The 576,716-nt window shown below is 40.6% G+C and overlaps 18 protein-coding genes and 2 long non-coding RNA genes across 36 annotated transcripts; 9 read left to right on the top strand and 11 right to left on the bottom strand.

Moving 5' to 3' along the window:
- Positions 1-108: 108 nt before the first annotated feature.
- LOC141804923 (transmembrane protein 14C-like) lies at positions 109-1,993 on the bottom strand. Its single transcript, XM_074689603.1, has 4 exons — positions 1,723-1,993; positions 531-632; positions 347-434; positions 109-245 (listed from the first exon to the last, which is right to left on the bottom strand). Exons 1-4 carry the CDS (start codon positions 1,796-1,798, stop codon positions 191-193), a joined length of 321 nt encoding a protein of 106 aa, XP_074545704.1. The 5' UTR covers positions 1,799-1,993; the 3' UTR covers positions 109-190.
- Positions 1,994-2,228: 235 nt separating this feature from the next.
- pak1ip1 (PAK1 interacting protein 1) lies at positions 2,229-5,412 on the bottom strand. The gene is made up of 10 exons (XM_074687764.1): positions 5,081-5,412; positions 4,613-4,775; positions 4,275-4,395; positions 4,098-4,172; positions 3,958-4,010; positions 3,724-3,869; positions 3,503-3,600; positions 3,058-3,157; positions 2,705-2,834; positions 2,229-2,586 (listed from the first exon to the last, which is right to left on the bottom strand). The coding sequence occupies exons 1-10, from the start codon at positions 5,156-5,158 to the stop codon at positions 2,477-2,479; spliced, it is 1,074 nt and encodes a 357-aa protein (XP_074543865.1). The 5' UTR covers positions 5,159-5,412; the 3' UTR covers positions 2,229-2,476.
- A 728-nt stretch (positions 5,413-6,140) lies between these two features.
- Positions 6,141-11,440, top strand: LOC141803764 (uridylate-specific endoribonuclease C-like). The gene is made up of 7 exons (XM_074687765.1): positions 6,141-6,256; positions 8,211-8,310; positions 9,711-9,822; positions 9,899-10,020; positions 10,462-10,574; positions 10,754-10,907; positions 11,018-11,440. The coding sequence occupies exons 1-7, from the start codon at positions 6,246-6,248 to the stop codon at positions 11,276-11,278; spliced, it is 873 nt and encodes a 290-aa protein (XP_074543866.1). The 5' UTR covers positions 6,141-6,245; the 3' UTR covers positions 11,279-11,440.
- A 628-nt stretch (positions 11,441-12,068) lies between these two features.
- cc2d1b (coiled-coil and C2 domain containing 1B) lies at positions 12,069-27,077 on the top strand. 2 transcript variants are annotated; one of them, XM_074689542.1, is made up of 26 exons: positions 12,069-12,151; positions 12,439-12,547; positions 12,650-12,788; positions 14,332-14,435; positions 15,966-16,091; positions 16,274-16,417; positions 16,962-17,274; positions 17,491-17,609; positions 18,067-18,145; positions 19,044-19,121; positions 20,207-20,352; positions 21,044-21,116; positions 21,300-21,439; positions 21,525-21,654; positions 21,764-21,936; positions 22,165-22,290; positions 22,724-22,782; positions 22,941-23,057; positions 23,398-23,471; positions 24,321-24,379; positions 24,487-24,538; positions 25,116-25,215; positions 25,407-25,497; positions 25,639-25,761; positions 25,853-25,894; positions 25,988-27,077. In XM_074689542.1, the coding sequence occupies exons 2-25, from the start codon at positions 12,485-12,487 to the stop codon at positions 25,862-25,864; spliced, it is 2,640 nt and encodes an 879-aa protein (XP_074545643.1). In that variant the 5' UTR covers positions 12,069-12,151; positions 12,439-12,484; the 3' UTR covers positions 25,865-25,894; positions 25,988-27,077. The 2 variants fall into 2 exon arrangements, with proteins under 2 accessions (XP_074545643.1, XP_074545642.1); XM_074689541.1 differs by having other exon boundaries at positions 16,271-16,417.
- Positions 27,078-28,977: 1,900 nt separating this feature from the next.
- On the bottom strand, positions 28,978-64,058 carry zfyve9a (zinc finger, FYVE domain containing 9a). 2 transcript variants are annotated; one of them, XM_074689539.1, is made up of 19 exons: positions 63,804-64,058; positions 52,345-52,450; positions 50,565-50,672; positions 47,610-49,048; positions 46,617-46,716; positions 44,902-45,078; positions 44,647-44,810; positions 43,804-43,933; positions 43,324-43,446; positions 43,061-43,216; positions 41,861-42,085; positions 39,007-39,089; positions 38,779-38,883; positions 36,109-36,259; positions 35,802-35,882; positions 33,775-33,937; positions 32,631-32,736; positions 32,019-32,195; positions 28,978-31,759 (listed from the first exon to the last, which is right to left on the bottom strand). In XM_074689539.1, exons 3-19 carry the CDS (start codon positions 50,632-50,634, stop codon positions 31,598-31,600), a joined length of 3,612 nt encoding a protein of 1,203 aa, XP_074545640.1. In that variant the 5' UTR covers positions 50,635-50,672; positions 52,345-52,450; positions 63,804-64,058; the 3' UTR covers positions 28,978-31,597. The 2 variants fall into 2 exon arrangements, with proteins under 2 accessions (XP_074545640.1, XP_074545641.1); XM_074689540.1 differs by having other exon boundaries at positions 43,825-43,933.
- Positions 64,059-65,683: 1,625 nt separating this feature from the next.
- Positions 65,684-69,739, bottom strand: LOC141804329 (transcription factor BTF3 homolog 4-like). 2 transcript variants are annotated; one of them, XM_074688698.1, is made up of 6 exons: positions 69,429-69,567; positions 69,087-69,145; positions 68,088-68,201; positions 67,177-67,378; positions 66,222-66,281; positions 65,684-66,117 (listed from the first exon to the last, which is right to left on the bottom strand). In XM_074688698.1, the coding sequence occupies exons 2-6, from the start codon at positions 69,138-69,140 to the stop codon at positions 66,071-66,073; spliced, it is 477 nt and encodes a 158-aa protein (XP_074544799.1). In that variant the 5' UTR covers positions 69,141-69,145; positions 69,429-69,567; the 3' UTR covers positions 65,684-66,070. The 2 variants fall into 2 exon arrangements, with proteins under 2 accessions (XP_074544799.1, XP_074544798.1); XM_074688697.1 differs by lacking the exon at positions 69,429-69,567 and adding an exon at positions 69,622-69,739 and having other exon boundaries at positions 65,686-66,117.
- A 1,251-nt stretch (positions 69,740-70,990) lies between these two features.
- On the top strand, positions 70,991-75,661 carry txndc12 (thioredoxin domain containing 12 (endoplasmic reticulum)). The gene is made up of 7 exons (XM_074688141.1): positions 70,991-71,157; positions 72,370-72,430; positions 72,733-72,785; positions 73,798-73,871; positions 73,955-74,024; positions 74,570-74,653; positions 74,751-75,661. Exons 1-7 carry the CDS (start codon positions 71,058-71,060, stop codon positions 74,828-74,830), a joined length of 522 nt encoding a protein of 173 aa, XP_074544242.1. The 5' UTR covers positions 70,991-71,057; the 3' UTR covers positions 74,831-75,661.
- Positions 75,662-75,724: 63 nt separating this feature from the next.
- Positions 75,725-98,707, bottom strand: gipc2 (GIPC PDZ domain containing family, member 2). 2 transcript variants are annotated; one of them, XM_074688140.1, is made up of 6 exons: positions 81,060-81,199; positions 80,679-80,864; positions 78,554-78,734; positions 78,079-78,191; positions 77,870-77,951; positions 75,725-77,079 (listed from the first exon to the last, which is right to left on the bottom strand). In XM_074688140.1, the coding sequence occupies exons 1-6, from the start codon at positions 81,123-81,125 to the stop codon at positions 76,928-76,930; spliced, it is 780 nt and encodes a 259-aa protein (XP_074544241.1). In that variant the 5' UTR covers positions 81,126-81,199; the 3' UTR covers positions 75,725-76,927. The 2 variants fall into 2 exon arrangements, with proteins under 2 accessions (XP_074544241.1, XP_074544240.1); XM_074688139.1 differs by lacking the exon at positions 81,060-81,199 and adding an exon at positions 98,001-98,707 and having other exon boundaries at positions 75,727-77,079.
- LOC141803973 (uncharacterized) lies at positions 98,414-100,191 on the top strand. Its single transcript, XR_012599624.1, has 3 exons — positions 98,414-98,549; positions 99,841-99,905; positions 100,117-100,191. It is a non-coding gene; the product is annotated as an uncharacterized LOC141803973 (long non-coding RNA).
- Positions 99,628-105,663, bottom strand: dnajb4 (DnaJ heat shock protein family (Hsp40) member B4). Its single transcript, XM_074688137.1, has 3 exons — positions 105,143-105,663; positions 102,868-103,448; positions 99,628-101,285 (listed from the first exon to the last, which is right to left on the bottom strand). The coding sequence occupies exons 1-3, from the start codon at positions 105,351-105,353 to the stop codon at positions 101,055-101,057; spliced, it is 1,023 nt and encodes a 340-aa protein (XP_074544238.1). The 5' UTR covers positions 105,354-105,663; the 3' UTR covers positions 99,628-101,054.
- A 1,842-nt stretch (positions 105,664-107,505) lies between these two features.
- Positions 107,506-112,175, top strand: slc25a24l (solute carrier family 25 member 24, like). The gene is made up of 10 exons (XM_074688966.1): positions 107,506-107,836; positions 107,941-108,067; positions 108,392-108,479; positions 109,235-109,346; positions 109,511-109,669; positions 110,519-110,656; positions 110,760-110,870; positions 111,256-111,423; positions 111,504-111,642; positions 111,725-112,175. Exons 1-10 carry the CDS (start codon positions 107,714-107,716, stop codon positions 111,910-111,912), a joined length of 1,353 nt encoding a protein of 450 aa, XP_074545067.1. The 5' UTR covers positions 107,506-107,713; the 3' UTR covers positions 111,913-112,175.
- Positions 112,176-113,036: 861 nt separating this feature from the next.
- On the top strand, positions 113,037-120,290 carry fubp1 (far upstream element (FUSE) binding protein 1). 5 transcript variants are annotated; one of them, XM_074688431.1, is made up of 19 exons: positions 113,037-113,196; positions 113,616-113,706; positions 114,352-114,387; positions 114,541-114,577; positions 114,664-114,710; positions 114,791-114,862; positions 114,947-115,004; positions 115,113-115,275; positions 115,369-115,467; positions 115,572-115,676; positions 115,763-115,865; positions 116,108-116,347; positions 116,540-116,700; positions 116,790-116,941; positions 117,193-117,269; positions 117,387-117,512; positions 117,851-117,925; positions 118,336-118,398; positions 119,534-120,290. In XM_074688431.1, exons 1-19 carry the CDS (start codon positions 113,104-113,106, stop codon positions 119,707-119,709), a joined length of 1,974 nt encoding a protein of 657 aa, XP_074544532.1. In that variant the 5' UTR covers positions 113,037-113,103; the 3' UTR covers positions 119,710-120,290. The 5 variants fall into 5 exon arrangements, with proteins under 5 accessions (XP_074544532.1, XP_074544530.1, XP_074544529.1 ...); XM_074688429.1 differs by having other exon boundaries at positions 117,193-117,281; XM_074688428.1 differs by having other exon boundaries at positions 113,616-113,739.
- Positions 120,291-124,591: 4,301 nt separating this feature from the next.
- Positions 124,592-136,947, bottom strand: miga1 (mitoguardin 1). Its single transcript, XM_074689508.1, has 16 exons — positions 136,837-136,947; positions 135,460-135,616; positions 133,323-133,494; positions 132,774-132,892; positions 131,750-131,882; positions 131,460-131,596; positions 130,753-130,870; positions 130,548-130,648; positions 128,555-128,664; positions 128,362-128,434; positions 127,652-127,738; positions 127,458-127,556; positions 127,236-127,370; positions 127,050-127,103; positions 125,622-125,738; positions 124,592-125,537 (listed from the first exon to the last, which is right to left on the bottom strand). The coding sequence occupies exons 2-16, from the start codon at positions 135,556-135,558 to the stop codon at positions 125,316-125,318; spliced, it is 1,776 nt and encodes a 591-aa protein (XP_074545609.1). The 5' UTR covers positions 135,559-135,616; positions 136,837-136,947; the 3' UTR covers positions 124,592-125,315.
- A 2,423-nt stretch (positions 136,948-139,370) lies between these two features.
- usp33 (ubiquitin specific peptidase 33) lies at positions 139,371-163,409 on the top strand. Its single transcript, XM_074689633.1, has 24 exons — positions 139,371-139,551; positions 143,078-143,176; positions 143,634-143,687; positions 143,775-143,837; positions 147,961-148,110; positions 148,341-148,449; positions 152,187-152,256; positions 153,516-153,629; positions 154,181-154,259; positions 155,455-155,890; positions 155,979-156,116; positions 156,245-156,360; positions 156,871-157,043; positions 157,135-157,205; positions 157,293-157,326; positions 157,433-157,478; positions 157,585-157,765; positions 157,908-158,034; positions 158,175-158,344; positions 160,272-160,353; positions 160,474-160,582; positions 161,218-161,320; positions 162,024-162,092; positions 162,214-163,409. Exons 2-24 carry the CDS (start codon positions 143,093-143,095, stop codon positions 162,369-162,371), a joined length of 2,736 nt encoding a protein of 911 aa, XP_074545734.1. The 5' UTR covers positions 139,371-139,551; positions 143,078-143,092; the 3' UTR covers positions 162,372-163,409.
- A 195-nt stretch (positions 163,410-163,604) lies between these two features.
- On the top strand, positions 163,605-185,514 carry zzz3 (zinc finger, ZZ-type containing 3). Of its 8 annotated transcripts, none has more exons than XM_074689628.1 (13): positions 163,655-163,702; positions 164,719-164,787; positions 169,621-171,567; positions 175,698-175,836; positions 176,786-176,933; positions 177,029-177,141; positions 177,849-177,920; positions 178,198-178,299; positions 179,419-179,514; positions 180,174-180,323; positions 181,493-181,627; positions 181,809-181,909; positions 183,852-185,514. In XM_074689628.1, exons 3-13 carry the CDS (start codon positions 169,688-169,690, stop codon positions 183,994-183,996), a joined length of 3,081 nt encoding a protein of 1,026 aa, XP_074545729.1. In that variant the 5' UTR covers positions 163,655-163,702; positions 164,719-164,787; positions 169,621-169,687; the 3' UTR covers positions 183,997-185,514. The 8 variants fall into 8 exon arrangements, with proteins under 8 accessions (XP_074545728.1, XP_074545729.1, XP_074545726.1 ...); XM_074689625.1 differs by lacking the exon at positions 163,655-163,702 and adding an exon at positions 163,761-163,925; XM_074689627.1 differs by lacking the exon at positions 164,719-164,787 and having other exon boundaries at positions 163,605-163,702.
- A 1,943-nt stretch (positions 185,515-187,457) lies between these two features.
- Positions 187,458-295,091, bottom strand: ak5 (adenylate kinase 5). Of its 2 annotated transcripts, none has more exons than XM_074688262.1 (14): positions 294,903-295,091; positions 289,651-289,837; positions 284,475-284,642; positions 274,512-274,684; positions 267,984-268,097; positions 251,835-252,026; positions 240,252-240,342; positions 231,894-231,967; positions 211,632-211,677; positions 210,037-210,081; positions 202,607-202,770; positions 190,436-190,552; positions 190,096-190,296; positions 187,458-188,181 (listed from the first exon to the last, which is right to left on the bottom strand). In XM_074688262.1, the coding sequence occupies exons 2-14, from the start codon at positions 289,817-289,819 to the stop codon at positions 188,116-188,118; spliced, it is 1,620 nt and encodes a 539-aa protein (XP_074544363.1). In that variant the 5' UTR covers positions 289,820-289,837; positions 294,903-295,091; the 3' UTR covers positions 187,458-188,115. The 2 variants fall into 2 exon arrangements, with proteins under 2 accessions (XP_074544363.1, XP_074544362.1); XM_074688261.1 differs by lacking the exon at positions 294,903-295,091 and adding an exon at positions 291,683-292,174.
- Positions 295,092-295,242: 151 nt separating this feature from the next.
- On the top strand, positions 295,243-337,961 carry pigk (phosphatidylinositol glycan anchor biosynthesis, class K). Its single transcript, XM_074688263.1, has 11 exons — positions 295,243-295,403; positions 295,593-295,646; positions 295,793-295,884; positions 297,730-297,865; positions 298,113-298,224; positions 298,774-298,870; positions 300,210-300,327; positions 301,900-302,010; positions 303,493-303,665; positions 315,986-316,061; positions 334,906-337,961. The coding sequence occupies exons 1-11, from the start codon at positions 295,338-295,340 to the stop codon at positions 335,020-335,022; spliced, it is 1,152 nt and encodes a 383-aa protein (XP_074544364.1). The 5' UTR covers positions 295,243-295,337; the 3' UTR covers positions 335,023-337,961.
- Positions 337,962-341,329: 3,368 nt separating this feature from the next.
- st6galnac5a (ST6 (alpha-N-acetyl-neuraminyl-2,3-beta-galactosyl-1,3)-N-acetylgalactosaminide alpha-2,6-sialyltransferase 5a) lies at positions 341,330-445,463 on the bottom strand. The gene is made up of 7 exons (XM_074689318.1): positions 445,443-445,463; positions 445,072-445,144; positions 420,591-420,788; positions 419,624-419,836; positions 369,429-369,841; positions 353,512-353,619; positions 341,330-346,100 (listed from the first exon to the last, which is right to left on the bottom strand). The coding sequence occupies exons 3-7, from the start codon at positions 420,603-420,605 to the stop codon at positions 345,854-345,856; spliced, it is 996 nt and encodes a 331-aa protein (XP_074545419.1). The 5' UTR covers positions 420,606-420,788; positions 445,072-445,144; positions 445,443-445,463; the 3' UTR covers positions 341,330-345,853.
- A 12,447-nt stretch (positions 445,464-457,910) lies between these two features.
- st6galnac3 (ST6 (alpha-N-acetyl-neuraminyl-2,3-beta-galactosyl-1,3)-N-acetylgalactosaminide alpha-2,6-sialyltransferase 3) lies at positions 457,911-560,837 on the bottom strand. The gene is made up of 5 exons (XM_074688731.1): positions 560,596-560,837; positions 529,961-530,155; positions 518,039-518,448; positions 470,762-470,869; positions 457,911-464,734 (listed from the first exon to the last, which is right to left on the bottom strand). Exons 1-5 carry the CDS (start codon positions 560,611-560,613, stop codon positions 464,545-464,547), a joined length of 921 nt encoding a protein of 306 aa, XP_074544832.1. The 5' UTR covers positions 560,614-560,837; the 3' UTR covers positions 457,911-464,544.
- A 9,012-nt stretch (positions 560,838-569,849) lies between these two features.
- Positions 569,850-571,363, bottom strand: LOC141804753 (uncharacterized). Its single transcript, XR_012599653.1, has 3 exons — positions 571,268-571,363; positions 570,710-570,929; positions 569,850-570,082 (listed from the first exon to the last, which is right to left on the bottom strand). It is a non-coding gene; the product is annotated as an uncharacterized LOC141804753 (long non-coding RNA).
- Positions 571,364-576,716: the final 5,353 nt, after the last annotated feature.

Genomic DNA, 576,716 nt, shown 5'->3' with positions numbered 1-576,716 from the left:
ATTGGTTGTGTTTACAGTGAATTGCTGTTATTTTATAGTACATGGTACATTTTTTTTCCGACAGAAATAGCCTGTCACAGAAAACTGTGAAAAAGGAATGTTTGTGACTGACAATCTATTGTAATGTAAAAAAATATGTAGAGACATGTTTTTACATGTCTTTTTTTATTTTTCAAGATTTTTACATGTTTCAAGATTGATGAGATCTCTTCAGCATAAAAATGAGCCTCAACAGCATCAGTCCACTGAAAAGAAAGGATATTAAAATAAAAATCTTTTTCCAGCTTGTCAAAGTTGTTTTTTGTTAAAGGAAAAGTTGTAAATAAAACCAGTGTGGTTGTATTACCTCGCCAAAGTCATAAAACCTGCAGGCATAAACTTCCCGGACTTGAGAAACCTCAATCCCATCACCACGGCCAGAGTTCCTGACGTGCCTGTATCAACAGAATCAACAGAGTTCAGAAAAAAACTTTATGCCATTTGTTTTTTAACGCGTCATTTAGTCTGTGCAGCACACTAAACTTGCTCACCTAGTGAAAGCCAGACATTCCTGGGATTTTGAGATGCCAGATAGGCACCAACTGCAGCCAGTAGGCCAAAGAGCAGCCCTGCAGCCAGAGAGGTGACGCTGCCTGTGGAAAGAATTGAACAAAAAAAATAAACAAAAACTTTTATTACATTCATCAATATTTCTGACTGAAAGATTACATAAACTGACACATGTTTCTGACCTACAGTGAGACTTACTTAGTTGGAGAGAGGATTGTAGAGTGATTCTTTGAATGGAAATACTTAACCTAAATGTAATATGACTGAATAAAGTATGAACCAAAATCTGACACTAAGAAAGTTTTTTTTGCTCTGCACTTCAAGTCTCTGAACTTTTTTCTGTTGATTTTGGCACCCCCTTGTGGACAAAACGATTCTTCTTACCCTCTTAATGATGTTATCCCACATATTACTATGTACTACTACTATTATTGTTATGGCTTTATTTTGGACTATTAATGCATTTGTGTATATTGTTGTGAATATTAATCCTATTTTACTTTCTTTGGCTATTTTAAAATGATATTGTTGGCATTGATTGTGGACAGCAAGAAAAAAAAATCATTGTACAGGGAAACATGTTTCTTTACTGTGTACATGACAAAACACTTTGAATCTTTTTATGCACACCTAAACTTCATCACAAGGGCTTTAAGTACAGCTTTTATACACCTACGTTTAAGGTAGTTTATTTTTTGTTTTTATCATTTGCTTTTTTTCTGTGAAAACCTGAAGACTAACACCATGTTTTGCTGTGCAAATTCATGAACAAGCTAGTTGCTAATGTCTTTTAAGATAACGATTATACAAAGTACTTCCTTTACATCAGCAGTATTTTATCTTAATTAATCTTTAAATTTCCAGCATTGGTTATTAGATATGATGTTAGATGATAAAATGTATTCTAAATAGATCAAAATATTTTTCTACAGCACTTTTGGCTTTAAACTACTAGGCTTTAGCTTAACAGCTGTTGTGACTTGGTATCATTGTGCAAGGTTTCACGTACTTCAAACCATTTTTAAACTACTAATAAACATTTTCTCCACGTAATAAAAAATAAACCAGCTCAGCCGTTTTGTTGTTATCTGCAGGTGGAAAAATGTATTTTTCGTGTACCTACAACAAATACACAATTAAACTAAGACCCACATTTCAGCATGTGACTCCTACCTGCTTTCACGTAGCCCATGATTCCTCCTGCTGAAACCAGAGCAGCATAGATGAAGCCAATCCAGTCCACAGCCATGTCAACAAACCAGGAACTTCCTGACTGTAACTCCTTCAAAGACAGTTGTTGATTTCCCGTCTTGCCAAAACGATTTTAACATTAAACGAAAGTAATTGTTGACCACGTCAGTATTAGAATATTTGAATATCACCAAATTCGTCTAACACAATCAAAAATTGAACCAATTTAATTTGGGCACATACAGCGTCAGAACGTAACCTTTACCATTTTACTTCCGGGTCACGTAAAGCTACGTAAAATGTGTAAAAAAAAATAATTATGTGACAGTTACGCTCGTTTTTTTTCCTTATAAACCGTTTGTATCTGTTTACTTAGGTGTTATACCCATACTGAGGGTATGTATGTACTTTAAAACCGACTAATGACGGTCTGTAATGAAATAAAAATAAATAAATAAATAAATAAATACAGATCTCAGCTTTGTCACCCCCTTGTGCTGGCCAAACATAAAAGGAAGTCAGACACTTTTATTCAAACTTTAACAGTCCACTGATATTAAAACTTTTTTTTATTGCTGCAAGTATTTATTTTCTTTTTTCTTCTTTACAACATCAATTACAAATTCATATTCATGAAATCTGCAAACAAAGGCTGTACTTTATCAACCCCTGCAACAAATATAACTGAACAAGTTAGAACACAAAAGTCCACAAAACAGTCCATGACATCTGTATTTTATTTTCCAGTCTTCTTCTTCTTCTTTTTTGGTTTGCTCTCATCTTCTAGGATGACTTCTTCTGTTGCAATGTGGGCTCTCTTTGTCTTTGACTGCTCCTGAGCGCGTTCTGTGCACAGAAAGAAAAAAAAAGAAATACAGATTTGTTTTTCAAATTTCAGTAAGAACAGATGCCTGAAGTGCTCACACAGGCATAAAATTATGCTAGTCTTGTACAAGGCAAGTACCGGAAGATGTCGTTGCTTTAGCTGCTGGTTCCTCAGTGGTCTGCTGTACTGATGAAGGTTTCCACACAGCCAGGCATGTTAGTCTGGCAGTTGTGTTCACTTCCCCGAGGAGGGTGGGAGATTCCAGCTCCTGTTGGAGTGAATTTACATATCAACTCAGCAAGTAACGACGCTGAATTTCTTATAAAACACTATATATGTACGTACATAATGTGTATAAATACATATATATATATGACCATACAACTCAGTTGTAGTTGCTTTTAAAGCAATGTAATTCAAATTAGCAAAGAGGACTGATTGTTGAAGTTAAAATTCTAATTAAATTTTCTCAAATAACACCAAAGGGTTACCTCCTTGAGGTGGAGTTTCCACATTTTGATGAATCCATCATTTGAAGCTGTTACCACCACGCAGTAGTCCTCCATCATGAAACTGTCAACTGATTTGACTCTAAAAATGCAAACGATAGTTTGTCTTTATTGATTACTTCCCACAAACATGATATGAAGAAAAACTGGCATGTATCAGTGAAATGAAGACATAGCTGCATAATTTCAATCTATTTTTTAAAAATCATCATTTTAATTTGGTTTTAAAAATACCAGTTAATGTTTCCAAAGTTCATGGGCCCAAAATGTTGCATGTTTCATGCCTCTGAGTTTTTCTTTTTTTTTACAAAATGAAAGTTTAGTTCCCTTCCAGATATCAGATATCTGAAATGCAACTTTGAATACAAACGCATCACTGATTAAATATCAGACATCACACTAGTGAAGAAAGTTCTTCTAAATTTACCTTGTTTCATGAGCCTTGAACTCACACACCCATTTCTCTTTCTCTGAGTCATATAACCTCACAGTTTCATCATCTCCTGCAACAGCCAGGAGGGAGTTCTGAAAAACAACGGTTACAACATCTATTTCAAAACAAGGTTTTTTTTTTTCATATTTTCATTCTGCTAATAACTGATTTCAAATTTCATTGCTTTTACAAGTTTCTCATTCATAGGAACTCACATTTAAAAACTTGATGGATGAGATCCTCTTTGGGTTTGTGATTGTTCCTGTCACAGAGGCTGTCTGAAGGTCGTAGATGTCCACTTTGTCATTTTTGACAACTACATATTTATCCCCATCTGGAGACCATCTGACAATTTGTGCATCTGTTTAAGGTAAGAGAGAAAAAGGATCAAGTCATTTAAAACACATTAAAGTGCATGCATCAGCTTTGAAACCTGAGAGGTGTCTTACTCTGTTTTATGTTTTTGATGAACGCTGATCTTCCATTAATCAGATTCCATGTTCTACAAAGATAAAAAGACACAACAGTTAGCGTTGTTTCCCTGCTGGATAGATGATCATAGACTTTAACTCTGACCAGTGAAATGTACCTGAGTGTCTTATCTGTCCCAACTGTAAGTGCAAGTTTCCCAGAAGGATGGACAGACAGTGATGTAACTTGGCCTCTGAGGAAAACAAACAATTTAAGCAGATTATTATCACTCATCTCATAAAACGTACAACAAACACAAAGACAACCCCCTCAGCACCTCTGTCTGTATGCCTACTTGTGAGCTTGGATGGATTTCAGACACTCCCACTTCCTGGTGCTCCACACACAAACAAGTCCATCCTCTCCTCCACTCAGTAAATGAGAAGTCCCGTAAAACTCCAGGCAGGAGATGGTACCTGTGGGAGAGTTGTAAAAAGTTAACAAGGTGAATACTGTGATTATATTGTTGTGTTTTTTTCCAGAAGCAGAGAAATTGATCAAATGTCTGAAACTGTCTGGATGAATTAACTGGCACTTCCAGCCATTCCAAGGATACTATATTTCAGCTACTTGTTGTATGCACTTAGTGTCAGTGTTTCAATGTCTAACAGAGAGTCCACTGGAGACCCTTACCATCATGATGCAGCAAAGCTCCATGTTCAATCTTCTTCTTCATGTCGTAAAGCTGTATGGTCTCATCTTTACTGCCTGTGACAACAAACCTCTCACTGGCTGCCACAGCTGATATGGATGCTGTGTGGGCGTGATGTGTGAAATCTGCCTCTGCTGTCCACTCCTGTAAAACAAACAGACACAAGGACTAAATCACTCCTGACAACAGTTTGGGTACAGATGGTGAGTACAAAACACTGGGATTAATATTTCACAGAAAAAGAAGATGATAACCCATCGCATGTCACAGTTTGATAATGTATGAATGAGGCTCTTGAACGTTTTAGACATGGTTTGTTGCCTTGATGGATTACCGGTCAGTCCAAGTAAGAGGTCAGTCCAGTTTGCAAGTACTAAAGGTCAGGAACATAGGTGGGATATCAGTCATATCAAGGCTATTTTATGTATCATAAATAGTAAGACACTTACTTTCTCTCCTGTATTCACTCGATAACCAACTGTGACCTGCTCGTAGCTCCCAGCGATCAGCTTAAGGACAGTTGCCATGCTTGAAGCTACAGTGGGCTAAGCCAGCAGGCTAGTTAGATTTTTAAAACTTCAGAGTTTTCTACTAAGTTCAACAGCCTGCTTTTTAGCATTAGCTATCGTATCTCCTAGCAAATATCGACATGTAGAAAAGCACAGCAAAATGACCCAAAACAGGTAAGGAAGCTGTTTAAAACACTGTTTTAAATGTATTTTCTACAGAAATCGATCCACAACTCCAAAACAACGTGCGGTTCAGTTGCGCGTGCGCACAAGTGGACTTCCTCTCATCCGGCGCAGAGGATTTTCAGAACAAAAGCACGTCTGAACATTTTTTAATACAGTAGTAAAATTACTTTTATTTTCGCAGGATACGCTTTCTTTGGTGTAATCATTCCCTTCTCCTGTGATAACCTATGGTGATAACGAGCTGTTTGAGCTGTTTTACCCAAAATAATTTTGACTCATGAATGTATCAACCAAAAATCAGTAATTTTGGATTGTATTGTGAGCAATGCCCATGAGCATTGGACTGGACGAAAAAAAAAGAATGCATGTGAGATGCGTTTGCAGAGGTTAGAAAAACGAAATGCCCATCTACGCAGATAGAAGCCCATAAGCCCCTATGTTTGAGCAAGCCCTTGGCAATGACAACATGACATTTTATAGTCAGACTCATCACATGACCTGTTCTTAGTCTTTTATTAAGTTAATTTTCAAATCAAATTAAATTGAAAAATCAGAGAAAAAATCTGTCTGAAAAGTGTATTCCTTGGCATCTCCCAGGCTGCAGACAAGCAAACTTTAAAAAAGTTTATGTAATTGCTCCCTTTTTCTCCATTTGAATCCCCAGTTGCCACTTCCAAAGTTGCTAATTTTCCTCTTCCTTTAACAGTGACATTATTGTTTATTATGAATACTGCTTAACCACAGGATGAGATCCGCCCATTAAATAACGGAGAGGAGGGTGCAGCTTTCCTCCTGTGTTCTGATTGGCTGCTTCTCTTTTACACCTCACGACTGACATTTCAGACAACTGCCCGCATGAAAGCGTAGTTTTGTTAGAGGATGTGAAAAGTTAGTGTGAGGGTTTTCACCAAACGGGACCATGTCTAGAAGGTAGGTCTGATTCTGCAGACAAACACATGCATTAGAAAACGTTTTCTTCAAGTTTTACTTAAGCAAATTTTGTGTGGATAACTTCGAGCCATTTGAGACGTTGTAAAGAAATATTTTGTAGTAAACACTTGCAGCACTGTAACATGATACTTTTTTGTTGTTTTTTCTTAACTTAAAATTGAGGAATGCTGTCTTTTCCCCTCTAAACCCACCCTGATCAGACCTAGCAGCTGTTTTCAGAAAAAATAACGGGTTTGCACAGTGTACTTCAGGTTAATAACAGTAAGGTCTGTTGTTTCTTGTCTGTGTGAGGGTCTGCAGGATCTGGCAGTGATTACTGGTTTGTGTTATACAACAGAACTAATGGGACACAGTGGGCTTGGAACAGCCTCTCAGTCTGCAGCTGAAGTATTTCCTCCTTGTGATACTCATAACTGTGCTTTGACTAAAAAAAGAACAGAGAAGTTTTGTGTTAATGTGTAATCCTTCCTGTCACTTGTCTCTTACTCATTTTTTTTCTTATGTGACAAATATCTGCACTTTTTATATGACAGGAAGCGTGTGACACTTGTTAGAATATTTGGGTATTTCCAGTGACAACAGTCACAACAAACAACAAATTGGAACTGGATCAGATCTAATGATGTTAAGGTAATGATAGAAACTTTAAGTTTACATATTATACCCTGAAGCACTTTTGTTTGGACAAGTTTTAGTGGGACCATAAAACAGCAGCTGGAGGAAACATATTTGGTTCCAGCTCATGTTGCAGCTGTTGTTCAAGCCTGTAGCCTGTGTAGTTGAAGCTGCAATTGTAACTTAAGGATGAGGTGGGATCAAGTTATGGAACCCAACTGGTTGGTCAGTTTTTTTCTCCTGGCATTGTGTAAACAAAAGGCCCCAGAGGACCAAAAAAATGAGCTGCTGTACAGACTAGACTATTGAAAAAAAACAACAACTAAATTTTCATAGCAGCTCAGGTCTCCACTGTCAGAGCAGTGCAGTCCGGATAAGTTTTAGCAGATTATTTACAGTTTGCACAATCCACTGCTATAAACTCTTTATCAATAAACGAACAGGCCAATCAGGGTCAAAGTAGAAAGCAAGAGCATCTGCATTTGATTTGCTCTGGTCTTGTTTCAGTTGCAGAGAGCTGAGATCGCTGCCAAGATCAAAATTAAACATTAACTCTGAATATGCTAAAAGTAACTGCATTCTCCTGTTATTGGTCCTAAAATACAATATTTTTTTGCGCTTGTTGAAAGTAACAAACAAGTAAACAAACTGTTCATTCAGCTGAGGGTTTGGTTTGGGGTGTTTAAAAGAAATTCTGCGCTGTAACCTGGATGAATCTTGAACCTTATCTTAGAAGAAAAACATTATTTCCTGAGTGACACTGTCATGTTTGATTGGTTTGACTGTTAACGTAATCAACAATACAAACAATACAAACAAATGCAACTCCTCGAATTTTGCTGGCTGTTTTAAAAACAAAAATACATTTAAAGGTTGTTATGCATCCATTGATTAATACAACATGAAGGAAATACTAGTGCCTAAAGTTTTGGCCCAAGGTGTTGTTCCTTTCACATGAGATGTATCAGCATAGAAAAGCCAAATAAATAATTTATTATTTATTTGAGCATGAGTGAAATTAAGCCGCTCCAGTTTTGGGTCGTTGTCATGTGGCTTCTGCTTCACCCTCACATTGTTATGGCATACTTGAATGCTAAAGAATAATAGAGCCATTGTTAATGCAACAAGTAACTGCTGTTCTATTTTACTTACGTAAAAAGTCACCATATTTCCTGTGCAGAAGCCCTAATATCACTGATAATTTTTTCTCTCTGAAATTGTAGTTTGTTTATGATTTTTCAGTAAAAACAGACAGCTTTATTCTATTATTACCACTTCCTCTTTCTTTCTGATCATCTGTATTTCTTTTCTCTGTCAGTCAAAAGGCAGACCGGGAGCTCACTGAGGTGCTCAACCAACTTTGGAGACTGGACACCAACCGTCTGAAACCTGGGACTGATTACATAATTTCCCTCCAGGTCTGCACAGTTCATTTACAAGCATCGCCTCATTTCAATGCAAAAGAGTCAGATATCAAAGCAATTCATGCAAACCCTAGAAGTATCATGTCTGTCATGTGATCTACGAGCATGGCTACAGGAAACATATGGGTGGGCTAAAAGTTGCTAACTGTGCAAAACTTGAAGATAGTTTGTAATCTTACAGAGGAGATTCATAAGGAAAGGAGCAGGAATTTAAAAACCCAAAGGCAAAACCACTGCTCGGGCAGGCAGGAACTGGTCCCAAATAACAACCTCAAGTTATCTATAAAGTTTATACTCAGAATACAAACACAAACGTATAACTGCTAATGCAAAAAGCACATGATTGAGTAATTTAACAGTCCAACAAGGAAATGAGGAAGTAGATGACATCCCGAACTGCACAGGGATATTTGGAACTGACTTTATCACTGGATTTGGAGGGTAAAGGTCAACAATTACATATATGGCTACAGATTTTTCTTCATTGACCTCACACCCTTTTTTTTCTTTTTAGATGAAATCAAAGCTTGCAAGATACTCAAAGAACATCAGTTATTTTTCACGTTACCAATTTCCAGTTTGAACCATCATCCCCTTAGCTGAGATGATACATGTGCTGCAGGCAGTGTTTAATAGACTACAGTTATATAAAGACTAGGACAAACTTCTGTTTTTCTCAACAACACAGTTTCCTGCAGTTAATAATAAGGATGCATAAGGCATTATGGAGGGAAAAAGAAAAAGACTGGTGATTGGATGTCAATATAAGATACAACAATTGGTATTATTTTATTTAAAATAAACTTAAACTTTTGAATTAGTTCTGGCAGTCCACTGAGAGTCATACAGAGAGTTCTGCTGTTAAATTGTCTTTTCATTATACATATAAACTGGTTTATAGAAGTATGGGAAACCTACACATTCTATTATCTTTATGTACATCTCTTAACTACAAAGTTGGATTAAATAGATAAGATATGTCCAGTCTCACTTTCTTTGAATCAATTTTTCAATTTCAATTTTTCAATTTCAATTTTTTAAATTTTTGGGATGCCGATTCAATTTTACTTATTGCGATTCTTCGATATTTACGGTTTTTACTATTTTTAGTTTGCTTTTTCAACACAAGACCATGGGGAAAAGCTAAATTATGCTGACAATGTCTACAGACTATATCAGGAGCCATATTTTCCCATAAAATGCAAATCATGTGAGTCAGAGAGAAACATTTCACCATTTTCAACATTTCACTGAAGAAAAGTGGTAACTCTTTTTCTCCTTTTCTGCTATAGGTTAAGTGGTAACTCTTTTTTCCAATCGAGTTTATAAACAAAAACTGAAATGATGAATTTGAATTTGAAAAAATGTTTATTTGTTTGTGTTTGTTTATTTAGGGGAGGGCTGGTTACGTCGCTCAGGGCAGTAATTATGCCAGAGACAGAGCCAGGCATCCACTCTTCAGCTATGTCAATGAAGAAAAACTCAAGAGCATTGAGACATACGCACGTAAGTGTAAGCCTGTCACACTTATCCTTTGCTGGAATCTTCTGGATGTTTAACAAGCATGCATGTTTTATCCTAGATTTCATCAACCTACTGGACAACTATGAGTCGTCCACAGGAGTATCAGAGACGGTCACATCAGAGGAAGTGCAGGAGAACAGACTCTTTATCGACTCTATGATGGAGACCGAGGTTATGAAGGTGCAGTAGCTTTTAAAGAGGGATATCGCTTTAACACATTCATTAGCACAAACAAACACAAACTAATCCTACAAAGCAGCTGTTTACTCTCCTGGTTACCTCCTGAAATGTTGACAGACCTTCAAGCTGCTGTTTACCTGCTGAGTTAAAGGGAGGTTTGATGAGGGAAAGGTCACCTCTCACAATATCAAGCCTTATTTTCTGTCACGTTTCTTTGCATCTGGTATGAAACTTTCTGGCATTATCATCATGACTAAACTACAGCTCAGATCCATCATCTTGCTATAGGTTAAGTGTTTTTCTCCTCATGATTTGATTATTTTTTAGAGGCTTTCTCTCAATGACAAGGAGAAGAAGTTTTTGTATGTTTATGTGTTTATGTTGTCAACAGCCAGAGGGTTTGAGATGGTAAGATAACAACACTGTAGTTTTTCTTTATAGTGTGCGCACAAGTATCTTGTTGGGAAGAGGCAGTCACCATCAGACCGTGGACAGTTCAAGAGACAGCTGTATGACATCTGGTTTCGCCTGTACCACAGGGACAGGAGCGGAGGGTGAGTTTCACAATAACAGTAGGGGGAGCTGCTGTTGCATGTGTTTAACATCTGTTGTGTTTCCTGAATGGTGTGCAGTTTGGGTTGCTCAAGGTTCTTTCATCAAAAAGAAAAATCAAGACATTCATAAAGACTCTGTAAAAATATCTTTTATGCAGGATGTGGTGTTTTTTTTTCAGTGAGGATTCCTGTGGATTTGAACATGTGTTTGTGGGGGAAACCAAGCATGGCCAGGAGATCATGGGTCTGCACAACTGGGTCCAGTTCTACCTGCAGGAAAAACACGACCATGTTGACTACAAAGGCTACAAAGCAAGAGACAACAAAGACTCAGTGAGAAAATCTGAGCAAGAAATATCATACATCATATAATAAAGTCACAATGAGCATTTAAATCTGCTGTATCAGGTCATTAATGAGCCTGTTTCTGAATTATTTCACAGCCGGATGAAGATGACCATGTCCTGAATCTGCAGTTCAGTTGGAAAGGTTTGGTGAAGCCAGTTGGCGGCTCCTTCATTGGTGTCAGTCCAGAGTTTGAAGTAGCTCTCTTCACCATCATATTCCTCATGTCGACTGAGAAAATGACGTCTGTGGTGGTGAAAGTGGATGAATATGTGCTGGAACTGGTTGTCTATCGGCATGGGCGATCCATTGGGACGTCATTCCCCAAACTTCTCAGCAGCAACCACAGGGATTTGTAATACAACAACACATCAATAAAAAAAGCTATTTACAGTTATATAATCAATTACTGTTACACATTTTTTATTCCCATGTAGTATAAACCAAAGATGAATTTAGATCTCTTTTTTTTGCACTAAACGTCAGGCTGTAACTGCATATGCTGAGTTTTTAGCCTAAGCCTCCTGATTTGGATTGATATAATAGAAGTGTATAACCTGTTATCATTTACATGTAATATTCAGAATACTGTTACAGAATGAATAAAGATGTCTGTTTACTAAAACGTGTTGGCCCTTTTTTCTCCCTCTGTTGTTAAAATTGGGAAAGTTTATAATATTTAGGGGATAAAACATAAAGGCAGCTCACTTGAATGCTTTAATGTCCCTATGGGTGAGTACTTGTGAAACGTTTGCCCTGAGAACAGTTTTTCAGGATAACCTCCTCTAAAGAGACATGAGGTTTTATTAAGTTTTGACTTTACGTATTGAACAGTTTTTGTTCATGTTAAATATGTGACGACAAATTAACCTCTAATTCGCTGTTATCATTCCATTTAGGCAGTAAAGTACCATTGCTACGATTTGTACCAGTCCCATGTACATGATAATAGTAGCTGCGGACGTTTGTAGAATACTCATAATGACAGTGTTTCATATATTTAGAAGTATACTTTAATTTCAACGGCGAATAAATTGTATTTTTTTCTGTTTTGCGTACGTTAAATAGGGCTTATTACTACCTGGAAGACAAAACTTAGGGTACAAACCAAAGTTAGCCTTGGACGCTCCCTCGCCTCGCACATGCGCACTTAGACAAATGCATTAACATGTCAAACCACAGAAATGGAACTGTTTCCTTGAAAAGTACCTGATGAAGTGGTGAACGAGCAGGTAAAGACACTCAACCTTCTCGAGGTAGTTAAAAAGCTTCATAAAGCTTATTTGCTCTGACAGTTACACCTGTTTTCACGCTTATAAATACACTTTTCGAGTCAGATGTAAGAAAACAGCTAACAGCTAGCCGCTGTGCTATCCTAACCGTCAGTTGACAACTCGTTACCACTCGCTGTCTGTTTGGGAGCCACCTGACAACCACTCACATGATTTCAACTACTGCCATCACACCGATGACTTTACACAACCGGGCACAGTTCTTCTCTATGTGTTTGTGTTTGTAGTTTGGATCGCTGAAGATTCTCTGAGGATCCACAAAACATCAACAACATGTTTGGGAAAAAGAAGAGAGCACCGCAGCCAAGAGGCCAGGGCGCTGCTGCAGCTAAGCAGGTAACACCGTCACATGTTTATATGTGATAAAACAACGTGGTAACGGTGCAAGAGAAAGCAGCTGTCAAAGGGTGGAGCTGATCTTTTGCTTTCTGGTTTCAGATGGGTCTCTTCATGGACCCAGAGGAAATGATGATGGGTATGGAGGGGAATCTGGACGACCCGGACCTGGAAGCTGAACTTGCCGCTATCACTGGAGATCGACCTGCTGCTGGAGGGAGAGCAAAGCACAAAGGCAGAAGTGAGTCATGATCAAGAGTAAATTAACCTTGTAGACAGTTGGTTCTATTTTACACAACCTGACTTATTTTTGCATGCTTTGTCATCAGGGGTGTGTGTACAGGTGGTGACCAGGGGCGGCAGAAACTCTAAAATCAGTTATTTGAGCTGTGTTTGTACAGGCTACTTGAGGCTATTTTGTTACAGAGATGAAACTCTCCAGCAATTCATGCAAGATTTGCAGTGCAGTAGCAATGGACACACCTGACAAACTTGATATGACATTGAAAAATATCAATAAACTGGACATCCTGCAGAGAGTAAAAATTTTGAAAACATGAAATAGACAGTGGTTGAATTCATTGACAGAACGTAGAAGAATCAAAACCAGACTGTTAGTCATAGTCATCTGAAAAATTATAGCAATATTGATGTTGAAGGGTTAAAAATCTGATTGTCGCATATCAACCTTTAATAACTTTCTGTGCGATGATAAACAATGGGGCACATTTTTGAGAATTCAAGCTTATAGAGGCAGTCATCTAAAAGAGCTGTTACTTGTACTTAGAGTAGAAATTTGTCATCAGTCGCTCAAAAATGATTGGCTGATTCCAAATGAAGGGACACAGGGAGACAACTTTTGAGCCCTTCTGCATCAGATTGCATCTTTGCTTTTAAACTACAGACATTTCTGGGACTAATTTGGCTGGACGTCCTCTTTGCTAAGGGGGTTTTCTAAAGGAATTTTGGATCCTGGCTACAAGGAAGTTAATCCTATTTCACAATAATAGCATCAGAGGTCAAGTACTGGTCTGGGTTATAGCTGGTGTCAGAATTCTCAAAGTTGTTTTTAAAGGTTATGTACAGAAAACTAGCTTTTTCTCTTCTTTTTAGACTCTTCAGTTGTGTTATATTTTGGGGCTTTTTATTGCAGCATTTAGAGAAAATATGACATGGAATAGGGAAGGAAATCAGGTTAGACATGACAGAAAGTTGAAGCAGGTCGGATTCAAACCAGAGCCATTGCTTGAGGATTTTGGCTTCTGTACATTGGGATGCATGACTCAGCAGTTACTCTAAACTAAGCACCCATTGGACCTCTCTTTTATTTGAGGCTTACTGTCATGCTCAAAACAGTAAATTCTACCTTCCCTACATTGAAAGTTGTTTTTTTTTGTCTCCTCAGAGGATGTTAATACTGCCGTCTGTTTCTTGAAATGTTTCTTTTCTTATTCCAGTAATAGGTATAACGTTTCACTTGGACACTCACTGTGTGTTCTTTGAGGGATACAATAACAGGCTCTTTTTGTGCTTGGCTCCTGAAAAAGATACACATGAATCCACGTCCCACCACATGTGCTGTGCCACGATACTTTTTTGTGTTTGAAAATCTCCTGTAACAACGTGATCAGGACATGTGTCTGTCTGTGTTCATTGTTTAGGAAAGTGTTAATTCCACTTCTCTTCCACTTTCAATCCATTAAAGAAGTATTGATTACATCACTATGACCCTCCCATGTGATATATGTTATACAAACTCAGCTGGGAATATGTCTGTGTTGTAGGCCCGCTGCCAATGGAGGACATAGCTAAGATGGCTGATGAGTGCATGAGAGACGTGGATGACGATGAAGATGATGATGACCTGGAGGATGATGAGGATCTATTGGTGGGTATTTCCTTCTGTCTCGTCTTATTTGCTGGAGATATACAAGTCCGATAATAGAAAACCTAGCCCCCCTTCAACCCTGTAGCTCAGACATCTTTTTACTCTCATGCCCAGATTGTGTGAAGGGTGATTGTACTCGATATAGACCTTAATTGTCTAAAATAACAAGACTCCCCTGTGCTGTAAAATGAGTGGCACAGAGCAACTTTGTGCTGCATGGAGTTGAGGTAAGAATAGAGTCACTTCTTCACCATCATAAATACAGACTCATCTTTATACTTGGTAATCTTCAGAGAGGATTTGTATTGATAACACATTTCATGCAGCGTGGGAGATGCTTCTGATCTAGGGTCACATATATTTTTAGATATCATTTATTTCCGAGAGAGCTTTAGATAATTTTGGTTTTATTCTGTGTTTGATCAGATCTTGTTTGTGCACTATGTTTCAATTAAGCAATCAGGCAACCCTGGCCTCTGATTGGTTAAAGGGGGTAGCTGGCAGTTGTGTTTGCAGGAGTTTATTGTCTTTGATCATACCTTATAATTTTAGTATATATTTTTCTTTTACATTATTTTGCATACATTTAAATCTGTATTGACAGAAGACTCTTGGTTAGATATTGAAATCCATCTGATTTCAGCTTTGCAGTGTCAGTGTGTGCATTTTTGGGCAATAATTTGAGACCAGATTATTATGTCTTGTCTTGTTATTCTTCCTTAACATATCTTCCATTTATATGCTTGAAATAGTCCTCAGAGCATTCAAGAAAAACAAGTTGCCAGGAAAAATTTGTTAAAGAATTTATAATAGAAACATTTTTTACTGCTCCTTAGTTTTCGAGAATTAAACAACATTCTACATTTCTATAGTTTTGGTGTTTTTAACTTGTGAAAAATTAGATTTAAAAAAGGTTTTATTAAGAGGTTTGAAATAAACTAAAAAAATATCATAGATCCAAACTGAAGAGTAAAAGTCGCAGTGCCGTGAGGTGCAAAATAAGAGTCCTGAATGTTGTAATAAGACTTTTTTTAAGGATGAATTAAAATGATACATCAGTGGGAATAGAGCTTCTCCTGTATAAGACTATAGGCAGACTGAGCCTGGGTAATCTGAGAGGTCTGGATGGTTCTTAATGCAGCAAATCTAATGTAGATGAGATAATCAGCTCTGATGAGTGGTGTGCACTGTCCTCCTCTTACAAACCATCAGCAGGAGAGAGAAACAAAGATTAGCTTGGTCCTGTTTAAAATAATGCTGGAGAGAAGCTTATTGAAATACCAAAACAAATCTGTGACCTTTGGGAGGGTAACTGTTCAGGTGTTGAGTATTTTCGCTCATTCAACCAAACCAAAGTCAGCCACTGATTTTCCTGATGAACTGGTTTGTAGAGTGGTCATTTTTAAGGAGTACTTTAATTTTACCTAACCTTTAAACAGGAAACTTGTCTCCCTCTCTGCTCTGAAATCTATCTTGGTGTTCGAGCAACAAACTGGTTGTTGATCAGTTGCTGTTACTTTCCCCCATCAGGCAGAGCTGCAGGAAGTGGTGGGTGAGGAGGAGGCTGAAGATGATGTAACTGTTTCCTCCACATCTTCTGCTGCTGCTGCTGCTGAGTCTCCTCAAGCTGAAACTCCAGAGTCCCCAGAGCCACAGGTGCAGAACATAATCCTCTCTGTAGGCTTTGTATATGACACCTCCAGATTGTTCAGAAGTTATGTTAATTGTTGCTTTCCTGTTGATCATCCCACCTGTGTTTCAGTAAACTTACTTACAGAGATCTCTTAGCTGTATAAAAATGATGCTAATGGTACCCACCTCTTATTTTGGTGCAGCAGCAGGAAGGAAAAGTCTCATCTGCAGCACCTAACAGCCTCCAGCACACCCTGGAGGAGAGATTAACCATGTACAAGACAGCCTCAAAGAACGCCAAAGCTGCTGGGGAGACGTCCAAAGCCCGCAGATACGATCGCGGCCTGAAGGTGAGAGAAAATAGAGCCAAGAAACTTCACTGGCTAAGAACTGGAGCAGCTTTTGGTGATTGATTACATTTGATTCTACTGTAATTGCTTCATGTAAGCGTTAAAAAAACAGTTTAATCAGTGAGAGGGATTTTTCACATTTCAAAAGTTGTGTTCATGGAGGGATTATTAATAATCCCTCATAACTGTAACTGAAGCATTAATAAATGGATTACTGACCATGAATGAAGTGTTTAGTCGCAACTTTGAAACCATTAGACAGAGGTTGAAACTTTTCATCAAAACAAAGTTACAGAATTTCACATGAAATGTTATATATAATATAAACATTGAACTATGAATCATTGATGACACCTGTTAATTAATAGTTAGTTCTAATAGCAGCCTCTACTTTTATGATACAAATATTTTACAGTCTTCAAACAGATACTCTTGAAAAATCTCATCCAAAGGGAGGATTAAAGATGAGATATGGTGCATCAAGGGAAAAAGAATATGTTGATTTCTTTTTGATTTTCTCAATGTTGATGTTTCCTCTCTACAGACTCTGGAGTCGATGTTAGCCGCTGTGAAAAAGGGCAGAGCTGTAAACGAGGCAGAGATCCCACCTCCTGTTGCTACTGGAGCCTCAAGCGCCCCCTCTCGTCCTGCTGTCCCACAAAGAGCACCTCCCCCTGTACCCTCCCCTCCTGAGTCTGCCCCCTCAGAACAGCCAGAGGAGGTGGAGATCATCACTCCCACCAGTGAGGAAGAGAAGTCGTCCTCTGCCTCTCTGCCTCCTCTGAGCAATGTTCCATCGCCAGAGGAACAGACAGAGGAGGAGACAGAGGAACCAGGAAAACAGCCCCAGACTGATGGTCAGTGAGGGTTGACAAAGTTATGAATTGGACTAAACTCAGTCTTTGACCCTCTCTTAAGAAAAAAAGATGCCATGTTCTGACCATCAACCCCAAAACAGTTATGATTCATTTTCAGTGGCAGATGTATTAAACTGCCCCCTAGCTTCTAACGTATGATAAATGTAGCCTCTCACTGGTGTATCTGTTCTCTGTTTCTGTCCTGGGAATTAACAGCAAACGAGGCAACGAAGAGGATGCTTCTGGAGAGGCAGAAAGAGTACAAGATGGCAGCCCTGAGAGCCAAGAAGGAAGGAGATGTGGCACAAGCAAAACGATACTTCATGACCAGTAAGGTGAGGAATTTGTTTAAAACAAAGACACAGCAGAGGTCTGTATCAGCTGGGTTGTGTTTTGCATGAATTTGAATCTGAGCAAAACATTATTTCGTTTCTGGGTTTTAGTTTTAGTAAATTATATTCCTTGAGCACAGCATGAGGAATACATTTAAGTGTAAACTTTTAGAATCTGGATCTGATTTTTTTTTTTAGTTTTTTTGTTATTGAAATGTCAGGATAGAAAAAAATTATGTCCACTTTTTGGTGTGTAGAGTTATGGTCATAAATTGAAACCTTCACAAGCAGCAAACACTTAAAGATGTAATGAATCCTGTACACATCCAGTTAATCAGTATTTGTGCACTCTGAGCTCGTTGCTGAGGGATTTCTCTCTCGAGTATTTGAAACATGCCAACAATGTGGAAGCTGACAAAGAGCATCATTATGTTCTGCTTTTTGTGTGTTTTGGGTGCAGAGGTTTGATGCAGTGATCGAGGCGTTAGAGAAAGGACAAGCTGTCGACCTGAGTGGCCTTCCTCCGTCTCCAGGAGAGGGTAAGGAGTGAGGGTGAAACATGGTTTATTTGAAACTTCCTGGACACAAACAGCACTGCTCAGAGAAGGTTTAAACATGCAAATATCTGGAAGAAAAACACTGACTGTCATCAGCCAGCATGTTCATAAACACACACCAGAAGTACACAAGCAGACAACAAAAAAAGGAAGTATAAGTAGGCAGGTAGGTAGGTAGGTGAAGTTTGTTGGGCATGTTCCCTGAACAGGCGTCACAAAGGGCTGCACAAGAATAAAACAAAAAGTGACAAACAAAAGGTCATGTTAAATAATCTCATTATAATAGACAGGTTAGCAGGTGAGAAGGCTCAGGTTTTACCATGCATTACTCTATACACAGCCACAAGAGAAAACTGGAATGTACCATGAAAAATATACAAAAAATAAGAACAAGAAGGAAAAAAATAAACACAAAAAACAATAAGAAAAAATATTTAGGCTGAAATTGTAAAAAAAATGAAGTCAGAATTGTTTTATTAAAGCTAAGTTATTAAAGGGGGAATCATTTTATTGAACCTTTATCTGACCGGGAATATTTCCTTCCTGGATTTGACGGCAGCAGAAAAAGTTTCACACAGAAAAGCCAGATGATAACATGAGCCAATCACATTATTCAGTGTGTTATCAGCCTTTGGCACATACAGGTCAGAACATCCTCCTTCCTGGTTTTAAAATCCTTCACACTCATAAACTCATCTAGTTGACCTCGTAGCTGATCTAAAGAGACGTCTGACAAATGAAACACCTTCGGGATAAAACACAGAGTAAGCTGGCTGATTCATGTCATGGTTTTCTGATGTAGTATGATGATGTTTCACCAACCTGTCCTGTGTATGTCTGTATGTTTACCCCACTTTGTGTGATTGTGTTGTGTGTGCAGGTGGAGGCTCTGCTACGGTGAAAAGCTCTCCCTCCAAGCCGAGTATAGAAGTCACTGAACCAGTTACAGCAGCTCCAGGTAGTAAAACTTTCAGCATTTATTAACCGTGTGTGCTCATTTAGCTTATGTTTCTTTTCAAACCCTTCATACCAGTCGATTATTAACTACATTATTTTACCTGCTAATGACCGAGGAAGGCTTCAATGACTGTAATAAGTGACTTTAAGGAGAGGAGAACGTCCTGCCTGTGTGGTTTTATTTCAGCCTGCCTAAAGGTGCTGTTTGGAATAAAAATAAAACATTCAGATACATTTGACAGGGCTGATGATAAATGATTGAATTACAGTCAAACACTTCCTACCAGCAGCTGCTCCTACTGAACCTGCTGTTTTGAGGAAAAAGCAATTTTAAAGTGAGAGATGACAAAACAAGTTTCCCAACAAGCAAGTTAAAAACATAATTATCACCTTTTTCATTGTAAAAAACTTCCTGATTTTAAGTGAATATTTTTAACAGATTTTTTTGGTACTTGCTCAACATGTTTTACAGTGTTCATGATTTTTAGCGGATTAGCTCGATAGCAACAGACAAAATAAACAGCATACTTCCTCATTTTTTTCTCAGAATTATTTCATAATATATTTTCTTTTTATCGTCATGCAGGAGAAACATGTGCATTTTTAATAACACTGTAGTTTACTGTTTCTTACCCAGCCACTAGAGGGTCTCAAGCCCCTGGTCTCATCAGTGTTCAAGGCATATGAATGGGAAGGGTTGTGTTAGGCAGGGCAGGGAAGAGAAAGCTGAAAGAAAAAAGGGAAAAAAAAGTTTACTGTCAGCATATCTTAAACATCCGCGCACCACTTTGGTCGTGAATAGTCTGGATAAAAGTCAGATGGATTGTTATGAAACTGTTTCAAATATTAAAGCTGTCTGGATGATACATTTTAACCAGCTATTGTGATTCAGATGTGACAGTGACATGAGTTGAAATGCCATCATCAGGTCTTTTAAAGTCAAAACTTTCAACATCCTCCTCTTAAGCCCTGTTTTCTAGAAGTATAACCTCAAAATACAATAGTTGACTTTTTGTTTGGCAGTCTAACGTATGTTTTGACTAAAACACTAATTATCTTTGACATGTTAAACTTTGTCTCCCTCAGCCCCTGCTCCCCCATCAGTTCCTGCAGCTCCCAAAGACGTGCTGGAGGCTCTGGAGCAGAGAAAAGCCAAGTATGTGGAGGCGTCCAATCAAGCCAAAGCCAGCGGAGACGACCGCAAGGCCCGAATGCACGACCGCATCGCAAAGGTACGAGACTCTCCATTGGATATAAGTGTTTGTAACTTTTACAGAATTAAATTTAACAAATGCAGCTGCTTGTGAGGGTTAATCTAGACCAGGGGTTCTCAAACATTTTTAGACCGTGGACCCCTTTCAGGTTGCACGTTTTTCAAAGGACCCCCTCATTATCCTGACAATATTGATATGTAGTATTTCGCAATGATGGAATTAGGCTACATTTCTACTTTCCAAGTAATTCATTTTGTAAACTTTGAGGAAATGTTACGTCCAAGGCAGTGGTGGAGCAGTCAACCCCCTCGTGGTCCAATTGCTGAAAAACGACCACTGACATGACGTAAAATCGTGTGAAAGTGCCCACCTGGTTGGCAAAACACATTTAACTGCCCTCTCAGGTGGCAAAAACACTCACTATATGTGCCTGTTTGTATTCTTTTCACCTCTGCCCTTTGAAAAGTCTGTGCACGCTATTGCACTAAGTTTTCATCCTTTTTTGTTTAACAGACACAGTAACAGGCGCGTCCTGTTAATGCTGACTATAAAACCTTAAAAACTTAAACATTCATATACTGGGAATGTCAGAACAAAACTTGACTATTCTTGTTATTCTGAAAACAAACTATATTTTTATCCTGCTACAGCAAATTATAACAGCATCACCTCTCTGCTGAGTTAACGTTCCGCTTGTTTCCTCCTGCAGCAATACCAGAGTGCCATCAGATCTCACAAAGCAGGAAAATCTGTAAACTTTGAGGAGCTGCCAATCCCACCTGGTGAGAAAGATTTGTGATTTATGTAACCTGTGTCATTTTAAACATCAGCTCAGTTTAGTTGTTTCTGGATTGTGTTTTTTCTTCTGTAGTCTGGTGTTCTGTCAGTGAGGTTCTGGTTTTGATACTGGACCCAAAGAGTCAATCATGAGTGAGCATTTTATGGACTTTCTGTTTGTTTTTCAGGGTTTCCTCCGATCCCCGGCCAGAAGTCGACAGGAGCCGAGCAGGGATTCATCGCTGCTCTGCAAGCAGCCGACAAGATCGCTTCCACTGATCCGAATGAGTTAGCGAATGAAGAAGATGATGAAGAGAAGGAGGAGGAGGTGAGTCTTCCTCAGTGCTTTTTAACCTTTGAGGTGTACTTTTTGTGTTAATGTTACCTGATGCATCATTTCGTGTTTGCTTCAGTCGAAACCTGCTCCTCCAGTGGTTCCAAAGAAGCCCACGTTAGAGGTTCCTCCTGCAGGTCAAGTAAAGAAGAGGACTCCATCACCTTCACCTGACAGGACGTCAGCCAGGGAGGGGCTCTCACCTACAGGTTTGTAAAGTCAATTTGAGTTCAGTCAGACTTAAAAACATAAGAAAACTTCATTTCTCAAAAGCTTAGTCATTGAAAGTCAGTCAAATGAGTCTGTTTCTTCCTGCAGCGCTGCAGCAGCTGGAGTTCCTGGAGGGCAGGAAGAAGCAGTACATGAAGGCGGCTCTGCAGGCCAAGCAGAAGAACGACATGGAGCAGGCGAAGACTTTCCTCCGCACCGCCAAGGGCTTCGAGCCGATGATCGAGGCAGCACGCAGCGGGAAGACTGTGGACATCAGCACGGTGAGCAGACACAGGACGAAGCAGCAGTCTTTCATCACTTGCTTTCGTAAAACAGGATCAGATTAAAGAGGAACACAGGAGAGATTGTGTCTAAATCTTTTCTTTTGGTTACATTTTAAAGAGGATTAAAACACAAGAAAGCAAACGGACGGTGAATTTGTTTGTCTTCAGTTGACGTAACACTGAGAGCCACCCAGGGTTTCAGGGGACTCTGTGCTTCACCTGTAGGTGCCGTCGCCCCCTGGTGACGAAGAAGACGACTTCATCCTGGTTCATCACAGCGACGTGCAGATCTCAGAGAAGGCAGAGAAGGTTTACACACAGCTGGTCAGCATCCTCAAAGAGCAGTATGAGGTAAGTATCACTCACAAAAATTAAGAAAAGAAACATCTGTGCCTCCATGGATGAACTTTTGCTTCTCATGTTACGAAACTTTAATTCGTTAAACTTTATCAGGATGTAACTAGTAAAAGTTTTGTACTAAAGCATCTTTGGTTATGAGATTAAAATGTATGGTTAATGCTACAAACTAGAGGTAATAAAATTACCTACCTAGGAACAGCTTTTTCAAAAACACTGTGACATGTGTAGAGTAGACATTCCCGAATTTGTCACCAAGCTGGAGGGAAAAATAAAAATTCTGAAATTCTCAAACTTGTGAATTATTTCTGATGCTGAGGAGGATTTCTCTCTATCCTCAGTCTGGTTTCTCCGCATTGTTCTTTTTCCTCTGAAGACACAGATTCTTTGAAACGTCTGACTTTTCTTGTACCTTTCTTCTTTTTAGAAATGTATGACCCACTCCAAGCAGTTCACACACCTGGGGAACGTCTCAGAGACAACAAAGTAAGCTTCCTGTCACACCGAAGTTCATGCAGAGTTGTAATTATTTATCCAACTGAGACAAAGAGATAAAAACTAAGACTGTGAATCTGTGAATTTTCCTTTAATATTTGCATAAAGTGATGAAGATCTAACCCTCATGTCTGTTGTTTGTGCTCCAGGTTTGAGAAGATGGCAGCGAGCTGTAAGAAGAGTCTGGAGGTCCTGAAGCTGGCTCAGTCCAGAGGTCTGCCTCCTCCCAAACATCACTTTGAAGAGAGAACGTTCCACACAGTCAGGTGAGCACAGTGTAGGAGTTGCACTTTATATTTTACACCAAGTTCATAAGATTTTCTGATGTTTGGCGTCATATTTATTTATGTGAAGTAATTATATGACAAATATAAACCTGAGGAGACTTGGTCTTTTAAACATGTCCCCTGGTATTTTGAACCACTGAATCTAACACGACAAACCGGCCTCAGATTGATTTTTTTGTAGAAGATTATTATTTTCAGTTTGTGATTAAGTCGCAGAAGATTAATTAATTCAACTTTGAATTTGATACTGTGGTTTTGGTGAGTGGTGATGTCATATCTGTCTTTTCTGTTTCCTTTACTTTTCTTTAAACACTTTCAGGATCTTTCCCGAGCTGAGCAGCACTGAGATGGTCGTCATTATCGTCAAAGGGATGAATCTTCCTGCTCCAAGTGGTAACTACTCAAATCTTTGCCTGAAATGTTGGACCTTTTTGAACCTTATTCGGGTCAAAAAGGTCCATGTGGAGTTGCTTAACCCTCTGGAACTGCAAATCAGCTAAGTCAGTGTCAAGACTTTTTCTATTTGTTTTTTTTTCCAAGGGCAGGAATTTATTTTTAATTTACTTTTTCTTCTTTTTTAAGGTTTAAAAGCTTGACAGCTTGACTATAAAATATGCAAAGTTAAAATGCATAAAAAGAAAAAAAAATACCCCCCCCCCCCCCCCCCAAAAAAAAAAAAAAAAATTAATAAAAATAAAAATAAAAATAAAATAAAATAAACAACAAACAAACAAAAAAAACAATAACAAGAAAACAACAACACACAATTCAATTCATTTTTATACGTAGTTGATACTGTTTTGGTTTGAATGCTCAGGTGTCTGTCACTTTCTGAAAAAAAAACAAACAAAAAAACGTTTTATTTCATTTCTTGTGAAGAATAAAAACATGCAGAGAAAAAATCTTGACACTTGCTTCACAGGTCATGGATTGGTTTAACACCTTTAGTTAAATCTGAAAGGCTTTAAGGTTGTTTTATTCACATAGTGGGGAATTCAACTTTGAAGCTTTATAAAAAGTTATCAGCAGATTCACAGATCAGGTCTTTGTTCAATATTCTTTCAGATTTTACTGTGAATCTGTTTGAATGTCTTTGAAACTGTAGCTTTTAAAGCTGTGGCCTTGATGAAAATGACATGCATGAATATCAAATAAATTGAGTAATTTAAGGACTTTGAAGGTTAGGTGAAATCAAAGATGAGGCAAAGTTAATTTGGTGTTTGTCATATTTTTCTCCTCCAGGAATCCAAACCAACGACCTCGATGCCTTCGTGAAATTTGAGTTCCCCTATCCGAGCACGGTAACAGACTTTTATCAACTCCCACACTGAGCTCAGGTAGATGATGGTTTCTGCAGGTGACTTTTCTTCTCATGACGTTGTTGGTTTCTCTTTGGTTATTCTCACAGGAGCAGCCGCAGAGACACAAAACTGCTGTCATCAAAAACACCAACTCCCCGGGTGAGACGCAAGTGTCCCTCTGGATTTGGTTACTTTATTTTTGTCATATTAAAGTTCTGTTCTGCTTTTTGAAGATTATGGATTTTTTTTCCTGGATAGTTTCAAAATTTTTCATGCAGAAATTCCAGTTATCTTCCATTCTCACAAAGATTTCTTTGATTTGTCTCCAGTTAAAACAATAAAACCTAAATATAGTTCTCTTTTCTCCATGTGCTCATAATCCATCTTAGCTCAAGAGAGTCAATCTATGAAATGTTAAATTATACTCTACTGTGTTTAAAGTTATTTTCTGTCATGGTACAGATGTTTTAGAGCCATTCTTTTCTATTTCAACATAACAATCAAGTAGTAGAAAAGAATAAGAAGAATCCACAAAAAGGAGACAAGTGAAGCATCAAAAGTCAAAATAATGAATCAGTTTTGAAAAGAAAGGAGTTTTAATAAGAATTTGAAACGTGTATTCCGCTGAAGGTGTATCACTCAGAATTCTCAGAAGAAAAAAACTTCAGAAAACTTGATTTTTGATGTTCGTCTGCTTGTCTCATCATCATCATCATCTGTGATCTCTTTCCCTCAGAGTACAACCAGAGCTTCACGCTGACGATCAACAGGAACCACCGCGGCTTCAGGAGGGTGGTGACGTCTAAAGGCCTTAAACTGGAGCTGCTGCACAAAGGGTGAGTCACAGACAGCTGCTGTCTCTGCGGGTCCACAGCGCCGCTCACTCACTCACTCTCTGCTAGATCAAGCTCAGGGTTCTTTCATAACCTTCCTCAGCAGCACAGGGAGTACACAGATCCATGAACAAATGTCTGCTATGAAAAAGTTTGAGCTGATTTTCTGGTTTGCGCCTGTGTGTCTCTTTCAGTGGCTTCCTGCGGAGCGACAAGCCGATCGGCTCAGCTCTTGTGAAGCTGGAGAAACTGGAGTCACAGAGTGAGATCAGGGAGATCGTGGAGGTGAGAGCAGAGCAAACATTGATGTCTCTCATCTTTTACATGCAGTGACATCCTCAGCGATGACACACCTCAGCTGTGTTCACTGAGGCGTTGTTTACCTGGGATCATCACTAACTTGGATCCTCACGTCTGTCCTGTCAGGTGATCGATGGTCGTAAGCCCACAGGAGGTCGTGTGGAGGTGAAGGTCCGCCTGCGGGAGCCTCTGAGTGGACAGGATTTGCAGACGAGCACTGAGCGCTGGCTGGTGATCGATCAATCACAGGTAACATGAAGTGTTGGTGTCTTCAGTGAGCATGTTTCCAAAATCCTGTCTGTGTGATCATCTTCTGATTTTATGCCTTTTCATCCTGAAGCTTCTGGTTTAGACGCTGCTTCAGGAATAAACATGTTGAAAGGTGATTTATTCTCTTTCCATCCAATTTTAAACTTCACATTTCAATCTGAGTCACATGACTGATCCAAACATTTAACGCTTATTTTATTTGCAGATTAAAGCTTCTCAATCAAAAACACTCAGATGAAGAAGAGGAGGATGAAGGACAGAGTTTGTGCTGTGGTAAAGAGGGTCTGTCACTGGGTCCGGACTCAGACCTGCACGGGTCTCTGACTGGTCAGAACTTTTGCACATTTGAAGACACCAGAGCTCCTTTTCAGGCTGCAGTCCTCCAGGAGGAGACACGCGGAGGGTTCAGGGTCGGTCAGCTGGTCTCTGAGCGATGACACCAGCTGATAGACAAACACAAACGCTCAGTTAATCAGGAAACGATTGATTTCCTTTCAGGTGCAGATATAAGCTAGACATGAATCAGGCGGAGCTGTCCTCTGCCTCCTGGAGGACCACGTGTCGTCTGCTGACGCTGGAGGAGCTCAGTGTCAGCTAACCTGATCCTGCTGCCCGACATGACTCTACTTAATATATATATATAAATATATATCAAAGAATGTGTACATACTCTTCATATTACTCAGCTCTGGTATCTAGAACTGCACCTATGCACTAATACCAAAGTAATCACTGTTGCTGTAAAATCCTGCTGATTGAAACCAGGAGGTTCCTGTAGTGAGGAGACAAGGAGACGAGAACTGCTTCTATTATTTCTCCAACATTTTGTCACGTTTTGTAAAAGCAGGCAGAGAGGATGCCCTCGTTTACGTTTAACAGGAGCAAGCCAAGAAGTAATGATACTACACAAGGTACGATTTATCAGTTCAGCTTCCTCTCTCTTACTCCCTGCGGTCACTGAACGCACCATCACTCATCTTCAGCTTTAGACGTTTATTTACATCTCGTTTACACTGAGCAGCACAAATCTTTGCAGATGAGAGTCGAAAAAGCTTTATATTCTTTTTACCTGGAGTAAATATCTCTAATTACACAGACAGTGAGGAGGTTAAAAAAGGGATTTTAAGTTAAAACGTTGTCTGCTGACTGAAGTCTAAAAGCACTCTGTACATATTTTAGAGAGAAATCAAAGTTGGCCTTTTGGATACACACTTCTTTTTGTTTTAGGAGAGTCACACATAAAGATTGATACACCTCTTGTTTCGGTGAGTCAGGAGAGATGGGAAAGGGCTAAAGTGAAACGGCGCTATCGGTGATCAATATTACTCTGTTACAGGATCAATGTGAAAGTAGGAAGGTGTGACGATGGTGGAGCTTTGTTGCAGATTCACAGTATGAACAGGGTTTTAGCTTAGCATAAAAACAAGAGGCAGGGGGAAACTTAGCCAACAAGCACCTTGTCATTTGTGAAGCTAAAAGTATGTCAAGTTTTTATCTGTTCACAGTCTAAGAGCTACTCAGAGTGTTTCTCAGTGATCAGCAGATTTTTATGACACCTGATTGGACGACCTGTGTCCCAACTCAAAATCCTCAGCCATGATTTTCCTCTTTTTTTGTCGTCATATTTTGGAAGTTTTCTACCTTATTCGATAGAACAGCCGCAGATAGATAGGAAATGTGGACAGCAAAACACCTTTTTGTGATGTGCAAATAGAGCGCTTGGTTTTGACTCTGAATGAATGGCGTGAAGTGAAGATTTACACGTCGTCTCTGTGTTCTGCTCTTCAACTATAAAAACTGTCTGAGACCTGAGATGAGCGTTTGAAGCATCCATGCTCATCACTCCTCCTGCCTCCTTCTCTATGCTAAGCTAATCCTGCCTGAAGCTAAATTCACTACACAGAGACTAGTACAGATCCTCTTTTCCGACTCTCAAACATTGAAGCAAAAAAGTTGTTTCCCACTATATATTAATTACTTTAAAGGGTAATTCCTCAGTTTTTCATTTTACCTGGATGCGATTTTTTTACTCATTTTGGGGTCAGACTTAATGGTTCTACCTCCCTCTCCAACTCTGCCTAAACCTTTCACTGTCATTTTCCTGCAACTGTTTACCTCTCAGAACGAGTCAAACCACGTTTCTGTTTGATTCCTTTTAAAAAGTTTCTTTGTTTTGTTACTCAGTTACTTTAATTTTATTCTCTTTTTTTGTTTTTGTTGTCAAAGAGTCCCCAAAATGAGTAAAAAGAGCTCCAGGTGAGGATAAATGATTGCCTCCAGACTGATGAAACACTTTTTTTCAACAGTGCATCAGATCCTCAAGAATCACTTTTTGATTCCTGTAACTTTTTTTTTTAAAGGGCCAGTTCACCCAAAACCCAAAAGCACTTACATTTGTTTTAGTAGGTGGTGATTTAGGTGTAACCCCGCCTCCTTTTCAGTGACAACCCTGATTGGCTCCAGCTCTCGTGTTTGGCCATGGGGAGAGACATTTGGTCATCTTACAGACATTGAAATTTGAAAAGTAATTTTTCAAGGAGTTGGATGACCTCTAATCTTCAAATGATCATGTCCTTCAAGTGCCTGGAAATAAGAATGTCTTAAAAGTGATTGAAACGAAAGCTCTCACTGAGTGGGTGTTATTGTTCCATCAGTTATGAAAATGTCATCATGACTTTTCTCAAACTTCTCCCATTTATTCTAGAAAGAACACAAAGTACTGATGATTCACCAGAATAACGAGTAAGAAGATCAAAGTGTTTGTACTCTGAGCAATTTGAGTGAACTGGCCCTTTAAGGTTTATTATGCAGCATGAGACACACTGAGCCAGCCTCATACTCAGCTTTTCAACAGGTTTACCTCAGCGCTTTGTAAGGTGGTCCCAACATTTCATTTTCCCCTTCATGAATCACTGACTCTGACGTTCATTCACCTTCATCATCATCATCATCAACTGTTATCCATAATGTTCCATTAAACATTTCAATAACCTATGTTTACAGAGATGAATGATGTCACACTGTTTATATTTACTAAATTATCTCTAAAAAGAATTGGATATATATTGATTTGAAGTCATGGACTGATTGACCTGCTTTCAAATGTTCCCATTAAAAAATGACCTTGTTTTATTTTGAATGGAAGTTTGTTTTTTCTCTTTTGGATGTGAAAAAAAAACAAAAACAAAGCACTGGTTTAAATTTTCTAGAAGTTTTATTTTACATATACTACAATTTTTTGATAAAGACCACTTTTCTTGACATGTAGTGTAAAGAAACAAAAGATGTACAGGGCTTTTTGGCTTCTTTAACATTTCAACAGAAGAAAAAAAAAAAATATCTGAAGGAGAGCTGATCGATGACAGAGTGGTTTTTGAAGTTTGGATCACACAGAAGAAGAGAAACTGTTAAAATGCTTCTGTCTGGTCACGGTTTCAGGCGTGTTTCTGTTTACATGCAGTGTTTTAATTCCCACAGTAACATCTCAGAACTGATACAAAAAAAATGCTACTTTTTCAGTCAAACGAATTGCACCTTTTCTTTTTGATTTTGTTTTTTGGGTTTCGGACATATTGCACACGCCAGATAATGCCAAAATAAAAACGTAACAGAAACGACAAGTCAGAAAAATAAATCGTCACGTCTCCTCTTTCTTTTCTCATTAATAAAAACAGAAGAGCCGCCCGATGACGGCGGCTGACAAACGTCACACAGTGAAGATTGAGATACACCCACTCTGGTATGATCACAGTAATAAACCCAGAACTGGTGACCTTTGACCTCTGGTTCAGTCTGCACTGAACGTGTTTAATCTGCTTCACTAACGTTGCTACAGTAGCTCCTAAGATACTTCAGACTGGATCCTAAATGAATGAAAAAAGCTACAGCTCTAATTTAAGCTCGAAGCATCGGCTCGTCTGCAGTTTTTCATGTGATTGTCTGATTCTCACGTGTGATGATAAAACTTCTCGTACTGTTTGTGTAGCCCCGTCTGGTTTCATGTTAGCATGATTAATTCTGGATGGTTTCTGTACAGTGTTCTGACACGACACGGTGGTTTTTGGTGACTAGTCTAACCAGAAGTGGACGAACACATTGAGCAGATCTGAATGGAAACAGGAGGAATACATTCTTACATTTTTTTCCAGGTCCATGTTGCTGCTGTAGAGCACAGTCCAGATCTTTTTATAGATCCACTTAAAAAAAACAAAAACAGTTGAGGCCTTTTGAAGACATCAGTCTACAGGGTTCCTACGCAGGACTGCAGAGTCTGGAGCAGGATGGTGGTGATTCTGGAGGAAGTGTGAGATGAAATACATTCAGCTTCAGGTCGATCAATCTCTCGTTTCTGCAGGAACCCTGGATCTTCACAAATCTGCTTTTTCTGCCGCTGCTGAAAAAAACTCCCAGGCCTCCTGACGCTCGCTTTGACTCTCCTGTTAATGGCTTAGAATCCAGTGCACTGCTTCTGCAATTTAGTACAGTTTGTATATAGTTATTTATAATATATATACTGTATTTATATATATCTTTACATCTTCAGTTATTCTTTTTTCAGGATTAAAAAGACCAAAATAACTCAAGTGGCTTTTCCACTGTGGGACCAAAATGAGCACTGATGATGTTGAAGATGACACGATGAGATTAAAAACAGAGTTTTCAGCTTTCTGTGAAGATTGAGAGTTCATCGATAAAGCATTGGAACCTTTTTTTTTTTTCTCTAAACCAGCTGTTTTCTGCTTTTCAGAGTGAACATGAAGTCTCGTCACCCAGTAGAGTCCAAATCTGGATCATCTGGAGGCTTTAGAAGCAGAGTCATGATGGAGGAGTTTCAACGTCTACAAAAATCTGTACAACACGTCTGTCTGTCTGTGACGTAAAGCATCTGGTGATTAATGAGTAAAGCTCAAGAGGTGAAGATGAAAAGTCTGTTTTCCTCACTCACTCTTCTCATGATTTGCTGCTGCAGGCACTGAGCACCTCGGTGCGAAAAGAAAAAGACGCCACGCTTGTCAGTTGTCCATCTCTAAATCTGATGATTCCTTTTTTTGTCTGAAACATGCGGTACGATGAGATAATCCAGACTTTTCAGCTGTAGATGTGAGTCTCCCTTGTTTCAGAGCATCTGTGCTACACAGAGGCCTTTGCTGATAGTTGGGGCGGTGCTTCGGGACCGCTGGCTGCCACATTGACTTTGAGGTGACGAGTTAGTGATGACCAGAGCAGCTACATGCAGCGCTGTGAACCATCTTCACCCACAGTGGAAGGTTCTATGTCTTATAGATCTACATCTTTGAATGAATGAAAGGAGATTGATAATGGCTGATGATGGAAAAGAACCCCCCTCAGAGGGTCTAAGGTTTTCCTCTTCCTGTCAGTCCTTGTCCAAACAGCCACTTTAAATTTCCTCTAACTCATTTTTTGACATGAAACCTTCCACAGCGGTTCGCTCCTTGCTAAAGCACTGTAACGCCACACTGGCTGAGACAGGTTGATCCCCGGTGTTTACATCCTGTACACACCAGAGACAGACGCACCCGTCAGGTCAGGTTCACCACGATGGACACATGACAGACGATCCTGCTCGGAGCTCCCTCGGGCCCCAGGCGGCCTCTGGAGCAGAACAGACGGTGGTTTGTTTTCTGGATGCATAGGTTTTGACTGGAGGAATGCTACCCCGCCTGGCACGGCACAGTTATCGGGCTCTTTTTGAAGTGCAAACGGTTGAAGGGAGGTGACGGAGGTCAGGGCTGTGAGATGACGTCAAAGGTCCAAAAGATTGAGACTAAAAGGAGAGATGAAGACCGGATTGTTCCTACGAGATGATCTCCAGGATGTAGAAGACGAGCTCCATGACCACGGGGCCCTCGCTCAGCTGACACGCCCCACCGTGGATGACGGGGATCAGGGCACTGTCCAGATCACTCAGGTACTGAGGCAGGAGAGGCTGACCGTTACTGCCTGCCAAGTAACCCACCTGTAATGACAAAGACAAGTCAGATCCTCAGAGCACAGAGAGGTGTCAAGATTCAGCCAGTGTTCAAAGTTCTAAATGTGTCAGTAAAGCTTCTGTCAGGATTTTTAAGTTTCTGTCAGGTTTGGCGCCCCCTTTGGTCAAAGCAGTACATGTATGTGTGTAAAAAGTGTTAGCTTACGAAAAAACCCATCAGATATTGTTTTTTACGTTGAGTTCCCTCACAGGACACTCATCATACTCATGTCATGCCTGAACACACCTGGTCTGAGTCCAGAGTGACCCTCAGTCCCAGTTTGGCCATCCCGTCCTCCTTCAGCAGCTTCAGGTGAGGACAGAGCGCCATGCAGAACGCTCTCGCCACGTTCTCCGTCAGCCGGCTGTGATCAGCAGGATCGCTCAGGCCGTTTGGTTGATCTTCACTCTGGAGGAAAAACACCTGAAGGGAAACAGATACATTATTATTATTTATTATTTTTATTTATTCAATCAGTGTTTTTTCAGAGAAATGTTTCAAACTTTCTTTTTCAGTCTCTTTTAAAGAAACATTTTCCCGTCCCCTCCCTCCTCTGACAGCAAATCAAAGATCTTTTGGTTTGATCACAACAGATTTGAGGACATCACCCTGAGCTTCATGGGAAATAAAATCACTGTTAGTCAAAGCTCTGATTACAAAATAAAAGCGGGAAAATTAAACAAGAGAATCCTTATTGTGACACATCAGGGGCAGAATATGTCACATGAGGGTTGAAATGAGTCTCAGCTCCTGCAGCTTTGTGGTGTTTTTCTGCACAGGTTGAACTTCTGCTCTGACTTTGGACTGTTTAACATGAAATCAGCTCTAACAGGAGTCGGTGTATTGGGTGTATCGTACCTCCGTCCAGCGTATGACTTTGCCGTTAGCTTTGAACTCTGAGCCGTGGAAGATCTTGACGCTGGTGATGGATTCCATAGATTTCCCATCAATGGGGCTGATGACACTGAAAATTAAAACAAACAAACAGAGATGAAAATCAGACTTGAATAACACAAAGTTCTCCGAGGATTGAGAAACAGAGTAAGACGAAGAGGTGGGTGGTGACCGATCAGGACCTTGAATGAAACAGATTCTCTTGTTTCTGTGCCCTTGAGCGAGGCACTGACCTGCCAGCTGCTCAGCTGGAGATCATCGGCCAAAGGAGGAGGCCGCACTCAGCCAGCCCCCCTCTGGTGAACGCTGCTGTAAATGTGCCAGTGTGGCCAAAAGGCCCAATTTACAGCTGTCCCTGAGCCAGGCATCGAGTCAAAAATACAAGAGAGGATCATTTTAAGGGAATAAATGCCAAACAGGCTAAATTTAAAAGCACAAAATAAATTAGGGTGGCCCATTATAAAGAAATCACCATTAAAGGTAGAAAATAAACTTCTCCTTTAATCTCTGCTTTGAGTTTCACACAGGGCTGGTTTGTGTCTCTGTAATGCTTTTCCTCATACTGCTGTCTACATTTGCCAACATGCTGAAGATGTTTCCCTCTACTTTCTTTATAAGTTGAAAATAAAAAAAGAGTAGGGATTGGAAAAAAAAAAGATCTGTGTTTCTTTGGATGGTTATTGCACACATTTTACACATTTTGCACGAACAATGACAGAAAAACACTCAGATTGCTCCTCTCCCTTTTTGAACACCAAAGTATGAGTGTTAAAAACACAGTCATCAGCTCACCGTGAAGTAAAGGTTAAAAATCGTCGACTGATGGTTACACTCTGCTCATGAATTGATTATTAAACAATGTGCTGTAACTACAGTCAAATGAAAATGTGCCGATTTTATCCGACCACTTTGAACCACATCCGTCACCCATGCTGAGCATTCCCTCCAGAGGGTTTTCCCAGCATGCATAATAAGTTTTTACGGCGGAGTAGTAAACGCGGCAGTAGGAAAGCGATGGGTGTAATCGTCTGTGACATAAAAGCATCTCTCCCTGCTCCCTCCGTCTGTCTCTTCATCATGTCTGTGTTTCCTTTCGCTGTCTACTCACCCCTTGTTGAAGTTCTGGTCGTCCTCGGTCCACTGGATGTGGACCAGCTCCTGGTTGTCTTCCTGGTCAGCTTTACCACATGTGATGGTGAAGTCCTTCATGTCCCTCAGGGCTTGCCGTAAAGAGTCCATGGTCTCGGCTGTGATCTGGATCATTACACCGTCTAAAGATGGAGAAAAAGATATCCTTAATGGAGACCCTTTAATAGGTTGACAAAAAGATCAACGATTGTTATCTTAAAGGTACAGTGCGTTTAAATGGGGATGTTTAGTGATATCTGGCACTGATAGTGGTACTTGCTCCCAATCTTTCCAGAAATGTAAAGAGAAGTTGAATCAGTGACAGGTTTAAGTTATCGCAATTCAAATCAAGCAACTATTCAAACAGTCACATTTTTAACTGAAACACTCCTTAACAGTGAAGCAATGGTGGCCTCAAAGGACAAAAAGTTCCTGTGATGTATGACAAGTATGAGCCTCCATTTGTCTAGTTTTCAGAAATTCATTTATTCCTCTTCTTTGACTTCTAGCCAGTGCATTTCACACGGCCACTCACTAATTACAAAAATGTCACCACTGTGTTTGTCTGTTTTGCGTAACCGTAGAAATATACCTGTGCAAGAAGTTGCCATTGTGTAGGTGACCCAGCTTTAATGTTGATATAGAAAGCTCAAACAAAATTATATTTACATTTTAGTGATTTAAAGAAGCGATTTAAAACGTAATTTTGAATATTTTATTCAAATTCTACCGAGTCCCTTCTGATAAATGATTGGAAATATGACAAACTGCGCCTTTCACACTGATAAAGATAATGATGCCAAGCTGATGCCCCTTTAAAAATGTATCCAATCTGCTAATTGTTGGATGTGCTTCACTGCTACAATGAATAAATACTCTTAATGGAATTATGGGAGATCTAGTTTTTTGCAGTATTTAGCAGAATGTGTCAAAGCAGGCGTAGCAGAAATTGAATATTGTATTCACAAATATGTTAATATTAATGTAGAATCACCTGAAACCAACATGTTTCTGTGATAGCAAAGAATGGACAAACTAGTAATATAGGTGTAAGGATGGTAGGAGCTCCTTTTACTTGAAAGCATCGGTAGTTTCACCAACAAGAGAAGAGAGTAAATGAGCACTTAAGTCTAAAATCTGACTCCTTAATATCATTGAATGTTCACATTTTTGTACACTGTACCTTTAAGACATGGACAAAAGAAGGAATCAGGCATCACCAGGTGTTCATTGTGGAAAAAAGAAAACAAACTCACTGCTCAGAGTTAGCTGGTAAGAGATAATATTTAGCTGCTTTTAGCGTCATCACTAAGTGAAATATTTGTGTTGGCCCTTCCACTGGCACAGTCGGCTCTTTTGTTTTACCTTTCCTGATTCCATGTTTGTGTTGCTGCATGTTACTGTTGAGCAAGAGATTCATCAAACCTGGGAGTACCTGGACAGATTCCCAGGTGTGTTTGAGAAGTGGCAGTCTATCTGTACTCTCTCTCATCCTCCCCTGACTCCAGGGGGCAGCATGGTTCAGTTTAGCCAGTGTTAGCAGTCGATGTATGTTGTGTTAATTTCTTCTTCACATCTCATTCAAGCAGAGTTCTGATAAATTTTCATCTAATTTTCTGTTTATTTTTAGATAATGTGCTAGAATATATCTTGTATAAAACACAACAGGACACCGAAGCCTAGTTTTTGGATATTAAGCGTATTATATATATATGTTATCCAAAAATGATATGGCTGATTAAAAAAAAAACGTCCAGAAAGAATCGGTAGTGACATGAATAAATCTGTTATTAGTTTGTAGAACTTCACACATCAGCACGGCACATCCAGAGATGAGAGATGAGTGAGAAATCACTCAAAATGTGATGAATAAAATCTCTGGTTGCAGCACTTACAGTTAATTCCTGCCAACATTTTTCTCTTGGAGGAAGATTCTCAGAAAACGGAAAAAGAAATCCAGTATTTTAACAGCCAACGTGTTGTTTTTTTTCCTGTCGTACTTCTCACCTTCCACAATGCTGGTCTTAGCCAAGAAGCCGGACGAGGCTTTCAAAGCTCCGCTGAACACAAAGAAGCAGGCTCCAGTAACTGTAGACAAATATACAAAGAGAAAAGTGAAAAAAAACACAACCAAACCAAAGATAAAGATCAAATTGTTTTCAGGCAAACAGCCAGAGCAGAGATCTAATAGCAGACAGAGAGGAGAAGGATGTTTTAAGTACACAGAGCTCTTTAGAAAACAAGCTGAACTTTAAATGGTAGACAAACAGACGGACAGACAGACAGGGAGATGAGTCTCTCTCTGAGTCAGCACCTTTGCGAGGCTGGTGATGGATGCTGATGGCCTGCGTCTGATAGTTCCCGTCATCGTTCTGGACGCACACCAGGTGGGAGTCTGCACGGTCGTTGAAACACGCCCCCATCGCCAGCACGTGCTCGTTGGACTTGTTCATGGCCTTCATCAGCTGCAAGCAAGGACGAACAATATCCATGTCTGATTAAGCTGCCCTTTGGGTGGCTGTGATGAGGAAAAAGGGCTTAGCTGAGAGTGCCTGGCTAAGCCTAATTGCAGTGGGCTTGTGGGTAAAATCCTAAAGTTAAAAAGGACGGGGCAGAGATGACAGATTACGTGGAGAGTCAGAGACATGGGTGGGTATCAATGGAGGAAATATCCCACATTTAATTCTGCTAACCCCCCACCCCTGCTACTCTTTGAAGCCCTTCTCTGCAAATCAGAAATAAAACTGAAAATCTGGAGGGCTTTAACCACTTGCTGCGCTGAAGGCGCGTCTGCAAGCTGTTGAGAAACGGTCCCCATTTCACATTACTGGGTTCCCATCTGTTAGAGTATCAGCAGCCAAACGCTACAACCAGCACCACGTCCTCTCTGCCAAACAGTGCTTCTTGTGTAGCACGTCTTCTTCTCCGTGGACATTCATTCACACCCTGAAGGCAGCGGCGGTTATGACAAGTCCGCAGCCCACGCTGATTGTTCAGCTGCAGGAACCCCGGAGAGTGTGTCGCACGTCACCTACACACAATCCACATGTGTGAGGAGAAGTGCACGGGGCTTAATGGGAGCCTCCTCCACAGATGTCATTAGGCTGCTGGAGGGAGTAATTTGGTTTCAAAAATGATTTATGACGCCGGGAAATGAAAAACAAAGCTACTTTTTCTTCATAATGTGGGGAAATATTTGGAACTGAAGGGTTTTGTTGCTTTAGGGGAGTTTGAGGGTTTGATGCGTTTCCATTTATGTCTTGAGATTTTGCTTTTTGGGTCTGTTTGTTTAGTCTGCTGTGAAACCCAAAGATTTTAAATGTAGTTTGCAACAAATCATAAAAAAGGAAACGCTGACAAAAACCTTTGAGCTACAACTGACATGGATGGACCAGACCAGTTTTTAAATTCCTAAAACCAATACCAACACTGATACCTAGGCTTTGGTATCCGCCAATATAATACTGATCCAATCCAATACCATTATTTCATGGTTTATAATTGTGTAAATGTGCAGTGAGCATATCTCCAACAGGAATCAGAATTTAACTATAAACTCACAAGAGGAAAAGTGAGGAATGAATATTGCACATATTGTACGTTGACGTCAGAGTTGTTGGCAAAACAATCCTGAAACACCTCCAAACTGCTGAGACGCTGTAGTTATTCTTCCTTCAAGCTATTTTAGCTCTTCCACGCAAAAATGTACAGACCTACAGAAGAGCATCAAACGAAGTTAAACAGATCTGAGTCTGTAACTGCACTGATACTCCATAACAGGTAATGTGAGTATTTCTATTGACAATTCATGAACAAAAAGGTGGAAAATTGGGCTAAAGTTCCTGTTTGGGAGCCAAATTTACCTATTTTTTATGAGAAACTTGTGCACTGATAAGGCAAGTGAAACACAAGTGAGGTGCTGGCTCAAAGCAGTCGTTTGATCCTGTGCAACCCCCTCACTAAAAAAACTAATTAAGATTAAGGTTTGATTAATGGAGATCACAACATTTATTATGAGACACCACATCTAATACCTCCACCACGGAATAAATATTCAAGACACAAGGAGATAAAAACACTGGAAACAAGACCCAAGAAAATGAATGCCAATAACTGGACCCCCAACAAATTTAGAATAATAAAACCCAGCGATCTAAAACATGTTGTGGAAAGTAGAGTCAAAGAAAAACAAACCAAACACTCCTCTCTGCGTTAACAGCACTCAGGAGTTCTGCAGGCAGAGGGAGGAGGGAGACCAGGCCCTGTGTACAGACACTGCAGTGCTCATAGGGACAACTGCAAATCTAAACCCTTTGCTGGAAGTCATTCCCACCACCTTCTTTCCTGTTTTCAACTCTATGTCCTCTCAGATCGTCTCTATTAAGACATTTAAAGCCCTGAAATAAACCCAGGTTTGCATGGTGTCATGCTTGGCTGTCAGATTATTATATATCTGTGCTGCTGATAGTGACAGCTTGTTGTCTTTTGAAGTTCTGCTGAGATTTATACACTGTAAAAATGTTATTTTAAACTTAGGATGTGAAACTGATCATGGTGCTAGATACTAGGGCTTGGATGATATGCTATTCTGGCGATTCAATTCTGTTATGATTTTTTGGGGTGCCAAATTCGATTGAAATTGCGATTCTTCAATATTTAAATTTTGGGGATTTTTAGTGTGCTTTTTTTAACACTAGACCATAGGTAAAAATTAAATGATGATGATAATGTCTACAGATTATATCAGGAGCTATATTTTCCCAAAATGAAAACCACATTGGTCAGAGAGAAACATTTCATCCTCTGCTGGAGAAAAGTGGTAATTTTGTTCCAATCCAGTTCATAAACACAGACTGAAACGATGGATTTGAATTGTAAAAAAAACGGATTTTTTGACAAAGAATCACAGTTCTGATACCGTCAAATCAAAAAGTCCTGATTTATCTATTTTCAATTTTTTCTCCCACCCTTATTCTATACTCACCTCATTATATCGATTACTGGGGATCTTGATGCTTGTCTTCCTCACCTCCATGTCCACAACCAGACCTTTTACCACCGGTAGAGTGTACTGGTAGTTACGGAAGTCCTACCACAAAAAAGGAATAGACAAAAAGAGATGGTGATAATAAACAGATTATGGAGGAAAACAGAGGAATAACAGCCAAAACAGGAAGAAATCAAGCACATCCACAAAAAGGGTTTCACTTACTGCGAGGAGATTCATGATGGTGTGACCAGTCTCTCCAAAGAGTGGTTTTCTGAAGCGAACACTGAAGAGCGGACACGGATAAACTGCAAAACAAATAGGTGGTTATAGTTAGGCCCAAGTCATTTTTCGATAAAATCAACTTTGTGTCTCATTCAGTTGTTGTTTTGAAAAATGATTTGTTTGATTTTGTTTGAAGTCGTTCGAGCTGCCACATTTTTCCCGTGTGTGTTTAATGTGACTTCTTATTTATAGTCTTGGTTGTAAGATTTCTTTTTTGTTTCGAAGTGAGGTGTTTCCAAGCTTTTTATTAACGCCACGACTTGTGTTTCCAGTGTTTTTGATCCTCTTCACTCATAAATGCAAATGAACCGAAGAAGAGACCCCACGCACACATCAAATACAAACTGCGCCTGCAGTTAGAAGGAGCGCTCCTAATCCACAAGTGAAAAAATAAGGCTGCTTTTTTCTCCAGCATCCAAAGCTTCTTAGAAGACTATTTTTAGCCTTATCTCAGCAAACAGCTGGAAATTAGATCTCTCCACAAACTCTCATCAGGAATAAAACACACTATCTCTGCCTCAATCTGCAGATCAGCGGAGACTGGTGTGTGAACAGGCGACCCCACCTCCTGCTGGTCACTGCTTAAGGTGCCAGGTGGGAGTGTGGAGAACGGCTCTGTTTGTGTGGTGGATTAATTTCATGGCGATGCTAACAGTCTGTGTTTTAAGAGCCTGGGCTGTATGTGGCTTTGTTAATGTATTCTATCCGTGCTGACTGGGAGCAGGCAAGAAGCTTAGCAGAGCCAGGCGGTGCTCCGTGCTGGCAGGTCTGGCTGTGAGAGAAAAGGGGATTTAAGAGAGACGAGGCTCCCTCCGATAAAACCGCTCACAAGACTACTTGGTCCATGTGGGAAGCAGCGAGACACATATAAGAGCAGGTTCATAGAAAGTCGACAGCCTTTCTCTGACAGCTGACATGCTAAGCTTTCCAGATCAACTCGGGTCTGAGTTTTATACTACATGAAACCATCAAACAACGACAGGAAGCTCACACTCCCTCCGCTTCTTCATCTCTTTAACTTTGATGGATCTGGTTCTTTCACAGAAACACGCCATGTCCCTTTTTTCTGATTGCAATGCTTGAAAAATACAGAACATCACACATTTAGTTTAAAATCTTAAGCTCAGACTTTTAGATCATGTTTTGGTCTGCAGTCAGCTTTAACAAACTTGCAGGACAAACTCCTGTGGCTTTCCACAGTCAGCCAATAGAAACAGGAGCATAAGACTCCAAACTGCAGCCCAAAAATAGAAACAGTTTTTACATTTTGTGATTATACATTCATATTTATTCTTTACTGACCTCAAAGAAGCATATTCTTATCTCTCTCAGGCTGCACACAGAGATGTTTAATTTAGCTGTGGACTCATTTTACTGTGCTGTCTTGGTACAAACCAAACTGTGTGCGATGGTAACTTTAAGCAGCCAAAGAGCAAAAAAAAGCTGGAGCAATATTCAAGTTGGTTTTCTCACCCTTTTTTGCGCAAAGAAAGCCAAAACAAAATAAATTAATTCCAGAACAGTGGAAATATTTAAAACATCCACCATAATCAGTGGTCACTTGATGAAATCTCATCTGATGAGGATGATGTGCAATAACTGAAAACTCCAGCTGAACCTCTGAAAGCCCTTTTGGTTGCTAGGCGCCGCCCTGTTGGCTATGGCTGCATTTTGCAGCAGCTCTCTCTTCTTTGTCCGTTTCTTGTAATTTTTCCATCTCTTTTTCATCATCTTTGTATTTGGAGTGGATCATTACTTTGTGTGGCTCATTTGTTGGTCATGAACACCAAGTTTTTGTGGCTTCAGTGATATTTTTACTACTTTTTCTCCTGTGTTTGTCTGTAGATCCTACATGTAACCATGGCTGCATTGTTTACATGTGAACTCAGCTGTTAGCAGCCTATAGCATGTCAATGCTAACTGGTGTAAGGCCTGATGTCTTCCCACAAGGTGAGGAGGAGGAAGTGAGGATGACGTGCTGGTTCTCAGGTGTGAGCTAAGAAGTGACGACATGGACCTGTCCTTCCATCCATTGTTATTGGGAACGCAAGATCTATCTCCAATAAGATGGATGAGCTAGCCGTGCTAACCCAGCAACAGAGGGAATACCAGAGGCCAGAGTTGCATCATGCTATTCACAGACATGGCTAACAGAGCTAACATCAGACACCAACGCCACATTGGAAGAGCTTCACCTGCTGTGAGCAGACAGGATCTAGGAGACAGAGATGGAGCATGACTGAAGAAGCTCAGTCCTGGACCCTGTGGAGGTGGAGGCTGGCTGAACTGGACAATGTTGGACAAGCTGTCATCATCTATTTTCTAATGAACCTTTTTTCATTTTCTATACACTTTCTTACTTTTGTTTTCTTGATTGCTGCTGTGACTTTAATTTCGTTGTACTTGTTACAATGACAATAAAGTTCTATTCTATTCTATTCTTTTCACACATGTGCTACAGAAGATTAATGTGTGAATACAATCAGCCCAACTTTCCACAACTTCCTACGTTGTTTTTCCTTCATGCCCCTTCAAAAAATTCAGAGAAATCAGAGCTGATGTGTGAATGCAGCAGGTGATATCCAGAAGTCCCCAGTAGAGAGTAGGGAGACTGTTTGCATGTGATTGGTCACATATCTGTGCACATATCAAGCAGCAGCATCATCCTTTTTTCTGCTTACCCTACTAGTTTTATAACTTTTTTGTTTTAACAGCAAAGACTTTTAATTACTTTTGGCAGTTTTTGATTAAAATATCGATATTTGTACACTTGATCTCTGGACCTCTGACTCACATCTGTACTCGGCTCCCAGCCGCAGCATGAGGCGGATGGGGAAGACTTTGGCCCACGGTGTTTCCCACTTCTGTATCAGGATGCCGAAGAGGTAGGGCGGGTTGGGAAGCAGCAGATCCTGCAGCGACTGAAAGGAGGGGCTGATGTAGAGGAAGCCGCCGTGCTCCTTGCTGCCCAGGAAGCTCTGCGTGAAGAACGAGTGACTCAGGTGGCTCAGCACGTTGCCTGGAAGAGACAGAGGAGGAGTTCATTGATAGAGAATATGAGGAGGAGGAGGAGGAGGAGGAGGAGGAGGAAGTGCGGGAGGGGTGGGAATTAGTCGAGGAGTAGGCACAGCAGGGTAGCAGGCGAGGATAGGGTAGTATTATGGAAAAGGGATAGGGAAAAGTTATAAAAAGCAGGGATGAAAATGCAGAAGAAGGAGAAGAAAAGGAGGAGGATCAAAATAAGCACAAGTGAGGAACGTAACCTGGTTTTCATCCTCTATGACCGGTGGTGAAGGCTTTTAGAATATTCATCGGTTAATTTCAGGAGGTAAGACGCCTCAGAGTTCCCAGATGAATTAAAAAACATCTCACCTTATCACCCTACAGCCTCTTATGCCTCAAAAAGGCTCATATTTCTTTTCATCTGAGGGGGAGGTCACTGGCTTTAGATGTCTCTAACATTATGACGAAGCTGTGTTTAGAACTTGCTAAAGCTAGCACTTCTTCTCCTGGCCTGACTGACGCCACGTTAATCAGGAGCGACTCACAAAATATGGCTCCGTTCCACCTTCCTGAAGTACTCCTGCGTGCATATGAAAAAGGAACTCGCCTGCAGAAAGCAAGCTGTCAAAGTCACCCGATATTAGTCCATTTTGCTCAGCAGTGTACAGAGTTAAACACAAGAAGAACCTGACAGCCTGACGCTAACTTGAGGTCATTTTTATGATGCAGCTGACGAGAAGTAAACAGTAACCTAGTTTCAAAATATAACATCCCTGGAAACTAAAAGAGGAGCTACAGCACATCCCTCTTGCTCTTTGTGAAGTTAAACTCATTTTTAACCTGGCAGCACCTGACTCAGACAGGTAGACTCACCTGGGAACCCTGAGACGGAACTACTAATGAGCTACAATCTTCCCCAAGAGGAGCCCAGAGTGGAGATGGACTACTTTCACAGTGGGCCTCCTGGTGGAGCTGTTGGTTGTGTTCTTACCACTGAGGGCCTCCTGGTAGAGCTGCACAAAGTGTGTGAAAATGTCTTTGGGGATGGTCTTCTCGTCAGGTAGACACTGCAGCAGGATGACCACCTCTGCCTGGCCAACAGCGTGCATGCCCTTTGTCGTCACGTACCAACACTTCCTGTTCACATCTGAGCGAGGAGAAAGAAAAACTCAGTCATAGCAGAGGTACAGGAGACAGTTACAAAAATCTCAAACATCGACTCTCTTAAATTGTTGCACCTTCTGTGTAACTTACAGTTGACAAGTTTGACCATAGCCAGCAGGTTTGCATTGAGCACAAACACCAGGGGGTCTGGGCCTCCCTCCTCCAGCTGCTGCATGAGGACGATCTCTGACGGCCTCTCCTCAACCGCATAGTCTACAGGTGTGTCAGAGTGGAGCAGGAAAAAGAGCAGAGAAGGTGGAGGGAGGAGTTGAGGTACAGTTTGATAAACGGACAGGAGGATGAGAAGGGAGTGGAGATGTCAGGAGCAAGAATCAGAGGGAAGGTGAGGATAATAGAGGTTTAACACGTGAGCAGCAATAGACTCGACCAGGTCTTTAAACATCTGAACAGCAGTCCTGAAAACAAATCCTCTTCTCCCCTTCTGTTTGCAATGAGTGGTCCACACATGAGCCATGACAAAAAGCGTGTGAAAAACAAACACGCAGCACAAACACAGCAGCTGACAGAGCAATGACGAGGCAGCAGAATGGTGAGGATGAGGGCAAGCACCTGTGATGTGGCCTCCCGTACCTCCTTTGACTCCAGTGGAGATGAGGATGGGAGGGAGTCCGTCCTCCGGGATCAGGCTGAGGGAGCTGCCCACTGGGCTGCCCACCGGGGCGACAGGGGTGTGGGCTGCCTGGGGTGGAGAGGTGTAGTTTCAGAGGTCAGTTATAACAAGGTGAAATGTTAAATTACCAGACTAGCTACAGGTCAAATGAAACCTTAACACATAGTTTTTGAAAGAATGCAGCACAGGCCTCGAAAGGTCACAGCAGATCAGGACTGCATATTCAAACAAATGTCAAATAAAGAATTAAGGGCTTGAAAACCCACCATTGTCTCTGACTGTTTTCCTCGAGTGCACTGTGGGTTCACAATCTTATGAACCTTCAGCAGTCGATTCATGCTTCTCTTGCTTCATGCCAATCTGGCTGTCACGGTATCATGTGATTTTAAACACGCCATGTCTGCATAGCATCACCATACCAGCTATTTAGATGCCTCAACAATCAATCTGCTCAACAGCCCATGAATCATCCAGTCCAATGAGTGCACATCACGACCACACGAGCGAGATTCAATTTGCTTCTCTCTGCTGTGAGGCAACCAACTGGCTCTCCTCGGAGCATTTCAGTCTACTGGAATTTCTAATCCTGATTAATCAAACAAGGAATGTTTTCTTTGAACTCTTTTTGCAGCTCGGTTTCGTTACTGCCAGTTAACCACCGACAATCCCACAGAAAGATTCCTTTGTGGTTTCCTTCAGGCTCACTGTGGAGTAGCTAACATGACCATACAGGCTAAGCTAATAGCATTAGCTGTGGGTGAATGTTTTCATTCCAAGCGTACCTCTGAGGATTCAGACGTTGAGGATTTGTTTGAAAACGTGGAGATGGCCAGTGACTGGGAGGGGGCTGGGTTTGAGGCTGGAGGTCTGGGTGACTCTGACATGTCCCCGTTAGGCAGGAGGCCGTCAGCAAACCAGACCCTTCTCTGCTCCCGTGACAGGGACCCTTCAAAGGGGAGAGATTAGCTTTAACAAACCATAAGATTTTGTTAAAAAGCAGGCATTAAGATAATTCTTCTTCATGGTTCAGGTCATACCCTCGTTGCCAGCCTGCTTCAGGACTCCCACAGGGACCATGACGGTAGGAGGAGGAGAGCTGAGCACGCCTGAGGCCTGAGCCTGCTGCAGAGGGGGGATAGTGGAGCAGTACTCTGCTGGGTTGTTGGGGTTTGGACTCTGGTTGCTTGGAGGAGCTGGTGTCTCCCATGATTGAGCTGAGGGAGACAGAAACATGAGTGGTGACATGGGGGACAAATGTGTCCAAATGCCAAAATCAAACGGGTACAACACGCAGAATATGATATTAAGAAGTATACATCAATTTCTGCACCATAAGCTGGACATGTTTGGATTGTGTTAACCTCGAATTAGTTTCACATTAATTAAAGTGATACTCCGGGATGGAACAAGTTGGGTCCTATCACAAGGTTTAGGGCAGAAATTACCCCTACAGCAGTGTTTTTGTGCAGCAGAAGCCCAGGGCGCTCGCACCAAACACCCCCTCCCTGCTCGTCTGCCGCTTTCCTCTGCACTCAGACGGGAACATATTTTACTTGACCAAAAACACAAATAAACGGGCTCCCACCGAAAAATCTGATATTGGTCTGTATTCACGCTTTATTTAGAGAATTTTCAGCGCGTTACTTTCACACAAAAACACCGCTAAATAAGGCTCTAGTTCTCATCGTGTCTCTTCGTCCTGGCAGACTGCCTGCGTTTGTTTATATCTGGCATGCGCGGACTGATACACTAAGCCGCGAGTGTCTCGTAGCCAGCTGTGGCTCTGCAGCGGAGGTTTTACGACACAATGAGAACTAGAGCCTTATTTAGCGGTGTTTTTGTGGGAAAGTAACGCACTGAAAATTCTCTAAATAAAGCGTGAATACAGACCGATATCAGATTTTTTTGGTGCAAGTCTGTTTATTTGTGTTTTTGGTCAAGTAAAATATGGCCCCGTCTGAGTGCAGAGGAAACCGGCAGAGGAGCAGGGAGGGGGTCTTTGGTGCGAGCGCCCTGAACTTCTGCTGCACAAAAACACTTGTAGGGGTAATTTCTGCCCTAAACCTTGTGATAGGACCCAACTTGTTCCATCCCGGAGTATCACTTTAAGGAGCTGTTTTGATTTAGGAGAGAAGAGAGGTGATATTGTATGTCACCAGAAACTGTTATAAAACACTGACAATTGAGGTTAATACTTGTCTTGAAACACTGGAGCTTCAATTCTTAAAGGCCATTTCTGCATCACTGACTAGAACGGTGAGCAAGGGGGTATTTCAAGCAGGAATCTGCCCGCTACATACTGCAAAATATTCCTGTTTTGGCATCCTGTGGCTTTAAATAGCTGTGTTTTTTTTAATTATTCTTATAGCAGACATGGTGCCTTGTCATGAACTAACAAGCAAAGGTGTTGCTACTTTTGTTAATGAGGGCTCTGTTCTAATAAGTGGCCTAGTACATCAGCAGACTCATCTTCACACTCATAATTACACTCACAGTTGAAACCTGTTCATTTTCTGCTTCAGTAACAAGAATCATGCCAATGCATCACTTTCAAATCCGTGAGAGACGCTGATTCTTGTTTAGAGAAAAAAATTGTCACTGGGCGTTATTTGAAAATATTTAAATTCCTGCTGAAACCTGTTTTATTCAGTTGCACATTTCAACAATCTTGCAGCATCCACAGCTGCGTTTATCAATCTAAAGTTGAAGTGTAAATGCAACATATGGGTGTAAAAAAAGTCATGATGCTCACCACTTGTAAGAGCAGAATGACAGGTGACACATACTCGAGCCTCCTTTCTGTCCATGTATGTAAGCCTGCACTTCAGGCTGCAGCACGTTGCACAGAACACCTAAAAAAGACACAACGAAACACAGTCACACTGAGGAGAAAATAAGTCATTTGTATGAATTTCCAACAAACCGTGATCATACTTGAAGAACATTCCTTTGACTTTAACTGTGAAGCTTTAAGGTGAAAGAACTGAAAAAGGTTGTAAGCTTTCAGCAGCAAATGTAACATTTTATGGATATTGATTTTCTGCTCTTTGCCAGGGCTTGGACGAGCTGCAGCTGTGTGCAGGGCGATGAACTAAAGCACCTCCCTGCCATCATTATCCAGCTATAACCTGTGTTTAGATGACTATTAGTCAAAGGGTGGAGGATCCTTTTAATTTCAGAGCCCCACAGCAGAAACTGGTTTGTGTATCTACCAGTGTGGTGCTGCTGGATTCACCGAGGTTCATGCTGGTTTGTGATGCTAGGGTCAGTATTACTGCAGTGCCAGCTCCTCCCTGCTCAAGTGGCAGAGGCTGTGTTTGTTTACCACCATGGGAAATTAAGTAGCAGTCCGGTGATTTTTCCAGTGCAGTGTCAGCGACCACATCTTCACTTTAGAGCACTGTGTGGACACCCTGCTGCATGTGTGGGTGGCTGTGATGCAAGAGAGCTACCTGCAGACTCACTAAGTTTATCCATAAAGATTTATCCATAAGGATTTATTTTTCACAACACTTTATCAATAACTCAGACTGATGAGTAAGAAGGGAAACTAAATGACATATTACTCTATTATTTAAAGATTGGAGCACATTTCTTTTTTATTTTTCCTCATCTACCTCCCCGTTAACACAACATCTGTGCAAGAAACTGGCCCAGAAATGTCAGGAACAGTAGTACATTTATATTGCTTGCTGTGTTTTGAGTAAAGATTTTCACTTCAAAGCAACTCAAGCCCTCCACTGACCTTGCCGCAGGCCCTGCAGTGATGCCTCCTCTTTGTGAAGGTGAACTTGACATCACATTTCATACACACGGGAGCCTGGGAGTCAGGCACCCACACAGGGGCCACCTCCCCCAGAGAGCTGGCAGCTTTCCTGCACAAAGCACCCTGCTGGCCTGCCTGGAGGTCATTATCTGGACTCTCTGAGGGAATCAGGGGTGGAGAGTGTACAGCACCATCTCCATTCACTCCGACTGTGCTCTGATCCGAGCTGCTGAGCGACACTTCAGACGGCACTCCTCTCCGACTCTGGTTCTCCAGGTTTTTGTTCTTGCTGACGACGCTCTGGCCGAGCTGGTTCTGGACTTGGCCTGAAAGCGGCTGTGGGATCTGGAGTTTGAGGGTGACTGGCTGCTTCGGTCGAGCCCCTCCGTAAGGAACGCTGACCGGCTGCAGGCGATTATTGTTGAGCTTTGGTTGGATGCTGCCTGACCCTGCTGCTCCTCCTTCGCCGTTCTCTTGCTTGCTTTCCTCCATCTCCTTCTCCTCGGTGACAGAGTCCTCTTTCGAAGGGACAGGAGAGGGAGAAAAACCTTCATCCTCGTCCTCCTCCTTCCCCTCTGTCTCTTTCTGCCTGCTGCGTTCCTGCTCTGAACCATTGGGAAGGCTTGTTATTCTGAGAAGCTGGTCTCCACATCTCCACTCTTTTGTCACTGCTCCAGCACAGTCAGGAGGAGATACTCCATTCGTCTCCACCTCACAAACAGTCTCAACATCTCCCTCTCTAATGGGGAGACTTTCCACCTCCTCTTCCTTTATGTTTGCAGTTTTCTCTTGTCCATTTTCTTGTGAAACAGCTGAAACAACTTCCTCTTTGACATCTCCCCCGTTTTGTATTGTTGCTTCTACATTTGGATGAATTCTCTGGGACAGAGTCTCAACTTGTCCTGATCCAACCTCAAAGGTAAAGTGAGTGACATCAGAGCCTCCTTCTCCTCTTACAGAGGCGGCTCTCTCCTCCTGATGAGGTTTACCCTCCTGGTAAGAAGCACAGGGCTTGTGGTCCGAGGATGAATTAATCTCCTGTGTGAGGCCATCGAGTTGTGGGGAGGCAGGGCTGGCAGGGCAGCCGTTCTCCACAGCGCTACAGGCCGTCACTGGCGGCTGTGAGAGGTCGTCTGTGCCCACCAGTTTGCCGATGTTGGGCTGTGGGAGGGGCGGGCTGTGGACGTCCGCCGGCCTCTCCTCTGCCCAGGACGGAGGTTCGTGGCCGGGGTGTCTTTTGGGGTCAGCCCCCGGGGAGGTGGTGGAGGAGGAGTCTGGGAGGTTCTTAAAGGGCAGCGGACTCTCCCGGGGGCTGAGGTCTGCGTGGGCCAGGGCGGGGTTCAGAGATAGCAGGTGGGCTGGTGGGGCCAGTATCTGGGTCCACTTGGCATCTGAGAGAATGGGATTGTCTGTTTCATCTAACGAAAAAAGAAAAGAGTGACACAGATGATAATAAAGATATCACTTTGACGAAGACTTCCCCCTCACATTAAACACAGTTTGATAACAGATTCTGTCACACATGGACACTTAGCAGAGTATTTGTTTACAAAAATGTGATTTCTGTTTTACTTCCCTTTTCTCTCTTGATGGAAATTTGTAAGAAGTACAACATAAAAATGACTGATTTAAACTTTCAGAACATGCTTAGACTGAGTAATCTACAGCCTTGAGCTGAGATGATGAGAGCACTGTTACACCTGTGACTTTTTAATCATGTATTTCTGCAACAATGGCATCATTTACAGAGTTTTTAGGTGTATGCCGACGTTTCTAAAGTGTAACCACGCTCTTAATGCTTCGTCACTGTTTTCTGGCCACACTGGAGAAAATGAAACTAAAAAGAGGAATAAGTTTCCAAAAGCAGAGACATCATGGACCTAAAACAGCATGACAGGAAGCCTCAAATGAACTGCCACCGAGAAGTGATTCAGAGATACACACTCCCAGGTGATCGAAAGAGCTAAAAATGGCAGGAACAAAAGCAGGGGACAAATTGAGAAACGAGGTTGGCATGGAGTGGGAAATTAGTGTGTGGACGGACTGGGAGATTCTGAGAAAGTGGGCCAAACAGCTCGGCTACTGGGAGCCATCAGTCAGCGTGACGCATGAACGTTGCGTGAAAATGTCCTTATATTTATTCAAAAGGACTTTCTCACACAGCCGTGTCAGCGACTGTAAAGAGCTCGCCTCCCTCCAAAGGAATTCATGCTAAGCTGTTTTAGTATGTGTGCTGCACCATGTTCAAACACACACACACACACACACATACACAGAGTTAATCTGCCAAACTGGATCCCTGGCACAGGACACACAGATAATCACTCACAGCCCAAACACACACTGAGCTCTCAGTACCGTTTAAAGATGCTTTCTCTGTGTGTGTGTGTGTGTGTGTGTGTGTGTGTGTGTGTGTGTGTGTGTGTGTGTGAGGCATTTTTTTCTGAGGTCGTCTGTCACAGAAAAAGGCAGATTGTTTGTTCCTGACAGCTGGGAGTGTGCAGACACACCACTCAGCAGTGCAGGGTTTACTTTACAGATCCCCGTAAATAAACACCGAGAGGAACCTCTGATTCAAAAGGCCTCACACGATTGCTGCACTCATTTTTAGCGCTGAGTGGTGAAATGAAAAAGTGTCTTGTCTTGCACCAATTACACACTTTCACACAAGCCTGAGGGAAATTGATAATCCAATTAGTGGTATTCCCTGTCTGCATACCCTCAATAAGCACCTGTAAATGTTCCTCAGACTCATTGGGTGGAGGCTGATTGTCGGTACACCTTGATCATTTACTCATAGGTTACATAACGGCCTGCTAACCACAGCTCCTCTGAAACTAAATCCCACAGCTGCACCTTGTCCCATCTGTCTTTTCTCAAACAGTGACTCAGTGTTTGTCCTCGTCTCATCTTGTCTCTTCCTCCGTAGCTCACCTTCGTTCTGCTCAAACTCGTCCAGCACCTTGTCCAGGTTGAAGGCCTCGGCCTGGAAATAATTCTCCATGGGTCAGGAAGCTCCACCCTGCCGACGGCCGTGTGAACCTGGAGCAGGAGGAGCAGGAGGAGCATGTTCAAAAAAAAAAGACACACAGCATGCAGATGATCTCTTTTTTCATATCCTCACCCTCAACTTCTTTCAGAAGAATTTATTTGAGAAGAAATATCCCTTACAACACTTTTACTCCTACTTCTCATTTCCATCACATGCTGTCCTCTGTTCTTTGATCTCTCTAAGGCCACGGAGGTAGTGAGGGGTGAACGTGGGTCCAAGTAAGAACAGGTTTTTTAATTATTAGAAAGGTTAGAGAGTGAAATATTTGACCTGTAACATTATCACAAGCTTACACCAGAAAGGAGGAGTGGCTGAGCCTCTGAAAGATTTTCTTTGAGCCAAAACTCAGAGGACCAACCTTCTATTGCAAAGTTTTTGGCTGGAGTCTTTAAAGTCACTGTCTCTCGCTGAAAATGCATAGTATACTACACTGATTAACAATTGAATTACCAATATGTAGTTGAATAAAAAAATCTTTTAACTGTTTGCACAAATCAAAAATCACATTTTTCACATATGCTCCTTGTTTGACAAGCAGTTTAAAACTAAAGGTCTGTTATGAATTAGGACATTTTAAAGCAAAGATAAGCTGCAAGTCCTCATAATTAAGATTCTAGATTCCACTAAACCCCAATTTTTAAAATGGAAAATAACTCTCACAATAATTTGTTGCACAACTCCTAACTTTCAAAAAAGCTACACCTAACTTTATTGGAAAATTTATGTCTGATAGAATTTCACTGCCTTGGTTTTTGTTGACACTTCCATAAGGGTTACATCATACTTTATCTGTGACTGGGTCAGTGTAATGGGTTTCATTTACTGTTCTCAGTGCCTAAATTCAAGCATTGTTACGCTGGAAACTTGATGACTTTATAATTTTCTGATGGCCGGTTGTTAATAGTAGAAACAGTAAAATAGTATGCAAAGCATATCACAAGCTAAATTTACAACTGGGTTGTATAATTTTTTCTCTGTGTAATTATCCAAAGACTCAAAGCTGGAAAAACCTGCTGAATTATAAAGGGTTGTGTTGTAATTTGGTACACATTAGGGGCATATTATGATTTTAGAATTTTAGTTTAGTGATAAAAAATGAATAGTTTAAGTGACTGATTTGTCATCTTAAAAATGTATCTATTCAGTTGTTTCACCAGCCCTTGGTTGTAATATGCGATAAAACCGCCAGACTGTGATTGCCGGGCATCTAAAGCGGTTTTCTTTTTCTGCAATTAAACAACGAAAAAGCTCCATAATAACATAATAACATCTAAATAACATAAGAAAAGCATAAGTGCAAGTGTAAAACACATGCAGCACTGTGAGATTCAGAACTGCAGAACCTCCGTACTTCTATAGACTATGGTAGCTCAAAAGAGTTCTGGGAGGAACTTCTCCAAAATTATAAAAGAAAAAATATAGGTGAACAGCAAAGTTGCTGGGTAAACCTAAAATATTAATGCAGATTGTAATAAACCTTGGAAATTTTAATACATATCTTATACCTAACTTCCCTACAACAACTCTTCATATGAAGTCATTAAATGGATCTCTTTTGCTTAAAATGCCCACCCAGAGTCTACATTCTATTTATCTCCTATATCACTAACATCTTCATCCAGTCAGGAAAAGAAACCTCTCTCACCATCCCTCAGTCCTCACCTGCACAGAGGTCCTCCTCAGCTGTCCCGGGTGGTGTTTTTGTTCTCAGAGGGTTTCCTTCTCAGTTCTCACCTCACCCAGTCTGGCAAGCGCCCAGCGCCCACACCTAAGATAGAAGAGAGGGTGACACCACCATTCATTAAAACACTGCTTCTCATGCAGTGTGGTACAGCAACCTGCTTGTTATAGCTGCAAGAAAGGTCTGCATGCAGACAGTGAATTAACTTTATATGTTTAAAAGTCGAGTTAACCACAATGAACACTTTCCCCGTGTGAAAGATTTTTTGATTTCACATGTAGAATAGAATAGAAGAGAACTTTGTCTGTCATTGCAACAAGTGCAACGAAATCGCAAAAGCCCTTCAGTCAGTGCAAAAACAATTTAAAGTGCAAAACAGCTGCCATGTTCAGGTGCATTAATAACATGAGGTAATTTTTATATTGTAATTATATGATGACAGATGAGGTATTGCTTTCAGCCTTTGTTCAGGACCCTTACTGCTGTTAGATAGAAACTGTCTCTGAACCGGTTTGTCCTTGTGGTGATTGACCTGTACGCCTGCCTGACGGTAACAGATTAAACATGTGGTGTTCGGGGTGAGAGGTGTCCTTGGTTATTTTTCCCGCCTTTCAGAGGCAGCGGGAATGGTGCAGTTCTTCCAGTCTGAGGAGAGGGCAGTCCATGATGTTTTTGGCCGTGTTGATTATCCTTTGCAGTGACGTCCTCTGGGCCATTGTGCAGCTGGTTTACCACACACATAGACAGTACACCAGGATGCTCTTGATGGTGCACCTGTAGAAAGACACAAGCAGTCTCTGGGGGATGTTTTTCTTCCTGAGCACCCTTAGGAAGCGCACTTTCTGCTGGGCCTTTTTCAATTGCTCAGAGGTGTTCACAGTCCAGGTCAGGTCCTTCTCTAAGTGGACTCCCAGAAAGCAGAAGTCCTCTACCCTCTCCACACATTCCCTGTTGATGTGTAGGGGTGGAATGTCTGTTTTAGTCCTCCAAGATCGATGATCAGCTCTTTGGTCTTGGCTGTGATGAGGAGCAGGTTGTTATCACTGCACCACCCAGTCAGCTGCTCCACCTCAGCCCTGTATGCAGACTCATCCCCCCAGAGGTGAGCCCCAATACTGTGGTGTTGTCGGCGAACTTGATGATGGTGTTACTGGGGTGTGCAGAGGTGCAGTCCGATGTGTAGAGGGTGTAGAGCCGATGTTGAGGCTGACGGACCTGGATGTGTGGTCTCCTACCCTCACCCTCTGCCTGCAGTCTGACAGGAAGCTGTGGATCCACATGCAGATGGAGTGTGGAAGTCCAAGGTCTCCCAGTTTACCCACCAGTTTGAGAGGAAGGATGGTATTAAACGCGGAGCTGTAGTCCACAAAAAGCATCCACATGTAGGTCCCCTGCTGCTCCAGGTGGGACAGTGACATGTGGAGCGCTGTGGCTACAGCATCCTCTGTTGATCTGAATGCCTGTTCACATGTAGGTGAAGATCTTGAAGGCTGAATCCCAGTCCTCACACTCTGGGACTTTGAGGTGTGTTTCAAGCAAGGATGTGGGCGCAAACAGACTTCCTTTCGTGACCCTTATAGATTTTACTGGACAGCAGATTATTCCTGTTTCTAAAGAATGCTTCTCTTATCACAACTTCTGTTTACTTTGGGTGCTTTTTTGTGTTGTTCAAAGTGCAACCTATGACACACAGAACAATGTCAAACTTCTCTATTTATCGAGAGGTGAAACAGAGCTTTGAGTTTGATGTTTTCAAGAATAACTGGATGATTGGTCGGTAAATCAACATAATACTTCTTATTAAATGTGTAATTTAGAGATTTCACCTTGAGCTCTAGGGAAGTACAAAGTGTACCCTCCATCACATTAATCTGAAATGATCACTGGGTAATAATAATGAAGTCAGTAGTTCTTTTCCTATCATACCGTGAGAAAAGAAACACATCGGACAGATCCAACTTTCCGTCTCTGACACCTATCACATTCTTCAGGACACTCTGTTCCTGAACAACACATCACATCAACAGATAGGACAGTACATGGAGCTTATCTTGTGTATCGTACATTATCATAGATAGTGAAGCACTGCCATCCAAGCTCGACAAGGCAATCAGAGGCATGAATGGAAAACAGCTGAAGCCTGAACACTGCTCAGAGAACCTGCACGCTCTGTCCTTGCTGATGAGGAGACCTTGGAGCGAGGATGTGATGTGATGCTGCGGGGCGTGAGCAGTGTGAGCAGCATGAGTGTGTGTGTAGCTGCGAATGACTAACAGCCTCGATGAACTTCAGGGTCATTCTCATAAGGACAAGAGCGACCACGGATTACACCAGGGAGCAGATATTCTGCAGAGCCGAAGCCTCAGAGAAAGGAGCAGAGTCAACACATTTTCTGCTTAGTTTAAGGTGCGAACGTGGGCACGATGTCAGCATTACACAGAGGTGGCACGAAGACAGGAGGCTACGACACATGAAGTGTGCACCGTGGGTCAAACGCTTTCTCCAGGAATGCGGCTGGAAGGGGACAACGATCTGAGCCAAAAATAAAACTGCTATGAGTCCAAACTGGCTTCAACAAATCTACAAAACCAATGATCCATCATTCTGTGAATGAAACCAAGCAGCACAGCTCTGCGTAAAGCATGTTAAACCCTCTGGGAGAGTTGGGTCCAGATGGAGTTTGATGACTCAGTTCAGTCACAGTACACGCCAAGTGATGTCACTGCTCATCAATGCATGAACGTACTCTACTCACCCACTTAGACAGACTGAAACCAGGGCTGCACAATTTGGTGAAATTGTGCAATTGCGATAATTTCAGACAATACTTTTTGTTGTTTAAAAAAATGAGGAGATTATTGGGAGTTGTGAAATATTTACTGCTCAGTGTTTTAGTTTTCAAAACCTTTTTGAATAAGGGATTACTAAACAACAATAAATGTTATTTTTTGGAGTGTGGGCTCACATAATTCATGCCCCTTCGCAGAAGCCAGTGCCCTTGATGGGTCCACCCACTCTAAAAAGGCTGGACCCACCCCTGCTTGACAGCACGAAGGACATCAACCCAGCAGCAGGACTGAGGAGGACCAGAGGGAGCACTGCCAGTGTCCCACAGAATGACCTCCAGGAGGATCCTGGTAGCACATTTCTGACCAAACTTCACCAGACCAGACTTCACACAAGCTGAACCAGTCAATGAATTCAATGTCATACTAGGCCTGTCATGATAATCAATAAATCAATTAACCGAACAATAAATAAAAACGTCCTCGGTAAGTTTGCCAGCCTGGATAAACTGACACGTGCATGCATGTTTGTTTCCCTCCTCTCTTTCGACCAAAGAGGCTGAATGAGAAGATGGCTCACTATGTCTATCTTTCCTAACATCGGGGTGCATAGGTTATATAGCGGATTTGTAGCGGAGTGAGCATCTGTCAAAATGCGATCTTTGGGGTGAAGACAGGGCTGCTCGCGTGTACACACGGAGGGAGCTGAAGCGAGCGTCCTGAGGGGTAAGGAGGAAACACATGCGAATATGAGTGATGTCATGAAAGATACGGTTCTTAAGCCACCTGCCACGGTCCCAGTGTGGGAATATTTCGTTTTTTTATTGGAATGAACAAAGTGTGAGCTCATGAACACCAACGAGCTGATATGTCACATTTGTTTGAAAATAGTGGCGAGGAAGAAGAAGAAGGGGAGGTGCAGCGGAGCCTTGTTCCTTTTTATTTAGGCTAAAGTTTTTATTGGGTTTTTTTTTTTTTTTTTGAGTTTTGTTTTTTTTCTTTGGAGACAGGGTCTATGTTTTATTGTTTTTGATTAGTATTAATTATTTTCATTGATATGTATTTTTTTCTAAAACAGAGTCCATTTCATTTTTATTGTATTTTTTTCTCTTTCTTGTTTGTAAAATTTATTATATTTTTTGTTTAATTTATTTTATTTAAAAGATCCTGACCTTTTAATTACAGTTAAATACTCTTAAGAAATTAAAGTTTATTGCATTGATATGGTGTACTCACTTTATTATCCCATTTATCATAATTACATCAATGAAAAAATTGAAAAAAAAATCAAAATAATATTGACAATACTACTGTTTATTGGCAATAATATCTTGGAAAATTATCGTCTGGCAAAATTTGTTATCGTGACAGACCTATGTCATACTCTAATTTTGTAAATGACTTGGAATGTTGCCTTCAATCAGTTGATGATTGGAGCTAGGATGGGTACCTTTCACATTTGAAACGATACAATACTGATGCCCGGTGCCTGGCAATTGGTATCGGTACTCAACGGTACTTGGTACGGTATTTTTTGTGCTATTGTGTGTTTATGTGGTAATAAATATGATTTTTTTTAAATAATAAAATCTCAAAGTTTTCTGATGTAGTGCTCTATGTATTACTCAGTACATAGCCTTGCAATGCTGTGTTCATGTCCAGTATGGAAAGTCACCTACTCTGCCACTACCTCACAGTCACACGGGTGCGTTTAGGTATCGAAACATGGTACCGTTTTATTTCACGGTATCCGTACTCCGTATTACAGATATAATTTGGTCGCTACTAATAAAAAAAACTAATTTGGGGCACTTATGTCTTTCTTTCAACGATGACACAAATTTAGGAGAAGGATGCATGACATGAACAGATTTCAGGTGAAACGACTCAAAATTAGCTCCAGCCCCCCGACCTGTTTCTGCTCCTCCAGCTGGATTAGTATTCCCTTTATCAGGAAGTAACAGAAAGTAACAGGTTAAAAAAACAAACAGTAATTTTTGTCTCAACTGCAGTGATTCTGTAATAACAGCCCTTCTGTGTCTGTAAACAAACTAAAAGTCCTCATTTCGCTTGAGACATCCACCTTTTGAATCAGGACCAATTGATGCTAAAGCCATTTGAACAGAACTGTTGGAAAAAACATTATCGATCAAATCCAAGCTGGAGACTGTTGTTGTTGATGTAATGAAACACGAGCAGGAGTATCAGATGTCAGGCAACTCTCATTAAAACTGCCTGTGCAGGAAAAGCATGAAAACAGCCCGGCTTTTTGAAAATAGACACACATGAAAACTGAAACCAGAGGCTGTGAGTTGATCCAGGCTGGATACAATTCACCTGAAGTGACCACAGAACGGGTTACCCTAGTTTAACCTCTGCTGCTTTTACTTCAGTGCTCTACCTCTCCTAACTCACTCTTCCCAAATTGTCCTGCATCGTGAGAGACTTAAATAAAGGTCTGCGAGACTGTGAGATGGTGCACACAAAAAGAAACACATGTGGTCAGAGACACACACAAACACTCAGACAGATACGCCTCCATGAGGACAGGAGCCCATCCCTGATTAAGATTTAATTACTCTGCAGAGGCATTGAATAATGCATCTTTAGTCAAAGTGCGTGAAGGAGTTGTATTTTTAGACATGTAAACTTGGGCAGATGCTATAAAAGAGACATATGTGCATGGGAGAGAGTGTCAGTCAGAGAGCTTCTGCAGCTCAGAGCTGTGAAGAGACTGTTGTGTGTGCATGATCCAACTTCCCAACTAATGAAGAACTATTCAAGATGAAGAAACAAGCGAGTACACAAGGTTTGGCCTGAAGTAAAAGAAGAAAAACAAGACTGTGCATGATGGTGGAGCTGTGATTTTGAAACATTGCACAGACTTTCTTTGACAACCTGTCATATAAAATAGCAGGATATTGATCTTTCGATTTGAAAACAAGAGGAATGGAGATAAAGTTGCCATGTCTGGGTAAAGCAATGCATATTGCAGGCATGAAGATGCTGACCAGTGAGGAAGACCAAATCCTGGCTGGTTCGTTATCAGATGTTTTGGGTCATGCAAATTTGTCTGAAGACTGGAAGGAAATGTTGCAAATCATTTTCTGTATTTTTGTGTGTCACTATTCGTATAAATAGTTTACGAAAGAGGAAAATAAAAATAGTTTCTTTATAAATTGGTAAACACAACATAGAACATGACTAAAACAAGACCCTAGTCTGTAATCTATATTTAAAACTCGAGACTTGCAGTTGCTCTTCATTCACTACAGTGATGCCCCGGGCTGCAGAGTGAGCCAGACATGCTAATAATGAAAAGGCCTAACAGAGTCCTAACACGATAAACTATGGCTGAGTGGACATCCTGACATGGCAGCAAAATTAAATAAGACAAGGACATAAACAGCGAGGAAGCCCGGGCAAAGCAGCATGTTAAAACAGTTCATTGAGTCCGTGCTGTCAGGACAAGACTCTGTTTCCTGCTGTTGTTTCCTGTGAGCGGAGCAGCGCACACTTCCTCAACTATCGGCTGGAATTCCTTCACAGTCATCGGGACTATCTGACATCATGCTTTAAGTTATTTCAACTGACAGTCTCTGTCTAGATTTTGAAATCATAATGCCAGGTAAAATATCTTTAATAACAGCACTGAAGTGCAAGTTGTCAGGATTCTGGTTGGTATGTGCTGTTGAGCAGACACGAGGCCTCTGAGATACTCCTTCATACTGTGAACATTATTCTAACTGTGCCTCTCTCAGTGTGACAAGTCAAAAAACCTGACAGTGACCTTGCAGTTCTTTTTTTTCCACTTGTGAATAAATATCAAGCATAAATGTTCCAGCTATTCAGGCACTGAGTGAGCAGTGGAGGTATCATAACCCCGGTGAAGAAGTGTCAGCTCATGGGGCACCAAGGCAAAGATTGGCCCCTGCTATGATACTAAGGTAGTATTGTGATCTAGAAAGTTGTAGGTGGGCTTTATTTAGTTATTGTGTTATCAGTCAGAGCGATGTGTAACCAGCACGTGATGTTAACTTGTAGGGGATGCTGCTTCTACAAAACCTGTGTTTAGCCACAGCCAAAATAACAGTAAAATAAATTTCTAAGTGCTTCCTTACACACAGTCAGAATTTCCCTTCCTTGAAGGATAACTTCGGTTTATACAGCTTTTACATTGTTTATAGAATGAAGTAGAACAAAATACTCACCCAGAAGGCTTTCCTGATCCAAGCAGTGCTTCGAGAGATATTTAGATCCAAAATCATGCCGCGGACATCCGTATAATGGGATCCATCGGGGCATACAGCGCCGCTCCTAGAACTGCATTAATCGTCCAAAAACTTGTGTTTTTCACCAATATTCCATCATGGTCCGCTCCGGGTTAGTCCTCTCCTGCAGTCTGTGTCACTCAAGACAGTGCTGTGTGGCTGTAATGACCTCTGAACTGACGAAGACTTGCCCCCCCCCCTTCAAAGAAAGGAGGAAGTGGAGTCAGCTCTCCAGAGAGTACTGCGCATGCACAGAGGGGCAATCGTAAACAAAGTCTTCGTCAGTTCAGAGGTCATTACAGCCACACAGCGCTGTATGGAGTGACACAGACTGCAACAGAGGACTATCTTGGAGCGGACCATGATGGAATATTGTGAAAAACACGAGTTTTTGGACGATTAATGCAGTTTTAGGTCCCATGTTACAGACGTCCGCTGCACGATTTTGGATCTAAATAATGGATAATGGATCTCCCGAAGCACTGCTTGGATCAGGAAAAGCCTTCTGGGTGAGTATTTTGTTCTACTTCATTCTATAAACAATGTAAAAGCTATATAAACCCAACTTATCCTTTAAGTAATATTCATTCACAATAATCTAACCATGGACTGTAAAATCAATGGATGTAGTCTCCCTGACATCATACGTATGTTTCTGAAAGAGACTTTTGAAGAAAATCGGCTATAGCGGCCATACTGGAAGTGACGGGGCTTTGAGTACACCTATAGGGCACTTGTCAGTCACGTGAGCTGAGCTGTGTCTCTGATTGGGCGAGCTTGTGATCTTAATTTCCTCTAAACTGCCGTGTTGGAAAAAATTCACCCTCTGTACAATGTGTACCAAAAGTGAAATTAGTGATTCTGACAGGAGATGTTTTTTGAACCAGGCTGTAAATAGATTAATTTCTGCTTTGAAAATGGCTTTTTTTGACTTGGTGTGTATGTGACTTTCAGTACTTCAGGAGCCACCCTCAAGTGGACACTCAGGAAACAGCAGGCTTTTGCACTTCCACATTGTCTCATTCTTAGGTCAGAGGTTGCCGCTTGAATCTAAATGATAAACGTCGGTCTCTTTGAGGTTGTAAATTATGGCATCAAAATAGTGCCATGACAAGATTGGCGATCCCATTTTTTTAAAACTAAACCCCCCCAAAAAGCCTTGGCCATGGGAGTACAACCCTTGGCCAATCCAAAAAACAGACAAAAAATTTACAAAAAAATGATAATAAATTTAGCTGATCAGTAAAAAAATTGACTGCCTTTGTGACCATTTTGCTGTGTTCTCTCAATTTATCTTACTTTTTATAAACAATTATTCAACCAGATAGAAACCGATTGAAATCTAGATCTCTTTTACAAGTTGACTTGGCCAAGAGGTCAGCAGCATACATCAGAACTTAGTCACCTCAGGGGCTTGTGGCAACGAAAAAATAAAGAAAAAAATATCCAATTTTTTTTCTTACTATATTACTATTTTGTTTATCTTATGATATTGTTTATTTTTAGAATAACAAATACAATTCTGTAAATATTCTTGATTTTGGGTGGCAGGAACCCTGTAGCGACTTCCAAGAAACAAAAAAATCACTGAGAGGCTGAGGTTGGGCCTGGTAGAATGTCCAACTCGTCGGTGCAAAAAATCACTCAAATCCTAAGATAAATGATTGATATTTTATTGTTGAAGATGATCAAATTATAACAAAGTGATTTTAACGTGAGGAAAAAGGATTTCAACTGTGATTTAAAGGAAACAAGGGTCAACAAAAAATATGACAACCCAGCTCACCCGCTTTCTCCCTTCCATGCCACACAAACCATGACAGGTGACTTCAAAAGAAGGAAATCACTTCATATCTCCGCCCCCACTCAATTCACCATACACCAATTAAAGTGCTCCCCTTACAAACCAAAAAATTAACATAAAACAACCTCACACCTCAAAATTCCAGAAATACCAAAACAAACTGTAAATGTATTCATGGCTCCTACAAACCCTTCAAAACTGTTAAAAAACTAGCAGATATCTCATAAACAATAGCAGATATCTCATAAACAACTGTTTTCGGCTTCTTTGCATTTTAATACATTTTATCCTAAATTTATTCTGACAACTTCTTTTTTCAAGTCCAACATTTAGCTTTTTTAGCATTAAATCACACTAACTGACGAGTTTAACAGTAATCATGTTTATGGACAAACATCTATTCATCAGCTTGCATTCTTCAACATACAGAAGCTTAAGTTACATTAAGTGAGGAGGACATTTATCATGAGAAGATGCACATTAAATTATAATGAGAGCAGTGATGCAGCCCTGACACATCGCCTTGAGGGTGATGCTGGCTGATAGGAACATATCAGTCAGAGGGGATGTTTAATAAATGTGTTTGCTTTCTTTACTGGTAAGTTACAGGGAAAAATGTAGATGACATTTCCAATTAAAGTGGCAGCATGACTCACCGGGGATTTTTAGATTTGTCCTCTTCATCTGAAAGTTCTTGTACTGCACTATTCCTCCTTTCTTTGAACCTAGAAAAACTTCCCAGGATGTCAAGTTCACATCCTGATGAACAGCATTTTTATTTAAATCCCAGACGCCGTCTACTTAGGGTCAACACAGGAAACCTCAAATAATCACTTCCTCTCTTTAAGAATGGACTGACATCACTTTCTCACAGCCCGATCGCATGACTGTGTGACACATTGTTATGTCACGTTAAACGCCCAAACTGGGAGTACACTGGGAGTTGTCTACCTCCTTCAGTGAGACTTCTGTTACTGTGATTATGTATTAGTGGAAGAGAGTCCAAGAAATAAAAGCAAGGGATTAAAAAAATACATGCCACAGGTATGCTCCAAAATAAGAAGAAAAAAAGAGATAGAGCTTTGAAAACAGAGATAATTTCTTTGACGAGAGGTTGCAGAAGGCAAATCTGCAGAGACTCAAAGTCGAACAGGTAAAAGAGAGAAGCTGTCCTCCTGTTACAAAGAGCTGCTCTGCTTCACAGCGAGTGTCAAAAGCTATTATGATCCTCTTTTCTTCCTTATGTTTTGATCTACATTTAACAACCACAAGACAGGAGGGAAAGCAGCAAAAGGAGACAGGCTGCTGGGCTGCTATCAGAGAGAGACTAATACTTTCTGAAAGCATACAGTAACCTACATCTGGGAAGTCTCTACACACATGAGAGCTCCCTTTACATGAGAGCCTGTGGGATCAGTCTGCCTCCCGAGTTTTAACACCACTTGCATCTCCTCAGAGACAAGGCTAGTTCTCCTGGTGTAGGTAAAAAAAAAAGTTATCAAATGTCCTACATATGTTCACACGCCCAGGCAAGACTATTGAGAGACTTAAGAAGTCCATGCTTTTCCAATGATGTGCAGCACTTCTGTATAATATGATCTGGATTTCTCCTTCACTGATGATGACTATCCAAGGTGGCACTAGGTTTGGCACTGGGTTGGACCCTGGGACCAAATGATGAGGTAAATGCAAACGACATCACCTCACCAAACCAACTCTCAGGAGCAAATAGATGACCATTAGCTCGGATTATGCAACCATAAAGTGGCACCGTGGCTCTGCCTCCTGCCTACAGGCCAAACACTGCCTCAGAGAGTAAATATCATTCACAGGTACAGTGGTCTAGCATGGGAAACTACTCTGTGTTGCTGATTTTGGTGGAATCACACTAAAATCAACTGTGATCCCATGAGTTTGGGTGCGTTTGCACCAGAACTTTGATGGGTTGTTTTAGCAGGGCTGCTAGCTAAATTTATAACACCAGTTACCCCAAAATGCCACGAGTAAGTTTTCAAAATCAGTATCTCAAAGTGAACTGAATAAGATATGAGAAATACAACCCTTATCGACGAGGAAACTACAAATGCCGCCATAAAATTATCTGCATGCTGTATCTGTAGAGTGAGCGGGGAGTCGCACGCCGAGTGACGGTAGCGTCTTGCTGCTCTGACGGACAGACACAGCGTCACCGACTCGGTGGGCTTTGGGGCTAACGGCCAGCCGTAACGGTTAACGGGATTGAACAAGCTTTCCCACCCAGGTCAACTTGGTCCATATATCAGAGAAACTGATATTATTTCGCCTCCATTTGGTTTAAGACTGTTTCAGAGAATGTTAAGCTACTGCAGCCTGTAATGCAAGCGTTAACATGTTGTGTAATTGACGTAAAATACTGTTACCGTAACACCACCTCCACGGTCTTCCTCAACGTTCAGCTAGCTAAAGAGTCCATAAAATAACACAGCACCTAAGCTCACTGACTTGAGCTTAGTTATCGTATATCGTTGCAATGGCGGGTAGTAACACAGGAGCAACAAACAGAGCTGTGAAATGTCATGAAAACAAATTCAGACACTCACCGGAGGAATCCTCATCTTTACGTAGAGTCCCGCGGAGCCCCTCCGTCAGTGTCCGTCATTTCTAATCGCCTTTGAAAGCTATTTTTAAGTATCCTGGTGCGGACCCTCCGCTGCCTGCTCAACTCTAACAGTGCAAGTCGGAAAGTACAGGCTGTAGTCTACCGTAGTTGTGCGACAAAACTCAAGGATCCCTCCCCTAAGGTTTATTATTGGGAAAAAATAAGGAGCAACGGCAAGACAACCGTAATAAAAACAGTCCACTTCCTGTTCCAGTTACAAAAATAAAAGCCTTCATTTTAATGTTAGAGCCACTCTCCATTTGATTTCTCATGAAGTGAAACACATAAACTGCATTCAGAATAAATTTGAATCAATATTAAATTATTTTAGCATCCGCAATTTCTTTTTAGTAATATTGATCAATCCATGTCTGAATGTATTGTAGATTCAGGCAAAGAATCAAGCCCCGGTAAGCATAGAAACACTGTTATATTTTTGTGCATTCCTTTTTCTAAAATAAGCCACATAAGCATATTTGATCTTGGTTCAATTAACTCTTAATTTTCTTTGAATTTATCCAGTAAAATAATGTAATTTGAGTATGTAATACATGAGTTGGGCTCTTACTCCAAAACATGTTTTTAACATTAAATACACAGTATGATTTAACAGTTGGAAAATAAAAAATCCTTATTGTTTTTAATAACCCACAGAAGCTCAAATTTGCAATGAAAGAACACGAATTAATTTAATGTTGTCTTTCAATTCATCTTGGCTCCATAATGCTCTGTACTTTTCTGTTTTGTGTAGAGCACCTCACTATCAACATGATTTTTATACATTTTATTCAATCATACAAAAATTGAGTCTTTCTACCTTTTACTCCCATGATATAATAATTTATAAGTTGTACGTGAGCTTTTAATTTCATAACGAAAGCCCTCACTTCCTGTTTTGCTGCAGGAGCCGCTGTGTAACTTGACGCATCTCATCTCGCTCCTGCACCGCGGTCCAGCCGCAGCAGCAGCAGGGACATTTTGGCTCAATCCTGACCGAGGGTGGTGTGCCGAGGCCCCGGGGCGGGTCCGCAGCTCTTCCCTGCGCACGGCGAGAAACAGTGGAGCCAAAATGGCACATCCACTGTCACCTCCGCCCCCGGTAACCTTGTCAGATCTCTCCCGCTTCAATAGCAGCGTACCATTGATCAGCACGATGCTGCAGAGCAGCGTCAGGAGTGATCAATGAAACAGGATGTGACAGTGTTGGCGGGGATGTAGTGATGTGTACAACCCACCCAAACTCTGTTAACCCCTCCTTCTTTACAGACCTGACCGTACTATAAATACAGCACATTGTTAACTTGTACACTGATGTTTTCATGATTCACGTGTTTCATAAACTTATTAAAATAGCCAGCTGCTGATGGTCAGGTTTGCTTTCATAGCTCATTAATTTTGATTAAATTATTTTATTTTTTTGCTGCACAGTGATATAGAATGGGAAATATATTCAGCCTTGTGCAGTTAGAAAATTTACAATCAATCCAATACATTTCATCAGCTCTACAGTGAATACATGTAAAGCCATCACAATAAAACTTAGCTATGTAGAGAAAAGTTGAATCACATGGAGGAATATTGCCTTACATAGGGGCTCAAACAACTATGAATGCAGGGGAGTGTAAAGGAAGAGGCCCAATGCAGGGAGCCTTGTTAGCTCCACTATTTATGCTGTTGATAAAACTGAAAATTAGTTATAAATATTTGACCTACAGAGGTATCAATCAAACTTTATTGATATAACTCTGCCATCAATTTTTTCCAACTCATCTTCAAGTTTTTCATAAAAAAGAAACAATCTAAAAGTCAAGCAAAAACAAGAATAGTAGCTCAAAAATGCTTTATTATATTCATAAATCACCACTATATGTCAAGTGAACAACTCAGTCACCTTAAATGTGATTTCATAAACAATCTCTTAAATACTAGCCACATTTAACCATGTAGAAACCTTTAATCTGCAATAGTTTGACTCCTTTGGGTGCTGAGAGGCCACATAACCTTGTGTCCACAATATCACAGCTGACAGGTATCAAACCCAACTGCATCTGCATGTTGTATTGCTGCTTTAACAGCCTGACCCGGAGTGATTAACTTCTCAGGAGATGATGCGTTGCACCTTTAACAATCCCACAAGAGGACATGCCCTTTGTGAGTCCGTAAGAGGTAAACAATAAAACGGCTGACAGAAAGGGGAGATGGGGTTCATCAGTTTGCTTCATTCTTTGAGGCTTCATCGAAGTTCTCCACAAGATCTGTGAGACAGAAGCAGAAATCGGTAAAAGAGTTTGTTATGAAGACAGGCTCATTGTCATCTATTATCATGGTAAATCAAAGCTGTTTCTATCTGTGTCTATACCTGGTACATCATCGTCCTCTTCTTCTGCAATTTCCTCCTTGACTGCCTTCATGTCCATTGCTGCAAATCACAAGAAATGAAAAACAAGTTAATCTTGGAATTAGCTTAATATTTTTACGGATCAATTCTCTAATAACTCAGTGTTTTCAAACAAACTCTTAAAGTGAAACTCCGCCAAATGAGCTTAGTGTTAACTTTAGTTCGGTTGCTTCGTAATGTAATGTTTTGATCTGCAGATCAACTTTTTAAGGGGGTCTTCTTTGTCCTATGCAGGTCTTGTACATTGCTCTAGAGTGTGTACAAGTTTGTAAGTACAACTGGCTGAATTCAATGGGTATTCATCAACACTGTGAGACAATATCACTCAAATTATGATCAGCTGTGTTGCCATGAGGTAAAACTACACACAAACTTAAGTCATTAACCTCAAAATGAGCAACATAGATGCTCAGTGTGTTGGATATCACAAGTGTTACTTTTAATCTGTCTCTGAAAGCTTATTTCTTTGTTGACAGTTTCTCTTCCCTCCTCACAGTCCTCTTTGTTGATGTCTGCAGTTTTCGTTGTTACAAGAACCAGTTTCTCTGTCACATTTACAGATTTTTCCTCAAACAGTTCTCCTGTGATTCTAAACAAACTGCTGTGCAAAGCTGTCACATAAATCTGCAGAAGCACACTGATATGATAAAAGGCAGCATATGCAAGTGTGTTTCTGTGTTAGGCGATTTCAACAATGTCCAGCTGCCTTTACTGTCACGGTCGTTTCTATGTCAGCAAGACGTCTGCCCCTGTGGTTTCAACAGTCGGCCCTTTTTTCACTCCATCACTCTTCCTGCTCATCTCAGTGCTCAGAAAATCTGATGACTCAAACGTCTAAAAATATCTCTGGTATTACACGACCACGGAGAACCCTGACATTGTGACTTTGAGTGTTTAAGTGTGTGTGTACACTCACGTTGCCGTGGGAACTGCTCTGCCAGCTTGCGCAGGCTAGTGAGGCTGTCTGCTCCCAGCTGGCTCAGGATGCCAGGCAGCATCTCTGTCAGCTGCTTGGTCTCAGCGTGGCCTGTGATGGCAAAGGTGTTTGCAGACAGAGACGCTTGCACTTTGGGGTTGTTGAAGTGGATCACTGTACCGTCATCTTTGATCATATTCACCTGGAGCAAAACATCATAACAGACAAACAGATGGACTTAAAGCAAAAAAAAGAACAAAAACCTGACAAGCTTTTCATTCTTATGAGAAAATTTCTGTTCTTCTCCACTTGAATAAATTAATTATCTATTAAAACTCTTTTTTTAAAGATAAAAGCTACCATCAACTGTAAGTGGTCAGGTTTTGAAGTGGTCAACTACTATTGAAAACCAAGTGGTGCATCAGCTTTGTCAATGCAAAACAAATCAATACTGCAGTGTAAGATCAATGTAGCCCAAGGGCCTTAAGGGCATCCTGCCAACCTTTCTCCACGCTGGCTAAAATAAACCAACTTTAATACTCTAAAAAGGTTAATTTGAAGGAAAAATAAGAATTGCTGAAGTCTCTAAATAGGCTTTGAACCAGATAATCTGTCATGTAAAATAGGAAAGGCGAGTTTAGCAAAAACACAGGCGCATTCTACATCAGATTAGTGTGTTCTCCTCACATTGTCTGATTTTTCCTGCTCTGTTTTGTCAGAAACACTGAGGGAGCTTGTTAGATAAAATCCCCCTAAAAATAAACCAGATAAAATGATTGGAAAATGCTTTAGTCAGGCTCTCCCCGTCTTTTATCTTTCCTTTCCAGATTCCCAGCCAGAGATAAAAAAAAAAAAAGTTAAAAAGCACAGTTTCAGAGCAACACTGACATAGCTTGTCTTTGATAGCTCACCTCTTCTATCCCTGCGATGTTGTTCACTGCCAGTTTCTTCAGTGAGCCCTGGAGTTTTTTGTCGTCAGCTGTTGCTGTCTTGTGAACGACCTTTTTCTTCCTGCGTACCGTTCCCTGAGGAGAGAACAGGTGTGGAAGACCCCCAGATGAGAAAACATAACAGTTCAAGTTACATTACCTAAAATGTTAATGTTAACATGAGGCTCCAGACTTTAATCACTGCATTGACACCCTTCTAATAATGATGTACTTATTTCTGAATGGTGCATCAATTTTTCAACGCATGACCAAATTCAGTCAAAGAAAACTACCTTCTCGTGCACTACTAAAGCGAGGCTTCTTGCAAGTAACTTTAGTCTTGGGACTTGTCAAACTTGGGTAACATGAAGCTGGCTCAATTTGACTTGAAAGCTATCTAAACACTTTATTTGGTAATTTATTGGCATCAAGACTCCAATTTCCACAGATATTGAAAACAGGGCTCCTGCAAAGTTTTACCTAAAGACCTTATGAACGAAGGAGCCACCAATCCCACACAAAAAAAAAGGTTAAATTAACTTTATATCAAACTAAAAAGTGGGTGCAGCAGTTGCTTTGCGATATGCAAAGTGAAAACAACTTGGTTAATCATGTTGCGTTTGACGATACTGATGCAGTGCAATCATGGAAGTGCACCAAATCTCATTCAAAGCAAAAACAACAAATAACGCCACCTAGTGTGTAGTAAAAACCTCACAATGAATTTAAACAAAGCCATGGAGGCCACAAATGAAAGGCCAAATGAGCCCATAAAGGGAATGCTGAGGTCAGGAGGAAAGACACGGCAGATGCCAAATGCCATCACAATCCCTCAACTGAGTCAGTGACAGGACTAAAATGAGAGCTTTGATTGATATCCCAACAATCATTTCATTTTCGTTTGCTTTTACCTTATTTTTTGCAACATAATGGCAACAATAATGTGGGTAGTAAAATGAGTCGTAATTAAAGCAGACTTACCTTTCCTCCTATCCGGACTTGTGCCTGAAGTTTAGCGAGCTTCTCTTGATTCATGGTGTCTGTTTGAGAATAAAATAAGATTTCAATTTAACACACACAACGTTGTGTTATTCACAGGCGTTCACGAGAAAAAAAAAAAACAAGCACTTCTATAACACATGTAATCACATGTAACTCATTTTGAACAAACAATAATCCTCATGTCCACACGTTAGCTTTGCGTAGGCAAACTGCTAACCGATAGATTGGGCAATACTAAAAACATACCACAGATAAACTCATTACGTTAACTGACACAATAAAATTACAGTTCACTTGTATTTTTTAAGTCAAAAAACGTACCATCTGACGTAATATTCGCAATTTGAGTCGCTAACCACTGTGCTAATGTAGCTTATATTAGCACAGTGACCAAGGAAGCTACATGAACCGACTGCCTTTTAAAAGCTGACAAGGTTAACAGCAAACCCAAAATTCAAAACTCAAGATTAACACATCACATCAGACTATGGACTAAAAACTAAATATAACTTACCTTTTAAAAGCGAACAATTTCCAGTCCGTTGTACGGTCTTTCTGACTAATGTGACTGTAGTGGTACAGCTTAAAACTACATCAAGGACCAAGATTCAAATGAGCTTCCTTTTAAAATTTTCACAATAATTTAAGTGAACGCATAATTTTTGTTGGTTTTTTAACAAACACTGTAAAATAAAATTTTTACAGGACAAAAAATAAACTTTTTTAATTATATAAGAAAGATACAAACTTGAAAATATTAGGTGTTTTGGTTTTGAGACAACGAAATGGCTTTTAAACTTTCATTACAAAGTCTATTTCCGTTCTTTTCCACGTATTAGGATTTCTAACTTGACAAGTAGGTGCAGCAGACTAGAGCACGCGGTTATATGGATGTGACGTCAAGTGAACGGCCCCAAAAATGGACAATTAGTCGGCGCTGACCAATAGGGGGAATTTACACTAGTAGCATGCAATTTCCGGTTAACTTCCGGGTTAGCGACAGCAGGGTCTCGTCGGGATTTCCTCAAGTGATCTTGTATGCACTGCTGCATAATACAACAAACATTATTTAAATTTGAATACTTCTTTCTATTTTACTATGGTTTGGGCTGTAATTTAAACCGTCTTTTATACCTTATACGGGAATTATCTTAAATTCAGCTAGGAATTTGTGCTAGAAACCAATGCTGGTGATGCTGCTGTTGCCTGCCTGTGTTTATCACAGGCTTCATTTTGCCAATTTCTTAAATTTAAAATGATCGAGTAGCGATGTCAGGGAGTCATATTTTCTTTTAGCACTAAAACTCCTTTAACTGCTGAAATTATAAGAATTAAAGAATAATAGTAGAATGATAGAAATCTGATAGAATCATCCAAAATAATCATTGTTGTTCATTCGCTCATATAGGACCACAATGATAAAGGAGTCTTTAGAGTTTTTTGTGTGATCATTTTAGCTTAAATGTGTGACTGCACCTCATGCCGTTTACATTCCTGTGTTACAGATTGAACTTTAATGCCATTGTTGATAAATCTCAAAAAAGATTAAAATATGTTAAATTGTATAGTAGACTTATTATCAACAGGATTGATGAAAATACATGAATTATTATATATAACAGAATGAGGTATGACACATTAAAATAAATGTTCCCAATAACGACTGCTTTTGTCAAAGGATATCTATAATTGACGTAGATTACGTTATTTTTTAAAAAACTTTTAAGATAATTCGAATGTGTAAGTACTATGTGAAAAAGGTGATGTTTTATAAATATTTAATTGTAAAATTGGCCATGATTAAAATAAAATGTGGATTTTGTGAATTATAAAAGATTGGAAAACGTAGTTCACAGCTCATTAATTTTACTTTGAAGAGTACGGGTTTTACATCCGGGTCACTTGTTCAGTTGCCGTACTGCAGCTGTGAGGGGAGCAAGGCCAGTCAAAATGCAAACGTCTTTAGCAAACATCGTTTTATTTTCATCTCTGCAGATTTTGCTGTCTGTAACATGTTTTCATGAGGTTGTGGAAGCGGCCGATGGGAAAGGTGAGTTTTAATCTAGAGCTGACTCACGGTCATTGTTTGTAGTTTCGTGCCTGTTCATTGATCGTTTTACCTCAGTCAGAGGAGAGCTAAGCTAACTGTCTTTGTAGCCGCATCCTGGATCACAGAGTCTGAATCCTGGACGTAGACTGTATGTGGAGTCTGTGGTCCGGGACTGGTAGTTCAGTCAATCTGATGACCAGGGCTTTAGTGTGAGGCAAGTTTGATGATCTCACAACTGTATGTCTACTTAAGGTTATTCCATGGAAAGTATGAAATGAAAATAAATGATCCAGCTACCAAAAAATGTGTCAAAACAAAAATACAGTATATTTTTTATTAGTTACGGTGTTGAGCAAATCGTTTTTAGCATTCAATCCAATGGAGGGAAAAGTGTTCAGAAGTCTGCTTAACCTCACACCGTTTACAATTAAATTAACACGGGAATAAATGAAAGCTTTTTTTAGAAGAAGAGAAAAAGCTAGTAACTTTAAGAATGTTACAAGAAAAAGAAAACTCAAAGTTTTCCACTCTAGACTAAATCGTGCAAATTGTTAGTTATATAGTGTGGCACAATATGGGAATCATGAAAGTGGAATTAAGTGTATTCCACAACAGTTCTTAATTAACATTTTAAATCCTAATTTTAGCTGTATTGGGACCTCCTTTTATTTTCTTCCAGTGTCATTTAAATTAATTTATCTGGTTAAATGTCAAGTTAAAGCTTGTGTGAGAAGTTTTAAGCTGCTAATACATCTGAACTTAACATTGATGTCACAGAATGAGCCACAACATCATTTATAACAATATTTACTTTTTATTCTATTGTTGGTGCCATAATCTAAATCCACAGCCAGAGGCAATGTTATTAGGAGCACACCGACTAAAATTACTTTGCAGAATAACTGACTTGTCAAAGAGGCACCATACTTTTTACTTCATAAGAAGAGAGAGTAATATATATTTATATGTTTTCGTCAGCACTGATTACTGGTCTCAATACTTGATTTTACTCATATCTGCTCATAACAGAAGTTCCAGATAGCAGAGCTGAACTCATTCTTTCCTGCTGACTGATATTAAATTACAACCATTAACACAGTTTCCTCTCAGTTCTTCTCTTTGACAGTGTTATTTAGGGCAGACCCACCCTGTTGTAGAAATTCATTTTCAGTCACACAATGCTGGTGTACTCATTACTTTGTTCCCCCGCAGGGTTTGGAGATCACATCCACTGGAGGACGCTGGATGATGGCAAGAAGGAAGCAGAGGCCAGGTGAGTTCACAGTGAGAGCTGAAATACCACAAATGCTTCCTGTAAACCCGCTGAGCTGCCTTTGATTCAACTATTACCCAGAGGCTGAAAACAGGCAGAATTGACATTTTTACGAATGATTTGAGAAAACTGGCACTCTCATGTAAACCATTAGCTTATACTGCCGTTGTGTGTTTCAATTTCCAAATTCTGATTTTATTTTCTATGGTTGCAGGAAAAAACGAGAGTCTACTGTTTAGTGTTCTGTGTCCAGTTTGATTGTTAAAAAGATGTTTTGGTTTTTTTTGCGTTTACGTTCACAGTGGGCTGCCAATCATGCTTATCATTCACAAGAGCTGGTGTGGAGCCTGCAAAGGTAAAACTTTCACTTCCTTTCACTTAAAAAAGGCCTCAAAGCATTCTCGAATAAAAGCCATGACTTAGAATCATAAATGTTGCCTGTAGAGCCGTGTAGTCAGTCACAGGGATTTTGGAGTATCAGGAGAACTGATATCAAAATAGGAAAAGGTGTGAATATCCACAGTCAGAAATGCAAATGGAAGTTTTGCAATTAATTAACATATTAAGCAAAAACAATAGACAAAAGTTCATGTGAGGTTGTCATGTGTAACATTTTTATTAATCAGGTTGAGTCATAATTCCTTACTTGTGTAAACCTATTACTGTGGGATGTTTCTGTATTGATGTATGTTTCCAAGATAAAGTATTGGCGGTACTGAGCACTTAAGTTCAACACATCATCTGTGAGGAGTCCATGTTTGTCTCCACATTATGACTACAGGCTCATGAACACATCAGAGAATAACGTTAATCCTTTTTGTGACTTTTAGAAAAAATGGTGAAGGTATTTCAACAAGAGAAAAACATAGTTTTGGTTCAAAACATTAAAATTGTCTTTTTTTTGTAGTAAAACAGTGTGATATTAAACCAGCAGAATGCCATGACTGTAATTTGACAGAATGCAAAGATGGTTTGTCTCGATTATTTTGTAATGCTCACTGACTTAGGTTTAGTGGACTGACACCAAATTAATTTCAAATGACAGGCCTTATGGGTAATGTAGTTTTTGTATTTATCAGTTTTACTTCGATATTTGAAAGACAGGACTGCTTTTTGCTTGACTGAGTTTCAAAGAACTCACCACCGCTGGGAAATAAAATGTTTTCTTTATTTAAGGTGAGCCACTCCTGTATTTACATTGAAAACAAACCACATCCCCTTTAGATATATAAACACGAGTACGCCCTTAATCTGTGCGTTTATAAAAACACACATCAAAGCAGCAGGATCCGCACTGTTTTAGAATAATGGTCATATAACCTGCCGGAAAAGTAATGATAAATGTTTTGTCAATTTTTCCTTGTCAGCGCTGAAACCCAAATTTGCTGATTCCAAGGAAATCTCTGAACTCGCTCACAACTTCGTGATGATCAACCTGGAGGTAAGGAATAGTATCTGTTCATTTAAAGTTTGATGATCGCGTGGTTTTGATCCGTTCTCACGCGTTGTCTCTTGTTTGAACAGGACGACGAGGAGCCAAAAGACGAGGCCTTGAGCCCTGATGGAGGATACATTCCTCGGATTCTTTTCCTCGGTACAGAGAGTGGGGGGAGTTGAGTCAGATTGATGTAAACACGTTGTTGGAGACACTGATTGCACTGTCTGGATAACATGGGGTGTCTGATAACGATTCAGAACACTGGATTTCAGTTTCAGTGGTGTGCTTTTTCCCACTGATAGAGAGGAAAACGGCTGTGATGTAACACATAAAACAAACTGCTTGTTGAGGAAGCTGGAATTATTTGAACAGCTTTGAGTTAAAGAAATCAAATGTTACAATCCTATTCTTTAAAAGTTTTCAAGGGGAACGCTCACATTTTAAAGGAATAGTTCACATTTTCGAAGTGGACTTGTTTGAGCCCAGGGTATGATATTGGGCTCATACAAGGATAAGAGTTGTTAAGGGTGATCCTTGTTTTTTTTTGTTTCACTTAGTGTCCAAAAAATAAATCTGTGTTGAAAATAATTTACAGATGAACTGCTTAAAAAATCCATGGCCCATTAAAGATGTAAATTGTATGAGTAACCCTTTATTTTCCTATAGTAAACCTTTAATTTCCTCTTCTCACCTGCTTTTAGATCCAAGCGGCAAAGTCCACCCTGAAATCACCAACAAGAACGGCAATCCACAGTACAAGTACTTCTACAGCAACGCAGACCAAGGTAATAAGATGTTGGGGTAGATGAAGACTTTAGAAATGCTAATTCTTTTTATGTGTGGTCTGATAACCAGATTTTTTCTCCTTCATCTTCTGCTCAGTTGTGTCCGGCATGAAAGAGGCTCAAGAGAGGCTGACAGGCGACGCCTTCAAGATGGGTCACACCGGAGACGAGCTGTGAGGAGGTGGAGACGGGCATCAGGCTGTAAGGGCTACTCTTCTTCTACCTGAGCCTGAGCTGCAGAGCACTCTCTCATCCCAAAAAAATCTATATGAAAACACTAAATTACGGCAGTGAGGCTCCGTCTCGCTCATCAAACCAAGCAAACCATCAAACGGTGCTTGAGTCGTTCTTTTTGTCGGGTTTCTTTGTATAACTCTTCTCATTTTCCAATCATGGTTTCTGTTTCAAAGATGTACATTTGTAATTAATGAAGTGCCATGTACTGTACTTACTCTCTGTAGAGGATATAACCAAGTCATACTAGCCAAGTTAACAGTTAACCTTCACTTCTGTATGCTGTTGCTGGAATCATCTAGATGAAGCCAAGTTTTAACGGGTAACTGCCTCCTTTTTCACATGAGATTTTTAGAAATGATGAAGTTTAGTTTGTGTCAACTGTTTCTTTCACTGTAACCTGTAAAAGTATGTTTTAACCCAACAGCAGCCATACTTCACGGTAGTCAGGATAAATATTTTGTTACCTACAGTGACGTGCTTCCAAAGATCCTCTACAGTCTGTTAACATAAATGTGTCTCTATTAATCAAGCACTGTAACATGATTTCTATTCTCCACGTTTATTTACTCCCGCCACTTTCTGTGCTTCTTTCGTTCTGACTGTGTTCTCCTGTTCTGGGTTTGTTTTGCGGCTCGTGAAGTGACAATTCTCAGTTCTTTTTTTTTGTTAAAATCTTTGAATGAGGGATGAAAACATTGGTTAAGTGTCTTGGTGTATTTTATACATGTACACAGCCAAGTGTGCAAATAAAGTTTGTTCTACTGAACGGTTTGTTTCTGACTCAGGTGCATTCATCTCAACACAGCTGTGATAACAGTATATCAAATTTTATTGTCTATTCAACAATAGTGATCCCTTATGGTTTGTCAAACAATATGAAACAGCGGCAAACAGCCAGCATCGGTACATGACAAGAATCAAGTCACTATTTAACCTCAGTTTGACAGTGATTCAAATAGTGCACTTACAATAAGTCGCATGCATTCATTTAAGACATTGGATTGCAAATGATCCCATTCCAGACACAGCCTGTCAAATGGCTTAACGAGCAAAGACGCATCTTTCAAACTCTGCCACTTCTCAGTGTAAAAAAATCTGTTACAGCATTTGATTTTCATGACATAATAAATTACAGAAAAATAAGCATATATCTCTAAGTAAATCCAAGTAGTGACATGTTTACAGTGTTTTCAGACTCTGAGAAGCTAAAAAGAAATGTTTGTGTCCTCAAACGTGTCTAAAGGCAGTGAAAGAAAACTTGTTCTCTGAATTGATCTGGAGGACAAAAAGGCTCAAGCTGAGATGTTTAAGGGCACAGAGATAATGACAGAGTTAAGAAACCTTAAAAAGTGACAGCAGCCAGAGCTCCGGTGTTTTAACTCTATCAGGTCATTTAAAAAGTCCAGTAGGAAATACAAATAACAAGGGAGGGAAATACATTGCTACAATCACTATAATTACACTAATTACACCATGTTGCTGCTGTAAAATCAGCAACATTTCACATATAAAAACTATAAAAAGCTGTGTGATACATCTGTATATTTAAAAGGACACAGCTAGCAAGGGAGATTAAAACGGAGTGATTGTTTTCAAATATAAGACGTTCAGGAAACGTTTCATTACCAAAGTATTAGGCCAGTGTAGACTCTGCTCTGATGTCTGATCAGCATCAAAAGCTCCTAAGATGCAGCTGCATCGTGTGATCTCGTCTCAACGCGGTGTACAAAAAAGGTTTAAACAACATCTGGAATCCTGAGCGTGCAGGAGACAGGTCTGTGTTGCAAACTGCATTCCACATTTCATGGACGTCTTAATGCGATTACACTGAAGCGCTGACATGTTAGATTCCTTCTGGAAACCAAGGGGACTGGATTTGATGCTGGAGACATTCCTTACCTTTTGCAACAAGTAAAACCAGAGTTAAAAGAATTAATTCACGCATTCTGTCCAGTTGGGTTTTGAGGATAACATGAGGTGTGATGAGGGAGAGGAGAGGAGTGTGTGTTGTTTTGGATCGTGGAGGCAGAGGTGGGCTTAAAATCTTCCTTGCTTGGCATCTCCTATGGCCCCCCAGACGTCAAACACGAACTCATCAGGAAAGGCGAAGTCTCCAAGGGTCTCATCTAACGCCATGGCGAATTCATCTGGGTTCTTCTTGTCACGACCGACCTCGACCATCGTAGCAGCTGGAGGAAGAGGAGGACAATTTTATGAATACCTGAGCCATAAACCAAACTTTTAAGTCTGTATCTATTTCTTTAGATTTTTTATCTATCAACATGTTTAATCTGAGGTGCTCTATCAAATGTCAACAGTCCACTCTCTATGACACTTTTTTCACACAGTGCCAGAACCACATGCTTTGCTGGCAGCAGAGGTGTGTCCTGGCGTGATTCACACCCTCTCTGTTAAGTTATTCTCTGCTGATCCCCTGTAGGGAGATTAAGTATATGCATTTAATCCATCCTCAGGTATTAGGAGCAAACCTTGGTCCTCCTTGGAGTGAGGTGAGGATACCGTGCTAGCTACTTAGTTTTAGCACTGACATTTTTCTCACCCGGTTTGAGCTGGGAATGCTGTGTGACTAAATCGAGGATTAACATACAGACTGAGGTCACTGATGGGGCTTTCTGAGGCCGGGGCTTCTGGCTGAGACTCGGGTATGAAACCAGCTGATAATCTGCTCGAAATTCACACTGGACATAAAAAACTACCTCTCACTGCTGACACAAAGAAAAATAAAATCCCCAAACAAAAACCTGAATCATTTGACTTTCAAATGATCTGGGAAGTCTTAGCAATGACACAGATCTGTTTAGATGTTTCTTCAAACAAAACGAGTGAAGTTGCAGCCTGGGCATTAGTTCTACCATAAGAAAACAAGATAATAGAACATTTAAAGGCATTTACTGTACAAAAATAAATAGGAATGCAAAGGCAAATCATTACAGGACGAGTATCTGAATTTCTACTCACCAAGCTCAGTGTCTCTGATGCCCATGTAGCTCTCCAGGAGGTCATCCACTTTCTGCACCGCCTTCTCCTCGAATTCTGTTGGCTACAAAACAAAAAAAATATTTATAATTGATCCAGTTTCCCACTTTTATCATATTTTAATCTAAATTCACAGACTGCCTCATCATTAAACTTAATCAACCACAACAACAAGACTCAATGAGGCGCACCTCCTCCTCCACAGTGGCCGGGCCCTTTGAGCGGAGTCTCAGAGTCCCCCTCCCGTTGGCGATCTTGTTGTCGCCGGCTGGTTTGGCGCCTTTTGACCTTGGCTCCAGCATTTCTGCCAATCAAAGAGGAAACCACATCATAGAAAACAAAATCACCTGTCATTAAATCCACTCATTCCTTTACCAAACCAACATGTTTTCATCTCCACAGAAGCACATGCGAGTGGTGAAGATGATGATGATGAAGAGCATGTTTTGCCCTTCAGGAAAAATGCATTTTACTGTTTTCTTATGCAGATGATGCTCCCCTGCTGCCCAGGCCCACATGCTGAGACACACGGCAACAAACGTGTCTCTGTCATATGCCGACCTTGAAGGTGAATGTGTCGTCCTCTCAGAGTGGGTCAGTTATGTAACACGTCGATGCTGCCTGATGTTTCTGCATCACCTACACGGTTTCCTGTTTCACACTCACCGAAGGCTTTCATGGGCTCCACCAGCTTGAGCGTGAAGGACTTGTCTTTGGGCAACTCTTTCAGCATGCGGGCCACCTCATAATGCCGTGTCCCCACGATGTTACGCCCGTTAATGCACTCCACGTGGTCGCCCACACAGATGACCTTCACTGCGTCCACAACGCTGCCCTCTTTGATGCGCTGAACAGATACGAGAAAGAGAATTGGTTAAGTGAACATTAAAGAAGAGATTTGTCTGAAGGATTTCCAAGAGAAGTAAAAATAATTAAGAAACAAACCACAAGAGTTCAAATAACGTTTACTCTGTCACTATGTTACCCCAGATGATCACTGCTTCCTGTTTTGAGTCCAAAGATGTAAAACAAGTTTACTGATCACGATGTAAGCATGGCCATACATCTTCCACACTTTATGATATTTTAATTTAAAAAAAAAAATTGAAAATGCAAATAAGTAATCTCTAAAGGCTAAGGGGTGTCAACAAATCTGTGAGTTTTTGAAAATTGCAATAGTAATTTCTGATTTTTCTGCTCCATAGTCGTCAACACTAAATATCTGGGAGTGTAACTGTTTTATTGAATGGATTACACAGAGCTAGTTTGGATCAGCGACACTGAGCTGTACAACGCTTGTAAAAACGTTTTGCAGCATCTCTTCCCTGGTTTCAAAGGCCACACTCAGTGTGTCACAAACCCTGTCAGGGTGTGTGGGTGCAGTGCTGTTAGGGCGTCACATGATGGCACACACGAGCACTCTGTTTTGCTAGAGAGAGATGACCGGGAACGAATAAGCTCCTTACACCCGTCTACATCAGCAGAGGCGACATACCAGGTTGAGTTATTATTTTTCTCCATTATGAAAGCAGCTTTGCATAAATACTTTGAATACAGCAGCCTATTTACCAAGTGCTGTTTTGTAAAGGGATCAGAAAGTTCCTCTGAAGCCATGAATACTTAAACAAGCTTTCAGGGATAGAGCTGAAAGAACGACTGTTTCTTTTAAAGTAAGTCACAGAGACTGGGAAACTTTGTATGTGAAGCATGAATCACTTTAGAAGCAGACTTTCATACTTCTACTATAGCTAATACAATACGACTGCTAATCCACTATGCTTGATTTTTTTTATTTTAACGAGACAAGAAAACATCTGATAGGAACTAAAATTTAGTTATTTCATACTCACATAAAAATCTGCATAATGACACTGAAATAGTTGTTAGTTGCACCAGTATGGAAGAAATAAACAAAGATAACTACCCAGTACTCTGACAAACATTTGGCTGGGGAAAGAAATATTATTGAGATTTCAATTCAGTTTTCTGCTTGTATCTTTCCAAAATCTCAAAGGTCAACATTTCTGGTGTTGGATACAGCGCGCTTCACAAACAAGACTTAAACTCCTTACACGCTGAAATAATTTTCTTTTTTTTTTGTATTTAAATTTTTTTTAAGTAAAATTGAAACATGTTTTGCAGCTGGACAGTTACAAAGACAAAGTAATTTATTAATTAACTAACTAACTAAATAAATATAAATGAACAAATATAAATAAATAAATAAATAAATAAATAATAAATAAATAAATAAATATAAATAAATAAATATAAATAAATAAATATAAAAAAGATAAATAGCATAATAATGAAAAATAAATAAATAGGGAAAATCAATATATAAATTAAAATAAAAAAATAAGTCAATAAATAAATGAACAAAAATTGGCAAAGCCCTTGTAAGAAAAAATAGTATTTCAGGGTTGGTAAACAAGAAGGAACAATGTTGTTTACATTTGTATCTATGCCTATGTCCCTGCTGACTTTAATAAAGTGAAAAATATATATCTGCCATGTGCAAACCCTCAGTCCTAATTAGACACTGAAACTAGTTTCAATTAATTTTGTGGTCTTCCAAAACTTTGACAACAGAAATTACCTTCTCACAGAAAGGTCAGATGTTGTTAAAGTGAAGGATGAAATATTTTTTTTTTTGTCTCTAGGTGCAGTTTAATGCTCTCTGCTGCTAACATTTTATCTCCCTGACATGATTTTTTCCTGTCTTGGTGCAAAAAACCCCAAACCATTACTTGTTGATGTGTGATGAGTAGAGGACTCTTTGCCGTCTTACCTTGATGAAAGCGTATCCCGCCCCGTTGTCAGTGATAGTGAGACCCAAAGCATCTTCGGATTTGTAAACTTCCACCTCCTTCTTGATCCCTTTAATGTGGGCGAAGATAAAATCCTCTAGGCCAATCTGGCCCCCCAGCAGCTTGTCCATGTCAATCTTGTGGGTGTTGAGAGTGCAAAACAGGATCTGTACACAGTCATAAAGTGGAGGGGATTAACACCACATTGAAAAACAAAGTTGTCAGACGCATGATAAACTGTGAAAAGGCATCACAATAGGCACTCAGTGCAATGACAGCACACTGTTGATTATTCATCACTGAGGGGAGAACTATTAAAAGAGGCTTCACTGTAAAGGATAACCTCAGGTATGTCAGCATACCTCAAACACAGTCAGAAACAGATTCAAAGATGAAACAGTCTGAGTGAAGTTGACAGAGCTCAGCATCTCTGTATGTTAAACACAAGCATCATCAGAGAAATGCTGCACCAGCTGCGTCCTCTTCCAACCCTGCAGTGTCATCAGAGTGTGATGTGTCTGTGCATCTCAACAGTGTCCAACGCAGGCTGCGACAAAGCCAACAAGAGGGGGGGGGGTTACTTTTCCTCCTGTGCCAGAGATTTTTAAATCTGGCCTCACACCTTGTGGCTGCCTGCCGAGTCTTGGCAGCGCACAGAGAAGGAAATGTGATCAGTAGGAACACGATACACAAACGGCCTGCTTTAATGGCGCTTTAAACAGAGGCTGGACGGTGAAACCCAGGAAGAGGAGGAGGAGGAGACAGCAGGATGTGAATCATTTATTCCTCTGGAACTCACCTCGATAGACAGGGAAGCTATTATTAACCTCAACTGTAATTTATATTTACCCAGAGTGATGCCCACATGCATGTTCTGCATCTATTGTGGAATCAGTTTCTTAGTGAAGCTTTCAGAAACATTGAGCCAAAGAAGAAGAAATACCACACCAGGATTAAGTGGCTGACTTCAGGGACTGATTGGTACTGGTCCATGAGGAGGATGAACTTTGTGCACCAATCAGGCTCTGGCAGCAAAGGCCTGCATGGTTTAGGCCTTTTTCTTTGTGTACCAACAGGCGCTGTTCACACACTCACATTAGCAGACAAGGCCTCATGCGTTGCTGTGGGTTACCGGACTATAAAAGAATGGGGTTATAATGGAGGGAGGCCACTAGAGGAGCAGGGCTGAATAAGAGGGGGTATGGAGGAGAGGAGCAGGTAGAGAGGGGGTGTACTGTAGCTCCACTGATGGCTCTCCTACGTTCTTTTTCCATAACAGACCCCCTCCCATGCCCCCCACCCCCCAGGCCAGGGCTTTACCCAAGAGCAAGTGGGAGGAACAGCAGCAGACGCCTACACCCGGTTACCAAGGCTGCTGACTACATTAAGCTGCTTGTGTGCGACGCTGCACTCCTCTACTCCTGCTGGGCTGACAGCCGCAGCGTGTTCACGCCGCTGAGGAGGGGGAGAGAAGGAAGGAGCAGCGTCACATGCTGCAGTGACTGCCTCTCGTCTCCACGACCTGACTCACAACAGCAGATACTACACCTCCCACAGCCTGCGCCACACTCAGCGAAACCTCGATAAGCACATGGGAAAAGGGCAAGAGAGAGGAGAGCGGCTGAGCAGTCTGTTCAGCATCACCTGAGGCAGAGTTATTCATGGGTCAACACTTTAAGGAGAGGAAAGAAAATTAAAGGGAAGTTTAAACAAGTTTGGAGCCACCATCAGTGCATTTTTATTTGGCCTGCACAAAATCTGAATAATATCAGACAAGGGATTCAAATGTTTAATGAAGCAATGATGACGTGCAATATAGTAAGAAAATAAAAAAGTGGACCATCAGCTTCAACTCGCCAAATATCGTCCTGACTCCAAAAAGCCGTTAAATTGACACCAGATAATCTGATGGGAGCTGAGAGCTCGCTTAAACTTCACTTGACTTCATGAAAATGGTGTGAAAGCATGGCTGTTATACCCAGGCCCCCCAACCAGCATGTCAAAGTCATGCATAACATTTACAAATCATCACTGAAATCCACTGCTTCTAAAATTCAGCATCGCCACAGTTTCTCCCCTGCCACAGTCAGACTGATGGCAAAACACTAACTACAGGACATGAGTAAAAATAACCCAGCTCTACTTCACTTCACTTGTCATGTGCAATCTGTGATAGAGTGCTATCTGTAAAATCCCTCTGACAAATGTGCAAAACTCTGACTGTGGAAAATATATTCCTTCTTATCCGTGCAATATTCTTATATAAACCTCCTTAAATTCTTGAGTTCATATCAAGGGGAAACATCCGGTTTGGATAAATGAGGCCTATGCCGAAGTGCTAAAAGTTGCTGTTCATCTAGAATCCACTTGAGGCTGGCTGCAGAAAGACCAGAAGTCATGTATCAGGGTATATGCTGAGGTTACCTTTTTAAGACTTTTTAGAAAACCTTTCAAAAAGTCTTAAGATCTTATCCTGACTTAAAGCTGTTGTTAGCAGACGATCTTTGACAGTTGTAGTTTGCATTTTAACATAAATTAGGTGAGCTGACAAGGAATAAAGCTTGAAAGAATAAATGAAACTAAAGGCAGGTTAACTGACATTCCCATTCCCACAACAAGTAACAGTGGTTATTCAAGGCCAACTTGCAGAAAAAAACCCAAAGAATTTTATTTCATCATTGTCAAAATTTAGGACATGCGCTTGAGATTGTGTTATTTGCTTTTTATCAGCGCTACATACGGACAGCTACTAAACTACTGTACAAACTGAGTTTGTCGTCACATTAGCCTACGGATATGTTGGGCTGCTAGCGCTACATATAGCCCGCGCCTCACAAAATTACAACTTTGCTTGTTGTCATGTAACTGTATTGATAAATCCCTTATTTCATTGCGCTGTATCCAGTTAAAATGTGATTTGATCAAAGAAAATTTGTTCCAAAACAACTGATATCAGGGAAAGCTTTCTCTAAATCGCAAGAATCCAAGATCCCAGGTCCTCAAAAGTCAGATATTTCCTCAGGAGGGTTGAGAAACTCTTATGATCTAGAGAGAAATATTTTGAGATGCTGAAGCTTTTTCTAGATCCTCACGCTGGTCTGTGATGAGTGTGACGAGCAAAATGATCATCCAATTACCAGGTCTTGTTATTTTTGAAGGTTCAGACCCTGAAAACATTTTCGAACTAGATGGACTTTTTCCGTGGCAGATATATGAAACTGTCTGGCGTGTCAGGTTAGTTTGTAAGGAGGAAAATAACTATTCATGGATACTTTTGGAGTCAAAGCTTGAATACCAATAAAATCTAATACCTCATAACATTACAATTAAGACTTTTTAATACTTTTTAAGGGCCTTAATTTTTCCCACAACTGATTTATCAACTTTTAATACTTTTTAAGACCCCGCGGACACCCTGTGTATACACCAAGCCAAAAAAATGACCTTTACGGCATTAAAAAGTATTTTTACAGCCAAGTTCAAAAAACGGCTTGGGTCTGAAATGCTGATTTCTCTATTGGCACACACTGTACTGTGAGTGATTTTTGTTCTAACTCAGCAGTTTAGAAGTTATAAGGGCCATCTGATTGTCCAATCAGTGACACAGCTCAGGTCATGTGACTGACAGTTTGTTTGAAAGGAAACTCAAAAATGGAGTCACATCCAATGTGGCTGCGTACACAAATTAGCTTCATTTCACAGTATCAGTGAAATGGTGAAATGTAGTAGAGACTAAGTCCATGTTTCATACAGTCTATGGTTCATATCACCAACTGTATTATATCTAAATCATTGTGTATGTATTGTGTACATATCACACTTCTTGGGTACACATCATCATCTGTTTCTGTACATATTACTGCCCTTGTATGGTGTTTTTGTCATATTCTTTATTAAAAATGTTTTATTTTCTTTAATTAAGTTTTCATACATCAGATTCTGGGAGAACCCTGCACAAGAATTCCTATGTGTCTGGACTGTTAGTCCATAATGGCAAATAAAAACCTTAAATCCTTGACTTTTGTTTCTCACAACTGTACAAATTAGTTGGAAAAAATAGTTTGTGCTTGTGATTAAAACCTGAGAGTTGAGTTGTTGTATTTATGTCTGAATTAAAACCCTCCCTGATAAAACTGATAAGCATCTTTGAAAACATAAACATTTATCAGCACCACGTGTTATGTTTACATAACTTCTAAAATATATCAACAGACCTCTTCCCACGAGCAGAGCCAGATTGATTTTGGTATAATACTGGTGGTGTGTGCAGAAGCTACCACTGACACTTGTGTTTCTTACAGCTGTCAACACCCTCAGCCAAACAGAGCACGCTGCACAGAGCTCTCTCTCTTTGGCAGCTTTTTGTATTTCTTCAGAAAACTGATGGACACAAGACATTCTCCACTCAGTCTCAGTCTCAGTCTCAGAGAAGGGAGGGGGGGCTTCAAACATCTGTGGTGTTAGCTTCACAGAAACAAAGGCCGAATGTTGGACATATGAGGTGAGTGTGTGACCCGTCGTTTAGTGACTGTCGTGATAATGAGATGAGATGAGATGTGTCACGGTCTGTCTGACTCAGCCCAGCAGATGATTGTTGGATTAATCACGCCACACTTTTCACTTCAGCTTTATTCATCAGAACAAAGTGATGGAGGGAAATGAAGAACTTTCACCTTCTACCTTTCTGTACTTCTTGTGCTTTCAGAAAATGCATTTTATCACATTAGGGCCAAAAACATAAGCTTAGTATGAGCTAACAAAATAAGTAAGCAACCTCACCTGCTTTGCTACACCAGCGCAGTGATTCTCTGACTCTTTTTATGCTTTTCTTTAATTTAGATAATAAAAACCATGAATGCTTAGTAATGTTACACTCAGGGTCTTTATCTTTAAAGTAGTGGTGGGACTTGATTAAAAAAAATAATCGAATTAATTATGCCATTTGTAATTTATAATCGTAATTAATCACATTTTAATCACATCAATATTCAACATCAAGAGCAACACTTTTCAATTCAAACACATTTTGGTAGAAGACTAAATCATTGAATATTCTCATACACAAGTTTAAACAACAAATTTTGTTATTTTGTTCAGAAGATGTTTTTCGTGTGGACACTACTTTCAAGTACATTCATCAGCCATTATGTGGTAAATAGTGCTGTCAGGAGATTAAAAAATAATCTAACTATTTACAGGATTTGTAATTAATTGATCTAATTAGTCACATTTTAATCTTATATCTGCTTAAGGTCCCCACATAAAGAATTTGAATTCTAGGGCATTACAAAATTATAGTGCATGACTACTGCAAATGAACACACGAAAAAGAGAAGGTTTGTAAATCTTTTTTTTTTTCAACTGGACAATATTTATTAAAATGTCTGAGTTCCCATTGACATTCGATTACTGTTTACTGCATCTATAGAAGTAAAATTTATTTTTCAGCTGAGGGAGGCGGAGTCTGGTGGAGCTTGTCAATCAAAATCCTGCTCGTAAACTACTGTAGGTGACAGCGGTGTGCTCTTTGGATGAGAGCTCAGCATGGATATGAGGAGAAATGTGAGATGACAGAGGCACAGCGAGACGCTGCGAGTCAGAAAAGTTCAGGCAGCTCACGCTCCAACTGAGGATGTGTCATGGTAGTTCAGAGAGAAAGAGCGCCGCCATCGTGAGGAAAGTCGACGGAGATCATGGAGAGGATCAAAGGATGGAGCACCCGAGGTGAACGCGATCAAAAAAGTTTGAAATTTCTATTTTTTGGACCAAAAACAGGAAGAGAGACATAAAAGAAGAGAGTCCACTCTTCTTAACTAACTTTGGTGTTTACATGGTCATAGAAAACATTATTTGGGTCTTAAAAGATCGTTCAAGATGCTCTGAAATGGCTGGCAGCCAATGAGTTAATCTTGCCTTGATTTTTAAAACGCGTTAATGTGCGGTGTAATTAATTAATCTAATTAACATGTTAAAGTCACAGCCCTACTTTAAAGTGTTGAACTATTTGCTCACGCAGTCTCTTACAGAGGGCTGAAACTCTCTCCAGCTCTCCTTCACAGAGGCTCAGTTTCTCCAGAAAGCCCAGTGATGTAACTAAACTGATACAAACCAACCTTATTAGTTGGGAGGTAATCACTCAGGTGTCTTTCACTGCTCAACATTTTTAGTGTTTTATTGTTGCTGGCATTAGGTTGAAAATAATCACACATTTTCAATATACCACTAACCTTTATTAGTTCGAACATTTGATTGTCTTGGGGTCTCAAAGTTTTGCAAGCCATCAAAATCTATTTTCAGCCACTTTCTAAATCATTTTGGAAGAGGGACTGTTTTTAATGACTCAAATCCACTGAATCTTAAAAATCTCCACCTACTTATTCTCTGCAGAGATCCTTCCTCCAGTCTGTTTCAAGAAAGTTGAGAATACATAAATGCAGCCTATAATTAGGCCTCCCTCTGATTTATGTCCTGTGCTGAAAAATGTTGATAAAGAGCTCTAAAAACCTGTTTCTTTGGCAACTAAAGCTCTGTCCATTTAGAGCCTCTTTAACTGCGGAAAGAAGGGTTGGAGAGACAAAAATAAAGACATAACAGCTTGAGGAGAAGAGTTTCTTGTGAGTACAAAAGCAGCATAATGATCCGAACTAATGTTTTACTATCCTCTGTCTTCTCCTGCTGTAATAACCGTGTGAGGTGTTTTAAGTAGTTAACAGGGAATGCTGATGTAAGCTGTGTGTTTTGTGGCGTGGCTCAGTGTTCAACAGGATATCACATTCATCAGCATTACAGCCGCTGTAATCATTTACCAAACTGCGGATGTGAGATTATGTAGAAACATAACTGAAGGCTGGTTGATAAACATGGCTCGAAGAGACATTATGCAAAGGCTGTAGCAAATGAGCCACAAAAATCATTACGTTCCTGAGCTGATGTGGTGAAGAAGAAACTAATGTTTATGATCAGTGAGCAGTCACTACATTCTCATTATATCCAACGAGTCCCACGTCACAGAAAAACAAAGAAATGCTCTTGCGCAATGTTTCAGGCGGGAGATTTTACGATGCAACATGACAGCAAAGAAAAAAGGCTGACAGGAGCTGAAGAGCAGTCCTCTGACGTTTTGAATTATTACCTGTGACAACAAAGCAGACTCCATAAGGTGGAAATGCTGTTTCAGGACAGTTTCCTTTCCTTTTAATGGAAAAATTTGTTTCTATGAATGATTTTCATGGGTGAATGATGCTAATTAGAAAGTTACAGTTAGGGTAGCCAGTTAATAAACATTGTTCACAATGCCGCACATGCTGAGTGGACTACAGGGCAGCACTTTAGACTGAAAACCATTCAGGCATAGAGTCTAAGTGTACAATAAATGCAACAGAAGAAGTGGATGCAGCTGCCATGACGGAGCTCACTTTTTTTTCACCAGCTTTTTCTAGTTTTTTGCGAATGGAGCTCTTGTGTTTGGGAGAAAGATTAAACGCTCATTTCTACATGAGAAGTTACTCCAGCATGGTCACACAAAGACAGCCAGCCTCCTTAAAATATCCTACTTAAATGTATGCTCCAGTGTGAACCTATGATAAATTGCAAAGGATTAAATAATTACTTAAAAATGACTCTCAGTCCAGGGACAAAGACAAACACTGATGATTTAAAGGGGACATATCATGCTTGTTTCTCCTTTTCACTATGCCAGACTAATATGCCTGTAAAGCATTTCTGCCCTCAGTACAAGTCATTTAGTTCCTTCAGTTCCCCACAATAGCGTTCTCAATATTCTCATTTTAGACCATTCTGAAGATCTCGTTGAAACGCTCCGTTTCGAGAATGACCTCCAGTAACCTCGCAACGTCACAGCCCTTTGTGCTCTGATTGGTCAGTTCTATCAGAGGGGCGGAGGGGGTAGAGCCAGGGGGCGGTTTTTGCAGCATGGCAGTATTTACAAAATAGCCACACTGAATGGGGCAGACCGAGCGAGTTTGCTGTTTGCCAAAACTTCACCGTAAGGCATTGATAGCACTAATAAAATGGCTCAGGAGGAAGAAAATCCACCTCGACACAGATCATCTCAGGACGCTTCAGTGTGGTGAGTCAAACCGATACTGTAACATGTATAGTTTATACGTGGAAATATAGGCAGACTTCACCAATAAACTATTTCTATAACAGGGCTCCACCCTGCTCCTTCACTTTTCTCTGTCTGTTTTATCCATCATGCTGAAAGTGTAGTCTACAGATCGCCTCAACCGTCAGTTTGTCACTATGTTATTACCGCAGTATTATTGTGGTCCAGGTTCACAGTGCATGTTAGAACAAGCATGCAAATATCACAGTCTCACAAGTATTACGATGTCTGCTAAAACTACAGTGATTTAACTGCTAATTCACCATGTAAAGCCGAGCTGCTCAGCAGAGTAGAGTCCCTGCATCCAGTACTTAGTCAAGTTAGCCAGAGCTAGTAGGGAGCTTTGTTTATACTTGGCTCTTTGTGGGTGTATCCCTTGGTGGCGGTTGTGTGACTAACTGACATCACGGAGGAGGAGCTGCTTTATCAGATTACTCCAATAAAAAGAAAGGATCCTCGTGTCGTCATGAAGGTTGAAATCTCGCGGCCAAATGTCAATGACCTATTTTCAGAGGCATCAAATCTCGTTCTAGGATATCAGAAAAAATACAATATCTAATTTTTTGACAATTCAGGGGGTGAAAGGTCTTGTTTTCAAATTTATCACGTTATATGTAAGTATTAAATCAGGGATCAGCATGGCATGTCCCCTTTAATTCAAACTCTCTTATAAAATGAGTCAAAGTTACTGAAGTCAGCCTGGTTCAGCAGCTGTGACAGAATCAAGAAAAAGTGACTTTGTTGAGACTTAACCTAGCTGCAACCTCCAGCCATGAGAAATGAAGCCCATGTGGAAGTGTTAAAAAATGCAGTTCTTTAAGACTCCTCTGGTAAGTTGGCTGTAGAAACACCAGAGACCACACACACACACCAAGGCAAAAAAAGAAAAAGCTGTTTTTACTAGCTAGGTTGAGATTAGTATGACCAATAAGGCCTCTGACAACGGTGGGCTTCAAATCTCTGCATCAGAAACAGATCAGTGATGTCATGGACACTACATCCAGTCTATGGATTAACTGTGCATGTGTTGACTTAATGATGCTCCAACTTGGGCTGAAAAATGATATAGTTATAGAAAAGGACTGTGCAATAGTTGTGGATCAAACTCTATAAAATAATTTTCACAAATCAGTTGTTTCTTTCTTTTAATCTGTAGTTGTTTAGACGCCACAATCGCATCCATCCTCAGAGACACAAATGTTGCTTCACATGATGCGGTGCCATGACAACGCTTTCCTCCACATCCCTGTTGATAAACACTTACATCCCTATTAGAACAGATCCACTGAAGTCTCACATAGACACACACACACATACACAGGCTCTCCTTCTGCAGCCTCACTTATCACTCTCTGCATTACATTTGTATCTTGCAGCGTTCACAGTCACAAAAGGGAAAGCTGATGCGGGACATATGGGAATAAAGCAATACCAAGGATCACACATTTTCACTGGAAACATGTCAAAGGATGACTAAGAGTGTGTGATCTGGCATCGCTATGGCATAATTGGTCGTTTTTGTTATATGAAGGCTGACGCACGGTTTGATCCTGGTGGTTTCTACATTTTGAAAATAACACTGAAGATATAGAGAGAACAAAAGATTATACATAAGCTAAATCATCCCACGTCTCATGATAATAACTCCCACTCATCATGTACTTGAAGGAGATGAGATGGAAATGCTTCATGTCTCTTAAATCATCATCCCTTTGAAGACTTAACACATTTTGAGCTCAATTTTGAATGTTTTATAAACCTTAAGAAAAACCTGATCATGGCAAAGTGATTGATAGATAATTGGATGAAAAATAAAATGGTTTGAAAAATAAATCCAGAAAAATCAAAGAAGTTGCTGCTAGACAGAAAATGAATTTTGTCAGTCTTATAGCAAATTGTCTAAGTCAATGAAATGTAGCTTTAATACATAAATAAATATCATATAATTAAAAAACACTTTTCTAAAAACACTGAAAAATGACTAAGGCAATTATGCTATGAAGCTAACATTTTGTAAATCCTTGTTTACAAAGGATTTACAAAATCCTGTCTGTGTGCATCAAATCAGGACTGTCCAATTTGACGCAAGAGACCTCAGAAAGATTTAACAGCTGGGCTTTGAATCGTAAACAAAGCCAAATATAGAAAAAAGGGTAATAAAATCAACCAAACATGCTTTTTCATGATGGTTAATGTGTGCCCAAGCACCACTGCCATATAGTCCTGGGTATTTTAGACTTGGTCCAAGAAAACATGCTAGTTGGGCTCAGCCCCAACAAATCAGTCTTTAATCCTCAGGATTTCAAAGTATCTTATTAAAAATATGAAATATGATTCAACATTTTGTTTCCATGAACATGACTAAGATCTTTTAATATAATCCCAGTGTCCCACATTTTTCTATTTCGCCCTGCTGAATAGAGACAATGATGAGTGCTGTTGGATTGCTTCATATCATACGGGTGTAGCTATCAAAGAGAATGGGCGTGTACACTGAGAGTAATTACCAACAAATGATGATGTTTGCTCTGCCTTCAAAGTGACGTCATGCTCGTTACTCTGGACTGGGTGGTAAAAACATGATAACAGCATGGCTTTATAGTTCCCATGAGAAGAGTCGTGTTTGTATCATGACAGGAAAGAAAATCCCTCACTGATACATGTCAACATGAGAAACATTCAACAGCTGAAGCAGTTTGATGTAAACAAAACTATCAGATAGAGACGCTTTTTCTTCCTGGGTGTGTGACGTCACCCAAACAGACTCAAGCTTGATGTTTAATTTCACATTAACTCTCTGCAAACATTGAAGTTTGACTGGCTAAAGAAAAACAAAGGATGCGGTTTTGTCACACGAGCGCAGCGCAGATATTCAAACTGAAGGCAAATGTACAGAGTGCTTTCCTCTGAGCAGCGAGCACACCTGAAGCAACAGGTGGACAAAAGGCACAGAGCCACACCTTAGACTCTACAGCTGTAAGGCCAACTAGACTTTGACCTGAGCAGAGCGACACATAAAAAAATCTCATTTAAAAGGTGGAATAGTACACGTCTTCCTAGTAGAAAGAATACACAGGAAGTTTATCACCTTTTTACTTATTCTTAAGGACTAAAGGTTCCTTCAGCTTGTTGTTGTCTGCATTTTTCACTCAGGTCAAAAGGACAGTGAATATTCGGCAAACCAGTTGGTTGAGTCGTTCAAAAGGCTCATATTTTGCACACAGGTTTGCTACAAAGTTCCCAAAATGAAAATAAAATTTGGCCAAGAAATCTCTGAGATCCTGCAAAAGTTCCAGGATCTGGAGCATGTTTTGAGTAATCAACTTAACTCTCCTCCCCTTCCTGTACTTAACTCTGACTAGGCCTGTCACGATAACAAATTTTGCTAGACGATAATTTTCCAAAATACTATTGCCGATAAACAATATTATTGTCAATATGATTATCAATTTTTTTTCTACCATTTTTTTCATTGATGTAATTATGATAAATGGGATAATAAAGTAAGTACACCATATCAAAAGCAAGAAACTTTAATTTCTTAAGAGTATTTAACTGTAATTAAAAGGTCAGGATCTTTTAAATAAAATAAATCAAACAAAAAAATATAATAAATTCAACAAACAAGAAAGAGAAAAAAATACAATGAAAATGAAATGGACTCTCTTTTAGAAAAAAATACATGTCAATGAAAATAATTAATACTAATCAAAAACAATAAAACATAGACCCTGTCTCTAAAGAAAAAACAAAACTCCAAAAAAAAAAACAACAACAATAAAAACTATAGCCTAAATAAAAGGGAGTTTATACAGTTCCTGAATTGTTTGTAATATGTACTTTTTCCCAGTCAATCCGTACTGTCTGTAAAACATTTTTAACATTTCTGGCTTTCAACCGTATTGAAGGGCTGCATTTCTTTGGTAATGTAGCTGTCTTTGAGCACCCACCATTTGGCGCTTTATTTCTATTTACTTTGCAGACCAAAAGCCTCAGGAAGAGGCTAAGAACAAGGCTCCACTGCACCTCCCTCTTCTTCTTCTTCGTCGCCACTATTTTCAAACAAATGCGACATATCAGCTCATTGGTGTTCATGAGCTCACACTTTGTTCATTCTGATAAAAAAAATATATATATATATTCCCACACTGGGACTGTGGCAGGCAGCTTAAGAACTGTATCTTTCTTGCCATCACTCATATTAGTGTGTGTTTCCTCCTCACCCCTCAGGACGCTCACTTCAGCTCTCTCTGTGTGTACGCGCGAGCAGACCCGTCGCAAAAGATGTCGAAGATCGCATTTTTGACAGATGCTCACTCCGCAATAAATCCGTTAAATCCGCTATAGAACCTATGCACCCCGATGTAAGGAAAGATAGACGTAGAGAGCCATCTTCTCATTCAGCCTCTTTGGTCGAAAGAGAGGAGGAAAACAAACATGCATGCACGTGTCAGTTTATCAAGGCTGGCAAACTTACTGAGGACATTTTTATTTATCGTTCTCATCCCAGCACCTGATCCAGCTCTACCACGTTTACTGTTACTGAATTCACTGGCACTGGATGGAATTTAGGCTACTTCTTAAGAGTGTGGTACAATATTTAGCTGCTCAACGTAACTTATGTTGACTTAGTACACTGAATGTTGCAAGTATATAACCAAAAAGAGCTGTTCAGCCTATCCCTGAGGTTTAATCTAGATTGTGGTCCCTGAGGCAGAAATGTAATTCAAAAAGTCATCGCTCCCTGTAGACGCTCCTGTGGTGGAAACGACGCTTCAGTCAACATATTATACAATATTTGTTTGTGATGCAGGTTTCTCACCACACGCTCTGCCTCCTAAATAAAGACTCTGAGCTTCATTCAAACTTGAGGTTGAGTGTAATTAAAAGGTACAATAGATGCCCAAACCGACTCCAGACATGCTGTAACATCGTGAGGAAAGCACTTCATGCCGTCAGGAGATAAAAGCACAAGAAAGACACAAAGTCTTTTATTACATAATGCTATCATGCTCTGACACGCACTCAGGTAACCTCAGAGTCTCAACCAGTCTGGGAACAGCCACATCTCCAGTTCGCTGTGTGCTGTTCAGTGGGTGTTAATAATTTGTGTTTTCACGGCTCTAATCTTGAATCTTCTAAGCAGACGCTCCCTTGGTTAGTGGATCACGACAGCAGCTGTGTTTTATTTACTAGAACTGACACTACAATTAAGACGCCGCAGAATTAACATTTCAAACAAGAGAGCACGGCTGTGTGGAGTGTGAAAGAAAAGGTTTGGTAAAGTTGCTTTTGGGCTGTTGGAAACGCCTCTTCAGAGTCATGAAGTTATCAGAAGAGTGAAAAATGTATAGAAACAGGACTGAAACTGTATTCTATGCTCGCGATTCGATTCTATTACAATTCTTGGAGTGCCCATTCGATTTGAGGTGCGATTCTTTGATATTTCCAATTTTTAGTTTGCTTTTTTTAACACCAGACCAGGTGAAAAACTTCATTGATGATAATGTCTGCAGAATATCAGGGGCCATATTTTCCCCAAAAATGCACATCACATGAATCAGAGAGAAACATTTCACCGTCTGCTGTGGAAAAGTGGTAATTTTTTTTCAATCCAGCTTATAATCAAAGACTAAAATGAAGAATATAAATTTGAAAAAAAAAAAAAAATTTCCTGACAAAGAATCCTGATTTTAATACTGTCAACGGAAAAATCCAATCCATGTGTGAATCATTTTTTTCTCCCACCCCTAATTAACAATTGCACATTTTTAAATCAACATTTTTTAAGATTAAATTCTATAAAATGTCTAAATCCTCTACCTTACACCCAGAAACCCTTTAAAGAATTATGACAGCAAAACTTTTTTTCCTGCAGCAGCCAAGATTCAATTCTGTACAACAGCTATAACAGAAAACCTATTCAAAATGCATCTGATGCTAACTGGGATATTTGTCTCGATAGAAAAATGAGAGAACATGCCAAGCAGCCAAGCAGTAGACTTGGCACAGACTCTCACAGATATGACCGAGTTAACATATTAACATCTATTGCTTGGCACAATTTTAAACTGTGTTTTACTTTTTATCCACTATCAGGTATTTTGGATGTCTGACCCGTGTGGCAGCCTGTGTAATGTTTGGATATTCAAAACACTATTCAAAGCATTTGTAAATGAATTCTAAAGAGGTTCTTCTCCTCAAGGTAAGGTATTGGTGTGGTACAGGTTTAAAAATCTTGTATAAGATAATTGGAGTACTTTCAGTTCTTTTCATTTTCCAGGAACCTGCTACTGACAGTTAATATCCAACTCTATTGATCACTTGTTTCTGATTTAAACATTGCTTGATGTATTTACAGACAAAAACAGAAAAGATTTTTTCAGACATGGATGAACAAGTTTTTTTATCCACTTATTATGATGTTCAATGAAGTGGCAAATTACAATAACAGTAGGCAGAGGGTCTTCCTCAGAACAAGACTCAACAGGGCGTCCTTCTACAATGACGATGTTGCAGAAATAATTAAAGAAATAAAAACATATGTTTGAGGTCATGTCTGCAGATTTTTAAATTGTTTTCATGTTGATATGATGTACTCCACTGCTTTAAAACGTGCTAGCCCTACTCTAAAACAATCTGTTCTGTGAGAAAGCGCGTCCCTGACAGGAACTTTTAGGGGGCACACATGGCTTTCTCAACCCCAGGATCTAAAGATAAAACAGCTCTCTATATAAAGCCGCGTTTGAGAAGATAACACAGCTTTAATCTAACAGAGCTGATATCTTTTGTCCTCTGTGACACACATTGCGTTCTGTCAACATGGGCACCAGCGTCATGGTGAGGTTTGCTGATGTTTATGGAGGGAGGAGGCCCTGGGCAGAGCCGCTCGGCTGGATCCCCTGGGACTCTGTCTGGCAGTTATCTGCTAGATTTGAGGCTTTGCCCACTGATCCGGACGTGAGAGACTTCCTGTGGTAAAAATGGTGGAGTCCAACAACCAGCTACGTTTGACTCTGTCCTCTTTACTGTCTCACTCAGTTGGTGTCAGATTTTCTCTTTGTGTTACTGTCTGTGTGATACTCCTGGGAGGGCCAGTATCATCATTTCTACGCACATCAAAAAGACTGATAACTCAGAACTGCTGAACAGGGCAGACTAACATGCTGCCATTTGGATCGTTATTTCACGTTTCTTCTCACTTAGAAGCTCTGAGGCCGTATTTGAGCAGGGTATGTCTCTCTCATGAAATGGCAGCTACAAACACAATCACTGGTGTGATTCTTCACTGTTCTCAGTGATTCTGATGTTCTATTTTCCGTCCTTCAGGGGTGTCAGAGGTCAAGATCTAGTACAGAACAGAACAAAAGCTTGTATAAAATCAATATTCTCTTAAACACAGAGGTTAGAATCAGGTCAGCGAAAGCACCCTGCTGAAAATCAGCTGAAATCCCAAATCTCTCTCTAACTCCTCAGCTGTACTGAACTTATTTTCAGCAAAAGAACAGGCTGTGAGGCACTTTCTCTACTATAACAAGTCTAGACAGATGCAGAACAATCCTGCAATTAATTGATAGACACGAAGAGACAAATACCCACCATATCAGCAGGTGTTTCAGAGATTAGAAAGCCTGCGCCTTATTTAAGTCACTCCACTGCAATCGAATTAGAGAAAGAGAGGCTATTTTAAAGACAGCAGCCCTTCGCCCATCACATACTTGTGATATTTGAAGTCTTGTATTGTGTGCTTCACTCAGCGCCAACGCTCATGACACAAATTCCTTTTCATAAATTACACTTGTTGAATGACTGAGCTTCAGAAAGGAAAGGAAATATCCGTCTCCAGCTCTTACAGCACTCCAGGCTGATAACAGGCTGCCCCGCCGGCCTATCTAGTCATATTCAGACTGACAAAAGACAAACATGCCACTCACACTTTCCTTTGAAAAGACAAGCCTGAGCAGTCTGGGCTGAGAGGAGGACACAGAAACTGCTTCTGTTTTCAGGACATCAACACAAACATGCAGATTTTGCTCTTGGTGATGCCAGATGGGCCTAAAGGTGAAAGTAAAGTTGCTAGTATCCAATGAAGTTAAGTCTCAGATCTCTTTTAATCCTGGATTGTAGGTATGCAGGCTGGTGGAGAGTTGGCAGGGCGTGCCTTTACAAACACCAAACTAGCTTTGACACAAGACAATCAAAGTTGACGTTTAATGGCCAGCACACAGCTAATCTCGGGGAAAAGCTGCTTATGAAACTGTTTACTTCAACTTTTACCACAAGTATTTAGCATGCATGTGAGGAGGAAGAGTTAGCCTAAAGTTTCTTTACTTTGGCAATCAGAGCATTACCATTAGACACATTCAATCTGCCCAAAGTTAAAGTTTTTTAAATACTGTACACTTGTAACATCTCAGTACTGGGGTATTATCAGCTAAATTATATAATAATGGACCCTGATACAGATATATTTTATCAAGTACTACATTATAACAACCCGATTTAGGGCTCAGATCCCTTTGTAAGTCACAAGATGAATCTGAGGGTTCATAATGTAACTTTGAAAATGGGTTTAGGACTATAGAGCTTTTTAAATAAAGTTTAATAAAATCACAATGCTTCAATTGCACAGCATTTCCCATTTTTTTTAGCTATGTTGTGGCAATGGAAACCCTGAAAGACATTTCTTGAATGTGTACGCAGACCCTGCCAATAAGCCGATTGTCTTTAATAATGCAGAAAAAAAGGGGAATCAAAGTTCAACTACACAAAGCTGCATTCATCAGTTTGACTTCTCTGTAATCTTAGATTCTTTTTCTTTCTTTCTTTCTTTAATACAGAGAGCTGACAGTTTGATGTCTGAGTGCCTCAGTTATCTGGGTGAAACCAGCTGGGAGGTTAAAGGGGCAGTGTTAATACAGACTGGAACTGCTGACGATGTTGAAAAGACACGTTTGAGGTCCTCTCTGTCGTTACAGTATCATTAAACATTTGAATGAAAAAAAATCTGTATACTAAGTTAATTTAGTGAGTTTTTTAATCTTTACTTATATTTTCCTCAACGAGAGAAAATCATCAGTGAGAATACTTCACGACTTTCAGTAAAATCAAGTTTTAACACTTGAACGCACCATAAATCAGTTCTTTCCGCCTCATGGGACAGGTGAGCTCTTACCTCAGGTGGACTAATGTTAAACGCTTCTGCTATTTTCCCATACAACTCCTTTACGTTGCTAAATCCCTCGATCCTGCCGGTGGGACTTCCGTGAGCAAGCTGCGTGTGGAACACCAGTTTGGGCCGCAGGTTGGCAGGTGGAGGCGGGAGCCCCGCTCCGTTCACGGCAGATTTAGCCAGGCTCCCGGCACCTGCGTGTCCACCGCTGACCTCTTCGTTGTCCACTAAATGCTCCTTTGTCGACCTGTTTTTCTTTCTCCATGGTCCCAAAGGCATTTTGTCTAAGTCTTGGTTTGTTTCTCGACGTGGAAAGTAAAAAATCCGACCCGCTGCTATAACATTGAAGTAGCTAACCTGTTGAGTCCCAAGCCCAACGGTCGACTTGTCCTTATTTACTTCCTCGTTTCCTCGGAGCTTTCCTTAATGTCTTCCTTCCTTTTTTCCGTGAACACCTTCCTCTGCTCACCTGCCAGCAGTTCAGACTGGACTTTAGTTCTTCGACAGTGTCTCGACCCTCGCTTGCAAATAAATGGCGTGAATATTCAACAGGTAGGTGGTGAGTAGGCTCCGGGATAAACTCTGACACAACCTGCTGGCTAACAATAGCTACTCTGTTTGGCTCGCGTGCTGCGGGACGCAGGCGCAGTGGGACGAACCCGAGCTGAACGCTGTGGGAGGATCAGACCCAGTGCACCTGTGCTCCATCACCTGGGGGGTCATAACTTTAAAACAATTACACAAGCATTTCTAGAGACTTGTTTGGAGCCAGACCGTATGAAAATTGTCAGATGAAAACTGGTTACACGGTCAGGGTTTATGTCACTCATTTTTAAAATTAATGGCTGCATGTACAGGGCCCCATTGTGCTGCGGCCTCTAATCAAGTCTCACTGTAGAATAATAGAGGTGGTTAAGTCAAGCGGGAAAGTAGGCCTTGAGGAGGATAATTAGAAAAGTAAAGAACCAAGGCAGTGGAAAAAAAATCCTCTAAGCTTTTGAAAAGATGTATTCAAACTTTACATCTGTAGAAGTTCAGGGGAAAACTACTTTAATCACTAAGAACTCAAAAAACTGTCATTTAAATGGACTGTTTCATTTCATAAATTGATGATACTGGAATCTTGAATCAGATGTATGCATTTCTGCTAGACAGCTTTGTATGACAGTTTTTTTTTTTAAGTTATATGTGATTTATTTCTAAAATTGTTATTTAGAATCTAGCATCTAACTAATGAATACATTTACCAATAAAAGACTGGTGAAGTAATAATCAGCTGCTTTCATCAAGGTCTGTAAAGAAATAAAGCAACATAAAAGCCTCAGAAGTATTCTTCCTGACATAAATTGTGATGAAAATATGTTAAAGATAGTTCAGAAAGTATAACATATTCAAAATTCACAACAGGGGTGTACATCAGAATATATGATGGAGTCTTGAATAAGTGCATCAAATTTTGCAAACATGCATATGTACTTTTTGCACCCTTTTAAAGAGGGAAACAATAATTACAACAGTGAAACTTCAGAAATTAAAGATGCTCTTTTGAGTTCATCTAACAGCCAGCCGATTCTTTAAATAAATTGTGAAACAGGTCTTGAAATCTAGATTTTCAATGTTCCCTCATTGTCTGTAAGCAGGGTTGATTTTCATGAGGAGGCATTTACTCAATATGAAAACAGGATAAACCAGTTTTACCTTTTACTGTCAACCTTTAAACACTGATGGATGATAGGTCCAACTGATATCAGTCGTTAAAATAATTATTTTAATTTTTTAATGTGCATAAATAATCAACACTAACTGTTGCAGAGTTACTGTTTTTTCCTTCTCTTTTTTTCAGATGCAACAACCCATACCAATGGAAACCAAATGAGACATGGAAACTCACACATTTAGCAGGAGCAGGTGTGTTTACTCTCTACCCTCCCTGGATAATAGTGACTCATCATTTGCACAAATCTCTAACACGTGTTATTAATACACATATTCTCTGTGAACTGAGGGGTCTGTTTCTCTGTCAAAGTAAAAAAAGGAAACTTGTGTACAACAATAGGTTGCTATGTTTAGTTGTATAATTAAAGGTTCTTAAATGTGACATCCCTCTCTGCCTAACAAGGACCTCGCCTCACAGGGCCTCCTGACTGTGATGAGTGATGTGGCGTCCCCTGGTGGGAAATGTAAAGGCCAGCGTGTTGGCAGTTGATGGCCAGCAGCTGAGACCAGACAGCTATATTTATAAATTCATAATGTGGCTGTTAGTAAGTATTTAAAATCAGAGAACATATTTTTAGTGACACTATCTTTGCACACATGACTATAAGAATTTAAGAGACAGCTCACTGGTTTTAAATGCTGAAGGCCTGAACAGTATTAAGGTTTCAGACAATTATAAAAATAAATACATAAATTCTTCAAGGATGAATCATCAAAAGCCTCAGCATATCTAAAACAGCTCCATTTCACCTGATGTGGAAATATTTATTTTAAAATTCAAGTTCAGTTAATTCACATGTCAGTTTCTTAAAATGCACACACATCGATCCAGTCCATTTAACCAGTTTCCTCCTGTACACACATTTTAAGACAGCCCCCAAACTGACTGAGGCTTGTATCCCAATTCTCAGGACAAAATGTTTCCTGATTTTCATGACAAAATCAACATGAATGACAGTTAAAAATCTCAGTAATGTTGCCTATCTAATCAAACAAAAGCAAGAAAATGTACTCATCTGGCACTGCAATGTTTTCCCATGATTACTGGGGTTGTTTTTGGCAATCAAAGACTTACTCACTACCAAATATTTGCACAAACAAAAAGATAAAGTGATTGTAGCAAAGGCCCACGAATATAAAATGTTATGAACAACCCGAACAGTCTTTCACTTATATCGACTCGGCAGCATGCATGGTATTTATAAAAACACCACATAGCTCAAAAATAGAGATTGCACATTCGTCAGCAAGGGGTCCATCTGTGACCTGTCAGAACTGTCCCTGTAAGTGTGTGTGTTGGTGTGAGAGTGTTTAGCTCTGTCATGTGTTGTCTCTTCTCTCCTAGGTTGGTAAATGCCGTTTCAGGACGTCCTTGGCGTTCCCGGGCAGCGTGTCAGGAAAGTTCACATCAAACTCCACCACCAGATCCCCTCTCTGCTCTGGGTTTTTGGGTAAGGGGAGACCCTGCCCGGCCACAGTCTTTCTCATGCCGGGCTTGACGACGTCAGTGATCTTCATGTTGCATGTCTTCCCATCTATCGTTGACACGGTAACCGAGCATCCACACAATGACTGAGAAGACAAAAAACCAAGGAAGTCAGAGTGAGAATCTGGAGAACAGCAACCCACACGGTGTACTGTTTGCAAAAATATCACAAGAATCTGTTGGTGCGATTTAGTGCTGGATGATTCTGGTGAAGTGTATGTATTGGTAATATTTAGGAGGCACTCCAGTGTCTATACTGCACAAAATGAAGAATATTCACATCTTTTAAGCCAACAGACCTTCAAACCAGCCAGTCAGGACTCAGAGCTGTTGATTATAGACACTAAATATGTCAGTGTTGAAATAAAAGTTATGTATTTTGTGATTTAAGAAACAGATTGTTTAAAATGCATTTAAATACTCTTGACTTCAAGTTTCCATGAAAACCACACATGTACGTCCTGACAATGCCATTCTTTATGTCAAATTTCAGCAGCCAATACTGACACTTTACAATGTTTATAACAATTACAATAAATGTTGATCTCAGTTTACTTTCTAGGAATTCTGACAGATTATGCACTCACTGAATTCAATATACTATCAATACAGTAGAATACATGTTTATGATCATATAGCAGTTTTAAAGCCATCGCAAACATTTTGGTCATGCAAATGTTTGTAGTAACAGCGCAAAAAATGTGCATCTATAATGTCAATATGCAACATGCATATGCTGATATATCAGTACAGCTCTAGAGTTAATGCACAATAACCTTAAACTAATGCATACAAACCAACTCGGAATATTTCAACCACAAATACCTTTGAAGCTTGTCCAACTGTGATATTTTCACTCCGAGCAGCTATCTGACCACACAATCAACTCACGCTCCATTTGATAGCTGATCTAGAGCTTTCACCCACCATGAACCACATCAACAATGCTCCGTTCTCCGAGTTTGCTCAGCTGTTGTGGTGGAGATGACTCAGCTGTCATCAGGTGACAACAGGTGGTCCTAAGCTCTCTGCACAATGATAGATTTTGGCATTGGATGTGATCTGTTAACTTTTCCATGTCCTTTTTGTCCCTTTGTCTGTCTGGTGAAGACTGTGAGTCAGATGCTGTGGAAAGCTCTAGAATGGCTACAGAGCGGTCCATGAGTCAAGATTATTTTCACCACTTTGTTCCAGGAGTCAAAAGAGAAAAACTTTAACTTGTTGGGACCACTAATTGAAAATCACAGATGAGGCTGTGAAATTTATCTCATAAGAGTAGGAGGAACCATATAAGTCCTTCTTGAAGTGTGTGAGTGTGTGTGGGCGGGCGCCGCCTCTCTGCCCACCCTGTGATACAGCTCCCATTTCTCAGTGTGGATATTCAAGATTACATAAGTATCCAGCAAAAGTGTGTGTGTGTGTGTAGCTCATCACTATACTCATTCAGCACAGCTGTGCTTGCCAGGGGAAACAACTTTAGAGGCCGACTTCCTGCAGAGTATTGATCATGAGCCGTTTTTTTTGAGCATCAGAGCTTTAAAGCAGCACTCTAAACTTAAATGTGAGCTTGTTCTGACTCGACCTCATGTATGACTAATGCATCCATCAGACTCTATTAATACTGATACACTCAGTCAAAGTGGGAGCCAAAATAGAAAAATGCCTCACCTGTCGCAGGCTCACGCGTACAGGATAGACTATGTTCGAGCCCTCTCGCCTAAAATGGGGGTGCGGCTTGTCCTTGATGACGAATACAATGTCAGCAGGAATCGTATTTGGCGACTCGTCTCCTTCTCGTGGGAAAGTGATCTTGGTTCCTTCCTTCCAGCCCCGCTTGATCTCAATTGTGAGAATCTTATCCTCTGTGCGCATGGTCCTGCCATCCGGGTTTAGCCTCTTGCGAGAGATTTTCATTCTCTTGGTGCAGCCGTGAAAGACCTCCTCCAGGGTGACCCTCAGTTCATGGATGATGGCCGGGTCCTGTTTTCGACGCTGGGGCCCTCCAGGGCCAATATGACCATCCCGAGGGAATCCATTCAGGTTAAAGCTGGTGAAGGAGCCAAAGGGGTCATTTCCATCCACTTCCATGTCCTCATCATCTCTGCCGTTAGCTTTGCGCCCAAAGAACATCTCAAAGGGGTTTGAGCCCCCAAAGAAAGTGGCAAAAGTGGCGTGTGGGTCCCCGTGGAAAGTGTAGGTAAAAGTGCTGCCTTGGCCGTCAGCAGTGGGTCCATTTCCTCCCTTGAGACCTGAAGGGCAACAGGAATGATTGATGAGTCATCCTAACATTGACATTCAGCAGTAGCAGGAGTTTTGTGCCACATTTCTGCTACTCGAACAGCAGGGATGCACAATCGAATCCACTGATCAAGTGCCAAACATGGAGTGACTAATGCACATTGAATACAGTTTAATAGAGCTTCAAAATGTGATAGTAGAGTCACTTCTGGTGTAAAATCAAGCAAAGACATCAATCATTGGATGAATTTGGCTTCTTAAATTATGTCTCTTTAATTCCTCAGTAAGATAAAAACACTGGGATTTTTGAAAACCAAGCACTGGAGGACACACCCCTTAAAGACAATACAACATTTTTATGAACATATTTAAATTAACCAACTCAGGGTTAATCAATTTGATAAGAATATCAAAAATCAGATTAACTGACTGTGAATATAATCTGTAGATACAGCACACCCATTTGTTAGTCAGTGTCACTAAAAGATTCAGTGTTTTGTCTGAAATTAATTCAGTCACGACGGCCCACTGTCTCGTTTCTGGGCACCATAGCAACCTTTAGCATCATGATGCCTGACATAAAAAGTATCTCAGTGAATCACAACAAAAAAAAGTGCTTAGAAGATTTCTGAGCAGTACCAAGAGCTCGATAAAGTGTGCCATTTTAATGAGACTGGCTTGTTCTGTTTGGCATTTTCACAGCTTCATGTAACAGCTGTTATCTTTAATACTGAATTATTTTTGATGTCATAAGATTACTTCATTACTAAGTGGATGACAAAAACAAAACTATATAGAGGACTTTCCTGGTGACATGAAACATGGCTGTTGGTTTAAAAATGAACTTTAAAGTTTTCTATCTTATAATGATCTTAGATGATAGAAAAAATACTTATTATAACTGAAGTTATACAACATCAAAGATAAGTCAGATTGATAGAATACTCTGTGATAGCAAAGTGGATCAAATTGGATGTTTTTGGTTTCTTAGGTGGACAAACTGGGGGGAAAAAAATCACATTTATCATCCTCCATTTTTAGGAAAATTACAGCTAGTTAAGTAAAGTCTCACAATTTTAATATTTAAGATCTGTAAACAATAATTCTTCACACAGATGGTCTGTTTGATGTCATATAGACATTAACACACTTTTTTTGTCTTATGCTCCACTGGCATGCATTTGCACAACTTATACTTACAATGAGACATTCCTACATTAACTGTCAATTCCTAGAGATGGTTGCAACATTTAATGAAACATTAAAATCACAACTGCCTCCTCTCTTTAAAATATGGATGAATATGTAGTCATTTCTTCCTGACCCCTTTATATTTGGACTAAAAATTGAACCCTGGTGTGTAAATTTGGCTTTGTAGAAATACATACTGCTGCATAAAGCTCTAATATAACCAGAATGATATTTTATTTCCATTTTAACACCCACATTTTGAGAGAATCTGAGGTTTAAAGAGGGGTACATAGATGCGTACATAGATTTAGATAAACTGATGATATAAGATGTACAGAACAGTGAGTCTGTAATGTACTGAACAGCTGTTTTTAGGCCTCCTTCTGGAAACTGTGTGACTTGAATTAAAGCCAGCTGTGATTTATACCCACTCTTATAGTGGATTAATAGCGTTATTTCAGCTACATTTAGAGCAGAATATGAGATCTACAGAAGAGGATGAAGAACACATTACCTTCCTCTCCGTACTGGTCATAAACTTCTCTTTTCTTCGGATCACTGAGGACTTCATATGCCTCAGCGATTTCCTTAAATTTCTCCTCGGCGGCTGCAGACTTGTTTTTGTCCGGGTGCCATTTCAACGCCTGTTTTCTGTACGCTTTCTTTATATCCTCCTCTGTGGCTCCTTTGGAAATGCCCAGCGTTTTGTAGTAATCTTTGCCCATTTTCCGCGTATCCCCCAAAATGAATAATTAATACAGATATAGTGGAATAGCCCTTGGAGGAGTGGAGCTGGACGGGGTCTGGTCGACGGCTGGTAGACTCAGCAGAGTCGGCCTCAGTCTGGACTAACGGACAGTAAGAAGCCGCAGACAGATACACAGTGCAGGATGAAAACCATTTAGAGGCGGTTCGTCAACACAGAGGACCTTCTGCTATTTATCCGTGACTGGATGACCCTCTTTAAATAGCCACAGCTCCCTCTCCAGCATCCACAGCGCCAACGTCAAGTTCAGCTCAGGGAGGTGAATCTACTTCCGTTAAGCTGCTCCGCCTGCATCACTTACCACACACATCAAGGAGCTGTGAGGAGAGGGCTTTTATTTTGAAAGGAAGAGGGAGGAAGTGTTCAGATTCTTGACTTAACTTAAAACATTATCGCCCCACTGTAAGAATGTCATAATTAAAAGCCATACATAGAAAATAGATCGACCGTTAGAAGCCTGCTTCAGCATTTTTAGTAACACTACCCAGGATTCTTTTTTTATTTTTTTATTTTTTCGTAATTTTAAGAACGTTTTTGCGAGGAAAGAAAGGGAGAGGTTGTCCCAATTTTTATATATGTAATATATACCACAGGAGTTTAAGATGGGCTTTATTTATTTGATTATTTCAACTTCTTTGTCGAGTAGTTTTTTCGGCATAAATTTGGCTTTTGTGCCAAGACTTTTTTTTTAAACAAAGGTGGCAAAAAAAGGGTGTGACACTCACACATCACACATAAATAGATAGCCTTCATCTATACATTGTCTTACCATACATATTACAGATACTTAGAACGTTATTGTACAGATGTGATATTCAACATTAGAGTGGCAACATTAATTTCCCATATTGTCCTTTAAGGGGCCCCAACAAAAGAAGATGTTTGTTCAAAAATATATGACAGGATAACAGCAGCATTAAGGAGTTGAAAACAAAAAGCGAAGGGGAAAGTGCAATGCAGAGTAAAAAAGGATGATTAACAATAAAAAAGAGTAATGACAAAAAATCATTAAAAATGGTGCTCTCCTCTGACTTGTAATAAAGAAATGCCTAGTGTAAAGTAAGACTTGCAAATTTTTTCCATGTTCACTGAGAAAAAAATGTCTGGTATATTTAATATATTGTCAGATTATACCTTCGCTGTTTGGTGGCTAGCAGTTTTTTAGAAGTTATTGTTTCATTTGGCGCACTGGCAAATGTAAGCAATTGGAGCCACCAAGGGGCGCCAAAAATACAGCACAAGTCAAAAGTTAACCACTGCAGGTCACTTATTTTTCATTAAACCAACTGAGCTTTACTTTAAAAATGTACTAAAATTAAACATTTGTATTTATTTATTTATTTATGATACTTTTCATTGATGGGCTTATCATTTTCCTGCTGTTTTTGTCATAAGTGTCAGTTTAGGGGGGGGACAAGTGTGTGTGTGTGTGTGTGTGTGTGTGTGTGTGTGTGTGTGTGTGTGTGTGTGTGTGTGTGTGTGTGTGTGTATTCCTCAAGGGAGCTCCGAGTGGTTACCTTGTCCTCTAATAAAACATAAATCAAGGCAATGCTGCAGATGCATTTTATAGTAGCCTTACCTAAAGTAAAACCAATTATAGTGGAATATTAGAAATCCATTAGTTAGGCCAAGCCTAAATCAAAGGGGGGAGAGGAGACAGCAAATGAGTGCTTGGTTCAATCCTCTATCTCTCTCAGCTTTATTCAGAATAACAGAGAATATATGGAACAGTGGGACAAACAAGACCTTTGCTGTGTTTATAAATGATCATGTGATTTAACAATAGACTGTGGGTTTAATCAAAATAAGACCCAGCTGTGAACAGAGACTCGAAGATAAGCTCAAAGATCACCACCCTGTAATCAATGCATAGCACACAGTGCTGTGGAGCAATACCTTGAACAGCGATGATTGAGTTAGTTACTGTAGCATTTAGTCCATTTTTGTCCACAACCTCTCTGAGTGTTTTTCAAAACAAAATATTATCTTCACATTATTTTCTTTTGCTGTAAGAAACCAATTTCTACCTCTGCAAACAGCTGCACTCACAGAAATTTGGACCCAGTGAGAACTGAAGGTGATAATGATGAGCTATGGTTGGCTTGTGGCCACAGCGCCCCCTGCTGCATCACACAAAAAGTGCCGCCGTTAAAGCCAGTGTGAAAAAGCGCTTACACTGCAGTGTCTCTGTGCTCAGCCAATGAGTCAGCGTCATAGCGGCAGGTCAATGGTCTCTGTTTATTACCCATGCCGTAATTGTCTGTTGCATTTTCTCCCCTTGACCTTTAAATTTGGAACTAATCTGTGCGGAAACGAGTCATGGATCAGTTTCGTGGTTTATTTGTTAAATTAGACAAAAACAATGATGGGTTAATATCGGTGGCGGAGCTGCACAGTGAAATGAAAAAACATGGGATCTTTTCAGCGGATGCAAAGGCCCAGGTAAGATGATTGATAATCCGTTATTCATTCTTAAAGCAGGGCTCTAAATTCACACATTCACTGAGCACAAACCTGCTAATGGACGAGTCCTTTCCCCCCTCTAGACTGTCGTTGACTCCTATGATAAAGACAAAGATGGCCTGTTGGATTATAAAGAGTTTCTCAGCTACATGATGGACAGGGAGAAGAAATGGAAAATTTACTTTCATGAGCTTGACAAGAACAAGTGTGGTGAGTAGCTAAAGGTCTTGCAGCTTCAAAACTCTCAATCTTTCTGGAGACAACATCAGAAAATATCACAAAGCACTTAAACACACATACTTTGTATTTTGTGGAGTTCTTAAAATACTGTTTTGTTCCAATAATCTGCATGTTCAAGGTCAGAGGGGTAAGAAAAACACACACATGATTTGTTTATGGTACACAGTAGACAATGTAGTGCACTGTGTGACCCTTGCACCTTTTGAGTTTACACTATCACTTCCCAGAAACATGCCAACTTAAAAAGCAGTGCCCGTATCTGTTTGTAATTTTGTGCATTTCTTCTCTGATTAGGAGTGATTGACCAGGAGGACATCATAAGTTTGTTTAAGGAGTTAGGAGTGGTCATATCAAAGCCGAATGCAAATCAAATTATTCAAATGTAAGATTTCTTTTGCCCACTCCACTATTCTTATTGGATTAATTGATGCATCTAAACACACCACAAACATTTACAAGACACAGGAAACCAACATCAGATGAATTAAAAACATCACTGAACAAATTTTGGGATATCAACTTTATGATATGACTGTTAAATGACGTTTCTATAACTGATAAGTTGTCATAGATTCTTATAGTTATCATAGAACTTTATCTGCATATCAGTTATAGTGTGAGTAAAAGAAGTGTTAGCCTCACACAGGTTTGTTAATTCAGTTTTTAATTCAGCAAGCCAATAGTGATGATAACATCTATTATAGAAAGAGCCAGGACGCTGTGTAAAATGTTGACAAAACAGATTAAGGTTGAGGCGAAGATAGGACAACATTTTAGTTTCATAACCCCAGAAACTAGTTCCTCTGTTTGCAAATGTTTACAGAGTAGTGTTAAAAGAAAAATGATGCAAAACAATAGTAAACATTTCCCTGCCAATATTTCAGTTTCAGCATGTGCTATCTTGTCTTTGCTAAGTGCAGAGTTTGCAAACCCTCAGTTTCTTCAACATTTTACTCACCATTTCAACTGTTTTAGAACTTGGGTAGCATTTCAGTATTATAAAAGCTTATTAAAAGGAAAATAAAATGATACCAGTAACTTTTAAAATCAGTCTGCTTAGAAAATGTTACATTTGAAGAAACAGTGCTCCTCATTCCAACTGTTGACAGCAACATGTGTTGTATCTGTAAACTTCAGCATGGACAAAGACAGCTCAATGACAGTGGACTGGAGCGAATTCCTGCACCATGTCATCCTCAACCCCGTGGACAACATCGGGGAGCTTGTTTCGTCGTGGAAACACAGTCTGGTGAGCTCATCCTTCATCATCACCACACTCATGATACTGTTGATACTTCAGCAGAGCAGAGGTGTAAGCACAAACTGTGACACATTAAGTGTCCACTCGAGTGTGAGTGCTACCACGATGATTGAAAGATGACAAATGTTATTGTTCATTTCGCCCGTCTGCAGGTTTTTGATGTGGGTGAGAGCCGTGCGATGCCCATTGAGTTTCCTGAGGAGGCGTCTGGTTTTGGTGCGTGGAGGACGTTTGTTCTTGCAGCAGGACTGACTGATGCTGTGTCCAGGACTGTGACGGCACCAATCGACCGTCTTAAGACTCAGCTTCAGGTCTGATAGATTTTCAAGTGTTGTGTTGAAAGGCACAAATTCAAAGTTTGCAAGATGAACTTCCACACACAAACCGGCCAATCCAGGTGCACTTGATCCCCCTGTCTCTAGTAGCCTGCCAGTCACATACAAACATAGAGAAAGGTTAAGAAGACTACTGTGTAAACATTTAATTGTAAATATTAAACTATTTAATGTCCTGGGGGTAAATGTTTGAGGTAAATATAAATAAAAAGATAAAAAAAACTCAAGATGCTAAAGTGTGTACAAGCATTTGCCAACACCTACACTTCATCATATGTAATATTCATTGAAATAATAATAATATTTGAACACATAAGGCTAAGTAAGCCATTAACCTAACAAAAAAAGTTTAAACAGATGCTTAACACAATGTGCAAATAGTGCAAAACAGCAAGTCAAATGGTATCCTTCTTGTTTTTCATGTTATTCAACCTAAGACGAAAGATGCAGAATGAACAGATAAAGAGGTAAAATAGCAGCTATAAAAAAATACAGTCATAAAAAAGTCACACAGTGATACATAGAACACAGAGATACACATGTAAAACATGTACAAATGTTTAATACTGAGAGCTTCTGTGTGATAAGAAAAGGCAGGATAGTAGGCAGTAACAGTAGGCAGTAATAGGGGCATTCGAGGGCTGAAAGAGCAGCGATGACTCTTTCATTTATTCTTTCCTGAAACAGAAAGAGAATTCAGTGAATGATGTGTGGAAAATTATTTCATCAGGAGTGCTTAGTGCAGTTTTTGTAGCATTCTGACTCATAGCTATTTCGAAAAGAGAAATGATTATTAAAATCAAAGTTTTTTTTCTTGTGCTGTAGGTTTATGGATCCAAGGCGTTCTCCCAAGGCTTTCAGGAGATAAAGGCGGGGGGTATGCGTTCAATGTGGCAAGGTAACGCCGTCAATGTGCTGAAAGGAACACCTCAGTCCACGCTGCAGTGTCTTATCTATGCTAAGGTGAGGCTTCAATAGATGATGTACTCAGCAGGTTGAATTATTAATGCACCAGTTTCCTGTTTCTATATAACAAACACACTCAGGGTGTCTCTTCTCTGTGCAGATGAAGGTGTACACCCAGAATAAAACTCAGGAGACTCTGACGGTGCAGCAGCGTTTTGGTTTGGGTTGTGTGTCCGGTGCTGTTGCTCACGCTGTCTTCTATCCTTTAGAGGTATCCGAGATCAGTGGCAGTCCAAGTGCTTACACATTTCTATCCTGACCTCTGTTTTATGATAACATTGTGGAAACACACATGGCTAAAATGTTTCATTTCAGTCTGAAATATGACCCCTAGTTTGATAAATAGTCTCATTACGGTACTTTCAATCCAGCCCTTTGCTGGGGTTAGAATAATCTGTTTTTAATAAAAATAATCTAAGTCTTACTCAGAAGTTTTGAACAATACAAATTTGAGGTTTTATTTGAATGAAATACAGAAATCATGTCTTTAAACAACATGATTCTTGGATTTGATCTCATCTGATAGCTTTGATTTGATCAGATGACTGTTCTTTTGATCTGTTTTGGTGATTTCTCTCCTCTTATCTCCTCCACAGGTGCTGAAGGTAAGGCTGAACCTGCAACAAGCTGGCACGTACCACGGCGTTGTGGCATGTGCACGATCTATATACAGAAACGAGTCAATATCCTCTTTTTATAGAGGATTCAAGCCCAGCATCCTCTGCATGATCCCCTACGCAGGTGTGGAGTGTGCAGTTCATCAGGTGAGACAGAGCAACACTCAGTTTGAAAACATTACAACAACAGAGAGCACATCTTCCTAACATTTTGTCTCCTCTTCTAGTCAATCATGAGCTGGGCAACGAGCAATCCAGCCTATAACAGTGACTCCAAACTGTTCTTCTTCAGTTTTGTGGCCTTTGCTTCTGGACAGATGACCAGCTACCCGCTGGCAGTGATCAGGACTCAGCAACAAGCTCAAGGTAATGCTCTGACGCTGGGGAAGATGCTTTTGTAACGATAAAATTATATCATGTTTCACTCATCTGTTTGCTTTTTTTTTAGCTTTCAACTTGGATTCACGGCCAGCTGCAGGCGTAGTACAAGGACTTTTCGGAATATATGAAAGAAGTGGAGTTAAAGGTTACTATAACGGAATGGGAGCGAGCTTCGTCAGGGCGGTTCCATGTGCTCTGATTAACTACACCTTAACTAGAAAACTTGAAAGACTGTTTTCTTCTGTAGAGTCTTGAGAAGAAGTCTAGAGTTCTCTGTCTTTGAGTGACAAGAGTTTGCCTTACAAGCTTTTTTTTTCCTCAGGAATTTAATCTGGAAACTTGAAACAATCATTTAAGAGACTGATCCTCCAAAATGAGCAGAAACCTATGAACTATTTCAGAATGCCAAGATGGGGTCTGTCAGAGAAATATGTTATCTATGTTAGATATCAACCAATGCAGTGAAACGCATCTCAGTGAAGACTGGTCTATGTGAATAAGGAAATGTTAAAATGTGAGAAGAGAAATAAAATTGTATGTTTCCATCTTTATTTGTATTAGTATTTTACCTTGGTTTGTGAGTAGTATTAAGTAAATGTGACTTTTGAGAAAGTGAGTAAACTTCAAATAATCATGGCATGTGTACATTAAGGCACAAGTTCTTGTTAATTTATCCAACAGGCCACAATCAGGTGAAAATTTCACTTTAATTATGGCTTTATCCTAAGATAAAAACACTATTTTTTGTCTGATTTCAGTTGTTTTTGAGATTCTGAGTATCTGTTTTAATGTGTTGGAGAAAGAAAGGTGTTCAGGGTTTATTCGTCTCACCATTCTGAAATCTAAGTGCTTGGTTTATCATGATAAAAGGGTAGTGTTCTGTTGATCAACACAACAAAAGGCTGGCTGCTCTGATAGGCCAGACATAAAATGGTATCCAAACAACAGCAAATGACATGAATAGAGCTCGTTCTTTCTTTTCAACAACTGAAAAAAACGAACTTAAAATTTTAAAAAACAAAACATATTTTTTATTTTAATTCAGGCATCTTGAACATTCATTAACAGATTTTCCTGTATCTGTTCTTTCAAAATTTCCCAAAGAATATTATAGTTATGCAATAAGAAGGAAAAAGACATACAGAAATTGAAGTAAATTATCAAATAAATAAATGAATAGAGGAGAGAAAGAGAACAGAAGGCAGGATGTACATGAAAAGAGGAGAACGTGGGACATTTATGCCTTAGGTTGGGATTTTTAACTATAGATAGCCACTCTTCTTCCAGAGTAAACGACTAATGAAACCAGTTATTTATGAGATAATGTGCTTGGTGAGGGAAATAACGAGATATCGCGAGAACACGTTCCACCGCGAGTTTTGGCGTCACCATCCCGTAAGTGAAACCCTCCATCTTGTATCGCTGAGGAGGAGAAGTGCAGTAGATATGGCTGACTACAGCAGCGTGGCTCCCCCGTCCTCTAACGCCGGTGGCGGAATGAACGACGCTTTTAAGGACGCTCTGCAACGAGCGAGACAGGTAAAAAGAGTTACTGCTTCTTTTAAGCTTGTTGATTAAATTAAAAACAGGGGGATAACGCCAGTTTTCCATTGACGGCCGTAACAAACTGCATCACGGCGGGCCAGGCAAAGGGACGATGACGAGTTAACTTTTTCGCAGGCTCTTACGCCACACTGGAAAACGCACAAAAAGCTAAAAGGGGAAAATAACCGAGTGATAAAACTAGCTTTTCCAAGCACTATCAATTTGTAAACACCTTAGTGATTTTTTTTTGTAGAATTATGTTAACCACAGTGAAAGTATCCACCTTCCTTTGTTGGTCAGACTTCCGCGCAGATGTGTAGGCCGCATCCAACGTGTTTGTATCACATCATAGCAGACACAAACAGCAAAGAAACAGCATAAAACGTAGTTTTAATGTGGTTTATGTTTTTTAGATTGCAGCGAAGATTGGTGGGGACGGTGTAGCAGCACCTCCATCGAATGAATTTGGCTACGGAGGCCAGAAAAGGCCCCTGGAGGACGCTGGTGGGTATTTTCCCATGCCTAACCTGAATATCGGTCAGTGGCTCAAATCGATTCAATGCAAGTCTAGATAGTTAATGCCTGCCTGTGTTATTAGCTCTTATGATGCGATTATGTTTTTTCTGTTAATGTATTCAACTTCATTTAATAGTAGGACTTGTAATACCTTCATTCTTGAATTGATGTTTTACTAATAACTGTATTCACTGTGCATTTCTACTAACCATGCGAGCAGTTCATTTACATCCTTCACATCTTGTTTTAAGTTTAGTTGAGTAGTTGCATGTTTGAAAACCTGGTTAATATTTTAATCATCTTTCCTCACAGCTGTGTAGAAATGCATTTCAATCAGTTGTTGACTCCCCCCTGTGAAATTTGAAAGGCTCTTGAACAGGACGAGTCCTTGTTGTATTCAGCTTGGCTTTCTCATATCTAGTGCTTTTTCAACAGTCTTACCCTATGGCAAATGAAACATAAATAAACTTAACCGGAATACGATAGGATGCACCAGGGATGTCCTGCTCTGATATTTTTTACTTGCTGCCTTATTATGTGGCTCCCCTTTAATGCAGCTGGAGGAACTCTTCAAGTAATGAGCTAGTTGATGACAGGATGACTATTTACACTTGGTATGTAATGTCTCCACAGATCAGCCGGAGACGAAGAAAGTGGCCACAAACGACGGTAACTTTACACACCTTAACTTTATTTTCAATCATCCCTAACCTAAGACATTGTAACATATATGGGTTGATGGAAACTAGAGGCTTGGATTAAGAGTCACTTTGGTGTTGTATTCCCCTAATGTAATGTGATGTCTTTTTTTATTTACCCCAGCCTTTTCAGCGATGGGAGGAATGGGTGGCCCACCAAGGTGAAAACTTGTTGACAATTTGTCTATTTCTTCCCCATCCTATTATTTGCTATTTAGCTCATATAAGTCTGTTCTGTATCTCTCAGGTCAATGTCAGAGGAATTCAAAGTTCCTGATGGGATGGTTGGATTCAGTAAGTATTCATGAGAACAGAAAAATGTCACATATTTGTTGAATGGTATTTTAAGGGTAACACTCTAAATTTCCTTGTAGTCATTGGAAGAGGCGGTGAACAAATATCCCGACTGCAGCAGGAGTCTGGATGTAAAATACAGATTGCACCCGGTGAGTTAGAGGCCAACATCTGCTATTCTGATTGTCTTAACCCCAGGAATGCGTAATTGTGCTAACACTCTTTTTTCTATTTAGATAGTGGTGGTATGCCAGATAGGTCAGTGACACTAACGGGATCACCAGATGCTATCCAGTAAGTGATTTTAGATTTAATCCCTCCATACAATAAGAATACAAAGTTTCATCTACATAGTCTCTCTCCAAGAAGTGGCTGTTTGTGACGGTACGTTTCCCCCAACAGGACAGCAAAAAGACTACTAACAGACATAGTAGAGAAGGGGCGCCCAGCTCCAGCGTTTAACCACAACGACGGCCCAGGAATGACAGTCCAGGAGATTATGGTCCCTGCTTCTAAAGCTGGGCTCGTCATCGGGAAAGGGGGAGAAACCATCAAAAGCCTTCAGGTAAGTGGCTGCTTTCAGCTGCCTTTTAGCAGCTCCGATGATTGACACAAAGGCTCAATAGTGACAAAATTGAACCCTTCTTTTATCCTGCAGGAAAGAGCCGGTGTGAAGATGGTCATGATCCAAGACGGACCCCAAAACACAGGCGCAGACAAGCCACTCCGCATTTCCGGAGAACCTTTTAAAGTTCAGGTAAGTGATGTCTTCTCTCTATTTTGAATTATGACTCACCTCTAACGTGGGATGGAGACCAAGAGAGTCAAGCCATAATAAGCTGTGTTTTTCTGTCTCCTCAGCAAGCCAAAGAGATGGTGATGGAGCTGATCAGAGATCAGGGCTTTAGGGAGCAGAGGGGAGAGTACGGTTCACGTGTTGGAGGAGGCGGAGGAGATAGTTTAGATGTAAGTACTTTGTTTCTTTGTTCTCTCTAGTTCTGAAATTGAGGGTTAGAATCTGTCTCCTGACGTAACTTTCTGTTGTCATTTAGGTTCCTGTCCCACGGTTTGCAGTAGGAATTGTGATTGGCAGAAATGGAGAGATGATCAAGAAGATCCAGAACGACACAGGAGTCAGAATTCAGTTTAAACCAGGTAAGAAGGAGTTTTCCAAAGAGACATCCACCACAAACGGTACAGAAATTAAAATGTGTACGGTCCATGATGAAAACTCATGCACCACGCTGAAGAGCTGATGGATAACCCCAACCCTTATCTAATCTGAGACCTGAACACATTCAAACACTGATTAATACAGGGTCCTTTTTTTAGGTTTTTTTTTGTTTGTTTACAAGAGCTTTACAGCAACTCACAAAACTTTTATTTCTCCCCTCCAGACGATGGCAGCACACCTGACAGGATAGCACAGATCATGGGCCCCCCTGACCAGGCGCAGCATGCAGCAGAGATCATTTCAGACCTGCTGAGGAGCGTACAAGCAGGCGGTCCTCCAGGACACGGCGGCGGCAGAGGTCGTGGTCGTGGGCAGGGAAACTGGAACATGGGGCCCCCTGGTGGCCTGCAGGAGTTTACGTTTACCGTCCCAACCATGAAGACTGGTCTCATCATTGGGAAAGGCAAGTGTAAAAAAGCATGAAGGAAGTTTTATGCAAAGAAAAAAAGACAAAGTCCATTATTTCCTCACATTTTTTCCATCGGCGCTCCTGAAGACTGATTGATGTTACTAAAATGTTAAGACTTTTTGCTTTCAGTCTTTGAGGAAAGTGCATTTGTTCATTGTCACTGATGTTTGTTTCTGTCTTCTTCAGGTGGTGAGACCATTAAAGGCATCAGCCAACAGTCCGGAGCCAGGATCGAGCTGCAGAGAAACCCTCCCCCCAACGCTGATCCCAACATCAAAATGTTCACAGTCCGCGGCTCCCCCCAACAGATCGACTACGCCAGGCAGCTGGTGGAGGAGAAGATTGGGGTATGTCTGAGGCAGTCTCTATCTGTAGTTTGCATTGTGCCACTTTTTCAAATGGTTTTTTTTACTAATATGCGTGTTTTTATTTTTAGGGCCCAGTCACTCCAATGGGTGGACCACATGGGCCCCCTGGTCCACATGGAGGGCCAGGCCCACATGGTCCTCCTGGGCCACCCGGACCCCCTGGGGCTCCAATGGGCCCATACAACCCTGGACCATACAACCAGGGACCTCCAGGACCACAGTAAGTTCAAATTTATCAGTGAAGCTTGTAGTAAAAACAGTTTCTGGTTCCATAAAGCATCAAGTGTAAGGGAGTTGGCTATGTTCTCCTTGTTGGCTGAGGTGCAGGTCAAACAGGTTTATATCATCTGATCAGAAGTGACTCAAATAATGATGAACTCAACCTGTTGCAGCATGTATGAAATTGAACCAGAACACAAAAACACTGCTGAAAGAGTGGAAGATTAATGGTCTTGTGTTTTCTTTCATCAGTGGTCCACCGGCGCCTTATCAGCCTCAGGGATGGGGCAACGGCTACCCACACTGGCAGCAGGGGCAGCCTGATCCCAGTGAGTATCAGGGTTAGTTGTGTTTTTTTGAAAAGTTATTGATTACCCCACCATTACAAGAAATCCTTCTTGCTTTTATCTTGGCTTTTGTGTCTAACATATCTTGCTCGTGTGTAGATAAAGCAGCCGCTGATGCCAATGCAGCGGCGTGGGCAGCCTACTATGCTCAGTACAGCCAGCAGCCTCAGGCTCCCATGACTCCAACAAGTGGGGCCCCTGGCACGTCTCAAGCCAACGGCCAAGGTAACTGACCTGTTTCTCCACTAGCATGGCAGTGCCAGTAGAAGAAGCAGAAACTGTTGAGGAGACAGAGAGTAGAGTAGTGTAGTGAAGTAGCTGTCTTTGAGTGTTCTGTGCTCACGTCTTCCTGTCGTCACTAACAGAAGACAGCTTGGTTTGATTTAACCCTTTAAATTGACTTTGCTTTGCAGAGCAGCTTCTTTTTCTTTAAACATTTCTTTATATTGCCCCAGGGACAGGATAGTTTCCCTCCCTCATCCTTAGGCTGACAGCTCGACCCAGGCAGGAGGACAAACTGCTGAGAATACTTCACTAAATACAAGTACCGTTCTTTTTAACAGGTGACCCACAGGCTGCAGGTCAGAGTGGACAGGCAGATTACTCCAAGGCCTGGGAGGAATATTACAAGAAAACGGGTATACGATCGTAGCTTCAGTGTACACCTATTAACACAAGACAGTCTAAACAGCCGCTGGGTGTTCAATCAGCTTCTTTTTCAGGTCTGGGTTTTATTTGCTGGCCTGCTGTGGAGCCTTTTCACTGTGCCTCCACTTTGTTTTAACATTGAGCCCTGAGTGCTGTTTAGACTGCAACACTTTGACTATCTACAGGACTGAGCTGTGGACACAGAACCACCTTTAATGAGCTTAGAGTAGCTTATTTTTCAGATTATCGTAGGGTTTCATCAATACTCAAGGTTGTGCCATGAATGTTTCACTGCCATGAATGTTTAGAGATAGAAGATGAAATGTAGACTCAATGTTTTGAGTTTGTTTCTGGATGAATTTTAACTTTCCTGCATTGACATGTTTTTTTCTTTTTGCAGGTCAACAGAGTCAACAACCTCAGGACTACACCAAAGCCTGGGAGGAGTATTACAAGAAACAAGGTGAGGAGTCCAGCTAATGCAGCGATCACTCTCAAGTGAAATGTCTTTGTCAAAGACCCAGTTTTTCTTTGCATTTAACAAGAAAGACAGAAAGCCAATGATTCATCCACACCTTACTCATCCTTTGATAAATTTTGTTCTTTTAAACAAACATAAAAAGTTAAAGTTCATGGTTGAACTGGCTGATTGTAATATCTCTAATTTAAGACAAGATACGCCCTGAAGGTACAGAATTTAAATTGATAACTTGATTTGGTGTGGTTCTTTGTTCATATAATCCAAATTAAATCTATTAAATATAAAACTCATTAAACAGTGTACAATACAAACACATACAATGCTAAATGTAAGATTTAAAGCCCATATGATGGGGCCTTTCTATTTCTTTTTTGACATAAAGTATCAGCGACATTCAGTTATGAAAATGATGTCCAAAATGCCAGATACCGACTTTTAATGACATGTTTTACAAGGACAACAACGATTACAAACACTGTTGAAGAAAGCCTTTTACCCACTGTAAGTATGTGCTGTGGGTCAATTATTTTACATTAAAAAACTGCTGAAATTATTATTTTTTCCTTCATAAACACTGCATTAAAAATGTATGAAATAATTTATTAGGACAGATTCAGACTTAAAGTTGTCCTGATAAGTCAAGATAGATTGTAACCATTGTCTACCTTCCATCTGCAGTGTTTGTGTCCATTGTCATGACAAGTTTTTGATATTAGCTGCTTTTTTTAAAGCTACTTTTTCTGATTGTTTTTTAATTTATAAGAATTGATTATCTATAATGAATCAGTCTTCTGTTTAGGTTTTATATTTTGTATGTCAAAGGGTAGCTGTTGCCTTTCTAGCAGCCCTCTGGAGTAGAGTGGCTGCTTTCTCAGCTGCCCGATAGAAAGGCAGAAGGTTTCTGTCCTGCCACTTTGAGAAAATGTGGTGGGTTCGTTCCCCTTCTTACAGATAATTGTAACCAATAGTACAGATTAAATGTGTTAGAAAGCAAATTATCTCTGAGAGTTGAGATACAAGGCATGTTTGTTTTATTTGTGGTGCATTTCCATAAGAATCAAGTGAAACTGATTGTCCTGGAAAGTAAACCGACCCGTTCTGTTCCCCCCCCTCTCAGGTCAGGCAGCCCCTCAGGCCACAGCAGCGACAGCAGCAGCCTCCCAGCCTGGAGGCCAACCAGACTACAGCGCTGCCTGGGCAGAATACTACCGTCAGCAGGCCGCTTACTACGGCACAGCCAACCCCCAGTCGATGGGTGCAGCTCCCCAAGCCCCTCAGGTACACCCCCGATAAGAATCTGCTCTCACATCCACTGAATACTCAATTCTTGGTTAAACAGACCTTCCTTCCTCAGGTTTCACAGGCGCTCCAGTGATCGAGCAGCTTCACACACTTAACCAAAACCTTTTCCTCCACACACAGGCTTTTAACTTTTTATTTTGGGAAGCTGAGTCTACTGTTTCTGCTGTTAACATGCAATGTATCTTCTATGTATTTCTTTGCACAGGGCCAGTAATGTGAAGTGGACATAAAGTAAATACTACATTGTCGAAACAAAATCCTTTGTTTAATGTTTGGATGCAGACGCCTTGATGAAGATCTTAAATTTCCTTGGTTTGAAAGTGTTTCACATAGATGGCAGATTACCCGGCGAACACGTCCTCCCTTCATTTTCTTTCTTTGTTTTTCTTTTTCTTGTAAATGCTTTGTTTTTAGTGAGGTAATTATACATATGGTCATTCCAGCCCTGTATCTACATTAAATGTGGTTAGAACTCATGTTTATTAAACTGTAGACATTACCATGTAAATCATCTCAGTTTTAAAATGCTATTTGCCTGTTGTGTTTTTGCAATAAAACAAACTGAAACCTCCTGTGTTGGTAAGTTGGGCTGGTTTTAAAACCAAAAAGGTGGACATGAATTCTGTATGTTCTGTTGTAAGGGGGAGGGGGGTTGAAATGCAGACCATGTGTGGGTTTTAATGTCCAAAAAGGTTGTGCTGTCCTGTCTCTCTCCAACTGTCTATAAGGCTCTTTAGATGCGTTATGTGCGTGCAGTGATCCTGAGTGGTTCAGATCAACAAACGTCCTTGTTCATAGCTGATTTTTTTTTACTCTGATTTAGAGATAGACAGATGTTTGTCATTAGAAAGTCGACAGGTGTGTATGTATCGTATCATGCATTAACTGCGTTGCTGTGGCCCTCTTTTTGAAAGTTCTGCTTGGTTTGCTGACTTTGTTGAGGTAGTATGCACTGTATTTTGCCTTGATAGACACTTCCTCCTCCACAGGCAAGTTTAGAAAGCGGTAAGCACGTGTTTTCCTTATGTTCCTCAGACAAAAAACAAACAAAACAAATCGTGGTTGCAAGAAATGTTTTTAGTGTTCCACATTTTGTGCAATTCTTTTTCCAGGACAGTCAGGTAAATTTGTCACTATCCAAAATGCATTGAAAAGTTTGTTATGCCCTTTTTTTCCCCAAACTGCGTACTGACATGTATGAAAATGTTTTTTTAAAGAATGTTTTTTTAATATAAAAACATTGCTGCAAAAAGTGGTTTTTGCTGTGCCCATTCTGTTAGTGTTCACCAGTTTAAGAACGTAGATGTTGTAGGGCCGGGGTGGCTAAGCAGTCCTCATCCATCAGTTGAGCCCTCCTATACTGTAAGTACAATACTGTGATTAATTTTTGAGAGATACTCGCCTTTTTTGATGCTTTAAACTGCAAACTTGTAGTATTTTTGTGACAAAAATTGCAAATATTTTCCCTCTGTCCCTGGGTAAGTATGAAATGTAAGAGGAGAGGTGTAGTACTCTGGATTCTTGTACCACATGTTTCTGAGAGTGATTGTGTGACAGCATATCATTCAGACTCTGAATCTTTAACATGTTGATGCTCATGTAGACTCTCATAGTCCCTTTGTGTTGGTAGCATTTCAGTGAAAGTTGGATTTCTGATCTGGAGGTTGAATGTCAGCACTGTGTCACACTGATTGATGGTAGAAACTGTTTAAAAGATGTCCATGTAGTGTCATCCGTTTCCTGAACAACTTACCTGCTAAGTGCCATTGTCTAGTTGAGACTGTTAAGTTTTCCAATGCCATTTATTGCTCAAAAGTCTTCTTGCATTACCTCCAGTGTAGCATGCTTAGGTTTCTGCTGTTCTTACTTTAATGTCCTGTATATGAGCATGTTGAATGCTAGTTCTGGAAGTGCTTCTGACTCGTTTAGTATTGATTATGACATTTTCTCAATGAGGCTGTTAATTTAAAGATCCAAAAGAAAAAGTCTGACTGCATTGTTCACTGATGGCAAACAGTGCGATTATATATCTGATCTTTGCAGTGTCGTCCCAGACCTTGCACCTTAGGTTCTGCTGCAATTACACAGGTAAGCGAAACCTAAGGAAAACAGTGTTTTTGTCCAGTGACATGACCAGTATGACATGCAAAGAAATGCTTACCTGTGTCTTTAATATGCCCTCAATGCATTTTTTGCTCATAGAAATGTTCAGGCTATCTAAGCAGCCCTTTAAAGCTCCTCTGATTTTTCTGAATGAACTGCATGATATGACCTGTTACATGACGATAAAGTGACTTCACCTAGAAAAGTTGTTGCATAGGCTCACTAAGGAAATGTTTGTCGTATTCTCTTATGGTTTGATGTTAGCTTTAATCTTTGCACCCTGGTAAGTCCTGACTGGTTTATTAGACCTGCATGCCATGTCAGAAGTTTAGCAATGTGGTAAATGCGCAGGGTCAAACAGACGTTGAATTACATGATTGATTCTCTGTCGTGGTGTGAATCTGCCCTCTAAGTGCAGTGCAAATCTCCTATTGAAACGCTGCTGCCTTCACTTCTCGCTCACAGTGTTGGAGGATGATGCTGCAAGCTTAGGTCATAGAATCAGGCCCTGTCGTAGTTTGTCCCCAAAAGGAGGAATCCTTTGAGTCAATCCCACTGCTGAACGTAGACCGTTCAAGAGCTCCAGTGATAAGGTAATAAAAATAAACACAGCAACGCATTGAAATTTAAATTCTGTGATTTGCAAAGTTTTGGTCAGTTTCATGTTTCTCCTGCTCGGATTGACTGTTCTGTTGTTCAACATGATGCCATAGTGTTTTTAGATTAGTCTGATGGTTGTTTCTTTACACTGCTTGAATGCCTTCGTTAACCTTTTTGTCAGTCAGAATGTGCTTTAGAAAGTTGGACGAGGACAGGAACTGATGTACTTTTTTTCAACTACATATGCACTTTTATTGGCAGTAAATTTGGGGGTTATCAGTTACAATCACTTCTCTGTAGTTAAAGGGTCACATAATGTTTGTTTGGGGCTGTTCACTCTGTTCTTAGGGGTGTAGAAGACAATACAAGGAGCATGCCTTAGAGGTAAAAGTTTCATGTGCTGTGTATATTATCCTATACTGTTTTTTTTTTTTTTCTGAATCGGCTGTTCTGACTTTTAAAATGTTGCCGTGTTCATTAATAAAGTTGTAACAAATAAATTGGTTTGTGTTGTATTTTGTTCCATCCTTGATTATCTTTAAATTATTCTGATACAAGTAAAGAAATTAGGGATGCACGATATTATCGGCACAGTATCAGCTGATAAAAGCTTAAAAACACGTTTATCAGTATAGGCAGATATTAAAATTTCTGCCAATATGCACAGCCGATAAGTATTATTTTCTATCTGAAAAATAAGCTCCTTAAATAAAATGTAGCACTTCATTTATTTGCACTGCAGAGCTCTGTGTCTGTCACCAGGTTGTTACAGTAGCTCTAAAATAATCAAATGCAACTTGGTTATGTTTAAAAATGCATTGTACATTTAAAGTTCATGTGATCTAAAGAAATTATTTTTCTGTATTTCAATACTGAATGTCTTGAGTTTGAAAAAGAAATACATTTCTTATTTATGGTAAAATCAAATGTTTTTTTACTTGTTTTATGTGTGTTTCTTAAACAAATAAGAGTAACATAAATTCCAGTACAGGATAGACTTCGCTTTCTTTACAGTGAAAAAAACAAACTTGTGACTATCGGTATCGGCCAAAAGGGGTTTCGATATATCAGCATATCGGATATTGGCAAAAATCCAATATCATGCGTCCCTAAAAGAAATGCTCGAACAAGAAACCATTAAGTCCCCCTGTCATCACAGAGTGGATCCAAAAAAGTTAAGTTTGACTCCTTTAAACCTGGTGGCTAACAAAAATCCTTAACTGAGCTTGGCTGTTTGCCTGTTTTTAAATTAAAAAAAATGGAGGGTCTAGTGCTGAAAACCTAAAATATGTATTCGTCAATGAAAATACAAAGTCAAGCAGTTCCTTGGTTGTCCACTTGAGGCACTCTCCAGAACCAGAACCTGTATAAAGGCTCAAAAACACAACTGCAGATACCAATGGGTGAAATCATCAAAACTGCCCATATCTCTCACAGTCTGTGATTGAATTAAAAAATGTTAGGGTTGTTTTTGAAACGATTACAGGAGATTTTTTGCATTTAGAAGAGGCACATATCTTATTGTATATTCTCTAAATGTCAACTTTGGACATCCCTTAAAAATCCCAGAACTTAACCTCAAAGATTAACATGGCAACTTTGTTGCAACTTGTTCAAAAAGCTACAGAGAAACTGAACTTATGATATAGTTATAACTGTAGTGTTGAAGGCTTAAAGAGGTATGATTTAGGAGATAAAAGGTTTAAGAAGTGGGAGTTATTGGTATTTGTGTGTCTGCATCACCCCAGCAAAGGTCAGAAAACCCTAGATCCACCGGTTTGTGCTGATCAAATCCTATCCTCCTGTTTTTTTGCATTATATAGACCAATAACTATTGTTAAAAAATATCTAAAAAAGAACCATTAGCTGTAGAGCTAAATTATCCTCTCTAAATTGTAATGTATTACTCATGTATCCATTCATGACTGTGTCTGATCAGCACAGGAGACTAACAGTGCACTGTATCATACAAAGGCTGGAAACACTCAGCGATAAAGTGACTGAATATGTGATTCATTAGTATCGTCTCTTGTGCATGTGCTTGTCCTTAAAACTGAGGGGTACATGTTTTTAAACAGCTGTACCGTTATGTAACGGAAATGGATAATCTTACTTCCTGTAGCTGATGCCACAGCAGGATTAAAGGCCTCGTAGGCTTCCTTTAAATACTGCAACAAGGCTTCTGAGTCCAAAAAGCAAACATTCCCTTTTTATTCACTTCAGTGTTTTGACACCGCGAGTGCGACTCAGTCAAACACGTTTTACATTTCACTTCTTTGCCTTTTACAAAATTACATTAATGGATTGCATTGAAGATGCTCAGTAAAATGTGAACATACATATAAATTCATCTGATAATCTCATTATTACACCACTTTTTTTCCAACTACTGCATGTTTGAAGCTGATCACAAATCCACTGATGCGTATAGATAAAACTCTAAAAATCAAACCCTGCATTGTTGAGCTCTATAGCATAAATAAATACTATAAAATACTTTCTCTTCATACACATTATTTTAGCAGCATTAATTATACCTCTACTGTACAGTGTTAACATCGACTGCAGATATAAATGACATGTTATTGCTATGATACTAAACTTGCACCGCGATGGCACAGTGAAGGAGGGCCGGGGAGAAGAGAGGACGATACAAATGTGAAGGCAAACAGTTGGTATGTTCATGTAGATCCTGGTCAAAGCACAAAGCATGATGGGAGATATGATGAGTGGATCCTCAACCTTGTAAAATGTCTTTTACATTAATGTTGTTGAACTCCTGGTAGTTAAAGAACTCATTTTTCAGACCCACAGTCTCTTTAGTCTGACGGTTGTGGTGATTACAAGCAGAGATCCATGTGCGCAGTATTTGATAAATCCAGGGTTCACGTCTCTTACTGCACTCGTCCCTCCAGCAGAGCTCCATTAGGAACCAGCTGCACCTGAGGTGAGCTGCAGCCGTTGACGTGCCGCAGGGAGTCGGCTCCCAGGTAGGCCAGCAGCAGCTCAGAGCGCCGGTGCAGCAGGTGGAGCATGTCTTCTGCGAGAGTCTCCACAGAGGAATAGCGAACTTTATCCAGGTCGAAGATATCCTTTAGGAAGTACAGCACCTGATCCTGAAAGTGAAGATCAGTTTGAGTATTTACATCTATTCAGGTCAACAAGTCATTATCTGGTTATTTCAAGGTGCTGGTTCTGACCTTGAAGAAGCAGCAGAAGTCGTGCAGGGAGCTCTTTGGCCCCAGGAAGCCCCAGGCCAGGACGGGACTGATTTGTTCACACACGGTGTAGAAATGAGCAATGAAACCGTCAGGAACCTGAGATGGGGGTTAAAAAAACAGGTGGTGAGACTTTGACATTATCCTGCATGAAACACCCTATAACCGATAGAAATGTAGAAAATGTTTTGCTCATTTCGCAAACTACTGATGAAGAAAAAAGCAAAACAACAAGAAACAAAGTATTTTTTTTTCTCTGGACAAAGGTATATTACTGTCACATGGGACTGGACTTCATCGGGTCATGATGTAAGGTCTTTGATAATGATACATCAGGGTACGGTCTGATCCTGCTCTGTTTGTGAGGTGTCTTAAAGGTCCCATATTGTGCAAAAATCACTTTATTAAGTCTTTTAGTGAAATTTTTGGGTCTATGGCTTTCCTTCCAGCCCACAAAATGTGATATTTAATGACAAAACCTGTAATTTGTAGTGTTTGTGAATGTAAAATCCTGACCTAAAACGAGTTGTTTGGATTTTGGGGATTTGCCAACGTCAGCGATTCCCTTTTTTGACCAATCAGGAGCAAGTCTGACCTGATTGGTCCACCAGAGCAGATACCCCCGAACCCCCTCCCTGCCAAAGTTGAAGAGCCATCACTGCTTTGTTTTTGGTTGTAAACAGCCACATAGTTCCATACACAAGCTTCACATCTTGGAAGAAGACAAGATTAAGTGGCTAGAGATCATTTATGAGGGAAATGTGCCAGCTACACTCAATAAAACTGTGCATGTGTGTGCTAGTCACTTCACGGCTGACTGCTTTTCCAACTTAGGACAGTACGACAGAGGGCTAGTGAATAGACTGGTCCTGAATCCAGGTGCATGAGCAACCATCCACCAACAAACCTTGGACCCTGGAAATGTGAGTATTTTAAATGCTGTGAGCTGTGGAGCAGATGTAAGAGCTTTTCCTCAGTGTCCCCCCTGTCTCTGTGTTAGCTTCAGGATGCTAACTTTAGCTGCGGTTGGCCTGTTGTTTTAGCCTGTAATGTTACAGTAAATGAGCTTCGCTGTTTTCTAAACATTGTGCACTCAGAGCTTGTGGCGCCACTCTCAGTGATGCGGAAGAGCGGGGCGGTATCAGTGGTGGCTCATTTACATATGAAGGCCACGCCCACTAAATCAGAGCGTTCTGAACAGAGGGGCTATGAGAGCCTGGAAACAATGCTGCTGTGCTTGATTTATTGGCTTTTTGGACCAAAACATGTTGATACCATTTCAATGATCCATATTAAACTACAGAAAAGAAGCAGAATATGGGACCTTTAAGATAAAGGTTGTGACTGCTGCTCATCTTACTGTCAAACTAATGCAACACCATATTTCAAATGAAGCTCTTGAACATGTACCTTCATGTGCTGTCTCTTCTGCTTCATCACTGACCAACAACTTGATGCAACCGCCTGAGAGATTGAAACACAATAATAATCCATTGTTAACTGTTGTAAACAAATGTAAGAAATGAGCAACAGTCTACTCAGAAAAAAAACGGTGTCTGCTTTCCAGGAACTGAGAAACTATCTGTGTTTCCTCACCGTCTCTTTGAAGGAGCTGTTCAGCCACCGGTTATTGATCACGTTCTGGATGGAGATCGGTGGATTCTCCAGATCCTCAAATGAGTCCATGAGGATAAAGTCCAGCACAATGTCATAGAAGTTAAGGTGCTTTACCTGAATAAAATGAGTATTATGATGATTATTATTAACAGATGAAGTTTTTTTGTTGTGATCTGACATCAGATGAAGCAGCTTCCTCACCCCTCGTGTGGCCAGCTCCACCTCTGTGTTCTCCCAGTGCTCTGTGTGCTCCAGGAAAGAAATCATCTCCTCAAACACTTCTTCAAATCTCTTTGGGCTCTGATAAGAAAAAAAAAAAAAAAGTGTTCAGATACGTGAAGCCTCCTTTGAAATGATGAATCCTTTTCATTATCAAACATCAGCTCTAAAGTTACCTTCTGTGCTTTTACAATAATGGAGGACAGGATTTTCTTCCCTGTGTCTGCCAGGAACATTCTAGTCTTCCTCTCACATAAAAGCAGCTGGAGAAAAAAAAGTACAATTTCCTCAAATGGATCCTTTTCATGGGGAAAAAATAGATAATGCCATTATCTTGACTTTGTGGCTTTTCAAAAGAGGATTAAAGAGGGAGTATCATGCTTTCCTATTTTTTATAACATGGATATAAAGGAACACTGCAGGACTTTTATACTGAGCATGTGCAGATTTTCAAACCCCTACATATTCATCTGTTATAGAAATCCCTGAATGTCTAAACTGCTCCAAGCAGTCCATTTTAAAAATAGCCCAAGGTCTACACAAGATCTTCACGGGACTTGCTGAAACTATGTCATCACATAAGGATGTCCTAACTGGTTCATGGCTTGTTTTAGGAGCAGTGGGCCTCAAACATTAAGGTCTGCCAATCAGAGAGAAGGGAGCCTTACAAGGACAGCTGCTAAAATAAAAACAGAGGCCTAAATAAGGGCTTTTCTAAACTCCAGTGTGAGAAAAATACAGATTTTTTTTAGCTGTAAATGACGTCAACTACTACAGGGATACCAGAGGGACATTATTAAGTCTTATTAAAAAAATGTTTACCCTCTTTAAATTCCTCTTTAATAAATCTTTTTTATACATTTTAATTCAGAGTGCTGTGCAGTACCTGGCTTGCCTGACGCACACAGTGCAACTTGGCCAGAAAATCTAAGTCTCCCAGACAATCCAGCACCTCCGTCCTGAAGATGAAAAGAATAAAGAAACTAATGTTATTAAAGTTTGCAGGGAAAAAATGCTCCACTGAAACAATCAGACAGCAAACAGCCTGTTCCAGAGACTCAGGTTCTCTGTGTTCTCACCGCAGCACTCTACAGGAGATCTTTCCCTCCTCAGCCATCTGCAGCGCCTCCTCGTAGAACGGATGATGACCCAGAGCGAGGGCGCTCCTCAGCTCTCTGTGCTCCGACAGCTGAAACAGACAGAACGGGTTGTTCTGGTTTTAATGATGATCACTTTAAAAAGGCCAATCCAGGCAGAGAGAGGGCTTTAAGTACACTTTTTTCAAGGAGATGCTGCAGCCTCTTTGCTCTTAGTCATATATTATACAGCTGGTTCTGCTGTTTATGACGAGTCCTTTAGTCTGAACATTTTAAAAATACTGACACCAAATACATCCAGATGTCAAGGTACAATTCACAACCTTTAACAGCTGTGTTTTAAAGAATACTTTCTGATTTATCATGTAAAAATACCCCAAAATTTCTTGATTCCACTGGTGAAAATTAAAGGATTTGCTGCTTTTCTCTTAAAGAATAAAAAGCTATAACAACACATTACTTGGGGCTGTTTACAATCTGATTTAATATTCAGGACTATAGGAAAAGATCAGCTTCATCCTGTTGATGGTCCTAAAGACTGAACTCAGCCTAGTCCAGAGGGCTGGACCTGAACTTTCCTGTGAACACGTGCAGGTTAAAGATGTCCTTGATGTCAAAGTTATCAATAATTAATTTAGTTTGTGCACAGATAAAAAACTTAAATCAGACCATACAGAGAGCGCTCTGTGTTGCTGAGCTGTGTTAAGGTTTAGTAAACATGTCTGCAGAGTCATAGCGAGCTGTATGTTGTATACTGAGGAATGTAGAAGCTCTATTTATAGCTCCTCACCATGAGTGACCCAGTTTCACTGCTGTGAGCTCTCCTCGTTTAACATCTACTGACTGGTTTGAAGGATTAGACACAAATATTTAAAGCTTTTATTTTTTAAAATAACTTTTACAGCGTCTATCTCTGCAGTTCTCACCTGAACATTCCACCTTCATTTAAAGGAAAATACATTTTAAAGAGAGACGGTAAACATCTCAGTCTGTCTTAACAACATGCTTTTTTTGTGGGTCAAGTTTAAAGACACACACACCTCTGAGGGACACACACCCCACAGAGTTTGGAGTTGGTAAACAGCGGAAGCTGGACTTACAGGAGGATCAAAGCTAAACAAATTACACTCCTGCTGTGAACTGTTTACTTCACCTGACGCCTCAGACAGGCTGAGATTAAGACGTCTGCTTTGTCCTTCTCTGCTTCAACTCAGGTGTTCAACTTCGGGATTAAAAAAAGTCTTATTTACACCACGAAAAGCTTCTGGGGACAACAATGGAGGACTCTGGCTCCAACACACCTCCCAGGCTGCCGAGGAAACGTCTTTTAAAGCAGGAACAAAGTCTGTCATTACCTTTATCTTGTCTGAAAACAAAGAGAGGTGTTAAGAGCAAACTTAAGACTTACCTTTTAAGTTTAGCTTTTAGTTTTGAATAATTATTTCTGGCTCCTCACTGTATTATTGTGTTTATTCTAATTTTTTTTTTCCACATTTATTATCATTTACTTTTTTTATTCATTTAATTTCTTTTTATTTTAATTCATTTAATTTTATTCTTATTTACTTTATTTTAACACATTTTATCCCATATTTTATTTAACAAATGTTAAGGTATTCACTGATTTCTATCATATTGATTTTATTGCACTTATTTTATTACACTTTAAAGTATTTTATGCTTTTTTATTTTTTTGCACATTTTGCTATCATCTATTGTATCTGTCCTTGTAAATCTCTTTGGGTTGCATGTTTAAATGTATGCAAGGAGCTTTGATGCTAGTTACCCTATGATTTTTTTCCTTCATGATTTATACTTACTTGATACAGTTTTACAGTTGAAAATCATGGAAAAATTGTCTTTATTTAGTCATTAAATCTGAGGATAACCTGAATAACCCTGTACTGTGAAATGTGTTGTCTATATTTTATAAGTCTCTTTCTCAGGCTGGGAAGTTGTTTTTGTGAACTCTCACCTCAGCAGCAGACACAAAAGAGTCAGTCGAAGCGATGCTCATGCTGTCTTTCAAACAAGCGTCGTCCAGCTCGTCTCTCGCCAACACATCTGACACTTTATCTGTGATGGAGAATGGTCATCGTTTCACTGTATAGCTCATGTAGGTGGGTGGATATATGCTGGGTTGATCATGTGCAGTATTTAATCGTGTATGAGTGACTCACCCTGACTGTGGGATGAGGGCTCCGACAAACACAACACTCCTTCAAACTCCTCCTGCAGGCTGTAGGCTCTGGTCAGCAGAGACTTCAGCCTGTGGATGAACTCTGCACTGATGACGTCCTGAACACACAAATATTTAGAAAAACACTTAGAGTCACCATGAACTGATGTTTAAATGTTCCTTTAGATACCTGTGTGTCTGATCTGTGTCTGTCCTGTAAAAGGTAAACAAACAAACTGGCCAATCACAGCGAGTCTGCTGCATTTGACTTGTGTCATTACCTTAAGCTAGAGACCCCTGTGACCAGAGCATTAATAAGCTTTCCAAAGAGGGAAACCTAAACAGGGGAAATCCTACACAGAAGTCTAAGCAGTAGATTTATTTATCTGACCTACACTAATCCAAAACCCCCCTTTCAGGTTAGAGAGCCAGAGAGATGGAAAGATTATACAATCCAGCCTCAGTGACACCGGTGGGCTGTCAGTGTGATGGTTATTCATAGCCTCTATGTGGCCCATGGTGGGTTGTGGGCAGTAAAGGTTTTTTTTCTCTTTCTCTGGTATAAAACAGAGAAGATAGTTTGAATTTAAGTTAAACCCAAATTATAGGATCCTAAAAGCAACATCCTACTTCATTTCTATACCTAAGTTATTTAATAAAATACGCTCTCCACTCGGTGTTGAATGTGGCAGTATGAGGGTTTCTCACCTCCATGCCCTGCTCAGCAATTGCATCCCCAGCTCCAGTTTTGACAGCAGCACAGCTAGCATCATCATCTCCCTGCCTGCTTCTAAATGTCAGCGCTTCCTCCCACCGCCTCAGAGCCTCCTCAAATAGATCCATACCTGCGCACACAAACACATACACACGTGCATATAGCTCTGAGTCATTCAAATCAGTCAATAACCCGAGAGCTGCATTTTAAAAATAAAACAGGGAGAAGAAGTCCCAACAGAAGTAGTACGGCCTGGACACTTCCAGAAGCCCATAACATTTACCCATGAGGTACAGGTTTTCAGGTGTGGTGACAGGTATGTTGACCAGGCTGCAGATGTCAGACTCTCCTGCTTTGTCCCAGCAGGATGTCTCATTAGCACAGGTGCTGCTGCTGGAGGAGTTCATGCTTTTCACCTGTGAGCACAAGGAAGAAAAGATGCTGTTAGCAGGAGTTTTCTCATAATATCTTTTTTTTTTTTTTTTTACAACTTTGTCCTGCAAAAAACATTCTAGCCATAAATATTTCTTATCCTGCATTCTGAATAATTCTATGTTCTAATTTTTGCCTTTTCTGCACCATTTCATCACTTTAGTCTTGTATTGTGGGATGTAATGTGTTTTTTGAACTCTGGATGTTCATGAAAAAAATTTTTGCATCATGATAAATAGATTCCTTTAAAGACGTCAGCATTATTACCATGTTTACATTCATCAAAAATTCTTCAACATCATTTTTATTTAATTTATTAATTTTTTCATTTTAATTAATCTAATTTTATCCTCATATACTTCATTTTCACATATTTTATACTATCTTCTATTTCAAAAAATGTTATGATATTCACTGATTATTATCAAATTGGTTTCATTGCAATTATTTTATTTTACTTTTAAGCATTTGATTTTTTTTTCACATTTTGCTGTCATTTATTGTATCTGTCCTTTGGTAAAGCTCCTTGGGCTGCATGTTTGAGTGTATGAAAGGTGCTTTAGTAATAAAGGTATGTCTGAATTTGAAGAAACGGTTTAAATTTGATATGTGTTTGAGAGCTCTTGAGTGTCTACACAATTAACAGAGCTTTAGCTTTATTCAAGTAGCCTCTGCACAATCCAAATTAAGTTTTATAAGATGTTAATAGACATACTTTGGTTTTGTTTGTGCACTTAACAAAATTGTACAGGTACAAATAGGTTGTGAGATAAAAGATGACTTTGGACATGCCCAAATTTCCCCTCATTATGCATTTTCAGTTTGAGTTTTCAGGCTTTAGATAAAATCACTTATTTTATTTTGAACCATCCTACCGAGGCCAGGCTGAGCAGAGACCCAGACAGCTTCTTGTAGTCCCCGGTCGGGAGAAGCAGACCGGAGGAGAGGCCATTCTTGGAGTTGAGGGACAAGGTGATGTTTTGACTTGTGTTATCTGGGTGGATAAAGAGCAGAGTGAAGAGAGGTTGTTAGATCACTACAAAAAGTGACACAAGCATGTTAAAATTAACAGATGTGTGCCTGGATTGGTCACTTTCAACAAAAAGTGCAACGATCTAGTTACATGGCACAATGAACAAGTTTGTTGTCTTATGTGTGTGTTAGCTGCAGCTAACACACAAATAAATATAAAAAACATTATATTCAGTTTAACTCATTTCACACAGCCTCATGAAGGCAATCCAATCATTCTGGATTTGGAAAAAACGTACTGAAAACATATAGTCACGCCAACCAATGGTTGATCTGTTTTGATTTTATGTTGATTTTGTTTGACTCTCGAGGCGATAATTCTTCCTTAAGGAGATTAAACGTGGTAAAGCAACCATCAGACGCGTGATGCTTAAAACCCGAGCACGACTTACCATTCTCTGCTAATACAGGCGGGAAAAACTCAAATCCAGCCTTCTCCCACTGCGGCGACTGAGCCTTCTTTCTGCCTTTCCTCCTCTGAAAGCGACGTGCGAGGTAGAGAAGCGAGATGGCACCAAAGGCGGTGGCCGCCACCAGCTTCTTGGTTCCTGTGCTAACACTCACCTGGAGGAAGAGAGAAGTTCAGTTTGAATGATACATGCAGTGGGTTGGACACAAAAAATACCTTCATCCAACCAAACCACAACAAAGTGTGTGTATCTTTATAGCTTTTTATTTAGATATCATGTCCTCTTTCCTAAATGTTATTGTTTTCAAATGATAATGCATATCAATGATGTAACAAACCACTTAAATCAGCCACCAGTCTTTCATCTAAATTCTGAAAAAAATCCATTTCACATAGCGTGTGTAGCCCCCTCTCTCTATAGATAGAAACACTGACTGACAGCAGAGATAATCCACACAGACAGCGCTGCTGCATTTCCCCAATGCCCGATGATTACATAAACACTGAGTTTGGAGCTATGACAACAACCATACTATTGAATTACGTGTTTGATGGGCCGTAATGACAAACAGTGCAACAGGCCTCTGCAGTGTTTCCGTGCTTCTAAAACGTGTCAAGCATGCTCAGACCAGACGCTCGATGAAATCAGATCTGCTACGTGACTGTGGCCAAACACACGCTCACCTTGAAGACTGCCTAGGAACATTATCACTGAGAGGAAGGGAGCAACAAAATATTCACACACATCAAGATGTAAATGGATCATTTTGACGCCATCTCTGCCACATATTAAAGAGTTTCCACAGCTTCTGCACCAAAAAAAAAAATTCAACATTATTTTGTATCTAACTGCTTGGAAAATGGAGTGTTTCCTGAAATGCTGAATCATCATTGCTTTTTCAAGTCATCTCATGGATAAAGTTTTTTTCAGCATGAATTTGAAGAGATCTTATCAAATATGTAAAATCTAATTTTATCATAGTAAACACTGTACAAGTTTTTCTGTACACCAACCTCCACACATTATCTCATCTATTCATTACTACAAATACAATATCTAATCAGCCAATCACATGGCAGTAACTCAATGCATTCAGGCATACGTAAAGGCAATTACAACAGCTGAATTTCATCCACGGAAGTTAAGTTTTTCTGATTCTGAAATCTTATCCACTCTCCTTTCCAAAAACAAAGTGCTGCCATTGAATTTACATGACTGTCAAACCATGAATACTGCATTTGAGCTCAGCAGCACAGACAGTATTCATGCTCCAGGAGAGGAATACACTGTCCTTAGCTATTGCTCCTTTATCCTCGTATCAAATTCCCTCTTTTCACCTCCTCATCAGCAACAGAGTTAAGCTCCACTCCTGGCTCATCTTTCCATCACACACGCACACATGCACACACACTGGCTGAAAAGCTCAGGCTCACCAGCCAGTTAAAATTAACTCATTGAATCAGTAAGTCAAGTTTAATCAGATCTGACCTTTGGACAAAAGTGACAAAACTAGTTCAGAGGGAAGCCAGCAGATGCCAGTCAGTGTTCTGGCGACAGGTGGGGCTTGATGAACAGGTCCCAAGGTTTGTGTTTCATGCTCTACCAGCTAAGGATACAAGGGAACCAATGGGCAAAGCTACATGCAAAAACATTTTTATGGTAAAGTAAAGATGCATCAGTCATACAGGAGAAGGTATAATACCAATGACTTTTGTAGCCTTCTTCCAGCTATTCAAAAGTGTATGATTCTTTTGGCCTGGATCATTTTTATTTTTTGAACTCACAGGAGAAAAAATTAAAAGCAGTAATTTCCAGTTTTCTGTGAGTTTTACGGAAACCTAACTGTAGCATTTAAATCACACTATGTTTTCCCAAAGATCTAAGACATGATACAGACAGATATCTGCAGGCAAAATGACTATGAGAGGACATAACAGTTCAAAGTAATTTTCAAGCAAAGTCAATGAAACAGAACCAGAAGCAAACCCAGTTTTTCCAAAACACTTAAAGTGGAGGGAACCTGAACTTGCAGTTCAACCTTCGACAGTCACGTCCCACCGTCTCACACCAGAAATAGAAACGGTAAGAAATCCCAGCAGAGAAGCTTTCAAACCCTCACCTGTGCCAGAGAGCTGTACATGGACAGTGGTAGATGGACCATGCGCAGGACAGCAGCCTTGACGGACAGCGGGGAGCATGCGAGGGTCTCATGTGTCATTGTTGCTGTTTATCCATGACTTGGCAACTCCCTTATTCTCATCACCATTCTGCAGGAGCTGAGGAGGATGACAGGAGTTAGCAGCACGCAAGGATTTAACCTTGACAGCTCAGGGGGGATATACTGACGTTATTACGTAAATCCTCTGACATACTGGGTGTGCAAGTTGCAATGCCAGCCTCGTAAGAGTTGAGCTTTGCTGATTTTATGTTGTGGCTACACGAAAAAATGACCAAATAGCATAAAAACTTTAACAGTCAAAGTAAGAGACTAACTGTTTGCATATCCACTAAAATCATGTGAACACTTCAAAGCCTACATTAGAGTCCTGTTTAAAACAAAAAAACATTAGGATTTCTTCTGTTTTGGTTTCTGTCACACACAAACTTCTGTTACTAGTAACCTCTGTCTAAGCCGCTAAAACAATCAGCCTAACAGGACAGCATGCAACATCCAATTAAGTTTGTTAGGGACTCATGAGGCTCATCGGAAGCATGATTATCCTGTTTTATAGTACGTCTTACTCAAACAAACACTTCATTCTTTGTAACAAACATCTTTAGGTTTATTTCCTCTGTTACCATACAGAGTAAATGCAAATTTGTTGTGGGAAAACATGGAGCAATAGCATAACAGACAAAATATGGCTATGCAAAGAAATCATTTTTGAGGATATAAATTCTTGTGATAAAGAAGTTTAAGAGTCAAGCTAGTTTAAAGTTTATAATTTCAATTTAAACAACAAAGCAAACAATATTCATTCAATACTGTACTTGTACTTCCTGTTTTAGTTTCCAGGGATACATTCCAGTATCTCAGTTGTTTTATTTCTCCAAATTCTTTTTTCCAGATTACCTGATATGGTGTGCATGCAATGCAGCTTGGACTAAAAACTGTCTCTTCTTGATTCTGATTATTTTAGAACATCAAACAAGCATTAAATCAAAAACGTGGTGTTTTTCAAGCAATACCACAACATATTTTCCAGTGCATTGTTATTAACTTGCATATTTAAAGGGGTGGAAACACCAACAGAATAGTAAAGGCATTAATCTAGATCCGTAGCAGTTTGTCAGGTTAATGATGTTAGAATGAGGTTAGAGACTGACACTAATCAGCTGTTGGCCTAGCTGAGCAGCAGACAGCTAACTGCCTCTAACGAGGCTAATAACAGCTACCTGTGTTGGCTAAACTTGCTTGAATTAAACAGCCAAAGCTCGTTAATTCAAGAGGTTTCTAAAACGTGAACATCTGAGAGAGAGCGAAATAAAATATCACCTGTAAATTTGCAGGTGTCCCCGTTGGAGTTTGCTCCTGGTGGATCCGCCAACCGGTCCTCACTCTGACCTCAGCTGAAGGCATGTGAAGGACTCGACCGCCCATCCAGCGTGGCCTTCAAAATAAAAGCATGCCACAGTTCTGTCTATATGGAGCTCAGGCGCCCCCTCTCGGTTTAATTCAGTATTACAAATACCCAACGTGGGGTGCCCATAGACTATATATATACTCTATGCATATAATTTTTACAGTCTATGGGTGTGCCTATCACATAGAATCTAGATGATGCAGTTTAATACAGTGGTTTTAAAAGTGGGGGCCAGGGGTCCATGGGGGAACCGCCAGGGGGGCCTCAGAAAATTGGAGGGAAGAGAAATAGGACCTTCTTCTGCTTCTTCTTCTTCTTCTTCTTCTTCTTCTTCTTCTCATTATCCATCCATCCATTTTCTATACCGCTCATCCTGTTACAGGGTCGCGGGTGGCTGGAGCCTATCCCAGCAATCATTGGGCGAGAGGCAGGGTACACCCTGGACTGGTCGCCAGTCAATCGCAGGGCTGACACATAGACAGACAACCATGCACGCACACACTCACACCTAGGGACAATTTTGGTGTGACCAATTAACCTGGTAAGCATGTTTTTGGACTGTGGGAGGAAGCCGGAGTACCCGGAGAGAACCCACGCATGCACGGGGAGAACATGCAGACTCCACACAGAAAGGCCCACCGGCCGAGGTGGGGATTTGAACCGGTGACCTTCTTGCTGTGAGGCTGCAGCGCTAACCGTTGCACCACCGTGCAGCCCTCTTCTCATTATTATTATTATTATTATTATTATTATTATTATTATTATTATTATTATTATTATTATTATTATTATTATTATTATTATTATTATTATTATTATTATCATTTTTCCTGAAAGTACAACATGTAAAGTGCATAATTGTCAGATTCTCAGGTTTCCGATTATACCTACCACACAGTTGCAACTTTGGCTTGATGATGCCATGATCCGTGTCACCCTGGGGTTTTTCACCTGTTACCAAACTATCTAAAAACTGAACTTAACCTTGAGGGTCTTGCTCTTTCTAACTACTGGCTACATGACAGAGCCCTCAAATGCCTTCTCCCTTAAGCAACAACCTACTTGTGTCAAGCTGACTTTTGTTTGTTAACAACTTCCTGTTTTTAACAAATAAAATAACTATTGAAAAGTCAAAACAAGTTAGAAAATACATTCTTAAAGTTGACATTTCTTTACATATTTTGAAACATTGTCTGTTTTCAAAGGGGGTCTACAGCCAGAAGCAAATGCTGTTTTGGGGCTTTGGCATAGTAAAGTTTTGGAACCCCTGGTTTAATACACATGTAAGTACTGCTGTTCAAGATTAATTTCTTTATTAGAGAAAAAAACTTAAATTGTAATAAAAAAAAAGATGTCTTTTTTTTACTTAAACGAATAATAATTTAATTATAAATTTGATTTCATTAAAAATTAAATAAAAAATAATAATAACTACTAAAAGTGTTTGAGGAAAATATACAACACAAAATATATAAAATAGAATAATGGCTAAATGGATCAAGAAACAAATGCACACTGATGAAGTGAAGTAGTATCACAACGTATTCTAGCTTAGTATTATTTACTGAAGGCTAAGTTTCCTGTCAAGTTTAAACCAAGCACAAAAAAAGGATTTACAACAAATAGTTAATGAAGGAAGGGAATAATACTTTTACAGGGTATAATCTTACCTTGAGCTTTCTTACTCTGGATTAAAAGGTGTTACTTTACAGTCACTGTCAAGTAAGCTTGTACCACATGTCTCAATGTGGGAGGGTCTTTTTTTTTTTTTTTTTTTACTTCTATATTATTTTAATTGTACAACACTTGTTTTTATGTATGTATGTACACATGAGTACATTTGTAAGAATATGTATACAATAACCATTTCACTGTGGAATAGGTGTTCATTACCTCAAATCTAAATTATTTTTTACTTTCTTTGATTTCTCTTTATTTTCCTCAATTTATTTTACTTTTGTCTCTTTCAGTTTGGTATATTCATGAAGGCAATTCTTTGTCCTTATCTGTTTATTACTCTGCCCTTTTGTGGGGAACAAAAACTGAATAAATATACTTTATAAAAGTATGCTTGTATCACGCTAGATGGCGCTGGGGATGGGTTGAGAATTGAGAGGTTCATTGTTTACTATTACTTATATCTACTATTGTCTTCATCTGATGACTCGTTTCCTCCCTAAATTGATTTTTTTTAATTGAGGTTTTAATATGAAAAGAAGTAGATTTTTTAAGACCATCAGATTACAAGGGAGTACAAATAATCAGCTAGGCAGGTCTCTTTCTCCACATTGTAGGCGCATTCAATCGTTGTCAGTGTCCTTATTACAAGTTTACTAAAGAGTTTTTATTTAGACTAGTGTAGTTTGAAGAATACAAGGAAGAAAATGATAAAATGCTGTATTTAAATGTTTGAGATGTGCGACAGGGACGGTTCATCTTTTTTTCAAACCGGAAAGGGGCGGAGTTAGTTGTAACGTTAGCAACCACGCTGAGGGACAGGAACGGTTATCGTTAATGTGAAGGATTGCTCTTTGAAATATGCATCTAAACACAGACTGAACCGATCTTTTGGGCATCATTTACAGTTGGATATACAAGAGAAACTTCCTCGATTCATAAAATTACAGGTAAGGATCAAGGCTATTGGAATATATTGATGCTAGTTAGCTGCTGATCGATGATCATGTAATACAGGGACGTTAGCTGGCTAATACAAGCTAGCATGATACTACAGAGATGGTTGTCAGCCGTCGTCATCCCTCTCCGAATATTTACTTGTGCGCCTGAATCCATCGTCTACTCTAACTTTTAGATGATCAAAGTGTGATTTTTAGCTTTCGAAAAACAATCTAGTATTTGTGACCATGGAGGCTAATGCTAACCGCATAAGGTTGCTAGTCAGCCTGTGACGCTGTCATCGCCTCGCCTGGGTTTGACAGCTCCATTTAAGCAGTGGACAAGGCCAGAGCCTCTCAATTCTGTAACAACACATTCAAAACGTGCTCTAGATAAGCGTTTCACCTCAGCACATGTGAAAACCTTGCTTCAATAAGTTCGAAGGTTTAGTAAAACGTCATTGCTAGCGAACAGTCACTGCAGGCTACTTTACGTTATAGACACTAATGTTGGCCTTTCGGCGCTTATTTTAAGATAAGCAACAGATTGCACTTTTCTGCTTTAGGTGCAAACTTTTTAATAATTTTGCATCTAAATTTAACAAAGCACAACACAGAATCTAGCAACATCGATTTCATGTGTACTCCCTGTGTTAGGTGAACGCCCCACCCTGATGTACCACCTCTTTGTCCCAAATTAAATCACGTGGGTGATGACTTTGTGTTTGGGGAACGCGGTGTTAGAGTCGGGATGGATTGTGATAAGAAATAAAATAGATTAGATAGAGGTTCCTCATTTACAAGCAATGCTAAATCTCCTGAGGCTAGTTCCTGAAACCACCGGCTAATTCGATTTTCTTTGGGTGTAATGTTGTATTTGCTCTCTGTTTTAGTCTGTTAACTGTTTGATGTTCGACAGTTGTTATTGATTTTATTCACTAGATGCCCCAGAAGTTGTATCACAAATATAGATGTATCTGATTATGTGTTCTATGACTTTGTGTAAATGTATTGAATAGATGACAAAGACAGAAGTTTTTCATCTTGTAAACAGGCTTTATTTTAAATGGAGGCTCAGATAATATTGATAAAATGCGTTGACTCATACAAGTCCGGACATGGACTAAAGTGGGGATCAGCCTCTTCCTGTTTTCATGCTTATCTCCCACATGACCTGTTGGGAAATAGGTTACTATAGGTTTAAGTAAATAACAGTACATTTGAGTGCAGCTGATGAATCAGTATTGGCCATTATGGGTGTTTTGTGGCCCTACTGTGACTGTCAAAACGATATTTTGTTATGATGTTTTTAATACATTATTATATTTGAAATATATATATATATATATATATATATATATATATATATATATATATATATATATATATATATATATATATATATTTAATATCTGGAATGAATAGTATGCATCACTTAATTCTATGGTATCTCTTGTTTTTTAACTGTATGAAAAATACAAACAGTTAATTTTGAGTTATTGCAATATAACAAATCTGTTATTACTTACATGGTTGTGCAATTACTTAGTGCATACTCATGAATAACTTGCACAACAGTGTTTACATAATAGAGTGTAGATCTCACAGGTTGTGCCGAAAGAACAATCTCTTCAAACTAAATTATTGTGCCTAATAATAAATTAGCTGAAAAAAAAACAGGTTTTCTATGATATATCTCAGCTTATTGAGTTGTTACCACTTTTTCTTGCTCCAAATGTTTGCAAAGGGTTGAAGTTTCATGGTATTGTATCAACCGACCCCTAAATCTACTTCAAATAAGTTGTACTGGAGTGCAGATGGCCTAGTGGTCTGGGTCTTGCTCCTTTGGGATTGGCCTCGTTCGACCAGCTTTTGCCTTTTCTTTCCCGTACTACGCTCCCCACTCTCGCTCTGTTTCCTGCTCTGTCTACTGTTCTCTCCTCTTTGATTAAAGGCATAAGAGCCTCCCCCCAAGAACCTAAATATATTACCTCCATCCCTACACAGAGGAAACATTAGTTGATTTGTCATCTTGTGTAATGTTTACTTACACACAGGTTGAGTCAGCGGTGTCATGTGTCGATGTAAATGATTAGTTCATGTATCAGGGGAAAGTTCCTGTTTATCAATATGCTTTGGTATCAATGTGCTGAATCATTTGCACCTCATTAGGCAGATACGCCCTGAGCTCTGCTGTCATCGGTCTATTGATATTTGGAACTTCCTAGAAAGCACAAAAGTAGAGCGTCAACCTCTAACAAGCTTCTTTACTTATCTGTTTTGCCTCGGGCTAAATGGTTACTCACTTTAGATGTGGTGTTTTGAAGGACGTCAGAAGTTTGGTGTCTGAAGGGGCCTTAAATTTTAGCATGATGCTGTATCTTTTTATGATGAGTGATACTATTTAGTCAAGCCAGAGTAATAAAGAGCAGTGTGTTAACAGCAGACTGTAATCTGTTCTCTGTGTTTCCCTTTAAGGCACACATTTACAGCATACTTTAGAAGTCCTGTCACTCCCCTGAGAGGATGTGTCCTAACACCCTTACACAAACATGCTGTGTTGTTTGTCTCTTCAGAGAAATGATAAGAAGAATTTGTTCATTTAATCATTCTGCAGCTCTTTAGGAAACCCTTAGGATCACTAATGACCCACGTCCTCCATGACTCTAAGCTCCTGCCCCCTTAATCTGAGGCAGTTCATGCAGGGGTTTGATGTTTGAAATAGGGCCCTCTTAAAAAGCCTTACAACAGAAACCTCCAGAAGTTCTCAACCAACCCCTCCTGGATGGAGTGTAAAGCTGCCAGTCTTATTCTTTCCATAAAACTGAAGAAAAGCAAAACTCTGCCATCAAATTATAACTAGATTACTCATGTAGAGACTCTTCCAGTCTAACCTGAGAAGAAGACACTACAGATGTTTTAGCTTCTAATATAGAGCAAGGCCTCTGTGAATGAAACAGAATTTCCCTGTTTTTCTTTCACCATACCTTTCCCAGAAGAGGTTATTGTTTCAAAGTCTGCTGTTAGAGACAAAAAAAAACTTCAGGGCTTACTGCAAAGTAAGAGATTCACTGGCGGAGTTTTTTGATCAACAAATCTAGGTTCTTACAACAATACATCAAAATCTACAATCTTCTTTATTATCAACATCCAAAAAAACATCTATAGCTTGAACATAGATGAGATGGTGCTTGTCTCACATGAGTCACTGACACTTGTGGCGTGATGTGCTGCTGATGTGTGTCTGATAGCAAGGGGAATTCATCCGACCTGCAGCCTTAAAAAAAGCATCTGGTGCGCTGGTGACTCAGGTTACAGCAGACATACAGTTCCTCGTTCTCTGAGAAGTTTCTGGGTTTATCTCTAACTGCTCTATCAAATATCACACACTGAATGGATGAAGTTTCTTTAAAAACAAAAAAACAAGTGTTGCATTAATTTCTGTGAAGGAAATCAGGTCATGGCTGTTGGATATGAAGTTGCTCATCCTCTTCCATTTCCTCTTTCCCTCTCCCTTTTCACCCTCTTTCTCTCTCAGATCCGTGTCTAAGTGATGCCGCCAGCATCCAGCTGTGACTGCCCCCACCTGGACTGTGTGGGGGAGATCACCAAGGAGGAGCTCATCCAGAAATCTCATGTGAGTGAGACTCTGTCACAGTCCAGCGGTCTGATGCTTTGTTTTGAAAGTCCTATATGTTTCCTGTAGCCTGATGAAGGCTGTAATGATGGCTATGTATGCAGCAGATACAGGTGTCACACCATAGTTATATGTAAAGTGAGAGTGAGATTGTTTTATTTTTGTTTTTGCACATTCTTTTATAGAGCACTGTCAGCAGCAAAATATGACGTCTGTTAGCTGTGGTAGCTGAGAAACTCACCGACCCACGAGGTGTCACTTTCAGCCCCAAATATACAGTCTGTAGAAAGTCAGTACATTTATTGCAGGTTACTTTTGCCAGGCTACAGAAAAAAAAAGAAATATATACCAAAAAAATCCTAAATCTTTTAGACCCTGGAGAAATCCCAGGATAACTTTCTAAATCAGTTTTTTGAGCTTCTTTGCTTTGCTCAGTGTCTTTCCTTATTTATTCCAGGGCCAGTGTCAAGACTGTAAAGTTGGAGGACCGAATCTGTGGGCATGTTTGGAGGTAAGACAAACAATGCATGGAAAGAAGTGCTCGTTTTGAAAGTTGAAACTTGAATAAACAGTTGATTTTATTCTTTCCTTTGTCCAGAATGGCTGTGCATATGTCGGCTGTGGAGAATCTCACACAGACCACAGCACCGTGCACTCACAGGTAAGGAGAACTCAGACTGTACTGATTCATGTCAGTGCAGATATGTTACTTAATTTATCAGGGAGAGGAATGGGGGTAAGTTAAGTCTCTACTGTGATGTTGAAATAAAGAAAAAAATGAACAAAGAAAAAAAGAGTGGAGGTGTCAGAAAGAAGAAGAGGAGGCACATATGGCAGGACAGGACAAGAATACCTCTTTGCCGTCCCAGGAGGAGGCATGACTAGAAAAAAACTGCCTGCAGGGCTGCTTTATTTTTAACAATGTTCTCTCTAAGAGTCTGCACGTGCGTTTTTTTCCGCTTTTTTAAGTGCACGAATTGTTAAAATCCATCAAGCCAACTGTGTCTGCCTACACCTCCACATTCAGCGCAGCTTCAGCACTGGATCATCCATTATTAATTGGCATTCCTCTGGGAAGTGGGGGAGATTCAATAATACTGTCAGTTCTATGGTTACAGTATCTCTCTCTGCCTGTCCTGGCTCTGCCTCTGCTGTTCTCAGTGTTGACTAAGGCTTTTTCCTGCAGCAGCACCACAGGGCTGAGTGGGGTTAGGAGGAGGAAGAGAGCAAACATATCATTTGCTTTGCCTATTAGTATCTGCATGGCTGCACAAACCATTGTCCAGAAATGGTTCATTCAAGTGCAAACCTCTTTCAAAGTGGAGCTCCCACTGAGATCGGAGATCACTTCTGATATATTGAGTCCTGCTAAATGAATATTATATTAGCAGGCTGACTTTACATCACACCACAAATGAATGATATATCTGTCGGTTTATCCAGGACATCTGTCTGTAAAGCTTGCCAGCCTCCTTTTGTGTTTGCTTTTTGTGTCGGCATCTTTAAATCTTCTAAGAATGAAGGCCGTGCTTAATTAGTGCTTCCAGGCTCCGCAGGGAGACAAACATTTTAATCTCTTGACTATGCAATGAGGAAGAGTGCTTTTGAGTCACAGCAGATGCAGCAGACAAGGGGCTCTGTGCTGCGAGTAAACACGGGCGACTGTTTCTAAGTGCTGAGATAAAAGTTTCAGCTCGATCAGCTCATTTCACAAGTTTAACTCCACTTCTGTGTGTACTTTTTGGAAACAAACTAGGACACATAATTAGTATTTGCATATAGATCATAATGAAAACAATGTTATGCAATAAAAAAAAAGTATTTTCTGCATATTAAAAGGATTTTTAAGTTTGAAACTGTTTTTAACATGCAAAAAACTGTCAGGGAAGTTTCTGCTTGCGTTAAAGGTTCTTTAGCTTTGCTTGTTACTCCTCTAAAGATATAGGCTGTATGAATGTGCAGCTTTCCATGTATGAGTGCACATATGCAGCTGCTGACATTCCTTGTTCCTTGTAATTACAAACCAGTAATGCCCTCATTACTAAGGGCTGCTGCAGAGAAGACTTGATCATGCTTCTCTGATAAAATCAGACCTGACCTGTTCCTCAATCAGACGGTCTCTCGCTGAAGCAGATGGAATCTGAACTTGTGCCGCAATAACAAAAATGTTATGGTCTGTTTATTTCTGAGTGCGTCATAGAATCCTGAAACCCTCAGACTAAATTTACATCCTCCTAAGTATTATTCTTTGTGTTGAAAAATGCTATAGAATCAGCATCTTTAATGACTACAGTAATTCAGCATAATATATAGCCACTGTGCATACAGAAAACAGCTGATTGTAAAACGATGCATTATGTTGGCGTGTAAAAAACACCCTCCAAGCCTCATAAATCCGGCTTGTTATTAATGCTCTACCTGGTATACTTTCCCTCATACATTATTAAAGCTATCGAGTTTTTCGTGGCCATGCTCAGTCTGGCGTTGCCCCTGTGCCAGCTCTGCTCTGCCCCACTGTGTGAAGGCTAATGCAGCCCTGATGAATAATGCAGGCTCTGCTGGTCTGCTGCTGCTGCTCACGTTCTGTCTCCTGTCGACCTGCCAGGCTGCCCGTGTTTGTCAGAGCAGCAGTGGGTCAGCAGAACTCGGCCATGTTTCCACAGCAGCAAGGAAAAAAAAAAAAAACTACCCGAATGCAACATCTCGATAACTTTTCCTCACTTTGCCCCAGGTGCTCAGCTCAGGGTGACTGGACAAGATGTTGAAAATGAAATGTTAAAGTTAGAGGTGGATGCTGTTTGCGAACTTCTTCCAACAAGAAATAAAATACTACTTAGTTGATTAAGTTCATTCAACAAGGTGCTGGAAGCAAAATTCTGCTCCACATCACAGCATGATAGCATCACACAGTGGCTGCAGATTTGTCGGCTGCACTCCCATTGTGGGACACTCCTGTTCCGCCACATCCCAAAGGAGCTTTATTGGATTGAGATCTGGTGACTGTTGCAGTACAGGGAACCAGTCAGGCCACTCCTCTTTCACCTCCAGCATTAATAAGGCTGTCGTGTGATTGGCTGATTAGATATTTGCATTAACAGCAGTCGAACAGATTAACATAATAATGTGCATGTACTTGGTATATTTATTGCTGTTAATCAAACTTCAGCAGGTTTGACTTTTTTCAGGCATAAAACTCCAAGACTGACGCAGGCCCACTTCTCATTTGCGAAATTAGATTTGATAAAAAACATTTGACAACTATACTTCACTATCTTTTTATATGTAATCAAACTGAGTGAAATATGCTTAAAGGTCTCTCTAAATCACATGGCAGCAGCTGAAGACGACTTGTTGAAGTTAAAACTGAACATAAAGACAGGGGATAAAGGTAATGTAGTCCTTTATAGGGCACTCATTGAAATACTTTGAAATTCAGTATTTAAACCTTAGAGTGTTATTTGCGGACATAACAAGTAGGGATGCACTGATCACAATTTTATGGCCAATCACCAGTCGTCGATCTTTAAAAAGCCTGATCTGCCAATACTGATTTTGGCCGATACTGATTTTTATTTTTTATTGTTAAAAACTGACAGCATACACCTTCAATGTTCCAATTTTATTTTATTGAAAGTCAATGAAAAATACATGGGAAACGATAAAATCTTTATGTTTTGACTTAAACAACAAATAAAGTGTCCTGTATTTTAGATCTCAGAGCAAAAAGCAACAATGGCTGGTTGTCAGACCTTCCCGGAGGTATAGAAGATCAGTTTCATGTGTAAAGATGGGCTGAACGTCTATCACTGATCACCATTCACAGATTACCGATCCCCCAGGATTAATTTAATTGGCACCAATCTATCGGGCAGCCGATTAATCTTTGCATGTCTAATAACAAGATTTTGTTGTAATTTTCTTTTAACTTTTCATGTTGTTGTCTTGTCTTACAAAGGATCAAATAACCTTAAATGGTTTTTGGTGCCAGATGGGCTGGTACTAGCAAGGCATACCTAATAAAGTAGCTGCGAGTGTACAGTGTGGTTGTATTTTTACAAGACACTAAGAGCTTATATTTCCAGGAGCTTCTTTGTGACAAACTTTAAGCTTTTTTGCTAGGTGTTGCAGCTGCAGCTGTGAGACTTTGGAGATTAGGGAAACTAGTTCACTGAAGAAAGAGAAGTGACCGTGTTATGACACTTTGAGCAGGGGCTTTTTGTTTTTCAAGGGTAAAATAACTTACCCATGACCACATTTACACTGTGTCCCCTGTGGTTAAAAATATACATATATATGTAAATATGGTTAAATATCCCCTCTTGCTGCAGCTGATTTGCTTGAAAAAAATGTTTTTATTTTTATCCTGCTTTTCCATTTAAAGCAACTAGATTTACTAGAGACCCAACCACCTGTATTTTTTCTTGTTCAACACTACATCATTATAATTATCATTATTTAATATTTCACAGTACACCTGAGTGTCCAGTTTTACACACAACGCTATGTTCAAAGGGGATCTTATTTTGATCATTGCATGGCTGGGCTTGACTGTTCCACAGAACGTTCCTCAGAGTTTAACCTTGTACAACCCAGTATATGTTATACAACAGTCAAAGCACCTGTTGATTATCCTTTAAAAATGCTGATTGGTAGATTGACATGGAGATTGTGAAGGATCATGTTGATAAGAAACCACCCACTCTGGGGTAAATGTTAACACTGTCACCTTGTTTCATTTAGTGTGTACATTCAAATATTCACAACATGTGTCCCTCTGTGTGCAGGAAACGAGGCACAACCTCACAGTGAACCTCACAACGCTCCGAGTGTGGTGCTACGCCTGTGGCAAGGAGGTTTTCCTGGAGCGTAAACTAGGCCCCAGCTCCCAGCACCCAAACAGCAAACCCCTCCCCTCTCCACAGAGTGCTGGTCAGGTAAAAAAATAACATTACACCTCTATTTATCTGCATGTGTTATTACTTTTACAGCTGTATACTTGTTTGGTTATGTAACCTGTACTCTTCTGGAGTAGGCAGAGCAATACGATAACAATTTCCGGCAGTCTGTTCTGATGACAGTCAAACTGTCAAACTGAATTGTGTAAATCATTGACCAGATAAGAGCTTTATGATGGGGTCTGTGTGTGTCTATGTTGTTCCTCCAGGATAACAACAGGGCCCCTGGAAGCCCGACTTCTCTGAGAGTGCCCTCTAATGGAGGCTGTGAAGACCTGGACATGGAGACAGAAGAGGAGGATGAGCTGCGAGCTAGAGGTCAGAGAGAAAAACTCTACTTTAGGAAGCAGGTGTCTGAATGTTGAAAGTAAAGTCACTCAAAACAATCATACCAAACACATCTGCAGTTAAAGTTCTGCAGTAATAGATGCACGTCTCTTGCCAAGTTTGTCTTGTTAATTATTAAAATCAACACTTCAGAAATGAGCGAGGTGACTGGAGTGTAATTGGATTTTTATGTGCTCTCGATCTAAGTACTGGTTTAATGATGAACACTGCACGGATGATATGAGATTGAACTTGAAGCAGAGAGCTCAGAAGTCAGCGTTTGGTTTAGTTCAAAGCACAGAGAAGGATTTGAATCATTAAAGCAGTAAATAGATGCATCAACATAACGATCATTATTTATGACTTTTGACACAACAAGCAGACTTCAAAGTGCACAGGATAATGAATGTCAACTGATAAACCATTCACTCCAACACCAAAACATAAACCTGGATCACACGTCCAACAGATCACTCACAGAAAAAGATCAGGCCTGCGATTTCTGAACATCTGCTTTGTCAAATGCTCTGCTGATTCAGACTCAAGCACACTGAGCATCGCCAAAAGAGGCTCCTATGCAGCTCCACACCCTCTATCACCAGTGATCTTTTCCACTCAGCACTCTGAGGCTTAAACAAATGACATATGTTTTCTTGAGCCTCATGTGGAGCAGCTCAGGCGTTGGCAACAGCTCCTGCTTTAGTTATTTTTGTCACACGTACAGATCATATGATCAGGAGGTGGAGTGAGTTGGCTTTGTTAGACGAACGTGCTCCACAGAATACACTGACTGCTGGTCACATGAGATCAGAGGTTTTTATGCAGGGAGGCATACCTCTCCACAGAGGTAAGGGAGATGCTGAGTGAGGAGAAGAGGACAGGTTCATATTGGTTTTCTAAAAATAATCACTGACTTACTCATTCATCAGTAAAGACTACTAAAGCAGGAGAGGTGACTGTGACACACAGCACATGGGGCAGTTACTTGATGTAACACATGTATTATTCCACTGAGTTTGGCTTGGGACACAGCTGTCTGCAAACTATGTCATAAAATTACTTCAAAATAATCACAGTTAATGTACTTCTTTGTTACATGTCTGTACATCGATGTCACAAAGAGGAACTGACAGCAACTAATTCTGCTTTCTTTTAATCTCACCAGTTTGTCCAGTGTAAAAAATAAGCTGAGAAAGCAGAGCTCAAGTTGAAGACAAAAGCATAATAAGCTGAGTTTTTGTGACATGAACAGATGCAGGAGTTGTAGTAAAAGAGATACATCAAATCAACAAACCTCTATTTTTAAGACATGAATTAATAGATATGACTCAGAAAGCTGGAGCAGGGTGTAAAATAAGATTAGAAAACACTTTATTGATCCATGGGGGGGGGGGGGGGGGGGGGGGGGGGGGGTTTCTGTTATTTGCAGCATCACAGACTTTTAACAATAAAAACAATGTGGAAAAAATAAAAAGTCACTGGTAGCTGCCGCAAAAGCGTCACAACTTTCACTGCTTTAATTGGAATCAAATATTCATTAAAACTCCAGAAACAGATCTCCATATCAATCAAGTTTTTACAGAGGGTTTTTTGTTTGACAATATCAAAACCTGGATTCTATGTCAAAGAATCATTTTTTTCATTCAAATTTTCTCCAGCAGAGGGTGAAATGTTTCTCTCTGACTCACCTGATGTGCATTTTATGGGAAAATATGGCCCCTGATTTAGTCTGAAGACGTTATCATCATCATTTAATATTTTTACATGGTCTGGTGTCAAAAAAGCAAACTAAAAATTGCAAAAATAGTAAATATTGAAGAATAGCAATTTGAATCAAATGGGCACCCCAAAAATCATACACATTTGTCATTTGAAGTGTTGTTTTAACACTTTTTATGCTTAATTAAGGGTTGAAATGGTTTGCAAAGCATTACCTTCTCTTTTTTTTTACCTTATAGCCATTAGTATAGATAGAAGGCAATTCATCAACAAAAAAGACAACACCTGCACTTTAAGGTTGGGCCTTCTTTGACAAATAAAACAATATAGATTCTGTTGCCCCACACAGAAAGGAACTGAACATTACCATTGAAAATTATTTTTGTTTATACATATTGTTTGCATCATCTTCTGTTTCATCAAAATTGTGTAACTTTTCTATAAGTTAAAGTTATATTATGCTCTCTGTTTACATCTCTCTAAGTTAGGTTTGGCCTGGCTGTGGTTTTATAACATTTGTATAACTTTGAATTTATAGAACCTGCTCCAGACAGAAGAAGAAATAAAAGCTGAGAAGTCTTTTAGCCATGACAGCTGATTTAAAACACAGCAGGCAAATGACAATAATTGTAGAAAAGTCTTGTCGTACAAATTTGACACATTAAAAGCAATTGTTACGGAAGTAAAATGTAACAGATACTATCGACATGGAAGGGCACATAAATCTAATGTTCATTCACCTGCAATAAAATCAGATGCAGCTGATGGACACATTTTTGATGATTGTTTTGCTCATTTAAAAAAAAAGGATAAAGCTCTTCGTCCTTCAGTTGATTTCATCATTCAGCAGTCACTGTCTGTATTATCCAGTTTTGAAAACACTACTCCAGAGAGATTATCCTGTTACTACGCCAGTTTTCTGCAGCAAATCTTAACGTCAAACTCTGCAACATTACAAGACTTTTACAAGGTTTACAAGGTTTTTTGTTTGACAATATCAAAACCTGGATTCTATGTCAAAGAATCATTTTTTTCATTCAAATTTTCTCCAGCAGAGGGTGAAATGTTTCTCTCTGACTCACCTGATGTGCATTTTATGGGAAAATATGGCCCCTGATTTAGTCTGAAGACGTTATCATCATCATTTAATATTTTTACATGGTCTGGTGTCAAAAAAGCAAACTAAAAATTGCAAAAATAGTAAATATTGAAGAATAGCAATTTGAATCAAATGGGCACCCCAAAAATCATAATAGAATCGAATCACGAGAATAGAATATCGTCCCAGCCCTAGTAAATATGCTCCCCCTAAACTGTCTTAAAACATGTTCTTGGCTTCAAATCTATAGAGAGCTCTTATATTTTAAAAAAGAAAAAAAATCACTTTTGTCATTTGAAGTGTTGTTTTAACACTTTTTATGCTTAATTAAGGGTTGAAATGGTTTGCAAAGCATTACCTTCTCTTTTTTTTACCTTATAGCCATTAGTATAGATAAAAGGCAATTCATCAACAAAAAAGACAACACCTGCACTTTAAGGTTGGGCCTTCTTTGACAAATAAAACAATATAGATTCTGTTGCCCCACACAGAAAGGAACTGAACATTACCATTGAAAATTATTTTTGTTTATACATATTGTTTGCATCATCTTCTGTTTCATCAAAATTGTGTAACTTTTCTATAAGTTAAAGTTATATTATGCTCTCTGTTTACATCTCTCTAAGTTAGGTTTGGCCTGGCTGTGGTTTTATAACATTTGTATAACTTTGAATTTATAGAACCTGCTCCAGACAGAAGAAGAAATAAAAGCTGAGAAGTCTTTTAGCCATGACAGCTGATTTAAAACACAGCAGGCAACCACTTTTGCTTCTCTAGCCATGAAATTTTAATCTTACAATTGGAAGCAGTCTTCTTAACAGTGAGGAGACTTTGTGGCAGCCACCAGATTTTACAAGCAGTTGATGAGAGCCTTGTTTTAATTTCCCTGGTGTGCTCTGTTTCCACTCAGGCCTGACGGGACTGAAGAACATCGGCAACACCTGCTACATGAACGCTGCCCTGCAGGCCCTGTCCAACTGGTGAGACCCCCGCATCCACCTGTGTACCACCTGTCTCACCTCACCTCACCTGTGTGCCCTCTCACTGCTCTTTGAACTTTTGAATCATTTCTCCTTCTGTCAGCACTTTTCTTCCAGCAGTTATGGTTGTTTTATTCACTGCCAGCTCAGTTCTTGTTGAATCTGAAAAAAACCCAAACAACCATTACTGTGCTCATTTGGGAGAGTGACGGCTGAGTGAAAATTGCTGCAGTGCACCATTTGAGAAGGCAGAAATGGCCTTTTGTAGTTCCCTGTAGGGTCTTTGGATTACAAATGAACACCAACTCTTTCCCAATCTCTCCTCCTCGTCTCCTTTTCTTCTCCCACAATGTCTCATTATACTTCTCCTTTTACTCTTTCTCTGCCAATCTGCTGCCTTCTTTTACTGTTTATTGAATTTTCATTCCTTCTGATTCTTTTTATGATTGTATTGTTTGTGCGGTCACTTACATCAGGGCTCCACTGCAGAGCTGCAGGCTGTATTCTGTTACTTACTTTTTACCTCGTCGCTGTTATTTAATTTTTCATGGCAGAGCTAAGCCCTTTCTCCTTTCTCATACTTGGTACCCAGGGGCTTGTACTCTTTAAATTTAAACCGATGATGCCGAGGTTTGATAGAAGTCAAAATGGGGAAAAGATGTGGGTCAAAATTTGCAATCTAAATCTCATTCCAAAAATAGGAGGAAGCGAGTCACGCAGCTGCGGAAGGAGGGACCCCTTTTTCTGAAACTTTCCTTTGATGTCTGTTTGTGTGAGCGCTTCTCCTTTCACTTTACTGTCGGGTCATTATTCACTTCCAAGGACTTTTCTCTTGCCAAGGGAAGGGAACAGTCCATGCCTTATTCATTCTGCAGTTTGTCTCTTTCTTGCAAATTCCTGTCCGCTCTGTATCCATCAAGTAAACCCCTCAGCTGCTTTTTTCTTTCCAGCTATTTCCGACATCCTTCAACTCTTAGCCGCATGTGGTGTTTTTCTCCTATGCCTCGGTACCTTTGAGAATTTATAACATTTCTCTCTGAGTGAGATGTGATTTTAATGGAACAGTTTGAATCTAAAATATTGTAAGAGTGAAGAAATACTGTAACTTCCCCCTTCTTTACTTTCTGCTTTGTGTAAACAGCAAACACCTGCTAAACCTATAACATTTGTTCATTATCTGAATCTGTGTGTTAACCAACTGTATCTAAAAACACAACAGAAGTAACATCATATTTTTTTAACCTGTGTTCTCTCTGCAGCCCGCCCTTGACACAGTTCTTCCTTGAATGTGGCGGCATGGTGAGGACGGACAAGAAGCCAGCCCTCTGCAAAAGTTACCAGAAACTGGTTTCAGACCTGTGGCACAAAAGCAGGTAGGTGATGGACACATTTCTTTTTTTTTTTCTATAGGTTTTTTTATTAATACAACATGAATTTAACAGATGAATCCACCATCAATGTAATCATCCTGTGGCCTGTTCCAGAAAAACACGACATAAAAAAAAAAGAAACATAAAAATGACAATAATTGTAGAAAAGTCTTGTCGTACAAATTTGACACATTAAAAGCAACGATTGTTACGGAAGTAAAATGTAACAGATACTATCCACATGGAAGGGCACATAAATCTAATGTTCATTCACCTGCAATAAAATCAGATGCAACTGATGGACACATTTTTGATGATTGTTTTGCTTATTTAAAAAAAAAGGATAAAGCTCTTCGTCCTTCAGTTGATTTCATCATTCAGCAGTCACTGTCTGTATTATCCAGTTTTGAAAACACTACTCCAGAGAGATTATCCTGTTACTATGCCAGTTTTCTGCAGCACATCTTAACGTCAAACTCTGCAACATTACAAGACTTTTTTTGCAAGTTGCGTCACAATTTGTGTTTATCAAGCTGTGTTTTGTCACATTGCAGACCCTCCTACGTTGTCCCGACCAACTTGTTCCAGGGGATCAAAGCCATAAACCCCATGTTTAGAGGATACTCTCAGCAGGTGGGTCGGAACACATGCGTCCCCCTGTTATATAAATAAAATATGAAGACACTCTTCACAGCTGGAGGCGTATCTCACGGTGTGTTTGCAGCTTTTGTTGAAGGAATGAATCAGCTGTTGTGACTGGAACAGGTAGACTACGTGCCAGTTTTTGCAAATCATATGTCAGTGGTTGTTTTGGTTGTTTAGTTCTTAAGTTATCACATTTGTTGTGACGTGTAAATGGCTCAACTTTTGATCCAAGACTTCTCCTTTAAGATAAATTACTTTCATCTGCTCTGATAGAGCTGAAGCAAAGTGTGTTGTTGAACTTTTTCTTCTTTTTATATTTTCCTTTTGGGCTGGAATTATTGAGAGTCAAACGCCCTGACTATAAAACAGTTCAGGATCTTAGACAGCCTCCCCCCTTTTCTCTTTTCCACTCCATATCCCTCCATGCTCACTCCTTTTCAGAAATTACATTAGCTTCAACTCGAACCACTCAGCCAGATAAAGCGAATCCTCTTCTTGGCAATTACCAGCTCAGAGAGTCTGACTTTAATTCACCTTCAAATGCACACATTAAACCTTAAGGTAATTGACTTGATTTGATTCCAGGTGGTGCTTGAAAGCAAAAGAGACGTATTTGTTTTAGCTTTGAAGAATTGAAAAAAAAGTCCTTTCACTGGCACGTCTCGTCTTTGTCCAGTGTGTGTAAATAAGGGATTTATAAGCTTGAGTGGTGAAATAATAAAAGAGCCTGTTTCCTCTTGGTTTGCCAGTGTTTGTTGTGCAGAGCTAGCTGAGGAATATTCATTTGTCACGCCATGCCGGGCTCCACAGCCTTGGAATTAGCATTGCTGTGAATGAAGTTAACATTCCAGGTCCCTGAAAGGGGAGTTTATTTGGCTGGAGATGAGGATTAGAAGTCTGAGGCTCATTAACTTTGATTACACATTCATGAGCATTTGGTCTCAGATATTGTGAAGCAGAGTTGGGATACACAGAAAGATAAATTATTTGATGTATTTTATTGAAAAGAATAGCTTTTGGAAAGCTTGGCTGAGTCTGTCAAACTCTATCATGCTTGGGAAAATTTACTGTAGTGCTGCGTGAGATTTATTTTAAAGTGATTCAAAACTCACTGAAATATTTGTTTAGAGTATTTTGCCACCTCAACAAACTTTTTCTCCTCCTGTCTCTGCTCTACCTCCAGGACTCCCAGGAGTTTCTGCGCTGCTTGATGGATCAGCTTCACGAGGAGCTGAAAGAGACACTGCCTGAGCCTTTTGACCAATCCAACGGCATCACTGTAGACGACAGCCATGAGGAGGAAAACCACAGCCAGTCAGACAATGATTTCCAGTCGTGTGAGTCCTGCGGCAGCAGCGAGCGGGCTGATAACGAGGTGCAGGTCGGGATGGATGTCACCAACGAGGCCGAGATGCTGATTCCAGAGCAGGATGAGATCCAGGCCAACAGGGAGTGGCAGAAGGAAAAGAACATGATTAATGACTTTTACCGCTCTGGGGTTAACGGTGTCATGGGTGGAAGCACTGGAGTGGACATGGACAAGGATGTTGACACCACCACTGAAGCCACGCCCATAATCAGCAGCCAGGGAGCCATCAAGGTTCAAAGCAGAACATCAGGTAGACATGAAGGGTCAAGAAATCTGTTTATTGTAACACATACAATCAGATGGTTTTAAACTGCAACATTTGCCTTGCTCTCAAACAGATTCCTTCCCTGACATCCAAATGTCCAACACAAGACCACAGAGTCCCATCCCAATGGAGGGACACATCCCCAAACTGTCCAGCAGCCCGCCTAAAGCTTCCTCAGGCTGGCCCAGTCTCAACCCAGCACATAAGAAAGGTACTTCTGAAACTTCTTCTTTCATATTTAGAGCCTCAAAAAGTCAGGGAGGGTGTTTACATCCTGCGTCTACCTTTTGAAATACAGGAAAGCAGTTCTCTCATGTATTTCTTTCTCCTCTCCCACAGCAGTGACCACATTCTCCCCACCAAAGAACAAGCGGCAGAAGAAATACCGCAGTGTCATCTCAGATGTGTTTGATGGGACAATCGTCAGCTCAGTGCAGTGCCTCACCTGTGATCGGGTGAGTGTGGACGAACACTATTTTTCTGTTTTTATCAAGGGTTGAGAGGTATTCTAGTGCAGCATTTCAAGGGACAAGGGACTGATTTAAAATATTATGAATTCAATGTCAGCATTGGTGAATAACACGTGGAATGCACTTATGATTCAGGTTTTGGGAGCATTTTTCAGAAGTGTTCAAAGCAGACCGAGAAGGAGTTTCAGTTTTTGCTGTAGTTTGCAATGTGCTGCCTGCTAAGGTACCAACTAGACAGTATTTAAAAAGCTCGAGTTAATTAGAGTTAGGATAGCAGCATGTCACTGGCTCTATTAGTGTAATACTCCACTTTAAAGGAATCAAACAACCAGTTTGGGATAGTGCCTTTCTTTTTTTCAGCTCAAGGGAAATTGTTTCTTTTTTTCTTTTGCCTGAAAGAAACAGTTGGTTTTAAAGCAATGAGCTCAAAGAACAATCGTATAAAAATAGCCAAAGATAGATCTTAAGTGTCTTTTTGTGTTCCGTTGCCCTCAGGTGTCTGTGACGCTGGAGAACTTCCAGGATATTTCTCTGCCCATCCCAGGAAAGGAAGACCTGGCCAAGCTGCACTCCTCCACCCACCAGACCTCCCTGGTTAAAGCTGGCTCCTGCGGGGAAGCCTACGCACCACAGGGCTGGATCGCATTCGTCATGGAATACATCAAGAGGTGAGTTTTACGATGTGTTCAGTGTGGTGGTTATTCATCATCACTATGTGTGGCTCTCCAGCGAGCTCTGTTTATCTGTTTGTTTTCTCAGCTGGTTCTGGGGTCCAGTGGTTACGCTACAAGACTGCCTCGCTGCTTTCTTTGCCAGAGATGAACTAAAGGGTAAGCTAGTGGGTGATTATCTGCTTGTCAGCACTAACATCAAGGTTGATGTTTCAATAACAGTTTGTTTGTTTGTTTGTTTCCTAGGAGACAACATGTACAGCTGTGAAAAATGCAAGAAGTGAGTGACTGCAAACTGAACTGGACCCGTTAATTTACTGAAAACAGAATGTACAGAGAATAATGTTCTGAGTTGTGCTGATTGTCTTCCTCTTGTTTTCTCATAGATTACGGAACGGAGTCAAGTTTTGTAAAATGCAAAGTTTGCCAGAGGTAAACCGAAAACTCTCAAGATTCATATCATGAATAAACCAAAACCCTTTCCCCTTATGCTTTCACAGACCACATTTCTAAAATTCTTTATGAACCTCTGCTCCAGATCCTGTGTATTCACTTGAAGCGCTTCAGGCACGAACTGATGTTCTCCACCAAAATAAGCACCCACGTCTCATTCCCGCTTGAGGGCCTGGACCTGCAGCCTTTCCTGGCCAAAGACAGCTCTGCCCAGACCTCCAACTATGACCTGCTGTCAGTCATCTGTCACCACGGCACTGCCAGCAGTGAGTGGGCAGTCACTCCTCTCTGTGCACAGACCGAGGCATCCGGAGTGTCCTGCATTCATTAGAGCCTGCAGAAATATCTCACATGTTCTTGTTAGGTTTACGACTGGTGCTCTAACGCTTCTTCTTGTCTGATCCCCAGGTGGCCACTACATAGCGTACTGCAGGAATGATGTCAACAATCTGTGGTATGAGTTTGATGACCAGAGTGTGACTGAGGTGGCTGAATCCTGCGTCCAGAATGCTGAGGCTTATGTGCTCTTCTATAAGTAAGCAAGCTATGAGCGGTTACAATCAAAAACACATCCATCCACGTAATGTTTCAGGATTATCTTTGCTACCTTGAAGCTCACCAACTTTTATGATCCAGCTGCAGTCATGATTAATTTCTGTTCTGTTCCCATTGTAGAAAGAGCAACGAGGACGCACTGAAAGAACGGAGGAGGGTGTCAGGTTTATTCAACATGATGGAGCCCAGCCTCCTGCAGTTCTACATCTCCCGCCAGTGGCTAAACAAGTTCAAGACCTTTGCTGAGCCAGGCCCCATTTCCAACGACGACTTCCTGTGTTCGCATGGAGGTGCGTGCAACCAAGTTGTCATCCCACTGAAAAATAACACAAAAACTTTAGAGGTCAAAGTTTCCCAGAGCAGCAATCCCTTTCACTTGCTCTGTGCACAAGCATTTAGCGGAAAAATTGTGCTCTACTGCCTCATAACACAGCTTACGCTTTCATCTTTGCTGTGGATTTTTTGACTCTGACAAAGCAGAGTATTCCCTTTGCAACACAGCAGACTTCAAAGAGGGGTTTGCTTCTCTTTGTGCAGATGATCCTGCTTTCTCGTTGTAGTGGAGAAAGGGAGGAGGGTTCTAAGGGGTTTTCTGCCAATCAAGGGCTATTTCCTCTTAGACTTCTATTTAGAAAGCACAGGGAATTATAGAATTTAGTTACAAGTTTGACAAAAAAAGAAAATATGACAAAGGCAATGGAAAATGAGTCCCATTCAGTGAATTCATGTACAGGTTGTTTTCTCCTTTGTGGATGCAAGCAAGCGCGTAATAGCAGGCAAGTCAGGTGCATAGAGAGGATGTGAGAGGATAACATCAGTGTTGCAGCAGTGCAGGCAGTTATTTTATTTTTACATCGGTTTGGTTTCAGTTTTCTTGTCATAACCACGGTGTTATAGGGAATTTAACATTCAGGAGGAAAAATCAAGGAAGATGTTTTATTATATCAGACATGAAAGGGTTGACATCAATAAAAACTGGCGAGATAAAAAAGGCAATTAATAATACTTCATTTTTTTTATCCTATCACCAGGGCCGTTGCAATTAATAGGTGTACAAGATAATACAAATGTGCATGACTTAAATATATTCTTATTTATTAACCTGCCCTGCCATTTTATTCCGTTGGAGTCATGCCTCTTTTTAATAACCGTTACCTCCGACTTTAGATTTTAAGATTTTGTGTTCTCATTATGAGGCCAGCACACTGTAATCTGTCATATCAGTCTCACTGTTCTTTGTCCAGATGAGGTTTGTTATTTCCAATAAAACAATAATTCATTTGGATGAACAACATATACAACTGCTTTCGCATCATAAATTAGGGAGCTTCCTCATCAGTTTGGCATGCAAAATAATTGGGTTTTGAATTGAGTATGTAAGGACATAATAAAATAGATGAACAAAGTATGACTTTCTCTAACCTCTGAAAAGTAAAGCTTTAAAGATGAGGAAAAGAATATCTAAAAAGCTTGTTACAATAAAGAATAGATGCGTCTGGACCTGGTATATTGCAACCATGTTTTACAAAACTTACTGTCTACAAAAAGTCCTGTATTTTACTTTTTAGGTCTTTAAATGTCACTTACAACTAAAGCAAGTTTGAATACATCATGAAAACCAGACTTGTTTGGGTTGTATTTTTCTATATTCTTTTATGGCCTTGATTTTCACCACATTTGCGACTGGGAATAATATGCATGCATTCACAAACTGAAATAAGGAAAAGCAGAAGGGGAAGTGGAAACAAAAGCAAAAGTAAATCTGGTTTCAAGATGAAAATTACAGGGATTGCTCAACAGGAGCAAATAACAACTATGAGGTGACAAGTCGAGCAAACTAGCTTTTGCCACATCTGTGTTTAATGCTGTTTGTTTTGCTGTGCAAACATGATGTTAAGTAATTTATTTGTGGGTCTTCAAAGGTGTATTTTGGAGTCTTAGATCTGATTTTTAAAAGTGTGCAATAAGGTAGCATGAGCCTATGGTTCAAAGTCATTAACAGCTTTAGTAAGGATTTAATAGAGATCACTTCTTGGATTGATTTATTGTGAGGGTTTTTAAAGCTGTAAAGCTGCCCAAGGACTTAATAAAATAATGTCTTAGTGTAGGAATAAAAGAGTGATCAAACTTTTTGACCATATTCATACACATTGTGATACAGTGCTGCTTTACCCATAAAATAAAATGTCTAATGAAAGTCTCCATTTGTTTCATCAGGTGTGCCACCCAACAAAGCAACATTCATCGATGACCTGGTAGTGATGCTGCCACAGAATGTGTGGGATCATCTTTACAGTAGGTATGTGCAGCAGACAATTTGACTGTGACACTGTCTGGAGAAAACACTCAATTTCACAGCACAGTTTCCTTTGTGCAGTCAGTTTTATCCATGTGAGTTAATGTGGCCTGCTCCCTGCAGATACGGAGGGGGACCAGCTGTCAACCACCTGTACGTTTGCCACACGTGCCAGATTGAGATCGAAAAACTGGAGAAGCGGCGGAAGGCTGAGCTAGACATGTTTGTCAGGGTGAGTTTCTAATCCACATTCCCTTCAATGAATTCACAGCTTAAACCCGGTACCATTGAGTGGTAATGATGCCTTCTGTGTCAGTGAGCCCATGTGCTGATTGGTGTGTGCACAGGTTGACTCTCTGTCTATTGAACCAGTTGATAGGCTGCATGTGTTGGTGCTCTTCACCCCGGCAGGAGATGAGAGGTGTGAGTCTGATGAAAGCCTTATCATTAATGCATTGGGACAGATGCAGCTGTTATTGTCTGCTTAGCCTGCCCACTCACACAATAGCTTTTTAAAAGGACAGATAGATGGGTGTGAGTGTGTTTGTGTGTGTTAGAAAGAGGTTAGCTAACAAGATGAACAAGGATTCTGTCATTTCCAAGAAAGATGAAATTACTGCAGTATGATGTTGAGACTGTCTTCGAATTTGAATAACCACCAGAGAGAATTGATTAGGTTTTCCATCTCCTCTCCTCTTCTCCTCTCCATCCTTTCATCCTCACTTAATTATTTTTTTTGCTCCCCCCCATCCTCCACCCTGCATTTCTCCTCCCCATCCCTGTGCGTCCTTTCCTCCTCTCTCTTGTCTCTACTGCTCACTCCTCCCCCATTTCCTCTCTCCCCCCTCTTCTCCTTCTGCTCTGTAGCTGAACAAGGCGTTCCAGGAGGAGGAGTCTCCAGTGGTCATATACTGCATCAGCATGCAGTGGTTTCGGGAGTGGGAAGGCTTTGTCAAAGGAAAAGACAATGGTAATTGGACAGAAGTCTTGCCTTTCCACCCCCAGTCCTGTTTAAATATCTCATTTAAAGGAGAACTGTTTCTCCCCCCACAGCAGAGAATGATGTTTGCTGATAAAAATAGCTGTTATTTATATGCAATCATTTATTTTATATTTTCTCTTTTTGTACATTTCATTTACTTTTAAAACAAACACAAAGTTAGATCTAAACATTTGAATTGTAAATAATAGATGTTGAATAAACGTTTTTTAGAACATCCTAATTTTCTTGTTACAAAAAGCTGCTCATGTTCAAAAGAAACAGTGGAAGTCCCATTTTTCTCTCCTGATTTATCTTCAAAGAGTTTGCTCCAGTCCCCAGAGTCATGTTTCCCTCCTGCTACAGCAAAATGAAGTGTCAAAAAATATTTCAGTTCCCTGCTCTCGCTCTCATTTTTTATTTGCTTGCCTTGCTTTGTATTGTCATATCTATTTATACCAGCTTACATCTGGCACGGCTGCAAAAGTCTTTTTCTCTCTGACTTCTGCTCCTCTAATATTTGTTTTCTCTGTGTAGCGAGTGGGGAGCAGAATTTCCTTTTCATAGTGTGACAGAAACATTTGACATTTTGACATCATTGTTCTTTGAAACAATTAGAATTGAGAAAATGTCTTCAAGCGTATTATGGCTGTGTGTAATTACGACAAGTAATTGTGTTTTTTTCCTCTTTTAGATCCGCCAGGGCCCATTGATAATTCCAAGATTACCATTAATAAGAACGGACATTTAACACTAAAACAAGGTACTGACAGTCATTGTTAAGATTGCTCAATAAGAAATTTACATTGGCAGAGTCTGTTTGGGCTGTAGTATTTTGAACTCTAAAGATATGAGTGATATGTGAGTGTGTTTGCATACTGCAGGAGCCGACTCGGGACAGATCTCTGAAGAGACATGGAACTTTCTCCACTCTATCTACGGCGGGGGGCCACTTGTAACAGTCAGACCGAGCATCAGCCACCAAGATGCAGAATCATCACAGTCAGAGGAGAAGATAGAAGTGGAGACACGCTCTGTTTAGCAAAGCATTCTGCAGATTAAGAAAAAATACAATGGAAAACATTTAAGAAATGAAAAGCCTTTTATTTTGCACTTGACTTTTTATTTGAAAAGCATACAAGCAAAGGACCTTATCTTACAGCTATAAGGCAGCCTTTGACATCTGACAGAGTGAATGAACATGTCTGAAAAGGGTTGTCATGTTGTATAAATCTGTATAAAGAGCTCTTAAATTTCTATTGTAGTATTCATGTGTCAGGTTGTTTTAAGAACCAAGCATTTAAATTATATGCAGCTAAATATTCCACTGAATGCCATTCTTTCTTGACCAAATTGAGCACATACTGTATGTCCATGTGTCACGTGTTTCTGATATTTGATGAATCAAAATACATCTTGCTGTAGATATAATCACACATTTTTTCTGTTGTTGGAGAACACTGTCCAATGAGTGGTAGAGAGAGAAAAATGTGAAACTTAATGTGATTGAAACTATAAGGTTATGAAGGGACTAATTTCTGACTAGTCTCAGGAATGAATTTCTTGTTTTGCACTGTTCTGTAGAAGTACAACTTGGCATGCTCACGCAGATGTCTGGTTTGTATTTGAATGTACCAGTTGGTCAAGATTCAGCACTTGGATATTTATCACAGAAGGGATTGAAATAATATGATGTTAATAGATATTTTTTGTAGACAATATGTGGCAGGCAGAGTATGTTAAGAGTGCATGCTTTAACATTCAATCCCAATTTAACATCACATGTAACTGCATGTAAATGCAAAGCTGCTCATAAAATGTGCACGAAAAATCACAACCTGGATTTTCACTAAATTGTACAGCTAAAGAAAACAAATGTATCAGCGGCATCAGCAATCTAATTAATTAAAGGCATTATTTTTGTGTATGGGCATGGTGTTGCTTATATGTTGGCTGACAGGGGGAAACAATGCTGTACTGTAAGTTTTTGCATATGGATGTCACTTGAGTAAGATCCATCCTGACTTTTGCTGGCTGACACTATTAAAACTTGAGGAAAACATGCTAAGCATTGTTGTCATGTTGATTTTTGTCACACTGTTCTATTTTTGCTGAATGTGTAAGTGGTGGATGGGGAGGTAAACTGGAAATGAAAAGTCACATATGGAATGTAAAAGCCTTAATTAACAGCCATTAATTCAGAAAAGGTTTCTCCGACAGTATATTAAATAAAGTAATCTTGGTAGACAGAAGAATGTATAGTATAGTGTTGAATTTTCACGAGCGCGGTTGAATTGGCTCACACACCCCGACTAGTTGACTGGATTGAAAACATGGCTGCGGCCGAACGTGCAGCAAATTTACGGAAGTGAGGTATGTGTAATTCTTCAGCTACAAACGCTATTTAGAAGTGTACATTCAGTTCAGTGTGTGTAGTACAGCAAATGGCAAAAGCTGAATTTATTAGCCCACCAAAAATGCCTGTGACCGGCATTATTGGAAGTACACAAATACATCGGCAAAGTTATGCGCGGAACAATCAGCTAGCTTGGCTAGCTAATAGACGGCTGCTGCAGCTAGCCGTAGCTGCTAACTGGTAACCAACCGTTGTACTGTTTGGTTGCTAACCATGCTACTCCTGCCTACACGTAAGAGTTGAAATGCAAACCTCGGCGAAAGACAGTGTTAAGTTTCCATGTGTTAGTATTTGTGTAACTGGTAGACATATTTCTGCATCAGTTATTGTGCTTATGTAGCTAGCGTGTAGTATGCTAACGTTACTAGAGGGACTCCGGCTGAAATCGGTTCTTTTCTGCACGATGCAGTTAACTGGAAAACTAGCCGAGAACAACTAGCAGAGGTAACATTAGCCAACTTGGCTAACAAGTCGCTTGCAAGAAAACAGAAACTGGCTTGGTTAGATTGTAGCGTACTTGTTCGTCCAGTGTTAACGTTAGAGGTAATACTTGAATATCACGGGCGCAACAGTCTGCAGTTTGGTAGATTGAGCGTTAATGTTGAATATTCAACCATGAAAGCTAACGGTAAGTTAGTTTGCTAAGGTTAGCCCGCTTAACGGCAGGCTAGGTCAAGTAACGTTTGCTTGGAAGTTGGTTTATGCTAACATTTAGCTTGCTGGGTCGTTATGCATGAGTGTGTGCTTGGAGTTTAAATCCTGAACTTCTGAGTTCACCTGCTACAAACTAGTGTTAACTTAGCCGGCGGCACGTGCAGTTGCAGCGGTTTCTAATCTCGGGTTAACAGCATCCTCCAACCTCCAACTTTGCCCATGTTGAGCACACGGCAGTTGATAAGCTGGGATGTTGGGATTTGAGCGATTCTCATCGGTATGTATACTAACACATACTCCGTGGATTTTTTGTTGCCAGTAGGCCCTGTGGAAGTATTGAACTACAGGTCAGGAACCTAGTTAACCACTCCAGCACAACTGAAAAAAGGTACAAGAGATGCGTGTTTGTTATTAAACAACTTTCTCATCTCAAACCTAAGTAGGATATCTGTTCCGTAAGATAAGTCTCACACTACACTTCTGTGTTTTATTTTGTGTAGCTGTTACATTCTTAACGAAATAGTCTCCTCTTTTTTTATGGTAAATGAACCGTGTGTATGTATACGTTTACTGGTCTGTCATTGTAACCGTAATGCAACCAGCACGTGCTAACATAACTTGCCAACCAAACACGCGCTTAGTAAAGAACAGGAAGTGGTTTGATTGAGAAAACAGTTACACATGGGTGCTGTTCCTGTCGCTTCTCTGAAATATTCTGACATTCCCGCCCCCGAAATTGATGATTAAGCTCTCGCCAGTTAGGGTCAATTGTAATTTTTCCACCTTGTCTGAATCAGTGGCCATATTAAACCGCGTGTATCTTTAATGAACGTGTTAAAAACCTACTGCTGCAAAGTAGACAAAGTTCACATGGGGCCAACTGATACCCGTTGAAATGTCCCATTTAAAATTGAATCTGTCTTGTATTTCGTAAATAAAAGTTGTATAGTTGTTGTGTTTAAGTACAGGCACAGATATATACGCTCTCTCTTCAACCCAGTAGCAGAGTCTTGCAGTCTTCCGTCATGAACTCACCAGCAGGAAGCAGCAAACATATATCAAATGCTTATTTGTGATCTAAAGCAGCGCTTTCAGCCTCTTTGGCATTTGACCCCATAAAGCAAAGCAATGTCTAGTTTTGACCTCTCATCGGACATCATGACCCAGGCGGTGACATGAGTTATTACAGGTGCAACCAAGGAGTTGTTATTTATATCAGATTCTTAATCTGGAACACTGTCCAAGCTTGAGAGGTTGTAAGTGCTGTGTTTAGTGAGAGTAGTACAATAAGAGACAAAGAGTTAGGAAGCAGAATTTTTGTCCATCCACTCTGAAAATGCATCGTCTTTTGGTGGTTTTGACTAAGGCTGGAGCCCACTGGTGTCAGGCCAGAGTTGGGGTACACCCTTGACAGGTACTTTATTACTTCTTGATCGTGGCACCATTTAGGATGATGGTTTCCGAAATGCAAAACTTAATTTGCTGTATTAATATTTTGCTCTCTCTTGCATCAGCAACATGAACATCAAATGAATAGCTATTTTGCGGTCTGTTTCCAAAACTTCAAAATTCTTTAATTTGACCAACATTTTCATTTCTGTTGTTACCAAAAATGAAGTTTTCCAGCTTTCATCTTCTGACACCGATACGCTGATACTATTGTGGATCCCTGACACACAGAGATAATAGTTTACACTTGCATCTAAGAGAATACCAAGTGGTAAAATAATCAATACTGCCAGGATTTATGCAGCGGCGGAAACACTGAGTATATAATTTTTCCCTTTAAAACAGTCTTTATAAGTTACAGTTATGCCCAGATTTAATGGAGACAATTGGGGCTTTATAGGATTTAATACCTTTGACATTTCCAGCCAAGGAGTCTGCTTCCATCATTTGAAGTTTGATGGTAATTTGGCTTTAAACAGTGTGAAGTGGAACACAAAGAAAGCTTCCCATCCTTTACCACAAGTTCACAACATTTAGCTCATTGTACCACAGTCTGGTGTGTTCTGCATTAGAATAACCAAATCAAAGCATAAACTTCAGTTTTCACTTTTCCATTGTAATGTTTGACTCATGGATAGTAAAGTTTCACTTTGCACATGCAGGCCTGCTTAAACTCTATTTTAATCCCTGAGTGAAGTCGTTCCAGCTTTGCCAACAATGTGTTAATTATTAGAACACTAAAAAGTGAGTAAAATTTACAGATAGCAATTCATTCCAAAAACTGCTGCTCTTATCATTTTGTAGGGTGATTAGTTTTCTCCTTTTTGAGGGCATCTCCTATGAGCAGACTTAATTAGTTTTGTTGATTTGAGGGTAAGGGTGAGCGCTCAGTCTGAATAACCTGTCTCCCCTTCTGCTGCCTTTCTTTCTGTCTCTTATTTTCTGCTTGGACAAATCACATTAGCCTCCTCAGCTGGAGTCTGAAGAGGAGTGAGAGGAATATGTGCATGTGGTAGTGCTTGTTCCAGGTGACTTGTGTGCTGCCCCCCTGAAGAAAAAATGATCAAAATGTATTTGTTGCCACAGTAGCCTCTGGCTTTGTTGTTGCTGTGTTAGCACAGTGTAGGACAGGGAAGAGATTGTCCCAAGCAAGGCATCAAGGAGCTTTTAAATCAGTTCTGACAGAGGTCGGCCCACAGATTGATGTACTTGCAATTAATGTAAATGAGCATGGCCACAAAGCTAATTGATGCTATCATTTCTGTCCCCAGCATGAGGAGTCTTCCTCTATGTTTCATCTCCTACAGGACACTGAGTGAAAACATTTCCCCTTGAATGTCACTTTAATATAACCTTTACCATGTCTCTTTTTTTATTGTGCTCTGTTAGATTTATTATTTGAAGCTCAGAGCCAGAGGAGACTTCAATGGCAACTTGTGTGTGTGTGTGTCTGTGTGTGTGTGGCCTGGTTGGGAGTTTTTCCCTGGAATTAGGGAATGAATGTGTGTATTCTTACCAGGACAGAAATCTCTTTTTATCCCTGAGATGTGATCTCAAAATTTCAACCAACTTAATTTAGCTGCATGTTTTTAAGCAGACAGAAAACTTAAAGGATAAGTTCGGTTTATACAGCTTTTACATTGTTTATAGAATGAAGTAGAACGAAATACTCACCCAGAAGGCTTTCCTGATCCAAGCAGTGCTTCGGGAGATATTTAGATCCAAAATCGTGCAGCGGACGTCCGTATAATGGGATTCATTGGGGCATAGACAGCGCTGCTCCTAAAACTGCATTAATCGTCCAAAAACTTGTGTTTTTCACCAATATTCCATCATGGTCCGCTCCGGGTTAGTCCTCTGCTGCAGTAGTGTCACTCCAGACTGCGCTGTGTGGCTGTACTGACCTCTGAACTGACGAAGACTTTGTTTACATTTGCCCCTCCGCGCATGCTCAGTGCGGCTCATTGTTTCAGGGCAAGACGGCAGGCTACATGACGACGCGCGGAGGGGCAAATGTAAACAAAGTCTTTGTCAGTTCAGAGGTCAGTACAGCCACACAGCGCCGTCTGGAGTGACACAGACTGCAGCAGAGGACTAACCCGGAGCGGACCATGATGGAATATTGGTGAAAAACACAAGTTTTTGGACGATTAATGCAGTTTTAGGAGCAGCGCTGTCTATGCCCCGATGGATCCCATTATACGGACGTCCGCTGCACGATTTTGGATCTAAACATCTCCCGAAGCACTGCTTGGATCAGGAAAGCCTTCTGGGTGAGTATTTTGTTCCACTTCATTTTATAAACAATGTAAAAAGCTGTATTAACCGAACTTATCCTTTAATCACTTATTACTGAATCTTAGGGCTGTGTTAAAATTACGTTCATGACCTGGTCTTTAAAGCAAGGGCTTTGATTGGTATAATCTGTGAGAAAAGAAAAATTTGTTTTAATAACTGCAACTCTTCACATTGATGAACACCCAAAGCAAAGTGAAACTGCTCTGAAATTGGAGTTGTGTACGCTTAAATTATGTCTGAAGCATAGTGAGATATTTGCTGATGGGGTAAAGTGTTTACATGAGTGAAATTATAATGAATCTTCTGACCTAGATTACATTGGATGTGCATCTGTGAAATGAATTACTGAGAAAAGAGAAACATATCCTAAGCTGACTATTTATCAGTGCCTGGTAGCGTTTGGATTGTGTTTATTTTCCAGTTCATACTGTAAGCCAGGATTTCTTTTTAGACGCACAGTAATATACTTCATCTGTGGGATAGCTCAGGCGACACGCAGAGCAATTTTGGGGGAGGCTTTTGTTGTGCCTAAATTGTGTCAGGAAGTGAATCGTCATGTCCTAAGCTCCTATGGTTGGCCTCGCTCTAAGCCTCTAAGCCTTGTGTAGGATTCTTGTTGTCAGAGAATTTCATTTTTTTGTACGTTCAGATGAGTTGAAACCTGTTGGTGCTTTGGCACACCTGTTATGGAGAGATAAACAGTCCATAGTGTGCCATGAAAACCTTGTGTTTGCAGCGTTACCTCTGCTGACTTGGGTGTGTGAATTACTCTGTTAGCATCTGTGTCAGAAATCAGTCAACCAGTAGAGACATATATATTTTTTGTGTGACACAATAAGCTGTAGTCTCTGCAGTGAAGATGTAAACAGGCTTTCATTGAAACAGAAAACACACACTCTGTGTGATGGCTTGTTTATTTCATTTAATTTAGCTTTACTGCTGACAAATGCCTGACAGTTTTGGAGGCTTTTCATTGCTGAAACTGCCTGTAGGGACTTTTTCTCTGGAGTTACCTTGCATATATAAATGAGCTTCTGGGCTGTTCCATTCAAAGAAAACAAAAAGTAAAGTTTTTTTTTGGTTTATTATAAAGACAGGGAGAAGAATTTGATCAAATACTTTGCCAGTAAAAAGTCTGTAGGCCTGGAAAAAGACATGTAGTTTTACCTTAAGACAGATGGTTTGCTGAGGTATGGTTAAGAAGAAATCAATACCTTCTGGTGTGAGCTGAGAAATGATTGGAGCAGTAGCAACAAAGGCCTTTTGGTGAAGGCATTGTTTTAAACACCCCAGGGTGCATCCATGCATTAAATTTTAGCTTTGCTGGCAATTTAATCCAATCACACTTAAAGCAGCTGCAGAGGAAGTGCCAAAGGTAGTGCTGTGGTGTAATCATTGAGCTTTAAAGGTTTGCACTTTTCACTGGTTACTTCAATTTAATGAAGTGCTTGTTTCTGCCTGTGTGTGTTTTCAGGTGCCCACATTCTGCTGCAGAGAAGAGAGAGCACCAGGATGATGAGACTGTAGGCACACGCCGTAGTATGGCCGCGTCCCGATCCTCGCGTGTCACAAGGTCGTCAGTGGGGCTCAATGGATTGGATGAGAACTTTTGTGGCCGAACCCTCAGGAACCGCAGCATCGCCCAGCCAGAGGAGACTTCTGTGTCTCCACTACCGAGGGCCCGCTCGCCTAAGAAGAAGCAGGACTCCAAGCAGCAGGAGACGAAGCAGGACGCCAAGCAGCAGGAATCCAAGCAGGAGTCGAAACAGGACAGCAAGCAGGAGTCAAAGCAGGAGAGCAGGCAGCAGGACTCAAAACAGGACCCCAAACAAGAGGTTAGGCAGGAGTCCAAACAGGACCCTAAGCAACAGGAGTCCAAACAGGACCACAAGCAACAAGAGTCAAAGCAGCAGGAGTCAAAGCAGGATTCAAAAGAGGACTGCAAGCAGGAGTCCAAACAGGACACAAAACAAGAAGTTAAGCAGGAGTCAAAGCAGGACAACAAACAGGACTCAAAGCCAGACACTCAGCAGGACGGGGAACAGCAGGGCTCGCCACAGGGGAAGTTAACTGACACGAATGCTTCTTCTGCTGAGACCGAGCAATGGACCAGTTCAAGGAAGCGCTCTGTGACTTGCTTAGAAAAAGACATCAGTCCTGAGAACTGTGAACGAGGGAAGGCGGCACGTGATGCCTGTTCTCAAATCAAAAGGGCCAAGCGGTGCTCTCGCTCCGGAGATTCTCAGGGGCACGAGGAGGACTCGGAGCTTCTGAAATCTGAAAGTCCAGTCTCTGTCTTAGAGCCCTGCAAAGATAACAGTTGTGAAGAATTTCAGAACTCTGCCCACACGTCTCCAGCCTCACCGGGCCTCAATAAAGAGGAAGGTGAGCTGAAAGGGGGTAAGGCAGAGGATGGCCACTTGGAGTGTGACGGGGGAGCTCAGCCCCCGAAACCCCACAAGGCCTCCAATGGACTCAAAGACAATAAAACAGAGGAATCTTGCACACTCACAGAAGAGCCGAGTGCAAACCCCCCCTCTGCTCCCAACTGCCCGTCGCTGCTCAACGGCAGTCAGGCTGGAGCTCCCTCATCCCCTGACCCCACTGTGCCTTGTAGAAACTCTGTCCCTGTGCAGATGGAGGTCTCTGGCTCAGGGGAATCGCCAGTCTCATCTGTGCTCACATTACAGGAGGTTTCAGAGGACCCTGTCCCTGATTTGATAGTGGCTAAGGAGCAGGAGGTGGAGGAGGTGGAGGTTGATGTGGTGGGCGACTCGTTGTGTCTTGCCCACGAGGAGCAGGTGACAGAGACTGATGCTACCAATGGCCGGCCGCTTACACCAGCGCAGGAAGTTGCTGTGTCCACCTCCTCCACGACCAACAACACGAACAGTAGTCCACTCAATAACATCAACAACAACTCAGGAGAAACCACCCCCCCACTAGAAACAACCCCCTCCCCCACAGAGCAAGGGTGCAACCCCCTAATATCCAGCACACCTCCCTCTTTCTCTGAGCTCTATGAACACAGATACACCCTGAGGACTTCACCCAGGAGGGCAGCCACTGGTGGCAAGGCCTCCTCCTCTAAGCTCAGCTCTCCTCCCAGAGACAATGGTCCCTTGAGGGAAGAGGGGGAGGTGGTTGTTGGGTTGGAGGAGGACTGTCCTATGGTGGAGGAACCTGCTCCCTCAGACTCTGTTGGCCCCTCCACTGAGGAGCCAGTCTCTATGGATCTTGGGGATGGGGCAAGGGGTGAAGATGGGGGGCTCTTGGAGGGCCAAGAGGCAGGAGAAAGCAAGGAGCTTACAAAGAGCCAGGCTGAGGAGCAGGGGGAGGAAGAGGAAGAAGAGGAGGAAGAGGAGGAGCCTGACGTGTATTACTTTGAGTCAGACCACCTGGCACTTAAACATAACAAAGAGTATGTTGGAGCTCCCCAGGGATCCTTCTTTTCTTTTGTTGATGTCGCTCTCAAACATGTTGATGACTCATTGGGTTACTTCTGGTCTCTGGTTTTCAATGAAGCAAAGAGACCTCTGAGTTGATTGGGGTTGTACTGATGATATTCTGATGCTGTCAGAAAACTTGTTTGCCTATAAAGTGACAGGAACATGTTGCCAAACATGCGTACATCAGAGCCTCAGAGGGACGAGGTCAGATTCTAAGAAAGTTTAGGAAGGAGGCATGTAAACAGCTCTGCACACTTCACTCTTTAGTTTTTATAAAGGATTTAGATCCAGAACAAAAACATTGAGTGAAAACAAACTAAAAAAATAACAGTTAAATTTAACTGAACATAAAAAAGGAAAACAAATTGACTTAGACTTTTAAACGCACAAAAAAAGTGATTTCATTCTCTAGTTCGGTTGTCAAAAATGGACAGGGTCTTGGAATTCTGCAGCACTGGTTTGTTAACACACATTTGGGCACTCAGTGAAAATCTTTTGAGCTTTAATTCTTTGCTGAGTTGGTTTGTTTGAATTCTAACCCAAAAACAAAGTGACCCTATATTGATGGAAGCATGACTTTCTGTAGGGCTGTTTAATTTCTGCCCTGGACGTCATCAGCATGACAGACGCTGTCTTAAAACATTTTGAATGGCCCAACAATGTGTTAAATTTGAATTTAGGTTTAAAAGATCAAGCATAGCAAAGGCATAAAAAGCCTGAAAAAAAAAACTTAAAAAAAAAAAAGGTAAAGCATAGGAATGGGGACTTACTGGGGCTGTGCATTCGTACCTGATCCACATTTTCTTGCTGTGTTGAGGGCATTTTATCAACTGGTATCTGTAACTGGAACAACCGCATGAACTGAGATTTGTTACGCAAGAGTATTAGGGCCACCCGTGAGACAAATAAAAATAGAGGGGGCAGATTTCTTTTTTTCATCATGCACTTCGAGAAAAAAGTCGAAATGTTGAGAAAAAGTCGAAATGCCGAGAATAAAGTCGGAATATAGTAGCGACAATAAAGTTGAAATAGGATGTTGAGAATTAAGTCCAAATGTCAAGAATGAGGTCGAAATGTTGAGAATAAAGTCGAAATAAAATGTCGAGAATAAAGTCGAAATGTCGAGAATTAAGTCAGAATGTAATAGCAAGAATAACATTGTATGTTGATTTTTTTTTCTCAACATTGTATGTAGACTTTATTCTCGACATCATATTCCGACTTTATTCTTGACATTATATTCCGACTTTATTCTTGACATTATATTCCGACTTTATTCTCGACATGTCGACTTTTTTTCTCAACATTTCAACTTTTTTCTCGACATTTCGACTTTTTTCTTTATTTTTCTCACGGGTGGCCCTAATACTCTTCCATAATTTGTGCTACTAGAACTGAATGAAAATTAAAGTCTTGTTTGGAAAATTTAGGTTCAGTTCTACAATTCAGTCTCACCTCAGTAGCACAACAATTATGTCGTCTATGTCTGTGAGGACGAGTAATCAAGTAGAGATTCACAGAAATTTTAAATTAGATTTCAGATCATGCTTTTTAAATTCATTATAATAATTCAAATTTGGTTTCTAGTGGCAAAAATCTCAGCCCTTACAACTTTACTTTACTGGTTCCATACAGGGAACAAATGATCGTTAATATTAAGGCACTGGACAAGATGAATGAGGAAACTTATTTCTGGTGCTTCACTGGTGAGGCACAAAATACACCAGGAGTCAAAGGTGTTCACACTACAAAGAATAAGAGCACTCAGGTTTAAACTTGATAATCTCTGCAAGAGCTTTGAGTACTATAATGTCTTAAGCAACTTGTTGCCATTTGTAGTGAAGAAAAAAAGTAAATATTTCAATCGAAAAGTTTTTATTCTGATCAAAAAGCTTAAACTTGTTTGTGGTTTCTTGTCTTTGTCAAACTTTTAGGATGGTTTATATTAAACAGTAGTCAGAAGCAGTAAAATAATACCACAAAGTCACAACACAAACTCAGCAAGGAGAAATATTTTTTCTCTTTTTTTTCTGTATCACTGTGTAGCAGCTCTTCAAACGTTTCTTTTCTCCCTGGTTCTGCCCCAAAGAGCTCATGGTATTTTATTTCTTTTAAAAACAAGTCTAAAGCAACATTGAATTTGCACCCAAGTGTATCTCAGTTTTGCACCTCCAACGCCCAGACGAGATGTTTAATTATCACATTTATTTTTAATCCTCCTCGTACTTATTGTGGGAATATCAGCGAGCGCCTAAGAATAGTTCTTTTCTTATTGTTCACATTTACACGTTTAAGCATTTAATTTCCACCCTCAGCCCGGTGCTGTGATTGTGTGAATCAGCTTCCAATTCTTAGATTTCAAAAGCTCGAAGTGACTCTGTGTTATATTTATTCAGGTAATTGCCTTTGTTCTCTCTTTTTTGAGTAAGATGGGCTGTTTCAGGGGAAACCAGTTCTCAGTGCCTGCTGTCGATGTCTGTTGTCGCGTAAGATTGGAAGCTTGTGTCCATGGACAGCTCCTGTGCTGTGCTCAGTCAGTCACTGTTCACTGCACTGTGGCAGCTCAGCTGATTGATGATACAGCTTCATAGGAGGAGTGATGGAGGGGGCTTCATAAGCTCAGGCCTCTTTGTTTGTATTGGTTGATGGTTTAGATCCAGAGAGTGGCTTTAGGAGTAAGCTTTCACTGCTCTTGTGTTGTGAGGTAATTCGATAAAGTTTCTCTTACATGCCAAGTTTTAGATTCTGCTGAATAAGGGGAAATTTCGAACACTCAAATCAATACAGTCAGGAGTCATTTTTAGCAAGCATGACTTGGCATTTTGAGTTTGCTGAATATGGAGATTTGATGGTGACATGATTAATGTGCCAAAAGAAGAGAACCTTTCTTATAGATTAGCATATGTTGACCCATGCACACAAATTCATCCTCCACCCTTGATTAACCGCATATATGTTGCTTTGTTCTGGCAAGCCTAGCATTTGGCACCCAGGTTTATCACTGGACCTTGGGCCCAGTAGGTGGCAATGAAACCCTGTTCCTTAGACACCTGGCAGGAGTTCAGAGCTGAAAAAAAGAACCAAGTCCTCCTCATTTCCCTGTGACATACTAATGTACAGATCATCTGTTCATCAGAGGAAGTCTGCAGGCATGCTGGTTTCTTCTGTCTCCATGTGAATCAGAACCAGAAACAGGAAATCTGCAGAAGAATGTTTGGTGCTACTGCTGCAGGAACAGATTAACAGTTCACACTCAAGCTCTCACTGATGCTTCACAAGGTCAGCAGAGCATCATACCATGCAGGACTCTTATATTATGTAGCTCATGAAGAGATGTGATGTTAAACAAAGCCGACACATTCTGAATGTTTTCTGCTCGTAAGGAATTCAAAGCAGCAGCAGCAGCTTTGGAATAAATTGTGTCCTGTGCATTGATTTTCATTCATGTCCCGTTAGAGGAGATTGATCCACTCTGTTTCACTGAGCACCTGCATGAGGTTATGGCCACAAAGGATGCTGTGCAGATTTCTCTGCTCACACTGTAAGGCCTCTGAGTCAGTGCCACACTTAGTCACTGACAGCTCAGTTTGCAGTTCTTCTTTTGCCCCAGAGGGTGTGAGTGGAAAGGTCAAGTTTCAGCAGTGCAAGAGGCTCCTGAAGCACTGCAAAACCCAAGTGTTTGTCATGCAAAAGGTTTTCACATTGGTCTGAGATCAGAGCAATTTAAGGGTCAGAAGAAAACTCATTGCAGTAATTTCATTTCTTTTATCCTTATGAATTTTTATGAGCACTCTGGAGCACCTAAAAGGGTGACTCTAAAAGTGTTTGGTATTTGTGTAAGCAGCCCTAAGTGCAAAATTCCCTGTCAGTATTTTTTTGCACACACATACCCACTTAAACACTTTATTTGCAAAATAGGTGAAAAATCCTGTAAAATGGTTTATGTCTTGTGCGAGTGTTTAGCCTCTCAGCATTGTGGTTGAATTATGCATGGTCTGGGGTCTAAAAGTTTGATGCACTGCAGCATTGCAAGTGTCAGGTTAAATAATGTACGCAGTCCCTCCCTCCCACTGTTGTCTAACCTCTCTTCCCTCCATGTCAGTTATCAAAGGCTGCTGCAGACCATAGGAGTTCTTGAGGCCCAGCGCACGCAGGCCATCCTGGACCTGGAGACGCTGGCACGTCAGCAGAAAGAGGCACTAGCAGATCCCATCAGCTTTGTGGAGCAGCTACAGAAACGGGTAAAAAATCAACAGACACAGACTTGTGATTTTTATTACACCTTGTGTCTGCTTATTTGGAATAACCTTGAGCAGTCCATTTAAGCTGTTTTGCAAAAGTGCGAATGAAAAAGGAGTTTAAATAAGAGGTTGAATTTGTGCACTACACAGCTGTATACATTAAGGTCTAAAAAAAAGTACCAAAACAATGCCTGTGTTTCTGAGTAAACACCAACTCCTTTTTGAGAGATGGCACAAAAGATCCTGTTCTTAGTTTTTCCGCCTGAGGAAAACCTCACTGGAATAAATATTTTGGAACTTGTAAAATTCATTGTGCAGACTTTTCCACTGTCTGACACAAGTTTGGTTCTGCACCTGTTCAGATCTGGGCCAGGATGTGCTCAAACTGTCCATCCTCTCAGCCTGAGAGATCTTTTTTTACTATCTCAACAATCTAAAAAAGTGAAATCACTTTCAGTAGATCATGATACTGGTGACAATCAAAACTGCTTTTTTGAATAATGTAATTAAACCTTCACTAATGCTCAGTGTATCTGAGGCCTTCCCCACCTCATTTTCTATCCGATATTTTAAATGTAGTGTGGGCTGAACTAGTTTTTGTAAAATAACAACAGGACTCTAAATCAAGGTTTCAGATGTCAAAGATGACAAATTTACCAAAACATTACTATAACCTTCAAGTTTAGTGATATCATCAGATTTCTAGCCTTTGTGAAGCTTTTCTTGAGCTAGATTTTTTTGTTCATAATCCAAATTTGGATGGTAAGCACTTTTTTAAAGTGCAAAACAAAGAAGTTTTGATGTCATTTCTGAGCAAGCAAATATAAGTTGAGCCAATGCTATGTGTGAAAGCAGCTTCATTCCCACTGTTGCTGTGTCACAAGATGTGACACATCAAACCTTGTTAATTTGGTTAATGCATTGTGACAGTGGTTCTTGTGACCCTCAGGTGAATTTGGGCTTGCCGTGTCCTCAGCGAGTCGTCCAGCTCCCTGACGTAGCGTGGGAGCAGTACACCTCAGGCCTCGGTGACTTTGAGAGGGAGTTCTGTGACAAGACGCGCAAAACAAGGCGGCTAAAGCTTATCTTTGACCAAGGTGAGTAAAAACTTAATTCATCCTTCAGCTTACTTTGTGAACATGAGATTTTTAAGTTAATGATAATCTCAACCCTGCACATTACTTTTCTCTAGGTTTGCCTGATCGACCAAAAAGTCCTGTTGAACCCAAGAAGGAAGGCGAGTCCTCCACCATGTACACCTCTCTGCCCATGAGTGATGCTCTGGAGAACGGCCGGCAAACACAAGTAAAGCTCAGACTCCTTACTTAAGAATCAGTAACACACAAACACCGTACACAAAGGAGCTGCTTCAGTCATCGTATCTGTGATCATCTCGTAGGAAATCGTTAGTGCAGAGCTTTACTCGTACACTGTCCTGGATGTAGATGTGAGTCACTCCTGCAGGTTGGCCTACAATCATCATGTCATTACCAGGCTACACAGCCCAGTTCCCCCCCCTTTTCTGATTCCCAGCAGAGTTAAGCATGCAGCACATGTGAGCATGACGGTGGTATCTATGGAAACGTGAGGAGCCTGCCTCTCCTCCACCTCCACCTCTGATTATGTTATTTTTGGCCTGTGTTTAGGTATTTGTCATCTCCCTTTCCCTTCAGTTTAAATTGATTGTTGGGATTAGATGGAACCAAGTGTTTAGCACTGAGCAAACAGCTCCCTGATCATTCTTGTCGCTCCTGCTGTTTATTTTGTGAAGCCACATTTGCATTCTCTCAGATTACACCCTCTGAATTCTAACAGGATTTGGTTTGTCAGTCAAAAGTGTTTTTTAGCGTCTTCCCATGACACATCTTCAGTCACATCTTTGTCTGTCAATCTGACAGATTCTCTGTGCCAGGCAGTTCATGTGCACACATCTCCTCAAATGGTGGCGCACCCATTATTTTTGTACCGTGCGAGTCTTTTAACTTGGCTGTCACTCCTGTTTTTCTTGACAGATGATCAGGGGGAGGATTTGTCACCCAAACAAGCCTGACACATTTAACCAGCTGTGGACTGTGGAGGAACAGGTAGGTAACAAGTGTGTAAGAAATCACACTCCGTCTAACAGGAGTCTGTCATTCACTGAGTTACTAGGCAGAAAAGGGAAGATTGATGTTGTTGGTTCAGGAAATTATCATGTGCTGTTCTGTTTACAAGAAATTAAATAATTAGATTTGGTAAATTTACAGAATAATGTAACGGATTTAAATGCTGTTTTTAGATATCAGTTCTGTGTGATTAAAACAATTTAGAAAAACAGAACATGTGCACACTTATATTTGCCTCACCTTTTTTATTTGACAGAAAAAACTGGAGCAGCTTCTTGTCAAGTTTCCTCCTGAGGAGGTGGAGTCCAGAAGATGGCAGAAGATTGCAGATGAGCTCGGCAATCGAACAGCTAAACAGGTGAGGGACAAGAAAGATTAACTAAAATTTGTGTGTTTGATTGAGAAATCAGACTATGGGCTTGGTCAGCATGAGATGGAACTATTGAAATACATTTAAACAGCTTAATCAGACAGAGAATGGACTGAGCGTAGCTTGAGTGAGACATGCAGATAATGCGGTTGCGATTGAACTGTGGCTGTATTCAACAGGTCTCAGTACACCTTGGTGTACAGAACAAGCAGTTTTTACCTGGAAAATAAAGTGCATGACCATCATAAATAGGGCTGCTTCACTCCAACATGACAAACAAACACCATGTAAAGTAATAAACATGCAAAGTATGTAAGAAACAAAGAGCTACAGCGGCATCCATCTTTGCCATTGTCGATAGAATGTTGCTTTTTCTTTGGGTAAACCAAAACTGGTTTGATATCCATGCAGCTTCACTTATTAAGAAAGCACACAGCGCTGCCTAATGAAACCGGAGTGTGATGTTATTGGCCCGAAGTCCACTTCTCTTTTCTGCATGTATACACAGATGAGACTAGATTCCCCACTGTGATTTTACAATTGAGCTATCACCTTAATTAGACCCCAGCGTGCATGGAAAGACACTGACTGACATTGTGTTTCCAGCTAACTTATTATATATTTAAACAGACCTGGGGAATTATGTTTGAGACTCTGACTTCAGTTACTCTAAAGCTGTGCATTAACCAGACTTGAAATTTGACTTTTCCTCACCCTGCAAAGACTTGAGACTTGACTCACACTCAAGCTTTGGGAATCTTGCTGCCTTTTAGTTTTTTTAATGTTTTTTCTTTTTTTACATCAAAGACAAGACTGACTCTAGCCCCTCTCTGCTCTGAACTGGTTGTTCTGCTGTCAACTGTGTTTCTGTTAGCATCTCTTGACATTGATGAATGTGTGTCCTCGCTATGGAAACAGGCTGTTAAACTGCAGGAGTGTAGAGTGAGCACTTAGCAGAGCTGTAAGGCAGAGACTGACTCGTGTGATAACTGTGCCCCCTTTATGTACCTGCATCCTGGATACATTTGCATGACCTCAATTACTTCAAGCAGCTGTTCCTCGGTTGGAAATCATTAACGCAGACGTTTTCCTGTTGTATCCTTCCAGGTTGCCAGTCGGGTTCAAAAGTACTTCATCAAACTGACAAAAGCTGGTATTCCTGTGCCTGGAAGAACACCCAACCTGTGCATGTACACTAAAAAGGTATTTACCAAACCTCTTGACTGCTATGAGTCTCTGAAACCTTTCTTTGTAGAAGCAGAGTTTCTTTAAGCTGCTGTTGTTTATTCATTTCAACTCCATATAAAACGTGACTCATTTGCCTTCATTTAGAAAGGACAGGGGAGTGAATAGAGCAGGAAACAGGGTGAGGTGAGGAGTGACTTGCAGGAAAGGAGCCACAGATAGATTTCAAACTTGGGACACACACTGGAGGGCGGGCAACATGGACTGCTAGGAAACAGCTTGTACAAGAGAATATATTTTTTCATGCTAGATCATTTTTTCAGTATTGACCATCCCTTTTTTGGTCATCCCATCAATGCATTTATTCAATTTTTAATTTAATGAATGAGTCAAAGCTCTTACAACACTTTGAAACAGAACTGCAGACAGCGATTATTATTATTATTATTATTGTGCATGGTTCAGTCAGTTAAAGCCTTGCAGTTAATTCAGTGAAGTAATCTTTTCTTTCTTGCCCCAAATGCTCAATCATGATTATTAACGTCATCAGCGTAGAAAGAAAGCTAACGAGTTCCAGAAAGTGGCTTTTCAATGAACTTCTACAACATGAAAGAAAAATTTTTTGTTCAAACTGCCTCCTTTCCTCACTGTGCATTTTTCTTCTGTGTATTCCTCAGGCATCCAGCAAGAGGCAGCATCACCTCAACAAGCACCTGTACAGGCCGTCTACCTTCCTCACCTCCTATGAGCCTCCAGTCTTCATGGATGAGGACGATGAGCGGGCGGCGTTTTACGGCAGCATGCAGGACCCGTCTGCTGAGGACTCGGTCAGTCCTGTTGCATCACAGAACACACACTGTTTTTTTCACAGATCTGATTCCTGTTTGTACATCCTGGTAGATTACATGTAACTGTTCGTATTCTCTGGACTTTCATGTCTCTGATCAAAGAGGAGACCATGGTAAAAAACTGTGCTACTATCCAGAGAGAAACCCCCTCCTCTTTATGTTGGCAGCAACCTGTTAGAGATATACAGAAAAAGCGTCATGTTTTTTACTACAGGGAGCTTGTTTTTCTCTAACATGTTTGCTTAAATCTGTTAAAACAAGCTACTACATCCCCCTCTTAACACCGCTCAGAACATGCACGTCTGTACTCTGCTCTCTGCGCACTTTCTTCAATCATAATGGGTATGTACTATTTTAATAAGATAAATCAGAGCAGGATGCCAGGCCAGCCCCTTTTTTATTTGAACTGCCCTGCTCCTCATGCTCGCCGTTACCCAAGAGCTGACATTTTCTTCTTTCCCTTTGATGGCTATAACCTTTAAATAAAACCAGGTCGCCATGCCCTGCTGAGAACATGGGCTGCTGGCTCCATCAGAGCGTTAACTAAACCCCTGACACCACCGATATGAAATAAAGTCAGAGAGGTGTTGCCAGCGTGGTCGCAATAATTTCGCACTTCACCAGGCAGTCACTGACTTTGGCCGCTTTTGCAGGAAAGAAAAAGCTTGTTCAGAGTAAAATATCGGCAGCAGCAAGATTTCCAAAACCTGGTTAAAGTCTGAGAGGGAAAATTTTACATAAGTAGGAAGTGCTTAAAACAAAGCAAAGCACTGTGAAGTCGTGGCACCAGACCCACTTCTTGTGCTGTGTTGAGGCGTGAATCCTGTAACTCCACAAAGTTTTTGGGGCGAGTAACGTGGGACAAAATGTGACAGTTTGGGCTCTCTGCTGGACTCAAATCTGCTTATTGCAATTTCCACCCACTCAGAAGAAAAGCTTAATTCATGTTTAGATGATTTCCTTGCATTCTTCTAACAAAAGATAGATCAATAGTAGCAAGAAACACAAACAGAATCTCAGTCATGGCTTCATCTCCCCAGAGTCATGAACAGTTGTTTTGTTCCTGTGCTTATCTACCCTCTATCTTTTTGTTTCCTTTGTATCTCATTTACTTGTGTGTATTTTTTTCCCCTTTACCTCACGTGCAGGATGAGGAGGGAATTCCTGTGGAGTTGAGAAACTTGCCAGAGTACAAAGAGCTTTTAGAGCTGAAGCGACTGAAGAAACAGGCGCTGCACGAGTTCCAGGAAGAGAAGGTCGGGGTGCGGCATGTAGGCTACAAGGTAAACTTCAACATATTAACACCTGTTCACAGTGTACGAAGAGTAGAAACTCCAAGACAAAATACTCTCTGAAAACATTTTTAAAAACATATAATTGAAGAGCATTAAACTAAAGGTCCTGATACTGATACAGCTCCATCATCATTCCTCTCAACATGTGGTGTGTGTGTGTTTTGTGCAGTGTGACGTTTGTGGCATGGAGCCCATCCAGGGAGTGCGGTGGCACTGTCAGGACTGTCCGCAAGACAACTCGGTTGATTTCTGCTCCAACTGCTCAGACTGGTGAGTGTCCTCCTGCTTCAGCCTTGACTTTTCACATGAAGTTCACCAGAAATTCACTTATTAACTCAGAGAAACTTGGAGGCGTAAAGACATTCAAACAGGGACACACAGGGTTTAATATTTCAAGGAAACCATAAAGTTCTGTTGGCCTGCATCCTGATCTGAACCCTGTGATGTCTTGAATTGATCAGTGCTGATCCCCAGCTGATTCAGTGCTGACTAAAAATGTATCTGGGACATAAAAACAGTTTGGTTTGTAGGGAGTAATTTAAATACAGGAGAGACTAAAGTTCATTTGTGACAGCAGGTCTGACCTTCTGCCTCTGACATTTATCACTGTAACGGGGAGCTGCTTTAATTGGCTGTTGGAGAAAGGAGAGGTCGTTGATTTGTTTTGTCTCTTATTAGTGAGCGACCAGAACTAGATCAGGCCCATTTATGTTCAGCGTTTAATACGGACTAGATACAGACAGAGCCTTCTGTCTGTGCTCTGTGTTTATTTCATCCATATTTCTGCACGTGTCTTACGGATACGGGCCCAACGGAGCAGTGCCACATGAAACAGTAGAGGCACTGTTGCTGTTGTTACCGGATACATAGCTCTAATGAGTCACGAAGAATTAACACTGGCAGAACTTTTGCAATGTATTAAACGGCCTAACCGACAACCGCCTCATACAACGCTGCCTCCGTTTTTGTCTTTTATGCAAGCGGTACATTAGCAGTACTTCCTCCACTGTCGCCAAGTTTGTTTTTGCATTTGTTGATGTCATAAACATTTGACTCTGGACTGCTCCCCCTGGTGAATGTACAGATGTGTACATTTTTGTTTGTAAACTGAGTATAAATGGACCTTAATCCTTATTTTCACCAACTGTCGGTAAAGGCTGGTACACATTACAGGTTTCTCCAGACCGTCACACATATAGAGACCACACACTTGATAATAAAAGACAGATCACACAACATCTCTCACCTCTCACCACTGATCTTATAGTGTGTGGTGTTCATCGATTCATCAGCAGATTATCAGCTTCCTCACACTCAGTTTTCCAAATCTTGATTATTAAAACTTGACATTAGTGTAAACAAGCAATGATGGTTGTTTTCGGCATTTTAAATTTTGGGAAAAAAAAAACACAAAAAAGAAAAATGATTGTAGAAAAAGTTGTGGTGAGGACGGGGATATGGGTTGTATGCATAACAATGCGAGTTGGAAATGAGTAGAGTCGTCACAAGTATTACAGATAGATTTCTTACTTCCTCTTCAGTCAGTCAGCTGAGTCCGCTCGCATCTTGATTGGCTTTGCTCATTGTACCTGCCCGGCTCCCCTTGGAGCGCCCCACACACTTCAGGAATTTTTGACCCAAATATTGAACATGTTCAGTATCTGTGATCTCTCAATCGGAGGCCTTCCGAGCAGCTCCAACCAGACAAAATGGCTCTTGCTACACCCCACACCACAGGAACATCACATCCGATGTCATTTGCAAACATCAGACATTCAGGCCTTTGCTGGCTTTGATCGTGAGAGGGAGATTGGGACAAAAATCAGCCTGATTATCCTGTAGTGTGTACCAAACTTAAACTTAGAGTTTTGCTGTTGGCTGGAGAAAATTGCTGTAGCAGCCTGAGAAGAAAAATCACTGCAATAAATAGAGGATCTAAACTTAATGAGGTTTATTGTAGTCCATGCTGATCCATCAGATATGTCCTGATTGGCTAATACTAATAACATGTTCCCGGGGTCTTTTTTTTTCAGTGAATTATTTGGTCGTCAGGTCTTCAATTTGACAAAATGTACCTGTTGAGGTTTAAATGTCCTGGTTAAAAGAGTGTTTCTCTGCTCTAACCTCAGACACACACATCTGTGTTTCTTTACTGCAGTGTGGTTCAGACTGCCAACACTATGACACTCTACTTTTCATTTTCTTCCTCCAGCTTGTTCAAGACAGAGACCCACAAGCCAAACCATCACTTAGAGCCAGTGCACCAGCCTGACACCTTCCTGGACCGGGACTACTGCCTGCCGCAGAGCACGGGCTACAACTACCTGGACCCCAACTACTTTCCAGCCAACAGATGACAGGGTCGCAGGCGCCTCTAGCTCCAGGCTCTCTCCACATATCCCACAGGCCACTCTGTGCATGGCTCCATCCTCCAAGTCCAAGATAACCGCTTAACCCGCCGCCAGGCAGGAAGGCCAGCAGGCAGGCAGACAGCCAGGGGCCTCGGAGCAGACCACAGTGCTGCTGGTGGGAGGGGCTGTTGGTAAACTGGCCTCCCTGACTTAAGCTAAGGGCGGCCATGTTGGTTCCTCAGAACAAAGGGGGCCCTGCTCCACCTCAGCCAGGTTAATCAATGGATCTGTGATTTGAAATGATACACTATTTTTAAAAAACAAACTAAACTGAAGGCACACCGACATTCCCAAGCTCTGTGACTCCACCAGGGCTGCCTCCTCCCCCTCTCCTCCTCCTCCTCCTCCTCCTCATCCCCCAGTGACCTCCCCGTGCTGCTTCAAACTGGAGACCTGACAGTCAGTCTGGTGAAGCGCCACCTAATGGAGATGTGTGGTCATAGTGGACTGTGAAGTCATCAATTGAGATACACATAGGTGGTTTGTGTGAGTGTGTGTGTCCGTGTGTGTGCGTGTGTGTGGTCTCCATGTTATGCAAGAGTGAAAAATGTTCTAGCTAGGTATCCGTAGATTGAGTATTTATGAGTCGCAGCTTCCTCAGCAGGGGTTGTGGCTAATGCAAGGAAGCTTGGCGGCGTGGAACTTGACGTCGGGGTCGGTGTGTTTTGAAGCTGCAGACCGTAGGAAGCTCTGCTGATCCACATGAAGCTCTGCAGACCTGTAAACTGATTGGGCGCCATGTTTCAGCATGGAGCCATCCCTACCACTGTCACACAACGCTGCTCTCTAACCCCTCACCTTTCACACACCTTCATCTGTATTTCTTTCCCTTTGCTCTCTCCACTAAAACATGTGTAACAAGAAGCACTACAGCACGGAGAGCAAATGTTTTTGAAGGCAGACTTGCAGGCGAATGGGAACGTTTGGAAAAAGTACACAAGACTGTGTTTTTGTTTGTTTTTCTCCTCCCCCAATGTGTGCCGTTGTTGATCATGTTGAGTGTAAAAGTATATGGTGAAAAGTAGCCAGCGCTAGTTGCTGTGTGCCATTTTTAAACGATCTTTTCTTTTTTTGTCGAGGGGCAGAAGAGTTCCACCTCTGAACGTGGCCACAGCTTCTCCCTCGACCCACATCGCCCGCCTCCACATTATTGATCCAGTCATCAAGCCTCTAGTTCTTTAATTTTGCAGTCCACTTTAAAAAGGTCCATTTAAAAGATTGTATTTTTATTAATCTATTTAAAAAAGAATTGAGGTAGAGGTTGGTGCCTCCGCAGTGGAACAACCCAAACAATTTTATACACATAGATTTTGTTGTGCTTGAGTAGACACCATTTTGTATGGTTTTTGTCTCCTTCCCTCACCCCCTCTGCCCTGCTTCAATATCTGTGTATAACAGTCTGTTCTTATGTAAAAAAAATAATAATGTAAAAAAAATGCTAGAGGAGAACCGTGGAAATAAAAGTATGTGAAAATAGTGTTTGTACATTTGTGGTTCATGGAGTGTTATTGAAAATAGAAGATGAGTCAGTGCTTCAGGAGGTTGGTGCTAAAACCGGTGTTGATGGTTTGACTTGATCCGTTACGATTGGGGGAAAAAAGTACCAAATTGATTTTAAGTCTAAAGATACTGCTGTAAATTCTTACATCAAATGAGATAAAATCAGAAAAGGTTTATAAAATAAAGTGACTCTCCTTTAAAGAGCACCTCCACAGCTGGAGGACAGAATGAGGAGAAGAGAAGAGACAGAGTGATTTAGCCTGGGCTTTACCTTCTGAACACAAGACGTACGACTTAATTGCTGAGCTCAACCTGCATCCCTGGTGGTCAATAAACAATTATTCGAAATGTCACAGGCAGGTTTAATTGTACTAGGAATAATTGTTGGATTCAGACTAACCACTCTTGGATAATCCCATGTTTTTTTGACTGAGCCGTCTTTGAACTATCATCAGTGCTTAAAAAGTGTAGTTTCGTCTTGCAGACTTTTAATTCACTTTAACTGTTTTTGTGTTGAACAACAAGTTGCAAAATGTTAGCAGAAAATGCTAAACACAAGAGCCCAGTATCTACCTATCTACAGATACTAACTTTTTGTGATAACACCAAAAAAAGAGAGCGCAATTAGAATCTTTCCTAAAGCTCCTGTGAGGAACTTTTGGTTTGTGTTGACTTTGGCGCCCCCTGTGGACACATCAGAAATTCTTTCCTCAGCTTATCTTGTCCTGTAATTTGTTGAGTTTTTTTTCTTATGATTATTCCTGCTGTTGTTACGGGACAGTAAACAGTATCACTCCTTGAGTCTGAGCAATAGAAACAATGACTTCCTGCAGCCTGCTGTGACCTACTTTGATTAAGGCTAACTTTTTGAGAGTGAGAGTGAGAAATACGTTGCCTGGGATCGTGTCGCTGAGGTGGTAGGTTGTTGCAGTAGAAGTAGAAAATAGCGAAGTGAAGAGTAGTCTATGGCAAAGACGTAGCCTAGCTGAGCATGTAAGCATTTCTTGCTTCATCTGAATAAGGTGACACCAGGGCTCCAGACTAGCTCTTTCCAGCAACGATCTGAGGGTTATGACAGGGGTGCAGGTTACTTTTATTATCAAACAGTCTCCCGCTGGTGACCTGGTTTTCACTTGCTCCGCTCGTGACTGATTAGATGGTGATTTTACATTATGTTCATGCTATGCTTTTAACTGAAGTTGAACAACAGCAAGCATCTGCGGCTGTGAAGAAGTCCACTGTGCAGCTCCTTTAAATGACAAGCGCAAGTTTACTTTGAGGTCAGACAAGTGAACAGCGGCCAAAGCAGCAAAAATATTTTGCTACTTTGGCCACTGTCCGCTTTCTCAAGCGTGCTTGCTGCTTTTGCCTCGTTTGCTGTGAATGTACAGTAACTCTTCAATAGGTGTGACAGGCACAAAAAATGTTTTGATTGGTTTTAATTTAGTCATTAATGGTCTCTGTTAGCAAAAAAACAACATTAGTTTCAGTTGGATTCACAACACCTAAAATCTTCTCACAGAACTTAAAGGTTTCACAAAAAGTGAAAATTAGATTTTGTAGCTAAATGATTATCATCTGCTTTTAGTAACTGAAGGAGCAGCTGGTCCAGAAGTGCTGTAAAACATTTCCCAAATCATAACACTGTGCTCCAGGCTGACACGATTGTTACAAAGCTTCACTGTGAATTTTGGTTGTTTGCTGACCTTTAATCTGAATAGCAGCTTAAAAATAGACCCATGCTGTTATTATGCCCTTTTTTTTTTTTACAAGATCCCAGACCTCTTTATAGTTTGTTTACCATTCATAACATCAGCTCCATCTGCTGCAGTCTCCTCTCCAGCAGATGGAGCTATAAGATAAGATATAAACAGTCCTCCACTTCCCTCAAACAGACACACAAACACACACTCAGATATCCTCCTGTTAGCAAATGCACTGGCTTTATTGAATGTTAAATACCAGACTGAAAACAAGCACCTGTACGATGAGCTCAGAAACATACAAATGCCATATTTTTGAACACTTTAAAATCTTTTTCTGCTTTTTAATTGATGCACAAAAGGCAGTTAAGCTTTGATAGTAATTCTTGCATGCTTGTCACAATATAAAACACAACGCTGTGCATGAGAGCATGAGCACACACACGCACACACACTGACATTTCTTCCTTTCCTGCGTGAGGCGGGCGGGGGGGACCTTTTCTCTCTCCCGGACTTGAAACATGCTCTCAGTCACAGCAGGAACGCCATGTTTCTCAGTACAGTAATCCGCCTCGGCTGGGCGGTTGGCAGCATATATCGAGGTCGATGCAAGAGAGAGACGATGCGAGTGGATGAAGCAGAATGTGACAACCAGGCGCTTTGTTGGTGTTTAAAGCAGGAAAGGTTTCACTGTTTGCTGGGAGTGATAGGGGGCATGCAGATCACTGGAGCTGTGTGTGTGTGTGTGTGTGTGTGGTGCAGGTGTGAGGGGAGGTGGATGAGTCTTCTGGCTGAGAGAGAGAAGTCTTCACAGATGGAGCTCCCGAACTGCAGAGAACTGAGGCTGGAGTCATGGGAGCAGTTAGAAGTTCTCCATGGCCTGGCAGATCTGGGAGAACACTTCATTTGGTGACCTCTCAGCATCAATCTGCAGAAACAGACGGACAAACTCATATAAAGCCTTTTAGCACGAGCCAGAGGTCAGTGTGCAGCCCAGACAGCTGTCTGCTTCAGTGTCACCTCTGTGGCTGTGCTGGCATTTAATCCTACACACATTTAACATCTGATGTGGTATTTAAACATTCAGACAGCTCAATTTAAAGTGCATGCTTTGCCTTCAAATGTACACCAATCTGTTGAAAAAGTAACTGAATTTCTGCAGCACATTTACCAAACCTACTTATTTTTATACAGTTTTCTGCTTATGATTGAAAAATCATTCATACAGTGCACAAACTGATAACCTCTACTGTTGATTTAAGATTTTGTGAGGACGATCTAAGGTCGTAAAGATGTGACTTTAGTAGGGATAGACCGATTATCAGCCGGGTCGATTATCGGGGCCGATATTTGTCATTTTGGGGTATATCGCCATCTGCCTTTTTTTAATCCTTTAATAAAACCTTGTAGAAAAGATGAACTTTTTGTTTTTTTAAGTTTTCATTTAACTTTACAAAATATCTGCTAAGCCTGGGAGGTGTTTAATAAATATATGCTTAAAGACATTTGAATGCAGTTAAGTGTTGGAGTTTGTATTGATCAAAATCTTTACGCCAATATTTTCACTTTGACTGCAATTTAATATCGGCTTCAAATTTAGGTTATCGGCCTCCTTGCCTACTAATAATCAGTATTGGTACTGGTCCTAAAAAGTCCATCGGTCTATCGGTCTATCGGTCTATCTCTAGACTTTAGCCAGGTGTGTTTGTTTTGGAACAAATTTTCTTTGTTCAAGACAACTTTTTACCAGATAGGACAACAATGTGGTAAGGTATTTATCAGTACAGTTATGTAGCGCCATGGTTTGAAATGTAACAAAAAGCAAACATAAGTTTGTACCAAACGTCAGTAGCTGCCATATGTAGCTCTACTAGCAGCCTGGTGCTACAACATATCCATAGGCTAACATGACAACAAGCAAAATGTCAGTTCTTAGAGTAGTTTAGTAGCTGTCTGTATTTATATAGCGCTACTGACAGCCCAATGCTGTGAGACATGCCCGTAATGTGTAATGTTAGTGCTCATCTACCCTCAAACTTGAACTGACCACTGCAGAATAACTGCTGCATGTGGGTTGGAATGAACATTATCACAAACAGTGTAGCCCTTTTAGCCTTTAGCTCTGGCTGTATCTCTCTCTTGTTTAGCTTTCTTCTGCTTCACTGTCCTTTTTTTGTCTGACAGTTAGGCTCCTGTGTCCATCCATTACTACAAAATTGACTGAAGAAATTGTTTTCAGCAGAGAAAAACACAGATCTCTCTTTTCTTGACTAAACTTTTTCAGCCAAAGTGGTGTTGTCATAAAGACTTAGACGTGCCTTAAATCAATCCGGTCCTGCTTGACCCGATCCAGAAGCTAAAAAGTAGCATTTCAAAATTACATATATCGGCGCTGATAATCTCATTTTAAAGTGTGGATTACGATCAGGCAAATATCTAGAAGGGAGACTTTTTCAAGATCACTTACAAACTCCTCACAGCCCCTTTAAAGCAAAGGAAGCCTTCCTCAACTCAGCAGCAAAACTCAACAGAACACTGGTTGTGTTACATAACCTCATCACCACCTCCATCCAGAAATGCTACTCTTGGGGCTGGCAGAAAATACTTCAGATAATATTTGGATGAAAATGTCACCGGTTTCTGTTCACAAATGCAGCCCACCAAGAAACTTCTGGAAAGATTTAAGGAGTTTTGAGCATGTGAGCTTGACTTGCTTTTAAAGCTACCATGATACACTTACGTTTAGTTCTGATTTTGGCGCCCCCTGTGGACAAAGCTGTACCTGCACACTTAACCCATGTAGGAGGAGTAGAGAAGTTCTGCCAAAATATTCTTTCTTTACCGTATACAGAAGCTTCTTGTGTTCGTAGTGAGCTGCCACCTCCTGGCTGTCATTGCAGAAGCTTTCAACCCTCCTGTGCAGGTCGTCTTCTCTGTCTGGGGTTGACTGGAAGCTGGAGCTGGACCCTCTGCGGCACTGTAGACGGCTGGACATGGTGTCTGCTGAGCAGCTCAACAGGAGGACTGCACTGGGCCCTCCCATCTGACACACAAAGACCAACATGTTAAGATAAATCTTTGTAAATGCTTTACATTACATTTCGTAATCACGTAAAATGTGGTTGATTTTCTGCTTATCATTATTCTGCTTCATGATTCTAACTCGTAACTGATGCTCTGACCTTGGCTTCGTACTCCTCAGCCCGTCTCAGGTCTCGGGGAAAGCCACTGATCACCAGACCTTTCCCCTGCCGTACAAACGCTGCCACTGCATCACAAAGGAGCTCCAGCAGAGTGTCCTGGAGACAAAACATGCAAGCATGAATCAACTTAGATGACCAAAAAGAAGGAACAAGCACAAGTCAAAACTGGTAATTATAAGTAGAGTCTGCAGGATTTCCCTGAAAACTGAATTTTCAACTTTTACAGGAACAATCCTGCTTAGTAGTCACGCCTTGCCCCTACACATGTATGTCAGTATCTGTGCCTGCCTTGTACCCTCTCCTCCACCTGTATGTTGATGTTTTGGTTGTTTCTGAACGTTTCAGAGCGGAGAGTCAGCGTGGTTACCTAGGCCAATCACAGTGTGCCCATCGTGCAAATGACTTTGTGTGTTGATGAGCAAAAGGAAGAAGCTAGCGACTACAATTGTGGATGTAGAAAAAAACAAACAAAGTTAAACAAAATGCCAAACAGATAAAGCTTTTACTGAACAAGGGTGATGCTTGGCTCGACTTTCACTCCCTTTCAGGAACTTGGAGCGCAGCAGGGGACAAAGAGCGACACGAGTTGGCTTTCTACTGAGCAGGTATGAATCAAATAATCCAGTGATTAGCTTGTGCTAACATACCAAGTCAGGTGCACGACTTTCAAGCTTCTCCCACATAGAAACACGATGCTACAGGTGGTTAGAGTTGGGCTGGTTTTTATTGGTGTGGGTGGGTGGGTTTTAACACTCTTTTTAGGCTGGAAACTGTCAAATCTGGCAACCCTGGGCGAAACATTTTGAAGGAATTTAACCTAAATACTGTTGGATGGTTGAGAATCTGTTTGCTTCACAAGTTATTAAAATCTTCCCGTTTTCCATTACCACCTTTAGAAAGAGAGTCAACTCCTACCTATAAATATTTCCTCTTACTGAAACGTGCACCTGTTTTATTGTTTGCTATCTTGTTGTGCAAGGCTATGACTTTGCTAAATCTGCTAGCCATGTTAAAAACCTTTTCTTCAGTGCTTTCCGCTCTCAAAGGTGTATAAAACTAGGGTAAACTACCGGAAGTTGCCACAAGAAGACTTTGATGGTAAAAAAAAAAAAAAAAAAAATTGTGTTGCAACTTGGGGCTAGGATTAGCCTACAAGCTTGGTCTTAGCCTGGAAGTTATGCTAGCTAAAACTGCTGACTCACTGCTTTCCACTGACATGCTCATGTAAGTATAAAGTGTGTCTTTGCTTAGTTTAGTAAGTGTGTGTGTGTGTGTGTGTGTGTGTGTGTGTGTGTGTGTGTGTGTGTGTGTGTGTGTGTGTGTGAGAGAGAGAATTCATGTTATTATTACCCTCTAAAGCCTGTTAGCGGTTGTTTTGCTTTCTTTTTGCTAATTATGCTAATTTTGCTGTCATGCTGCTGCAGTTCCTGAGTTTTTATTGCCTTTGGAAGTTTGTCACATCCATTGTAATACTTTTATGAGCTACAATGCTTTGTGGCAAAACATAATTAGTTGTTGTTGCTGTTTTGGTTGGTTTGCTCCTGGGCTTTAGGATGCTTACAAGAGTTAAGCTCCTGTCTTTAGTGTGACTTTAATCTCAGAAGTAGAAACTATTTTGTTTTTGATATTGCTTCCTTTTAATACTGGCTTTATTGGAAATGCAATACACACAGGCTAGGTAGTCCATTTATTTTATACTCAGTGGGACATAATGATATTCTCTAACAAGTTGTGTAGCTTCCTCTGGTCTCCTGTTCTCCTGTCATGTCTTGTTTGTGCTGCTGATGCTCTGTGGCGTTGTATGCCCGTTCAACAAATAGCATTGGGAACAATTACTGCAAAATGAAAGGGGTCTCATATAACAGCCCTGCAATTAATCCATTCTTCATAAAGGTAATATGTGTTTGTTATAATAATCGTGCACCACCTCCATAAATCAGGACAGACTAGATATTAGAAACACATCAGTCTGATGACACAGAAACAACACCATCACAAATGGCAGGGCTCCAAGTGACCATAAAGTTGATTCAGCACCTCTGTAAAACAGTTTCATTAAAAAGTGAGCATTTACCCTTCATGAGGGGAGGATTTATCGCAGCACCGTGATGATATTAGACAGACTTCATTTGGAGGGATGGAGTTCGAGCATCTTGAGGGAGCAAATGTTTAGAGCAGCTGCTTGTTCCCATCATAAGGAGTTAGTCCAGGCTGTACCAGTGTCTGATCATGATGCCTCCCAGATGCCTTCCTATGGAGATTTTCTGGTCACGATTAACTTGAAAGAGACCCCAGGGTGGACCAAGACTGTGTTGGCAGAATGAAATATTTAATCTGGTGTATCCTTGGGTCGCCCAGGAAGAGTTTTGTAATGCTGCTTTGAAATCTTGCTGTAGGTCAGGGGTCTGCAACTTTTAATTTCACAGGAGCCATTTTTTCCTCAGCTCACCTGGATTAAAGTCATTCAGGAGCCACAAAATCTACTTTATCTTCACAATAAAGACAAAAAAGTTGATTGAAATCTATGGACACTTAATATCTAGTTAATAATTATCTGCACGAGAAGTTTTTTGAATTTATGAAATTTTGTAATATCTTAGTTTTTTATTTTAAAAAACGTGTGGAAAAAAAATTGTGTGTGTGTATATATATATATATATATATATATATATATATATATATATATATATATATATATATATATATATATATATAACAAATTTGCAAACATTTTTTTTAAAAAAACTTGAAATTTACAAAAATGCAAAAATAAAAAAACCAAAATCTCAAAACATTTGCACAAATTCTGAAATTTCAACAATTTTGCAAAAGTTTAAAAAAAACACTTTAATTGTTTTTTGATAAGTGTTAATGCCTTTAAATATCAATACCCTTCGTAAGAAAAATAAAAATTCTTTATTTCAATATTTATGAAATTGTCCATGTGATGTCTTAGATTTTTATTTTTAAAACATTTACAAAGATAAAAAAATGAAAAATAAAAATTTACCAAAAAAGCAAAAAAAAAAAAACATTGCCAAAATATTATTTTTAGAAGTCTTCAAAAATGCATTAATTCTGAACTTTTTATAATTATGCAAATGTTTCAAAATTACAGAATTTTAAATTTTGCAAAACTTGAAAAAATTGAAATAAAAAAATAGAAAAATAAAAAAGATATTAAAAATGCAAAGATTTCAAACACTCAAAACTTAAAAAATTTAAAACATTTTGGGAAAAAAAATTAAAATTAAAAATTTTGTAAACAGGTGAATGGAAAGTTCGTGGGCTGTTGGTGTCAGGAAAATAAAAATTCCTTATTTCAATAATTTATTTTAAAGCTACAAGGAGCCACTGCAAAGAAGTCAAAGAGCCACATGAGGCTCCAGAGCCACAGGTTGATGACCCTGGCTTTAGGTGAAGCACATGAAGTCTATCAGAAAGAAAATAAAACAAATCAGAAAAGTTTACATTTTTGAACTTATAATTTAAAGTTTTTAGACACAGTAGTTTCTGGTTCCTTGCTGTTGCTGTCTGTTCTTGTTTTTCATGTTGAAGGCGTAAATAGACTGCACAGTTCATGTTTGAGATAACATGACCTTGTCACAAAGCTCTGAATAGACTCAACATTCATGAGACCCTGAACTGCTGGAGATGTACTCAGTCATGTGTAGCTGCTGTGGGAAAAAAAGCAGTATAGTGTTTTGGTCATTAACATATTAAATATTGATTTTTGGTTTCAGCTCAGAGTAAGTTTCCCCGTGAGTGATATCCTGTCTGTGCTAAGGATCACACATTGTGGAATAATCTCACTCTGTTACATGTAGTGAGATCTAAAAGCTGTTTACATGACTGCAGAAAGGATGTTGTACACATTTGTAGAAAAAGCCAGGAGGAATACACTATGATATTAAAGTTATGTGGACACAAGAACCCTGCGTGCTCCCCTGTCTGTTTGGAATCTGATTTCATGAAACCACTCTCCAAAGAATGCTTCCTGCAAGATTTCATCTTTGTTCATCTATTTTCAATGCCAAAGTGGCCTTTTTGCAGTTCAAAACTGGCTTTAAAGGGACAAATCATGATCCTGGGAGTTCATTTTTTGTCTTGTTTGCTGTGCCCTGTGTCATAAATCTTTGCCACTTTTGTTTCTCTCTGTATTTGTTGTCTTTGTGTTTTGGTTTGAAGTGTGACCTTGTTATCTGGCAACTACAGCGAAATACATCAACGCTTGTCAGTTTCAGCAAGTGTTGGTTGAAACATGAGAGAGAGTCCTAGTGAATGCATCCTAGTTCATTTATTCAATAGAGTCAGAATTATACACAGGAAATACCTCTGTGATTAGACCTTAAAATAGCGTTTGATAGCTAACTATGACAACCAAAGATGCATTGTGATAGTAATAATGATAAAAAATACTAATAACTAGAAAAGCACTCAGAGTGCAGACCTATGCCAAGCATATTGAGATTGTCACCAACACTTTAGTCCTACTTTAATGTTATACTCCCTTTCAGCAGACTGTCTGCTACAATTTGGTGTTAGTTGCAGGTTTGGACGATAATTTGTTACATGACAGATGACCCAGTATTTATTTCATATTCCAGATCTTAGTATCCAGAATATTGCCAGGATTTGGATCGTACTTTTACATCTGTCAGAAATTATGGTGACTTTGTCTCATATTGTTTTGCAAGCCATCCGACCATTTATCATGGAGTTATATACACATATAGTGAAAACGGTCCTATCTCACAATGATAAAAAAAAAATCCTTTAAGAAATCCTGGATCCACACAGTGATTCGGATCACCTACAAAATTTGATAGCTTCTTCCTTATCCTATTTTAAACATTTCCTGAAAATTTCATCAAGATCCTTTCATTACTTTTTGAGTTAAATTGTTCACAAACAGACAGAAAAACTCCCCCAAAAACATAAGAGTGCTCCAACAAGAAGAAACAGAAAAAAATCCAACTCAAAGAGTACTATCTCAAAGCGTACAGCATGATGGACAAAAACCCATCAGCAGGAAAACAGAACCTGGGCGGCACAAGAACCCAACCCGAGACCAAAGGGACCAGAGGTAAGAACAATTAAGTTAATGATATAGAAACGATAGAAAGATAAAAATAACAAACATAATAAACATATTGCAAAAGTCTGCAGATTTTTTATTTCTTGTCACACTCTCCATGATTGAAAAGTACAGACATAGACCGAGCAGACAATTTGTCAACTCCTTTTGTCTCCACACTGCAGTCAGATCAATAGAGATTGGTAATGTGAGCAGAAGCCTGGTAACATAAAGATTGCCTGTTACTGAGATCGACTCTGAAAAACTGTTCAGAAAACTCCATGAGGAACAGCTGCTGTCAGAGCGGCCTTGCACTGGCATTAAATCATGTGTGATGTCTGTTTACCTGAGCTGCAGACAAACTGCAACAGTGATGGATCTGTAATGGCTCATGTTTTTCAGGAGACAGAGTCAGTTCTGGGGGGGCAATGACAAAAGCACTGCACCCCCCTTTTTCGAGTCTTAAATGAAGTGTTTAAAAATGTGTTGAAATCAATAAGTTCATTTATACTAACAGTTTTGGGACGTCAGTACATGGACTTTAAGAGTGTATTTTGAAGCTTTGTGTCTCAGTGTGTGGAAATATTCACTGAGTCGCTGAGGGTTGATGACATTTCATTGTTAAGTTGACTAAATGCACACATCCTGAGCTGCCACAGTCCAACAGACAGTTTAAGAGCTGTGAAGCACGGTGTGGTGCAAAGCAAAGCACGCAGCCAATAAATCCTTCCTGAAGAGATAAAAGGGTAAAAATTCAGACTCTGTTTGTCAGGAAGTGTGAACGGACACACTGCTGCATTAGATTTTCTTTTCAAGTTTGACATGTGTGGAGTCCAATCAATAATAGTGACTCATACACATTCTCACACCAGCCTACACACACACACACACACACACACACACACACACACACACACACACACACACACACACACACACACACACACACACACACTCATTTCTGCATATACACCTTTGAACATGTGAAACTGAGCATGACTGAGTGTGTGAGTGACAGGCGGGATGTGTTTTTTTGATGTGAAATGTCACTCATGGACCGTGCAGTTCAAACAGCTCCATAACAAACACGGGAACGTTTATGTTGAATAACCATCATCAGCAGATACATCTCTCTTCACCATCTCTGCAGGCGTGATCATAAATGTGGAGGCTGAAAATGAGAAGAGGAAGAAGAACGGTTCTCACCTTTACCTACCACAGAGCACCTCCTAATGGGGTTTCACTTCCAGTCCCATTAGACAAAGTGAAAAATCTACAGTTAATTTGGAAGTTTACAGACAGATGCAGGAAGACTGATGCTTTCTGTAAGTCAGTCTTACCAATGAATAATGAAAATGTAGTTGTTATCTAAACACTGACAGTCACAGAATTCATCTGCTCCAGGGGCGTGCCAATCATACGCCTGATTGTCAGCATCTGGAGGAACCAGAATCTTAAAATAAGAGGCGATTGCAACAGCAGAACAAGCTTTTTGGCCACATACTCTGCTCTGCTGCTCATCACACAAATGCATGTTCCTCACAAATGTGTCACTATTTAAAAAGGAAATAAGTACGCTTTTGAAGGTCTGAGATTTATTAATGGGAAAATGTTACAACCATAGTAAAACCATGTAAAAAAAAATGGATGTCCGCTTGCTTGGCTCGAAGTAAGGTCTCCACAAAAGCTGCTCCCCCTGGTGGCTGGCTGCAGCATGGGTTAAAAAATCCAGCTTTCCAGCCATTCCAGATGGGCTGTGGTCAAACTTTAAAAAATGAATACTCCTCATAGAAATGTTTCTCATGTCCGATTGTTGTTGTGATTTGTAGATATTATTTGGCTGTCTTGTATTCAAGTCTTCTTTTTTTCTGAAAAGTTTTGTTTTCATTAGTTATAAGAGGTTAAAAACTACATTTTATGTAACATTTAACAGTGATTGACAGCAGCCGTTCTCGTGTATTTTTTTCGGGGATTGTAAAACATGTCAGGAGGTAGAGTCAAGAAGTAATAAGAAAGGAAAATATATATATATATATATATATATATATATATATATATATATATATATATATATATATATATTGTGTCACCCAGCTCCACTCAGATTCTCTCAGAATCCCTCACAGTCTCTCCTGTGCAGACTCTGGCTGCTACAATGGCTGTGTTTGTGACGGGGGTATTTTCGCTTCAAAAGTGTACAATGACAAATGGCGGGGCCACACTGCCCACTCTTTATACAGTCTATGGTTACAAAAATTTCCTCACTTTGTATTCTAAGTTTAAGTGCATTTGAATCAACAGAGGCTTTGGTATCAGATGGATCAGATGATTGTGAATGTTTAACCTGTAGGAAGTGTCTTACAGGTGAGTTCCAGTGAAGCGGCCTCTTAGTTACTTAAGGGTTTGGATTGTACTTTTACATCCGTCAGAAATGATGGCGACCTTGTCTTGTATTGTTTTGCAAAGCAATCCGACAATTTATTGTGGAGTTGTATACACATATGGTGAAAACGGCCCTATCTCACAATGAAGAAGAATCCTTAAAAAAAAAAGTCCTGGGTCCAGATGGTGATCCGCATCACCTCCAGAATTTCATCACTTCTTCCCAATCCCATTTTGAACATTTCCTATAAATTTCATCCAAGTAAAGTGAGGTAAATTGAATCACTATGCATGTTGCACACTTGGATAAAATAAACTTCTTTCCAGGGGTGCGTGGGCTCCTGAAAACAACTTTTAATCCAGCTCTCTGTATCTACAGAAACACAAGCTCAAAAGCTCAACGTGGCTGCATATTGCTGTTCACCCTGGTCTACTAAATTATGTTCATTCTCAACTCTTGCTCCCCCATATAAATGGCAATAATCTCTGTCTAACACTGTGATCACATTCTTACATAAATATATTTTAAAGATATTTTTGGGGCTTTTTATGTCTTTAACTGGGTAGTAGAGAGGACAGTGGATAGAGCAGGAAACAGGCTGAGAAGGGGGAATAACGTGTGGTAAAGAAGCCACAGGCTGGATTTGAACCCAAGCCACCTCATGGAGCACGACCTAGACTGCTAGACCATCTGCGCTCCGAAAATATTAAATATTAATAGTAAATATTAAAGCAGACTACAGGTGGCTTGACTCAGTATTTCCTTGCAAGCAAACCCGAGGTGTGGAAGTTCGAAGACTACTAATTAACTAACAAAACATGGACATAAACTGACTAATTTTTATGCACAGAACTCTGTTTTCTTCTTATAAATCTTACCTGAGTCGCTACGTTATTACACTACTTCATCTGTTTTGCAACTAAAACACAAACGTGACTAAACCCCAAACTGCTGTATTGGTCTCAGAAAAGTTATAAAAAGTGTGACTTATGAACCAAACTTCACTGTACTTGATGCTGTTGTTTTTTATGCTTGTAACAGAGTATTTTTTGTGGTTTTACTGCTTTTACCAAATAATTTATCTGTGTACTTGTTTTGAAAGATTAGTTCTTGAGGGGGTCTGCAAAATAAAGGACTCCCTCAGTCCTCTGTGGATAATCTACCTCACTTATGTTTAAGACTTTATTGCTCCTCTTTAGGAGCTGGAACAGACCGTCATCATGAGGGCGTAGTTTTTACTGGGTTATGAGCTTGTTATGGTAGAAACAGTGAATGTCAATGAGCTTCAGTATTTACACAGTGCCTGCTGTACGTCTCCATTAAACCATGGCGCGTCCAGTCTGTGCTGGACAGTGATTTATTTACATCTTATCAGAAAATGTGTTTCCCTCAGAGAGTTTCTGGAGCTGTAGATGATTTATCAGCTTTACACTCTCTGCTTCCAGCTCCTGTATGTGCTCAGACAGCCTCTGTCTGAGTGTATGGATGCTCCAGCTCTATAAAAGCCATTTTGAGCACCCTTGACTGTATAATATGTTGGCTGCAGTGCTTCCTCTCCTGTTTATTTCATTAGACCTCTGGCAGGAAGGCAGGGTTTTTGTTTAAGTATTCTCGCTCTAGAAGCTGTGGTGGGTGTGTTTTTTTTCACTGGGAGCTTGGAGGGATTTGTATTTACATTTTCTGTCATCTTCAGCTGTCTGTCTTTACTAAATAAAAACCTGTTAAAGATTTTAAGGTGTTCATTTGTTGGTGCAGGCTGCTGTCACTTGTCAATCAGACAGTGTGGGAGTTTCTGTGACACCTTTATTCTTTGATTTAGAGCTCAGACACATCTGTGATCACTGCTTGTACTAAACGTCCTGCTTTTAAATTTATTAGAAAAACCCACACATTTATTAAAATCAGTTAAAACTGTCTGAATGTGGAATGAACAGAAGATGCCAGAAGAAGTTAAGAAAACAGCAGCAAAAGCAATTTCCACCCACTATTGATAAATATGTATGATTTCAAGATCTCCTCACTTTGAACATTTAACACTAGTTGTTGAAAACTGAACATAACTAGTGACAGAAAGCTCTAACTGAGCTTTAAGCCAGCCGCACACTAGAAACTCCAATCCTTGGGTCACAGACATCATTTCATTCAGAGATGGGAGAGAACAGGTATCTGTACCAGGTATGGGGCCCAGCAATACCAGCCTTATTTCAAGGTATCAGTACTCATGAAGGCTGAATGAACCAGGGAGAATTAACAGTTAAACTGTTGTATTTTGCACTTAAGTTTATTTAAAAAATAAAAAAATAAAAAAATAAATCTGACAGTTAGTAGTTTTATTTTGCACTTTTGTTCATTTATCAAAAAAATTAAATTCAGAGAGATTTTTTTTGTGTTTTATTCTGGACTTAATGGTAGAGTGACTGTGCTGTCTTTGCTCAAAATGATCCTTCACTGTAAGTTTAAATTTAATGAATCAACAGTACCAGTGGTATAGGTACCGAGTATCGGTGAGTACCCAAGAGGGAGTACTAGTACTGGTATCGGTCTGAAAAAAGTGGTATCGAACATCTCTAATTTCATTAGACCACTGGACCATATGCTTAACATTTAGGCAATGAATCCATAGACACACAGAAGCTTGAATGTGAAGTCAGAAGATAAACACAGAGAGCGATCAGTGTCATTAGCCAGCGGTCTTGGCGTGTGATCTGTCAAGCAGTAACAAAACATAGGAAAAGAATCTGGGTAAATGATGCTCTTTCTATCAAAGTTTTTATTTTTCCCTTGATGTTTTCTGCCATGTGCAGGAGCTGTGAAATCCATCTGGTACCTCTCTTTCCAGTAGGAGACAGTGTGATTAGGAATTGTAAATACCAAACAGATAAGGATGGGGAAAGCAAATGATCCTAAATCTGGCTCCAAAAGGTCCGCTGTGTGAGCAGTTTCTACAGGTACCTTTACAAGTGAGGTGATCATGTTCTAAAAACCAAAAACAAGGACACCTTACCAAGCCCCTTGGAGATACTGCAAAAATACCCCAAATCTGTGTTTTCTAATTTCTGTTTAAAGTGTAAACATTCTATAACATAAACATAAATAATGCCTCACAACATGTTAAAACAAAAATATAAAGAGAGGTAGCCCATTGCTCGAAAATAAATTTCTCTTGAGCATGTTTTCTGTTATGATCTGAGTGAAGGAGCGGCCTGGGTCTTTTGTGTCATGATGCATGCCACATGCATGCTCAACAAAGTGAAAGGTAGGTACATCAGAACAACGCCAGTGGCCAAGTGCTTTGTATAAATACTAATGGTCTGTAAAACAAGCTGAGCAAAACCTGGACATTTAAGGAGATCTTACAAAATCCCCCCGGATGTAATTGTACAATCAAAGGATCGAGAGGACAAGACCAAGGAGGACATGTTTCGGCAAAAGAGAACGTACCGTTACCCAACTTAAAACCACCTCCTGAAGATGTGCTGCCTTTAACAGCTGGGGCTTTTCAAAGGTTGGATGGTCAAAAGAACAGCGGGTGAATCCAGAAACTTAAAAAAAAAATTCAAGAAACTAAAATCAACTTCTTGCAAGCTAAGAAATTCTGTCAAGCATCCTGATTCCAGCAGGTGGAGGCCATTTGAATGATCTGTTTGGATGCATTTGAGAAATGTCTTTTAGGCTCACCTCACCAGATTTTTTTTAGCCTTTTTATGAGACAATAAGAGCTCATTTTAGAGGAGCACTGTGAATTTTTATCATTCCAAACACAAACCATAACCCACTGACTTGACTTCATCTGAAAAACCTTTTAGTACTTGCTGAAAAACTCTCCTTTGATAGAGGATCTGCTCATGTGCAGTGAGGGAACAGCCATATGCATACAGGAGGACTTCATCACTGTAATGACTGTACGGCCTCATATGGATGTGCAACAGCCACAAGAATTTGATGAAACTGAGTGAAAGTAATTCCAATTAAAAGCCCTCCCCCTGTGTTACAGTAAATATCCTAAAGAATGTGCGGGTTAAGCTCCGCTGGTAGAGAAAACAGTCCCATAGACAGTTCTCTACAGCTCTACAGTTTCATTTGGCAGACGCTTTTGTCCAAAGCAATGAACAACACAAGCAAGAATTTAGACGGTAGGAAAACCTAGTTTGTGTGACAACACAGCTACAAGTTACATCTCTTAAAAGTAGAAAGGGACTCTGCGGATTGTATAGAGTTAGGTAATTCACTCCACCATTTGGGCACAACAGAGGAGAAGAGTCTGGCTAGTGATTTGGAGCTGCCCTGGGCTGGGAGCATCAGGTGTCTTTCACAAGCAGAGCGTAGTGGGCGAGAAGGAGTGTAGACCTGGATGAGGGGCCCAAGGTAGGCAGGAGCCGTTCTTGTCAACGTTTTGTAAGCCAGAAGAAGCGCTTTGAATTTGATTTGAGCCAGTGAAGAGAGCTTAACAGCTGGGTGACGTCTGCTGTTTTGGGCTGGTTAAAGACCAGACGTGCTGCTGCATTCTGGATCATTGCAGAGGTTTAAATGTACACGCAGGGAGGCCTGCTAGTAGGGTGCTGCAGTAGCCGAAGCGTGTTATCACAAGGGCCTGTACCAGAAGCCGTGCGGCCTGTTTGTGTCAGGTAAGGTCTGATCCTCCTGGTGTTATAGAGAAGTCAAACTCTCAGAGGTAAAGAGCAACACTGACCTCAGGCAGCTGCTCTCCCCTCTCCAGGACGTCCCGCAGGTGTCGCCCTCTGTCGTTCTGAGACTGCAGCTCGGTGCACAACAGATCGCCCAGAGTGACTCGACGCAGGCCAAACCTCTCCTCGATCCGCTCACACTGCAGAGATTTACCCGATCCTGGACCACCTGAGAACACACACACATAAAGGGATGAGATGTATCAGAGAGGGAATCGATTGCTGGTGTACCACTGACCTGTGTGTGTGTAGGTGTGTGTAGGTGTGTGTGTTCAGGTCTTATTTATCAACAGGAGCAGAGAGCCAGGTAATGACTTATGATCGTTAATGTCTCTCTTCTGAATTTTAACTCAGCACAGACTCAGAAAATCATGCATAAACACACAGATATAATCAAGGGGAAGTGACTCATTAGTTTCAAACCACAAAAGACTGCAAACAAAGAAAGAAAAAAATTCAACTGATCAGACTTAATTAGGTAAGGAATTAAATTTCAGCTCATTTCCATAAGAGGATTCATGAATATGTCGCTCTGCTGCTCTGCACCGAGGTCTGCAGGAGTTTTATCACAGGTTAACTGCATGAACTTCATGGCCATGAGGCTGAGTGAGGCATCAGGAAGAGGTGATCCCTCATAACCAGCCTTGGGCCAAGTAATAAAACCCAGGATGTGCTTCTCATTCATCAGTATTCTCCTGGAGCGCCACAGCTTTCCAGCTGCACTCAGAGACCAACATCCTCATCATCATTTCTTCAGAGAGCACAGGCAGAAATGTGCTGGGCTTAGTTTACCCACCGACGCCATGAACGTCAGAAAAAGTCCACGAGACAGGTAGCTCTGGAGTCCTTCATTGTGTATTCAGACTATATTCACTGACTTAATGTGTTTTTCAGCCTCCAAATACTGCAGACTCCTCCTCACGCCTCCCTGTTGAAATATTCCTCCTCTGCTTGACACCTCTGCCAGGGAGCGAAATAATGACCAAGTGGGGCTGAAGCAAAGCCCAGAGAAGCTTGTTAGTGTAAGGCAGGTCAATCTTAAACTGGCTCTGTGTGCATCCAGACCATTTCCCTCTCTGAGCCCCATCTGGGATTTAGGTGAACTGACTGTCAGTGTCAGAGTTTAACAGGAAGAGGTGCATTCATAACGCACCTGTGCTGTTTACATTATAAAAATCATCATATTTGTATTTTTTTTTTGCAGGTTAGAGATAAAACGGACAACATACTCCCTGTTCCTGTCTCTTGTCAGCTGATGTATCCAATTAAGGAAAATGACACCCAAAAACTCTGGATAAAAAGTTTCCTTTATGTCCAAAATTGCTTGCTAGGCGCTGCCCTGTTGGCTATGGCTGCCTTTTGCAGCAGCTCTCTCTTCTTTGTCCGTTTCTTGTAATTTTTTTTGTCTCTTTTTCATATTCTTTGTATTTGGAGTGGATCATTACTTTGTATGGCTCTTTTGTTGGTCATGGACACCAAACTTTTTGTGGCTTCAGTGATATTTTAACTACTTTTTCTCCTGTTTGTCTGGAGATCCTACATGTAATCATGGCTGCATTGTTTACATGTGAACTCAGCTGTTAGCAGTCTGTAGCATGTCAATGCTAACTGGTGTAAGGCCTGATGTCTTCCCACAAGGGGAGGAGAAGGAGGTGAGGACGACGTGCTGGTTCTCAGGTGTGAGCTACGAAGTCCTTCCATCCATCGTTATTGGGAATGTAAAGTCCATCGCCAATAAGATGGACGAGCTAGCTGTGCTAACCCAGCAACAGAGGGAATACCAGAGGGCAGAGTAGCATCATGCTATTCACAGACATGGCTAAAGGAGCTAACACCAGACACCAACGCCACATTGGAAGAGCTTCACCTGCTGTGAGCAGACAGGATCCAGGAGACAGAGATGGAGCATGACTGAAGAAGCTCAGTCCTGGACCCTGTGGAGGTGGAGGCTGGTTGAACTGGAGAATGATGGACAAGCTGTCATCACCTATTTTCTTATGGACCTTTTTGCACTTTCTATACACTTACTTATTTTTGTTTTCTTGATTGCTGCCGTGACTTCAATTTTGTTGTACTTGTTGACAATAAAGTTCTATTCTATTCCAAAATATCCCATACAGCCAGTCTGAAGTCAGACAGTCACAAGTTTGGAGAAAATTGTTAGTCCTCCATGAAATATGACTCAAGACTCGACTTGTTTGGCTACACTGAAAGCAGCCCAGACCATCCCACCATTCGTGACAGCCCTGTCCTCACGAAGAGCTGAGGTTACAGCGTGGATTACATAAAATGTGACTGAAGCCGGAGACAGAGACGACCTGGCACAGCATGAGGCAGAAGAAAATGTGATGATTTAATTTGCGAATCCACTCTTTTGTGCTTCAGCAGGTAGCACTGTTATGAAAGCATTAATCAGTGGAATTGACAAATGGTCCTCAGACGAGACAAGCCGCTCGCCTCTGCTAATTGCAATGCTTCGTCTATAGCTGTCACTTTCCAATGCTGCTGATGATTCAAGAGATTCTTTCAGTGCACACGCAGAGCGCCGCATTTATTTAACTCTCACTGTGAAAAGAATGAATCTGCTGTGAAGAGATTTTCCCTCCCAATGTTACCTTCCATCAAGTAGAGGAGACTTTGCAGGCTTTTCTTTGCTCGTGTCAAAATAAATTATTTCTGAGTGATGGACAGAGTGCGACGCTTTGAGCCAAAAGTCCTACATTTCTCTGTGCACTTAGCAACAGATGGGATTCAAGCTGAGTTCAACGAGCGGGGCTGCGTGTTTGGACTCAGCAGACCTGTCAATCAAAAAGCCATCATGTCGGCCTTTATGTCTCATTATCACGTTATTGCAGGAAACTGTCAAAAAGGATCCTGGGAAAAAAGATTTGAACTGGTTGTGGGGAAGTACCACTACATTCAGTGAATTTATTGTCTTTGAGCAGTGAGCGTGACTACAGTTACAGGAGGGATTTCAACCTCTTAGCTACTCAAATAATTCCTTCTGTTAACCTCAGCATCCTTTATGGTCACTTGGTCTTTAAGCTATCGAGCATTCTGCCAGAACATCTCCTTAACAAATTCCCCCCCAGGTCTTACACTGTAACAGAGTCTGTTATGGGCAGTGGATGAGGATAACGCAGCTGTCATGCTTTATTGACGTAGTGTATCATTCAGAGGATTAAGAAGCTGTTGAAAAGTTATACTCAGTAACTTTGAAGGATGAGGTTAATTTTCTATAAATTTTTTATTTTACATAAAATGAACAAATGCCTGTCACTACATTAAGCAGCAACTGCCCGCGTATGAAACAAGCAACAACCCTCTGTGGTACAATATGAAGGAAATGAAGAAGTATTAAAAGCTGCAGTTCATCGATTGTCCAAATGTTAATGATGTAAAGTCCCTCCATTTAAGCGCCAAACACTTGATTACAACTACAAACCTTATTAAAAATGAACACTCAGCTGTTTGTGACTAATTTTCAGGCATTACACACCCACATCTAGAAGATTTGGTTTCATTTGTGTAGCTGCTATGCCATCCATCTTTTTAATTTAATTTAACTTAATTTAATTTAATTTAATTATTTAATTAAATCTAATTAATTAGTTTTATTTAATTACATTTAATTTCATTTCAATTTATTTTATTTTATCTTTTTATTTTATTTTTTCTCTCCTATCCATTGGGATCCAGGAGAGACAGAGACTAGAGAAGAAGGTCTGAGTGACTTTTTCCATAATACTTTCCCAGTTTTTTTTCCCTTATAGGTTGTTTCACTACACACTATAACATAAACCACAGAACCAGGGAGCTTACCACTTCTAGATTAAACAAACAAACAAAAAAATATAAAATAATAAAAACCAATGTGTAGAGGGTTTATCTTAACAATTCATAATTTAAGTCAGTTAATGTCTGATCTTACATGTTTTACATACTCAGTCCATTTAGACCACATTGTATAGATCGAGGATCTCAAACTCGTGCCATGGAAAGCCAAGAGACTGCAGGTTTTCTTTCCAACCAAAAACTCCACCTGCTGATTTCACTGATTACTTCACCTTCAAGCAGAGAGCAGAGACTTATCAGTGAAATCAGCTGGTGGAGTTTTTGGTCGGAAAGAAAACCTGCAGCCTCTAAGCCCTCCGTGGCACGACTTTGAGATCCCTGGGAAATACATTTCCCAGGGATTTTCTTGTTGTACTCCGAGGGAAAATATTATCTTTCTTTTCCATGATATAGATCCCACGCACAATTTGCATCCATTCCTCCATAGTGGGACGATCTACTTTTAACCATTTCCTCATTATTGCTTTTTTACTAGCTGCCAATAATATACCAAGTAGTTTTTTATCATTCACGTTACAACTTACAGACAATAAATCACCAAAGTACACAGTTTGCCATCCAGTTTTTTACATATTGCTTCTGTGACGCTTCATTTTAGCTGCTGTCTCTTTAAGGATCCCCACTCCACAAACCCCTTCCCTCTGATTGGCCAGCCCTCTGGAAGCTTGTTTGGTGCAGAACTATGGGCAGACCTCGGTTAGGGGTTTATCCTTCAAACATGTGATGATACAGTTAAGAGATCCTTATGTGACGATCTCTTCATTTCAGCAAGCCTCTCAAAGATCTTGTGTTATTTTAAGAACAGATTATATGTTTAATGCATGTTTAAGATATGGAAAAGCACAATACCCCCTCTTTAAACAAATTCAAAACCCATCAATTTCCTTTAACCAATATTATTTTCTCTCACCATCAGCAGGTTGAGGCCCACCAGAGTTTTAAAATGTAGAAGTGAGACAAAAATGCTGTTTGGTACCCATACGTCACCCATACACTAAGAAAAAACATAACAAATAAACACGTGCAGTTTATTATATGGTGTCTGATGATGTAAAACAGGCACAAGGCGATAGCTGAGAGTGGTTTAAAGTGACGTCTAACTACAGCACTAACATGAAATGCCTCTATCTGTATTTTGAACCATCTGCAGACGATACTCATGACCCAGTTTAACAGATTTATGCTTGCAGCAGCTCTCAGGAGACATAACTTAGAGTTTCAGTTCTTCTCTGCATAAAATGTCAGTACTGTTTAAATTTTGCATTACAGAATGTTTTCTACCTGTGTTTTCTGTGCGTCCTTTGACTCAACATCGGACAGTTACCCAACATTCATCACCCCAGAGCTCCTTTAGTGTCTTATGTAATGCTGTTTCCTTCACCATTTGTCTGTTTCATTCCCTGATGACACTTCTCATTAGCATTTCAGAGGAAAGGCTGATGGGAAACAAGTGACTTCTTTCTCCTGAGCAGTGAAGAAGGGATCAGCGTTTGACAGATCAGCATCATCAGCAGCAGTGGAGCAGGTTTATAAAAGAGGAGGTGGGGATGACAGGAAAGTGTTCAGCATTAACTTTTTATTCAGAGTCCTCACAAAAAACTGCCCTGGTTTGAACAAACTCTGACCTCTGAGGATGAGTTAGCATGAATAAAAAAGCTTCGTCACTTTGTTTGGAAGAACATCCGTTATGTAACCTCAAACTTTTACTTCCTCTCAATAATTTAGTCCTTGCAGATGTTCCTTGTTCAGAGGATTTTTGCAGGGTGGGTTTTAAGTGCTTTTGAAATATTTAAAATGTTATAAATATGAAAAGTGGAGGCTCATAGTTTGTTCCAGCTAACTTTGTCACAGGAAAGATATTTTGATTAAAGCTGCAGTGAAAGTTTGAGGACAGACATGACAAAGCAAGTATTAGAAAATCTGACAACATGGAGATACCAGTTTAGTCATTGTGAAGCTGAGTTGACAAATTGATTTTTTTTCTTCAAGACAGATGATAAAGTGTGACATAAATAGAGACACAGGGGGCGCTAGTGAAGCTCATTGATTGAGGTTACAGATGGTGCAAGGTGTCCAAATGTTTTTTGAAGCGGGCCACATTCGATTGTTTTGAAAAACTAAATCAATCGGTGAGTGAATCAATGTGGTGAAAACGTCAGGATTCTTTTTCACTTTCTCTTAACTGATCCTGCAGCAGCTGCACTTACCGACCGTCTGTCCCTCAAATATGAGAACAAGCTGCTGTTCACATGGATCAGGAGGATTTGTGGAGCCGTTTGAGAGTGAAAGAGAGCGCTGATCCGCTAATCCTTTAATGGTCATATCTTTGGTATTTTCCATTAGAGCAGAATGAGCAATATATGTGAGCCACTCAGAGTTTCCATTAACTCTCATTAACCTTCATCTCTCTGTCCTGGCTTCAATTAACAGAGTGAGATACAGTCACTGGACTATCACTGAATACTGAGTGATCACAAGCCAACACAACACTCTGCTGCCTGAGTGCGATGTATGATGACGTGTCTGTATGACAGATATCAATAAGGTAATGGCCACATTAAAGTGTGTAGTTTGAAAATGAAGGTGACGTAGGCTTTGATTGGTTGAATCAATCAACACATCACTGAAATGTAAAACTACAAGTGAAATTTACCAGAACTCACAGACATATGTACAGTGAATCAAATAAAGTCAAATAGCAGAAACGTTCATGAAATTCAGAGGGTATGAAGTGTTTCATTTCTTAACGTCATGTGTTAAGATGTAAATTATTGAGAAATTTGGAAATTCAACTTGAATATTTACCTTCCCCAAGGAGGTTATGTTTCTGGGAGGGTTTGTTTGTCTGTCAACAACATAACTCAAAAAGTAACTAACAGATCTGGATGCAATTTTCAGGAAATGTTTAAAATGGGATAAGGAAGACGAGATTACATTTTTGAGGTGATCTGGATCACCGTCTGGATCCAGGATGTTTTTAAAGGATTCTTTATCACTGTGAGATAGGGCTGTTTTCACCATATGTGTATATAACTCCACAATGAATGGTTGGATTGCTTTGCAAAACAATACAAGACAAGGTCACCATAATTTCTGACAGATGTAAAAGTACAATCCAGATTCTGGCAATATTCTGGATATTAAGATCCAGAATATGAAATATGTACTGGGTCATCATAATTTTTAACACTGTCAGGTAACGAATTATTGTACAAACCTGCAACTAACACCAAATTGTAGCAGACAGTCTGCTGAAAGGGAGTATAACATTAATGTAGGACTGAATTGTTGCATGACAATCACTAAATGCTTGGTGGAGGTCTGGGCTCTCTGAGTGCTTTTCTAGTTTCTAAGTATCTAGTTTTTTCCAAGAACAAAGTGTCAAAAAAGCTTATGGTTGGGTGGTGTGTGTTGCTCCTGAACGCATCATTGAATCAAAACAACATCAGTTTGAGGTCTGTTCATTTAAAACTTGTTGAATTACAACAGCTGTGTCCTGTTACTACCTGCCATGTCTGATGACTGTGTGTGTGTGTGTAAGTGTGTGCGTGCTCTGAGTCATTAGCCCTCATGTACATACCAATCACAAAGACAACCTTTGGTTTCTTCTGTTCTGTACAATAACCTGTCAGAGAGAAAAAAAAAGAAACATCAGAGTTGTCGTCTAAGGCAGCAAACTTTGACTTACTTTACCACACTCTCATTTTTTTTCTGTCATGCAAAGGTCCACCACACACAGCACTTTCCTCAAAGGTGAAATTAGCACTTTGATCTCCATTTGTTATTTTCTCAGCAAGTTTATGAGTTTGAGTGAACTCAGATTGCTCTGCACGTTTGAGCATTTGGCAGCAGCTTGTGCTCGGTGACAGCTAACCTGAATGATTGAATGAGATTATCTGCCGAAATGCAGGTGACTGGTTAATTTAGAAAAACCCAGATGGGTTCTGATTTGAAAGTTGAGATCAGGATCAGGGCATCCCTACTTGTTACCAGATACAGCTGAATCCTGCACACTGCACTTCAAAAACACAGATCTGAAAACTTTCTCCTGCACCAGAAGAAATAAGTGCATGCATTTATCATCAATATTCTCCTCAAATTAGCAAATAAATAACAAGTAATGACACCAACAGTGAAATGATAAGAGCACCGATTACTTTGATCCCTCTGAGCACTTTACACTGCACCCCACATTAAGTCATCCACACAAACAAACTCATCACTGATGACAGAAGCTGCCAACTTCCCCATTAAATTTGATGAGCTCATTCGCACACACAGTAGAGGAATTGCTCAACTTCAGGAGCAATTTGGGGTGAAGAGTCTTGACCAAGACTGTTGGACTGTTCAGCCAGCTCCTCCAGGAGGAGCAGGAGACTGAACTGATGATTAATGGATATTTTTAACACTCCTTGTTTCTTCGGAAGAGTTCAGCCAAAGATGGCAGAAGACGAACAGCAGCTGTGATTTTTCAGCCTGTGTGTTGCTGCGTGGCTCATTTTTGTTCATGCAGTGTGTCCAGCCCCACCCTGTGTTAGTACCATTATTCACAGGATAGAAAAGGTTTGTTCGACTATCATCAGGTGGGTGTCCTTCTCTCTGCCTGCCTGATGCCTGCTGCAGGGAGTTAGCGTAGCGAAGGCTAGCTGATGAGATAAACATCTCATTTAACGGCAACACTGAATCAACAGATGAGCCCTCCTCCCCCTCTGTTACACAATCAATACTGATGATGCAGAGGAACACACACACACACACACACACACACACACACACACACACACACACACACACACACACACACACACACACACACACACACACACACACACACACACACACACACACACACACACACACACACACACACATACGGAGCTGCAGAGAGAAGTTCATTGAGGCTGCTGGTGAAAAACAGTTACATGACACATGTGACATTTACTCAGGTGGAACATTGTGTGTGTTTTTGCGAGTGTGTGTGTGTTGTTTGTACATGTTGTTACTGTGTGTGTCTGATAAAATACTGAATGGTTGGTGGGTTTTTCAAAAGGGGAGACAGGAAAAGCTTTGTACTGTCTATAATAGCTCTGTTGAGGAGACGTGTTGTGTTTTCACACATGTGTTTGGTGAGTGTTTGTTCAGCCAATCACTCCATCAGTCATTTCATAAACTCACTTTCTGTGGCTCCTTCTGCAAACCCGATGTCTTCCTCCTCTTCAACCTAAAAACACAGACAGAATCAGATGACTCAGCATGTTTCATGTTTGCATTTCCTGAGTGGATCTCTTCGTTTCGTTTGTGTTATCTCTTTCATGTGATTTCACTTGCTTCAGCAAAAACAGGTATCACCTTTTTAAAGCCTGTTCAAACAAAGCTGACCATCCCTCTGTCTTAGCTTCAGGTGTCATCCCCTTACTCTGGTTCTGCTTAAAGCTCAATAGAGAAATGAGTGTCCAGTACTAGGCCATGAACATCCTAAAAATCCCTCTGACTCCTTTTTATAAACTGCTGCTCCAGCTTTGTATTATTTCTAAATGACTGTGACCTTTTATTTCCCATGAAACACAGACGCTGATTTTTTTCGGAGGATGGTGTTTGTTTGACCTGACAGACCTTTAATATCGTCTCCTCATCTTACAGGAAGAGGGGTAGGGCCCTGCTGCCTCGTGAACCTGGTTTGAGCTGATAAGTGCCGTTTAAAGGTCTAACAACTCACCAAACCTTTGTCTAAACTTACACTACACCCATGTCAAGAATAGCTCTGTGTAAGAGGCTCCTGGCGTCAATTGTTAGGCTGAAAAAGGAAAGGACCTCTCCCAAACAGTTTCCTGACAGAGAAAGTAAACTGTCTTTCAAATTAGAATAGTTTCCTGCAGCACTAAGGGGAAATATTACCCCATGGCAACACTCTGGAGCAGCCTCTCAGTCTGAACCTGGAGGATGACTCCAGCTCTCTGCAGCCTCTTCACTGAATCATCACAGTTATACACGTGTCGAGACAGGGTGAAAAAACTGTCTGAGGAACATTTTCCACTGAATCCAATCTGTTCAAGAGGAAATCTAATTGATTCGATTAAGGACATTTACTTCAGCTGCTGGAGAACACTGTCAGTAATGAGTCTCTCAAACTTACAGTGACTGCAGCAACTGTCTCAACATTAATCTGACACAGGCACAGGAAAAACATCAGATACTCTTCACAAAGATACTTTGGAGGTCTATTTTTTAGCTGGTGATGAAGCAATCTAAAAAGAAACATAAAAGGGACCTTCACTAATGAGACCGATTTCTGTTCTTTTAAAGAGGGAGTACTATGGTTTCCTATATTTTAATTCATACTAATCAGGACCAGGTTTTGAAACACCTTCATGCTTATGTTGTTATAGAAATCGCTGTATGTGACTGTAAACTCAAAACAGTAGTTTTCGAAATAGCACAAGATCTTCACAAGACATGCTGAAACAATGAGGTCATGGCATATGGATCTCCTAACTGGTTCATGGCTCATTGGACAGGCCTCAAACACCAAGGAATGCTCATAGCCCAGTGGCGGTTGCTCTCAGACTGCCAGGGAAGCTCAGCTTCCTCCTAAAATGTCCCTAAAAAAAGTGGTGATATGTTCTGTTTTGTGTACATTTCATTGACAAAATATGCGCTAGAATTCCTTCATCTTTTGTTCTGAATCAGCTACCTATCACAGGTAACTGGCTCCACCTCCTTCTCATTCATCCCCGCAGCGTCTCAGCGCCCTAACACAGTCGGACGCTGAGCATCTTCTGACTTCAGCGGGGAAGCGTAGAGTGGGTTGTTCCACTGTGAAAACTGGACGGTCATTGGATAAACGCTGGGCTTTGTCCTGCCCACTGGACACTGAGCATCTCTGGGGGTCTATGAGGCAGTGGGCTGGCCTGGATGCTGGGCTTCTGCATGATGATTTGACGATCTGTCTGAGGCCGAATCTCTTTTTGATTGACAGTGAAATGAGCTAGTCAGCAATCTTGAAGTATAAACCTCCACCGGAGCATCTTCTCAGTTGTTCTGGACTGATCTGAAGGCTTTATCAATCCCCAGCGAGTTTACTTTTCTTAAAAACGACGAGCGTTGTGTTAAAAGATTCTCTCTCTTTTCATCAATAAGCAGCTACAGCTACAGCTGCGGAGCTTCTCCCCCTGTCACTCACACTTACAGCCTGCAGGGGTAGAGAGGAGCTTCTCCTGTTTAAAGCGGCTCAAGTCTTACACAATGGACCAAGGCCGTTTAAGCAGTCTAGCTGAGAGAACACTGGTAAAATCCCTGGAAAAAACACCTGGTTGGTATGACAGGGTCACAGATCATTTTCTTGAAAAGGAACGGAGGGTAGAATTCACATTTAAATAAATAAACAAATTTATGATGTAGGCTGGAAAAAAAAGAGCTTCCCCTCCTTGACTGACCAGCAGCTGCCACTGTCATAGCCTTGTCCCTTAACAAGCTTTCAGAGGGCTGGCCAATCAGAGGGAAGGGGCATGGAGCAGGAAGTCTTAAAAAGATGGTAGCTAAAACTGTTTCTGTTTGGTGTATCTGACAGGGGCTGAAATATGAGTTTTATAAAACACCAGTGTGAGGGTTTTTTGTAGCTGTGTATTATGCAAAGGAACTACGGCCCAAAATAACTTCACAAAAGGGGACAAAAAGGTTTCAAACCTGAGCTCTGTTCCCTGTAACCCCCTGTGATGTGCTGGCTGTCACTGTCAAATCATTTCCACCTGTCTTCATGCCTGGGTGTCATTCAAAGCCATATGGTATGTTACAGTTACGACATAAATGTTGGGTTGAGGCCACAGTGGGATGGGTTTCTTCACTGAGCACTTGTTTCTTTCATTTAAGCTTTAGTACTGAGCTTGTTTAAGTACTACCAGATAGAAATGATAAACCACCAGTAATCAGGGGGGAGATTTTCAGCTTTATCAGAGAGAGATGGCTCTTTTTTTCTCCTCACAAAATACCAGATTCATCTATCACATCTATGTTGATGGGTCTTTAAATTACTATTACTAATATCTCTCAAGAAGTAATAGAGAATTTTTAAGCCTTCCTGAAACCCCCATAGTTAAAAAAGATCACTATTTTCTCATTCTGGTGTCTTAGAAAACCCTTATTTTAGCCTCTGTCTGAAACTTTGTTTTAGCTGCTGTCTCTTTAAGAGTCCCTGCCCAACAAACCCCCTTTCCTCTGATTGGTTAGCCTTCTGGAGGCTTTTCAGAGGCAGAACTATGGCAAACTTTGGTGTTTGGGACCTACCTCCAATGTGTATTAACCAGTTGGGAGATCTTTATGACATGACCTCATCAATCCAACAGGTCTCATGATGATCTCATAAGAACAGAACGCTTTGAGCTGTTTACAGATTCAGAGATTTTTAAAACAAATTAATACGTAGTAGTCTGATAATCTGCATGTTCAGTATCCATATTTGAACTATGTTAAAGCTTTATACCCCCTCTTTAGTCTGACTCTATTACTCTATTTCTTTAGTACAAAGAAATGCATACCTGAAGATCCTAACACTATTTACAACCTGCTGATGTCTGAACCATGTGACATTCATAAAACTTTGACCATGCCTCTGAACATGAAACTTTTTATCCTATGTCACTGTAGCTCTCTCAGGCATATAAAGCTCTCAAAACACATTATTTGCTTCATCACCTCAATGTTTCATTTCACTTTTCACCCAAAAGAGGCAAATAAATGTGTGAAAATCAAGCATCCAATTTCAAATCTGAGAGACAGAAACATCCAGCATGCTCATAAATGGAGCGTGAGATGACCATCTGTTGGTTTGTTGTTGATAGAAATGTAAAACGTTCCTCGTTCTCACACTGTGCAGAAGTAATGTCTCTGTTATAGTTTTGCATTATATGAGACTTGGCACATCCTGGAATCAATATCATGCTGGTTGATAGATCCATACTCCTGAATCAGAGCTTTATTGATCACAGCTGCAGTGTTAAGGCAGTCTTCACTCCCGGTGAAGGTCCCAAGTTGAGTTTTATCAGTGCTTTAATGCAATACTGTAAAGATTCATGCCAGTTTGAAGATTCAGTATTCAGAGCCTGCCCCCACGAACGTAAAGACAGCCAGAGCTCCAAAAGAACATGTGTTTACCCTGAAGTAACAATGTGTTGAGACAGAAGGGAGCAGAGGAGGAGGTCGGGTCACATTGTTAGAAGTCTGCCAGGAGACTTATTACAATGAGAGGAGGTCAGAGTGGATGAAAACATGTTCTTAATGTAGAACAACACTTTTTTTTTTGTTTACATGTGCATAACTTCAAAGGTCACAACCATGAAAAGAGACATGTTGTGCAGCCTGGAAGGTTTCTGTTCATTAACTTCATGTAGATTAAATCTCCTGTGAAAGATCTTTCGGTTTGCATTGATTTTGAAAACCTCTGTGGACAAAACAGTCCATCTTATTTCATTGCTGATATTGTCATGGGCATGCCTCAGTAGTGTTTTTTTTAATTATTGTTTTGGGGCTTTTTGCTTTTATTTGAAAGGGCAAATGAAGAGACAGGAGGAATTTTGGGGGCCGGTGGGAGAATGAACGTCAGGATCTAAAGTCAAAACCTGCAACCAGTGTGACAAGAACTGTAGCCTCTGCTTCTGCTTCACCTACTGAGCTCAACCGGTGATCTATTTTCTGATTTGCACCCAGTATGCATGCTCAACAGAAGTACAGTTTTGTGAAAATGAAGGAGAATCTGACCTCTTTTACCGATGCTAATATCTGGGCTCTTTGTATTTGGAGTGGATCATTACTTTGTATGACTCATTTGTTGGTCATGAACACCAAACTTTTTGTGGCTTCAGTGATATTTTTACAACTTTTTCTCCTGTGTTTGTCTGGAGATCCTACATGTAACCATGGCTGCATTGTTTACATGTGAACTCAGCTGTTAGCAGCCTGTAGCATGTCAATGCTAACTGGTGTAAGACCTGATGTCTTCCCACAAGGTGAGGAGAAGGAGGTGAGGTGCTGGTTCTCAGGTGTGAGCTAAGAAGTGACAACATCGACCTGTCCTTCCATCCATCGTTATTGGGAACACAAGATCTATCTCCAATAAGATGGACGAGCTAGCTGTGCTAACCCAGCAACAGAGGGAAAACCAGAGGGCACAGTAGCATCATGGAAGAGCTTCACCTGCTGTGAGCAGACAGGATCTAGGAGACAGAGATGGAGCATGACTAATGAAGCACGGTCCTGGACCCTGTGGAGGTGGAGGCTGGCTGAACTGGACAATGATGGACAAGCTGTCATCATCTATTTTCTTATGGACCTTTATGCACTTTCCATACACTTTTTTACTTTTGTTTTCTTGCTTGCTGCTGTGACTTCAATTTCGTTGTACTTGTTACAATGACAATAAAGTTCTATTCTATTCTATTCTATTCTATTCTATTCTATTCTATTCTATTCTATTCTATTCATCCCATTTCACACCATTTTGTGACATGATTAACCCAAAGAAACCGGTATATTAAACATGTATCTTATTGTTTGACTTTACCTATGCATTATGTGCATTTAGTCGACCAAATGATTGTATGATGTCACTCTCATAAGGAGGCTCTACCTACTACTACTCTTTCGAATAGATAATTATCGATGATTTTTATTGCCATAAGTCTGAAATAAAAAAACATACGTTGTGTGTGAGCGCAGCCACCTGCCACTTAGCATGAATGTAGCATGTATCATAGCTATGGCAATAGTGTTGTAAGGATGTGCTATCTGCACAGATGACAGATGGCATCATGTAGCTCTATCTATACTGATCTAGAAAATGCAGATTGGTATGTAGGCTCTCTGCTGACATATAACCACCTCAACAGTGCAGTGTGTAACCAGCTAGCTCTACTAACCTTACCTCCATTTTGCAAACCAATTTTACATTGTTTAACACCACATTCAGTGATCCTGTCTTAAGCTGTTTTAAAAATGTGCTTGGTTTAAACTTTCATAGCAATTTCTCTGCTTTTGACTCATTGGCTGGTTGGTATTTAAGTAACAAGGAGGTGATTAGTTACTTGATTAATTACAGATGTCTCTCCCTACCTTGCTTTGCAAAATAAACTGTTTATCTTCCCCTTCACTTCTCATTGTGTTACTTATGGAAGCAGAACTATTTTCAAAAGGCTTCTATGATACCTCCCATGACATTTTTATCCACCACCACCTATCCTGACCTCATTTTCTCTGAAGTGGACTTGTACTGGTTGTGATTCGGACACGAGTTAGTGCTCAGGGGGGTCATAGTGAAGTGGAGCTGCAGTAACAGACAGAAGGAGAGCAGCAGAGACTCAGAATAAAGTGAAGATGAGCTCTGCCTGTGTTGAATAACGTCGTCAGTGTGGGGGAGTGCTGGGTGCCAAGGATGAGCCAGCCTGGCATGTGGGTACACCAAATGGTCCGATGACTCAGAGAGAGAAACACATGCACTGTGCACTCTCTAACACGTGATGCATACGAGATATCTACATCTACACACAAAGAAATCTTTATGCCTGGGAATTTGATCATGTATAACACATGCACAGTCACGAAAACACACCCCTACACAAACTGCAAAAACAAACTCTGTGTCTCAGTGGGATGCTCATAGGAAACCACCAAAACAATCACAAGAAAAACTGTTGAATGGACACAGACTTAAAAACAATCTGTTCTCTGTTTTATCTGACAGCTGTTCAGAAGGCTGGACCAGGTGTAAACCTGAAATAACCAAATGTTTTGACAAATCCTTGACATCAACAAATCCCTGACAAATTGAACAGTGACTATGGAAGCCTGGAAGGACCCATTTATTTCTGTGATGTGGAAAGCATGTGCAGAATCCTTGAATATGACTATGAGCCAATAGCAAGACTTGGATTATTTATGAATTTGAAAATATGGGGTTTCCCTTCCAATCTGAGCAATTTATGCCACAAGTCTGTACTGTATTTTTGTCAAACAGCTCCAATCAACCTGTCTGTGAATGACCTAATTTTACCTCAGGCTGGACTTAAGTCCCCCACAGATTGATAGCCATGGTGAAGACATCATCTGAGAAACAGAGCCATCAAAAAGAAAAAATGGAAATATGACACTAAACACTAATTTTATGGAAGCACAATATCCAAACTTCAACAAATTATTCTGTAAACTCAGTCAGTATGTGATTGATTCAACTGGCTTGTGATGATCAGTGTTGGGGAAATTACTTAAAAAAGTAATTAATTATAGTTACTTGTTGCTTTCCCCCAAAAAGTGATTGGATACATAGCAGAATTAATCATTAAAAAATGTAATTAGTTACCAGGAAAAGTTATTATTGCATTGCTTTTTTTTGAAAATAAACTTTAATTTTGCAGAAGAATTCAGTTTTTGAGCAGGTTTTGCTCTGGGACATAATGTTCACATGTATGTTCTTGCCTTTTACATCTATGACATTGAAGTCTGTTTACTTTCATCCTGAAAATGGCGTTATAGTATTGCCTGTAGACCTACTCCCATCCTAAAAACACCAGTTTTAACCTGACAGACCGCTTGGCACTCGCACATATTGAATGTGCAGCTCCTGTCTTGCGTTCGGCTGAGCGAGCCAGGTCTGAAAAATGTGCCAACACTTCTGATTTAGGAGGGATTCTCCCACTTTTTAACCCTGTCTCTCACTCCACTCCCGACTTGTAATTCCTCCCAGTTACCCCCTTATTTTTAAGTCTGCTTCTGTCATCTCTAATATATTTTCAAGTCAAAACAAGTCAGCTACTTGTGCCTCACATTCAAACCTCTAAAAACCATCCACCCCTCTCACTCGAGTTGGTTTGATCCAAATACGCTGCAAGAGATCCTCTCTGACTGCAGGTTACACAGACACACTCAGGTTGCTGTGTGACATCAGTTGCTGAAAAGTTTACTTCAGCATCAGCTCATTGTTTAAAAAGTGTCAACATGATTGTTCTCATCATTACTTAAGTGCGTGCCGCTTTGCCCCACATTTTATATGCAGCTCCTCTCTTGTGCCTGGCTGAGTGAGTCAGGTCAGATACATAGTAAGACGCCTCATCCCGGTGACGATGTTAGTAATGCTGTTACTTTTAACGGCATTATTCCCAACTATGGTGATGATCACCTAAAGTCATTAAGTCACTGAAAACAGAGAAAGGCCTCATGCAACAGCTCATCCCTGCAGCAAATTCAACAATGTGCTCTGAGGCTTCCTCTCTTATCGATCCTCTCTCCTCTGGGTGCAATTAAAAAACTGTAAGATCCTTCATGATGGCAAGAGGAAATGATTTCCAGGTCACTTGAGGTGGGAGTAATCTAATGAGAAGCACCCTACAAGCTGTCGTGCTCCTGAACCTTTGTGAACCCACAGTCAGACTTAAGAGTAGCCTGTCACCATGAGAAGCAGATTTCCTCAACTGTGGCACTTCCATGAATTTCTGTCAGTTCAATGACTACCACAGAAATGCATGAATTTATGAATTGCAGCAAACGCTGTCTGTCCGCCCACATGAGAATGAAGCGTATTGAGTATGTATGAGCAAAGGAAATGGTGACTTAGAATTCAAAGTTCAGGGTTTCTGGGAAGAATGAATACATTTTGAGAATGACTGAGTCAGACGGTTACAGACGTGATTCATCTTCAGTTTGTCAGACAGTTTAATGAATTTCTATGACTATGGATTTTTATTTCAGGTTGCCTTGAAGCACTGAAACTGGGGAAACATGCAAACAGACAAAAAAAAAGAGTTAGATGAGTGTTTGAAAGCTAACAACAGTCACTCAGGCCTGGTTCCTTTGTAGCTTAAAAAAAAGTACTCACTGACTTCAAGTGTTTGTAATACACTTAATTATCAATTATCTGTAAGGGTGTATTCACACCTGGATTGTTTGGGGCATTTGTTCCGAAACAGTGAGCCCCGATACCCCGGTTTGTTTGGGCATATGTGAACACAATAATCACCCAAAATAGGTGGTCTCGGCTCGCTTCCATTCGAGCCCTGTAGCGATTTCTTTACAGTGAGAACACAAACGCCCCAGCAACAAGCACAACTGACTTATAACTGTGGCTCACACTGTAGTGATGGGAGCAGAAATGAGCTGGGTTGACAACTGTACAGTCAAAACAGTAGAAGAAGAAGGAGCAGAAAAATCAACTACAGCAGCAGAAGAAGAGAAGACTGAAGAACTGAAGAAAATAAGTTGTGCGCTCACGTGGAGCGGTAAAGAAATAAAGTGACTTATCGAAGTGCCTTCATGCAGTCGAGGCTCTTAAAAACTACATATGTTGAGCAGCACACACTGGTACATGAGCCATAAACGCTATAACATGTTGTTGATGCTCCATGAAGATAAGGAAACTCCTCACCTTCCGGGTATGATTTCTGACCAATGAGAGACAAAATTGACCAATCAACAGACTTTTGCCTTGTGAACACAAACAAGTGACAACAGTTATAATTGTATCATTTTTGCCACTGAATCCGAACAAAGTAAACAAGCCACAGGTGTGAATACACCCTAAAACTCTTTTCCTTCTGGGGGTCACATGGAGAGCTGGGGCTTATCCCAGGTGTCATTAAGGGTTGAGTGCCCAACTGCCTACTGAGAATTCAGTCACCAATCCTCCTGATGAGCATGTTTTTGGCTGTGGGAGGAGGCTTGAGTACATAGAGAGAACCCATGCATGTAGAGGAGGAGCATTAAAACTCCACACAGAGAGGTCCAGGAATCAAACCAAGAACCTTCTTGCTGGGAGGCAGGCACGCCAACCACTGCCCCACTGCACCACTCTACAGTCCGATTGCTAACATGTCATCTGTACAGCTCGCTTCTGACTTAGATCAAAATTCTTTTATTGACAATGTACTACCCATAGACTGTATAAAACATGGACGTTCTCACATCCAAGTCACTCGTCTGTTTCTGAAATGGAAAATGAAGCACATTGGCTATAGCGGCCATATTGGTAGTGGCAAGGGCTTCGTGTACAGCCATAGGGCGCCTGTCGGTCACGTGACCCTCAGCTGTGCCTCTTATTGGTGGAGTTCGCGATCTTAATATCCTCTGAACGGCCGAGTTAGAGAAAAATTCACCCCCCGTACAGTGGGAGCCGGTAGTAAAATTAGCGACTCAGACGGGAGACGTTTTTTGAACCAGGCTGTAAATAAGTTAATTTCTGCTTTGAAAATGGCTTTTTTTGGCTTGGTGTGTATGTGACTTCCACTACTTCCAGAGCCAGCCCCAAGCAAACACTTCAGAAACAGCAGATTTTTAGCACTTCCGCATTGTCTCATATTCTTAGACCGGAGGTTGCCGCTTGGTACTACCTGGCTGCAATTTCATTTAAAGTGGCATGCAATGAATTATGGGGTATGTTGTTACCAAAGATGTTCCTGTTGTGTCCTCTGCAGCTCGGGTAAAATGGGACATGTGTTCAACTGATTACAGGGTGTCACCATGTGTTCATTTTTAGCACAACATCATAATTTCATTGATTCAGAACATCAGCCCCGGTTATAAGGGAGCTCTAGTTTGAACAAAAAAATCAAAAACTGGGCCTCTTGGTCAGAACATGAATTATCTCATCAGACAAAGGAAAATTCTCACACCTCTTACAACGTTGTAGTTCCTTTTAGCACTCTACACTCACAAACGGCTGAGAGTGAGAGCACTGGAGGACACATTGCTTCAAGTTCAGCCAGGCTCAGGTGCTGACCTGAGGAGCCCACGACAAAGAGCTCTTTTTGTTTTCTTCATTTATCTCTGTAAACCACATTTCATTGATATTTTTATAAAATGTTCGATTCATGCAAAACTTAAATAGACTCTTGAGTTCGTAACCATAGAAACAAGTGTATCCTGGCTGTGTCTGGGGTCATTTCTGCTCATTTTCCATTCTTACTCAAGAGTTTTGAGTATTTAGTTCTTTTCCCTTCCCTGTAAATGCTGTCTTTATGCTATCACCTCTTCAGTTTGTGAATATGCTGCGCTGTATCCTTGTCTGTTTTCGTGTATTGGTGTGTACCAAGGTTTCACAAACTTGTGAGAAGCTGCAGCTTTTCACTGATTCTGTTCCTGTCAACATTTAATGGCGCAGGATCGTACAGCAACAGCGGTAAAGTTATCAGTTTTTATTTAACACTTCTTCAGATGAGACTCTCCTCCTGTGAGTCACCTGTGTGAGCTGATCAAATAACCTGCATCTGTCACCCACAGCTCATTATCCTCCATCCTCAGGACTGAGATACTGAACCGTAATGTTTGTCTAAATGAGTCTGGGGACGCTCTGGTGGGCTGATGATTGCTTACCATTACCATCATCATCATCCTCATTATGGGTGAAGTTGCTGCATGTTGGTCTTGTATGATGATGATGTTATGATGGAAGTTGTTTTACTACTCCTACTGTAATGCAGCTTGTACAGACCGAACCCCTATAGGAGCCTTTTACAGCTGGTACCTGACGAATGTACAGTCTTTAATTTGGAGCCATGTCCCAACATGCTTTGAGACAGATCCTTGAGAGTGCTTTGAGTCTCTCTGGAAATTACTCTGACTGATGAGGTGCATGCCAACGCACAGTGTTTTTTTCCCCTACCATCAGGCACAGATACTTTAATTCACACTGGTTAAAATGCAAACTGTTGCCTTTCAAACAAATCCCCAAATAGATGAGTGTATGCAGAGCTTGATTGTAAAGTTCTGATCATAGATTATAAAATGAAATAACATGGGCAAACTTTCAGCTGGGTTGATTCACAGGAGGAGAATTTCATCAAACTGACTTCATGCTGGCCTAGAAACTAGTGAATGGATAGAGGAGAGGCCATTACCTTGTTGCCTTGAAAACCACCTGCCATTTCAATCAGGCACACCTTATATTCTAGCTAAATATAAAGGAAGAATGTGCGTCAGGTGGTGCTGTCAGCGCAGCACACTCTGGAGTTGATGCTTGCCCTTTCAAGTAAATGCCTGTGTTTTATGCAGGAAGTGCTGCAGCACATCTCTGATTCTGTTTTTCTATGAAATTTACAGTTCCTTCATGTCCCAACCCTATCATGAGTAGGGTATGGTTGCTTTTACATCTGAAACAATCCCGTATCAATGCCCGTGTAGTGGCAGATCCTTCAATGTGTTTAAAAAGCCACCTTAAAGAGTGGAGCCTTAGCTGCTGTCCTGGCACGTGTCCCCTTTCAACTTTTTAAAAATAAATCCATTACAAATCTGGTCCATGGTCCATTCATTTTACGGTGAAAGTTCCATTTTTTATCGTTCGTTTCTTAGGAATCTCATTAGCCCTACTCAACACAAAAATATATATATATTTTTTTTTCCATCACACGGTCAAAAAATATGTTTGGCTCAAGCTCCACTAAACCTGCATGTAACAAAACTGACCCTCACCTCTGCACCTGCACCGGCTGCTCTAATAAACAAAAACTTAACCCACAATCAAGTACCCTCAAAAGATCTAAATAAATCTATAAATTAACATTAACTAAAAACTTAATTATTCTAAATTTAATAGATTTGAATGAATTTGATCCCTAGAATAAATCATATGAACTTAAAACTGTGGTTAATTTGCTCCGTAAGAACCAACTTGAAATGGCCTCTACAGCCTGGTACCTGGCAATCGATGTCGGTACTCAATGGTACCTAATTTTTGGTACTTTTGTGTATTTATGTGGTAATAAATATTAATTTGTCTTATAATAAAATCTTAAAAGTTTTTTAAATTCAACATATTTATCTCTCATGAGTCGCTGTTCATTCATGTTGGGCTGTAAAACCAAAAACCTGAATACTATCCATTGTTGATGGGGAAGTGACAAATAAGGGTTGGTATCCAAGATATGCTTCAAACCTGTTAAAAGAAAATGCTAAATGTTTCATTGTGCAGTTTGGTCTTCATTGGTGTCATAGTAGTTTTAACGACACTTCTGGCAATTTTAACCAATTATAGAATCTTCATTCATTCATTTTCTAAGCCGCTTATCCTGTTAAGGGTTGGCTGGAGCCTGTCCCAGCTGCCAAGGTACACCCTGGAGTGGTCACCAGCCAATCGCAGGGCTGACGCATAGAGACAGACAACCATCCACACACACACCTAGGGACAATTAAGAGTGTTCAATTAACCTGTTGAGCATGTTTTTGGACTGTGGGAGGAAGCCGGAGTACCTGGAGAGAACCCAGGCATCCACAGGGAGAACATGCAAACTCCACACAGAAAGGCCCACCAGCCAAGCCAGGAAACAAACCGGTGACCTTCTTGCTGTGAGGCTGCAGCGCTAACTGTTGCGCCACTGTGCAGCCCTTAAACATAGAATCTGTCCTATTGAACTGTCAAATTATGTAACCACAAAAGCATTACAAGTATAAAATAATTCACATTCCTAGAAGTTATGCAAGTGTTCTTATGAAATTAGTTGTTTATTATGAAATATTATCTCAAATTGTATTTGACTTGAAAAATATGTGTTTTGTTGCACTGAGCAAGTCAGTATGCCATTAAGATTAATGTTTTCTCCCTATTTTTGGGACAGTTGGTTTAAAATCACATTAAATTTCATTTTTAAAGTATAGCAGACTGCTCATATCACATTCAGAATAACTTTTTTGAGCAATACCATATTTTTAATGAAAAACATTGGTTACACAAATTGACATTTATCAGTTACAAGTCTTTAACCCTGACTCAATTTGCTTTATTTTGAAAGTCAGCAGGTGCCTAGTGTGTTTTCTGTGCACGACTTCCTGTTCGGCTCAATCTGCTCAATGCAAAGTGATCCAATGCTGTGATGGTGTGGAGCAGATCATAGATGCATCTTGAGTATTTTGGCCATAATGTTAATTTCTGGTTTACATTTCCAATATCAATATAATCAAAGTGAAAAAGTTGGTAAAACAAAACTGAGACTGGAGAAGCTCTTTAATCTTCAAAGTGTTTGAATATTCATTCTTGTGATTTCTTTTGTTGTACACCACAAAAAAAGTCCCACTGATAATTATAACAAAGCCATTTACCGGTGATTGTTTTTTTTTTCCTAAAGAAATGAGGGATTAAAAGCAGGACACTAGGAAAACATCCATGAGATATGACACCTGGAGCTTCAGGAAAGCCCCCCGCCCCCTCTCCTGCTGTCTTCACTGGATCAGCATGCTCACAAAAAACATCTTCTCACATCTGAGGACACAAATATGAGATGACAAGGCTGCACGGTGTCCCTGTTCCACTTCAAAGAAAAGAGTGTCACTGTACGCCACAGGAAGTGTCAAACATGGACTCCGCTGTCGACAAAGAAAAAGAACAAAAAAAATCCAGTCCTCTGTTTATGCTCCAATAATCCTGAGCTGCTCTGTGTTGACAAATTAGACATGTATGACTCTGAAAAAAGACAAGCAGAGGAATTAAAGATTCAACAAGATTAAATTCACTGTCATCAAATGTGACTGGCATGACTAAGAGAGTTTGATCAGATAAACCTGAGCCTGGACATGAAGCTCAGGAGACTAACAGCAGGATGTCGCCTATCAGGTATAAAGAGCGTCCAACTGTGAGAGTAATTCTGTTTGTGGACAGAGCTTCTGTGACGCACTTTACAGAAAATAAACTAAATGTGAATGTAGGAGGAGGAGGGGGAGGATGTTAAAGAGCTGTATCAGCAGAGAAATCAGATACTGGACACATCAAAACACAAGCAAGTATGAATATTAACCTGCCTGTTTGTGTGAAAAAGGCAGACTTTTAGAGTGAAACTCAGGCAGCTACAAGAGGGCGACAGCCTCTATACTTGTGTTTCTAAATTGAGCATATTCATTGCAGATATATCAATGCTGACAATTCTGAACCTTGCAGGTTGACTTAAAGCTTATCAGCACTGCTTCTTCTTGGGCTACCTACTTTTTATTGACTTCAATCCAAGTTAAAACATCTACTTTAGAGATGCTTTGAGGAGGATCTGTTTCAATTGCAGTCCATCGCCACCTTCTGGCTTGGAGTCTATGCACACTGTCGCAAATTACTTTAAGTGAGGTGTGTGTTTGTTTTGGAATTAAATGGGGATCGGATGGTAATAACTTTTCTTTGCTCAAGACGACTTTTTACTGGATACAACGTGTCGAGGTAAGGTACTTATAAGTACAGTTACATGGTGCTACGGTTTAAATGTGACATCAAGCAAATGTTGTAGCTATACGTTAGCAACATCGGCAGCCTGGTGCTCCGACATATCCGCAGGATAACGTGACAACAAGTAAACACTATAAGTTTTTAAGTAGTTTAGTAGCTGTTTATATTTAGCGCACCTGGCAGTTCAGTGCTCTAAGTCATGTCTGTAATGTGTAACATTAGTGAATCCTGTTTAGCTAAATCCTGCCAGTCATCTGGCAAGCAGAGCTAACGTAACCCCACTCTTCATTTTATTGATAGACTCTCAAGTTTGAACAGACCACTGCAGAATAACTGCTTCATGTGGGTTGAAATAGAAATTATCGCAAACAGGTTAGCCCCTTTGTTATAGAGTGATACAGCCCGAGCTAAAGGCTAATTAGCCATTAGCTTGGGCTGTATCACTCTCCTATTTAGCTGTCTTCTACTCTTCTGTCCTTTTTCTGTCTGACAGTTAGGCTCCTGTGTCCACCATCACTACAAAATTAATCACAAAAAGAGTTTTCAGCAGAAAAAAACACAGATCCCTGTGTTTTATCTTTTCTCACCACTGAACTTCATCAGCTGGTGTGGTGTTGTCATAGAGACCAAGATGTGCCATGAATCAATCCAGTCCAGAACCTGGAAGCTAAGAAGTAGCAATTAAAAATAACATGTAACTAGCAATATTAGCGCTGATAATCTCATTTTAAAGTGTGGATTACAATCAGGCATATATCTAGAAGGGAGACTTTTTCGAGATCACTTTCAAACTCCTCACAGCCCCTTTAAGACGCTAACACATAGCTAATGCATGAGAGTGCTGAGTACTTCCTCCACCACTGACCAACATCACTATGCATGAGTCAGCAAGAAGTTTCATTCAACAGTTTTCACTTGCAGCTCTTGACCTTGAATTTCATTCACAATATAACCAAGTTGAAAGGTGATTCTGTGAGAGATGACGCTTTGAAAAAACTGTTATGAAAACCAACAAAGAACTTCCAGCAGAAGCAGCTCTACACAGAATATAAACCTTGAGTTTTAAAAAGCCGAGTGGCATAAACGGAGAGAATCTAGCAGCACAGAGGTAGAGAGAGCTGAGTAATGTGTTTCCAGACACGCACAGGATGGGAAACGAGACAGAAGGTCGAGGTTATTCTTCACTTCAGCGCCGTGTTTGTGCGGAGGAGCGATGCTTGTCTGCAGCCTTGCCAAGCATTACACAACCACAGCAGCAGTGTGTGTCCCTGTGCCTGCGCTGTGCTGAATCATGCGGCCTTTAAAATAAGTTCACTAGATGCCATTTTTGAAAAAGGTAATCTGCAGATTGTCATTTAGGTCCAGCAAATTAAAGCAGAAAGAGCCGGAGCAGAAGACATGGACACGGGGAGGGAGAGAAGGTTTCTGTACACAACTGATTGATTTGATTGTGTTAGAGGATAACGGCATCTCTGCAGGAGGACGAACAGATTGTTATTAAGTTAGCCCAGATGCAAATACTGGAGCATTTTGTAACCATGATGATTGAGGTGAAAGGTTAGCTTTTAGATAATTGACATTTAGCTCATTGTCCTATCTTAAATGCATTACACATGATGAGTTTCTGGCTTCATTGTCTCACTAAGAGCTGCTGGATGGATAAAGTTGCTCTCATTGAGTTTAAAGTTTCCTGATGAAATTGCTGCTAAGTTTAGAAACTGCTCTGGCTCAGTTCTGACTGTGTATATAAACAGGAAGTCATGTGGTCATCCAGTGCCTTTAGTAAAGGTCAGATTATTGATTTCTTTCAGGTTATAAGGGTACAGCATGATAGGTTAATCATCTATTTAGTCTGACTTGGACCCCAAAGGATTAAACCACGATATTCATCGCAGATATTGCAGACAGGTTTTCAGATCAGGTTTAATATTCTTTTTAACAAATCTGTCCCATTAAAGCTCTTGTGAGGAACTTTTGAGTGTAGCGTGTTTGGCGCCCCTTGTGGCCAAAGCGATACTGTACCTCTTCCCTGATCTTGTTCTGTTCATGCTCATAATACTGTCTTTTCACTGTCAAACAACAAATTTGCAATTAAGCTTCAGGTAGAAAATATAGGCAGAATCTACCAGGCATCAGTGTTTACGACTGTTTGTTTTAGCGGGACATAAAGATGCATTGATGTTGATTTCAGTCTGCTTGGTGCTTTTTAACAGTTCTAAAATGAGGTTTGGAAATTATGTGGAATATTATAATTGCAAAAGATAAAAAAGTCTTTAATTCACTTTAAACTGACCCTAAATTAAACATCTGACTTTTCTTCATGTATAAGTTAAAAGCACTGCTTGCTGGATGGATTATGATATTTAACAGTATAGAGGTGGGAGAAAAAATTGAAAATCGATATATTGGGATTTTTTTGTTTGACAATATCAGAAACATGGTTCTTGGTCAAAAAACTTTTTTTTTCAAATTCAAATTCATCATTTCAGTCTTTGTTAAACAACTAGGTTGAAAAAAGGTTACCACTTTTCTCCAGCAGAGGGTGAAATGTTTCAATTTGACTCACATGATGTGTATTTTATTGGAAAATATGGCTCCTGATATAATCTGTAGCCATTGCCATCATTTAACTATTCCACGTGGTCTGGTGTTAAAAAGCAAACTAAAAGTAGCAAAAAACGTAAATATCAAAATTCGCAATTTAAATCGAATCGGCACCCCAAAATTCGTAATTGAATCGAATAGGGAGAATAGTATGTTGTCCCAGCTCTAACATCTGAATTAGACAGATTGATAGATGATAATTAGATAGATACTTTATTTATACCAAAGGGAAATTTAAGCACTACTAAAAAATCACCTTTATATGAATATATTAAAAAAACATCTGGTGGAGCCATCCACCCAGTTTGGGTGCCACAGCCCCCAGTATCCCAATCACAACTGTTGCTCGGTACATCTATTATTACTGTTGTCTTCTGATGTTTATCAACCACAACTATGCCCGGCTGCTTGGCTTTCACCTTCTTGTCAGTCTGGATCTGAAAGTCCCACAGGACCTTTGCACACTTGTTCTCCACTATCTAAGGAGGCATCCTCCATCTTGATCCTGGGACTTTTAGTTCATACTTGGCACAAATGTTCCTGTACACTATGCTGGCTACCTGGTTATGTCGTTCCATGTATGCCTTGGCTGCCAGCATCTTACACCCTGCTGTGATGTGCTGTACTGTCTCAGGAGCCTCTCTTCATCTCGGATCCTGCCTGGTGTGGCAGACCCCACCCTCTATTGATCTTGTGTTGAGGGCCTGTTCTTGTGCAGCCATGATCAGCCACTGGTATGTTTTCCTGATGTCAACCACTTCTTCAGTTTGTGGATGGTACATGTCATGCAGGGGCTTGTCTTCTCATGATACCCCCTGCGATTCCTCCTCCTTACTGGACTGCTGTTGCCTGAGGCTTTCACTTAGCAGGTCATCACTGGGCACCATCTTCCTGATGTACTCCTCGAGGCCAGCTGTCTTCTCCTGGATAGTCGCTCACTAGTCCTCCGCCTCCTACCTTTTGCTTAGTCTACAGCCTCAGGATGCTGGACTTAGGGTGAAACCCTCCATGCATGGTAAGGTTTCCTTGTCTAGATACCAGTGGCTCTCATTTCTCCTAGAGGCCAGGTTGTTCTACCAGCGGGATATCTGATTACTGGCAGGGCATGGGTATTAATGGCCTGGATCTTGTTCATCCCATTCAGCTGACTCTTCAGGCCCTGCCTCACCCTCTGTAGGTGTTTGTCTGTGGCTGCCTTCCACACCATTTCCTCATGGTTACCATTTGCCTATAAAGTCCCCAGGTATTTGTAGCTGTCCTGAACATCTGCAATGTTGCCCTCTGGTAGTTCAACCCCTTCAGTGGTGATCACTTCCCCCTTCTTGACACCGTTGGCCCACGGGTCCGAATCGCATTTCAATGTCATTGCTGTAGATCCTAGTAAGGTGGATCAGAGAAATTGATGTTGTGCTCACTCTTGGCGTACAGCTTGATGGCATCCATGTAGAAGAGGTAGCTGATGGTTATTCCACTTCAAAATCAGTATCCATAGCCACTATTGGCGTTTATCTCGCTGAAGGGGGTCAGGCCTATGCAGAACAGCTGTGGGGACAGAGCGTCTCCATGGTGTATACCGCGTTTGTCGCTCGCTTGTGCCGCTGGCTTTGAGTTGGCATCCAGTGTTGTCCTCCATAGTCCCATTGAGTTCTGGAGGAAGGTTTGCAGCAACCGGTTGTTGTGTACATTAACATTTGTATCGTTGGAAGTTTTTTAAAACTTAAAACTTGAGAAAAAGGAGCATCAGACTTATCAAGCATCATGGCAGCATTTTGTTCTTGGAGGCCTCCATCGATTCATCAATGAACAAGGGAGCGAATTACTCTTGAACCCTGCTAACACAGAATATCACTAAGTGCCCCATATCCTTACACCGGTCACACAATCAACAACTTGCTTGAACGCTGTAATTTCTTACCATTACACCCTGTGATTTCACACTGAACTGCACATTGACATCCTATTGGTGGCCCAGGGTGTGATTTCATATTGTGTTACAGCATTGCCGAAGTGTCACACGGTGCAAGCTCTAGACACACTCTCACACACACTCACACAGAGCACTGTTTGGCCCTGCAGGCTAAAACACATCCCCAATTTCTTTCCCTTATTGCAATTCTGATACTACCTACAGCGACAGATCAGAGGTGAAATGACTTTTCCCCACAACACTATCGTGTGTTGCACATTGCAGATGAGGCTGTAATATGTAAGAGCTCAAGGTAGTGAGACTGAAATCACAGAGGAAAACAATCCCTGGGTAGCTGATGTGGTATAAGCTAAACTAGACAAAACTTTTTCTTTTCTCCTTTCTTGGCACAGACCCAACAAACTTTACCTGATGAGACAGGTAATTACTTTAAATCCCTCTAAACTCTTTCTCAAAAATAAAACAAAACATAAAAGTTGTGTTGACGTGGCACAATGTGGAAACAAGAGATAAAGTTCACAGCATGTTTTATACAAAAAGCAGGGAGTACTTTTCTATTACTGTGTTTCTGGGACCAGAGAATGTTTTGTGATGCTGTAAACTGACAAACACACAGAAAGTGTTTAATTCATGGCAATGTGCAAACAGGATCAAAAGATAGAACACAGGTTCAGTTGACTTTTAAAGTGTTCATCTCACTTCCTGGAATCATAAAGAGAAACATGAATCTCCATCTTACCTCTTCAGTTTTGCAGGTGAGATCTGCCAGGCTGCTGGTGTCTCCCAGCAGACTGAGGTCCAGCTCACTGGGACCTGAAGACAGAAACACAGAGCAACCATCTGTGAGACTCTAAAAACTCTGAGTGGGAGCCTCTGAGAGATCCTGTTCAGATGACTCATTCCAGACAGTCGTTTCAGTGACCTTTGGGCTGCTTCTCCCGGTTATAAATAAATAACATGTTTTTCTATATTTCTAGTCTCGCTCATAAAAAATTGAACCCCCTTTCTTCGTCCTGGTGGTTTGGTTTCTGCCCCCTTGACTGCCCATGCGGTAACTCAAAGTGATGAAAAATGAAGCCAGCCTGAAGTGGACACTTGAGGCTGGCTCCAAAAGTCATTGAAACTCCATCAGAGCCCGTAAGTAAATGACCATTAGAAGGATCAAAGTTGTTCATGGCTTTGTGTGAAGCTGAGTTGGTCACCAGCCTTCACTTAACATGCTTATTTATATCCCCGTGTTTCTTTTCTTAGAGTTTCAGTTTTAATTAGTCATTAAGTTTTGAAAAGAGAGGACATGACAGCCCTGTTGACAAATGAGGCTCATGCAGCGCTCTGCAACGGGTTATCAGAGCAGAAGAGAAACAGTAAGAGAAAACAACAAACAGAAAGGGTTTTATGCTTTCCCATATTTCAATATGATATAAAGCAGAAATGCTGGATGTTCATATTCAACATTAGCAGGTTTTCAAACAGCTACATGTTGTATGTTGTAGAAATCCCTAAATATGTTTGTAAACTCCAAATGATGGGTTCTGGAAATGGCAAGATTTTCTTGAGACGTTGGAGGGTCATACCCTCTTCGGCGCATTTGGGCCGTCAGACCCCTCTACGCTTGAGTTAAAAATATTGAACTTTCGTCGCAAATTCCCGTGAGGCTGTGCCGCGGCAGCCAATCAGCGATGACATTCCTCCACGACGTCATTGATTTGATGACATGTGACGCTCCCGCCACCTGCTCCGACTCCAACCCCAGCGGGGTTTAATCGGTGTGATGTGTCAACATCCAGAGTTATAAGATACGACATGTACTCTACAGAGACAAGAAAAAAAAGGAGCAGGCTTGGGTGAAAGTCGCTGAGGAGACAGGTTTTGAAGGTAAGTTCTGTAAATATTCGTTTCCAGCTGGATTTGCCTGCACAGGTCGTCACTGAGTCCGACTGTGTTTTCCTTAGTGGAGATTTGTTGTAAAAGATGGAAGAGCCTGATAGAAAGGAGGAAGGAGCAGGCAGGGGCAGAGCCGGGAAAACATGGGAAGTTCTCTGAGATCCTCTCTTTCCTCAATCCCTTCATTATCCCCAGGGAGACCCCCGGGAACATGGGTCGGGGGGTTGAGGATGAGGTTGCAGGGAACAGCCAGGCAGGGCCAGTGGAGGTGGATTACCAGGGAGAGGCAGCAGGCCTTGATTGTGATCGCCAAGGCTTTCACACACTCTCCTGTCATGCTTTTGAAACCACAGCTTTAGGTGCTCTTTTGAGCTTTCTATCTTTAAACGAGCAGACTCTCTACTCCTCCAGCACAGTGACGCGCATCAGCCCCTCGGCTTGTCAAAGCAGTCCAGCATCCAGCCTCGGGCATTCACGCCACAGGCGAATGAATGAATGGTGCTGTTATAATGTAAAGCTACTGCAGGGGTACCAGAAGGACAGTATAAACCCTACAAAAGTGCAACACCCCTCCTGAAACTTAGTATCAGTGTTTACCCTACTATCCGCCCCCCCTGGAAGTTAAGTTAATTTCAGTTTTCATATAGCGCCACATCACAGCACAAGTAAATTATAGTTACCTCTTTCATAAATCAGGTCTATACCTTATTTTTTTAATTGAGCTGACAAAATGGTCTTATGTTATTAATCTAATTTAGTTGTCTGTACATTGTCTGTTCACTGCAAAAAATGTGTGAAAAAATGTGGCTCACATTTAGTCTAATAATGCATTTTTTTACTGAAATTAGACCAAAACACTTGATATGATTTCATTTTTTAGCAGAGCTCACATTAGTTTTCATGCTTTTTCGCACACAGCAAAGTTCTGCTCAAACATGTTTACAGAAACACAAATATGTATTGGCATATACACACACACAGACACGCACACTCCGTATAGAGGACAGAGAGCTGGGAAACCAACACAAGAAACATCTTCCAGTGCTTTCTCTGTGAAGATGCAACACTCATTCTCCTGTGAGTGTTTCCCTAGGAAAAACACTGAATTTCATCGTGTGTCTACTTCAAATCAGTGCAAGAGGTTTTTTTGTGCTGTTTTTTGCCAATTAAACCTCGTAAAGTAGATGAAACCTGTAGCTTTTTTATGACTTTGCATCAGCCAGCAAGGTTCACATTTAGGATGTGTAGGTAGTGTATGCAAAACAGCACAAGGCAAAAGCTCAACTTAAATAAGCTGGAATGTTTAGAAATAAAGGCTTTCCATGCAGGTTACAGGATTGTTTATGTGCTTACGTAGATCATTCATATATATTTCATGATCGATAGGCAAGAGTTTATTATATAACAGCATGCAACACCACAGCAAACTTCCACATGGGATGCAGAATGTGAATAACTTGTCTGAAACTGAGCATCATGCTGTCAGGGAGCTGCAAAGGCTGATGCAGTTATAGATTCAGACACGCAGCATCTTCATCCTCTTCTCGGTGGAAATGGGCCGTGAATAACACATCCCTGCTCTGCCTGCCAGAGCCTATTCTCCATTCGAGAACTGGGTTAGATTCTCTGAGGAAGCAGCTTCAAACACTCAGACGGCAGCTGTATGAGTTTCTTGGATGAATTATTTCAAAAAGTGTCAGAATAAACAAGGTTTGCAGAGAAAATCAGCCAAAAACAACCAACCCCTTCTGCATTCTCTTTTCAGTCCACAGGTGAAGAGTCAGCAAACATGCCAGGGTGGATGTGACCCTCAGAAAAAAAGGTGCCAAGGCATGACAGAAAGGACACTTTTGTTTTGCTGCGGAGGGCGGTGGTGTCAGGCTGCAGGCGTCAGCAGCAGCTCAGCTCAGTCCACATGTGCAGCTGAGATAATCACAGAGTTGAGAGGCCAGGCTGGAGGAGATTGGCAGCAGTTTCATCTCTTCTGGGACAAATGTGGCTCGAGTAGCAGCTGATGGACTCTGAGTCAATTTCTCTTTGCTTCTCTGCTGCCAAAAATCACTGTCTGCCTCTGTGTATGACTGATTTCTGTAGTCTCAAGACAGCATTTGATTTCTTTGAGAGAGGATGATGGAATCCTGAGACTGTGCAGGTAAGACTGTGTAGACCCGGGGCATGGAAGGCTATTTATGTTGGCATGCAGAGAATAATCACAATGAGGCAGAGGACAAATTAAATAAATAAATAAATAAGATAAATAATAAAACTATTGTGTTGTATTTTACTTAACACTTCATAAGAAATCAAGCACATTATAAATGTTCCTGTGTAAAAATTAAACAAACAATGTTATCTAATAATTTCAATCATGATGTTAAAAGTGCCGGAACGTGTCCGCAAGTGCATCACCGCATATCTCTTGGGAAGTCAGTGTGCCAGCTCCCAATCGCATTCATTTTTTATCTGGTTAAATAAAGTTTAAATAAAATAAAATGAGATTTAGCTGTGTTATCAAGGCAAACAAACCAAATTTCAGTCTTTCTTTCCAGCATAGTTGGACAAGGGAGTATGGATCATAGACTGTATACAGAGTGGACAGTGTAGCTCCGCCATTTAACATTGTGGGGCATAGCAGCAATTGCAGCCAGAGTCTGCGCAGTAGAGACGATGAGGGATTCTGGGAGAATCTGAGTGGAGCTGGGTGACAAAAATAATAATTACGTTTTTTCTTTCGAGAGTCTAATCACTTCTTGACCCTACCTCCCGACATATTTTACAATCCACGGAAAAAAAAATGAAAATGGCAGCTGTCAATCATCGTTACAGGTTAATAAAGCCTCGTTTTTAACCTCGTATAACTAATGAAAATGAAACTTTTCAGAAAAAAAGAGGACTTGGATACAAGACAGCCAACTAATATCTTCAAATCAGCACAACAACCGGACGTGAGAAGCATTTCTACCAGGTTAATAACTTTTTAAAGTTTGACCACAGTGCATCTGGAATGACTGGAGAGATGGATTTTTTTTACCTATACTGCAGCCAGCCACCAGGGGGAGCATTTTTTGACGTCCATTTTTTTACAGTTTATGGTATGGATCTATTGCCAGAGATGACTGAAGATCAAGCGATATGCACCCTTTGCTATGAAAGTGTGGTATGTTAGGACACTGAGTGCACAGCGTCTTTTTGAGACCAAACATGAAAACAGTGTTAGCAAAATACATGAAACCGAGTGACACATTCAAAACTTTCCGTACCTTTACAAACCAGGCAATGGAGGGAAGTTAGACCATTCCTCACAGCTATGCATGGAAAACCATTCAAGGAGACTTTCCTATTGACTGTCAATGATTTTATAAAAGAAGTAAGTATTAGCACTTTGGGTGCACGTGTATTTAAAAGTGGCTTGAATCATAGAAAAGGTTGCCTTCCCCTGATGTAGACTTTATAAATAGCAACCTTTGCTTCATATTCCTCTCATGAACCCTCAAAACTGGCATTTCGTACATCACAGGATTCTATATTCAAGAAGCTGAACAGCTTTTGGTGGCAGAAGGACAGATCAGCCATGAGTGTGTGTATGAGAGCATGCTGAATAACCTGATGAGGGTCTCTTTACAGACTCTTCCCCTCCATTGTCCCCCCTTTCCTCTTATCCCTCATAAAAACGAGGATGTAGGGAGCAGGTTGGGCATTCAGCCTAACTCAGCTGGTGGTTACGGTAGATGGCGGGAGCTGACATGAAGAGCGGTGACTCTGAGACACCCGAGGTTACTGTTAAGCCTCTCTGAGGGGTCGAGAACCCAACTTATCACAACACTTATGAAGGAAACTGCCTACTTAACCTCCAGTGATGAACTGGCTCTCACTGCTCATCTGCTCCCTTCTACTTTTGCTATAGGGTCAGAGGAAACATGTGATAGGCTACACAACTGAACAATAACCCAGATTTTATTAATTTCTCCTATATGTACAGTTAGAGAAAAATACTCATTAACGTAGCTCTTTTAATTTCACACCACTTAGGCGGTTTCAGAGTACATGGCCGCTGTATGTCAATGTATTCCTGTCAGGAAGCTTTCTGCTTTCTAAGCCTCACGCAAGATCATCTTCAGAGGAGTATGCAGTGATTTTCATTAAAAACATCTTAACGTTGAGAGGAATAATTCCCTTCCTGTTTGTGTGTTATTCTTGATTTCTCAGCTTCAGTGTAACTCAAGTTGTATGTACCTGTGTTTTGAAATATCAGCATCCTGTTGTAAATGGGACTGCTCTCAAGTGTGACAGAAGGGTGTCAGGCAGCTGTCAAGTAATGAAAAGCAATTTCAATGTCAAGGATGTGTGTGATGTGAGCCTCAGTATTATGTGCTTGTCCTCTGTCATTGTGAGTCCATCTTCTGCAGAGAAGCTGCTTTTTTGTGGATGGTCTGAGGGTTATAGCGTCATGATATAATGATGCCACATTCAGGCTGTGCCCTCTTTTAGTCTGCTTATAAACTGCAACACCACAGAGGGGATCTTTTTTTTCAGATAAACATATTTTCTCCTCCAGGATGTCTCTGAGATGCCATATGGCCTCTCTTGATGATTCGGCACCTCCTGACACGGAGGTCTGTGTTTCCTCCTCAGTGAAAATGTTAAGACACATGCTCCAGAATGTTCTCTTCTTTTTTCTTAAACTTAACCAACACATTTTTTAAAGACATTGGCTTTCTCTACTTAACAGTACATATGATGTGTTCCTTTATTCCTACGCAGCCGCCTGCTGTGCTGCAAGCTGTGTGGCACAATGTGATGAGGCAGGAACATAAAACCAGCTAAGGCGGGTTTATTTATAAAGCTTAACAAACAAGTTGTTTTGAAAGAGCTTTATAATGAGCATAGTTCAGAACAACCTCTGAAACTACATCTTTATTATAGACCAGAAAACTTTCAATAATGTCAGAAAACAGTGAATGAATTTCAGACTGAGGATTTTTACCTCTCCTAAGAAAACTAAATGTCAAATATGTAGAAGTTGAATTTGACAGTATGGCTCTGTTCAGGGAACTCTCTGTTCTTCCACATGCCTACCTGCCTGATTGCCAAAGCTTGAGGTGGGGAAAGCACACTTCTTGTTGATTTTGTTTTCATTCATTCATGAATAGGATAGAATAGAATAGAATAGAATAGAATAGAATAGAATAGAATAGAATAGAACAGAATAGAAATAGAATGGAACTTTGTTGTCACTGTAACAAGTACGCCGAAATTGAAGTCACAGCAGCAATCAAGAAAACAAAAGTAAGAAAGTGTATAAAAAGTGCAGAAAGGTCCATAAGAAAATAGATGATGACAGCTTGTCCATCATTCTCCAGTTCAACCAGCCTCCACCTCCACAGGGTCCAGGACTGAGCTTCATCAGTCATGCTCCATCTCTGTCTCTTAGATCCTGTCTGCTCACAGCAGGTGAAGCTCTTCCAACATGGTGTTGGTGTCTGATGATAGCTCCGTTAGCCATGTCTGTGAATAGCATGATGCTACTCTGCCCTCTGGTATTCCTCCTCTTGGGTTGGCACGGCTAGCTTGTCCATCTTATTGGAGATAGATCTTACGTTCCAAATAACGATGGATGGAAGGACAGGTCCATGTTGTCACTTCTTAGCTCACACCTGAGAACCAGCACGTCATCCTCACTCCCTTAGTACACCAGTTAGCACTGACATGCTACAGGCTGCTAACAACTGTGTTCACGTGTAAACAATGCAGTCAAGGTTACACGTAGGATCTCCAGACAAACACAGGGGAAAAAGTAGTAAAAATATCACTGAAGCCACAAAAAGTTTGGTGTCCACGACCAACAAACGAGACATACAAAGTAATGATCCACTCCAAATACAAAGATAAAGAAAAAGAGACAAAAAAACAAGAAAGGGACAAAGAAGAGAGAGATGCTGCAAAAGGCAGCCATAGCCAACAGGGCGGCGCCTAACAACCAAGCCAAGGCAGGGGGAGCATCAGCAAAGACTACCAGGGGTATAGAACAGAGTGAGCATCAGCGACAAAACAGGACACTGGTAAAATCAGACACAGCATGTAACAGTTTAAAAGTCAGCAGACGGCTGACAGGGGCTGGTGTTTCGAGCAGCTGATGTTCTGTCAACCAAGCCTGGCTGAACTAATGCTATACTCAATTCATACCTTTGTGTTGATGTGTGTCTGCCTTTTCCATTGACATTTATACATCTGTAATGTTGATCTGAATTGAAACATGTTTTTAATGTTACAGTGTTGGATGTTGATTTTAAACCTTGGATAGATTCCTTGATTGGTTCATTTTAAAAACCTCTTATGCAACATCTGCAAGCTCCACCCACCCACAGTACAGCTAAATTAAAATAATGCCTGCTCCCAATTAAGATGAAAAAATCAAAACAAAAACAAAAAGCGTATCTCCTCAGCTCTGTTGTAAATCAGGAGTGCAGAAATACCTGCACAGAGCCAGCTGATCTAATCTGTCAAACTGACATTCAAAGATGTAAATATGTCTGACGCGTGCTGAAATCTGTGAATTATCTGACTTCACATAACAAACATCATCTAACTGATCAAAGACTGACTCTACCCTCAATGGTTTTGTGTGATTCTCAAAGAATGGCAACTTCTGCCTCACTGGTTACCATGTCAACTGAGGGTAACCATGGAGCTGCTGGGTGATGCTGTTCTTTTTCTTGTGAATGCGGACCATTTTGGAGAAGTCATTTTACACTTTTCACATGGAGCAATTAACCCCATGGGATACCACGCCTCTCCAATTAGACACAGAGCTACTGTATAGTACACCCTCTGCTACAGTTTAAAGCACACACACACACACACACACACACACACACACACACACACACACACACACACACACACACACACACACACACACACACACACACACATACACACACACACACACACACACACACACACACACACACACACACACACACACCCAACCTTAATTATAGCCTATAATGGAGTCTGTACTTTTTCTAGCCTAAGAAGAAATTCTTCTTCTTTACTTGAGCCAGACAGGTCATAACCTCAGTGTAGCCTTCTGTTTTTAGCACATTAGGAAATATTAATCTATTAAAAAGAAGAATTAAAGCTTGTTTTGGTGTGGTACAACCATCCAAACACTTCTCTTTAGTTATATTTCAAAATAAAAGCATTATCTCACCTGCTGCTGGCTCTGTGGAGGGAAACAGCTTGTTGTCCAGAGTCATGCTGATGTCACAAAAGACCTCTTCCTCATCCCTGTCCGCATCCAGCTGTAAAGAGAGTCAAAAATGCATTTTTGACATTCTGTTCCTTTAAAATTCATCAGTCAATTTTTTGACCTCAGTAAACAATTAAAAAGAAAGAGGAACATCACAGTCACGACCTGAAGCTGTAACATTACAAACAAAACGTCCATGCTTGTCTCTCTGTTAATTCACCATGACATCAGGAATGAGACTCATTATCACAACAAACAAAAATGAGGTCTGACACCATGAACCACACACACACACTGGTCATTTTTACATCCAACACACACCAGAAGCTTTGATGGCACCAGAGTAATTACCCTCCCTTCTGTATCAATAGCTCAGATTATTCAGAGGCCGGCTGTTTCTCTTCGCACGTACAGTACATGCAAATTGAGCATGAAGAATCTGCTTTGGGAGAGAGCGAGAAACTGATTGAAACTGACTTCACCTCCTCTCTAATCTGCTCTTTGGTCTTCCCTCTGCTCTCATCTGGATCAGTGATGAGCAGCTTAAAGGCATCCTGGTTGTGTGTTAAAAAAAGTATTTACAGGATGAAAAGACTTTATGACTGTTTATTTCCCCAAAGCCACAAGAAGACTGAATGCACCGACCTCCATCCAACTCATTACAGCACACACAGACACTTAATGTACAATAAATTGTCCTCTTCTACTATCCCCTTACATCTCATGGGGTAAAAATCACATGTCCTCCTCAGGTTGCGGTAAGGAGATATAGAGGATCACCAAAAACCAGTTTCCTCTTGCCGTTTCCATGGTAGCAGCCCAAAAAGTGACAAGTGTCTACCGTCTGCTTAATGGGAGAGTTTCTTGAGCACCCCAGGGCCCTGAGAGACTGCCTGCATGCCTGAAGCAGAGGGGCTTTAAACTGAGGATTCCCCCATGGAGCTCTGCAGACAGCACTCAGACCTCTCAGCACGCAGCGACATGAGCAGGAACAGTCCTGATGTCACTGCAGCATCTTAGTGTACCCAAATTTTTCCCAAGCATAATAAAGAAGCTGCATAATCATTTTATGCTCCACAAAAAGACACTTATGAGAGAAGCGTCATTTCACAAGGACAGATTATGAGCTGTAACTTGAGTAGAACGGATCTTCCTATGTCTGGAGGACTCAGTGTCCGTGGCTCTTTGTGCAGAGGACAGAGAATTATAACTCTTTCTATGATTGTCCTATTATCACTGTGATATAATCCAGTTTCTTGAAAAGGCAAGGGCCCTTTTATATTCGAGCAGATCTAGCAGTTTCCTTAGCAGGTGGATAAGGCCTGTACAGAAGTTGTACAGAGTTGGGAAAAGCAGGAACAATAAATAAAGAATGACAACAAGGCAAGTGCCCCTGATGGAGAATGCAGTGAGTTAGCACCAGAGGAGGATTTAGGTAGCCATGGGCCCCTAGGCTATTCCTTCTGAAGGCCCCCCTCTCGTAGTTCATGCTACGCCAGCACGGGCACACGCTCCAGACAATGCTGCCAGATCTCGCAATAGAAATAAGTGATCAGCATCAGGGAAACAACCCAAAACAAGCCCAACTGGTAACTTGCCACATTGTGTAAACAACAGACCTCTTGAAGACAGTATAAATACTTATTTTTGTTTGCAGTAAATTGCCAGTAAACAAAGTCAACAGAAAAACATTTAATAACTTTTTTTTTTTTAGCTTTGATTAAAATAAAATAAAATACATGCACATTATGCATAAATAACAGCAAATTAACAAACAGTCAAACCAAAAAACTTAAATGATACATTTTTTTCTTTGATTAAAAAATAATTGATAAAATAGGAATAATTAAAATCATTTATTTAGATAGATAATGTTAAATGTTTCTAGTTGTTTTGAATAGCTGAGAAAGAATCAGGCAGGGATCACATAGGCCACAAATCAAGCCCCTGAGGCCTAGGGCCCCTGCACATGTGGGGCCCCTAAGCTCCAGCCTGGGTGAGCCTGTGCATTAATCCATCCCTGGTGTGTGCACAAATTAGCAGAAGTAACAACAAATCCTGAACAAGGAAGGAAAAATTCAAAAGCATGAGAAATCTTGTTTTAGTAGTGCCTGAAGTTTAAGTTAGAAAAGTCTTATTTTTCATGTGCTAACATATCAACAATATAGAGAAAAGAAAGAGCCCGCCTCCATTAAGTCCACTAGCACCGTAGAGCAGGTAAAAGCCCTCATGTGACACCCAGAGATTTCAAAGACGCAGATGAAAGGAGGAAGAGCAGTCGCAGAGAGAGTCTAAGGCTTGGAGGATGCTAAGAGCTGCATCTTCTTATGACTTTGATTTTCAGTCAGGAGGGTGTTTGCTGCTTTTGGTGTTATCTGTTTCATCTGGACCAACTTCTGTCAAGATCTTTGAGAGTTTGAGCTGACAGAACATGTTGGTTTTAAGTCTTTCACAAGACATGGAGGTAAGAAGATTTATAGACGCCACATGAAGCTACACGTCTCTGCAGATATCTATACTCATAAAGTCACAAAACACACATTTCCACCCACTTCACAGTCCCAGGCTGTCAAATATCTCTGCTGGTTATTGGTCTCTGTACGGCACTCTGCTGTGATTTGTGGATGCTGTCAGTGGCTTGTTATTGTGTTTTGTTGTTGAAGGCCTGAGACAAAGTATGGGGATGTAACAAAAATCTATTTGGGACGTTTGTCAGGGTTGATGGATGACTGAGACAAACGTTGGGCTACATTCAAGAGACTGTGGTGCCATTTCTGTAGGATGCAAATAAAAGCCTTGTATTTAAAGAAGCTGGGATGTTTAATGTTTAATAGTCTCATGGTTAAAAGTTGAGACACTTGTTTGTTTAAGGGTGTGGGTGAGACAAGCACCAACTGCATTCAGGTCCTCACCCTGTCTGGATACCAATCCACATAATCCTGCTCTCTATTTATTTTCCTTCATAGACACTGAGCCAAGACAAATCACGTTGTTTAGTTTGGGGATGTACTGAAATTCAAAGACCTTTGTCCCAATTTGAACTAATGATTCATAACACCACCATTTCATTTATATTTCAGGAATAATTAAGGAATACTTTGTAAACAACCATGCAGAGATAAGATGCCCACAGAGGCAGGTCGAGGTGTCTTTTGTTTGTTTATATCTGAGTGGCATCTCGCAGCAGGAAGCTGAAGCTCAACTCTCTCTGGGAATATTTAATTAGAGCCAGTCCACTTTCCTAGAAAGAAAACACGACTTCAGTAGAGGCCACAACAAACAATTATCTTTGCCTGCTGCAATTTCCGCTTAGGCTTTATTGTCAAGGTGTGTGTGCGCGGGTCTATCAGTGTGTGTTTAAGAGAGGCTGAGTCACCTAGAATGAAAATACACACCCTCATCATCATAATGGTCACGTCTCAGACAGAAGTCCTGCCATCATGTCTCAGATGAAGCTGGGCTTTAGTTTTTAGGTTTTATGAATCGACTGAGCAGAGTGTGATCTTCAAATGTCAGAAACAGAACGTAAAAACTTACTGACACCCAGAATCAACAGGTAATGAATGAGTGGAATGACTAATTGTAGTGTTTCATAGAAAAATTTATTGTACCTGACATTTAAAGTGATGATATACTGTTAGTATGACATCAAAGTCTGTTCAAAGTTTTTGAAAGTTATGGATTCATCTTTAAGACACTTGGTTGAACAAGTGATCTTGTGTGATCTTGTGTAAATCTAAAACTGCAGCTGTATTTACAGGGTATCCATAAAGTCTCCAAAAAAAAAAAAAATTACAGAAGCAAATGGACAGACAAATGTGAAAATTGTCACAAAATGAGGATAATATATTAAAGTTTTTTTTAAACTAATTTAAAGGGGCTGTGAGGATTTTTAAGCCTGACCTTAATACTACACTACAATACTTGAAATGAGACATCAGCACCAATATTGCTGGTTACATTTATTTTAAATTGTTACTAGTTGGCTTACAGTTTGGGTCAACCAGGACCAAATTAATTTATGGCCCATCAAAGTCTCTATGACAACACCACACCGGCTGACAAAGTTGAGCAGTGATAAGAGATAAAACAAAGAGATCTGTGTTTTTCTTTGCTGAAAGCGATTTCTGTGATTAATTTTGGCTAAATAGCCTTTAGCTCAGGCCGTATCACTGTATAACACAGGGGCTAAACTGTTTGTGATAGTGTCCAATAAAATCCACAGTCAGCAGTTATTCCGCAGTGATCTGTTAAAACTTGAGAGTCTAACAATAAATGAAGAGTGAGGTTACGTTAGCTCTGCTTGGTAGATGACTGGCAGGACATAACTAACCAGGATTTACTAACGTTACACATTACAGACATGTCTTGGAGCACTGGGCTACCAGCTGGGCTAAATATAAAGAGCTAAACTACTAACAAACTGACAGTGTTAACTTGTTGTCCATTTAATTCCAAAACAAACACACACCTGGCTGAAAGTAAAGTAAATTTCTTGGGCCATGCATGAACTGACAGACATGACGGTGGATCTTTTCCACATTTTGTTCTATAGTTTCACTGAGTCTGCATATCTGGTTCTGTTTCAACAAACAATGACACACACTGTAACTTTTCTTGAGGAATAGCCATTCTTTAAGGGTTCATTTAACAGTCCCTGTTCTTAACAACCAGACCCCTGAAATACACAAATAAGTATGTTGACAACTACTGAGTGCACAGAACAAATCTGATTGGAATATCTTATTTGCTTTTGTAATATATTTTGTAAATGGTAAAGTGACTTTATGGACACTGTTAATCATAGGAATTATGACAAATTCTTGCTCACGGTCACATGACTTCTCTTTTCAGAAACAGTGAATATTTAATTTAAAAGGCTAGTGTTAAGAAAGAAAATGTCACTCTTTCTCTTTAGAACATGTTGTCTGAGAATTTGCCCAGAAAGTTAAAATTAGATCTTGAAAGGAGCCATGAGTTATTCACAAGACATCTTTGCCCTTAAAAGAGCTCTTGAAATGAAAAGCTGTTGGGAGTTGAGAGGTGGATGTTTAAGGGTCTTAAGGGCCTGTGTCCACCCACAGCAGTTTTTTGGCACTTACCGGACCCATGACCTCACTTTCTGGGCACCTCTTACTGAGACTGTTTGGCTGTTTAAAATTTCTCAGTGTGCTTTGTGTTGACTCTTAATACAGAGACTTTTACAAAGACAACCCGAACAATTGATAGAAATCCCATGGTAGCAATAGCATTAGCTCTGGACCTGGAACCTGTACCCATAGTGTACTGAGCATTAACACACACAGGGGGCTGAAAATCCCTTCAACAGGTTTAAGTTTCTATCCTTTAATGGCAGAAAGAATAAATCCATCTCCCAAGGGAAAGGTTTACACCATGAGCCATGTGTTCAACATGTCTCTCTACACATGGGTGGTGTTAATTCAAAGAAGGATGCCACGTAATTAGTTTGTTCTGGTAGTAGACTCACTCATAAAGAAAATTTAAGCATGCAAAATGTAAAGATTCAGATCACACTGACAAACTCACATGAATGAAACTTAAAGTAAAATTGACCTTACTCTGCAGGTGTTCAGAAACAGAAGCCCTTACTCAAATATGTTTTTTTTTCTTTCTTCTTTTGTTGTTGTTGTTTTTTTTTTAACTCAAAGAGTTCAGCGTGACCATCATTTCTCTCAAGGTTCTTTGTGAAGAGCACTCCAGAGTGTGTAAACTTCTGTTTTTCCATGGTGTCTGGCCTGTGTGATCGCAACGATCTGACAATGCAGAAGGCACCCGCAGAGTAACTCGGTGTGTTTGAGAGTGGCTGTGAATGCCTGTTGACGCTGCAGCACCACAAACAGAGCGGTGACAGCAATTCACAGGAGACACCATCTACTGATGGGCTCTCTGAGTGTTCAAATCCCCTGAAGGGGGACTGAAGTCTTCTTTCATTCACAGGTCTAAACAGGAGAGAAAATTGGTTATACCCCCTGGAGTTTTACCAAACGATAAAACCCCAGAAATCTTGGACTGCTTTCAGAGCCTTAAACATTGGTTTTGGTGATTTATTGTAGACGTGAGAAGTTGACAAACATGACCCTAAGTCTTAAAGGAAATAAAGCACAGTAGAAAACAGACTCTCAAAATGATAAAGTCTTTAAAGAGGCCTGATCCTGCACCAGTGATGTGACCAAACCTTGAGTACAACTTGAAAAACATTGAGATATTTTGAAGTCTGGTCAGACTCAGGGTATTTAACTTGGGTCATACTTGACTCTTCTGCGAGGTCATATGGCTTCATGTGGATGAATGACGTCATTTTAGCAGCCTCCCACCTCATGCTATCCTTTACAAGGGGAAAATTTCTGTAACGTTCACCTCTGAAAATTTCTAACTTCAGCAGGGAGACACAAGGACAAACAGGCGCCCGGTGTCCAGAGTAAAAAAAAATACTGGCATCTTTATGGTTGATCACACAGTAGCTGTGTTTCCATTACACATAGAATTATGCAAAAAATAAAAATTGCAATAAAAAAATGGAACTAGAAACGCCAGATTTTGGAAAAACCTCTCAAATTTTGATAAAAGTTTTTATGCTCTTATGAGGTGGTTTTTCAGAAGTTTCAATATAGAATTTTCTCGCAAAAGTGCAATGGAAGCACCTATTTTGCAAAATATGTCACATGGTCATAACAACGCACCTCCCTCACCTCCTTGTATGTGTCCACTGCCACACAAACGGACTCTGGCAGGACGGCTGTGAGTGGTCCAGAGAGCAGCAGGAGGCAGGGGCGGAGGTCTGTGTGCGTGAGTGAGAGTATGTGGGCTGGACATGATGATTTTCATTCAGTGTTTTGTTCCTGCCTGTTTTAAGTTAGCGTGATCACGGCCGACAGTTTGAGCAGTGTATAAAAACACGAATGTTCAAGAATTGGCATCATCATGAGTGCAGCGTCCAGACGGAAATTAGGTTTCACTTTACTCAAGTTGTGTGCAATTCTGGTCGTAATGGAAACACAGGCAAGGCGAAATTGTTCTTTATCGAAACTTCAGAAATATCGCTTTTATTTCGCGAAAAAGTGTAATGGAACCACAGCCATGATAACCATGTGAAGAACAACCCTGTTGTGCAATTGCGGCACCACATGGCAGAAAAGAGGAATTGGTGGAAAAATGTTCCAAATGGTGTAAACGACTTCTTCTTCTCTGGTTTATTATCATGGTAGACCTGTGTTTGCGATACAGTGACCCCTACAGTTTGGGAGTGTGTGGAGTGTTGAAAAGTATAAAAGCCACATGAGCCGCTCTCTTGTTGATTCTGTGCATCTCATTTCTGTGCGTCATTTTTGTGCAGGAAGCACAACCCAGCCTTTTTAACTGGTTCTCTGGCTGTAATCACAATTTGTAATTTCTCCCTGTTATCCCCTGATTTATCACACTAATACCGATTAAAGCCTCGTTCATAAGTACTGTGAAGGATACATGTCACCAGACCTGGCAACCCAACTTGGCAGAGACAAGCATGCCCAAATCCCTACCTGCCGTACATAAATGTGTCCTTGCTGAAGTGGCTCTCCACTCAACATCACTCGGCATCACAATATCAAGGTTGCTGTCAAAGATAGATGTCTGAATGGGCTCCAAATTCAATTCAACTTGGTGAAAGTCATTTCCTTTTCTTGCCGTGAGCTGTGTAGGTATCAAACCTGGATTTTGTAAGGTTGGAGGGTGAGATTTTAGCAGAGGACAAAGAGCTAAAAATGATTTTGTCAGGCATTTTTTCTTTATTTTACACAAGGATGAAGTAATAATGCTGGATGTGCATACTGAAAGTGAGTATATCTTCAAAATGTTATGTGTTCATATGTTGTAGAAATCCCTGAATCTGTCTGTAAACTGCTCAAAAAGGTTTGTTGGAGGGCTGGGTCTCAAACACTGAGGGCTGCCAATAGCTCTGCCCCCAAACAGGCCTCCACAGGGCTGGCCAACCAAAAGGGAAGGGCTGAAATAAGGGCTTTCTAAAACACCAGTGTAAGAAAAACAAGAATCTTGAGCTGAGAATCATGTAAAGTTATAAAGGCAGTACCAGAGGGACGATATTATGTTTAAAAATAAACATGATACCCCCTCTTTAAACTTAAATCTGAGAAAAGACTGTTTTACTGGAGCTGTGTATCGTCAGGAATTAATGAACACCCTGCAGCTCATCAGAGTCAAGCCAATGCTCAGACCAAAAACTAAAACACTTCTGCTGCCTCTAAAAAAAGAAAAATTAACTTGTTAAAGAAGTTTCAAAGTTGCATAACAAGTTACATAATTATTACCCAGAGCTTTAATTTTACAGCAAAAACTACAGACCGAGAACTAAATCTGTTCGCTGCGTGTGTCTTCATTAAATCAGCACCACGGGGAACACAGGGGTGTGTGTAGAGATTCACACTGCAGAAACATTACCTCCATTTTTATATGAGCTCAGGATTTAATTCTCCAAATCATCCCCAACAGAGGCACAGTGTGTTAAATGTACAGTGGAAGATGTTTAATTAAAGAGGATCATTTTACTAAACACTAAACTTGATTTTACTTCTCCTTAAATCAAAAAAAGGCAGATGTCATGGTGAGATCTCGACAGCAAACCCTCAGTAGTAAGTCATCTAAGGGCTGTTTATGACCCCAGTTAGTCACATACTGTTGGTAAGAAGTACACCTCATGTGTCAGGAGTTAGAAGGTCAGCAGTGTAAGGAGAGTTTTTATCTGCCACAACAAGATGGATGGAGAGAGATCAAGATCCTGTTTTTTTAATAAATAAATCATAAAACACTGAGACTGGCTTCATGCAGCAGAACTAAAGTGTTTGCCTGATTATGTAGATAAACTCAAAGGCATGGCTTCAGATTTGATAAACCTTATTTTCTTTTCCACATCGCTCTTAACTCCTGAGCAGAAGGAGAGCAAAGACAGAGTGGAGGAGGCTCCTCATTACTGTGTGAGTTGAAACACAGGCTGTCGCTGCTACATCAGATTACCAAGTGTTAATTAGAGACAACTGGGATATTCATTATACTGTGTGGTTTGATGAGGAGGAGACATTAGGACACCCTTGGTATTTCAGAGGCAGGTGCTAATAAGGCGATCCGTCTTGCGGCTCGAAGAAGTGACTGCCCACTCCTCCAATGGGAGTCTCATTGATCTGTCTGAGTCTCAGCGTGGTGTCATTTTGCTCACAGCAAAGGGAATATAGAGTAACTTCTGCTCTGTTATTGCTTGGAGGAAGAGATTGGTTCACTGGCTTAAGATTGTTGTCAAAGAGGCTTAATCTCCAGTGTTGGAGAGCAGAAATGTTATCAAGCTATCACTCTACGGGATGCTGTAGGAGTTAAACTGTGAAACAACACTCAACTGTAGAATTTCAGATTGATAAAAATATTGATTTCTGTCTGTGTTTTACAATCCCTTGTTCTTTCTTTTCAAACTCATTTTGTCCACAGGGGGCGCCAAAATGACACAAACGCACCTACCTCTTTACAGTTCTCTTCCTCTCCTCTCCACCTCCACTAATCTTTCTTTCTATTTAACCTGGCACCAAAGGTCTCTTTGAGCAATTAGTCTCCTTCTTTGACTGAGTTTTTTGAGTAATGACAGAAAAATCTGAAGGTTGCCCGTCATTTTGACAGATCAGGAAACCCGAGAGCGATCCAGTCCATCGCTTTCATTGTCACATGCAACCATTTACTAATCACATACAGGCCCCGTTTACACAATATTGTTTCATCTGAAAACACTAAAACGCAGTGAAAAAAATCTACGTTAACACTGAAAACGCTGTAGTAAGCATGCCAGGCCTGTAGGTGGTGCTACAACTGTCTTGTCTGGGGGTTCGCTTTCTCCACCAAAGTAGAGTTGAGCTGATTATCTGGTGTATTGGTGAATGCACATTTTGTTGAAAGATAGTCAGCAGATTCAGCAGATTCAGCAGCACAAGCACAAAACGGTAGTCTGCGAAAATCATTACAACGGTCGCGCTCACGTGAAGCGGAGTGTGACATCAGCATTCCCGTTAAAAACGCTGGCTTACTGTTTACACAGGCCGTTTTCAAAAGTACGCATTTTAGGTCGGCTAAAACACCATTACCGTGTAAACACGAGGCCGAAATGCAGCAAAACTTTTGCGTTTCACGCCAAAACTTTTGTTGAGTAAACAGCCCCTAAACGGCCTACAGTGTCTACAGTCAACCCTCTGTCCAGTTGGTGGCGAACATACATATTTAATTAGGTATTATGTTGTCATGTTGTTGCCACGGGTTGTTGCTGGTAGCCAGCTTAAGATCTATGGAGTTGATGCATTGGGGCGCATCGGTGACTGCTGCGACTCTGAGACCTGAGCCTCTTCCATACATCGGGACCACATGCTCCAGGATTTCCTCCCAAGCGGGCTCTGGCAGGATAGGGAAACCCGTCTTTCTAGGAAGCGCCAACTTTTTATTACTCCACAGGGTGAAATCTTCCCAGACTTTAAAACGCTCACTAAAGTAGCAGTGGTCATCCCAGTCTGTAGTGTAGCAGCAGAACTGGGCTTTACGGGGCCTCCATAAAATCAAAACAGAGAAGTCGGCCGTCCGAGGCAAAGACGCATAACTTGATGCTGATCTCCTCTACCGCTCTCAGGTTTGATGACCTTGATTACGCCAAAATGCGCATCTACTTTAATCCATGTGGCCTAGGAGAAAAGTTTGAGCTCAGGCAAACCAGAATACAAAAGAAGCTGACAAAAAACTTGACTTTAACTTTAGTGTGAAACTGTTCTGAGTTTTTTCTGTTTAATTACAAAAGTCGCCTTTTGTGAGAGTGCTTTCTTTTTTTTTGCTTTACAAAGTTCTAGACAGCAGGGTCGGTATCATTGTTCATATTTTCTATTATTTGTCAATTATTTTCTCTTTAGGCCCATACACAATTTAATTGCCCTACATAATTAATGTTATAAGTTGTATTTGAGTCACTTTTGTGATGACCTGCTAAAATATGTAATTCATGAGTATCGACATCGATCTTCTTTAATTGACGGATTGTTGCTCATTATGACAGAGTTTTTATGACCCTATCAATCAAAATGACGGACAATTAGAATATCTAGCGCAACCTCTGCCTGGCACTAATGCTGTCTGTGTGAAGCAGTGAGTTGACAGTTGCTTTATGGCATGTGTGTCATCAGAGAAATCAATTTGCTCATTCTTGCTGTTCACACCGACTGCTCACCACAGGCTAAGTTTCATCCATGAGCAAATAAATGGTGGTCATTGGGGCTTGTGTGCACTCATAGTGGATTATTCTTGATAAAAACATATCATCTTGATGCTGCTACTATTTAGGTACCAAGCTCTAACAAGCTCTAACTGGACACACCTCGAAACAACCTAATTTTCAGTCTTAATAGTTAATACACAATTAGTCCTGCCTCAGAGGACACCAGGGGAAGTGGCTCATACAGTGCAGAGCAGAGCTTTAATTTCAGTGAACATGCTCTTTGATGATTTCACAGGGCTTACCGTGACAATAAGGCCCCTCTCCTGGAAGTACTTGACCAGAGGAATGGTGTTTTGCTTGAAGTTGGTCAGACGGCGGTCAATGGCCTTGGGGTTGTCGTCCGGCCGTCCCTGCTGCTCGGCTCGTTTTTGCAGCCTCTCCTTCAAGCGATGGTTGGTGCAGGCCAGGAACACAACCAGGTCAGGAGTGCAGATCTGCCAGGGGGTAGAACATGTGTGAAATATTACAGCCGAGCTCGGACCACAGAGACTGGGGTTCATTCAGAGGTGACGCTCATGACATGTCCAGTTAGTCTCATTTCTGATTCAGTACTCTGAGGTCACAGTGTCACAGTTGCTATTCACACAAGAATAAAGGTTTTCGCTCTCTGTGGACTTTTCCTTTTTAGCAGCCATTCAACACCTGACTGTTAGCAGATTAAATTATCTTTACAAACCTTAAGCATTGACTGTGGCTGCTCCACAGGTCAGATTATGAGTCAAGACACTGGACTCTCCCTCACAATAGATAACAATATTATAACTTGCCGCACACTCTCCCTCACACACAGACACACACACACACACACACACACACACACACTGCCTTTGTTTTGGTCGACTCGCTGTCTGTGAAATACAGAAAAGAACAAGATTGAAGTTGATCGCAGCAAAGTAAAAGTCAGATTCTCAGGTGACAGAAACTACAGTAAATGACATTTTAGCTGCGATCACACGGACAGCCTTTCTGTGACAGTGACGGCAGTTTTCTATTTTGGGATCAAACGTGAAGAGGAGCTGGTGATGGAGTGTAATACGATGTCTTAGGACTCAACATGCCCTCAGATCATTAGCAGGTGTGAATATATCTTGTCACTGATTATTCCTATATAAGCGCGTGCTGTGTTTCAACACCTTTTCTCTTACATAAGTCAAATCTCAACAGCCTGGTATTGATAATACAGGCTGTGAATGTTTACAGATGATTTAACTGCTGCTTTCATGGTTTGTATTTCTTATTGGCCATTAGGGAGCTGTAAACACAGACTTATGGACTGATGGTGAATGTAAAGTTTGTCTTATGTGTCAGCTGAACGCGCTTATTTACAAAAACATCTCTTTTAAATCTGTAAAAAAATAACAGCCTTATAGCTGCCTGATGGCCAGCTCTGTTCACAGCAAGGGGATAATTTCTTTCATCTGCTGTTTCATGAGCTGCACAGATAGTTTTTTACCCTGGAAACCAAAAGGATGACCTGAAAGACTTTAAAACAGTAATTTAAACAGGTAGAATTGGAAAACTCACTTTGTGGTACCAAAAATAGTTTGTATCGATTGTTGCTATGGAAAGATTTTCAACGCAGTAATTATTAGGGCTGGGACGATATGCAAGTCTGGCGATTAGATTCTATTACTTTGTTTGGGGGTGACAATTCCATTTAAATTGTAATTCTTTCTTTGATATTTACCATTTTTGAGATTTTTAGTTTGCTTTATAACACCAGACCATGGGAAAAAGTTAAACGATGATGATAATGTCTACAGACTATATCAGGAGCCATATTTCACAACATTTCAACAAACATTTCACCATCTGCTGAAATCCAGTTTATAAACACAGACTGAAATGGAAAATTTGAATTTGAAAAGGAGATTTTTTGACAAAGAATCAGGATTTTGATATTGTCAAACAAAAAAACCTGATATATCTATATTCAGTTTTTTCTCCCACTCATAGTTTTTATGTATTTTTAAGATATTAACACTAGTGTTGTTAGCATTAATGCACTGATTTCGATGCTTTTCAGGTCTAAAAAAATGATGCTTTATATTTTTTAAGTCTGAGCTTTTTAGTAGGGATGGGCCAGTACCGATACCAGGTAACCGTATCTGGCCAATACCAGCCTTATTTCAAAGTCCAGGGTACTTGTAAGGCTGCTGATACCTGTAGCCAATACTCAGAGTAAAAGAAAAATTGAAGAGTAAGTCCTCCTCATCAGTAGTTGGTGCGACATTGCTGCAGTATGACACCAGAACAAACGTATATCAGGTCCTGTTCAGATAACATGAATGGACCAGGGAGAGTTAACAGTTAAACTGTTTTGTTTTGCACTTCAGTTTACTTTAGAGAATTGCTAAAATCTGATAGTTATTATTTTTGTTTTGAACTTTATTAATTTATTAAAAAAACAAATTGTAAACTCAAAGAGATTTATTTGAGTTTTATTTTGAACTTAACAGCAGAGAGACTGTGCTGTCTTTGTTGAAATCTATCTCATTGTTAATTGAAATTTTATGTATCAAAAGTATCAGTGGTATAGATACTTGGTATTGGTGAGTACTCAAGAGGATGAACCCCTTCCCCTTGGCCCTTAATACAAAAGGCCAAGGGGGAGGGGTAGACGTAGGGGTAAAACAAAGGGGAAGGGGTAAGAATGACAATTGGGATTGGCCCTAAATGTTCAACAACTCTTTTGCCAATATCATACTGTACAGCTGTGATGATGTCTGCACAGCTGTGCTGATATTAATTAAACAGCACTCCTGTCTCCTTTAATACTCCATATATGTTCTCATACTTTACAAATACTTCAGAGGCAAGAATCAACATCAACCATATCCAAGCTTCTACCATTCCCTTCAGGACTGACATTTCTTTTTAACAAAAGTCTTGGATGACACATGAATTGGGAAGAGGAACAGAACAGGATTTTTAACCTCCAAACTTTCAAGTTCAGTGTCAAGATGTCTGGTGGAGCCTGAATTACTGCAATCAGGAAATGATTTGTTTACTACGGCACGCCTTCATCGTCAGCTGCCACAGAGATGATGGTGAACAAACAGGGAAAGGTCAAGCAGCAGCAGCAGCAGCAGAAATGCAGACTGACTGCCTGAATCACTGGGCTTCATTTGAGACACTTCAGTGAGTCTGAGACACAGAGAGACTGCTCAGTGACCTCAGGGTAACTCAGCAGTCTGATGTTTGCTCTGAGTATTTCAGGAAGAGTTTTGGTCTTTTAGCTTCTTGGGATTTTCAAAGATTAAGCATTTATCAGAAACCTGACTGATTTTTTTAAAAATCACGTTGTTCATTAATGGCTTATTCCTGGCTCTCCTGAGCTTAGCATAGTTTAAACCAGTGAGTCAACATCAGAGAGAAAAAGTGAAAGTCTGAGTTTGGCATTTGTATATTAATCAGTTTCAGAGATATTAACTTTGAATTTTAATTACAGAACCAAGCATTTATTCCTATTTTAAAACTTCATAGTAGTACATGAAAAAGACCAACTGCAGACTATCAAGGTGGCAAGTTTGCAAAATGTGAATATTTGACTGTAAAAATTGATCAATGTCATGGTTTTGTTTGAATATTCAGAGCCCAGTCTACATGTGTTTGGAGAACTGATAACCACAGCATGTATTTTTGTTGTGAAAAAAAAAACACTGCCAAAATTTTTGAAGGTAAAAATTTCGAAAATGGAGGATAAGACCTATGATGCAACATGGAGCCTCTTGTCCTCCAAGGCCACCGATGGGAGGGGTGAGCATTCGAGGGTTTTAGTTCTCAATCTGACAGCTAGATATCACAAAATACTCACATTTCTCCTCACTGTTCCTAAAATAAAAGGAATTTCTAGTCAGTTTATAGATATTAAGTGTTAATTTTTTCCCTTATTTCTCCCGTATCAGCCAAACTTTTCCTTTTTTTTCAGCCTTTCTTCACTTCATTCACTCACTGCTGTTTGTTTTCCTCGGTCTTAAACACTCCAGAGTCTCCATGTGTCTGCTCTAGCAGGGCTAAAAATAGCTCCAGTGGTGTTGTTTATGAAAGCAGAGCAACTCAATCCAGAGTCAAGCAAATCAAAGTTTCCGTTTCCATGGTGACCACACTCCTGCCCTACTTTTCCTCAGGTTGTACCGTCAGTGAGCACCGACAATCGTACGCTGCAGATGCTCTATTAATGAGCGTGAAAATAAATAATATCAAGGATTGCATCACAAACAGTAGCTTTTCTCTCTAACAGCTGAAGGTTTGTTGTCGTCTGCAGAAAGGTCAGGGTTCAGATGTACTGAAACAAGGTGCTGAAGAAGGAAGACTTAGAGTTTAACTTTGTGTCAAACACTGCTACATGCACTCGATGAGATGAGAAAGGAGGGAAATAAAGTGACAACAGAAACTCATGCAGTGAAATGTGGCTTCCTGTGTTGCTACAGAAGATCCAAATCTTTTAAAAGCTAAAGCTTGTGAATCTGATACTGTGTCTTACATAATTATGTCTTAATGGGGATATAACTGTGGCATCCCTCTGGGGATCATTAGAGCATTATCTTATTTAAGTCACAGAGACAGGCAACTTTTTAGAGCCCTTTTTTAAAAATACTTTAGTGAGAAGCCTGTCCTCATTGGCCTCATATGGATGTTTTCTTGGAGATACAACAATGTATTGACCTATCTTTCTTTCTTGTTTTATGTCATGAAAAAGACATCAGGATTACAACAAATAACTTGCATAAAAATGGCAAGTGTCGAAAAAGAAAAGAAAAAAACAGGACATAAATAGTAACATCAAGGTAAAATTAAAGTATGACAAAGTGCTATAGATCTTTATAGAGAAGTTAAAATTTCCCACAAATGTAATTCTAGCTATGTCAAATGTAGTTATAATGACACACTCTCCAGAAATAGATCTTATTCATACGTGTGCTCTTGTAGCGTGACTAAGAAAGTGTTAATTATGAGCTTCTGTCCAAACCACTGTTTCCTTTCTGCTCAGCTTTTTATACCCACATAGAGCCGCTGCCTATCAGGCGTCTTCATCTGTCTCCATAAACCCTGCAGTCCCCGCTTCACTCAAGGAGTCCAACAGACGTCACAGAGAGGTCTGAATTACATTTGTCTTACTTGTTCAAATGGAGAGGAGAGCAGCTTTATTTCTGTCTGGACATACATGAACACAGTGGGTATATCAGGATTTATAGAAGTCTGTCTTATCAATACATGACTCCAACGTTAAGGTGGACTGTCCCGAAGTGACCAGACCAGGCTGTCACCCATGATACCCATCAAGTGTGAACCTTTGTCTTCAGCTTTAACCTGTGCGGACTTTTGTAAATGTCACCTTCACACTTCCCTCAGTTTTTTCTGGTGGTAAAGTTTCTCTGTGGTTCTGAACAGATAACGAAATAAAAAGCAATGAGAGCTTTGTAAGCTGCTCCAACTGCAATTACATAACATTACTGTCTCTGCAACTCCCCCTGAAGCTTCCAGGAAATCTTCAGGCGGAGGGAGACGAATGCTCAGAACTTGCAATATGCAAGTTATTAATTTATCTCCAAGCACAATATTTCCTCTCTGCGACATTAGAGAGGAACAAAAAACAAAGTGCAGCATAGTACAGAGCAGCAATCTCTGTTTTGCTGATTTGTTTCACACAAAGACCCCCAAAAAATAAGTTCACTGATCATTAAGCTTTAAAGTTGTATTAGCAAATATCGGTGTTAAAATATGGATCCCTCATAATTTTTGAAGATTTCAAACTTTTTATAAACTTTGGATGAAATAAAATGTAAAAGTGAACATCTGCTTACAAAAACAACACAAAAAAAGAAAAGATGGAAATACATCCACAGGCAGGGAACTCAACAGTCATCTTAATCATAAACTATTTTCTCATTTTTCGGTTGATTATAGTCTCCAAAAGCTTGTTTTGGAGCCTGATCACGTTTGAATGGCAGCAACAAGTACACGTCTGGCTTTGTCGGCCACTTCAACAAGCTTTAAAATGATTGATCACTCTGCAAAATTCAAATATGGATGTGTGTTTTATGGATTCAGACACCCACGCAAGAGGATTGACAGGGATGAACACATACACTGACAGCTCCACAGCCGATGAGAGGAGAGGTAAAAAGGCTTGAAGGGAAGATGATAGGCAGTCTCTCTGGAAGGCTATAAAGGACCCATAAAGGCGACCCACGGGAGCTGCTCATAAATGGCTGCTGTGATGTTGTAAAGGGCAAAGTAGCAGCATGGGTTGAGGCAGAATCATAAAAAATGATGCTGTCGGTCCACAGAGGATCACTAGCAGAGCTCAAACTGGGGATACAGAAAATATAGTGTCAAATAAAAAGCTTTGAATCTTTTAGTAACTGAAAAACGCTTAAAGGGGAATAGAGTCACTTAAGAAGCCTGTGAACTTGCTGAATAGCTCGATAAATATTATAGACCAAAGCTCCTCAGAGCAAAACTTTGAGCTTCAAGAGTATGTTCAATTTTGTTCGCTTTCACACAAAAAGATTTAAAAAAAAAAAAAGGGAATATTATCTGTTTCTCTCTTTCTGAATTCAGCATGTGAATTATGGGTTATGAGACTGCCTCTTTATGCAGGAATCAAATAGATGTGTCAAAAAGGCTTAAATTGTCCAGACTTGTTGCAGTCTAATAATATGATTTAACCCCACAAAGCAGAGTGTGAGGTGAAAAGATCTGCCATTACTTTCTTTATGTAGCAAAGCTTTCAATTCTCAGTAGAGGAGATAATTTAACACATTCTTCTATTTATACTTTGTGGAAATGTCGTAGCTGTATTATTCTTTTGTAATCAAAGCTAATCACTTACATCAAATAAAAACATTTCATTGTTCAATTTCAAAGTGCTCTATATGAAAAAACACAAAGTCCAAACTGAGACAGAATAGCTTTTTCAGCTCTTGTTATGACTGATTTAATACAAAGCTGATGAATGAGTGTCACACATTGAATTTAGGGTGTGACAACAGCCCTCCACTTCACATAAGTGTCTTGTCTCACCCTGTCTGGATTCTATTTGGCATTACTGCTAGGCACCGCCCTGTTGGCTATAGCTGCCTTTTGCAGCAGCTCTCTCTTCTTTGTCTGTTTCTTGTCATTTTTTCGTCTCTTTTTCGTAATCTTTGTATTTGGAGTGGACCAAACTTTTTGTGGCTTCAGTGATATTTTTACTACTTAGTAAAACTCAGCTGTTAGCAGCATGTAGCATACCAATGCTAACTGGTGCAAGGCCTGATGTCTTCCCACAAGGTGAGGAGAAGGAGGTGAGGATGACATGCTGGTTCACAGGTGTGAGCTAAGAAGTGACGACATGGATCTGTCCTTCCATCCATCGTTATTGGGAACGTAACCTCTATCTCTAATAAAATGGACGAGCTAGCTGTGCTAACCCCAGCAACAGAGGGAATACCAGAGGGCAGAGTAGCATCATGCTATTCACAGACATGGCTAATGGAGTTAACATCAGACACCAACACCACATTGGAAGAACTTCACCTGCTGTGAGCAGACAGGATCCAGGAGACAGATGGAGTATGACTGAAGAAGCTCAGTCCTGGACCCTGTGGAGGTGGAGACTGGCTGAACTGGAGAATGATGGACAAGCTGTCATCATCTATTTTCTTATGGACCTTTTTGCACTTTCTATACACTTTCTTACTTTTTTTCCCTGTATGCTGCTGTGACTTTAATTTCGTTGTACTTGTTACAATAACAATGAAGTTCTATTCTATTCTATATTCTACCACCTGCAAACCATTACCAACATTTCTTGTACCCAAGCTTGTCTTGGTTTTTTCTTGGTATTTTAAAAAACAAGTATCCCCCCATTGTTTGTTTTTAAAAATACTTTCATCCACATGCAGCGGGCAAATCTACCGATAATGCTGTGTTCCATTTGTACTCAGAAGTTGTACTCGGAAGAGGGAAGCTGGAAGGCCCCCTGAGGTTGAAATTTCTGACTTGTAAGTCGGAGCACCCACACCACCCTCGAGTTCCCACTAAGAAATTCCAAGTTTAGGTAAAACAGTAATGAAGCTCCTGTTATCTTCTTTTTATTTTAGAATTGCTGATGTTTGGTCCGATAAATCAGCTGTGTAAATAGTATTATTTGATGTTTATTCACAGAAATACTGCTGTTAAGGCAATATTTTCTGGTAAATGACAACATTTTGTTGTGTTCTTATTGATTTTTAGGAGAAGTTTATAATCTTTAAAACTACAGACATAATATATCCAAAGCATTTAAGCTTCTGCCCATAATGTCAGAGAAAACCATGGTGATAAGAACATGGCCTACCTACTCTGTTAGAGTAATGTTAGAATCATACATGTGTGAAAAACAAGTATCAAAATGTCATTACTGTATTTCCATGCTGTGATAGAGCTTCTCTCAACCTGAAACTCTTGACTCCCCGTGACTCTGTAACTGTTTCTCTTTATCTGCGCCAGCTCTTCATCTTTGTTCACAGCGACTCCTCTTTCAACAGCCTCATTTCTCTTCATCCCTGCTCCCTGTTGAACTCATGTCTCCAGCTGTACCAAAGTAATGTGCTGCTGCTAATGATGAAGAGAGGGTTTTGAATATGTCTCAGGAGCCCCGCTGGGACGTTTAGCAGCAGCAGGACAAGTTTACTTAGAGAAGACTACCAGGTGTTGTGATTATACAAAGCTGTTGTTGTTCAGTATGAGAACAGAGAGAGATTTTTTTGGTATGTTTGACAATGTTTCCTTCTCCTGTTTTCCATGTAAGCTTCTCAAAACATGCCTGAAAGTCATTGGTTCCAGCTCATTGGGCCTTAAGTGGTTCAAATGACCTATGATGCCCACTTTTATCCTGCTGTGTTTTTCCTCTCTTGTCCTTAAAAAGAAACAAACCAGACATCCAGTCTGACATGACCAGCTGTAGATCACATGGATTTGTATGTTATTTGTGCCTGGATATGACAGCTGATTGGATTTGAAGAGGGATGAACTCAAACATGTTTACACGAGTGACTGCGAGAGCCATGAGACATGTTGTACCAAGTGTGGATACTGAGATAGACACACAAAGAAATGTCCTGGGAACTGGTCATGAATACTGATTTGGCAAAAAATTCTCCACAAAGCTTCTTTCTTTTCCTATCCACTGTATAGAAATACTTTTGTTGAAAACTATAAAAAACCTGATCCTAGGAGAGTCACCCTGGTATATTCTCTTAAACCCACAGTAAAGTGGTCTAATCCTGTACGACAAAAGGTCTCAGTGTCTTGTTTATCACAGCACACCACTGTTATTTTCTCTCTTTACTCCAGAGCTGCACAATAGATCCTGTAATAACCAGTTGTCACTAAGTTCCACTGTAAATCCCCAAGCTGCTGCATACATTATCGGCTGAGCGTTTTTTAGCTCCTGTCCAATTATCAATTACTGCACAGGCAGTTTTTAGGCTTATTCTGGGAAAGAGTTACAATCACATCTACGTGCATGCGTCATCTGTGTCACCTCTTTGTGAACTCCCTCCGTCTTTATCCACCCCTCAAAGTCCATCTGCAAACAAGCTTCAACCCTTTTTAGCAAACTTTTTTGTGCAACATCACACAGTAAGAATAAAAAGCAGCAACAAGCAGCTTGGCTGTCTTTGCAATTTTCATTTCCCCACGTTAAAACACGGAAGATTAAACAATAATTAAATTATGAGGCAGTGTCGAGTGGGAATAACTGCTGCTGAGTTTGTCACTGAATGCTTATTGGCTCCTATTTACAGCCTCAGACACAGGGAAGGCTGTTTTAATCTAATCTGCTCCCTGTTTCAAACAGCTGGAATTGCTGATAATAACCATAGTTATGGCTCAGCTGTGAGCTGCATCAACTGAATGTTTGTGTGTGATTGTGCGGTGTAACCTGCGTAATCCCTCTCTCTGTGCTCGAGCCAGCCACATTTATCATCTCGTGTCTTTCTCTGTTTTCTCTCCCTGTGCTGCTCCCAGACAGCTAACGTGTACTAAGTGGAATCTGCTGTCAGACGAGGTACAGCAGAACCACATCATAGGTTCTCATTACGCCGAGTCTTGGCCTTTTCACAAAGAGAGAAAGAGAGAATGTACAATTACCACAGAGACGAGAGACTGAAATAAACACAGGAGAGTGGGTGACCCGTCTACTGAGGAGAGTGTTACGAGTCAAAGAATACATAAAGATTTCTGAATACTCTGATGTACATTTCAAACAGAATCCCTACAGTAATGTCCTTTTAGTATAAAATTACAGTATAATACTGTTTTAAATGGTCAAATACTTCCAATAACAGTAATTTACTGTATACAGCTAAGGATCAGTCGGAGGTCTGGTGCTGCGCCACGTTCCCTCCTCACTCATGGTTTCAGTAATTGTTATGTTCCAGTTACCAAAGATATTAAGGCTATAGCCACAGCTGACAACAGTTGACAATAGCACCCCTCTAAATGTTGCATCTACAGTATATTACTGCACTTTTACACAATGAGTTACTGTATTCCCACTGAGCAGATACTGTAAATAGAGTACTGGTAAAACTGTTGCCAGTAAAATAAAGTATTTCTACATTTATACAGCACAGGGTATGCACGTGACGTCAGCTGAAGTCACTGCAGTTACACCCACTTAGTTCAGAAAGAGGCAGATGAGCGGCAGCGTTGGCTTAATACCATCAGAACTCTAAAACAAAATCAAAACATGGGGAACAGCTGTTGCGTGATTGATTAAACGAAGATGTTTGAAAAGCACTCAGACCTTTCTTTTGATGGGCTACTACAAGACAAAGAGAAAAGAAACTAATGGATCGCTGCAATTTTCAGAGACAACCCAGGCGACAACAGCTCGATTTGTGCCAGTGAACGTTAATTTATGCTGTATTTTTGGGTTAAAAATTTTCCAAATTACAAAATCTCTCAATGTTAGCATTTTTCACTCAACATTTTTGTCTTTGTGTGATTATGAACCATATTCTCGACAAGATTTGTGAACTAACTTAAACTGAGACTAACAGTTTTATAGATAAGGGGGAACTCCAGCACAAGCAGCTGTTGCTGTGTTGTGTTAAGAATTTGATATTAACTTTTCTTAAATACCATCGCAGTGACTATATGTCTGTTAATCATACAGTCTATGTTAAATACCAGAAGTACAGATAGATCATACGTATATTCACTTGGGTCAATACACTGTAAACTGTAAATTGAATCACATAAGGGGGTTTTGTAGCTTTCAGGCTTTGCATTGTGTGTTTTCCTGGGGTTGAAATCTGGCTACATGTCGATGTTCGTGAACCCCTGGTTCTTTGGTAGCTTAACAAATCAATGTCGAGTCCAACTGTCCTCAATTTCTTGTCCTATTCCACATTTTTCACGGTGTCTTCGTGTTAAATGGCGCTTTTTGCAATGCTAAGAGAGGTTTGTTTTGCCACTCACTCAGTCAGACTGAAGTGGGCGTGTCCCTGAGGGGAAGTGGAGTAAACGCAAACCCTCTATATACTGTAAATCCAATTACAATTACTTACTGGCTGAATTTTACAGTAAGGATACTGGCAGCAGTTTCACTAGTTAAGCACTATAATTTTACACTAAAAAGTTTTACAGTGCAGGTCTGACCAGATAACTGACAGTAACAATACAATAAATAATTTAAAAACATATCATGCGGTAAAACAGAAAAAACATTTATAAGTTAACTTTATAAAATGTATAGTATAATCATGAAAACTAGAATCTGGACAGGATGAGCAGGAATACAACGTAAAGAGGCAGTTCTTGTTTAGTAGGAACCACCTGACCAGGGCAGAATGTACAACATTTTACCCAGCTACCATTTCACGACATAAAAAAGTTGAAGCAAATTACAGATTTAAAGGTAATTTTAAATTTTAGGTCAATTTCAAACAGATATCTTTGTACAAACTGATAATAATAATAATAAAAAAAAATCATCTTAACAGATTTGCCTCAGATATGGTCAGATGACTTCATATCAACTGAACATTTCAGTGCATGCACTGTAACAGCCTAATCACACCATGAAAGACCCAGAAGCTCAGAGCCCTCCAAAGCAGATACGCAAAACTTCTGGAGCAAATAGGGCTGGACAGGAAGTAAGGCACTGAAACAACTTTAAAACAACCTGTTAACTTTCAAAATAAAATGCACTGTGTCGATGCTGGATTGTAGTTTCACTTCATCACAACAACAAGCTGATACCACTCAATGGCAGTCAGTTTGCCGGCATAGCCTGGATGCAATGAAACTGGAGAACCCTAGGACAGGATGTTGCTCCACTTTTCTCTATCCTGGTCATGCTTCTGCGATGATTTCAAGTAACTCCATTTATACACATTCACACACACCACTGACTGCCACTGGGAGCAGTGGGGGAGTCACTTTGACATGGGACAGTAGGAGGTGGGATTGAACTGTTGACCTTCTGATCATGAAATCACATGTTGACATTGAAAAAAGAGGCTTCAGACTGATCAATGGGGGAAGTATCAAGAAACTGGACTCATCAAACAATAAATACACCTCGCCCAATAACACTGAGAAAGGGTGCCTGCACACTTCTGCCACAGCTGGGGATCAAGAAATCATGATTTAAAAAGCTTGCTGGATCTTTTTCTGAACAGTATAACTGTAAATGTTCTCTAAATGTGTAAATGTATACAAACCATTACATGTATTAATCTTTTTTCAGATCAATCTGCAGGATTAGTTTATGCTGTAGGGGTTACTTTCTGGAGTTCAACATCTCTACCTCTTTTGATTCAGTGTGTGTGTGTGTATGTCTCAGTTTGTGTATCCTTGGTTGCAGCCTCTTCTTTTCACACTTCAACATTTGTACATGTACACACATTTTATGCACAAAGGGACCTTATTCACAATCTTATGTCTGCTTTCATTTCTATAGAGTTATGATTAGGTTTCTTTGAGGTTTAGTGTTCCTATCTCTCTTTGTGTACATGAAAAAGCAAATATAAATGCAGGCGTGGAAAGCAGAGATTACCTTTTGTGTCACTTGTTAATGAAACTGACTGCAGCGGACAGACTCCAAACAACCAGATGATTGCCTCTGGCCCTCCACATTAACAAGCCGTTTACATGCGTTAACAGCAAAGATGATGAGCTAATGCACCACATCATCTCTCACTAAGTGTTACATCAAGAGGAGCCCCATCTGGTTTTCCCTGCAGGAGCCCACAAACACACATTTAATCACCATTTAGAGCTGCATTTACAAGACCGCTATGCTTTTTTATATTTACAATCAGGATCTACTTCACTGCCTCTAAATGAAGAGCATCAAGGAAACACATGGCAGCTGACGGATACACAATCTGATGGGACTGAATGAGCTCTGTGCTGCGACTTTAGAAAGGGGCTTTAAACAAAAGTGTCGGTCATGTTTTGCCCAGAGAGCTGCAAAACTGTTTTGCCTTCGCATCACTGCACTCGCACATGAAAAACGATGACACCCTCCAGGATTTCTTTTTGTTACTGAACGAATAATACCAACTGATACCTTTTTTTTTTTTTTAGAATAACAAATCAAGTACAAAACATTTAAAAAATCCAACAAGAAGAATTCCTTTTTTTTCCTCAGTCAGTGTCCTGAGGGTAGAAAAAAATGTTCACCAAGGTAAATTAGCTCGAACTCTATCTCGTGTGAGGAGTTTAAATGTGGTTTGAAAGAGGCTGAAATCACCAAGAATTTCGTTTTATGAACTAAAAAAAGCAAACAGAGGGATCAACAATTTCTGAGCCCCGATTTTTGGGGTAAGTGTCCAATAAAATTGATTCACAGCAAGCCAATGAATCACTTGCTGCAAAAATAATTTCTGTAATGTTGGTGAGAATTCTGCACATTAATCTTAAATATGAAAAAATGAAAAACAAAAAAATACCATTTGCTATATGAAAAATGCCTCTGTGTTTTACGGAGCAGTGCAAAATGAAACCAGCTGAAGTCCCATCTGGAACAATCAGAGCAGTTATTGTGCAGCAGGGAGAATATTTGCTCCTCCATGAATATAAATTTCATCTAAACAAAGGTTGAGACTCTGATGTCCTCCTTCCACTCCCCCTTTAATGCAGCTAAATTTAGCGGTTTATATAAAGAGCCTTCCAGACCTCCGCAGACAGACTGCCACAGATTGGCCAACCACTCTAAAAGTCATTGAGTGTTCATTTAAAAGTTGATTAATGTTAAGTGAGTTCAAACGTGATCAAGAGAATCAATCTCTGAAAGCAATCGACCGCTCTCTGACACAGCTGGCCACTTGATTGTTCAGGACAGATATTCATCCTGGGCCTCCGCTGCGATACAACACAACACCGCTGCCTTTGTGTTTCACGCTCCTTTCACTGCTAATTCACACTAATATTGATGTTTTCACTCTGAACGGAAACACTTTCCACTTCCTGAAATGCACTTATTTTACATCTTACTCAAGGACATTTAAGTGCAGCGGGTTGAAAACACAAAGACCGTGAACCTGTCTTCAGGTCAGAGAACAGCGAGTTCTTGCTCCCAGTGTAAAACCACTTTTTCATTTAGGAGACACTGAACATTGCAATAAAATGGAAAAGCAGTGTTTCACTGTTGAATAACTGATTAGCAGCAGAAGCAGGAAAAACAGTGAGCTGAAGGTCAGCGTGGGAATAAAGAAAGTCCATTTTCAATTAGATACAAGTCAAACATGCTGTGACTGACTGATTCATAGTTAAGGTGCAGAAAGAAACCAAGGCTATAAATCTTAGTCTATCATTTAGAAAACAGGAAATCTACTTAAAAAGATCAGTGTGAGGATTCTGAAACAAAGATTTATTCCCTCTTTACTGGCTGAAAGCTGCAGACACTGATTGTTGAATCATATTATGATTTCAACCTTAAAAAACCTTCATGTACTAGAATATACATCTGCCCAAACTTAAACTCGAAACGTGTCTTTTGAATCTCAAAATGTTGGTCAATCTCTTTTTCTTTTGATAAATCTGTATTTGCGGGCTCCTTGCAAAGTTGTACACTTTGTACTGGAGGGTTTAAATTTTTTGAATGGGCAGTTTTCTGGATTTTTCTTTGTAGTATTTTTTTTAGGGTTAGGCTAACCCTAACCCAAGGGCATACAAGTGCAGCAAACAACCTGTTCTTGATAGAAATTTTAACTTGAGCAGCAAATTTTAAATTGTCACTGTTTCAAAAAACAATTTATGATTAGATTTCCTCTCTGCACCTCCGCCTTTTCTAAAAAACTACACTTTTTACAAACCTTTTCCATGATGTTATTATTGTAACAAACAGAAACCCCAAGAAATGTTGCAAATCAAGTCACAGTACTTTCCATGATGAAAAGTTGCGAGAAGTTGATTTAAATTCCAAGATAATTTTCAGTAGATGGCTCTCTACCACTGTGTCTGATTGTGATGGGAAGCTTTTCCTTCTTACTGCTGCCAAATGCTTAGTGAAGAAGTGATAGAGTCCTCTGAATAAAAAAATAAGTGACGTAGACCTGCCAAATAACAAGTAACCACGCTGCCCAGCAAAGTGTTGGGAAACAAAAAATGTTTCTAAAAGTTTACAATAAGTGACTTTCACACACAGCACAAAACAGCAACTTCCTGCTTGCAGAAAGGTGAATCTTCACTTTTAGACTGAACTCCAAACCAGAATATCTGATCAAGGGAACAGCTTTGCTCAAGGGTAGGCGCCCCATGTACAGAAGCTTCAGTCCTCACTACACTGGTCGCAGATTTGACACCTGATCGTGATGCTGTTTAGGGTAGTGACGCACTGATATGTAAATGTTGGCCGATACTGATACTCGATGTTGATATTGCTGTTATGGCCGAAAACTGATATGATGATAACCGATATCAATATTGGTAAAAAAAAACAAAAAAAAAAACAATCTGAGATGATGTGTCGAGGAAGTTCAGAGAGATAAGTTGATATTGGCCCACTTTTACACATCGTCCGATGCAGATTCGTTAAAAATTGTGACCAACATCGACAGCTACCTATATTGATACCCACATATTGTGCATCCCCACTTGAGAGCATGCCATGCCCTTCCCTTTGAACCCACATGTCTTCTCTTCCCATTATTGCTCCCCTTTCAAAATAAAAGCAAGAAAGTAAAAAAAGAAAGCTTTGAAGAATGATCCAAACAAAAAATATATTCTCTGAATTCGTTCTTTGCAAGAGACAACCCAACTATCTTCATTCAGCAACTCTTCAGTGTTGTGTTTTTTTCCTTTTTTGGAGGTTAGACAACTTGTTGGATATCCATGTGTCAAAAAAGCTAAAAATGCTGCTTTCAGTATCTCCGTTTATGTTTGAATCTGAAGACAGATCTCACCTGGTCTTCAAAGGACAGAGCCTGCCCAACGTCTCGAGGAAACCCATCGATCACGAGCCCCTTAGCGTCCGGTATCTTCATGATCTTTTGCTTGATCTCAGTTATTGTTGTCTCCTACAAAACAAAGCAAGGAACATAATTTATAATCATCATTAGCTTCCACTTGTGTTCAAATGTCAGAGGAGCAATAACAAGATTTCTGCAGATTAAAAACAAACACGCCCGGCAGTTTGCTAGAATATTCAATCAATACAAGCACCTCAACAGTCAGCCAGATGCTTCTCTTTCTGGCTCTGCAAACTCACAGCTTTTTTCTCTGCACAACACAGACAGCTCTAAATACAGTGATATTCAAGAGATTTAGCTTCATTATAAGTGTAAAGCACAAAATACTGTTGTAATTATGAACGGTTTACTTTCGCAGTAAAAGTGTGAGCGAGGGCAATTAGTTTTGTTAACGTTGCTTTAATTCCCCGAGCAGATTCCAGGAGGTTGTAGATCAGTTCAGCCCTTTCTAAAATTATAAGTAGCTGATTTATTAAGTCGTAAATAAGGTGAAATTAAAAATACGAGGGCACAGTGGAGAGTTCCCGGATATAATTAATCTGCTTATCCAACATATCTGCATGCAGCAGAACAAATGTTTTGACTGCACCAGAGGCCACAGAGTGCCAGCATCCTTTAGCATCAATTACTTCCCCATGGCTGAAGGAGGTCAGCATGTTCCAATGTGCGTCTGCGGGCATAATGCATCATACGATATGGCTGAAATACGTGAGCAATGCCCTGTTCTAAAAATAACTTCTGTCGCCGGCCATGCTGAGTAACACAGATGTTTAATTTCTCTCCAACCACAGGATAAAAGCAGCAGGGGCCACAGACGACATAGAGATTACACTTGAGATGGATTCCATTGATAGATAAAGGTATGCATGCAGGATTAAATGAGAAAAGCTAATCTGAAGGGAGCCATCTGAGCCACCGCATGGCTCAATGCTAAGCCCTCAAAAGAGAGCCCGGCATCAGAAGAGACTCATTTCTGACTGCCAGAGAGATTATCAATCTATCTTTAACGCTGCAGCAGACGATCATCACTGCAGTTACATTCACAACACCTCCCTGCTTCACTCATTCTCAACTCCTCTAAAGCTCTGTGTAGCAAACCCAATAAGTCTGTGTTTCTTGTCTCTTTAAAGCACTTAACGTCCACTTGATAATGCAAAGAATACTGGACACAAACCAGTTTAGCAGCTGTACTTCTTAGGGTCTTTCTAGGGATGGGCATTAACAAGATTTTATTGATACCAATGCCCTTATCAATTCTGCTTATTGATCTGATTCTTTATTGATTTCCTTATCAGTGCCTTCTGTGAATTGCACGTCATGTGATGTCGATGTACTGTTTTGTAATTTATTATTGACTCAAGTGGGCCATCTAGTGTCTCAAAGTGATCATAGCATTATTCTAAGTTGTTTGGAACCTTGCCGCAGCTGAGTCTGTACGTAACTCTTGTTCCATTTGCCTGCAAGTATTTTGACATATGGAGTTTTCAGATTTTTTTTCATTCATTCATACATTTTCTAAACTGCTTATCCTGTTCAGGGTCCTGGGTGGCTGGAGCCCATCCCGGCAGTCAATGGGCGAGAGGCAGGGTACACCTTGGTCTAGCTGGCAGTCAATCACACCTACAGACAATTTATGTATGCTAACTACCAGCATATCAGTGCATTTTACCATAGAGGTTAGCATCAAGCTAGCACTATTGTGTTTATACGGTTTTTGGTAAATAGGTAGATTTATACCATGTTGAATGTACTGAATAGGAATCTCCTTTGAGAAAGTAATGTAAATTTCTTTGTGAGTTCAGTTCTTCAGTAAAACTTCTAACTGATATCCCTGAATCAGAGTTTTCTTGGGAAACGTAATCTAGCTGCTTAGCTAAGATAGTTCTAGCAGAGCAGTCAACGTAAGGTCTGGCAGCTCCGGCATAGTGTAAAGAAATGATAAGGGAATTGTTAAGCATAAAGGCTAATGGTATCAATGGATTGAAACAATTCAGGAACCGTTTTCTGATGCCCATCCCTCGGCTTTTCTCCATCAGTCGCTCATAGAAAATGGAAATTTACCCTCAAGTAGGCCAAATAAACCTTGTGGAGTGACCAGCAAAGAGATGTAATTCCTTCTTTACTTTAGTTAATAACACTAAATGGTGGGCGCAACATTTATACAGGGTAGCTGACAGCACAGTGTACTACACAAACAAAGAGCTTCTCATCTGCATGAAAACTGCACATTTGAATGAATGATATAAACAGCTCTCCTGATTGGAGCTTCCACACAACAGACAGCACTTTAAACACTGTGTGACTTATAAACCACATTTCAGTTTTTTGTATATTTTCCATGTGTTGTGTCATTTCACATTGCTTTGTGTAGTTTTTTTTTTTCAGTCAGTGTTTTCCCAAAGTACAGGCTGACTGATGTCCACCACTTTCTGCTCTGCATCCCTCCAAACTTAGGCTCCAGTTTTCAAGGATCCGACTGAAGCATCTCAACATGAGGATTTTTCCACAGTCTCAGGGTATTAAATCAAAACTGCCATCACTGATTTATAACCAGACTGTGGGATATCTGAGATCATCTTGAGAGTAGAGCGGGGGATTTCAGAAGGGGACAGAAGTTCAGAAACATCCAGAGTCACATGACCTCGCTGACAATAACAGCCATGAGGCAAAAACTTCCAGATGATTGGTTGGTTGGCTGAGTGGAAGTGGAGTGAAAAACTGTGTATGCTGCTTTCTGATTTATTTGCAGCATGTAGGGAGAAGCTGGATAGAGTTTTCTCAGCCTATTTGCAGAGAGGAAACTTTAAATTCAAGCTCAAACAAATAAGACAGCAGGAGATTGTTTATCTACTTTCCATGCAAATGTTAGCTGAGAAGACTGAAACTGTGAGTTTAGTGTAGCTCAAGACTGACAACATGGGGGTACAGTTAGCTTAGCTCTGCTAGGGAACAAAAACCTGCCTGCACCTTTGAAGGTTGGCACATGCTTAAAAAGTTAAAAAGGTAAAGTTGTATTTTTGAGGCAAAAAGTCAACTGACGGTAGATGTTATAGGTGTCTGGAGGGAGGGAGCTTCAAAGGTGGGTAAAGGCATCATCGATATGGTTTTTAAGACGGCAGTGGCGATAAAATAAATGAAAACTGAACCCCTTAGTGTGTGCATTGTTGTATAGATGTGCTGGAGTTCAAAGAGTTACAAAGATTCAAGGTTATGGATGTCTTTAAAGGTAAGGTGCTGAATCTTAAAATCAATGCAGTATTTGAGCGGGAGCCAAAAGCCTGCTGAGGGACAGGAGTAATGTGATTAATGAGGAGAGCTCTGGAGGAACTGGATCAGTTAAAGTTTGTGGGAGGGCTCCATCCTTCAACATAAAGTAATATCAGGACTGCTGTGTTAAGAGCTTTGTCTTCAGGATTGTTATGCGTCAGCTCTTCATCATGACATGGAGAATCATTACACCAAGTTTTAATCTTTTCTGCTGAACTAATCAAACCAGGAAGCCACAAGCCCAACAGCCACAACTCACTTTGTCATTTCCATTATGTCTGCGGCTCGGCTTACTCTGCTGTTTATCTCGCCAGTGTCTGGACTGACATCTGGGAAACAGCCTGAAGGCAGATATGTTGTTGTGCCAGACAAACCAGGACGGTAATTGATGAGGTAGATGGGTTTCAAAGTGAATTCATGAAGGAAGACAAGTTAAGAACTGCAAGTCATGCAGGCAATGCAAACTCTTCATAGTTCCTACATCAACCAGAAGACCAACATCCCATGGTTTCAATTTTGTCAATCAAAGCTGTCTGTGTAATCAGACTGACTCACACATACACATGACAGGCAAAAAAGACTCAAACTGGATATGTTGCTCATCCAGCATGCAGTGACTCAGATCTGTTTTTGAATGAGATGTTGAACAGCAGAAGTTACATGGAGCAAGCTCTTGTCTCAAGAAATGGCACAGACGCTAAAAGCTGCAGTTCCTGAAGTGTTCACTAGAGGCTGGCTCCAAAAACGCTGCTAGCCTTACACATCCATTCAAGTCTTTGCATCCAAACGTCAGACAAAAATGTTAAAAGCCTGGTTGAAAGAGGGTTTTGGTCTGAAAAGCTTGTTTCTTTATCAACACACACTGTGCATGGGGCAAATTTGTAGACTGAATCAAGTGGCTTGTAGTGTAACTGCAGTGAATAATTGCTTGAAACCACTTCACAAACAGTGTACAAGAGAAAAAAATAGATGCATTGAAGTTTTTAAAACGTGACATTTTGTTAGATTTATTTATTTTTATCCAACTCCTTCATTTTAGTCTTTATTTAAAGGGGTGCAAGAAAAAAAAAAATGAAAAAAGACATATCAGAATTTTTTTGTTTAACAATATCAGAATCAGGGTTCTTTGTAAAAAAAACAACAACTTTTTTTTTCAAATTCAAATTCTTCATTTTAGTCTTTGTTCATAACCCGAATTGGAAAAAAGTTACCACTTTTGTCCTGCAGAGGGTGAAATGTTTCTCTCTGACTCATGTGGTGTGCATTTTATGGTAAAATATGGCTCCTGATATAGTCTGTAGACATTATCATCATTTAACTTTTTCACATGGTCTGGTGTTAAAAAGCAAACTAAAAATTACAAAAATCTAAAATATCGAAGAATCACAATTTATCTTGAATGGCACAGCAAAAATCGTATTAGAATCAAATCCGGAGAAAAGCATACTGTCCCAGCCCTATTTATTTATTAGCTGGGTTAAAAAAAAGTTGAGTTGTCAGATCCCCTGAATAAATCCTAAAAACTGACTCACATCACATGTGATCAAAATTTTGAGGAAAAGAATATATCTCCACATAAAATCTATAAACATCATCATTCAACTTTTCACTTGGTCTGGTGTTCAAAAAGAGAACTAAAAATTGCAAAAATAGGAACTATTGAAGAATTACATTTTAAATCAAATTGGCAACCCAAAAATCATGAAAGAATCAAATTGGGAGAAAAAGCATATTGTTCCAGCCCTTATAGTCAGTGTTACATTTTATCGATGAGTCTACATGATGCCATTAACATGAGTCAGATCATTAAATTGGTCCCACAGTAAGTTCTCTTAAGACCAGGGCTAACAGATAGTGTTGTCACCTTCTGAACAATAAAATACAGGAAAAAATGAGTTTAAAAAGTCTGCTGCTTGTGATGTTTCTGAAGAAAGTGTTATGTGACCACAAATAAATTCATTAACTTGTCACTTTCCATCCTGCAAAAATTTGTTGTGAAAAAAGAAAAGTAATGTTAAAAAGACAATCCGATCGCTGTCATCCCTCTTCAGCCTCTGTTGAAAATATGGTCCTTAACGCCTCAAATACACAAGATATGTCTGCAGTCTTGCTCTGCTCCAGTGTGTGTTTACTGTTGCGTGTCAACTCACACTAGCTGCATGTTAAGGTTGGCAAAGAAGTGCTTCCCACTCCATTGATAAGTATCTCTTTATTCATGTTGGGCTGTAAAACCTTAAACCTGTTGACTCCTGGTCTGGCTCTGCTCATTTTGTCCATTTGTTGTTGTCATCAAGCTAAATATGGTCTGGTTTTGACACGGTTCATTTTATTTTTAAAGTCACTGAGTATTTTTAGGTGGCTGTGCAAGATTTTCTATCCTGCTTGATCTTCCCGATGCTGACTTTATGCCTCACAGCAAAAATTGGATGGCTGTGTATTAGCTGCAGCCTTCCAGACTAGCCTTGCAGCTGGACTGCAACAGAGCGGATCCAGTGTGAGTTGACAGATTGATTTGAATGGAAACCTATCTGATCTGGTGCCGTGACCGCCTGGAGACGTATCTGGTGTATTCCAGCCATTATGCTTCAACACTTCCAAGTTTATGGAGTTTAAATCTTACTTTCTATCTAAATAAAACCATTTTAGTTTGTGTAGAGCTATGAAGCAGCTCTTATCAGACTCTACTGGACAGACTTAATTTATATCAATATGCCGGAAGAAGTTGTGTTTACAGTCAGCTTCAAAAAATGTTAAAAATTAGTTAGCAACGTTAAGTAAATGTGCCTGAAATGAAAAAACAGCTTTCATGCTGTTTTCAGTTCATTCAGTTTAATCCTCCTGCTGTCCTTGAATATGCAGATTTTTATTAGCATAAATCTCATTTACCCGCTCATACTGAGTTGTGACATGTAAGAGCATCATCTGTTTTTCTATACAGTGTTTGGATGAATGCAGCACAAACAACCACAGGGGGTATGAGTCTAATTTTCTTCCCAGTCAGTCATTATCCTGCAAAGAAGAGGGATAAGCATCCCTCTCCGCTGCACGCCTGTGATTGGGATGCTGCTAATTAGTCCCTTGTTACACACACACTGCGATAATGACCTGCAAGTGACTGGACACACTGCATCCATCTCTCTTCTCGTTTCCCCCACACTCCCCTTTTCACTCCCCTCCCCTCTGTTTCTCTGCTACCTGTGGTGCCAGCTCTCCATTGGTGATGATTTTGGCGATGAGGCTCCACTTCCTGTTGCTGGTGGCGTTGTGGATCATCTTCTTCCTCAGCAGTTCGCCCACAGACACATACTGGAAGCCATAACGCTCAGCAATCTTCAGGCACTGTGTTCCCTTGCCGCTGCCGGGGCCACCTAGACACAGAGAGGGAGGGAGAGGGAGCTGGTTATGTTTTGGAGAGATTTTTTGTGGTGTGTGTGAGAGATGTGTTTGTGTGAGTGTGAAACATTTCATGTGTGGGTGTGTGAGCGTGGGCACGCATGTGCATCAGGGGAGAGAAACCCAGACTATGTGAGACTTTATGTGACTGTGACTGTGGGTATCTGTTTTCTGTGTTTAATCTTTGCAGGGAGGAGGGAAGGTGAGGTACAGATCAGACACGCAGGTATGTGTGAACCTCCTACATGTGTTAACACAATTTCTTTCTCTTTCTGTTAAAAAAAGGTGCAAATGAGTGTTAATATGAAAATCAACACTAAGCATGATGATGGATAATTTTATTCTTGGCTGACTGGAAAGATGAGTCTTTCTGCTTGTTAAGCACAGATGGCCACCTTTTGTTTTAACAATCAAAATATATAATCAAGATTTTACAGCTCCAGAAGTTTCCACTTGAAAAACCCAAAGAGTCCCCATCAGAGCCTATGAGCAGCACTTTTGCTGCTTTCTTGGCTCGGCAAAAGTTAGCCAGAACTAGCATTTCCAAGTTACTGTGCCTCGTAAGGCCTCTACAGAAACCAAAAAGTGATGCCGCTGAGGCTACATCCACATCATATGTATACAATTAAAGGAAGGATCTGCAGGGATTTCCGTTTCTTGTTCGTAAACATTACATTCAAACTGGGCTCCTCCTCCGTGGCTCAGTGCCAGCGGCAGCGCACACCCACTGCCCCCAACTGTGACAACGTGAACACACTGGCCCAATCTCAATGTCCACACTCACACAGACTTAGAGGTGCATTCCTGCGAAGTCTGTGAGGTTTTAGGGCTGTCCCATTGTAAAATCGTAAAGAGTATGAGGGCTTTCGTGCTGACTTTCTGAGCCCTTAACGCAAACTTTCAGTAAGTCACCGTGTTTGCAGACTTACAGTGAGGGTATTATCTAGATTTCATCGTAATGTGACATCAAACGCAGGGTTCTCAGGGGAAGCCCACAAACAGGGCTCTATATTCCCAAATATTTATATCTTAACAAAAACAGTATGCGCAGGGATTCAGATTTTGTGTATTCATATTCCTGTCAGTTTGGTGGAAAAAAATCGACTTATAGGAGCGTAAAATGTCAATCGTTTTTATCCAAAGCTTATTCAATCCGAGTTATACCATTTTGTGCCCTTGCAGACTCATGTACTCAGACACTTTCTAGATGATCTCAATTAAGTCCGCAAGGGCTCATGTTTTAGGGGGGACAGTGAGATTCAATCACCCTCTAGCCCAGCAACCACCTGTTGCTTCGCGTTCCTACGTGGGAGAGACTCGAGAGAGGTGCACCTGACTTGGCATGTTAGCACAAGCCAACCACCGGGTTATTTAAAACATACCTGCTCAGTAGAAAGCCAACTCACGTTGCTGTGCATCCCGAAAGTGAGTGAAAGTCAAACTAAGCTTCAGCCTTGTTCAGGAAAAAGCTCTGTCTGTTTGATGTTTTGTTTCATTATGTTTGTGTTTTTCTTGCTCTGTGCTGCATCAACTATTCTATCCACTTGGGATAGCTTCCTCCTCCTGCTCATCAACACGCACAGTCACTTGCGCTCTGTGATTGGCTAATGTAACCACTTCATGCACAAAGTGACTTTGAGCCTTGATTAGCGAGTGAAAGAAGCTTTGTCAACCTGCAAGGCCAATGGATGTAACATGGAAGTATAAAAACACAACCAAAGTGAAACAAAACACTTTTTTCCTAAACAAAGGAGAAGCTGGACTTTCAATCGCTTTCAGGCTCTTAGAGAGCAGCTCAGGACGAAAAACGCGAGTTGGTATGTGTCAAATACCCCAGATTAGCTTGTGCTAACATGCCAAGTCTGGTGCACGGCTTTCGAGTCTCTCCTACTTGATTTGACTACCTGAAATATAACAGTTGAAAAGCACTGAAACACAACAACTCACTGACAGAAACAGATCTGGAGGATATGATTTGCTGACCCCAAACTCCAAAACTGTGATCCACTATTTGTCTTGACCGAGTGTTAGAATCAACTTTAGGAGTTTGTTACAACCAATAGTTTGTATTTTTTGTGTATTCCAATAAAGGATTTTATCTCTGGTTGCAAAGGCTGACAGATTTTAAGAAGATTTAACTATTTCCAATCTGTTGTGTTACCTTTTCGAGCTAAAATAGCTAATACAATATCTGATTGAAACTGACATAGGAGTTGTAGCACATAAAGTATGATTAGTGAGTTCAAACCTACTGCCACCCTGCAAATGCCAGTATTCCAGTTTATCCGACCTGGTCAAAAAACATTCAGAAAATCCTCTGCACTTTTATTTTGGAATGACGTTTATGTTGTTTTTCCACTAGTTTAGTCTTTCCTTTGAAATAGAGGCAAAGTATGAGTCGCTTTCTGACCACCACTCACATCAATTCATAGAGCCAGCAAAATATTTTGCAGCTTTGCCGAGCCGTTCCCAAGAGGCACTGCATGTTTTCCACACTAAAAAACCTAACTCCAATAGAGATCTGAGGGATAAGGCTAAAAGCTGTGAAATTTCCCTTTAATGGTACAAGATAGACGCGCTTTGAGCTGTCAGTTTGTGATGGGGCAAGTTTAAGTGCCCATAAAAGCCATCTGACAACCTAAATGCTGCTCTGCTAGCACACAAACAACATCTCAGTGTGTGATTTCTGAGACACTGAGGTTACCACACATCAAACAGAACAGCATTGATTGGAGCTTGAATCCAGACAGGATTGAAAAATAGTCTGAGACCAAGCTTTGCTGGATAATCATCCCAACTTGGTGTGTGAAGTTGAACTAGTAGAAATTTAGAGTGTGTCTAAGTTCAGAAAGTGACCGTGAATCAGTGATACCTCTCGTAATTATTGGTTGGATTATGTGGTTACAAAATTGTGTTACCGTATTGTGTGTTCAAAGGGTGTTTACATGCTACAAGTGATGCTCCTACTTGTGAAAAAGTCTTTGAAGCTGACTCAGTGTTGGATTAATTGAGGTTTTTTGGAAGCAATGCCTTGGTTTCCTTCAACAGTCTTCCTCAGCTAATGGTAAACCCCTGTCTAAACAGCCTGAATAGCCTGTGTGCAGTTATTTATGCTACTTCTGTTGAAAAGACGGCCCGTCACTCCCACCCACTGAAAGCAGCAGCTAACCAGGTGGGCAGAGGTGTGAATGAATGCAGAAGTTGTACCTCTCTTTGATTTTCTCTCCTCTGTCTGTTTCCTGCAGCACCGTGACTGTCTTTGAGTACGCTGTCACATTTAAAAAAACCCAGGCCTCATGTTTGTGACAGAAATCTTTTTGCCCCACTGTGCTAACACGACACTTCATATGACCCAGTTTGTTTGAAGAATACTGCCTCAAGACATGAGGGTGTTTGTCATGGTCGCATGGTTTGTTGGAAAGTTGGCATGAAGGCTGGTGAAAATCTTTTAAATATCTCTCTCTGTTGATACACTGGAGCAAAAGACTCACTTAATCAAGTCTTATTTGTTGTTATTGATTCAGTGTTTATGCTTGTTGTTAATACTGTAAGGGAATCATTAAGTCAATCATGGTGCTTAAAGTCTCAACAGCAAGTGGCATCCTGAAGTGATGGAAAATGAAGCCAATTAAATAGTTTTATTAAGGTGAAAATAAGACATATTTAGAGGCGTGGCAGTTGCGAGAATCAAAGCTATCCGGCAGTACCCTGCCCCTTAAGGGTGTATTCACACCTGTGGCTCCCTTACTTTGTTCCGATTCAGGGGCAAAATGAATGATGATACAATTATAGTTGTTGTCATATGGTTTGTTTGTGGTCTGTTGCGGTCCAAAGTTATAAACAAATGCAACGAGCGACAGATTTTTTTCTCTCATTGGTCAGAAATCATACCCAGAGGAGTTTCCTTATCTTCATGGAGCATCAATGTGGCTAATAAGCGTTATAGCGTTTAAGGCTCATATACCATTGTGCGCTATATGATCAACATATGTAGTTTTTAAGACCCTTGACTGCTTTAAGACACTTCGATGAGGTACTTTATTTCTCTACTGCTCCTGCACATGAGCCCACAGCTCATTTTCTTCAGTTTTTTGGTCATCTCTTCTTCTGCTGCTGTGGTTGATTCTTCTACTTCTTCTTCTTCTACTGTTTTGACTGTAGAGTTGTCAACCGAGCTCATTACTGGCCCCATTACCACAGTGTGAGCCACAGTTGTAAGTCAGTTGTGCTGGTTGCTGGGGTGTTTTTGTTCTCACTGTAAAGAAACTGCTACAGGGCTCGAATGGAAGTGAGTCGAGACTACCTATTTGTGTTTTGTCCCGCATCCAAGAGCGATTATTGTGTTCACATATGCCTAAATGAACCAGGGTTTCAGGAGAGGGGCTGCTCACTGCTTCGGAACAACTGCCCCAAACAATCCAGGTGTGAATACACCACACACATGGGTAAAATCTGCTAAGTGCAGCTTGAAGCATGCCAAACCCATGGCTGGCATTTTTATTCAGACGTAAAACCTGTGTTTACCATCAGAATGAACTCTTGTCATTCAGCTGCGACATTTCAGAACTGAAAACGTAATTTTCCGGCGTGAGAGGCCTAAACATCTAAAAATATATGTGGTGGTTTCCCAGATACCTTGCTACATGTGGACACAGCTTTCTTAACATAAATGAGCAGTTTGGGTCACAAGATGGTTAACAATGAAGAGCATGAAGACTGCAGGAGCGATAACAATACAGCTTTTTGTTACTTAGACTTATTTAAGTAAAGGTTAATGTAAAGTAAATGGGTTAATTTTCATATCATAAACCTGACAGGTTAAGCAAAACCTACAACAAAATTCCAGGACCTGACAAATATAGTGTTGGAATGGCTGTCCGACATCTTTCCACACTCTTTCATCTCTTCATATCTTAAGTTTTTTTTTGTAATATTTGTGTTCTGTATTAGTGTTTCTGTTTCAGTAAGACAACATCTAAGATTTAATGCTAGACTTTGTGGTAAATACAAATTACAAGTAAGGCAAATTATCCCTTTGACTTACTGTATACTGTTGACTTTTCTCAGGTCAAAAGTTTCCTCCTGACAGTCAAAGTCAAACTTTCCATGTGTGAGTATGTAGATGTTCTGTGAACAGCCATTGTTAGGCCATGGCCGCTCTGATGCTGTTGAACTGTATTCATCACGTCACTGAATTGTCATTGCCATGCCCCCTCTAACCTGGTCATGATACTGTTTTTCATACACTTAGAGATAATCTCACTATAATCACACCAAGGGATTTGTCACAGCATTAAACGCTGTTACTGTTATCACTACTGCTAAAGATTTAAGTCACTTTGTCGTGATTAGAAATTTAAAAATGCAAAGGAAAAACATTTCGCCACAGTGTCGAGAGGCAGAGCTGAAATATGCCTGACTCCTTTTCACAGACTGGTTTAAAATAAAACCTTAGACAGTTTTTCTTAGCATTTTGCTTTTGTTGTACAGAATTAATGAGTGTCATTGGGGTTTGATTGATCAGTGGTAAATGAATAACACAGCCATGTAACGAGCGAGACAGCTGGGTAACAACTCTTGACTCTCGTGGTATTTGGTGTGTACATTACAGGCTTGCTTTGCAGACATCTCCTTATGAATAACATATCTGAATTTAATCATCAAGCAGTCATAAAGCAGCACAGTAATGCTCAGGTCTGAGATCTCTGCTCTTGACTCTTTTGACACCTCAGGTTTGGATGCTGCAGTTTAAAGTTGGTGTTATAAATGTGGAGTGTTTGGAGATCTGGTGTCTTTAAAAAGGTCTCTGACCCCTTTGGGATGCTAAATGTTATGAAAAAAGCTAAGCTATACTTGAAGTCTCCAGCTTCTGCATTTTTAAGACAGGCACAACAGTTTTGACATTGTATCGACAATGTGGCTCCTGAGGCAGCAAAACAAATATCAGCTCTCTTTCCTGTTCAAACAGTGAGCCAGGCTGCTTGTCTGCTTGTGGTTGTGCAGGAGAGGAGTATGAGCTCCTGCCAGCTGGTTTGGAAAGGAGTCCAGTGCCAGAAATATATTTTTTGGCTCAGGTCAGAAGTTTTTTCTTTGTGAAGTAAGTTCTGCAGAACAAACATCATTTAATAAAACAGAGTCCTGGATTTGGCTTTTGGGTCCAAGAACTTTTACATCCAGCATAAAGATTTTATACTTCTCCTTTGCATGTACACGTTTTAGCACTCCAATTAAAATGATACATTTATTTTATATTTTCTGAGTTCATTTCAAAACACGTATTCCTAAGTTTTGTACTTAACACTGTTTGAGGAGCTGAACTTTACACAAGTTTCATTTGGTTTCTATCACATTTTTATTTCATGGATACTATGCTAATCTAGAAATCTTCCTTTTTAGTTTTATTCTATTTTTGTCCTGACCTAATTTTAGACTAGTGCCTACTTTCTGGAAGCAAATTGAAATCTTAATAAAGGACAAAAAACTGTTTTTTTTCCCATGTTGATTAAAAAGTTGCTCTTGATTTCACAACACATTCTTAAAAACGTTTCAGATTATGTTGAAGGTTTGCAGTAGAGAGGAAGATTTGCAGAGATAGCATTAGGCACTGCTTGTAAATGTGCACTTTATCTCAGATCTGAGAGTTTCGTAATATTCAACCCTGCTCCCCCTCCCAAACTCTTCCTGACCAAACATATCTCTGTTATTTTGTCTCTCTCTGCAAACCCGACACATACAAACATTTGAACCTCCAAAGAGATGACAGCTGCTGCCACCCTAACCTAACACATCCCTCTGAAACTGGCTCACACAGACGTGATCGGAAGTGGCTTTGTGCTGCAAGGACAAATAGCTGTCAACCACACTGTAGCCAGAGTCCCAAAACATGTTGTAACAGTATGCTGTTGGACATCTTTTAGGGCCTTTTCACAGAAGAACCTTAAATAAACTACTTTAGAGAGGGTTTATAAATAGCAAGGTTTTCACTCCAGCTTAAGCGGTGTCATTACTCTTATTGCGTGGCTGACGCGCTGAATTCATAAGATTAATGAATGCATTTGACTGGTTAATACAAGCCCATCAAGGAAATGAGATTAGAAGAGCATGAGTGTCTAACACAGAGAGTGACGTGCGACGAGATCTCCCCCTCTGATACCCACCAAGAGAGGCGGGGCTGCATTCAAAATACCAGGGAAAACACACTGATAGTGAACACGTACACACACTGATGTAGATTCTCATGAAGCATGCGTATTTATAGATCATCAGCCAGGCAAATATAAACTACTATCCTGAAAGAAACTGGCTGCTCTGTTTACATATTCAAAGATCTACATACCCAGCCCAGTGGAAAACACGTGTCTGTAGGAATGTGCTTGATTGCTTTAATTACACAAGATCAGATGAGATCACACTTTAACTACCATCTTCATATTTATTCAAAGTCAGTGTAGCCAGTTTAATATCTCCCTACTGTTTTGAATTCCTAATCTTTGCCTGCTGCCTTGGTGTTTGTCTTAAAATGTGGCATCGTACAGTTTCTGTTCCAGTATACAGGCTGCTGTGTGTCTGACCTGTTAATTACAGGGAGAAATGCCTTGATGACACCTTGCTTAAGGTTTGATATTCCTCAAATTATAATGTTTATGAGGGAATTAAATGCCAATTTCAGATTCACCTCTATGCCTTTTCCTGATATTATTAGTTGGAGGTGCTTTATGCAGTACAATTGACTGCCATGACTGAGCTTTATATGCAACCAAAGGATGAAATCACAAATGTAAATTTATTTTTTTTTATTTTTCACTGAGATTACAACCTCTACAATCAATTAATGTTAGCAACCTATGAAAGCTTAACATAGGATGTTAAGCTTTCATTTGATGACCCCTTGATGACCCTCGCTGTAGCATAATAATAAACGAAGTATTCTTGTAGCAAATGGCTCAGTCATGGCTTGGCTGCTGATATCTTATGGATTGTCTGATATCTTGATTTATCCTAAAAATTGGCGCAAACTCACCTAAAGATTGTAATATTCATCATCTTTTTGGCTGCTGATTAACAGGAATAGGTAAAATTATGACTTTTATTTATTTATTTATTTCATGAATATGATCTGGAAACCCTCAATACTTAAACAAGTTAACAACCTAACTCAATGTAAAACATAAAAACAACATTTGAGCTGGCAATTCTCAGCACGAAATCAGAGGGAAGAGGCTGCTGTGTGAATTAGTGACTTAAGCTGTGTCACATTACAGGGTTAGCGTCTTCTGAAAGATCTACCCTATGTAGGACTTAATAATCCTGGCCTGTGTAGGCTGCTCATGCCAGACTTAATGGCAGGGTTGGCAGTTCTGAAAAACTAGCATGAATTTGATTGTAGCATCTCGTCAGGACTCCGCCTAGCCCCTCCTCCCCCTAGCCCCTCCTCCCCCTAGCCCCTCCTCCCCCTCCCCTTGGAGCTCCTCCAAAGCAACGCCCCCGCTCACATGCACGAGCGCCGCTGATTTGACTATGATTGTGAATGACTGAAAGACAGACACAGAACATCATTTGATGTTTTGCACTACGTCGAGTCATGTCTCATTTAGAGGTAAGGGAACACCAAAACGTTAAAACGTAAAGCTAAAAAACAAATAAACAAATGTGACTTTTGTTAGCACTTGCAACTGTCATGCCAGCATTATCCACTTTTACCTGTGACACAATATCAGGAGTAAAGCTATAATACAAATAGTACAAGTACATTTTCTCTAGAACTTACTCAATATCACGATTTATTTTGCTAGTCAGAGCCCCTGTGGTGAGAGTTTAGACTCTGATCCAGACTACAGCCCAGAGCCAAGTACCTATTCAGGTCAGAGGGGACAGGCCTCTGTCTTCTGGGTATGGGCAATTTCTCTGCCATTCCTCTGCTGAGTGCAAACCTGTACACTGCTAAACTTGGCAACACGCATTGATGCAGGGGCAGTGCGTGCCAGTGAAATGTATGCGCAGGAGGAGGGCAAAAAGGCAGGACGGGATTTGATTGGTTTAACAGATTGGATCCTAATCGATGTGATTGGCTGATGTTTTCCTGGTTTTTCTCCTGCTGTAGATAGCAGATATTATTTGCTCTCATTTAAAAACACATCATGTATTGCTTGCCATCGGGACATATCGCTCATTTTAACCAGTATAACAAAAAGTGGGTTAAAAAGTGTATCTAAATCAAACTCATGAGCTGGTACATCATGTTACCAAACACTGATCTTGACACCTAGCATGCTCTCTAGTTGCACAGAACATAAATAAAACCACATTACTGAATCTCTTCAAAGCCTCTTTCAGTTTTTAAAATCTGTGTTACCAAATGTACAACTGATTTGAAACAAAAACCTTCCTTTTAAAGGTGCATTACTGAGCTGCTTGAAAGTCCACTTTCTCATTTGAACTGGCATGCAATGAATCTTGGGATATGTTGGGCTTCAGGGAATGTACCTGATGCATCTTTGTGACCAGGAAGTCCCATTTGACAAAGTAACGTTGAAATGAGGCAGTCTTTGTCACGCAGGTGTGAAGCACAGCTGTTGGCATCTTGCACAGTGACCCCCTTCTGGCTTTTTATAAGATGAGCTTTGGGCTCCACCTTTAAAACGTGAGATGAATCCCTGTTCCCCTGTATGATATAACCTGCCTCTGTTTTTGTGTTGCAAAGTGTCCGTAGTCTTTTGTTGTGCTTATTTACAGGAAGTGTTTTTGTGTGTAGTGTGGGGCCCTTACCGATGACAAGGATGACTTTGGGTCGTGGTTGTGATGGATCAAACACCTCATATTCCTCTATGAGCTCAGCAGTCTCTGACAGGTCCGAGTCACTCTCGATGGAAAACTGGCTGATGGGAGGGAGGCGGTCGTAACGTCTGTAGGGAAAGTTGGGACTGTCGGGCATCACTGTAACAGACAAACACGACACACACGTTCAGAAGTGTTGATAAGAACCAGTTAATCTGCTATTGTTTGAAGCAGTGCTTAGGAACATGAATTTCTATAGCCTGAAGTTCACCATTAGACACCTAATATAATGAATCCATTCAATCAGACTATGAGTTTGTCAGACAGATGAGAACATAATTATGTGCTATCCATCACCTTCAAAATGCAAACCCTGCAAGTCCCATTACAGAGGAAAAACAAGATAAAGCTCTGTCTGCTTCAACAACTGTCAGTCTGATAGAAATCTATTTCTGCTGGCAATTAGGCCGCGGCCCCTTGTGATCAAAGCGCTGATTGTAACATTTATTAAAGATATAAATCATTACTGACTGCTGCTCCAAGGAAGCAGGACAGCTGTTATTCAAATGCTGAACCAAATTAAACACTGAGGATTGTATTGATCTCTTGAGGTTTTCTGAATCTGAAGAGAACAGAGAAAGTTTTTGATGAAAAAGTATAAAAACAGATAAACTTCTCCTGATGGGATGAAAATATACTGTTAAAATAGCCAAATGGATGGGCGTAGCTTAGCTGCTCCGGCAGGTGCCTGTTGTACAGAGGCTTGTTAAACATTTTTGTGATACTTTCATCTCCACATTTTTTACAGTTACAAAACATCCATTAACTTTATTTGTTATTGTGCCAAAAAGCTCTATAGTTTTTCAAGAGTTAGATCTCCACTTATACAAGTTTCATTTTAAACAGCTGCTTGTGAACGTAAAAGAGAGAAAGCACCCATTAAGTAAATAAAACAGTCTAATAAGAAATGATGTTTTGTACTTGTTTCGGTTTGGTTACACTATGCATATCTAAAAACATCCACACCTCAGCAAAAAGGTGCAGGATTTTATTTGTTTGCAGCTGAACTTGTGCTTCTTCCTACCAACTGTGTGTCTCTCTGCTCTGCTGGTTATGTTTTTCTTCCTCAGTGCTATTTCCACTATCGTAGCTAGCTGCTGGGGAAAGCCTCTTCCACTTGCTAATCAACACGCAAAGTCACTTGGACACTAGGCTAGCTGTGTTTGACTGAGGTAACCACGCTTGTACTCCAACCAGAATCATGCCAATACAACCAAAACATCAACATACGGGCTGAGGAGAGGGTTCGAGGCAGACACAGACACTGCCACACATAGGGATGTTCAATACCACTTATTTTAGCAGACCGATACCAGTACGTGTACTCCCTCTTGAGTACTCACCGATACTAAGTACTGATACTACTCATACTTTTGATACATAAAATTTCAATTAACCGTGACTGACCATTTTGATCAAAGACAGCACAGTCACTCTGCCAATACAAACAACACTCTCTCTGAGTTAATAAAACAGTTTAACAGTTAACTCTCCCACGTTCATTCATGTTGTCTGAACAGGACCTGGCGCACATTTGCTGTGGTGTTAAACCGCAGCAATTAGCAGCAACTAGAGGCAATGAGGATTTGCTCGATGTAAGATTTTCTTGCCTCGAGTATCTGCTGCTGGTATCTGCAGCCTTCATGAATACCAATACCTTGAAAAAAGGCTGGCATCGATACCGATACCTGGTAACAGCATTCGCCCAATCCCTAGTCACCCATGCACAAATGCTAAGAAGTGACAATTGAGAAGGATTATTCCTGTAAAAGTTGACATTTTATTTTTGGGGAAAACCATGCAGACTGTACCTTTAAGAACAGAAAACAAGTTTAAAAAAGTCAGACAACATCCAATCATAGGCATCCACAAAGCTACATGTTGGTCAGTGGGGCTAATGCTCGAGAGAGTTGGGCCTGTGGACAGGTGGCTTGAGGCCACTTATCGTCCCAGGTAAATCATCCTTGTTTGATGTGATGTAATGTGGTCTGCTTTGAGAAATACCCCAAAAGCTGTCTTCGGAAACAGAAACAAATATTATCTTCAAAAGAAAAAACACACATCATAAGGCTGCTCCAACTACTTCTGTGTAAGAGCTTCCCTTTCAAAAACTAATCAAGCTAGGATCACAAACAAATAAGTCATCTGAGAGGCATTTCTTACCATCATGTGACTCCACAACATGACAGATTCAAATGTCAAGACTCTTTTTTTCAAACTTTTCCTATGTATATATAATCCACCTCATGTCATCAAACAAAAGAATGATTGTTTGAATTCAAAAGAGACTCAATAAAAAGCAAAGGGGAAGTATCATTAGCATATGGGTGGCAAAGTCAACTCTATCACCCACAGCTAGAACCTTCCAGTAACCACATCCAGGTGAATGATTACCAAACATGTTTATCTGTCTTCACTGTGCTGTCACCTGTTGCCAGCTCATCCAGTCAGTGAAGGCACCACAGGCATGTTCAAGGCTGAGCTCTGCACACGGGACTCTGCCTCAGCATCACAGCTTACACCAGCTTCTGGTTTAGATGTGCTGTGTGTGAATCTTTTCAAATATCTCAACAGAAGCTTCAGATCCTTCTGGGAGGCTGCATGTATCAGAGAGTAGAGATGCACACAACAGTGAAACACTGTTCCCTCTGCGAAAATCCCCATCCTCCCCACACTCCAAAGGTCTTCTGCTTTTTTTGTTTTCCAGTTACAGTTTTTTTTTATACAATGCATCTCCAACATGGCTCTGGAGGGAGCAGAACAAATATCAGCTCTCTTTCCTGTTCAAACAGTGAGCCAGACTGCTCGTTGTTGTGTAGGAGAGGAGGATGAGCTGCTGCCAGCAGGCTTGGAAAGAAGTCAAGTGCCAAAAAATATATTTTTTTGGCTTCCAGTGGACAATTTTTCTTCATGCCTGATTAAATTAATCAGACTAAGAGAGAGAAAACAGAGTTCTGGTTGTAATTCTGTTTATTTGCTCCATGGAGCCAAATGAGCTGCAGCCCCAGGGTGGCATAATTTGACTCCCTGCAGAGAGAAATACTATTATGATTGATTTAGCTTCAGATTCATCTCTGTTGATCAGTTTGTCTTGAGTAATTGAGACAAACATTTGATACTGATGAAGCACCGAATAAAACACTTGATATCAGAAAGGAAAATGCTGATTTTGGGCTGATAAAAAACTCAAATGTAACTAAATTCCAATTTTCTGTTTATTGTAATAACCGAGTCCATCATTAGCAACAACTTAGCATCCCTAAAATGGGCAGCAGTGGTGCCTATGTGCTAAGCTTACAACCTTTGGCTGTTAAATGCAGTGTTGCCACACACTTTCACCAACTTTTGTCCTTCTTAAAGTGTGCTACACAAAAGCTACCAGCATGCCTGAAATGCAGAGAGTGATATCTTTTGGTACAAGGATGTGCTGTACTGGCTAAAGCTTTGTTACAACCATCTACCATCAAAGATTCCCTTCTAAGTCTGAGCTACATGTTTCAAGCAAAGGAATTAGCAAGTGAGCTAATCAGTGACCCTTCCTCAGTTCAAAGTTTGCACCCAAAGTGAATCTAGTTTGATAATTCTCCAAGGCAGTAGAATATTACTGGACTTGACAGCCTGAGCTGAAACACTTTTTACTATAGCCCCATTTCCACCAAGCAGGCAGTCCAGTTTAGATCAGTACGGTTTGGTACAGGTTGGCTCAGTTAAGACTGATCCTGTTTGTGTTTCCACAGCCAACTGTGCCCCCTTGTGGTAGGTGGCGAGTAAGCCGGATTCTGATAGCTGCATCAGTTAAATAACAGTGTGAACACCACAGCAGCGCAACACAATGTACCCCACTAATAAATCCAACGAAGACAGCACAACACAGTAAACAAAGAACAAATAGAGGAGGCATCCAGCAATCTGTCCTCTTTGTGATTGGCATGGGAATTTTTGTTCCACAGTTTTGTTTCAGAGAAGGTTGTGTACCGCATGGAGAAATACAGCCGCTGTCACAAGGTAGGTGACAATTCTTTCGACCAATCAACAGACTGCAGTGTTGTGGCTCCACCTTCAGGATCACCAGGATCAGATCGGTTTAGTCTGGCACCCCTATGGAAGGGTCCCAAAAAGTGGGATGGCTCGTCTGAATTATGTGGGGACCTGTCCCGGGATCAGCTTATGATCCATTTGTTTAAGTTATTTTTTGGGAGATTTTCATGTTTTTGTCAGAGAAAACAGGACAGTGAACAGACACTTTGATTGACATGCAGGAAAGAGACTGTGCGCTTGAGGGCACAACCTAGAGCACTGGGCTGCACCAGTGCCTGAGGTGTAAGCTTTCTGTTTGTGACACAACAGCAGTGTTAATTTCATCTTAAAGTAAAGGACAAACAACTTGTAGTGAGCTAATGTCTTTGTGCAGGCGGGTAAATGTCGTCCACTGACGAGACTTGAAAGTCTAATCTCAAAAAGCATCTCACCAAACAACACAACTCTACTAAGCTGGTTATGAGCTCAGTGCTGAAAAAGCAGACTAAGCAGAGCTCACATCAGCTGCTTTTTCAGAACATTTGAGGTTTGATTTGAAATCACCACCAGCTCCACAATCTTTAAACCAGTGGGAACTAAACAGACTGATTGTGAGGTGTGTTGTTGAAGATGGGCTCCTTTGAATTGACTGTTGAGACCGCTGCTTTGAGAGAGCTAATTAACAAAGTAGATGTAAGGCAGGTACAGAGTGCTAAATCTCATGTCCATTACAGCTGTTAAGGGTCTCGATTCCATTTGTCACCAAGGGAGTAGCTGTGTACACCCTACTTGCTGACCATTCACGGCATCAGCATTCACATGGACACAGGTTACCGCTGACACTCACACTCACACTCACACCTAAAGACACCGAGAGTGACCAGATAACCTTGAGAGCACGTGTTTGGACCAAAAAGAAGCCTGGGTGCCAGGGGAGACAGCAACAAGATCCTTATGTGAGACCCAAACAGTCTGGTGTTTTTCATTTTAAGAAACAACGACTACAAAGAGCAGGTACAGCAGGAAATATTCAGATTTAGGAGACAAAACAGGAAAAGCATTTTACGTCTTTACCCTCCTGTACACTCACCATTTCTGAAGAGGGATCTGCGCGACTGGCCGCCGTTGAGAGGAGGAAGAGACTTCTTCTCCTGACCCACAAATGTGTCCCACCGCACCTTGTCCGGTCCTCCCAGCTCAGTGACTTTCTTCAGACAGCCCTCCAGGTACTCGATGGGGTCATCAGGTCGGTAGTACATCAGCCCTGTCAGCAGACTCTGGACACAAACATGGAGGAGAACATGATGAGGAGCAGAGGGAGAGAGAATTCGTTCAGTCTGGTCTGCTACTCCGAATTTTTGTTGTTTATTGTTGTGATGTTCTGCGGCAGTGAACGGGCAGTCCTAATGAGGGGAAGTTTCTGAAGTGGAGATCTGGTTGCCTTGGCTCAGCTCCGCCAGGGTAACAAAACATCTCATTTTTTCAGAGGCTGCAGAATATAAACACACAACCTCGTCGACCTGTAATTATCTGGAAGGGAAGCCAACCACAGTGATGAATGTGAGGGCAAACTTGATGCCAAAACACAAGTGAACTGATTATTTTAGTCACATTTTCTCCCTTGACCCTGGATTTTTCCAAACAATACCCTGCCTGGGGTTTTCCTGCCTATTCCCCACCCTCACAGAAACCATCCAGCTGCTGCCTGGAAACACTTCTCTCCACTGGAATCAATCTTGAGCTTATTTAGCTGATAGGTAATGAATAAACAGAAGTTATTGTGTGCCGAAGAATTAGACTGAACACTTGTGGCGAGGATGTGCCACCTCAGTACTCAATGTAATCTCATCTGGCTGTAAATAAACAGGCTGTGATTGTTTGCATACATTAGCTGCACTACACTGGGGATAGAGTCTAATTAAGTGAATGGGCCAATTTACTGATCCCTCCAGAGAATGAGTGATACTTTATTATTGTACTTCTATCTGTTCGGCCTATGCGGCTAAATTGAAAGTTAATGATGTATTATTGTATTTCATAGCACGACTTATCTTTAATTATACAGCATACCTGAGCAGACTTCATTAGGCCATGTTTCTGAGACACTCTCATACTTCAGTCAGACGGCTCAACGGCAAATTTAAGCCAATTTTGAGCGAAAATGAGCAAATTATCTTTAGAAACATATAAAGAAAGTAAAGAAATTTACTTTAAAGATACAAGTGTTGACTCAGAATGCTTAAATCTGCAGCCAAAATGAAGAAAATGAGAAATAAATGCACAACAGAAACAAAAGTTAACTACATATCAAAATGCTGTGCTTTAAAGATGCAAGAGTTGATTAATGCATGCAAAATCTACTACAAAAAATGAATAAGTATGTACTATACACAGTGACAAAAGTTGACCCCAAAACAGGTTAGCCTCAAAAAGATCAAACCGAAAAGCAGCAGGCGACTGCTAAGGAAACAAATATTCTGAGAAAAGGTAAAAGATGACATCAGAAGTCAGACAATTTAAGAGCAAGTTGGCTTAAAGAGACAAAGGTGGATTGGTAAACAAATATGAGAATTTTAAAAGTATAAGCAAGGAAACAACAGATTACAAAGAGACAACTTGACTCTGGAAAAAATAGTACAAATAACTGTCCACAAAGAAAGAAAAACGTCAAACAATGTTAATAAACCTCAAAGCAAGTCTTAGAGGATCATATTTCTTGCTGTATTTTTCTTCTGGACGGAAACAACATTTTTTTTTTTTAATTAATTATTTAATTCATTATTTTTCAGATTGTCAGACTGGATGTTAGAGTCTTTTCAGACAATCTCACATCTATTAAATGCAGTTCATTCAAAGGAGATGAGGACGATGCTGTCGTTTTATCCTGTCACACTTAAACTGTGAATACTGAACAACAGTCTTTAATCATTCACCTGTCTCACTTCCAATTCAAACCTCTCTGTCGATGCTCCCAGAAACACTCCCCCAAAAATGTAAGCTATTTCATATCAGGAAGAGATCCCTGTCGTGAAATGCATTTCTTATTCATGGATTTCTGCTGAAAATCACGCAGTCAACTCTACACGATCACCTCTCTAACCCCCACGAAGCGCACCTCTCACCTCAAACAGCTGAGGTATCTCCCGCCGCGCGAGATACTCCTTCGCATCGTTGGTATTCATCTCCAGCTGGATTTCTTCACCAAGCACAACTTGTCCGAAACGTTTTTGTTGGACTGCTTCTGTCTCCCTCAGGTGTCTCACTTCCGTAAGGTAGCCTAATCTTTGGTTGACGATAGAAAGCTCCACACAGTCCTCCCCTCAGCGCATTTTTGCCTCGTGTGTGGACTTTACAACTGGATTCCTGCAGGCGATGCCACCGCGCCACCCTCCTCCTCCTCCTCGGTGATGCGGATGCGTGGCTCGTCTGTCTTCCCTCCTACAGCGCTTCAATCAAACCGCGCTGTGTGTGTGTGTGTGTGTGAGCGTGTGCGTGTGTCTTCGTGGGTGTCCGTGTTTGCATGTGGGTGAAGCGACGTTGGCACAGGGTGCGCGCTGTGCCTGTGCCAAAGCACTCACGCACTGCCTTGGCTCCCCGTTTTTCACCTGTCCTAGCCTTTTGTCATTGGTGTCATCACTAGTAACATGTGGGTGAACATCGAAATATTCAAATGACAGGTGTAAATCATTATGGGTGATTTAAAGTGGGTGGTTGTGCATTATAAAGGACATATCCAAAAGTATCCACATGTAAAGCTTTTTGACACTTCCCCCCCAGTTTTATGTCTCAAAACTCATAAAACTAAATTACTTTCTCCATGAAAATCTGTGGCAATGCTCAACCAAAAGTTATGTTGAGGTGGTTTTTATTATCTGCATTTATGAGGTAGTTTTAACCTACATCTAGCATTCCCTATTCCTCTTTACGCCAACCTTGTGGTCAATTCTGTTTCTTATTTCGAGAAAAAAACTTGAATAAAAATGTTTTCAAATTGTCTGTAGTAAGAGCATAGCAAGGCAAATCTCCAGTTTGACTCCCTCACAGGCCAACTGAAACATGCAAACAATTCAGACCAGCCAGTTATAGCTGTGTTTGGCTGTGGCTCACCACTAACTTGCATAACAATGTAAATCCTGTCTTTATTTTAGGACATACAGGGTAACAAACAGTCCGAAAGTTCCACTGGTCACATGATGAATTCTTTTTTAGGCTTCACCAGTAAGGCCTGTTTGATTTCCTGTTTTGTCCCATAGGATTTGGCCCTTATAGGTCGCTAATCTTGTTGACAGCCACACCGCTGACGTTGAGTCTCCGTGTTGGTTATATCACTGAACAACAGTAGATTAGTTCAGTGACATCACTGTGTTAGAAATCATGCATGTCTGTGGATCAGTCACTGCAGAGGACACTAAATGCTAATTTATGGATTGAAAATGGAATAATGATCAGATTTATCCGCCTGAGGTCTACTCTAGTGGAACATAATGTTTCCTTTTTCATTCTCATTTTCTAAAGTGAAAAAGGAGAGCTTTACTGTGATGAGCTCTGTGCAGGTAAAGCAGGTGATGCTGCAGATGAGGAAGCAGTGACAGAGGAATTGACCTGTAAAAGGGCTGTGTAGAGGGTCAAGACTCAATTTAACACTACTCTTCAACATAACTTGGTGCTTTCTTCACTTTATTGAATTATATTTTCCCCTTAACTTAACTACAAGACTGCCAGACACTTGGTACTCCAGCAGTGAGATGGCATTTGACATCTGCTGCCTGCTATCCACGTCACTTCTCATTATGAAGGCTTAGCTGGAGAGGATATTTGAGCACGAAGCTGAGATGTCTTCTAACCCATGAGCAACAATAAGTTGAAATATATCTAACAACGGTCCCATTTTTTTAACCACCATGAGCTAGAAATGACTTGCAAATCCTTCCAGCTGCTTTTGAGGTTGTTTCAGTGCCACAACTTCTTCGAACTCTTGCTTCAAAATTAACTCCCTAATTTAGGAAACAACAACACTGAACAAACCCTTGTCTACTCGATGAAATAAGGCAAAGTTTTTGTGTAATCTATCATTTGAGTGAAAATGTTGAGCTGGTCATTTTTTAAAAAGCAGCCAAAAATCAGAAAACACACCTAACCAAAAAACAGACTTAATCATTGCCATGCACAAATATGAACTCACTGGCCTCAGCCAAATAAAAAAAATACTGGTTTAAAAATCTCCCTTGCCTCTGCTGAGTCATGTAGAGACTGATTGTACATCCACTCTAGATTTATTTTGTCCATGCAGCTCTGACATCATTTTGTTTATGCAACACTCTATCTTACAATCAGACAGAACTACTTCCATTCCTCTCCGTACTCTTATCTGCACAGATGGTTGGTATAAACTTCTTCACAACATTCAATGTTTTTCACCTTCACATGCAACAGTTTTGTCTTCAGTCAGAAGTAGTAAGTGCTGATGGTGACACACTGAGTCAAAATAATTTTTTTATGTAAATTTTTTTATACATTCAAAAAAAGGAACATTGGTGTTTGTTCAATCAGCATAAATAAAACACATAGCGTCTACTAGATTATTTCATGTTCAGTGGTTAAACATGATTAAATCTTGTTGTTTCAGCATGATGTGCAAAATTGTTAAAACAACAAGATCACTTTATGTTAACTCAACCTAATTGGTTCCCATCTGCAAAACCTCCCCAGAGCAGGAGGTGGCAGTAATGTGCAATAGGCCCTATTCATCAGGGAATCTTAGATCAGTTGAAGTGATGTATTTTTTTTTAATCAATCCAACTCAATATTTAAGTTAAGGTTTTCAATGTATTTTTGTGGATCATATCAACTTGAAACTCTGTGTTGCTACAACTAATAAAATAAGTAGTTGGACCAACTTAAATTATTTAACATGGATTTAGTTGTGATCTCTTAGGAAATTTGAGTAAAATCTACTATGTGTATTTAAGTTACAACAACAAATGTTATTAATTTGAAATAACTTAAAGATAATATGTACATTAAGATTTAATAAATTATCTAGATCTAGATGAATATATTGCGTGCAACTACTAAAATTAGTGAAATTGGGTAAATTCAACAAAACATTTTTTTCAGTGTAGCTATACACAGTAACAGAGGTAGTGGTTATAAATTATAGCTTTTATAAAATAATGCTCACAGTACAAACATAGCTTGAGTGCAATGGTACTTTTGATTTGAAGCTTAAACTGTGATGTCAAAATAAAATTTCAGTTAAGCCATATGAGTCTGGCCTACTTGTGATGTATTGTAATGTGTGGAAGAGATAGGAGCTTTTCCAGTTCTAATGGATTTACTTACCTAATTATCTGAAGGCAGTAATGGTTGCTTTCTTCTGGCAATCAAACAAGTAGGCCTATAGCAATCTTGAGAACAAGACATGTGGTTCGAGTCCTTTGCACTTTTGCAACACTGGAGACACCAGGTACAATGATCTGATTTAAAGTCCAGATCTCAAGACTTCACCTTGAAAGTGGTTCTGTATCACGAAGAATTGTATTAAATGAAATATGTAGATGTGATCGTCATGTACCTGCACTTCTTTAAAGTTTCTCAGCAAATAACCCTTGAGTTGTGCTGTCTACTCGGGCCTTCACAAGCAATTGATGTCTTTCTTCCCCATCCGGAACCACAATATGCGAGCTTTTATTTTGAAGTGTCCTCTACCGGAAGCACTTGCCAGGCGGAGTCACCGGTGTCCACTTCCTTGTTGCAGGAAGCTAACAGCTCTGCACGATGAAAACACTCACTTTACTGGGTTTATTGTCCGTTTACTCTTTAGCAGCGAGCAACAGAATTCATGTGAGTGTATATTTGTTGTATACAGATACAAATATCTCTTCAATTCTGGTGTTTTGGTTCAATGTTACGTAAAATTTTGCTTACATGTTAGCCTCTGTGCTGTCATTGTAGCTGTTTTGGTTTGAGTCTGGGTGATTGCGTGCAGTAAATATGATCCAGTTTTACATGTATTCTTCTATTATCCTCTAGAATCAAGCGGCGCAGTTTTTCAGCAGTGGTCACACGAATAACTGGGCTGTTCTGGTCAGTATTTATTCATGTATTGTCTCTGCAAGAGGCTGAGTGCTTGCTAGCTTTATTGATCTCTTGAATGAATGATGACAGCAGCAGTTTGTGGTCTTTTAACCGACCCTCACTTCTGTTTCTTTTTTGATGGCATCGATACACAGGTGTGCACGTCCAGATTCTGGTTCAACTACCGACATGTGGCCAATACTCTGTCAGTCTACAGAAGTGTGAAGAGGCTGGGAATCCCTGACAGGTGGCTGTTTATTATCTTATTATGCTTTACAGATGAATTATTGGGAGCATTTCAGTAGTGATATTGATGTAGTAAATCTGAATTTACAAGGGGCTGATGTTTAGAGGTCATGGTAAGACAATACTGAAATGGCCATATGTTATGTCTGCGCTTCCAACAAATTCTCTTTTATTTTACTCGCTGTATCACTATTTGGTGACTGTCTGTGATGAAATCAATCCTGTTAATACAGTGGGACATGTACTTGGAATCAATCACCCTCCACTATGTGGACACAGATGTAGGCCTCAACTTAAACCTGCTGACAATATTCGCTCACCAGTCAGTTGGACATTTCCAATCTCTTGATCATTTCCTGCAGTTCTTTATTCTTTGTTTCTGATTTTTGATTCATCAGCTGACTATAAGTCATGTGACATATCGTGGTTGTCTCACTGGTGCAGAGAAACAACGTTAAAGTAATACGTTTTTGGATAATCTGTGTGAAACAAAGAGAAGTTGGTAGGAGCAAAACATAATGTAATGTTATAAAGACACCAATTAAACTTTTCTGGTTCTGATACTGATGCCTGGGCTTTGGGTATCAACCGATACTGATCCGATACCAGTGTTTAATAATAACCTGAAAGTCCTTCTGCAGGATAAGACTGGTAATGTTTTGGATCAAAGGTAAAAAATGAGTATATAAAATTACTGAAGTTGACATTTATTTAAACTAGAAACAAAACTATAAAATTAAACTATAAAATTCAGAATTTACTGAAATTCTGTTTCATTGTAAACTTTTATTCCCTGTAGACTGGGAATGCAGCAAAAAACAAACATTGTGTATGAGAGGTGACATTTCAAATCAAGTCGCCAAAAGTGCTAGTAAAAAAAAGGCATAGTGCTGGTTGCCTGGATTGGCACCATGGATCTGCACCTTCCCACTAATAGCAATCCAGCTTTCAGGGGCACTGATAGACCAATACCTGATACTAGGATGGGTATTGATGCATCACTAATAAAGACATGAATAGTGACAAAGGTTTAAAGCGGGAATTTTTGACAGTACTTTAACTTTTATCATTAGTTGCTTTATCAGATGTTTCCCTAAATCATGAAAAATATACAGAAAACAAGAACAAATAATCAAATAAAGTTTAATCAAAATAAAACATTATAAAAATTAACCTTAAGTCTAGTACTTCAGCCTTTCATTTTGGCTTGTATACATTTAAAACAAGCAGACACATTTTCCTTCATTGTTTTAAAGCGACTTCAGCCATCCTTTCATAGGCAATGTGATGGGAAAAAAGGCTACAGTGGTAGAATTTTTGTTGGATTGCCTAATTCATGTAATGATTCGATGAAAAACCCTTTAGTCCGCTGGTTATATTCTGTTAAAACATGCTGTATGAACTTTTCTCATTATTAAAGAGGGGGCATTGCGCTTTTTTTAAGGCTTTACACTGTCTTTCTAGTACCCCTTCATAGCTTACAGCTAAAAAAATTAAATCACTGCTTTATCACACTGGGGTTTTAGAAAATGCTTTTTTTCAGTCTCTGTCTGAAATTCTTCATTTTAGCAGCTATCTTTTAAATGCTCCCTGCTCCACAAACCCACTTCCCTCTAACTAGTGTAGGCACAGTAATATGGGTAGACCTTGGTGTTTGAGCCTTTCCCCTTGGACCAGTTGGAAGATCCTTATGCTCCTTTTTATCCATGTTTACAATATGGGAAAGCAGAATACCCCTCTCTAAATTATTAGTTACGAGTCATCAAACAAATGTTTGAAAAAATAAGTCCTGGGACTTGATTTAACTCACTAATCATCTGTATCTTCTTCATCTTGTCTTTTCCAGCCACATAGTTCTCATGCTGGCTGATGACATGGCTTGTAACCATAGAAACCCCAAACCTGCCACAGTGTTCAGCCACAAGAACATGGAGCTGAATGTGTACGGTGATGACGTGGAGGTGGACTACAGAGGATACGAGGTTGTGTTTTCAGTGCAGTAAAAGAGTTGTATTCTGTTTAATGTAAATATCCAGCAAGGCAGTTTATTTAATGAGTTTGAAACCAGTTTCAAAACAAACACTATTCCTTTTTTAATGCAAATGAAAAGTTAACTTCATTTTAACCTTTCTAATCATGCCTATGAATTGCTCAACATCTCTTATCTGTTTAATAGTAATCCTTTATTTTGAAAAACTACACACTTTCTGTTTCCTGTTCATGTTTCAGGTGACAGTGGAGAACTTTCTGCGTGTCTTGACTGGAAGACTCCCACCAAGCACTCCTCGCTCTAAACGCCTCCTCTCTGACGACCGCAGCAACATCCTCATCTACCTGACAGGTAGTTAGAAATCAACACTAACACTTTACTGTGACTCTAGTGATATGATCAGTTAGAGGGTTTGAAGTGTTGTAATTATTATTAATTATGTGTTTGGATGTAAAGAATGAGAGGAGAATGGCAGCACATAGAATCTAAAATTAGACAAAAATCCAACCTCACAGTGTATGACACTTTTTGTGAGGAGTGTCTCATATGTTTATCATAAAGCTGTAATGATCACTCAAGTTTTTTTGCTGATTTTCTTGCATTTCTTGGATAAAAAATGACTTCATTATGGATTTTAAAAGGCTTAAGTAATCGCTGCAGAAGTAGGGCTTAGAAACAGGATACTTATCTCCATGATTATTTCCTTCACATCATGATTTGTATGTAACCCCACAGTGTGCCACAATGTTCCTATTCTTGCATCTTCAGTCCTTTCCCCCTCACAGTGTGCACAGCCATCAGCTTTTGTGTTTCAATAAATTTTCCTATTATTTTTCATCATGTATCATATTTTGCATTATGAATCACAGATGACTGAATCATTAATTATATGTCTAACAGGCCATGGTGGGAACGGCTTCTTGAAGTTTCAGGACTCAGAGGAGATCAGTAATGTGGAGCTGGCAGATGCTTTTGAGCAGATGTGGCAGAAAAGAAGGTAAATGATGACATGTCGAGAGAAAGGGGGGCGTTGGGAGCTTAGACACAAGTACTGTCACTTTTTTCATTCTGAAGGACCACCTCTTCCTCCAGGTCCTAGCAGCAGAACAGCACACCAACAAACATTAAACTGGCATAAGACTTAGCATATCATCCTAAACAAAAAATCTACCTATAATGTAAGAACAGTTTTCTTAAGTTCTGTTTCATGTGAAGCCATTATTAGTCTTATTTAAAGAAAATTGATGAGTAATTTCTTTTTTTATCCCATGGGCTGATCATTCTTTACCCTTTATAAGAAATCATGGTCACTTTAGTCTTTTCACATCTAGAAATGAGACATTTCTCTAGACTTTTCATGTGTTTGTGGCTATCATACAGTCTAGTAAGATTAAGCTCTTTTGCAAAAAGAAAATACTTGCTTTGATTTCAATTTGTGTCATAAAAATAATGGCACAGGCTTTCAACCAGAGCTACAGCTTCAACACCGCATTTGATAAGTTTTTTGGTGAATATTAATACTGGCGCTGACTCATAGGTGTGGCATTTTTTATTGACTGACTGTACATATCCATTCTGAAGAAACATGGTCATGTGATAATTTGTCATTGTCTTAAGTTTTGAAGCTGCTTTCATTCTTGATTCATTTTTAAAGATGTACATTATCATAATCTCAAGCTGTTTATATAATCCTAACAGCAACATAATCTGTGTGGTAAACCCAAGCTCTGATGAGATTAAGTTTTCAGAATTTATTTAGTTCCTTTTTAGCTTTTTCACCTTTTTCACCTTTTTCACCTTTTTATCATTGAATGACCTGAAGTGTCTCCCTGCTACAGCTCCCTCAACCTGTACATGTATGAATAGAGAGCATCCAGGATACAGTGAGTTATTCCAGACAGCTGTATAAATGCTCTTGGCTATGCCACCTTTGGTAATGTGATAATAGAAGGCTTGATCTGCCAGGTTACAGTTCCCATAGAGACTTGGCCGTCTTTCTCCTTCATCACCAAACCACCTCGGAGCATTCGGCCAAGGATCAAAGTTTCTCATTGGGTTAAATGGGAGTCGAAGAGTTAAAGTAGAATTTGTCTTTTAATAGAGAGGAGAAGGAGCTGTGTGTGTGGGTGTGTCAGGGAGACTGAATAGAGCTGTTGGTTTTCCTTGGTTACCATGGCAACTGCAGTATGAAAGATGGTTAAGGGGTTTGTGTGATACCAGGTTTTATTGGAACAAATGAATGAGTGATGCGCCTGCTCTGTCTCCACTCACTGGAACACATGATGCTTTGTGTGTATGATTCTGTATTTTAATGATCTGTGTGTGTGTGTCTGCAGATACAATGAGCTGCTCTTCATCATTGATACCTGTCAGGGAGCCTCCATGTATGAGAGGTTCTACTCTCCAAACCTCATGGCTTTAGCCAGCAGCCAGGTTGGAGAGGATTCTCTATCGGTGAGTTTTCTGCCCTTGAGGAAATAAACTTGTGCTGCTTTGAGGAGTTTTTGACCTCCATGCATACTGATGCATTTTTGTGTCCTGAAAAAGAGAAAATGACAAAGGAGTAATGGGGCTGACTGTTTATATGCTGTTATTTTAATACCCCAGACCAGATTTCATGAAAGATAATTCACAGCAAACAAGATGAACAGTTGTTTAAAGACTAAGTTTCTTCTCAAAAAGAGATTTAAAAATCACGTATCAGTTTGTCAGGCTTGTTTGCATTATGGCTGAAATACGCCAGATACGTCTCCAGCCTGTCTCTGCTCCGTCACAGCACTGGATCAGACAGGTTTCCATTCAAGTCAATCTGTCAACTTATACTGGATCCACTCCTTTGTGGCCTGGCTGCGAGGCTGGTCCGCCATGTTGCAGGTTATACGCAACCATCCTATTTTTGCCGGTCACACAGCTGTGATGCATAAATTCAGCGTACAGAAGATCAAGCGGGACAGGAAGTTGTGCACAGAAGCTACCTAAAAACCCCCAGTGACTTCCAAAATAAAACAAACTGTGTCAAAAGCAGATCATATTTAGTTTGACACTGAAAACAAATGGACAAAATGAGCTTAGCCAGACCAGGAGTGAACAGGTTTGAGGTTTTGCAGCCAAACATGAATGAAGAGAGGCTTATCAATGGAGTGGTAAGCGTGGGAACTCCACGGTCTTGCCACTCCAGCTGTCTGTCAGTCATGCAGCATGCTGGACTGAACACGCAGCCAGTGTGAGTTGACAAAAGCAGTCATCACGTAATGAGCAGAGATGGCCTGCAGACATATCTTAACTCAACTCAACTCAACTCAACTCAACTTTATTTATAAATAAAAAAATAAATAAAGATATAATTGTTCTATTGTTCTTAAAAACAATTAAAGAACAATAAAAACAATTACTTAAACCTTAAAACAAGTCATAAAACACTAACAATGTATCTGGTGTATTTGAGGCATTAGCAGTGTGGTGTGAAAGCATAGTGCAACTATTGAACTGATATTTGTGAAAATAAAATCTTGTCCTTTTTTGGGCTCTTGACCTCTTCACTCTTCTCTTCTACACTGTTCAATATCTGAATCCACAAGAAGCTAAATACCAGTTTCTTTAAAGAGTGAGATTTTATAACCACTGTGTAGTCAAAGCTGATTAGTCACTCATTATACAATCTTTCCTCTGAAACCCAGGCCAGTGTTTGGAGTGTCATTTCCTGAGAGCCCGTGTGTGGTTTTTATTCATCAGATTGTCTGCAGATCTTAATTCTTTCCTGATTAAACTGTGTTGATATTTCTCAAAGCACACAGCACTCTATTATTGTGCAAAAAGTATCATTTTTGTAGCCGTTCATTCTGAAGGGAAGGATGTTTTAAGGAAAGACTGATGATGCTAATTTGTTTTGATTAATGTGTGACAATTAGATAATTTTGCCCACTTCCTAAAAAACAGGGAGCTGAAATCTGATCCAAAACCCCATGAACTGCTGTGTTTATATTGATTTCTAACGTTTCTCTCCTCCTCTTCCTCCTCCTCCTCCAGCACCAGCCTGATCTAGCGATAGGTGTCCATTTGATGGATCGTTACACGTTCTACCTGCTGGAGTTTCTGGAGGACATCCACCCTGCCAGCAAAGCCAACATGAATGACCTGGTGAGGACGCTGTGCTGTTTTCCTTGAAATGTCTTTTACCCGATGTCGCGTCGAGTGTTTGTGTGCTGTAGAACAGCAATTTTTCAATTTCAACAGACAGATTAGTTGCACTGTCTTTAATTTTATTGAACACAAAAAGCTCACGTTTCCCAGAGCCACCTACCACACCACATTGCTTATCTATTTCATCAATAGATTAATTTCCAGATGACGTACTTCATACTTCATGTTGGTTTATGCAAAGGGACCATCTAATAACTAAAAAGAAATTTGTGCATACTTTCTGAAAACAAGAGTTTAAAAAAGTACTCATGCCAGATGTTTTTGTGGCAGAGTGACTCAGCCCCTCTGAAAGCATTTGGGTTTTAGAACCTTCAATGGTCCCAGCCTCTGTCCTGCAGTGCCCTCCCCCTCTGCCTCCTGTTCTAAAGTTTCTGGTCCTAAAGGACCAACATGAAAGTCATAGAGGACTCCCAGGACTCTGCACATGAAGCAGAATGCCTGATTCTGTTTCAAGGCTGTTGGCCTTTGACACATGGAGGTGGTGATGGTGAGTTCACACTGCTTCAGGGCCCTGGCTCAGCCTCAGCAGCACCTCACTTTTCATCTTTTCCACTCCTGCAGAGATCTGCAGGCCTGAGGGATCACCCCTCATCCCTACCACCCACCCCGCATCTGCAGGAGCTACAATCAAAAGTGCCTTAAATCTCTTACTCTAGAAAGAATAATAAGCTTAAGTCAGAGCACATTGATTGAGCTCGGACTGAGTGCCAATTTTCCTTTTTCTGCAGATGCACTCTTTGTTCTGGCGCTATTTTGTGGAATTAAGGATCAATAGTATGGATTTCCCCGACAAGCCCTGCAAGTTTCTTCTTTTTTTATCCTGTCTGAAAACGCTTACCCTTTAATACGACAGCATTGCTTCCACTCTCCGACAAAACCCTCCACCATTCATATGTTTTTGAAGTCCGATTTGGTGGCTGGAGATAACGCTCAGCTCAGTTTAATGATTTTATTTCTTTTTGAACGGAGAGCACAGTTGTACAACACGCTCATGAATCACACATTCAAAGAGGATTAACCCGCGAGTGGCAACACACCAGGCATGGAAAGGCTTGTAATTGATAATGACATGCACAAATGTCAGACTTCATGCTTCTAATCTTTTCCACACACTGACACATATTTTAACACCTCCCACTGGAGCTGGAGCCATGTTGGATGCAGATGGCGACTTGTTGCTGCTCGCTATCGCTGTCTGAGTATTTAAATCCCTCGTCTCTTGGCTAAAGGGACCCATGCTGTGTCATTTCGTCTTTCAGCTTAAGCGCCTGACAGCAGCATAAGTAGATTTCTCCAGTATTTACATATTTTTGATGTTTGTTTTGGTTTTGTTAAGTGGCTGTTAAAGGAATAGTCTGTATTTTTTGCATTTATTTACATATTTCTTAACCACTGTTTGTGCTCTGTTTGTATCTCCAGTTCAAAGTATGTCCCAAGAGTCAGTGTGTGTCCACCCCAGGCCACCGTACTGACCTTTTCCTGAGGGACCCAGGAAGCGTTCTCATCACAGATTTCTTTGGAAGTGTTCGCAAAGTTGAGCTCACCATGGAAACCATCAACCTGACAGGCACCATCGTACAGGTGGAGCAGAGGTAAGCTGAGTTTACTGGTGTGCACTCACAAACAGCCACTCATCTTCTTTTCATTTGTATAACAGAAACAGCAACAACACAAGAGAAGAAAGATAAAATGGTACACACACAAAGCACTAATGAAATCAAGCAGCAGATCCTAACAACAAACACTGCATACTGATTTCCACAGAGATCATGGAAAAAAGAGAGAAAAAAAATGAAGGATTGCTGTTTGATTTGCTTGGAAAATACAGCTTGACAGCACTTCTGAAATGTTGGGTTTTCTTGAACTGGAATTCTTTTCAGGGTAAAAGATAGACCTTTTTTTGTAGAGGGTGGACTCATCTCATTTTCTCACGATGAAGATATTTTTTAGTTAGTGCTTGTATACATATGATTATGAGTTAACTTTTGAGTTTTTTACAATTAGTGCTCAATTATCAGTCAGAAAACTTATTTCCAGGGACTTGAAGCCTTACCTAAAGGTAGATAATTCTTTTCGTTAAAGATCATCTGAAACAACCTCCCACTCCACAAGATCTTCATGTGTCCACTTTTGTTTAAACACAGTTACTCAGCAGGTTTTAGACCCCCGGTGATCAAAAACAGCATGTTTATTCATAATTTTAGTAGACATGCACAGTGTCGATTTCCTTAATTTTGGGGGGATCGGGATCCGTGATCAGAGATGGGTGATCAGCCCATTTTTACATTTGAAACTGATCTTTTATACCTCCAAGAAAGTCTGACAGCCAGCCATTGTTGCTTATTGCTCTCAGACCTAAAACTCAGGATACTTTATTGGTTGTTTAAGTTAAAACATAAAGATTTTATTGTTTCACAGGGATTGTTAAATTATTTTCAATAAAATAAGATTGGAACATTGAAGGCATATGCTATAAGTTAAGAATAAAAAATAAAAAAACATTAATTGATATTGGCCCGAATCAGTATCGGCAGGTCAGGCTTCTTAAAGATCGGTGAAGAGAAAAGGCTTGTATTAAATTTTTTTTTAAAAAAGTAAAAGAAATAAATAAAGATTGATAATCGGCCAGAAAAGTGTGATCGGTTCGCCCCTTAATTTTAGCATACGTGATCCACTTAGTGCCATGTAGCAGGATTCCTGCAAGTGCTGAACTATTTTGAAGTAATGTTATCAAGCAGAAGTGATGATGAGAATGGCGCCCACTGTAGACATGAAGCTTTGTTTTCAAAGACTACACGTCTTTTCGTAATCCAAGAATTTTGTGGAACTTTTATTTTTTGTTATTAATTCTGAGGCATTTTTGTCTTTAATGGATATGAGAGCTGAGAAAAAAACAGGAAATGTGTAGAGTACAGAGTGGGTCAAGCATGAGAATGCTGCAATAAGAACTGTAGACTGCATGAGCTGAGTACCCCTACCTCTGCAAAACTGATTTAGACATGTTTAACCTAAATCACCTTGAAATTTAGTTAGATTTGTTAGTGTTAAGTGATTTGTTGAGTAGTTATCTAATGAGTTACTGTGGAGGGACATCTGAAGAGAATGAAAGTATGAGTTAGCACTTCTTTTAATAAGTGACAACTAATTATATCATTTCACTTAAGCCATAAAGATTGTATTATGACTTCAAAAATTATTTCTTTAAGAGTATTTTTGCAGTCATTTTGGAAAGCTGTTCTAGTATTATGAGGTGCAGCAATGATGTTAAACAGTCAGAGGTCAACCTCTCCTGTGTTTTAAGTGAAGCGCTGCGGGCTAAATTAATTTCCAAACTAAAGAGACTTTGATTTCTGTTTGGAACTCTCATTAGTGATATTGATTTCTTCACTAATGACACGTTGACTCACCACTTTGTGTCAGAGTGAACCACAGGGTGTTTGTAACTGTGACTACCCTGCAGCTCTGAGCTGTAAACTGAGATTTCATATTGATTGTACAACAGATGACTGACATGGGTGTATAGAGTAATAATAAAGCTAACTACTTTGTAATTACTACTTTTTGTACCCACTACTAGCGCCCAGTACTCTATTTCACAGTAAAGGGAGGGACTGTCATAATGAGACATTTTCAGTGCCGGGCCTCAGGCTGCAGCTCAATAACAGTTTAAGTGGTATTGAGTGAGAGCAGTGTGTCTGATAGATTGCTTCGAGCTCCATCGTGTGGTGAACCGGGCGCAAAGCTGCTCAGTTTAAGTTGATGTCTGTTTTGGTTGCGTTTTGTTGAAACATGCTGTGATTATTGCAACTTGCCACTAGATGGCTGCAGAGAGCCGTCACACTCTTCCCGCCTGGTGACATATTGTTTGCCTTCTTATATTAGCCAGATTCACTAATCCCATAATAATGACAAACACCAGCGGTTCGAGGAAACACACAGCTAATGTACCAAACTACAAACACTCCTCCATATATTTACTCATTAGGCTGTGATGGAGGAATAGATTATGATGCTCTGCAAACAGATGTGATGTAAATTAAATTTTTATCATTATTATACTCACTGCACTTCTATTAATTTCATTAAGCAGGGATTTAATTGAACCACTGGGAGGTATTAGAGTCAAAGAACCCTAATGCGTTTGGGTGCTAATTAGTAATTAGAGGCAATTGCCACACCAGTTTTAGTCATCAGCTGTTTTGGCCTCAGGCGAGTGAGTCATTGCACACATCTTCTCCGATTACTTTATTATTGATCAGGCCAGGATGTTAGGTCTGCTGAACGTAACACATAGAGGTTCCACCCTAATTCAGTCCTAGAGAGAGAAGTTTTATCTGCAAATCTGATGTAAGAATCCAGCAATCCCCTCATCCATTTGATGTTTAATTGAGCAAAGTTTACTGATGCAGAAATCCGTCGGTGGTTTCTCTTCTACTTCTAAGAATAATAGAAAATAGAATTGTGGAAGTTCAAAGATATTCAAGAAACTAATAATGTGTTACATCATTTTGTACCTCATGATTCACAGTGTCGTCATTGGCTGAAAGAGCTGCATGTGATTAATTTTAAACAAAGATGTGAATAATGAATTCTTACTGTTCTTATTCTTGAGATTGTTGGGCTACAGGCATCAAGAATGCTGTATTTATATATGTATGTTCTGAAGGAGATCTGGGTCTTTGATCACCAGGGATCTTATTGCCTCACATTTTTAACGATAGTCTGTATACACGATACATAATTAAAGTCAAGCTACACAAGATCAGATCGGCTATGGAAGAAAAGAGAGCCTGTAACCTTCTCTCGTGTTGTTTATACATGCATCATGTAATTGAATACTGCCAACAACATGTTGTCCTTCATACGGTTAGAGATCAATTTTTTCTTGACTTGATGCATAAATTGAATTTCTGAGCTGATGAAATTCTCTCTATATATATTAAAGGCAGCCTGATCCACATAAACAGAAGAAACACACAATCTCTCTCTGGGCTAGGAGAAAGTACAGGGAGGAGATGCTTACAGAAACATCACGTTTGACCTCTGGAAATGGTTCGATTCTCTTTAAAACAGCTAATAAATAAGCCATTCTTTGGTCAAAACAGAAAAATATTTATCATTCCTGCTAGTCATTTTATAGAAAGATGATGCTTAAGTCCTGCTGGTTACTACCTCTCAAAATACAGAAATTTCTTATTTTTTATTCAGTACATCCAAACCACCTTCATTTATAAGTACCTCTCCTGTATAAAAGCATGCAGCAACCTAACAGCTCCACAAAGAACAGGCAGATAGAAAACTGGTTGCAAAAGATGAGTAGATAAGAGACAACAAAGAGTCAGCTCATAATAAAACACTTAAAAATATGGTTGAATCTAAAATCTGTCTTTGATAAACACAGAAAGAGTTGAGATGTTTTGATGTCTGAAGGCAGTGAGATCTGTAGGTTTGGTGCATTGAAACAGAAAGCTCTGTGTGTCGAACATGAAGATGAATCATTCAAGGACCTCAGTGATTGAGCTCAAACATGAAATGATGTAAGATATGTGATGTATGGAGGAGCAGGGTTGTCGGAAAAACAAACAGGCAGTTTTTTTTTTGTTTGTTCGTTTGAGTTAAGACTCTAGCCACAGTGTTCTGAGCTTGAGTTTTTTCAGAGACTAAGTAATCTCGTGGACAGGAGAGCTACAGCAGTCTGCAATACTGGTGGTAATAATGATTAAAAGGATATTTCACTTCGCTTCCTTAGGTTTAGTCTAACTGACTGTATTAACAATAACGTTGTTTACATAAAAGATATATAAAAGTATGTTTGTGTGAATGTATGAGACCATGAGAAACAGCCAAAAGAAAAAACAAAAGTAATACAGACTGCTGAAACAACTTTTAATTTCAGTGTTCACATAAGGAAAAAACGTATTAGAATGAAATATATATAATTAGCTAAATTAAAAGCTATGAGGCTGATGTTTGATAAGACAATGGATTAAGACTTGACACCCTACAGGGCTACTTTTAGTTCTGCTTAATCTTTCACATGGTAAAGTAATTGGAAAATAATCATCAGAAATTAAAGTGGTTGGCGTGATTATCTCTAAACTTTTATCACCATGGCCACAGAGAGCCTGAGAGTGACACAGACGAGTTTTTTTATGTTGCCTCAGATCTGTTTTAATAACACTGTAAGCAGATCTGTGAAACTTTTACACTGGGTTTGGGGTGGGGGCTAAATTAGATACAGTTCTGATTATTCTTTACATTCATTTTTTATTTACAGGGGGTTAAATCAGAAGCAAACAAACTAGTTTCACACACAACACACACAACTGAATTTACAGCCTCAGGTTAGTTGCAGTGCCTGTCTTTACAAATTCAAGCCACCAGAGATGCCGCAAACAGCTCAATTATTAAAGATACAACAATACAGGAAGTAAGGGAAAATAAATAAAACAAACAGATCTTTTGAGCATTGTTTAAGCTGTTTTTCTTGGAGAAAGATGGGGACAGCTGAGGACAGAGGAGGATAGGAGCTTAAAAATGAAGAGTCAGATTGACACTCATGCAAATTTTACATCCCTCCACCACAAAAAAATAACAAATCACCAGGCTGGGTGCTTACCAAAAGACAATAACTATTAAAGGTTTATCATGAATTACAGCCCTTATGCAGTTTTTCTACACACACACATCTTGTTTATCTCATAGTGGTTTCTCTCTGATAAGGATCTTGCTCTCTTTCTGTCAGGGCCATGCTCCCCCTTCTGTTATCTTAAAATCTTGACCTGGGTTAAGGATGGCCAGAGAAATATAGGTTTCATTTCACAGATAAAGGTCTACACTGCAAATCTGAGCTAGTGTTTGTCTTATTTTAAGTAGAAATCATCATATTAGACTTATATGAGCCACACAAGCAATTTCCCCTTAGGGATCAAGAAAGTATTTCAGATTTGATTCACTCCACAGATTCAGAAAAATGTCTTATTTTCAAGACAATTAACGACAAAAATGATGCCTGAATTGCTTATTAAGTCTAAAAAATCAGGAAAGAAAAAAAAAATACTTTTAGAGTTTCTTGTGACAAGACATAATTTTTGTCTTTTAGAATTTTGAAATAAAGCTCTTTCTGGGATTGTCAGGCAAATGTGGCTCATGTTGAGCCACAAAGACATAAATGCTTTTCGATTTCAAGTTTTGTGGTGCATTATTTGCCGCCACTTGGGGCAAGTTTTATGATCATACTGTGCAAGGACTTGAATCTGAAGCTGTAATTGTTGAATACACTGAAACTTGTAAGATACTTTTTTCAGGAGCTTTTGTGCATGTCAGCCAGATCAGAAAGCAACCAGGTGATGACCTGATCTAAGATATGATTGTAAGGCTGCACAAAAATCCCATTTGGGGCACATAACCCCCAGTGGAGATGATGGACACTGTGTCTTTACAAAACCTCCGTCCACCTCACACAGGTAAAATTAAATGAAAGTGTTTGAGAAGTCCTGAAAATGGGCTGAAGTGAGCTCTGTGTGTTCCCCAAAGAGAGAAAAGATCAGAGATGTCCCCTGAAACAAGCTGTTATTGAACATAGTGCTGCTTTAATCCACTTTTGTCAGCTCACTCAGCCATCAGACAAGTGCAGGAGGATATTTTAGAGAAGATGTGTGTGTGTGTGTGTGTGTGTGTGTGTGTGTGTGTGTGTGTGTGTGTGTGTGTGTGTGTGTGTGTGTGTGTGTGTGTGTGTGTGTGTGCCGCTCTCACGCCTCTCTGGTTCTCCTCTCAACCATCTCTAAACAGCAGATTTTTTTTTACTCAGAACAGGCTCTTCCATTAAGTGAATTGCACTTGATGGAGCGGACGTTTTAATGGACTCCTCTTCATTATACGTAGGCGGAGCAGCTCAGTGATGATGTCTGGTTACTCACTGACAGTCAGAGGTGCTTGTTGACCAAAAGATGTCTCCCAGGATAATAATTAGTATGAAATTACCGCTGAATTCATACCCCACTGAGTTTAAAGTGAATTTAATCTAATTTGTGACCTGCAGCAGTGGGGAGAGGCCAAAATACAGGTTCAGGTGATCATTCCAGCAGATGTTTGAAGGACCTAAAGATGAGGGCTGCAGACAGCAGAGGTACAGAGCTGCAGGTGGCTGATTCCATTAGAATCAGCTAAGTGGATTGAAAACCCTCTTCCAAAGTCTCTTCATAGAAAATAAAGTGGAAAGTGGTTTGAATTGAATTAGAGCTCATCTCTTGTGCTAAGTGAAGAGTGGGGGGGGATCAGCAGGCATTCAGTGACATGTTTCCAGTGGCAAAAAGAGCTCAGAGAACATTCATGGCTCAGCAGGGGCTCGTCTCCCCGCCTGCCAGCCCTGGCCCCTTTTCTCTGCCTCTGTTCCCTCCCGTCTGTCAGAGCAACTTCTGCTCTTCTGCCATGACATGGTGAGAGCAGAGAAGGGGGAGCTGAATAGAAAAGCAATAAAGTCAGAAAATAAAGAAAGAAGGGCAAGGGAGCAGAAGCCAGAGAGCAGAATGTAGAGGAAAGTAACTCAGAGGAAAAAGGCAAAAAAGGGGAAAAAAAGAGCTGGTGTCTTCTCTCAGCGAGTGGCTGGAGGAGAGTCGAGCTGGTCAGCAGCTGTCTGACCTGATCTTTCTTTGATTAGAAGAAGAAAGGCACTCAGGTGCACCTCCACTCCACAGTGGCCTTTACTTGACAGTCTTATTTCCTGACTTTATTTTTCATCAGACTGTGATGCTGCAGAGAACCAGGACTTTGAAAACAACGGGCATACAAGTATTTTAGGGGAAAAACAACGCTCTGCATTTTGTCTTGTAGTGTGGTCCAAACTGCGTGTGACAAGGTAATGTCATTTTGAGATCTGGAGTTTGGTTCTGTCACTTTTATTTAATTTTAACTCAAAGTGGACAGATTTTTACCTTTTTTCCAGCAGAGAATGGTAAAAACGCATTATTAACAAAACTTTAACTGTAACAAAACAGACTAGGTCAAAGAGAATATTCTTGGGTTGAAGTCTCTCATGGTTAGTTAAATAACTGACCAAACACAGGATTCATCCTTGTTTTTGAACTCTTATTTGTAATTTTTTTGTTTGTTTTGGAAAGGGAAACTGGAAAAGTAAGATTCTCATTACGTAATGTAAAGTGTGTTCCTTCTTTTGACGAAGTTTTTCAATCTTGAGTCGTGAAATTACATGGCAGACCTGTCCCTGTTTGCAAAGTACTGTGGCCTAGCTTATGTGCTGTTTTCCATTAAAGTTGCCAAGCTGATTGCACTACAAAAACTGAAATCTAAAGAGTTTAAGTCTCATTATTAGCAAAAATGTCTCATCAGCTGTAATATGAGCTACCTTCATCTGTCAAGTACAGAAAAATTGTCCTCTTTAAGATATCAACAGACAAAAAGACACCTAAATTGTGAAAAGAAATCTGACTGGTTGAGAAAAAAAAACTTTTTTTTCTGAAACTATTTCTAAAACTATAGCTGGGTTTCCATTACACTTTTTCGCAAAATAAACGCGATATTTCTGAAGTTTCGAAAAAGAACAATTTCACCTTGCCGGTGACATAATGTCCGACCGGACGCTGCACTCATGATGATGCTGATTCTTGAACATTAGTGTTTTTATTCACTGCTCAAACTGTCGGCCGTGATCACGCTGACTCAAAAAAGGCAGGAACAAAACACTGAATGAAAATCATCATCTCCAGCTCACATACTATTACGCATACACAGACCTCCGCCCCCCCCTCCTGCTGCTCTCTGACTCTGACCGGCTCACAGCCGTCCTGATGCCTTCATAAGTGAGGGTCAAAAACACAAACAACCCTAACCCTGCACTGAACACATAAATAAGAGCTGAGCTGATAAATTATAAACGCTGGAGTCTGTTTGTGTGGCAGTGGACACGTACGAGGAGGTGAGGGAGGAGCATTGTTATGACAACGTGTGGAAAAGGTGTTTCTATTGCACTTTTGCGACAAAGTTCAGTATCGAAATGTCTGAAAAACCACCTCATGAGCGCTCAAAAGCTTTTTATCAAAATTTGAGAGGTTTTTCAAAAAATGTGGTGTTTCCATTAGTTTCTTTATGGTGATATTTAGGTTTTGAGCAATTTTAGGTGTAATGGAAACCCAGCTTATGATAAAAACATTTTCTTAGATATCAGTTTTTGCAGTGCCATTGTGGCTAAAATATTACTGGTTAAGTGTAATTCACACTACCCACTTTAAAAACACTGAAATATCCCTTTAAGTGTTTGACAGCACAATGTATTTGTATCATTCACATTTTCTCAAAATACTTCCACCCTGTCCATCAACAGGAGCAGAAAGATTAAAAAAAAAAAAAACTTGCACTTTTCTTCATCACCACACATTACTCTTGATACAAAATAATAATGACTCACTTGTTGGCGATTATTTTACTTTATTTTTTACAAAACATGAAAATTTAATGATACATTCTGAAAGCTTCAACTGAGGTTTAACCAGTGAGGTCATAGCTCCCTTTTACTTTTTCTTCATTTCCTCCTTTTTAAACTTAAAAAATTTAAGCTGGCTTTTACACCATCATCCAGAGAGATCCACAGTTTTCCTCCATTAACTGAAAACAGAAGCTTTAATATAGTATGTGCAAATGAAAATCAGATTTCTGCCTCCGATGCTCCTCATGAGATCGAAATGCAAACAGCTTCTGTAGAAGATAAAATTTCCCCCCTATGGAAGATTTTCCTTTAGGAGATCATGCACAGCTAACTACACTCAAAAAACTCTTTCCAGACACACATCCTGGTTTAATACGAGCTCTAAACGTATCCAAGAAGACGAGTCTGTGGAGTAAGGCTTGTTAGTGTATCCAACAGGAACGCTCTGTTCACCTGACGGAGCCAAATTCAGGATTTCTGAATATTTGTGGACGATGAGATTGAGTTTTGATGTTTTAACGATCTGGCTGTTGGTCTGTTTGTTTCTGTAATTTATCCCAAAATAACAGCAAGTCAGAGCCATAATCATCAAATTTAACTGGAGTAAATATTTTTTCTGTCTTGGATTTCAGAGGCAGGTTTGCTGTTGTCTTGAGTATTTCCAGCAGCGGGCTGATGGTGTAACTGGAGTCGCCTCAGAGTAAACCACAGCTCCCATACTCATTGTAATGACACAGCATGTACCACGGTGTGAGGGTTTGTCTCATTAATGTGTTTTAATGGACTTTGGGCGCCAGTGAAAGCAGGAGAGCCCTGGTTATGGTTCTATATCTGAAAGGTCGCAGGTTTAATACATCTTGTCTCACATTAATTAATGTCGATCAGTCTGCTGCCAAGCTGTGACCTTTTTCAGAGTCCTTGAGCAAGACACCATACCTCAACTTTCTTCATTAATCTAAGCTACTGACGCTGTAGTTCAGTGCTGTAAATTCAAATGGCTTTATTTCTCACCCATAATTCACACATGTTTAGAGGTCAGCTTCCTAAAAGCCCAGAAGAGTCCATCTTTTAACTGCGAACACTGAGCGCTTTCTCCTCCTGAATTCAGTTTATTCATCTTTGTAAACCGGCCTTGGACCCAAGGATGCACATACAAAGTGTTCAAATAGAGTTTTAATAGCTTTTCTCTGAAACGATGTTTCACAGTTCAGTAAACACATGCTCTGAAAGTCTGTTTCACAGAAAGACAAGAATGTGTGCCTTTCATTGTTTCCTTACCGAGATATTTCTCTGTCTATCCTCAAGCTGTAATGCCGAGAACGACAACTTTTAGGTACAAATTCAAAGTCAGTGAGTGCAGAGTTTAAAACTGCACCCAGAAGCCTAATCTACGACTCTGCTTGATGACAAAGGCTCAAGAATTACTATTATACTTATTATTATATATATTATTATATATTACTACTTTAGCACTGATGAAGGTTTGACTGAACTTTTCAGGTGAATTATGGGTAATTTAGACAGAAACAGGGGGGATATACTATTGAGCCAGGTAAAAGGGGTACGTGGAGTGTATGTCAGAGTTTTCCATGTCAAGCATCGGGCTTTCTTTTCAACCTGCTGGATCATGAAGGCAACTTCCTTTGGGAAGTGAGTCAGAGCTGTAGATATTAGGATGGAGAGATGTCTAGAAAGTTGGTGCTGTAAGGGAAAAGCTGTGTCCTAACAAGTGCAGTGCTTGGTCACGAGATAGACGAAGGTCAGGAGGTTGGCATCATCTGAGATGGCAAAATACGGAATGGTGTTAGAGAATATCGATCAGGTACAATGTCAATGAGGACTTTGTAAGTGATACTGAACACTACTGCAGCCAGTCAGCAGGGGAAGCTGTAGATTTTTTGTCTTCACTCAGATTTTATCTGACATCCATTCTGATACACAGCCTATGGTCATACTGTGTTTCTACTAAGTGTAAACCTCCACTGTTGAAGAGTAAAGTCTAAAGGGATGTGCAGAGCTGAAGCTCCTTAAGTGTCCACTTGAGACTGTTTTTAAAATAAAATTAAGTCTCATCATTAAATCCATCAAACCCAGTATGTAAGGTAGAGTTTAAAATATTTTCAACACACGCAAACAACTGTTTTTATTCCAGTTTTTTTAAAACTTGCCAATATAAGGATGTGCCTGACTTAACTGGCAGGTGGGCACCCTGTACCTGTCTGCAAAGGGGCTCAAAGCCGGCCTCTCTACTGCATCCAAACTGGCAAGAAGTTGAGTTCAGCATTTCCAGTAAGGCCCTAGTCAAAGATAGGCTTCAGACTCTGTATGGGAAACAGATGGGTGACGTCTCAGAGACTATGGCTATTTATTGTACAGTCTATGCTTATGACTCATCAGTTTTTATATACTAAGACTCAGTTCTGCATAATTTGACAGTATAACGCTGATTAAATTGACAGGTGTTGCGCATTGCCATTCCACAAGACTTCAACATTTCTTCTTCTGGTTGTTGGAAGTCAGCATTTCCAAACCAGTTGTTTGAACCTCATAACGACTCTCCCGGTACCAAGGGGATGTCCCCCATGTTTATCCTTCCCTTGTATCAGTGAAGTTTCTGAGTGCGTGTGACTCTCCTGCCTCTTCTGCATGCTAACCATCTTGAGGTGGAGAGCTGTTTTTTATTCACTCTTTTTGGACTGAAGCTGTTATCATACTAAAAGCTTAGCTGGCAAAGAGCTGCCATGATGACGCACTTTTAAAACTCCACCTGATTAGATTAAGAGAAGAGTCGATGTTTAGTATGTCGCACCAGCAGCACACATTAAGTGTGATAGTTTGTTTACCATTCAAGCATACACGGAGTGATACTCACATGAGGATTGAAGTTGAATCTAAAGCGCCTTCTTACTTTCATTAAGTGCGGCTTCACTGTTCAGAGAGCTGTTAGGAAAGTAACCATGTTTCAAGAAGCATAAGAGAGCATTCTGGGTAGTTAAGGAGGCCTGGGAGTTTAGAGTGCTGCTGAAAATGTGGAAGTTTAACGTGTTGATTTTGTTTCTTGAAAAAGAAGTATTGGATGTAGCCTTAAAAGCTGTTTTATTGGTTTGTTTTTGCCATTTGTTTTGACTTAATAGTTATATAATGAAACACACAGAGGATCCTTTCCTTTCACATCAATTACTGTCACACTGAATGACTTATTTTTCATTTATCAAGAGGAAAAATGGGTTCATTTGCATCAATTTGCACTGCATATCATTGACTCGGCTTTGAAATGATCTGTCAATCATGCACACCTCGGCTTTATGCTCACTGCCAACAGAAACACTGGAGTCTGTTCCTCTTCCTGACAGCTTTTCATCATCACTGAATGATGGCGTCCCACACAATAAGAGCATAATGATTCAGGGCCACACATTTTATTTACTTCAGGTAAATGCCAATGAATTTTGTTTGTGTTCCATCTTCCAGTGCTGTGAATGGAGAGCTGGAGAAGGAGACGCTCACGTATGTGGATCAGCTGCCAGTGTCTGAGATCATCCATCAGGTAAGAGACCCGGGTCAAACGAGGACACTCAAAGCCCATGATGCTTCCTGGGAGCCTTTCATCCGAGTTTTTCTTTTTTATACTTATCCAAAGTGTGTCCCTCGTCCTTAATTTAGACACAGAAATGAAACTTAGGCGCAACATCCACCATCTGATTCTTTGTGTCGTTTCCATGGTGACAGCTCAAAGTGTGAAATGCGAATGCCTCCGGTCTCGGCGTGCAGAGGCCACCGTGAAATCCAGCAGAATGGATAGGCAGCATTTTGGCAAAGAATTGTGCATTCACCTCATTCCCAGATGGATTGCGGCTTTCAGTCAAGCCGACCTTCACAAATGAACACCTATTCCTCCTCATTGCACCTCTTCCAGCGTGTGTGCTCAGCATCCCAAACAGTCTCTGGTTCTTTGTCATTCTCTGAGACTTTCCTTTATGAGCCTTTAAGAAATACTATTCCAATACTTTGCCTTCAACTTGTGCTACGAAAAAAAAGTGAGGAAGTCACATTAATCTTTGCTGCAGGCGAGAGAAAACGTTAGTGTAGCTTCTACAGGGGGCTCAGCTGCCAGAGAGAAACTCATACCTTCATACTTTTTAGGATTGGAAACATTAATGTGACCAGCTACACAGAATTATTGGCAGCTGCAGCAAAAGTTTCCAAAGTTTATGATGAGCAGATTTTTTTTGAGTCTGAAGGAGGCATTCTGATTGTGACCTGATGAGTGTGGAAGCTTGAGGTTAAGGTTTGATTTTACTTTGACAGCTGCAACACCAACACTGCATAAAAATCTATGATATTGCATGTTATAGACAAATTTACTGTTTGTAAACAGCTGTGGCTGCGCACATCTTGGCCACAGAAGTGCTGCAGAAAACAATGGTTTGTGAAGGGACATGAAGGTGTTAAAGAGCACATTGCAGGTTTATTTTTTTTGTAAATAAATGCTTAACATTGTCCGATAATGGCAGTAGAACAAGTCAATCAAGCCCTTATTCTGCTTTGAGCCTATGTGAACAACAGGTTGTTATGAGTGAGATCGGTCATTTTGGGTCGTGTTTATTGTGTTTCTTCCAAAGTGTTATTTAATTTAACTATTCATTGAGATGATTCAGATGTGTTTGGGTGGATGGATGCAGAAATACTAGCTTAACAGGACATTGAGTCCACTTTTTCAAACTCGGTGGGTTAGCTTAGATTCGTTTTGTTCAGCTGACAAGACAGGACTTTATCCCTTCATCAGTCACCAATTTGACCAATGGTAAACTACTCACAGATTTGTGAGAAATCAATGAGTGGATGGAAAACATCAACAAATGGACAGACATACAGTATGTAGTAGTACAGACAGACGTTTTTAGTGGAGAAATGCAGTGTGCACTCCAGAGGAACACACAAGTCACTCAATGCTTTTATGACTGCATTAACTGTTGACACTTACCAAACTGAGAAATACAAAGACATGAACTTGAACATGAGTCCATGTTATAAACTCTACCCAAAATCAACTTTTTCCTCTAACACCCAAAGTTAAAGCTGGATTTAGATTACCAGCAGTTGAAATTATCTCTTTGTGTTCAAAACTTGTGATCTGAGTTTGGGCAACTCTAAATCACCAGTAGCTCTGTAATGATCAGATCTGGATAGAAGTTGACTCCGTGGTATAGAATCATTTCTGGCAACTGACCACAGAACAATCAGACATTTTTATACCTACCGTTGCAAAAATGTACGAGTGCATTTTTGATGACGTCGACTGTAAATCGGTCTATTGTCCAGCTGCATCTGTTAGTGTGTCCTATATTGGGATTAACATTGTAACCCTTTGTTGGCGCGAGAATTACAAATCAGTAACACAAATAATCTTAATTTGTATTGTTGTTGTAGGACTGAAATGCAGTTTGTATATTGTGTCCGAGCTTGCTTTTTACGCTTTTACTTGGAGAGGACAGGGCAGTGGATGGAGTAGGAACTGGATGAGGGTGGGGAGTGATATGTGAGAAAGGTGCAGCAGTTTGGGTGTGAACCTGGTTGGCCAGCTGGGGTGTGAGACCTGTTAGACCACTAGGCTATATTTTTTTATCTTCACACTGTAGTCCTGTCTTTAGTAATGTTACGTCAATTTTGATCATTTTGTGACCCGCATTTTCTGAGGGTTTTCAAAAAGGAAATTCTCAACATTTATCGTCCTATACACCACAATACAGAAACACAACCTTGCTCATGCGTTAAATTCCGACTAAACATGTTTGCAAATAATTTACTTTACTTTACGAGCATCCAGTAATATGACCCTTTTTAGGTGTCATATGCAAAAGGTCGATACATGGCTCTTTTTTCCTTAACCACAAGTAGTACAACACCTCTGATTTAAATAATGTCTGATTGGCAGTTTTATTTTTCTTTACAGTTTTTACAGGTCTAAATCTAATCAGATTAAAAGTGGTCTTGTAAACCAATCAATCAATCAATCAAACCAACCAATCTATTGAGACATTTTGACACAAGCAGAATTGGAAAAATGAAAACACAACAGCTTTTGTCTGAGTCACATTTTCCATATAAGTCTGAACCATTACCATCCAGCCAGAAGCTTCTGGTGCAATGAAGTACGATGACAGACTCTTCGCGTGTGGTTTCAGAGGACAGAATGGCAATCAAACAACTGTTTGTGGGACTACAGCTGCTGAAGGACAAGCATCAACTGAGTGGTTTAATTTCAGAATCAAGGCTCAGGATCAACAATTGTCACCGCTTCATTAATAATAGATGTAAATTAAACCCTGATTAGTAAGTGGACACAAAGCAATCAAATTATAATCCTGCAGTACAATGTCAGTAATGTTCTCTTAGGTAGGTCTGCCTGCTTCTGCTCCAGATTTCAGCTGCTAAAACAGAGTTGGAGCCCTTAATGTTCTGACAGCGATGTTTACCTCCCCTGTTTAGACAGAAATGAATCTATTGCTCTTGAGCTAAAGGTCAGCTCCAGCTGAACCGAGTAAGTGATGATTCTTTTTCTAGAAATCTAAAAAGTCCTCTGGTCCCACTGCTGGAAACACCTCTGTCAGACATCGGCTGTGGTACAAACAAAGGAGTCGCAGTCAGCTGGTTGGGATAAATGAAGCTGACTTAAGGCTTGTCCAACTCTTATTGAGTAACATGTTGGGAAAAGGGGAGGGGTCCCACACCCTGCAGCACTCTGGGAAATTGATCGCCAAGGACTGACTTGAAAGCCCTGCAAACATTAAACAGCTCTGTATCCATCGTCCTCGTAAATGATGCTCATAATATTCAACACAGAGAAGCAGTCACACTTCTGAAAGTCACGAAAACACACCTCATCTAACGCCGGCTGTCTACTTCTTTGCTTCCTGACTTGTCTGTGGTTCTTTTGTCTTTTATTTACCCCTTTCTATTCATCTTCGTAGATGTTTTTCATGTTTTTTTCATACCTCTTGCCTCTTTTTTAGATGCACCCACACGTACAACTCACAAACACACTCGTCAACCCTGTGACCCCTGCCAGAGATTTCGATTATCGGCTCGCTCTCCTGCTGGGCTGAAGATGGGAGTCCTGACAGCCTGAGTCATCTCCCCCCTCCTCACCATAATCCATCTGCACTGCAGTAGAATGACCAATGTCCATGGAGCCTATTGACAGCTCTCCTCTTTTTGATTAGCCGTCATATTGTGCGCACAACTCCCTGAGATCTCTGTCTGCACGCCAGCGTGGCAGCGGCCTTTTGTTGCTGCTGATTAGACGCACTCATCTGAAGGACTGGGTGTGATTGGAACAAAATTTGATTGCATCTCATAAGATTTTGTGTCCAAAATGTTCTCAAGCGGTGTGAAGCTGATTTCTGTTTTGCAACCTACAAAAAAAAAAAAAAAAAAAACTTCACTGTGTTTATCTTTTAAGAGAAACATTTTCCATTTGCCAGGAGACCAGACGACGTCTTGTAAATAGAAAAGTCATCAGAGTGACTGACAGTGAATATATAAGACAGCGCTGTACAGCGTCTGTATACAAACCTCCCCTCATTGTGTATGTGCTTGTGTGTATGTGAAGAGTTGATTAATGCCCTGTCACTGTTGGCAGTCGTCTTGCCGTGGTGACAGGGTGAGTCCCCTCCTCCTGCCACCTTCTCTTCCCAGCCTCACACATCTCATCACGCTGCCAATGCTTAATCACAATATGCTCGGCTGTGGAAAGAACGAGGAGGAGCTCTTTTTGTCCCTGACTCCTGTGTGGATTCTACCTTTCTCCTACCTTACTGCTCTGTGTCCTGGCCTCTGGCGTCAAATTGTTATTTGTTCTGTTGCCAGCTTGACGCCTCACACCATATGGCTCCAGAGAATTGAAAATAAAAAAACAGTGAAAATTAATGCTTCACCTCCCTGCAGGGCTCCTCTCTCTTCCTCTCACTCAGCCTGCAGCTTTGGTGCTTTTTAAAAGGGAGATGGAATTGTGTTTATTGGCCAAACACACATTAAAAACTCATCAGTTGATTCATATTAATTAGTGTGACTTTTTGCATTTCATTTATTGATTTTATTTATTTACATAGACTTAGTTTAGCAAGCAAGTGCCTCCATACTGAAGTAATTAGATATTTTGATGAAACCAAACTTTTTAAGGGGGAAATGTTAGAAGGAGAGGAGTTGGGTGCCTGTCTACTCAGCTCTCTCCTTCATTTTTTTTATTCTTCAGCTGTCTTATCCACTGAAAAAGTAAAATTAAAAAAGTAGGGATGTCCCTGTCAGGTATTTTTGCCCCTGAGTCCGAGTCTAAGTTATTTGATTTTCAGTATCTGCCGATACCTATAAAGCACGGTACAGTTACGATACGGTACGGTTGCTAGGTGCCGCCCTGTTGGCTATGGCTGCCTTTTGCAGCAGCTCTCTCTTCTTTGTCCGTTTCTTGTCATTTTTTTCGTAATCTTTGTATTTGGAGTGGATCATTACTTTGTTTGGCTCATTTGTTGGTCATGGACACCAAACTTTTTGTGGCTTCAGTGATATTTTTACTACTTTTTCTCCTGTGTTTGTCTGAAGATCCTACATGTAGCCATGGCTGCATTGTTAATATGTGTTAATATGTCAGCTGTTAGCAGCCTGTAACATGTAAATGCTAACTGGTGTAAGGCCTGATGTCATCCCACAAGGTGAGGGGAAGGAGGTGAGGACAACGTGCTGGCTCTCAGGTGTGAGCTAAGAAGTGACGATATGGACCTATTCTTCCATCCATCGTTATTGGGAATGTAAAATCCATCTCCAATAAGATGGATGAGCTAGCTGTGCTAACCTAGCAACAGAGGGAATACCAGTGGCCAGAGTAGCATCATGCTATTCACAGACATGGCTAAAGGAGCTAACATCAGACACCAAAGCCAAAGCCACACTAAAAGTCAGAATAGTACATCTGCACGTTACATTACATCTGCTGCTTGACAGTCCAACATCATTTCTGAGGCCTTGTTGGATTATACGTTGCAGTGTCCCCGCTGTGCAGACAGTTTGCTGCTCTGCCATCCTCTTCTGCACAATATTAATTTGCCGCAGTTTTGACCTTGTAGAGCTACAGTTTGGTGGGGTGTTTCAGACCTCCCCCAACGACCATCAGTGTCCTGCATGGTCTTATTAATTAGCTCCAATCAATCAGGTGGGTAGCTGTTAATTGATTTTTCTTGTGAATTGAACATGGGACACAGTGTGTGTGTGTGTAGAGGCGTCAGGCTGCTTCAGTCTTCGTCTCTGTCCTTGGCAGAGCGATTTGAATGGCTCTGTCAGCGAAGGTCAGAACACACTTGCATGTTTTCTGAATCCCCGCTTCTCTTTTCTCATTTCTTATTTCCGTTCCTTTATGTTATTGTCCGTGTGCCTCTTTTCATTTTTACCTTTCGCTTTCCTCAAAAGGCTGCATTCTTCTCAAAAATCTTTGGGAAGTCAGAACATCTCAAACATGTATGAGAGCAGATTTATAATGTATGGCCTTGATTTCCAGCCAAGGCCTTACTGTTCTGGTATTCAGAGTGGCTTATTCAACAGAAATAACCATCAGGCCTATCAGTTAGTCATTTCTGCAATTAGCAGAGAGACTGTAGAAAAACGTGAAAACTGAAAACATGGTACTTACTTTATTGAAGCAGTTTTTATGAAAAAATTGATGCATTGGTCCGTTGGTCTGTCAAAAGAAAGTGTTTGAAAAAGACGCTTTGAGTATCTTGCCTTGTCATTTTGCTGTAGGTTAGAGTAAGACTGAGCCAGATGAATATATCAGTAAATGACAGAGGGAGGGCTTTAACTCTAAATCGTATTTATAGTTGATGAAATAAACATCATGTTGGTTTGATGTGTACTACAGAAGCATATTAGATCATTTTTCATGCAGGTGTGTATGCTAAACAGAGGCTACCTTGACATCTTGAATGGATTTCTAATGCAATGAATCAAAGACTAACACAGAAATATGCATCAGTAACAACTAAAAATCCGATACTGCCTTTATTACACATCTAATGCATTATGCACAACATGAATTAGGCATAATCATCAGAAAATGGTTTGAAATTTTTGAATTGGGAATTTCGTTTTTTTTTTTTTCAGATGCTTAAAGCACAGAGAATAGAGCACAGAAACTTCCTGCACATGCCTAAAGCCGTGTTTCCACCAAGCAGACTGGTTCAGTTCCTCTCGACACGGCGTGCGTTTTGTGGGGTTTCCACTGACTTATCCCAGGACAGATCCCTAAATAACTGAGACGTCCCACTTTTTGGGACCCTTTCGTATGGGTGCCAGACTGAACCCATCCGCTCCAGGAGGCTGGGGCTGCACACTTCATACCGTTGATTGGTCAAAAGAATTATCACTTACCCAGCAACAGCAGCTGTATTTCTCCTGGTGGCCCACAGTCTTCTCTGAAACAAAGCTTGATTGCACTTTGTATTAAAGAGCTACATGCCAATCACAGAGAGGACGAAATGCTGCATGTCTTCCATCTATGCTTCCATCTATGTTAACTGTGTCACGTTTTTATTCTTCATTGGATTTATTAGCAGGGTAACCTGTGTTGCGCTGCTATGGCGTCACGCTATTATTTAACAGCTGTTGCTTTCGGCATCAGGCTTACACACCGCCTACCACGAGAGGGCAATGTTTTGCTGTGGAAATGCAAATGGGATCAGGTGTAAATGTGCTAAACCGTGCCAAACTGTACTGAACTGAACCGGGCTGCTTGGTGGAAACTTGGCTTAAGGACACTTACTGTAACATCCACCTGTGAAATCTACTGCACTTCCACACACTGAACTATTCTGCCATCACATTGCCTGGTCTTTTTAAAATTAATGTTTAAGCTATGCTATTTCTGATCTTTTACCAAACACAGTTTGGAGAGTTAGTTGGACCTTTTTTTAACATTTTTTTTTTTTTGGTTTTAAGGATTCTGGTTTAGTTTACAAAATGCAGTGTTTTTACCATACCATTACCTAAAAGGAGTAAAAGATCATTAATCTTGGTACTGAAACAAATAAATTGTTGATTAAATGTGGGTAAAAGTCATCACCATACTTCCTCTCACATTGTTTCTTCCCCTCTCCTCCATCTTGACATATGCTCCTCTGCCCCCCAGCTGTGCTGACGTGGCTTTCTGTCAAAGTCGATCTGTCTCCCTTTGCCCTTCCTCACCCGAGGGGCTTGCACTGACACACACATGTATTTACATGCTCGCTCGCTGAGAGTCACAGTCACGCACACCTCTGCTTACCATCGCCGCAGAGGTCAACTGCCCCCGATGGCCACACGCTCCCAGTCGTTTCTTATAAACATCCCTCTGCTCTGTCCTGTGGGTGTTTAACCCTCGGCTCCTCTACTTGTCTCTCTGATGGCCATTTGGTCACAGAGGCGGCTGCTGAAAAATGTCTAAACGCAAACTTGCTTATGTAACAGATCTGCATGGTGAGAGCAGAAACACCGTGCTCCAGTTAATGGATGATTTAGATCACGTTCCAGCTGTCTGAAATCAGCAACCGCGCATTGGCAGTCTGACCTGTCGGGTCAGCATTCATCGGGTTCCAGCTGGGTCTCGATTGGGTGGATCACTGGGGTCTGTGTCAGTTTGACCCTAGAACATGACCAGTGATAACTCAAGCATGCAGGCATGTTTGATTGGGATTTAAAGAGAAGCCTCTGTCTCAGCTGAACAAGAACTGAGTGGTTAACAATGGTCCAGAGTTCAAGACTGACAGGATGGGAGTTAGAACCTGGACCAGGACTCTCTCATCAAAGAGAGGCAGTGTGATTTCTTTGTAAATCAAACTAAAAGCCTTTATCTTTGATCAGAAAGTTGGTTGGTGCTAAAACCAGCAGAACACCCTGTGTTTCTGTTTGAAATGACTGGTCAGTGTGAAGCATGATGAGCTAACAGGTTCAAAGATTTCCACTCTGGAATGACACTGAGGGTTTGACTTTGAACACATTTCTTTAAAGTTACACAATTTTCAGCCAAAGCCTCAGTACCTCAAGGCTGTGACTGATCTCGGAGCCAAGAGCCATATTTCCACAGTAACTGAAAACATCTGCTGTTAACCAAAAAAGTTCAAGTTTTATAAAGTTGTCAAAAGAGTTGAATTTGTTCAGAATACACAAGACATTTGTCCCTGGTTTGAAGAATGAGACAGCGTTTTTGTTGAAAGTTGCCAAAAAGCTGCATCAATAAAACTTCTGACCCTGGTTTGATTCATTATCATACAATCACTCTCACTGTGTCATAAACTCCATCTGGCTAAGGACGTAAAATGAAAGACATGCTGAGCCAACCTGGAATTTTTTAAAATGTACCATATTGACCTGAATATAGGACGACCCCCCCTCTTTTCAAGACCAAGCTTCAGAAAAAGACTTTGGTAACCAAAATTGACATTGTTCAAAGAAACAATTTTTATGATTGCAATCAAATAATTGAAATAAGATTAGAGACTGCTTTTATTTTTGGCTCAAAAATAACACATCACTAAGATCTATATTTCAAACCCAATTCCAATGACAGCTTTGGTAATAGGCATGCCTTCGTTACATTTCTCAAAAAACTCGTACCCTCCTGTCAGTCATGTGGAAACGGCAACTTTAGCAGTGTTTCGGCTCAGTTCGGTTTGTCTTAGCATGGCATGCATTTTATAGCGAGACGAGCCGTCCCACTTTATGGGACCCATCCGTAGGGGTGCCAGACTAAATTGATCTTATCCCAGAAGATGGAGCTACAACACTGAAGTCCTTTGATTGGTCGTAAGAATCATCACTTACCGTGTGACAGCGGCTGCTGTATTTCTCCCCGCAGCACACAGCCTTTTCTGGAGAAAAGCCTGATTGTGCTTTGTAACAAAGAGCCAGATGACAGTCACAAAGAAGACGAATTGCTGGATGTCCCCCATATTTGCTCTGTTTACTGTGTTGTGTTTTTCTTCTTTATTGGATTTTATTGGTGGAATACAGCGTCACATTATTATTTAATTGGTGCACAAACAGGACCAGGCTTAACTGAGCCAACTTATACAAAACCGTACTGATCTAGACCAGACTGCTTGGTGGAAACAGGACTTTTGAGGACCATGATGAGCTTTTCTTTTATAGTTCACATTTTTCCGTCGGTCTTTTTGGACACACCATCTTTGGACATTACAATCTGTAACTCCATATTTTTTGGCTGCCTGACAGTTGTTAAAGGTCTCTGCTGCATTGACCATCATTATCTCAAAATTAGCATCACAGCTCCGCCTCAGGAGATCATTAAAAAAATTCAGGAGTCTTAACCAACTTGACTCCAGGTTTTTTCATCAGAATCACAACATTTTTTGGTCTCATTAATTTGCGTGGTTAAAGCTAGCTCAATAATATGAACAATTTTAAAAACCATTCGGTTTGCAAAAGTGTCTGGGCTAAAAAAAAATTACAGAGACAGGAAATAGTGTGATGCAGAGCGCAGTGACAGCAAGCAGAAGGTCTCATCTCTGTTTGATGCTCCAGTGCTCTCACTTTACAGCTGAATATCTGCAGAGTTTGCTAAAGTGCTTTTCAAACCAGATGCTGCCACGTCTACCTGTGCCCTGATCCTGTGTGAATGACTCTCCTGCTCACAGGGGCTGTTAGCTGCAGGAGAGAAATCTCTGTGGTGTGCAGGGGAGTTTTTACTGAACTCTGATCAGGATGCAAATGTCTGTCCTCTTTGGTTGCTTGATAGTCTGTGGTTTTCAAATCACGGATGACAAACGGAGCCATTAAAAAAGGCGTCCTGTGCGTAAAACATGTATGTCAGCTGATCAAGAAGTGAGCCTTCCAGTGGCCATGAATAATGCATTTTTCATTACTGTGGTAAGGAGTTATTTAAGGGACAAATTCTGCAATAGAGATGATATTTGTTAAAGGGAACAAGATAATCTTAAAACAAACATACTTCCTAAGTCAAGCCATCCTGTTAGAAATGTTAGCTAATCTAGGTTTTATTTATGAAGAATCCTGCTTTCCTAAAGTCTGATATTCTGCTTCTTTGACACTGTGTTGGTGGTCTTCTGTTCGTATTTGATTGACAGTGTTCTTTCAACAAAGGAAGAGCACTCAAGTCCCACCCACATCGGAGGGGAAAACAATTTATGCTCTCCATTGACCTTGTAATGCGTGAAGGTGCCTCCTTGTCTCTGTTATCTGCTTGCAAACAGCAGAATAAAACCAAACAGCCTCTGTGCATGGAGGTGTGTTAACAGAATAAAGAGCACAAACTGTCTTTTATAAGCTGAACAAACAGAACCTTTAAGACGATGGAAGTAGATACAGGAGATAAAATGTGGAGGATCTGGAGCACCAGGTTGACTTGGCATTTTAAATGTGAGCAGCATGTTACAGGCAAAGTGTGGAGACTAAAGATAACTAAAAAATGGAAGGCCTTATTTTTGTCTTTGCCATATTGAAACACTTTACTTCTGGCCTTCCAGTGTTATTAAACCTCTAATAGGAGCCGCAACAGAAAGGACACTAAATCAGACTTGCAACCATGAGTATGTTAGCTTTCACTCTCAGGTTTATCTGTATTTATAGATCCTACATAAAAATGCAAATTCTGTAGACGAGGGACCCGATTTAGTATCTCAAGTGTTGGTGGTATAAATAAAATCATCCCCTCCAGTATCTGCAGGAATTATCTGTATGCAGGAAACTGTGGAGTGCAAAACCATCAAGGCGTATTTTAACCTACCCTACTTGGGGTTTTATTAACCCTATATAGCCAAACGTGTAATATTTAATACATGAGCTCCAAGGACCTCTATCTCATCAACATGGGTTTCCTTATGCAATCTATTAATTTTTTCTCAAATACGTTTTGCCCCCTTGAGTATTATCATTCCTCTACAGGCAGCTAAAGCTGTATTTTGGTCTACTTCAAAATGGCTACTCATAAAATTATACACTATTACACACTTTTTCAGGGAAACCATTGCTTGTTATCTATTGGGGTAAGAATAACATTGAAGTAGTTTCTCATTTTTAGAAAAATAGTATCTTCTACATTGAAAGAATGTACAATTACTAAAAACTTTACTTAAAAGGTTTCCAGAATTGCCCAATGTGTCAAATTTGATACAGAAAATATATTATATACAACTGTTATAATAATATTTTTTGTGTATTTTCTTAAAAAGGTTTGAAAAAATTACATCTCGAAGACTTGAATTTTCTGGCTATGTTTTGGTCGGTCAGGCTTTACCACATTAGGTATATGAGGGCAGGGTTTTCCCCAGAAGTATAAGAGATTTTATTGATTCTTTGCAGTAGAAGACTCCAAATGTCGGGGATTGGTGGTTGGGATCTTAGCAAAAATCAGCACTTAAAAGTGGTTTAGACTAAGGGTGTCTGTTTTCACAATTAAAGACAAAAAGATAACTAGATTTCTTCTCAGTCAAAAGCTTTATTCCCTGTATTCTGTTTTAGTCTTAACCATTTAATTATCATGAATTGTCTCCACTCTGCTCTAAATGAGAATGAACAATTTGAAGCTGTTAATTTAGGAGCTGTGAAGCAACATTTGTCAAGTGGGACTGATAAAACAAGACCTTCATCTGATACAGCAAACAAAACATTACCTTTTCCATTTGATGAGCTCTCAGAAAAATCAAAAGTCAATCCAATCAGACTCTGAGGTCGAAGGTAGTCTCATTCAAGAGGTAAAGAATTTTAACGAATCAAGCTTGAACTGAAAAGTCAACATACTAGTACTATTCAAGAAGAATTTGTAGTTTTACTCTCTCTTCAAAAGCACTGTTTTATTCTAAACCAGACTACACATAAACAAATAACATAATTCAAAAGTCGAAGCTTGAGTGTGTTTTTTTCTTATTTCTTCCCAAATACGGTCAAGACCTTGTGTTTGCTTTTACCATCTTAGCAGTGCAAATTATGTGTGTGAAATGACAAATGCCACTTTGCTGGGCCTTTGCATTCAGAAACAATGTCTTCTGGTGCTGCCATTGGCATTTGGACCCATAATATCGTCTAAATATGACCTAGTTTGGAGTGAAGTCTTTAAATGGATACCTGTAAGCAAGTGCAATTACCAGTAGCTGGTAAGAGATTATGTCTGCACTTCACTTCCATCCTTACCTTTCCTGGTCCTTGTTGGACTGCTAACAGCTGCAGCCCAGAAATCAAGTTATTCTTAGCAAAGGTTCTTTATCATTAAGTGCTTACCACACTACAAAACGCTTAAGATTGCCTGTCTCCCTGAGGGTATGGGATTGGAATGGCCTATATAACAGTATTGTCATAAATTGGGATATTCTACACAGCTAACTATTTCATTAAAAACAACTTTCAATTTTATTGTGTTTGAAATAATGAAAGTCAGATGCAGTGTTTCATACATGCACCTAGTGTATCAAGTTTGTCACTTAAACTTGTGACATTAAACTTATGTTTCAAAAAAACTATTGTGTGAAAGACATGTTTGGTTGGTAAAAACTAATGTCACTTGGTGAACTTATGTTACTCATAAACAATCTTATATTGCACAAAACATGACTATGATTATTATTTTATCAGTCTACTACACTTAAAAAATTAAACTTAAAATGATTTTCAACCAATTGACCCAAGACTAAAGAGAAAACATTGATGTTTACTGCATCAAAACCCACATCATCACGTTTAGGAATAAAATATTTTAGATAAACTTTGAGATTATACTTATTATACACTTCATGGGCGACATACAGTGCAGTAGCTCCTCAGCACCATCTACCACAATGGAGTTGCAGAAGACGTATTGTACTTCCAACTCACCTAAAATATGAATTTTTATTTAACTGAAAATATCGATATTAAGAGTTGAAATATTGGTATTTTATCACAGGTCAAAGTGTTGCGATATATTGCTGTATTATTAGTTATTGTTTCACACCTCATGTGCTTAATGTCAGTATTTGCAAGGTATGTGGAACTAAGTAGCTTTGATAAACCAGTTGGAACAGGTTCTCACCTGCAACACTTCTTGATTCCCATCCCTAAATGTCACAGTCACAGCATGTGCTCTCTCAGTTTGCTGCTGGAAGACTTGCTCAAACAAATGTAGAAATGTTTTATTGCACTGGTTATTGGTTGCACCCTGTGATACTGATTGTTTTCACCTTTGTTGGGTCTAGTTAGTTTACAGTGTTTAATGACGTTCCTAGCCATCCCCATACTTTGGTTATGGCAGTTTGAATTCTTAATGTTTCACAAAGGAATGTCACATAAAATGTGTCGATTTTAACTCTGTCCCTGTTAAACCAGCCAGCACAGCAGAGAAACAGTTCAACAAGAGCTATCTGGGGTCAAATAACCAAAATGTTCTGACATTTGCATAAAACAGCATGTTCCTGTCAGCTCCTATCATTCACAGTTGATGGTAAAATTGGCTTTTCATTGCCTGTTACATGAAGCTATTTTAGGACTGTACACCCACTTTGATGTCTGGTGTCAGACAAAGGAGACCAGAAACTGTCTGTCCTGTGAGATGTTTCTGCTGTTCTCTGAATCAGACTCTAAAAACAACTCCGTCATTGTTTGAGCTACTTTGTCTCCTCTGCTTACTGACTGTCTGATGGAGCACAGAGCTTTTTCTCTGTCCATAACCTACAGCTTGTTCTCTGTCAGACAATATCTACTGTAGATATAGTGTCAGTAGGAGAGGGCCTGTAATCTATGCCTCACATCGGTTCTCTCGGCCTGGATGCATCTCTGGCCCTATTTTTCTTCTGAATCCATTTATTGCAGGACATAGTTGGCCAATAAAATCTGAGCAGGAGCAGAAAATACAAGCTAATATCTGCAGAGCGAATGCACCTTTAAATCAGGAGCTCTTCGCCTTGGACTTGCCGCCCTGTCTCTGTCCCACTCTATGTCTCGATAAGACCTGAGGGCTAATGTGTGCTGCAGACGCCTCGCTGTGTGCTTTAGCATTCTGCAAAGAGCGCTATTGATTTGACTTGATTGAGCTGTTAAATAAATTTCAAGTCAGACGTAATCCAATTTTTCTGCCGTCCTCACTCTTTCTATTTCAGAAATTGGCAGCATCGACACATAAGCTGATGTTTGGATTGAAAAGACAGCCTTGAGAAGACGCACAGAGGCACGAGTACACAGCTACACACACTTCTTCAAATCAACTTTTCGCCTCACTTACTTAGAGCTGTTAAATTATATACACAACAGTTAGTTCAGACAAAGTATTTGATTGGACAGAGGACATGCTTTGGGTGCTGATAGAAGCTGAGTCACAGCTCAGGGGCTGTATCGTTTGTGTGTGAACCAACTGACAAGTGTCCAATTTGCCCCGAGATGTGCCGCCCACCACCGCCGCTTCACTTATTGTGCTAAATTGAGGACTCTTCAATAGAACCAGCAATCCTCAAGGTATATTTACTCAAAAGTTCAACACCATGAGCTTTCAATGCATGACTTCAACACAAAGAGGGAGGTGACTCATGAAACAGTTGTGCTGCCAGACTTCCCACTCTCTATAAGGAAGCAGACTTTTGCAGAATACAGTTAATGAATGGGAGCCAAATTTCAGTCATGACGCTCTGCTTGCAGTGGGTAAACAGTGTTTGAAGGATGAATTTCTAGACTGATTGGGTCAGGGTGAAGTGAGGTGGTCAGGTGGTTACAGGGTGGGTAAGACACTGAGTAGAATGGATTCTTTACTACACAACCACCTGCTCACTACACATTATCCTGCTCACTACTTCAGCTATCAACTGAAGACAGTCACAAACTGACACAAAATATTAATGTAAAGATAATTTGATTAATGAATAAGCTGTAAGTAGAGTTTATCAGACAGTCCCTCTGATTCCACTGCTCCATGGCAGCAGATTATTGTCTGTCTCTTTGTGAGATTAATTAACCATTAATCAAACATCTCACGTCAAGTTAAAAACATTGGCCTGCTTATTTGTTATAATCACATCTAAGTGAACATTTCTCGACAGGTTTTCTTCAGAATTATTCATGTTGACACTCTCCCCTTCTTCAACTTCTTCTTCTCAGAGATTTGCACATAATAAGGCAAATATCACATATTTTAGCATTTTAGCACACATCTTGGCATTATCACTATCACTTACATCCAATCCAATCCAATCCACTTTATTTATATAGCACATTTTAAAAAACATTTAAGTTCACCAAAGTGCTGCACAGTTAAAAATAAAATATGAGAATATCAATAAAATAAATAAAATCAATCAAAATAACACATAGAAACAATGTAAACTTTTTTGCCACAGTGTCAACAGGCAGAGATGAAGTGTGCTTGACTACTTAGAGAGGTTTGATTTGCCGTGCTGAGATTTGATTGCCCCTGCTGTGCCATTTTTATTCGATTACAGTTATTATACGGTTACAACCAATCAGAGTCAAGTATGTCCCACAGCCTGGTAATGGTGCTTGAATATAGTTCACGGTCTAAGATTATTCACATGCAGTATTCTCAGACACAGAACTCCAGGTCTGCTCTGAGTTTTAGAGGTGCAGTTTATTTAATGATATACAGTTGGTCAAATCCATCATCAGCCTCTACTCATAGATTTAAGACTGCTCTGTGTGTCGGCAGAGAGACACCCAGCCTGTTAGTGTTAAAACTTAACTTGAGGAGAAGTCGCAGAGGGAGGGAGCTGAAAAACTGGCTATAACTGAGGTATTAGAGTTTTACAGCCAGTGCTGTGGAGGTTTGAGCTGCCAAAGACACACTGTACTGGCATTTGGTGCTTAGTGGGTGGTAATTTCAGACCCTTTAACACTCCACAGTATCTGCCAGTTCTGCAAAAGAGTCCACTGTTCATATGCCAATTCAGCAGTTTTCCACCTCTCATAAGATGTGAAATTCAGCAAAATATTAGCTGACCGCCTGAGCTGTTCAGAATCAATTTACTTACAAATTACACTCCTGATGACTGGTGGCATTTCAGCATGGAAATGTCCAATAGCCCTGCAGTTAGTCAGTTATATCCTTTTTTATTAGTTATTAGTTATTATAGTGTGTCGGAAGACTTCCGTTTCCTGCTCGCTTTTTATTGATGTTCCAAAACGCAGTTTGCAATTTTAAATGTTTATAGAGATTTAATCACACAACACATTTACTGGGACATAAATTATGTGCTGTAATACAATTTTAAATACATTTCTGACCACTGCAGGATGAGAGAACTAGATGACATGTCCTGAATTTCCTGAACTATTAAGTTTAACTGCTGGACTGACTTTTAGTTACACATTTTCTGTTTTATTTTTGTTCATAAATTACAGAAAAGTTGCTGCACACCAAAAGATTTCTAATACAACTTTTTTTCAGTCCTTTATTTCCTATTTAGTCATTTAGTTGAGCTTTGCTGCTCTTGCGTTCAACATTATTTGTTTTGATATGAGTTTCTACAGAAACTTTCTGTCTACCTGTCAAACTGAAAAGAATTCTGGCATAAAACCACATTTTGATAAGTCACTAAATGAGTATTTTTAAAGTTTTATTAATAGGGGTAGGACGGGATAAGTTTTGACATCCTCTCACTCCTTTTTGACCATGCAAATGGTGAACATATTTGGCTCCTTGGTTGTTGCTGGTGGTTTTTCTGTTTCTATATGTATATTGTTTTGTTTGATTATTTGTTCATGTTCAAATAAAAGAAAGAGAAAGGAAAGGTAAGAGAGACAAAAATCAGGGAGTAGAGATTAAAGAAAGACATTCTTTAATCCCAGGCAAACTGGTTCCCCATGAAATCGAATTTTATGTAAAGATAAATAATTTAACAAAAGAGCTACTCTAATAAAACTGACTATAATATTGCTGTATTTTCCAGACTATAAGTTGCTTTGGAGTATAAATCTCATTAGTCAAAAAAGTGTCAAAAGTCGCATTTGTTTTGAAATTTATTTTTATTTTTATTTCACAAAATCCAAGAACAGACATTTAATCTGGAAAGGCAGGTTATTCAGCTGCACAATAGCACTCACGACGACAGACTGAATAGGTGTCTCCTCTGCTCTCTAAATTGCCCTATCCTGAGAATTCTTTAATAATGTCAGAAATGTCTTAAAAAACATCAAGTTGAGACTGGATGGTTACAGACTGTAGCCTCTGGGTGTAGACAGTAGAAAAAGTCACTATAATGACAAAATATGGTCACAAGTTGGCTGCTAAAAAGCAAGGTGCTAGAGGCCAAATGACCATTTTTAAGTAGGTAAAGTGAGATAAACAGTAAAAGAAAATCCCATAACATGAAAAGAGTGAGCGACTAAGCCTGTAGCTGCATGGTGTTACCATTTTTTCATGCAAAACAAATATACCTTCTTAATCCAGCTTTAATTGATCCACAGTCTGCACAAGCGGATAACTTTGTGCCGTGTCTCCTCGCTGCAGGCCGACTGAGTTCATGGGTAATAGGTGTGGTGACCCTGGACTGGGTTTTTACACCACTGTCTTATCCTGCGGGGCCGTCAGTCTGCTGTCAGCTTGTCTCAGTGTGTATCTGAGTGTGTGTGAGTGTGTGCAGAGCTGATGTGGAAGTAAACGTACACTGTGTACTGTCGTGGCACTCTGGAAAGCTAGAGAGACATGGATCCTCTGAGTGTTTGTGTAGCAGCTTTACTGTGCTGTATGCCGTACTGATGTGTGTTCAGTGTGCGACTCGCGCGACTTGGAGCCGTCTGCGTGTTTATCCTCTTCGCCAAGTCCTGGGGTTTTTGGCTTTTGGGGGATGCCTTCTCTGACTGGCGATTTCATGACTGGATAATGACAGCTTGTGTAGCTGGGGATAACAGAAATCTCTTAAGTGTGTCCTCACAGACTATCTACGTCTTTGTCGCCAGCTGAGGAGTTATAGGAAGATTTTTTAGAGGTTAAATCTCATCTCTGCACAGAATATTGTCGCTACATTAGCATATAAATGTGCTCCTTGTGAGATGCATGTTTAATACGGGGGAGATTTAAAAGTATAATCATACACAAAGTGATGATGTGGCAGTGAATGGGACAAACACAAGACAGGGGAGGCGTACTGATGAGCCTTACCACCCGCTCTTTGTGTGAACTCTTGTGTTTGTGTGTGTGAGACGGCAGACAGTGTACATAGAAAGATACAATGAGTGTGTGTATGGGTGAGAGACTCCGCGCCTGCCTGCCTGTGTGAATGACAGAACAATCAGCCGCGGCCTCAACAGGAGAAATATACACACTATTACTAACTGCAGTCTCTCCCCCTGCTCTCCTCCCCAATCCTCACCTTACCTTTACCTCACCCCTCTCCCCCTCCCTCCTCCTCCTGTCTCTCCAGAAACCAAAGCAGAAAGACTGGCATCCTCCTGATGGCTTCATCCTGGGCCTGTGGACTCTAATCCTCATGGTGTTTTTCAAGACGTACGGCATCAAACACCTCAAACACATCTTCTGAGGCCTCAGTGTTCACACTGCTGGATGTCTGGGGACACAAGGAAGCTGATTGGAGCTTTTTACCGAGGTGATATTGGAGGGAAGGTGCAGTTTGTGATGGGCTTATTTTTCCCTGGAAATGGAATGAAGACGTATGACTCCACGGTTGCTTCGCCAGGGACTGTGATGCACTTGGTGCCTTTTTTAAGTTGATTGTTTTTACCCCTGAATTGGAAAATAATGACTTTTTTTTCCCCTTTCTGATGCCAATTTCCGTACCGAGCCTGCACTACCAGGTGTCTTCACTACCTTTGGAAAAACACTAGCAGTTTTTTTTTTTTTTCAGGTTCAACTTCAGGTAGCTTTTTCAAAAGATACTGAACTAAATTATTTAAATTAAATGGTTCACAGTAATACTGGAGTTGGTATCAAAACAAAAAGGAACATCCTGGAAAGATAAGTGCTGCCCAAACTCTTCATGGGCCTTTGAGACTGTACTGGTATATGTACATGTGTTTATGTTTCTTTCTTTAGCTGTATATAAAGATGGATGATGCGCCTCTGTCACATCCTGTTGTGCAAAAGTGACGCCAAACCCCTCCTCTCTGTGGTTAGCACTGTGTTGTGTATTTTAAGCCACTTACAAAAACAAATGTTTAGCTCACCTGTTAAAAAGCTGTGTACAGTGCCCTATTTATATTCCCTTATATATAATATAAATACATTGGGCTTGTTTGTGTAACATTTCTGTCTTTTCTGTTACTTATATTAGTTTGTATTCATGTGCTAAAATATCAGCCCCATTTCAGTTCGATTACTCACCTGCACACAGAGATGCCCAGTCTATACAACCATTGTTTGAAATGTTTCTTTTGATATTATATTATCACAGTCCATGATCCAGGAGACCAAGACTTGTTAATGAGGTAGCACCAGTCCAAAACTATGATGGGGCAGAATAATAGCAACGACCAGCCGCACATAACTTTTAATGAGAAGGTTTGAGGACATGCAATTATACTTTGGCGACCTCATATTTACTTTGGCAGCCCGCCCAGGTACTGTCTGTGTGGTAAACACTGAGTGTGATAAGAACTAATTATGATGGCAGAAACAATGGATTAGAAAATGTTACTGTAAAACCCAGTGCATAAGCTGCATGTTTAATACCCAAAATTAGGCTATGTCCTTCACAACAGTGCAATCAATAAACCAGTATAAGATGCAGAGAAATGTCTTTTATTTTAACAGTATTTTACTCGGTAGAGGGCACTTGAAGGAGTGAAGCATGCTGGATACAAAGTGAGGTGGCTCAGTTTAGCAATGCTAATCATATGAGCTTTTTTCATTCATTAGTTGATCGTACTTTTAAAGAAAACACGTTTTAAAACATAAATATTGAAAAGAAAAAACCTTGCCAAGTCATGCTTTTGAAGACGCTTTATGTTCAGACAAGAAGTGCTGTAAACATGATGCTAATCTAAGCTAATTGGTGGCAGGCAGTGTGTTTGTCAATACCTCAACATTAATGCAGACTGGGCTTAATTATCATATTGGGAACTGGAAAAGCTGCAGTAATAGATGTAGCTAAAAATGGCTGCACATCTGCATTGGAACTGCACATTGCTGAAGGCAACAGAATTTGTACTGGAGCATAGTTTAACCTTTTTCCCCAGGCTGTCTTCTATATCATTGCAACTTATATTCAAGATTTTTTGGTGCTGCATTGTTTCTTAAGTTTATTTTTTGTATTAGTAATGCCCCATTTGTTAAAACAAGGAGGCTGGTTTGATGCCTTTTACTGCCACTGGTCATGTTTTGGCTTCACTTTTGAGTAGCAGCTGTGTCATCCTTCTTTGTATACAGTCTGGTTACTTTTTAATAAGAAGTTTCTTGTTTGTTTTTTTATCGTGTGTGTGTGTATGTGTATGTGAAGTTCTGTTTAGTTGAGTCATTCCATAATTGCATTGATTTGGCTAAAAATGCACTGAGCTGAGTCCCAAGATAAGACTGTAATTTATTTTTCCAGACAGCGCTGCACTGAATATTTCAGCAGCAGTTTTTGTTTAAGAGCTCATCAGAAAAACGTCCGCCTGGTCAGGGGGAAGAAAATGTGGGACGAGGGCAGGCTGATTGGCCGTGAGAGAACTGAGGAGAGATTACTGTTTAATGTCTCTCCTGTCCATATACATTACACCCCTTGACCGTCACATCCCGCTTGTGAGGGATAACAATCGCACATAATCCCATCTCGCCGTGATGGACCCATCCACTTTCCCATTCTCTAAATTGCCCTCCCTGTGGAAACATCCATTAGCTCCCCAGCCATGTACTCGCCTGATTGTATTCCGGGTGATGGACAGCTATTTCCCCGGCCGTTTCCACGCCGCCCGCTACAGCGGCGATAAGTGAGTGATAACCCAGTAAGCTGCCGGTCGTCCCAAATGAATCTTCTCTTCGCCTGGACGTGTTTTTCCTCTTTTTTCTCCCTTCTCCCTCTCTGTGTAACCACTCTGCATCAGACTTATTGTTGACTGATGCTCGGAGCATATGGATTGAACCTGTGGCAGTTTATCTTTGCTCCGTGGCACCAGGACACGCCCACCAGGTGTCCGCTGCCACCCTGCCTGGCGGCTGTGGTGGAAAATAGATGAAGTAGGAAATTGAACTGTATTTGTGTGAAGGCAGCTGCTGCGTCAGCCTCCAAGTACCTTTTCTTTTAAATTATTTATGCAAGGCTTATTTCTTCCTCACTGTTTCTATTTCCTGTAATCTCATATCCTCTTTCAGAGAGCACAAGCTCATCTTACACCAATTGTTCAGACTGACACCCTGATTAAAGTCGAAACACTGAATAAAAGGCTTGTATTTGCGTCTTTAACTGCCCTTTTTATAACTGTATTTCAAAGATATTGAGCCTCCTTAATTACTTTGTAATACCGTTTCAAGACACACTTTGCTTTTACTGCTTCAGATCCCTTGAAGGTATTCCTGGCAGAGCTCACAGTCTCAGCTTGTTTTATAACACAAGACCTCCTTGAATCTTGGTTTCTTTACACACCTGTTCTGTTGTTTTTTTGGAAGGAGTTCAAACAACTCAGGCAGGTTTTTTAACTGTTTTTTCCCTTTTTAGTCTTGTTTTTTTTTTTTCAGAAGACAGAGCAGCCTTCAGATCCTCTGTATATAATCTGTGTATACCAGGCTGGCAGCAGATATAGAGAAAATTAAAGCCACCTGATCTCAGATGGATTTGTTTGTTCTTAAACCCGCTTCAGAATTGACTCCACCTCATCTGTGCCTCTTGTTTCGTCTCCTTCAGCCCTCGCAGATGGGATTGAATATGCTCAGCCTCTCAGAGCCGTGATGTACTCTCCTCTCTCGCTCCGGTTTCCAAACGCTAATCAACATCAGTCTTTCCTCCTTCACACCTGACTTGGTGAAGGGGAACCAGTGACAGGACAATCTAACAGCAGCCTCCTGAAAACAGGCAGAGAGGTTTCCGGGTGAAGAGTCAGGCAGGATCCCTCTGAATGTGTCACACCGGTTGTTCAAACAGTGAGCAACATCAGCATTCAGCAGCCGGCTCACACACCAACCCTGGATGTCTTTCAAAGCAGAATCAGTCGACATTAGCTGTGAGGTAAAATGTGATGTTATCCACACAAACGGACAGACACATGAACACTGTCCTCGAAAGAGTTTGTGCACACCAGTTGTCCAGTTTTTAATGAAACTCCAGATTTCCAACAACTTCCCTGTCAGTGAGCCTTTGAAATGCCAATCATTCCCGAGAATGATAACTATAATTCGAGCAGCTGCAGATTTCCATCATCTGTTGAAAAAAAGAAAAAGAAACCCAGGCATAAATCCTGATCAGCAGCGCTCTCCTTCTGCATTTCTGAATTCAAATGAGGTCTTTTTTTAAGCTTTGATTAAAAGAACAAAAATAAAGCAGAAAAACAGAGAGTGTGTGAATGTGTGTGTGTGCTTTGGCTGGAAACTCAAGAATAAATACGAACAACTTTCTCTTCCTTGTCCAGATTGTATTGTTTGAAATTCATTTATGCTGCAAAGTATGCAGAAAGCAGAGAGACTGCTGGTACAAACAGAACTCCTGTTGTTAGCACAGGAGATCGTTTTGTTTTATCATCCAGCTTTATTTCTCAGAACCAGACTTTATTAAACATTTGATTCTGATTGGTCCAAATCCTGTACATGCATTGATGATTTCTTAACAAAGAGCTGGTCACCCATGCCCAGCACATAGCCCGGTCATGAAGTCACAGTGGATAGGGGTCTAATCCATAGACTGTATATAGAGTGGATAGCGTGGTTTTAAAGCCAAAATACCCCCATCACAGGGGCAGCCATTGTAGCAGTTGTGCAGCCAGAGTCTGCGCAGTAGAGACCGTGAGGGATTCTGGGAGAATCTGAGTGGAGCTGGGTGACAAAAATAACATTTTTTTTTTTTTTTTCATTTCGAGAGTCTAATCACTTCTTGACTCTACCTTCCGAAACGTTTTACAATCCCCAGAAAAAATACGAAGAACAGCAGCTGCCAATCATCGTTAAGCCTGACATAAAGCCTTGTTTTTAACCTCGAATAACGAATGAAAACGAAACTTTTCGGAAAAAAAATACAAGACAGCCAACTGATATCTTCAATTCACCACAACAATAGGACATGAGGAACATTTCTACGAGGTGTATTAATTTTTTTAAGTTTGACCACAGCCCATCTGGAATGGCGGAAAAGCCGGATTTTCTCACCTATACTGCAGCCAGCCACCAGGGGGGGCAGTTTTTGTGGAGACCTCACTTCGTGCCGAGCAAGCGGACGTCCATTTTTTTTACAGTCTATGGTCTAGTCTTGTCTAAGTTTATATACAGAAAAGAGAATCAGACTTCTGGCCAACACTGTCCCGCTCCTCTTTGATAGGTTGGGGTTTTTCCTTCAGTTTAGCATCCATCTGCATGTGTATCCAACTAGATTTGGTTCAAGCAAAATCCTGACAATGATCGCTAAGATGGATGCTCTTTATGAACTGATTTATACATGTTCCACTGTGTTTGTTGTGTTGGAGCCACAAGCTCAAGCTCATCTACTTCCTCTTCTGCAAAATGCACCGAGACATGCCAACTCCTGCAGAATCCAGCCATAGTCCGATAGCAATCACAGCTGTTTACATGCATTTCAAAAGTACAGTCTCGTGTAAAGCTAATGGTCTAATTTCTGAAGCTGCATCTAAACGCACTGTTTGCCTCATACTTGTCTTGAGAGATCAATGACAATTTTTGGCACAGACCGTCACAACCATCTCTGATAAAGGAAAAATGGAGCAACATCCTGTCCTGCAATCCAGACACCAGAAGCAGCGCTGCCCAAAGCAACTCTGAGCTGTTGAGTTACCACAGCCATAAGCAGTGGTGATAATGGAGCCTTATTCACACTTCTGGCCCACGCTGCCCACTAGAATATGCATTACCCCCTTTAAACTGAGGAACATGTAAAAGGCATTACAGTCTTCATTTCTGGACTAACATCCATATCAAAGCTTGTTGATAGAAAAGTAGCTGGAAAAATGATCAACTCTTGATGTGAAGATTACTTTTTAAAGTGTTACTATTCAGGGATACTTCAAATTAATTTCAACCTTTTAATAAAAAGGCAAAAATTTCAGTAAAATTCAGAGAATTTTACTTGATCCTGAAGCTGTTTACAGATCTAAGGATAATCTACAATTAAACAAAAAGAAATTTAAGTGAGATGACCTGAAGGTGTTCATTTTGTTTGACCTGTTTGCTGTACTTGTTTATTATCAGTAAAGGCTCAAGTGTTTCATAACTTAAGTGTCGACAGTGTGCTGAATTCTTAGTTTTTCAGTCATCTTCTCGTAATCTTACCTTGTCATTATGTGTATGTATAAAGAAGCTGTGCTATTTTTATACACATACTCTTCAGCATTCCACTGTGAAGGCAGTCAGGGATCCGTTTGTAGCTCTGGGGAGGAACAGCCTTGTAGCTGCGCCTGTCTTTCATTACTTTTTCAGTGTGACACAGCCTGATGTCATAACCACACAGGATAAAGGATTGAAAGGTAAAGATGGCAGCTGCCATGAGTGGAGAGTGAAGGTGAGTCACTGGCCTCTCATCCCACTCAGAGCCTGCATGTTTCATCTTCATTTTTCAGGATTTATAAACAAATTCAAAACTAAATAACCAATAACAACCATTTTTTTTATTTCTAACAGCTCACCTATTTCTCACTGCTCAGGACAGAAACAGCAGAACGATTAAATACTGATAAAAAGTCGTTTATTGACTTGATTTATACATTTCCATCATGTGCAAAAACAGAAAGAAGAGAACAATCGTTGACGCACGGGTGGTTTTGGTTGTTAGACAGGAAACTAAAAACTAAATGGTAACAACTGATGAGTGATTATTTAAAGGAGAAGGTCGTTATTCTGGCAAACATCCTTTCTTGTTGAGTGTTTCAGACTTAACCCACCAAGTCCACTTTGCTAAGCTGTGATAGTTTTTCTATGAAGATAAGTGAGCATGGTTAAACTCAAAAAGATGTCTTGTGTGAATGACCTTGGTCTCTTTCAGACAGTGACGCACTAAGATTACTCATCAAACACTCAAACTTGTATTCTTTAATATCCAAATCAGTAAGAGTAGATCAAAATAAATTTCTGCACAGGTAATATGTAGCCCCAGGGTGTCTGGTTCATTTAAGTACAGAGGTGACAGCTGACCTGATCCAAATCTGACCCGTGGCCTTCTCCAACCTCTCTCCCTGGTTTCTTTCCCCATAAATGGCCCCCAAAGTAAAAAGTAGTAAGCCCCATTATCCCAGTCAGATGAAGCCTACCCTTATTCTAAAGTATTAAAATCAACTGCCTGCTGGAACTGAGCTTTTAGGGAGACCATGGACTCTGTTTTTTTGAGCATTTGAGAGCAGCTTTGAACTCCAGAGAGCTGTTAGTAACAGCCTTTTAGTCTTCCCACACACCTCTCCTTGAGTTGGTTTTAATGTTCAGTATGCCAAGTTCATGATCTTCTCAAAGCCAAAGCAGCAGCCAAATGTACTTAATACTTTTACTTCCACAGGTAAACCAATATAAATGAGACCTCGTGCAAGCGCCTGGGAAAATGGATAGAAATCAAACTTTCATTTAATGTTCATATGTAAATTACATATCATCAGACATATTGAGAGCTCAAAGTGAGGATTGGCTTTCATTTGGAAATAATTCCTGCTCTGCTTTTTGTGCAAAGACAAAAAACAGAGACTATATTTCAGTCTGTGGCTGATTATGCTGATGTTTTGTGTATGTATGTATTTACTGACCCTTAATTCAGTATGTGATGCACCTCTTCTCTCCAATACTAACATCAGATCCTTTCCTTGCCATTTATTTCTTTATGATGTTGGAGTTTTGTCTTTGTTAGAGCCGTGACCTCTTCTGTTTGTGTCACTTTAATGTGTTTGTGGTGCTGTAAGGCTGCCATGGCCAGGTTTCTGAAGTACAAGCGCTCTTTAAATCTCAGTGGGATTCCCTGGTTAAAGACACTTGAATAAAAACTAAATGAAATTAAACTAAATTAATTTTGTTATAGTCCCTGTGAGGAGTAATCACCTGATTATAAAACAGCTCAAATTTCATGCTAATATCTCTTTACAAATCTAAAAGCAAACAAGATCATAGACATGAAGATTGTTTTGTAAAGTTATTTTGATGACTAGCACTTTTTTTCACATCTACAGAACAAATTCTGAAACTAAGAAGAACTGTCTGCAGGGGGCGCCAAAATCAACAAGTTGGTTTTCCTGTAAAAATATCCAGTTTATATAAAAGAAATAAAGAAGTTGATGGAAATACTTATTGATTTGAACCCTGTTTTAACAACAAATTCAGCATAAAATTCTATTAAAACATCTTGTAGTTTATTTTTATGCTTTCTGGTCATGCTATACTGGGTTAAGCAGCTGTTGGCTCCAGCTACATTGTTTTACAATTTTACCATTCAAGACACATTGCATTTCGCCTTCTGCCAAAGATTTAAAGAGGGCTGTTTTGGGTTTATACTGTCCTTCTGGTACCCCTGGTAGGGTTACATGCAAGGAGTGACATCCGGTTTAGAAAATAAAGCTTTTATGGAAGTGCTAAAAGTTGCTGTTCATCAAGAATAAACTTGAGGCTGGCTGCACACCCAGCAAAAAAAAAAAAGACCTTTGCAACATTAAAAAGCCTATATACAGCCTGGCTTAGGTCTGAAACACTAATTTCACTATCCATTTTGCTATTTCATGTCCATATTTTACACAGTCTGTGGTAACATGATTTATAGCAAAAATAAATAAATAAATAAATAAAATAAATAAATTCTCAACTGGTGTTAAAAAAAATAAATAATAACTTATTTCTGAGTCTGTCTGAAATGCTGCTGTCTTTTTAAGGCTCCCCAATCCACAAACCCCCTTCCCTCTGATTGTCCAGCCCTCTGGAGGCCTGGTGTTGGCAGAGCTATGAGCAGACCTTGGTGTTTGAGGCCCACATCTAAAGGCCAAACGTTAAATAGGGATCCAGGGATACATTTTTTTACACTTACAATTTTGTCCATATTTCTGCACGTTTCCACAAAGCTTACTGATACGGGCCATATGGAGCAGTACCACCAGAAACCATGGGGGCAGTGTTGCTGTTGTTATCCGATACAAAGCACTAGTGAGACAAAAAGAAGAAGTACCAATAGTGGAACTTTCGTGGTCATACAACGCTGCCTTAGCTTTTGTCTCTTAATGAAAGCAGTGCATTAGGGACACCTCCTCCACAGTAGCCATGTTTGGTTTTAAGTTTGTTGTTGTCATAAGCTTTTGACTCTGGGCTGCTCCCCCTGGTGGATGTAAAGGTTAACAGCTATGCCAACGTAAAGGATGCATGGAAGTATGTGAGCAGTAACGGTAACATCGTTTTAACACCCAGCATGTATATTGATTCATAAATATGGGGTACATAACACCGTGTCTTTATTTCAGACACTCTTCTTTGTCCAACGTTAAGATTTCTCTCTGTGCTCTGCTTTCAATCATTATACAGAGATTATCTTCAAAAATCACCCTGCTGTTCTTAAAAAACAGCGCTCTTAACATGTGAGATTGATATCTGACAACTTCTTAATGGATTTTTCTTCTTTTCTTTCAGTACTTTCTGATTTTATGTCAGTAATCACAAAAAACATCAAGAGCTGTAGCTACCATTAAAATTGTGTGATAGAGTTAATTATGCAAAGGCCAAAGACTGAAAGCCTGTCAGTTACCAGCTCATGTTAACTGTAAAGACCAGTTCAATGTGAAACAATCAGAGGACTCAAATTTCTCAGGTGTCTAATCAGAAAGTCAGCGGCTAGACTCAGAGTCAAGAGATGAGCAGGAATCGTTTGTTATTTATGAAAAGCAGTCCCGTGGAAACATGATGTAAATCACACCCTCCAGCTGTGTACACCTATGTATCTGACCCCCAGCATCTCTGCTCTCATTACTCACATTACTGAGACGAGTTTGAACCAATAAGGACGCAGCACCAGGATGTATCATTAAGATAACTACATGTGGCATCACCTTTCTCCAGACCTGATTCTTATTCATGGAGAAAGAACTCATTGAGAGAAGAAGAAGAAGAAGCGGCCTACAAGGAGCTCACACTACATGAAATGAGCAGAGAGTGCACATAAAACACAATCGAGAGCTGGAGAGGAGAAGAGTGACAGATCACATACTCATCAGTTTAACTACAGTAAAAAAAAAAGGGTGTAATTCACAGCGAGGTGATTCAGGCTCACAGGAGCAGCAGTGGATGAATATAGCAGGATGGATGCTGCTGCTGCATCCCTGCACTCCATCTTAATCTCCCACTTGTCTTTTGTGACTTAGCCGTGCATTTACATGGAAATCCGACTTGTAGCTGTATAAATCGCACTATTAACTGGTGACAGGAGCCGAAAAAAGCTGGATGATGCATCCATACAGGGCCAAGATGATACTTCCTGTGAGGTTACGCTCAGTCCTTCAAGCAGGAGAAGTCTGTATTGCAAAGTTTGACTTTTGGGTGTCTCTTTAGTCAGCACACATCTGAAAGGCAGCACAAGTAAAAGACAGGGAAGTGAATGTCTGCTTTGAAGGCCTGCAGGGGTCTAAAGGAGCTCATCCAACTTGACCTTTTCAATCTCTGAAAGCAGCAGGAGAATAAAACGCCTGAACAGGGATAATTCTCACTTTCAAACAGACAAACTCAGCTGAAGCTTCAGTTTTATTAGTATTCCTCTAACACTGTCTCCAGCTCTACATAGTTAGATTACGGGCATTGTGAGGATATTTATTTCATTGAACTGCAAGCGGTGAAGCCTGCAGATTACTCTGACCAGGGGAGGCTTTGTGTAGAGCTCAGACTCAGGGTTGTATCCTCTGTGATCCCTCCCTCTGTGCATGTGTGTATGCATATGTCTACCAATATGCATTCACTGCATACACATCCTCACAGTGTGTTTGCACAGAGACAAGGAGGATGTGCAGTGCATGCATGTATCCTTGTGTTACCTCACTTCACAAGGCTTTTCAAAAAATAAATGTACAACTTTTGACTGCTCCACCTCGGAAGTCATGAACACTTCAGCAGTGGAGCTCTGTTTACAACAAAAGTCCTGCAGGATCAACAAAACTCTGTCTTCATCTGAGGTTATCCTTCACTTCACGTGTTGTCAAGGTTCCAGGAAAGATGCAAAGTTCCTCTTGAATAGTTCCCTTCTGTAAAGATTCTTAAAAGTCCTTCCTTCAACCAGACACCGGTCATGTCTTCTGGGGTGCAGTTGTCCCCTCCAGTGTCCGGTTGGCAGGGAGAGGCTTGGGGGTCCAGTCCGGCTGGTAAAAGTGGATGTTAAAAGTCCGCGCCCAGTCTGCGAAGACCCGCTTCTCTGTGATGAAGCGGTGATGGCTGCCCCTCCGCCCACGCTCATGAGAGATGTACATGACGCACTCGTCCATCCCGCGCGGCTCATAGTAGTGGTAAGGGACGGAGTGATGGTGGTGATGCTCCCTGCAGAGAGTGTGAGAGAGGAGAGACAGTTGACATTTGGAAAAAAACAGTTTTTAATGAGTCACTTGAGTTCCATGCGACACCCTGCAGAGTTTTTCATTTCATGGTGAAAGAAGGAGACTGATCTGAATTAATTGATTTGTCTTTGCGGGGCTAAAGGAGCCGAATTTACCCCGTCCTGATTACTTGTTAAAGGCCACCTGCAGCTGGACGCTGATGGGAAAAGACAACGTTTTTTTGTCAAAGAGTCGAAGCTCTGTTTAAGCATACATAATGAAAGATGTGAAGAGGAAAAATGAAGCCTCAGGGTAGATCAGAGAAAAAGAAGCTTATTTTCAGCCCTGCATTGAAAAATCTATTTAATCCTACAGAGTATGTTCCCTCCTCCCCGTATAGGCGATCTATGCCAACATGTGAAAAAACTCATTTACTTACAGAAGCCTGCTTTCAGAAATGTAACCCCTGCTGTGTGAGCTTTTAGTGAACAATTTCCTCTGGTGAATTTCCTGTTGTTCTATTATAAAACTGATTATGTATGATGTATCTTTTTAAAATATATATTTACAGATCAACCAAGCAAAAGGTAGGACGGGTATGATGGACTACAAGGCTGAGTCTAATAAGGAAAAAAACATGACGTTCAAACAGTCTAATTGTATCTGTAACATAAAAGCAGTAAATCTGTGAGAATAAATTCATAAGTTAATGAGAGTAAAATCGTCAGAATACAAGATCACAGCCATGGTTGTACTGCACTGTTAGCCTTTATGAGGGAGGATGAGAGCAGTAGCCAGCTGCCTGCACGGAAATGAATTCCTTTATTTATCATTTTATAGAAAAAGTTACTCTGCCTTATCAGGGACATTTTTTATTTTAACTCCACTGACTTGGTTTTAATAATATTGACTTTTTACACGAAATCTCACATTTTTTCAGCCTTTAAAACGCTGTGAGGAGGATCTGTTTTAAATAGACTGCAGCGACGCCCTTTGGCCTGGAGTCTCACACACACTGTTGTGAAGATGTGACTCTCAACAAGGCCTGTATTTGTTTTGGAAAGAAATGAAGATCAGATCTTGTTTTTAAAACAAACTTCCTTTGATCAAGACAACTTTTTTATCAGATATGGAGCTACGAGGTACGTAACAGTCACATAGCGCTGTCAGTTTGTAGTGCAGTTTAGTAGCTGTCCATATGTAGCGCTACTGACAGCCCAGTACTCCTGTAAATCCTGGTTATGTCTCACCTGTCATCTACCAAGCAGAGCTAACGTAACCTCACTCTTCATTTTATAACCAATTTTATTATTTTATCATATATATTATATATTGTATATATTATTGATAGACTCTCAAGTTTGAACAGACCGATGCAGAATAACTGCTGCATGTGGGTTGGAATGAACATTATCACTAATAGTTTAGCCCCTGTTTTAGCCTTTAGCTCTGTATCACTCTCCTGTTTATCTTTCCTCTGCTCTTCTGTCCTTTTTCTGTCTGACAGTTAGGCTCCAGTGTACGCCATCACGATAAAATTAATCACAGAAATCGTTTTCAGCAGAGAAAAACACATAGTAGAGCCCCTGCTCCCCCACCTCCAGAAAAGCCAGATTTGGAGGGGTTTCAGGCATACCCATCTGATTATATCTCTAGGCTGGCCAGGGAACGCCAAAGTGGCCAAGGATGGGGTCTTCACTGATGACATTGCTGCCCTGCGACCTGACCCAAATAAGCAATGGAAGATGAATGGATGGCATTTGCTCCTTTTCTCATTTGTAAAAAGAAAACACTAGAACTGATGAATATTTTGCAAAAAAAACTAATCTTTTTTTCACAGGTATGCCCTAAATGATTTAATAATCAATCCCTACCTCATTTTTATCATGTGCAAATATTTTTCCTTTTCCACTTTTATGTTTCAACATAAAGTTTTTAGATTTCTATTAGAGAGGAAAATAAAAGAAGAAGTCATCATCATCTTTCACGACCACATCACCATATCAACACCAAATCTCTGTGTCTCCTTTTTCTGCTTCTGTCTTTTAGGGTCTGATATGATCACATCATCAGATAAACTTTCACACCTGTCAGACCCCAAACACTAGAAGAATTTAGATTAAAGAAAAAGTTTCTATCTTTTTAATGAGACCAGCGCTCCACATTACTGCTCTATAACACCTTTCTTAGTTTATGTTCATATTCTCCTCTTTCCTCTTCAGCACCCCCAGGGACTGAGATCTTTTGTACTTTTGGATGCATTAAATTTCCTGTATTGCCTAGTGGCAAAAACAAATCGATCTAGCTCTCAAGGAATTATTGCTTTTCTTAAAATGCTTCAAGTAGATGTGAAGAAATGAGGGAGAGAAAGGCTCATTGGGGGAAATTCTTAGTTTATGGATCTATGAGAGCCCATTTTTTACTTCAAACATCCAACTTTTTGTTTTATTCATTCAAGCCGAGTAGTTTTGGAGATCTTTGAAGCGCTGGGGAAATTAAAGCAGCACTGACCAGCGAGATACAGTAGACTTTCCTTTGCTCAAATGTGATGCTTTGTGTACGTGGTTTAGTTGAGAAATCAGTTTGCTGGCATAAAAGGTCAATACTTCTAAATATACCAAGGACTTTCATTCTCTGGTGTTCCTGCATGTGTTTGAATTAAAAACAAAAGCCGCAAATTGAAGTTTACAGACAAACAGATGCACTTCACTGTTGTGTTTCAGCCTTTTCAGGACTGCAGTAATTGCGGCTCAAGACACAGAGCGACTAAAGGGAAATTACAGCTCTGTAGCAAGTCATTAAGAGCACCAGCAGTACTTTACAAACAGCCAGAAGCAGCTTAACAACATGGAAGACAAATTCAGGCATTGAGTTTAACAGGAAGAAGAGAAAAGATGCTGAAAAGCTGGAAATGTGTGCAGGAACCAGCCCATGATGCATGGTTTTTGTTAAGTGTTAACTGATGCTTCAGCTACATAAATATCTGCCCTTGAGGTAAATAAAACATTTCTAATGTGATGTTTGAGAAACCTGGTTTTTAATTCTTGCTTGAATCACATACATTAACAACCAGCCGGCTTCCCTCATTAGCAGAACAAGGAGGCTGGTTCAGTAGCTGCTGAAGCCGATCGTTCCTTGATTTGTGCCTGAACACACAATAGAAAATAATTCCTAATCAATCAGAACAGGAGCAGAGATATACTGAACGTTTTAAAGTTTGTCTTTTTTTGTTAAAAACCTGAAAAGATTTGTTTCTCTTCCAATAAAATCCTCCAATTAAAGAGCTGGCTGAGACGGGTGAGACGGATGAGACGTGAGCTGAGATTCAAACCATTAAACTCTGCTAATGAGAGCTGGACAAGGAGCCAGACAGTCAGGACTGACTCTGCATCCCATAATTCTTTGCCTATAGGCTGCATGGGACTTACGTCAGGGTTCATAGTGTTTCTCTGCCATAATTCAGAGTGAATAAAAACCTACAGAAGACCTGAGCGCTGCAGAGGATCATCTTTTGTTCCGGGATCTCTGGTTGGTAGAAACAGCCTTTTGTTAAAGAATCATCTTAAAGGTAGAGTCTGCAGGATTTTCCCAAGTAATAAAATGTCAACTTTTACAGGAATAATTGTGCTCAACTGACACTTCTGGGCCTCTGTACATGTGTGTCAGTGTCTGTGTCTGCCTCTAACCCTTTCCTCTGCCTGTATGATGATGTTTTGGTTAGATCGGGTAATTTCTGGGTGAAGCGTAAGCGTGGTTACCTCAGCCAATCACAGCGGGCCCAGTGTGCAAGGGGCTTTGCGTGTTGATTAGTGAGTGGAAGAAGCTGTACCAAGCAGGTACGATAGCGGACGTAGCACTGAGCAAAAAACATGCAACCAAAGTAAAACGAAACGCCAAGGTTTTTACTAAAAGAGGGTGAGGCTTGGCTCGACTTAAACTCGCTTTTGGGCACTTGGAGAGCAGCACGGGATGAACAGCGATGCATGTTGGTGTGTGCTGCTGCTGGCACTGAGCCAAGGAGGAGGAGCCCAGTTTGAATGTTGTGTTTACTAACAAGTAACAAAAATTTCCGCAGATCCTACCTTTAAAGTATGTATTCTTCTAATTGATCGTCAAAATATCTCATCACAGAGAGTCATTCTGCTACCAAACCATGAGCTGAGAGAAATGAAACACCACCTGGTCAGCTCTGAGCTTAAATGAGTTGTTGTGTGATTAAATTTACTGCCTTTCAAAACACCTCTCTGTATGACACTGTGATAAGTGCCGGGGCCAGCTCTCGACAGTTCCTGCGTGAAACTCCACTCTCTGTTTGTTTTTGTAGCTATCCATAGATATAAAGATATGACAGTGAAAAAAAGTGCCTCTGTTCAGCTCAGCGCTGGCAACACTGGCGGACAAGCAGCTTAGCCGTTGTTCTTTGTGCTACACACACCCCGCTGAAAGCTGCAGTCAAAGTGCCGCTGGGAGAAGCTGGAATGAAGAAATTGTTGAGTGAGAGAGAAGAATGGACAGTAGCCCTGAGGCTGCTGCTTCAAATCAAAGAATACATTTCCTCATCAGAGTGCTCACATAGGGAGGAAGAACTCCTGGAGTGCCAAATAGTTTGGAGTTTATGAGCAGTTCTCACATTCTCTCCACGCTTCCTCAAAGACTGTGCTCTCTGACTGCCAAGAACATGGCCTCTCTGACCTTCAACACCCTGGTAAGTGTAATGTAATGAAAATCTAACACAGCAGGTATTGTCAGGATGGCTCAAGCAAAAACATCTGAAAGCATCTGAGATTTTAAAACAGTTGTGAGAGATGAATTCCTGAACTGAAAGTTGGCAAACCTGACCCTTTGGACAAGGTGTGTGTCCTCCAAAGCAGCCATTCTTGACCTTGGGGTCCTGACCCCAATGAGGGTTACAAGATGATCTCTAGGGGTCACCAAATCATTTTGGAAAACTATAACTAATATTAAATTACAGAATTTCAGAAAGCAAGTTGTTTTGGTTGTTTTCTGCTTCATTATTTTTCCAAATTTCATCAATCAACTTAGTTTGTATGATCTGAAACATCTCAGCTTTGACAGGGAAAGGGGCAGAATGAGCAGACTGACAGTGTAAGATTTATAAAAACCCCAAAACCCTTGAAAATATGGTGAGACAGAAACGTTCAGCTTTTTTTTTACATTCAGCAACAAAAATGTTTAAAATTAAACATCTGCTTTTCACCCCACTTTGTCTTATTTCAGTTTTAATTAGTTTGTGTTGATTGTTGTTTTCCTTAAATGAAAAAGAAAAAGAAAGTTATTTGTTTACATGTTAACTGCAACTATTGTGCGTCTGCTGATCACGACAAAGAGTTATTGTGATCCTGCTTTATCTGTTTCAATAAATCCAAAAGCAATTTGCCAAAAACAAAAACAGATGTTATTGTGTCTTTGGACAAGACTTGTGTCTCAATAAGAAACTGAAAGCTTAAGAGTGACCTTAAGTGCTCAATTTGTAAATGAGACACAAACAGTAGGCTTTATTGATGGGGCGTTTAAGCGGCAGAAAGGACACACATTTAGAATACTAGAAGTTATGAAGTTATGTTTTTGATTGGGAGGAAAGCTGAGGGGTCACAGACACCAGTGCATGTTGAATTGGGGGTTGTGATTTATAAAAGTTGGGAACTACTGCTCTAAAGGAAATGTTTACAATTTCACTTCCTCACAACAGAGTGAGAGCTCGAGTTATCATATGATGTGTTACTTTACTGTAAAAACGACATTACCCATAAAGTTGGAATCAAATATTTTCTTCATAGCTGCTCCCTCCTCCTGAAACTCAGTCCCTGCCATATGCTGTAAAAAAATGGATGTCATCTTGATCGACTCAAAGTAGGGACTCTACAAAAACTGCTCCCCCTGGTGGCTGGCTGCAGTAAAGGTCAAAAAAATCTGACTCTCCAGTCATTCCAGATGGGCTGTTGTCAAAATTTAAAAAATAAATACACCTCGTAGAAATGTTTAGCACATCTGATCATTGTGCTGATTTGAAGATAATATTGGGCTGCCTTGCATCCAGCTCCTTTTTTTCTGAAAATTTTCATTTTAACTAGTTGTGAGAGGTTAAAAAACAGGCTTTTCCTCACGTTTAACAATGATTGACAGCTGCCGTTCTTGTGTATTTTTTTTCAGGGATTGTAAAATATGTTGGTCGGAGAGCCAAGAAAAAAACCAATACATATATTTTTATCACCTGGCTCCACTCAGATTCTCTCTGAGTCCCTGATAGTCTCTACTGTGCAGACTCTGGCTGCACAGCAGCTGCCAATGGCGGCGCCTGTGACGAGGGAATTTTGGCTTCATAACCATACAACGGTAAATGGTGGAGCTACGCTGTCCAATCTATATACAGTCAATAGTCCCCACTCATATCCAAAACTGCTTTGACCCATCAACGTCTAAAAAGCTGAGGAAAATAGGTTTTACATGCTACTTAGAGCCATAAGCAAAGCATTTCTTCAATTCAATCTTCAGGTCTTCATATCATGTTACAGTCATATCTTGGGATTTTGATACAGCAAGATTTCTAAGAATCACTGCAAATTTCTAAAAAAACAAATGAACGTAGACTTTGTCTTGATTGTCTGGAGAGTCATCTTGAAAAGTCGATTTTTGAGGGGCTTTAGAAGTTGTCATTCCAGCTCGAGAGAGCTCTAAAAAGTGGTTCTTTTCTCAGACTGTAACTTCTTCTGATCCTTTTACCTACATTTTACTTCAGAAGAGCTGAATGACCCCCGTGACCTGAGGGAAAGCCTGTCCACTGATGCAGACCTCTTACAGAGGTTTTCTTTGTGCACAGCAAGGCTACACTTTGCACACTTAGCATTAGTAGAGAACATCCAGCCTGTGGAGCATCTGCACAGTAATGCACGTCTCCATTCTGATGTTGCTGAGTATTTTCTACTCATTTTTTTTTATATTTCTGTCCATTGATGTAAACTTTTTATTCTGCTGCCCTCTCCATGACTCCCTTGTAAAAAAAAAAAAGTGCATGCTAGTTTCCCTGGTAAGATATGAAGGCATAAAATAGCATGATACCGGAGACCCGTATAAGCAGCAGAGCGAGACCTCTCGTCTCACATGCACACAAATCTAAAGCAGCTCGATGACCCAATATGTTTCACTCCAGCCTGTTTACTTATTTATTTCTCGCTAATATTCAGGCTGTTTAAGTATTCCAAGATCATCCCCAGCCACACTGACATTTTATTTATCAGCTGCTTGAATTTATTACAGTTTTAATCTTTCTTATCAGGCGGCAGTGCTGCTGTGAATTTCTAGATATTTGAAGCTGCTGCGTATGTCGCTCCGCTCTTAAAGAAGGAGCTCAGCGGTGAGCAGATGATTTCATTTTGCATTCGGCGCCATTGTCTCACCTGCAGTAGTCAGGGGCGACCATGCCGTAGACATTGATCCTATCGCACAGCTCCAGGGCGATGGTCATAGTGAACCAGCCGGTGCTCAGCCATGACTTTGATATCCTCCTGCATGGGAGAAGAAGAGGGAAGGAGAAAGAGGACGGTTGAGTGGATTTTATGTGTGGGAGAGCAGCAGCATGAAAACTGTACCATATCTGATTTTTTGAAAGTGATTAACTGGGAAAGATAATCAGAATATCTCACATCTGTGTTTTATGGCAGAATAAAGATTGATCTAAATCCAGGGGTCGATTTTCCTGACTGCGAGATCGTTCCTGTTCCCTCCCAGCTTCATTAAAATACAGATCCATCCCACATATATTGACTGATACAAATGAACCCTGTCAAATACGCAAACGCTTAATCAGAAAGTGGTCTTGGTCGGAGTGTAGTGCAGAGAGTTGAAATAACAAAGCTTCATCTGGAGGGTGATCTGCTGCTCTCACGCTGCAGTTTCTCAGTGTAAGTAATGAGCTTTAATCACAGATGTGCTGTAATGAGAGAAATATAAAATTATCATTTCATGGCATCGGAAAATCTCTCTAACTGTTCGTCAGAGCCGGCTCTCGCAGGGTTTCTCTCAGATGAACTAACAGTCCAGTCTGGAGACCTTGTTTCTCACAGAGTTCCTCAATACCTCTGTAATGATTTAATGGGCTCTAGGGTCATGAAAGTTTCACTACTACTAAACTATCTTTGGCTTAAAGTAAATAAACACAACCAAAGCTTTGATTCTGAGCTGGGAGAGATCATTTTCATAAGCTTGTTTACTGAAATTCACTCTGACGTGAGCACATTTAATTCAAGAGTCACGTAAGATGCACTGAGATGTTAATCAGAAACAGCTCTCTTGAACGGACAGAAATGCCAACAGTTACACGAAGCAAACTTTCTAGTCAACATTTAAAGCCTTGTATATCAGAACATAATGACTAGTGTTTGGTGATATATAGACCTCATTTTTTTGTGTGTTTAAGCTTAAAACAGTTGGGTCGGAAGGCCCCTGCATACTTTGGTTTTTATTAAACACCTTAAAGAGGGGGTATTCTGCTTTCACATTTTTTTAAAAAGATACAGAGTAGCAATGCTTGGTGTCTTCATTAAACATGTGCAGATTTTCAAAACTCTATAGATCAACATGTCCTAGAACTACATGAATCTGAAAACCAAACAAGATCTTCCCAAAAGCTTCACGAGATTTGCTGAAATGATGAGGTCATCGCGTAAGGATCTACTAACTCTTTCATGACATATTAGAAGGACGGGCCTCAAACACTCAAGTCTGCCCATTGCTCTTCCCTCAACAAGGTTGGCCAATCAGAGGGAAGGGGCTTTATAGAATGAGGAGTCTTAAAGAAACAGCAGCAAAAATGAAACGTTTCAGACAGAGGCTTAAACAAGGGTTTTCTAAACTAGAAAAGCACTCAGAGAGCGCAGACCACCACCAAGCATATTGTGATTGTGATGCAACACTTTAGTCCTACTTTAATGATATACTCCCTTTCAGCAGATTGTCTGCTACAATTTGGTGTCAGTTGCAGGTTTGTACAATAATTTGATACCTGCCAATGTTGAAAACTATTATGAAACAGTATAATTTCATACTCTGGATCTTAGTATCCAGAATATTGCCAGGATCTGGATGATACTTTTACATCAGTCAGAAATTATGGTGACCTTGTCTTGTATTGTTTTGCAATGCAATCTGACCATTTATGGTGGAGTTATATACACATATGGTGAAAACGGCCCTATCTCACAATGATAAAGTATATTTTTAAATAAAATCCTGTATCCAGATGGTGATCCGGATCGCCTCCAAAATTTAATCACTTTTTCCTTATCCTATTTTGAACATTTCCTGAAAATTTCATCAAGATCTGTTTGTTACTTTTTGACTTACGTTGTTCACAGACAAACAAACTCTTCCAAAAACATAACCTCCTTAGCGGAGGCAAAGATCAGTGTTGGTAAGGGTATTTTTTTCAGGCAGTAAATTCTTTAAAGCTACTACAGGGGTACCAGTGGGACAGAATAAAGCCTAAAAGACTATAACTAACTAATGGAAGTTGAATCATAGTTCGTCCAGATTCATATGGTGAATATTTGGGAGTCAAACATCACTTTGTGTGATTAGAACAAGACTTCAATGCTGGAACTGGACTCAACTCAGCTTGACAACAGTACTGGACTCAATGGAAGGTCAGACCAGACTTTTTCAACACATAATTTGAAAACTACAGCACGCTATCTTCAAAACTTTTACTATTTCAACTTTCTTCAGACGTCCTCGGTCCAGTGCAGATAAATGCTACACATAAAACAGAGGAGGTAGGAAACATGACCTGCATGAGTGTTAGCGTTGCCGCTGTTGGCACGTTAAAATGCCAGTAACAGCATCCACCTCAGAGCACCAGTGTGTTAAAGCACAAACCTCACACAGCTGTTATCATTTCTGACTCCTCTCGTTTGGTGCAGCATTGATGGCAAATTTCTGATGCTGATCTTACTGGCTTTTTGGCGTTTAGCCACAGCTGTAATCACGCCAAGCACAGTCATGCAGGCGGTTTGGCTGCAGTGGTCCGGGGCACTACGAGAACAATCAGTATTCAAGAAAAGGATTCATAGATTCATTTTTTTTCTAAAAGGAAATCTTCTTGCTCTCTCACACACACTGAGAAAATACTGAAGATTGAGCGGATGTAAAATATTCAGCAGGGATAAATCTGAATCCTTCAGCTGAATCGGGCACAGCTGTGCACCTAGTCATGCTCCTCTGCTGCACAGCTGAACCTCATCTCGACTGGGATTGTCACTGGTGACCAGTACGTGTATTCATGCATAAAAAATCAGGTGCATATTTGAGATGGAGGTATGGAGCTGAGGTTCCCCAGTGAATATGAGCAACACCTGAAACCTTGATGATGTTTAATTATAAAAAAAAAATAAAAGTGGCAATGAAAATGAAATATATTCTACTTTTACTTCAAATAAACTTTTTTTAAAAAAATGTATTATAAAAAATGTGTTCTTTCCTCCATGTGTATTTTACAGCCTGTAAATCATTGCCTCATTCAGTTTCATACATAGCTATAAGCTTGACCTTGGTACTATGTTTTATTTTTATATGAAGGCTGGTTGAATTTGCAGAATATGCGCTGCGGCAAAGAGCAGAATAAGAATAAAACCTGATTGAATCCTGGTGCAGAACAGTAACTCCAGCTCAGATAGAGCCATAAATTTCAGACTGTGTGCTCTGTCAGATGGAGGAAGGATTGTAAGTAGATGAAAAAATTCAGCCATGATGGAGAAACAGCAGCAAGGGATTTTGGTTTGGGAGAAGTACTAAAGGTGATATAATACCACTGTATTCAAGTGGCTCACTACAAAACTAAAACCTCAGAGCATCAGACTGCAAACCGTTCTTAAATTACACATAGGCAACTTTAAAACTTCTGCCCAACAGCTGTTTATTTGTGCAGCCAGCCTCCTGAGCCTGCACAAATCTGGTTGTATGGGGTACTACTAAAGGCTGGTACACATTACAGGATTCTCCAAAACTTCACACATTTTAGAGATGATGAGAACAAAAGACAGATCGTACAAGATTTCTCTCTCTTGATCTTACAGTGTGTGGTGTGCACTCGGAGGACACCACACACTGACAGATTCTTCAGCAGAGCTTCAGCTTCTTCACACTCAACATTTCAAATCTTGTGTAATAAAACGTGACTTTAGTGTAAACGAACATGACAGATGTACTGGAAAAAGCAAAGATGTTTGTTTTCTGACTCTAGACTTCCCCAAAAAAACACACACAAAAGAAAAGGGCTTATGGAAAAGTTTGTGGAGACAGCGGGGATATGGGCTGTATGAATAACAATGTGAGTTGAAGGTGAGTGAAGTCTTTTTAAGTATTATATAGAAACCTAGATTTCTTACTCCCTTTTCTGTCAGTCAGCTGAGTCAGCTCGCATCTTGATTGGCTCTGCTTTCGTCGACATTACAGGATTTTTAGACCCAAATATTAAACATGTTCATTAACTATGATCTCTGAATCGGAGGCTTTCCGAGCAGCTCCGACCAGAAGAAATCACTCTTAACACACCCCACACCACAGGAAAATCACACATGATGTCATTAGACGAGCAGGCCTTTGCTGGCTTTGATCCTAAGGAGGAGATTGGGACAAAAATCAGCCTGATTATCCTGTAGTGTGTACCTGCCTTTGGTGCACTATTTACAAAGGATCCTGGTCAGCTCTGCCCCTTTGCTGGGAAACTGATACTGGTGCTCGGCAATGCTTGGCCTTTGTAGAGAAGGTGTTAAAATGCACTGAGTCAGTCGATAAAATGGAAGATTGAAAGCTGGAATAACAAACCCAACAGACATTACAGTGTCTTGGGATGTGTAGCAAATAAGGTACTCTGATGGGTACCAACCGAATTCTGTCTGTAGCACAGAGTAGTAGTTCACGTAAAATCAAACAGTACCGTGTTTCGGTAACACATCTTGTGACTGTGAGGAAGTGGAAGAGAAGGCAATTTCCATGCAGGACATGAACATAGCACTGTAAGTTTATAAATTGAGAAACAAGTATGTTAAATCAAACAACTTTGAGCTTCATGAGCGCACACAAAAATAGCAAAAATTGGTACCGTTGAGTATCGATACCAATTGCCAGGTACCAGGCATTGGTACCGTATTGTTTCAAATGTGAAAGGTACCCATCCCTGACAGTGTCAGTCAGACGGTACTCAGAAATGTAACACATCAAACCAAGATGTACTTCAGACAAAATTCCCCATGTGTCAGTGGACAAAGCAAAAGTCAATGTGACTATGTTTTTTGTGTTTTTACCAAGATGTGACGGTGAAATCTAAGTACAGCACAATTTGTTAATATTTTGATCTAAAAAATGCAGAAAAGTTACGTTTTTTTCCCCGGCTTAACTTATATCCTCTTGATTGACACATTGTGTAACACTGGCGCAAGACAGGCCAAAAACTGGTGATACTAGCTCTGCTAATGTTAAACACACCCTCCCAAACCAACGTGACATTGTTCACTCAGGGATGAATGATGATCTGATGTGTTAGATAAGAGGTGCTTGACTTTGAATGTTCTTCTGGAGGTTTTCTTCCTTCAGAGAAGTTATTCTGAGTTTAAATGTCTGAACGAAACAGAAATTAGTCGCTCTGGTACATCTTTCATTTCCATCCTTAGCAATTCAGAGTAGGTCTCATTTTTTTAAAGCACATTTGGACTTTAAATACTTTAAATCAGGCCTTGAAGGCTTTAATAAGTCTTTGATTTTTGTTGTTTCTCTACCCACTGCATGCTGCCTTTTGCTTTAAATTGAATTGCATATGAGAGTTTGGAGGCAGAGGTTCAATGTCTTGCTTAAGTGCATTTGGACAGGATGTGTTCCTGATCTGTGGACCGCCTCGTCACCCTGCTGCTTGTTACAGCCTGCTTTCCTGTCCCACACATAAACAGCAGAATGCACACCAGCTGAGGTTTTAACTCGGAGAGGCAGAGAAACAAAGAGCAGGCCTGATAAGAAAAGTCTTGACAGGAACAAGCAGGCGGGGGCCTCGACACCCTGCTTCCCTGCAGTTGATGAGGGTGACATATTTGGAGTGGAGGGTTTACCTTTTGGCTCAGAAAGGTGTTCAGACTTTGTTGCTCTTATTTTCTTGCAGAGTAAACTGTGTAGGGAGATAAATGTCAGGCAAACATCTCTGAGTAAAAAGACTGTTTAGCATTTGTGTTTTGAACATTTCTGCTGCTGGGGGGAGAAAGGATACAGAAGCATCTTCCTAGAAAGGTGTGGGGGAGTGAGAAACACCTCACAGAGTGATGAAAGGAGTTCAAGGAAAGTCAAAGACAGCACCCCCCACCCCATCCCAGTGTTATGTGGGAGAAAAACTTCTGTCTTGGATCTTGAAGGCTTTGTGACCACATCTATTGTATTTTTGAGTCAGCTGTTGCATCACTCTGCTGCATGAGAAATATCTAAAAAAAAACAAAGTTTGTCAAGACATAACCACAAAGCTCAGCCCAGCAGTCGCCTTGGACTCAATCCTGGGATTTTTAGAACACAGGTGTGATATAACACACACAGAAAACTTTGTTTGGTGACTTTGTTTACATGATGCAGAAATTTAATTAGAAATCTCAATCAAACACAAGTTAGCCTGCCTGCCATCGGCTAGAACACCAAAGTATGAATGATAGAATAATGATTAGCTGCTTGTTTGCACACAGATCTGAGGGCTGAGGCACACACTGTACGAGCTGAGTTGCAGCGTGTTCATGTGTTCATGTGTTCATGTGCAGTAAAATGCTGAAGGCGTGATCATGGTGTGATCAGCTGCTTCTGACATGTCAGATGGTATTGATTAATTTCTGGAGTCTGTGTTGGCTAACGGTAAACTCTCGCACAATGAAAGCACACCAAGCAACAACTCAGCTTTGAAATTCTTCTTTTACCAACCTTTTACATTTTCAGGTTCTGTTGATATGTGTTTTTATTTTACCTTCTGAGCATGTCTGTTTGAACAGGTAGAGTGTCTCCACGATCTTGTTTGTAATGACTGTCCTTTTTTTTTGTTTTACCTTGTTTTTATTAACACATGGTCCATTTTTCAGTCAGTCATTCATTGTCAACTAGGGCTGGGACGATACACTTTTTACAATTTTCTTTACAATTTTTCGGGGTGCCGATTTGATTTAAACTGCGGTTCATTGATATTTTCTGGGGGTTTTTTGCGATTTTGAGTTTGATTTTTTGACACAAGATCGTGTTGAAAAGTTAAATGCTGATGATATCAGGAGCCAAAAAAATCACAGTTTTAATCCAGTAAACAAAATATCCTGATACTTGGACACATTAATTTTTTTTTTCATCCGTATTGTCTCCCACTCATCTTGTTTAGGGTTACAGGCCAGAGCCTTTCCCAACTGTATTTGGGCAAGAGGCGGGGTACACCCTAGACTGATTACCAGTCAAACACCTAAAGGCAATTTAGAGTCACCAATTAACTTTGTGAACAAGTTTTTGGGAGGAAGCCGGAGTACCCAGAGAGAACCCACACATCCACATGTAAACTTCCTCACAAACTACCACCTTGCCCAAACTGGGACTCGAACTGGTGACCGTCTTGCTGTGAGGCCTGTTAGAGCCCCAAATGTAACAATGACCCAAAATGTAATTTAAAAAAATGTCATAAGCCTGAAATGTCATAACTGGTTGATAATGGAACGATAGGCCTGAGCTTGAAATATAGTAAAAACATTGTGCAATAAAACCCAAAATGTAACAGCCTTTTTTAAAATTACATTATGGGTTGTTGTTACTCCTACAAGGCCATGGCACTAACCACTAGGGCTGGGACAAAATACTTATCTTGTGATTCAAATCTATTACGATTTTTGGGGTAACGATTCGATTGAAATTGCAAATCTTCAATATGTACAATCTGCATTTTTAAAACCAGACCATGTGAAAAAGTTAAATGATGATGATAATACCTAAATCAGGAGCCCTATTTTCCCATGAATGAAAATGCACATCACGTGAGACAGAGAGAAACATTCCAACCTCTGCTGGAGAAAAGTGGTAACTTTTTTTGAATCCAGTTTATAAACTAAAGCTGCGTTTCCACCAAGCAGTCCAGTTCAGTTCGGTACGGTTTGGCATGGTTTGGTACAGCTAAGCCTGATCTCGTTTGTGTTTTCGCAGCAAACTGTGCCCTCTTGTGGTAAGCGGCATGTAAGCCCGATGCTGAACGCCGCATCTGTTAAATGATAGCGTGACACCGTAGCAGCAGACACAGTGTACCCCGCTAATAAATCCAACGAAGAAGAAAAATGTGACACATTAAACAAAGAGCATAGATGGAGGACATACAGCATTTTGTCCTCTCTGTGACTGGCACGTAGCTCTTTGATACAAAGTTCAATCAAGCTTTGTTTCAGAGAAGTCTGTGTGCCAACAAGAGAAATGCAGCCGCTGTCACAGAGTAAGTGACGATTCTACCGACCAATCAATGGTCTGCAGTGTTGTAGCTCCACCTTCGGATCGGTTCAGTCTGGCACCCATATGAAAGGGTCTGAAAAAGTGGGACCGCTCATCTCGGTTATTTTGATATCTGTCCTGGGACAAGTCAGTGGAAACACCACAAAATGCGCGCCATAATGAGACGAACTGAACCAGTCTGCTTGGTGGAAACACAGCTAAAGACTGAAATGAAAAATTTGAATTAATTAACTTTTTTTTTTTTGATATTGTCAAACAAAAAATCCCTCTATATCGTATTTCAATTTTTTTCTCCCACTCCTACTAACCACGATAATACACTATCATCCAGCCCATGTTCAATTCCTATTTATTTATTAATTTAGGTTCAATTTTATTATCTTGTTTTCTGAAGATTATCTGTTTTTTGTACTGAACACTTTTTCACTTTGTTCTTCATGTCTTGTCTTGTGCTGAGGTCATTGTCAAAAGCAGGAAAAATATTAATTGCAAATCAAATATACAGAGTGATGTACGAAGTAAACTTGAACCTTAAACCTGGTGTGCTGTTTGACCTGACAGTGAAATTAAACGCTCTGACCACCTGTTGGTCTGGCATGCTTGTGGAGGCCTTTCACCCATTTGTTGTGCTTCAGTTTTAATCTCTATTCTGGAAATATAGCAAATCACAGCAGCTGTTTCTCCTCCCTCCTCCATATTTTACTGACCTTTATCCCAGCGGCATTGTGTTTGCAGAGAAGAGAGAGCCCACAAATGGTCAGTTCCTCTTTGTTTCCCGAGCTAATCGTCTGCAGCGGCTCAGTAGCACTGTGATGAGTAGTGACAAAGCACTTGTGTGCGTCTCTCCTCTTTATTAGAGTCTGTCCAAGCGACAAACAACCGTGTGGAGCCAAAGTGATGCTATCGCAGCTGAAGCACAGACTTCTCATTTTCATTTAATTAAGACAGGACCCAGGTTGTCTGGAACATGGTGATTTGTTGTGATATGCAAACACAGCCACCGGGCTTTAATATCACCGCGGCCTGGAAGTCTACCACACACACACACACACAGGGAAAAACACACACACTCTATTTGCAAATGAGAAAACTTTCAAAGTTCAAGGCACAACATTTTGTCAGCGAGGAGTCTGTGGAGGATGTGCGGGGGTCTTAGGAAGGAAGCATGCTGCTAATCTCACTTAAGAAGAATTCCTCATCTCCTTGTTTATGAACATGTGGATGAATAATGCGGTGTGAAATGTCAAGCTCTCGGCTTCAATGGCTGTCTTTAAAACAGGGCTGGAAGCAAGCTGTGAGTGGGAGACAGATTTACAGCTCCATGTTTGCACAGTTTGGTTTGGTAAATCTAGCAAATTCCCCATTTAATGAGGAGTTTAATTGCTTGTTGATCCCTGAGTCTTAAAATCTCATTTTTATTAAAATGTGGATTCAAAAACAAAAAGTTGCTTTGGTGGAAGAAAGCTACTTGATTTTAATTGAGAAAAGTTTCTAATTTTTTATAACAGATTCATGACTGGTCTCAGTCACCTGCTTGTTCATTGGGTGAACAGAGGAGGAGAGCTCTGTCGCCCTTTGGCTTCATTTTCTTCACACTGTTCCCGCCTTTCAAAAAAAGATGTTTTGTGTGATAAAGATAATGTCTGTCATCACTGAGTTTTAAAGGCCACATAAGGTGTTGCTGAAGTTAATCAGAGAAACCGTATTTGAGGATGTGTAAGTAATAAGCAGATACATAGCATGCATTGTTTGAGGCTCAGGTTTTCTACTCGTACTGGAAGAACAAGCACGCACACATGAAGAGGATGATTATTTTTAAGCATCAACGCCTTCACCCTGGGAGTCTCCAGAGATTTCAGGTTATTTGGTGTTGATCAGTGATTTAAAGCCTTTTCCATCCAACCTCCATGACACTCTCTGTTTGATCCCGGTTTATTTTTGTGCAGCATCACTTTTTTTTCCCCACAGTCCTCAGGGTTGAAAGTGGCAGGAATAAAGCTGAGATTCTGTCAATTTGCTTCTTTCATTGTCTGTTTTTTGTTGTTTGTTTTTTGTGACAGTACACAACTTTTTCAGGGTTTTGTTGTCTCTTTCCCTGGGCATTTAAAAACATTAGTCAGCCATCAAATTGAAGTTGAGTGTGTAATTCTTCATTAAACAGTAAAATTTCTACTTTCAACATTTGATATGTTCATGCAAAATGTTAAATCTCTTCCAATGAACATTTAACTCCTGGCTTTTTGGGACTGGAGATTTAAGATTAAATTGAAAAATCCTGTTTAAAGGTCTCATATTCTGCTCCTTTTCTGCAGTTTAATATGGATCATTGATGTCTTCATGAAATTGTAGTAACATTTTTTAGTTCAAAAAGCCAATAAATCAAGCAAAGCAGCATTGTTTCCAGGCTCTCATAGCCCCTCTGTTCAGAACGCTCTGATTTAGTGGGCGTGACCTTCATATGTAAATGAGCCACTGCTGATACCGCCTGCTTTTCCACGTCACTGAGAGCAGCACCACAAGCTCCGAGTGCCCAATGTTTAGAAAACAGCGAAGCTCATTTACCGTCACATTACAGGCTAAAACAACAGGCTAGCCGCAGCAAAAGTTAGCATCCTGAAGCTAACACAGAGACAGGGGGACACTGAGGAAAAGTTCTTACATCTACTCCACAACACACAGCATTTAAGGAAGGGGGTTGGGGGCTATCTGCTCCGATGGACCAATCAGGTCAGACTTGATTCTGATTGTTCAAAAAAGGGAATCACTGACGTCGGCAAATCCCCAAAATCCAAACAGCTCGTTTTAGGTCAGGATTTTACATTTACAAGCACTACTAAGTACAGGTTTTGTCATTAAATATCACATTTTGTGGGCTGGGAGGAAAGCCAAAGACCCACTAATTTCACTAAAAGACTTAATAAAGTGATTTTTGCACAATATGGGACCTTTAAAATCTTTCGTGGAAAAGAGCACAGAGCTATTTTCACTCTTCCTCTGACATTAGCAGAAAGATATAACAGTGATGCTTTTTCATCTTTCTTTCCTTCTCTTCCCACGCTCTACAGACCTCAAATAAGCCCCGCTGTTATTAATGCCTAATGCTACAAAGGATAACAGCACAGGAGGAGCTGCTGGCTCACTGTAAACATTAACGGGACTGTAGACACAGATCCTGAAGGATGGATGTCAGAGCCATTTACCACATCCTCGACTCAGCAACCCGTCTCCAACTTTCATCCAGAGCTGAAGTCAGACTGAGTCTCCTCTCAGACACAGACAGAGGCTGGAGCGTTTCATTCAGCATTAATGACCACAGGACCAAATACTCAGCCTGGACTCATTAATTTAAGTCCTTTAATGTCTGCTCGATGCAAAAACTCTCAGTGCATCTTTTCCACATCAAAAGTATTAGTTTTCATGTTAAACGCAGACTACTTTGAAATATCTTCCTTTGCTTCACAGGCTGCAGGTTCAAGAAGCTCAAACATCTAAGAATCTTTAAATGTCCTGAGAAGTGAATGAAGATTTTCATAAGAAATTCAGCATGTTTTTCTGGCTCAACTTTCGAAAAAAAAACACGTTTGATCTGCAGCTGTGTGCTTCTGAACAGCCAGCTACCAGCTTAAGATAAAACAAGACGACTCTAGTGCTTTCATCAGATAATACAGGTTAAACTGAATATTTTAATCAATATAAGGTCCAAACATTATCCTGCTCTACTAGAATAAATCTCATTAAACATCAGCATTTCTTTTTACAATAAAGCCCAAATATTAGCGCTTCTTGTTGTTATCCTCAACAGATTCAGAAAACAACAGCAGCACATGAACGCTGTAAAACTGAAAACTTGCAAACTACTTCAAAGTAGTTACCTCGACTACCTATTATGTTTGTTGTGTAAGTTGGTTTATTTCATAAGTTAAGTTGGCAGAACTTCAAACAATTGATTTGAGGCTACAACTAAAATCTTTGTGTATGCTTCAGAAAAGAATTGGATTTCCAACTGAAATCTACAGGAGTCTTCATCTTCATCTTTAGTTTCCCACATGTGCCACCATCTCTCCTGTTTTCATGTCCTGAGTGTATTTCATTGCCATAAAGATAAATATTTTTGGTCAGTTGATGAGTTGGTGGGTTGTGAATTGGTCGGGCAGCTTTGGCTCAGTGGTAGAGTCAGTGTCCCACGATCAGTAGATCATGGTTTAAATTCAGCTCCTGCAGTCACATGACAAACTTGGTCAGTTAGGTGGAGATGAGTATGAAACATGTAAAGCCTTGTTTCTACCAAGCAGTCAGATTTGGTTCAGTTCAGTATGGTTTGGTACAGTTTGGTACATTTAAGCCTGATCCCGTTTGCATTTCCACAGCAAACTGTGCCCTCTCATGGTAGGCGGCGTGTAAGCCGGATGCCGAAAGAGGCAGCTGTTAAACAATAGTGTGACGCCGTAATAGCGCGACACAGGGTACCCCGCTATTATATCAAACAAAGAGCACAGATGGAAGACATGCAGCATTTCGTCCTTTCTGTGATTGGCATGTAGCTCTTTGATACAAAGTGTAATCAAGCTTCGTTTCAGACAAGTCTGTGTGCCGCGAAGAGAAATGCAGCGGCTGTCATTGGGTAAGTGACGATTCTTCCAACCAATCAATAGTCTGCGGTGTTGTTGCTCCACCTTCCGAGCGCGGATTGGTTCAGTCTGGCACCCATATGAAAGGGTCCCAAAAAGTGGGACGGCTCATCTTGGTTGTTTGGGGATCTGTACCGGGATAAATCAGGGGAAACGCCACAAAAATGCGGTGATACCCAGAGAAACTGAACCGGTCTGCTTGGTGGAAACACAGCTTAACACTAATGGTCCCCTACTGGGACAGTAAAAAGAACTGTTAAGTTATTTCCTGAACAAAAAACAAGTCTATACAAAGTTTACTTTTCAGAATTCTTGGTATGTAGATTTCAGAACTTTATGTTATATTAAATGTGAAGAATAAGTTGTGTCAACAAAAACTTGTTTGTACGTTCAAATGCAAGATTTTTAGTTCCCCTCAAAACCAAGGGGCAACATCTGGTTTGGAAAAATGAAGCCTGTGTGAAAGTGCTAAAAGCTGCTGTTCATTGAGGATTTGCTTAAGGCTGGCTACAGAAAATAAGTGTGTCACGCACACACTCAGCCAAGAAAAAAACAGACTTTGACAACATTAAAAAGCATATTCACAGCCTGGTTCAAAAAACTGTTTGGGTCTGAAACGCTAATTTCTCTTTCTACACACACTGTACAGGAGCTGAATTTTTTTCTAACTCCACGGTTTACAAGATATCTGGATCGTTTGATTGTCCAATCAGAGATGCAGCTCAGCTCATGTGACTGACGGGTGCCCTAAAGCTGATAGAAAGGAAGCTCAAAGCCTGCGCCATACGCTATGTGGCTGCGTCTGCAGACTGGCTTCATCTCACTGTTCCAGGAACAGATGGGTGACGTCATGGAGAGTACCTCCATGTTTTATACAGTCAATGCTCAAAACTCAAAAAGCCTGTGCCAACAGTTGCCTTGAAATTTTTATCTTTTTAGATTTTAGAGTTCAAGGTCCTCTGGTTCATCCTTTTCATGTAAAGCATAAACAGATGTCATCACAGTGAAACTGCTCCTACATGTATCTTGTTAAACTCAAAATCCAGGTTATTGAAAACAGTAGAAACCTGTTTTTTTTTCTCAAATGAAGTGAGCTTCTCTTTGATTTAAAGCATCTATAGAGGAAAACAGATGCTGAAAAAGAAGTTCTGATAGTCTTGTCATTATTCTGCTAGCGAGGCTGCTTTTACACTTCCATCCAGGGCACTTCAGAGTTAGAGAGTGTTTCAAGTGGCAAAAAGTAATTTATTTGCACAAATTATCAAACTACTGTATTGTTCGGTCCATTCAAAGAAAAGAAAAAGATGTCGGAGCCCTGTGGAGTAATTGAGGCATTTTTTCTGGCAGCCTTGCAGTTGAACTCTCTGTACTAACCTCAGCCTGCTGCCTGTAGAGCACAGATGTTCCTTATAGAGAGAACATTTATGATGAAGTACTCAGTCTAAATTAATCATGCTGATACTCAAAATGATCCCTGCTGGCCTGGAGCACTCCTTGTAATGTTAGGGCTAATCATTAGCACAGAGATTTAGCGTACAGTCAACATCTAGTGCTGATGTTGATGTGTTTATCATTTACTCCTCAAACACTGAAAACACAGGAAAGATTTATTCCTGGCGTTTGCTTAAAGGAAGGTGTAGGAATTCTGTTACTTGTTGGTAAATACATATTCAAACTGGGCTCCTCCTTGGCTCAGTGGCAGCTGCAGCACACACCCACAGCCCCCTACCATGACTACGTGAACACACTCACTAGCCCAGAAACCATCTGCAACATTGAGAGACTCAAGAGCCATGCACCTGACTTGAAATGTTAGCAGGAGTTAACCACTGGGTTATTTGACACAAATCTGCTCAGTAGAAAGCCAACTCGCAACACTCTTCGTCCCAAGCTGCACTCCAAGTGACCAAAAGTGAAAGTTGAGCCAAGCTTCACCCTTGTACTTTTTGCTTTGGTTGCGTTTTTCTTGCTCTGTGCTACGTCCACTATTGTACCTGCTGGGGATAGCTTCTTCCACTCCCTAATCAACACGCAAAGTCATGTTGTGATTGACAGATGTAACCATGCTTACTCTCCGTCATTCCCGAAACGTCCAGAAACAACCAAAACTTCAACATACAGGCTGAGGAGAGGGTTCAAGGCAGACACAGACACTGAAACACATGTACAGGGGCCCTTTTGAGATGACTGAGCAGGATTATTCCTGTAAAAGTTGACATTTTATTTCTTAGGAAAATCCTGTAGATTGTACCTTTAGGTTGTAACTTTTTGAGTAAAAATTCAAAATATCAAGGGTAGGATTTTTTTGTTTGACAATATCAAAATCAGGATTCTTTGTTAAAAACATCTCTTTTTTTCCAATTCAAATTCTTCATTTCTGTCTTTGTTTATGAGCTGGATTGGAGAAAAGTTACCACTTTCCTGTATAGGGTAAAATGCTTCTCTCTGACTCACGTGAGTTGCATTTTATGGGAAAATATGGCTCCTGATAAAGTCTGTAGACATTATCATCATTTAACTTTTTCACATGGTCTGGCGTTAAAAAAGCTAACTATGAATTGCAAAAATTGTTAGTATCGAAGAATCGCAATTTAAATCGAACTCCAAATATATAATAAAGTCGCGAGGAAAGCATATCGTCCTAGCCCTACAAAACATAGATAAAGTTGATATCTATGGTTGGCAGAGGACTTTGATATACTTTTATAGTGCAGTCAAATCCTGCACTGTCTGATACACCAAACGATCTGACTAGTTCTCCCTGATCTTTACCCTGATCTTTAAAGATGAGGTATTGTGCTTGTTTTTAGGCGTTGTACTGTCTCTCTGGTGCCTAATGGTAGCTTTAGATGATTGACAGCTCAAATAATACAGAAGAAGAGTAACTTCTGTAGTTTTAAACCCAGATTCTTTTCCTCGTTTTTGTTGCTGCATGACAAAACACACACCAGAGTGATGAAGACAAGGATTGCCCTCTGGGTTTGTTTGTCTTCTGACGATAACTTTGATCATGCATCCTTTGTGCGAGACCTCAAATTCATAGAATCATTGCCCTAAATGTAAAATGTGTGGTGTTAGTGCGCTTTAGTGTGTAAAGCCTGCACTGGCCAATCCTGAAGGCTGACTGATATCATCATGAATCTCTCCTCCTAATCTTTTCTTCCCCCACAGTAACCATGATACCCGCTCCCTCGGTCCCTCACCGGTCCTTCCCCGTCTCCTTCTTGAAGAGCTCGTCAAACTGCAGCATCTTCTGCAGGGAGATGATGTAGACCCGCAGTTTGGGCAGCACCTGGTTCATCAGCCTCAGGTTGTTGTAGACCAGGCCTTTCCCGTCCCGCCTCATGTACATGCTGGGGCCCCAGAAGATGAACACGGCATCCTGGCTGGCATTGAGCAGCTCGTGGCGGCTCCTCAGGACCCTCTGCATGCTGGAGTGAGCGATGACGCGCAGTGAGGTGCGGTTGCCCACATCCCGGGCGTAGCCTCTGGCAGTGGGGGCGTCGTTCATGCGGATGACGCACTCGGCCTGGTCGATCTCCTTACCCCGCCCCCCTCCGATGAGGTGGCCTGAGCTGGTCACCAGGGAGCAGGTCTTACAGTGCATCCTGAGAGGCTGAGGGGACAGAAACAGAGGAAAACATGAAGCAAACACAGAAACTAACAAACACCCTCATGCAAATATGTTTAGTGCATGAAAATATTTGGCTTTCTTGTCCCTCATGGAAGCACCAGCAGCACTGCCAGCAAATTTTAATGTACAATATTTGCTTGGGACTCCACATCCTCTTTATTTTCCAGGAGTTAAAAAAGCCCTGGAAGTTCTGTTAAGCCCTGTTTGTACAGAAATATGCAAAGCAGACAGAAAATGCACACCTAGGGGAACTCTGGTAAAAGCTTCACTGTGTGTTTGAGGCAGGAAAAGCTTTGTTGATAAATGGGGAGTGACGGAGCCTCCTGGGGATGTGTAGCTTGTCATTTTGCTTTGTGATTGGTGGAAACCTCAGGGTCTTACAGCAGATTCACCTTAAATCTTCCTTCTGCTCGCACACAACACAGGAAAGTGTGTTTACTTCAAAACAACAGCTGTGGTGCATGAATTCACACTGGTTTACTATTTAATATGAAGCTACAAAGCACCGAGCTTAATGTGCTTATCGTATATTTTATGTAGGAGGCTCTGGACAATGTAAATATTCACACAACAATCATGATACATGTGGGGATTAGACGCATAGATTGTTATTCCAGTAAATAAATGGTTCATCAGATGAGGATAAAACTGAGCAGATGAGCCATGCACATGTACACACTAACAAACATATTTTATTTTTCCTGTCCTTAAACATTTCTTCTTGACTTTGATCTCTTGACTTCTTCTTGAATGTGTTCTTTTTTTCTAATGCTAATGTTCTTTTTCTGGTTTTGAACCTTTGTTATTAAAATCTCAAAATACCAGTGAAATGATAAAAACAGAACAAATATAAAAAAAGAAAAAACTGCTGCAGCCAACTAAGCGACTTAATAGAAAATCCATTTTCCACTTCATCTACCAAACAGAGAAAATAAAGAGTTTCTGAAACACGACAAACACAGAAAAAAATCTGCAAGCTCAAACATACTGGTTGACTCATCAAAATAAGATTTAAAACATAAAAATGTCTAATTTTAGATTCTCATTTCTTTAATCTGCCAGGTCGTTTTTTGGTCCCTAACATAATTTCTGTGGTGTTTTTCTCATTCGCCCTGAAAAGTCTGTGTGTACAGCTCATCTGTTAAAGCAGTCTGAAGTCAGTTAGCAAGCAGAAGGAGGAGGTTTCCATTTTCCTTTGATAAAGCATTTTGTTTCTCACGGCTCATACTGGAGCAGGAGGAGCAGAAACATGTTTTCTGGATTTGCTAAAAATAATTTTAAAAAAAGAATACTATTTATTTTGGACACCTGAGCACACATCATGACACTGAGGCTGTGACTGAAGTACTAAACCAGTTTGGTTAAATATGGGAGGTGACTCTTACCAAAGCGTGCGTTTCTTTTGGGAGAAAATGATGGAGATCAGGACCCGTATTCACAAAGCTTCTTAGAGTCCTCTCAGAGAGCTCCTAACTTAGCCTTAAAATTCTCAGCACAGTGACTTGGCTCAAAAGTGACTCAGGAAGCTTCTGAGAGCGGCTCTGACCAAGGAAGAGACAGAAACTTATATCTTAGAGAGGAGGTGTGGTTAACCCAGTTCCTGGGTATGACGCAGTCATCTAAAAGCTGTTAATTGGTTGGTACAAAAAAGGAAAAAGACAAGGAAAAAAAAAGCCCCATGCCCCTTGTAATTAATGGACAATAGAATCAACCATTTTAAGTCATTTTAACACTCAATGTGTTTGATTTTAATGGTGGACACAGACTCAGCTGTCAGCATTTCCTGTAATCGCTGGTGTCCTTATAAAAAGCTTTTTGATTTAGCAAAACAACCAAAACAATGAATGAAACAGATAAAAAAGAACTGTACAGTGTCTACCACGTGTGGAGGAGAATATAAAACTATTTAAAGGGGAACTGAGTCCTGAGATCACGGCACAAGGGAGGAGGCAGACTTGGGAGCACATTTCCTAACAAATCAATGCGTTGTTCCCTCCCTTTGCGTGCACATTGCGCATGAAAAGTTTGGTATGTGCTGATGTCCCGAGAGATAGCAGAGATCACAGCACAAAGCAAAGTTGCTCTCATACAGTGTTGTAGGCTAACAGTGAGGCTTTGGCTGCTGACATCACTTTCTTTAATTTGAATAATCCTAACAATGCCATAGAATATTATTTGCTCATTTACTGGACTGTTTAGAGGTGGATCAGAAGCTTAACAGCTGTATCAGGTGGCAGACCACACACCACACCAGTATCACCAGCTACTCTTAGGCTTCTTAAAAGTCCTCCTCGTTCCTCCCAATGTGTAAAGAGTGGACAGCGTGGCTCTGCCATTTACCATTATACAGTTTTGAAGCCAAATTAACCCTTTCACAAGTGCAGCCATTGAAGCAGTTGTGCAGCCAGATATTCTGAGGGATTCTGGGAGAATCTAAGTGGAGCGTAGTGACGAACAAAAATATATATATTTTTTTGAGAGTCTTATCACTTCTTGACTCTACCTCCCAACATATTTTACAATCATTACAAAAAATACACAAGAATGGCAGCTGCCAATCATCATTAAACGTGACGTTAAACCTTGTTTTTAACCTCTTATAACTAATGAATACGAAAGAAGAGGACTTGAATAGCAGGCAGCTGAATGATATCTTTAAATCACCACAACATTTGGACGTGAGAAACATTTCTACCAGGTTTATTAATTTTTCAAAGTTTGACCACAGCCCATCTGGAATGGCTGGGAAGATGGATTTTTTTACCTATACTGCAGCCAGCCACCAGGGGAAGCAGTTTTTGTGGCCACCTCTCTTCAAGCCGAGTAAGATGACGTCCATTTTTTTTACAGTCTATGCTTCACCTTAGGAACTCTCTTAAGGCCTAAGACACCTCATGAAAAACTTTTGTCTTTTATCTAAATTCTAAAAATGTCTTAGAATTTGAGGAATTCTAAGATTTCCTAAAAATGATGCCACTTTGAGCTACGTTCAGCTTCATGTCGCTTTGTAAAAATGGGCCCAGATTTTCTTTGAAAACTACATTTTCTTTCTCTTTTTTGATGTTATGATAATCTAATTTCAAAATGTGGATTATGAACAGGTTAATATATAAAAGTGAGACTATTTCATCACGCTGCATCCTGCTCACTAAAATCAACACCAAACGGGAATCGCTACAAGAGCTCAGAAAGACTGACTTCATTCAAAGACAAAACTCCTCATGATGCCAACAGCCGTACATCATTCCCTTTCTTCTTGTTGAAGTCACAGTTTGAGCCACACAGGTTGGTGATCATGCTGTTTCTCTTCCTCCTCGGCTGCTCATCTGAGGCTGTGCCCGCACATAAATCATTAACATAGACCTATTTGTGTATGTTCGGCTGCTCTACATGCCGCCTTTGTGTTTAAGGCCGCCACATATCTACTTTGCACGTGTTCATGCAAATGCGTCAGCCTGCACCCACATACTGTACACACGCTTGCACACATTTTAAATCAATGATATGCAAACCAGTCCTGCAGAGGCCTCTAATGTGCCCTGAAATATCTCCCCTGCAGAAGTATGCTGCTTATTTACATTCTCATAGCCGTGACGAATTTACATTTTCACAGCATTAACAGGAACAAATGATTATGGCTGGGTGTGCGTATGTGGTGTGTCTGTATATGTGTGTGTGTGAGGGAGCTGTGTTATCATCATGCTCATCTACTGACTTTGACGCAGTGGAAGATTACCGGCAGAACAGACTCATCTGGTTAATGAGACCTAAAGGAGGCCGAGACAGAGGAAAAGAAAAAAGATGGAGAAGAAAGAAACAAGTGGTCTTCAGAAGGAAAAGAGGAAAACACTGAGAGGGAGAGAAAAAGAGATATATGGTGACAGTCAGAGCCACCCTGGTGCCAGTGTTTGATGAAATGTGGAGCTAATGAGGTCCAGGCGGTCTCCGCCGTCCTCACCAGCAGCAGCAGTGATGGCGGCAGCATCCATCCCTTCCTCCCGTCTGCTCCTCCCCCAGCTGCCGACCTGCTCCCACCTGGCAGCGTCTTGACAGCCCATCCTGCTGTAGAGCCGCAGCACCAGTGGAGCAGGTCAAAAATCCCATTTTCACCCAGAAGGCTTTTAAGTGGCTCCACAGACTCTATTCTCTCTTCCTCTGTCTCACCGAGAATTTAAGTGGGCCTCGCTGGCCACAATTGGTCTCTTCAGGGAGCTTGGTCAGGCTATTACCCAGAAATAGGCTGGATGGTCGGGACAAGGTTCTCCATTTCAGCCGGAATTACGTGACCAATTCAATATGGTGGACTGGGTAGAGGCGATGGAGTTGGGTAACCTGCAGTTTATCAACCCACAGGCTGTGAGCATCACCCTCCCTCTACTGTGCAAAATTTCATTCAGATTGAACGTGTCCTGGACAGAGTCGGAGTGAAACTGTGCTCCACTTAATGATTCATGTTTCAAATGGTTCATAATTTAGAACACATTTATCATTTATGGATTTTGAAATCGCTGCCTTTGTTCTTTCCTGCTCAGCAAAACACCTTTGATCATAATTAAAAGATTTACTACGTCTAAACTGGAGCTGTTGAGGATCCTTCAGAGTGTTTTTATCAGTGTCCTGCTGCATCACCTGATCAAAGCTGCAATCAGTGATGGAAACAAGTGGATATCAATAATGTATTCGGAATATAATGAAGGCTATTTTTGTGTGATTGGAGGCATAAAAATAGATAAAGGAAGAAAAGATACAGAATTTTCAGGAATATTTTTGCGCTAAACAGGCACTTAATGTGTTTCTCTGCCGTGCCACTCGTAGCACCCACAAATCTGTGTTATGTTTGCTGATCGAATTCATTCAAAACAAATGCTTAACACACCCCTGAAAGTTTCTGACATGAACTTCCTGATCCGGCCACAAACAGCAGAGTCAACCTGTGCATGGTTTCAGAGCTGCTGTGCCTAAATATATTAATTTCTAACTGAAAGATAACATCTTTGGCCTCGGTGTATCCACTGATGTATGTTCAAAGACAATTATGAGGAAAAATCTAAATATTGGGAAATAATTAATTGAAAACATAAAATATTTTGTAATCAATCAAAAATATCGTAGACCTCTTGCAGTACCTCTATAGACCCCTAGAGGCCACCAGACCCCCTTTTTAAGACCTCTGCTCATAAATAAGTCCACATAAACAATAAATACATATTATTGACAGCTTTGACGATCAATACTTGACGTCTTCCACTGAGAAGCTATGCATGTTAAAAACTATTTATCATCTACTTAGACTCAACACATCAGGAAGTGATGACACTGACACAGAACACAGCACAGCAATCTGTAAAAATTAATAATTAAAACATGTTCAATAAAGGGAATGTTGATATCATCCTCAGCAGGAAATTGTCATGGCAGTTTGAATTAAGTTTTGTTCAGTTTTTAGTGCGTTGTTAAAGGAATTCACCCAAACTGAAGTCAAACAGCTGGTTCAGCCAGTGAATGTCTTCTGTTGGAGCACTTTCCTGTTTTTTCGGAGGTGACGTGTGATGAATCACTCTTAAAAGGTCTAAAAATATCACAACCTGCACTGTAGACTTTCCAAGAAGCTGCCGTCTGAAATCAGACAGGTGCACTGTAATAATCACAAAAGACAAATGAGACGTTACCAGACTCTTGTCATTCTTTACTAAAACTGCTGATTATTTTCTGGATAAGATTCTTGAAGTTAAGGCATTATTGAGTGAATATCTTAAATCAGAAGATAAGGGTTTGGGGATTGAGCGTCATACTTTACACTTTATATTACATGTGATTAAATGTAAAATTAGGTTAACTTGATCAGTTTAAGCGCACATCTGTTGGTATTAGAAACTATAATGGCAAGTCTTAGTAAAAAAAAGACTTTGTTCACGAGATTTTCTGAAAGAGAGAGGAGTAGCAGTGGCATTTTTGCAGCTATGAGCTCACATGTAACTCAATTACTGGTTCACACACGGACAAAGCCATTTCTCACTCCACAGCGAGTTTCCCAGCCTCAGGCCGATTAAGACTAACCTCGTCCCACTTGTGGCTCACACCAGGAGGCTGCTCCGATTTCATTAAAGTCATCCATCTGTAAAGAGTGTCCCAGTAAAAGTACAAAAACACCAACATGCAGACAGTCACATCTCTGCCTGCCCGAGCGACAGCCCCTCACACAGCGGGTGAGCCGCCTCCTCTGTTTCTACATTCTGTCTGCATCTGAACCCTCCTCTGCTCGTCCTTCACAGAGCTGAATGAACCGCCACCGCCTCTCTCAGCACTCGCCCTGCCCGACTTCCTGACCCGCGGAAAACATGGCTGTCAGAGCAGCCGGGATTAACCTTCAGAGGCGGAGGAAGGGATGAAAGGAGAGGCCAGACCACCTGGGAGGCCGTCTCCTTCAGAGGAGGGAGAGGGGGACGGGGCAGGCTGGACCAAAGAGAGACGGTTGTGTTCTAAGACAGTGATGATCCGTTTGCTGAATAAACATGACACTCAGCACTGAAAATGTGTCTGCTCGACGAAAAAGCAGTGAATCCCTGAAGATCAGACCAGGGGTATACAAGTTTATGAATCTGTTTCAGATCTGTCAGACATACTTTTGCTCCCACGGTCCCCCGGCTTCTCTAAAGTCCTTTCTACTGAAACAACCTGTTTAACTCTGACTTTTAAAATATTACAACCAACTGTAATTATATTTATCTTACAAGTATGATATCATGACATGTAACGGTTGTTGCTTCACAAAAGTTTACAGAGGAATATCTGCATCAACACAAACTGTGCTGGCTTCTATTTCCACAGTCCGCCCAGTAGTCTGCAAGCCCCTGTTAGATCTCATTAATAATGTATTCCTTAATGTAATGGTTTTGTTCTGTGAGGCATTAGTCACATACTTCAGCTGACCTGAAGATTCTCTCTGGCTGTCTTAAGCTCTCCCACAGGGTGCAGCTCTCTGCGCCCTGGAGGAAAACAGCTTCCTAAACCACTCTCTGCGGGTCAGCGCTCTCCAACGTGACTGGTCCTTTCTGCTCCCACCAGCATCGCTAAACAGTGGCACAGCTGACCGCAGACATGGCAGAAAATGTTTGTTCTTTGAAAAATGACTTTCTTCTTACACTGGGAGAAATAAAAGGCTAAATATGCTGTTTACAAATACAGCAGCAGGCAGGCGACCGGAGACGAGCTCGCGCTCAGGGTTTCTCCTGCTCCTGCTATGAGAAACAGAGATGTTAACTGGTTGTAGTGCGAGTGATGCCTTTTTGGCTAATGGCATGTTGTGATGCTAATGCTTTATTTTGCTTCCCGCCTCCTTTTTCAAACACTAGAACCAGACCCAGCATGGATTGAGACAGTTTTAACTGGTTTAAAACACTCCTCTGAAACACGAACAAACAAGGCTCCACATGGAAACGCTGTGACTGTGAGGCTCAGCTTATTCAGATCAACACCTTCTATTTCATTTCATTTAGATCACTCATGCAATATCTCTTTTACACTTATTATTGAATATTTGTCTGCCCCCTGGAGAGAAACTCAGCAGCAGTAAAATCTTATACCCACCTGCTCTCTGCTGTTATTGTTATTGTAAGTTAACTCTGTGTTAACTCTGTGTCATATTCGGTTTCATCATTGCTTTCTTTGCATGTTCTTATCTGTATCCTTGTCAGAGAAGACCAGTATCGCTGTAAACATCAGGGCAGATGTTTGCTCATGGTAGAGTCATTCTGGGGATTTTTTACAAAGAGCACAGTCTACATGTGCTCTTTTTGTGAAGTGTCACAGTGCAGCTTTAGATGACATTTGACGAACAATAACTGATGACTGATGTTTGCAAAGAGCAGACAGGATTTGATCTGTTACAGACACATAGGTTAATATTGTTTGGCTAAAAATGGTCTCTTTAATTGTCTGATTCGTTTATAATCTGGCACATGACCTCATCAGAGTTAAAAGGAATTAAAACAGAAAGATGATCAGACTCAGAGGCACCGAGTGCCAACAGGCAGGACAAACAAGTACTTGGGGCCCCTAGCCAGAAGGAGGCCCCAGAGAGCTGACCAACTTTAAATCACTACAATGAAGAGAGTGTGCAATGACACTGTCAGCCGTGTACAAAACCCTAAAGGGGCCCCATCCTCTCTGCTTGCAGCAAGTAGCTGCTGCGTCTTGAGTGAAAAAAACAAAAGAAAAAAAAAAACCAGAAGGGCCCAAAAAGACCTGTACCGCAGTTAAGGACACCTACAATCAGTTAGCAGGCTAAAAACAATAAACGCTAACTTGGACAATAATTTTTCCTCAGCTATCAAATGATAACTATGTCAGGCTAAACTTAACTGTCAAGATAACCAAGCAGTTTGGTTTAGATCAGTATGGTTTGGTATGGGTTAGATTGGTAAAGACTGATACTGTTTAGCAGCATGACAGTTTACTACAATTAAGAAAAACAACGCAACACAGTTAACAAAGAGCAAAGATGGAAGACATCCAGTGATTTGCCTTTTTTGTGACTGTCATGTGGCTCTTTGTCACAAAGCACAATAAAGCTTCGTTTCAGAACAGGCTGTGCTCTGCAAGGAGAAATACAGCAGCTATCGGGCGGCCAATCTTCCTTCTTACGACCAATCAATGGTCTGCAGTGTTGTAGCTCCACCTTCTGGGATCAGATGGGTTTAGTCAGGTACCCGATCGGAAGAGTCCCAAAAAGTGGGACGGCTTGTCTCATTGTTTTAGGAGATCTGTCCCGGGATTAGCAAGTGGAAATGCCACAAAATTTGTGCTGTACTGAGACCAACCAAACAGAACCGCTTGAATTACAGAATTTAAAGACAAGAAAGATCAGATGATATTGTACTAGGATACATGAATAGAAATTATTGTATGTTGTGTGCCAGTGGTGTTTAAATTTTCTTTAATCCATGTGTTCAGAAGGCTTTATGCTTCTTTAAACTTTATTTATCTAAATCATGTATTATGCTGAAAATGCAAGTGAGGGAAGGATGGAGCGAGCGATCGACAGGTGGATCAGTGCAGCGTCTGCAGTAATGTGGACTCTGCACAGGTCTGTCGTGGTGAAGAGGGAGCTGAGCTGGAAGGCAAAGCTCTCTGTTTACTGGTCCATCTTCGTTCCCACCCTCACCTATGGTCATGAGCTTTGGGTAGTGACCAAAAGAACAAGATCGCGGGTACAAGCGGCCAAAATGAGCTTCCTCCGTAGGGTGGCCGGGCTCTCCCTTAGAGGTAGGGTGAGAAGCTCGGCTATCTGGGAGGAGCTCGGCTATCAGGGCACGTCCCACAGGGAGGAGACCCTGGGGTGGACCCAGGACACGCAGGGGAGACGACGTCTCTCTGCTGGCCTGGGAATGTCTCGGGATCCCCCGAGAAGAGCTGGACAAAGAAGCTAGGGAGAGAAAAGTCTGGGCTTCCTTGCTTAGGCTGCTGCCCCTGCGATCCTACCCAGGACAAGCAGCAGAAGATGGATGGATGGATGTTGAGGGAAATGTAAACCTAATGTCTTAAAGCAGGCTTTAGCACATACTTAAATCTTTTTTTATTGGGACCATGTTTAATCATATTGTCTCTGATTTGACTAACTAAATAATCAAGAACACCAAGGATCTTCATGCATCCACTCCCCAAGCAGATGCGTTGGACAAAGACAATAATGTCCAAAATATTAGGAGAAAGTTCCCGCACACGGGCCAACTTCCAGAAAGAAGAACTTTATTGCGACTTTTGGGAACTTTCTTCTGCCTAACTAAATAATGAAATATGAGTACGTGGAAGAACAGTGTCCAAACACATTGAAAAGTTTCCTTAGTGGAATCTAACGCTGAAATAACAAACCAGTTTAAAATGGCATTATTAGATTTAGGTTAGATTTTTTTATTCTATAAGGCTGATTGACACCAGTGGGAATGATAAGACCTTATCTATCCATCAGCTTCCACAGGTGGTTCTTTCTTTTATCTCTTTTTCAGGATTTAATTTATTTTCAGAAATCTGAAGTAAAATCCACAAAGATCCAGGGTGCAGCCTTGTTTGAGACATCATGTATGAATCACATCCTTTGTTTTAATGAGTGGCATTTGAAGACCAAGCACATGAGAGTTTAATTAAAGATCAGGGAGGAATAAAAGCCATGGAGGACACATATAATCACCCACTATTACTTTGCTATTGTAGTTGAAAGAGATTGTGCAGTTCGCTCCAGCCTGAATGGCTTGGTAGTGATCGCACAGAGCCATGTGCTGCCTGTGGGTAACACAGGCAATAATTGGTGGTTAAAACTCACATGAGTCTTAAGGGGGCATGAAATCAGCTTTAATTCCTCACCCGACTCCCCCCCTCTCTCCCCGAACACAGCAAGACCCCTTGAGGAAAAGACATACTTACACTGCAGTGAACCATTACGCTTGATGTACGCCAAACCCTCTAAGAGTGGAGAAATGGCCTTGGAGCGCTGATATTGATTTTGTGAGGGTGAATGCAGCAGGAAGAATGGATCAAGAGAGGGGGGCTCTGCCAGGATGCTGGGGTCTTCACGGATGCACAAATAGAGAACATGTCCAGTAAGGTTGAGCATCCAGAGGCAACAATCAAGCGGCTCAGCAGGAAGCTGTCTGGCTGTCTTGTTTTGAGCAGAGATAGCACAACAGAACAGAACGGTCTCATCCCCCTCCAGCCTGACCTTTAGGCACGTCAGAGCTTTTGTTTTCTGTAACCTCCTCAGAGGGAAGGCTTCCACCCACAGGCAGAAATTAAAGGCTGCTTGAAGCAAAAAGATTTTGAAAGTTATTGAAGGAATGGGGAATTATGAGCCCAATATTCTTGCAAGTCTGTTTTGTTGTATGTCAGTCTGCTCATATGTAAGGGCTGCAACGATTAGTCGATTATAAAAATTCATTGACACACATTTTAAGTCAATGCGTCATATTATTATTTTTATTGATGTTGTCATATCGTTAAATGAAATACCAGGTGGTGAATGCTCATCCGTAACTTTAGTTCGCTGCATAAGGCGCCACAGATCACTAAGTTCATACATGAGGAATATCGATGTGGAAATATCTCAGCGCCCTGTCAACACTGTGCGCTGATGGAGGCTCTGCATCTCCGGCTTGGACAGCCTGACAGCTCCCAGAGTTTAGCGTCTGATAACGTGATTTAGAGTCTTCTTCGCTCTCTGTTTTAAAAAGTTTTTCAGGATCTGAGTCACAAACTAGTGTCAAAACTCCCCAAACTTTTTAAAAGTGAGGACATTTATCCCATAGAGCTCATTCATGCTCACACTGCACCAGTAAAACTTGGCGAGAAGGAGGGGCGGAGTGCGCATGAGCGAAGTAGCGTATGTAGAGAAACAAAACGAAACTGAATGTGTTCTCACGGAGAGCTGGGAGATAGTCAGGAAGGATCATAAAGAGAACAAAGCAAGCCGCAATAAGCAACTAAACATAAGAAAACAAGCCTAAAGTCACTACTCCCTAATTACCAAATTACCTGCTCACATGACACAGGGCTGACCAATCAGAGATGAGAACCTTAACTCTGGGTAGATGCAGTGAAAACGGAACAAACAGGTTAAATTTCAAAGGTCTGCACATTTTAAAAGCCAAATACAAATAAGTTTCAAACACAAAGTAATCGTGATGAATTGACTAATATTAATAATCAATAGATTAGTCGAAATCAAAAATAATCGTTAGGTGCAGCCCTACTCATCCTCCACGCCACATTAACAACTTGTTCTTGGACAACAGAGGGAGGACACAGTGAGTTTTCATTTGGAAAGTAACCACAAAACAAGTACAAGGCCACAACAGTACAACGGTAATCCCCCTGTTTGCCTTTAAGGCAGCAGAGGTTTGCATTAGCTCACCTGTATGTGACCCGACAGTATGCGGGTTCATTAACCGTGCTGCATGTGAGGGTGGAGGGATCCACTTTGTGTAATTACTTAGCATGAGGATAAACTGTGCCTTCCCTGTATTTACATCAAACACACACTGTGACTGAATCACACTCAGCGTGTGCACAGAAGCAGGCTGTTAGCTGTGTGTTACTCCAATAAGCCCTTTCCTTAATTTGACTCGTGTTATCGTCTCCCAGACGGACTCCACGGGCGTCCAAGACTCTGAGAAGAAAGTCTCAGCTCATGCTGACCAGTCAACTGTCTATGCAGCAAAACACTTTTTATTAGAAGAGAAAATACAGCTCCATGTTACACCAGGTGCACAGCTGCATGAAGTTTCACACAGAGTTTTCTACGACATAGTTTTGCTCGTCACATGCTCAGATCTGTGTGATTCGAGATGTGATATTAGGGGCACTCGCATCAAAAAAAACATCATTTGCATCTAACAAGTTTTATTTCTCATGGCTCTATCGTGGGAGCTCCCTGTCCTTCCTTGTGTCCATGTGAAATGGCACAGCTTCAGGTGGGGTGAGCACACCTTTCCTTTTTTCTTAACATGACATGAAAAGCAAAGGCAGGGAGAGCAGCAGCAAAGATCCACAGAGTACAGAACAGAGAGGTAATACATATACACTTTGTATACACTGGTAAATCGGACACAGCATAAAGGAGGAGCAGGGGAAGGAGGCTGAAGCAGTTTACACCGAACGCCCATTTTGCTATTGACCGATCATATGTGTAGATGTTATCAGCTGGCGTTGAGAGCAGCTGATGTACTCAGGACCAAGCAGGACTTCTCGCCCTGCCTGAACTAACACCACGCTCAGTGTGTGCTCGAGGGCTCTGTTTGTGCATCGGGGCAACAGCAAATAAATTTCCCAATGACAAACAACAGCCTGCATAATTCAGATAACTCAGTGTGATACACCAACCGAGCCGGGGCTCACAATGAGCTGACACTTGTCAATTCTCTTCTAAAAGGACACGTCTCCTGACACCTTTCACAACTTCAGGCATTAAGCGATCAGTGTGGTGATGAGGACTCACACTTACAGCAAACACCAGCTTCTTTTCACGCTTTGACTCACTGGATTTTAAATAGCAATGCACCAGATAAGGGGGCTCCTCAAAAATTTAAGCCGCACCTATGATTAAGACACTCATAATATTGATCCAAATATAAGACAAGTTTTTTTTTGTTGAAAACAATGTGGAAAAAGTGAAGTCGTCTTCTAATCAGGGTTTAACCATTGACACATGTTGATAGTTGTCTAGGGTTGCTACACAGCAGAGAGCACCAACTTTTTTGCAAAGCCAGTGACCTAAAGGTGGCTGCGGGGATCCGTCAATCACAGCAGAGACTCAGTGACAAAAGATAAAAAATGGAGAGGAGGACCAAAAGTTGGGCAAGTTAACAGACAACTGAGGCAGTTATGATGCTAATTTTAAGATAATAATGATCAATGCAGCAGAGACGCTGAACAACTTTCAGGCAGCCAAAACTTATGGTGGTACAGAGGGTAATGTTCAAAGATTGCAAGTACAAAATAGACAGTCTGAAAAGTGCAAACTGTAAAATAAAAGTTTATCGTAGTCCTCAAAGCAGCTGTTTCAAAGAGATTGACAAGGGAGTGTATGAGTTTGTTATTGAGAAACATAACAAAGGCAAGCCCATTGCCAAAGCTGTAATCAGAATTACATTTGAAACACAGTTTTTAGTGATTGTATTTAAAGCCAAAAATGAAAGCAGTCTTGAATTATTACCCTTATGATTTCCTTTGAATTTCAATGAAAAAAAGTTACAAATACATTTAGTTATCAGTCTTTTTCCGAAGATTGGTCTTGAGAAGAGTGAGGTCGTCTCATAATCGGGGTTATCCTTTATTCAGTTCAATACGGTAATCAAACCAAGTGTACCTTACTTTGTAATAAAGCTCCACAATGGAAGCAAGACAGCAAAAACCTCCAGTATTAAAAGGTGAAGCCAATGCTGATGTACAAGAACTGCACTTCTTCAAGTGTCTACAAGAAATCCCTGTTGACCACCATGTTATGTCCATTCCAGCTCCAGTTTCAGCTTCAGCGTCATCTCTTTGGGCTCTAATTTCGTAGACCAGGCGCAGGCGCAGGCGCAGGCGCAGGCGCCGGCCTTCGCCGTGCGCACAGGGCGTGACCGGCGCACTTTGCAAGTTTCCTGCACTGCCAAGAGAGGCGCAGTACAGGTGCACATGATCGCAGAGCTGCGCGTCCACGCCTCCCTCCGCGCAAATGGGAGAGAGGGAGGAGAAAAGCCGTGAGTGGGTTTAACACAGCCGAGCGCTGTTTTCACCAATCAAATGAGCGCCTCTCCTCGCCTTTAAATGCCCTGCGACTGAGGCACAGCGTCTGATTGGTCTGAGTGATCTCCAGCACCACGGAGAGAGTGTTGGTAGCGGAGACGGTCAGAGCCGCTGTGCCTGCAGCAGGTCAATGGACAGCGGGGCGCATCGGAGGACTCGATGCGCGTCACCTCGTGGGCCAGCTCCCGGGACAGATGTAATCTGTTCCTTTGTCTTTATCCGGAGTAAAAAATTAAGAGGCAGTTACACAGCTGGCTTATCCATTCAGAATACTTTTGATCCACCTGCACTCCTGGTTTGTCAGAGCCAAGCAGAGCCTTTGGTGATACACTGTATACTCTCCCCGTGTCTCCACCTCATCCTCCTTACAATAATGTACTCCATCTCTTTAGATCACGTTAAAAATAAAGATTAAAACAGAGAAATATGGGAAATCAGGGGTAAATCCTGAGTGACATACATTTATTTTGTCTGTTTTTTTCTTCGTCTTTTCTCTCCCTCTTTTCTTTGAATTAAATGAAATGAGAGAACCAGATATATACTCAGTATCAGATGTTAAGGCTGTTTATTGTTTAACTGTAAGATGTGCATCAAACTTCCAGCTGCCGTCAGGTTAACTTTCCATTATGACAAACGGCTTTAATCTGACATCAGTTGTGACGGGACAGTTAATATAGATATAAATGTATATGCTGGTTCAGACGGTTACATTAAATAGTGATTGCTGTGATTGTTTACTGCATCAAAATGTGTGTGACACTCTGGAAACCTGCCTCTGAGGCTTTGATGACATGTGCGCACATGTGCGCCTGTCACCAAATTACAGCTGCGTGGGGTGCGCTCCGCCTTGCGCCGAGGATAGACCAGGTTGGAGCTGGCGAGCTTTCAGCGCACTTTTTTGGCACGAAATTGTCACTGCGCCAACATGAATCTGCTGACACCTCCCCCTGGCGCGCCGTCACACCCATCTCTGCGCAGACGGTCTACCAAATTGTCAAATTGGCAGCGCACGGCGGTGCGCCACACGAAATTAGCACTGCGCCAGGCTTGCGCCCCCTGCGCTGCACCACGAAATTAGAGCCCTTTGTCTGTAGTCAGACAGATTAAAAGTCAAGTCCCTTTTTTTGGCTTCAAAACACACCACCATTGATTTTAAAACCCTAATGTTTACCCAGAGTTTGAGCCAGAGGAACATAAATGGTATTTCTTGTCAGCTTATGTTTGTACAGGCTCTAATAAGTGAAATCTATGGGATAATTAACTGGATAAAGAAGAACTCTGACATGATGCTGTAGGCATTTCACTTTAGACGTATAAAGTGGACGATCCTCTGACCCACATCCTTACAGTAATGGCTTAAAACACTTAGCAGCAGGAAATCTCAGCTGCAGCAAATAGAAAAAGACACAAAACAAATCTCCACCAGCGCCGCCGACCAGAGGACAGACTGTTTGAAGGAAACAGCACCAACAGCCTCTGTGAAGCCAGCTGTTTCTGACAGCGGGGTAACGTTAAAACAAATCTCACTGGGATGAATCAAATGGATATTTGCAATGCTAATGCAGCATGTCAACATTCAGTACAACTACCAGGGAAAAAAGGGGGCTTTGAGCTATAAAATCAGATAAAAGGAGAGAAAATGCCCTTAAAAAATGTTAATTTCTTGAGCTGGTTCCTACTGTGCGAGCCAAAATGTGCAATTTATGATATGAGATGATTAAATGGAGAGGAGGGTGAAGAAGGGGAGAATTAAAGGAGATATGAAAGGATAAAAGGAATTAAATGGACAGGGATGGAGAGAATAATGAATGAAATAAGAAAAGTGAAAGTGTAGAGCAGACTGTAGAGATGACAGGCTGAATGGGAACAAGGACCAAATGGTTCAAGATTTCAACATCAGTCTCAACCTCTGTGCAGTCGGATCAAAATCAGAAAAAATTAAGTTATGGCGTAAAGGCATCCAATTTAGAGAAAATCAAATCTGATTTTATTGTCCACCTAAAGCTTACACACACACACACACACACACACACACACACACACACACACACACACACACACACACACACACACACACACACACACACACACACACACACACACACACACACACACACACACACAGATTCAGAGCAGCAGGGCAGAGTGGATTGAGGTGGGCTCTACTTGGAGCTGTAGTTCAGTGTGCACGTTTGACCAGTCATTAGGGAGACAGAAGACAGAGTGAGCGCTGCCGAGAACTAATGAAGACGAGGAGCATAAGGAGAAAGAGGAGGAGGAAGAGGAGGAGGAAGAAAAAGAGGGAGGATATCGAAACCAGGGCAATTAGGGATTCCAGCGGTCAGCGATGGTTCTGCAGGTTGACAGCTCCTGCCTCCAGGCTCTTAATTAGGGCAGAGTTTTTGTATGTGCACCTAGAAAAGAAGACAACTTTGATGGAGGGCAATTATCTACTCCAGACAAATAAAAATAGCATCTGGGATTACAAGAGACTAATGAATATTTATTGATGGAACTTCAGAGGGTTTTTTGTGACATGGTTGATGATCTTGTCTGGTTGAGAGAGGGGAACTGGTTCTAAAACAAGAGGTGATCTTCAAAGACAGATCGCTCTTCAATGCACGTGTGTAACTGACCTAACCAAAAGAAATGGACTCATAGAGGACACGGGTGTCACAGATCTCTCTCTGAAACATACAGTCACATTAGTCACATCCCTCTACACTTTGTCTCAAGTCTTTGTTTTTGTACCACAGAGAAAAGGCAGCTTTAATTTTTTGTCTGTCTTCTAATGAATCCCAATTGTCTTGGGCCGTGCTAAGTCCAGGTCACTGCTCTTGCAAATTAGTGTTAGGATTGCACAAAGGGAGCGTTGCTCCAGCAGTAACATGGTGAAATCCTGGCCAAAGAAACACATGCAGCATAAAATGATTTTAAGCTTCTGAGTTTCCAGGTTGAATGTTTTTGATGTGGTTGCAAGGAGAATCCACAGTTGTGGAGAGAGTGGACAGAATACCCTGAGCGATGTGTGTCCAAATGCAGAGTAACCTGGGACCACTTACAGGGAAATTAATAACATCATTTCTTTACAATGGCATCGGTCAGTGAGATCATAGGCCATATATAGAGTGGACAGTGTGGCTCCGCCATTTACCATCGTATGGTTTTGAAGCTACTTCTACCTCCCCACATATTTTACAATCACGAAAGAAAAACACAAGGATGGCAGCTGTCAATCATTGTTGAATGTGACGTAAAACTTGTTTTTAACCTCTAATAACTAATGAAAACAAAGCTTTTTAGAAAAAGAGGACTAGAATACAAGTCAGCCAAATTATATCTTCAAATCACCACAACAATCAGATATGAGAAACATTTCTACCAGGTGTATTCATTTTTTAAAGTTTGACCACAGCCCATCTGGAATGACTGGAGAGCTGGAATTTTTTGACCTATACTGCAGCCAACCACCAGGGGGAGCAGTTTTTTGTGGCCACCTCACTTTGAGCCAAGCAAGATGATGTCCATTTTTTACAGTCTATGAGTGAGATGTTTAACTTAAAATAAACAGTTTGTCCTCAGAGATGATGTGCTTGAAGCTTGAGAAATGGGTAAAGACTGCTGCAAAACACCAAAAAAGATCAAAAAAAGGAAAACTGGTGAACTGATAACTGTGTCTTGACTCGCTGATGCACCGGCCTGTGTGTCTTCAACAGAAGAGCTGCTTGAGCTTCAATTGCTCAAGAGAAAGTTAATGCTGTTTCAAATAAAAGGGTGCAAGAACACACGGTGAATGAGGAAATGCAGACCTGTCAGGGAAAAGAGTCTGACCTGTAGCCTCCATGAAACATCACTCTGCTTGAAACATGGGAATCCAAACTGAATCGTGAGAGTGGGAAGAAGGTGACTTTAAGGAACAAAACTCCATAGTCTTCAGATCTTACTATGACCCAGCATTAGTGGGACCTTCCTCAGGATCTGTAGCAAACTTCTTGGTGCTGAGTTGTGCTGTATTCATTCAGAGTCTACAGCCTGTCAGTCTGGGCAGGATGATAAATAAATGTTGGAGCCTAGGTGGCAGACAGGATACAGCTTTAGTATTTTTCAGTTTGGTATTTGAGGAGAAGAATTGGCAAATTTTTCATGGGCTCAACCCACAAACTCAGCTCTGCTGCTCATCCCACAGATGCATGTTCCTCACAAATCAGGCGCCATAACAAAAAGAGGGTTTCCAAATTTATTCCAAGACGCATTGTTACAACAAAAACAATCTACCAAACACTAGTTTCCTTACTCTGTGTGCTAAGTTTACATAATGAATTTGTGTTGGCTTTATATGGAGAGAAAAAAAGATAAAATATGTTCTTTTTTTCATTTCAATCAACTTTTAGTAAAGATGGTACAAAAAAAGAAAGAAAAAAAGGCAGACAGGGGGAGAAGATCAGTTAAGGTGGGATGATGTTGTATCTGATTCTCTGGGAAAAAATGATAAGAGCCATTTAAAAGTATGCTTTGTGCTTGGTCTGTCCTCACCAGCAGCTGTTTGTTGACATCTCTAAATCAACCCTGTGCTTTGTAAAAAAGAAAAAAGAAAAACAACTTTTAAATCCTGCATTTTTCTTGTTCAGCATTAAAGTTTAAACAGTGGGACATGTTCATCCGGCCACAGCAAGTCTCGAGTTGAAGTCACACAACAGTTTCAAATATTTGCTGTGGCTCTTTGTCATTTGCACAATCTCCAGCAGGCTGCAGATGTTCACAGTCAGCCAGCAGAAACACTGCTGCATTGTGTTTGGAAATGGAGAAGTCATTATTGTTCAAACATCGGTTTGTTCAAATATCACTCCACCAGAAAAACAAACTGCAGAATCGCTCTAATACACTGTTTACAATCACAGCACGCCTGATTCAATATTTATAAACGTCAAACTCGTGCTTTCTGGGGCTGAGTGTGAGGTTCTGATAAAAGGAAGGCTGATGTGACCCAAACCAACAGTCTTTACTGGTTTTCTCTTCACTGGATGGCTTCAGGTGATAACCCAAGGAAGAATGATTGAAAGTAACCTAACATTTCCTCATCTAACCATTTTTTATACACTGACTGACTCTGTTATAATAACTTCGGAAGTGGAAATCTTTTGCCTATTTAACTGGTAAGAGCAAAAAAGAGGCCGTAGCATCATTCGAAAAAGTCATACACAAGAAGAAAACGAACTGAAACAACCAATTAAAATATTTTAGGCCAAAAACAATAAGATAAACTCATTGAACTCATTGTTTTATGGCCTCAGATAAAGCCCAAGCTGCAGGATCATCTTCATAAAACTGCCTCAACCAACCTCAGTGGCAGCTGTAGAGTTTATTACACAGGTGTTACTTTTATTGAGTCCACCCACACTGAGTCCACGGCTTCATGTCTGCCTCTCCGATCAAAAATGCTTTTGTATCCCAAACACCAAACAACCTCCACAGCTCGTGTGCAGCCCGACTCTGCCCTGAAGGCACAACTCCGTGTCATTAAACCTTAACTCCCCTCACCACCTGCACCAAAAGATGAAAAAGAATGCTGCTACTTGTTGTTTTCTTTCTCTTTTCCCTGATATGACCTTCTTCTACGTCTCCTCCTCCTCTTATTCCTCATCTTGTCCTGTGAGAGAGATAAGTACTCTCACATCACATTTAGGATGGGAAGCTCAAATGTTGTTATGATATTGTTGTCAGCCTACTGTTTTCATTTGTGAGCCATACAAAGTAATGGTTTTCAATTAATGTTGACATTTAAGAAATTTCCAATTAACAAGCAACTACAAATGGGATGTGCTTTTTTTCCAGCAGTGGACAGAACCAGCACAAGCTGGTTTTGTGTTGTGCATGGTGTGAATGCCACAAACATTAAGAATGTAGTAGATCTCAGCTCTCTGTTCCTCCTGTCAGCGTGACAAAGTGAAACAATACAAATGCCTCCATTCTTGATACTCTGTTTCACCGCCTTCTTTCTACCTGAGCTGATCTACTTTACCATGGCTCAATTGTTCTGTTCCTGCTTTAAAAAGAAGGCAGTAGTCGGAATCTCTTGGGCTACTTAACATTTTACTGTAAAGTGGAGAGCAGGTGCTCTGTTTAGGATTGACACAGACCCTAAATAGAAGGTACAGGTACAGATGGGACGGCATCTGGGTCTGTTTTGGCATCAATCAATGAGTGACGTGGTCAATAGCTGATATAGCTTTTCGTCCTTGTTACAGGAACGTTTTGTTTTCTCATCAGCCTTAAACGTACCTAGAGCTGAAACGATTCTTCAAATGATTCGAGGTACTCGATTACAAAAAATACTCAAGTTGTTTTCTCTGCCTGGAGGAATCGTTTAATTTTAAAAAAGATCAAAGAGTGGTATTTCAAATAGAGCTGAGGCCTTATTAAGAGAGTTTTCAGACCCCTCAAGCTACCTCTTATACAAAATAGAAACTAGCAACAAATCTAGCTTCTTTTCTGGAGTCTGGAGACTAATGGGTCATTCTATGAAACAGGTGCCATTTGGGTCCGCAACATTTGATGAGATGTACAAGGCACAAAAAATGTGTCAAAGTGTGTTTACAAATTTTGGAGCTACCAAAGCAAGTGCTCTCATTGACATGCTGTAACAGAAAATTCTATTTCTTAAAGAGAAAAATTTTCATTTGATAAATAACTGCTCTTTAACTAAACAAAAACGTATTTCCGATTACTCGATTAATCGATGGGATTTTCAGTAGAATACTCGAATAATAAAATATTTGATAGCTGCAGACCTAAACGTACCGTCTGTAACTTCACAGTTAACTTCAGAGAAAAAACATCAACACTTTTATTAATGTTAGCATTCAGTGTTCTAAGCAACTTTAATTGCATAGCTGCCAACACTCACCCATTGGCTATGAGACACACACATTTGATTGGCCTCACACTCTTACACGCCACCCCCAAGATTTCTTACCCTGAAGTGTCCATCTTCAGCAAAAGAAAAAAAATCCTTGCTGTTGGCTTAAGGAGACACACACCACCTGGAATCGATTAGTTAAGCCTTCAAAGCAATGGAGCTCAGAGAGGGGTGGAGCTTGTGCCATCAGAACCAGAAGACCGCTGTTGCATTGTCACAATAATGAGAATGTTTTACTGTTAAGATGAGTTATTTTGTGTTTGGGAATTACAAGGTCCAGTGAAATTAACCACGATGATTGGTTAAGCAGCCAACGTCTGTGTGTTTTGTGTGAGAGTTGTGGGACAGGCTCGTCGGGGAGTTAAATGGAAAGCCAAGTGTTATTTTTTGGAGTAAGTAAGTGGTATTGAGAAGTTCAAAAAAACATTATCATCAAACCTTGATTAGATCTCAAGGTCTCTTTTGTAGATGCTGCAATACCAGTTTAAGCCTTGTTAATAATTACTGTGGGGGATATGTGTCAGGGGGGAAAAAAGAAAAAAGAAAAAAAAAGGAAAAAAGAAGGGAGGGGACGCGATGTTGCACTTTGTCAGAGCCAAATTTTGGCAGTTATGTAATAGTCATAGGGGAGACGGAGACCAGGTATGGTTGTAACATGAGGAGTGTTGTTACACCACCCATTCCACCAATTAGGGATAAGATAGGAGCCATAAGATCATTTCAATATGTATCCACTGCCTCTATGATCACAATTGGTGATTGATGGTAGTGGGGTTGGTTGTAACAAAGGACCATCATGTTTTTGACATCACCTCATGAGGAGTGTGATTTTCTTGCAATGGTTTGAATTGGTGCAATTTGTAGTAAACAAATGTAGGAACTTTGCGTTTAAGTTTAAGAACTCTGACTCAAAAATCCAGAGAGTTAGAAGTGCTAAAGCAAAAGGTGTTACAACCATACCTGTTCTCCCCTATCCGAAAGAGTGATATGCCAAGTCTTATACTATACAACAAGAATGGCTATACAAAGCCTATGGTAATTTGTTAAAAACACTTTGTAAGCCAAGATAAAACAACAGCTCTTGTTACCATTCAAAGACTACATTAAAAGGAACCACTGTATCCGTTAGCTTAGAAATGGCTAAATACTATCATCATACAACAGGAGACACACAAACAAATTAAAATTGTTGGAGCAATATTTGTGATGCGCTGTTGGCTTTGGACAACTGTTAGCTTATTAATTTAGCAACTTACAAGCAAATGTTTATCAAAGTTAAAGCTAGCTAAGCTAATCCACAATTTAAAAGTTGTTGTGAGGTTATTTTGTTTCACGACATGAATAACGTTTAGCCAAAAATTTTAGCGTAGGTCCACCACCTTGCTAATATTACTGTAAATATCAGCTCCTGTTTCCAGTCTGGTAACTACAATTCAAAACTCATGTTAGCATTATGCTACTTTCTAGAAAAGGTAACGTTTGCTAGCTGCGCTTCCATTAGCTATAATTTTAATGCTCATCAAATGTGTTTTTTTAATTTGAAATACAACCCACACTTTTCAGTATGGTCTTTTTATTTGCTCATAACAAAGGAAGTGGAGTTTAACAGTTTATTTGATTGATGAAGTTTGTGAGATTAACAACCTTGTAAGTGCACCTACCTTCAGCGCCTGTGGAAAGTGGCTGGCTAGTAAATATGGTGGACGAGGAAGAGTTACTGGAAAGACTGGACCAGGAATCCCATCGAGCTCACAGGGATGTGGAGGGAAACCAGTTGCTTCATGTTACGACACACACTGCTTTACTTTAATTGGCTCCATATCAGCCCGCTAACTGCTGGTGCAGAGTGCACAATGCTGCAACCGTTGCTTGTCCCTATAACCTCCACCCAGTCAGAGCGGGAGAAAGCTGCTGCTGTGAGGACCCCACAGACACGTCCCTGCAGGAATGATTGCCTTGGCATGAATACAAAAGATGAGGCGCAATTTACCAGGTCAGAGCATCTCCCTCTCCATCGCCCTTTTTCTGCTGCGAAATTGCAGCAGGAGGTGGCGAGCGGAGCAGATAGAGGAGGAAAGAGCCAGGAAGGAAATGACAGAGGGACATTAGGAAGGGAGAGGGAGGTAGAGGAGATAGGAAGACAGGGTAAGGGAGGGGGATGGCGTGACAGACAGAGAGGCGGGTGGAGGAGGAAGGGAAATGAAAGGCAATCTGATAGATGAAAAAGAGGAGCAAGAAAAAGGAGTGGCTGTCAGAGAAAGAAGCACTTCGGAGAGCCAGAAATGTAGGACAGGGCCTTCACAGAGACAAGCTGGGATTTCAGGGGCATCCTTTGAAGACAGAAAGTTAGAAATGCTGCCGCCAAAGTTCTTAAATGTGATGAGATCATTATGTGAGCGCTAAGCAAACATCATTAAAACATCTGCATGATCCCTCTCCCAACTGCAGCCCTGACACCTCAAGTCAAATCTGAGTTTTAGGAGTTTTCACACCTTCAAGTGAGCTGATTCCTACCTTCATCTTCAGCACATTTATTGATGTGTCAGGCTGATGTTCTCACAGCCTTTTCAGATCAGTTTCTCAGGACTGATGAGCATGTTTTTAGGTCAATGCAGCAGGCGAAAAATGCACCAAACCAGGGATAAAAAGAAATGATGTGAAGTTTCTGAGAAGTTTGGTGAGAGTTTCAGAATCTGAGCGCTAGATGTGTGCCACTTCTCCCTATTCCCATCACGTTCACCCTCTTTCTGCAAAAGTCCCTTTTCTACACAAGACACAGGGTTGAAAATGAAACTGAGGAGATAAAAGGTTCAGTATAATTCTAGCGTGAAGCAGAATATATGCATGGTTTGAGAGAGCAAGAGGAAATCTTAATGTGGCACTCAGGCGCACTGTTAAGCGTCGAACTCAAGATGACAAGTTGGTTGTGAACACGGGCAAACAGGCAATTTTCAACACCAACGCGAAAACTTCTTCCTCCCAGTCTGCAGCCTGCCTGTTAAATCTTTGAGTGCGAGCGTAATAAATCCCGTCGAGCTCAATCCCATGGGAGCAATTACTGTTGTGTTCTGGCAAAATAACAACAAGCCCAAGAAAAACAAGAAGAAGACATCAATAATACATCGCCAATACTACAGTCCCTGTGCGGTGAGAAGCTCTACTTCCCTCTGAAAACATTTCCAGTGCTAAATATTCCAGTTGGAGTGTGTCCATTAGGAGCTGGGAACGAGGATAATGAGAGACAGTAACCAAAAGTTTTAGAAGTGTGTGTTTGTGTAAGTGTGTGTGTTTGTGTGTGTGTGTGAGTGTGTTGAACACCAGCTGCCAGCAACAATACTTGTCAAGCAGGAAGAATCCCATGGGAGGCGAGAGATTTGATTTTGGCAAGCAGGACACACGCGAGTGTGTCTGTGCTTGTGTTTGATTTTGTACATGTTACTAACAAAAATCAGTGGTGATGAGTCCCTTATATTTATCTAAGTCCACTTAATTTAAGTTAAGGTACATCAGAACAATACCTGATGTTTTTTTATATTATCCCTATGTTCATCTTATATGATATCTATGATCTTATACGATAATTTAGCGCTGCATTCTTCGATGTTGGCTTTCATGTTCTTCATATATCAAACACTTAATTTAAGACTATGCTGGACTTATGCAAGAGAGATGTTCCTCTTAAAGAATTTGGGAATATTCTTGATATTCAGGAAACAGAAAAGCTAAATGGGCACAAAAAAGTTAAGGTGGGTTAAAACTGAAATTCGGTGTTGTCATGGACACTGCTGGAGCTGCCTGCTCCTCCTAGCTCCACCATCCTGCTCGCTTTGCAGTCAGAAATTGCTTTTTTAACCAGCTCCTCTGCAAGAGCCAATCAGCTGTCAGCTCACTTATTCAGCCCTACATCCATCCCCTGTTTGTTAATTGCTGCCCAGAATTTTAACCAGATGTGTGTTTTGTGCTTCTTCCTGTCTGTGGTTACTGTTTCCCTTTTGGTGTCTGAACTCTGCCTGTTTCTCTGTTTTGGATATTCTCCCCCTCTGCCTGGTTTGACTGATTTTTTGGATTCTGGCTTTGGATTGGGCTGTACTCTGTTTTGTCAGCTGTTTAATCAAATTCCTTGGTTTGCCCAACTCCTGTCTGGGCATTACTCTGCACACTGGTCCCAACAGAAATGTGACAGGTGTTTTTACATTAGTTAACAAATGGCTAAAGAAAGGCACTGAGTTTTCATGAAGTAACATGAGGCAAACATGAAAATCATGTTGCCAAATCATTTTTCAGGGTAGCAATTTGACTGGAGCTCTTGTAATTTAGTCATCTAACAGTGCCATCTTCTTCTGCAACAGTTGATTAATGCTATCCAACCAAAGAACCATCGCTGCCAAATGCCAGTCTCACTGAGCCAAACTTCCAGAAGTGTGGATGGACTTTTTTGGCAGAGATTTTTGAATATTCTGATCAATTTTTGGCTCAACTGAGAAGGAAACAACAAATTACTAAGAAGGAAAAATAGATGAAGAGGAAAAAAACTTTTGAGAAGATGTGACAGTGTCCATTAGAAATTTACATGTCTACAGATTTACCCTGGGATTCTCTGATCACAGGGTGCACTTTTGTACTAGAAAAAACTTCAACTAAACTTGAAAAGCAAACAGATAGTGCAGACCTCCGCCAAGCATATTGTGATTGTCATGCAACACTTAAGTCCTACTTTAATGTTATACTCCCTTTCAGCAGACTGTCTGCTACAGTTTGGTGTTAGCTGCAGGTTTGTACGATAATTTGTTACCTGACAGTGTTGGAAACTATGTTGACCCAGCACATATTTTGTATTCCAGATCTTATTATCCAGAATATTGGCAGGATCTGGATCGTACTTTAACATCTGTCAGAAATTATGGTGACCTTGTCTTGTATTGTTTTGCAAAGCAATCCAACCATTTATCGTGGAGTTATTTACACATATGGTAAAAACAGCCCTATCTCACAATGATAAAGAATCTTTTAAAAACATCCTGGGTCCAGACGGTGATCCAGATCACCTCCAAAATTTAATCACTTCTTCCTTACCCTATTTTGAACATTTCCTGAAAATTTTATCCAGATCCGTTAATTACTTTTTGATTTATGTTGTTCACAGACAAACAGACACACTCTCCCACAACTGATGTATAAGAGGTTGCTCAATGCTGTTTGCAGCTTTAATAATTATTGTTATGAGTTTTTAACCAATCAGAATCAAGGATTTAACACAGTCTTGTTAGTAAAAATGTTGGGTGATAATTAAAGATAACAAATATCTCTTAATTGGTCTTTTAAATAGATTAGAAGTTAGAAAGGAAGGACCATTATTAGTTGTTGAATTGTTGCAATGTGGTGTTGCTAATTTAAAGAGAGAGGTTCAGTATTTGTTCCTCTTCTGTGTGTGAAAATAAAAATGATGAATCTGTCTTAATTAGCACTGAAATCGAGTCAAACTGGGAGTCTCTTCTTTTTTCCCGCTGCGGTTCTTCACAGACTTTTAATAGGGAAACAGACAAAATGCTCAACAGTAATGCTTATTGCCAATTCACTGCCTATTCATTTTCTTAATGGGCACGCATGGGTAATAGCCAAGCTGGTGATTAGGAACATACAAGTGAGAGTCACATCCACATGGTAAGGGAAGATTCCTGCCAGCAGCTTTGGAATAGAGTCACATCAACAAATCAGTCAGGTTTCTGTCTGTTTTTATCAAGGTGATGAGCCTCATTAGTCTAATCCTGAGAGTAGTCTAACCAGCAGGAACGCAGGATATCACAAACAATGCTGCGTGCATACAAACAGCCCTCTGTTAGAAAGATGATCCCACAATATTCTACCCCTTAATGGGCCCCGATCAGTGGCTTTTCAGGAAAAGAGGGAGAAGTGAAGCGTACAGCCACAGTGAAGAGTGGAGAAATGGAGTGTGCTGAGGAATTTCAACATCTGATGAGCCTCGGGGAGGACACAGGTGGTCCAGCAAAGTTTAAGAGATTCAATCAGGAAGCAGCAGCTTTTACGTGACTGAGAAAGACCTGAGTCAGTGGACACAGCCTCACAGCCTGTTAGCCAGTCACTAATCACTGGCCAACAGGCAGTGACAAGAGGGCCTGAAGCAGACAGTGTTTTCCTGTAATGACTAAAGAAGTCAAAGGTTGGAAACCACTGCTGTGATCTTACAAAGCATCTTTAATCCTTTCCATCATCAACTCTTTGACTAAAAAGTGATTAAGCCGTCAGATTTATTCAAACAGATAACAGAGGAGATGAATACTGAGACGATCCAGCACAGCTCTCTGCTCTGTAGCTGAAGTTTGTCACAGGCGTTGAAACTTGAACAAATGTCTGTGTGGTCAATACTGTTCCCCTCAGTTATGAGAGCATCTGAGGCTGACTTCATCATCATCGAGCCTTTCTTTGCATTATTTATGAACTGGTGGTTCAGGACAGACTCAACAGCGATAAAGAGCAGAGGAAATGGAGTCGTCTTCAGCTCATAAAAAGACAGAAACTCTTCAGCATTACTGAGATGATCCTGTGCATCTCTTTAATCTTATTAGCTGCTGCCAGCTGTCTTTATGTCATTCTTCTCCTGCCAAAATTTAGGAAAGTTTTCACAATTAAAGCACATTTTTTCTCCTCTGCTGTGTTGATGTTTGGAATGTAATGTTTTTGAGAGTTTAAAGCTTCAATGTTGGAATTTCAAGGAGATTTGTATATTTGTTGACTGTTTAGCAACTTTATTTTTGAACCTGAGGATAGCTGAGGATAAAAATAGTCAAAGAGAGTTTAAGAGCAGGACTTGTTTGGTTTTTCTTGTCTGCAGAGACAGAAGTTTAGGAGGGCTACTTGAGTTGGAACTTGATGACCTGGTGTCAAAATGTTTACAAAAGAAACAAAAAAATGAATCTGTGGTTTTATCAATCATTTCACTTCAAGAGGTTAAGGAAACTTTACATGCAACAAACAAAGACGTCTCTTCATGTTTTTATTACGCATCCATGTCTGAGAGCATCAGGACAGTTCAGGAATCTCTCTGCACAGTTAAATCCGATATATCCTTACTTGTTTAGTTCAGACTGCCATGAAGGTTGACCGAAACCCAATCCCTCCAGTCAGTCCATATGCAGCCTGTTCTCAAGGCAAGCACACAGTGTTGTCTGACCCACATCAAGCCCTGCACTTTGTGTATGAGTCCTTACCGTCAGGCAGACGACAAAGAGCTCTGACATAACCTGAACCACTTCTTTGTTTGCACATTGAAAGATGTTGAATAATGTTTCTTGAGGCTGTGTGGGCTATCGAAAGTGTCATGAATATCTAACCTTGTATGGCATTGTATCATATGGCATTATGTTATTTATATTTAGTATCCTGAATCATATTGTGTTGTATTGTATGGTAACATACGTACAGAGGGGCCAGAAAGATTTACCCATCGTTTTTCCGCACTATCCAAAAATGCTTGCAGACAAACACAACTAACATTGAACACAGTTTCTATACTTTCCTCTCCGTCATTCTCTTTACATATCAATATGGCCGCCCTTTGCCTTTATCATAGCCTGGAGACAACCTGGCACTGCCTGGCATGAGTGCCGCACTGTCTCTGCATCAAGTTTTGACCATGACTTCATCAGAGCTGTCTTCAAAGTGGTGACACTTCTGTGAGATACTCTTGAGACCTCTCTCTCCAGGATAGACCAGATCGCAAAGTCCATTGGATTGATGTTTGGACTTGACAGAGGCCACATGTTCTTGTCCCAGAAGCCAGGAAAGTGCTGCTTGCACCAGGCCATTTTTTCTTAGAAGTCACTGAAATCAGTTGTCTGTGTTGCATTTTTAGTGCTTTCAGTCCGAGATCCTGTTTGACGATTCTTCTCAGTGAAGTTCTTGAGATGTTCACTTCCTTTGCTGTTGCCCTCAGGATTCCTTTGGATTCTCTTCCTCACCATCTCAACAACCCTTTTGGTCCGAACTGAACGTTTTCTTCCAGGGATTGGCTTGCTGGTGGTACTGCCAGTCTCCTTGAATCATTTCATGACATTGTAGACAGTCTTACGACAAACATTCACCTTTTTCATGATCTGCGATGTTGTCAGTCCAGCCTCCTTCAAGGCCACAGTCTGGTCGCACTTACCCTTCGATGCCATACTCGACAATCATTAGGAGTAAATAAATGAACTCAAAAGCTATGCCTTTTAAGAGAAACCATCCACAATGTTATGTTTCTAGGACAAAAGCTAAGCAAACAAAATAGAGATGTACCATGGGTAAATCTTTCTGGCCCACCCTGTATCTTGTATCATTTCAGGTAGTTTTGATGCAAAAATTAACCATCCACTGTTTCTGCAAAGAGCTACAACAAAGGCCAGAGCTGAAAGACTGAGAACATTACACTGATCTTTACTTCCCTTCACTTAGTACCTGTGAGGTCTACAAATTCCTCCTGCAGGGTCCACACACAATAAGGATGATGAGCCCTTCCCTTTCTGGCTCCCTCTGCTACAGCCGCTCTCCCTCAAACCTTTCCTCTAAAGAATTTGTCTCATGTTTTTGACTTAAATTACTATTTTGTTTATGATAGTGAATCTCTTTGTATCCATGATTTGAAATGCAGATTCATGTTTAAATTCATGGGAAGTGTTTTTTTGCATTGAGTCGTCTGGGGTGACAAATTTTAACTGATTCAAAAAAGTAATTAAAATGAAGCAGCTGTTTAAAAGCTGATACACATATCTAAAACGATTCAAACTGTGTTGATTTCAAGGTGAGTTTGGTTTTTGTTCTCGGATCAGAGGCACTTAAATTGGCAGCATAATTAAAACAAGGATCCATCAGCTCTGCTTTTCATGTGGTAAAAACTGTTTAAACAGCTCTTACATGTTGGAGGTTGTTTGACGCAGACTTGGGATGATTTAAACATCAGAACTGTTCAAAATGTTCCTTTTTTTTCAGAGCACCTCGGAAACTTTTTAAAATTAAATAAACTAAAAAACTGTTTTGGTTTCATGTCCTTTAGATTTCTTGTAGATCTGGCAAACCTTCGACAGGACACCATTACTGTCCTAGGACCTTTTTAGACAGGTCTTATTTCTGCCCAAATCTGATCTTGAGAAGGAAGGTTTCATTCAAGTTCCACGTATCTGACAAGTTTTAAAAGACCTCAGTTGAATGGTAAATAGATGTAGCTCTAACTACTTTGATGGACATGAATCTGTCTTTATGATAAATCTGTATCTTTAATAAAAAGTCCAAATGTACAAACCTGTTAAAGTTAACTCATTACTCATATTTTACCTAGAGACATTAAACTCTGCTGATTCAGTATCTGTGTCACAAAGTCAGGTGAACAAACAAAAAAATATATCAAATGTGATCTTAAACCCTCAAATTAAAGAAATCCTTCCTCTTTTTGAATTTATCTAAAAATAACATCAACTCCGCTTTGGGCATCATCCCTCTAACTTTCTTTTTTCTTTGTTTCATGGGGCATTATAAAGAGAATAACACGCCACAGCAGTAACATGCGTCACATTCTGTAACCAGCTGATTTAGTAAAAACTCATGAAATGGGGTCTGGGAGCTCTTTTGATAGGATTGTGTTGAAACAGTTCCCTCTGTGCCCCCTCCCCTCCTAAAATCAATTTGGCTGTGCTGAAAATAATGGAAACTTCCACTGTTGACCTACATGTCAGTGTGACCCACTTGCTCCAGCTCTGGCCTGTCTAAGATCTCAGCGAAGTTGAAATCAGAGGCGAGCTCTGAGATGCACACCATCATCTCTTTTGGTCCACCGCAGTGAGAGTTTTATTTTCTCACCGGTGTGAAGGGCTTGGATGAAAAACTCTGAAACAAACAAAGCCACAGTCAGAGCAGATTTCCACAGTGATTGCCTGTTGTCACGCATGTTCACACTGTGTCAGAGCTGGAAGGACAAATTCTGTCCTCTACACTCTGAAAATTATTGCTTGTTCTTCAGTGGATGCTCACCGCAGAACAACACTGACACCTCCGCTTTGGCAGCAGTGAAGACAGTTTTTCAGCACAATCAGAAAAAGAAAAGTTTACTACAAGCTGAAGGACTCTCCATTCACCTCCACTTACTGAGTCTGGAGCACAGATACACAGTTTGAAATCTCACCAGGGTACCTCACACATAGGGCGCAGTTTGGTTTCTTTACTTAGTTTTATTCCGCAGATTCGTTATTGATCTATTTTTGTGATAAACAATTGGGTTTGAGTCCCTCTCATGCTCCATAGACCAGCTTTTTTAAAGCATTTTCAAAGATAACATCTCCATAGAGCAACACTCAGGAGCCCTTCCTATGGTAACAGAATGATTCTTGGTACAATACTCCAACTTATGGATTTAACTCAACTGTTTGTTTTTCTTTTCTGGGAGCAAAGACTTGGGTTTAATAAAATGGAAGAAGTCTCTAAAAATTCTGATGGCTTAACTCAGCCACAGTCGTCTGTCCTCTGAAAATAAAACCAAATCAATGAAAATAAACCACACAAAACTAAAACTATCACACCAGACAGTTTAAATGCTTGCAGGTCACTAAATAGAAATCTAATACTTGTCAAAAGTTTACTTTCAAACTTGTGAAATTGGAACTTTTATTAAGTATTACCTTTCCCACAAAAAATAACACCAAAAAGTCAGAAAAAAGTTTGAAACGAGATGTGCTTTCATCCACTTTTAAATACACTTGAGCTTTGTTGCTGCATACATGCACCTGTGTATCAATTTAGATTTAAATCTGGTTAAAATCTGTTTGTTTTCCAAACTGGAGTCTGCTCACATCCAGCCAAAAAGGAAGCTGTAGCTCACCTGAGGCTGGTGTCATTTAAATCAGTGCCATTTGTACAAAGAATCAAAAAGTAAGGTATTAACTTCACAAAAACATCCTGTACAGCTTACAGATTTATAGATATGGAAATAGAGAGCAGCCTGTTGCTTTCTGCCTGACCACAACTTGAGGCATTACCTCCAGCACCTGCAGTACTAGTCAGTGAAATATATGGTAATATTTTTTGTTCATGTAGGTTGGAAGGCAGGTCAAATTTTGTGCAATTTTCTTCCACTAGCCAGAAGCTTTAATGCTACTAATTTTTTGACTTCCGATCCAATTCAATTTTTCATAATATATTTTGCCAATACTGATCCCTTTCTCTGACAAATCTCTGTGGGTGATTCCATCCTAAATGACAAATCATATTTGTTGTATTAAAGTGAGCCCTGGTGGTACCTCCTTGAGGAACACTCACTTTACGAATGATGCAAGACGCTGTTTTACTATATATCCTTTCCAATGAGACGTAGTCCCACACAGCGGACATGTTTGCAGCGTGGTTTGATTTACAGCAGCCTTAAAGTGTGACGGTGCTGAAAACACTTGAAAACTGGATCAGTGCGGATCATGTAACAAAATCCGATGCTATCTGATCTTCCAAAAGTAGCCATATCGGACGCAGATACACAGATCAGTGAACCGGATCAGAACATCCCTACTATGCTCTACTACCCAGATTGAAACAAGCACAGACAACAGACGGTATTCTACAGTGCTGGGTAATCTGGCAGTAGAGATGGCTACCGAATTGTTATCTACAGGTACCGACTGAATTCTATCAAAACTATCGAGTACTGATTCACGTAAAATCAAACAGTACCATGTTTAGGTACCTAAAAGCATCCTTGTGAGTGTGAGGGAGTGGAAGAGTAGGCGATTTTCCATGCTGGGCATGAACACAGCTTTGCAAGGTTATATATTGAAGAATTAATATGTTAAGTTGAAAAATGTATATATTTTATTATTTTAAAAAAAAAGATACTTTTTAGCACATAAACACAAAGGTGCCGAAAATTGGTACCATTGAATACCAGTACCGATTGCAAGGTACCGGGCATCAGTACCGTATCGTTTCAAATGCAAAAGGTACCCATCTATCTGGCAGTTAAATAATATAGAAAACAGTGCTATTGCTGTATGCTGTTAAACTGGCCTATAACCACTTAATAGAGTGAGTATATACCCAGCAAAGGCAACCTGCAAGAAGGACCAGAGGCTTTTGTTGTTAACTCTACTGTTTGGTTGCACTTGGCCAACCAGTTAACTTTCTGCTGATTTTGTGATGAGCTGCATCAAATATATTGCGCTAAACTTGAACAGCTTTCCAAGATGAGTCGATCAGTTGGAGTTTAAATTTCCATTTAAACAGCTAAAAGTAGAACATCAGAGCAGTGAACACTGTCAGTAAGGTCGGCTTAAACACTTTTTATCCAGACTTTGGCACAGCCTCCTCAACTGCCATCCATTGTGATCAATACTCTGGCTGTCAGCAGCCCTGCAGGAGAGCAATTCTGCAAGACTCTGAAATTCTCTAACACTAAATGCAAGCTGGGAGCCACTCGTACTTTTCAGTGACTTTGAGAAAATCTGATGTTTCAAATTACAACTAAAGATACAAGAAGATGTGAGCTGAACACAAGACTTGTGTATACATTTTAAAGCAGTCTACCACACAGACCTAAAAAGAGAACACAGAAAGGAAAAGATAAAACTTTGTACTAAAAAAGCCAAATCTGATACAATCACAGAATAACAAAGCGAGTACAGCCCTAATTAGAAATGTTATGGGGCCACTGTGAGCCTGCGGGGCAGCTGTTCTGCACTGATTCACCTCGTCCCTGAACACAATTTCACCCAAAAAAGATTCCCTCATTATCGTAGTGATCATTTGGGACATGGAGTGAAGTCCAGAAGGTGGTTCTTCACCTCCTAACGAATTCTGTGAGCCCTGGTTACCTCTGTGGGAGAATCTGCTTTGTTTCCACACAATCATCTCAATATTACTCATTCTTTATCCGTGTATTTCACTTCTCAGTGACCCTCCATGTGCGAGTGTTCTAAGACAGTAGGGACTATTTAAAGAACCTGATTTACACTACAGAGACATGGGTTCCCACAGAAAAACTTGCTTGTTGGTACAACCTGAATTAATGTGGATTCCCTACAGCTGAAAGTGAGGGAAGCAGCTTTGTATGTGCTCAGGAAAGATGCTTACTCAACAACACCAGTGAGGGTGTGATCAGTAGACCTGTCAGTGAAAGTACAAGACCAAAGAAGAGACAATGAACCACCATGACACTTGAACCTCAATGGAGGGATGATGGGATATAGAACAAAGCCAGCTGTGTAGTGAAGACTGTTCTGACTAAAGGTAAACATCGTAGAACAGGGGAAGGTTTCTTGTCATATCAGCAAAACCCAACAAGGCTACAACGTTTGTTTCTCCTTGAGGGAGAGGGACCAAAGTTCCCTCTACAACTTTTCATCCAGACTTTGAATTAAAAGTTTTTCTAGATTATCACATGCATCTGAATCCATGAATAAGCATCCAAATAACTCTACAAATTTGTCTTTGTCAGCAAGGCTTTTTCTTAGGTAAAGAAGTTCATTGTTTTAGTGAGTCCCAGGTCTGCCAACTTAATAACCTCACCACCCAGTGTGTTTCTAATCTGGGAGGGAACTGCTCAGAGCACTAAAAAAGAAATTACGCCAAAACACAAGTTTGATCATTCTGCTCTCCCACCGAGGAGGACATACTCATTAATCATGGCTAAAGAGCTGAGTAATGTAGCAGACTTTGTACGTCTTTGGAGCCAAGAAATTGGGTTTTACTGCGATGCTTCCTGCATGCCGACACTTTGCATTTGCTCCCAACAAGGTTGAAGGCAGCGGCAGCCTGTCATCTATCTCCCCATGTTGTGCCAAAAGGTATCATCCATTTATCATAATTTAACCTTTTCAGATCCCTCACAGGTCTCTAAGAGGTCAAATAATGAGAGCGCCCCACGGGCTGCAGCTTTCCGAGCACCGAAGGTTAAAACACAGAGAGGCATGAAATCACCATTCATCTCCCGACATCCGCCTAAAGAAAATCCCTGTCAACTTCCTTTATGTTGAAGAAAATATATGACTTCCCCAGTGATTCCCTAACCACAGAAAGCCAAAAGGCAGAGAGTGTGAGATTACTCCGTCGAGGGAATGCTTATCGAGAGGTAACGTTCCCCCCTCCTCCTACTCTTCATCCATAATTGCTTTCCAGGCCTGCATTTGAAAGAGCCTGAAGCCGTGTTATGTTTGGCGGGAGCAGAATGCACAGGAGATAAGTTGAAATCCAAGACTATGCCCCAATTGGGACCACTGTGGCATAACGAAACCACTATTCTTTTCTCTCCGGTCGAATCGCAGAACTTTTAGTATTCTAACGAGGTCTCTGCATAAAACAGTGGTTATCTGTGGCTAATGTTTGGTGCTGGTCAGATTGCAATTTAAAACTCCGACCTCACACATGCATACACAAGTTCGCGCACACGTACAGAGAGTGGGAGCAGTAGACTTCACAATTACTGATATTTTGGATTAAATGACTACAGAATCCTTGGCCATATCGGCCTAATTGGGGAGATTTCTGTCTCGATATCCAGCTGGCTGATTGCTTAGAAAAATCCTAATGAACGGTGAGAAATAGCTTTGTTGCTCAGAGAGAACCGTTGAAGATGTGACTGCCTGAGATGAAATATTAAACATCTCACTTCTCCAGCTGTCACTAAAGCTGTGGTTGGGAGAGGGATGCCTTGTCATGTCTCCTCGGCACAGATGGCTCCGTTCTCCTTGGCTCATGCCTTCAGGCAAAGTGTACCCAGTCGGTGAGTATTTCCAGCTCAGATACAGTGTGTCTAAAGCAGACTCCTTCCAGAGTTTGTGCAGGAGGAGCTGCTTTGAAAATGTCTCTTGCCATCTCGGAGGGATTGCCTACAGCTGGTTAGGAGGGTTTTTTTGGGGGGAGGTTTGGTTTGTTTTTGCCATGTGAGTTTAAATGCTCGTGGGGTTTCAAGTTTCTACAGATTTTCATCGGTCTGTCCTTTAGTTTGCTACTTTGGCCCTGAATGAAATATCTCAACAAATATTTGATAGACTGCCATGAAATCAAGAACAATATTCATGGTTACAAGAAGATGAATTAAACAAAATTTGAAGATCATCTTACATTTTAACAAGCATTGACTACAAGTTGAATTGTTAATGTATTGAGTTAAAATAATCATCTATTAAATGAATTATTCAGAGCATAGTCCAGGTATTCATGATCCCCTGAAGATAAATTCTGAAGTCTTTGGTGATCCCCTTACTGTTCGCTGTAAGCAGTACACAGTCTGGATAAACACTCATAGTCACAAAGGATGAATCTCGCTTTGATGATCATCTAACCCAGGGGTGACCAATCTGCGGCCCGGGAGCCGCGTGTGGCTCTTTGCCTTTCTGTGTGTGGCTCTTCGATCCATCTATAAAAAAATAATATTGTATATGTATTGTTATGAATAGTGGTGTGTCAATCAATCTAAAATATTGTCAATTGATGCCAACGTTGGATCAGTATTGGTCAATACTTGGGTGATGAGATTGATACTTAAGTTTCAGTTTCTTTTCTCTACATGTGCTTCTCTAAATCGCTCATATGCCAATGGCTATCTATCTAACGAGAGAGAGAGAGAGAGATAGATAGATAGATAGATAGATAGATAGATAGATAGATAGATAGATAGATAGATAGATAGATAGATAGATAGATAGATAGATGTATAGATAGATAGATAGATAGATGTATAGATAGATAGATGTATAGATAGATGTATAGATAGATAGATAGATGGATAGATAGATAGATAGATAGATAGATAGATAGATAGATAGATAGATAGATAGATAGATAGATAGATAGATAGATAGATAGAACTTTGTCTCTTCTGCAGTAAAAACACAAATTTGTCTTTGACACAGCTCCAATTTTAAACACACAAACACAATACATCTTGCTTTGACAATTGTAAATATTGATTTGCATTTTATGTCATTTTGTTTATGTGTGAGAGAAAGTGTGTTTGTAAGACCACATGTGTGATGTGGCTCTTTGTAGTATCACAGTAATTTTTGTGGCTCTTGGTCTCTGACTGGTTGGCCACCCCTGATCTAACCTCATATTTAGCACTTCCAGAAGGATTTTTTATTTGTCAAGTGATATATCTCATCTTCTCTTCAACTCACTGAAAAAAAAATTGGTACATACATTTATAGTCCCCAATCCAAAAAGCTTTGATGATCTTCTGACTTTTCCTCTGGTGTCAGATTTGAAATAAACTGCTGAATGATAGACTGCCCCAATAGTCACTTCACTGATGAATCTTTCGGACAACTTTTTGGGGCTTTTAAGTAGATTTTAGAAGATTGGATGTGCATTTGGTTGACTTTGTAATTTAAGGTAGTCAACCTCTCCAGTCAGCATCAGTCTTACTTGTTGTAATATTGAAATATTTAGTACTGAATAGGGCCAAAAAAAAATTGGAAAATCATTTAATTGTGATTTTTTTTTTGGACCAATATTGCGATTTAGTATGTGATTTTTGAGGGGTACGTTTACCTTCTGCATTGTTCACTTAACACATGCTATAAGTCGTTCTTTGGTATGACCAACACAACTACAGATACTGTTAACATTTAGACAAGTCTTTCTAGCACTTTATCCAAACAGAGTAGAGTAAATAAGGGGTATGGCTCTCCCAGCCATGATCATTCTACTGTATGCATCTCTGTAGCTCACAGGGTTTTTGACAGAAAACCAGCATATTGACTTTTGCTGGTTTTAAGGAAGAACTAGTAAAAATTACTTTATCACCCCAGGTCAGTGTATATGATTTTTTTTTTTAATAGCAGCCTTTACGCTTTGAAAACTGCATTCTATTACATTGCGAAGTCAATTCCAAATCGATTAATTGTTCAGCCCTACTACCGAAGACTCAAAACACAGGTTTTATGTGTCTGAGCTGCAATACAATCACCCACTACTTGCCACAGTTGTAACTCTGGCTAAAAATGCCTATAAAACAACTAAAAATGGCCATAATACTATACTACCCCTATTTAAAGAAGCACAGAAAACAGTTTGAATCTTTTAGCACGTTTTTTAGCATTAGCTCCACTCTAGAAAGATATTTTACACTGTTGCTCTGCAGACTGTGGTTTTGTGTTCAGCAGCTTAAATAAGTTAAGCTAAATTCTGATCATTCTCCAAGTATATTTTTTGCCTTCAGACAAGTCAGTAGAAAATGGAAATTCCTGTTTCGATGACTTGGAAATCAGTTGCTCTAGGGCACTCCTAATTCATATACATACAGGCTGAACTACACAGATAAGACAAGGAAAATAGAATGTGCTAAATTTCAGCACTGTGGAAGACAAATCCACAGAATGAAAAGTCAAGACCCCAGTTCGGCTTTAGAAACAGTTTACACTGTCTCACAGCTCCACAGAAGTCAGAGGTTTGATGGTAATCATGTGAAAACACCTTGTGTCTTGTTAGAGAGGAAGAGTCAGACCGGTTCAGCTCTTTCCTGGTGACATCAGGATGCTTCCCATGCTTCACCGAGCTCCTTTCTCCCACCTCAGACCTAATCTCCTCCATTATTTCTTCTCCACCTGTTGTTTTTTCAGATATCAGCTCTAAATCTGTATGTCACTAAAGTCAGACAAGCAATCAGAGGCAGATGGTTACACGTCTCGTGCTCTCTTCTCTAAAGAGAGGCAGACGAGTGGTTTCCTCTTCCTCCTCCTCACTAAGAAAATAAAACGGAGGGTACTGCAAGAAGAAAGGAACCCCTCTGGGATTTCACTCCCTATCTTTCGCTCATGTGTTGGTTTCTGCCCCCTTCTTTCCTCTCTTGTCTCATTCTCTCAGGCTGAACCTCTCCACGGTCGTATATTCTCTTTTATCGCGCTCTCCCTCCTTACCCTTTTCTCGGTTTTGTCCTCCTCTCTCATTCCCTTTGCCCTTACTCTACAAGAGTTTCTTTTCCTTTTCATCTCTTCCCAAAGTTTCTTTCTTTGCCTTCTTATCTCTTCCCTCACCACTGCAGTCTCCATGCTACATGTTCAATTCTGCTACATGGTTTTAAATTCTGCACCAAATTCAACTTGTTGCACTTAAAACACTTGGAGCGTAGGATTTCATTTGATTTTAGGCATTTAAATAAAGTGTTGTGCACACAGAAAACAGAAAAATCTCACGAAAAGGAGACAATATGTTCTTAGTGTTGTGGCACTTTGGCCCAGAGTCAGCGGGGGAAGTTTCAGGCTTCAAAATGTTTTCTGGTTTGTGATGAGTTTAATACTCTGGTGGGAGATAAAGTGAAGCGGTCAAAGGCTGACCGGCTTTGCACCATGCGTGCCAGCCTGCTGATACCTCGAAAAGATCGATATGGCAGAGAGGTCAGCAAGCTGAAGATGAAGAAGACAAATGTTCACGTCGGAGTGATTTTTTTTTCAAATGCGTATTGTTCGGCTGTGCAGGAGAAGAAACACAAGTCAAGGCTAACAACTTCTCCACTTCGAGATACACAGACACTCCTCTTGTTGTCAAACAGCACAGGGGACACAATGCCTCAGAAAACTGAAAGCGATGCATGTGAAGGTTGCACTGCATTATGCAACACCATATACCGCGGCAGCTAAGCGCATTGGAATCATAAAGTATTGATTGCAGTTCGCAGTGGCAGAAAGTGAAGGGTGACATAATTGCATGTTTGAAGAAGCATAAATGATGTTCACTGAAGCCGACACCCTAATTGATGTCCCTTGTCACCAAAATGTCAATAAGTTTATTGCCGAAAGAAAAAATAAATTGGTGGTTTACTTACGATGCTCGGCTGCTCCTGTCACCGCGGGAAAATCAATTCTCATCCATAGCTGGCTTTACTGACGCATTACTCACAAATCCTCATCAAATCAGAGCGTACACGGTCACTGAATATAAGCATTCAAGCAATGTGAGAAAAAAAAGAAGCTGCTATCCTAAAATATGACTGACTCACTCCATATTTATTTGTGCGGCTCAGCTTCTGAGGGACCTGCATGACCTAGCTGTGAAATTATTCTGATTTCAAGACTGAAAGCTAAACAGCCTCTGGCATATTGACCGCAATGCTGGACTATTAATAAACCGGGTTTAAAGCTTGCACACAAGCTTCAGTCGCCTCATTTCTCTTGTAGACAGAAAGAGTTTGAACATCAAAACTTCACACACGCTGTATCCAAAATTCTGAGTTGGGAGTGCATTTTGTATTGATAAGGATCATGAAAAATAAACTAACTAAATGAATGAAATCTAAGAACAGAGTCTGCTACAGAGACCATCAATACAGCCTGAGTCACAAACAGAGTGTGCAACACCCAGCTGTAATCCAATCATATAAACAGATTAAAAACAAAAAAGTCTGAGAGGTTTTCCAACATCGCTCTCCTCTCGAAAGGACTATCAACATGTCAACAGCAAATGTGTTCATTGCAGGGGGTGTCCTCGATCCTCAGATCTTTTCAAATATGAAATGATTATGCAAAGTTTGGTTTGATCTGCAGCAAATTCATACCAACCACCAGAATTTTTTATTTTACTGAACTGCAGAAAAATTCAAGACATTGAGTCATCTTAAGAAAAAATACTTTTCCACTTTTTTTTAAAAACTAAAGATGAGGCTGAGCATACAACCAAATAAATAAACTGAGGACCATATAACACACCCTATCCTTGGTATCCTACTTTGACAGGTAGAGGGTAGGAAAAATATCTGTTGTAATTTGTTGATACTGACAGAAACCTCAGCTCACATCCTCCTTTGTGGGCTTTGCAAAGACCTGCCAACACTTTAAACAATTTACAAACATGTCCGTCACACGTGCAGTGAAACGCTGCCTGCTTGGTGTCAAGTTTTATAGCATCTCGTCTTGGAAGCCGTCTCGCACAACTTCACACTCAGATCATAAATCCAAGCATAAAACAGACTAAAGATAATGTAATAACCACCAATTTCCTATAGTTGTGGCAGGAAAATGAGTTTGAAATAAGAGGTCGCTCTTGTGCTCTCGTGCTGCTGCCTGGTTCTGGTTCTCACTCAGGTTTCTTCATCCAGTCTTATCAGGTGAAGCTAGTCTGACAAATTTCCATGTGATTAGTTTTCTGTCCTTCATACTAAGCCCATGTGATCTGCAGACGAGGAACGAAGTAAAAGTACTTTGTGCCAGTAACCACCTTTTGCGTTTCACCTTAAAGCTATGGTCTACGATTTGAAGCTAGGTAATTATTATTAACACCGTTTTGAGGCCGTTATGGTCTGATCTACGCAATATAAAAACCAAAAAGAACACAAAAAAATCCATTCAGTACAGCAGCTGCAAAACGGCTTAATAATTGACCAATCTGAACCGCCGTTTCCCTCGTTTCAGATTTGTGCGATAGTCTGTCCAATCCCCTGTCTCCCCTGCTCCGCACCGTACTGCCCATGGTCCCACATCGTCTTTCCCCACTACCCCTCTCACGTCAGCTAGCTGCTCAGCTACCGAAGCGTCATGGAGCCAGAGAAGGCTGAAACCAGGAAGCTGTTACTGTTACCCTCCACAGGGAAGGGAAGAAGACGAAAAAGTTACAAGGAAAAGGCTGAAGCGAGGAAGAATTATAAGCGATACAGGCGCCAACAGAGACTGAATATTGGAGAAATGTACGACCGGTGGAAAAAGCTGCAGAGGGATTTGGGACTGAAGACTGACGCCGAGACAGCTGAGTTTCTGTTGAACAGGTAATGACTTTGTTTACCACAGTGGGAGATGTCAGCTGAATAACTCTGGTTAGTCTGAGCCTATACTGGCTAATGACTGAACGCTGCTGGTCGTAACGAGTCGGCTCTGTCAATAGATTTTAGCACAAATTAGCCACACATCTTTAGCTTTGTAAACTGAGCTGGTGAAGACATGCAGAGAAAGGTAAAGCCCACAGTCGGCTCTGCTCTGATCAGCTGCTAGTTGCAACGCCAGACCTGCTTCGCTGACTAATTCATGGTTTTGATCGCGCCGGTCTAATTGAAAAAGCTACCACTGTGTGTTACAAGGAGGATGACTGTCTTGTTTGTTACATTTTCTGCTGGCCGCTTCTTGCTCTGTGGGAGGGGGCGTGTTGTTAGGAGGCGAAGAAGGGCGATACAAGCTGGGGGGCGGGATCTTGGAGAATGGAGGGGAGGGGTGAGTGAGGCTGCGATTTTCAAATGTGTCTCATAAGCCAAACTGGGTTTCAGATTGTAGACCATAGCTTTAACCACAATATGTATCCGGATCTGGTCTAAAATAAAGCAAATATTAAGACCTAATTTAACCATTTGGCAATTCTGACGCTAACTACAAAGGGTATCAAATCATTTATGGTGTTAAATCAGTCAAATAAACATCCACATCTCTAGTTAGAGTCTCCCCAGATTGATTTTTTCATATAAATTCTCAGAGTTTCTATCAAACTCAGTCCTCAGTTCAGATAAAATTAAAAAATACTTGTTTGTAGCCTTTAATATTCACATTGAGTCCAGCTGCTTCAGTAATTGCAGCCTCAGCCTGCAGTAGATGCCTTAAATTAAACTTTCTATCATTTATTTACTTACTTCTTGATAGCAAAACTACTCAATTTAATTCCATAAAAATTTTATCAAGTATATAAATTATATGAGTAAGAACCAAGTGTTTGTTGCCATGTTCCACTCATGCGCTGCCAGTAAGCGCAAGGTCTCTAACATAAAGTGAAGATGTGAAGAGTTTTGGGGAAAAGAAACTAAAGTTAATAAAGAGTAAAGTTCCATTTGTTATAAAAGAGAGGAAAAAGGATGTTTTCAGAAGATATGAGACTAGTTTTTGTCTTAATACTTGTTCTTGTTTTACATCCTGTTTTGTTCCCTCTGTGTTTGTGCAGCCACTGAGGTCAGTGTATTTCCATGTGCTTGTAATGTTCTGTACTTTGTGTGCAAATTTGTATTTATTACTATCACTTCATTATAATGAAAATTCAGCAGTATGATTAGTGTGATTAGTGTGATTGATAACAGCAATAAAGACATCAGAAGAGGAATCACGGCTACGTCTAATTCCTGAAGGAGAGATAATTATCATTGTGGCTACAACGCTAAATGTTCATTTCAGAACTGACCAACTCTCTAACACCAACACAGTGGAGGTGGATGTCTGTCCAACATGAGCCTGGAAGTTTGGTCTTAGCATTATACCTTGCTAAATGCTACAAAGTGCTGTACTCATGATGGGTTACATTCTTATTGTGATGTTGGGGAACTAATTTTTGGATTGCACAGCAAGAATAATCAAGACTTATGAAAATATCCAACTAAAAAACTGTTGAAGCGTCTCCCACTGACACAATAGCTCAAATAGCCACAGTCTGCAGTGTCATCCAGACTCCACAGGAGAGTTTGAAGATAAAGCACAAAACATCAATTTTATTGCCATCCATATCAGCTTGATTTCTGTGCTTTTTCTGGATAAGCCATCCCATCATTTCATCTAGTAATGGTTAGACTGACTCTGCAAGCCTTTGATCATCACAAACAGCAGATCTTTTTTTTCCCCTCTTTAATCATAGCATTTGATTTATTGATTGCTGTCCAGATGTAAAGAGGATTTCAACAAAAATGCTTTAAAGAAATTACTTTACTCTGGCCATAAGCCTAGGGGACATCTTTACAAACCTAAAAATGAGTGGCACAGCAGCATCCCACTCATTCTTTGTTTCCATGATACAGCCTACAGCACCGACCATGACCTACAACCACCATCCATGGTTTGTGACCTCTATTGTTTGTTTTTCTCCTTTTGTCCAGAGATCTCTCTGGTATCTGTAAAACCTCAATCTCAACAAACACCTTCACTGTGGAGACCTGAGACTGCAGCTACAGATAGATACAGATACAGAGAATGAAAGAGGAATGTGTACCTACAGGTCAGGAACACGTTTTGAGATCTAACTTTCAAATCTAAAAGACATAATAATAAGAAGAAGAAGAGGTCTTTTAACAGTCTGAGTGCTCACTTCTGTTTCCAAAAACTGGGATTGCTGGAAAGACTCTTGTATAAATAGTGTGTTGAATGTAGGGCTGCAACAACAAACCGATAAAATCAATTAGTAAAGGGGCGACGTTTTTCCATAATCAATGCACTGGGCTGCGTCATTACTGTGTGAGTTTGCCTTTAGTTTATTTGTCGTCTTACTTTTTGTTGGATTATTTAGCAGTTCGCAACTAGCTGAAGGTGCATTACCGCCACCTACTTGACAGGAGTGTAGTTCACCTGGGCTGCGGGGCTGAATGCGTCACATGTAAACAGATCAGCGTGGCAGGGGAGAAGCCGAGCCGGCAGGTGAAGGAAACGAGTAAACACTTGAATAATGGCAGAGCTGGAGAAGCTGTCTGTCCAAAAAGTTCAAAAGTTTGGGAGTATTTTATACTGAGTTAAAGCACACAGCGTGTTAATTGGCAAAAATGACCTCAGAAGGCACAGCAGTGACTGATGACAAGCCAGGGAGCTCAACAGCGAGGCGAGTAGCTACAAAATCTCTCATACACTCCTTTCATATGTTGCAAAATGCATGTTTTGTCTTTTGGGACTCGTTTGTTTCTTTATTAAATCGTCACCTTGTTTGAAAATTATGAGGAGTTCATTAAACCAACGCTAGCATTAGCGTTGGCTGCTGCAGAGAGTGGTAGAGCAGAGGGGGTGTATTGTTTGACCTGCAGGTGAAAAGATGGAGGACACATTTTTATTTATTTGCCTTTTTTTGCCCACTAAAATTTTAATGTGATGATATAACAATATTTTTTCTATCATTTTGCCCTTACTGTTTATTCTTTAAGTGACAATACATTTATACCACTTTTTATACTTTATAAATGTAGCATCTGGTCGGTTTAATTATGTTCAAATATGTTGATGTTTTGTATATCTCATTAAGCAAACAATAGTCATTAAAGCATTTTCAGTTTTGCGAATTTTGCTTTTATGCATTCTCCTCCTTTTTTCAAATTCATCGATTAATAGTAAATATAATCATAAGAGTAATCGATTACTAAATTAACTGGTTGCAGCCCTAGCTGACGGTTGGGCAAATTCCTTCTAACTGAAACAATCAACAGAAAGACTTGAAACTTCATAAACTGTGCACTCTGGATACTTTTAAGCAGATCCTTAATGATTTGGAGGGAGATTAATCTGTCTGTAAATGTCTTGTCTGACATAAGATGTTTTTAATTTCTGGAAGTATTTTTCATATTTCTGTGTTGTGTTGTGTATAATGTGTGTTTGCATCTGTGGTGGAAATGTAACTGCGCTGCTACTGTCTTGGCCAGGACACTCTTGGAAAATAGATTTTTAATCTCTCTGAGTCTTTTTAAAGGTTTAATTTAATAATTTAATTTGCAGCTATAATATTATGATGGTGAGTCAGATGCATGAACTGGTTAGATGAGGGGAAAGTGCAAATAAAGGATATTTATAGATCATTTCACTTGTAAACCTTTACAATCTGCTCACGTACACTTTATGTCACTATGACTACATGCACCTGCAGAGCACCGTGCATCGTTTGTTAGTGAACTATGACTCCACCAACATGCAAACAGACCAGCAGCATTTCTCCTGAGAAACATTTCAGCATAACATCAGAGCTTTCCACACCTGTTGGTTCCTGCACCCACCACAGAGAGGCTTTGGATGAATAATGGTCCCACCTTGTGTTGCTAGTCGGCTTCACTTAGCCACATGATAGAGTGACTCTTCAGAGCCCCCTGTGTTTAATTTAGCAAAAGTTCATTTAACCAACCAGGCCACTTTTTCTGCCGCACAGGAACAATGTGTTGACTCTCACATCCATCCAGCTGATGCATGTTCACGCTGCGTATTTTGTCTCATCCACACAGCAACAAGAGCGATGAGGAGGCAGTCAAATTACTCATATGCAAATCAACCTGCTGTGACAAAATCCAATGATTTAGAGTCTGTTTTCAGCAAACAGGAACTTTCAGTGAGAAAGAGAGATTGCAGTGCTGATTAGCTCGGCCTGTGAGGGTAGCATCAGCTCAACAATGAATAGATTACTGAAGGTGTACACAGGAAACCGGCTCAGGGGCACCCTGACCCCACGGAGCCTAGGGACGGAGCATGTGCATGAGGAAACTGATAGTTTACTTTGGCTGGATGTCAATCAAATGGCTACAAAGAGACACAAAATGAACGTACAGAGATACAAAAGGACAAAAACAGAGAGAAAAAAGCAGCAAACACAAACAAAATGATGGAAGCAAGTGTGAACAAAGAGACACAATCAGACTGCAGACAGAGAGAAGTGATGAACAAGGACAGTTTTTCTGTGAAATTTTACAGAAAGATGAAATTAATCAAAATCAAAACGACCAAATAGAATTTGAAAGGTGCATGTGTTGTTCTGGACTTCTTTGTTATAGTGTAAATACACAAAAATCAGAATATGCTGGAACAAAGACTATTTCAAATCCAAATTTCCACATCAACTAGATGTCAGAGTCACACTGCACATAAGGCATGCCTACCCTGTCATGGCAGCCCCAAGAAGAGAGCGCTTACAGACCCCTGCTAGGACTGAAGTCTTCTGTTTTGGATCACTGGTTTCACGTCATTCACAACAATAGAATGAGACAAGCGGGGGGGATGTCATGCAACACATCCAACTTGTTAACACATTTGACACAGCCCCACACGGACATGAATTTTCCTGTCCTGTGACATTTAAACAGCTCTGTGTTGGTAATTTCGAGCAGGAAAAGCATTATCATTGACAATAGCCACAGTGGGCTTTATAGCTGTGCGCAGGACTCAGTTGTTGAGAACACAGGATTCAATAAACACATGTTAAAGGTAATGAAGCCGGGAAATAAACTGTCACTCGTCCACATTACATCAATAAAGTCAGAGCAGGCCTTTGTGAAGGAAGAAAAGCTGCTGCTGCTGCTGCTGCTGCTGCTGGGCACAACTTGTCCAACTAATCTGCTGAAGCACCCATGAGTGATGGATGGATATAAAAAAAAAGGTCTCGCTCAAACCCAAAGGTGTCAGCATCTGTCTGTCTTTTTAAAAAAAATGTCATTTTGGGACATTTTAACATTTTTAATGATTGGAGAGCTCTTGGTAGCAGGCTGTAACATTATTCTTTTTTATTGTTTCATTATTGCAACTGTTTTATCATGTTTCATTAAAATGCTGACTTATGTTATGTGAGACTGGACTGTTGGTGCAGCACTAAGGAAAGTTTGGAAAAGAAAGCTATTCAAAATTAGACTGCAGGATAAAATATTTGGTGGGTTATGCTTGTTCCTCCAAAGAGTGACTAAACAATTACATTGAAATCAAGATAAATACATAGATTTTGTGCAAAGACATGAAAATTAACTACAATTTATATATGAGCCACGAAACACCACATGCAACCAACAGGATAAAACGTATAGTACAACGTACAAACGTACTGTGTTATTGTGCATTCAGTATCAAGCTATTCTGGGGAACCTGACAAAGCCAGTATGAAACATGCAGCCCTGTAATCGGCAGAGCAGAGATAGAGGAGGGTCTTCCTCTTTCTTGAGGAGCTAGAAGTGCATGCTGAGCGAACCTGTCTGCGTTTAAAGAGAGCTGCTGTGAAATATTTTTAATATTTTGAAATTGAATTATTTTGGAACAATTACTTGAAAATATTAAAAAAATTGCCTAATCAACCAAAAATATCACGGACCCCCTGCAATACCTCCACAGACCTCCTAGGGGCCGAGGACCGCTGTTGAAGACTTCTGCTCAAGGGGATAATCCAAGGGATTACCAAGGCTAAATAACTGAAGCAAAAAAAGTTAATTAACGACAAAAATAATAAAACGGATGAGCAAAAAGACACAAGCTGGCTTCAAAAGAAAAAAAACGAACAAACATAAAATCATTTGTTTTATACAAAAGAAAACTAACAGTAAAAAAAACAAACTAACTTCCAAAAGGAGAAAACCAACAACAACAAAAAAGAAAAAAACTTACTTCAAATAGAAGAAAACTGAACAAAAAGAAAGAAAATGATTTTAAAAAGAAGAAGAAAACTACCAGTAAAGAGAAACAAGCAGATTCCAAAGATACTGGCAATGTCTGCGAATAAACCGAGCTGAGCAAAACAATGTGACCTTCAGATGGACAAAATATTGCAAATTGACCCCAACAACTCAAAAGACAAAGAAATACAAACTGATTGAAAATCCACTGACTGACTACTAGGGTTAAAAAAATAAGGCTACAGGGACAAAATGTTAACAAACACTCCAAATTAACTTCAAAGACAAATAAATCTGCTCGAAAAAAACTGAACCAGCAACAAAAAGAAACAACTCATATACAAAGAGTGCAGTTTGAGTGCAAGGGCACTGAATCTTTTGAAAAAAGAAACTGATTAAACAAACAGTCCACAAAGACAGGGACAATGGCAAACAGCACAAAAGCAACATCATCCAACAAAGAGCCACAAAACTACAAGGAGACACAAACAGATTTACTTTACTTTTTGGCCTGGATGTTGTCCTGTTATATAAGACGGCTTTGGAGAGTCTTAATGTTTGCTCCCGTAGACCCATTGTCACTTCATCTTCAAGCATCTACCCAAACTTTCCAGTTGTACCAAATTTTACACAAGTTGATTTCAATTACAGTCAGCGATGGGAGGACTGTTGCATCCATCAATAGCTCAGTGGTGCAGACCGCTTCACAAACGCAGCACATCACACACTCAGCCTTCAGAGACGTCCACTGTCCTGTGTGTTGCCTAAAAAACTCTTTACACAGTGATTAGGTCTGCTTTACTTGCACTGCCTCTGCTCACCAGTACTCACATTGATTGTTTTCTCCTGGCTGGTAAATAGATGGAAGTCAATACAACCCCCGCTGTGACGTCAGGGTTCACCTCGCTGCAGGTCTCCTGGGTTTATCAATTAGAGTGAAAGAATGCAGCCAAGGATTTCATTTGGAGCCCAAGCTGTTATTAGTAACGACAGGTGGGTATTGAGTGTGCCGCAACACAGTGCAGGAGAAAATTGTGATAAATGACAGGGGGGAGGCTCCATGCCTCCATGGGGCTGTGCAGATAGACAACTGCTGGTCATTAGACAGGAGGGAGGTGTGTTTGCATGAGCGTGTATGTGTGTGTGTATAGGAGAGAAGATGCAGAGGGGGGTTTGGATGATAGAGCTGCAATGATTTGTCGATTAATCAGAGGGAAGAAAAGTGAGAGCCAAATGTTTTACTTTTTTTCAAAACTGAAGTGTCAAAAATTTGCTGGTGGCAGCCTTTTAAGCGCTATAATTTGACACTTCTGTCATTTGTGAGGGAAAAGTCATTTGGTGTTAAATGGTTTGAAAAAAAAAAGCTATTCCAAAGTCGTTACTCTTGGCTATGGAATTTTTTTCACAACTTAGACGTTTTTCAGACATACATTTGACCCATTATTCGTTCAATCATCATGATTAATCAGAAACACTTCACTTTCAAAGCCACACACGCGCAGCCTCTCATCCTCCTCGTGCCTGCCTTATGGCCGCATCTGTTTACCTTATGGTCGATGATGCCGACGTACCCCGGGAGGGCCGTGGGGTGAGGCTTGGTCACGCTGGTGGGAGCTTGTGTGGTATGCCGCAGATGTTCCTGCTGTCCGATGTGGGTCTCGTTAGCGTCCCTGGAAGCGCCGGTAAAGCGCGGGTTGTTGTACACGAGGAAAAAACTGGCGCACGTGAGCAGCACGAGCAGCACGGTGACCCCATGACGCTGACACAAAGACACAAATATGGACAAATTAGCCTGCTGCACTGAACCCAGGTGAGACCGCACACAGGTAAGAGAGGGAAAGAGATCAGCAGGACCCCAACTTCCTGGTGTTCATGTCACGTGAGACAAAACTTCAGAAAAAAAACACTCCATCGATTTAGCGCGTGGACGAGCTGCATGCTGTTCATGTTATTTACATCGTTTGCATGCATGCATGTTAAAGCGCAGCTGTGTTCAGAAGCACATCTGCATATAAAAGAGTGGTGCGCCTCAATGAACGCTGAAAACAATGACACACAAGCTCATCTTAACACCCCGACCTTGTTTGAGTCAGCCTGGGTCTTCATGTATGAAATCCAGATTGACTAACAGATGCAGAGTCTGAACAGCTCATTACTTCTGATTTATTTCTCCTGGATGTGTGAATGTGGGGGGTGTTTCCAGAAAAAGTGCATGGAAATAACTTTCTAAAAGAAAGTAAATGCCGTGCACTTTTTCAGATATTTGTATTAAACGCAGGGAAACACAAACCAGCGCTCTTCTCCATGCTGTAGTATCGTTTGTTATTATAAGAAAGAGCCGGAGCTTAGTGCCAAACAGAGCGCACAGCTGGATGTCCATTGTTCGCCTCCTAATCTTTTGATCCGACAGACTCCACGCAGCAGCGTTACAGCGATTTAAGAACACTTCACAGAACAAAGCTGGGTTTAAAAGCTTTTCTTATACTATAACACCACATAACAGAGACCTTTACCATGGGGGTCTTCATTTTGCGGCACGCTGTCTTTCCACTAGGGCTCAGGGCATCCAGCTCCACTTTCTCTCATGATCCGCTGTCATCAGTTCGCATCCCGGATCTGCTCCGGTCCGTGCCGCACCGTGCCAGCCAGCAAGTCTGCCTCCCTGCCTGCTGCCTGTGTGTCTCCACTCCGGAGCCCAGGCGCAATTCATACTGTGGAGAGCGAGGCGACAGATGTTTCAGTGTTGTAGCTCTGCTGGGTCCTAACGCCCTCCCTGTTCGAGGTGCGAGGAGAGGAGGAGCAGTGCATTTAATTAAAGAGACTCCACCTGCACCAGGACGATAAGGCCGTTTTGTTTAATGGTCAGTCTCCTGCTGAGTAATGTTTGAGGATCTCTGCTTGGATTAATCTGGAGTACAGTGAATACATGACATGTCAGCTTCTGACGTCCACTGCATAGAATATGAGGGGATTAATGAAGGAGTGAAAAGTTACTTCAGTGTTTCACATCCTGGAAAGCACTCCTCATTACCTAGCCTCTTAATCTGTTAACATGTTGGTGCTGCGCTCATGTGTCCAAGGCAACTCCATACTGTTCTATGTATTTGATTAGTAACATTTTGGGAGAAAGCAATGTCCGTTTCATTTCGAAAACTATTCACAGTGCTACAGATTAAAGTACAGCTGGGGTGCAGATGGTCTAGCAGTCTAGGTCGCACCCCATGAGATTTGCCCTCGAGTGGGTGGCCCGGGTTTGGATCCAGCCTGTGGCCTGTTTCTTGCAGAAAAGTCCCACTCTCGCCTTGTTTCTTACTCTATCAATTGTCCTTTTCCCTCTAATTAAAGACACAAAAGCCTGAAAAAAACAACTTAAAAAAAATTATTGAGGAAATACAAGCTGATATTTCAATTTAAGCTCCCTTTTGTCAAACTTTTAAGTAATTATTAGAAACATGAAGCATTGCCAGCATGTCATCTATTTCACTCCAAAAAAAAAGTACAATTTTAAGGCAGGGAAGAAAATTTAGCTTTTAATTAAGACACGTTTGTCAGTCTATGGGGGGCGCCAACATCACTACAAATCTACAATTCCTCACAGGAGCTTTAATTTTAACTCAACCTTTACTGTCTAACAAGCCTCTCATAGCTATTCATCATACTGACACTTTACGATATAGTCCTTTAAAAGTGCCATATTAAAAACTACCAATCAAAGTGAGCTTTCTTAGCACTGATGTGATGGACCAGCACAAAATCGTCTTAATCTAGAAACGGGAGAATAAAAAATATCTATGAACCATACAATTTCTTCCACGTAGGGGAGAGGTGGAACAATCCCGGTTTTCGGGGATTGAAATTGTTTCCTCTTCTCATCTTTGTATATAATAATAATGTTGTTTTTCCTGTAACTGGGTTGCATGGATGTGATTTTATCACCCAGTTCAGGGTTCAGGAGTTACGTCAGACTGCTGTTTTGTCACTTAGGTGTGACTGTGATCATATGTATGTAATGTGTGGCTGCACAGCGTAACATTACTCTGATAAAAGGCAGGTCTGATCAAAATTACATCACTGAATAAAAACAAATTGGGATATGAAGGTTTTCCCTCAGTTAGTTGATATTATTAAAAATAAAAGTCTGCTTTGCTGTATAAGCCTTAACTAAGATCAGATGCAACTAAATGCCTCCGGGTTAAACTTGTGCATCCAACAGATGTCTGATTTTGGACCGTTCTTGTTTGTTCATTAGAGCGTAAAAAGCCCAAATACATCTCTTTGAATCTCAGAGAGTAACACTGCAGAGAGTGAAATAGATTTATATATGTGCAAGGAACTGTGCAAAGGTCAGCTGCTCTTTATTTTACTGCATCTAATGTTGTCTCTTATTCTGAAAAGTGCTGAATGAAAGAGGTTCACTTTTTGACATCGCTGCAACCATTCCAGCCAAAATTTGCTCAGAGGCTCTCTCCAAAGTTAACCATTAACTGTCATATCCTCTAAATAAAGACACACAAAGCTGAAAAATAAACTTGTTTTCATATTTTACAGTTGAACTGACTGTGTTTGGCTCTCCACAGTAATTCATCAGCATACACACGGGGGTGTTTAGCTTCAAAATAAAAGTAAACTAAATGTGTGTCAGGATTTCTACATTGTTGCAACATGCAGCTCTGCTGAATCCGAGCGGCAGCTATTTTTCTATTCCTTTGCCTCTTGGTGGTGTGGATGTGTGTCCATGCTTTGTGTCTGTGCTGCACCCTGCTGTGACTGTGTATTAATGCTCTTTATACATCCACATATTGCCCAACAGATTCACAGTTTTGTTTGTTCTCGCCTCACTGAAACAACAAATCCTCTTAAAAGATTTTAAATTTGCAGCTCTTAACTCAACGGGCCGTCCTCAAAGTGTTTATATGTTTCAGTGGTTAAGCATAAATATTAATTCTCTTTAAAAAGGGCTGCAGCACAGAGAAGTTATCAAAACAAAGTTCAAAGGGCCTCACAGTGTGGCTGAGAGGGGGAACTAATAAACCAGAACACTGCAGACACACACACTCACACATTGACACACACAGACTCTCAAAGCCAGGAGCCGAGAAATCTCAAAGGCTGTGCCAGCAACAAACACCAACTGCAGTTCATCGAGCGTCCACTTGAGGCTGAGGATTCCTCACCAAAGCCCAGCGGATAAACACATCCTTGTTCTCTATTTGTGACTCATGGTTGTTGTATTTTTAGTACTCATTCATCATGAGTTTTGCATAATGAAGGGTAATGAGGGGTGTTAGTGAGTTGACTGACAGGTAGGGATGCTGTGGTGTCTCCCAGGATAATGCCTCAACTCCAGTTCTTTGCCTGTTTCTACTTTGGCTGAAAGTTACAAGTAGCTGGAGTCAGAATCTGTCTCAATATGTCATCCTGAGAAACCAGCAGGTTTATTTTATTTAAAATTGTGGGCTCCGTTTTTAAAACACATTATTTTTATGTGCTTTGTTAATTTCATCCAGCTCTATCTCCCCTTACAGTCAAAACGTCAAGATACTCAGCAGCCGCTGCTGAACTGTCTGAAAGGTGTTCATACTTGGCTGGAGTTGAATTTTTTAAAAGTCAATGAAAAGAAGAGAGAAAACATTATATATGGACAACCCAACCTTCTGGATGACTGCTGCTGCTGTTTGAGGCTCTCGAGCTGCCTACAAATGTCAATCTGTCAAAAATTGGGGTGTGATTTGAGACAGTTATTCTAACTGATGATGATATCCAGACGGTGGTTAAAACCAGTTTGTTACAGCAGAGACTCTTAGTCGCAATACACCTGATCTTACTCTAAATGATTTTGAAAGAGGGATCCATGCCTTCATCACATCTCTCATTTGTTTTGGATCACTTGTCTCTGTGATGGCTCCGGCTTGAGCAAAAATGCTGATGCATGCCCAGGGAAAAAAGGCAGGACATTATCATAAACAGTTTAGCCCCTGTGTTAGCCTTTAGCTCGGGCTGTATCACTCTCCCGTTTAGCTTTCTTCTACTCTCCTGTCCTTTTTCTGTCTGACAGTTAGGCTCTAGTGTCAACCATCACTACAAAATTAATCCAAGACAATTTTTCAGCAGGGAAAAAAACAGAGATCTCTCTTCTCACTTTTTGGTTTCATCAGCCAGAGTGGTGTTGACATAGAGACTTGTGTGTCGTAAATCAGTCCTGTCGTACTCCACTTGATCGTGAAGCCCCTTTAAAATAATTCAGCAACTACCCCTCTCATTGACTTCCTGTAGGATCATACTAGTTTGATCACTGAGGTTGTTGTACTAGCTGAAACCCTGAGGTCAAGTCCTAGACACAGATGAGTTACTGTGTTAGCTATATTTTGCAGAAATACCACATACTTGGTATATGATGTGGAAACAAATCTCAAGCTAGTTTGAGATTATTTTCAAAAGCAGACTCCATCCAAACAATCAAAAGAAAACAGGGAGACATGGGGAAAGATGCAGCGAGTGAACCGAGCTGTCAGTTTATCCACACTTGTTGTACACCCACGGAGGAGGGCGGACTGCTTCATTTACAGCTCAAGTTCTGCATGAACTAAAATCTACTCTGTACTGCCTGAGGGCCTCACACTGAGATTCCAGCTCTCAGGTCATTAACAGGTCAGGGATGTTTGCTGCGTGCTCTGCACAAGACTTGAAAGGTGAGCGATGAAATGTTGAAAAAAAAAAGGATCCTTAAATTTACAGTCAGGAGGAGTACTTGTGCTGAAAACTGAAGAAATTCAATCACGCTTTGAAGATTTAGTGCGTGGAGCTTTTTAGCTGAAATCTGTATGAACAGAGGGGAGACTGACTCAGACTGTATGGATGGAGAGTCATACTCTCCGAGAGATTCATCCTCTCCCGGTCAGCAACAGATGAGAAACTGAATTTTCTATTTCTGATCAAGTGCAAAACTGTCCAAACAGAGAAACAAAACCAACAATTAGATATCTGACTGAAGTGGAGCAAAAACACACAGAGTATCTCGTCCGATTAATGTTGCATGAGACTGTAAAAGTTTATATTCATCATATGATTAGTTTGACATGAGTAATGAGCTCTCTGGAGCACCCCCACTGTCATCTCTCAATTTGCAGAGTTTTTCTTTGACATGTCTTTTCTGTGTTTGTGCATTTCTGGATTTCCATTATTCATGTAATTTCAGCACATTTGATGTTGATGCAGTTGTTTTTTTTATATGACCCATTTTCCCATTGGTAGTGTGTTTCCTCTCTTACATTTTGCTTTGGGCTTTGCATGTGTTTATAAAAGTGCATTGTTTCTGAATTTGTAGCATGATTCTCCTGATGGTTGGTAAGCTTTTTCAGCCACCACAGCTTTTTCTATCAGTGCAGATTTCATGGCGGATGTTTCTTGATAATTAATATCATGTTTTTAGCCTTTCATCTGCACTAATCATGTTCCTTAAATTCCTGGCATTAACAAATCACAGATGTAAAATCCCGGCATGGATTGTTTAATTTTTTAACAACAGGGGGTTGACACATTTATCTTCTGAGCTCAATTCTCTGAGGATTGTGCAAAGTTAAATTTAAAGGTACTCAAAAATGCAAGTGAGCTCCTGCCCTGATCTGTCAAATATACATTTATTGACTCCAGAAACAATGTGCAGGAAATTGAATGCAAGAATTGATGGGCTAATTTCCTTTCTTTACACTCTTGGCTTGTGACAAATATATGTTTACTGGATAATGACTCTGAGTGTGGGGAAAAACTGGGGCATAAAAAAAGAGTAGCAAACTTCTCTACCTTCAGCACCTGAAAACAAACCTGGGACTCTGAATGAAGGGTAGATGTATAATATATGCTGCACATTTATAATGTGGGCACAAAGACCGCATGTGAAGTTAATGAAGCCTCAAACCATTCTTCTTATTCATCTTTAAGGTTCGATTCAGCTGGAAGCTCAGGAGGTGGTTTCTATGAAGTCCATAATGGATGACCGGACTTTTCACCTCGTTGAAATGGTAAATGGACTTGAGTCATACAGTGCCTTTCTAGTCTTCTGACCACACAGAGCACTTTATGTCACATACACCCAACAATGAACCCATGGTATAAACTAATCTGGACTGATTTGGAGTTCAGTGTATTGCAAAGGACACCTTGTTTTATGGGCTAGGAACAAACTATCAACCTGATAATAAAGGCACGACAGACTCTCACTGAGCCACAGCCACCCAAATTCACAACCAGATGAGTGAATATTTTCATTATTAAAAAGATTTGTAGATCATGATCGTATTGGTGCAAAGTCAAAGTAAGGTGTGCTTTGGGGGCTTAATCATCACGAGTTTGAAAATGTTGAAACATGCAATCTGAAGAGTTTTAAAGTATTCTTTTAGATCATTTTTGCTTTTATTTAATAGGAAGACTAACTAGAGACAAAAAATATGAGGGGAAAGAGCAATAGCCAAGAAGAAATCAGGGTGGGAGAAAAAAAATCAATGTGCTAAATTGTGATTTTTTGTTCAAAAAAACTTCTTCTTTTTTTTTCAAATTTAAATAATTCATTTTAGTCTTTATTTATAATCTTGGTTGGAAAAAAAAAGATGAGGTGTCAGATCCCCTGAATAAATCCTAAAAACTGACTCACATGGGATAATATGGCTCCTGATCTTGCCTGTAGACATAACCATCATCATTCAACCTTTTCACTTGGTTTGGTGTTAAAAAAGCAAACTAAAAATTGCAAGAATTGGAAATATAGAAGTGTTGCAATATACATTGAATTGGCACCCCAAAAATCGTAAAACAATTGAATCGGGAGAAAAGCATATTGTCCCAGCCCTGGCAACTACTGCAATGAGGGCTTTGGAATCTGTAGCACCCTGCAGTGCTTAATTTAATATATATTTTGTTTATTTGTTTTCTTTGGTAGGGAATTGAAGCTGATGTCATTGTATGCATGAATAACAGATTCAACTTTCTAACTATGCTAACATTTGCAGACATCTCACTGTTTTCCTTTTTTCAAGTATTATCACTTCACAGCTCCAAAGAAAAAAGTGTTGATGTTAGAAATGCTTGTGTAGCTTATCTAAACATCTCTCCACAAACCATGATGTCACATCACTAAGTCAGCTTCTGATCTAAGCTGTGTCTCGGTGTGGAGGCTGCATCCTTCAAAGAACACATTTCAAGACTGACTGAACCACAGCTGCACAACAAGGCTGTCCCATCTGGAAGGTTCCGACAAATGCCACAGTCCTTTTTTTCCCTGGGCTGCAAAGGATGCATCAGGTGCATCCTTCAAGGTCCAATCCATCCCAGGATTAATTATGCATCAAGTCAGAAAAGAATTTAACTGAGGGAAAGACTTTAAGATGTTCTACTTGCATTACAAACATCAAAAGTTTCCAAATTTTTTAATATAATAGGTGTAGTTATGTGGGGCCCTGGTAATAGTTTGATTGCGTGACCCAGGAATTTAGCCCTTGAGCAGTTGGCCCAGGTTTCAACCTTGCAACCTCTTTTCAGCACGCCACTCTCCACCCTTGCTCTATCAGCTGTCCTCTCTGAATGAATGCAGAAAAAGACCATGAAAAAAAACAAAAAAGTAAAAAGAAAGGAGTGCACCAGCTGGGTGAACACCTGGGTGTTACTTAGCATCAGACTTAGCTCTTAAAACTAAGACTGAATTGTGCTTGTGTTACATCTGGATCTAACTTTTGTTTCAAGAAAGGAGCAGCGTGAGTCCCTAAAGTCAAAGTTTGAATGAATCAAAGAGCTGTCCCCTCATAGCACAATCCCCACCCTGCAGGCGCTCATCTCTCTAATGTTAAATGCTCTGATCTGTCAGTGATGTCAGTCCTGTGAAAGTGAGGGAATTCATTACAAGTCAGTGGTTGTGCTGTTTTATGACTGGTTTGATCACAGACTTCTCTAAGTTTTCCGCTGTAAGCATCTGTTTTGATGTCTGAGTATTTTTATTTTCAGTCCCACAATTCTTATTTGCTCACTGACATATTTCTCCATCTCTGCTTTTCTCTCCTACGGGTTGAGTAATCTATACCTTCTGCAGATATTTTGTAAATGTTCACAGACTTGGCAGCGCTCCAAACATTTTTAGTAGTGAGTTTGAGTCAAAGAGGTAGAACTGATGCATTCGGCATCAGGAGTGACTGTGTGATGATAGACTGTATAAGATGAAGTCTCTGTGACACCAGCCATAAGTTTCTGGAGAGAAGTTTTGAGGCAGTCAGTCAGGTTGAAAACAGGCGCAGATTAATGCACAGGCTCACAAAGGCTGCAGCTGCACCACCTGTGATTGGTCAGACTATTTTTCTGGAAATTTAAATATTCTATCTATCCAACCAACTGGTGGCCATGCTCAAAAATTTGTCTACTTGCATCACCACCTCCCGCTGGTGCTGTCACTATAGTTGCAAAGTCTGTTTGTTAAAAGTGACTTTGAGCTTCTTTTTCTGTAGAGTTGCTCGCAAATCTCGTCAGTCCTTGGCTGTGGGTTTGTGGGCTTGATTGTGTTCATTTGGGCTTGATTTGCTGATTCTCCCTCAGCTCTTCACAACAACAACAAACATTTATGATACTTTAATAGAATTATTGTAATTACTTCGATTTTATTAATAATTTTTTGAACAAAGAAAAATTTACCATTTTAAGTTTTATTGTCAATTTTCTGTTGTTGATGCATAATGTATATATACTTTCTGTTAATCAGTGTTCAAAGATCAATGAAGAATGAAGGCACAGGTGCGTAGGAAGAGGGTGTAACTCAAAACGTTTGGCTCCTGCACAGTGTATCACTCTCAATTATGTTTTATTTATGTAATGTTTTGGTCAGTGTGACCTTCCTCAGACATATCATGCAGTCCCTCTGCCCAACACATACATATATACATTCCCCATAGGTGCAGCTGACCAATCCATGGGCCCGGGGACTCTGCCTTGTTGATGAGTTTCACCTGTCAGGGGGCAATAACATTCGATTCTCCAACCCTGTGGAACAACCTGCCTAAGGAGATCAGGATGGCAGACTTTATCCTCTTTTAAAGATTTTAGCTGAGCGTGTTTTAATCATCAAAATGCTGTTTTTGTTTTGTTTTATTTTTATTTTATTATTAACTGACAGTATCAGGGGCAGCATTTTAAATTATTTTAGATTTTTTTTTTATCCTTTTTTGTTTTAATCGTTTTAATCCTTAATGTTTTTATTTTTACAGATGTTTTCCTTTCTTTTATTGGTGGTGGTTCTTAGTCTTGTATATTTTTCCTCACATTTCTCTTTTACCTTTCTTTCTTCTCTTTTATTTATTTTTACTGGTTGCTTTTATGATGTAAAGCACTTTTTAACTTTGTTTTTATGTGTTATTTATGTGTTATAGTGCTATATAAATAAAGTTAATTATTATATTTCTTATTAACAGATGCATCACAGAGTTTTACATGATCTTAAGAAAAATATATAAAGACAAAACGCTATAAACCGTTGAGATTAAAATGTTTTTTGAAATATTTTTTGAAAAAGAGGCAACCAAGCTTATTCAAGACAAAAAAACAATTTTAAGATTTTTTTTAGGGTCACAAACAACACGAAATAACAATAAATAATTCAGATGTGTTTTTCAAATGAGGGATATGTCTGATATGTCTGATAAAGGTCATATGAACCAAAATGTTACATAAATAAAACAGAATTGAGAGTGATACAGTGTGCAGGAACTCTTTTAATCTTAATTAAAAAATGAAATAGTTCATTCATGTTTTTATGTTGACTGCGTTTACTGAAAACAAAAACACATATTTCTACTGTTATGAAGAGGTCTTTTGTTTACACAATGTGAGAAGTCACCTGTTGGACTTGTTTTCTCAGAGCTGGTTGCTTGCTTCTACCGCAATATCTGGCAACACTGCCTGAAGTATGAGCCTGTGGGACAACATGATCTATAAGAGGGGCCCCACACAAAGAATATCCTGGGGCCCATGACTACCTTAATTCTCCTCTGGCTGTAAATATGCCAGGTTTTAATGTAAAAACAGGCATTGAGACGTGGGTAAAGTGTTGAGTGGGTTTTCCTGCCACCAGACACCAGTGGACACTCACGGTACTGCAGTTTCATTTCCCTTCCACATTGGCTTCATTCTTTAACACTGGTTGTGTCTGCCTGTGTATGAGACAAGTAGGGGCGGGAACAGCTGGTGACACTATTCTCCACAGACCAGACTGTCATTATAGTTTGGCCTTAGCAGTCTAGACAGGCTATGAATGATGCATCCTTGGCAACCTGTGCCCTTTGAAGGATGCAGCCAAGTCAATTTGCTGGTATAGTTTTGACCAGAAAGACGATTGTGCAGGGAGATTACTCTCTCTTTGTACCTGTGACACCTAATTCCAAAGAAAATATGTCGACTGAGTCTGTGAAACAAGCCGCCCTAATACAAACTGTGATTGATTCTAGTCAGTTTTAAGACCCAGCTCACTCGTTTACCATAAATACAAACTAAACAACATCATTACAGCACACGGGGTATCTGTAATGAAATGTGTAGGAGGTTTAGAGTGAATGTGCTTAACATTCAAAGTGACTGCTGTGGTCTTTCATATCTCTCAGTGTTCAGTCCTCTGGTGGAATATTTTCCTAAAAGAAAAAAAAAAGATTTCCTCACACTTTTTGTGTAATATGCTGGTTAAATTACCTTGTAAATGCACGTCTCCTATCTCTCATCCTCCTGCATGCTCTGTTGCTCATTCACCCAGAACAGGACAGCCAGCAAGGCTGCATTAAAACAGGCCCTCTCACCATTTGTCTCTGGGCCCAGGGGTAATGAACAGGGTGAATTGGATGTACTCTCTAATTATGGAAAGGACAAAAAGCCAGTCATATTCCCTTGTCAAGGTCCCTGTCCTGCAGCACCGCAGGGAGAAGCTTCACTCGTAAATCAGAGGCAGGATACAGATCTGCAGCGGATTAGAAAGAACATAAAAGGGTGAAATATGGCCCCGCACGGACCCTCCACAATCAAGCATGTAACGACCTACGACAGCCAATAAGTAGGTGCCTGAGCCTTCCTGGGTGTTATAGCCCTCGTAAACACCTGCTGATCAGTATCCAGCACCAGGCAGCCATTTTTCACAGCAACACCACCATCATCATCATCACCATCGTCCTCATGGAGCTGGCCCTGATGAGCAGAAGCTGTTCTGTGAGCGCCGTAACCGCAGTGTTACAAGCACCATAACCATTGATCAACCTGCTGCTGCCGCTGCTTCCTGCATGTTTGGTTGCTCTGCATGGTGATTACATTTTCAAATCTGTATGACTGCTCACGGCCTGATCGTCATGTCGACGCCCACGCAAACCCCCACACAACAGTGATCTGCACCAGCCCCTCATGAATACTGATCCTGAAACTTCTTTTCAAAGGGACTCGAGTTCAAGTTCACCAAAACCTGGGGTGTTTTTTAACTTTTAGAGCACTTCTTCGTGGATGTTTCGCCCTGGGTGTTTGAAAGGCAGTGATAAGAGAGATTACTCAGAATAACGAGCACGGATGAGACAAAAAGCAGGAGGTTATTTCAAGAATTTACAAATCATTACAACGCAACTGAAGATAACAGCACAAGAGTCAGAGAAAAGAAACAAACATTATGTTTATGAGTGAAAAATGAGATAATAGAGCTTCTTGTATGTGATCTGCAAAGCAAATGGTGCTACCATGGTCAGGAAAGCGCAGATGTCAGCACAGAAAAGCCTTTTTATTTCATAAATTTCTTGGATAACTTTTTTGACACTTAACTTGAAAGAGGGTTTTACGTGAGGTAGCAACTCGAGCTTGGCCATGTTGAAGGCACTTTCAAAACAGAAGGAAATTGAGCTCACAGGTATGTGGGATTATTGTCAGACAACAGACAATTTTTTTTTGCTGTTTTTTTTTTCACTAATTGGTCAGACCAAGAAAAAAACATTTCATATTCTTGTGACTATGAAAAATGATCACAAATTGGGGTGAGGAGTGCAAACAACTGTACAAGGAATGGAGGAGATTGTGACTAGCTAAACTCCATCAGGATTTTCAAGACAATAATCTGTCATTAATTTCAACATTCAAGTCTGTTCCCAGCATTTCCTGTCGGATAGGCCATATTCTGCGTCCAAAGCATCTTAAAATTGAATAATAGAGTATAAATTTGATTTAGGGATAATTCACAGAAATAAATAATTCATAAGTAAAACTCAGTGTCTTTCGGGTGTTTTTTTTTAAGTGCCGAAAAGTGAGCCTCTGCCAAAAGAACATCATTTACAATGTGGATCCCATCTCCCATGAAAGTATAATAGTAACATCTGTTTTCATACCTTTGGATAGACGACTAGGATAAAGATGCTAACTTTTTATGGGTCTCTCCTGCTTATTAGGTGTAATTTTTTCAAAATTGTTCTCTTTTTTACTTGCTGGCTGAGTCCCTCATTAAAAGTTTCAGGCCGCATTTACACAACGCCAAAAACAGTCAAATAACAAAACATTTTGTTGTGTTTTTGCCTTGCATTTAGATGAGACCGTGTTGTGTTTTGTCCGGAAACAGAAACTTTTGAAAACGCTCTCCAGAGTGGAGAGTTTTCAAAACCCTCCTCCATCCAGCCTTGTGTAAACACAGAGCAGAGCGTTTCAGGGTGAAACGCTGAGGTCAACGCATGTGCGGGTGGCTTTTGGAAACGCAAAGGAAGAATCTTTACAGGAGTCAGTGTAAACATGGCTTTAGTGTGCTCTGTCTGTGGGTTTATCAAATTTGTTGGGAGATAAAACATCTTAGGCCCCGTTTACACGACAACGTTTTATTTGAAAACGCAGTGAAAAAAAATCAGCGTTTAAACCGAAACGCAGAGGGACTAAAAACGCTGTAGTAAGCATGCCAGGCCGGTAGGTGGTGCTATAACTGTCTTGTCCAGAAGCAGCTTTTGGTAGATCTCCACCGAAGTAGAGTTGAGCTGATCATCTGGTGTATTGGTGAATATTAAAAGCAAAAGTGGAGTAACAGATGCGCATTTTGTATGAAGACAGTCAGCAGATTCAGCAGATTAAGCAGCACAAGCACAACACGGTAGTTCGCATCGATCACAACACTGGTACTGTTGTCCTGTTATATGCGCGAAGCGGAGTATGATGTCATTGTTTCCACTGAAAGCCCCAGCTTACCGTTTACACGGCAACGGTGTCAGCAGCATTCCAGAAAAATCCCACTCTGGAGGCCGTTTTCAAAAGTTAGCTTTAAGTTGGCTGAAACGTCGTTTTGGTGTAAACACGTGGCTGAAACACAACAAAACTTTTGTGTTTCACTCTAAAACCTTTGTGTATACGGCCTCTTCAAATCATATTTTACTGTGCACTTCTATCTCCGTCCATTAAGTGTTTATGTTGTATGCATATGTGTATCGCCATTGTGGCCACGCCTCTGGGTAACTGCCAAAATCGTGATGTTAGTGCAAACTCTCTATATGGGTTTTTTTGTCAAAAGTTTTATCTTGATTTTCTTCAATGTGGCCAAGTGAAACAAAAGTTCAGCTCAAAAGCAGACACTAGGTTTAAATGAAGAGTTGTGCAACAGTTACCTTAAAAACCTTAAAAAATAATAATCGTCTCCATCTCCTCTCCCTGACCTTACCCTCTCCTTCACTGAGTGCTCACTTCAAACACGTCTCTTTCCTTCAAACTGTTTCTCTAATGTGTTGTTGTTGTTGTTGTTGTTGTTGTTGTAGCGCCTGCCAACCTTACACAGTGTTTTCACACATTATTCCCCCTGGACTCTGAAGGCCACACTGATGTGGATTAGTGCTTCTGGGAAGTCTCCGCTGTGCCTCTCATGAGGATATTTTTTTTTCATTCATAAGCAGATTACACATAATCACAAATGGGACTAAAACATGCAGCAGATCCACTGCAGATTTAAAGCAATGCTATGTGTGGTTTAACTGTTCATTGTGAGGTGGATTAATGTGCGGGGGCTGTGTTTAATGTGACCAGAGAGATAACTGAAGATAATGGTGCTGTGCATGCTCTTAGAAGGACGTGCTGTATCACACTTACCAGACATCTCTTTTTTGTTTATGCTAACATTACTGTCCATAGAGCCATTCAGAAATGATGAGCAAAACAGCAAAGCCTAAATCATGATTGACTATCATCCTTTAGAGTTGGGACTAATATTATTATCAGCTATTTTGACGAAGCAAGTTGTTTTCTTTGCTTTTAAATGGACCAAATTTTTGTTTGTTAGTAGTTTAAGCACACTTTAATGAATAAAATTGTTTCTGTAAAGAGCCTAAAATGTAAGGTAACTCTGGTGTAATTCTTGCTCTTGTTTGGGCTGTGTGGTTTCTGAGCCTGAAGCAGTAAATTGATGTCCGTCCCCTGTTCATCTCTGCAGGAATGCAGGGTTTGCTCCTTGTAAGATAAACACACGTTAATATAATATTAAAAGTCGGCAGGTCATTGTGAGGGGAAATTAATGTATTGTGTAACCAGGTGGGACAAAAGAAAATGAAGCCCATTCAGGTTGGACTGCAGGTAAATTAGAAAATGGATACGATTCTCAGGACCGCATTCAATTAAATAACGTCAGTCATCGGGGCCATTCTAATGGAAAATCTCAAAGCCCCAACAATACTTAATTCTGCCCCTTTACCCAATAAATTACAGTCATTACACCACAATCTGCTCACTTGGTGTGTAGTTACAGTTAGTGTAGCATGGACGGGACATTGTCCACTTGAGGATTTATTTGCTCTCTGTGTTTGTTGACGGTGGACATGTCAAGAATGGGGTGATGGGTGTCCTCTGCTCCACGCTGGCCTTTAATTAAAATGTTCCCTCAGGCATGATGGAAGAGAGAATCTAGTTTCAGGGGTGACTGGACCTTGGTACAGAGAGACCCGGCACTTTGTGCAGGCCTCGCTTTGTTGTGTGTCTCTGCTGGAGGTGAAACAAACACTCAGATTCTCCCTTCGCCAGATAGCGGCTCCTTGTCGAAGCATCAGTGTCTGCTCACCACACATGCATCAACCGACCAAAAACACACACGTACTCCAGTTAATATTTATGACTACTTCCCAGCCTGGGCCAAAAGTCAATTAATATTTTTTATCATACTTTTCCCATCTTTTTCATCCTTATCTACACCAAAGAAAACTGTTGGTTGCAGCAAGGTAACTTGGACTATCTCCTATTTCTTAAAATGAATGGATATCGTTCCGTTTTTGTTTTTTGGTTTTTTGTATTTTTGCAGAAAAAGGTGAAATAAGGGGTAAATTTGATCTTTTTTTCAAAATGGAGCATATCTCATTCTTCAAAACCACCATCATTGAGATGTCTTGGTAACACTTCACTTTAGAGGTCCATAAATTTCATTGCACTTGGGTAATAATTAGACAAGTTTTTTCTTATTCCTTTGAAATTACCCCTGAAATTTCATGAGAATTTGGTGAAAATTAGCACAATAACTTCTGGCCAGATTCTGTTTTGCAGTGCACCTGTTCTCGCAGTGTCTATTATAATCAGGTAAGGCCAAAATACAACCCTACTCTTGGTGAATATCACATTGAATGAAATTCAATGATTCACTGAACATTTCAAAGGTAATTATCAGAGGAAACAATGAATCTAACTTTTGTATTCAAGAACTAAGCAGCTTTTTATCACCAGCTTCTCTGGAAATAGCAGAAACGTTGGGATACTTCCGAAAAAAATTTGTGGTGGGTTATGATTTAATTTCAAATAAAGCTTTTGCTATTGGTCACCTTCTTACCTTGCAATTTGGAGTAAATTTAAAAGAAACTGGAAAAAACAGTAACCTGCCAATTGTAGGTATTTTGTATTAATTTTGCAATTTCGTTGCACTTTGTGCAATGACAAATAAAGTTCTATGCTATTCTATAGTGACTTGTGACGACAAATTTGGACATTATTACAAAGAAGTTATGTGCTTTCAAAGAAATAAGAAAAAACTTTGTCCAATTATTACCCGAGAGTGGTGAAATTTGTGGACCTCTTAATTAAAGTGTTATCGATGTCTTCTTAAACAGAGAAAATAGGAGTTCCACAGGGCTCTATTCTCGGCCCTCTTTTTTTATGTCTACAAAACAAAAAGTGCATAAATGGGACGATGTTCTGGATTATATTAATAGTGGAAAGCTTCCTAATTTTCAAACTGACATCATGAGGCTTTACTTTATCAAATCTTAGTTCTCATCTTTTTAATTTCTGAACTTAAATTGGAAAAAAGCTGTAAAAATGGGAAGCATGTGGGCAAAAACTTGCAATGGTGGGACACTGTGTAAAATGTTGATACAAATAGATTTTTGACTATTTCCAAATCATTTAAACCCAATATTACATTAAAATTGTTCAAAGACAAAATACTGACAGTTGAAAGGATTTTTTTTTACAATGTTGTGAAAAAGATGTGCTAATTTTAATTTTGTTGCCTGCATGTACCAAAACACTGCAGAAATGCTGTTTGCCACTTTTCTTCTTTTGACAACTCTGCAAAAGTTTGGAAACAAAGGAGACCAGTTTCTTGAGTTTTGAAACTGAAATCTTTCCACAGTAACAATCCCTTGACAAAATTGATAATTTATTTTATAATACCAGTGAAACAAAAAAGTTTTAAACATAACTAAACTTAATTTCTTCTCTGCTTTGAGTATGCATTTGCTGTATTTTCCTGCTCTGGCTCCATTGTAACTGGTAATAATAATAATAAATGCTAATTGGTGCTTCTTTTCTTTCTTGTCTCAGCTACAGTGCACAACAGTTTTGGACCCAATCCAGCTACAGAAGAGCTTTATTCCTCCACTCTGTAACATTAAATGTCAGTGTAATGCAACTTCCCCCAAAGTGTTGCCATGCTCGCTGCCATTAACGGGTCCATCCTCCATTCTAACTAATGGAAACTCACATTTGGTGTCCCTAAGTGCTTCTATTGAAGTGCTGCTCTAATGTCTCATTTTCAGCCCCCTCCATTTGAATCCTATTGAGAGTCAGTTTGAAATCCAAAAGAAGATTCCCCCTCGATGGTCGCCAGTTTGGAGGCAGATTACAGTTTGTATCCAAGGTAATTTCAACACTCACTGACTTTCCCTCCTCCCTAATTTCCCTGGGAACTAAACAACCTGCTCTTTCGCTGTGCAAGCCAAGAGAAAAGAGGGCCAGACTCCTTTTAATGAAGCCTTCCCCTCTTTTCTCTAATTCTGCTCCCTGGTTATGACTGACTGAGGTTCAGGCCAGGAGCCCGCCTCTCTCTTTGGCTGACAAACGCTTTGGCTGAATGAGTAATGGCTAATTAACGTTGTGAATATGACTGTTTATCTGACTTTATGATCTGAATGTGTGCCAGTTTGCCTGCATGCCTGTGTGTGTGTGTGTGTGTGTGTGTGTGTGCGTGAGCGTCGGTAAGTCTGTCAGAAGGCAGATCAGGCCACTCCTGACTTTTGCACAAACCCAGCAGATGCTCTGGCTGGGAGCTCTGTGCTTCAGTGCTGGCAGCGTGCCACTACTCCTGCCTCACTAGGCTAATGTAAATGCACTGTCTCATCATCCAGGCCTACAGGGAGGCACACTCGTCTGCCCCGACAAGCTCGCTCTCGCGGGGGGAGTAAGTGGGCCAGATGCTGGGAAAGATTCCTCAGTGACGAGGGAGCTGTTGGAGGTCAGGAGGGAAGGACTGTAAAACTGAGAGGCTGCAAACATTTGCTGTGCGGTCTGAGCCAAGGTAGTAACAGTGCAGTCACTTTCACAGGAACAAACAGGAGTGATCAAATCTGTCTTTCAGTATTTCTACCTAAAAAATCCTTGATCTAAACTTCAGATACAAGTATCTACACTAACCTCACCTGAATGAACTCCACAATCTACGATGATCAGGAGACTGTTAATTTTTGGTGAATATGTTCTCTCAGCGCTTTCAGCTAATAGTACAGCTTTAGAGTCTCCTCTCATTTCATTGACCTCACAAAAAACAGTATTTTTCTACCTATCTTCCAAAATCATATATGAATCTCTTTTTAAGACGTCTATTTCATGTGGTAGCTAAATTCAATAGGTAAAGTAGATGGAGTCACTATTGATGTCCATGAATTACATCAATTCATTCAGTGACAAACCATAATGAACTGATGTAATAATAATGAACACCACGAATCCTTGAAGACTCTATTATAAAAGATAAAAGAAAATGGCCATTACGTAAGAGTCCCCACTGTCAATGAATCAGAAAATTTTCAGCCTCTAAATGATTATAAATACCCTATAATCATCCAACCATGACCTTTTTCTTCGCTCATATCGTCACTTTTATGCCTTTGAGAAAATCAGACCTCAACTTTCAGTCATTTAATGTCTGAACTTGGCTTTATGATCAGATAGAGCTTTATAAATCCAGATTAAAACTTTAGAGCAGGAACTTCCTCTGTGAGTATAAACACAGAGAGAGTATCATAAAAGTGAATGAGCGTTATAAATGCCAAACACTGTCCTTGGTAGAATAGCAGTTGTAAAGCCCCTGCGAGGAGTTTTGTTATGAAACAAACTGAAATTGATGTTGATGCCATTTTATCACCAACAAAACCATCAACAATAAGTCTGCTAATGTTTGTATTTTAATCTCTAACCCCTGTAACCACCATCAGGGGGTGGCTGTCAGAGGGGATGATTGAGATGGAGGGCCTTTTGCTGCAGTTTCCAAAGCTCTTATTAGTCAGCGTGACATCTGACCATTCAAAGAAAACAGCGTGAGAGTTTCTGAAATCAGCGGATCTAAGGGGAACCATTCTGCTCACAGCGGTGCCAAAATATAAAGAATGAAAGTTAAATTTATGCCATTCCAACTGACAGAGGCCTGGTCAAACACAAGAAGATAAAATGTGTAAGAATATCTAAAAGCCATATTTAGAAAGTGAGTTTTTATTGAATTTTTAAAGCAGTCAGCAGATTTCAACACAAGTTACTCACAGGAGAGCAATGGCACTATCAGTTTCCCATAGTAGATTAGTAAATATACTTCACATGACATTCGATTCGGACTGAATTTGTAACTTACATATTTTTTTACATGGCACTGATGGGAATGTTAAATAAGATTTTTCTACATGAATCTGTTTGCCTCTGAGCTAGGAACAAAGTCAGATGGGACTTTAAAGTTAAGGGATAAAACAACTTAGTTAAATTGTTTAGCAATTAGCTGCTATTTTGTTAGCATTGCTTGCCAATTCCAGGAAATGATAACACACAATGTGCTTGTTTGTGCAGCAAAGTAACAACAAAAAGGCAACAGACTGAACTCACAAAATACTTTATGTCCCAAAAATTTAATAACCTTTCAAATTACAGGTCAGGGGCCTCATGTACAAAGAGTGGTGTGGTTTTCCTACTGAAACTTGGCGTACGCTCAAATCCACGCCCCCATTAGAATATGCAAGTCTTATGTAAATGAGCCCTGCACTTGAGATTCTCCTCTCTGCATGATCAGAAAATTTTAAAAAAGAACGTGTGTGATGAAAAAAGAGCACTTTCATAAAAGGGGTAATTGGAGGTGCTATTCACTGAAGCTGAGGCACAGAAAAAAATGTGCTTTCAGCATCAAACACAAGAGGAGTGAGTGGGAGAGTGTGTGAGTGCAGATGTGCACCGTGGAAAAAGTGAGGAGGATAAGCATTAAAGGTATTACGCACAGGGTTATTAATATGAGTACTTTGCACACAGAGACAATCAGGGGCTTGTAAGAAGGAATTTGAGCCTGAACGCAGCTGGCCTTGGTTCTCAAACTTTTTTCAGTCATGTACCCTCTATGATATGATTTTTTCTGCTAAGTACCCCCTAACAAGCACAAAGCAGTTTTGGATGGGAAAAAAAGAACATAGCACTGTTCTTTTAGTGTCTATTGAATATGATATTAAATTTGTGAACTTAAACTTGTATTGGATTCAAACATTGATCAAATAAATGGTGATAAGGAATTTTGCTTGGTTGCTATATCTTTGAATCTTGTGTACCCCCTGGAGTACCCCTGTGTACCCCCAGGGGGTACACATACCCCCATTTGAGAACTACTGGCCTAGTGGACTAGGTTGCGCACTTTGAGGTTTGCCCTGAAGAAGGCGGTCTGGGTTCAGTTCAAACCAGCGATCTCTGTCCCGCATGCAGTGGGAAAAAAAAACAAATATAGATATCTTGAGGTTTAGTTTAACCACGAAAAAACAGCAAGTCACAAACTTTAACCACTGATTAATAATGCTGTGAAGATGGGATAGAACTTGGGGGCACACATGCTCAATGCCCATCACAGGGATCAATATTTAGACAATAAATTTACTCACCACCAAGCCACCCATCGCGCACAGTGCCAGTTTGTAGCCCATACTGCCCTCAGGAACCTGAAGTGTCTGATGAGCCAGTTGTCATCATGTGCGAGTAAATCCTCTCTGCCTCTGAACACGTACTCTCTTCTAATTCCATCATTTACAGTTTGCTCTAAATATTGCCAAAGTCGCCATTGTTTTAACGCTATTTACACCACTCCGCTTTCATATACACTCATCTAACTGCAGACTCATGGGTGTATTAATTGTTCATGAGAGTTAATTGTTTTCCAGCTTCTCCTAAAAGTGTTACCAAAGGTTCAGCAGCTGTAGAAATGTGGGTATGCCAGCCATGAAGTTGGCGTGAGACACCGCACATTTCCACGGCAATTTGACTCTTGATACATCCGAGCTTTGCCATAAAAAAAGAGTGTACGCCACATTTTTGTGCAAACATACTCTTTGTACATGAGGCCCCTGGTCCTTTTACTGCTGAAGCAGGGAGAAGCAGTTTTAGCTATGACCTAGAACAGGCATGCTGAAGTTACCTCAAGTTTCCGACACCAAATGGATGGGCCACACCCTTACCAGCTGTGTTCAATGCATGATTCTGATTGGTCAAACTTAAACACGGCAGTTAACCAATTAACCCTAAATAGAGTCAACCCAGGGACTATCAGACAAGAAAAGGAGTCTGTGAGATTTATGAAGTACATAATTTCATCTCTTCCTCTTGACAATGTGGAAAAAGTGTTGGTTTGAGATCGCCTCAATAAACGACATGTAGGATATATTTCAATACTGATTTCAATCCAGAGAGCACAAAGCTTTAGATTGATGGCTGACCAGACGGAGAAAAGGAGGAGAGATTAGGAAAAACAGAGGAACTAGCAAGGGATGTTCCATCAAACTAGCTGAGTGAAAGAGGAATCAACCAAATTGAAGCAAACAAGCACAAAGAAACAAACTGCGACATAGAAACTGAATGAGTGAGAAGAAACTCCGGACAGGAGTTACAGGATACAAGGAGGAATGGACAGATTACAGGCAAGTGCTGCTGTTATTTCTGTATCTGTTAATGCCAACAGAATAACACTAATGTTTAAACTTCACAGTAAATGGAAATGTTAAAGCATAATGTATTTCATTACAGTAAAGCTGGATAATTTCTGGACTTTACTGTGAATGAAAATGTCAAATATAATGGTAGTTCAACCAACAACAGGCTAATAAGTATCCATGGAGGCGTTACTGACGGTGGAGTCTCAGAAGCTATTTTTTCAGTGGCATCAAAAAAAATGTGAAATCATCCTTACATTAACACCAAGTGACATCTTGTTTTGATGGTCACTGAGTACTAAGTGAGAAAATGCACAGAGAGAAACAATGTCAACATGATGACAGCCTCTCACTTTTAAAACAGAGAGGGTTTCAAGGAGCTCAGAGGAATCATAATGAGCTGTTGATATTGGCTTCAAGTCAGAAAACCATCTACCGTAATACTCTGGATGTTTGTCACAAACAAAGGATTCTGATGTTTATTTTTTGGGAACTATCATCTTACTGTGATTATCTAAATTTAAGCTATTATTGTTTGTCTACTCAGACATCTGACTTACTCAGGGTTGGAGAACAAACTGTGAAAAGTAAGTCAAGCTTTTCAAACTTTGATTGAATAGATTAATAAAAGAAAAAACTAGAAAACCAATAAATACCAGATGGTATGACAAAACTGTCCAGACTTCCAAAGCTGGGGATATTCTGCAAATTTGATGTCTCATGTTGCCAAACAGGCAATTTATGAAAGGATTAAATTTCACACTCCAGTCAGGACTCATCGACCTCGAGTAAAAAAGTCTGAGACAACATTAGCAAGATAAAACACTCGACAATTCAAAATTTATTCCTGTCTTGGTATCTGTTTTTTCAGTAATGAGGAGACTTGATGGAAACTAAAACCTTTATCTGTAAACATGACACTGCAATGGAAACCAGGTCATGTAAAGTGAAGTCAGACTTTGTTTTGTAATCTGGGTCTTTTCACACTCATAACTTTTCTTAACAAAGGGAGAACACTTTGCTGTCAGTCATTATGAGAGCACAAATGTAACTTTTAAGAAACAAGCTGTCATACTTTGTTCAGTCTTTGTTTCCTGTGCTGTGTTGTGCAGGATACAAGTTAAGACGAACCTCGGCTTGTCACTGAATTTCAGATATCTGCACAGACCGAGGAGACAGATAGACAGCCTCGCTGCTGGAGAAGCGTGAATCCTTTCATCGTTCTGGACAAGGTTTTAGATTTTTCTCTAAATGGAAGGAGCGGTCTTGTGGGACGAGTGATTGGTTCAGACAGATCTAATTTTCAGGAGGCTTTTGAAAGCTCCTCTTTCTCTGTTGAGCGAGAATCCCTGGAGAGACAGAGCTGCCTCTGAGGATCGGACAGAGGAGCAAACTGCCTGACATACACACCAGGTTAGAGGAGAACAACAAATGTTAGAGCCTGTACAGCAGTTTCAGTTTGCCTCAGGGGTGAAATGCTGCTTTGGTTGTTAGCATACTTTTAAAAATGTAGAAACTAATCAAACTGTCAATAAGTATCTAAATTTCACAGAGTTGGAGAGCAGTACATTTTCTCACATCTGCAGCTGCCTGGTCTGGCTAAACATGCACGACTTCTACAGCCAGTAGGATTGTATTTATTGGGAAGAGATTTGCAGCTAAAAAGTTGAATTTTTTAACCATACACCTGTTTTTACTGCCAAACCATGGACTGTATAATTAATAGACAAAGTCTCGCCGACCTTAACCATCTGTTTCTGAAACAGATTTTTGAAGCAACTCAGCTGTTGTGGCCTTATTGGAAATGAGGGGATCAGTCACATGAGCAGAGCTGTGCCTCTGATTGGCCGAGCTTGCGATTCTCTACACTGCCGAGTTAAAAAAGAATTCTTCCCCCAGTATAGTGTGTGCAAGGAGATTCAGACAGGAGATGTTTTATTGTAATTTTTTCTTTTTCTTTTACCAGGCTGTACATAGGTTTGCTTCTGCTGTGAAAACACTTTTTTATTTTTGGACACTTGGCAGCAAATAAGGGGCATCTGGTTTAGGAAAATGAAACCTATGTGGAAGTGGTAAAGGTTTCTGTTCATTGCACAGACTGTATAAAACATGGTCGTAGTCTCCCTGATGTCACCCGTCTGTTACTGAAACAGAAAATGAAGCAAGTTGGCTATGGTGGTCATAATGCTAGGGGCAAGGGCTTCATGCACAGCTATAGGGCGCCTGTCGTTCACATGAGCCTGAGCTGTGCCTCTGATTGGGTGAGCTCGCCTTTGAACCGCCGTGTTAGAAAAAAAATCACTGCCTGTACAGAGGGTGTCGATAGTAAAATTAGTGACTCAGATAGGAGATGTTTTTTGAACCAGGCTGTAAAAAAGTTAATTTCTGCTTTGAAAATGGCTTTTTTTGGCTTGGTGTAAATGTGACTTCCGGTACTTCCAGAGCCAGCCTCAGGCAGACACTCAGGAAACAGCAGATTTTAGCACTTTCGCAATGTCTCATATTCGTAAACCAGAGGTTGTCACTTGGTTCATGGAGTATCCGCTCAAGGCTGGCTGTAGAAAGACCAGAAGTCAGGTACGCATCGAGCCACATCCCCAACCCCAAACTTTTATGACATGACAAAGCATATTTACAGCCTGGTTAAAAAACCGCTTGGGTCTGAAATGCTAATTTTGCTATCAGCACACACTTCATGGGGGTGAACTGTTGCCTAACTCCCTGTTTTAGAAGATATAAGAATCATGTGACTGTCCAATCAGAGACACAGTCCAGCTCACGTGACCAACAGTTGCCCTTTAGCTGTTAGAAAGGAAGCTTAGAGCCTGGGTCATATCAAATGTGGCTACGTCCGCTAGTTAGCTTTATTTCATGGTGTACCAGGAACCAGACAGGTGACATTGTGAAAACTATGTCCCTGTTTTATACAGCCTATGGTGGCAACACAGAGGCAAACCCTACTTTACTTGTCCCAAAGCAATTGGGACATTTTACATGTCACTACCAGTGAATTTTAGTGGAATAGGGAAATAGCAACCTATACAGGCAAACAAGTGCTGACCCTCAGGGTTCTCTTTAAAGCAGTGGTCCCAAACCCCCGGGCCGTGGACCCACACATAGAAAAAAAACTCAACTTACATTATTTCAGTTTGATTTATTATCTGATTCTGAATGATGTTTTATTTTGAAAATTGACCAGATTCTCTCCGTCATACCTGTCTATGACGCCAAACCCCCCAAGCTAGCAAAATGGAAACAAAAACAAACATCTTTGGAAAGTTTCTTTTGGCAGGGTAAAAGAGCCAGTGAGGAGACAGAAAATATTGATCTGACATTAAACCGGTCTGTGGCACAAGAAAGGTTGCTTTAAAGGATTTCCTTTTAATCTATTCCATTCTAGATGCTGGTATAATGCTTTTAATTCATCAGATACTCATTTGCACAACTTGTAACCTGTGTGTGAACTGTATACTGAGATATACTTTGTTTTCGAAAAGGGCAAAATGCAGGAAGTAAGATCCAGACCTGGACTGAAAATCCAGGACACAACAACCGGCTTGGAAAAGTTGCTTACCTAAATGTTCAGAAGTCATTCAGTCAAGGACGGCAGAAAGATCCACTCCAAGAAATCACTAAATCCAAGAAGTCTTCAAAACAAAACAAGCAATGCTGGAGAGGATGAGCACTGAAGTATGACATTGTGTCAGAGAGTGGGTGAAAACACAGGGTTTATATAGGTCACACTAATTACAAATGAGACACAGGTGTGTTGGGGAAGAAGGCAGAAGACTGAACAATGACAGGAAGCTGCTTTTGACACTCATAGTTTTGTGAGTGTATTTGTGTTTATATTTTAAATTCAAGCATTTTATTATTTCTTCAAAGCAGGCTACGGATATCAAACAATGCAAGTCTGAAGACAAGAGAAGCAGCTTCCACAGTCACCCACTGCAGACGAGAAGGCTCCTCACACCTGCACAGGTGTTTCACTTAACGTGGCTAATGAGACCACTGCTCAGGTTAGAGTTTGGCTGAGCTATGTTGGGAATCGTGTTCTCATTAGAGTAGTTGTTAGCAGTCTGTGCAAACCCACACAAACCTCCAGGGAGGTTAACTAGCATCTAATTATGATGCACCTGCTCTAAAACTGAACTAATCTATGTTTTCATATCATTGGATTTTAACCCTTTAACACCAGATGTGTCAGCACTGACACACCACACTTTGAATGACTGTCATTCCTAAACAGTTTACACAATCAAAAAAATTTCTATGGTTTGTGAAAGCTAAGAAGGTGCCCTTTCAGTCAATATGTGTTTTTTTATGGTAATTTGACTCAGGATCAAATTACCACTCAAAGATTATTCATATATGATTAAAGACCCATGCACCACCATCAGAATCATCAAGTTTCCAGTTTGGCTAATTAGAGATATAATCTGTAGTTTTGATCCTTTAAGAGCAGCATTAGACTGATTAACAGTGCTTTCAAAAAAATACTTGAAGTTTTAACTGATTATCAAGGTGTTTTCAGAGTTTTGAGATCAAAACTACTCGGGGTAGAGATCATTTTACTAGCATATGTTGTGAGCAACTATTGATTTGCGTTGATTTTGGCGCTTGTGGACACAACAGTAGGGATGGGTACCGAGTTAGGTAAGTCTATAGGTACCGACTGAATTCTGTCAAAAGTACCAGGTACTGATTCACTTAAAATCAAAAGGTACCATGTGAGGTACCTAAACCCATCCTTGTGTCTGTGAGGGACTGGAACAGTAGGCAATTTTCCATGCTGGACATGAACCTAGCATTGCAACTTTAGTACATGTTGAAGAAAAAAATTGTTAACTTAAACAAATTTGAGATTTAGTTTTTATCAAATTGATATTTTTTACCACATTAACACAAAAAAGTACTGGAAGATGGAACTGTTAAGTACCGATACTGATTGCCAGGTACTGGGCATTGGTACCGTACCATTTCATATATGAAAGGTACCCATCCCTACACAACAGTTCCTCTTACTGATTGCCTGATATGTAGGAAAGGATTCTTCTCAGAAAGTTTCTTCTGCTCAACTGTCAAATTTATTACTCAGTGAGAATCTTTGCAGCTGGAAATGAAAAATAGAGAAAGGCTGTTTTTATGGCGCATTATTAATCATCATTTCTGATACCCTCCAGAAGCAATTTGCAGTATTAAAAATAAATTTGTAGAAATAATCTTTCTTCGTGCTGCGTGTTTTTGAGCAGTTTCCTGTGACAACACTCAGTCTTTTGGGTACTCCTCTCCTGCTCTTATTGGACCTTCTGTGTACAGACAGCGTTTTTCTGACTTAACAGTCGTTGAACTTTGGATTTTATGAGAGTCTGGCCTTTGGGTCCATTCTTGTGGTTCAGTGTTACTAAATCCCCCCGCAGTGACACCATCTCCAGAAAAGTTGTTATGTGTGGGTGTGGTTAGGAGCCCCTCAGGAAGTCAGTGAGTAAAACTTTAAAAGTATGCGACGCAGTTTTTCTTTCCTGGAAACTTTTCCCCCTCACTCAGCGCTCACCTTGATCCTCATGCACCTGAAAGCCGCTGACACCTCCCAGCGGAGCATTTGACAGGTAAGTCAATCACTTCAGTGTGCTGTCACACAAACCTGAGCGTCATCTGCATAAAACTGAAAAGCACTGAGCATGAATAAAGAAAAGCTGCAGCTAATGTATATGGAGGAATATAAATGGCATTGGAGTGGATGATTGATTGAGATGGGCTAACAGGAAGCTTTCCACAGATAAGACCTTTTAGAGCAATTCAATTACATCCAGGCAGACAGGAAACGTGGGACGTTTTAAACTTTGATCACATAATGGCTGATGAAAAGATGGGAGGACATGGCTGTAAACAGGAATATTAACTGAGACCTTATTTAGCTTGTGGACATGTATTACAAAACCTTAGCTCACGACCATGAAAAGCACTTATTTCTGCTATTAAAGCACTTGAGTTATTGTGTACAAAGTCCTCAGAGTAGAAAAATAGACTCAACCGTAGATTTCAATGACAATCTCTGACAAAGCTACTGCTCCAATTAGTCATAGCTGAGTGTTTTCTGTTTTCTCTGATCATCTAAAAAGCGTTGACATTTAGCTCTGGCCTGTACACTCCATCCTGTGAACGCTCCTGACTCCTGACAGCCTCAATGTGCTTAGAGGAAGTGAAGATGGGGAGGATGAGCAACGACTGGAGGAGGGCGTTGTAATCAATATAGAAAACATGAAGCAATTAGTGTTGCGCTCATATTTCTTCAGGGAGGAGGGTGTAAAACTGTGGCAATGAAAGTGATGTCTGCTTCATGCAAATCATTAATGAGGCACCGGAGCGACTACAGGGATGTATTGTTAAGGAGCCTTTTAGAAACCTGCGTTGAATTAATTAAAACACAATACGCTCCTCCATCTTTCATGCTCTTCATAATATTATAATTTAAAAAGTTAGCAAGCTGCAGAGAAAATTAGGACGGGCTGTGTAGTCCCAGATCTCATTTATTTCACCTGCTGGGAGAAGACAAGTTCGGGACTGGTTGGCCAATCTGAACCCAATGAAACACTCCAATTAACAGCTCCAGCAAAACATGTGAGTCAGAACTTATTTCTTCCAAAGTCAAGATCAAAAATCAATAAAATTAGAGAAACAGGGACGCTAACATTTGAAGGCATCACAACAAACTTAGAGCCCTTAACACAGCTGGAGATTGCAGGCTTCAAAGAGTGATGTAATGTGTTTCGACCTGATGTAGCCCACACACCTGGCTAATTGGCAGCATCTGTCGACAAACAAGAAAGCGGGCATCAGTGCAAGAAGATCAGTGAGGTACAAGGGGTGCTCATTTAAGAGAGGAGATGACGCTGACTGACTAAAAAAAAAAACAAAAAAAAAAAACTGTCAGTGGTGTTACAGTTCTGGGCAGAACTAGCAAGGTACTCGCTGGACCCAAAAGCGAGGCGGAGGCAAGGAAGCGGTTTTGAGAGTTTTTATTGCACAGAGTATGTAATGGAGTATGAGAGTCCGGTAACTAACAGCTCTCTCCTGAGAGCGCTGAACACTGAGAGTTGTGGCTGTGGAAGGTGGCAAGGGCTGTAGCAGGGACTCGAGGGAGGCACTAGAACAAAGCAGCAAAAAGACAGGATCAGTAAACAAGCTTCACAAGAAAAGGTACTCAAAAACGCGAGATCAGGTATACTCATCACAGAGGAGGCCAAACTACCACGAAGCAAGACGGAATCCACTGGCGCCGGTCCACACCTGACGAGCGTCTTAAGAAGCCGGCGCCTGATTGTAGATCTGCTGCAGCCGTGCAGGCTGCAGCCGCGGGAGAGAGGAACAGGGAGGGGAGGGGGAAGGAGAGGAGCGCTCCCAGAGCGCAGCAGATTCACCACAGTACCCCCCCCTCAACGGACGCCTCCTGGCGTCCTTCCAGGCTTCCCAGGGTTGGCACGGTAAAAGTCATCAATGAGAGAATTGTCCAAGATCAACTTACGGGAAATCCAGGATCTCTCCTCCGGACCATAGCCCTCCCAGTCCACCAGGAATTGGAATCCCCTCCCCCGGGGCCGGACGTCCAGAATCCGAGAGACAGAGAAGGCCGGATGGTCATCGATGATCCGGGGGGGAGGGGGGGGGACGGCTGGAGGACTAAGGTCACTGGAGGAGACAGGCTTGATTAGTGACACATGGAACGTGGGGTGAATCCGAAGGGAGGCAGGCAGTTTCAACTTGACACATGAGGGGTTGATGACCTTTACCACTGGGAAGGGTCCGATGAACCGTGGCGAGAGCTTACGTGCATCCGAGAGGAGGGGGAGGTCCCGGGTAGAGAGCCACACCTCTTGGCCTGGCTGATACACAGGAGCGGGAGAGCGATGGGCATCAGCCAGACGCTTATTTCGGTCTGCTGTTCTGAGGAGCGCCGCCCGCGCCTCTCGCCAGATGGTCCTGATGCGGCGGTGGTGCTCCCTCACCGATGGCACGGCCACAGTCTGTTCCTGCTCGGGAAACACAGGGGGCTGGAAACCGTTACAGACCATGAAGGGGGACATACCTGTGGCCGAGCTGGAGAAGGAGTTGTGGGAGTATTCAATCCATGGCAGGCAGGTACTCCAAGAGGCAGGATGCTGGGCCGCCACACACCGGAGCGCAGACTCGAGACTCTGGTTGGCCCGCTCTGTCTGGCCGTTTGTTTGCGGGTGATACCCCGAGGAGAGGCTGGCTGCTGCGCCCACCGAGGAGCAAAAATCCTTCCAAACTTGCGAGATGAACTGAGGTCCTCTGTCAGAAACAATGTCAACTGGGATACCGTGGAGCTTGAATACATGGAGGACAAGAAGGTTGGCAGTCTCTAAAGCAGTAGGGAGCTTGGGCAGGGGAATGTAATGAACCATCTTGGAAAATCTGTCAATAATGGTAAGTATAACTGTGTTACCTTCGGAGGGTGGCAGACCAGTGATGAAATCCAGGGCGATATGGGACCAGGGTCGACTGGGCACAGGGAGGGGGCGCAACAAACCAGCAGGCGGGTGGTGAGAAGCCTTGCCTCTGGCACAGACAGAGCACGCAAGGACAAACTCCCGTGTGTCCTTGCTCATGTTGGGCCACCAGAAACGCTGCTGAAGAAACTCGAGAGTGCGGGTCACTCCGGGGTGGCAGGCCAGCCTTGAGGAGTGTCCCCACTGGAGGACTTTGGCACGGGCGGACTCGGGAACAAACTGCCGATCCTTGGGTCCTGTGCCTGGATCCGGTTGGGCCTTGAGGGCCTTTTTAACCTCGTGTTCGATCTCCCACTGGGCAGCTCCCACGAAACAGGAGGAGGGAAGGACAAAATCCGGGTCCTCAGAATCCGTAGGGGGGGAATGAAGGCGCGAGAGCGCGTCAGGTTTGGTATTCTTGGAGCCAGGCCGATAAGAGAGGGTAAACTCAAACCTGCTCAAAAAAAGGGACCACCGAGCTTGCCTGGGGTTTAGTCTCTTGGCAGAGCGAAGGTAAGCAAGGTTCTTGTGATCAGTCCATATAATGAAGGGAACAGCAGTCCCCTCCAGCCAGTGCCTCCACTCCTGCAGAGCCCATACCACAGCCAGCAACTCTCTGTTACCCACGTCGTAGTTGCGCTCCGCTGGAGAGAGGCGTCGGGAGAAGAAGGCACAGGGATGAATCCTTTGGGTTGATGGATCCCGTTGGGAGAGAACAGCTCCTGCTCCTGTGTCCGAAGCATCCACCTCCACAATGAACTGGAGAGACGGGTCAGGATGGCGGAGAATGGGTGCGGAGGTAAACAGCGCCTTCAGCTGGTGGAAGGCTGCCTCAGCCTCTGGGGTCCACAGGAAGGGAGAGGAGGTAGAGGTTAGACGGGTGAGCGGGCTAGCCACCAGGCTAAAATTGCGGATGAACCTCCTGTAGAAGTTTGCGAATCCCAGAAAGCGCTGTAACTCCTTGCGAGTGGAGGGAGGGGGCCAATCGGCAACCGCCTGAATCTTGGCTGGGTCCGCTTGAAGTCTACCCTGGGCGATGATATAGCCCAGGAAGTGCACAGACGAAACATGAAACTCACACTTCTCGGGTTTGATGAAGAGCTTGTTCTCAAGGAGACGCTGGAGGACAGAACGGACATGCTGCTTGTGTTCCTGGAGATTGCGAGAGAAGATGAGTATGTCATCCAGATAGACGAAGACAAAGCGGTTCAGCATATCACGAAGAACGTCATTCATCAAGGTTTGGAAAACAGCAGGGGCGTTGGTGAGGCCAAATGGCATTACTTGGTATTCGTAATGTCCTAGAGGTGTATTAAACGCTGTCTTCCATTCATCTCCTTCCCGGATGCGAATCAGATGATAGGCGTTGCGGAGATCCAGTTTTGAGAAGACCCGGGCCTCACACAGAGGCTCGAACGAGGGGTCGATGAGGGGTAGAGGAGTCTTATCCTTAATGGTTATCTCGTTGAGCCCCCGGAAGTCAATACAGGGTCGCAGGGATGAATCCTTCTTCTTGACAAAGAAGAATCCTGCTCCGAGAGGGGAAGAGGATGGTCGGATAAATCCAGAGGCCAACGAGTCCTTGATATACGCCTCCATGGCGTGTTTCTCGGGACGAGAGAGGTTGTACAGTCTACTGGAGGGAAGGGGGGAACCAGGTAGAAGGTTGATGGCGCAGTCATACCGGCGGTGAGGTGGCAGAGACAGGGCACGGTCCTTACTGAAAACTGGAGCGAGATCGTGGTACTCGGGAGGAATGGCAGACAGGTCCGGAGGTGGAGAGGAAGACGGAGGAGCTCTGGTAATAGGGACGGCAGATTGCAGGCAGTTTGCATGACAGGAAGCGCTCCAGCCTGTTATGGATAAGGTTGACCAGTCTATAGAGGGGTTATGCAGTTTCAGCCAGGGGTAACCAAGGATCAGAGGAGTAGTGGGGGAGTGGATAATGAAGGGCTGAAAAGTCTCTCTATGGTTCCCAGAGATGATGAGGGTGAAAGGCTCGGATTGATGAGTTACCATCGCAAGGAGGCGGCCATCCAGGGCGGTAACCCTCTTTGGCTCGGAAAGGGGGATTTGTGACAGCCTAAGCTGTTGAACCAGCCCTTCGTGGATGAAGCTGTCATCCGCACCAGAGTCAATAAGAGCCTGAAGGGAAGAGGACTCCTGTCCCCACAGGACCTGAGCAGGTACCAACATGCGAGGAATGGAACTGGCAGGGGTAGAGATCTGGCTCACCGTGATCCCCTCTCTCAGCGGTGAGCCTCCCCTTTTACCGATGAAGGGCAGGAGGCGATGTAATGGCCGGCCTCGCCACAGTAGATACACAAGTTGTTGCTCATGCGCCTCCTGCGCTCTTGTGGATGGAGGTGTGCTCTGCCCAGCTGCATGGGTTCTTCCAGGGGTTGGGGATTAGGTGACTTGACCATGGGGGCAGAGGACGGGATCTCTGGGGCTGTAGGCTCAACTAGCAGGGCTGGTCTGCGGGATCTAGCACCCCGCTCTCTAACCCTCTCTCTCAATCTATTATCAATCCTAATAGCGAGCGAAATTAAATCCTCCAGGGAGACTGGTTCATCCCTGGTAGCCAACTCATCCTTTAACTGATCAGAGAGACCCTTAGCAAAAACACCCATCAGGGCTGACTCGTCCCACCCACACTCACAGGCTAGAATACGGAATTCTATGGAGTAGTCAGCAACAGAATGAGAACCCTGAGTTAGAGCTAGAAGTCTCCTGGTAGCCTCCCTCCCCCTAACCGGGTGATCAAACACTCTCTTTAACTCAGAGGAAAAACTTGAAAAAGAAGAAAGCACAGGAGAATTACTGTGCCAAAGGGCAGTGGCCCATTTAGCGGCCCGGCCGCGAAGTAAATTAATTACATATGCTACCTTAGCTTTATCACTGGGATAGCTGGAGGGCTGCAAATCAAAAACTAGAGAGCAGTTTAACAAAAACTGAGCACAAGCTCCTAAATCACCTGAAAAAGGCTCGGGAGAGGGAACATAAGGCTCTCTAACAGAGCCAGAGGGTTGGGGGTCAGGCTGCACAGGACTGCTGTCAGCAGAGGGCACTCTAACCTCACTGGAAGGAGCCTGTGGGGTGAGCTGGTTGATCTGAAGATGCAGGCCTTGTAGAGTCTCCAAAATCCCCTGTAGCATCTTATCGTGCCTTCCAAGCAGCATGCCTTGGTGGGTGAGGGCTTCCTTAAACTCCTCTGGAGAGGTTGGATCCATACTTCGGGCCAGTGGATTCTGTTACAGTTCTGGGCAGAACTAGCAAGGTACTCGCTGGACCCAAAAGCGAGGCGGAGGCAAGGAAGCGGTTTTGAGAGTTTTTATTGCACAGAGTATGTAATGGAGTATGAGAGTCCGGTAACTAACAGCTCTCTCCTGAGAGCGCTGAACACTGAGAGTTGTGGCTGTGGAAGGTGGCAAGGGCTGTAGCAGGGACTCGAGGGAGGCACTAGAACAAAGCAGCAAAAAGACAGGATCAGTAAACAAGCTTCACAAGAAAAGGTACTCAAAAACGCGAGATCAGGTATACTCATCACAGAGGAGGCCAAACTACCACGAAGCAAGACGGAATCCACTGGCGCCGGTCCACACCTGACGAGCGTCTTAAGAAGCCGGCGCCTGATTGTAGATCTGCTGCAGCCGTGCAGGCTGCAGCCGCGGGAGAGAGGAACAGGGAGGGGAGGGGGAAGGAGAGGAGCGCTCCCAGAGCGCAGCAGATTCACCACAAGTGGCTTGTTAAAAATAATTCCCATGTTAAAAAGTCACTTGAAGCAAATTTTCAGCTCAGTTTAAAGCCACCTGTGAGTTACTCTCTATTTAAGTTGATTTTGGCACCAACTACTGAACATTTCTTTGTGTTTGAGGGTAAATAATAAAAAATATGTACACTCATTGGCCACTTTGTTTGGTACACTCATCCAACTGCTTGTTAACACAACAGACAAGACACAAGAAAGGTGATTTCAGTGACTTTGAATGTGGCATGGTTGTTGGTGCCAGACAGGCTGGTCTGAGTATTTCAGAAACTGCTGATCTACTGGGATTTTAACCATCAACCATCTCCAGGGTTTACAGAGAATGGTCCCAAAAAGAGAAAGTATCCAGTGAGCAGCAGTTCTGTGGGTCAAAATACCTTGTTGATCCCAGAGGTCCGAAGAGAATGGACAGTAACTCAAATAACCACTGGTTACAACCAAGGTCTGCAGAAGAGCATCTCTGAACGCACAACACATCCAACCTTGAGGTAGATGGGCTACAGCAGCAGAAGACCACACCGGGTGACCCTCCTGTCAGCTAAGAACAGGAAACTGAGGCTACAATTCACACAGCAACACCAAAACTGGACAATAGAAGATTGGAAAAAACGTTGCCTGGTCTGATGAGTCTGGATTTCTGCTCCACATTCGGATGGTAGGGTCAGAATTTGGCGTCAACAACATGAAAGCATGGATCCATCCTGCCTTGTATCAACAGTTCAGGCAGCTGCTGGTGGTGTAATAGCAGGGGGATATTTTCTTGGCTCACTTTGGGCCCATTAGTACCAACTGAGCATGGTTTAAAGTCCACAGCCTACCTGAGTATTGTTGCTGACCATGTCCATCCCTTTATGAGCACAGTGTACCCATCTTCTGATGGCTACTTACAGCAGGATAACGCTCCATGTCATAAAGCTGGAATCATCTCAGACTGGTTTCTTCAACATGACAATGAGTTCACTGTACTCAAATGGCCTCCACAGTCCCCAGATCTCAATCCAATAGAGCACCTTTGGGATGTGGTGGAACGGGAGATTCTCATCATGGATGTTCAGCCGACAAATCAGCAGCAACTGTGTGATGCTGTCATGTCAATATGTACCAAACTCTCTGAGAAATGTTGCCAGTACCTTGTTGAATCTATGCCACAAAGGATTAAGGCAGCTCTGAGGCAAAAGGGGGTCCAACCTGGAACTAGCAAGGTGTACCTAATGAAGTGTCCAGTGATTGTATACATAGCATTTAATATTTGTAAAGCACTTTGTCCGATGACAATCCTCACTTGCTTGTAGAGCTAAGTGAAAATTTTTAAACTTCACTTTAAAAGTAGTTAGTCAACGTGTGTGATATCTTAATGCATAATTCCCTAAAGAGAGAAAAACAAAAAAACAATATGTTGTTTAATAATTGAACTATGATATTATCTGTCATAGCACAAACGGGTTTGGTACCCCGCTCAAGGTAACATTACAAATAAACCGCAAACATCATCACAGCCGGGGGGATTTGACGTGAAAGATTCTTTGAAAAAATCTTAACATACATTTCCAGGAGGAAAAGCTGAAACTTCCTCTGTATTTTTCTACTTTTCTACCTGTCCTAGTATTTTTTCATGCACCCTCTGACACCAGAAGTGTCCCTGAGCTATTACACTGCTTCACATTGTTGTACCATCTGGCCCTGGAGATCACATCCTCCTGCAAATCTGTTCTAGAGGTCAAACACTTTGCAAGAACAAATTTGCAAACACAAAATTGAAAATATTCCACTTGTCATGTTGACTTTCTTTGGTGTAACTGTGGACGTACCAGGACATACAAATGGGAACAAGTGGACATAAAAGAATACCTTTGAAAGGACAATGTGGAGATGAGCTGCAGCTTAGCGTGGCTCACAGCGTTTAGGTAACTAAAAAGGAAATGGAGGGTTGTTTCTCTCTCCTCGAGCTAAGGTAGGCTGAAGAAGACTTTTTTTCTCATTCACCAGCCGGCTCATTAGTTTCTCTGTTGTTGTAAGCTTGTGCAAATTACCCGGTGTCCATTACTCCCATTGCTCCAACTGCGAGTTCCCTGTGGGGCTTCATCCTGCACTTCTGAGAGATGCAGCTTTTTAGTTCTAATGATGAGTCTGCTGATGAGATGTGGGCTGCTCTCTGCATGGATTCCAAACACCCGGGTTTATTATAAGATATTCAGCGTCTGAGCTGAGAGACAGGGGTATATGTTTATGTTTGGACTTGCTGCGACAGAGGGGGTGTATCTCAGCATTAAAAGGAACTACCTGCAGAGCTGTGCTGACTTTCTGCAATTTTGCAGATAAATTATAGAGCATTTACTCATTACACTGATAAAAAAAGTACTTTTGGTGGCACTGAGTTTCTTCTTTCTTGTTGAAAACATTTATACGGTAAATATTTTTTGCAGCCGCAGGACATAAACAAGTAACAAGTATCAGGACAATCACTAAAACCTTTTGGTTAGCTGCTGCTGGTAGATCCCAGGGGTGGTGGGGTTGAAAGAACAAGCCAACCAAGACAGGAGAGAAGATGAGAAGTTAGAGATCTTCGGAGGGCATGCATGTCGTAACCGTGCGAATGAAATCTGGAGTGAAATCTGTGCCGTGTGTGTTGTATGCATAAGTTAAGTAAGAGGATTAGGGCCACTAAAAAGATGCTTTTACGTCAGGCCAGTAAAGATAAAATAGCACATTGGTTAAAGCGGCCATATTGGTAGTGGCAAGAGCTTCGCCTACCAGCCATAGGGTGCAGGCTGTCACGTGACCCTCAGCTGTGCCTCTCATTGGAGGAGCTCGGGATCTTAATATCCTCTGAACGGCCACGTTAGAAAAAAGTTCATCCCCCGTACAGTGGGATCGGTAGTAAAATAAGCAACTCAGACAGGAGACGTTTTTTGAACCAGGCTGTAAATAGGTTAATTTCTGCTTTGAAAATGGCTTTTTTGGCTTGGGGTGTATGTGACTTCCAGTACTTCCAAAGCCAGCCTCAAGCGAACACTCGAGAAACAGCAGTTTTTGGCACTTCTGCATTGTCTCACATTCTTTGACAGGAGGTTGCCGCTTGGTTGCATAACGTCTGCATGGCTGGTCTGTCACGTTGCAGGTAATATGCAGCCATCCTGTTTTTGCTGGACGCGAAGCTGTGACGAATAGATTGAGTGCAGAGAAGATCGAGTGGGACAGGAAGTTATGACCGGAAACTACCTAAAACACCCAGGGACTTTCAAAATAAAACAAACCCCGTCAAAATCAGTTCGTGTTTAGCTTCACTACGATGACAAATGGAGATAATGTGCAGAGCCAGACCAGGAGTCTGTCAGTCATGGGGCTTGATGGACTGAACACGCAGCCGTTGTAAGTCGTTTAAGTTTAAAACACAGTGCAATGGAGTCACACTGCAGGTTCTGAAGTATTTCAGGCATTCGTGTCAGATTCGGACGGATCTTTTCCCACCGTTACCTGATCCAGCTTTGAAAGGCTGGATCAGGCCAATACCCGACACCAGGATCAGTTTGGTGCATCCCTGCCTTTATCCTCGTCTGTTCTAAGCCATTTTGCAGGCGTCACTTATATTTAGTTGGATTTGACACAAATTGGTGCAGAATAGGCCAGTGAATGAAGAAGTTAATTACTGCTGTCACCGAGTTAAGGGTTTTCTTTTGTCACAAACAAGAAATCAGCTTTTTTTTTAAAAGCTTTGACCCTCAATACCTTTTTGAAAATCTGGATCTCTCAGTCAGCGAGTCCTTTGTGCATTTCCTACATTTTTGAAATGCACCACCAAACTGCCAGAAAGGGCCTTTAATTTTCCATCTCAATACTTTATTCATTACTCCTGCTTAAAAAGCATGATTGTGATCATTATTATTTCAAACTGGTGTTCATTTATGCAGAGGCTGGAAAAAAAACTCAATAACTTCGGCTTAGAGAGAGTGGAGAGAAGAGCCTGAACGCAGCACATTGCTGCTACAAACCTCAGAGACGTTAGGTTTCGGGCGACAGCTCAGCCTCCATTCATAAGACATGAAGACACTTTTAAATCTTTTGTTTTACTCTTGTGTGATGAAAAATAAATTAAAACACTGACAGAGATTTAGGAATTCCTTTATTCCCCACAGAGAACAAAAAAAACACAGAGGACAGAATCCACGTCGGTAAAAATAAAAACATTCACAATATATCTAATCAGAGCCAATATGTAGACATCAATGACAGAGTAATACACAGATTTACTACTTTGAAACAAAACTCAACAGTTCAGTCACCTGCAACAATCCATGCAGCATTTGGATGTTATTTTTCCACCAATAGAAATGAGTGTTAGCTGTGTTAGCAAAAAACTTTCATTATAACAACCTTAGTGTTATTTTACATTCTATGTAACTCAACACGACGCCCAAAGTTACACGTTTCACAAGGACACTTGACCTGATGGTGAAAAAGGAAAGTGCTTCACAACACAGAAATAATCATAAGACATGCACACAGGGAGACGACAAAGTAAAAGCTCAATTCTCAATGTAAGAAAGCACTTGAGGCATTGGAGGAAATGGCAACAAGTACAACAGTCAGGAGGGAGTCAGTCAGTCAGAATGCTACATAGTGAACTGAAGATGTGGAGTGAGACGATCCAAACTAAACTCTTCACTCAAGACAGAAAGAGGAATAATCTCCACTCGTGACAGGAGGGAGGAAAAAAGGAGATAAAGATCATGAGATGATTTTAATGTAAAGAACACATTCAACTTTTCTGGTCTGCATCATGTTTTTAAATCAGCTCTGTTTTCAAAAATGTGACCTTCAGTTTGGTTTTAAATCTTACATTGTACAACTAGTTAAACTCACAGTTTGATCCACAGCTACTTCTGTTTTGTCGTCTTTTTTTCTATCAGAGCTGTTTGTCTCTAAAAAGCTCAAACAGACCAAAACCAAAGCTAACTGATGCAGTCATGACTTTAATTTTCACGAGTATAGCACGATTCTGAGCTCGTGAATGGTCTGTTTGTGTTTTTCTTATCTTTCATTTAATCCAAGCTGGTTGTTTATTCGTTTTCCCAGCCTTTGTGCCAAGCTAAGCTAAGCTAAGCTAAGTGACTCTCAGTTGTAGCTTTACAGATATAAGAATGGTACCATCCAACTTCCCCTGGTAAGAAGGTGAACAGTCCCACATTAATTTTAAAAAATCTCCTTGAAATAAAAATGACTTATCCCTGAAAATGAAAGTATGTGATGATATGCCTCCCTCTGCTCACACTTTTATTCAGGCTGTTACTTATTCACCGTGAATGCGTCTACTCCTGCTCCTGTGAGCCATAGATGATTCATGGGTGCCTATGTGAGGGCGTAGTCTTGATTACGTACTGTATATTAATGTTTCAGCGTGTTCTTTCAGAGAGCAAAGGAGTGTTTTTGACCAGAAAACAATCCAGAAGCAGCAAAAAAAAGTTGGCAACCGGCAGCAAAGAGGTGCTGCACACAAACCACTGAATCAACAACACAGCAAAAAACACATTAAAGGGAGAAAGTCATCAAAAGGAGGAGGGAAGATGTAGAAAAGGAACAAGTGCTTCTTCACCTGTGAGTACACGAGACAACAAAAAGTCATGGCATTAAAAAAAGTAATCTCTTATGTTTGTGTGAACTCTTTACAGCTCGTGTGTGTGCGTGCGTTTACGGTACGTAGAGCAGAGGTAAATCTGATTGGTGGAGAGCTGCCAGATGACAGCACAATCACAGGCTGAGTGTAAACTTAGAAAATGTGTGTGTTAATCATGTAGCATGCGCGGCATACTGTATGAATTCACGCCTCACTATCCGAGGACTGCTCTCCCACTGGAACAGAAAAACCAGCATCATTTCTCACTCATCCCCCAGAGCAGATTGTATCTTCAGGCTTTCTGCTTGGGAAAAATAAAACTTCCAGCTTTATATTTATCGCCTGGCTTTGATCCTCCGCCGCTCGCAGAGCTGAATTAAAGCAAACGTCTACAGCGTGGGTCGTCCCAGAGGAACCGTGACCCTGCCTGTGTTAAGGGGCGTCTCCTCTCCGCCGAGCTACACGGAGAGGAATTTAAAATTTAAAACAGGGCGGTTTTACATTTTGATGACACTCTTGTCAGACAGGTTGACTTACAATGAGTGTGAGCTGTAGGACACTCTTTGTAGGTGCTGGAGGTGTCTGAGATGTGTCTGAAAAACTGAGAGAGAGCAGACTTCTGTTCTGGAGAAGATGAAGATGTTTCTGAACATCCAGCTGACATGGGTGCAGGTGTTTGGTTATTTGGAGGGCAAAATTAACAACTGGGTGAAACATGAGAATATACAATGTTTCATCTGCTCTCAGTCTTCACTGAGGAGTTCACTCTGTTGTGATGGAGATGGATCAGTCGATTGCATCCATTGTGATCAAAAACTAACTTTTGGAGATTTTTTTGACATAAAAGAGTTTATGAACAACCCTTGCAAAGGATTTTTTTTTTTTAAATCAAGAAACCGATTCCTCTGCACTTGAAAAAGAGGAATTGGTTTCTGAACGTTCTCTTTCTGTTTGTGCTCACTGCACCTGAAGATAATGGTTTTACATGTTTATAGGTTAGATTTTCAAACACAATGCATTCATAATAGATCAACAACTGCCCTTTGCAGTATGGTATAGTAACTCTAAAAATGTAGTTGTGGGCATATGTTCGCATTTTAAAAAACTTGAGGGTCACTAAAAACTGATGTCTTTAACTTTTAAAATAAATCTTGGAGAAAGCTACAAATTTGGCAAACACTGATGTATTTGTGAGCCCAGATGATGGGCTACTGGTTTGTTAAGGTCTGCTAGTTAAGTTTAAATTAACTGGTAAAAGACAGTCTTGTTGTTATCTCTAGCTTCATACAGCTTTACATGTTAAGCCTGTGAAGTCTGACCCATCAAAAAATAGAAAATTCTAATTTTCTGGAAATGAGGTGAAAATCCTCAAATAATACTGCTTAATCATTTTTTGGGATATATTTTTTGTATCATTTATGCTAAACTGGGCAGTTTTGGCAACTTTTTTTGTTAAGTTAAAGTAAATATGTATTCTTTCAATACAGAAAATACCTGTTTAAAAAATGAGTTACAACTTTAATGCTATTCTTAATACAACTTTTTGAAATTAGCTATGATTTTCTTGCACTGCAAAAAACAGAGATCTTATCAAGTGTTTTTGTCTTACTTTCATTAAAAATATCTGGTAACACTTTACTTTAGAGGTCCACAAATTTCATCGCTCTTAGGCAATAATTAGGCAAAGCTTTTTTTTTATTTCTTTGAAATGACCCCTGAAATTTCATGAGGATTTGGCAAAAATAAGCTCATGACTTCTGGGCAGATTCTGTTTTCAAGTGCGCCTGTACTCACAGTGTCTATCATAATCAGGCACAGCAGAAATGTTAGGGTACTTCTAAAAACATTTTGTAGTGGGTTGTGATTTAATTTCAAATAAAAATTGCTAATTGCACGTTCTTACCTTGCAATTTGGAGTAAATTTAAAAGCAACTGGAAAAAAACAGTAACCTACCAATTGTGACTTGGGACAATACATTTGGACATTATTTTAAAGAAGTTGTGTGCTAATTTCAAAGAAATAAGCAAAAAACTTTGTCTCATTATTACCCAAGTGTGATGAAATTTGCGGACCTCTAAAGTAAAGTCTTACTAAATCTCTTTGTATACGTAATGTCACATTCACCTGACCAGTTCAGAAAAGTGTCTCGTTTCAAGTTATTTACATACAAAAAGACAAGGTCTACATTGCTTGTAACAAGTAAAAAAATAAAAAATAAAAAACCAAAACTGCCAATGGAATGAAAAAAATGTTTTCGAAAAGTTTCTTGAAACTAGAATAATACCTTAATACAAGTGACATTTCTCCTATTACGTTGGCAAATTTTTTTTACTTGTTACAAGCAATTTAGGCCTCATTTTTGTTTACAAATAACTTGAAACAAGACATTTTTCTAAACTGGTCGGATGAACGTGACTCGTATTAAGTGTAATAAAACAATATTTACTTACAACAAAACAAAACACTTCATAAGATTTCAATTTTTTGCAGTGTTGAAAAAAGTGCGTGGATGATTTAATGAGAGCAGATATTTTAATTTTTTTATAAGGGCCAAAACACGACTTCAGCCACCCTTAATGGAATGATAAACCTCGAGGGATATCTATAAAATATGATATGCTTTGCGGTATAAGGTCACCAACAGGCTGCTCAAGAAGACGCTTGATGTTCGTCATCTGTGTTCACCTGTGGTTTTGACATGACAGACTGTATATAAATTCTCCCTACTTAGCATGGTGATTCTGGTGTTTTCAAACATTTCTCTGTTGCTGTGTAGACACAGAAATATTCAGAGAAAAAACTCAATTGAGATTTTTTTCTTTTGATTTAGAGAATCAATTTTCTTTGTGTATTTAGCTTTTGTTGACCTGTTGCAGGGGAATGCTGCATTTAAACAAGCTGTTCAGAGTGAGTGTTAGCTTCATACATGAATAAATGCCTACAAGTGTAATCAGCGTGTGGTCAACCAATCAGGAACTCTTACAGTAAAAATGAATTCCAGCTTCAAAGTTCCTGGGTGTGAAAGTGCTACACACAGAGGAGGGGATCCAGATCCTGGTTCCTCTGGTTTAAATGGAGGAAAAGTTCCTTCAAACGCTTCTCGAGTTCCTTCAAAGTGAGACGTGGAGAGAGTTTCATTTTTGGAGACAAAGAATGACTTGATCAACATCTGAAATCTCTTGATAGGCTTGGACACAGGCGGGTCAACAGTTTGGCTCAGCACCCCAGAGGCTTCAGTCCTAACCTCTTTGTTCTTCCTCACTCTCCCCCAGCTTCCTGTCTGCTGTCTTCTCTCTATCAGTAAGAGTCATGAGAGCCTGACACAGATTTGCAGGGAGCAGACAGAACGCTGGGTTCCAGTATTTCCAGGGAAAAATGCTTGAAATTGGCTCACCAAGTTGTCTTCACCAAGATTGCATTTATCCAGCCCTTGGTGGCACCCCGTCCCTACAAAGATATCCTGGCTCTTCAACCTGCCTGCCTGGAGCCCTGAACACCACCAAAGGGATACTTAGAGAGGGGAATAGCTCGTAATGGAGTGTCTGTGTGTGACAGTGAGCGGTGCTCCACAGTCGGAGTGAAATTGTGAAGCTTGGTTGCAGTACATTACAGTCGTCAGAGGCCGAGTACAGCAGGTCCCTGGAATAAGAAGTCTTTGAATCCTCCTGGTCCTCTCCTCTGGACCTTAGATCTGACCGGGACACTAATCACAGCCTCAGGGTGAGGGGGGTCACAGTAACAGCCAGAGTGTCTCAACCCTCCACAGTCACACACACACCTCAGCACTTCTCTGATTCTTCCTCATCATCCTGGATGCATTCGGCTGCACGGTCCGAGTCAGGAGAAGTGCTGCTGCGTCCAAAGATGAACAAGCGGCTGCGTTCACACAGTGATACTGTACACAAAGAGGCACGAAGCTGCAGGAGAGTATGAAGGAGAGGAAAGACGCAGAGCATCCCCCTCTGTCTCTCCACAATGAACTGCGGAGAATATTGCAGGCACAAAATGATAATAGAATACAATTAACTTCAAATGGTTTCACTGCACACATAAATCTCTCCCTCTGCAGGGTCACAAATGATTTAACTCCTTCCGTGAGGATGGAGTTTCTAATTGCACATTGCTTCATGTGCTGTGATGCTCACATTGTTGATGGCACACACACACACACACACACACACTCTCACACACTGTTAGAGAGCATTAGAGAGTCTGCAGAATAAATTAGCAACTCATCCAGACATCAAGCCAACACCAAAACACGTCTCTTCAGAAACTCGTTTTCACAGCATCGTAGGAGAGAGAGGCTGACATCTTTAAAGTCGTGTGTTTGTTAACACACGTCAAAAGAACCAAGCGTGATGATGAAAAGTGTCTCATTCACCTCTGCATGTTGGGCTGTTTTTTTTTTGTGTGTTTTCTTTTTCAAACGTGTTTGTTGGTGCTTCCTCTCTAAAGCAGCGTTAATTGAAACCTTCCTGCAGCCCTCCCTCAGCCAGAGACCAAAGCCTGGACCGTACTTGTAATAGATTAATTACAGGCTGACAGAAACAGACAGACACGCAGAGGAAACAGTTGTAGGCGAGCTCGTTGGACGTCCATGGCAACGGGGCTCGTCTCTGCAGCTGCCGAGCTCCTCTCCTGCTACAGTCTTAGAAAAAATGTAAATCCAGCGCCCGCAGACATGTGAACCACTGAGGTCACTGCGAGTTGACGGATGGTTGTTTTCTCCTTCATGCTGTTTTCTCCCTTTTTTATTTTTTTGTAAAAGTTAGTCTTCCAGTCACCTCTTTGCTAAACTCACAGAGCAGCGGATGGATCGATTCGTCAATGGAGAGTGGCGTGCTGTGCGCTCTCTCTCCAGCTCTCAAATTCAGGAGGAAAAAGTCTTAAGAAGCCGAAGATGTTTTTTTTTTTTTTCTGTCTGATGAGCGGCCATTGTCCAAATGAAAACACCTCCCACATGAAAGCCCTCCAGGACTTTACGAACGAGGCTCAGGCAGCCTTCATTAAAGATATGGAGTGTAATTTGTGCTAAGATTTCACACACGTTAGGGAACGTTTCTGTCAGTGTGAAGATTCATTGTGTTTCCAGATAATAACGATGAAAACAATGATGATGCTTGTGTTGTTTTCCTGCGCTGGTTCAGCCAGGGTCACGACAGCTGCCATGGCGGGTTGAAGAACTTGATGGCGTGGTTTTTGGTCCACTTGGCGAACACAGACTTCTCTGTGATGAAGCGGTGCCCTCCGTAGGGGGCGCTCTCATGGAGCAGATACTCTGCACACTCGTCCCGGCTGCCAACCTCGTAGTAGTGATAGGGAACTTTTTTGTAACCCTCCGTCCTACAGGAAACAGGAAATTAAAAGACATTAGAGTCAAGTTTGGTTCAAAAAGAAAACATGTTTTTTTTCAGCTGGACATCATTTGTGCCAACTCCCCTAACCTTGACACCCTGCCGTGGCTGGTGAGTAATATTTCTGCATCAAACAGAAAGGCATGGCTTTAATAAGTGCGTGTTGATTGAACTGTCACCACCAGAGTAAATTCATAATGAGATGAGATATGACAGCAACGTCCCGATGGAGCTCTGCTTGTTATTAGTCAATCGATCAGATCCAATCAGATCAGCTGTGATTTAATCAGAGCACTTCGTCACTTCGTCACAATGAAGGTTAAACGCAGAGGAGTCTGGCTGCAGCCAGATTGTCATATTAATGACTCACACGAGTCTCATTACCAAACAGTGTCTGTTGTTTTAAAAAACAAAGAATGAAATAAAGCAACAAAGTTAAAATCTGAAATTGTTATTAAAATGGTAGCAAAACTTAAAAAAGAGGAAATACTTTAATCTTTTTATCTTTTTTTTTTTTACCTAATCTGAAGTCAATCTGTGATAACCCAGTCAGAAACAACAGTTAAAGATAGTAATGTCTTTATCTTTAACTATGTTGGTTGTTTCATAAGCTTTAAGGTGCAAGAACATTTTTTCATGAAGAACAAAAGAATTATAGTTTAATGATTCGGCTTGATTGATGACTTTTAGAAATATTTGAAAACAAAGGTGTCCTTGGTTTTGATGCTTCAGAAAACATTCAGAGATTAAACTGATGATTTCTAAAACAAGCAGGAATTCTTGACTCTAATAAACAACAGCTGCTTCAGCTGCAAGTGAAGGTCAATAAATTTTCTCAAAAGTAGGAGTGCACATTCAATATCAAGCTAATAATTACAAACCCAAACCCAAACACATCAAGGTCAGGAAGTTACTATGTCTGAAATGTTAAAAACAGAATTTGGTAGTTTGCAAATCTTAAAGTTGGGCTAAAAATGTTTGATGATTATATCTCAAATGTTGACACGGTAAAGTGTTGCTCATATTGAATATGGTGCAAGCAACATTTTGCAAGACATCAACTTTATTTTTGAATTGATGACTATTTTTAAACCCCTGAAAAAATAGGTCGGGGCAACTAAGAAGTAGCTGTAGTTAGCATTAGCACCTAGTGCTATTAGGGATGTCCCGATACAGATTTTTTTACTTCTGATCCGATTCAATTTTTTCCTGATATCTTTTGCTGATACTGAGTCGATACAGATCCAATACTGATATCTTTGATAAATCCTGTACTCTGTTGGGTGATTCCGTTGTAAATGACGAATCATATTTGTTGTATCAAAGTGAGCCGTGTTGGTACCTCCTTGAGGAACAGTCACTTTACAAAGTTGCAAGATGCTGTTCCACTATCATTGCTTTCCAAAGAGAAGTAGTCCCAGGGATTGGGAAAGTGCTTCTTTGTGCAGAAAGTTTCACCAGTGACAACCCAAAGCTGAGCTACCTTTGCCTGTGGAAACTATTACACCTATTTTTGAGCTGAGTTTATCTTCCTCTCTTTTATTCTGCATCCCTCTCTTTAACCCTGACTGTTATAGCCCCGGCTATAGCCTGGGGCCGCACCTCTTCAACGCAGGCCAGGTTCTGCAGTAATGGTGGCGAGCATTGTTCACTGACAGCGTCAGAACGCTTATCCTCTCAGCTTCCAAACTTTGTTAGACTGTGTTAAAAACTTTGTTTATCAGTCACTTAGTGAGTCTTCAGTTTGAGGAGCAGTTTATTAACATTTTTTCTGTGTTCGCTGTTTTTGTTTTTGTTCAAAGTTAGGTTAAATGTTGGTCTTTTGCTCAATACATGTTTGAATTTTTGTGATTAAATAAATAATTCTTTAAAATTGCAACACTAGGTCCGTTGTTGATACGGGAACCAGAAAAGTAGATCAATTTGGGTACTTTACTTTTTTTTATTGTAAACACACAAACACAGTTGAGTTTCACGTCTGTCTACCATGAGTTTCAGAGGTTACGGTTCCTGCTTGGTACCAGAAGTTTCTTCTTGCCACAGTAACTTGTTAAATGCTGCAAAAGTCTTTACCCACAGTGGGCTGAGATGGGATCAGACTCCTTGTCTTGTCTTGAATTTGGATCTCTGTTTATGTTTATGGAAAGCATCTTAAAATAACATTTAAAACCATTTAAATAAAGACTTATAGTAGAAGACAGAGTATTTCACCAGATATTGACATATCTGGAACAGTAACCAGCTCCCTGCTGCTTTGCAGACATATCCAGACCTGCCTTGTCTTGAATGAAGAGATCTCTCCTCTCATTCACAGTCTGATCCACACTCTCAGAGATGTACAGTAAGTTAAACTGCAGACATGGACCTCTGGTGTTAATCCTCTGAGTGCGCTCAGTTTGACTTAAACATTAAAGAGATGTTAAAGCATTCACAGCAATCCTCAGGTTTACAACACAATAAAACAAATGAAGAGTCAGAGCTGTTCTTTGTTTTGGAATGAATTTACATGTTTTGCCAACTTAATGGAAGATTGTCTTATCCACAGGTGTGAAAAAATATATTAGTATAACTAAAAAGAAAAATCAGGAGCAGCTTATGTTATCTGTTATTGTTATAGGCTTTAAAACTGAGACTCAGAAAAAGTTTCAAACTCACTCAAAGGTTATGTCAAACGTGATCTACAGAGTTAAGTCACAGTTAGAACTGTTCTGAAAACCAGCAAACGATAACAAACCAATGTGAAACAGAGTCTTCATCCTCTCTGTAGCTTGTATCTATCATCAAATCACAGCTTTATGAGCTGCTGACTTGTGTAACACGGACATTAGCTGGATGGTCACAGACAGAAAAGAAACAGTTATAAGAGTCAGATAGTGTGTCCACAGAGACACAGCAGCTGTGGCTGTCTGCCAGCTGACAATAACACATCCAGCCCTGCCTCTCTCCGCTCACAGCAGAGTTAACTCATAAATTCAGTTTCACCGTCTCTGCAGCACCTGTTGATGCTTCATTACATGAACCACAGCTGAGGTCAATTTAAACCAAAAACTTTAACACTGACACACAAAACACCACTCCTTTTCTCTTCCTGTCAAACTGGAGTGGTTGGATGTCAATATCACTTTGTGTGACACTAAAAAGTCCATTCAGAAAGTCGGTGAAACCCAATATCCTCCTGTGAGGTAAAAAATATAAGAGAGAGACAGAGAGTGGGAGCACACCGCCCCTTATCCGCCTCGCTGAATCATAAAATCCTCAGCGCTGGTTGAATTATCACTTCTCTTCGCCGTGTTTATATTTCCTCTCCTGCTGTGCACAGGGAACACACAGAGGATAAAAGGCAGGATTTTCAACCCGCATTAAGTAAAAAGTGTTTGATTCATGGGATAGAGACAGAGCTCAGGTTGAGCTGAGGGGGAGACGGAGGAGAAAGGAGGCGAGCCCATCAAGGCTGACATGACTGGAGAGCGAGCAGACACGCCTGGAGTAACACGCGTCTTGTTTGTCATCCCTCATATGGCCGCGCTGCCAGACAGTAATCACTCACCCAGCAGTCAGAGAGAAGACGACAGGCCGCTATAAAACGCATAAAACTTTACTGGAATAAGTGCACAAAAATAAAAACAGGCAGGGAGGGTGATAAGTTTGTGTTTGTCAAAGATAGGGACTTTACCCATAAAACCACACGCCAGACTATTTTAAGAGTCCCCGCAAACAAACAAGATTAAACCCTGAAGATACATACAAATATTTTAAATTCATCTACCAAAGAAGACACTTCAAGAGAACTTTTGATTTGCAGTCATGATGATATTGAAGGTTTGGAGACTCTGGAATAACTGACACAAAGTTTCCCTTTTTTCCATAAAGAAATTAAGTTTTTTCTCAATGGTTGAAACTGACACCAACACCTTTGGCTTCACTGAGCTTACAACTTTTTTTTTTCTGCACACATCTTCGTCTCTGGACATCCATCAGTCGAGCTTCAGCAGATACCTCAGACAAATTGTGCATAACAGCAGCTTCTGCTGATTCATGACGGGCTGGTTTCAGATTAGTGCCGAGTCACCTTTGATATGTTTAAACTCACTGTACTTATGGAATGAGTACACTCTCATCTGCTGCCATAAAATACCATACAGCGTCTTTTTGCTCCTCTATTTACAGTGGTATAATGCCGATTCAGATGCATGAACGATTTAGAAAAGCTGTCAAAAATCATCCTAATGGCTACCAATAAAAGTAAGAATGTAAGAAGTAGTTTAATCTGTAATTTAACAGTTTTTGTGTTTTCTTTTTGGATTGTTTGCAAAATTGCAGAGTTTTCCATGCTTTGACTTTCTGTTCATCCATTCATTACCTTTGTTTGTTTTCTTGTCACATTTTCAAGACAAGCATTTTCATTCATTCATAACACATGCATCTTATCCACTTGTGTTCATCCATTGTTGTAATTCATTGAGAAAAAGTGTTTTCCCAAACAAACTCCTTAATATTTTGAGATCTTCAAGCTCTTGCTCATCACGTTTTAATGCATCCACGATGGAAATTTGCTGTTTTAAATTGAAGTTTTATAAAAATCAGTAAAGATTCATTTTTATGACCTACCTTGTTGCGTCAATCCCATACTCTGGTGCAATATACCACTATAAAATGCAAAAATAGTGTTTTTTTTATGTTTTATTAACATTTTTTTGCTGGATACATACTGAGGTGGACACATCCAGCAACTCAACTGATCAGCTTTTATCCCTCATTAGTTCATAATTAAGAGTCAAAGAAAACAGTGAGCAACAGGTGACCAGCTGATGTGAACCACACCTCATATTCACTAGTTTGAAAGTATCCTGCATATCATAGGTGCAACTTATCTTCCTAATTTTAGGGTCCAAGTCCTGAGCTCAATAATAGTCCAAAACAAACATGTGTCATCTGCACCCCTGTCAAAATTTCTCCTTTCACAAATATTTTTATTACCTTCGCCAAGGAGGTTATGTTTTTGGAAGAGTTTGTCTGTCTGTTTGTTTGTCTGTGAACAACATAACTCAAAAAGTAATAAATGGATCTTGATGAAATTTTCAGCAAGTGTTGAAAATGGGATAAGGAAGAAGTGATTACATTTTGGAGGTGATCCAGATCACCTTCTGAATCCAGGATTTTTGTGTGAGATAGGGCTGTTTTTACCATATGTGTATATAACTACACGATAAATGGTCGAATTGCTTTGCAAAACAAAACAAGACAAGGTCACCATAATTTCTGACAGATGTAAAAGTACGATCCAGATCCTGGCAATATTCTGAATACTAAGATCCAGAATGTGAAATATGTACAGGGTCATCATAATTTTTTAACACTGTCAGGTAACTAATTATCATACAAACCCGCAACTAACACAATCAATCACATTATACTTTGCAGAGGTCTGTGCTATCTGAGTGCTTTTCTAGTTTAAATAAGGGATGAGGATTTACAAATCAAAGAAACAATAACATTTCTTTGAATCTTTCACTTTAAGGAGTAGGTTGAAAATTCTGTGGTGCCAATCTCCAGATCTTCAATCTGTGTGGATGTGCTTTTTTAATCATTGAAGTAATTTTAAAGGAAAGGAAAGATTATACCCCTGTTTCCTCTTTGTAGACATTACAGACTCAATCAACTGTATTGTCCGGTGTTAAAGCAGGGAGGTGCCGGGTGCTGCAGCCCTGCAGAGACTCTGCAGCCTGCTGGGTATTCTATGCAGAGAAAAGCATAATGGTATTCATGGCACAGAGGACCCAATATGGATTTCAGCATAGAAATTCGGCCATTAAATCCAAACTGAGGCACTGGAAATGTATTCCAACAGTGGCGGTCTGCAGTTATGGAAGGCTGCGATTGGATGGTGCTGCTGTGAATGTGAATCTAGTTTTCAAACTTTTTTTGTGGGAGCAAAAAGTGTGCAATTTTCTCTCAATATAAGGGAAAGTGTGTGTATGTGGCAGTGTGTGTTGGGGTGTTATATTTGGTGTCTTACTTGCAGTAGGTGTCATTTATCATGCCGTAGATATGGATCTCTTTGCACATGTCCATGGCGAGGATGAGCGTGAACCAGCCAGTGCTGAGGTACGAGCCAGACTGGATCCTGCAAACACACAAAAACACCTCTTTAACTCTGACGTTCATTTGCATTAACATGAGAAATGTATATCATTAGCATTATATTCAAAACATCTTCAGAGCTTTCAGGCTGCATTTCCTCTGACCTTTGTTCTCTCTGCTCTTGTGGGCTTGTCATGCAGTTGATCTGAGGTTTAAAATTATCCTAACAGCTGTTCTTATTGTAGGCTGCACGGCATAAAAGCCTCAGCGCGGGATCAAAAATGGAAATTTAAATATAAATGCACCCACAGCACAGCAGCCTTCAGATGTAGAGCCATATGTCTGCTGTACTATAATTTTGAAACACCCATTTACTACAGTGTGCATGAATAGTGCAAAAAGTTGTTTGGTTCAGTGGAAACATAAAGAAGTTCAAAGGCTGAGAAAAGCAGCAGACTATGTTGTTGAACAGCTCACCACAAAAAGCATACAGCATACACACACACGCACACACACACACACACACACACACTGTCCCCTGTGAATGATACTGGACTCTCATGGGCCAATCAATAACAACATGCATAATCCTTTCATCATCAGCCACAGACGAGCCGCGTGAGAGTTATGACCTTTTATTGGTGGAAAAATAAAAGTAGACTTTGATCATCTTCAAACACACGCATACGCATACCCATTCACACACACACCAACTACGATGCTGCACTCAGTTTTGTCCAAACCAGATGAGTCACGTCTGAAGTGAGTCTTACTGTGAACACCCACATGCTGCCCCCTTATCCCTCAAGGGGCCTCCTGACGCAAAAGGAGCCCCAGACATCGTGTGAATTCATAAAAAAAGAGTGTGTGATCATTTTTCTTTCCTCTTTATTGAACTAATCAATGTTTGCAAAAGCATCAACAAGTCTAATTTCCATGAGCTATTGGTATGCTTTGTTGCAATTTCAATGACAAATGGTCATTAATTTAAGAAAAACGGCATCAGAGTCTCTTAACATCACCAGAAAAGCCGACTGCCCTCGCCAGTAATGTTGCTGTTTAGATACAGAGACCCTGAAAAATTGGACTATTATCAGTATTTCTGCTCATTACTGGGGAATAACCTTGGACAGTTCCTAAGTCTGTGGCTGCTCCAGGATCAGCACCATGGACAGCGAACAGCACTCTGTGGCTCAAAAAGTCACGCATAAAAGTGTGGTATATGCTTTTTTTTCATGGCAAAGCTCAGATTTGTCAAAAGTGAAATGACCGTGGAAATTTGTGGTGCCTCACGCTAACTTCCTATCTGGCGTCCACACGTTTCCACAGCTGTTGATCCTTGGGCGAAACTTAAAGGTGATGCAGGGAAACAGTTAACACTGATGACCCAGACTACAAGCTGGACTGTGTATGATGGGTGATGTCTTGGTGTGTAAATTTAATGGTGTGATTTTCTGAATATTAATCCCTGTGATGCACATTGAACATGTGTACCTGGAAAATCTATCCTGTCTTTACAGCGTCATTATGAGTCAGAGGTTGAGGTTAGGGATTTGTTGTTTTTGCTGGTTAAACTACAGCTCAATATCTTTTTTTTTTTTTTTTTTTGTTACTTTTTGGACTTTTATGTCTTTAAGGGCATAAAGGCAAGAGCAGGATGTGACAAGCCACATGCTGGATTAGAACCCAGGCTTCCCACTTCAGGTCAAACCTCAAAGAGTGCATCTTATACCACTTGGCGGTTTGTGCTCCAGCTCAAAATCTTTCTAAAAAGAACATCTGCACATCTGCACTCACACACTTCCCCACTCATTCCACTTGTGTTTGATACTTATGCTGCCAAAGAGCACATTTTTGCATGCCTTCACTTCAGTTAGTAGCACCTCCAATTTGCCTTTTATGATTTTTTTTTCCAATTATCTGATCGTGCAGAGAAGAAAATCTCAGGTGCAGAGCTCATTTACGTATGATTTATTTAATTAAATGGAGGGAAGGGGTTGGGGACTCCAACATGTGGGCTTAATTCCACGCTGATTGGGGTGTACAAGGGAAATGCGCTCAGTCATACACTGTGTGAATGTGGCTTTCTAGATTTGAGCGTACGCCAAGTTTTAGTGGTAAATCCATGCAAGTTTTTGTAAATGAGGCCCCAGGTGTCTGCTAGCCGAGTCCAGTCCAGTCGAAATTATTTAGAGCAGGGGTCCCCAAACTTTTTCCCGTCAGGGCCAAACAACTATTCCCTTGTCTGATGGGGGGCCAGGTTCAGTTTGTAAAAAAAAAGTGTGATGGTCGCAGAGGTGTCCAAACGTAAATATTTATTGTTTCCCAGAAAGCCACACATAACCAAATATTAATAACCCTTTCTAGGATCTTGACAGAAAAAAAAAACAGAAAATAAATAATAACACTATAATGAAATATATAACACTATTTGTGAAATAAATAATAACTAAATGACCCTTTTTAGGTTTTTCACAGAAAAAAAGACTGTGAAATATTAACTTTCTTGTAGACACCACTGTTTGCAGCTCTCTCATTAACTTCACTGTGAAAACCAGAAAGCAAGCAGGCTAAAAAAACAAATTTTAGTGATACAACACCTACCAGCACAATACATGTCACTACTAGTATGGTTGTATAACAGGATTTTTGTTTTAAGGGAGGGTTTTTAACCTGACACGCCAGACGAACAGTTCATATATCCACCACGGAAATATTTCACAAGTCCGTCGGGTAGCAGCTCTTCCGATTTGTTTTCAGAGGCAGGACTTTAAAAAAAATCTGCAGCGGGTGATTGGACGACCGTTCTGATTAACACACTCACCACGGACCAATCCACATCAAGCCACGGTATGACGCAGCTTATGTGAGCCGATGCATCTAAGAAACAATAGATGAATAACTACTGAATCACGAGAAACAGCTGTGAAAAAGGCGTTAAGACGACAGCTTCCGTTTTTATAAATTTAACTTAAGAATCAAAGGAACACTGACAAGTACGAAAGTCTGCTGACGTCACGTCTGCTCCCACAGCTCCCGCCTCTCTTCCCTGATTGGGCCGGTCAGAATTTAGACGAGTGAAATCGTTGGTCATTGGAGCCTGGCAAGATGGACCTGCAGGAGTTCAGAAACTGAATCAGGCAGGTCGATCTGCTCTGCAAGGTTAGAGGGGTTTCAGATAGGGCACAAACTGCAGAAGGGTGGAATAGAAAGTTATGCTCTATGCATGTGTAGGTCTTGATCCCATGGCCAGACTGAAAAAAAAAAATCACGATGCCCCTCTGGTATTGTTCAGGGGGCCGGGCAAAATGTGCAGGCGGGCCGTATCCGGCCCCCGGGCCATAGTTTGGGGACCGCTGATTTAGCGTTTCTGTTGAAAAACATTCAGAGGACGTTTGTGGCCACTCCTGAAATTATGTTGAGAATGGTTTTGAAAATGAAAATCTACTGATGTGCCGTGTGTGCATAAAGTTATGGTCCCGTCCAATGGTTGTTGAAAAATTTCCCCAAAGAGCAGAAAAGTAAACAACAAGCAGAGCGCATGAGAGGAGAAGTCAGTGTGTCACACTCAAAGGGTTTCTGGGTTCCTTCTGTGTTGGAACTAACTTCCCTTTAATGGAAATCTATCCTGGAGTAATTGAGATAAATCAGTCTGGAGTCAGAGGTGGAATGACTGACTTGCTGAGTGACTGCAGCGAGCTTAATTTAGTGCAACAGAAAGTGCTCTCTCTGCTGTGCTATCCACTACATGTCACTTGATGCTGCAGACTTGTTTTTTTTCCAACCAAGCTCCGTCTACCTGCAGAATCAGGAGTGTTTTTAAAGCTGCAGCTGATCTACCTGCTGTGTTAGTTCATCACAGCCTCAGAAGAAACGCAGAAGAGCAAACTTTAGTTCACAAAACCTTGTTGTGATCCATCGAGCAGTCAAAGTCACTTTATCTTGAGAACTGCTTTTATATGAAATCACAAAGCGTACGTCTGGCACAGTGTCACAGATTACAGCCTGCACAAAGCTCTACAAAGCTCATTAAAAAGATTTCATTCCCAAAGTTTTGTTGTGAATGGGAAATAATTAACAGTAAAACTCCTCTCATATTGTGGTGCTGTAAAAGCAGCTGGTGCAGGTCTGAATGATAACTAGGGGTACATTTCCCAAACGATTCACCAACAAGACACCTCATTTGTTTTGTTTTGTCTAACCTCCATTACTGCTAGTTTTTCAAATTATACACAATTATGAATTATGATTAGGAGCCATTATGAGCATAGACTTCATAATCAAAACAGAGAAAGAGACAGGCAGGTGGATGATGGCGTTACAACGAGCTGGGATGGTTTACATCAAGAGCTAATGTTGAAAATGAGGCTGGAGCTATGAACTTTTATAGAGGTGGCCTCACTGTTATCTATACATTGTATACGTAAATGGATCACTTTTTAACTACTTCATATTTGTGTTTATTTGTATAAAAACATGGACAGTCTCAGTGACCTTGAGCAGAGTGTCAACACATCCTTTATCAATGGAGTTTGTTAAACATAGCTTGAGGCATTTGCATGAGCAAATAAATAACAATTATTTATCTTTTCTTTCTTTTTAAATTTTAAAGTTATTTTTTTCTGATTTATTTTATGCACTGAAAAAACTGAAATCTTAAGTGTTTTTATCTTATTTTCAGTAGAAAATAACTTGACCAGTCCAGTAAAAACATTTTTTTATTTTATTATTTACAGACAAAAATAAGGTCTGAGTTCCTTGTAACAAATTGAAAAAAAATCTGCCTATGAAACAAAAGAAAAGTTACTTGTTTTAAGACATTATTTAAGTTTCAAACAAAGTTTTGAGCAAACTTTTTTGTCCATTGGCAGATTTTTTTTACTTGTTACAAGCAATTCAGAGCAAATTTTCCTTTTTGAATGACTTGAAATAACTTTTTTTTCTGGACTGGTCAGGTGAATGTGGCTCATATACAGAAAAATGAGACTATTTCTACATAAAATAAGACAAAACACTTGATAATATTTCAGGTTTTTGCAGTGTGCCTTCATTCGAGAGTGAGAGTGGAGAGTGAATTACAGGAAAGGTTGGATTTGAAACCAGGCCACCTGCTTGAGGGATGACAAATACATTTTTTCAGTTTATGTTTTTAACAAGCGGCATCCGTCTAAGAACATGAGACAATGCGGAAGTGCTAAAATCTGCTGTTTCTCGAGTGTCTGCTTGAGGCTGGCTCCGGAAGTACAGGAATTTTTCATTCCATCCAGAGGATATTAAGATCACAAGCTCACCCAATCAGAGGCACAGCTCAGGTCATGTGACCAACAAGTGCCTTATAGCTGTACGCAGAGCCCTTGCCACTATCGTTAAGGCCATGATAGCCGATGTGCTTCATTTTTTTATGTTTCAGAAACAGACCTGTAAGGTCGGGAAGACTCCGTCCATGTTTTATACAGTCTATGGTTCATAAAGGCTCAAAAAGATATAGAACAAATAGTTGGAAGTGAATTGTGTGGATTATTTCAGGGCAGACTTGGGCATTTGCTGGATTTTACCAAGATCAGAGGTTGCAAACAGGAGCTGTTGATTATCTGAAGTAATTAATGACTTATCCTCTCTGCTCACATTAAACTTTTAAAACTTGGATCAGCTTGTAAAACAGGTACAGATTCAGGGCGCAATTATTGATGCCTTGTTATGACATCAGGGGGTTTAAAGACAGATCTATAACTTTAAGCTCCACCATTAAATCTTTAAAAGCCAATAAAAATCATTGTTACACCCTCCTGAGGCCATCAAAAATGGACAGGAGAGAAAACCTGTGTATCTTCCAATTTTTAATACAGCTTTAAAGCCAGGGATTATATATTACTTTGGTAACAAGGAGAATATGACTGGAATCTGGGCATTACAGCCACTTGGCCCAGAAAAAAAGCAGACTTAAAGAAACATAAATATTCTTTAATCGAAGTAACCTCCTTGAAAATTTTACACAGTCACTGCAAATTAAAATGCAAACACGTGCATCATAAATCTGAAAGGGTCACATTGTAACAACACAGCGCAGGTTTCACATTTGTCATGTCACAGTTATCAGAGCTGCTGCCTAACATGACACAGATGAAGGCTCCGGCGTCTCGTTCAGAGGACGGCTCAACCTGACACCACACTGCTGAGAGATAAATTTGCCCAGAGCTCATTAACTCCCTAACACGGACAGACGCTCGAGATGTACGACCACCCTGCTGCTTTTCTCTGCTTCCTCCGTAAAGCAGGTCTCTCCTTGGTGTGGAGTCATAAAAGCCGAGGTGTTGCCGCTCTGTGCTGTTTACAGATCTGATAATGTGAAAAACACTCCCAGTGTCGGCGTCCTCGCTTCCTAATGTGATGAAGTTTAAGTTTTCCTGAGTGCTGCTCTTATCACTGTCAGGTCAGCTGTTTTTCTCCTCTGCTTGTTTCAAATTAACCTCTGGAGCTGCTAATTAAAAAGTTTAATGTGTCATGCATCCTGTGCTGCTGAGGATTTGTTGTGAAGACGCTGCCAGCAGGATGATTGTTGCAGACAGGGAGGAGGTTTCATGAGCTAAATCCTGTTTTGATCATAGTTTGGCTCTGAACAGGATTACTTACACTTTAGTCCTAATCAACCTGACACCTGTCAATCTCAGTCAGTGCAGATGATTCAAACAAACTGAGAGAGGAAAAAAGTCATTTATTTTTCTAAATCTTGGATTTTTAGCTATGCAGGTGGTAAAGCTTACAAGAATGAACTGATATGGTTGCAGGAATCATCGATCAATCATACTTTAGAGCAAATAATCAAAATCCAATAAGAGTATAAGATTGATCTCAGTGACTTTTGCACATAGATGTATGTCTTATGATAGTGTCAGGAGAGAGTCAAAGAGAGAGGAGAGACGCTTATGTGCCAACTGGGCAAATCAAGGAAACTACCTGCTTTTAAGAGGGACTTGGTCACAACATTTGTGAGTCAGATGATACCAGCTGATCCCTCACAGTCCAAGGTTTCTTGAAATGAGCGCAGCTTTTTTTCACTGACTTTTTTCAATATTTTTAGGAGTTAAATCAGATACAGCACAGACCTTCACACATCTACTCCTCGGGCAGGTGTATTGGATAAAGACAAAAGAGTCCAAATTTAACAGAAGAAAATGAAAAATCACAAAGGTCTATGACCAAAACATTGCATTATTAAAGCTTTTTTTTCCTGGAAGATGGCCAGTGTGCAGGATTTTTCGTTTTCTTCAGGAGTTAAATCAGAAAACCAGGAAATCCAAAAAGACGTTCATCTTCAAAGTATGTTTGGATCTCATTGCTTTCTTATTGCAACCAAGGGGCAACATCTAGTTAAAAAAATTAAGCCTATGCAGAAGTGCTAAAAGTTATTGTTTATCAAGGATCGGCTTGAGGCTGGCTGCAAAAAGACCGGAAGTCACGTACACAACCATAAAAAAATGGACTTGCATCAGAAAGCAAATTTACAGCCTGGTTCAAAAAGTGGCTTTGGTATGAAACACTGATTTCACTAACAGCACACATTGTATGGTGAGTGAATTTTTATCTAACTCAGTGGTTTATCAGTTATTAGGAATCGTCTGATTGTCCAATCAGAGACAAGGCTCAACTCACACAACTGACAAGCGCCCTATAGTTGTTTGAACGAAACAAGGCTCAAAGCCTGCATCATATTCAATTCACAGTATCAGGGACATCACAGAGACTGCGTTTGCGTTTTATACAGTCATGTTTTCTACATCAAACTTCAGTGTTAGCAAGGACAAGACTGAGAAGACTTCACTGTGCTGCAGGTGGAAGAGCACGTACATGTATGTGCTGCATGCAGAGTAGTAAAGTTAAGTACAGTTTAGAGCAGAGGTGTCAAACTCATTTTCACTGAATGCCACATCAGCATAATGCATGCCCTCAAAGGGCCAGATGAAACTGAATGTAATGTAAAATAAATGCAACTTCTGCCTCAAAAATGCACCCTCTGAAAAAGACTTTGAACGGCGGGCAATTTATTCAGCCACAATAAAGCTAGCTTTCACTGCCACTATTTGTTGTTTTTCTTGAAAGCTCGCTTTGGCACACTTAGCTCTGTGTTTGTTGTCAAAATGCTGATGCAGATTGTACTCTTTGACATCCACCATGACCTCATAACACAAAAGACATACTGTTTTTTTCCAGTTGTCCTTTCCATCTTTTCTTGAAACAGACTTCCATTTGCATCAACTTTTCTCTTCCTGGACATTTTGGGATCATTTTTTGTTTCTCGATTCCATTAGTTTGGAAAATGGCACTGATGTGAAAACACTGCGATCTAGTTGCAGATAGCATCACTTTAGAGGTAACATAATTGGTAGGTATTATGGGAAACGTAGCTTATGTGCAATATAAGACATTTGGCCTGTGGGCCTTGAGTTTGTCACATGTGATTTGGAGCAAAGGAAAGTTTTTAAGCGTCCACTTACACCAACATTGGTGTTTGGGTTGCAGTTTCTTAAAATAAGCTAAATGAACCAACATGGAGCTGACTCTGTCTGCAGCAGCTGTTAGCCTAGCTTCTGTTCTGCTTCTCCAACCACTAATCCCCTGTCGTTTCCAACCCTGCTTCAAAAAGCAGAACTTTCTCTTTAAGAAAAGCAATTTCAAAGACCTTCCAGGACCTTCTAAACTTGTAATATTTAACTGCAAAATAAAAATACAAACGGCTCTACGGGGGACTATAAACCTGAAATCCCAAGAAAACAACAGCAGACTTATAATCAACAAATATCCTTTATGAGCTCACCATAGCTGAACCCTGAGTGTTATTAGCAGGACCAAGCAGGATTTTATTTAGAAACCAATCAACTAAAAGAAACAAAATTTGTAGACATTCAGAAACCTAATTATTAGTTAGCCCAACAACCGCCCTCCACCTTGCTCTCTCTCTCACACACACACAGATACTGAAGTTTCGTTAGGGCCAAATTACAAAAAGGCTATTTGTTGTAATAAGGGGGAGCGGGAGCACTGGAGAGAAATGGCACATTATCAGTGATACACAGCTCTGCAGCTCTCAGCCGTCAGAGCTGTCAACACATCACTATTAGCCTGCATTATTCATCCGCCATTTGCCACTTTAGCTGCAGACACACGCATAAAACCACACATACATATATTCACACTTTTGCGCACACACTGGCACCACATCCCCAGACGAGGGCTGAATGTCCTGGAGCAAAAAAAGCTTGCTGGAATAAATAAAGGGGAGGGATCTGCTGACCTGATAACAAACGTTTAAAGCAGGCATCTGTGAGTAGGGAGAGAGACTTCAGCTTCTACAACAGGCATTATGTTTACCTGCGACAGCTATAATGGGACAAGTTTGCAGAAAGGAGGCTGTTGTGGCCAATTTGAAGCGGAGATAAGGCTCAGTTTGAAGCTGCTTTGGCAGGAGAATAATAACACAGAGCTGGAGGACAGGGAGAGAGAATGCAATTTGCTTTGTTTTGTTTCAGCAGAAAAACACAAATTTCACTCAAAGGATGGCAAACAACGGTGTCAGAAGGTCTGGCTCGACACTGCCTGGCTTTTTACCGCGCCTCTCCCTGTCCTCTCTGCCACGGCTTTCTTGAAAATAGAACATAATAAATTGTGTTTGGGTACAGACGGAGCTGGAATGGAAAAAAGGACAAAAAGGCTCATTTGAATGCTTCTTTTTTCACTTTCTACAAGTAAAGTGCAGACACGTAGGGCGGGAGTGATTGGGAGTGACATGTTAGGAGGCTGCAGCACCACCAGCACAGGGAAATGAAGGGTGGAGGAGAAATGAAGTCAGACTCTCAGAGCAGGGTCTAAGTAAATAATCCCCCAAGTCTGACTGAGCCGAGGCTTATTGTGCTTTACCTGCCGAGCACCAGGGGCTAAGGAGCGGCGGAGAGTCGTCCAGGATCAGGGAGGGACTCGTCTGCCTCCAACTCCGTTCAATAACTCACACTTCACATTCACAGCAGGGGAGCTGTCCATGTGTGCGAGCAAATCCGCTCTGAAGACCGGTTTAGGCAAGCCGTGCGTTATAATGCCTCTGCAGCTGCACAAATTTGATACGACACCTGTCAGAAACACTTAGAGGAATGTAACTCTGCTCTATTGTGAGCAGTTGATCCTCTGTCTGGAGGGAAATCAGTTTGACTGTAAATACTGTCGGGCCAAAGTCAATTACAACACAATGGTAGAAAAAGTCAAATATTCACAGTCAGACACCTGCTGAGCCCCGCTGGGTTTGAACCAGCACCCGGTCCCTCAGTGGACAGATCAGCCTGCAGAGGTTTTTATCAGACTATTTAACATGACTGTGAAGTTTCTGGAACAAAGTGACACTTGTTATTTTGTTATCTGCTGTTTTACACCTGTGTGTCTGTGTTGTACAAACAGAGCTACAGGTAGCACTGATGCTGCAGCTGGTATTATGATGGCAGATTTATAATACTGATATCATGTTCCCTTTTTTTTTGCATTTCATTAAAAACAACTACTAAGTAATCATAACCTAGACAGAAAAATATTTGGCTTAATGAGATATTTCCATAAAGAGCTTTTTAATTTCAGTTCTGCTGTCTGTAATGATTAAAAAAGGATCAAATGCAATGCCTTTTTCCATTATTTCATGACAGTTATGATCTAATATAAACAGGGATCTTAGCTAGCAATATGGGTTTTTAGCTAATTAATGAAACAGAAAAATACATAGGGTGATGCAATACATTTACAGTAACTGTTTTGGATTTGACCTGCTGTCGTATAGGATGGGTAAAATGTGAAATCATTTAGAGAACGGTGACATCAACCTGTAGACGCAAGCATTGGCCGAAAATGCCATAAATCTCCCTGATTAACCAACGTGAGTGAATCATTATTCAGCCATGAGTAAAAAGCACCACCATCCATTGTTTGCCGCAGTGACATCCCACTCTAACTTTTCAGACTGAACATTTTAGGGAGGATTAAAGAGCTGTCAGGACGATTTTATGGACTGGACGAAGCAAGGAACACCTTCTCAATATTGTTCATGTAACTGGTGGCTTTAACTTTGTTGTATGAATCAGACTTCTGAAAACATCTGAATACTAGAGTTTTACTAGGGAAAAAAAACTTTATAAACCAGAAAAGCACTCAGAGAGCACAGACGTCCCCCAAGCATATTGTGATTGTCACGCAACACTTTAGTCCTACTTTAATGTTATACTTCCTTTCAGCTAATTGTCTACTACAATTTGGTGTTAGTTGCAGGTTTGTACGATAATTTGTTTCCTGACAGTGTTGAAAATTATGATGACCCAGTACATATGTCATACTCCTGATCTTAGTATCCAGAATATTGCCAGGATCTGGATCGTACTTTTACATCTGTCAGAAATGATGGTGACCTTGTCTTGTTTTGCAAAGTAATCAGGCCATTTATTGTGGAGTTATATACACATATGGTGAAAATGGCCCTATCTCACAACGATAAGGAATCCTTTAAAAAAATCCTGGATCCCGATTGTGATCCAAATCACCTCCAAAATTTAATTAGTTCTTCCTTATCCCATTTCCAACATTTGCTGAAAATTCCATCAAGAATCGTTCATTTTATTTTGAGTTATGCTTTTCACAAACAAACAAACAAAAACATAACCTCCCTGGCGGGGGTAAAAAAAATGCTTATTTCTTCTGCCTGCTCAATGTGAGTAGATAAGGTAACAGCATTCATAAAGTAAACTTCGTGAGGCTATGTTAATGATGTCTTCACAGATTAGTACTTTGAAGTACTCATTTTTCAAAATTTCAACCAAATCCAAATTTCAACATCAGCCACTTTTCTTGTGGTGCTTAAACAAATCATGAGCTTTAGTCAGTACATTGTGCTACAATACAATAGAATTCAATTTGGTGCAGTATGCAACAGCAAACAAAACAAAACAAAAGAACATGAAATGGAATGATACAGAATGACACAAGGTGAGATTTTTCAGCACTATAGAAAATGATACATTACAAAAAAAAAAACGAAACAAAATGGAGACAACAACAAAAAAAATCCAAAGGGACGCAACACAAATCAAAGTAATACAAGAGGAAGCAGTAAAAGGTGTACAAACAGTAATTACAGCAGTAAAAACTGTACAAACCGATGCGGCATACGCTACACTACAGTTTCTCCAGATAATAAGTCAAGATATTCTTTTTTTACATCCACTCTTTATTCCTCCAGATTTGCTTGGGCCACAAAATGTATTTTCCCTAATCATCACTTCATCAGCTAAACTCTTGAGATTGATCATCTCTTCTAGCACAAAACTGACACAATATTACTCAATTCATAAACTTTAGTTCCTCCAACTTGAAACAGACTTTCTGTAATCTTTGTAAACTTATTTTAATGACCCGATGAGGCCTCAAACTCTCACTGAAGATACAGAGAGAAAGAAGAAGATATTATGAGTGACTCAGAGATCTAAACAACAAGACAATGACATGTTTCAACTTATTTAAAAATAAGTTTAACGTCTAGACATCTTTTATTTTCCACACAGCCAAATAGTCCTCTGCTCCCCCAGCCTCATGAACTGTTACAAGCTGCTGTGTTGTTTTATGGAGTGGTTGACTACTCGATTACTCAGGGTGCTCTATGAGTTAAGGTATATTGTGCTAAAAAGCAGGATCAGTGCAGTATCATCTGTACTCTTCAGTTGGGTCAGTTTGTGCTCGAGATGTAAACCCTCCCCCACCCACGCTTTCAACCTTTACCGAGTTATTTCAGTCACAATGTGTATTGACTGTTTCATCCGTCAGAGGAGAGAGGACACTTTGTCGTTCTCTCCCTTTTGTGCCCTGAGAAATTGCTACTCATGTGAAGCTACTGTTGTTTTTTTCCAAAGCACCATCCAAGCGCTGAACACAAGCACGATGCTATAAAGAAGGGCTTCACTTTACTTGTTTAACATTGATCCAAGCCTCTGGGACATGAACAACAGATATCGCCTCCGTCTTTTCTCAGTGCATTTCTCCTCCTGGCAGCGTGTAGCCTGATGCAAATGACTGTTTGGTATTAATTGATTATTTGGAACAACAATAGACCACGAGACAAGTTGTTGTGTTTGCCTATGGGCGAGCTCCGTGTAGAGGAACAACACACCGTGTCTTTTCGTGTCTCTGAAGCAGCTGGGAAGCCCCCCAGGGACATCAGTGACAAAATCCTGAGGAGAGCCACCGGGCGAAGCTTTTTTCTATCATTTATTCTTTTACACAGACCACAGAGCACGGCAATTTATTTTAATGATGGGAATGAGCAATGCAGCCATGTTGGCTTATTGAGGCGTTTCTTCATTCTGCTGAGAGGCTTTCTGAAGCATCAGGGGTGACCTCAACGCCAGGAATTGCGAAAAGACAATCTGCTTTTTTTTAAGCTTTCTTTGGTTTACTTTTACAAAACTATTAAGATAATTTAGAGGCTGTTAATGCTCAGAGAAGAGGCAGAAAAGTTTCTTTAAACTTCTGTTTCCTCACAGAAAACTTAGACCAGTGAACCAGCAAAGCTTTGTTAAGAAAAAGCTGTTGAGTATAGCTCTGAGTAGTTGATGTAGTCCACCTCCCCGTGATGAGAAGAATGCACTCTGCCTGCCTGAACCTATGTGTAACTTTAGCCTTTGTTCCTTTGCAGGGAGCTGTAATGGTGTTAGACTAGAGTGAAGCTGAGGTGGGATTTTGTACTTTGACACCAGTGTGTTCACCAACCTTCTGAATCCCTGGATGTTGACCACAGATATGTCCATAGGTCTGTGGTTTTATATTCAAAGAATTATCTGGTGATCTCTTGAGCTCTCACTCTGTTATTGGGAAATGAAGCTGAAAACTTTCTTTGGTCTTTTGGCCTGGCTGGGTTTTTTTCTATGCATCTTCTCAAATCATTTCAGGGTGATGATTCGCCAAGTGGCTTCTCATATTACTCGTACTCCCTGACGTGTAGGTCACCCTAGTCTGGCAGTGTCTGTATATTTATTTTTTTGTTTGTGAGTCACCTTTTCCTCTTTCTCTTTCTTTCTCATCAATCTGACACAGGAAAACTAAAATACTTCCACATGTCGGATTTAAAAGCCTGTGAAGTGTCTACAGTTTCACATCCAACTCTCTGTTTGATAGTAATGCCAGTCTTTTGTTTTTACTGTAACAGATGCGGGCAGCGAGTAGAGTGCAAAGGATGATGGGCACATGAAACAATGGTTCTCTGTCATCCTTTTTCAACCTATGGATCCATACCATCCCAGGTCTACCAAAGTATCAAGCGAAATTTCCTCCCCCAGTAGTTTGATATTAATGATACTCTTACAATCCTATTAAAAACCAAGGTTTCTCAATTATCTGTTTATCGAAGCTCTGTATTTTGAAGTATCACAACAACTCAACGCTGGAAAGTCATGAACATTTTAATACTGACATTCATGATTTCCAGAGGATTAATCCTCTACACGTTAAAAATACTTGCCTTAAAGGTCCTGTGAGGATTTTCTGTTTGGCATTTGTAGCAGTAACACCTCTGGCCAGGATAGGAAATGTTTTTTATTGATGAAGACTCAGACTGTGTCCGAAATCACTCCCTATCAACTATTATATTATATATAAGTATTTTCTATTTTCTATTCTATTCTATTCTATTTAGTAAATACGCTATTTTGTAGTGCTGTCTGAAATCTGAGTGAGCAAGGTCATTCACTATATAGTCCACTCAATATATCCCACAATGCATTCTGGAAAGTAGTGTATTAGCGATGCTCACTATATTAGCAATATATACCATCATGCATTGCAGTTCAAACAGAAGAAATGGCTGATTACATGATTACAACAATAGCATGAAACAACATTAAAAACTGTCAGAGAAAAACACTTATCTCTCACAACTTCAAGCAGAGAAACAAACAACACGAACGTTAGCCGCTAAACCGTTCATCACGGGTGATGCCTTCACTGAACCTTGTAATTCTCAAACACAGCATAAGTTCCATGCAAATATTGGTTTATGGTAGGGGACACACTGCAGTTTATTATATGCGGGGCTATATTTAGTGCTACTCACAGCCTGGTGTTCTGAGACGTGCCTTCAACGTGTTAAGCTAGCAAATCCTTGTTATGCCCTGCCAGTGCTCATCTACCAACTCCAACCTCACCAAGCAGAGCTAATGTAACTTCACGCTTCATTTTATTGATAGAATATTAAGATTGAATAGACCACTGCTGTATGGGGGTTGGAATGACCATTATCAAAAACAGTGTTTTAGCCTTTAGCCTGTGCTCTGTCACTCTGTCATTTAGCTTTCTTCTGCTCTGTTGTCTTTTTTTCTGTTTGTATTTAGCTGATTTCTTTAAGAACAATGTCCTCCTAAGAGAATCTGACCACAGATACAGTGAAATAGTATTTAGAAATGACTAATTTTGGTGCTGATGATCTCATTTTAAACTGTGGCTTATACTTTCATCACAATTTATCTTTGAGCATAATTACTTTGTAATGCTTTGCTACGGACATTCATGGTGTCCGGAAGAGAAATTAAACAATGCCTTAACCTGTGTTAGGTAACTTAGTACATTTTTAATTCTCTTGATTATGATCCATTCCCTCAAAAAATGAAGGTGCATCAGGCATGAAGCATTAATTAGAAACAGTTAGCATGCTAACATGCTGTAGGGATAACAGAAGACAAACCTGCTCAGACAAAGATTGGAAGCATTTGGATTTTCTTATTGGCATAATGTAACTCCATCGCATCCTGGGAACAAATTACTCCAACATAAGGAGACGTCTCCCTTGGATTCAAAGGTCAAATTAATTTTGATGACGTTTAACAATGAACAGTGAATGCATGAAAAATATGCAGCATAAATATGTTTGACTGGTGGAAGAATTAACGAGAATGATCTTCTTGTCGACGACATGAATCTTTTAGTGAACTCTGAATTCTTAATGCTTCAATAAGAGACTGTTTGTATTCCAGGCTGTGTACGGTCTTTCTCATTCAATGCCGTCAGCAGCTGTTTTTGTTCTTTATGCAGCGTTCTTGTGAGAGGACGAAGGAATGCATGTGAAATATTTCTACTTCAGCCTGCCTCTTAGCAGGAGAAAAACTGAGCTTCCAGCCCTGCGGTACTTTTCATCTGTTTACAGAAAAATGAAGTTTTTTTTATTCTTGCAGGGTCATGAATCACTGAAAGCATTTTAAAGGTTTTATAATGTTTGCTAGGGTGGTATTGTATTCAGCTTGGAAAGCATTTTTCTTCTAAGTAGAAACCCTCACAGAGCTTTGGTTTGTTCCCCTGTTTGTCTCCATTGTTAAATCATCTCCATGTTCAGCTCAAATCTTCAAGTTCATGGCTGTGGATTTGTTAGTTTAGCATCTTTTTCTCTTGCTTTGATTTTCTTTCTTAGTTGATTTACAAGAGCAAAAAATCCACTAAAAACATTTTAAATTGAAGCAGGTTTTTTTCTTTGTTTGATGGAGAACAAACTGATCCAAAATGGTTTTCAGCACGTAAAAGAATTAGCCTATTCATAGTGGTTGGATCTATTCTGAGGGCAAATTAAATGAACCACTCAGGCAGAGTGTTAACAACTTTCTTCGATTGAAAAATAAGTGTCTGCTGCCTTTTTTTTAACTGTTTGATTATGTTGAGTAAAATTAAAAGTGCAGTTTTTTCTCATGTGTTCATGAAGCAAAAATAGTAGACATTCAAAAAGAAAAAGATCAAAACATGAAACCATGATATTTGTACCTACGCACACTGCTATCACACCAGCTGCAGGTAATACGACAAAATCATTTGCAAGCAAGTAGTTACACAATTCAGCAGCCATCTTTTCCGACACGAAGGATCCAAAACCTGCCAGCTGAACAGACAGACTATTTATAGACGGATCAACAGGTGCGAACAGAGTCCTAATCAACACAAGTGTGAATCCTTAATCTGATGCTATCAAGCTGACAAAGACAGGAGATGAGCAGCGTAACATAAGGAAAGCAAAAAAGAAGGAGATGAAGGCCAACTATCAATCACCAGGTGTGATGAAACCTCTGATGCACTCAGTCAAATTATTTTCAAAGCAATCTTTGCCCAAAGTGGTGCAAAACAAGTTTGTCTGGCTTTTTGTTCTCAGTATTGCAGCATTAAATCTCTCTTTTTCCCCAAATAAAAGCAGACTGCCGTTTCTCACAGAGAAGATACCGACTCTATATCGACTTCTATCTTCTTCTCTGGGATCAGGTTTCCTCTGAAAGAGCATAAAACTGTCACTGCCCATTTATCAATGTACGACTGTGGTGACCTTAAAAGATATGGCTGGCGATATTGTATTTTTTTGTCCAGAACTCCATGAAAAGACCAAACCGAACAACAGTTTCATTCTATTACAGGGTATTGTCTGAGATAGAAAGAGTATTGGCTGATGTATCTTATTCTTCTCTGCCTTAAAGCTCTATTGTTGTTTGAAGTCTGCTGTATGTCATCTCCACTGTCCCTTCATATACTTTCAATCTCTTTTCAGATGTCTGTAACGATAAAGGTAAAACGGCACAACACCAATAAGTCTGATTGTTGCTGTGTGCTGTGATGCTTATGTTACACATTCACTTCATTCACAAAGTCTTACTTCTCACTAGCTTATTTCTCAAAGCCTAAAAACTATACATAGTTTGATACATAATGCCAAATTGATCATCGAGTGTTGAGCAGCAGAGCAACATCACCAGCACGTTAACCAGTCCTCCTGTCAGGTTATCGTCCACATGCCAGTGCCAGCTACGCATTACCCTAGTAGGAGATATGTGTTGGTTTAACACACGGAGACACAGCTTACACACAACTTTATCTCAAGTTTCCAAATCAAAATGCTGAAAACCAACATCACAGAATGTCAAGCACCACTTGTGCTTGTTTAAATCAGGGTAGTAGAGACTGTGGCGGTAAGGTAGGCGTCAGAGCTGCAGCCTAAGGTAGTGCCAGGTAGCTGCTCTGCATTTTAGACATAAGGAACTGAAACATTATCTTAAGAGACTCAGAGATTTTCCTGATTCTGGCAGGTAAATGACTTGTAAAGAAATCCATCTTAACCCTGGACAAATCTCTTTCACAGATCGCCTTTATGTATTTATTATTAGCATGAAATCTGTCACTTCAAGGAGCAGGACTTGAACTATAAACAGTTTTAAAAAGTTTGTGGGCATCAAAGGACTTTATGTGAGCATCTCTTGACAGTCAGCTCTGAAGTATTCCGCATGAAGAACCTGCAGCTGTTAAACTCAGTTTTCTTTGTCCGGTAGGTTTTTATTTGTTTTTCGATGATATGACTCATAAATTAAAGAGGATACATTCTTTTGGCAGCCGTTAAAGCATTTTTATTCGATATTTGGAAACCATCCGATGCTGCTTTGTAAATCATTTTATCTTCTGTTGCCTTTATTCAAAAATAAATCCCATGAGACAGCTTGTTAAATTGCTTTCTATATTTTCTCTTCTGATTGTAAGACCATCTTTTCTTGGGGATTAGTCATTTGTAATGCAGTCCTTTAGGGCATGATGATATTGGATTTCAGTCCCTCTGGGATCTGTCTTTCTGGTTCAATATTCAGAGCTGTTCCTCTCTTTCCTGGGACGCTTTTTCCTTATTTCCAGTTCACTCTCAATCACTGCTCCTCTGTGATTCCATCCCTCTGTCCCATGTTTTTCTCACTGACCCTCTCATCTCTTCTTCCTCCCCTCTTTCTCTGGCCATCCATCCCTCTGTCTCTGCTGTACTCTCTGTTCTGACCCCCTGTTCCCTGCTGTCCCCTCTCCCCTGAGTTAATGGTCTTGTTGTCCTCCTGAAGCAGATGTCAGAACGAGCGGAGCGAGCAGACAGAGAACAGAGGGCTGGTGAAAAAGGGAAAGAGGAAAAAAACGGGAACGAGAACCCTCGATGTAGAGTCTGGTGTCCAGCCAAACAGCCAACAGACGTGACATTTTGCAGAGTGGGTTTTGTAGCGTGAAGTATCCACTGGAAAGCAAATCCTTGGTACAGTGAGTTTACAGCCACTAGAGTCAAATTGTGTTGCCTTTTAGTGGCGATGGAGACTAGAAACAAGAGCACTGAGAACTCCAACAAACTGTAATATGCTGAAAATACCACAGTCGGGTAGAAATGTATTCTTAACCTTCCCTGAAGTGTCCCAGAAAAATGTCAGAGCATCAAAGCGTGCTGATGATGATGATACATTTATTCAGCCGCACTGTCATCACCACTCAGCCTTTCCTAATGAGAGAGCTCACATCGGCTGTGAAGTGCAATATCTGCCTGTTCGGGTTGGCAAATGTCACGATAATCAGGCGACCTGTAAGGTAAAATACAAGTGTAATATCAGCTAAAAATGAGGGTGCGGCAGTAAAGCGTGCCTCATTAACCCCAAGAAATGCTGCAGAAGGGAAAAAGGAGCAGATTTATGATGGATGTGGAGTCAACTCCCAGATTTTGCTTAATCATCAATTCTTCCAAAAGTTTGACTGGTGTTTCTGATAAAATGGGACCCTTTTAGTTTTTGTAGGGGGATCAAGGGTAACCAATACTCCTGTGTTCAATCCAGAGTAGAAACCTGTAATACCATGTGGTGTCATGAACCTCTAAGACAAACTGTGTTAATGTCCAAAAAGAGCAGTATCACTACATAGCGCTGTTGTTTTTGTCCTGAATGTCAGTTTGAGAGGACGCTTTCACTGTGGATGCGTACAAGTGCGAAAGCTCCTGGTGTACAATCGGACTTTTCAAGATTGGCGTGTAGTTAACCCCTTGATGCCTGTTGTCGTGAGGTCTTGATGCAGCTGAAATGACCTTTGTATCTCATTATTACCATTGATTTATATTCTGCACAAATCAAAGATGATATTAGATCCATTATGTCCCAATATATCAGTCAGGGGATGAACTTCTCATGTCTATATAAATTAGTTAAAACTATTTTGTGTTCTATACTCAAATTTACAATCTTCACTCAAGTTAACATCTGTACAAATGCAAAAACACATAAAAACAATCTGTTTTTATATTTCTTAATTAATTCAGACAGTAAGGGGTTAATAATAAACAACAAGCACTGTTGACACCCCGGAGACATGGACCCAACCAATACTTGTGATATGATGTTACTCAATACAACGGTATATGACACTACAGAACACAATGTACTCATGAAACTTTAAAATATGGGCACAGTGTCTGTGACATCACCCATTTGTTTCTGATGCTGAGTATTGAAGCCCATCGTTGTTGGAATCTTATTGAAAACTCTGAACTCAGCCTAGCTTTGTTCAAGTTTGAATGAGGTAAAGATGCAGTTTAGCCTCTTAAGAGAGGAGCTACAGTGTGCCTGCATGTCAGTCAATTTAAACAGATGGAAAACAAGCCACATATAGCAGGAAGAGCCTTCTTCAGAGTTTTACAAACACATCACCCTGCCTGGTTTACAAACAATGATTGTAACTTACAATTGTTATCCACTTACAGGAATAAACCTGCGTCAAACTCACTTAAACATTTTTGTCAATGTAATTCTTTTATGTTATGTGTTAATGATTAAGGTTCAGCATCGAATATTGAACTTCACATCAATCTGACGGATGAAGCTCTTGAAAACGTCCTTCAGAACAGCAGCAACAAGAAGCAGCATTGCTTTCATGTGAGCAGCATATTAAAGCGTGCATGTAAGCAAATGAGTGACGAGTGCGTTGATGACTCAAGTACAACACTAATTTAGAGCTGATAAGTAACTGGGTCAGAGCTGTTTGCAGGCTGTGAGGTGCAGAGAAACCCTAGGTAAACATTTTGCACCTGCTCATCATGGGACAAAAAAAACCCCAAAAAACTCCTGTTTCCAGAAAGTCCTGTTTATTATTCTGCTCTGTATCTGTTTGATTATTAATGATGGTTGATGGGAGTGATGGTGGTCAGCTGAAGGGTTTACTGTAATGAGGCCTCATTAAAAATGTGCACACTGTGTTAATTAGTTCATCTCAGGTGTTCAGAGCTTGGGTTGATCGGTCACTCCAAACTGGTGTGAGTGTAAGTGTGTCTACATGTGGTAGGTCGGTGGCCTGTTCACCTCTCGCCCTGTGACAGCTGGGATAGGCTCCAGTCTCAGGTATCAGGTTACAGATAGATACCTGGAGCAGCGACAGAATTTAATCTGAAATAATCACCGTAATCCTTTTATGCACAATGATATCAAACATTTACATAACTGTCTAATTACAAAGAACTGAAATATTACAAATCAGTTTGTTTTTGAGATGACTGATTCTGATATGATAATAACTATGACATTAGCTTATGTTTGTGTGATATGAAAATTAAAACCCCTCCATAGTAATTCTGATATGCCAGAATATATGTTGATGCATAAACCTATGATTAAGGGTTTTTCAGAGGAATAGCAGAGCATGAGATGAAGAAGATATTAAGGACAAGGTGTCTCAGATCATTTTACGTCATTTAATCCAGGCCGCAGTGCTCACTCTGCACATGGACAGCATCCATCAACCTGACTCACTTCACACTCAACACCGGTCCCCTGTAGTGTTTAGAAAAAAACACTCAAACACCCAAATGACTAAGCAGATGGTGCTAAACGGTCAAAGACAAAAACAGACATCTTTTCCTCCTTCTCCACCTCCCTCCTGCATCCTTCCAGCCTTCCTCCGCCTCTCCTGAAGCTCACGGCGAGAGGCTTCCACTGATCTCCTCGTCTCCGCCCGACAACCAAGACCTGAATAATTCTCTCAGTGTAGAAAAAGGCATCTGATGCTTTCATGTCCACCACCCCGGCAGTTTTCTCTCATTAATTTTGAAGCTCCCCAGTGAGTCTGAGGCAAAGTCGAACACACTCCGGTCTTATTTTTTCACGTCTGGGTAAAAATGTCCAAGCAGTTTGTTCAACTTGCAATATTTCTTCTTTTATGTGAGCAAAATAAGGGGAAATGATATCTTACCTGTCTCTTCGATGGCATTAAACCCTTACTTTAATTCATAAATGGAGGCCAAATTAAATTCATTACAGTGCTGCATATAGCTTTGATGATAAGCCATAATTAACTCTGAGCTTATCCCCAGAATAGCCCGTTGCCAGGTGCTATTACCTTTGAAAAGAGATCCAAAGCCGGGGGGGTCTTTGGAAACTTTTGACATAATAAAAATATTCCTTTCCTAATTTACTACATCCCCAAGGAGGAAAGATAACATTTTTTACCATAGGAGGAAAATAACATATGAGTGATGCTGTTTCCGTTTATTCTTTTAATTGAGTTCAACCAATTCCACTCCAGTGCCTCAAAAGTGAGTCGCAGCCAGGAGCCATCTTCCTGCATTCACAGTTGTTTCACACAAATACCGTCCACAGATCATTTCTCTGTCTCAGTCGCACTCAGGCTAAAACTTCAAAGCAAATTTCTCTTCCGTTTGGTCTAAAACAGCCGGGCAGATTTTTCAAACTGATTACATAACCTCATTTCTCATTTTAAAAAGACAAAGCCAGATTAGTCAACTGCAGCTCGGCACTGAATCAAAGTGTGCCACACACGCTAAGCACATTTTCGCTTACATTTCAGGGTATTTAGCTGACATATTAATCCTAAGCAGTGAACAATCAGAGGAACAGGATATTCCTACTTGGATTCAACAGATTTCAGTATTTTTAGTTAGCAGTAGTTCATGTTCCGTGCCAGAATCCAGAGTGTTTTCTGTTTTCAAGGTCTGCCTTAAATTCTCTGATTGTCTGGGGAAAAAAGCCACAACAAAACACAGAACATTGGGAGACACTTGATCTCTGAGTGAAAACAGAATTCATGTTTTGAGAGATAAGGTTATCGTTTCTTTTGGAGGACCACCCAGCTCTGAAGAAACTCAACAACTAAATAAAAGAAAATCTTGAAGAAGTAAGATCAAGAACACAGTGAGGACATTTTCAGCCAACAGAAAGAGTGAGGAGCAGGCTCACTGCGATACAGCTCATGGTGCTGTTTAAAAGCCCTGAGGTTTGTCTTTTTGTTCCTAAGGTTAAACTTATTTAATGCTAGGGTAAATCTGGGTAGTATCAGTTTTTGTGCTCTTCATTTATAGGTCGTCACAGCAGCAACTTGACGATAACAGCTCTAAAACATAACAAGTGAAACCTCTATACATCTATATCCCCTCCACTGGGGCCAAAACCCACCCACTGCACATCATTCTGTATTGAAGAATAGAGATCAAGATCAAGAACACATGTGAAGAAGAGGGAGAAGGGAGAAATAACAGAAGAGTTGTTTTTAAACCTCTTAAGTGTGTCAAAAGTGTGTCAAGCCGGTGGCACAAAACCAATTTAAACTAGATTTAGAGCCTGATTTGTGTTCCCAGTGATTGTAGCCTTGGTGTTAACTGATTCTGTGCTTGTAGTCAACAATTACTTCTCCAAATAATCTTAAAGGTAGGGTCTGCAGGAATTTTTGTTACGTGTTAATTAACACATAATTCGAACTAAGCTCCTCCTCCTTGGCTCAGTGCCAGCGGCAGCACACACCCACAGCCTCCGACTGTGGCTACGTGAGCACATTCAGTAGCCCAGCAACCACCTGCAGCATTGTGTTTCTACATGGGAAAGACTTGAGAGACATGCACCCAATTTGGCATGTTACCACAAGCTAATCACAGGTATCTGACACATAATAACTCGCATCGCTCTCCATCCCGAGCTGCTCTCCAAGTCCCCGAAAAGCAAGTGGAAGTCAAGCCAAGCTTCCTCCTCCATCTGTTTACCGTTTTGTTTCACTTTGGTTGTGTTTTTCTTGCTCCGTAGTTGCTGGAGATAGCTTATTCCAATCGCTAACCAACACACAAAGTCACTTGGGCACTAGGCACACTGTGATTGGCTGATGAGACCATGTATACTCTCCACCCAGAAATTTCCCCAAACAACAAAAACATCAACATACAGGCAGAGGAGAGGGTTTGAGGCAGACACAGACACCTAATCACATGTCCAAAGGTCTAAAAGTGAAAATTGAGCAGGATTATTCTAGCAAAAGTTGACATTTTACTTACAGGAAAATCCTGCAGACTCCACCTTTAAAGTATGTGGTATATTTTTTTTTACTTTGAAACTGCTCCCGACTGGGTCGGAGCCCCCCAATCTGTTCATACTAACCATGTTGAATATTGATGTCTCCACAGTTAGACTGCCTCTCAACCATACCAGTGTGATGGATGGATACAGTGTTCTTTCCAACTGGTCACGGACAGAGGGTTCATCTGTGTCATAAACTGTATAATATATGGACGTAGTCTATGAGATGTCACCCATTTGTTTCTGTATGTGTACAAGTAGAGAATTGGACTACTGAGACCAAAACCACACTGCAAAAAACTGAAATCTTATGAAGTGTTTTTGCCTTACTTTAAACTTTGCTAAAACTAGAATAATGTCTCAATACAAGTAACTTTTCTCTTGTTCCATTGGCAGATTTTTTTTACTCGTTACAAGTAATTCAGACCTAATTTTTGCCTTTGAATAACTTGAAACAAGATATTTTTCTGGACTGGTCAGGTGAATGTGGGTCATATCAAGAATAAATAGACATTTTCTACTGAAAATAAGACAAAAACGCTTGGTAAGATTTTGATTTTTTCCAGTGCATTTTCTGATCCAGGATGTCTGCATGTTTTTTTCTGTAAATATTGTCTTTTTGAATCATTATGTTGGTGGTATTCAGTGTTTCTGCAGCCAGCCTGAATGGGATACTTAATTTACCACAGTTTTAACACATCTGGAGGTCTATACCTCTAAGGTATCCACAGCTCTTGTTCTTGTTGTCTCTGTCATGATTCTTTAGACATCACTACCAGCTAACTATGTATTATGCCATACATTGCTGAGGGTGAAGAGGATGTTGTTGAGTTTCAAATTTCCCCCTAGTAATAATAAAGAAATTCTGATCTGATCTGAGTTTAATATATTTAGAGATTAACTTTAGGTGTGCTTCAAATTCACCATCCATATTTAGAAAGTCAGGGGATCATCCACAACATCACAATAACTCAGTGGATAAAAACATGTTTCTGATTTAATGACGATCCACCCAAAACAGCTTTATCATAGCTTCATAAGGCTCATGTTGGGGTATGAGGATGAATCCAGGGTTAAACATTGTGAAAAGATCTCATCATCATTAAAATATTGATACAATTCATCCTTAAAAGTGGACCCAAGAACAGCCGTGCTGCTGGCGAGGCTAAAAATACTGAACATTTCACATCTCCTCTGCAGCTGTGTGATAGCAGAAACCTTCATTACAGCGTCCAATATGCAAACAGCGGTAAACAGCCTGTAAAAAAAGCCCAACTCCTACATGAAGGGCTAAAACCAATCATAACGGCAGACTCACAGCAACCAAACAGACTCTGTATGTACCAAACAACACGTATGCCCTCTCCCACATGGGGGACTCGTGGGCTGGTATAATGAGTATCTGCTGTGGAGTCATGGAAACGGGCCACCTGTCAAACAGCAAACCTTCCCACAACCCACCTGTCACCTGTCAACCACTGTGCATTTTAATTTTTTGGGGAGTGGGGCTGGAACAGAGATGCTGTGAACTGCAGGTTTGAATTTTAATTGACTCAGAGAGAAAAGAAAAGGCTGCAACAAAAACACCAACAAAAGGAGTTTTGAAAAGCCTCCTCTGCTGCTGCTGCAGACACACGATCGATACTGAGCACCTCATACCGCTTGAATACTTCCATTTCCACAACTCTAAAGCTCAAGAACCACATTGATTTCCCTGCTTCTCAAAGTTTAGTTACTTACAAAAATTTACATTCAGTCTTCACAGTCAGTCATTCATTAGTGCTGAGGTTATTATAGCTGTTTATGTCTTCACTTTAGAAAGGGCTGCAGAAACTGTGATACAGTTCGACTTGATTGCAATCCAGACTGTTGACCTGGAAAACAAATTTGAAAGCTGAAGGTCAAGGTAAGACTTCAATAAAGTCTGCAGACTTTATAAAATAAGTGAAATAAGTCAAACATACATCCCACATACTGTACTGCACACACTTGAACACAGAAAGTAAACTCCATTTATCCAGTGACCTTGATGCTTCTGCCCAATTTTAAAGGCTAAAAATCTTTTTTCCAAGCACACATACAAACAAACCATGTTCTGCTGAATTCATACACCACAGTCTGACCAATATTTATCAACATTTTGATATCTAGTCGACATCCAAATCAATATTTGAGCCTGCAGCCATTCCAGCATCTCTGTGAAAGCTAGCTACATGTTGAATGGGCACATTTCTCCACATTTTTACCTTTAAATTTCACACCACAGGATGCTATTATTTCACAATAAGTCAAAATTTCAAAAAACCCCTAAGGCCAAGGGTAAAAAATGTTAGTCAGACCAGTTTTTTTAAAGGGTTAGTTTCTATCTTGAAGGGACAGAAACTAGATCATGCACTGATCGATCAGCTGGCCGATCGATTGATCGATTTCCTTAATTTTGGGGGGATCTTACATATGAAACTGATCTTATATATCTCTGGGAAGGTCTGACAGCCAGCCATTGTTGCTTTCTGCTCTGAGACCTAAAACTCTGGACACTTTATTGTTTAAGTAAAAACATAAAGATTTTATTGTTTCGCAGGTATTGTTCAATGATTTTCAATAAAATAAGACTGGAACATTGGAGGTACATGCTGTCAGTTAAAGAAAATAAAAATCGGTATTGGCCCAAATTGGTATCGGCAGGCCAGGCCTTTTAAAGATCTGTGATCGGTGCACTCTTAACAGAAACTTTGAGCAAACTCAGACTCAGTGGTAGCCAGCTATCTGCTTACGCAAAGGAGGTGCAAGACGAGCTTGTTGGATTACCCCAAAACATTGAGAGACTAATAATAAAGGACATCAAGATAGTTTGATCTCATACTAGTTGAGCATCATCTCTGGGAATGCCTTGAGGCCATTTTCCTTGTCACAGAAATTGAAACCACAACTAACCAACTCATCCAACAGTAAAGTAACATCCAAAAACTTTCTAAACTGAGCAGAATTTATTTAACAGTGCAAAACAAGGCAACACAGCCTCAGGACACTTCTTTGTTTGCTGAGTGTGGCTAACACTAGTAGAGCTAGCACCACCAGCCTTCAGTGCAACTTGCAAGTTAATCAAAGGTACAGCTTAGACACAGCATGTGTCCAGCAGCCTACAATACTTAAATGTTTGCTTTTTGTTGAACGTATGACTAAGGATCCCTTTACAAACCAAAATGTATACGTTCTTTTCAAACGATGTTACCTTCACTGCCCACATACTTCTATGCATTCTTTACGTTGGAATTGCTGTTAACCAATACATCCAGCAGGGGGAGCAGCCCATAGTCAAAAGTTTATTAAAATAGCAAACTCAAAAACAAACATGGCGACTGTTGAGGAGCTAATGTACCTTTTGCATAAAAGACAAAAACGGAGGTAGAAGTGTCTCACCAAAGCTAAGTATCTGGTAGAAACAGCAACACTGCCCCCACAGTTTCCACGGGTACAGCTCCACTTGGCCTGTATTCATAAGCTTTATGGAAATGTACAGACAAAAATACAGACAAAATGAATGCAGAGCACAGACAGAAGGCTCCGTCTACATCTGGATCCAACGTTTGATCGAACATCCAACTAAAAACGTACACCCTCATCATCCTAAAAGAGTTTCCTCCTAATTTGGCAGTTTTATCAAGCAGATCCACTTCTGGTCCCTCTTCGCTCTGACACAGCCACTGCTGCACTCATACGTTCAGCTTCACCACCTCACGTCATCCACCAGCCGGCTCCAACTGAAGGGTTTAAGATGTTATCTGACCGCTCCTCATGTTCTGCATGTAAAATAAATCTGGGAGTCAGGATGAGGTCAGGTTAGGACAATGTTGTCCTCCTGCTGCTGTAATAAACAAACCTTTACACATGTGACCACTTCTACTCAGACAACTGTTTGCGGCTCTTTTTCTGACCTGAATACAAACTACGGGACTACAGCTGCGAGCCAGAGATGTTATTTAGTTCAGTACTTGAAAGTTTTTATTGAACAGTATCTTGATAAAAAAGAAACCTGAACTTCACGGTGGATAATCCTTTTAGCTTCACTTCCTAAAGCACTGACAAAAAAGCCTCCAGTAAAAACATCCCGTCTTTATCCGTGGCCCCTACGTAACACACTTCAGAGTTAACAGTTTTTTTTTTCTTTTTTTGATTTATGTTTTATTCAAAGTGAGGAAAAATGTCTTGGAAATGAAAGCCTCATGCAGGTTGAGAGGTTTATCTTATCAACTTTTGGTGTGAAACATAAAGAAAGGCTTTAGCGGAAAAAAACACCTTGAAGTGTTTGCCTCAAAGAGAATCAAGATGGACTTTGGCAGATTTAGCAACATCCCTGTGTCTGTGTGTAAGAGCTGCAAACTGTTTATGAGGATTTATTCGGCAGGAGCAAAGGGAGAAATGGTGGAAGGTCAGAGGAGTTTAAATAGATCAGGATACAATGAGGATTTTTTTCTTAAACTTCTTATACAGACAAGAAATGTGCAGGAAAGGACAGAAGCAGAGTGAGTCTGGGATGTGTGACAGCGTCGGAAAGCTCTGTGGACTATTCTGCTCAGCATTTTAATGTGATGCCTGTCCAAGTCCAGAGGAGTAAAACCAGGGATTAGAAAACAGATGAGGACCAACTTTAGAGATTTCTCCTGGGATGGAGAACAAGACAAAGACCTAAGCTGCAGAATTACACACAGAGCTACTGATTATCATTGATCTAAAGCTCAATAATCAATTAATCTCACTTGTACTGTTGAATAATTTAGAGCAGAGTCGCACCTTAGAGAGCTCCACAATAGGGAGTAATCCCAAGCATAAGTCTAATAACCGTGATACTATTAAGCTCATTCTGACTGCTCAGGCTGCTCTTAAGCTACACCGGGTCTCCCCTCTCTCACAGTAAAGAAGATTTATGGCTCCGCGAAAAAGAAATGTGTTACGACCTTAATATGCAAAACCCCACTCGCTCCGACAATGCAGCAGCGCTCCAGGTTTTACAGGAGGCTTACGGCGCACGCTGCAATGATTTTTACATTTTCATGTTCATCACTGCACATTATGAAGATGATAAATGATTCTGCACACAAATCAGAAATCTGAGAGGTGTGAAAGACGGGATAATGAAGTGATTACTCATCCTTTAAAGTGAAATACGTTCGCTAATCTGACACATTTACACAATGCCAAATCTCTTATGGATTTACTCTTCAGACTGAATGTACAGTGAGGACGTTCACGCACATGAACATGTTTTATTGATCTTTAAACATTTGAGTGGTTTAAGAGTGACAAGATAACAGGAAGGAAACACACACACCCACTCTAACACAACACACAATAGGTTTTTGTGAGAAACACTGAATGTAAACATGGTAGTTTTTCTGCCCTGTGAATAAAAAATGACTCTCATCTGAGTCAGAGCTCTGAATCCACATGGCTCACACATTTTTAGGTTGAGTGTGATGTCGCTTACAGAAAATATCCTTTTCAAAATGTGTCACCGACAAACATACAGCATTCATACTGCTGGGGGTTGGTTTAAAACAAAACAGATTATAATTCTTATTTGGCTTCAAAGTAATTCAGAGAGGAGCTGTTAAAATAATCTGGCACACTTGTATCAGAGCAAATTTGCAAGGATCTGAAAAGAAATGGAGCAAAAAACTGACTCAAATTAAAGTGAACAAACAACTTAACAAATCTATGACAGGATTTCACTTTCTGTTTACAGTTAGTTATGGGCCGGTTTGTTGTTTTGAAGTATCAGGATTTTTTTGTTCAACAATTCTAAATCAGGATTTTATGGTCAAAAATAGATTTTTTTTTAAGAATTAAAGTCCTTAATTTTAGTTTGTTTAGTTTGTTTTTATGCTGGGTTGGAAGAAAGTGGAGATGTCAGATCCCCTGTATAAATCTTAGAAACTGACTCATGTGATGTGCATTTTTTGGGGGAAAATATGGCTCCTGATTGATTGTCTGATGTCTCCATACATCATTATCACTCAACTTCTTTATTTGGTCCAGTTTTAAAAAGGCAAACTAAAAATTGTAAAAACCCAAAATATCAAACAACTGCAGTTTAAATCGAATCTTCAACCCAAAAACCGTAAAATAATTGAATAGGGATAAAAGCATAATGTCCCAGCCCTCCCATACATATTCAGTTTTTTTATTTCTTGAACTTTTATTTCATATTTTTTTAACAAAACAAAGGGTGGAAAATACATTAAAGCAGAAAAAGACAAAACAAACCATTTCGACTTCCAGTTATGGCGACGAGACGAGCTGTTGATTAATCTGTAAGCTACCAGAAAGGTCCAACGAATTCCCCCGATTTAGGGAACTCTAATTATCTGTTTAATCTAATCTCTTATGGGGAAATATAAATGAAGGAAAGCTCAGTCCACATTAAGTAAACAGAGCAAGAAAAATGAAGAAATGGTGACAGGAGAGACTGTAGAAACTCTAGATGACGCTAATGAGCAACTGGACCTGGGTACCCAGCGTAAGAGCCTGTCGAAATAGACAGGTCACACAGAAATGTAGATGGAATTAAATGAAATGTGTAAGACTATTTAACGAAACATGAGGGAAGAACTCGTAAGCTTTAACAAAGACATCAACCTCAGGTTGCGTGAGATCAGGGCAGAGCTGAATATAGCACAGGTGCCAGAATGGACGAAGAGGGGAAACGAGTGGCGGAGACAGAAAAATGGAGTGTGAATGCCAAGGACGTGCTTCTCCAAGTTTTGCAGAACCAAGAGCATGCTCAGGCTACAGTAACAGATTTGGGAGCACATTCCCACAGAAACAACCTGTGCATTTTCAGAATCCTCGAGGGCGAGGAGGAGGAAAACCTGTGTGATTCCTTTTACTTTACCAAGTCCGAGTTATCACTCAAAAATGTTCAGTTTCACCTGCACCTAGCCTAATTTTTTTTTGTCTATATGTTGGTAGAAAATCAGCCTTCAAATGCCCAACAACCATCATTGGCTATCATGTCACACAACAACCAGGGGCAAGTTAAAAAAAATAAGATGGGATAAAACTCACATGATGTTATTGATTATTTCATTACTTAAAAATTAGTTCAGAATTTGAAAACCCCCAGCTCAGCCCTAATTTCCATGTCTGAGTTGTTGGGATATCACTGAATCAACTCTTTCAGCCTCTCAAATACCAGTAGCTGTTATTTTCTAAGTCACTTTTTTACTCTTGTAGACATTTAATTGATCAAATATCGCCTAGTTTAACAACTCATTAAAAGAAAAGAAAATTAACAACACTGTAGAAACTAGGAATTGCTTCACGCCTTTTGGAACTGCACTGAAAATGGACCACAAAATAAACTGTATTTCAGATGGCTCTGCAGAAACACAAGTTGTGTGATTTTTTTTTCTGTAAAAGGCCACTCTGGAAGTCTCTCAGAAGGATTACTCTGACTTCTGTGCTGCTGCTTAAAAAATGGAGAACAAAATGTGGCACAGTAATGCGTAATGTGTCAGCTGCAGAACTGCTGTTTGTCTCGAAAAGCAAATATCTGAATTATTATTCATCGCCGGCTGGGAGAGAAAACTCTTGAGAATCTGCGTCTCTGTTTAGGGAGGAGAGAGCTTGACAATTTTACAAGCAGATTTTAATACTGCTGCCGAGGGCTGATTGCCTCCTTTTTCATAAGGCTTCCTACTGGTTTAATCTGAAGTGACTGGTTCACATCCAATTTAGAGCTAAACATATAACAGACTATGAGTGACAGGGTGGATTACAGCTGATGGTGCAGCAGCAGCACGGCTGCACTCATTTCTCTTTCTTAGGACAATGAAAGAAGATCCATCTTTGTCTTTGAGGCGCCTGGAAAAGCATCACAAAGTGACTGCTCTGTCAAATTATGCAGCAGGCGTCCATGTCTCGCATGTTATGTTGTGGCCTGTTCTCTGGATGATTTGATTGTGATTCCATGGAGCAGTGAGCAAAAAGAAACAAGTCTTTGGGCAGCCCAGCATCGGAACAAGCTTGTTTGAGTCAGAGAGGTTTTAGCAGATGCATGAGACGTGCAGAGAGGAGAAGCTGTCCGCTCTGTCGGGAGGCTTTGAATTCTGTGCATGCTGCAGTTAAAATGTCAAACTCTGGCCTGAGAAACAGAAGAGGAAGAGGAGGAGAGGGAGGAAGAGAGTGGAAGGAGGAGAGTAAGCTCATCTGCAGACCTGATTAATGTGAGGACAAAAGAAATTTGCAGACCATTAGTAATGCTGGAAATTCACATTACTGCTCTCATGTTGTGTATACTGTTTTATTTATACTTTACATTACAGTGCACACTCCAGTTGTCTTTAATTTCATAACCATCAATGATTCATGACGGTTATTTATTTCATTTTTGTGACCCATTATACTGAAAACTTTTAGTTTATATCAGGATAATAATTGTTTTCATCGTATGATTTGATTCAGCTTTAAAAAATGTGATATTACTATTGATTTGACGCAAGCCTGACCTTTTTGAATGTCGTTTTTTGCCCAACATTAGTGCCAAGTTAGAGATTTTTCCCTTTGGAAAAGTTTTAATGTAGGAAAAAAACACGTTAGCTTCACATTTTTTAGGCTCATTTCAAGGAATTTCAATTAGTAATTCGTAATAATCGATTAGAAATGGTTTGATCCATTGACATTATTATCTTTGCTACTGAACAATTGCGCTGTCGATTCTTTACATTACGCCACAGCGACCGGACCCTACATCAGTGTCATGTGATGTGTCACATGTCAATCATGCTCATGAGTTAGCTGCAGAATTTCCTAGACAATAAGAGATAGAAGCAATCAGAACTACTTTACAAAAAGGACACAAACAACCAAAAGTGCAATTTGTGCAACACTGAAATACAATGCAAGGGTGGCAACACCACCAGCATTAAAAAATCTGTCTATGTTAAAAACCAAAAGTGTCAGGTCACATTTATTTAATTATAAGCTCTATAAAATGTTGTGGACACAGAAAATCTGTAAAGTTTTTTTTTTTTCGCAAAAAATTCACATGAAGAATCGATAATGACACCGGTATCAACAAAATCTTATCAATACTCATCCTTATTTTCGAGTAAATGGATGTTAAAAAACAAACTCTAGTTCATTTTATGTCAGTTTGCTCGTCTTTTGCTATTCCAGCTGTGTTGTATGTGTTCGCTTGTCACTCCTCTATTGTCCTTATGGAGCTCTAGAACTTCACAATCAGGACCAAACCTTTGTCATCTTTTTTTCTTTACTTTTTGAAGAACAAGTGCAACTCTCACTAAAAGACATAAATATTCTGGGTGTATCCGTCTTGGTGACAGAGGAGCAGAGACGTATTCCTAACACAAACTGACACAGCACGAGGCCTGCTGTTATGAGCCTGTTTTATCTCTTTAGAGTGATATTTTTCTGAAGCCTCACAGACATTTGATCTAATACTGCTTATTAGATGGGGCTGGGTTGCTACATGACCAGTGATGCAGGTGTGTTTGGAAGATGTTGCTCAGTGAAGCTTATCAAATTTAGTGCCGCAAACCAGAGCAGAAAATACATTTAAAGCCTTTGAGGCCGTGGGCAAGCCGTCGTGTCTGTACCGGCTGGAAGAATTACCCCGTCATGTTAGCCGGGCAAGATTTTGTTAGCAGGAAAAGACTTTTATTGTTAAAGGCTTGAGGCCAGAAACTGGGTAGGTACTGGAAGTATAACTGAATACACCGTCCACATGTGACAGAGTTATTGTTGATGTGAAACTAAGAGCTGTTTTCCTTGTACAGAGACTTTAAAATGGATGATTTAATGTGGCTGTTTCCAAACCCCCTATTGCACTTCCAGTACCTTATTTGGACAAAATTCAGCATGTGGTCAGTATGCGGAAACTTGCAAAATCTGCAGTTCACCAAAAACCCCTGGATGTCCTACTGATCCAGGAAAATTTCTCAGTATGCTACTGACCAGTCTGCCTGGAACACCGTTTACCACAATGCATGGCACTAATGCCATTTGTCAATGCAGGTGGCAGGTTTCAGTGAATTACTGCCATTTACTGGAATATGTCAGCAGCATAACTACAATACAACAACACTTAAGTTACGGCCCGTGTGATAGAAATGAAGTGATGCGTCACTAACCCTTCTATTTGCAAAGAGGTGTTTACATCTACAAATTCATTAAAGCCCATATAAACCCATAATTTACCATTTTTTAAACCATTTGTGGATTATACGAAAGAGGTTTTTCCATTAGCTATAAAAATCAAAAGTCAATCCCTTCTAGGCATGGGTACCTTTCACATTGATACCGATGACTGGTACCTGACAACCGGTACCGGTACTCAACCGTACCAATTTTTGGTACTTTTTTGTGTTTATGTGGTAAAAAATTTGTTTGGAAATGAAGTATAAAAAATTTCAGTGTAACAAATCTATTCTTCAATATATAACCTTGTAGTTCTGTGTTCATGTCCAGCATGGGAAATCTACTCTTCCACTCCCTAACAGCCACAGGGATGCATTAAGGCAAAATAAAAACAAACATCCTGTAGCCCTGCTTTCCAAAACTGAAAATCAGAGTAGTATACTACAAAACAGGCCCAACAGAACAGTCATACTACATACTACGTGCAAAAGCAGTAGGCAGTGTGCAGTGCCTACTACATTCACATGTAGTGCGTATTAAGCAGTTTGGAGAACAGCCTGTCTTTAATGTCCTTCTATCTCCTTAGTTTAGCCTTAACCTACCTGTAAGGTGAACCTACAGTGAATGATAATCAAATACCTAATGCTGAAATCATCCATTCCTGAATCTGATCCTTTCTTATGCATTCAAAATGTGCTTATGTCACAGGTTTGTGATAAATGAGGAACAGTTTTCAAAACATTGTATGCAGAGTCTGTAAACACGCCCCTCTGACCCGGTGTCCCTCTTTCACTAATAGTTCCACCGACAACCTCTCAGCATCCTTACATCACGAGGACATAAATGCAAATGGACTTTAAGAGATACTGCTCTTCGCCTCTGGTCTGTTCCTCCGCCTGCCGCCTCATTTCCCTTTCAGACGGGGTCACATGGACGCAGAAAATGTCAAACTGTCTTCCTACGATGTTGAGCACTGTGATGACTCCCCCGCTCTCCTGATTTGACTGTTCTGACCTGAAGAACAGCTGCCTTGAACGCTGGGCTGTTTGTGTTTCAGGGTTTCCAGTGGCTTCATTTGATAAGATAATTTCAAAGCAATTACAAGCCTTTAACACAGAAATGTAATGTCATTACACGCTTGCTGAAAGATGAGTTCTTAGCGTGGATCGTTCTCAGTTTGGCTCTTGGTTTGCTGATTTTTAGAGGCAGTGTGTGGCGAGACACAGCTTCATGTGGAGGGAAACAGAATAAATCCTCTTGCTTGCATTCCTCTTTAAACAGCTCATTGTGATAAGCATGAAATTACAGCTCTGTGGTGACGCTGAAAACACTGTGTTTCAATCTTCCAACTGAGACAGCAGCAACAATCCTGCTATCTGCTGTTTCTTCTTCTCTGCACATCCAATACACAAAGCAATTACAGATACAGTCACGTACAGCTCACCCTGTAAACAAAACTCTGTGCACTGCTGGAGAGTCATTTGACACTGAAGCTCTCGATCACATCAGGAGGCAGATTGCATCAGCAAAGTTCAGCACTTTCTGTCAGATTCCTTCGCTTGGTGTCAGAATATTTTAGGGTTCGCAAGCAATTTTAACCGCTTTGTCTAGAATATCTAAGACTTCAAAGCTGCACTGGGAACATTTCTTTTTAGACATAAAAGCAGAGTAAAGGGAGGCTGCAACAAAGAAGAGCAGAATGACTTCACTTTAGAGTAAAAAAACATTAAGCTTAGCCTATCATCTCTGTAATCATCTGATTGAAATTGACAGTGTATGAAAGCGATGCCCTCAGCAAGTGCAGCTATTCTTGTTCTCTCTTTCAAAACAAATAGGACATAAGCATTGAGCTGTGCTAGGCAAATGATCAAAACAACTAACTAATCTAAGAAGAAATGTGTGAAGCTATTTTGGATGATGGTAAAGCTGTTTGCTACCTTCGAAAAGAAGCATACCATGGAAACATTAACTATGCACACAATGTCAGCAGATAAATGTCATGTAGAACATGCAGTCACTTTGGATCAGGCTGTGGTGGTTAAAAACAGTGAGAGTCAAAATAAGCAAAGTGCTGAAGTGTCAGTCTGGAGCTCAGTTTACAGTACATCAACTTGTTTTATCGCCAGCCTACATCAGTAAAAGATCTGCTCACCTACATATCTAACTGCCAAATGTCAAAATGGCCTTTCTATTAAATTGCTTTCCTCTGCCGACTTTCAGCTCTTCCTTTGATGCTGTGTCAGATTTTACCGGTAATACATGTACTGTCAAGAAAGCCTGCTCTGTTCTGTACCACTGGGGACTTTGCTGATGCTCTACCTGCCTCTGCTTTTCACACAAAAGGGAAAAAGGAGAAAGTAGAGTTGTGCTCCCCTTGCACTGGCTCTAATGCACAAAAAGGAAATGAGTCATGTGCTCTACCTGCCTTGGCTTTCTATTTATGCCGTGAAAGGGAAGAGGAGGTGTGCTCTCATTACATTTTTTTTTTATCTTTTTCCATAAAAGGGGGTGGTTTCCTCTACCTGCCTAGTTCTTGACAAATGCTGTGATGCTGTGTTCTCCCTGCCTTGGCTCATCATTTATGCACATAATAGGGAAGGGGTGATGTGCTCCGCCCATCTTGCCCCCTGACTAATTTATACAAAGGGGAAGGGGTTGGTGTGCTCTGCCTGCCTTTTCTCACCATTTATGCACAAAAAAGAGAAGGGATGGTGTGCTCTGGCTGCCTTGGGTTTCCATTCATGCACATAAAAGGGAAGAAGAGGCATGCTTAACCTGCCTTGGTTTTTCACTTTTGCCTATAAAAGGGAAGGGGTGATGTGCTCTTCCCACCTAGCCTCTTGACTAATGCATACAAAAGGGAAGGTGTTGGTGTGCTATTCATGCCTTTTCTCACCATTTATGCACAAAAAAGAGAAGGGATGGTATGCTCTGCTTGCCTTGCCCCTTGATCAATGCAAACAAAAGAGAAGGGCTGGTGTGCTCTGCCTGCCTTGGATTTCCATTCATGCACATAAAAGAGAAGAGGAGGCGTGCTTTCCCTGCCTTGGTTTTTCACTTTTGCCCATGAAAGGGTAGGAGTAGTGTGCTCTGCCTGCAGCAGGCTTCAGTATTCTACACACCCAAGTGGAAGTCTCTTAGAACAGATTCCCACCAATAAATATGAATTGTTGCAAGCAATAAATATTTCCCTTTGGCAAGAGTGGTCCCAACTGGTCTTCATTGGATGAGTGCAGTTTGGCCCAGTGGAAAGAGTTGTATTTTACCAGTCAGGCCATTCATTAAATACTAAAGTCATGCATAATATTTTCAGTAGGCTTTATGATCCCAGGAGCTAAATTTTAAAGACCTAATACAAAAAGCAGAATTTCACAAGCAATGAACATTGTTCTTTGTTGAATACCAAATGATTTTGTTTGAGAGTAGAAATAACAGCTTGCTTTTATTCCGCCGGGATATTGTCAGTTTTAAAACAGAAAATACTCCCTCATTCAAAGAAAATCCCTGTGGGCGCTCCCTCCCCTCAGTTTATCCTCCATGAAGCCCCTCCAGGCTTTTTACTGAAAACATCACAGAAACTACTTGAATGTAAGATAAGTTATTTAGTAAAGAGCTGTTCACATTCACAAATATTGAACAGAGCCTCTCAGACAGTGGTAATAAACCAGAGGAGCTGTTCAGCTGAATGCTGTTTCATTTCTAAATCAGACTATTTTAGGATGAGTGAGCACTGACTGCCAGGAGTACTTACACTCATATGAAGTGGACGAAGAGAGATTATGAAGCATGATTACGCAGCCATGGCATTTACGCTAATAAGAACAGATTATAATGATATTCAGAACACGTTTGGTCACGAGAGAGGAGTGTCAGCTATTAAGTTTATCTACGATTAAACTGGCTCACCCCTCATGATGAATTTAAGCTGAAACATCCAATTTAGGTTTTTCCTCCAAGTGTTTCTTAACCTGAGGCCTCATACAGACATTTAAGGCTCACTTGCTTTATTTATTTTCTGTTTCTCAGTACTATATTTGTTTAGTTAATAACTTGAGCTGACTTAAGCAAATAATGAGATGATTCAAAACGTAGTCACAGTTTCTCCGTTTTATCATCGCTTTACACCGTCTGAGTGAGGGGTTTAAATTAAATCACCCTTTTTTCAAATCAGGCCATGTGCGCAGCAAAACATCAGAGTTTTGACTGCAAATTACTAACTCCAAAACATGTCACTTTGGAGATTTTAGTTTCAATTTTCACATTTTTTCTGATTGCTGTACAGGAGTTCATTTCAAACCAGATACAGCACCATGAAATGTTGTAAGTTATAACAAGCGATCTAATTCTGTGCTGGCTGCACCCGTCAGTGACTGGATGAGATTTGCAGACGTAAATGAGCTTTCACTAAGTGGCACCTGTGCTCTCCTGAAACTAAAGGTCACACATCAAGTTTCCAACCGTGAGTCACATATTCACGGTCTGTTTTGACGAGCTTGTTCTTGTGTTATTTGTGTGTCTCGCTCTGCTGAGCATGACACACCAACATGCGCTTCAAGGACGCAGGTGACATGACGAACATTTGGTTCATCTGCGAAGATGTAAATATAGAACTGAGCTTTGTTTAGGGATGTGAGTCAAATGAAGGGTGTGTAACAGCTGCACGACTTCACTGTCTTATTTTAGATGACTTTGTTTTACAAGACAGGAGTTAACCGCCACGGATGGGACAAGCTATAAAGTTTGCACATTAAAAGGGAATAAATGTTAATCAAATTTCATGCTGCTCGAGCCAGCGAGTTATTGAAGGAAATGTACAAGGACACAAGTATATGAGCTATGTCTAAATCACATCTGTTTTCTCGTAGAGGAAACCTCTGGTGCTGGAAAACAAAGCGGATGTGGAGGTGTCAATGCTTTTTTATACAGTATATGCCTGATTGTAATCCACACTTTAAAATGAGACTATCAGCGCCAATATAACTGGTTACAGGTTATTTCAAATTGCTACTTCTTAGCCTTCCAATCTGGTCAGGAAGGACTGGATTGATTTATGGCACGTCTAAGTCTCTATGACAACACCATGCCGGCTGACTTAGTTTGGAAGTGAGAAGAGAGATCTGTGTTTTCCTCTGCTGAGAACAATTTCTGTGATTTATTCTGTAGTGATGGTGGACACTGGAGCCAAACTGTCAGACAGAAAAATGGCATACGAGCAGATGAAAGCTAAACGAGAGAGTGACAGCGCACAAGCTAATGGGGAAAACACAGGGGCTTAACTGTTTGTGATCATGTCCATTCCAACCCATATGGAGCAGTTATTCAGCAGTGGTCTGTACAAACATGAGAGTCCATCAATAGAATGAAGAGTGAGGTTACGTTAGCTCTGCTTGGTGGATGATTGGTAAGACATAACCAGAACTCCCCAACGTTGAACATTACAGACATGTCTTAGAGCACCAGGTTGCTAGCTGTGCTAAATATAGACAGCTACTAAACTACTTACAAACTGACTGTTTACTTGTTGTCACGTTAGCCTACTGATACATGGGAGCACCAGGCTGAGGACAGGGCTACATATGGTCTGCTTCTACACTTCTTGACACATTTCAAACCGTATCGCTACTTAACTGTGTTAATAAATACCTTACCTTGGCGCGTTGCATCCGGTAAAAAGTTAAAAATTTGTTTCCATCTGATCTCCTTTTAATTCCAAAAACAAACATACACCTGGCTTGAAGTCATTACCCCAGTGAAAGTGAGACTCCTGGCCAGAAGGTGGCGAGGCAATCAAATTAAAACAGATCCTCGTCATAGCATCTTTAATTGAAAGTGATGCTTTTTTTTCTGGGCTTTTCTGTTCTGATTGTATCAACACAGAAGTTCATGCCTGATAATGTAAAATCAGGAATGTATCTGATTGACCGTTAGGTGAATGTGCTGATGCTGTGTTGTTACAAGACTATGGTACTTCACTGTGTGCTTCCAGATCAGCCAGTTGAATGGAGTCAGCACTTTTGTCATCACAACCCTTCTTCATAAATGAACAAGTGAAGTTTGAATCTGTGTTTTATTAAGTCTATGATTCTCTCTTTAGTTTCAAAGGTCACCAGTGGAGTTTTCTGACACAATCTTTTATAATCATAACATTGCTTAATTTTTTGCAATCAGCATCAGTTCAATGGATGAAAAGGCATTCAGAGGTATTCCAAGGTACAGAGAATACAAAAAAAGAACAAGATAAAAAACCTGTTTGCTCCCAATGAAAGTACAAAGGTTACCTCTTAGGTTGTAAAGAGCTTTCCAAAGGTTAGAGCAGTTTGGATGAATCAATTTTATTTGTATAGCTCATAAATCAAAAATATTCCTCATGGGGATTCAGAGACTGGGGAGCCTTTTCAGCCAGGCCTCAGATTCAGATGAAGAGAAGCTCCCATTGAAAGAAACTGAAGAAAAGCAGCACAGAAAGGAGTCATTCTTTGGGGCAGAGAGGTATGCAGTGGGTGTTGTATGCATGAGGACTTAACATAGAGCACAAAATTAACTTTTAGTCAGTGGCCGTGACTCAACAAGCCGATAGTATCTTTTTTTTTCGTCTTTTCTTTCTATTTCAGTGTCGTAGTTTTTTAATTATGCCTTCAGACAAGTGTCCTCTTTTTCAACTAGTTAAAGATTAAAACAAAGAAGATTAAGCTTATATGTTTGTGCTGCACTAATAGATTTATAACTTGCCTTCAAGTTGTGATCAAAGATTGAAGGCCTGAGATTTGACATTGACTTGCCATCCAAAGACTTCAGACTTGACTTGACTTGGCCTCTTTAGGGTCTAGAGAGTTGACCCAGAGTGAGATTAGACTTAGACTCGCCTCAGAGATTTCCTACTCCTACTCCTCTTACAGCCCTAAGACTCAACTTAGACTTGACCCTTTAACATCTAGAGATTTAACCTGGAGTCCTGACACAAGACTTGAGATTTGACTTAGACTTTCCTCTCAAAGACTTGACTTTGACCCATCAGAGACCAGAGACCTGTCTCAGAATGATGCCTAAAGCCCCATTTCCACCAAGCAGTCCAGTTTAGATCAGTACAGTTTGGTACGGGTTGGATCGGTTAAGCCTGATCCTGTTTGCCTTTCCACAGCCAACTTCCCCCTCATGGTAGGTGGCGTGTAAGCCGAGTACCAATAGCTGTGTCAGTTATGTAATAGCGTGACACCATAGCAGTGTACCCTATTGATAAATCCAACAAAGAAGAAAAATGCGACACAGTAAACAAAACCAATGATGGACGACATCCAGTGATTTGCCTACTTTGTGATTTCTATGTGGCTCTTTGTTACAAGGGGAAATCAACCTTTGTTTCACAGATGGCTGTTTGCTGCCAGGAGAAATACAGCAGCCACTGTGACACGATAAGTGACAATTCTTTCGACTAATCAGTGGTCTGCAGCGTTGTAGCTCCACCTTCTGAGATCAGATCGGTTTAGTCTGGCACCCCAACAGAAGGGTCCTAAAATGTGGGACGATTAGTCTCCATTGTTTAGGGATCTGTCTCATGATTAGTCAGTCAAAATGCCACAAAATGCATGCTTAACACAAACTGAACTGAACTGCTTGGTGGAATCGGGGCTCAAGACTTAAGAATCGACTTAGACTTTCCCTTCTCTTCTGCTAGTCATTATCATAGACTGAATATAGAGTGGACAGCGTGGCTCCACCATTTATCATTGTATGGTTTTAAAGCCAAAATACCCCCCATCACAGGAGGCGCCATTGAAGCAGTTGTGCGGCCAGAGTCTACGAAGTAGTAGAGACTGGGAAAATCTGAGTGGAGCTGGGTGACAAAAATAATACTTTATTTTTTTCTTTTGAGAGTCTAAACACCTCTTGACTCTACCTCCTGACATATTTTACAATCCCCCCAAAAAATACATGAGAACGGCAGCTGTCAATCATTGTTAAATGTGACGTTAAGCCTTGTTTTTAACCTCGTATAACTAATGAAAACAAAACTTTTAAGGAAAATGAGGACTTGAATACAAAGCAGCAAAATGATATCTTCAGGCCACCACAACAATCGGACGTGAGAAACATTTCTATGAGGCGTATTAATTTTTTAGAGTTTGACCACAGCCCATCTGGAGTGGCTGGAGAGCCGGATTTTTTTTACCTATACTGCAGCCAGCCACCAGGGGGAGCAGTTTTTGTGGCGACCTCACTTCGAGCCAAGTAAGATGACATTCATTTTTTTTACAGTCTGTGGTCATGCTCAAAGATTTAAGACTTGAAACTGTGCTCGCTTCAAAGACTTGAAACTTGACTTTGATTTTCCCATGAGCGCTAGAAACCTGATTTGGAATTGTGATTTAAGACTTTAAATTTGACTTGGTTAAGCAAAAAATTGCCTGCTTACACTTCTGGTAGGAACATACGAGGACAAATGAAATCATCACATGGACACACTTTGAAAAACAGAGGGACAGTGGCATGACTCAAAGATAAATATATCCACCATCCACCACACACTCACTCACACAAACACACACACACAAAGACACACACTGTATGCACAGACACATATTATAAAGGAGCAGCTGGCTGGGAAGCACAGACCAGGGTCACACAGGCCCAGGTGGCAGAGCTGTCCAGTGACACTGTGATTTAAGTCCTGTGCCGTCGTTAGGTGTGTTATCTACCGCCAGTTACGGCCCCGTGCCGATACGGTCCGACAGCCGACAACTGCGGCTCAGGAGGCAGAGCTGATGACGGATAGGTTCAGCCTCTGCAAGCCTCATCCGCAGTGCGCAGTTCCATGAATCATATGTTTAAGTGGCTGTCAGATACATCCACATCCAAGGCCCCCGTCTGGACTTTTCATTGTCACAGCTCCTGTTGATTCCCATATTTTCCACTGATTTCCTCTAGACAAGACCCTCTCTGTGTGTTTTGAATCCCTGAAGAAGCTTATACGTCTGCGTGACACTGTTCTGAGATATTTGCATAAGTACAGGACAATCATCCATGTAAGTACTGGTCCATTTTACATACTGTGTTATATGGATGATTGTCCTGATTACCCTTCCAGAGAACAAAGACCACTTATCTTTTGCTGGATGCTTTGCATGTGATGATGATAAATGTACAATGTGATACGTTTGAATGATTTTACTAAATGGCTGCTTCTTCTTTCTTGACCACTGAGAATTTGACCAGAATCTACATACGTATTGTTATCATCCAGAGCTTGATTCCTTTTTACATCCCAGTTTCGTCTGTTAGGTAAAACATAAATATACCTTTAAAGATGTTACTTGAAGAGTGCTCCAAAAGCAGACATATATACTCCCTCTCTCTGGTATCACTCCTCAGAAGGAAAAATACACTTTCCTAAAGATGGATGTCACAGCCCCGTCTGCTTTCTGACGTGTTCCTAGAAATTCTTTCTGTACCGTCATGAGTTTTCAAACTGCAAACAACTCCCCGAATTCCTTTGAGCAAAACCATTTGTCCGACAATTGACACTGACTGTGTCCCAGTTACATCTTTCAACCCAGTTTCAAGCGCACTCAAAAGTGGAGACGAATATTTGAGTGTACTTGATGTTATCACTTTTCTGATGTAAATGTCCTACATACTCAAAATAGAAATCTGAAGTTCAGCAGTTCAGTGATGGGACACGACAGTTTCTATTAGTTACTTTGGGGTCTGTAACAGCTCTTAATGCCTCTTGGTGTTCAACTGGCTCCTGAATTGACATTGAGAAAATTGACATTGAGAAAAAAGACCAGTCAGTTAATAAAATCGGGTCAATTTGAATTTCAAGTCAAGTTAATCAAGAAAGTCCAAGTATTTGGAAGAAGTCTATCAAGACTGGTTGAAATGAAATGTCAGGTCAAATGTAATCAGAACAAATCCGAAGTTGAAGTCAATCAGAGAAGTCCAACTCAAGTCTCAAGTCAGTTCAGACACAATCAACTTAGGTCTCCAGTCAAACTCACATCAAATTTCTTATCTGAGTCAATAAAAGTGCTGCTGCTTGTACTCTGTCACGTCTCTGTTCATTGTCTTCCCCTCTGTCCTGAAATGACTGAACTTCCCAGCAGACCCTTTAGCTCTGATGAGAGCTGGCAAATCAGACTGCACTGCCTTCCACCTGATCGAACCTGAAGCAGCAGGTCTCATGGGCGGCTTGCAGCAATCTGGATAATTAGACTTACGCTCGATCCCAGCCTCCATCTCTTCCAAACAGATTATTATCCTCTGCAGCATGCAGAAAGCGCTGACAGTGAACCAGTAAGCGCACACTCACGTGGCAAGTTGCAGCAATCTGGGTTTTAGAGCTGAGTTTTGAGTTTAGAGCTGTTTTAGACTGTGATACACTTCTGAATGTAGTCTGCCAGAGTAAACTGAGGTCAATGGAAACCAGACCAGTTGGTTTGAGCTGTGAAAGTGTATCACTGATGTGTGTCAACTTCTCGTATTAAGGGGAGAGAGGGTGGATAAAAGACAAAAAGGCGAGAAAGACAATGAAAACTTGTGATGAACTGTCCTGAACTTACACAAGAGCAACATGTCCACCTAGAGGCTAATAACACGTTAGGAACACAAGAGGAGCCAAAACAAAAATCCTTCTGCCAGAATTGAGGAGTTTCTGGTCCTGGCTGCGATGACAAAGCTATCTCTTTTGTTGGGCTATGCAGCTAAAGAATTAAAAAAATGTTATGTAGCTCGGTATGTTTACACTGCTAGATGGTTATTTGGATATATTTTCAACCACTAATAACTAATATGGCTTACATTTTTTTTGTCACCCTAATCTGACAAAGGCTGAAGTGAATTAACAATCGCTCTGCCTATGACAGCCAGTGAGCATCCAGGGGTGATGATGTAGCAGGGATGGAGCGGCATCTCCTTTCTAAGGGGCCATTTACACAACAACGGTTTTAGAGTGAAACCCAAAAGTTTCGTTGTGTTTCAGCCTTGTGTTGACATGACCTAAAACGCAAACTTTTGAAAACGGCCTACAGAGTGGGATTTTTCTGAAACGCTGCCGACACCGTTGCCATGTGAACAGTAAGGTGTTTTCAGTGGAAACACTGACGTCACACTCCGCTTCGCGCGGACAACGGGACAACAGAACCGTTGTTACAATTGTCGCAAACTACTGTGTTGTACTTGTGCTGCTGAATCTGCTGAATCTGCTGACTGTCTTTTAACAAAATGTGCATCTGTTGCTCCAATTTTGCTCTTAGTATTCCCCAGTACATCAGATGATCAGCTCAACCCTACTTCGGTGGAGATCTCTCAAAAGCTGCTTCTGGACAAGACAGTTATAGCACCACCTACAGGCCTGGCATGCTTACTACAGCATTTTTAGTCCCTGCCCCTTGGCCTTAAAAACAGAGGTCCAAGGGGAAGGGGTAAGATTCACAAAGGCAGGATGTGCAGCAACACGAATGTAGTGCAGATGACAACGTTGAAAAAAGGAGCTTAAACAGCAACAAACAGGTAAAAATGACAGACATGAACAAACAAGGACTGTACTGATTTAAAGTGTGGACCTGGGAAAAGCTGTTTTACAGACAGTAGTTTCTTCCAACTGTGATTCCACTATGTGTGTGCTCAACATAACGGTAGCTGTCAGTTCTCCTCTCTTTCCTTGATTACATTAAAATAAACCCTGCTGCTGTCTCTCGGGTTAATTTAAAGGCTGTTTCTATGGAGACTAATTACCTTTAAATACAGGAATACTTGAAGCCAAGTTTCAAACAACACAAACAATAACAGGAAGGGAGACAGACATATAGACGAAGCTCTCTGTGCTCATCCCATATTCATTAGATGCGGTTCATTGTTCACACCTTGAGCCTGGTCTCTGTTTCCAATCAGTAATGATTGAAGTGCAGCATCATACCCAGGAGCATTATGTCCTGTAATGAGATTCTTCTCCCACAGCATAGCCTCCCTAATCCCACATCTCTATCTGCGCCTTCTCGGGGCCTCTGGAAACAGCTGAGCCAGGCAGAACACGGACGCCCGACATGAAATTCAGTGTTCACCCTGCCATCCTGAATAACACCAAGACAATGGAGCTGTAATGAAATGGATGCTACGCCTATTACCGAACATGTTAATCCTCTTAACAAGTTAAAAAAGGTCTTGATGACATGTGGGAGAGGAGAGGAGGGTACAGCTCTGTGGGAATGAGCGCAGGGAGTGAGAAATGAGGTTCACCCGAAACAAAAACTGCAGGTTGTCATATTCATTAACCTCAGATTCTGTTTAGGGAATAGCAGAGGAGGAAGATTCCCATGTAGGAGGGTCTGTTTTTAATTAACAGAGTGAGACTTTAGAATTCACTGTTGCAATATGTTTGAAACAAAGATTTTCATACTTTTTAACATATCTTTTACTGATCTGCAGCTGGGATATTTTGATGTTTCTGTCAATTCAGAATGTGCCAAAATGATGTAAGAAAAGTAGTGCGCCCAGCTGTAACTGGGGTGTTTAGAAAGACTGCCAGAATCATTAACCGGATTTTCCCCAGACCAGCATTTGGCTGGCGTCTATAACCCAGGCAGCGCAAGCTTCTGAGGCTCCTCATAAAAAGCATGTCTTCAGAGAATGGCCTTTAGTGCTGCGGCGAACCTCTTCAGAGGGAAAGTTTAGTAACTCACTTTGATAACGCCTCATGAAAGGGAGGATTTGAAGCAAGGAAAGCACAGAGCATTGAGCAGACCATCAGCATCAATAGGGTCGATATTATAGCAGTGAACAGAACCGTGAATGTCAAAGTACTGAGTGCTGGATTTGTCAGAGAGAAAATATGGAGGTCTGCTGTGGATTGCAGTGTCGCTGTGCCATAAGACAGAAGCAAGGAAATAAAAAGACAGTCTCACCTGTCTTTCCCTGTCTCCTTTTTGAAGACCATGTCGCAGTAGTTCATCCTGTCTTCTGTAGTGACATAGATGCGTGCGTGGGGATAGTTTTCAGCCGCCTGTCGCAGCATGTTGTACACAATCCCCTTCCCGTCCTTCCTCATGTTTCGGAGCGGCCCCCAGACAACGTAGACGGTGTCGTTGCCCTGGCCGAAGAAGTACTGAGGCTTCTGCAGGAGCAGGGGGACGCTAGTGTGTGAGACGACCCTCAGCGTGGTTCGCTTCCCCACGTCGCTTTCAAAGCCCTTGGTTGGTGCGTTGTTCATTCGCCAGATGCAGGGAGAGCGGTCGATTTGTGCGCCGGATCCCTGACCCAACATTTGGCCTGAGCTGGACACAATGCTGCAGATGTCACAGTGCAGCTTTAGAGGCTGAAAGAGAGAAATGAAGTCTATTAAAACTGAGGATATAACATTTATATCTTAACTGCCTCGTAAAAGCCTCCGTGGGGAGTTTGAGACTGGAACCAGATTGGTATTGACACCAAAACAAGACTCATAATTTCTGACTTTGAATGCCTGTGAACACTGCTGAACAAAGCAAGTGATAGATTTTACAGCTAAAAAACAGCAGGATGAGAAATTCAGTATCACTCTATTTATGCATGTACAGAACAAAATCAGCTGAATGTGACAGTTTCAAGTTTGTCCAGAGGGGGCGCCAAAACCAGCATAAGCAGAAAGTTACTCACAAGAGCTTTTAGAAAATACCACGTAAAATTTCATGCCAAAAGGCAATAGAAGGCAATAGAAGTACTCAAAGTTTGAAACCATGTCAGGTCTCATGTAAACCAAAAAGATAGCCAGACATCAAAATATCAGTCCGAAGTCTTTCAAGTCAAAAGTTAAACCCACTTGTGATAAGCCTGTATCATGTTTCGCTTTTTCTATGACAAGCCTGAGCTAAGTCAACAGTCAGTCGGGGGTTTCAGAGTTTCCTATCCAGCAGGGATGCAACCAATTAATTGATTACCGATTAACTGTTGATAAGAAATTACTCGATTAAAATAAATTAATTGCAATTAATTGCGTTTTTTGACCCGTAATTCCCCGGCAGCCCGCATGAGGGAGCACTTTGCACCAGACATCCTTGACGCACACGTGGAAACACAAGAGAAACAGACCCTTGACAACAACAATAAGACGAACAAACAGAGGTGGACTACTTTCTTAAAGATCCACCACCAGTCTTTGACTCAAGTCCTGCATCTTGGTGGAAGGAAAATAAAGGCAGGTTTCCAGGGGTAGCCAACCTTGCACGGAAATACCTGGCCGTACCTGGCATGTCTGTCCTTGCTGAGCGAGTGTTTTCAGCATCTGGCCTAACTGTGAACAGGCTGCGCACAAGACTCACTCCAGACCAGTGTTTCTCCTACCATTGTATAGGGGGAGCGGTCCGCCTTCCAACAGAGGCAACAGAGGATCTGTAGTGCAAGTTTCAAAAACAAGTTTGAGTCTCAAGTTGGAGTCAGTCCAGATAAATCAGAGCCAAGACACCTGTCAGCCAAAACTTGTCCAAGGGAAGTCTCAAGCCTGTCAGAATAAATCTCAGATCAAGTCAATATTTAACAGGCATAGACAAACAGAGTTCAGGCTCAAGACCGTCAGGATCCATGTCAAGTCAAACCAAGTACTCATTCAGACCCTATAAACTCCAACATTCACATGACAAAGAAAACTTTTATCTGCTGCTGTCTTTACAAATTTACTGTTATTTTAAAATCAAAATCTTGTATTTTCTGTGAGATCCTGAAAGGTCTGCCTTTTTAAGTCTCAAGGGTGTGCAACTCAATAAATGAAGCAATTAGGTCCAAGTCTCAAGGCCACAGCTGAGTTTGAGGATCTACAAGTAGTCTATCTCTTTCAACAACAAAGGTAAGAAGCTTCAAAGATGAAGTACGGCTGACAAAATAAAGAGAAGGAAACGAGACCATATGAGCAAAGGGTTAAGAGGAGGGAGGTAAACACTGAAGTGCTTCATACACTTTTTGATTCCTGAGAAAAAACTGTTTGACTGCTTGTTTGAGATATACAGGAGACAGGAACCTAAAACTGAGAGAGAAACTGGGAAAATGTCAAAATTTGGAAAAGATGCATTTTTATTTGTTTTCACCTGCTAAAAAAATATGAAATGATATATACCAAAAATGTAGCGATGTTTCTAAAACCTCAGCTGCTGAAATGAAGCGGAGAGAGTTTCAAAGTTAATGTGACTCTTGTCTTTTGATTGAACTTCATTTCATTTTAATTTAATTAGGTCATTCATTCAATAATGGATGATTGCATCAGTGGGTGGTTTCCATTTAAAATATACTGCCTCTCATTTTGCTCCATTTCCATCTGATGTTACTGTTTGTGTGTATACTTTATATGTCTGCAATAATACTAAAGTGAAGTGCTGGCTCAAGGGCTTATGTGATCAGAACATAAAATAAAATGTATTCTGTTATTATTTATAAAAACCTTTCATCAGGCCTTTACGGCTCTGTATAATCTCTTATTTCCAGAGATTAATGTCCCTGAGCGCAGAACTCACATTGATTAGGTTAATTGAATGTGGGACCTCAGAGGTTACAACAATCTTCTCGGTACAATGCAGAGAGGGGAGTTCTGTCATTTATCACACCATATACTTTTTATATATCTTATTATACTTTACTGGAGCAGGGGGATTTGTAATAAATCTCCAATAATAGCTCACAGCTACGCTTTGCTGGGGAGGAAGAAAGTCTTCTGTGAATTTGGAAAGGGAGATTTACCTAATTGAAGCTAATATGCTTGGTTTGTTTTGATGAGATTAAACTTGCTTAAGTGAATGGATGCAAGAGAAAGTTGGAAAAGAAAACCCATTGTATCATGACTAAGTCTTGTTTGATCATTTGCTTAATGGAGAGTAAATGTAATGCCATCGGTTTGAATACAGATTGCATTCGTGCTGTGCTCAGGGGGCTGGTTCGGGCTGTGAATGCGAAACCCTTTCTTGCATATTGTGGGTTTAATCAACAAATAAGAGAATAAAGGGATGATTATGACTATTTAACATATCAGCATTCGTGTGGCTTACTGCTGTGCATATGGAAGATCAACTGCTCGGAAAGGAAACCAAACAGAGTGGATTTTCTTTCATAGGAGCAATAGCTCTTGCATGAATTACTCCAACACAGCTACCTGCTATTGGCTTTTCTCTCGGTGTATGGATTCAGTCATGGGTTAAGAAATGATCTCTGAGCCTGGGCTCTGCATTAACTGGGTGGTTGAAACACACATCAGCGCAGCCTCGAGCTGTCAGCGGCTCGTCCATCATCGGTTGCTGCCTTCAGCTCGGCTCCTAACTCCATCACGCCTTTCAGCGCCCTCAGATTGGACTGAGCTCTGAGGGGAATTTAGCTGCCACTGAGCAAGGCATTCACCACACAACTGCTGCAGTGACAAAAACCACACTCAAGTTGCTCTTGTAGAAACTTTATGAGATAACCAGAAATTAAAGGTCCCATATTATACAAAAATCACTTTATTAAGTCTTTTAATTAAATTTATGGGTCTTTGGCTTTCCTGCCAGCCCACAAAATGTGATATTTAATGACCAAACCTGTACTTAGTAGTGCTTGTGAAAGTAAAATCCTGACCTAAAACGAGCTGTTTAGAATTCCCGGGGTTTGCTGACATCAGCGATTCCCTTTTTTGAATAATCAGGAGCAAGTCTGACCTGATTGGTCCACCAGAGCAAATACCCCCAAACCCCCTCCCTGCCCACTCCTCTCCCCGCATCTGGGGAGAAATCTCGAGTGTGGCTGTTTTTGGGCTTTAAACAGCCACATGGTTCCTTGCACAAGCTTCACATCTTGGAAGAAGACAAGACTCAGTGGCTAGAGTTCATTTATGAGGGACATGTGCCAGATACACTCAGTAAAACCATGCATGTGTGTGCTTGTCACTTTACGGCCGACTGCTTTTCCAACTTTGGACAGTACAACAGAGGGCTAGTGAATAGACTGGTCCTGAATCCAGGCGCATTACCAACCATCCGCCAACAAACCTTGGACCCTGGAAATGTGAGTATTTTAAATGCTGTGTGCTGTGGAGCAGATGTAAGAGCTTTCCCTCAGTGTCCCCCCTGTCTCTGTGTTAGCTTCAGGATGCTAACTTTAGCTGCAGTTAGCCTGTTGTTTTAGCCTGTAATGTTACAGTAAACAAGCTTTGTTGTTTTCTGAACATTGTGCACTCTGAGCTCGTGGCGCCGCTCTCAGTGACATGGAAGAGCGGGGTGGTATCAGCGGTGGCTCATTTACATATGAAGGTCACGCCCACTAAATCAGAGCGTTCTGAACAGAGGGGCAATGAGAGCCTGGAAACAATGCTGCTGTGCTTGATTTATTGGCTTTTTGGACCAAAACATGTTACTACCATTTCATGGAGACATCAATGATCCATATTAAACTGCAGAAAAGGAGCAGAATATGGGACCTCTTAGGTTACTAATTAAGTAAGACCTGGAGTCCGCCGCACAAAAACAAACCTGGCTGTGAACTTTATTAGCTGCCCATGGACACTAATCTTTTTTTCATACATTAGAGCAGTGTGTAAAACCTCACACAGGAGGTAAAAAGCCTCCATTTTTAATATATTAGACCAAAATCTCATTCCCAACAAATCTGTGAAGGAAGATTACATCCTGTGAATCAATAAAATGTTACGGCCTCTTCACCCCCTCTGCAGTGATTCATGTTTCAGTCTCATGTACATGACAGTGCCGATCCAGCGCTGCACGCAGTAATCTCAAACACAGAGCACTTTATAATCCCAATAAATTTGGCAGTCCCTGATAAGCGCAAAATCTACTCAAAGCCCATGATTTTAATGGGAGTGTGTTAAAAATAGAGTGGGTGATTAAAAAAAGCAGGCTTACTGCCGGGAACGGGGTCATTAAATTACAGCACTGGGGTGTGAACCTAAACTTGGCATTCATTAAAATGCTCTAAACACAATAAATTAATATAAAATAATTATTACATTAACACGCCAAGCCCCAGTGAGAGATGTCTGTGGTACTGAAATATTCATTGATGAGCTGAAGCTGTCTGCACTGGAGAAAGTGATTCATTCGCTCCTCCAGGGGCATTCACGTTATACTGAAGAAGTAAAAAGTTTAGAAGTAGAAAGTCTTTTTAGACGATAAATCGAAATAAAACTTACTGAAACTGAATAAGCTGCACTGAGACAAGCGATCATTCACACCTACGCTCACTGTACATTTAAGAGCAGTTTTAGAGTCACCAGAAGACCAAACCAGCATCACTGAAGGCTGTGGGAGGAAGGCGAGTATCCCAAAAGAAACTGGAGAAAGCACCACAGTGCAGCCCAAGATGAACCATAAACTTTGCAAATATGTCTGTCTCCTTTCTAAAAGTTGATTTTGGTATCAACTAACATTCTGCACCCTGCACAGTCAGGAAATCAGTAAGAAAGCTGGGTGGTGACTTAACATTCATCAAGACTCTGAGATGTCAAATATTCAATACACATTTGCAAATTCAGTGATACTAACAGTTATAATTTTGCACCACTGGTAGATAGTGCAGTGTTATTCAGTCATCCATCACATGTTCAGCAATGTCTTGGGAGAATAACAGCACAACCAGTTGTTAAGCCAGGGTTGCTCATATTTTTTGTTTTGTCCAGAAAAGTGTGTAATTTTTAAGCCTTTTTTCATGTATGCAGGGCAAACCTGCTGACATTACACTTTGACAAAGCTGGAGATCCTTTTGACCTCCGTATTTCATGCTACAATCTGCACATATGGGACTGCCGGGTCTAAGAACACATATACTACACAGTATTTATGATCGAGCCTTTAATTTGTATCATAGCATCTGCAAAAGAGACCCTGAGATTTAATTCATCCAACACCAGTAACTGTTGGCTGTACCCATGATAAAAAAGTAACCCTTGGCTCTCTATTGATTTCTCGGACAAGCGCATCCCACAATTCTCAGGAAACATACAACACACAGACGTTGGCTGCTGAACTGCTGAATGCAGGTGGTGCATTCACTGAACCTTGTAATTCTTAAAACACAAAACAACTCATCTTAACTGCAATGGTTCGTTACAGTATCAATGATGTAGGGGGTTTGTCCAGAGAGGGGGTCAGGGAGGGCTCTGACCCACTTTGGTGTCTATCAACCCTGTAATCCTCTCCTATGATTGGCTACCTGCTTTTACTGGAGGCGGGACCAGTGTCAAAATTAACTATCTAATGTATAAACAGGCTGGCATTCACTCCTATTGTATTTAAATGTGGTAAATCCTCTATTGTTCTAATGTGACTTCAAAAAAACAACTTATTTCTAATCATTTAAAGGATTCAATTTAGAGGATCTATGTGTCAATTCTTTGTTGTGTTTCTTTTTTAAGTACACACATACCAGAACGTTACATCTGTGTGATTCTCTACTGCCAGTTTTAAGGGTTTGACTGGCTTCCAGCATTGTTAGAGGCGGGGTTAAAGGGACGTGGAAACAGCTGGTAAATGATGTTCATTTGAGAGTATAACGCCCACCTGTGTCAGTGGGTCAACTATGCCAAAGAAATCTGGACACATCCTGCATGTATGGGCATTCAAAGCATGGACATCACTACATAGTACACAGGAAAGGACGAAGCTTGGAGGCTTGTCGCTCTTCTCTTTTCTGCTTCTTTATTATCTTTTCACAAAAACTCTGAGACAGAATTAAATACCCAGAGGAAAATTGTGATTTATGATTCTGAACTTCAAAAAAGATTTTTTTTGACTTGACTTGATGAACAGGCAGCTGGTGCAATACGCTCCAGAAGATTTCTCATTAGAATTATTCACAAAGCAATCCAACACTAGAGGCACTTCCCTCCTTGTGTTGGTCACTGTGTGTATTTCAAAGGGGCATGAATTTGAAATACTTGGGTCTAAATAAAAACATAGACTTCCTCTCTGCTTCTCCAGCAGACCAGAGGCATGAATGTAAAGTGCCACAAGACTAATGTTTTCTATTTCTTCTGAAAAGCGGAGCAGGAACAATTTATCACACCTGAAGGCAGACTCAATCAAATGAGGAAAATAACGCGCACCATTCCTGGGCTGCAGGGTTATGCATTAAACATGCATGCTAGAGGTTTAAAACAACAAAAGTGACTCCACACTGTGTATCGTGTAAGACTACCTCTCTGTCCAGGGTGATATAATGGTTTCTTAAGGTGCTCTGTGTGATTAACAGAGGCTGACAGCTCATGTATAAGGCCCTCACTTTGGACATAATCTCTTACGACACCTGGCACAAGGGTGTCATCCTGATCAGACGTCCACAATTCAGTCCATCCTCAGTCAGAAACATCAGACGCATGCAGAACTCTCCTGACACTCACGTTCAGGCCAGTCCCTGCCCTTCCTGACTCACGATAGAGAACTCACTGGCGGGGGAATTAGAGCTGAGGAGAGGCCTAATTCTGTAGAAGCTGCCAATTTCTCCTCTGATTTGCATAAATCTCCACAGGGAGAGGGCAGTGATTTAGGCAGGCTTGTCTGGAGGCAGAAGGAGGTGCAGACGTGGAGATTGGTGTAAGACATGATTGCCTTTGGGCCCATGTTGTGAGGATGAAACCCTCAGGAGGCAGAGGATGACGCTCTGCATTAATCTGCCGATATCGGCTTGCTGAATATGAGGCATCCACTTCTCATGAAGGACCAACGCATCTAAATCTGGATGTATTGCAACAGACACTGAGAGCACAATCCTCATCAGCCTGTCAGATGGAAACGCTGCATGCTCCTCGTGCAAGCAAATTGTGTGACTTTCCTGCGTGACTACCCAATATCCAGCGGTATGAGCACAATTTCAGCGTCTTCCAGCCGCATCGAGAAACAACAAACACAAACCTTTTTTTTACTTTCAGATGTGGTGGGAATTAAAAAGCTTTGATATTTCAATTTCCATAAATTGTGCAGGGAATATACAGCGCAGAGCTGTTTGAAGGCAGAAAAATAGGATCACTGACATGACTGTTTGGAATTACAAAGAAATAACACACAAGAGACATCAAACAGACATTTTTTAGCTCCATCACTGAGAAACGGATTTAATGAATGAAGATTCCTTGAGGAGGTGTTGCTCTTTTTGCTTGAATGCACCTGAATTCCCCTTAATTATCAAAGTGAGGCTGTGTGATGGCAGGTTAATGTTAATGGAGGGGTTACAGAATGTGAATGAAGCACTGGAGAAAAGGTTAACTGTGTATGATGTAAGCTACGACACTCACCTTGCAATATGACAAAGGAAGCGGGTTCATTGAGAAACATTAGATGTTAATGCTTTCATCCAAAGACTGCAAGTTCATTTGATTTTAGAGTGAAAGTTTAAAGGTTAAATTCAGAACTTTTGTGTCTTTTGTTAAGCGATACATGGAGTGAATTTCAACTACAAAAATGAGAATATTTGAGTGTAGACCTCTAATCGGTAACCCTTAAGGTGCTTTGTGATGGCAATGAAAGTTTCGTACTGTTCACCTTGACCCCTGGAATATTCAAACTTTTTTCTTCTCACTTTTTGGGACCCTTCCATAGGGATGTCAGACTAAACCATAGACTGTAAAAAAAATGGAGGTCCGCTTGCTCGGCTCGAAGTAAGGCCTCCGCAAAGACTGCTCCCTCTGGTGGCTGGCTGCAGTATAGGTCAAAAAATCCAGCTTTCCAGCCATTCCAGATGGGCTGTGGTCAAACTTAAAAAGTGAATACTCCTCATAGAAATGTTTCTCACGTCCGATTGTTGTGGTGATTTGAAGATATCATTTGGCTGTCTTGTATTTAAGGCCTTTTTTTTTCTGAAAAGTTTCGTATTCATTGGTCATACGGGGTTAAAAACAAGGCTTTACGTAACATTTAACGATGACTGACAGCTGCCGTTCTCGTGTATTTTTTTCGTGGACTGTAAAATATGTTGGGAGGTAGAGTCAAGAAGTGATTAGACTCATGAAAGAAAAAAAAAAATTATCACTTTTGTCACCCAGCTCCACTCAGATTAGGCGGAGCTACAGTCCACTTTATACAGTCTATGGACTAAACTGATCTGATCCCAGAAGGCGGAGCTACAACACTGCAGACCATTGCATGGCCGAAAGAATCGTCACTTACCGCGTGACAGGGTCTGTATTTCTCCTGGTAGCACACAGTCTTCTCTGAAACAAAACTTGATTGTGCTTCGTAACAAAGAGCCAATCACCAATAAGACAAATCACTGGATTTCTCCCATTGTTGTGCTTTGCTTACTGTGTCGTGTTTTTCTTCTTCGTTGGATTTATTAGCAGGGTAAACTGTGTCGTACTGCTGTGGCGTCACATTATTACATAACTGACTCAGCAATAATCTTCAAATATTCGATCAAAAAAAAATCAAATAGTTCATGTCTGCAGCAGATCGCAGTTTTATGCAGGTTGCCAGAGTTCTTAGGTGTCAATTCCACAAAAAGCAGGTTGAGTGGGACAGGAAGTTGTGCACGGAAACCATCTCAAATGCCCAATGACTTTCAAAATAAAACAAACCATGTCCAAACCAGATCATATTTAACTTGACCACGTTAACAAACTGACATAATGAACCAGGAGCCAGACCAGAAGTGAACAGGCTGGAAGATTTAAAGCCAAAACAAGAACAAGGAGACATTTAAATATGGATTGGGAAGTGCAGGAACTCCCTCGAAAAAAATAAATGAAAATGAGGTATGGTGCAAACTCTGCAAGGTTTGTCTAGCATATCACATGCTGGCAACAACTGCACAGCCATGTGAGAGCGAGGCATGCAGCAGAAAGCAGTGGTGGCTGCTGGTCAGTCAAGGAGGGGAAGCTCATTTTTTTCCAGCCTACATCATAAATGTATTCATTTATTTATTTGAACATAAATTCTACCCTCAGTTTCTTTTCAAGAAAATGATCCTCTGTACATAAGATGCTCCGGTGGAGGTTAATACTTCAAGATTACTGACTGGCTCATTTGACTGTCAATAAAAAAGGGATTTGGCCTCAGACAGATCATCCAATCATCATGCAGAAGCCCAGCGTCCAGGCCAGCCCACTGCCTCATAGACCCCCAGAGACACTGAGCGTCCGATGGGCGGGACAATGCCCAGCGTTTATTGAATAACCGTACGGTTTCCACGGTGGAACAACCCACTCTACGCTTCCCCGTTGAAGTCAGAAGACGCTCAGCATCCGACTGTGTTAGGGCGCTGAGACGCTGCTGAGATGAATGAGAAGGAGGTCGAGCCAGTTACCTGTGATAGGTAGCTGATTCTGAACAGGAATTCTAGCACATATTTTGTCAATGAAATGTACACACAGCTGTACATATCACCACTTTTTTTGGGGACATTTTAGGGGAAGCTGAGCTTCCCTTGCAGTCTTAGAGCAATCGCCACTGGCAGAAAGGGCTGATCTGTCAGCAAATCGACAGTCAATGGCTTTGTCACTTAAGAGGAAAGTTTGATGATCGCTGTGCAGAGCATAATAGCCCTCTCCCTCTTTGTGAAAGTGTAATGTTGGCAGGTATGTGTGTGGGAGGAAGTGGCGGCTAGCGGGAGGGGGTGTGTGTGTCTTCCAATAATCTTTGAATAATTGCATGCAAATATCGAATAGCTCTTTTGCTTGAAATGCACATCCCTACTATCAGCATCTGGCTCACATGCCGCCTACCACAAGAGGGCACGGTTGGCTGTAGAACACAAACAGGATCACGCTTAACCAAGCCAACTCGTACCAAACTGTACTGATCCAAACCAGACTGCTTGGTGGAGCAGGGCTAAAGACCTGCACCCAAGAAGCTGCTGATCATGAGTCTACTCTGCACAAAGTGACATTTCAAGCCAACATGTGCTTTTTCGGACTATTCTTGGAAGAACAGTAGCTCAAATGTCAATTTGAGGGAAATAAACTCCCACACTGAAGCTCTCTGGTGTGCGAATCATTTATTCCACGTGCTTGATTTTTTGGACCCCATCCAGAGAAGTTTGTGTCTTTATCAGATGTTTTGTTTAAATCATCAAGCTAATGTTTTCTTTAACCTTCCATAATGAAGAACTGAACACTTAACTGTGTATATATTTTAAAATCAGACAGAAACCTCACTCTAACTGTTGCATGGTTTTATTTCCTGGCCACTTGTGGTGCACAACAAGCTGTTAATAAATCACCAGCACCTCATTAGGTTGATATGGAGAGCTTGTTGCCAAATATTGGCTGGTTTACTCGTCCAAAAGAAACAGAATAAGATTTGCTTTCATTAGAAGATGTTTTTCTAGCCGCTACATAAAAAAAGTATGAGTGCAGGCTGCTCTTTGCTCTGTTTTGACTTACTGGTTGCAAAATCCACTGCTGTTTACCAGTGGTTGCTAAGTAACCTTATTGGCCATTTATTATGAAGTCAAAGAAATAAAGTTCAAGATTTCCTGGGAAAAATAATGATCTGTTTTAGTGCAGTTAAGTAAGGGTGTTCTGGTTTTTGGGTCTGAATGTTACTTATTAATCTTTTTGTTAAGAAGTTGGTTTGAGTTGTAGGTTTAGCTCAGTGGATAATCACCCTCCTCATGTTCAGCGGCTTATTCTTTGAGTTAATAGACGAGAAAGTCCCAGTAATAATCCACAAATATATACTTATTTGTTGTAGGGCTTTCATCTTTGGTTATTAAACTGCATGTGTTAATATTAGGAGTAAGAAAGGTAGCCATATGCTATTGAGAGTTACAGCTTAGTTGAAGCTAACACCAAGTCGAGTCAGACTTTTTCATGCAAGATAATGAAAAAAGAAATGTCAGTGAGTGGTTCTGCTGACTCTGATCATCTCATCTACTACTTTGTTGTCACTCACCTCTTGTTTGGGGATGCTAACGTAGCCCAGATGGGGCTTGAAGGCCTTGTACGGCTGCTTGGAAAACATCCAGTGGCTGCTGAAAGTCTGGCCGAACACGGGCTGCAGGAGGAAGTACGGCTTCTCCGAGTAGTTCACCACGACCACAAAGAGAGACACCACCACGATCAGGCTGGTGGCGATCACCGACTTCCTCTGTGGAGGTAAAACGAGAAAGAGGGTAGAGTTAATAAGACAAGTCTGAGAAAGGAAGCAATTGTCGAAAGAAAATGAGTGCTCAATCATTTCCTACTTTAGTTTCTTAAATGATGTGTAACATGAAGTGAAAAGAAAACAAAAAAGTTTAGGTTTCCAAGGTGCATCATCAATCTACCAGCAGTCACACCAAACAAATTAAACAAAACAGGGCTAAGAATCACAAGATGAGCCATGAACCACGATATAAGAGCATTACTTGACACAATACACTGTCTGGCTAAAAAAAAGTCGCCACCGGGATTTAACTAAGACAATAGGTAAGAGCCTCCTACTGGATAATTACTGCATGGGTGATTATCTTTCAGCTGGCAACAAGTTATTTAACTCCAATTGGAGCAATGAGTTGCTTCTAGAGGTAACTTTATAACACTTTCCTGGCCGATCACCGATCACCAATCTCTAAAAAGCCTGACCTGCCGATACCAATTTATGGACTTTTTTTGCACTTTCTATACTCTTTCTTACTTTTGTTTTCTTAAATGCTGCGGTGACTCCTGAATTTCCCCTCGGGGATCAATAAAGTATTTTCTATTCTATTCTATTCTATTCTATTCTATTTGGGCTGATACCAATTTTTTTATTTTTTATAACTGCCAGCATATACCTTCAATGTTCCAATCTTATTTCATTGAAGATCATTAAACAATACCTGAGAAATAACAAAGTCTTTATGTTTTAACTAAAACAACCAATAAAATGTCCTCAGTTTTAGGTCTCAGAGCAAAGAGCAACAATGGCTGGCTGTCAGACCTTCCTTGGGGTATATAAGATCAGTTTCATATGTAAGGATGGGCTGATCACCGGTCACCGATCACTGATCACCCAAAATTAAGGAAATCGGCACAGATTGATCGCCAAGCTGATCGATCAGTGCATGTCTTGTTGCTTCTCATTTCTTAAACAACCATGTGAAAAGACTCATCCTGTGGTCATGGAAAAGATGTTGGTCCGTTTGAGAAGGGTTCAGAAAAGCTCCAGCAACACTTTCGGCTTGTGGCCTTCATGACCCTGATGAAGGCCACAAGCCGAAACGCGTTGGTCAAATAAGGTTGTTTCCTAAACTACAAGTGTTGCTGGAGCTTTTCTGACCTCTTCAAGACTCTTTCTCTCCAAGCACCTTGGAAGTTGGTGAAGTTGTGTCAGGATTTTTTGACCTTTGCCGTTTGAGAAGGGTCAAATCATTGGCATGCATCAAGCAGAGAAAACGTCCGAGGAGATTGAAGAAACTACTAAAATTGTGTAAAGAACTGTTCAACGCACTATTAAAAACCGGAAGGATAGTGGGGACTCATTGTCTTAAAGGAAGAAAAGTGGCCGGAAAAATTCGGAATGATTGTGATTGGCGATCCCTTAAAGGTTTGGTGAAATCAAATTGGAGAATAATAACACAAGAACTTAGGGTTACTTTCAACAGTGAAAGTAAGAGAATTTCCACACACACAATGCGACGGGAACCCAACAGATTGGGACTGAACAGCTGTGTTGCCTTAAGAAAACCACTAATCAGTGAGGCTAACATGAAAAAAAGGCTTCAATTTGCTAAGGATCATAAGTATTGGACTGTGGAGCAATGGAAGAAGGTCATGTGGTCTGATGAGTCCAGACTGACCCTGTTTCAGAGTGATGGGCCATCAGGGTAAGAAGAGAGGCAGATGAAGTGATCACCCATCATGCCTAGTGCCTACTGTCCAAGCCTGTGGGGGCAGTGCTATGATCTGGGGTTGCTGCAGTTAATCAGGTCTAGGTTCAGCAACAGCCTGTGCTCAAAGAATGAGGTCAGCTGACTACCTGAATATACTGAATGACCAGGTCAGTCCATCATTGGATGTTTTCTTCCTTGATGGCACGGCCATATTCCAAGATGGCAATGCCATCATCAGATTCATCAGGCTCAGATTGTAAAGAGTGGTTCAGGGAGCATGAGACATCATTTTCACACATGGATTGGCCACAACAGAGTCTAGACCTCAACCCCGTTGAGAATCTTTGGGATGTGCTGGAGAAAGCTTTGCACAGTGGTCAGACTCTACCATCATCAATGTGAGATCTCAGTGAAAAATTAATGCAACACTGGATGGAAATAAACCTTGTGACATTGCAGAAGCTTTATCCAAACAATGCCACACTAAATGCATGCTGTAATCAAACTAAAGGCTATCCAACAATATTAGAGTGTGTGACCTTTTTTTCAGTGGCGACCTTGTTTTTGGCCAAGCAGTGTATGTTACAATACATATCCAAAATGCTGGGTTTTTTAATATCTTTCTTCAAGTAATGCAGGATGAGCATTACAGAAAAGAATGTAGAGTAGATCATTGGAGGTTATTATCACCTATTTTGCCATTTTCAGTTTTCGTGCACATGGCAAACTGATAAACATTTGAGAGCCCCTGAGTATCAAGGACATCCTGTGCTTTCAGGATATAATAACAAAGACTGAGATTATCCTCAAAACAAAAAAATGTACGTGAACTGCATCATCCTTTCTTTGTGCTTCCCAGAAAAGAACATCCTCTGAGGACAATCTGTAAAAGATAAATGAGGATTCATAAAAGTGCATCTCACTTGAGTTACTTCCATATTGTCTGACCAGTGAGACGGGGAGACGAGAGCACAGCGAGAAGACGTCTCTGAAGCAGCAAAAAGCTGTCATAAGACAGGGAGAAGAAAGTCATCTATCAGATCTCTGTGTTGCTGTTTCAACACAGACGACTCGTAACCTTGTTCTTCACCTCAGATGTATAAAAAGTGTAAAAAGATTTCTCTGAAGTCTTCTGCCTCCTCGGAGAGAAAAACTCTTAATGTCATTAACGTAGTTTCTCTTTTTCAGAATCTGATTGACTCTTAACTCTTCAGAAAAGCTGAGAGAGCACAAGAAGCTGATCTGACTTTTACAGCAGGCCAGAAGTTTGGTTTAAGAAGACACAGATTTTGTTGTTTACAGCTTTGGTCCAGTCTGAAAACCCACAAGAAGTGATGCATTGTTCGTCAAGAAATTTAAAGAGAAAATCCCAACCCTGGGAGATGAACGAGTCAACATGGATGAAGAGCTGAATTCAATTTGACCGATGTAACATCTCGCAGTTGTCCTTTGTCTTCAGGGCGAAACATCACAGACAGAAAGATGTTGGTAAGACTAACATCTCCATGCTAGCATAGAAAGCCCTGTTTCCACCAAGCAGTCCAGTTTAGACCGGTACGGGTTGGCTCAGTTAAGCTTGGCCCTGTTTGTGTTTTAACAGCCAACTGTGCCCCCTCGTGGTAGGCGGCGTGTAAGCTGGATGCCGACAGCCGCATTAGTAACATGATAGCGTGACGCCATAGCAGAGCGACACAGTGTACCCCGCTAATAAATTCAACAAAGGAGAAAAACGTGACACGGTAAACAAAGAGCAACAATGGAAGACATCCAGCATTTTGTCCTCTTTGTGATTGGCATGTGACCCTTTGATACAAAGTGCAATCAAGCTTTGTTTTAGAGAAGGCTGTGAGCCGCCAGGAGAAATGCAGCCGCTAAGTGGTAATTATTTTGACCAATCAATGGTTTGCGGTGATGTAGCTCCAACCTCTGGGATCAGATCGGTTTAGTATGGCACCCCAACGGAAGGGTCCCAAAAAGTGGGACGGCTCATCTCTGTTATTTGGGGGTGTGTTCCATGATTAGTCAGTGGAAATGCCGTAAAATGCATGACAAACCGAACTGAACTGCTTGGTGGAAAGGGGGCTTAAGTAAATCATGATTTCGTTGTTTGCTAAGAGCAGGACAACAGCATCATCACCCCCCCTGGCAAATCTGAAGACTCTTAGTCGCATTTCGGAGACTGTTCAACTTCTCCATTCAAACACACCGGTATCTACTTTTCTTACTCAGCATTTGAGCCAAAAAAGCATGCAGGACCTTGGTTGTTTCATACATTGTAAAACAGCAAAACGATGGTCTGTGGGTTGGAGGTATTATGGCTTGGCAGCAGGAACGAGGAGTGATGAATAATGGATAGGAAGCAAGGCGAGGAAAGGTCTTGCAGAGGAGAAGCTATTGGCAGAGCTGCAGATCAATGCACAGAAGAGAGAAAGAATCAGACAGAGATGAAAAAAATTGTGTTATGACACGACTTCTCTGAGCCTGAGGTGATGATAGATTTCAGCGAAGCCAGACCTGACTTTTTTTTCCCCTCACAGGAACCTTCAATAACATGCTGCTAATCTAACATACAACACCGGTGGGAAACTCTGGATTTTTGGAGGGAAGGTGGTGTTTGTCTGATTCTTTGAAGTTATCTGATAGCGAGAAGATTGGATGTGGCACGTGGTAATGGTGAAGCCCCCGCCACAAAAGTGCCTGCACCACTACGCGCTCTGATCTCCGACATCAAACGTCCCAAGGGGAGGCACCGCGGGCTTCGCTTCTCAGAGACGAGATCAAACATGTGCGGGGTGAGGGGGCTGGATGAAAAAGACGGTGACCATTTGCTGCCCTGACAAGCCTATCGCATTTTACTGATTGCATGTGTGTTACATCACACATCATTTCATGGAATTACCGCCCATCTTTGATCACAAACAGAGAGGTCCCACTTTGATCACATTTGAAACAGCACAAAGAGGACAAATGGGAAATCTTGATAGCCACTCTACTTCTTTTTTTCTCTTTACCAAATAATGGATATCTCTTCTGAGGAGTGACCGTCAGACCGTGCTGTCATCTCAGGAGAGAGAAATGACAGCTTGTTGTCTGAAAATGTGCTGTAATAGCTTGTCATCATGAGTCCATTATGGAGCATGAAACCAATCCTTCATAAAGCAGGAGGGTTCTTCAGGTATGGAGAGGAAAAAGAAAAACAGACGTCGGCTCAGTCTGCAGCGCAGCAACATCCATCTGTTCTCATGAGGCCTGAAAATTTTCCTCATCTCCTTCAACCTCAATCTGGCCACAAATCACGGAGGAAATGATGTGTCAAAGTCTGGAGGCGATTCCACTCCTTGGCGTGGGTGTAGCGGGGCGCTGAACCTCCACCATCTCGAGTGCCAGACTCATGACTCCTCTCCTCCTCGTGTGCTCATCCATCAGGGTGATCACTAGTCGGCCTGTTGAGCCGTTTGACAGAGGAGCTGAAAGGCTGGAAGTTGAGGAGGGAGTACTGTACGGGGATTTAGGGGCCATTAACAGCAACCGTGAGGCAGCAGATTGGCTATAAAGTTTCAGCGTTGGAGCGTTCGGTCAATGTTAAAACATTTTGCTTGAGGAATATGACTCCATATGTGCGAGCTATGACCTTGTTTGTGACCATCAAATCAGACAATGACGACCATTATCTGCAGGGCCACTTATGGTTTTAGCTCCAGGACGTTTCATTTAACAGCCCCCCCACAGAAAGCATAGAGGGGGCTTTTTTAAAGGCACTTAAACCCAGTATGAAAGGGTATTGATCTCAATGCGCAGACAGAGAGTGAGATCATTGGGACCTGAGACTCCAGAGGGCTGTGATTTTCCTCCAGTCTCTCCTGCAGTGAGGCTGTGTGGACAGATTACACGTGAGAGAAAAACCAGAACAAAGTTATGACAAGAGCTGCTCAGGTTGTAGTGATTATCTAATTAAAAAGTTAACTGTGTTGAAACACGACAACAGCTGCTGGTTGATAGAAATAACTACTTTTTCTTACAAAATCACTACACTTTAATCTAATCTTTTATGTGATACAAGAAAATATCAGACAGCAATAACACCCAGCAACCAAGGTGACATTGCTTTCTCTCTACTGCTGCTCTCCAACAGACTTTCCCTTTACTCTGTCTGCTTTAAAGGTAAAGGTAACTAAAGCATCTTAAAGAGGTGCAAAAATGCCCCAACAGAAAGTCAGTGTTTTAAATTTTGTAATTTCAACTGTTCATCTATGGTGAGAGCTGCAGAAATGACTGTGAGGGGAGAGAAAGACACACAGTAGTACAGAGAGAATGTGCAGTTTTAGCTGCTTTTACATTAAATCTGACACCTTTCTACGCTTTGGTCAGGGTTTAGTTGTGTGTAACTGCTGTGAAACACTGACAGCATTAATATACATTCATCCTCCCTCATCATTAATAAACTTGTCTTCTTATCACTGCATCTTATTTGTGGACACGCTTGTGATTTTAGACTCTGAGGGAAAATGAGACCACTGAGGCTCATTATAAGCTTAGCACCACCAAATCCCAGGATTGCAAAGCAGATATCATTTCCAGCAGTAGAAGAAGAGATCAAGAGCAAGTATTTAACAGATCCTCATCTCTGGCTGGTGCCAGCCTGTCACTGCTGCTGTGTAGGGCAGGGTGAAGGGTGAAGATATGCAGCCGTGATCGGAGGGATGGAGGTTATCACCACTGAGATCACTGAGTCCAAAAGAACCAGAGAGAGAAAAATTTTCTCTTCAGAAGTTTGACGTTCTGGCATCTGCTGCTGTCACGGCTGTTTCTGATACTATAGTGATATGAGTCCACACCTGCACAGGTTTTCATTGGGGATGCACAGATCCAATTTTTCTGGTTCCCATACCGATACCAATACCTGGGCTTTGCTCTCGACCGATGCCAATCCGATACCAGTGCTAGTTAGTAACCTGCATGCCCTTCTGTGGGATAAGACTGGTAATGTTTTGGGTAAAGGGCAAAAAATTAGTATATGGAACGACTGAAGTTAATATTCATTTAAACTATAAAATATTTCAATGTTTGGCATCAAAACGAAGATTTGAAACGTACACAAGTTCTTCTCAAATGTAAACTTTTATACCCTGTAGACTGGTAATGCAGCAAAAAACAAAGCAAGTGCATCAGAGGAAACATTTCAAATCAAGTAGCAAAGAGCGCTGGAAAAATAAAAAAGGCATAGAGCTGTTTGCCTAGATCGGCTCCATAGATCTCCTCCCACTGGTACCGATCTAGCTTTGGGGGGCACTGATACACCGATAACCGATACCACCAATCGGTATTGGTGCATCCCTAGTCTTCAGCAGTGTCAGACACCAGGTTAAGGGTAGGGATGGGAACCAAATTAGGTACTTTTATGGGTGCTAACCAAAATAGGTCTGTAGTACCGAGTACTGATTCGTGTAAAGAGGTGATTTTCCATGCTAACAACCCAGCATTGCAAGTGTATGTATTGAGAGATAAATATGTTAAAATTTGAGATTTTTTTATCAAACAAATTTATACCTATTACCACACACAAAAGTACAAAAAATTGGTACCATTGAGTACCGATACCAATCGCCAGGTACTGGGCATGGGTATCGTTTCAATTGTGAAAGGTATCCATCCCTGGTTAAGGGGTACACAAGGCACCTGCCAACATCCAGTAATCTTTCTTAGCTCTTGAAGAAACTTGGTCTGAGATCAGTGCGTCTGTCACTTACTGCGCTGATGGTACACAGTGAAAAACTTGGGAGGATGTCATTTATTATTGCTTTTTCAACATTTGATTCTACCTTTAACAAACGCTGAAATCCACTCACTGTGTTGTAAATGCTTCATCTCTCATCCTGATTAAGTCGTATAAGGTTGTATATTTCTTCTACAGTCAAAGCATTCTTTTCATATCAATCAGCAATCCTCCCACATAATAAGCAATTCTCTGCATATTACACAATATCAACACGTTGTTCCCCTTCCGCCTCTGTGATGAACAAAACCTCAAAGCACATTAGCTGGATATATATTGTGCAATCAAAATTTCAACTCCATCAGGCTCTATCAGGGCATGAAGAGAATACAATCTCCCACAAAGACTAACACTCTGGCTCGGTAAACAACAGGACCAAATGCTAGTTCAATCCAAAAAGCTAATCGTGATGGGTATTAGAATAATGAGAGGCTGAACCTGAAGAAAATGGCTCATGAAAAAACATATCTGCCAGCTATTTTCTGGAGCCTCCTGGGCCATGAGCAAAAAAAACAGAAAATTACATTTGCAATGCAAAAACACCGCCTCCCTGGCACCTGATTCTTGCCACTACGGTCCACTGAGCAGTTAAAATCCAATTTCAATTAAGGCGTTTGAGAAAATATTTACTGAGTGTTTCTCCCAAGCCACCAGCTCCTCTCCCTGTAAGCCTTCCTGTTGTTCTCTGGAGGAATGAGGCTGGAGCATAAACAAAACCCACTCTGGAGATTAACAGTGGAGTCTGGACACTTATCTTAATTCCTGTCATATTTCCAGCAAAGGTCTTGCTTCAAAAGTCATCCAAGTTTGAGATAACAAACTATTCAGTTCCCTGCAGCAGCAGGAGGAGGAGGAGGAGGAGGTGGCTGACTTTCTGCTGCTGGTTAATCGTTCACGCACGAGTTCCCCTCCAAATTTCACCCACAGGAGCTCCGAAAGGCACAAAAACTGTGAGAGGGAATTCACACAATTTGACAATGTTCTTGCATATATATCAGTTTTATTACCACATGATTAACTTTACACATCACAAGGGTGAACGTTGTTTTCACTCCATGCAATTAGTCCTGCCCTTAAACCCCTTTCAGTAATAAATTCATGAAAAATAAAAACAGAAACATTATCAGCAAAACATGCCTATCTCACTCAAACACTTACTTTCATTACTGTATTAAACTGAAGCATAGTTTAACAAATGCAACCAAAAAGTATTGAGTCAGATGTTGACAAACATCCAGAGAGAGATAACTAACGTGTTGAATCTGCAGCTGTGTGAACAAAGAGCTGCAGTTCGTCTCTCCTCTGGGAGCTTTGCAGGCTGCTGGTCCCTGCAGAGCCCAGCAGAGGGGGCAGTCAGCTCACACTGTACTCATGTGGCACACAGATGGGACTATACAAGCTCTGGCTGACGGCTCAGGCTGTATATTTTAAAATAAAATACAACTAATACAACTAAATGGCTCTTTCAGAAACCTTTTTAAACAGGTTTTTATTTTTTACTGTCCTGCACTTTCTGAAACTGATAGTTTTGCACATATTTTTTTCTCATTCAGGTGTTTTTACACTACAATCCAAAAAAGCCCTCCTTCTTTAAAATTATTCCAAAGTTTACCAAGGTACTTTCTTCTGTGAACTGTTAATTTTGCATGACAGCAGATCCAAAGAGCTTCTAACCCAACACAAACCTGTCTGACCTTTTTTGTGTTGTAGATGATGAAAATTTTGCAGTGGCCTAAGGACATTCAGCTGTATTAACATAATGTTTTTCAATTTTTACCTACACAGTCTCACAGAGAGGTGAACTTTTTGGGTTCATCACCTCTGAAGAAGTCCCTTCAGGGAAGTTTTAAACACCATTTGTTCTGTGTTTTGTGGTCCCTGCACCAACATTTTGAAACATCTAGCATTTAATTTAAGCAGCCTTTTTTTTATTTATTTATTAATTTTAGTAATATGTTATTGTTGGAGGCTTGGCCTAGTGGTTATGTCACACACCCGTAGAGCAGGCGGCTGGATTTGATTCCAGTCCGACGCCCAACACATCTTTCCTTCATTCTCTCAGTTTCCTGCCCTGTCCACTGTCCTATCCCCTACAAATAAAAAAGGTGTAATAGCAAAAGAAGTATAACTTAAAAAGTAGAAAATGTTCTGCTTTGATATTTGGTTTATTTTTTTCGCTTTTTAAATATCATAGATGTTTTAAACTGTGAAATGTAACAAACAAACACAACAATATTAAAACTAGAAAAGCACTCAGAGCACAGACCTCCACCAAGAATACTGTGATTGTCACGCAACACTTTAGTCCTACTTTAATGTTATACTCCCTTTCAGCAGACTGTCTGCTACAATTTGGTGTTAGTTTCAGGTTTGTACGATAATTTGTTACCTGACAGTGTTAAAAAATTATGATGACCCACTACACACTTCATGTTACGGATCTATCCAGGAAATTACCAGCATCTGGATCGTACTTTTACATCTGTAAGAAATTATGGTGACCTTGTCTTGTATTGTTTTGCAAAGCAATCCAACCATTAATCGTGGCGTTATATACACATATGGTGAAAACGGCCCTATCTCAAAATGATAGAGAATCCTTTGAAAAAGGCCTGGATCCAGATGGTGATCCTGATCACCTCCAAAATTTAATCACTTCTTCCCTATCCTATTTTGAACATTTCCTGAAAATTTCATGAGGTTCCATTCATAACTTTTTGAGTTGTGTTGTTCACAAACAGACAAACTCTCCCAAAAACATAACCTCCTTGGCGGAGGTTAAACTAAATATTGCAAACCTTCATGCTTATAGATTCAGATATTTAGCTGTTCTTACAGCATCAGTATCTTTTAATCATTTAAGGATAAAGATTTGGTTTGTAAGGAAGCACACTTAAAAATCATACATAATTCAGGCATAATTAGAATAAAGAAGTTAAATTTGCCATTTAACCTTTCAAGAAGTCCTGTAACTGCAGATGTGTCTATGAAAATAGATGGTCATGTATTCACTTGATTTTTTTGAGTGACTCAGGATAATACCTCCTCATCCTGACTGTTTGACTTCCTTAAGTATGGTTGCAGAACTTGGCGCACGCAACCTCTGTTGTATCTCACTTAGTCTGGTGACATATGACAGGAAAATCCTTCAATCCAGGTCAAATGAGCACTAATCTGCTCAACTGGCATGATACCGCATCATTATGGTAGAGAGAATCTTAATCTGGCCCAAAAAATTATTAATCTGTTTGTTTTTCTGTGAATGAGTCTCCACAGGGGGCGGACAACAAGACGGAGAGAAACTTAAATGCACCCACTTATTTTCTTCCCTGGATAAAAACAGCCAAACTACAAATCCCAGATTTAACCGTGCATGTGGCTGTTCATGTGTAAGTGTGTGAGCATGAGCTTGTGTGACATCTGCACACGTGCACTGATATGCGTGACTGCCAGAGGAAAAGCAGCAGAAACCCATTTGACTAATGCATATCTGATATCAAATGGAAAATAATCCCCACAAGTACAAAGGATTAAACACTCCACAATATTCACTTCCCCGTCTGGATTCAGCAAACTTTTGGGACAAGGGATAAAAAAACACAGCACCATATGTTCAGAGAAACAGCTCGGTGACGCTCTGCGCTCGGCTGTGCAGGATGATACCCGCTCACTTGAGAAAGTGAAGAACCCGTCAAAGGCAGAAAAAAGGAGAAAAGTCTTCTCTTTGAAATGCTGGGAAGCTGAAATCTGTGAGAGGGATGATCCTGGCTGTCAGAAACAAAGCATATTGAGATTTTATGTTTGACTGTGAGTTATCCTGCTGCCATAAAGAGTCTCTGTGGTGTGGAGAGATTGACATCACTGTCATTGCCTCCTCTCAGCACTTTAAACAATTGCTTCTCCCTGGATGAAGCGGTTTTATTCTATGACACTGCAAGTCAGGTTGATAACAGAAATTAACTCAGCAGTAGCACAGAGCCCCGATGTGCAGTGAAACAGATATGAAGCCTCACTGTTCCACAGATTTCTGACTCTACTGAAAAAAAACTCACTGTAATGATTCATTTTTCACGTCTGAATCTGTAAAAATAACATGCCTATCTGCATTTTTACATAAAAGATTGCTGTTATGACCATGAGAACTGAAGTTCTCCTGGCTCAGTGGAGCATTTTAGCACCTTTAGGCTCATTGTTTTGGTTGTACAGACACTACATGACTGTCCTTGTCCAGTTTTATCCGTCTCGGCTTGTCCTGAAATTCTCAAATTAGCCTTTCCAAGTAAAAAAAGAGGGATCTAAAAAGAGTGTGCTCGACCTATCTGGCACAAATGATAGAAATTAGCCAGTGAGTGCAGGCTGAGATCGTGTAGATAAAGGTATGAGAATATTTCCCTCAAGAGCTGGTGTAAACTTTCATTTTGGGTCTTTCAAAGATAACAGTAAATGGGCTGGGTTTATAGTCATATCTCTGCTCTTTAGACCACTCAGAGTGTCTACATTGCAACTCACATTCACCAATTCAAATCACATTCATGGCTGCTATCTCCAGTGCCATCAGCATTAAAGAGGAATTCTGCCTTTCAATATTGCAAACGTGAATATTGAGTCACAATGCTGGATGTTCAGACTAAACGTGTGTAGATTTTCAAACCGTCCTGTGTTCACATTGTGTAGAAATTCCTGAATCTGTCTGTAAACTGCTGAAAAGGTCTGTTCTGAAAAAGTATAGGGCGAGATCGCCACAAGATTTTCTCAAAGCAGTTTACACAACAGTTTTAGGGTGAAATGCTGAAGCACTGTTGTGTCACGACCCTGGGTTCACACAGAAACAGTATTTTAGCCGACCTAAAATGCAAACTTTTGAAAACAGCCTCCAGAGTGGAATTTTCTTGAAAAACTGCCTACACCATTGCCGTGTGAACAGTAAGCCAACTTCAATTCAAATGTTCATCTGTTGCTCCACTTCTGCACTAAGTATTTGCCAATACATCAGTTAATCAGCCAAACTACGTTGGTGGAGATCTACCAAGAGCAGCTTCTAGACAAGACAGTTATAGCGCCAACTACAGGCCTTGCATGCTTACTACAGTGTTTTCAGTCCCTCAGCGTTTCCGTGTAAACATAATATTTTTCACTTCGTTTTCACTGCATTTCAGTGTTTTCTCATAAAACATAGGGACTTAATGAGACTTGCTAAAATAATGAGGTCATTGCATAGGGACCTCCTTACTGGTTTATGGTAAATTGAATGGGAGGACCTCCAACACCTTAGTTTGTCTATATCTTCTACCTCAAACAGACCTTGAGAGGGCTGGCCAATCAGGGGGGAGGGAGTTGTAGAGTGGGGAGCCTTAAAGAGACAGCAGCTAAAACACAGCATTCAGGGGCCATTTACACGACAACAGTTTTAGGGTTTAATGCAAAAGTATTTTTGCGTTTCTCCCTGAAACGGCTTTTCAGCCGACCCAAAACGCAGACTTTTGAAATCAGCCTCCAGAGTGGAAATTTTCTGAAACGCTGCCGACACCGTTGCCATGTAAACAGTAAGCGGACGCTTTAGCTGTACAACAGTACCGTTGTTTCGATAGTTGCAGAATACCGTGTTGTGCTTGTGCTGCTCAATGTGCTGAATCTGGTGACTGTCTTCATATAAAATGTGCATCTGTTGCTCCACTTTTGCACTGAGTATGCCCCAATACACCAGATGATAGGTTTAACTCTACTCTACTCTACACGCATTCTCGTGTGAACGCTGATTTTTCTCACTGCATTTCAGCGTTTTCGAATGAAACTTTGTTGTGTAAACGGGGCCTTAATGAGACTTGGTAAAATGATTAGGTCATTGCATGGGGTCCTAACTGGTTCATGGCACATTGAATGGAAGGACCTCTAACACCTTGGTTTGTTCGTAGCTCTGCCCCCAAACAGACCTGGAGAGGGCTGGCCAATCAGGAGGAAGGGGGTTGTGGAGAGGGGAGCCTTAAAGAGACAGCAGCTAAAACACAGCATTTAGCCAAGAGTCTAGTTTTCTGAAACACTAATGTAAGACAATAAGAATTTTTGAGCTGTAGGTCAACAGCTAAGAACTTTTTAAGGCAGCTCTAATCAGATAGTAAGGTTTTGGTTTAAAAAGTCTGACACGTGCAAGATTCAGACCCGTTATGAAACATGGCACAACGTTAGTTTGCTAAGATACAATAACATGTGGTGTGTCAAACTACATAACATCATCAGGATATTGAATTTGACCACATTGCTTTATATGGTAAACAGGGTGCTGCCAAATCTGCATCCATCACCTTAACTGCTTCATAAAACAAATGTAATGTTGGGGTACGTGTAAAGTCGAGAGCAGATAGCTCCCTCAGCTGTTCAAAGCAGGTATTACAGTTGATTTTTCAAACAGCAGAATCAATGTGTCTCTTTATTTTAAACTGTCCCCCATGTATTTATCAACACATGGGGACTAAACCACTTCCCTCGGCTGCGATATCGAACACACTTATAGTAGAGGATTATATTTAGAGAGTGTTAAACCAAATGTCTAGAGTCACACAGCAAATAAAAGGAAATGGCTTCTGCCACTCACTCGTGACAAGAGCCACTCGGGCTTTATCCTGCTGTCCTATCTAAGTTTTTAAGAGCTGCCTCTTAAAGTCGCAGATGGCTGACAGGCAGTAGAGACAGCACTGCAGGGCCAAGGACAAAGCTACAGTATCATAATGAATCTGCTGCTCGTCATTCACCGCAGATGTCCAAACTTTAAGCCAGGATAGCGGACACTCAGGAGAAACTTTAAAAAACCATGAAAAGCAACGGCAAATGGGACAAAGAGCAGATGCCACGTACTCCAGTTTGTATTTCTGTGGAGCACTTCAGAAAGCACAGCCATTATTCTGCCCATGTCTTTGTGTTTGAAGGGCGAAGGCAGGGGGGAGACTGGTTGTTGAGAAAAACATCGACCAGAGAAAATCCATTTCAATTTGCCAAATGCCAGAGCAGGATTACTGACATTTAGCAACTGATATTTTCCCTGAAATTCAATGGTATCCCACCACTGCTCCGCAATAGAGCCTCATCTCATTGGTAGTGATTACACACAGCATGACTTCTCACATGGAGAAATTTAGGTATATATGTCATCAGAGTAATGCATCTGGGAATCTGAGAGGATTAGAAAATCAGACAGACGTAGAACCTCATCAGTAGAATGAGGGGAGACAACAGCGCTGCCAATTTCCTCCTCCACTCAACTAAACAGACGTCCGGCCTCTGCAGAGATTTCTCCTAAAGGTGTTATTTGTTTAAGAGAATGTGTCTGACAAGGAAGCGTCTCCTCAAGGCCGCCACAGTCAGAAAGCAGCGCTGCACGCTGAATTTTAAAGTGGCTCAGCAAAGAAAAGAATGTGTCCTGTTTGTTGGCGTTCAGCCTGTGAGGGAGGATGACAGAGGTACTCTCAGGTCACAGATGCTTTGTTCTAGCTGGCAAGGTTGTTTACGTCTTCCTCGACTGCTTTAACTTTAGAGGGAAAAATGAAATCATCACTCAGTCTTTTCATCCAGCTGAGGAGGAAAGAGAGAAAGAGGACGCAGGAAAAAAGTCATAAAACAAATCCTTCTGTACTTAGAAAGTTGACTGACTCTTCTGAATGACAATTGAGTATCCTGCTTTAACTTTTTTAGATTTAAGTTTAGATAAAACAAGACATCTGATGGAAAACTTCTCAAACTGTATTCCGTTTAAAATCCTTCATATATTTTCTAACAGTTCAAATCCAAAGCAACTAACCAGAAAATAAAAACAAAACCTCAGAGGACCATCATCTAACTTCTCCAGTCAAGTGGCAGTATGTGAGCAAGACAAAGGTGGATAACAGAGCTGTGATTGTGCCGCTGACTCTCCTGAGTTTATTAAGGCTTCTTCAGCAAAGTGTAGCTGTGCTGGATTGGCCGTGGTCTTCTCATTTGTTCATGCTCACTGCTCTGTTGGAGAACAGACCTGTGCTGATCCTCGGTGGTGTTTCACTGCAAAGCTTTACCACCAACTACTGGCCTAGCAAGCATACTACGGCATTTCAACATTTTGATACACGAGGGAAAGACCTTTTGGCTTTGATTGGACTTTTTTTTATATCTAAAAAGGGTTCAAGTCTTTAAAGCAAATTAATTTCTTTATTTCAGCATCTTACATTGAAAGACTTCTGTGTATCTTGTGTTTTCAGACAGACAGTTACTACAAGACAAGGTGACCTTTAAAGTGATCCTCCGGGATGGAACAAGTTGGGTCCTATCACAAGGTTTAGGGCAGAAATTACCCCTACAGCAGTGTTTTTGTGCAGCAGAAGCCCAGGGTGCTCGCACCAAAGACCCCCTCCCTGCTCCTCTGCCGGTTTCCTCTGCATTCAGACGGGGCCATATTTTACTCGACCAAACACACAAATAAATGGACTCCCACTGAAAAAATCTGATATCGGTCTGCATTCACGCTTTATTTAGAGAATTTTCAGCGTGTTACTTTCACACAAAAGCACCGCTAAATAAGGCTCAACCTGGGCTCCTCCTCCTTGGCTCAGTGCCAGCAGCAGCGCACACCCACAGCCTCGGTACATGACTGTGTTAATATTCACTAGCCTAGCAACCACCTGTAGCATTGTGTTTCTCTGTGGGAGAGACACGAGAGCTGGGCACCTGACTGAGCATGTTAGTACAAGTTAATCACAAATATTTGACACACACCTGCTCAGTAGAAAGCTAGCTCCCTTTGCTCTTCAGCCAAGCTGCTCTCCAAGAGCCTGAAAACTGAGCTAAGCTTCACCCTTGTTTAGGAAAAATGTTTTATCTGTTTGCCGTTTCATTTCTCTTTTGCTGTGTTTTTCTAGCTCCGTGCTACGTCCACTATTGTAGCCGCTCAAGATAGCTTCTTCCACTCGCTAATCAACACGCAAAGTCACTTGTGAACTGGGCGTACTGTGATTGGTTGATCTAGCCATGCTTACTCTCCGCCCAGAAACATCCCAATCCAACCAAAACATCACCATACAGGCAGAGGAGACTGAGGCAGACACAGACACTAACACACATGTATAGAGGCCCAGAGGTGACAATTGCATGAGATTATTCCTGTAAAAGTTGACTTGTTATTTTTTAGGAAAATCCTTCAGACTAGGCAAAAAAATGATAGGGAAATTCTGTGAGTTTATTTCGAAAATGTTTTTTTTTTATGTAGCAGACTTTCATGGGTATGGATAACATATAAGACATTGGCTACATGAGATATGCATCTTATTATGTTAAAGGAAAAAGAACTCAAACTTAAGTGCACCATCTTTTCATCAAAACAAATTTGAGAAGAAATTTTCCTTGGTTTGGGTCCCAGCTCGTCATTAAGGATGATGGCAGGTCTCAGAGCCTGACCACATGAGAACCACTGATCTAAATGTTTCATACACTTATTAGAAAAACGACTGGCAGACTTTTTCTAAAACATCAGCAGGAAACTGTTGCTAAAAGCCTGACAGGATGAGATTACAGGACAGTCGGTGCAAACCATGAGAAAGAGTGAGGAGGTGAATTTGCTCTTTGAGCTACAGTGAGTAGGAAAGCCCGGATCAGATATTGTGCTTAAAAACAAACTGTACTTCTCACTCATGTGTCACGCTGCACATTTATGATCCCTGGTTTTAATATTCAAGGGGGAGGAAATCTGAGACCCTCTTTGAATAAATAAGCTGAAAATTCAGAGATTTGGAAACATAATGGCATTCAAATGATTCACTTGTGCAGCTTTTTGTTTTTTGCATAATCCTCTTAGATGTGAGCGTCCTCCTCAGGGCATGAACATCAGCTCTGTGAGACTTGCACACAATAAACAAATACACCAGGTGAATCAAAGGCCACCAAACAGGCACGCGATGTGGCACAGGCAGGTGTTCAGGCTGGAAAATAACAACAAAGCTTGCAGAGTCTATTCTGACAGAGCCTCTGAGGTGCTGCATTGGAACAGAGGCATGGGAGAGCAGTGTGAGTGAAGTGGGGAGGGGGGCGTCAGCGTCAAGAAGAAAAACAAAAACAGCAGCAAAAACAGCAGCAAAAAGCAGCGGGGAGATCAATACAAAGACAAGAAACAAATATGGACAGAAAAACAATCAGAAAACCCCACAGAAAACAGGACGACTCCACAGACTGCTGCGCGGAGCCACAGCAGACCCAGAGAGAGTATGCAAATCACCCACAGTTCACTGTGACATTTTGAACCACTGCCCGTTTCCTTTAACTCACAATGACCACAACAACAGAAGGTTCCAGGGGCACAAGCGGGCATAAAAGCAAACGAGGGATTATGTTTCATGACAAAACATTGACTGCACTTTATTTAATGCCCTCACTTAACTGCCAGGCTGTATTTGCGTCTGTCAACCTCTTCAGCTCACAGAAGCAATGAGCCTCATGGAGCTGGCACCCGCAGCACCGCCGGCCTTCCACCGGGATAATAACACAGCTATGAAACCTTTTATTAGCTGGCCTGGTCAAGAGTCCGACACTGTGACCAGACCTGGCCCCCACAGAGCACATCACTGCCTTCATAGCACAACCTGACACTTCAAAGAGAGACAGAGGGGCAGAGCAGCCTGAATCAAAGCCAGAGGTTTTCTAGACAAGAGTATCTGATGCTGTCCATAATTCAGGAACAGGCTGAGAATAAATCCTTACATGTCAAAGCAATAAATCAAGCTAAAAAGACAGTCTGGAGGGACCGGGCGTGGCACAGTTGACAACGCTAATGCAATTACAGGGATTTTCTGCTTGCTCAGAGGCTTGGTTCAAGGGCGGAGCGCAGAAAGCTCAAGGCAAGCTGCATACACTCAGACGTTACTCGCTGTTACTGCAAAGCCTGGTCATGCCACCTCACTGTTTGGAGGCAGCTGAGGAAACGCATACAGGATTACAGCAGCGTGGTTTCTCTGCATTCCTGATGGGATCAGCTCTGGTCAAAATGAGCTGGTGTAGTTCTTAAGTTTATCAATAAAATAAGCAGCAGTTGTTGGGTTAAACCATCTCTGTGTGATTAACTCTTGCAAGGTCAGAATTTCTTGTCCTCGCTTTCGCTGCATTCTGGTTTAATTGTAACAGTTGAGCAGACTTGGTGTTGATCTCATGAAAAGAGTGCAGATCTGCGAGTACAGTATTGTTTTCCCAAGGTATAGACACCAATAGTAAAGATAACAATGGTAGTTAAACAAAACTCATCTTGTCTTATTCTGCATGTTTCCAGCTAACTCATATCAGTCAGTCTTAAACACCCCACAGCCTGAGTCTTTATGTGCCATTTGACACCACAGCAAATCAGCGTCCTCAAATGATTAGTCTTTTCTCGGGACTTTGGTCACCTGTGCTAATGAGCACTAAGGAAATATGTGTAACATGCAGGGAGGAACTTGCCAAATGTCATAAGGCAAAGATGTAAGAAGTCAGGTTAAACTTTAAGGAAGCAAGTTACTCCTTGTAGTTTGAAAATGACCAGGAGATGAGGAATTAAATGCTTCTTAAAGACGATGAAACAGCCAAAATATGAGGGATACAGGGGGCTGGGGCTGAAACAGGATGCAACAGCCCTTTGTCTCTATGAGAAGTTATATCACTTAAATGATAAATCTGTACATCTGTAGTTAAATCGAGATTCAAAGTGGCTTTATTGCCAATTCTGCAATATGTGTGTCACACACAGAGGATGGAAATGACGAAGCTCAAGGGCCCATGGTGCTACAGTGAACATTTAATATAAAAAAGTAAACACTAAAAATAAGTGTATTATAAAAAAAATAAATCAAATGTAAAAAATTAAAAATATCAAAGGAGAAAGGAAAAATTTGTGCCAAAAAAATGAAAGCCAGCCATTGTTGCTTTTTGCTCTGAGATCTAAAACTCAGGACACTTCTTGTTGTTTGAAAAATAAAAAATAAGTATTGGCCCAAATCGGTATCAGCAGGTTAGGCTTTTTTAAAGATCAGTGATCAGTGATCGGCCAGAAGATTGTGATCAGTGCACCTCTAGTTTTTAAATTCTGTGCTTTAGATTATATTGGCAATCAATATCCAATGATATTAATCAATTGTAATCTAGTGTGAAAGAGTTCAACATTGTGTTGTGACTTGTGTGACCCTTGGGCAGGATCTTGGTGATGTTCTTCTAAGATGAGGACTGCACTCCCCATAAGCACCTTCACATTCGGTTTCCTTCAAAGATGTGTCTTGTTGTAAAGTGTACATGTGTTGTAGAGGCATATACAGATCATGTTTTTGAAACTACTCTCCCATGATCAAGATGACTTTCAGCAGGGAGCAGAGCGATAAGATGGTGTGTTGATTTGCAAAATATGTGACAAAATAGGTTATTCAGTGACTCCACCCTGGATTGTCATAAACAAGGATGGAAATGCTTTTATAATTATCTGAAAGTCATTTAACCAAATTATTCACCAGGGGAAAACAAAGCAAACAAAAACAAAAGAGACACAGATTTAACTGATGTTCTCTCTCTGCTGAATTCTCTATTTTCAGCTTAAGTTTCCCTCAGCAGCACTATACAGGTTGTTTACACCTCAAACAGGCTACACAACATTCAGTTACTCCTTAATCACGTACACAATGTGAAGTCCATCCGGTCTCTGTCATGTCCTCGCAGCAGTCAGTTGGAGACTCGCCTCTTGGATCACGTTCCCACCCAAATCTCCACAGTTTGTCCTGGGAACCATCAGGTCTGGACGAATCCATCTGATCACCGACAATCTGCCTTTCTGGCAGCTCTGGCTCTGACTCACAGACTGTACAAACACTGGCTCAGTCACTGTCTTTATCTGAGAGGAGTTCACAGTTCACAGCTGAGAGGAAAGTGTTAAGAGTCTGGTCTTAATCCTGAAAATGTGTTTGACCTTGTAATCCTTCAAGAACAACGTCGAGGACGTGTGTGTGCTGCAGGCAGCTCAGACAGGCTAGGGTTAAAAACAAACCCTGTGGCCGAATGATTATCTGCTAATTAGCTTTTTTAAGACCACCGGGGTAAACACAGGGATTAATCCAAGAGGCAGGAGTGAAACCTGCAAAAAACTGAGAAGTAGCATGAGGTATTTTGGTACTATGGGGGAGGGTGGTGGTAAAAACGTATTATTTTTAACAAGAGTTTAAAATAGAAAGTGAGATTTCTCTAAAAAACAAAAGGATTTTTGGGTAACAGTATTATTGTGAAAGTGTAAGGAAACAAGTCTAAATTTAGATATGTGGTTGTGAAGAAGCTAAAGCTCAGAGATGGCAAGAAACGAAGCAACCGTTTTACAGCAGGAGATACAATCTGTCATCTGTCCTCTGAGTCTAAGCTGCCCAACCTTTTAGGAGCTGGGGCGTACAACATTACAGGATATACAGTCTGCAGATCAGAAGCTTCTTTTTAATATAATGGGGCCAGTAACCTGTGTTTTTTGTTTTTTACCTTATTCACTTTTTTGAATTGTAAGTATTAAAAAATGTCTTTTTTTCACTGTGAAGCACTCGGAAGTGCATTAAATTTAATGTGAAAGGTAATAATAGTCGTTTAATTGATTCTTTATGCCTAATTATGTAAAACTCTCAGCCTTAAAGTAAAGAGGGCTGAGTTATAAAATAAAAGTGTCATCAGTACAGTTGTCCAAAAAAGGAAACCAATATCATTTTTTTTACTTGCCTGGCTGTAAATAATTTAAAAATGAACATTTTCAATGGAGCCTAATGAGGTTTCCTTGACATTAAGAGCCAGCCTCTAGTGGACACTGAAGGAACTGCAGCTTTTTTTTGCATTTCCACATTGATAGTGCAGAAAAGCTGCATTTTTGACACTAAAGGTTACAAGACTCACCCTCATATTAAGGAACAGAGATTGTTGAATTAACACTGGTAATGGATCAGGTCAGTCTTAGTTTTGGCTGAAAATAAATGAATTATTTGTGCTCCTGAGAATTTTGACCAATGAGAATCAAGTATGTAACACAGCTGAGCAATAAAACCCAATAAAAAAGTAAGCAGCACCATTAACCAACCACTTTGTCACAATCAATGGTTCCAGTAATTACTGCTGTGTTTGCAAATGGGCTTACATGGGTGTTAAATAGAGGGTGGACCAGTGAGCTGCCAGAGTAAATTTTAATTTATAAGTGAACTGACTCCTTTGTTGGCTCTTTCACATGAGGTCCCTCGTGTTGAAAATGTGAATGGGGAACATGGACTTAGAATCTGGCCACAGGGAAGCATCCCAACCCAAATCATAAGAAGGTTTGACAGATTTCATCGGAGCTGTAACAGTTTTCAGAATATATCTTATCGTATCATGTCAAACAAATGGTATTATGAAGAACTGTAGGGTTCTGGGAGAATTTAAGCTGGAATCATAGACAGACTCAAAATAACGGTTATGAAAATACACTCTGATACACATATACACACTGTTTCTGTCTAAATATATAAACACAAACTAAAAAAAGAACAAAGTTTCATTTCCTCATTTAATCCAATAGATCATGCAAGAGCTATCACCCAGAACATGGGGTAATGTTCAGTTTGTCTTCGAGATTAAAACGCTTCTTAATTCACCAAAGGATGGGAATCGGCTTTCGAGAGTGGATTTTTCAATTGTTTGCACCCTAAAGGGAGTTTAAGGCCCCCATGGGGGCTACTGCAGGGTAATGTGGAAGCAGCTTGAGAGGATTTGAAAAATCTGGAAAAACTGCAGCTGAAATTAAAAAAATATCTTGGCTTAATCTCTGTGATTGAATTGCCTTTTCTCAGGCAGAGGGAAGACTACAGACTCAGTTCATCATGGAAGCATTGAAGGAATAACCCACATCACCCTATCTGTTTTTGTTCATTAATGTGAGGAAGTAAAAGCAGAATCTGACACAATGGGCTCTGTTACAGGCAGAGACTGGGCTCCTCTGGGAGTTGCGATATAACTGAAGTCGATGTGAGCAAAGAAGTCTACACTTAAAATGAAACCACCGCCAAATGCACTCCTGTATTGATCCCACTGTTTGCACTTTCTGTCTGGATGAACAAAGGCAGATTAATAACTTCACCTAATTCCTCTCTACACGGGTGTTGGATCTGTCCTCTTGTTTTAAGGTAATTAAAGTGCAAAACCTTGACATTTTAGAAAGCTCCTTTGTGAGTTCCTGTACAGTAATAATGGGGGCTAAGCCCCAGAGCTTCTCTGTGAGCGACATGTAATTTTATGCCACTGACCGTGACGACAATTACAGAGAACTTAATTTGTAGGCTGCCATGTCAGCCCTTTCATTAAACTCTGAGTGTCGTTTCTTTGTATGTTGTCCAAATCAGGGTAAAAAGGGGACAGAAAATGACCAGCGCTGGCAGCAGAGCTCCCTGAGCTGGCAGAGCAGCACACGATTAAACCACCCAGGATTAGAGACTACCTGTACAAAACGACTGACCACACGTAGAGAGATCAAGTAAAGCCGTAAGTCTTCCCAGATGTTGATAAGATTTCTTGCGAGAGCCTGCTGGCCCAGTTCCCTCAGCACTGCGACGCTGCTGCAGTGTGGATTAATGCCAGATCTGCGGGGAGGTTATCACCCTTAGTTACCACTGTGAATAGGCCAACCCAGTGCAAGCTTCTGCAGCAGTCTGAATGTGTGTGAGCACTCTGTGTGTGTGTGTGCACTGTGTGTTTGCACAACAGATGTAGGTTACATTACCATAATAAAGAAAGCCACACGCTTAAACGATACCCTGTCTGCTCACAAAAAAAGGTTTGGAGAAGAGATGAGAAAATGTGAAACTCAGGACAGAGACGCTCTCTGAGGTCATTCAGTAAAAGTCAAACTGAAATGTGAATCCTCTTCACCCTCTGCCATAGTCAATCAGAAAATTATGATAATACAGCAGCAGTTGTGCGTTAGCTTCCATTATTCAAAGCATTATGCTGAAAGAAAGATGTAAACCCTGACTGTGTGTTTTAGAGAGGACAAACTAACTTCAGCTTGGAAGTCATTAAGTTGTGTAAAAGGATCTCTCTGATGCAAACTGGAAACAAGACAGTCAAAATCACAGCTAACAGAAGGACAAGAGGCCAGATTACTTTGGTCAGCAGCTACAAAAGAGCGAACTATAACAGTCTCGTAAATTCAGATGTTATGTTTGTGTCCTCTATTCCTTTAGGACCCTGGACAGGAAGACTGGAAACCTGAAAACAGTGACCTCCCAAAGATCTAGTGTAAACTTCACACTCAAGAAGGAGGGAGAGATAAAGAGAGAAAGGCACAAAAGGAAATGTGAGCACAGATTTGATAAAACTTTGAATACAATCCACAGTCGCAGCCTCTTTGGACATCCTGCCGGTGCCCTGCGCTTTCTCTAAAACTGTGGCGGGGCACTTTTTTATCAGCCTGCCTTCTGCTGAAACACATCCACATGGGACAGAAAGTACCATTCATCCCTGAAACTCCGAAGAACTGGGACACTCACTGCATTCCCTGAAGCTTTTACAACACCTCCCTACACACAAAAACCACAGTGTGTGCCTGCATTAATTAATCTGAAATCTGCCTTCTGTGTGTTTTCCTTTGCTTTTGTTTGTGTGTGCTTGTCACAAAACTTTCTTCGCCGGCCTTGTTCTGCCATATTTAGTTAGGGGTAACGGCGGCATCAGCAACTCTCAATGGGACGTGATAGAGAGCTCATCCAGAACTATTCTGATGGAGGACAACAGACGCAGCCTTTCCCTGCTCAGACACAGAGCTTCACGGATGAACTCACACCAATTAAAACACAATCTGACAAAGAGTGGGAGTGCTGCATGTCAGGGCTCTGCAGGTCTGTCTCACCCATTAGAAATGTGACATTAGAAACAGATAGTTAAACAACTATCAGGATTACAATGTGCTGAAGAAGGTTGACTGGTTGGAGGATGCATCGTCCTGTACACTGTACCTGAAGACATCAATAAAACACACACTCTGCATAATTTCAGTGACAAGAAATCAGGCGGTTTCATGTAAAAGCCTTTATCAATATATGTGTATAATTGTACCAGCATCTTACATGCAATCACCACTCTGTTCTGTACCCCGGGGAACTTTGCTGATGCTCTACCTGTTTTGGCTCATGTCTGCACATAAAACTGCAGAGGTGTGCTCTCCCTACCTCAGGGACCCAGAGGGGCAGGAAGGTCCCAGAACATATCTATGCTGCCAAATGTAATTTAACACATGCAAATAACTAAATCTCTTGAGGAGAAGTCCTGACAGAAAAATTTGTCATTTTCACTCTGAAACAAACTACTTCACTTCTTTATCCTGACATAAAAAGACGATTATCTGCTTTTGCTTGTATCACAGCAAAACTCAGGGTTTCCAACTTCAGGGGCTGGAAACCCTCCAAAGGCTCTGAAAGATACATCTGAAACAGTTGGTGTAAAAGAGAGACATATTTTTATTTGGAATATGGAATTTGAGTCAAAATCTCACTTTGAAGTTGAAACACTTAATGAGTATTTTAACGACAGCTGAGGTGGGAAGGCTGGTGACAAAGATTTAGTAAATCAATTATGACAATGATGAAGCATGTGAGTCAGACTGGAGGGTCAAAAACTACAGAAAGTAATAGGAGAGGACTGTTAGCTTATCATGTATCTTTAAGTTTCATTTAGTCATTTGTCTTTTTGTCACTTTTTTTGGGAACACTAACTCTTCTCATAGTTTACCGGTTACTAACGGAGGTTAAGCACCATGAGCTGTTTATCCAACAAGTAGTGGAACTTTTAACCCTGACATAACAAATAAATAAATATATTATAATTGTAAATACATTTGTACATTGTCGTTCAGTAAGTATGAGCTCAACTGACTTTTTTCAAATTAAAAGCCTTTTAAGCAGCATGACAATCACAAGCTCAGCAAAAAGCATTTTAAGAAACAACAGAGACTAAGAACTCAATTTTAGAGATTTTAGAGAAAAGTAGCAAAGTACAAATCTTACATAAAGACTAATCCAAGGAACTTAAGCTAACAAGCCACGACTACAGGTAGATTCTGCAGGATTTCTTCAACTACTACTACTACTACTACTACTAGTTCTTGGCCTCTATACATGTGTGTCAGTGTCTGTGTCTGCTTTGAACCCTCTCCTCTGCCTGTATGTTGATGTTTTGGTTGTATCGAGATGTTTCTGGGCAGAGGAAGCGTGGTTATTTCAGCCAATCACAGCGTGCTCAGTGCAGAACTGACTTTGTGTGTTGATTAGCAAGTGGAAGAAGCTATCCCAAGCAGCTACGATAGCACAGAGCATGAAAAACACAACCAAAGCGAAACAAAACACCAAACAAATAAAGTTTTTTTTACTTAATGAGCTTAACTCGATTTTCTCTCACTTTTGGGAACTTGGAGAGCAGCTTGGGAGGAAGAGCTACATGAGTTGGCAGGTATGTGTCAAATAGCCCCGTGATTAGCTTGTGCTAACAAGCCAAAGGTGCATGTCTCTCCCACGTGGAAACATGATGCTACTGGTGGTTGCAGGGCTAGCGAATTTATTCATGTAGTCACAATAAGAAGCTGTGGGTGTGTGCTGCTGCTGGCACTGAGCCAAGGAGGAGGAGCCCAGTTTTAATTTGTGTTTACTAACAAGTAACAGAATTCCTGCAGACCCTACCTTCAATGATGTAATAATGTTACATATACAGAACAGATTTAACCATAAGCTCAAACATGGGCTAACTGGCCTGACATCATTAAATCAAAGCAAAAGACGTATTCAATTACTGCTATCTGTGGATTACAAACGAGGATACACACCGAGCCAATGACAATGTGTGAAAAGAGTTATATAAAAAGAAAAATTTAACACAGGAACATTGCAAAAGTCAAGCAGAGATGAGCTGGATGGACATATTTCTTCGTATATCCAATAAAAGTCCTCACTTTTCTCATCTTATACATGGGACTCATGAAGAGCTGCTCCAGAAGGAATGACTAAATGAATAATTGAATGCATAATTGAACAAATGAGTTAGGAAAGACATTAAACAACTATCTGTTCAACTATCTATATTTTATTTACAGGAATTAGGGGCAGTGTTGCTCAGAAACTGCTGCACACACCAGTAATAAGTAAACCTAATGAGCTGAGAAGTTGACTGCTAAGATGAGTGCACTCCTTGATGATGACACGTTTGGCTTGTCAGCACAATCAGCCTTGTGAAGCTATAAATACATGATTTTTTGAGACAAATCTATGTCATAATGATGTTCAGCTCGATGCAACACAGCGGAGCACAAACAAGAAGAATGGCTGTGTTTAATCTAAAGTCACAGCTCATTTACTTCAGTCCACTCCTAACCGAGATTCAATCCCTCCGTAATTTGTACCCTGTAATTATGTTTTCCCTTTTAATGCTTCTGAAATCTGTGCAAAATGATCTCCTGTCTTGGAGAACAAAAACAGCCTGAAGGAGTTTGTTCAAGTGACAAGTTATTAATACAGACTTTGTTTTTAATGTGGTGTTGGAGGAATGAGGGGAAGAAAAGGGCCTTAAATAAATGAAGAGGTCTCTTTGACATCTTAAAATACAGATAAAATAATAAAGTCTGAAAATAGGGACAAGGAATATCTGATATCTGCCTTTAACTACAGCAGCACCAGCAAGAGAGAAAGTCAAAAATAATCTTTTTAATGTATTTATCCTCAGCATTTACACATCAATGAGATTTAGAGTCTCGGTTTGGGATTAGGGATCAGGCGATAATTCATTACTGGAGTTTACCGAGTCTAATCAAAATCATACTCTGTTTATAGAACCTCATTGTTCTTTGTGCTGCTCTGTCTAATGCGAATGTGGGATTTTTCGCCTTGTTTTATACATTCACTTAAGTGACGCACACAATACATCACTTTGTATATTCAAATGCTTGTTTTTGTGAAGGAAGACTTGTTTGGCTTCGGTAAGGAAATTTCTCTTTCTTTGTTGTCTCAATGCTTTGCAAAGCCTGTTTATTTGCATTTGTAGGATGAGCGGCAAAGCTGCGTATTTGGCTGAAAAAAATTCCAAATCTTCTCTGCCAATGCCAACCTGTCTTTGTTTTCGGTGTCAAAGTGACTTCCTTTGGAATCTGGTTTGCAAGTCAAACAAAAACAAATGACAGTGTAAGCTTATGCTTGCATGCAGTACATGAGGCTTTAATGGTTTTCTGTTTTATAAGCAAAATTACTGTCCAGTTATTAGAGAAAATAAAGCAAAAAAAAGTTGAAGCTCAAACTGTGTTGTTGTTTTTTTTAAAAGAGGATGCAATATAAAAATGGTTCTGCACTAATAAAAGCTTTTAACTACAGGAAAATACAACCTGGGTCAGCAAGGTTACCAGATAAATCAGGAAATACATCAGCGAGTAAGTATTAAAAGAGAGACACAATCCAACTGTTGGGTACACAGTTTTGAAAGTCCGTGCTGAGGAGAGATTTTGGACGGTTTTGAACATCAGATTAATTCCTTATCAGTATCAGGATAAAGGCTTCAAAAGTACTGCTCTGGCCTGAGTTTAACCAAGGACAAACCTAAACTGACTGATACACCGCGCAAAGAGAGGGACAAAGGCAACAGCACTCAGTGGACACAAACAATGAGTCGAGAAACATTTGGTATTCAAATCACTTCACCTGTTTTCAACAATTGCTTGATGCTATGTTTGCAAACGCTGGGTGTGGCCTTGTGTATATGTGTGTGGGTGATTTTTGCCTTCAGTCAATTGGTGTACCAGTGGCGTGATTGTAGGAGAAAGTACCGTGCCTATGACTGACATGGCAATCTCACACACACACACACACACACACACTCTAACACATTCATTGGAGCTGGCATGATAGACAAATTAGTCTCATAATGGAAAATCAAACATCCAGCCTTGCCTCTAGCAGTTCTTTGACTCCACTGTCTCCAAAATCAATTGTTCTCCAAATCAAATGTCGACCATATGCTGCTTTTGACTGTGATTGAAAAAGGACAAGTTGTGTAAAGTGATCCATATCGAAGTATTGATTATTGACTGATTGAGTAATTTTTCAAACATGCAAATCATCTCTTATGAGTTGCAGACTTTCAAACATAGTGAAACTTGTTTAAGCTCACAGATGATGAAATATATTTGGGTTTTATTACTTAATAAGGTACAAACAGAGCAATTCCCAGCAACTGTGGTAGATATGTTTCACTGTTTTCTGAAACTTGAAGGTAGAGTTGGCAGGAATTTTTGTTACTTGTTAGGAAACACAAATTAAAGCTAGGCTCCTCCTTCTTGGCTCAGCGCAGACCCACAGGCTCTAACAGTGAGAATATGAACACATTCACTAGCCTAGCAACCACCTGCTGCATCGAGTACCTTCGTGGGAGAAACTTGAGAGCCATGCACCTGTCTTGGCAGGTTAGTACAAGCTAACATACCTGGTTAGCAGAAAGTCAACACCTGTTGCTCTCTAAGTTCCCGAAAGTGAGAGAAAATTGAACCAAGCTTCACTCTCGTTTAAGAAAAAGCTTCTTTATCTGTTTGGCATTTCATTTCAGTTTTCTTGCTTTGTACCACGTCCACTATCGTAGCTGTTTGGGATAACTTCCTCCACTTGCTAATCAACACGCAAAGTCACTCGCGCATTGGGCATGCTGTGATTGACTGATCTAACTATGCTTACTTCTGATACAACCAAAAAGTCAACATACAGGCTGAGGAGAGGGTTTGAGGCAGACACAGACACCAACACACGTGTACAGAGGCCCATGGGTGAAGATTGAGCAGGATTATTCCAGAAAAAGTTGATTTTTTAGGAAAATCCTACAGACTCTTACTTTAACGCATGTTAAGTTACTTCACAGAACAAGCTTGAAGACTTCTTTCTTTCTGTCTTTCTTTCTTTCTTTAGTTTTTGTGTTTGAGCAACTGAAAAGTTGAGGACTTTGGATTGTTGGTTAAAAAGTAGCAGGCTCCTTCAGAAACCTTTTATAATTTTAGAAAACATACAAAATTGTTACGTTTGACTTCACTGATGCAGTTTACTACCAAAACTATAATCTAGAAAACTAAACAACTTTTGCTGTTCAAGTTTAAAGCCAGTTATGAATGTCAGTTGAGCCTGCATATGAAGGTTCATTTATGTGTTCATTTGTTAGATTGTCCTATTTGTGTCCAAAAAGCCTCTTTTCCAAGGTTTAAACTCATTCCAACTTTGATTTTATTGCTTCATTTTGAATGTTTATATATGTATTTTTTTTGTTGTTTTATTACTTGCTATTCATGTGACCTGTTTTATTGCCCACTTTGAAGCACGTTGTTACCTATATTGAAAAGTATCATAAAACTATGTGCTGTAAAACTTGCCTTGCCTTCAGTGTAGTTTGTAATCAACGTCTAAGACTCTGACAGAAATGTGTGAATTGATGCAACTTTAATTTTTCACTGCAATGAAAATAATAAAACATAAAGGAAGAGAAAGAGCAACATCATGTCATGTAAGTGCTAGAAACTCCTGACATGATGGCAACACCTGAACATGTCATAAAGGGATGATGTGAGCACAGCTGGCTGGCCTGCATCTGCCTGCTAAAGACCACAAGCTAAAAAAAAAACACAAACATGATCTGAATACCAACAAACACGAGGGCCTGGCTTTTTTTTTCCTCCACGCACACGATCGACAACCACAAACCCAGACTCCCCAAAAGGAACCCCAGGAAAAAGAAAACAGGCGAGCAGGCAGACACCAGAGGAGGGTTAATTACCTCCACGGAGCATCAACAAAACCACAGCTCCACCGGCTCACATTCCACCTCACATCTGGTGAAATGCACAAGCACGTAAAGCCGACCACGCCAGGAGCTCCGGCTGCCTTTAGCCTCCTTTACCCCGTTTTTGTAGCATTATAAGTGAGAGAAACCAACTCTTACCTTCCACATCCAGGCCATTCTTATTTCTACGCAGACAATGGTGGACCGCTTGTTTTCGTCAACCCCAAAACGCTGCTCGCCGCATCCGTTTCTGCACGCCTCTGTTCACATCAGAGCAGGAGACGCTGATACAGTGTGGTAATATGCAGCGGTAGGCTCCATAAATATTGGAGTGTACCGTTATTCGGCTCCTCTCCTGGGTTTTTTTCCTCCCATGGAGCTGCTGGGACCTGGAGCGACGCTGCTCTGCTACTGGCCGGCGCAGACGCACAGCCCCGCCTACGCATGCGCCACGTGATCACAGCTGATTTCCTGACTCCTGGCTTCACAAGCAAGCTACAGCCTTAATCAGTGTAAGACCTTAATCTTTCAACAAAATGATCCTTAAATGTGTGAAAAATAAGAAAAAAAGAAAAAGAAAACAAGTGCTCACATTTTCAAGAGGTTCAAATTTGGGTCTGATTCATTTTCCTTTATGTTATATCACAGTAAATTGTAGACTATACACAACTTTAAATCCCTGATTCCACCAAGCAGACTCAATAGTAAATGTAATTAAAGTAAAATCTCCCAAATCTTTGAAAATCATCAACTTAAATTACCCCTCATTCATTCTGGACCAAAAATACCATGAGACTTTATTTTATAGGAAAAACAGCCATCAGTTTTCATGTGAAAACAAGATACATTTTCCAAATACCAAACCCTGGTGGGAACTAGATCCATATACTGGTCTGTAAAGTTTTCACCCAAAATTTTGTCTAAGAAGAACATTTATTGCTGAGCTAGTTTTAATAAGTTATCATTGAAAAAGGGACCAATTTTATTTTTATTATTATTATTTTTTTATGCTAAAAAGATAAACACTGAATGATGCTGGCATCACTGAACAATGAATTAAGATACTTCCTTATTAACTTTTCTGTGAGTCAAAACAAGATAAAAGCTTGAGTGAAAAAGATATGTTGCAATGCATTGAGAGAGACAGCAATTTCTGCGATGTTGACATCATGTACTTGATAGATTAACTATGTGTAACAGGTTTAGGAGCGCAAGATCAACTGTGATGTCACCTTTTTTAGATATCAAGGTATTGTGGAGAAAAAAAAGGAAATATCTATAATTCTTAAAAATGACAGACAACATAATAAAAGTTAACGATTCTGTAAAACAAGATTCACTTTCTGTTCTAACTGTTCTCAGAATTATGTTTTTAATGGTGAAGATCAAGATATAGAAGGATCAAGATTCCATATTTGTGAAACAAGTCATCATGGAAAATTCACAGGCTGTGTGAGCAAATAGTTACCATGTGAGCGACAGATTACTGATTCAAATTGGTTTTATCTTGGGTGGGAACAAGACTCATATGTTATCCCAGTAAGAGCAAGATTCTCATTATGCTACTGCATTATGGCACCAGAACATTATCTTGAGCAAAAATACAGTCACATGGAGGAGATTTAGTAAGTTTGTAGAAACAGAAAGAAAAGAAACAGTTGTAATATTAGAACAGGATCCATGTCTTAATGCTGTTTGACAAAGATCTTAAGGGAGAAAAAGAGTCGAGAACAAAGTATCTTTTAAAACAAGATTCAGACACAGTATCGTGCAAGGAGAAAGAGGCTGAACTGGGGGATAATTTATCAGATCGAAACAACAGTTTTTAAACACAAGGGTTCTTCACTCATTTATAATTCATCTTCATGAGACTTGTGGTTACCACTTGATATTAATTAACACACTGTCATATGATCCTAAAATCTTGGTGATAAAATACTAGGAGAAAATCTGTTGTGTTTAGGCTGCTGTGTGTGAAAACTGTCAGCATTTCTTTTAAAATGAGGCTATTTAAGGATATCTACCTCTTTCTGCTTCAGCAGGGAGACAGCTGGAAAGATATAACCTCCGGTCCACTGGATATATCATATCTGCCACAGGATGAATTCCCCAGAATATTTAAAGAGTCTTCAAGTCCCAAACTGAACCAAGCTATCTTGAATTTTGACAGAACTTACAGAGAATATTTGACAATCAACACTTGCAGTAATGGTTAAAATTGGGCAAATTTTCTCCATTAAATCATAAAATAAACTTGAAGTGATTAGAAAATAGCAGTGAAAGATGCTTCAGGTTTCAGTTTCAAGGTGACCTCAATAAGAGGTGGGTTCAAGTTGCCGCCTGTCACACAGTAGAAAAAAACACATTCACACTACTGGTCATTTTGTGGCCAGTCCATGCTTTTAACACATCTTTAGACTCAGGGAGGAAACCAGAGCACTCAGAGGAAACAGGAGCCAGCACGGTGAGAAGACATTAACACCACACAGAAGAACTCAGCTGGCAGGATCAGCTGTTTTTGCAGGATTAATTCTCTCTGCAGGGGCAGAGGTGTGGTTCCTCATTCAACCTTAAGTGATTTGGCTACTATCCTGAGCTCATTTGTTAAATTGCACAAGAGGTTGACACATAAAAAGCTGATATATTTATCTCTTATCGTGGAGGAATTTGATTTGTAGAGGACTTTGGCCTGTCCTGAGGTGCACTTTTAAGGTCGGTTGTTGTGTCAGAGCTCTCAAAGTTATCACAGGTAAATAAAAAACGCCATAAATCTACTAACTGGGTATAGTAATAATGTCTCACTGGAGCCATGACTCTGCCAAAAGCTGTTACAGGAAATATGTCTGGTGTGGTAAGTGTGAGATTAGAAGGCAATCTCAGAGTGAGACTTTTCTTCTTCTTCTTCCTCTTTCCTGAATAATTTCAGTATTGCTTAACTCTGGTGACATTGGTGTCATAATCATACATTCTGTGAGAGCACAGTGATTAAACAGAGAGAAAAGAGCACATACATTACTTCATCCCTGAGCCAGGTATTTTCAAAAACAAATACCCCCCCCCCCCTATATGTTTTCAAAAATACTTTTGTCCACACCATAGACTGTATAAAACATGGACATAGTCTACCTGACATCACCCACCTGTTTCTGAAATGGAAACTGAAGCAAATCGGGAATTGCCATATTGGAAGTAACAAGGGCTTCATGTACAGCTATAGGGCGCCCATCAGTAACATGAATTGAGCTGTGCCTCTGATTGGGCGAGCTCGCGGTCTCAATATCATCTGAACCGCAGAGTTAGAAAAAAAAAAATTCTGCTTTGAAAACAGCTTTTTTTATTTTTGGCTTGGTGTGTATGTGACTTCCGGTACTTCTGAAGCCAGTCCCAAGCGAACACTCAAGAAAACTGCAGATTTTAGCACTTCATTGTCTCATATTCTTAGACTGGAGGTTGCTGCTTGGTCCACACACAGCAGGCAAATCTGCCAGTGAGTGCAGCTCGACGCATCCCAAACCCATAATGGGCATTGTTTTCCAGACGTAAAACCTGTGCCACCCAATCAGAATGAGCCCCGTCATTTAGCTGTGTAAAGTTATGATTTTGTATAGGTAAAATGATTTGACAGTGCATTATGTTTTATTTTATACTATCATGATGTATTTTTGCAATCTTCTCTTCATTTATCTTCTCATGGCATGCGCGGTTCTGATTGGTCCGTGAGTCCATCCAATCTCCTGTTTCCCTTGCTTCGCACCGTCATGCCCATGGTACCACCTCGTCCTTCCCCACTACCCCTCTCACGTCAGCTAGCTGCTCAGCTACCAAAGCGTCATGGAGCCAGAGAAGACCGAAACCAGGAAGCTGTTACTGTTACCCTCCACAGCGAAGGGAAAAAACAAAAAAGTTTCAAGGAAAAGGCTGAACCAAGGAAGAATTATGAGCGATACAGGTGCCAACAGAGACTGAATATTGGAGAAATGTATGTCCGGTGGAAAAAGCTGCAGAGGGATTTGGGACTGAAGATTGACGCCGAGACAGCTGAGTTTCTGTTGAACAGGTAATGACTTTGTTTACCACCGTGGTAGATGTCAGGTGAGTAACTCTGGTTAGTCTGTGCCTATACTGGCTGATGACTGAACGCTGCCGGTCGGAACGGGTCGGCTCTGTCAATAGATTTTAGCATAAGTTAGCCAAACATCTTTAGCATTGTAAACTGAGCTGGTGATGACACGCCGAGAAAGGTAAAGCTTCGCCCACAGTCGGCTCTGCTCTGATCAGCTAGCACTTGCGTTGCCAAACCTGCTTCACCGGCTAATTCATGGTTTTGATCGCGCCAGTCCAATTGAAAAAGCTACTACTGTGTGTGACAAGGAGGATGACTGTCATGTTTGTTACATTTTCTGCTGGCCGGCTTCTTGCTCTGTCAAAGGGGGCGTGTTGTTAGGAGGCGAAGAAGGGCGATACAAGCTGGGGTTTCAGATCGTAGACCATAGCTTTAATACGCACTGTACCTTTGAATAAGTAAATAATAGATTGTATAAACCATTGGGTAATGTTTTGAAGAAGCCTAAACCTTGCAAGAAGCAAAGATGCTAATGTAAGGCAGACCTTTGGGCCCTTTACATCAGCTGCAATGTACACCCCCTGAAAATTGTGCAGCTTTACAGTGCAGAGCAAAGGTGTTTTTGTACCAGGCAGTAAACAATTTTATTTCTGCTCTGAAGCTGAGCTTTTTAACATGGGTGTTAATGAGGTCTCCAGTGGCCTGATGCACTGGCTTGGTGTAAACTAAGTAGATCGTATCGGAGTCAGCTACAACCAGCTCTTTGACCTGAATTTAGGGCACCAAGCCTGAAGCAGTCTTGCCTGGCTGTGCATGATCTTATTATGAGTGTCAACATGAACATTAGCGAAGCTGTGAGCGTTTCCAAGTTACATGTTTCTATCTACTCTCCTCTCAGATCAAAACAGCTCCAGGAGTTATGGAAAAAAAACAGCCGAATGACAGATGGAGGAATATGTGGCACTGACTTGTTGCAATGCAAACTATAAGAATTTCCTCACAATGAAACCAAACATGAAAACACACAAACAAAAGCTTTCAACAGGGATAATGAAGAGGTCTCTAATGAAAACCCTCATTATTCATGCATACGTCATTATACAGCAGCACAGTTATTGACTTGGAAAGAATTCCTTCACTTTTACAAGATTCATTAAAACATGATTTACAGGACAAAATGAAACCTTAAAATCAGCTCAGAGTCTGAGTAGTGTCTTCTTATAGATGGTCTTCTCTTATCTTCTGAAACTTAAAGTTGGTTGGCTTGTGGGTGGTTGAATAAACATGCTTTTTTAAAATGGTATGACATCTTGTATAACTGTATTGTTAAAGTGAAAGTAGTTGATTTATTGTAGAAAGAGCTTCCTGATGGATCAAATAAGCTATCTTGTGTATTCAGTGTACATCTTTGTACTCTATCGTCAGCGTCCATTGATTTTAAAAGATGATCTGAATGTTTTTTACGAGTAAAGCTGCTGTAGTTGACCCTTATCTGTTAAAAGCATGCAGAAGGTGTGTGTGAAAGAGGGGCTTCAGTTCATGCCAGAAGTGAACTTACATGATTATCTCTGACCTGTTTTACCGTGAAAAAAGTTTTATGTTATTTAATAATAGGAGAGCGTGTAGAGGTCTGACCATTCAGCAAATCTTTCTACGACCTCCTTTGATGAGATTGTTTTGGATGTGACCTGTTTCATAATCACGTCTTTTCTGTATAATGCAGAGACCTTGTAGGAATGATCAGAAAAAGCTGCCTGTCCCCTCTGTCTCATCGCTCTTCGTTTTACCTGCCTGTCTCTGGGGCTGTAATTGAGTTCAGCTGCTGCCTGTCTCCCTGTGAGACGACCTGACACCTTGAGTAAACACAAATGTTCAAAGATGTCAGTCTTGTTTGCGAATGACAGAACCCAATCTGTGTTTTTCAATTATTGTGAACAGAAACTATATTTGAAATACACCGGTGTGTAATGACTGAAACACACAGACATGAATCAACAGAGGAACAAACACTTGCTGCTGGAAAGAGGCCCTAACACAGAAACGCTCTGAGCAGATAACCACAGGCTGCTGGTTCACATCACCTGGTTTGATTAGCTGTCTGCACATTGATTAAACCTCTTGCCTGGTGTAAAGCAGGTCCTCACACCAAATCAATAGCTCCATCAGGGTTATCACCAAATCTCCCCCATCCCCTCCCCTCCCTTTTCTGCCTCTCCTCTTTTTAAGCTCCTCAAACAGAGCATGACAAAAGTAATCCTCAAACTCTTAATCACGGATTAAATCCTCACGAGTGCTCACCCCGCTCAAAAAGAGAAAGTCAAGGTCATCTGCAGACTGTGCATCTGAAATTACCTCTGGATGATTAAGAGACTGTGGATGATACCCCGACATCCTTTTCTGATGTGATAAGAAGCTTTCAGGGTTTGTGAGAGCTGAGAAACGAAACTCAGAGTCAGTTGTGTGAAGATCTGAGAGTCCACAGCAGGTCTACTGAGAGGCAGGTTAGACCTCCATCCAGCAACATGTGGACAAAGAAGAGTTTACACCCAAAACACATCTGTGGCCCAGCTTCATGATCAATACTTATTTAAAAGTGTTTCATCTTACTCTCTCAGTATCTTGATGTTTTTCTAAGTTTTGATCTAAAAATATATTTCGCCATGAAAAGCCATGAGGAGATTAAAAACTTCCTTTACAAGAGCGTCCTTGTAAAGGCAGGCAGCAGCCCATTTAAACAAAGTAATAGACTGGGGGTGCTCAGAATGAATTCATTATCAGAGTATTGATTGTTAAGGCCGTGCTTGAGCATGTTTTTTCTTTTACTCTTATTTCCAGAGAGATAAACAACGTGTGGTCTAATATTACATTCAGCTATCAGGGTGGTGTTTTGAGCCTAAAGCATGTTTCCATGTGAATTGATTGCCTGAAGGTGAAACAGCCAGCTGGAAAAAAACAGGGCCACAGCTGGGCAACACATTCAGGATGGACACATATTCTGATAAATTTTTATGGGACATTACCCCATCTTCGAATTCCAAAATGACAGACAGGAGAAGAAGAGAGACTGCAGAGAACTTGCTTTAGCAATGTAAATGTATGTTTGTCATGCTAATAACGCTTTCTTAAATTGAATTGAATTGATTTGATTTTCCAAAAGTTATGAACAATTGTGACTATAGACCATAGAATGTATAATAAATGAACAAATTCCCTCTGACATCACCCATCTGTTCATGAAAACAGATTTTGAAGCATATTGTCTCTCGCGGCCATACTGGAAGTGGTGGGGGCTTCAAGTACAGTCCAAGCAGCAACCGCCGGTCTAAGAATATGAGACAATGCAGAAGTGCTAAAATCTGCTGTTTCTCAAGTGTTCACTTGAGAATGGCTCCAGAAGTACCGGAAGTCACATACACACCAAGCCAAAAAAAGCCATTTTCATAGCAGAAATTAACTATTTACAGCCTGTTTCAAAAAACGTCTCCTGTCTGTGTCGCTAATTTTTCTATCAGCACCCACTGCACGGGGGGTGAATTTCTTTCTAACTTGGGCGTTCAGAGGATATTAAGATCGCAAGCTCCCCCAATCAGAGGCACAGCTGAGGGTCACGTGACGGCTGGCGCCCTATGGCTGTAGGCGAAGCCATTGCCACTACCAATATGGCCGCTATAGCCAATGTGCTTCATTTTCCACTTCAGAAACACATGGGTGACGTCGGCGAGACCACGTCCATGTTTTATACAGTCTATGGTACAGCCTGGGGAGTCAGTCAGTGACGTGACCTGTGCTGTGCCTCTGATTGGGGAAGCTTGTGATCTTAATATCCTCTGCAGTGCCAAGTTAGAAAAAATCCCCCCAATACGGTGTATTCTAATAGTAAAATTAGCGACTCAGACAGGAGAAGTTTTTGAACCAGGCTGTAAATAGATTAATTTCTGCTTTGAAAATGGCTTTTTTTGACTTGGTGTGTATGTGACTGCAGGTACTTCCAGAGCTAACCCCACATCACAGTCTGTTCCTGATACCAAGAAATGAAGCCAATCCACCGATGGAGCCACATTTGATATGACGCCAGCTTTGACCTTCCTTTCGAACAGCTACCTGGCACCTGTCAGTCAGCTAGCTGAGCTGTGTCTCTGATTGGACAATCAAATGATCCTCATAACTTCAAAACCGCAGAATTAGGAAAAAAAAATCACTCACCGCAAAGTGTGTGCTGATAGCAAAATCAGCCAGCCTCAAGCGGATTCTCAATGAAGAGCAACTTTTAGCACCCCCTCATAGGTTTCATTTTCTTAACTACATGTTGGCCCTTGATTGTGACCCAACAAAAATTGCTTGTAAATAGTAAAAATAAAATTATGAAAAATGTACTTCTTTATGCTTTGGACTTTATTAGCGTTTCAAGAAACTCAAAAATAATTGTTTTTTTTCCTTACTGGAAGATTTGTTTCAAGCAACTGAGGCATAATTTTTGTCAGGTAAATGTGCCTTGTTTTTTGCAGTGTTGTGCTCACAGCAGACACCCTAACAATGTGGACAAGCTCATTATTCTCAAAAGGAACAAAACAGAGTTTAATTTTTGTTTTCCTGCTCAGTTTTCTCATTGTATCAAGTCCACATTCAGTGTTCAAAGCCTTGTTCTAGATGACTGTATGACCACTGAGATTATTCTTCAGCCTGTTCCTCATGATGATGTTCAAAGTGTTAAGCAATGTGTTGCTGTAGGAATGCACAACTGTCAGTTACATGCACTATGTTCCTCTTAGTCATGTTTCTTTCACTGGAAAAATCGTAGTTCTCCTTTTCCAAATGTCTATTTATGTAAATATTTAGAATCTGCATTCCTACAATAGAAAAATGGCACATAAAAAAGTTTTGCACCAACACGTCCTGCACTGTAAAACAGGGAGTGATTCGTCGAAGCACTCACATACAACCTGATGCCTCTGTCTCTCATGCTTTCAGTCTACTTCTGAATAGATTTCCCTCAGACCCAAATCCTCCTCCAACAGATTTCAAGCTGCTGGAGCAGCACCCCTAAAAATCCTTTTTCCTGTTTCAGGTGCACTCTGGGAACTGAAAGCAAGAAAAAAAAAATATCCAGAAGAGTTTTTAGTTTCAGAGCACAGACTGTAGCTTCCAGCTTTTTTCAGATGCATAAATTCAACAAGTAAGAAAGAAGCAAGTACACCTGTGACTACCATAGAAGTAGTTACACAGTTCTTCTTTGAATAGTTTTATGTTTTACACAATACTCTGCACACTTTTTCTACTTAACACAGACTCCTACATATTTCCTTTTCTTATATTCATAAATCAAATTCAATAATACTTCTATGATGCCTTTGTGAATCAAATTTTAAAAACTAAAACTGTGTGTGGGGTGAGAATAGTCTCAGTGATGCCTGAGAAGAGGGTGATTTGTATTTGTCTGTTAGTCAGACACAGTACAAAAACATGATCAGACCAACTTTCATAAAACTTGGAGGAGGGCAGCACAGGCCAAGGACAAACTCATGAAATTTTGAAGAGGAATCAGCCTTTGATACAGATTCAAAGACAACTGGGCTACCAGAGCTTCTGCCAAAAAAAGAGAGGTCACAAATCAGACTCATTATTCTTTTAAATATTCTTTTAAGCAACCAAAGCATCATATCTGAAAAATATAATCATTAGATTCTTTCAAACTAAAGGGATGGTATGACTGAAAAGTCTATTTTTACTTGTGAGAGGTCTTTAAATTTTAGATGGTTCTTTGAGAGATGTCTGAATATTTCATGAGATCCTGTCAGTATCAAATGATTTATTTTTCTTTATCGTTACATGGCTATTTCGGGCATTTACAACAGCGTATTGTGTACACATTCAGAAACTGCCAACAGGCAGAAGGAGGAGAAGAAGAAGGTGAATAGAAATTTGGACGGAAATTTGGTTTCCGCATGAAAAATGTAGGAGATGATGTGACTAAGAGATTCAAACTAGGTTTTAAACCTGGGAGAAAAAGTTGAGAAGTTTTTTTTAAAGTCCTAAATTGCATTTTAAAACCTCTGCACTGACTCTGGATGAAACTTTTGACTCAACCAGAAAAAAGAAAGTTCACAGTTCCAATATTTCAGCACAGACTTCTTTCCTCTCTATGAAGCTTTCACCCAAAAAACACTGGACATCCTCGAGTGAAGCCCAGCTCTGATTTCAGTGTCAGAATACCTGGGTCCATTTGCTTGATGAGAGCAGCCTTCTTCAGTCTGGTTCCCAGGGTTCAGCCCAGTGAGCGCAGTAAGAAGACGCCTGTGTGATGATGCCCTCACTGAGTGTGAAACCGTCCTCCTATGCTGACAGACACACACACAAAGAGACTGGCCGAGGTTCCCAAGCTGAATCAAGTCCACAGACGGACCATGTGAGCGTGGATGAGGCTGGTCTACAGCTGAAGTCAGGAAGAGGAAAAAAAGAGGAAAGTTTAGGAGGAGGTTATCTACCTTAGTGTGAGTTGAATATAAGTTTTAAACTATTAAAAGTTTTAACGTATATAATTTCTTTTATGATTGTTTGTATGTTTTTATTTATCGTATTTATTCCCTCTTCACTCTGAATCTTAAGCAACAGGCCCATGACAGATCAGTAAAGTATATCTAAACTCATCTGAACTTATCTGGAAGCTTTATCTGTAGCAACCTGTTTCACTGTGACCTGAACAAGTGTAATTTAGGCAGCCACACAAGAAGAGCATTTCAGTTTCCAGCTCTGTGCAGACGATGGACTCACTCATCACACGGCCTCCAGCTACAAAAAGACTGGATAAGCTTCGGTCCCATGATCCTCTCTGCCTCTGAGCGGGCTCTCCAAGCTGGATCACCTCAAGGCGATGTGATCCTGACAAGAAGCACAAATTGAATTCTTATTATATGTGTTTTAGCGTGCAGTGTTACAGTACAGTCGCACTGTAGGTTAAGATGAATAAGACAAGTCTTCTCACTGAATGTGACCTCAAGCAGCTTTAAGGTCATTTTATTGTTCTCATACTGTACGTCTATCTGCTGCCTCTGATAAAAGCACATCAACATTTAGGCTCTACTGCCTCCTACAGCTAGTATTTAATGGGAGATGTGCAATCAAAACAACCTGGTACATTTCTTTTTTTTAATTATTTTCTGTTTTTAATAGATGTTGTCGTAGATTTCTTCCATAGAATCTGTGACAGAGAACATGTATGTGATGTTCTGCACAGTAGGTTCAGGCTTGATGAAAATATGCAACTTTAAATGCTATTGTGTTGATTGTCAGTGCTTTTTCTATGTGTGATATTAAATATTTGGTTCGTTATAAACCCACAAAGCTGTCAGATATTTGTCGTGGTGAAAGACACATTTTTGGACTTCTTGGTCAATGCAACAAAAATCTAAAGGGAGATCTGTGGTCACAGCAGGAGTTCAGAGTCTCCCTGTTTATGGTGACATGAAATGTTAGTGTCGTGGTATCAAATTATCACGCGTTGAGTTCTACAGGTGCATTTCTTTATTTTCCATCCATAGCACCGTGGCACAATGGCACAGTGACACTAAGACATCAGAAAAACAATACATAACAATCCAAAGTTTGACAGGTGTTAACACAAATACAAACATAAACACTTAAATCAATATTGCACTACCCTATCACACATATATTGGACCGTCCCGCTACACAAATATTGCACAGTATATAACTGTTGCAACGCCCCTTTTACCTGGGTATATTCTAAAATAGAGTAAATTCATGACCCACCTCGCCTCGCCTACCAAGGGGTGCATCTGTAGGCCTACCTGGCGAACTTCAATGAACCCTGAATGTTATTCTCCCTCTTAAAGCCTTTCAACAGATAAACACATTTTAGAGAAGGATAGCATTTACAACCAATAAAAAACTATTGAAGCGTACCGTTGCTGCTGTTCTCTCATACACAAGGAAAGCATGATCAGCCTGAGGGGCAAACCTGGTGTGTGAGACACTCCTGGATTTATGCCAATTGCGGGGCACACACGCCACCCCGGAACATGAATGACCACAACGTAATTGCCTTGTGGACTACAAAACTTTTCCTTCTGAAAGTCTCTCTCATAAACCTTGTGTTAAATAGTTAAAATAGGTTAAAATAGTTTTGGATTTGTTATTATAGTTTAGTTTTGGTTAGTTTTGACATTTCTTTTTTCCATTATAGTTTAGTTTTAATTAGTTTTGGAGCGGGCATTCTAGTTTTATTTAGTTTTAATTTTTGCAACAAGGCTTAGTTTTAGTTCAGTTTTAGTTTTTTCATACCTTATTAACCAGGTGCAGGATTCAAAAAGGTCAGAGTAAATATTTTGTAATACAGTTTATTTTCCAGTTCAACATAGTGCTCACTGCTCAGTCAATGCTGATGCTAAACTGTTGGCTGCTGCCTTAAACACAAGAAAATAATATAAACTTGATAAAAAAAAAAATATAAACATAAATTATATAAGATAATATTAACATGAATGAAATAAAAATAATAAAAACCTAAATTATATAAAACAATATAATATGAGCTTTAACAATTAGAAACTTGGACTCTGTAACAATAAACCTAGACTCACATGAAATTAAACTATTACAGATGCTCTGATTCATTGCTCCACTACATTTTGTCCCAGCACAGAGCACAGCCAGTCAGTGCAGTAAACAACCACATCCTAGTGCATCGCTGTGATGGTGCCGTACGGCGCTGACAACTTCCGAAAACTGTCATAAAATTGGTTGGGAAAATGTCTTGGATTAATTTAAATCCTAAAGGCTATTAACATTGTCAAAAACTAAAACTAAGGACATTGTGTCTTTAATTTTAGTTAGTTTCAGTTAGTTTTGTGAACACAAGATACAGTTTTAATTTACTTATCGTTTTCGTTTTCTTTTCCAGTTTTTATTAGTTTGAGTTAACTGCAATGTATTTTAAATTTTAGTTTTCCTTTTTAGTTTCGTTTTAGTTAACTACTATAGCCTTGGTCCCTTCATCATAATATGTGTGTAATTTTTTTGAACACGGTTTTAAGAGCTGACTGCATTTTCGTTTTTTTTCTACTACCCCATCACTTTACATCACATTTTAAAACTTTCCTTTGACATTCAACATTACATATTTTTTCGAACACTTAGAAACAGCATCATGCTGCTACTTTAATCTGTTGATATTCATATCCTAAAATTTATCAGTAGTAGTTCTTGGTTGGAGATCTTCTTTTTTGGCTGATGGGTCACATTTTTTTTTAACCTGAGGATTGCTTGCCATATAAACCACATATTTACCAGTAACTCATAACAGTCAGAGGTCTTCCAGTCTAGCTTTTAAGTCAAAATGGATCAATGTAACTATAAAATGTTGAACAATTCCATGAAGTCAAATGTACAATATAGGTTTAGTAAACTTATTATTGGGCAAACAGTGCTTCCTCAGGATAAGTTTGTGTTATGGGCAGTATAGATTTTGTTTTGTTGAACCTGAGTTTGTTTAGTCCAGGGATTTTTGGGTATCTATTTTTCATTTTCTGTTAAATGATTGACAGGTGTGTCAGAGGACAGCTGAACCATGCTCCAGCAGAAACTACAGGAAAGTAAGGGGTAAGAACTTCACCCAAAAAGAAGTTTAAATTTATATTCTAATATTTTTAGTATTTATTTGAAGCAAAAAAGAAAAAAATTAAAAGAACAAAGACTTAAGACCACGTCAGAATATACTCACCAGTGCTTTGAGGGCTAATAATAAAAACATGTCACACTATGTCTCTAATAATAACCACAAACTGGGTGAAGAGTTTAATTTAAATCTCTGGTGTAGACATTTTCCACAACCTCTGAGTCATTTCTACGTTCACTTGTAAGACTGCAGCAGTTTAATTAAACATTTATAAAGTGATTGTCTGCTGTGCCCGAGGTTCAGCAGCATTTGGCTGAAGCCCCTGCGGCCTGCACTAATCCTCTGTATTTTGTGCTGAGAGATAACAAGAGGGTGACAGGACCGAGAGGAGGAGAGGGAGGAGGAATGAGCCGCAGCTTTCTCTGCAAACAAACAAGACAGAGAGCTGAAAGCTGTGATCCATCCATCTGTCTCTCTGCTTCTCCTTCTCTCTCTGGTTTCATCACTCTCTGCCTCTTTCTCTCACTCTAACTTCTTTATTTCTCTCCAAACCTTCTGTCTTCTTCTTCTTCTTCTCCTCTCTCTTTCCCTCGCTAATGAGTGCCGGTGGGGTTTCTCAGCAGCCGAAAATCCAGTATGTTTGTCTCTGCCTGGACACCAGGGGCCCACAGCTTACTGCTCCCACATCGACTAAATAAATACACAAATAAGGAGTAAACTCACAGTGCTGGGAGTGAATTTATTTTGCAGGCTCGAGCTGCACTGAGAACAACGCAGTGAAAAAGCACACTGGAGGAAAGGGGCACAGCCAGAGGGGTGTCACAGACTCCCTCTCTGGAATCTGATTGCCCCCCTGTTGCCTGTGCTAACCAGTTTGGTGATGGGAAGTTGGCTTGTTGGTATCATGGATGGATTACTGAAGGAGACCTGTGAGTTCAAGCCCAGGGACCCCTCAGCTGCAGGCCGGTGTGAAATAATGTTAACATTTCTTGTTGTAAAGTCAGTTTTATGACTGCAAGGAGACAGAAAACAACCACCAAGAGATGCAAAGAAACCACAAAGACATGCAGAAAACCAAGAAAGAGATGCAAAGTGGCCATCATGAGACACTGAAAGGCAACAAAAAGGATGACAAATGGAAAGAAAGACACAAACAGCCCTACGGAGACTCAGGACTAAGGTAAATATGAGCACATAACCACTGGGATGTGGGGAAAAAAAGGGAGGCCAAAAGATAAAACCAACTAAAGGGACACAAACAGGAGAGCGATATGAAACAACTAATAGGGGAAAGGACACAATAATGGAGCATGATGAAAACAGTGATGCAAAATGGTAACAAAGATAAAAAATGGCTTCAAATGACACAAAACATGTCACACAAGTACACCAAGATGGTGAGAAGTAACCACAAATAGATACAAACAAAGCACAGTGACCCTCACAGAGCCCAAAGGTGAGCTGAAATATTAACAGAAGACCAAATAAACAAATTAAATGACCACAGCAACACAAAAACAACAAAAACATGTGTGAAACATTTGTGAAATGATGTAAAACTATAAGAAAAGAGAAAAAATAGCCAAATAAAAAAGGCAAAAGACAAAAAATATACCCCAAAATTACAATTATTGCATCAAGAAAAGGCAAAACTACTACAAATTGAGAGAAACTTGGTTCAAAAAGCATTTAATATTAAAATAGAGATACAAAGAGACCATAAACAATGAAAAAGAGCAAACAGCACCACCAGAGGAAAAACCCTCAGTCTTACAACAAAGTCAATACCAACATCTGCACCTCCAGACTCACCTCTGGAAGGAGTGAGTCCGTCTAAAGGTGGGAGTTTGACCACCTGGTGAACTGCTGCAGAGTGAGCAGCTCAAAGCTCTGAGGACAGAAGACACAGTCATGGATTTTCACTGTGGAGTCTTCCTGCTTTCTGGGGACCATCATTACCCAGCACCTCGAGTAGAAGCTGAACAGGAGTTACTGCAGCCACAACTGAGGCTGCGGTGTGTTATCCTCTCTACATCTCTCCTGGACAAGTACTCCTCCATGAACCTGAGGCGTGAAGGCAACCTCCAAACCCCCTGGATACTGACTGTTTGGAATCCTTTCCCCTGGAAAAACAAACAAATGACCAACAATCTGCTGAATTCAGCCGATCAGGACCAAAACCCCGAGCTACAACACATCAATGACAACTGCCTTGAGACTCTCATCCAGGCCTATTATCTTCAAATGTTGAGATTTTTACTTGACATTAAAGGTCCTATATTATGAAAAAAATCACTTTATTAGGTCTTTTCGTGAAATTAGTGTGTTTTTGGCTTTCCTCCCAGCCCACAAAATGTGATATTTAATGACAAAACCTGTACTTAGTAGTGCTTGTGAATGTAAAATCCTGACCTAAATCCAGCTGTTTGGATTTTGGGAATTTGCCGATGTCAGCGATTCCCTTTTTTTGACCAATCAGGAGCAAGTCTGACCTGATTGGTCCACCAGAGCAGATACCAAGAGAATGGAGAGGAGAATCCCAAATTTGAGGAGCCATAACTGCTCTATTTTTGGCTGTAAACGGTC

Source organism: Halichoeres trimaculatus, unplaced genomic scaffold, assembly GCF_033239565.1.
Source record: "Halichoeres trimaculatus isolate MK-OKI-2021-1 unplaced genomic scaffold, fHalTri1.1 fHalTri1_scaffold_15, whole genome shotgun sequence".
Taxonomy (NCBI): domain Eukaryota; kingdom Metazoa; phylum Chordata; class Actinopteri; order Labriformes; family Labridae; genus Halichoeres; species Halichoeres trimaculatus.
The sequence above is the reverse complement of the archived record's forward strand: the minus strand, read 5'-3'. Positions and strand labels throughout refer to the sequence as shown.

Coding starts and splice junctions, on each gene's coding strand:
- LOC141804923 (XM_074689603.1), bottom strand. CDS start 1,798: ATGGCTGTGGACTGGATTGGCTTCATCTATGCTGCTCTGGTTTCAGCA. Junction 435..530: donor GAATGTCTGGCTTTCACTAG/GTGAGCAAGTTT, acceptor CTGTTGATACAG/GCACGTCAGGAACTCTGGCC. Junction 246..346: donor GGTTTTATGACTTTGGCGAG/GTAATACAACCA, acceptor CTTTCTTTTCAG/TGGACTGATGCTGTTGAGGC.
- pak1ip1 (XM_074687764.1), bottom strand. CDS start 5,158: ATGGCAACTGTCCTTAAGCTGATCGCTGGGAGCTACGAGCAGGTCACA. Junction 4,776..5,080: donor GAGTGAATACAGGAGAGAAA/GTAAGTGTCTTA, acceptor TTTGTTTTACAG/GAGTGGACAGCAGAGGCAGA. Junction 3,158..3,502: donor TTCAAGGCTCATGAAACAAG/GTAAATTTAGAA, acceptor TTGCATTTTTAG/AGTCAAATCAGTTGACAGTT.
- LOC141803764 (XM_074687765.1), top strand. Junction 9,823..9,898: donor GAGCATTGAGACATACGCAC/GTAAGTGTAAGC, acceptor GTTTTATCCTAG/ATTTCATCAACCTACTGGAC. Junction 10,908..11,017: donor CAAGAGACAACAAAGACTCA/GTGAGAAAATCT, acceptor ATTATTTCACAG/CCGGATGAAGATGACCATGT.
- cc2d1b (XM_074689541.1), top strand. CDS start 12,485: ATGTTTGGGAAAAAGAAGAGAGCACCGCAGCCAAGAGGCCAGGGCGCT. Junction 14,436..15,965: donor AGGATGATGAGGATCTATTG/GTGGGTATTTCC, acceptor TTCCCCCATCAG/GCAGAGCTGCAGGAAGTGGT. Junction 21,440..21,524: donor ATGAAGAGAAGGAGGAGGAG/GTGAGTCTTCCT, acceptor TGTTTGCTTCAG/TCGAAACCTGCTCCTCCAGT.
- zfyve9a (XM_074689539.1), bottom strand. CDS start 50,634: ATGGAGAATTATTTCCAGGCCGAGGCCTTCAACCTGGACAAGGTGCTG. Junction 49,049..50,564: donor CGAGTTTGAGCAGAACGAAG/GTGAGCTACGGA, acceptor TTTTTTCGTTAG/ATGAAACAGACAATCCCATT. Junction 39,090..41,860: donor GCTGGGAGCCGAGTACAGAT/GTGAGTCAGAGG, acceptor TTTGTTTTGCAG/TTTATCCGTGTCCGCTCTTC.
- LOC141804329 (XM_074688697.1), bottom strand. CDS start 69,140: ATGAATCAAGAGAAGCTCGCTAAACTTCAGGCACAAGTCCGGATAGGA. Junction 67,379..68,087: donor ACATCGCAGGGATAGAAGAG/GTGAGCTATCAA, acceptor GTTTTGCTCCAG/GTGAATATGATCAAAGATGA. Junction 66,282..67,176: donor AGAGCAGTTCCCACGGCAAC/GTGAGTGTACAC, acceptor TGTGATTTGCAG/CAATGGACATGAAGGCAGTC.
- txndc12 (XM_074688141.1), top strand. CDS start 71,058: ATGCAAACGTCTTTAGCAAACATCGTTTTATTTTCATCTCTGCAGATT. Junction 71,158..72,369: donor GGAAGCGGCCGATGGGAAAG/GTGAGTTTTAAT, acceptor GTTCCCCCGCAG/GGTTTGGAGATCACATCCAC. Junction 73,872..73,954: donor TCGTGATGATCAACCTGGAG/GTAAGGAATAGT, acceptor TTGTTTGAACAG/GACGACGAGGAGCCAAAAGA.
- gipc2 (XM_074688139.1), bottom strand. CDS start 98,276: ATGCCTTTGGGACCATGGAGAAAGAAAAACAGGTCGACAAAGGAGCAT. Junction 77,952..78,078: donor CGGCCACTGTGGAGGAGGAG/GTGCGCCTCATT, acceptor TTTGTTTTGTAG/CCAACAGAATTCGAGGAGAA. Junction 77,080..77,869: donor CATCAGAGACACTGAGCTTG/GTGAGTAGAAAT, acceptor CTCTTCCTCCAG/CTGCTACGATGGTCGAGGTC.
- dnajb4 (XM_074688137.1), bottom strand. CDS start 105,353: ATGGGCAAAGATTACTACAAAACGCTGGGCATTTCCAAAGGAGCCACA. Junction 103,449..105,142: donor TGACCAGTACGGAGAGGAAG/GTAATGTGTTCT, acceptor GTTGCCCTTCAG/GTCTCAAGGGAGGAAATGGA. Junction 101,286..102,867: donor TACGCGTGAGCCTGCGACAG/GTGAGGCATTTT, acceptor TTGTCTTCTCAG/TCATTGTGTGGATGCTCGGT.
- slc25a24l (XM_074688966.1), top strand. CDS start 107,714: ATGGATCAGTTTCGTGGTTTATTTGTTAAATTAGACAAAAACAATGAT. Junction 110,657..110,759: donor AGTGTCTTATCTATGCTAAG/GTGAGGCTTCAA, acceptor TTCTCTGTGCAG/ATGAAGGTGTACACCCAGAA. Junction 111,424..111,503: donor TGGAGTGTGCAGTTCATCAG/GTGAGACAGAGC, acceptor CTCCTCTTCTAG/TCAATCATGAGCTGGGCAAC.
- fubp1 (XM_074688426.1), top strand. CDS start 113,104: ATGGCTGACTACAGCAGCGTGGCTCCCCCGTCCTCTAACGCCGGTGGC. Junction 115,468..115,571: donor GAGAACCTTTTAAAGTTCAG/GTAAGTGATGTC, acceptor CTGTCTCCTCAG/CAAGCCAAAGAGATGGTGAT. Junction 117,926..118,335: donor GGAATATTACAAGAAAACGG/GTATACGATCGT, acceptor TTCTTTTTGCAG/GTCAACAGAGTCAACAACCT.
- miga1 (XM_074689508.1), bottom strand. CDS start 135,558: ATGACACATGAGACCCTCGCATGCTCCCCGCTGTCCGTCAAGGCTGCT. Junction 130,871..131,459: donor TTGCTGAGCAGGGCATGGAG/GTGAGAAACCCT, acceptor TTGTGTGTTCAG/GACGTCATCAGTGCAGAGTT. Junction 127,739..128,361: donor GTGTGCGTCAGGCAAGCCAG/GTACTGCACAGC, acceptor TTTTTTCTCCAG/CTGCTTTTATGTGAGAGGAA.
- usp33 (XM_074689633.1), top strand. CDS start 143,093: ATGCCGCCAGCATCCAGCTGTGACTGCCCCCACCTGGACTGTGTGGGG. Junction 156,117..156,244: donor CAACCCAGCACATAAGAAAG/GTACTTCTGAAA, acceptor CCTCTCCCACAG/CAGTGACCACATTCTCCCCA. Junction 157,766..157,907: donor TCACCACGGCACTGCCAGCA/GTGAGTGGGCAG, acceptor TCTGATCCCCAG/GTGGCCACTACATAGCGTAC.
- zzz3 (XM_074689625.1), top strand. CDS start 163,774: ATGGCAAAAGCTGAATTTATTAGCCCACCAAAAATGCCTGTGACCGGC. Junction 163,926..164,718: donor CTAGCCGTAGCTGCTAACTG/GTAACCAACCGT, acceptor TTTTGTTGCCAG/TAGGCCCTGTGGAAGTATTG. Junction 179,515..180,173: donor TGTGCATGTACACTAAAAAG/GTATTTACCAAA, acceptor TGTATTCCTCAG/GCATCCAGCAAGAGGCAGCA.
- ak5 (XM_074688261.1), bottom strand. CDS start 291,742: ATGAATACCAACGATGCGAAGGAGTATCTCGCGCGGCGGGAGATACCT. Junction 284,643..289,650: donor CAGATCCCTCTTCAGAAATG/GTGAGTGTACAG, acceptor TGTCTGTTACAG/TGATGCCCGACAGTCCCAAC. Junction 188,182..190,095: donor ACAAGAAGCTTCTGTATACG/GTAAAGAAAGAA, acceptor CTGTTTCTGCAG/ATTGATGCTGAGAGGTCACC.
- pigk (XM_074688263.1), top strand. CDS start 295,338: ATGAAAACACTCACTTTACTGGGTTTATTGTCCGTTTACTCTTTAGCA. Junction 295,647..295,792: donor CGAATAACTGGGCTGTTCTG/GTCAGTATTTAT, acceptor ATCGATACACAG/GTGTGCACGTCCAGATTCTG. Junction 316,062..334,905: donor TGTCTGAGATCATCCATCAG/GTAAGAGACCCG, acceptor CTGTCTCTCCAG/AAACCAAAGCAGAAAGACTG.
- st6galnac5a (XM_074689318.1), bottom strand. Junction 369,842..419,623: donor TCGGCATCATCGACCATAAG/GTAAACAGATGC, acceptor CTGTCCCCTCAG/CCTCTCAGGATGCACTGTAA. Junction 346,101..353,511: donor GTCGCCCCTGACTACTGCAG/GTGAGACAATGG, acceptor CACTCTCTGCAG/GGAGCATCACCACCATCACT.
- st6galnac3 (XM_074688731.1), bottom strand. Junction 518,449..529,960: donor TTAGCATCCCCAAACAAGAG/GTGAGTGACAAC, acceptor TCTCTCTTTCAG/CCTCTAAAGCTGCACTGTGA. Junction 470,870..518,038: donor AAGGAGACAGGGAAAGACAG/GTGAGACTGTCT, acceptor GTGTGTTTGCAG/GATCCAGTCTGGCTCGTACC.